A 539,470-nucleotide genomic window follows, 5' to 3' on the forward strand; every position below is an offset into this window, starting at 1 on the left:
TTTTTAATACAAATTTTAAACTATATTTGAAAATAATTCGCGGTCTCTAGCTGCTTTCAAGAGGGGACATACGCGTTGTATACCCCCAAGAAAACTGCTTACGCCTCTTACCTCTTCTTCCTTCAATCTTGCCTTGCAATATGAGTTGCAACAGTTCATATTTTGAGTTCCGCGGAATATGTCCTAAAAATTAAGTTTTTCTTCGTTTGATGCACTTGAGTAGTTGTCTGTCACCGTGAAATCTTCGCAGCACTTCTTCATTAGAAACATGGTTGGTTATGGCCTCTCGAGCAATCTCCAGAGAAGCCATATTTTATTTACTTCCAATCTATCCATATTGGAGAGTTTTATGGTCCATATATCAAAACTGACCATACATATTATGTACCAAAGTGAAGCAAATCTACAGTCAGCTGGTTATGGTTACGGCGAAAAGCCAAAATTCAATTGGTATGTACGGTTACCGTTAACATTATGGCATGCCACCACTAATCGAGTACAGTGTTGCCCATAGGTTGGATAAGAAATATTTAATTGAATGGTGACTTAGAGAAGAAAGAAGATCTTATTTAGAGCTTAAAAACGCCTGCAAAAGGGATTATAGGTTTAATTAAAAAGGCTTAGCTGGAAGGGCAGAGATCTCGGTTAGCCAAAGAATACTCGGAGGTGGTCGATGCTACGCTGGCACATGCCGATATCACATGAGATGGTGCGAAAACTACAGCTCAGAACCGTGTACGATGGAAGAGTTTTCTAGAGGCCCTATACTCGCGAGCCCTGTGAACAAGGAAAATTAAAAAAAGCCGGCTCTTTGCTCTTTTGAAGGAGTGTTTTAAGAAAGAAAAATTTATCTCATAGGATACCCGCTTTGCGCACGACATATTTTCAATACTCTGACTGCAGAAAGAAATGCTTTTGTTTTTCTAAATAAATTTCAAAAATATAGCATTGCGTTTATAAGCCATTTACTTTATTCTATATAAAATATGTTAAAACTTTTGTAAATAATCATTGTAAGTAAATTATTCATGCGAATGTCTTCCTACTTTTCAATACTTTTGCAATCTCAAATAATAAGCATATAAAAAAATATTATGCTGCTACTTTACTGGAACTTCTAGCGTAACGAGATGACAATTAAAAAAATATTGTACATATATTTTGCCAACAATACCTAAGTACTTCCATTATAATACATTTTCTAATTAATTACATTTTAATAAACAGAATATTAGCACCTTACCAAAATTTTCACAAAACATAAAAAAATAATAAAGGGAAATGGCATGAAATTGAATTATCATGAAAACATTTAACAAAAGGACACTATTGAAAAATTGATGAGATACTCTTATAAAAAGTGAAAACTAAGATACCAATAAATTAAAAGGAAAACTTATATATACATACATACATATATGATTGTTGTTATAGTTGTTTAGATTATAAATTATAAATTTAAAATATACATAAATACATACAAAGGTATATTATTTATACACTTGTCTTTCATGCTCCACAAAAATCAAAACAAAACAAAAACAAAAATTAAAATAAAATGAAGCCATTACCACTGTAGCTACATACATACATACATACATACGTGCTATACAACTTTACTATACAAATATTTGTTTGTTTGTTCACTGGTTTAAAACTATACTTACAGACAGGCACACATACATACATACATGTATTAAAGCAAATTGATAATTAAGAATGTTAAAACAAATAAAGTCAAGTGATAATGAGTGAGATCAAATACGATTTTAGCCTGCACCCCTCCATTTTAGTTAATATGTAATATATGTACATGCATATATAAAACAATACTCGTACCACACATGTACATGTATATGTATGTGTGTATGAATTTCGGAAAAAAATGTTTCTACCAAGAATTGCATATGGAAAACTACACGCATACCCACACGGCATACATACATGCATATATACACACATATGTGCATACGTTAATATGTTTAAGATATTTGTAGTTGTATACTTTGTTCGCAGTTACCATAAATTATATATATGTACATGCATACATATAGACATACATATAATTCGTAGAATAAACAACGTAGCCAAATTTGTTAGTTTTTGACTTCAAGTCTTAGCACAAAACAAAGAAACAAAAAACAAACTTGTACTCGTGCATGGCGCTGTTGTGTGAACACCCCGACTCCACATATGTATGCACATTCACATACATACACATGCACATACCGCCATAGCTTGTGAATACTTTTACTTTAGTATAAAAATGCGAAAATTAATCAAATATGGATATTATTAGTTGTACGTAATATATACATGCATACATATATTTCTTTCCAATAAGACATAAAAGACACTAATGCTAACGAATTAACTGAATTAAATTTACAATAAAATACGACTACCTGTTGTCTACCTAAAATAGCAAAGGTCCAATAGTCCTTTCGCCTAAGTTCGGTATCTACATAGTGAGAATGGCCGCAGTTGCTGTTGGCTATTTATTGACATACATACATACATGCATACATGCACACAAGCATACAAATACGTGTATGTATTAGTGAAAACAAAAATTAATACAATGAATAAAATGACAATGAGGCACAGTTACTACTTACAAAAGCTTAATAACTATACGTAAATCTATATTACCTACACACTTACATACATACATGCATACATGCATGCAAACATGTATACATACAACAAAATATGTGTGAAAAGAGAATTTTTGTTTTTTCGATTTTTATGTTTTCGAAAAGTTAATAAGTAAGATACTTAAGTGAAATAAATCAGAGTTAGCGAAATTAAATTTTGTTGTTGTGTGTTTTTATGTATTCGTACTATATTTTGTGCGTTTTATATTTAAAAGCCAAAAACCAAAAAAAAAACCAAAAACAACAGAGTGAGCACAAATTACTATAAATCTGCCATGATAATTAAAATAACTGACAAAAAAGAGAATTAAATTTAATAAAAGCTAAATTATTGGTGCACTGTAATGTGTTAAGACAAGTCATTAAAAATAAATAAGTTAAAAAAAAAATAACTAATCCAAAAAGACAAACAAATCATTGTCAATATCAATGAAAAATATATTGAAATTCTATAGTAAAGAACAAACAAGTGAAAATATTCATACACACGCATGCATACAAATACATATATGCATGTAGTTGGATGAATACATTTGCATAGTTGCATACATACATACATAAGTAAGTAAGTAAGTAAGTGAAGTCTATTAAAATGCGAGTATCCGTATCTAAAAAACACAAAAACAGAAAAAAAACTTTAGTAATGCATAGATATTTACTTACGCATAACTACATACATACAATACATATTTAGTATTATCTAATAACTTCTAAGTTTACTTCTCGTCTGAATACAAATTGAAAACTATTAGCAATTTATATGGTTGTATTGTAGACATATATTTATTATTCTATTATTATTATACACACTTAAAACACATACTCTACTAAACTAAATACAACAACAAGAACAAAAAACTAGTAATATAACTCTACATTTACATACATACAAAATTATGAGAGAGGCAAAGTGAAGCTCCCACTTACTCACCTATCTACTCTACAAGACATTAAAAGGCTATTATCCAATTAGGAAAAATCATATATGTATACGTTAATTGTTGTTTTTTTTTTATGTTTAAAATATCTTTAAGCTACATTTTTTTACTTAACATTTTTTAGTTCTTTTTATTTTTTATTTATTTTTTGTTAAACATTCGTTACATTGAACAACCGTTTAAACTTTCACTTTATACGCAAATTCACACTCATTACCGAAGAAATTCAAATTTCACAGAAATACTGCTTTCGAAAAAATGACTGTGTACAATTTTTTACTTTCGCCCAAAACGCTTTCACAGATAAAGTAAAATTTATAAAAGAGAATTCACCAAACAACAGGACAAACTGCTTAAACTCCTACCAGAAGCGACATACCCGACATACTCAATATATTACTAGATACAAACTAGCTTTTGCTGATTTTTTTTTATATATTTATTTCATAATTTCGATTTAGCCAATAAAATTCGCACAAGTTTGAACCGATTTTCAAGAATATCAACGCTCTGGAGGAAAGGAATATATATTCAAAGCAGTCTCTTTATTTTCTTCTTTTGCATTTTCACCGTTAGGTTTAATTTAGTTGAGTTGCAGTGGCCGCCACTCAGGACGAGGTATATACAAGTACACTAAGCACAACTGGCTCATTGTGATAGCGCTTATGAGGGCTTCGTTTCTCCCAAAAAATATTGCCTTTTCAATGCCCTCTACTCTTTTGTACTCGATTATAAAAGTAACTGGAGTTCGGCCAGAAAGTTCTGTGTATAAATGCCACACTCAGCGAAGTCTAAGTCAGCGAATTTTATTCCCTCAGAAGCTTCGCTGTTGTTTTTGTAGCAGCATAAACATTACCCATACATCTACGGTAAATGCTGCTCAAGTGATAGTCCTTGCCCGGATATAAATCCGGGTCGTTTCGGTAACGTAGAACAGACTGTCGTGGGAACGTGAGAAGCTACGTTAGGGGCGTTGATTGCCCTGAATATCAGCTGACTACTTAAAACGTAAATATTAAGAAAAGTGTGTGTCGCACAAAGATAGATACACATTCGCATTGCTTTATGCTCTTTTTGGAGTAGGCAAAACATAATATTTTAAAGCATTTAGCGCAACATTGAATAATTAGAAGAGCGAAGAAGGACATTAAAAAAAATTTAGAATAGCAAAATTAGTTCCCTGATTCTACGTCTGCTAAGAAATTGCAGATATATTTAAAATTAAAAAACGTAGCCAGTGCGTGGCATTGACAGAAGGTGTGGAGGTTCAGCGCACTAGACGGGGCTAGTCTACTGGGCACGAGACATGTGAAGGTACCCTGCATAATACTAACTTCCTTCCCTCTTAAACCTACTCATTTAACACCCTTCCCCTTCTGGACCCAGTAGTGGCAGCAACATATTTAGAAATTCAGTGCCAAAATTAGTGCTTATTAAGCTTTCATGGCAATTTAAGCTTTCATGTGTAAGCATAGTACGGCTTTAGGAGTGTAATTTGGAAGATATAAAAATGATAAGCGTACTTGGTCGAGTGAAAAAAATTTAAAATGAGTTGAGTCAGAATTCCAATTATTTGAAATCTTTGGTAGAACATACACCTTCTCTTATTTCTGAGAACTATCTTGAAAAAGCACGTATACAGGGTTAGTAAGTCCGTGGGTCCAAGTAACTTTTTAACTACTCTCGTACATCTAATTTTATTTGACTTGTAATATTTATTTTCTTTATTACTGCTACACAATGCATTTTCTTTTACTAGAAACAAAACTACATTTAAACAAAATAAAACTATTACAAAAAATCAAATGAAAATTAGTTTAATTAATCATTAAGTAAATATGATATATAAATAAATACAAGTGAAAAACCAAAAATTGTAAAAACATACAAAAACGATATGTGCCAAAAACTTTCTTCTTTCTAAAGGCCTTCAAGTGTAGTATTTTAAGAATTATGATATTAGTAAAAAAAAACAGGAATAAAGTGAAATATAATTAAAATATAAGTAACGTAAAAAATGTTGGAAGGGTAAAATATTTAAATCTATTGTAAGATCAGCAAAGATGAGAAATTCTAGAAGAGTGAAAAGAAAAGAAAGATATAAATTAAAAATTTAGCGCGTTTTAAAAGCTAAGCTCCGCGAAGCCACTAAAAGAGGAGTAGGTAGCTTAATTTATTATTTATTCTTTTGTTGAAAATAAAAAAAGCTGCGCAAGCGAAGACGTGATCAAAGTTTAGCGAACATTATTTTTTAAGTTGCTGAATGAAAAATGGAAGAAGCATTATTGTCTTTAGGAATATTGTTAATTAGACGTTAATACATTTTTAAAAATATCGCTTACTGTTTTGTTATCATTAAAAGTTGGTTTGTTTGTTTTTATGTTTGTATAAATTATGTATTAAATGTTTTAAATGAAATTATTGTTAGTTTTTACTTTTATAATAAATTATTTTCATTAATTGTTAACTTCTTTTGTGAGTTGGGATATGCTTTGTAAAATTAAAATTACAATAAATAAAAAAAAACACAAATTTATTGATATGAAAACTTACCTTTAAATAGTTTTCTTTAGCTTATTTCAGTTATCACTTTGAATTTTATTTTGTGAGTTTTGGGAATATACTTACATATAAATTTTAAGAAATCTGTACCTGCATTACTCAAATACTTCACTACGCATTTTCAGTTCTTAATTATCTACATATTTTCTAAAATATTTTTTACCACGAAAATCAGCTTAATTTCAACACATTGCACGTTCACTAAAGTATGTACAGCGTAAATGTACAGCTTTCCATTTGCTATGCCTCCATAAGTGGCGGCCGCCGTGGCCGAATGGGTTAGTACGTGACTACCATTCGGAATTCAGAGAGAGAACGTCGGTTCGAATCTCGGTGAAAGATCAAAAAATTAAGAAAAAGTTTTTCTAATAGCGTCGCCCCTCGGCAGGCAATGGCAAACTTCCGAGTGTATTTCTGCCATGAAAAACCTGCTCATTAAAAATATCTGCCGTTCGGAGTCGGCTTGAAACTGTAGGTCCCTTCATTTGTGGAACAACATCAAGACGCACACCACAAATAGGAGGAGGAGCTCGGCCAAACACCCAAAAAGGGTGTAAGCGCCAATTCTATAGATATATATATATATGCCTCCATAAGTAAAAAAGGTATTCAAATTTGTAACTAATGAGATACTGTTAATAGACATCGTCATTAATTTTTCACACAACATAAAATAACGAGGGACGTATGTTTCTCTAGCGCACAAACGATTTTGTGTTCGATGGTTACATAGAAGAATCAGTTCATCAATTCTTCTTACTCCGCTAGGTGCCACTGATACCGAGATTTATTAAAAACTCGTTTTCATGATACCATTTCTCTCATATTCCGAGTGTACTAGTAACATTGAGCAGAAATAATTTTGCAAAAGCATATACGCGCTCAGCCATTTCACGTTTATTATAAAAGCTGTGCAACAAAAGTGAGTGTAATTTTAATGGCGTACGAAAGGAGCAATATATCAAAATAAATAAATAACACTGTTCAACAATTTGAGGGTCGTTGTATGGTGGCGGAATAATTCCAATCTAGTCCCATATAGTAAAACCTCAAAACCGTCTTGCATTCTTTGGTTAAATTACTTTGCTAAAGCCATATTAAATTTGCAATATTTTGCCTAAATGTTTGTAGAATAAATGAAAAAAGAGTTAAAATACATATACATCGAAGAGAAATAATTGCTAAGGAGCATTAGTAAAATGTTGCGAGAAATAATTTTGTAGCTTTGTATATTCTAACCAGTTAGATCTGTCACGAAAGTGCCGTTTAGGTCCCTTTTTTAGAAAGTCCGAATAAAATAGCAGTTTGAAGGACGCTTGATGGTTAAAATTATTTGCAAAAAAAATTTCAATAGAGGTCCCCTCAAAACAAAATCTTTGTAGAAAGATGTCCATTAACAAAGACTACTCATATCAGAAAGAGCACCAGAAAGATATGAGTAGCTTGGAAAATCACTCCCTCGAGCTCTCGATAGTGTCTATATTAACTGGGCAGAGCTTTTAAATTTCGATTATTCGTCTATTCACTTGGCTCCACATCACTGCTTGTCTTGCTATAACTGATGAGGAGACGTGCAAAAATCTCTGTCTGCAAAAAAAAAAATTATTTTTGATGGTCTGGAGGTTGATGAAACAGAAAGGATACCTGGGAAGCGTGCAACTATGCGCAACTCACCCATCCGCATTAAAATTATTTCGCAGCTCAAAAGTATGTTAGAACAAAATATATGTACTTATAGAACTCTTCAAGGCTAGAATATAGACATAAATATTATTTTTGAAAATCGGGTAATAATAAATATAATAAACAACTCCAATTCAGCGGTTTTTAAAAGGTTTAACATTTTTTTATGGTGCAGAAATCCTCTCTATATAAGTTTTAAATATACATATATGTATATAAGTGGGGGTGGACTTTTGCCCCCTTTTTTGTTTTCAGCAGTCAACCCGAGTCAGCTTTGTGGTTTGAATTTTTTCATACATTTTAGGCTGATTAGTACAAATATACACTTTTGTTCAAGTTTTTTTTTTGCTTCGTTGACGAGCTTTCAGTTTTAATCCTCAAGCGTTGTTAATTTTTTGTCAGACATCGGTCTTCACTGCATCAATTTTACACAATGGGTTTAAAACTAGAGATTTGAAGTTTATCTGATATTATTTGATAATTTATTGAATATATACATATTTTTTTTTCATTTTCATATGTTTTCTAATAAAATATTATTTGTAAAAGGCAAAATTAAAAATGTTTATTCATCACTTTGAGTTAAAAATCCAAGCTATTTCGTATACCAATCGCAAAGTCATATGCGTGGGTCGTTTAAAAGGACCGATCTGTATGAAACTCGGTGTGTGTTCTTCCAAAAGGTGCTATTAATTATTTTCTTATCATGTCTATAATTATTTATTATAAATTATAATTGTTTATCTAAAATGTGTGTATAATGATAAATAATTCGATAAAAAATAAATTAAACTTATAATTTACTTATTTCATTGTACTGAATTGGAGAAAATGCAGAATTTCTTACAATTTACAGAGAAAGAATATTAGCTAACATTTAAAACTGTGCTAATAATGCATTAGTGACAATTTGAAGTGGTTCTTTGTTCAAGTAAAATCTAGACCAATATGATTTGAAAGCGAAGTAAATTCTTTCAAAGTTCTATAAATCGGAGCATTAGAAGCATAATTGCATTTAACTACTCCTAGCCAGAAAATGTCATGATTTGCTGAGCTTCGCTGAGGAATATTACAATTACTTTTTTCAAGTAGCGATGGGGAGTCAATCGCCCCACTTATCAAATCGAAAACGTACGTGAGAGAGAGAATGGTCCTTCTAATATCTAGCGTAATTAGATTAATGAGCAGGCACCGACTTTTATAGGATTGAATTCGATCAGTGGAATCCAAAGAACGCAAAGCATAACGCACAAAAGCTTTGTGGACACGTTCAAGCCTACTAGCAGCGACGAGCATAATATGGCCTATAAAGAAAGACGACATATTCCTGCTTCGAGTGCACCAGAGAGGTACACATATAGCAGCTTTAGGTATATGGATCAACAAAGTCCGAATTAAAACATCGAATTGCAGAATATGACTTTGCAATAATGGAATTTAAATGTCTCTGAAAAGAGAATATTAACTAAACATAACCTCGATACGACTTTGCATACAAACAACGCCTAATTTGAAATGGTGTTTTTTGGTTGTTTCCTTAAAAGCGTGTAAAACAAAAACAAAAAAAATATTTTTTATTTTTGTTTCCAGAATTTTATTTTTTGATCCATTGTTAAAAAATAAAAATTTGTTTTTGGCTATATGTGGCTCGTTCAAAAAGTTGTTAGCCTTTAAAAAATGGTCTTCCCAAAAACGGTGTGCCGCTGGCGAAACGGATTCCGGGACTCACAGGTGTCTGAAACCAAAAAGACAAAAAGTTTTATGTTATCGTGTGAACTACGATCTTAAAAATAAAAAAACTTGACAAAATGGTGGACGTTCAAAGATGAAGAACCGTTTTTTGACCCTCTTTTTGACTTTAAAGGTCCGAAAAAAATACAAAATTTTTTTTTTTTTTCAAATGATCGTAGTTCACACGATAACGACATCAATTCTACGTCATTTAAATTCCATTTTATCACAATCAGTAGAACCGGCCATATCTGTGTCGCCAGCTCGACAAACGTGGTTTCGAGAAAAACTCGCTTAAAGTTTTTGGTTCATATTTTGCATAAGTACATAAAAGCATATGTGAAAATGGCCATAAAATACTTATAATCGCTAGTCGAGTATCGGATATTCGGACTTTCAAAAAATCGTCATTTTTGAATATTTCATCTACATAAATCAGCAAAACAAACAAATCCATTTTTTTTTTCAAATGCGGCGAGGGACTTAAGGATATCAAAATATTTGTTTAGTACAACTCGGAAGTTTTTAATTCTTTTTTTTTTTTAATTATATTTATATAAATATATTTATGTACAAATACATACTTGTTTGCGTGAAAGGCATATATTTTCATTTTGTATATTTTCTTTCGTAGATTTTATAAATGACTTATTTTTGAAATTCATGTTGTTTAAAAGCACTTTTTTCGCAAGAGCAGGCAGTATGATTTTTTATGCAACACATACATGTATACATAGTTGATGACAATCGGATTTGTATACTACGCAAAAGCACCGATTTACCAATGGCAAATAAGTCATTGAAAAATAAAAATTGTTTCTCTTATTTTCCCACTTTTAATTAAATATTCGTTAATAACTGAAAAATGCCATTTGCAATTAAATTCAAATAAAGATACGTACATACATATTTGCAGGCAGGCATACGAAGTACCAGTATATACAAATGTAGTAAATAAATAAATACATAGAGATAAACTGCTCAATTTTCGCAAACTACTTGCGCAATAAAATGGAACTTTTCGAAAATCTTATCTCAATACTCTGCGTTGTGATTGTGTATTAAGTGTGTAAAAAATTTAATAAGCATTATATAAAAAAACAACAAAAAAATCATTAAATAAGAGTATATATTATATATGGATGTGTAAAATAGGATTGGCTAATGACAAAAAATAAATAAACAAAATAAAATAAAAAACCGAAAAATAAGAATAGTAATATTGTGCAAAAAGTATTTATATGTATATATTGAAGGTAAACCATTTTTAATTAGAAGTAGAAAACTATGAAACAAAAACATGTACTTGCGCACGGCAATGAAAAAATTGGTGAGTGGATAAGGAAGAAAAAATAGCATGCGATTTCTATTAAGACCCGAGAGCAGAGAACTAATGTGGTGAGTACGAATACTGAAATGGCGCAGATTTCCGTTGTTGTTTTGCATGGCTAAAATTGTATGTAATTAATTAGTCAGTTAAACAACAACAACAACAACAACTTACCAAGTAAAGCATAGTGAATATTTACTATAACTACAAGCCACACAAATACACACGCGTAAACGAAGGATAATAATTCCGGAGACATATCAACAACACTTTTATTGTATTATTAGCTACAGTTGTATTTTAATTCTGATTTTCAATATATATTTTTCTTGTTTAATACTTATAGTGATTAAAGTATAGATACTTTAGCATTTAAGGCGATTTTAAAACACTAAAATAATCAAAAAAATTACTTGTAAAACAAAAACAAAAAAAGGTAGATCATGTAAATTTGAAATTTTCAGCATAAGAGAGTCAAGAGGAAATAAACTAAAACGCTAACTTTGTAAAACAAAAACACTACACTTGTAACTACACAAATACTTATATACATGCGTACATGCAACTGTAAAAATTGGTATGAGAAACGAGAGTAGTATATTTTCCTTCTAAATGGAATTATTAGGTGGGCTTACATTGTATGTATCAAGGCATTGAGGCCAAAGAAAACAAATTTACACGCGACAAAAGTTAAATTAAATAAAATATAAAACCAAATAAAATCGAATCAAATTAAATAGCCAAGCAACATTGTACCAAATAAGAGGAACAAAGTAAATATGTATGTATGTAATACCATCAAAGAAAAATGCATTATTATAGTTTTCTAAACCTCATACCAAATTTCCGTTCTATGCAAAAATTAAATTTAGAAAATAAAAACAAATAAAAACACAAAAATAGCAGACCGAATCTACCACTCGCAAAATCTAAGTAAATACTTACAGTTAAAATGCAGCTAATAAAAAAAAGATAAATAAAAAAAAATTAAAGAAAAAAATACATAAATCAATTAAAAAATGTATAGCAATAAATGCAACTTTAAAATGGTGTAATAAAAGTAAACTTGCAAGAAAACAAAATTAACTAAATTCGTATATACATAAATATGTACTTACACATACATACATAAGCTCAATTTCACACTCACACCATTCCTCAACTCACTCACTTCTACTTCTGCTACCTAGCAGCAGGCACAGAAGTTTAATCGATGAGCGAGGTAAGCCTGTTTTTAACTCTATCAATAAACTGAAATAAAAAATTAAAAAAATTTCAGAAAAAAAGCAAACAATTTTTATAGCAAACTGTTGAATGATAATTGTGGCAAGAGCGCGTGTTGCACTTTCTTGTTGAATAAACAAAAAACAAAACAATATTAATAATAATAATATCGCATAAAAACAATTATATGTAAGAAAGAACAAAAAAAAAAACGAAGAACTGCTGTAAGTTGCAGTAAGCAAAACTTCGAACACTCACAAAAACTGTAAGTAAGTAATTTTCATGGTTGTAAAATGATGATCAAAATAGGCTAGAAACTTTCACAACTACTCAAACTCGAACTCATAACTCATAACTCATCTACAATTCCCCTTGGTTTGCATGCTAGTTAGCTAATACCACTGTATGTGTATCGTTTAACATTTTTTATTGTTACCCTTGGATTTATACATACAAACATAGCCTCATTTATGTACATACATATGCATGTGCGCATTCTCATTTGCATCGCTCATTTCGAGAATTCCATGTATTTGCTAAAATATCTACAACTCAATTCAACGAATAAATCGAAAAAAACTTCAACATCGAATATCTCGACAAACGAATAGCTGTTACAAGAGTACCCTCTTATCTCATTAATGTTGTTCAATTATGTCGCAAGTTGAGCGTAAATGCTTCATAGTAACTAATTTCCTATGTACATATAAAACATATATCAGACAATCTTGTTTTCAACTACATACAGATGTTCTGTGTATGCAGATATACGAATAGCACGAGCCCCGAAATACAAGGTCTGTTACAAAAGTTCCCGAACTGATGAAACATTACAATCAGATTCCCCATTCATACAGACTTGCAGTACTTATATATCCACCTCCTAGAAATCTTGTTCAGAATGGCGGTCGCCTCCCTTTGCATGTCTTCAATGCCTACATAATGCTTTCCTTTCATAGCCAAATTTAATTTTCAAAAAACAATCACACGGACAGAATGACAATGAATGAATGTTCAAAAGGTCCGTTACCACAGTTGAATGATAAGTTAGCGCATTATCATGCGACATGCGTCAATTGCCATTTTCACGGTACAGTGGTGGAAAAGAGTCGAATGAGTTGCTCTGTGGCTACCATTCGGGAATGCGTAGTTTCGAGTCTACGTGCATGATAGAACAAGTTTGTTCTAACAGCGGTCGCCCTCGGCAGGCAATGACAAGCCTCTGAGTGTATTTCTGCCATAAAAAAGCTCTTCATAAAAACCATTTGCCGTTCGGAGTCGGCCAAAAACTGTGGGTCTCTCCATTTGTGGAACAACATCAAGACGCACGTCACAAATAAGAGGAGGAGCTCGGCCAAACACCTAACAGAAGTGTACGCGCCAATTATTTGGCAAAAACATCTTCGGAATTTATTGCCGTTACTGCTGTTACTATAACCAACTTAAGGCATGCAACAGCAATCGCATTATTTTCCTAAATTATTTTTTAATTAGTACTTTGACTCTTTTGATATTTTCCTTAGAAGTTGCTAGTATGATATAATGCTTCCTTTACATAGTACTGCCTTGTAAAAGGAATTTAAAGAATCGTATTCTCGCATGAAGACGAATTTTCCTTTTGAATTTTAATGTCTCTGGAACGTCCGTGCTTTGTTACACCAATTCATTACAATTTCTTATATGATTTTGCATATATTGGTAGAGTAAAGCATAGTAGCTCGAGTGCTTAAAAATCTAAAAAAATGGCACCACTAGTTGTTGCGATATGAAGGCAGTCTGGAAACTTTTGTGACATACTTTGTATGATACAGATAGTAAATTATTTTAATTTAAAACTAATAAATCATTTTAATTTTTAAACCAATTGCCTTTTAAATATTTATCTAAATATTGATATATATATATTAATACATTTTTTTTCCAAAAAATTTAAAATACTTAAAATTAATTAAATTATCCTTCTTCTTCCTAAAATATATTTGCTCTATTTAGTCGTTATGTTTGTGACAGCAGCAAAAAGAACAGATAAAAATTTCTTTGGGAATTTTTTACTCCTGATAGTGAAAATATTCAAAATCAATACACACATACACATATATAATAATCCCGATTTCCTTTTTTAGCTTTAGTTAGTCATTAAGTTTTATTTGAAGATTAGCTTTGCTAACAAATTTTCTCCTGATTTAAGGTAATTCAATAAATACAGTGAAATGAATTGAAAGGTCTTTAAATTTGCAAAAAATATGTAAATATAATAGTGTGGCTTTTGTTTCTTGACTTTGGATGTAATTATTTTGAAACACATCCAATGTATGGGCGCCACTTGTTTAGCATGGACACAAAGAAAGAGTTAAGCTACGTTGTTTTGTGCGTGTGAAACTCTCTACTAAAATATCAAGAAAAAAAAAACGGAATGTCTACTTACATTGCATCAAATCAAAAATTTCTATTTCAACCTTTTACACCAAACGCTTCTAAATAGCGCAAATATGTTGGAATCTGAAACACGCAGTTGCAATAAAACACACTGAGACAAAAATCTTGTTTTTTGTTTTCCTGAAAAAATGTCATAGGCACGTGAATTAACAGATGTTATGCGTAATTCTGCACACTCAAATGTTCATTTTCTCATGAATTTAATTTTTAAAAGCATTTTAAGTGAGGAACTTTCAGTGAGGAAAACTTGAACAGAGGTATCCATTGCGTATACTTTATTTCACGGGAGAAGACTTTAACTATATTTTACGTTTCTATAAAACAGCAAAAATATTGAAGTTAAGGTCTTACAAAATCTGGCTATGCCATGAATGCATGGTCTGGCAAAATGGTCCGGTGCCTTAACATTTTCACGTCCGGTGACATCAACGTTATCCCATTTGCAAAGCTTGGAGCTGTTTGGAAGTCATTTGCAAAGTTTTTCAAAGCCTTGTGAAAATATTCTCTGAAAATGGGTTCCCAAGGAGATCCACTTTAGAAGATAATTATGCTGATATGCTTTCTGCTCCTCCTGACGATTTCGACGATTGTTGTTTAGAAGGGTCAAGTGAAAGTGATGCAGAAACTACAGATTCACATATTTTTACTGAAGTGCGAAGACGACACCGGATCAATCCATTACCGAGTGATTTGATTCCAATTTCTCCATCTAATAAACATAAAAGAAGGAGAACCGTGTGAACGTGAAAGTGTTAAGGCACTCATTGTGGGCCACTGCTGGTTTTATTGTTCCTAAACGACTTGCCTCAGCACTTAAAATTTACTAAATCCTTAATGTTTGCAGGCGATGTCGAAGTCTATCTGTCGGACAATTGATTGTCATAACTTGCAGTTTGATATTACTGTCTTTCAGCGATGGTATTCCAAGATAATTTGATCCATTCCCCAGCACAAAGAAATTCAGTGTGATTTTAACTACCTGGAGAAAAGTAAATGCAAATTTTTTGAATAGCTGGATATGGTATATTCTCTTCCCGTTTGGTATCCATTAGACTGTCATTGAGTGAGTGAAAGTACTTAAAATCATTTTTAAAAATTTAGTTATTTGAAACTTTAAAGTCCTATAAAAAATTAAATTGAATTAAAGCACTACTATAGAAAATCTTTAATTTCAACTCCTTATGAAATTTTCCCTGTATAACTTTTTTATAAGCATTTTCCTGTAAAACTTTTATTGTCGCTCAGTGTAATGAACACAAATTGTTTCTAGTGAAATTGACGTAAATTCTCGGGCTAAAATTTAATTTTTTTTTAATTTTAATTTTAATTTTCATGTTTTTTTTATTGCATGTTTGATAAATTTTAGTTGGCCATTGCCATTAACACTATGTGTACTTGTCTAAGTATTTCATTAGAAGCGGAGCAATTTTCGCTGATATCAAAAGAATCATAAATGAATTCCCTCCAAAAATTTCTTAAGTTTCAAAAAAAACGTATTAAAATGTTAATAAATGTCAATATGAATTTGTAGTTTATATGTAATATACACATACACACGTACACTCTTTAGCAAAAATTACATTGAAAACATACATCCATACATCCATAAGCTTAATTAAGCAAAAGCTTTCAATCATCTGCATTCATCCAATTGATTATTATATAATAAATAAGTGGAAAATATACATAGTAAAATTTAAGTCGTTCAAATGGTTTTATTAGCATTTTAATCAAAACAACCACAACAAAAACCAAATAATTATTATACAGTTTATGTATGTATTTAGCAAAAAGCGAGTTGAATTGTCTAGCGGAAATGCATAATTTGATCATCGCTCAAGGCAATGCATCCTAGAGGGAAGAGCAGCATCGAGAGAAGCGAAGCGTAAGCTCAAATTCTCAAATATATATATGTATGTAAGTAAGTGATTAGCAAGCGTAGGGATTCTGAGTGGTATGTACTTACTGAGTGTGGAAGATATAGAGTGAGCAGAAGTGTGAAAAGTTTACTGGTGCGAAGTGTGTGTATGCATTGCGGCAAGACGAATGAATGAATCGCATTTGTTTGGAAAACTTTTCGAATCAAATATTTTTGTTTTTTTGGTTTCTTATTTCTGTGGTGGTTCGTCTTCTTCTTTTTAAGAATTTGTTTTCTTAGATATGCCAAAATTTTACATATTATATGTACATACAATGAAGGGCTTAAGTCCACATATGGCAGCATATTTTCTTTTTTTTTCAGAAGGTATACAATAATTGAAAAAACTGTTGATGTGGTTTTTTTCAGAATTTATATTTATTATCAAAAATTATTTCATTTGCTTTATAACAAAAAAAGTAACAAAGCAACAAAAAGTCTACATATATCCATCTGATTTGGTTCGCTCAAGCAAGGCAAGCATTGAAAAAAAAGCTGTAAAGTAGGTACCGTTATTTGAAAACTCCAGTTGATAAATATCCGTTGCAGTTGCATACATTTAATTGTTTATTTCGTAGTTTGTCGCTGGCCTTGTGAAGTGAATATAAAAATGAGCCCGAAATAATAAATATCTTCTGATTAATAATAATAGGTAATGGATTTCATAGCATACTGCACTAAGAGTCAAATAATGGCTCTTATATTACGCACCCAGGCAACTAAATACACCGCCGCAAAGTGCGAATTTTAAGTCCGATATAGAGAAAAATTCGACAAAGCATTGTAACTGACGCGAAATCGCTCAAAAAAGAGTTGATGGAGGTATGGAACCAAATAACGCGGGAAGAACTTATGAAACTAGTTGAATCAATGCCACGACGCCTTCACGCAATGATTAATAACAGGGGTGGGTCTACTAAATACTAAAAGTATTCCAAAAAGCTAATTTAAAATCAATAAATTTTTTTTAAGCAAATTCAACTGTATGGAAACTTTTGCCATTTTTTTGTTATTTTGATAATTTCCTTGTTACAAAGCAAGTGAAATAATATATTTTAAATATATAAATTTATGAATAAATATGAATTCCAAAAAAAAATCTACATCAACAGTTTTTTCAATTATTGTACACCTTCTGGGAAGTAAGAAAATCTGCTGTATGTAACCTTAAGTGTTTCACTGTGCTAATTATGAGATTCTTTTTTGCTGCTTTCCTTCATTACTATGCCCAGCACATATGCAAAATATCTTGTTGGCGGGTATATATATGTGCATACGAACATTCACTTATACATTTAAACATGCACACATACACACTTAGTACAAACTCGTACTCGTTAAACCATATTATCTGCATCATACTCTGGTAGTACGTTTTCGTCCTATGCGTGTGCTCGCTTATAAGTTTTAAATATACGTCTATTGATTTGTATGGCTGTGTGTTTGCATTTGTATGTGTAAATAAAACTATATTCTCTCGGTTGTGCGCTTTTAACTGAAGTTCTACTAAAGAACCCTAAACAAAACATTGGGAACACAAACACACACACACACTCACTCGCATACAAATACGCTCAAATACACACATGCATTAACTGATGCGAAAAATCCACAAAAATTCACAGGTACTTGAGCTCATCTTTTGGGAAAGGTTAAAAAGTAATATTGTATAGAATATTTTTAATAATAAATGTACGACATTTTATTGCAAATTTTGTGAAAGTGTGTTGATGAAAATCTGTGTATTACATATATACATACATACATGAATGCATATTTTATATAACTAAATATGAATAAACATACATATGCCTGATTGTTGAACCTTCGACTGGGTCTTTTAGCCCATTAGTGGTGTGCACTACAATGTTGTCGCACAAAATGTGGCACCTGTTCTTTTATGCCATCTCCTTAGAGCAAATGGCTTTTATGAGAAGCTTTTCATGAGAGAAATGCAGGTCGGAGGTTTACCATTGCCTGCCACGTGGCTACCGCTATTAGAGAAACAAAAACAAGTTTTCTATCATTTGATGTCTCATGTCCATAGGGCGCATCACAGCCTGAACTAACCGAATGGTGGGTAGCCCCCAAATGGCTGAGGCGGTTGTCATACTTGCATAACCAACTTTCACATAAACACCAACACTCTCACGCATACATACATATATATGTGTATTTAGGGGAAATATTTGCATGCATTTATATTCTTCTGTAGTAGTGGTGCGTAGATACATTTTACTTAAATACTTACATACAAACTACATACATAAGTACACATAAATGATGAAAAATTGTTACAATCTGCGTTACTTACTTTTAGCGTCAACTCACTGACGGCATATACCTATATGCGTATATACTTATAGCATATATACATACATATACATATATATATATATATATATATATATATATATTATAATTATTATTATTGAAAAAACAAAAAAAAAATTTAAAATACAAAAAAATTTAAAAAAAGGGAACTTGCAATGAAAGTGTATTAAATTAAAATGTAAATTTATTTTCAATTTCAAGACTTGAAAACATTGTGCTAAATACTTTATATACATAAACAAAATCAAAATCAGTAAACAAAAACAAAAATAAAAAGGAAACCCAAACGAAGAGAATTCATACACAAATACACACACACTGTATGCGACAATGTTACTTCGTTACTTGTTAGCTTCTAAGTCCAATACGTAAACGCATTTACACTCATACATACAAGCGATTCACATAAATCACTTCTAAATTTACGGCGTTTTACAATACTTCATATCCGGCGTGACAAAAAAAACGGAAAACAATAATTTCAAACAGCCACCTGAATAAAAATGTTAGACACAAAAATTACAAACTCAATTTATGCCAAATTTTTAGGTTTGACGTCTCACAAAAATGAAAAAAACAACAAAAATTTCATAGTTTGTTGTGCTGAAGAGCGAATCATTTTATTTCTTTAATCTACTGTAAAACTGTAAAATAATACTATTTTTATTTATTTTTTCATATACAAGAATAATTATATACACAAGCAATTTTGTATTTATAATAAATAATTTTGAAAAGAAGAAAAATTTAATATATACACAAACAATAACAATAGTAGCTATTGTTCTTGCTTTCACTTTCCACACACACACACACACACTCATGCACACACACACACACACACCAACTAAATGACAGTATTTAAAGACAACCACTTGTAAAAGTATATGAAATTTTAATAGAGCGAATGAAAATGTACACTGATTGTGTAAAACAGACAATTATTACCATATTTAAGATGAAGAAACAATTCAAATTATTCCATGATGTAAATTCTTTTCAAATAATATGAAAATAAAAATGAAATGAGAAACAAAACAAAATGTGAACAATTAGTGTTTTTCGTAAAAATTGTTTTTTTTTTTAATAATATCGTGCAGTGATCAAAATGGATCAAAAAAGAATAGAAAATCGCCACAAATTTTCAAAAAGATTACCAATTTCTTTTTCATATTTTTTATGTGTATATTCCCATAAAAGCAACGACATAATTAAGCCCTCTTCGATTTGGCATCCGTCAGCGAGTGGCGAATAGATATAACAACTGGCATAAGTAAACGTTGGCAGCACTGGAAAATAGTTGCCGAAAATGACATTTGTTTGGAAGTACTTAATTTTTGTTATTTTATTATGTTTATTATTAACCTTGCAACTATTGCTCAGAGAAAGCTTTATTTAAGAAGAAAAAATATAAAGAAACGGAAGTGCGGAAAATTGCATGTTCAAGTATGTATGACAAAATGAAATGTTTGAATTATAGATAGCGCAAAGACTCGCATACGAATTTGCTTCGTACTGTTGCATTGTTCAACATTTCCCCTCGAAGAATTTCGGATGCGGCAACAATCAATTAGCATCAACCATGCCCAGATCTCGGATGCACCTGTAGTGTTTTTCGGCAGGTAATCGTTTTGCGAGCATGTCTGCAGGCATATCTTCAGTTGGCATATAATAGGACTATGAATAAGTTCGTGCGGTTTTACAACAGATGGCGTAACTTGATTATTATTCCATCGATCCACATTTCCAAACATTCATTGGAGAGCTACTGTCGTAAGGCACAAACGTCAGTATAAGTTTTTTATTTGAAGCGTAAACAACAATATTTTTACCACACTTGAAAATGTCGAATTTCGTGCCAAATAATGTGTTTTTGCGGGGAATTCTTCTTCATTATTTTAATATGAAGAAAAAAGCAGCCGAAAGTCATCGTATCTTGGTGGAAGTTTATGGTGAGCATGCTCTATCTGAGCGAACGTGCCAGAAGTGGTTTGCACGCTTTAAAAGTGGTGATTTTGGCTTGGAAGACGAAGAACGCGAGGGTGCGCCGCCAAAGTTCATGGATACCGAATTGGAGGAATTGCTCGATCAAGATCCGGCTCAAACGCAAGAAGAGGTTGCAAAAACTTTGGGAGTTGATCAATCAACCATTTCCAAACGTTTAAAAGCCATGGGAATGATCCGAAAGGTAGGCCATTGGGTGCCGTATGAATTGAAGCCAAGAGACGTTGAACGCCGTTTTATGGCATGCGAACAACTGCTTCAACGGCACAAAAGAAAGGGTTTTTTGCATCGAATTGTGACTGGCGATGAAAAGTGGGTCCATTACGACAATCCAAAACGTCGGGCAACGTATGGATACCCTGGCCATGCTTCAACATCGACGTCGGCGCAGAATATTCATGGCCTGAAGGTTATGCTGTGTATCTGGTGGGACCAGCTGGGTGTTGTGTATTATGAGCTACTGAAACCGAATGAAACGATTACGGGGGATGTCTACCGACGACAATTGATGCGTTTGAGCCGAGCACTGCGAGAAAAACGGCCGCAATACGCCGATAGACACGACAAAGTTATTTTGCAACATGACAATGCTCGGCCACATGTTGCACAAGTGGTCAAAACATACTTAGAAACGCTCAAATGGGATGTCCTACCCCACCCGCCGTATAGTCCAGACCTTGCGCCATCCGATTACTATCTCTTCCGATCGATGCAACATGGCCTGGCTGACCAGCACTTCCGTAATTACGATGAAGTCAAAAAATGGATCGATTCGTGGATTGCGGCAAAACCGACCGAATTTTTCACAAAGGGAATCCGTGAATTGCCAGAAAGATGGGAAAAAGTAGTAGTAAGCGATGGACAATATTTTGAATATTAAATTTGTAACCATTTTACGTCAATAAAGTTTCAAATTTCGAAAAAAAAACCGCACGAACTTATTCATAGTCCTATTAGTTTACCACAATATCGCCGTTTTGATGTTTCTCGCGTTTGGAATGGTGTCGTACGTCTATATGTTTGGAACGCCAGTGATAAGCGCTGCTCTGCACTAACTTTTGTGCACTTTGACTGTCATTATAGATCATAATCGAGCTATCCTTTAATCCGATTTCCCTTAGGAGTTTACGCAGGTATAGAGCCTATTTTGTTGCTTCACATAAAGCCATATACTCGGATTCAGTGCTCGAAAGTGAAACAGTTCTCTGCTTGAGTGATTCCCACGATATTGCTGCTGCAGCTATTATAAAAGCGTAACCAGAATACGATCGCCTATCAGCCATATTCGCGCTACAATCCGCATCAGCAATTGCATACATAATATGTCGTAATTTATTGTACCTTTTAAGTACCTTAAAACACGCTTAGCTGCCTTCCAATGAGTTTCGTTGTAGTTCGAGTTGAACTGGCTCAAAAAATTAATGTTGAAAGCCAAGTCAGGATGCATTGTAAGAGCCAAGTATGTATAATAAAGCACCGACCAAACTTTGATATGTATATTTTTTCATTTCAGTTTCATCATGTGCAGCTGGTTTTTCTAGTTCAGTGTTGAATTCTCGTGGAGTTTTAACTGGTTTGCAGTCCTCCATATTAAAGCGTTTTGAAATTTGTTCTGCATACTCACGTTGATTTAGAAACACACTGTGCTTTTTGAGATCTTGGTGAAATACTATACCCAAACAAGTTTTTACTCGACCTATGTCTTTTATCTCAAAGCTTGCGGCGAGAGATTGTAAGTGTACTCGCATACGAAATTGCTTCGTACTGTTGCATTGTCCAACAGCAACTAGCTATACATGATTAACTAACGAGCAATATGTGTTGAGTTTTATCTAATGCAAATAATTTTATAAGTGTTATTGCAGAACTGCAGAGATGTTGCTTACGCCAGGTGATTATAGGGCTTCTTTCATTTAAGCCTTGTCTTCCAATTGTTTAGGTCAGACAGTATCAAAACTTCGCTGCTGATATGCTGTTCAAGTCTATCCATGTTGGTATTGTGGCGATGACTGATTCGGTGTCAAGATTGCGTTCAAGGTCATTGTGGAGGAGCATTAACGGCGCACTTTAATACTTTATTTTGAAATCTCTGAACCTGCATTACATTGCTGGAATTTGAGCAAGCCCAACGTTATATTCCATATACCATGTCCCATGTCGTATATTCTTTAATATAATGTTTTTGAGATATGTATATATGTATGTATATTTCCATAGTAAAGTATAATTTATCTATCTTGGTTTAAGTAAATTTTCGAAACAATATCCAATATGCGTTTTTGGAGTCGGCAAACTGTGTGGAAGATTGAAGGGTTTTCTAGTTTTTTCGATTTTTATGCTACATATTCTTTAAATTTGAGCAATATGTCTATGAGAGAGGTTCAATAAATACCCATGTTAAAAATAAAGACACAATTTTTTCAACGTTCCGGTCATTTTTTTAACCCCTCCAAAAAAAAGGTTTTTTTTTGAACTCTCCAAAATGCGCCTATGTCTCGGCGTTGACTTCTTTGTTCGAACTAAAGTTTTTTCCGGCGAGCCATTTCTTCATATTAGAGAAAAATAAAAAGTCGTATGGAGCCGGATTGGGTGGATATAGGGCTGCGGCAGCAATTCATAACGCAATCCCTGCAGTTTGGCAATGACAACTCAGGATGAATGTGCTAGTGCATTATCGTGGTGAAACAGCTTCTTCTTTTTCGTCAAATGCGGCCGTGTCTCCTTCAATTTTTTGGGAAAGCGATCCAATAACCCACTGTAGGTGGATCCAGTGATCATTCTTCCTTTTTCGAAAACATTAATGTGGATGAGGCCGTTCGCAACTCAGGAAATCGTCGCCATGTCTTTTCCGGCCGATGGGCCGGATTAGTTTGTGGTGTATAATGATGAATCCAGGCTTTATCAACAGTGACAGTTCGGCGCAAAAATTCCTTCGGATCTCGCTTAAATTGCTCCAAACACTGCTTTGAAGTTAACAGCCGCATCCGCTGTTGTCCACCGGTAGCAATCGCGACCGTTCCGGTCGACACACCTATCGCCTCTATTACTTCGTGCACTTTCGTTCGTCGATCAGTGAGAATCATGTCGTGAAATTTTTGAATGATTCCCTAGTTAACCACGTCTTCCGGGCATCCTGGTCGCTCCTCAACAAAAACGGATGTTCGCCCACGTTTAAATTCGTTGAACCAATATCTGTGGTATAACTGTGGTCATAGATAGCGAAGCGTCTAATTTTACCACCCAAAAACAAAAAGCGAATTACCGAACGATACTGCACTTTTTCCATCTTAGCGAAATCAGCAAACACGTCTTACTCGAATGGCTCCCAAATCCAAACTAACCTGTCAATCAGTCTGAAATTTGTTTTGCTGTCAATAGATGACAGCACACGATGCTAACTCCAACATCTCTCAGAAACGCCATATTCCATCAAACACGGGTACTTATTGAACCGCCCTCGTAAGTTGCGTATATATCTTAAAAACAGTAATAATTTACCTAAGTCGTGATTAAAAAAGTTTTTTTCAACATATGGCTTTATTTACAATATATGCATATCTGAATTTGAGAAATTTTACACTACTACCGTTAAATATATTATATGAAGATCTGCTTAACCTAGATGTTTTCTGCCTCAGACTGAGAATTAGTTAAAGTCAAATTCTTTCTCCAAGAAGTACATTCTTGATTTTATTCGGAGCCAGTTGATCTCGATGAAATACCTATGTGCAGTCTTTTTATCTTTATAAAGGCAAACTAATTGCATAAGATATGCTCTGAGGTTGCATTAGCCTCTAGGTATAGTCATTAACATTCTCAATGTGATTGCTGTTTTGACTGAGCTAACTTTTGAATATGCACAACAATTTTACAAAAAACCTAAAAACTAACTAAACAAAAACAATTTGAAAATTTGAAAAAAATAGAATACAGAAAAAATCTATAGAAATCATGTATTTTGTCCGCTTTGGCCGACAATTCCTTGACTTACAATGTTCCAGCACAATTTAAGCTACTAACACTTCGATAAAAAACTTTCCGCAACTCTCTAAGTCCACTACTTTGAGTTCTTTTTCTTAGGTTACAACAATATCTGTGATTAACAATCCTACCAAAATTGTAGCGCCATTACTTTATCTCCTACCTTCAAGGGAAGAGTGGGAACGTGACGATGTAAGACGGGGTGAGACCATCCATGTCTACACAGATGGCTCAAAGCCCAGGGGCAGGGTGGGCGGAGGTGTATATTCCGAACATCTGGGGATCTGCTTCAGTTTTCGGCTCCCCGACTACTGCAATGTTTTTCGGGCTGAACTGATGGCAATAATAAAAGCGGTGACACTGGTACAGGATGATGCGATACATGGAGATGATATTCACATTTTCACTGATAGCCAGATGGCGATAAAATCCCTCACAAACAGTCAACAACCTCTAAGGTCGTCATGAAATACCGCACATCTCTCAAAAAAATGGTTAATCCAATTCATTCAAAGGTAACAAGGATTCCTTGCCATTGTGACATTGAGAGTAATTGTAGAGCCTAAAAACTAGCGAGACTCTGCACTAAATTGACCGATGTGGACACAGCCAGTGACATTGGCATACCCTTGCAAGCATGCAAGATACTTATGCTTGAAGAAATCGTAAGAGCAGCGAACCTAAGATGGAGTAATGAAACCATTTGTAGAATCGCCAGACAATTGTGGCCGACACACACGGAATCTGTGCTAAGCCAAAATAAGCACATTGAGAGGAGGAAGCTCTTCATCCATCCTATTAGACACTGTCCCGTGATAACTGAAATCAAAGTGCTTATTTTGTCTTATCACAGATTCCGTGTGTGTCGGCCACGATCTCGCACCTTCTGTGCCATTGTCCTGCTATATCCAGACGTAGGTTTTTCATTTTAGGTAATTTGTTTAATGAATTTGAAGATATCAGTTCTGCGCAAGTTAAGGATCCTCTAAAATTTTAGAAAAGTACACACTGGTTTTAGGAGAAATAAGAGCAAGTTCCCCATGCGGCATCACAATAGGCAATGAACCATAATGCGTCCCACAAGACAACCACTTTAACTTAACCTGAAAGGACTTCTGGGGCAAATATAAATAACACGAACAATAAATATGACTCAATAAAGTTTGACAACTGATTTCGGATGCTACTTAATCCACTTAAGTTTATCTCCTTTGTGAAAAGGTTATAAAAAATGTATGTAAACCATAGGATAGTTTTATGTTATTTTATGAATAGTACCTTATTATTTATATTTTTAACTTAACCAGTCACGTAGATTTGTCACATAGTATTGAAAATACATGCCATTGGCATTTTTTTCACAGTTTCTGCAAATTTCGATACGTTTCACAAATGCTTTGACAACCGATAGCTCAAAAACTATGAGTTTCCCCCAAAAAATATGATTTTCCCATTCTCAGAAGACCTATATTAATCTACAACGAATTTTGGATATTACCTGTCCACCGGACCAAATTCAGTGAATGGTTTTGGTTGGGTCTTTCAACTTTTCTGCGCCCCAGAAAGTATTTTACTAACGAGGGATTTCAATTTATACAGTCTCACAAGTCGCTCCTTAAGATGAGCTAATTCTTTTTTCAGGTGAAACACACGAAAATCTGTATATGATCTAAATCAAAATCAGTTTAAATAAAACTACACTTTGCAAATAAAAAAAGGATCTAATCTGTTTGGGTACAAGCGTTAACCGAAGGATAGGCCGCTATGAGCTTATTCCAGCAATGCAAAATTTCATTAGGCATCGGTAGATCACTAGACAACTTTAGAGAACTCACTAGCCCTTTTCCGATGCGGCCTGGTCAGATCTCGAAATCTGTTGCCAAAAAGTGATACAGGGAAACTTTTTCGGCTGGTTTCAATGAAGTGCCGCACGATTTCGCCCAATCTTTTCTTTTCATTTTGTCTTTTGGGACATGAACAAACTTTCCGCCTTATTTTACCTACGTTTTGTGGCAGAACAAAAATAGTATTGACAGCTAAATTTTTAGCATTTCTATGCTTTTAAGTACTTTTTCTTAAAAATTTGCTCTAAAATAAAAAGCAGCATTTCCAAGAGGTCATGACGGACTTATTAAGTAGCTCAAGATGGCCAATGCAGGGTGAAAATTAGATATCTTGCTTCACCTTTAATTATTGCGTCATGAACAAGGAATATGATTGAAAAAGTGCACTCTGTGTCCTAACTAAAATATAAAAGCAGTTTCCGATATGGTATTTAAGCCCAGTGGGGAAGCTTATAAACTTGTTTTCAGTGGCTCCCAAACTATATATTTATTTATGTTAATAAGAGCCAAGACTTTCAAAATGTAAAGCTTTTCACAACTCACCATTCACCCTTTACTCACACACGCGCTTTACAAGAATTCTCACTGAACGCTCTTTGGATGAAGCTTTCGCTTCATGGGCTATGTGTAGACTACGAGTATGCGGTCTCCGCGACTATCCACATTGGTTGTCCTTCAGTAGCGCTCAGTGAATAGCTAACAAAAGAATTGATGTAAAGGACGGTAAAGGACAGCTTTGGACTGGTGCAAGTGTATTGGTGTGCATACTTGAGTGTATGCGTACACGTGTGCACATGGGCTTTGCCTGCTGCTGCTGCTTTGATGCTCATTATATGGTTTGCTTGGCTCAGCCGGCAACACTTGGTATATTTTTGCATTGTCAGTGTGTTGTTAACCATCAGTTCAGAAAGTTTGTAGCATTTTCGCTTGCGGCAACTCACAACGACTGGCAAAGTGTGGCATTGTTCTTGCCCCAGCATTTGAAATATTGGGAAAGGACTCACGTTGGCGTTAGCAGATGCAGGTAGCGGTAGTGACAAAATCAAAGTAAATTTTGGAAAAATCAATTGAAGCGAAAGTGAAAGTCGTAAATAATCACTTGAAACTAAGAATTTAATTTCTTAAATTAGAAAAAATTACCAATTTAGAACTATGGTTGAATGCGAAAAGCTTTGCTGCAGCCAACATTAACATTATTCAGAGTGTACCCTATACAATTTAATGCAATACGTGCAGCTGGCTTGTGCTGATTCAATTCGACTCCCTTGTTACGCAGGCTCGTCGGCTGTGCTTTTGTAGTGTATTCTGCCAATTGAAAGTGAACGTTAAACGTTGGTGGACGTTAGAAATTGTTGTGTTGGTTATAATTTAGCAGAACCGTTTTTATTCATAAATTACAATTAAGGCTGCATATCCTTAGGGGTATCGTAAAAGGAAAAAAGAAGCCATAGAGAAAGGAGCATCACAGCTTTTTTTCTGTGCGATTTGCTTTTATTAGTGCGTGTGTGTGTTACAAACGGCTTCAAAATTAACTATTCAAAGTACCATCACAACGCTATGTCCTTGTCGGCCATAGCAAAGGTAAGTTTGCAGTAGATGCCCTCATGTGCACTTATACATATATGCACATATGCATATATACATATATTATTGTAAGTAGTTTAAAATCTGCGATAGCCGATATATGAAAAGTACAGCGAACAAACTTGTCACACATACCCACGTTAGCATACACCCATCCCACTCGCTCCAACCGCAGGGAGTGTGAAATTAATGCAATAACATTTATCAAGCCAGTTTGCTTTCTTGTTGTTTCGCGCTGCGTTTTAATTAAAAAGTTTGTAGATATTTTTACCATTATTTTGCAGTTTTCTCTTAAGAAACTCGGTTGGCGAAAATCACTCATTCCATGCTCTTAAGTTCTCACCCCAAAACCGAGTGATTTTTATAGATGAGCGTTACCAGACTTTTGAGCGGCAATAATTTTAGCGGGAGATTTCACCAAAGGGCATGATATATTTTATCTGCATAAAAGAATTTTATTAATCCGTAATAGAAATGGATACAGTTTTATTCGAAAGGAATATATTTTTCACATGTCCGTCAAATTTACATACATATATTAGTTTGGGGAAAAATAAATCCATTATTTTTGAGCAAATAATGTAAAACTGTTCTATGACCGATCTTTAGCTCCTGAACGATGCTAGGACTACTAACATGCCGGCCAACTTGGATTATTTCCGTGATTTTACCAACATTTGCACGTAACAAAATCAATCAAAATTGCATTGTTAGCACCCTGTAACTTACAACTAAATGAATCAAACAAAACACAGCAAAATATATTTTCTTAGTGTGAGATGTCCCCCTGACAACGGGCATAAACTTTAACTTTGCGAAATATCGATCACTACAGTCAACTACCGAGAAAGTAATGGATTTCTTTTTCCCCAAACTAGTTTTATTAAAAACAGTTCATATATGCAAGCCCCAAAAAAACATTCTCGAGTGTTTTCATCTATCTGAGACTATGATTTGTATTGTTTTTGTTAAAATATTAACGATATTTTTATTATAAATTTAAGAACTATATTTTTTCATATTTTTATTTTGTGAGCTCAAGGCCTGATTAACAATAAAACAACAAATTAAATTATTGCTTTTATAGGACTTTTTTTATTTGTCCATATATCGACCTCAATTAAAGACATCTTCAGGAACTCTTAGTTGTGCTTTGGCAATAATATCGGATAAAATTTGAATATTTTACGAATTTTAGGTCAAAAGTTACGACTGGGAAGGGGACATGCAATGTAGCTGGCTCTACAGTAGATCTATGACACTTTTCTTTTATATAGAGAACACTTAGTGTAGATATGATGAAAATTAAGGTCCTATTTAGAGCGGGCAGCCTTTATGGCTGCTAAATAATTACCAAAAACTAGAACTGTAATAGTTTATTAAAAAAATCAAATAGGCCAGTAGAGGTTTATTGGTTTGTGCCGAATTGCAGTTCTTTATGACTTTCTACCATTAATTCTTTCTTACGGCAACCAGGTGCTTCGTTTTTATCAGTCCTTGGTGGTGAACTATATCACCACAGTTTAATCGTGGCATGGCGAAAGTTATCTTTTATTTTAAAAGTTCGCCAATGCTTTATTTAATGAAAAAATTGCCAATTATATTGTGGCATCACCGTTTAGTCGCTTAGTTTGCCTATTTAATGAATTTTTCCATGTTGTATACTTATACTTAGTAAATTGTTCTGCATTTGCGCATGTGCCATATCACTCAAACCGCTAACACAAATCTTGCGGCAAAATAACAATTGGATATTTCCTCAGACCTCGACAGCTGTTCTCCCATACCAATCTGTTGACTATGCGGGACTTGCTTGTATGTGAGTGTGAGTGTCCTAAAAGTTTGCAAATTATGTGCTAAGCAACCAACCCTCGTAGCTTTTATGCCAGAGTATGATTGCCAACTTAATATTAAATAAAAAAATGTAATAAGAAGATAAATAGGAAGATTTTTTTATAATTTGAAATATAGCTAATTTTAACTTTTTAATCAATATCAATATTATTGAACATTTTCAATAAAATACTATAGACTTCAATTTAAAATTTTTCGGTTTGTTTGTTTCTTAATTTAAAGCGAGTTCTTGGAAAATAAACTATGATACTAATAAAACAATTTGTTCCAACTTGCAAAATTTGTTAATGGGCATCACTTTTCAAATTTCTATTTATTGAATTACTCGCTGGAGAATCTCGGTCGGTATCTCGAGTTTTCAAAGAGTTTTCCATTAAGATTTTACAAGCCCCCACAAATGCCAGTCCAAAGGTGTGATATCACACGATCTTGGTGGCCAGTCCACTGGTCCGAGACGAGAGATAAATTGTTTAATGGGCTGTATGGCAATTAGCGCCGTCTTATTGGTGCCAAATGGTGTGGAGATCACGAGCTTCAATTTCCGACTGCATCAAAAAGTCTTTTATCATGGTGCGATAGCGCCATTCATTGTTACATTGGAGCCAGCTTCGACTTTGAAGTAATATGGGCCGATGATTCCTCCAACAAATAGGCCGCACCAAGCGGTTGTTTTCAATGGATGTAATGGCTGTTCTTAAATGGCTCCGGGTTGCTTTTCAGCCTAAATACAACAACTTTGCTTATTGAGGTAGCCGTTAGCCATTAGGCCTCATCGCGGAATGGTTATGTACACCATAAATTGGCCTGAGCGCGCGATGAACACTTCACAAAGTGTCGATTTTCGTAATACAATTGAAATGGCAATGAATACTGAAAAAGATGTGCGTTTAGTGTGACTGTAGTTACACGTTATCTGTACAAAAAACCCTATTGGAGAAGGTACCTCCAATCTGATCACCCTTCATTCTCTAGAACAGCATCCGGAGCAATATGATTTTCATTGATGCGATACGCGCGATGACGCGATGAGGGGATATGGCCTAATAAGTCTTTGTTGTTGTTGTAATAGTATAAAAATTCCCCATAAATATTTGAGGGATGCCTTGGCCGGATATAAATTGGGGTCGTTCCGGTAATGTAGAACCGATTGTCGTGGGAAGGCCAATGATTCTTTATGTATAGCATCATTGTACAATATTCTGAAATACAAAAAACCTACACGAAAATACGCAAGAGTACGAGAGTAATCATATTGCACGCGGCAAACTTACAATAAAATAATAACAACAAATGCCTGGCAGAGGATCACGTTTGGCTTGCTACAATTCACGGCCTAGAAATATGCATTGGTTTTGCTGTTACATGCTTTGTGGATATTGGAAATATCTTTTCGTTTGCGTTTTGTTGTTGCAAGGGTTATTCCCCTATTATAGTACACCAGATCAAGTGATTCGATTTTAATTATGACGCTCATAGATCTGATCTGATCACATAATTTTCTTACAAACAGTTTTTAGTTTATTTCTTTGAGTTTATTATAATTTGAGTTTACTACAATTTACAATTTTTGGACACGATTTTATCTCATCGATATTCTCTTCATTTGAATATCAATCTCCAAAACATAAGGATTAGTAATGAGGTGAGAAGAAGAAATGTGAGAAGTGATGGAAATAATACTTGTGCAATGCATTTATGCAATATGCAATAACAACAAGATTAAATCGAGCCCCTTTTGAATTTCGATTTCTCTCTACAAATGGTTTTTATGCTACAGTTTTTGTGCCACGCTTCTTCTTGGAAGCAATACATGCTACATAGCATTTCAAAAAGCTTTTACCTTTTGCAGGCTCTTTTAAGGCTTTTATTCTCTTTCCATTGCTCAGTAAATAACCACATTCACCACACTCTCATTGCAACTCACACACATACATGCACGCTGCATAATAGGTGCTCCCAAAAAGACACATGTCCGCCGCTCATACTCTCCTCACTCTTCCTATCCTTCAAAATGTTACTCTTCCATAAGAACTCCCCTCTCCCTAATATTTTGATATTATGCTCATTGGCGTGCGTTTTTATCAACATAAGATTGAATCGGTAGACCAGCTGGAGGAGCATTAAAGGCAAACAAATCAATGAACAACGAATGATGGAGGGCGCACACCGCTAAGTATTGTTGAATCTGAGTTTCACTCAAAACTTAACTGAGCCTACCGCTTACTCTTACTAATTTAGCGGCTGTATAAGCGAGGTGAATGTCCTTGTGCAAAGCGCTCCCTATTTGAATGTCTCATGGCAGTTGTATTGCTCACGTTAAACAAAAAAGGTCAATGACCCGACCTTGGGGTGCGACACAGTTGGGAAAAGCGTGCCATCAATAGGCTTATTATTTCGAATATGGAACGTCATTAGTAAGTGTGGGTGTGTATCTGTTGCTAGATATTACATACTTACATTAGCATGCGTGTGCGAGGAGTTCATTGACCGCTTTAAGGAAGCTTATTTTCATTATTTTATATGTTTCCGCAAGTATTTTCAGGATTCTCCATTTTTTGTGCAAAAGGTTATTAAGCTTGCGCAGAATGGTAAAATATACGAAACAGTCGACTTTTCTGCTTTGCATTTTAATTGCAAATTGGGGATTTTCTAAAATAATAATGGGAAAAATAAAATTGTTCTTAACATTCTCTAAAAATGATTTTTCATAAAATAGAATCGGCTGAGCGTAACCGTAACTTAACCTAACCTTTTATTCATAACCTCCCCCTGTTGAAGTAGGAAAAAATAGTTCTTTTTTCGTGTTTTGCGCAAAATACCTATCATTAAGGTATGTCTAGAGCACCTCGCAATGTTGTGTTGGCAGCATGGACTTGAGCTTTTGGAAAAACCCTTCATGCCATACTTTGTCGGAAGTTGCGACACATCAAGAAAAACGGCTGACCACACTTTTTTCTTTTCCATAGCGCGCTCTATGGTGTTGACCACTCTGTGTATTTGACCAAGCGTTAAATGATGTTTTCTGAAATCAAAAACCAAACTGGTGAATGGGAATCAAACGTTTATTTTCAATGAATGAATGCAGATGTTTTAAAATTATTTTTTCAAAAGCTTCGGCATTACTGGTAACACAGATATTGGCCTGTAGGTGGACACTTCGTTGGGGGTGCGTATCTAAAACTGAGGCATATGCTAAATATACTAGTCAAATAGACAATGCAATTTTTTGGCAGTTTACGAAAGATTTCAGCCGTAATTAAAACAAATGTAGGTGTCCTTTTAAGCTTCATTTTGTTTATTTCCTTAACAACGTCTTCTGGTTTAACTGGAGTAAACTAAACTAAGCTTAACCATAAACTTCGCTTGGAGTTGGTCAAAGCACACAAAGAAAAGGGCATGGATTTTTGGCAAAAAGTTTTGTTCACAAAGGGATCAAAGTTTAATATATTTAGCAACTATGGAAGGGTGAAAAGCTTGAAGAAAAAAAAAAATACTGCACTTCATCCAAAAATTTAGTATAAACTTTCAAGCTGGTGGCGACCACGTTATATTTTGGGGAGCTGTGGCGGGATCTGGAGTTGGAAGAATAGCATTTATTGAGAGTAACATCGATCGTTATAAATACAAATCTTTACTGGAACATAATTTGAAGCCTTCAGTCAATGATTTGGAAGTTGGTGCAGGTTGGGTCTTTTAATAAGAAAGCGATCCAAAACACATGGCCACATTGTTAAGGATTACTTACTGGCTGCATTACTATGTATGCACCAAGGCAATTAAACTCACCACCGCAAAGTACAGATTTATATATTATTGAGCATTAACGGTAAATTTTCGAACGCAAAATTAGAAACCCTCCAACAGTATAGCATCTGCAGAGCTGACAAAATTTAGTTGCCTCGGTGTCGCTTTGACTTCATGACTTTGTTATTTTATGTTAAAGAATGGACTTCTTAACACTAAACCTACCGGTATTTTATGTATTCCTATTCCTACCAATGTGGGTCAAATGACCCGTCTTTAAAATATTATATATATTATTAAAATCACATATATTTCTCGGTAAAACAATTAGCAAGAGAAGAGTAAATCTTGAAAAATACATTCGATGTATTTTTTAATAAAAGTCGTGAAGGCAAACAACGATTTAATAATGTTATTTCTAAGAACTTCTGCCAAAAAGTTTAAAATGGGTCATTTGACCCGTCCATGGTAGGTTTAGTGTTAAATTTGTTATGATGAGAAAAAGAATTCCATCCCTGCAGTGAGAATCTGGTAGGACTGCAAAATATGATTGCACAGCTGTTATGATCTCTACATTTGATGAAAAACGCTTTCCACGCATGAATTGTTTTAGGTTTGGAAACAGATGGACAAAATCTGGTGAATACGGTGGATGCTTCAACAATTTGAACTTTGTTTCATGGATTTTAGCCGATGCCAAAATGCTCTTGGGACACAGTGCATTGTCCTGATAAAAAGTAATTCTTTATTTTCCAAACTGGTTCTTTTTCACGAATTTTTTCCTTCAGCTGGTCTAAAAGGTTACAAAAATATTCAGAATTTATTGTTTTACCAGTTTGCAAGTAATTCACGAACGAAATTCCTTTCGCAACCAAAACAAAAACCAACGCTAACACCTTCTTGATTGATTTCTGGACACGAACTCGTTTCGGAGCCGAAGAACCAGGTGCACACCACTTTTTAGCCCTTTTTTAGTTTAGGATCATGGCGATAGACCCAAGTCTCATCCATAGTGATGAAGTGATGCACAAAATTCACTTTATCCTTTCGAAAATGCTCCAAATGTTGCTGAGAAAGTCGCATTAGCGTGTGTTTTTGTTCCATTGTTAGCAATTGCGGCCCTCATTCGGCACACAGCTTTCTGAAACCCAAAACTTCAATCAAAATATTGCTTACACTATCCAATGAGACGCCTAGGGCTGTTATTTAATCTCTTTTAGTAACTTGACGATTTTCCAATAGGCTATTCTGTATTCGAGTTATTAAAGAAATTCTGTTTGTTTCATGGTCCCATGCATGAATTTGAGAAATTCCCTGAATTGGGTCGACCTTGAAGGCATATACATAGAGATAAACATAGACATTGCGGTTTGATGGCATCGTGTCGTCCAGAAGAAAGAATCCAGCGATGTAAAAATTGGCAATCAACAATAAGCAACAAAATAGAAAACAGCGCCAAATCCACATTGCCGCCACAACCGGTCCACATCGACCAATCTCTATTAAAAACAGCTCCCGTTATATAAGTTTAAATGATATAAAACAAAAAATCTGGAACGCAAAAAAAATGAACTAAAAAAACTAATTGAAATTAATTTTAAATTTAAATTAATTTTTAATTTAATTTTAGTTTCAATATGGCATATTGAATATTGCTGACAATTTGACTACTCAATATGCAATGGAATGCTATTACCATGTTTACATCCTATACACTATTTGGAAATACACAGCACGTATATGGACGAGTAACCAAAAGTAATAGGCCAAGAATCTCTCAATTTCTTAGCGGTATTTCTAGTACTTACATTAGGGTGCTTAAAAAAATAGGTGCAGTTTTTCTATCGGAACTATCAAATCTTTATGTTTTGGTTGGTGTGTGAGTTGAAATGGTGATTCTCTAGGAATCCAACTGGCTCTTCCACACCATTTTGTTACTACATCCTCGCTGTCAACAAGTTTTACGGAATATTCCTTAACGACTATATGAAGTCTGTGCGATTGAGAAACCTTAAAATGCTCTAGACCTACTATATATACTAGACAGCTCTTCAAGGTTTTCAAAGAGCGGTTTACCAAAGGCTAACATCCGCACCATCCATACGACAGGGCATTCACAGAAGAAGTGGAAGATAGTTTCCTTTTTCTCCGATTGGTTACAACTATGACAGTACTTATATACATTAAGAGTTCTGCCAAAAATTTCCGAAAAATATTAAATCTTACGTGACTTGAAAATACCTCCAAAAATCGTTTTTCGTTTTTAATAAATATAGTTTTTAATAATATTTTTTGGAAAAAATTAGCGGAGCTTAAAAAAGCTTGGAATTTTAAAAATCATTATTTTAATTGCTTAAAAAATTAACTCATTCAAATTCCATTCTTTTGTGGCAAATATCACTATTTTGATTCTACAAATGAAAACAAAACTGCAGACCTTCAAGCTGAAACTCTTCTACCACCTGATGTGATTTTTGTAGCAAAATTATTTTTAAACACTAATTTCATTTATAAAATACTCGATTTTTGGAGCTGTTCCCAAATCAGTTCAGCTTACATAAATACTAATATTTGCCCGAAATATTTTGACGAAATTCTCTAAATACAATAAATTTTATAATTTCGAGGGAAAAAGAGTTGATATACCTTAATATATGTACCTACATACATGCATACATACATACACATGTACATAGAAGAAATATAAAATATTCACTAATATTTTACCGGTTTGTTTCTAAATTTGCATAAGCAAGAAAACAGAATAATAAAGAGAGAACTCGAAATCTAAGGAGAGTATGTATGAAACTGACAGTAAAGCAAATAAACCAGTTGTGCCGGGTCATATGCATATACCATACATACATATTTACATTTAGATGGCATATATATGTTTACGTGATTGTTACATGATCTCCCTATACAATCTCCCCCCTCAATACGAGGACCAGCCGATAAGTTCACAGCCGAACGCAGATAGTGATTTAGTGTAATTTTTGTTTTTCATTGTAGTCCACCTCAAGTGAACTAAATTTTTCACATCGAGAATATAATGTTTTAGTGCCACAGAAAACATATTTTGTCTTAGTGCCATTGAAAACACTACGATCATTAACACTACGGTATTATGCAGACCATTGTTTCCACTGTGGATTCGTGACAATGAATGCAGACCTTCCTCTGGGAAAGCCAGATCACCCTCTTATTTTGTTTCCTTTCGTTCCACGGGGGTTTCCCACTTTGTTAGGTACCCAGTCTTTGGATCGGGTTAAAAGTTTCACCGCAGGAAGGATTCAAGTTGGGAGATCGACAGTAAGATTTGATGTATGTACTTACATCATTGTCTCAAGATCAGCATTTAAGTTGCACATTAGTGCCCTTTATAAAATTTCTATAATTTCTGTTATTTCTACGACCGCCTACGATGAACTTCCTGTCGTTTTCCTAACTGTGTACAAGGCCCGCATAGTAGAATGGGTGGTCAGTTTCTGTGAATGCGGTAGCTTTTAAGTCGTCCGACACCCGAGTGGGGTGAATCGGCGCATTGTCATGCTGAAGCATCACTGCGAACCCAATAAATTAGCGTAGTACCAGCTCCTCATCACAGTTCCTTTGAACGGTTAACCAATTGATAAAATTAATATTTTAATAAAATTAAAAAAATAAATGGCAACGGTAATCTTCGACGCCGATTTTTCCACTTTGAATTTCTTTGGTGATCTTTCTTATCTTTTTGTCGATTGCTTCGATTCCCGAATCCTGTTGAGAACGAATCCATTTTTTGTCAACGAGATTTTCATTCACGGTACCCAACGCGCACTATTTTGCTTTTTGTAAAATCTTTGCAAATCATTCTTTGCTAATCTAAAGGTTCTTTTGCCGTCTACCACAATTTAGTTATTCCCTTGGCCAATACTAATTTTGGACTTTTTGGACATGGTAACTACGGTCCCTGGCGGCCGCCGTAGCCGAATTGGGTTGGTGCGTGACTACCATTCGGAATTCACAGAGGGAACGTCGGTTCGAATCTTGGTGAAACACCAAAATTAAGAAAAACATTTGTCTAATAGCGCTCGCCCTTCGGCAGGCAATGGCAAACCTCCGAGTGTATTTCTTCATGAAAAAGCTCCTCATAAAAATATCTGCCGTTCGGAGTCGGCTTGAAACTGTAGGCCCCTCCATTTGTGGTACAACATCAAGACGCACGCCACAAATAGGAGGAGGAGCCCGGTCAAACACCCAAAAAAGGGTATACGCGCCAATTCTATAGATATATATATATGTATAACTACGGTCACTGGGAAACCAGTTGCATTTGTTTTCACTGGTTTATCTTTTTTGTTGAAATAATAGAGCCCTGTTTTTACCCTGCAGAATCAAAAATGCTTAATTTGTTCAGGCGTATTTCCTTCTTCAGTAGGAATTTTACCACAGCGTGGTGCTCTAAATGGCGATAATTTCCCGTTTCCTTAGACATAGTATTGTTGCTTGTTCCAGGGGTAAGTGTTAATGAACCCAATTACAAAAACGGGGTCCTTTTTATAGCAACAATGAGTTATCAGTAAACAGATGAAGAGTGCTTTTTAGGTGGCGGTATTATCAGCCGCTTCTCGTACGTGCATACTTAATAGACTCGTCTCAACACTGCTTTATCATAGGTGCGACCTTACATTAATAAAAACGAATTAAATTCAACTAAGTCGAAAACGAAGGAAATTTTAGAGCCAACTATTTAACGCCATCGCAAACATAGCCAGTCCTTGGTATGAAGTTAAAGCAACAGTAGTTTGTTCGCTGTACTATCGTGCTATCTTATTATTAGTGTATTATAAACACCATTCAATATTTAAAAGTCAAAAATGTCTAATTCGTTTGTTCTCGACGACAAAAATCTGATAACGTTGATCACGGAACCGAAGCCAATACTTTATTCGTATTGGCGCAGCTCCTGCTCGTGGCGGGTGCGCATCGCTCTCAATTTGAAGGAGATACCATATGATATCAAACCCATCAGCTTAATCAAGTCGGGAGGTGAACAGCATTGCAATGAATATCGTGAGGTGAATCCGATGGAGCAGGTGCCGGCACTGCAGATAGGTAAGTGAAAAGTGAAAGTAGTTTAGCCTAAACAAAACAATAATATAATTTTTCATGTGTCTTGCTTTTACGCAGACGGTCACACACTCATAGAGTCGGTAGCTATTATGCACTACTTGGAAGAGACGCGACCCCAACGCCCATTGTTGCCACAGGATGTTCACAAACGTGCAAAAGTGCGTGAAATTGTCGAAATCATCTGTTCAGGTATACAACCATTGCAAAATCTAATTGTGCTCATCCATGTCGGTGAGGAGAAAAAAAAGGAATGGGCACAACATTGGATCACACGCGGTTTCCGCGCTGTCGAAAAGGCATTATCCACCTCGGCTGGCAAGTACTGCGTGGGCGATGAAATTTCCATGGCTGATTGTTGCCTGGTGCCACAGGTCTTCAATGCAAGAAGGTGCGTATTTACAAACATATGCACATAAATATCTAGAAAAGATGGTAGTTCTGTTTAGGTATCGGCATGAAAAGTAGTAATTAGAAACTGAATTTTGTATAAAAGGAATCTTACAGGACTGCTTCAAGATAATATTGAGCAAAATTGCCAGCTTCGAGAAGATGAAGTTAAAGTACGGGTATATTCAGGGAAATGTAAATGAAATTAAATTAAATATTTCCGCCACAGTTCAAATCCGTAAACCACTCTTCAACGGCAGGTGTTGTGCATTAGTAAAAAAAAACTACCAAAAGTTCTTTGTATGTATGTATATATTGTCGCCGCGTGTTAAAAGTTGCTAACTCTTTTTGGTAAATTTTACAGAGTGACAAAAAATCCATTAAGTAATAACTAAACACTGCCTTCAAAATTGTAAAATATCCTTTGGCAACTCCCTGTATACTCTATTAACTGACCTTGCATATGTTTTTCTCGCTTAAATTTTAAGTCATAAATGAAAAAAGCTATTTAAAATTAGTTAGTTATTGTGATTAGCAGCTCTTACCGCGGCGACTACGATGTGTAGTTCTCAACTGGTGACAGCCTAAAAGAGAAAAAATAGGCCGCTCATTTTCAAGTCGGCCGCCGTGGCTGAATGGGTTTGTTCAAGATTTCGTTTCTTGTTTGAGACTCACCGAGGGCAAGAAATAATAAATGCGGGAAAAAGTTTTTTCTAAAAGCGATCCTCCTTTGGCAAGCAATGCTAAACCTCCGGCAGTATTTCTGCCATGAAAAATCTCTGCTAAAGAAGACCGCCCGCTGTGCGGAAGCGCCATAAAACTATAGGCCCCCATTTGTAGAACAATTGAACATCAAAAATTAGACAAACATCCAACAATAGATGTACGCAAAAATTAGATCAAATATGTCCCAATTTCATTAATAATTCATAATTTGACTATTGAAGAAGTTGTCTCGTCCCCATTACTAAAAAAGCTTGTCCGGTTCATTTTCACAAACCTCTATTGAGGTCTGGTTAATGCCATACAAGATATTTTGCGAATACTTGAAAAGGTGATAATCGCTTGATTTCAGGACCGAACTATACTACGGGTGCGATAGAACTTATTACTTATGGAACGTCAGCAGCCTGGTGCCGCCTTGATTACAAAATCCTTCTTATTCGCCACTTCTGGCAGATCGCCTTCTCAATCTGGTCAGTTATTAAGTGTACAGATCCAAGTTAAGTGCTTAGCACAATGGAAGCAGTTAATAGTAGAGGAGTTCCTTCGAAACTCATCAATCGCACAGCGAAACCTTATTGGCTATTGAACCGGTCATGACAATCGTTTCGATTAACCCATCGCACCAAAGTATCGCATTATATATATATATATATTATATATATAAGTTCTACTAGCGTGTATTCATTAAAGGTGGTGGCACTAGACCAGCAACAATGTATTATGTACGTTTTATTGTCAAAGCAAAGTATTAGGAATCTTAAAAACAAATAATGAATTCGCTTTGTTTCATTCTGAGCTGATAGTCACATGGACACGGCGAAAGAAAAAAAAACAAATCAGCTCATTTGCCAACACCACCTTTAATATTATAGATTCGCCTTGAGTTCTACATAATTTAAAGTTTTATGCTATTAAAAAATTTAAAACTTTACTAAGTACTAAAAAAAAAAAAAAACTCTACACAAGATTAAAAAAAACGCAAATCATTTTCATTTAATCTTCAAACTTTTGGTCAAAATTTTTTGTAAATATTTCAAATTTTTATACTTTTACAAAATATAAGAAAAGACTACATGCTACAACAAAACTTCATACACAATACAAAAAAATTCAGAAAAGTTTTCATCAAAATTGCAAATATTTCAGTTAGAATTTTCAGAAAAATTCAGGGTGTGAAGTTTTGTAGTCAATTGAATTTTGACATAACACTGGTCCAGTTTAATTAGGCTGGAAAATGGAGTTGATTTTTGATAATTTTATTTTTGTTTTGATATGTTATGCATTTACTGCCGTATAATGGAATTTATGGGAAAAGTGCACAAGACAGCCAGCAAAAAAATGTCAGAAATAACACGATTTTCGAGTTCTCAAACTAACTTTTTGAAGTTTTTATGAAATTTTGATGAATTTTTTTAAATTTAAATAAAAAATAAAAAAAATTAAAAAAAAAAAATAATCAAAACCGTACAATATGTCGCGCTGCTATTAATGTGTGTACAGGTGTGTGTTCTGTATACCAACTACAGCGGCGCCAAAGAAATTCAGAAGCTGTATTGCTCAAAACAACTCCTCGCATATGGCACAAAATGCATTAATTTTTTATACTAATCCTCTGCATTTATCAAATAAACACTTTAATTAAACATTTTTTTTAATAGATTCCATGTCGATCTACGCCCATACCCTATTATTTTGCGTATCGATCGTGAACTGGAAGCTAATCCCGCTTTTCGCGCCGCCCATCCCTCCAACCAACCCGACTGTCCACCGGAATTGCCAAACAAATAGAATTTTCCGTCAACAACTGCAAAGCGCCGCAAAACTAAAAAGTGATCGCGAATAGCACAACAACAACAATAGCAGCAATAAAGTATAAACACAAACGCAACACGAGGGCGAATTTAAAGGATTTAATGCAAATGTGGCCGTTTCAAGCAGTTGAACCAAACTGAAAAATTCAAAATAAAAAAAAAAATTGCTCGATGGTGGGAAATTTGGTAGAGAAAGTAAAAGGAAAATAAAGCAAAACAAATGAAAGAAAATGTTAAATAAGGCATTGTAAAACTATGGCAACTTAGAATTGAAACAAATTGGATAAAGATTTAAAAAGATTAGTAGCAAGAGCCCTTAAAGTGGTCAACGCTCTTCTCTTTGAAAACAAAAAATAAATCTTAAAAATGTGAAAGTAAAACTGAAAGAAATTAATTGTGAAAGCTGATTAATCATTTAGAAAGTGAAAAAGCATTAAAAAAATTAAAATATTTGGCAACCATTGTGAAAACTATCTAAAAGATATTAGATTACACATACACATACACATACATACACAAATATACTACCTTTAAGCGCCAATCATTACTTTTAATAAAGTATTCTTAAAAAAAAAACGAGAGTTACAAAGGGTTGAACGGTAAATATTTGAAATTTCGAAAAGGAAATAAAATAAAATTTAAGAAATGGAAAACTACGAAAAGCAAAATTATATTCAGGGATTTTTAAGTAAGCATCCATATTTACCTACTATTAAAGCAAGTGAGAGAGGGAATAGTAGATATTGAGACACACATACACACATACTCACACCTCACATAAACAAGCCACTAACCATTAAATTGATAAAAATAAGTCCACAAAAATCGTAACGAAATACAAAACACAAATAAAAGAGTACAAAATGCAGTAAACTAATTCATTGTAACATAAAAAGTACGTAAAAGCAAAAATTAAAAACTATTAATTTCCTAAAAAGAACTTAAAAAGTAGTAGCATAAAAAACATTTTTAATGTATGACAAAAATTAAAATTTAAATAGCTTTTAATATTCATAAATACAATCGCATAAAAAATTTCTATAGCCATAAATCCGAAAAATTGCACATGAAGAATTTCCTTTGGTATTTTTTATTGCATTTTTTTGTGATATTGAAAAACAATATTTTCAGTAAATTATAAAATGGTGAGTAAGCCTTTTCTACGACACAAAAGGCCATGAAATCGAAGTGCAAACCTCGATGTATCGATCTAAGTATTCTCTAATAATTACACAGTACAACAAATTTAGATTTTTTGATTGGCACAATCATCTATGTAATTCTGAAAGTGTAAACGTGAAATTTGTAAAATTTTACTTACAAAGATATTTAAATTACGTGTAAAATATGTCGATTGCGTTTGAAAAGTTTTATAAATCGGTTTCCGTTAGGAACGAGAATCGTCTGTCTGAAATATTTTAAGAAAAATATTAGAAAAAATAAAAAGGTCCTTTTAAATGGAGTATTTGAGCACTGAAATGGTGTACGAAAAAATTTTACTAGCGATTACCGAAGACACAAGAGCCTTCAATACGAACCTAATAAGCGTTTACTCATAATTGACAGGAATGTTATGGAGTGACAACTTTCCACAATAATGATTTTCGTAAGATTCTAAAGAAAATTGACAATAATGTTTCCATCAGGCATCGACTAATACCATTTTTTACACGTAATATAAGAGCTTCCGGCCCCACCGTAGTCGAATAGGTTGGTACGTAACTACCGTTCGGAAGTGCACAGATTCGAAGCCGTGCGCACGAAACACAAAATGATAGCAAGAAATAGCGGTCGCCTCTCGGGTGTGTACTTCTGCCATGAAAACCATCTGTCCTTTGAGGCGGCATAAAACTCCGAACTAACTAAACATAGGTATCTCCATTTGTGAAAAGGTATTAAGGCGTTCACTGCAAATTGGCAGCAGAGCTCGACCAAATACCCACTAAAGGGTGTGCTTATATCTGTTATTTATATATATTTCTATAACCAAAATTTAGAAGCTTTGACCCACTGTACAAAAAACTGAGACGAGTAGGACTGCCATATAACTACAAAAATGGTATACCCATCCCATTGCATACTGTCAGTATTATTATAGTCACTTTTTTGTTCCAAAAATGCCATTTGACAGTGTTACTGTTCTACGAAAGATTCTTCTAATCTGGCGGAACATCAGAAATGCTTGAATTATGTTCCGAGAGCTTATTGCTTCCTATTTCAATTCGTTCTGTGGTTTTTTTAAACTTAAGGGCATTTAAAACAATATTTTTGTGCCATCCAAGTGGCTCAGCGATAAATTTGCACGAATTTTTTTGTTTTCGAAGATTGACAACAAGCCTCCGCTCCTCAACTGTGCAATGCCGTGTACGTCCCATCATCCGAAGAAATTCATATTAATTATTAGTTATTAAATGAGTTATCTAAATCGCTACTTACGTTACACTCATATTTTTAGTGGCCACGCAAAATTACACTTTATGAAAATAACTGAATCTGTGGAACCAATCATGCGACTTAATAACACATGGGCTGAAAAGTCACGGGCCTAACAAAGAAAACATATTTTTTTTGTCTAAAATTAACTCTATTCATCAACGTAGGTAATTTCCATCAAGAACAACGCAGTCATTCCAGCGCCGCTCTAACATTTCAATACCACTTTTGTAGAAAGATTTATCTTTTGCCTCAAAATAGGCCTCAGTTTCAGCGATAACCTCTTCATTCGAGCGAAATTTCTTACCGGCGAGAATTGTTTTATGTCTGCGAACAGCCCGCGGTCACTGGGAGCCAAAACTGACGAATACGATGGATGTGGAAGCAATTCGACGTTTAATTCATGTTGCAATAAACATTTTTAATCCAAATTTAAATTTTCCACTTTTCCAAGCAGCACAAGGAAGTTGATGGATAAATGCAGTGTACCTATTTCAATGACCATTTGTGTATAAGCTAAGATTAAAACAAAATAATAAATGAAAATTCCGTACAATTAAAGATGGGCGCATAAGCATTTGGGAAAGTTCGAGAGTTTTTTTTTACATTTCAACTACCTTAAAATCTAAAAGCATAATTTTGAAATAAATAGTTTTTGCAACTTTCGGCCAAAATCTACAACTCAAATATGTGGTTTTATAGTTACAATAAAATAAATACAAGCAAAGGAAATTTAAATTGATTGTTAGGCCTCTTATCCATAAATCCACATAAAGGGTCGAATCTCAGAACACCAAAGTATTCAAGTAGCTTTGTCTGGTACTTAAAACTGAAATTTTATATACCAAAAAAAAAAAACAAAAAATGCATAGTATGTATGTATGTAGTTGTATGTCCAATAAAATAAAATTATAGACACATTGACGTTTCGTCAATTTGTATAGATTTGTATCCAAATTTAGATCGGAATAATGAAATATGTGATGGCATAGTTTACGATTATTTCTCAAGCACCGGTGATTAGCATTCAATCGACATTGTACTTGTAATATTCGAATGGTCTTTTACGTATGTATGTATGTACTTCAAAGTTTATAAACATTTAAATATTTATGAAAGGAAATAAAAAGTTTTTAAAATAATGCAACTAGAAACTTATCTATATTTACAAATTACGTACAATGAAAAATGTGAGTATTTATGTATGGAATCATGTTTGCAAGAGTGTTAGTAACTAACTACAACTAACATCTAAACCAAAAAAAATAATATAAATAAAACATATGTACGTAAAGAAAAGCTATACTTACATAAATAAATACTTTCTCCATACCTAAAATCTTTGCAATCAATTAAATCATTGTCATACAAAATTTAATCAATAATAAATAATAAAAAAAAGATGACGTGTCTTTGCTTGCAACTCTGGTCTTCAGAGCAATGCCTTGCTGAAACGGTAAGATTCTAAATCCAAATCTTCTCTTTTACTTGCTTATTCCATTTCGAATGTTAGCAATCATTGCATTACATTAAAAATTTGTATTACTAACAGTAATTAAATTTAGTTTTAATTGTTTACAATTTCTCTATATGTATCCAGTTCCTGATGTTACACAAAAACATCGTTTTCTTTCAATTGTACCCTCTGGTATTGATTGTAAAAGATGCCATCAGGAGTTTCTCAATAGGGGACCAAGGCACCCGTTTTGCGACGCTTTATTGTATGCAGGAGGCCACAACCTCATTTAATACGACCTAAAACTTCCATATTAGAGGCACGCTCCAACCAGGGAGTTTTTAAAATTCTTCTAAACGCTCACATTTAAAAAGCCTCTAGTTTGTTCATGTCAGCAACCTTCAGTGCCCAACATTCCACACCGTACAGCCCACATGTAGCACTCTATAAAGCGAATTTTGCGTTTGGTGTTAAAATCATGGCAGATGAAGATTTTCTTAAATTTGCAGAAGATGAATCTTGTAATTCCTATTGTTGTCCTTGTCAAAGTTGTCATTGACCCAACAACGAAGGTATTTGTAGCTTTGAACTTTTTCTATCGGTTCGTCATTTATCGTTAGTGCAAAAGGAGTGACTAAGAGTAGATTAGAAAATTTTAAGATTAGAAAATTCGCATACATAAGCTTTTATTGCAATCGTAGTACATCGAAGGTATCGCGCGAATGGGTGGGTATTTTTACTCTTTCCATCGGCAAATAACTTGATGAGGCTCGGTGCCAAGAAAAATGTAATGATAATCAAGTAAGTTTTATAAATGCAATAATAATTGAGGGAAGTTATAAACTGTTCTTAATCCCTCACAGAATTTTGTACGATATAGCGAATCAATTGATTTCATACAAATGCAAACAAATTGCCCCTTTGCGGTAGAAGCCGCCACGACGTCGCCAGGCGGCAAGATGTCATTAAGAGGAAAGGCAGGATGTCCAGGATCAGTAGAGTTGAGGTCAGAAGACATAAATAACCCATTCCGTGTTTTCTAATTTCCATATATTTGCTTTAAATCTCTAAGGGAGAAATAACTCCGACTAGCTGGTCCTGAGCTTTACGACGACATAGACATAGCGCAGCGAATAAAGATCCAGCGGCTACGTTGGCTGGGTCATGTCGTCCGAATGGATACAAACGCTCCGGCTTTGAAAGTATTCGATGCGGTACCAGCTAGTGGAAGAGGAAGGCCTCCTCTGCGTTGTAAAGATCAGGTAGAGAAGGACTTCACTTCACTTGGTATGTCCAATTGGCGCCGGTTAGCATGAGAAAGAAACGACTGGAGCGCTTTTTTAAGCTCGGCCAAAATCGCGTAAGCTGTTATCGCACCAATTAAGAAGAAGAATAGAGCTGGTACTCCCATCAGAGAAATCTGCCGATAGCAAAAGGGTTAATTGAGATCGGTCCCAAAATAATAAAAAAAAAAAAAACAATATATTACAATATATGAAGTGTTAAGTTCATCAGCCATTTTATTCTTTTTATTTTTTATAACAATTCTTACTTAAAAATAAACGAATACAACAAACCAGAATGCAAAAAATTATTCCATTCCACTGTTAAAAAAATGATAAAATTCTGGTGAATTTGTTGTTTGGTTTGGTTTGTTTGGTTCAGATAATATGTTGTCACCGTCAATTTCCGTTATTTTTGATTGAAATTGGACTTAAACTATCCAACTTTCCCTGTTTTGCCCTCCTCTCCCCTTCTTTTTGTAATGTCTTGTACCAGCTAAGCGCTGAGTTTGTTTCTCAGGACACCTTACACTATACGGCAAAATCAACATTTTTTCTGAGTTTCTGATCAAACCACCAGTAATTAGTAAAAAAGTTGTTTCTCAAATTTTCAAAGTTAGTTTCCGAAATCGAGATATGGGCTTTCGAAGTTTGAAATGGGGACTTTAGTAAAAACTTATTTAAAATTTTGATTTTGAATTTTAGATAATATTTCGATATCATTCCACTGAATTCATTATGAGTTTTATTTTTTATCGCTCAAGAAACGCGATAATTTTTTTGCTTTTTAATTATTTTTTTTTGTTTTTGTGGAAGATCGAAAAACTCAAAGCGTTACAACTCATCGCCTGCAAAAAACTATTATTAAAAATTATTATTATTCTCTCTCTCCGCGATATTATTTTCTCTTTCCGAATTAAAAATTTGTTTTTGATTAGTTTTTAATTTGTATTTCTTTTATATTTTGGTTTTGGTAGATCGAAAAACTAAAACTAATTCCATGTCCGGTGATTGAAGTAACTATTTTGAAATTTTTCACAAAATTGGTTTATTTGTAGACTTGAGTAAAATAATAAGAAAACTGAAAATTAAAAAATGTATAACTTCGGCTATATTCAATGCTCAAAATTGTGTAATGGAGTTATTTTAAGCCAAATATATTCGGTTTTTTGTGACATTTTTATTTTATTTTTAAGAACATAAAATCCATATACAGTGCACTCGCGGTAACTCGAATAGCCGCTAAGTCGAACGACGTGCTAACTCGAACACATTTTTTCCCCTATTGACTTCTTTGTAACTCGAACAATAAAAAAGCGCTATAACTCGAACAAAAAAACAAATTTATTTGTACACACATTCTTTTCAAACATGTACAATTTGGACATAGATACATATGTAATAGTATATGTATATAAATTATATGTATACTAGTGTATTGTCCATATGAATATTTCGGCGTTAATATCCCGTTAGTTTTCTGGGAACAACATCTTGCATTGACCAAATTGCTTTAAATTTGTCATTTGTAGTATATCAGTGCACGTGAGTAATGGATCGTAAAAGGTTGAAGTGTTTAACATTAAAAGAGAGGGCTGAAGTCCTTAACAAAATTAAACGTGGACGTAGTGTTACTTCTCTAGCGAAGGAATGTGGGGTAGCCAAGTCCACCATAAGTCTTATAAAAAAGAAAGATAAGGCAATTTATGGCTTGCACTAACGCTACAGGCAACCATAAGCTTAAACTTCTCGTTATTGACAAAGCAAGAAATCCTCGTGTTTTCAAAAATTTTAACTGTCCGGTGGAGTACAAAAATTTCAAATCAGCCTGGATGACTTCGGCGATTTTCAAAGACTGGTTTCATAATTCGTTCGTGCCGCAGGTAAATTCCAGATTCATTAAAACAATTTTTTTAACCAAGTTAAATGACTTTAATATTTAGGTAAGAAAATATTTGAAAGATGGGGGACTACCTGAGAAGGCTCTTCTTCTAATTGATAATGCCCCATCACATCCCAACGAAATCGAATTAAAGTCCGAGGATGGTTTAATTTTAACTATGTTTATGCCGCCGAATGTGACACCATTGATCCAGCCAATGGACCAAAATGTAATTCGTATAACGAAACTATACTACAGAAATTTTCTACTGGCTTCCATTTTCAACAATCGATCGAAAAATCGATATCGATGACTGTTTTTTTAACATAGCACACTCAATTGATAAGTCGAACAAATTCGATAAATCGAACAGCGCCTGTTTTAATTAGTTCGAGTTATCGCGAGTGCACTGTACTTAAAAAAAAAACAGTTTGTGCTTCTTTGTCAAAAGAAATTTGGAAGTTTCTTTGTTTTTTGTCATTTATGAACAAGACACTCCTCAGATTTATTTTTTGTATTTTTATTTAATGACATAGTGGGATTTTAGTAACTTTTCGAGTTATATATCTTTACATTCAAATAGGTATGTACGTACATCGAACCAGTGCAAAATGATATACATCTAATTAGGTGCATGTACGTGTACGTACGCTTTGTTCGGTTTGCAAACGCACGTAATATTAAAGTATATTGTATGCTAGCGCTTCGCTTAAGGCAAATAAACGCAAGATATAGCGGATGACTTATTTGTTTTTCTTGCGATTTGGTGGTTTGAATATGAAAGAACCCTACAACTTTGTTGTTCTGTTTTTTTGTTTGTTTGTTAACATACACATTGAAATTTAGATATTCAAACCACCAATATACAGAAACAAAAAACATGTAAATGAAGTTGCTCCTCTACTGAAGTCACCTTTTCTGAATTCGCCTTGGTTTCACTAGAGCAGTATTTTGAATATTTGTATCACTTGATATGGAATCGCTCAAGAGCAATATTTTAGCAACGAATAAAACGCATGAACTTAACATTTGGATGTGCATAATTTATATTCCGTTAAAAATATGGGCATTATAATCCATTATAACCGGATTGCAATGTATATTCACAAATGCTTAATATTTGAAATTTATAGAAAGATTTGCTGATCAATCACTACACCCCATTTGATCGCAGCATTTATTTGCATATTTGCGGGCGCGCGAAACAAATATAATTTGCTATTTCTTGTACCTACATTCGCGACTTTTTGCCGCATATTCACCATATTGTGTAGAAAGTAAAGAAGAAGGAAAATGAGGTATGCTTATAAATGTGCAAATAAAATTAGAAAAATTGATCTGATAAGAGCCAACGCTGTTGCAGTATTTTGTGGAGGTGCTTATATTTTTTAAAGTATGTGCTTATAAGTGCATATAAAATACATATATAAATATACTTTCTCAAATATCTTCTAGAATAGTATTATAAAATCGTCGATGAAGTGATACTAATTAGCTGCTAAGAAAAATGAGTGTGACGCGGTGCAGTCGCTTGTTGCTTCAGAGCAGTTTGTTTAACGGAGGAGTCCCAATACCATCAGCTCATCACCTAAATAACCATTTAAGAATTTCCGCCAAACACGTTTCTACCACATCGATTTCTTCCAGTCCATCACCATCCAATCAAGGCACAAAGCCATTACTTTATTCGTATTGGCGTAGTTCCTGTTCATGGAGAGTTCGCATTGCCCTCAACTTGAAAAAGATTCCGTATGAAACAATAGCCATTAATTTGATGGGCGAACAACATGGCGATGAGTATCGTGTCGTTAATCCTATGAAACAAGTGCCTACACTGCTGATAGGTATGCCCATATATTTTAAGTAGTTAAATTTTATATAAGGAAAAGTATTTTAAAGGCAATATTCACAATAAAATACTTCTTAATCACAATTATAATCCTTAATTTAGATGGCTACAGCATTATTGAGTCGGTTGCCATTATGCAATATTTGGAAGAGACGCGACCACAGCCACCGCTTTTGCCGCCAGATGCATACGAACGTACTAAAGTACACGAAGTTGTTGAAATAATTTGCTCAGGCATACAACCATTGCAAAATTTAAATGTACGAAAATATGTTGGAAAAGAGAAAAGTGAGGAATGGGCTCAACATTGGATTAGTCGTGGTTTTCAGGCACTTGAAAAAATACTTTCTACTTCAGCTGGCAAGTATTGCCTTGGCAATGAGATCACAATGGCCGACTGCTGCCTGCTGCCTCAGGTTTTTAACGCTAAAGGGTAAGAAATGTATGTAATAGGAATTATAATATATAAATATTTAGAGCGCGAACAATAACATCCTAAATAGACTAAAAATAAAGAGAAATGAATATTCCCCCGAATCGGTTCCACGTTACCGTAACGGCCCGAATTTAAATCGGGTCAATGATTGTCACTGCAGCAGTATTCCCCAAAAAATTATTGGGAAGACTTTATGCGCTACAACAACAAAAACATCTTAAAATATTTACATGAAACCCCCGCGTCCTACAAATGGTTTTTTGAAAGTTATTGCATTAAAATATGACTTCTGGCGGCCGTCGCAGGCGATGGGCGTAGCAATCTTCGTGCATGAACAGACAAAATGATAGAACGTATTTTCTTGAGTTTCTTTAATGGCAAATCTCCGTGTGCGTTTCTGCGATGAAAAGGCTCCTCATAAAAGAAACCATCTGCCGTTCGGAGACGGCATAAAACTGTAGGTTCCTCCATTTGTTGGAAAACATCAAAACGCACACTACAAATAGGAGGAGGAGGAGCTCATCGAAGCACCAAAGCAAATAGTGCGGGTGCTAATTATACATATGTGTGTATGTTATATGTACAAGGTGAAGTTGGAAGTTACATTCCTGGCTAACTTCCAGTGAAAGCTTGGTGACATTCGGTTTAGTGGAAGCAAAGTTATTGTGCCTAAAGTCATCGGTAAAAAATTGAGTTTCGAACAAAGAAGTAATATCAAATTTTGTTTTAAAATCGGTAAAACGTTTACCGAAACATTTGAATTGATGAAAAAAGTTTATGGCGATGATTGTCTATCTCGTGCCAGAGTTCATGAGTGGTTTACACGTTTCAGAGATGGTTTTGAGGACATAAATGAAAATGAACTCTATCGAAATTGTTTGTAAATTCATCAAAAATTAACCACAATCATCGTTGAAATTCATGGAATCGGAGTTGAATTCTCTAAAACACCGATTTATCGCATTTTAACTGATAATTATAATTTGGGCTTACGAAAGGTCTGTGCACGTTTCATTCCACACAAGATAACTGAGGACCAAAAATTGCTCAGAATTCAACATTCGAAAGACTTCATTAAAGAGGCGAGAAAAAACGAGAACTTCCTTTACAACAAACTAAGCGTCAAAGTGCCGAATGGAAGGCCCCAGACGAGCCACCACCCAAAAAATCGTGTTTGGAGAAGTCAAAAATTAAGTCAATACCCATTTCTTTTTACGATTCCAAGGAATTGTCCACAAGAAGTTCGTGCCAATGGGCCAAACCGTCAATACGATTTTCCACCTTGTCGTTTTTGACCGTTTGTTGCATCGAATTCTTTGAATTCGCCCTGAATATCGCGAAGGAGGAAACTGGCGCTTATTGCATGATATTGCACCAACTCATCGATCCACTCTTGTGACTAATTTTTTGACTAGAAATCGCATTTTAACCATCAATCACTCACCGTATTCGCCTGATATGGCTCTTTGTGACTTCTACCTATTCGGAAAATTGCATTTGGCCATGAAAGGAAAACGTTTTGCGTCCGTAGAGGCGCGCCAAAAGGCTTGTACCGATATCCTGAAAGACATTCCGGTCAATGACCTGAAACACTCTTTCAAAAAGCTTTTAGATCGCGCAAAACAGTGTATCGAGACCAGAGGGGACTATTTTGAATAAATAAACTCGAAGTTATCAGAACAAAGCTCCTATCGTTTCTATTTTAGCTCAGTCGTTTTTATTTTGGACTTCCCCTACGGTATACAAGCAGCCAGTCAATGTAGCATGAAAATCAAAACTTTCCATCACTCAAAATCATTTTTATTTATTTAGTAAAAAGTTATTTAAACGCCTGTTATAATGAAATCTCCATTATATGAGCAAACATCGCACTTGGTTAATCATAAGTGAAATCGTGTTTCGCACTAATACTCGTATTGTCTATTGTAGCTTTTGGTAAAATTGTACCTGGAAAATTTTTATAAAACACTTTAACACATTATAAACATATATAGTATTATACAGAATTTACTTTTCCGTAAACTCCTATTGAAGCATAGGGCGTCAACTATGCCTCTTCGCCGACGGATACGGTTTTGAGGTATAATCCCAGTTCGTTCCACGGAAGGCCAAGATAGTTCATTTCAACCTCTTTCAGCGCCTCAAAGTGGTACATGGCGTACGCACTCCTCGGCCAGCTTGTTGGAAGGGGTTTCAACGTACAGCCTGCCTAGCAACATTGTCCTCTAAGCCTGTGCCCTATCCACTGCCACTTCCTTTTTCGAATTTTAGTCGCCAATTCGAATCTCGTCAAGCTGGTTAGTTTTTTTTTGCAGCTCCGAATTGGATATTGTTATTGCCGCGGTTACTTTCGATGGAACCAGTGGCTCCTACTTAATTGTGCCATTTTGGTACCTGTTTTGCTAAAAATAAGTTTATAAAGGCATAAAAGAGTTCAAGTTTTCAATACAATTATTTTATGATATTGGAATGCCGAAATTATTTGAAAATTTAAAGCCTTTTGGATTCATACATTATACATTGCAATTTTATAAAATTTTCCATTTCTATACAGTTTACTTTTCAAGAATGTAATTTCCAGAGATGAAAATAAATTATAAATGCATTTATTTAAAAAAAGTATCTTTTATAATTATATGTATATCAAAAATTAAATTACAAAATGTGTTCATTTATTTTTAGTTTTCAAGTGGATATGAACCAATATCCGACTATAACACGCATCGCAAGTGAATTGGAGACTATTCCCGCCTTCTCCGCTGCCCATCCGAAAAACCAACCTGACTGCCCTACAGAATATGCGTCGAATAAAAATACGTACGGCTACATGAAAAGTTGGCTAAGTAAGGAGGTCAACGATAGAACCAAGTGATTTGAAGCAGACTCACGCAATAAATCACTTTCGGGCCGAAATAGCAAAGCCCATGGAGGAAAGTTATAATGCATTACAAAATATGGTAGCGCATGTACTCGTATGCACGTACATATATAAAATACAAATCATTCAATGTAATAAATTATAAAAAAAGCAATTAAGGGTGATCAATTTAGAGGTATTAGATTTTAAATTGAAATAAAACATCGAAAATTCAAATTGATTGAGTAATCTTTATTATTTTTGAGTAGAACCATTATTGCCATTTATTTTTAAAGATGATCCATTTCAATAATGATAATTTGGCCATCCGTAAGCACCAATTTTGAATTACTCGCCGGATGACACGTGAGAGTTTTAAGTCTTAATTACGAAGGGTGCCTTTTATATGTCGGGATTAGAGAACAAAAACAAATTTTAATCATCGAAAATCACTTTATTGTTTTTCAAAATATTCTCCATGAAGATGTATACACTTTTGAATGCGTTTGAACCAATTGTCGAATCACTTTTGCCACTCTGAATGAGGTACCTCCAAAACATGCATTCTGAATGCCGCAACCGCTTCCCCAGGTGTCGAAAAACGTTGACCTCTCAGTTTGTTTTTTACGTACGGGAATAAAAAGAAGTCATTCGGTGCCAAGTCAGGACTATACGGCGGATGACCCATTAATTCGATGTTTTGGGTGCTCAAAAATGCAGTTGTTTGAGCCGATATGTGAGAGCTGGTGAAGTGTGATCCGTCTTTGGCGATTGGTTTTCCTAATTTCTTGGAAGACAACTGGCAAACAAATGGTTCTGTACCACTCAGAATTTACTGTTCTGCGTTGTTCTAGTGGTACGGTTGCGACATGTCCAGTTTTTCCGAAAAATAGGCGACCATTTGCTTGGAAGTGCTCATCCTTAAACACCCATACAGTCGACTGCTGTTTACTTACTGTCAAGTAAGTCGACTGTATGGGTGTTTCAAGATGAACCAAATCCAACAAAAGTTGTTCGCGCACGAAGCACTTCCAAGCAAATGGTCGCCTGTTTTTACTCATTCCCATGACAGCCGGTTCTACGTTACCGGAATGACTCGGGTTTTTCCCGACCAAGGGCTGCCGCCCCAGTGTACTAGCCCTGTCTAGTGTACCGTATCCTCCTACTGCTGTTTATTTTCGGGCTCATACACGTAAATCCATGATTCATCACCTGTCACGATGTCATAGACGTGTTTCGAAGCCACGCGATCGTATTTTTTGAGCATTGCCTTCGACCAATCGACACGAGCCTTTTTTTTTCAGCGATTGACAAATTGTGTGGGATCCAACGCGAACAAACAGTCAAATGTTTATGCAATATTGAATGTATGCTGGTCCCACTAATGCCTAAGATTGTCTCAATCTCACGATAGGTCACACGACGATCTTGCAATATCAGTTCGCGCACAGCATCAATGGTTTTCGGAACAACAACTGATTTTGGACACCCTTCACGAAATTCGTCTTGGAGTGAACTACGACCACGATTGAATTCACCATACCCTCGATAAACACTGGTCCTTGATGGAGCTTCATCGCCAAAAAATGAATTAAGTTCATCTCTATTCTTTCCTATCTCTTTCTCTGATACTTTTCTCCCTCCCTCCTTAACTATCTACCCCCTTTCCAGAGCTTTAAATACAATGGGCTTTTTAGCCTGAGTGTTTTAGGAGCCACCAAATCTCATGGTGCTCTTTGGCTCGACCTCTTCAAATTCAAATTCAAGTTCATCCATGCAATGTTGATGAGTTAATCCACGTCGAAAGTTGTAAAAAATAATCGCACGAAAATGTTCACGATTTAATTCCATTTTTGGACCGAGATGAATTTTTTAAGTTACTGTAAACAACACAAATAGCGCTGGTATTTCAAAACTTTCTGAATACGTAAAAGCCAAAAAATGTCAAACTTTGCGAAACAGCTGTCAGTTGCCAGATTGCAACACCAGGGTTGCCAAATCCCGCAATATAAAAGGCCCCCCTCGTATATATGGTTTTACCTTTTTTAAACTGTAATTATGTATTACTTTTAAATGCAAAGTTTATGAACAATAAATTCATACAGACTCTTCTTTTTCTTAATTGGCGCGATAACCGCTTACGCGATTTTGGCCGAGTTTAACAAAGTCCGCCAGTTGTTTCTTTCTCGTGCTAACCGGCGCCAATTGGACACACCAAGTGAAGCCAAGTCCTTCTCCACCTGATCTTTCCAACGCAGAGGAGGCCTTCCTCTTCCTCTGCTACCACCAGCTGGTACCGCATCGAATACTCTCAAAGCGTTTGTATCTATTCGGACGACATGACCCAGCCAACGTAGGCGCTGGATCTTTATTCGCTGCGCTATATCTATGTCGTCGTAAAGCTCATGCAGCTCATCGTTCCATCGTCTGCGATATTCGTCGTTGCCAACGTGGAAAGGTCCAAAAAGGTCTCTTCCGCAGAATCTTTCTCTCAAACACTCCAAGCGTCGCTTCATCGGATGTTGTCATCGTCCAAACTTCTGCGCCATACGTTAGGACGGGCATGATGAGAGTCTTGTAGAGTGTTAGTTTTGTTCGTCGAGAGAGGGCTTTACTGCTCAGTTGCCTACTTAGTCCAAAGTAGCACTTGTTGGCAAGAGAGATTCTACGTTGGATTTCAAGGCTGACATTGATATCGGTGTTAATGTTGGTTTCTAAATAAACGAAGTCTTTTACAACCTCGAAATTATAACTGTCTACAGTGACGTGGGTGCCGATACGCGAGTGCGCCGACTGTTTGTTTGAAGACAGGAGGTACTTCGTTTTGTCCTCGTTCACCACCAAAAATATTGTATGAAGACATTAATATTTCGATTTCATGATTACGGCTAATACTTATTGTGGTATCCCTTTTGATTAAAAATTGCTTTGAATCGGGAATTCATAGATTCTACAAGTTTTGCTATATAATCGGAACTAATTTTATCCTATTCTTCCTGTAGTGCCCATTTCAGATCAGAAGCTTTATAAATATTGTGGTTTCTTATTTTATTTTCCAGCACTGACCACAAATTCTCAATAACGTTGAGAGCTGGACTCTGTACAGGGGTTTGTACTACATGTGGGCAATTCCAGATAAGCCAAATTTTTATAATACCAGACGTATGCTTGGGATCGCTGTCTTGGTTGAACCTAAACAAATCCCTAATGCCCATTTTATCTGCGCTTTGTACTAAATTATCTTTAAGCAGATCCAGATACATCTCTTTATTCATGTTTCCTTCGATAAATGTTAAATTTCCGACGCCTGAATAAGACATGCAACCCCATACCATCACGCTGCCCCCGCCGTGTTTAACTGTAGAGCGCGAATTACAAGGTTGAAGCGCGGTGTTTGGTTTTCCCCAAACGCAAGACTTCCCATGAGACCTGAAAAGGTTAAAATTGCTTTCATCCGCAAAAACAACGGACGTCTGCAAAACTCTATTCTTTGTTTTCTATTACGAGCATTAATCTACGGCTTACTTCGGCCAGTCCTTCCATGAAAATTTTCTTCGCGCAGAGAACAGTTTCTGTAACCCTGATCTCTCTCTCTGATCTTGCCTAAGTATTTTTCGACTTTGTTCGTTAATTTTGGAGCGCTTAAATCGGGGTTTTCTTAACTTTGCGAACAATCCAGCTCTTATCTACATCATTAAATATTTTATTTGGATCTGCCCTTATCTTCTATCCTGCGAAGCGAAACCTTTCTATAATATGCTGGACAGTTGAGGAACTAATAGCAACAATTTCTGCAATTTTTCGTTGGCTTTTGCCCTCTTTATAATGACGAATAACGTCTTCCTTTTTTCAAGTGAGGTCCGTTTTCCCGTTTTAAAAAATTTTCATTTTTTCAACTTTTCTTTACAAAAATTGTTTGAGAATGACTTAAGACGCTAAGCTAAACAGAAAAAAAATATATTTCACCGTTATTGCATTATCAGAGAAAATATAAAATACGCTGCATCATTTAAGCTGTGAGCATATATTGATGAAAAAACTATTTGCTTCTATATTTTTTCAGCAAGCTTTGTTTTTGTTATTGTTCTTTCTGAAGTGGTAAACAGGACATACATATCTTATTACAAGTCGTATAAATTTTTTTTTTTTTTTAATTTAATAAACGTCGAGTCATTTTCTTTTTTCAAAAAAAGTATTACCTGCATCAAATAAGCTGTGAGTCATTGTATCAAGTTTTAATTTTGTTTTTATTAAGTTTTTCTTTTGTGTCTATAAACGTTTACCGCAAGCTCCAAACTTTATACAACATTCACAAAAAATTAACAAATTTAATAAAGATTGTCATCAAAATGTTTTACTTTTTATTCAACTTTTTATTTAAACTCTACGCTATGCAGTTTTACAGTCCATCTAATTTTAATATAATAAAGTCGCTAAGAAATTGTCTTGAATTAAGTTTTTTTTCTTTTTTGAATACGATTTGACAATTTTTTTTCATATAAAGCATATGTTCGGAAGCCTCTTACGAGTATATGAACGAAAATGTTCAACACCTCAACGAAAAAAAAAAAAACAATTGTCTTTTGACAACGAGAATTTGAAGTCATCTAAATGTTTACACCGTGTCTTTTTTGTTGAAATCTTTGAATAAAAAGTTGAAAATTTTGATTTATTTTTTTTTGTAGTTTTTTAAATTTTTAGGAATTTTGTTCAAAGTTTAGAGCTTTGAATTATATAATTTTTGCTGTAGAATGATACTTTGATAAAAACATAAAAAAATGGAATATAAAACAAACAAAAATATAGTCAAAACATTATAATTTGTAGCGCTCCTATTATGTTGAACGCAGGTACATACTATGCAGGCCTATAAGCAAAGTGTTTTTTGTTTGGGAAACTAGGAACTAATCGAGAAAGTTCGTTCCAGATCTGAGCTGCACGCTGATTTTATTCTTGCTGTATTTCATTACGTTGCTGATTATGATTATCGTCGTCATCGAAGAATTTTTTGAAAAATTTACAAGTTTAACGAATTTCATATAAAAATAGTAAGTTTTAATAAAAATCATTAAATTTCATCATAACAGTATCTCCATAACTTACATTCGGTGTCTTCCGAGATCGCAGCAACGCGAGTTACATATATAAAACCAAGCACTAACACTATAGATGAATTCATTGCAAGTATAATTAAAGACAAAGTGTAATACTAAACCTACTTCCGTTTTGTTTACAGAAATTATTATTAAATTCATAAATCAAAATTATTTTTCGGTCGCAATTCCAGGAATTGCAACCGTTCCAAAATTAACTAACTTCACTGTCCACTTACAATAAATATTGTCAAATCAGCGTTTCCGTTCCCACACGAAAATGTAATATTAATAAGTATTTTTCATAAACCAATGTAATTAGCAAATAAGAAAACAAAATTGTAATATACCGAGTAAGCAAATATATATACATATTTAAGCTTTGATTTTACCTTAAGTAAAATAATAAAGTTAGTCTTGTTCCTCCCTTTCATCGGAGTAGTTTGTTGAATTAAATAAATAAATTTTAATAATCAAAAACAGAATTAGTTTTTTTTTACGCAACTTAACGGCAAAACACGTAAATCGCGCGGTATGTAAGCTACAATAGTTATAACTAAATAGGTTAAATAAGTATCACAAACCTGTTGTCGACGTCTGGCTTAAAAATATGATGGGCATAAGGTATACATAAGTTCATATCGCACACTAGAAACAAAAAAAGTTACAACTCAAAACGTTTCCAAATCGCTTTTTCCCATAAATTAACTCGCACTTAAAGTGGTGGGTCACAAGCCCAGCGCACAACCAGCTATCCTGGAATGATTAGCCTTCTCACGTGGTTCCAAAGCTACCCAGAGGATACTTGGGCTAATCCCGACAGTTGTGAGTTGATTGAACCATATGCAGAAGAATCGTCCTGGCCACTCCCAAGTGAATGGCGATCAGTAACTTTCCCCACTTGCGTGGTCTTCTACATATGGAACTATCCTCCATCGTGCATACGTTGCGTAAATCCCAGGATGACACCACAAGAGCAGCGCTAGACTGGAACCCTCGACAAAGTCGGAAGTAAAAACGAAAAAACAAGCCGTTTCTGGAGCGAAATTAAATTCTTTGCGTTAAATAATCCAGATTATAATTTGTTTATTGGGGAACTATGTTCCACATAGCAATCACAAGGGAAATATACTATATATACATACTATATATTAATCTGAAAAAAAAAAAAAAATGAGTACAATCGTCTGTATTTTATTGCAGAATTTGAGATAATACCACTAGCCAAAGGCAAAAAATTCAATGAAACAGTCACAAATAACCGTTTGTTTTCTTAGTCAAAATATATGTAAAATCAATAAAACTGGAAAACCAGCAAAACCGGCTTTCACGTAGGTATCCTTGTTTATGGAACTCAATTTGAACATTTGAATTTTTTTGAGTTGTGACTGAAATGAGTCAGTATTTAGTGTGCGATGTATCAGAGTAACGATAAAAAAAAACACAGTTTTATTTTTTTATGTAATGTTAAATTTTCTTTTATTGATTTCATGCCCATTATGTAGTTAATGTATGTATGCCATTTATGTATGGATGTATGTATATCACGCTAAGAACTAATTTTCTTTAAAATTGATAACAATGAATGCGCTCATGGGCAATTCGTATATTGCAAACTGCAATCTGCTGCTAACAACGTTCACCTTTCTGCCGTTTCTCTCTGGATGATGATCCACCTTAATGATGTTTTCGTCTGCTCCTCATAAAAGTTATTGTTAATTTATTTATTAAATTTTTATTTATTTATTTCATTTTTATTTTTAGTTTTTATTTTTTATTTTTGCTTTGAGGGGATGATTTCATCGCAATCACAGTTACTCTCAATGGCATTTCGGCTTTCTGTTTCATTTACTAAGTACAATACTATTCCATGGTAATTTTTAACTTGCCTTTTTGTTGTAAATATTGAAATTTTGGTTGTTGGTTTTTGGTTTTTGGTTTGGGACTAAAGAATTCAAATAATTGCTTGGTTTGCGTTTCGCTATTTTTCATTTTCTTTTGCTTTCTCCTTCTCAGTTTGTTTTTTAATATTCATATATATGTATATGTATTTATGGTTATACATATGTACATTCATATGTATGCACTTTCAACAGCTGAGTTTAAAATATTTGGTTTTTTGAAGGTTTGTTGTAGTATTGCAAATTTCTTCTTCATTTTCTACAAATTCTAGGTATATATTTGTATATTTATGTATATATATATATATATGTATATATATATATATATGTATGCATTTATATATGTATGTATTTGTGTATTAAATATTTGTATTATGCATTTTGACCGACTTTACAGAATTCTTCATAGTTAGTACTTGTAGTTGTGTTGCTTTTGTTTTTTTTTTTTGTTGTAATTAATAATTTGATTTTTTTGTTTCTTTGGAGTGGGAATATGCTTTAAATCAATAATTTGTAATTAAGTTTATAAATTGTAAATTTGTTCTAATAACAGTGAGTTTTGTAACAAATAAAATTTATTAGAGTGTTTTTTTCTTTTCATTCTAGAATTCAATACAATGCTTTTTATTGGTTGCTGTTGTTCTCTTTTTTGCTTTGTTACTAGTTTTATTTTCAGAGTACTTGTGTTTCAACTGGTTTTTGTTGTTCAACTATTTTTCAACTCTTCCCATGTATGTACGTATGTATGTACTTTTTTTCTTCCTCTTTGCTTCTATTACAAACCAACTTTTTTAGTTAACCCATTAACTGCCATTTTACTTATTTGTCATTAACATCAAATGGTAAGGAGAAAAAAATATTTTCCTCTTTCATATCGCTAATGCCTTACTTTTATTTTAATAGTATTTTATTTATATCCGTTAATGCTAGGTAGTTTATTTCTTTTTCTGCTGCTTCTTCTTCTTCAGCAAAATGTTTAATCAATTCTTATTTCGAATGAATATACCTCTACTATGATGCTAAAAGACTCGATCGATGAATTTTAAGAAAAATTCATCCATTTTTTGCTCTATTAAAATATTTATTTCATCCTTGCTTACTCTTATGTTCGCTTAATTTCTTACTTATGTAATCATTTATTTGCATATACGTATGTATTCCTAAATTTTTATAGTATGTATGTATGTATATACTTTTTTCAATTTTAAAAATTACGCTAACAAGTGTAAATAAAACTGTGAAGAAAACAATTTTTCCATATATGCATATACGTATTTTTTTTCTATTTGCATGAATAAATTTCTATAAATGTATGTATGCATTATGTATGTTATGTGTGTATGTAGGTATTAATGCACATTTGTATGTATGCTTAAGTAATATGCAGTATGCTTTTTATATTAATTGGTTAAATCTGAAACGTCTTTTCCTTTTTTTTATAACTCGTATTATAAATTTTCTAGTAAATTTTGTTTCTAGCGTTTTTAAGATATAAAAAAATTCGCTAAATTATAGCAAATGTGTGGATATGCGAATACATTTTGGTTAGCTGCAACTTTAAGTGATGTTCGAATGCGAATGCGCGCTAATTATTATAAAGAAGAAAGGGAAATTGTGTGCAGCTATTTTTTGGTGCAAACTGCAATTTGCTTTGAAATCGTTTTATTATCTCCTTGTTTTCCTATTTGTTGGTGTGTTGGTATTCATGCATGTGTAACGGTATAAACGCAGAGTAATGTAAATTGCTCACATGTGCTAAGGATACTCAAATCAAACCCGGTAAAAGCTGTTAATTCATACTTCACTCAGCATGGTCTAAAATTTTTTCAGTACCACGATTTATGACAATAACGGAGTGAGACTGAATAATTCTACTGCTTTTGACCTGGTAATTAGTTATTCGTGGAAAAGCAATTAAAAATTAAAAGCACAACCAGCATAGCTAATCCAATTAGGGTGCACAGCTAAGTACGGTGGTAGACTTTTTAACTCCGCCTTTTGAAGTCGAGCTCGATAGTTGTAAGCTTAATATCTCCGGCGGGTCAAGAAAAAAAGGGATTTAGTTGGTTTAAAAGTTTCAAATTCAAATTCAATTTAACAAATGGAATCTTTGCCAGTGTGCCAAAGACTGGAAAGAAAAAATAGTCTGTTCGAAATTTAAGAGACAAAATTGATATGTTTGCGTTCTATAGAAGTCATGCGAAAGGTAGAGTTACTCGTATATGTGCGTGCGAATATTTCTACAAAACATAAGATAAGATAAAATAAAATACAGTAAATAACATAACAGAATATAAATTATATACAAGTCAAATGAAATGAGATATACGAGATTATTGAAAAAGTTACTTGGCACAAAATACTCGCATTAGAACAAAGGCGTTGGAAAGATCAGGTAGCGAAGGATGACTGGCGCACTCTGTTGAAATCGGCCAAAATCGCATAAGCGGTTATCGCACCAATCAAAATAAAAAGAGAGTATAAAAGTACCAAGGGACCAACTAAAAATTTATACGTTCTTTGAAGATACTTCTAAGAAACAATTGAAGGTGTACTTTCTACGAAACATTTCAAATAACTGCAATTTTAACTCATCTCATTTAAATGTTTTCAACTCTATGTATGCTGTGCTAACATATGAAAGCTTCAATTTCTAAATGCGCTGCTGTCACAGCCTGGTGAACGCCCATAGTATAAAAGATTACAGTAAAGACTAGTGGCTCAACAATGTAGACAAGGCGACATTTAAGCTATTAATTGGGTTATAGCATCTCAGCAACGTAACGCTACTTAACCCTTTGTGTACCCATTAATTTGACAGAAATTCCGCGTTGGGAGCGCCTCCAATTGCCTTCATTTCAATGACGTCATGTGCGAGTTTGACCAAACAAATGTATCCAAAGGTTTGAAAACTACAACAATATGTACCATTACATAGCATAACAAAACATAACTAACAGAACCTGACATAACCTTACATAAAATTATAAAAATATAAAATATTTATCACATGACATAACAGAACATAACATAGCATAATAAAGCATACAAAACAGAACATAATACATATATATAATATATATTTATAAAATTGTAAAATATTTATAACATAAAACATCATAATATAACATAGTAAAATTGAACATAACAATATATTATACATATAATAAGATCATATACCATATAACAACATAATAAAATATTTGAAGCGTCATATATCATATATAGATATGCATATCGTCGCCAGAAATCATATCTAATTAACTACATAGTATACTCGTATACTCTGGAACAAAAACAAGCAATTACGGAGAAAAATAAATTGACTTTTAACTAACCACCAACCGAGTCGCTACATAGAATTTTAGTTCCCACGACAGTCGGTTGTACGTAACCGGAAAGACCCGGATTTATCTCCGACCAATGTCTACCACTCCTGCAGCATTCTCCGTATATGTATGGGAAATATTTAAGCTGCTACAACAACAGCAACAGTAGCATACGCTGATGACTTGGTCCTGATGGTATCGGGACCGTTTCCCTCAGTCTTGGCTGAGATTTTGGCAAGGTCTTTGGCTGTACTCAATCGCTGGGCTCACCAGTTGTGGCCTCCGAGTCAATTCTGGCAAAACGGAGCTGGTGCTATTTACCAGAAAATATAAACCTCCAGCCTTTCGACTTCCCAAATTAAACAACCACGTTCTCCCGCTCAAAGATGGGGACTCAAGCCACAGGTCGTGCTGTGTATGTACAACGCAGTGGTTTTGCCAATTTTAACGTACGGATGCCTAGTTTGGTGGGAAGCTCTACGGAAGGGCTATAATAACACTAAACTGGGGAGGGTGCAAAGGACTGCATGCATTGGCATCACCGGAGCATGTAAAATTTGCCCCAGTGCTGCCTTGAATGTCCTTTTGCACTTACTTCCCATCGACTTTTCCGTGATTTCCATCGCAGCTCAAAGTGCAATCAGGTTAAAGGAGATTTATCTCTGGAGACAACCTCTCAAGGGACAGGGATGCATTTTCGGGCAGTTAACACCGTATTTCTCCGAACTTCGAACAGATCTTTCTATCCGCAAACTAGAGTTTGAGGGTCGTGCTAGAGCAATCTTTCCAAACAGGCAGGATTGGATTGAGGGGAAAATCTGCACCGAAGCTTGCACCTTAGTCTTCACTGACGGTTCCAAGATGGAATTGGGAGTCGGAGCAGGGATTTTCTCTAAATCAGTCAATTTATCTATCTCCTTTAAACTGCCGAACACTTCTAGTGTTTTTCAAGCAGAAGTCTTTGCGATCTTGCAGGCATACAAAATGCTTAAGGAACGCGGGAACGCGGGAGCGAGGGAGATATTAAGATTTTCTCCGATAGTCAAGCCGCGATTAAGGCTCTGTCGCCGCCATGGTGCAGATCAAAATTTGTAAACTCCTGTAAAGAGGAGATCAAATCACTTGGGTGTGCAGGTAACATTTCTCTGATCTGGGTTCCAGGACATAGGAACATAGAGGGAAATGAAATTGCTGATGAGCTTGCCAGGAAGGGGGCTGGACTGGCCTCAGAGACCTCCTAGCTGGTCATCGCCATCCTCTTGACAGTTGTTAAAGGGGAACTGCACAAATTATTTCTCAGGAAAGCGCAGAAAAGATGGAGCTCCATTTCTTCATGTGCTATTTCGAAAACCCTTTGGCCCCAATACGATATACGAAGAACTCAGAAAGTTCTTTGGACTCCTCGCCATTCAATTTCCAAACTCGTAACTGTGTTTACCGGTCACTGGACGATCGGCACACACGCGGAAAAACTAGGGTTACCATTTAACCCCCATTGCAGAAGCTGTGGGGACCTTTCAGAGAAGGAGACCGTTGCGCATTTTCTCTGTAAATGTCTGGGTTTGGCAGCTAGAAGACTAAGGTTAGTGGGAGCTCCTTTCTTCGACAGCCTGGGGCAGTGCGTCAACCTAAATCCAATCAATCTTCTGCATTATATCAACAGCTCTGGTTGGCTGCAGATATCTGCCCGTTGGAGGACTCATAATGGTATCAAATCGGCGCTTTAGACCTACTTGAGGAGTGCCAGGGGCACTTCAACCACTTCACCTACCTACCTACAACAGCAACATAGAATTTTAGTCCGATAGTCGTTGCTGGATGGCATTCACATTTCATAGAATTCTGTAAAATTTTGGCGAATTACCATTTATTTTCTCTCAGCGAGCAAAATATCTAAAATAGCGAATTATCAAGTTTCCGGCACAGCTGTTCGACTTCTGTTTTGTAATACAGAAAACTTCAGAAATATGGGCATAGAGTGTTCTTATGGATAAATTAATAAAGAACATTTTCAAAAAAACCATTAATAACATTTACCAACTTCTTGCGTATTTAATTGATTTGTTCAAGTTATTTCCAGCTTTAAAATTTTCAAAGTCAATTAGTTTATCCGCTTAACTTAGAGTCAACTGTATTTAGTCAGCTATTGGTAAAAAAATTGCGAAGCTCTTATCCTCAAAAATTTGTCACTTCATGGTCTCAGCTCCCCCTACTTTGCCGGATTTTTGGAATCCTCGCAGGAATAAATAGATAAAAAGCCAAACAAATAAACATCTTAGTTGGTTTCCAACTCCTCTTTCCAAATGTATTCCACATTTATGCTCGTAAATGTCTGCAAAATGTGTAGATAGAGAATCGACTTTGGGAAGCATCTTCTTCTACAGAAAAGAAAAACAACCTACTACACGACTACAAATGGAACAAATGCACAAAGTTATTCATTATCTGATGAGTTTGAAAGAAACAAAAAGGACCACTTACATACTTTTCAAAATGAAGGCGCAAAGGTGTTTCTTTTATGATCACTTATTTTTACCATATTCATACATATGTACATACGTGTATATATCCATATCACAGCATTACGAAAAAATTAAAGTGATCTTGTGTCTTCGCGAGTACCCCCCGAATGGCTGCCTAAATATTGATAAAAAGGTTGCAAAATTGTTCTTTGCAATACAGTGCAAATAAATAAATTAATTTTCACTGTTTTGTTTTAAAAAGATTAAATTTTTCGAATAACCAAATGTTACCATTTACGATCGATCCCATTACCAATACATTTTCGCATGAACGAGTGTGCGCAAGAAACCCTAGGAAAGTTTTAGCTACCTACCTATTTTCTCTTTCATATACGAGTACTAAATTAGTATTTCCCTTGTACATTCCCCTGCGACAATGAGGAGGAGTTTTAATGTGTCTAATATTCGACATAGGTATGCAAATAATCACAGCCGCAAACAATCTGCAAAGTGTTGCTGTCATATCTAAAACGCATGTATATATACTTCTGCATAAACGAGTAGTCCTACAGAGAAATCCCGAAGTAGTGCCACAAATTTCCAATTCAAAACTTTGAATCACTGATAACTACGCGCCTCCTAACACGGTATTTTGCTTAAAGATGCTGTGACTTTTTCGAATTCAATAAGCGTAAGCTACTGGCATTTAATCGTGTCGCATTTAAATTATTGTGAAATGCTTATCATTAAATTTATAGACCTTATTATTAATTTATAAAATATTAAAAATAATTAAAAACTGAAATTTCCTATGCCTGTATGCCTGTATGCCTGTCATAAGAATTGACTCGAGCTTCCTTGATGTTGTTCTACACGCGGAGGGACCTACAGTTTTTCAAGCCAATTCCTAATGGCATATATTTTTTTATGAAGAGCTTTTCCATGACAGAAATACACTCGGAGGTTTCCCATTGTCTGCCAAGGGGCACCGAGATTCTCTAATTGCTTAGTCGACTTTAAGTTCACCCTAAAATCAAAAGTGGCTTCGTTGCTTTTTACTTCACCAGAAATGCACCAGTTGCTTAATTGGTTTTAAATTCAGCCTAAAAGTACTAGTCGCTTAATTGGTTTTAAATTCCCCAGAAACGCAATAGTTGTTTAATTTTATTTAAATTCACCCTCTAAATGCACCAGTTGCTTAATCGGTTTCAATTTTACCTGAAAAGCAGCAGTCGCTTATATGATTTGAAATTCAGCAGTAATGCAACAGTGGCGTAATGGGTTATAATATACGTACTTGTAAACTCATCAAAAAAGCACCAGTCGCTTAGTTAGTTTTAAATTCACCCTAAAAGTATTAGTCGCTTAATTGATTCTTAATTCACCAAAAACGCCCTAATTTCTTCATTGGCTCTAAATTCACCCGAAAATCACCAGCCGATTATATGGTTTCAAATTCTACCCGGAGTCGCTAAATAACTGATTTTTAATTCATTAGGATTAACCACCCAAAAACACCAGATGCTGCCTGGTTTTAAATTCACGCGAAAAGCTCCAGCTGCTTAGTTGGCAATAAATTCCCCCTAAAGCACCAGTTGCTTAATTGGTTTTAAATTAAGCACCAGTTCGGTACTAGTGAATTTCCCCATTGAATATTTAAACACATCGGTATGCACATAGCATTCCTTTGGGACTAAATCGACATGCAATGAGTTTTCACATACATAACTCGAGTTTCTTCGAATATTTTTTATAGTATTTTTTATGGAATTTCCTGTCGGCACACCCATATATACATATCTACGAACATAGTATGTACAGTTATGCGCCAAAACTCCTAAGGTACATTAAGTATTACGAGTTTTAGTTGTTATTGTATTTGCTGTTGTTGAAATGTTGTAGAACTGATGATGCGACGAAGACATTCTATCTACTCCCTCACATACATATGTATGTAGATATACAAAACACAACAGCCCAAGACAACAGTAAAAGAATACAAGAATAGTATAGAATATGAGCTTCTTCACAGCATTAAAATTTCGTATTTGTTCTTTAGTACTTTTAGTTTTTTTTTTGTTTTTATTTTACTGTTTGGTTTTGTTTGCTAGAGTTTTTTTAAATATACTTCTCGTTTCATCTCACTTATGTATATGTAAGGTATGTAAGTTTGTTGCTTAGTGTGTTTAAATATGTTTATTCGTAAGATTGTTGAAATGTGTGTTTTTATTACTTTCGTATTTGTTATATGCAATATTTCGTTTCGTAATCTTCCTCTGTTATTTTTATTTTTCTATAACATATAATTAGATTATGTAGTCATTTTACTTTTGTATTTAATTTCTCATTTTGTATTGTTTTCATATTCACATATATTATATATGTATATATGTAGATATATATGTAATATTTTTTTAAATAATATCGCATTTAACTGCATTTGATGCATTTTTATCTAACATTCGCAAACTCATTCGCATACTTGTTATCACCTTTAACAACTCCACCTTCCTCCTGTGTTTTCCTCTTCTCTTTTCTATATCTTCCTCCCTTTTTTCATCTCATTCCATGATCTTAGTTTTTCTTTTTCAAATTATAACAGGCTCTTATACGCTTATGCCACATTTGTTATCACTTTTCTTGCTTCGTTTACATCGTCGTCTTTGTATTTGCTTCATTAGTTTAAATAAATTTCATATTTTGTTTTTGTTGTTTCTTTTTTTGTTTTAATATATTAATTACATATCACAGATCCAGTACATTAACTTTGTATTTTTTCGCTTTATCGCTTTTTTGCTATTTTTGTTTTGCATTTCGCTTAGCATAGCTTTGTTTGTTTGTTTTACTTCGTTAGTCTAATTATTCAACTTCAATGAAGTGTCAAACTTTTTCTCGCTCAATTGAAGTGGTTCGGATGTGATTTTTAATTTTGATGTTCATTTATGTACGAGTAGATGCAAATAATGTTACTGATGACGATTCTTAAAAGGGGTGGTGGTGGTGGTAGTGGTGGTTTTGTGGTTGGTGGTTGGTGGTGGCTGATGATGGTAGATAACTTTGATGATTTGATTTAGTTGACGATTAGGAATTTTGCGATTTACGACTGTTATTGTACGGTGTTGTTGTTACTGTTGTTATTGTTGTTGGTTTGTTATTATTAGTATTTTTATTGCAGTTGTACGACATTAAAACTGCACATGCACGACGTTGCCGTGTCGTTGCCTACACATACGAGTATGTAGCGAAATGTATGCTTGTTTTATGAGCGAACATGACATGACTTTCGGTACTGCTGATTTGTTCTGATCCAATATAATTTAATTTAATTTGAGTAGTTCGTTTAAGATGCGAATGAGAATGCGAAGAATTCTGTGTATGTGTGTGGGTGCCATGCGAAGACACGTACTTGTTTCGGTGTGTGTATATATGTATATGTGCGATGGACGAATGTAAGTATGTATCATGTGATAGCTCAAAGTAGAAATTAAAATATCTCCGGCCACTGCAAGAGGACTGCAAAAATTGGGGTTCACACCTGCAACAGACAACAATCTGAAAACTGTACACCAAAACTTAAAGAGATTTGTTTTGTCAAATTTGAGTTTTTTTTTTTTTTTTGGAAAATTATAACAGAATTTTTAACAGCTTTTATTTAAAGCCATAAAATTAATTTGGTTTTATTCAAAATTTCTGAGAACCTATCAACCCTTAAAATACTTTTTTTCAGCTGTATTAGTGATTTGATAACCAAAAATTTGTGCTTTGCAAAACAAAAAAAAACGCGAAAAGCTTAGAATTCGGCCTTTCAAAAAACATACGCATTATCAGTCCTCTGGCGCCTAAAGCGCTTGAATAATGTAATAGAATTCAGAGGCATTTACTACTTTATTATCTTTTGCAGAGCTGCATACACAGAAATTTAGAATTGCGTTTCATCTTTTACGGGTTACGGTAGCTTCGTATATATGTTGTTGTAAGTCCTCAGCAAAGCTTCATTAAATTTACACGTATCATTAAAGAAGCGCATTGTTATATCCATAGATTATTTTTCAACATAACAAAGAATTAATTTCGAAGATTCATTTTTATAGATTCATTATTTAATATTTCTCTGATTCTTAAAGGGTTTGAGTGCTTCAGAAGACTTCAAAAATTACAAAAAAGAAACATTTTCTAAACAAATTTTAATAAAAAAATACTTTGTTACAATAATATAAATTTAGAAAAACTCTGATGGTTTTTTTTTAAGTCAAAAAAGGGAAAATTTTCCCAAAAAAATTGTAATAAAAAATATTTATTTATTTTATGTAGTATATTTTACCTAAAACATTATAAAAAGTTTATAAAAATTTTATAGATAACCTAAGATTTTTCCCTGCAAACAACTCTTTACCAAAATTATCATCATTAAATAAAACTCAAAAAGTATTATAGGTATTTTTTGTTTTATTTTTTTCAGGTTACTTCTGGATGAATATATCATCCTATAAATAAGCCAATTTTTGAAGAATTGATGACGAAACCGCTAAAAAATGTTCTTGATTAAATATAAAATACAATTTATTACTTTTGTGTATTTTCTACAGCAAATTCTAAAATTCCAAATAAAGGTATTCTGATATCTTTGAGACAAGCGATGTCTCTACGTTACTTCCGTTAAAGTAAGAATTCAACATCGCTCTTCAGAATAAATATGAGTACTAAGTCCTAGAGTGTTTAAAGAATTCTGACTTCAACAGCTGAAAGGTTTGAACCTAGGCAGGACAGAACAATGGGGTTTCTGCTTATACTGCACAAACGGTCATATTATAATGGGTACTCTCAGTGTTTTCTAGAAAATTACTTAGTTTTGGAACAACAGAAGGCCTATGTGCCATGGCCAAATGGAGCTGAACTTCATTCTCTATCATATCCAAGCTTACGATGATGATGTTTTTCGTGGAAAATCCTATATAAGGCTCAAGCATGTCTGAGGTTGCCTGGTTTCCTGGGTCATAAGTTGACCTGGTTTCCTAGGAAGTGGAGCTTGTAGCCAGAGGCGGAGAGTTATGCTTTGGGGAGGGTCAGGTGCTTTCAGCGACCTCGTACAATACAAAGTTCAACTGCTTCGTAAAAAAATCCAGTTTAGCAACTTTTCAGAATCGATAGTGAATAAAAACACGTGGCTGTAATTTGGAAAATTTTGTAAATTTAAGCGCTAATTATCTACTTTACAACCTGGGTGCCAAAATTTATAAAAAATATTAGGTATGCATGCCAATCGAGGCCTTTCAGTCCCAGTATTATTATTCCAAATACGAAGCGATATTCTTGGAAACCGTTCAAAAACAAGCATCTTGGTCAGTTCGTTTAGTAAAAAAGTATGTTCCCAAGTGCTGTTGACGGGCCCTAAGCATTTAAGAGCAGGCGTTAACATAAAGCTGTAAACTTATATTACTTACAATTTCATTTACTTTTAACGAAATGAGCCGACCGATAGCCACTATTAGTAGTTATTACATACTACTTATTATGGGCTCGTTTATGATGGAAATTCTGTTATAGTGTACCCATTATTCAACTCCCAGTTCAAGCATATGAAAAAAACTCGGTTATTGGACTCCGGAGCTAACATCAAATAAATAATGGTATATTGTGTAGTTGGTAACGTAGAAACCAGCTTCTGCAGCACAAAATGTCTGTTAAAAGCAAAGTTCGGTACTTGCTCCAATTCGCTTAAAGTGTGCAATTAAGTGAAAAATTCATCATGATCAGTGACTTGTTTCTATTGGGAAAATACCGAAAAATAGTAAAAAACTGGAATTTACAATACATGAAAATATTGCATAGAAGCATATCCGGACAATGACTTATTTCAAGACTTGTAGCAGCAGCTGCTTGAATAAGATCTAGAAAATGCAGATGTAGAACACCCCGAACTCGAATTGAAAAGGCTATGAATTCTCTTAAGCAAGAAGCGAATAGCTCGAAGATAATTTGTTTAGCTATAATCCAAACTAAACTCACCGATTTTTTCCTAAATATTTGATTTCATATTTATGTTCCATTAATTTAATGTTTATAGATGTAAGTACAAGGTATTGGAAGATTTATAATTTTTGCAAATAGCGGCGAACATCAATCATATCTGATACTTGTGAAATAGACAGCAGCATTATACCGCCAGACAAACAATGGAGGGCGTAAAGTCCAAAATAAAGATTTTCATCACTCAATATAATTTTTTTTTAACAAAAAACTTATGCAAAAACCAAATTGCATGATTATTTTTGTACCACCACCTATGTTCAATATTTCATCAATAAATAAAATGCAATGAACTGAATTTGTAATTTTGATGTACATAATTTATATTCTTCCAAGAGGAACACCCAGTTATAATAGAAAGCTCGCCTCAGTACCCTGAAATCAATTCTACTGGCATTGCACTGTATTTTTTCACACACCTACATATTTTCAATGTTCACTTTCATTATGACGCATTGAGTTCAATTTTGTCAAAACTCCGACACGTTGGAACACTTTTGAGGCCGAGTTTGGATTCTGTGTGATATGCCGAAATTAAATTTTGTTGCATAGTGTAACATATGTATATAATTTGTTTTCTTGTTACAAATATGAATCGAAAATATTGTAATTGATTCTAATGTACATTTGTAAGTCTTTTTTGTTTTATTAAAAAATAACTGAATTTTCTTAAAAATCATTATCAATTTTTTGTATCTACCCTTCAAAATATTCCATTCAGTTAATCAAATAGGCTGATGAAACAATAATTAGAAGTGCTGTAAGATGTCTCATTTTCATCCTGTGTCGTCCATCTTGCGCTACTTAATCAATCCGTCCTTTTGTAAAAGCTAATTTTTATTTCAAAGCAAATTCCAAAGAAAAAGTACTCAAAAGCATAGAAATGAAAACATTTGCTAAAAAATTAACAGGCAATAATATTTTATTTTTGTTGTGCCACAAAACGTGGGCAAAAGAGGGCGTTAAGTTTATTTGTGTCTTAAGGAACGACTTATGAAACTGGAAAAATTCAAACCCAATGTAAGGAAATACTTTCTGAGAGGCTGCTTTAAAGGTTGGCAACCCCAACGAAAACCATTCATTGGGCGTGGGACGATATGGCACAGGTAATATCCAAAATTCGTATATGTATTAACATAGGTTTTCGGTCTCAAAAAATCATGCGCGGTTGCTTTCTATTCATCTTTGCATGCCTGGGTAGGCTCGTTCAGGTCCCAAATTATGTTCAAATTTTAAAATCTCCGAAACATTCCACTGAGCTATATCATTTTACGATTCTAATTTGTAGCTCCATCGTTCTACTTGATATTAAAGTGGACTGGAAAAAAAATAATTTTTTGAATATTATTTACTGAGTTATCTTTAATGTTTTATTATTGAGGCATACTCGTTTCTGATTACGACTGGGCTTTTAAGGGTTTATGACCATTAGTAGTAGAACAGTAGTAGTACTCGCAGTAGGAAATTAATGTTGCCTGGAACTTTTCCTTATGCACTCCTAAGTCCCGATTTATGCACAGAGACATCCAGTATCCGCCGGAAATTCTGATATAATGTTTCATTCTCGGTCACACAGGCAAACATTTTTTTAGCAACATTCGTTGCTTTTGACATTTACTTCTTTAAATTTGACAATACGAATAAGAAGCACAAAGCGTCTCGCCAGTACGGGATACAAACACCCTTCCCTCTTCCCCGTCTGTCCAACGAACAAAATATTACCCTTCTAAATGTTTCCCTGTGTAAATCGAGACTAAGTGAAAAAATTTACCTTGCAATATGTAAATATTTAAGAAGATCGAATATTTGTTTATCATTTCATATTTTCCCAACAATTTGTATGATGTTTTGTAAACAGTTGAACTTCCCATGGATTACTTCTTGGAAGTGAAGGAAGTTTCAGTACTCAACTTTGACACATGTTGTTATTAAAATTGGGGTTGAAAGCGCTCTGCAAAAACAAAACGACATATTTCTAACCGGTTCCCATCTAGAAGATTTCCATCAGTTACTAGTTCAAGCTCCAAGCATTTGGGGTCAATTTTGGGTAGTTTTGACTACTACTTCTAATTACATGAACAAACTTTAGCTCTTTCTGTTTCTGCTGTAGAAGAGGAACCATAGAGAATTTGATTATCCATTTATTGAATAGCATTGGTGTACTATGGAGATTTCGATTTATTAGCTGTTTGTACTTCGACCTCATGGTCTTTTTCGCCCTCTACTCATCACAGTACCTCATCCAGACCCAGTTCCCTTATTAAACTAAGGAGACATTAACTTACATATGAATGGAGGTACCAAATAGGAGCGGGTTACTCGCTTAACGATTTTATTATTGTTGTTAAATAATTCAAATGTAATTTTTATTACTTTTGTTGTGAGTTCTTTGTTTGTATTGCAATTTGAAATGAATCGGTCAATTGGTCGATTGATTGTGTGCTTGTTGTGATATATGCCATGTATGTATGTATATATATATATATATATATATAATTATATAGGTGCATGACATTACAACAACAGCATTACCACCCTACATATATAGCATATGGAAATATACATATGTATGTATGAATGCATGAATGTGGAAAATATGGTTTAATTCATATACGAGGGGGCTTATGTGGGACAGAACAGAAGTATTAAATCTATGAAAATGTGTTTATATCTAAGTATGTGTATTTGTGTATATATGCATGTCTAATGGGCAAAAGGGGGTGTATGTTTACGAGTATATATGTATTGTGTACGCCAAAATGTGAATGCTTGGAGATGCTGGATTTTTTCTGGTTTATTTTAAAATTGTAACTTTATTTATTTATATCTCTTTAACTACCATTTTATTAAATTTGCCTACTAAAATTAGTACTTTCACATATAGTTACATATGCATGAATATATCTATGTATGTTTGTTTGTATATATTTTCGCTTTTACAATTTATTACTTAAGTGTTCATTACATTACATTGTTACATTATTATTGAGTTAATTGAATCGAATTTTAAGTTGAATTGAATCTGCATAACATTATAGTATATATTAATTTCCTATTTTCCTTTTTTCTTATTTTTATTTTAAAATGTAAATATTGTATTTATTTCCTTTTTACTGCGCTCCTACTACTTTTTCTTGCTCATTAATAGAAATCTTACAAACTTTATAGTGATTTTCTAATTTAATGAAGTTTCGCTTTGCTTCAATTTTTGCAGAAAAATCTCACACATTCTTATATGCATTTAACGAGTGTCTGTATATGATGGCATCGTATGTGTGTATGCGTGTGTTTGTGTGTGTTGTAGCTTGCATTATTTAACAGCAATTGTTGATTCATTTTATCAATTAATATATATTTATATATGCACTTTTACATTAAACGTTGCAGCATTAAATTATTATTTTTTTTTTCGTTTTAATACATAAGGCCAGCTTGAAAAAATATTTGGAATTTTATTAAATTTGGAAAAACACAATTATTTGTGGAATTTTCTATCGCAAAAACAAAAACAATATATAATTAATAATTATTGGTGAAGCTTAATCAAGTGATGCATTATAGTCATAATTTTTAATTTGTTAAAATTGTTTTTCCATTTTTTAGCCCACTTCAAGGCGCACTAGCAGTAGATCAGCACACATATTAAAATTTAACAGTTTACTGTTACCTAATTATACAATTTTTACAAACTATATTTCTTTATAATTTTTATGTGTACTTTTATAATAAAGAGAGAAACAAAATACATAAACAAATATACATATATGCAGGTTTCACTAACGTTAAATAACTAGGCATGTATGTACGTTTTTTGTATATTGCACAAATTTATATGACAACAAGTTTGTTATTTGTATGTAATCTTTATTTCTAATGTATTTCACAGTGGTTGCTTTAATTGCATTCTGTTAGTGTGTATTGTATTGTAGTTGTTTACATGAGTGCTTACAGCAAAAATTCTCATCACTGTTACTTACGTGTATGTACTTGCCGTGTAACATAGGAGTATGCCACTCTCTTTTTTTCGTTGACAACTCTGTTATTGTTTTTATGTTATGTCTATTTTACAAAAAAATTATTCTTTGTGGGGAAATGCGATACTGTCTGCAACTTGTGGATTATGGGTTGTGAATTAGAATTTATACAGATCTTTTTGGCAAATTGCACGGCTTTTGCTATTCATAAAATCAGTTCGCCCTGTGAGTGTGAGCAGGGCGTAAAACTTGTTAAGAAATGTTAGCACGACCCACTGTCTTTACGGCTATTAACTGGCTCGTTACGTTTACAGGAATCATGTGAATGATTTACAGGTATACTGACCATTAAGATGACTATGATATTCCGTCCATATTGTGGTGAATTTTGGTCTACACTCTTACAAAATAAAATTAATTGAGGAAATGGTGTTGTTCATGTTTTAGCAGCATAAACATTTACATACATGTTTGGGGAATGCCACTGGAGTGGATCGTTAATCGATTGCCAACAAATAAGTGAAATGGTTGGCAACTCCTGAATAGTAAAGCTTTCTTATTAGCAGAACTAAAATCTAATATTACCCGACTACTCACTCTTTTAATGACCTCGCTGAACTCTTCTCACGCGGGTCAGGAAAGTGAAAAGCCTCTATATGAAAACTAAACACGAGACAATTGCTTAACCGTTTGAGTGCTAAGCGATTTTCTTTAATACATACGAAAATTGCGAAGCAAAATTTGGTCTAAGAAAACTGAAATATGATGGCTTTACAAATATAAGCATAGAGAACACAAAAAATTACATATTTCAATAATTTTATTTTTATTTTGTAGACTAAACTATTAGTTATGATTATAAGAAAAACTTATTTACATTTTTTTAAAATCTACTTTTTTTTTTTTTACAACAAGTTCCGGCATTATTATTCAAATTTTGGCACATTTGTGGTTCCCCACACATGTACCATGCACACCTTTTTTGCAAATGTTGCATATTAGCCGGGAACGCTTTGGATTTTTAGATCCTTTTAAACTACATACTACACATTTGCGCAATTTATTTTCAAAATATCGATATTGAACGAAAAATAAAAATTGTTTTTAACGGTCTCAACTAATTTATACTTTTATATGACATAAATTTTTTATAAATATCGCAAAATAATATTCAACACGTTCCTAGCCGAACGCCAAATGCACAGTGATGCAATCGTCGCTATAGCAACGCGCCGCAAATTTGGAGTAATTAGTTATCGTCGCTATATCGACGAATCGCACTCAAACGGTTAAACTATGCATTATTCACTTGATGCTCTTATTTTTTTGCAAATAAAGAAACCGTAAACAGCAGTATTTTTTATTTTGTATATTAAAAGTGTATATTGTTTAAAAATAAAAACAACAAACGCCAAGTAGCGATGGGCAAGCACGATTCGTTTATGTGTCATGTGTAATACAAACATGTCCAAACCTGCGAGCAGCACTCGGTTGGCGCATTAGAGGGCGGTTAATGGGGAATGTTAAGATCTTTATAAGCGCACATAAATAAAGAAAATTTATTGCCTGGACCGCCCAAAGCCTTCACTCTACCTAAAATGATAAGCAGCAAGTGATTTTATCATTTGTTGCATACTTTCAGGTGCACAAACATTGTGCCTTTCTTCAGTTAGAAAGTAAATATAGCGTTTTCTTTTTTATTTACATTTTTTAGCATAACAGTCTTTGCATACTTTCAGGCGCACGGGCAAAGTGTTCTAAGATTTTTGTTGATTCAAAATTAGCTACAGAAAGCTCAATATTTCCTTTGCACTTGTCAGTCTTTGCATAGTTTCAGGCGCACGAGCAATGCTTATAAAAATTTTGGTTAGCGAAGCCGCATTTCACATGCCAATGCATTCAATTTTTAATGGCTGCACGAAGGAAATGTTTTCGTAAGCTTTGTTATTAACGAAAACTTTCGATATGCAAATTTTTGCGTATTATTGAATTTACATATCTTGAGTTTACAAACTCCTTCTTAGTGCTATCACCTCATCGCATAGTTAATTTTTTCTTTCCATATGTGCTGTATATATTTTCGTCAAAGAGCATAAACTTTAAATTGTTTGATCAATGCTTTAAGAGATATCGATCACTACAGCCATCTACTGAGAAAATATTAGATTTATTTTCCCCAAAATAATATTAGGAATAAATACTAAAATTTACAACCCCTAAGCCACAGTTACGTATTCAAAACTTTGCCTTTTCAGCATTTCTCCCGAAAAATTGCGATCCCCATTTGTAGGCTATGCTCGACGCGCATCATGTGATGTACCTTTATTTCAATTAAATATCATTTAAATTTATCATAAATCTTGGATCACTTCTTTGCTTTATGTTGGATTGTTTCCCTTTTTTTCTCTAGTCAACATTTATATCTCTATAACAACTGACTCCTTTTGACTCACATGCAAAAATTCTTATTAAAAATTATATAATTAAATCATGTTTACATATACATAAAGTACATATTTTAACAGCAATAATAACATATGAATATAACATTTAACATTAACATAGATACCATACAACGCTTACTTTGTATAATGTGTACTTACGAGTGTATGCATTCATTTATGTTTGTAAAGAAAATGTTTTATTGCATTCCGTTCCTTCTTTTTTCGCGTTTTTCTTTCCTTTTGTTTTTTGTTTTTTTCGTCGAGAAAAATGTACTCACATATGTGTTTGAGGTGATAAATGTTTACATGGTCTTAAAGATAAACTGTATGTATTTCTGTTTGATTTTAAATATGTATGTATGTATTACCAAAATACATAGGAGTGAGCATTTTCAGTGAATTTTGCGAACCAAAATTAACGAAAAAAACAGAAGGTAAATTTTAAAACTATGAATCTTAAAAAAAAAAATACGCTGCAATAAAAGTAAAAAAAAAATATTTTTTAAGTTGTGGAAAATGATGGTGCTGTTGATTTGACTTGTGACAAAATGGCAATCGAAATGTTAATGTTAGGGGAAAAAACTCTATTGGATTTTTTACTGTAAATTTGTTTATGCTTTTGAGCCTAACTGATTGCGTTTGATTTTGGATTGGTGTTGGTGATGGTGATAATTGCGTAGGTGTCGGTGGTGTATGGTGAATTGGTGGTGGTTGTGGTTTGGGTGGTGTGTTGGAAAGTGGTATTGCGCATGGTGACTTTTAGTGGTGGAAATGTGATGGCGCATAACTGATACTTGATTGATTGATTGATATACAAGCACGTACTCATTCTTATTGAATGGCAGCCTCCGTCGATGATATTTTGTATTAAAAACAAATAACTACAAAATAAAAGTGCACAACAGTTTTCGTTTCTTTTTTTCTATTTTTTAATTATTCATATATTTATTTTATTTATTTGATTTGACATGAATTAAAGAGAAAGGCATTTTTTATTGTAATTATTTACGCTTACAATTTCGTTAATGTTTGTTTGTAGAATTGTATGAACTTAAATAACTACAATTTTTAAAATCTGAAGTATACTTAAAAAGTAAGTGTATAAACAGAGAACTAAAAAGTACAATGCGTATGAAATTTTTTCTTAATTTTTGAGGACCACTGAAAGTAAACTAGAATTGCTTGTGAATTTCTATGGCGAAGTACAATATTTATATTTTAGCTTATGAGCTGCATGAAGTACAAGTAAGTTCGGATGTGGTAGTGAAAATAATTAAGAGGTTTAAAATGGATAAGTAATTTTGAAATTCTGAAATAATATGACAAAATTGAAACATGCGTAAAATAACGCAAACGTATGCCATACTCAACAAGTTTTTGCCAAATATACATAGTTTTAAATGTATATATGTATTTTTCTAAATAAACAAATATTTCACATAAATTGTATATGTAATAAAAGAACCAATAAGTTTACTGAAAAATAATGTTATGCAGATGCTAAAAATGCATTTTTTTGTTTTTTTTTTTTTGTTTTGTAATTTGTTGTCTTTTTACGCATATTTTCTCTTTCGGGACTATTTACATATAAATTGAGAAAAACAGAAAATTAGTGTACCTAATGTAGTATGCACATGGGTACATAAATCAAAATTATGTACAGAATTATACACACATTGTGAATTGCACATATTTAAAAAAAAAATTTTTTTTCTTTAAATTTTCAATTTTTATTTGTTTTGACATTTAACTAATTATAATTTAAATTTAAATAAACCAATAAAATCATTAAATGACACATATAAAAGTAACTAATGGCGCCACACAATGCACGCAATGAAAACAATGTAATTTTTAATTGTAAAACTTCAATGTCAAAATTAAAAGCGTCGAAAAATTATTAAAAAGTGCTAACAGCAACTTGTGATGTAATTAACATTTTTACCTAAATTAACCTCATTTAAATTAATTAAAAATTAGCATAACTTAAACAACGAAAATCATATACATATATATAAATATATATATATATATTTTTTTTTTATTTTAATAAAATCAAATTATTAAATATGTATGTAACTTATATATTTGTGTACAAGGGCAAAGTTTCAAAAAAGGAATATTTGGCTGGCATAAAAGTGACAAAAGTTAATTAATAAATTCACAAAAACAATCTGGGAAGATCGAATCAAACCAATAATTGTATAAAAATTATTATAAAAAATTGCAAAAAAAATTGTAAATGGCTTGTTAAAAATCAAATTGTAAGGAGACTCAGAATGCGCGCAACACATTTTTACCACTTTCCAACAACGAGACAGCCAGTGCCAACTGCCACAACCGTTCGTCACAACATCTTTTTCACTATCATCATCATCTTCAGCAACACTCTGGCAATTTGTGTATTTGTATTGGTGTGCTGGCCCTTGGTTGTTCTTGTACTTGTTGCATATTTCGGCAACACACATCGTAAACAGCACATAACCACAGTCATTACAAAAACTTCCAAAATAAATATTCTATCAGCAACAAAAACCGAAAAGCGGAAAGCAAAAACAAAAAATAACAACAAAACTAGCACTTAGACATCTGTTGGTAAGGGATTTCAAAAATACATACATACATATATATGTATATGTATGAATATTAAAGTAAGCAAAAAATTCTCTCTGAAGTGGTGCTGGTTGCTGCACTTTCCATTAACTCTTAAACTGCATTGCAACCATACTCGTTTTTAACTTTGCTTACATTGCCACACTGACGCTGTTGTATTAGTTTTAAAAAGTTAACTATAAAGTTATATAATAATGTTTTTTTTTTAGCAGAAAAAAAAACAGGGAGATCAGTAACAGTAATTAAAAAGGAAAATTAAAATATACAGAAACCACGTAACCAAGTAATTTTAAAAGCTAAATATTTACCTTCTAGTATGGGTGGCTGTATGAGGGGCGCGCGCGAGGGTTTGGTTTTGTTTCTTCTTTTTCGCTTCAAAGGTTTTTAGTTACTTTTTCAGTTGTCTGTCTTTTAGTTTTTTCGTTTTTCTCATTTTTTAGTTTTTGGTTTAGTACAAAACTCATACCACAAGTGCTTGAGCGCTGATGTGCATACATTTGCATGTGAAGTGTAGTTATATATATAATATATATGTGTGTGTGTGTTTGTAAGAGAATTGGCGCAGTTCACTGAAAATGCTCATAGGTATTTTTGGGGCGTCTCAAAAGCAACAAAATCTTCAATTGTATACAAAAGCAAAAAATGTAAGGACACTTAAAACAGCTTACAAGTAATCACAGCAAATAAACCACAAAAACAAAGCGCTACTTATTTTAAAATAATTATCTAAAATGTTGCTTCAAAGAAATAATAATAATTAACAGTCGAAAATTGATGAACAGAACTTTCAAAATTCAAATAGATCTCTGAATGTCAGCTTAAATATCTGCAGCTGTTATTTTGAAGGGAATAATTTCGTCAAAGTTAACGTAAATAGCTGTTAGATGCATGTTAACTGCAATGGAATCATTTCGTCAATGTTATTTAAGCTAACATATCTTATGCAAGTACGTGTTAACAGAAAATTTCATATATGGACGAGTGTGTAATAAACATTTGTTCGACCAATTAAATTTCGAGTGCATTTTACATTTTTTCGTCTTTAAATGTAGAAATACTATAAGTACAACAAAAATTACAACTGAAGTAATATTACATTAGAGTAGCAAAACCAAAAAAGGAATAAAAACATCGAAAAGAAAAACAAAAACAAATTACAAAATATATGCATGCACAGAAAATGTAAGCTTTGAATGTTCCCGAACTCGATATTTTAATTTTAATCCAAGCCAACAAGCATTATAACGACTCTCCAGGAAATGTACAATATTTTTAAAAGTATTCGCCATTATTCGTGTATCTCGTATTCAGCACACATTTTTTAGCTTGGATTTGAGTATTTCTGAAACGCTTTAACGTGATGTACATGAATGAGCAAATAATTGAAGAGGAGTAGTAAAAATGAGGTTTCATGACCAGAATTTGCCATTATACTTGGCATTCAAGTCTGCGTATACATATATGAGGGCGCGAAAAATTTGTCATACCTATATCTTATTATTTTTCTGTGAATTTTTATACTCCTCCTACATTCATTAATGAATTGCATGAGTGCGTGTGTATGTGTATACTATACGTGTATTCAGTGTATCGATTTGATTGTTTTAAAAGTTATGAAACATACTTTTCTCTGCACCTTCTTTCAACTAGTTAATGCTTGTAAAATTTTTACGATCGACTATTTCCTTTAATTTGCTAAAAAGAATCTATGGCAATTTATTACTAAAAATTTCCGCTTTTAACTACAAATTTGGTTTTCCTTTCAATTGGAATATATTTTCATAGAAATAGTATTTTTCAATAAAGTTGTTTGTTTTTTTTTTTTTTTGTTTTTGTTTTTTTTATAATTTAGCTACATAAGTGAAAAATGTATGTATGTGTCTGTTCAGGTGTTGGTTTTTATTTTGGTTAGTTCACTTTTTCTACCTTATTTGCTTTTAGCTTTGCTAACATCTTTTTTTTCTTTAAGTAAATATTTCGCTTTATTCCCACTACAATTAACGAGCTTTTGTAGTTAAATACAATATTTTTTAACAATGTTTTCTTTTCTTTTGTTTTTATTTTTATTTTTTTGTTTTTGTTTTTTGCTATTAAAAATAATAATAAAATTCATCCTAATTATATATTTAAGAGTAATTACTTCAGTTGTGGTTTTTGTTGTTATTGTTCTTTTGCTGTGGCCTTTTGTATGTATGCGCGTATATAAATTTTTACCGTAATTCTTTCTTTCAAAATCTTTAACATACATTATACGCATTCTACGTTTTCCTCTTCACTTGTAATGTCTGTTAAATTTCTACTAATTCCCTTACTTGACTAACTCTCTGCGATTTTAAAATATTATTTTCCATTTTGTTGCTTTTTCCTCGCTAGACTCGTATTTTTTGAGAACGCAAAAAAATTTGCAGTTTTGCTATGAATTTGTGGTGTGAAGTTTTAAATTTAGATTTTTGTTTTTAACATTTAACTACTTTTTCGTTTAAGTTGCTGACTTTTGTATTTCAATTTATTCCTTCTATTTACATTTTTCTTTTGTTTTTGTTGTTTACTCTTCGTCTGGTTTATATGATTATGGTAGTTGCTTCTCTGAATGCATTTTTGTTTTTGTTTTTTCTTTTATTTTGAGTTTCTTAATATATTTTTTCGGTTATGTTTTTGTTTTGTTTTTTTCTTTTTTAAATATTTTTTTAATTGTATTTCGCTTTAATTCACAACAGTGGTTAATGGAATTTGTCGCGCTCTCTTCGTCTCCTCGTCGGTGATTTTCTGTTCAATTAAATATTGCGCTTTGGCAATGGCACTCGGTTGACCAGTTATTGTTACAATTCGATTTCTAGTGCCAGGTGCGAATATGCCCTTTTTTGAAATTTGCACATTTGCGCCAGATATATGCTGAATTTCAACTAAACTACGACCATTTGGACCTGTAATTTTAATTTTGCATTATAATTGATTTTTATACACATATATATATGTATATGTATGTAGGAGTAAATGTACATAAAGAGAGGAAATCATAAGGAAATAAAGTTGCTCAATTGAAATGTTGTTACTACATACATATGTTAGGGCGTATTAAAATTGTTTTATAAAACTAAATCAAAATACATATTTATAATGTACAATAACAATAATAAAAAATAGATTTTTATGTTAGAAAATTTGTTAAAAGACAAGAAATTGGGCTTAAATTCAAAAAGAGGGATTGGAAAGTCAAAATGATGCATTAGAATAATTTTCAAATTCCGAAGTACAATTTTTGTTAGCAAAAATATATAATTAGAATAAATGTTTAGCTGCTGAGCACTAAAAACAAAATGCTTTTATACAATTATTTTTATATATGCATACTTATATAATTTACCCAAAAATGAACGCATATGAACAGAGCAGAACTCAGTAAAGAGTTTTGTGAAAAAGTTACGCCTCGACATAGACACCTACATATGGATGTACTTATGCAGATATCAAATCTTTTGTCCTCTGTGTAAATGGGAATGTGACGCGTATCCTCTACTTATTTTACAGCTACTTACTTGCTAATGCTACTAACACTTCTGACTGATTTGAATAAAAGTATGTACTACAAAATTTAAATAATAGGTATAATATGAGGTATTTCTGCTACTAGTTAATCCTGATGTAGTTACGATCAAGAGCTACTGATTTTTCGACATTTCTTCCGAAGTGTAACAACCCATGCGCTTGCTTGGCTGCGAAAGCTTTTCCTTTCTAACGTGAAAGCTTATTTCTCTTAAGTTGTGAAAGTTTTTACTGAATGGCGAAATTTTGTAGAGACATGTTGCTGATTGCAAGCACATGTATTTAGAAAATTATATAAGCGGTGATTCCTTCGAAATATATTGAGCACACTTCCGCTGAATTCTTTTCGAAGACAATTAAAAAGCATAACGGCATGAATAGCGATTATATTGTAAAATTCTTTTTAAAACAAGTTAAACCAACAAATGAAAATTGCTTATTAATATCCTTTTATTATACACCAGGTGCAATTGTACAACACTTCTAAACAATATCTAAGAATTGTAAAAAAAAAATGTTAAGCGAAAGTTATAGTGAAAATATTGTAGAGGTTTAGCTACACGGAAAAGTTTTTCCTAACGTACTAAAGTACAGGCGAGAATTCATCACAAAGAGCGTTCAAAGTTCATCAAAGGTATTTTGTGGAAAGAAAATGCTTTGGGGAACTTCTTCGTCTTCTTGATTGATTTCTCGTGCTATCCGCCAAATGAAGGCAAGTCCTTTTCCACCTGATCTTTCCAACGCAGAGGAGACGGGTGCGTTTGTATCCATTCAGACGACATGACCCAGCCAACGAAGCCGCTGGATTTTTATTCACTGTACTTTTTCTATGTCCTTGTCCACATACTCGCTGTCGCCAACGTGCAAAGGTCTAAAAGGTCTGTCAGCAACAGAGATTCTCCGTTGGATTTCAAGGCTAACATTGTTATCGGTGTTTATGCGGGTTCCTAAATAAACGAATTATCTTACAACATCGAAATCATAACTGTCAACAGCCAAACATGGGGAACGAGTGAGAATTTCTGCGCTAAGTTTCCTAAATATTCTGCTCCGTCGCACGTTCTCATAATGGAACACTGGGCAGTTCTGTTGGATGTTAAACAATTCTATCCACAAACGCTAAATGTTTACTCATATTGAAAAGAAATCAAATTTTAATTATTTAACAAGGTTGTCCAATTTTTCATTTTTAATTTCAATCTACAAAATACGTGTAATAGTTTTCAAAGATGCCACGAAAGTTGCAGTATTTCTAAGGTCAGTTCCATTCATATTCCATATAACTTCATGACTTTTATGGTAATTTACTGGGAAAGTTACATTTTCATAATTTTTCCTTGTTTTCTTCGCTATTCTATTTGCCTATACCAAAGAAACTCGCTTATCAAAACCGCTTAGCTGTAAAAATGGAGCTTAAAATTGTCAATAATAGTCGTAGGTAAAAACATAAATATTTGTAATAATATTTCTTAATTTTGCAAGCAGGTGCACGTTAACACAAAATAATTATACGTTACGCAAAAATCGGGAGAACAAAGTGACAGCTCAAAGCAAGAAATTTTAGCCAGAAACAAAAAATAATCCATCACGAAAACGTATGATCTGAAAGCATACGAGCATGACTGAACTTTTTGTGAACATATAATAAATTAATTCTTTGTGGAATTTGGTATTTTATGCACTTCTACCGGGTGCGCCAGAAATGATAAAATGAAAAATGTAGCTACAAAAAACGGGAGTATATAAAGTGTTGGTGCTTGTTTTTTTTTTTTTGTTTTTTTGAACAACAAATACTTTTTTAAGCAATCACAGCTGATATGTCTATTGGTCTTCTACCGATCTTCTATCGGTTTTTGTAAGTGATGGCAAAATTTGTTTTGTTCTTTCTGCTTTATTGGAGAGAATTTTCGCTTACACTCTTGATTTGAATTGAAAAAATATATATGCGTAGATTTCACCGAAGGAAATGAAAGTTCTTAAATAACACTGAAACTCACTTAGATTTTCGATTAATGTTTGGACTTGAATAAAGCTTACAAGCAATAGTTTTCAAAATAAAATTTTATAGCGCAGAAAACGTGAGCACTTTGCATGCTCTGAACAACTATAAAGCTTTACAAAGTTTGTGGGTAGAGAAAACTTGTTTTTCTACTTATCGTTTTGGAAACTCTAACCGATTTCATGCTGCTATACACAACCTTTTAAATAATATTTTTTTATGCATTTTTATTATAGCAATTTTAGTTTTTTTTTTTATTGCTAAGGCTTATAGAGTTACTCTGCATCGCTGCGTGCAGTAATTTGCGTGTCTAAACTTACTATGGCTTTGCGCATGGGTGTTCGCTTATTTTCCTCGAATGTTATATTGAATTCAGTAGTTTGCTCTATCGATCCTTTAAATTACATACAACTCTAAAATATGTGTGTACTCATATGTACAATATGTAAGACCCAATTAGTTTAACGTAACCCACAAAAAGATACCTAAAGAATGATTAATTGATAAAATATTAAAATTTAATCTATTAAAATAAATTTAGCACAAGCAACCGCGGCGCGTAACACAACTGCGAAACAAAGAACCACCAAAATGAGGCATGCATGTACAAGTACATATGCATATATGTACATATATGTATGTGTTGGCATATACATACTTAGTTAAATGATCTTACACGCGTTAACTATGTGCATATGTATAGGGGGGAATGCGTTGCACGGTTGCTGTATTTATGATATAAGGCACTTTTCTAAATGTAAATTCCTATGTAAGTATATATTTATATGAATATGTAAATATTTGTATATTGTATATGTATTTGTATATTTTTTGTAAAAGCCAATCCCTTTTTCATAAAAACTAATGCACCTACTCCTATGAAAGCACATATTAATATGCTCGTATATATGTATGTACATCGTTATATATTTGAATATAAAAACAAACAAAAAGTTCTATCTTAAGCTCTATAACACTCATATTTGTTGTGTTCAAAGATCGAAGGGTCCATTACAGACTGATTGTAAGTATGTATGTAGATTGAGGTGTGCATTTCCACATATATAGGTATGTATGTACGTTGCATACTATATCTAGCACTAAACACCATTTACATACATACATACATATATAAAAAAGGTAACTGGTTGCACACAACCAATGTAGCGCACCCTGTTTTTGTATTGGGTTTTTTAGTATTGGGAATGTTGAAGTTCAAATGATTAACAAAAACTACATTATTCGTATGTCTTTTTGCAAGGAATGCCTCTGAATGTACGATTGTATGAATGTGCGTATGTGCGCATGCGTCGTAAGTAAGCCTCGTCGTTTAGGGCGAACAAAATTTAAACAAAAATTGAGTGTAGGCGATCCACTCTCTCATCATCAGAGTAAAAGTGAGCGAAAGGTTCTGCTTATTAGCAATGAAGTAGTAATGGTAGTGGTAGTAGTAGTAGTAGTAGTGCTCTGGATATCCGCATGAATAAACGGCGCATACGAGTAAAGTAGCGTACCGAGTTCACGAGCTTTATTTGGTGCTTAAGAGTGAAAAATGAAAAGTAATACTCAAATCTGTGTGGTATGTCGTAATGCTGGTTTGTTTTTTATTTATTTTATTTGAGTATTCAAACGTCGTGCCATCAAACGAATAGCACCCGAATGCTGATGCTTAAGCGCGATTGATATTTGGATATCACAAGCAAGAATTAATGAAAGAATGCTCGCCATATTAAATATTGACCGCACAAATAAATACACAACTTTGGTAATGATTACCGTATTTACATAAACAAGAAATATCACCACATATTCGTTGTGCTGTGGGTGCAAGTATGTAAGTGTGCATGTGTATGAATGTGTTTATGTAAGAAGTGAAAAGGGGTCGTAAAAGAAATCACAGCTACTTCGTCAAACATACATCTGGATTTTATGCTTTTATGTGTATAGATATGTTTGTATATTTTTCACAAATTTGATTCACATTTTTTTTTTTTTGAGTTTTCAAAGATACTTCTTTGATTAATAGTTTTCTGCTAGTGAGTCCAGTGCGCAGATTTCTTGAGACTTGATGTTTTCGTTTCATTTTGTTTATGTTTTTTTTTTTTTTTGCTTGAGAACTTTAGTTTGTGATAAACGACAACAACGACAAATGTTTGCGGCAAGAACTTGACTAGATTTTACAAACAAAAAACCGAGTATCTCAACAAATATGTATGTATTAAAATAGTTTTCTTCTATAAGAACTATATGAAACAAGGAATGAGTAACTTCAAGTGAAATTGTGTGTATGTGTGGGTGTGTTTGCTGAAATAATGGTGCAATTCAGTGTCTGGTGAAAGGATTGCGTCTTTTCGTACTTTTCAAAATTTAAATCTATACATAGAAATATTTGAAGCGGAATTACAAAGAAGCTTTTTTGTGCTCAAACTCTAAGCTAATGAACTGAAAAAATGCCACTGGAATTAAGTTGCTTGCTATAGAGCTACGCAAACTGCCTGTACATTAAAATAAAGCACAATACACCGACTCAACTTAGATTCGCTGAGAAGTGAGATTAAATTTAGAGCGTTACGCTGAAAATATGTGCTAACCGCCTACCTACTGCGCAAGTAAACGCGTTAGAATGCGGAAATAAGATGTGCATAAACTGAGTGTAACACATAGGTATATAGGCGCGTTCTGCACACAAACGGTATTACTCGTACAACGCTTAAAAGTATGCAATAAATTTTTGGCATAGTTTCCAATCAGAAGGTGTGGCGCTTTTTAATGCAAATTCCACACATTTGTATGGGCGAATTTATTATTCCTACAATGTCTAAAAGTATGCACCACATTTTTCAAACACTTTCTGATTTGAAGACAATTAGCTTTGCAGTGCTTAAATACAAAAGAATTATTTAAAACAATTAGCCCAGAAATTATATTGCAGCGTCTTTGCCTTTACTCTTCATTCCATAAAGAAAACACCTCCCTTTAACACTTTGTCTATGGCATTCTATAAATTGGCGAACCTAAAATTAACATAAAATCTTCTGCCGCCTTATGAAGTTTTAAATATATCACTCACTTTCGAATCATACGAACTTTTCGGCGTGATATACAAGTACGTATATGTGAATAACTCTGTTTAAACTTAGATTTAGGGGTATTCAAAACGTTGTTAAAATTGTGGTGGTTAACAAAAAAATATGCAAAACATACGCAATGCTAAAAAGTTAAAAACGAATTACTGTTAGCAAATATGTTAAGCCTTTTTTCTAAGTTACTACAATCCGATTGATTTCTTAGCAATATAAGTATATAAATTTAGGCGTAACAATAGGCGAACTCTTGTTTTCTTGTTTTTTTTTTTGTTTTTTTTTTTGTGTTTTTTGTTTAACGGGTGGAAACATCAACAACTTTTAAATGTGTCAGTGCATAGGTTTCGGATTGTTATGTGTGTGTGTGTTTTTTACCAACTTGGGTTTACTTTGTTTTAGTAAGGATAATAAAAGTGTGGCCCACCTAAGATAGCGCCAACAATCACTTCTGGAATTTCAACATTTTTGGTATCCTTGGCACCCAAATCTCCCGGTGTGGGACTCTTGCTCAAGCCGCTAAGCGAGTGTGTTGCAGCACTTAAGGTTTGCGCCGTGGTACACGTGGTGCCGGTGGCCGCTGTTAAACCGAAACTATTATTATTCAGCGATACCGGTGTGGCGGCTTGTGCCGCTGTGGCGGCATTCGTACTCAAATGACGGAACGGATCGAATTGTGCGGCGGCGGCGGCCGCTTCCAGGTGCGACTGTGTCGGACGGCTGGCAGCTGCTGCAGCAGCAGCGGCCGCTGCCGCTGTATATTGATCCAGATTTACTTGACCCACTGCACCGAAAACGTTGCCGGCAGTAGCCGCTGAGGCGGCGGCAGCTGTCTGCTGATCCAACGCCGAAACACCCAGATGATAGCTGCCGAGTGTGGTTGTGCCATTAGCATGCGGTACACCGACTCCCATGCCCAACACGCCGTACTTGGCGAGTACGCCTAGAGCGGCGCACACTTCGTTGGTGGCGGTCTCTGAGTAACCAGAGCCGCGTAGAGCAACCTATATGTATGTACATAGAGAGAAAGCATAAAGTAATTAGCATAACTTGCGTTTTAAATTAGATGTTGCATAAATACCTTAATGTGCTCAAGTAATTGTGTAGCCACAGCCAAGTTGGGTGCTGGATTTGGTGAGCCCAAGTTCAATGATAAATTGATGCCAGTGCCATTTACCAATAGACCTGCAGCAGTGGCGCCGCCGCCGATGGTTTGACCCAATGTGGAGTTCAATGAAGCGGTACTCGTATTAATGGCATTCTGATTGGTGGCATACGGCGAACCAGTCGGATTAAAATTAGCCACCGGTCCACTAATATCGGCATATGACACATTAAGACATGTACCGGACTGAGGATCCTCAACAATCTTGGAGAGTATCATCTTACAAGCAGCTTTATTATTCTCTTTATCGCCAATAATAGTGATGCAACGTTCCTGCAATGAAATATCTTTGGGTTTCTGTGAAATCTGCACATACGAGCCACTCTCCTCTTTGATCTGTTTAATGAAAGCACCACCTTTGCCGATAATCATGCCGGCTGTGGAATTAGGCACCAAAATTTTCACTTGCTTATCACGATCTTGATTTTGCTTAGAATCGTTGTCTATAATTTTAGTGGTAAGATCGGGCTTCTCGCGTATCTTATCCATAATAAAATCCATAACCGACATAATGCCATCCACGGAGCCAGTGATGAGGCAAACACGCTCGGTAGTACCTGTGGGTGCGGAGAAATCGTAAAATCCATGAAATAAGCAGGCACAAAAATACTATGTGTGTAAGTGTGGGTAAGTACTTATATATTTGCCACTTACCTGGATAGAAATCATGGGACTTAGACATCTTAACTCTAGCACCGGAGTCTTTCTGCAAAGAGGCGATCGTCTCGCCACCTTTGCCAATGATGGCACCAGAGGCCACTGCTGGCACAAGGATCTTCATATGATACGATGAATCGCCTGCTTGAGCGATTATTAAAACGAAACAAAGCATTACAGAGAAAGAGAAAGGAAAAAATGGAAAGCACCGAGGCGCGTTAATCAAATATTATTCAATTAGGCAATGTTGCTTGTGTAATTTGCCTTTTACAAAAATTACTAAATTCTTGTTTTTTTTGTTTTTTGTACAACCTCCACGAAATACATGCATTCGGCTCATGTATTTCGCTTATGGTCGCAGGCATTACATACATACATATAAGCATTTTACTATACATTAATAAATCGTTACATACACAGAAGAGGATTTAAAATTAAAAATAATAACAGTTGCGCTCTCTTTCGCTTCAAATGAGTATTCAAATGGATCGTTTTTTGTTATTTTCTGTTTTTGCTTGCTGTGGCTTTTTGCTGGCCGAGCTGGGCTGAAATGGGGCGAAGAAATGAGTGCATCGCTTGGCGACATGGAATCGAGTGAATCGAAATGGCATGAAATGAGTTGAAATGAAACGTTGCGCGTTTGCGCAAATGGATTGAATGTTCGGTGAAAATGAGATGCGTGAGATATGTATGGAGTGATTTGAAAATGATCGATTTTCACCAATTATTATTATATTTTCGTGATAATAAATTTGTGATAAGCTAATATTAGTGCCGCAGTCAAAATTATGTTTAATTGGAAATTTGTAGGCCAAATAGCGGAATTCTAGAAATTCTCACAAGCCGGCTATAACTAAGACAAAAGTTTTCGGGATTTTTAATTTAATCTGAAACGTATTTAATGTCTTGAAACGCTATTCGTTTTCCGAAAATAGCGCTATGCAAAAATTAAACGCAGAGGCTGACACAATGCGAAATTATTTAAAAAAGCGGAGAAACTTTTTTCATTGGATTCTATTGGACAGCAACTAATCTGAATTTTTCGGATGCAAGGGAATGCACAACTGAAAATAAATACATGTGCAATAACTTCATCCATAAATGGTGAGCCACCGGAGCGGAAAGCCGATTTAACTGGAAACAAATTTGTAGCAATAAAATGTTGGAAAAACACGATTGCTCCTTGAACTTAAAGAAAATTATACTTTCTACTTAAAATTAGCTGCACGAATGCGCTGAGTGGGCTTGTCAAAAGACCACGCAAAAAATAACATATTTGGAATTATCATGCACCCTGAGCTATCTGCATCCCATAAATTGCCATTATACTTTTTTGAAAAGTTAGAGAATATACATTTTTAGTAAAATTTTAAATTATTTACAATTATTTAATTTCTAGAAATTGTAATTGCTTCTGAAGGTATTTGGTGAATACTTGAAACGCCGAAGGATCGAGATCGTAAAACGAGAAAAAGATAATATAGTTACAAGAAAATAAGATGCATTTGGGGAAATAATATAAAAGCAAAATAAAAGTGGAAACTTATGTTGTTTAAAAAAGGCACAAAAAGCTGTAAAACGGCATATTAGAAACGGTTCTTTGTTAAATTAAAACTAAAGCATTAATTTTGTTTCAATTTCAATTTTGTAGGCAGATGAAAGTCGGTTTTAATGATAGTTAATGAATAATGACAAAGCTTACCATGAGAGAAATTGTTATTATTTTCAATTTCAACCTCAATTCCCGAACAAACTGACTCACCTGCAAAGAGAAAAAGAGAAAGAGAGGGAAGAAAGGAAAAAAGTATTTACTCAGTTTGTTTAATTAAATTAATGTTTCATAAAGTGTTTTAAAATGAAATGATCATATGAAAGGAGAAAACTAAAGGGTCTTTCAAAAGACGCGAATAGACGTGGTTTTAAAATAAAACATGTAAAAATTTAAATTATTTCAGGTTTCATTATTTTTATTCAAAATACGGCTCTCAACAATTATGTGTGAAAACTTACACCTTGAGAATTTCCACGTATATTCATGAATGCCTGATTGTTGAGAGCGTCGAGATATCGATTCGATGTTAAAGGTTGCTCAGCAAGACTTTGCGCTACAGCAGTTTTTGGTCTATCAGTCCTTTCTCTAATTTCGACAGAACTAGTGTCTTGAAATTTTTTCACCAACCTTTGAATTATCGACTCATTCGTATTATTATTTCTAACAAAAAATTTGGATTTTCATAAGTTTCAATCATTTTAATGCTTTGTATCCATGGTTTAAATTGTACATCTGTCTACTTCGCAAATGTCAAAGATGACATACGACAAAGTATCGTCTAGGAATTATTCAATACTGACATCTAGACGTCATTTTTGAAAGACCACTATTATTTCAGAGCAGAGAATGATGATTCCAAAAAGGCAGATTCAAAAGAGGAAATCCATTTCGAACCATTTTTCAACTAATCTATATTTTTCGAGTTTACTTTAAATATAAACAAAGCCTAGGAAGACAAGGAAAAAACACTTGCTAAGTTGAAAAGTGAATAAGAATTTGTATGTTAGAAAAAAAAGTGTACAATGTTGCCTGAAGGCAGGGATTTTAGGATAAGTGAAATGGCATGTCACGAACCAAATACGAGTGCAGTACGAAGAACAAAACAAAAAAATGTTTTGATGTCTTCAAATTTGTTCTGTGACGCAAAAAATTAGACACCTATTTTTTATTCATTTTTTTATATTAAATATTTACTTCTTAGGCTTTTAAAAGTGCAACTGAATTCCTATGGAAAAAAGGCGCTTTCTCGAAATTTGGTATAAAATCACTTCCGAAATCAGATCGATATTATTTAATATCCTCTCTTAATTTCTATTCACAAATGTACAAAAAATTATATCCAAAAATTTAAAAAAATCGAAATAAATATTTTTTTAAACTGAAATCTGTTTTTTAATCGAAATAAATAATTTTTTTTTATTTTTATTATTTTTTTAATTTTTAATTTTTTTTAATTTTAATATTTCTCATATTTCTACTAATCATTAAGAAATCTGTAGACGCGTACCAATATCTTTAGATATACGTATTTTCCTATTCGTTGCTGTCTAGCAAAATATTAGCCCAGAGAAAATTATTGTTCCAACATTTACGTAGGCGCAACGTAGGTATTTTTGCATGCCGAAGGAACAGCTATAGGTCTTATTTCAGTAGAGAACCTTGCCTTTTCCAGTCAATGACATAACATCGGTATTTTCAGCAAACGGTACTCAATTTTTCCTTTCTCAAATACAAACTACAAAGGTGCGAGTGATTAAATATTCATGTTTAGAAGCGCACTTATGTTACACTCTACCTTACCTCTGCCTGAAATGTGTGCATATTTATAGCCTAAAGGGTTAAAGCGTGGCTGAGAAGCTAAACACTATTACATATTTACAAAGGACAGTCCTCAATGGACCCAATGTCACCCTTTCAAAAAGTTTATTTATTTTTTATTTAGGTTTCCACTACATGCACACATCAAACACACGTATTCCCAGGCACACCACCGTTTGAGGCTGTCACATGAATTTGCATGTATGCCTATACGGGTCATGACAGGTTGGCAGGCAGGCGGTAACTCAGCCATTGAATATATTGACATAACGAGACAAGTTGGTCATTTAATGAAAAAGGCATCAACTAATACGCTACATACATATATCGCATTTCTATATACGCACTTACACGAATATGTTATTACAAAATACGCAAAGAAAAACTAAACGAGTGAAAGAAATTCCAAACTAGTCCAGAAGTGGCACGATTGTATTGGTTAGAGAGAGTTATATTTGTTATATAAAATTAAAGATTCTATTAGCAAGATTTTATTGAAATTTTACTTGATTTCGAGACTTTGGATCCCATTGTCTTTAGTGCAGCCGGATTGTCTTTTTTAATCTCATTTGGCAAGTGGAAACTTTTAATTTTTTGCTAAATTGGCAAATCTATCGAAAAATAAGTAGTTGCTGGTGAGCAAGTTCCACTTTTCTGAATCCAGCACTAGCCTCGAAGTAGGCAGTAGCGAGCCACACGAGTATAACCTTCTTTAATGTACGTCATTGTAAAATTCCCCAACTTCTTGAACTATAAACAACCACTACAAAGCGGTATCGCCAAGTAATCTAAATTGTGTTATCACCCGAAAATCACCATTTGGAAACCAGCACATTTGCCTGCAGGGTATTTGCTATTTTCAGTGCAATTGCATGAATGTGTGCCAGCCTTTGCACATTGCCTACAACTCATTTCTAAGCCTCACGGCCTTGCGGCATTTTCATTCGTTCCTTCATTTTTTTCACACTGCAGTTCTAATTTATTTGCCATCTCGCGCACTTTTTAAGTTTGTGTCTGTATGCGTGTGTACAGGTATGTGCTTTTGTCAACTGTGCCCTTCAGAGTTTTATATACAGAAGCATATTGGTTGTTGGTGTTGTTTTTTGTGCGCTACGTCGTTAGTTTTTAATTAGATACAAGTTGTGAACTGAATTCATTTCAAATATTCAGGCGATACTTAAATATGTACATACATACGAGTATATGTATGTACGTAGCAGTGAACTGAGGGCAAAATGACATTACACAGATACCTAAAGACCCAAATAGAAAGTGTCGAGTGTGCTCTAAATAAATGTAAGAACATGTTTACATACATATGTATGTGTGTTTATATGTAAACGTCAAAAAATGCGAAACTTTACAAATGTGGTAGAATTTAAGAAATAGGTGTATGTGTGAAAAGCCTATTAGCAACATGGTAGGAAAGTGTGAATACACTTCTCTGCATGCATATGTACATACATACACCATGCATTAACATTGCGCTAAATGGTGTAGAAAAATCGAAAGCGGGTTCTGCGTTCTATTCGAGCAGTGGCTGTAAATAATTTACTGTAAAGTGTTGAAAAGTAAAAATTTCCTATTGAAAAGCTTAAATATCAAAAATATTGTATGGGGAATATTAAGGAATAATTTTGTTTGGCTTAAATTAGATGGAATACTCTTCTTACAAAACGTTCACTTAGCGGTCACATGCGGTAATTTTAGGGTCAATTTTATTCTTGCACAGCACCAATTACTTCGATTTTTAAAGAATACACTTAAAGTACTTCCAATGAAATGTAACTTGTTTCTCTTCTTCTTGATTAGAGTGATAACCGCTTACGCGAATTTGGCCGACTTTAACAAAGCGCGCTAGTCGTTTCTTTCTCACGCTAAACAGCGCATGAAATGCGACTACACTGCCGAAATTATCGAAAAATTGGTGCTTCAAAAATCTGTAACATATTATGCAGATTATTATTTGTAAAGATCATTTTGATCGAACTCATCTTCTAAAGAAATCGTCATTCGCGGCTTGGAACATTTCGGCATATTGCGATTGCTTTCGTACCCATTTGGTATTTCCGTGAAAAATCATATGTTCATTTTTAAATGCCTTGCCAAATCCGAAGCGATACTCAGTTAAACGCAGTCGGAATACCTATAATGAAGGAAGACTATGCCTATCAGTTTTTCTAACAAGTCAATTGAAATCGTGGAACTTTGCAAGCTTCTCGCTATGAGTGAAAGAGTCCACATCCTATCCCGTTATTCGATTCAGAACCATATGTGACGACGGAGAGCTTACCGTTCCCAATGACAGTCGGTTCCGGTTACCGAAATGACCCGGACTTATGTATATCTGGCCAAGGAATGTCACTTCAGCAGAATTCCCCGTACATGTATGGGAATGCTTATGCTACTACAACAACAACTGAAAGATTATTTGCGCTCGGATTCATATAAGATTAGCAGTTCTTTAAATTGGGAAGATAAATGTTAAATGTGTGACCTAATTTGGTTTCTCCCAGACTTAACAGGCATAGGTTATACTAACCCTTATTGGGTTAGCATGAAAAATTTCATTGCTTTCCTTTGACCTCAACCGCGAAAAAGAAAGCTGATAAGGAGATATTGACGTATGCCAACTTTAGGCTATAAATTATGTCTTTTAGCCTTTTTCTTATCTCAATGAAAAATTTGGTTTGTTTTAATCAAAATATTATTTATCGCATTCTAGGTTTTTTTGTATAAAACACAGATAAGTTGTTGGCCAAAAAACCGTTGCATTCTTTCCCATTCTTGACACGCTCTGATTGCAGCCATCCCCTTTGACAGGTCAGAACTGTTTTGCTTATGATAATATTTACCTCATTCTTCGGAAAAACTGATTAACGCCAGAGTAACGCTTACAAAATGATAAACTTTGTTTCGACAATCAACGTCATTATCTTGTCAAGGTAATATTACCTAAGTCAGTAAAGAAGTGTCAACATTCTTTTTATAGCATCATCTTTTTTTGACATCAACTTAAAAAAGATTTTTTACCACTGTAAGTAATACACTCGTCATCAAATGCAGACATGAAATACTACAAAATGGTGTGCCTCTTCTACTTGGATATCGAGTACAAACTTAAGGCGGCAGTCACTTGAGCTGTGTACATCCTCCAGAAGAATCCTCAAATCCCTGCCTTGAAAGCAACCAAATCGGCATAGGCTAATTTAATATCAAGTTGCATCACTTCTACTGGAAACGCAGGGAGCATTAGGACATTTTAAGGTAAAGAATGCAGACTACATACCGTGGCAACCCCCATCATCGTTACTTAACACACATTTCATATTACATTTCTCAGAGGGTTTGGAAATCGTCTACTCGAAGAGTAGCTTTAGTAAAGCGAATAAAACCAGATAAACTGAGTTCTATTGATCATTTAGAAGGAAATATGTAAGTGTACTCGTATTAGTCTCTGCCCTCACATTTTTAACAGTACTGCAAAGCTACAACAGCTAGTTCTATCTATGTTATATCAATTAGCAGACCCATAACAGCTACTGTTACCTATGTTATGCAAAATAGCTTTCAACTGAATACAACGAAGCGAAGTAGAAGTGAACTGACATATAAAACTCAATAAAGGTATATCATAAACGAAATTCGGAAGATTACAAAATTTGGATATTTTTTATAAAAATATGTGTTACTGTTTTTCAATTACTAAATAAATATAACTTTCAACTTATTTCAAATAAATTTGACACATTTGCATGTGCGTGAAAATAAATTGGTTTAATTTTTTAATTAATTGGTTTTTTTTACTTAAATTTTTTTTTTTTTTTTAATAGCATAGGAGTATTAAACGTTACTGTCAGTAAGTAAATAAAAAAACATACTGAATGCTGTCGCATATACCCAGCTACATATATACATATGCATTCACATGTATGTATATGGCATATTTTTAAATTTTTCAGAATGCCTTGCAGCAACAATTTTCGGTGGATTTTCAAAAACTAGTACTGCTGAGACCTATTTTTCGTTTATATTTATTTACACTTTGACTCATAAATTCACTGAATTTTCATTTTTCTATTTCTAAATATCTTCGTTCCCAAAAAAATTTTTTGTCTGTGTTTCTATCTAATTTGATTCCTAAATAAGTCAGCCAATACATTTGATCAATTTTATTCCTGAATTGCTAAATGCGATATTTGACTTCTGAATGGAGACTCTTGATTTAAGCCAAATCACATGACACTAATTGCTGTGTAAAAATTAAAAATTTTAAGTTACAGAATTAAATTAGTCAATTAATTCTTAAATTCAATTTCTAAAATTGTATGAAAATCTATTATTAGAAAAAAACTTTTCTAACGCACACACAGTTGGTTTCAAGCACGTGACCTGCCGAATGGTAATCACGCACAAGTCTTTCTATCCATTCTATGGCATTGTATGAAATACTTTTATGCATTTCAAAAAAAAATTTGAGTGAAAATATATTGATTTTCTATATTAGCTTCTGTAGATTGAATTAAGACCACCTATTTTGAATTGGCCCACTTTATTCAAGTATGGATAAGGAGCTATTAGAAATAACTTAGGCGAACAACAAAGCATACAAATTGTCAAAATCCGCTATTAAAATTCTAAGCGTTGTGCAGAAACGGTTCAAAAATTTAATTATCTCAATTTCATGTCATAGAATTTCTTTTTTGTTTTGGTTTTTTAATTATGGAAAGATGTATGGCAATAAGCCAAGAACAATTTGTGAAATTTAAGATGACTTTCGATGCCACTCCTTATGAAAATGACTAATATTACGGGTCGTACGTTTCATATTTGTCAAAATCGGAGTTATATTATGCGCCTTTTGTTTTTTGAAGAATCGTCTCGAAAAATATACACATATGTATATAAATATTTATTCGTGTCTGTAAACTATTAATTTTGCTTCAATAATTTTAATTGGCAGTGGCATTTTTTTGACTGTTTTCTTGTAAGAATTCAAAAGAAAAATATTTAGAATACTTGGAAAATATAAATGTTTAGCATTTAGAAGGAATGCAAATGCTTATTTATATACAAAAAATTTAATCAGCTTTCTAATTCCTTTTTGTTTTTTTTTTTTGTGTTTTTATATGATCCATTGCGCTTAAAATTGTGTAAAATTGATATTTAAATTTGCCCCAAAAGCAACTGAAAGCGATTGATTGCGCACACACAGTGGATACCGAAAAGCCCGCACAACCAACCAATTAGAATCTTTGACTTATTCTAAATAAAGAAGATGACGCTTCCATTTTTGATAATAATCAAGTTTTTAACATACAAGGTTTCATTTCAGAAATGCCAAAAACGTAAAGTAATGAACAACCGCCCCACACTCGAGTTCAGCAAACAGACAAGATTGCATTTTTCAATCTTTATAGCAATTTCAGATATAAGCAACCAATCCACTACTTCTTTAATTCCGGAAGCCTAAATTTGAGCTTTATGGGGTGCTCCTCCCAGAATACTCCGCCACCAACTCTTCCGTCGAACTCCGAGCCATCCATATATTTGCCATGCCCTGTCGCCAAAATAAGAGTTACGTAACTTTAATGTGTACGGTGTTTGATGGGTAAACTTATATTTAATCTTCTATAAACATTTTTTGTATTAAAACTTCTAAAATTTGCATATTTCCAAAAGTAATTATTTCTTTACTCGTTATTAACGTATTTATTATTACATTTCACGAAGAAAACAATTGATGTTTTCAGCTGCAAGAATAATTTAATTATTTATATATTCTTTTTATATATATAATAATTTCTTTTATTGCTTGTGTTTTATTATTACATAACGATGTCTGGTTTCTAAGTTGAATAGTTCTCTATAGGTAAAAGGAAAGTATACAGCAGAAAATTTCCCGACATACTATAGATTTACTATAGATTTAGTACTTTTTTTAAATTTTTTTAGTTAAAAATATAGCGTAATTATTCCTCTTCTTTAACACATTTTTGGTTACTTGCACTAAATATTTCACAAATATGCCAACATGTGTTTTTATAAACTAGCAGAATACACGCATATTTATATGCAAGTATGTACATACGCATTTACGTCTGCAAACACGGAAATTCTAACTAATCAGGTTCATGCCAGTATATCTTCAGGTGTATTTTTTTGAAAGCAAATAGAACAGTGGTACTTACTCAATATAAATAGTGAATGTGGATGTGTGAGTTTGCACAATCCCCATACATATACAATATAATATTAAGAAATAAAACAGCAAGCATATAAAGGGTGGTTAAATCTCAAGGGCCGATATTGAATGTGAACCACACCTAAACGTCAAGCTTTTTCTGCATTTCATTTGACATTTTTCAATTTCAGACTAACTCAATTTGGAAAGATACACAATCCAGCAACGCGTTAAAGTTATTCAGGCTTATTATGAAAACGGACGTTCAAATCTAAATCCATATCGCGCACTTCGTGATTCTTTCGGTCAATTTAATCGTCCAAATGTGCGTACAATCAGAAAAATTGTGCAAAAAAAACATCGGTGCATGCTCGTACAGCTCGTACTGCAGAAAATATTGCTGCTGTTCGCGATAGTGTGGTGGAAGAGTCGTCCACCTCAACTCGTCGTCGTGCCGAACAATTGCACCTCTCACGCTCGTCGTTGATGAACATTATGCATAAAGACATGCATTTACACGCTACAAGGTGCAATTGACTCAAGAACTAAAGCCTCTTGACTCAAGCGTCGTCAATGGTCAGAATGGTGGCAGAAAATGGCAACAGTGAATAACCAATTTTCGAAGAAAATCATCTTCAGTGATGAGGCACATTTTCACCTCAGTGGATTCGTCAATAAGCAGAATTGCCGCATTTGGGCGAATGATAATCCAAGAGTGATTGCCGAAAAACCAATGCACCCACAAAGAGTGACTGTTTGGTGCGGTTTATGGGCCGGCGGCATCATTGGGCCGTATTTTTTCCAAAATGAGGCCGGTCAGGCAGTTACTGTGAGTAGTGTCCGATATCGTGAGATGATAACGTACTTTTTATGGCCCGAATTGGAAGATATGGATGTGGACGATATGTGGTTTCAACAGGACGGTGCCACTTGCCACTCAGCTAACGAAACAATGGCTCTTTTGCGCGAAAAATTTGATGGCCGAATAATCTCACATCGCGGCCATGCCAATTGGCCGCCAAGATCATGTGATTTGACACCGTTAGACTTCTTTCTTTGGGGTTATTTAAAAGAAAAGGTGTACGTCGATAAGCCAGCAACAATTCAAGAGCTAAAAGGTGAGATAATTCGGCACATTAACGGCATAGAACCTCAATTACGCCTCAGTGTCATCGAAACCATAGACCATCGGATGAAGGTGTGCCACCGGAGCCACGGCGGCCATTTGGCCAATATTTTGTTCCATACGTAATTGAGCCATACCAATATTATCGTAATAAAGAGAAATGACAATAATTTCCTAAAAAAATTGTATTTTATTCAAAATCAACACCGGTCCTTGAAACTTAACCACCCTTTATATGGCGATTGACGCTTGAAACAGAAAAAACAAGTAAAATTGCTATGCAATTTGAGTTTCTTGGTGGCTGCTTTCGTAGGGAAGGCAGCACAATGCCACATACATATAACTGAAAATAAAGTATGGTAGGCCCACCTAAAACTTAGAGTGACCGCGCATCTATCATTCAATAAGGCTACCAGGTATTTCTGGTAAAGTTATTAAGGAATTTGCATTATAAGTATTACTCAGTTAACAGTTATCTGCTACTTCCTTCTTAGCAATACAGTCCTGGATGGACCACTCGCAATGCTATCAGACCAATGAAATATTCGCGAATAAACACATACCTATATGTACCATATATATTAACGCACGGTCATTGGAATTTGTGCGAGTATTATAAATTTAATTTGGTTAAAATAAAATCTAAAATTTAATAAGAAGCACATATATTTAAAATCATGCTTATTCAGCATGGTTTCGAAATAAATGAGATCTGCCTAAAATTTTCAGCCACTAGTTCACCGAATAAAACATAACTCTCTGATCTCCACGCTGCTAGTCCGTAATGCAACAGAAACATTGCAGAGGTCTGGCATCAAACATAATGAACCAATTGACGATAATAAATAAACATAGGTATGTATGTATATGTTTGTGAGCAGTATACATCAAGTTTATGCACAAACATATGGGCAAGCTGACTATGCTAGACTTCATATGAATGTATGTATGTATGTGTGATATAATACGCAAACGTTGCGCCTAATTAACTTTCGCTAAAAGCAGATACATATATTTATACCGGTATATATATATATATATATATAATTATGTAGATATGTATGTACATATGCACAACATATGAACATATTTAAAGATTTGTGCTCATTTCATTTCAACATTTATTTGTTTGTTTCCATGCCAAGATACACAAACACAATGTTCGTGCAACTAAATTTAAATGTAAATATATTACTGCTTTGATTTATGAGCTTTTGAGATGTGCTAAGTTATTTGTGAATTTTCAAACAAATTTCTAAAACATAATTCAAAAGTTTTTTTTGCCACTAACAAATTGCGAGTGCATAAAAGATAAACATTTTTGCTTTTTTCTTCAGCTCTGAAAATATTCTTAATTTTTTTCTACAGACAACTTGAAGTAAAGCACTTTTGGGGGCAAGAGTATAAAGAAAATTTTAAACAAAAAGGATTTTTAAACTAAAACTAGACTGCTTAATATGAAATGGGACATTTGATAAATGCGACTTTCTCAACGTAAAAAATCGCACAAGAAAAATAACTTAACAGGTGGAAAAAGTAAGAGGGGGCATTGAATTATAATATGGCGACGAAAAGTGGCTAATTACGCTCGTATTAGCCGCTTCAAGCCACTGATGAATCTCACCAGAAGTGTGATATTTAAACGTGCAATATCCGCTCCTATGAGAACAGGGTAGCTGAGATGATTCCACCTCGTCTGCAGGAAAGATTTGAAGCAATCCCAAGTCTTACCGTATGGACCTGCACCGGACAATATGCGGTAGGCATACCTACCAAATTTGGGAGTTGCGGCTTTGTTATGCTTAGAAATTCCCTCGAGTGCACACGATCTACCCATAGCCTGAAAGATCTCACCACTTTGCATGTTGGCGCACTATTCCAGCGCTCAATGAATTGACTCGAAGCCTATCTTTTCCGGATTAGACCACGGGTACTCAAGGGAACCCCAATCCTCTAAAATAAGCTTAATATCGAAGTATTCCAATACAATCGAGAGAAGTCAGGTATTCTCGGACTGATTTCGAACACACAAACAACGTGCACAAGCCAGTAATTGCCGCTTCGCTGTAGGAGTAGATATTTACATCCTTTACAGTAATTACAGAACTAAGCAACCAATCCTCTGCTTCCTAAATTAGGCCCACTCGGACCCAGGGAGGATGTAGAATGATCCAGCACTATGGATACGCTCAACAATGAAGGAGAAGCCAGGCCTAAGCAAGTAAATGTTATATACAAGGTGGCGCCAAATTAATCACTCTATCGGAAGATTCATAATTTTTCACCAATCATATACAAACAGGAAACAAGGAACGAGGCCTTTCCGTCAAAATAAAACATACCATCAACGAATAACTTTTTTTTATTTAGAAACCAAGTTATTCAAAAGCAATCTTGTATATACCACCAATTTTATTATTACCCAAATAAAATCCAAAAAATAACAAATAAATAGTTTTTTGTTGAAAATAATTGTTTAGTTAATTATTTACACCGCAAAAGGCATAGTTTGGCATTTCTCTTTCCCTTCATGTAAATTTGCATAGGAAGCGACTCTCTGTTAGTTAAAAGAAAACACCAACCACATCAGGTATCATTTTGATAACATTTTCAGTGATGTCATTCAATAATTCTCACGTGTATGTTTAACATGAATAATACATGAAGAAATACCAAAACACATTGTGCCTTTTATTTAATATACCTCCATATTCAGTTTATTATGATTTAATATACGTTCATTTTCAACTCTCTTCCTTTTTTTGCCAAGGTATATTACCAAAATTTGGCCTGTCAACGATTTCGACACTCACACGAGCTTATAAGCTGTGCTTTGTATTACATAATGAATTTAAATTTCTTTATAGTATAGGCGGCTCTTGACCCAAATTTTAGCTCAGGAGATGTTTGATTTTGCATATTACACGGCGTATACGTAACCTTGAATTGAGTGACGAATAAATGTTAAATACAAAAGCAAGTACATACAAATTGAGACTACCTAAATTTTTTAGGTTTGCTAAAATTAAGTACAAGTATGCACGTATAAGTATTTAAATAGAAATTCACATAATACTCGAAATAGCGTAAAATATCAATAGGAAAGATTTTGAGTTTTTCGCAACTTGAATTCAAGTGGCTAATACTTGTGTTCACATAATCGGAGTGACAATAATTGCAAAATTTTTCATCCCAACCTTCTTTTCAAATTTTTTGTAAAAATGTATTATAAATCAAAGTTCTAAACTTCCGAGCATATGCTTTATAAGGGGAAAAATTCTCAAAAAAAATTTGAAAATCAGCTCCATTTTTTATCGACTTCAAACTTATACTTTACTATGCTAAAATTGGATGGGCTATAAAACTGATTCTAATTAAAAAATTGAAATTGTGTGCAAACTTATGAAAAACATAGTTTGTTGTACAAAGTTTGGAACACTGGGTTTTTATTACACAATAAACTATATTTTATGAAAACTAAAAAAAAAATACAACAAAAAATATTTGGGTTTTCTTAAATTTTTGAGAAAATTGTACAAAGTTTGGAACACTGAATTATGGGGTTTTTATTACACAACAAACTATATTTTTATGAAAGATTCTGATTAAAAAATTTAAATTTTGATGGTACCTTTTTGAGAATTTTATGCACAGCTTATAAGACTGAATTATGAGGTTTTTATTACACAATAAACTATATTTTATGAAAACTAAAAAAACAAAATACAACAAAAAATATTTTGTTTTTCTAAAATTTTTGAGAATTTTGTAAAAAATTTGGAACACTGAATTATAAGGTTTTATTACACAATAAACTATATTTTTATGAAAATTTAAGGAAAAAAAATTTAGAAAGAAAATTTTTCCAAATATTTAAAAAAAAGTTGAATTGATATATGATATTATGTACCCCCATTGAATAAACTGAATAAATAAATATGTCCATATGTTGGCATTTTCATCAGCATAATACACAGGAATGAATAATTTAAGCAGGTGATAATTAATGTTTGTAATATTTTTCGGCGAATCATCACTCGCGTTTAAAATGCCTGGGAGCCCCATTGTTTGAGGTTCAGGAGGACGTCTCAAAAGCGAATCTCCCAGCGCTGCTTAAATTTGCCAAAAGCGCTGACATCCTACATGATGTCTATTTTCAGTATTCATAGAGGTCGATCTCCATCTGGTATCGCTAGGGACCAAAAGGTCTATGCATGGCTTGTTGCCAACTAGGCTAACCTAACGTAACCTAACCTATTGCTCGAAATTCGCTCTTCGCTAGACAATTATTGTAATAAACAAACAGGTATGTATGTACCAGTACTTATATACTCGCAGATATATGTATATGTTATACTCGCATACATATGCACAAATAAAATATTGATATATCAAAGTGTACTACTTAATATAGCTTTAGAAGTGTCGAAAATGAGTGGTTTATGAAAATAAAATATTCACATTTCCATACATAGTAAACTCATTATTTATGGCCCAGTTTAAAACTCGACAACCCATCATGTGATTTTTCAAAATTATCAAAAGTCACAAGAATTTGTTCTTCCCTTGCATATACAGAAATATTCAAAACTACACACATATACACACGCAAACAACAATAAAATCCATAAACTTACAGATACACCCATTTATGCGCAAAAACCAATACAGCTACTTATGATCAGCCGAAGTTGGATTGGAATAGAATGAAATATTTATACAGCTCAACTTTTGAATGACAAGAATTTTGCGTAACAGCGAGCACGCACCTTGTTCTGTCTGCGAAGCCAAGTCTGTATAGCCTGCGTATGTGTGTGTGCGCGTACGAAACGTGCTTTCTTTTTGCACTTGACTGCGATCAGTGCTATGACATACACATGTTTTTAGGCGCATGTACGCATGCATGTACATATGTGCCATAAACACACACCTCGGCAGAAGTGCCTTCTAATAGCAAAATAGCCATAAACTAAAAATAATTATAATTATTGTATATACAAGTGAATGTAAAAAGAAATAAGATATTTTTATTACCTCACTACACTTTAAGTTTATTTCTTAAAACTCTTCAAACCTTCAATACTCTATTTTCCTTTCGTTTGTTTATTATCATCTTCTTTCTCAGATCTTTATCCCATTTTATTTTATTATTATTATTATTTTTTGTTTTGTTTTTGTTTCTTACACCTATGTCTGCCTAGGAGCGAAAGCAAGACAACGCGATGATGTTATGAAGCGAGTGCGAATGTTGCGAAACATACAAACAATGCGATGATGCTCTGCCACTCACACCCACCCAACCGCTGTATGCTGCGAGCAGCGAGCAGCGAGCTGATGGCGGTGGGTGGTGCTAATGGTGTTTACGGTGGTTTTGTGGTGGTAAATGTTTGTAAGCAAAAGAACAGAGAGAATCTGAACTCACCATAACACCAACAGGACGCTGAACTTGGCGGCTTGAACGGCGATGTGCTGCTGCCATGCTGATGATGGTGATGCTGGTGCGAATGCTGCTGATGTTGCGCGAGTGCGTGCGCATGTGCATGGTTGTGCTGCTGCTGTTGCTGTTGTTGATGTTGATGGCCGCCACCATTGGGGCTTATACCACCGGTGGGGGTGGTTGTGCCCATTGACGCACTATTCGAAAGCAGTTCGCTGTTTGGGCTGTTGTTGTTATTATTAGCGCTATTCATACCGGTGTTAATATTCTGTGTGCCAGACTCCCGTTGGAGCTGTTGCTGTTGTTGTTGCAAATCCATCTGGTGATTATTATGATGTAAATTAAAATGATGTTGTGAATTGAAACTATTTAGAATGGTTGGCGGCGACGATGACGGCGGCGAGGTGGTTGTTGTGCTGGTGGCGCTAACGGCACCAGCACCGACACTGCTGGCCGCCGCGGCCACTTGTGTGAGAATCGATTTTGTTGGTGATGTGATTGGCGAAGATGTCAACGATATGGAATGCTTATTGCCTAAATGCTGTTGCACTGCTGCCGCTGCTGCGGCGACTGCATGCTGCTGCTGCTGCTGCTGCTGTTGTTGTTGTTGTTGTTGTTGTTGTTGATGATGATTGTAGTTTGTATGCAAATTATTGGTGGTGATGGTTATATTGCTATGGCTGCTACTGTTGCTGCTCCCACCACTACCGAAATTGGTCGGCGATGAGGACGGTGACTTGGCCATATGTGAATGCGAAAGCAACTGTTGTTGCTGCGGCTGCTGCTGCTGCTGCAGGTAGTTAAATTGTTGCTGATGCTGTTGACGCTGTTGCTGTGCATACAAATCCATATGATTCAGAAATTGCTGCGCTGCACTGGCGCCACCAATCAAATCGAAAGCGTTGCTCATTAAACTCTCAACCGAACTGGCACAATTCGCCTGCAATTGTAATTGTTGCTGTAGTGTTGCCGGCGAATTCGGTTGGCTCATATTGAGTCCTATTTGTTGCAGCAACTTGTGGGGACGGTAATAGCAACGGCGTCAAATGTAGCGTATTTTCTATGTGAATGTTTAATAGGTACTTATGCCGTGGCTTCTTTAAGCTTTCAGTCTTTCAATTAAATTTAAGATAATAAAAAATGGGTGTGGTTGTTGCTAATGGCCGGAATAATGTTGATGTTTTTGAATTTTAAATTATTTGTATTCCTTTTTGTTTTATAGTTATACTTTGTGCTTCGTTTTCACGTTGTGTCACTAGTGACGAGCTTTGTTGAGTTTTGCCTAAGTTGCGATACTTCTGAATGGCCCACTTATCACTTTTCCTCTGACTTGTTTTTTAACGCAGTCAATGTTAATGGATTTCTATTTCTATATTTCTTTCCTGGATATTCTTGCCAATTTTCGTGTATAACTGGTATAAACGCTTATACGCTGTTGTCTATTTTCACGAAACTGACAACTATGGTGTTTGTCATCGATGGTCTTTTTACACGTTGCCGTCGATTTTCTACTCATTTGTTGTTTAACAATATTCGTAGTTGTTGTTGTTGGTTGTTGCACTAACAATTTTTCTTATCATTGGCGTGCGCAAATCTATTTTGGGTGTTTTTTTGTCTCTTAAACTTTTATCGATCATCAATCGAGCGCGCGAGCGAGAGAGAAAGAGAGGGAAAAGAAATAGAAAAACAAAAATAAAAAATTATTTTATTGTTGATTTTTCATTGCTTAATTGTGTTGCGAATTCGTTACACTCACAATGAGTTTGACTGATGTAGTAAATGTTGTTGGTGCGAAACAATATTAGTTACTATAGCTTGCAGATGTTGATGGTTCTGATGCATAGAAAGGTGTGAGATAGCACATTTCGAGAGTGGCGATGAAATGTTGATGACTTTAGTGACGTTTAAGTACATTTAATGACTTCAATGCATTCGAAAATGGACATTTTAGTTTTTAATTCGCTTGAATTATTAATAAGTAGTTTTACTTTCAAATTTATGATTTAATTTATCTCTGCAAATTGGTGAAATTTGCTGACAAAAGTGGTGTGGTTTCGTAGATGAGCTTTTGTGATATTTTTTTGATCAATTTTTGTTTCTATTTTAGTTATTTTTTTTCAGTTCGAGTATAAGCGACAACGACAACAACAACAACAACGATATGTAAATATTTTTTGATATATTTATTATTATTGTTTTCTTTTTTTTTACACAGCAGCAGCAAAATTGACTTCCATCGATCTGAGGTGCGATTTTTATGTACGAGTATGTATGTAACTATATAGTGAGTAGTTACGATAGATAAACCCGATGTTAATGGCGCAAGTGTTCGATAAAATTGATATTTGCGAGTAGTTAGGAAATAGTTGTGTATGATGAACATATGCATGTACATTCATATATATACATATATAAGGATATGTATGTATTTGAAGTTCATAGTATAAAGTAGTTAAATTATATGGTTTGTATACATAATGATGAGTGTAATAAAGTTCTTAAATTAATACATATACATATGTAAGCACTTTTCACCTTAAGCAATCTGTTAATAAAATATTTAGAGCAGCTTTCACAAAATGTTAAGTAAAGAGCTGTTACATTGTTGCTCAAATAATATTGCAACAAAAATAAGTAATGTATAGGTAATGTTAAATCTGATTCTGTTATGTACTCGCCAACATTCATATGTTATCAATGTAATTTCTTTTATTTATAAATACGGCTAATTGTTTCAAGCGCGGTGCAACAGCTTATTTTATAGTACTCAATTATCTGTTATGAGCGATACATGGCCGAGTATGGGGATATGTAATTTGTATATTACACACGTAATGGATTTTGATAGTAATGGATGTATCATTTGAATAAATAAAGTATGTAACTTTAATTCGGTCAAGAAATTTTACTACATTTCAGCGGGGTGTTTAATTTTATTTAGTAAGTTCTTTTATACAATATTTATATATATTTCTCTAATGCTAGAATATTCATTTAATAGTATTTTAAGAACTCTTAACCATTACTAATCTGTTTTAGCTTGCGGAAAAAATATCTTAGTTTTTATTTGATAAGTGAAAGCGATTTTTCTTTCATATCTTTCACATTCATCTATACACAGTTTGAATTTAGAGTCGAAAAGTTTGATTTATATTCTGGAATATCGGAATGAAATATTCAAAATAATTCAAACTTCAAATTATACCAAAATATTATGAAACAATATTATACCAAATAACCAAAAACCGTTTTGTATTATATTTCCTCCGTTTTATGTTGCTATAGAGGCATTTGAAATCAATAATAAAGATGTCAGGTGGAAAGTTTTACCAAACCAATTGAAATTATAAAAACAAGGATGCCCGGGCAGTATATAGTCTCGTAATTAGGGTACTCATGGTCTTACCAAATCTCTTGGACTGGAACTGGGGCAAAGTGAATAATATACCTAGCATAGAACGGAGATTTGTTAAAGCTACCTGGAATCACCTTCTGCGCAGTAGACGATCAGCAAATTAGTAAAACCAGTGCAACCTACGCCTTTATACAATCGGTTGTTAGCAAAAATGGCCAGTTCTGGTCCATGTAAAATTATTTTTTATTAGCAAAGTAGACCTACTCTAGAATTAGCTTATTTAAGCACATCATCTATGGCGATAATTCTCACAGTGTCTGTTTTAAGAAAAAATTATGAAGAAAAGATTCGATTGACTCTTGACAAGTTTCTAAAAAAGTGTTCACAAATGTTGCCGACATTCGAACAACAATAATAATAATAAATTTTCCAAATATCATGCGTGAGTTGCGCTGGATTGTACTTGTACATATGTATATATATGCAGTGGCAGTATAACTGAATCGCACCCACGACAGTCTATTCAGTCTATGTTACCGAAACGATCTGGGTTTATTTTCGGCCAAGGACTGTTACTCCAGCAGCATTCCACAAATATGTATGGGGAATGTATATGCTGGTACAACAATAACGAAAATAACTAAGTGAATGATGAGTTTTGAATTTATTTTAGAATTTACAATGTTTTTTTAGTTGGAAATTGTTTGTTATTAGTTTTTCTTTTTTTGTTTCATATTACTCCATCTTTAACGAAAACCATGCAAATAAAACGTTCGAACTTTATGCAAAACTTAGCAAAACTTTATATATGTACATATACTTTCATCTAAATTTTGAATTTTTAAACTTTTTATTTTACAAAATTTTCGGGTACCTAGTAACATGGCTCGTGATATTTTGGTAAAATAAGCGCAAATTTTTTAAGCGGCTAAAAATCGCTTGAACTTTTAATGGGTTTTCTTTCTGAGGGTTGCTTGCACTTTATTCCACATAAAAATTAATTTCTTGTTGAAGAAGATGCGCAAGACCATTTGCAAAACAAATTAAAAGAATTAAATATAGTCTTTATAACTTTACTTGTAATATGAAAAAAAACAACAAAACAATGTTTGAATATAACCAGTTTTTTAGCCGCTTAAAACTTGCATTTTATTATACAAAAATTCAATAGGCTATAAAAACATACCTAGATTTTTTTTACTTTTGAAAGTGTGGTGATTCAAAATAAAAATTTCAAAAGTTCAAGGTGAAAATGTACGGAAGTTTTCAACATTTTTTGTAAAATTTGGAATTTATTTATATGACATCTTTTAAAGAATGAACAATATTACAATAATAAAAACTATGCTGAATTCTGCTTTTTTGTGTAAGGTTTAAAAATGTGATGTATATGACTTTATCAAAGAATGAACAATGTTAAAACCACAAATACCAAAACCAATTTAACTCGAAAAACATTGTAAATATTAAAAAAAATTATCATGCACTCATTGTGCTTGCCATTGGATATACATACATACATACGTACATGTAAGTATAAAAGTAATTTTGACGCATTACTAAACCATCTGTTCGTTCTTAATTGCACATATTTCAAACTTAATTCAAGTGTATTTTAATACGAAAACTGTAATCGAACGTGTTAATTACCGTTGAAACACATTCTTACATCAGAAGCATCAAATTTGCTATACTTTTTGAATCTGTCGCCAAAAAATTAACAAAGTAAAAAAAAAATATTTTTTTATTTCATTTTTACAAAAGAATCATAAAATGTGCTATACTTTTTGAGTCAGCCCCCAAAAAATTAACAAAATAAAAAAAAGATTTTTTTTTACTTTGAAACTTGCGTTTACATTACCGGATCATACAGTTTTTAATGTAACTAATATACATAAATTATTTTCAGCTTTAGTTGTAGTGGTATTCTCAGCTCTATCCACTTTAGGAGTAAACCTGTATTAAGCTTAAATATTTTGCTGGAAGTTATTAAATATACCAAATTTTATGATACGCTATCCAAACCCGAACTCATTCTTTGTTTTCTTTTCTTTTTCGATATGCAGGTTGACCTTAATGTACCTACTCTAATCTAATGGCATGAACTACAGCTGTTGTAATCAAAAAAACCAAAAATTAACCGCTTAAAATTGTAGTAAAATTTCTTTTATGACTTTCTATTTTCTTCTCAAATTTATTTTCCATTTACCGTTCTAAATGAAACTTCAGTAGAGCTTTTGCTGGCTGCTGTTTACACTTTTCTTTTGTTTAGTTTTGTTTTTTCTATGTTGCCCACTACTCAAATCGCCTTTGCTTTCAGCTGCACTCCAGCGTTGTTCTTTGTGTATGACATGTAGATTGAAGAACCGTGGCTGCTGCTGCTTTGACGCCTCACTGACTAATCGACCGACCGAGCGACTCACTGACTTACTAACAGAATGGCAATGATGTTGTTGGTCGGCAGCAATTAGAGCTCGATGAAATGTGCAATGACGTAATTATTATTGAACTGTGATCCGTATGTCTTAACTTCACTTAGATGTACATATATATGAGCGTATACAACATGTATGTACGTATACCGGCATATATTTATATGTATGCATGTATGAATAAGTTTATATGCTATAACCGCTCTGTGAGTGTCAACTGTTGAATGCTGTGAATGCTGCTGTGCGTTTCGTGCAGTTCTCACTTCGGATGACTTGATTTCGATGCTTATTATTTATTTTACTTGTGTTCTATTCCATTTACGTACATGTGTGAGCATGTGAGTGCCGATGTGTACTTTTAGGTGTTGACACATTTACACATATTACATTTGCTGAGATGTCGTTATGCTGGCGCTGATACTGATGTCAATGTTTGATGCCTCGAATGCTTGAAATGCCAAATGTCAATTACGATTTGGATTCCAATGAGAATGCTAAAATACTATTTGCTGAAGTTTAGCATACTAAATACTATAGTAGTTCTATGTAGTTGATGTGCTGGATGCTGCTGTTGCACATTGGGTGATGTAGACGTTTGAGAGCATTCGTCAGATTTGTCGTTACGTGCATATATATAGATTTATGCTTGCATATAAAAGTAATATGAAATTATTGCGATATGCTGGTATGCTTGTTTTTATGGGAGGTTGTTTTATTTGAATTATTTTGTTTTTTTTTTGCAAATATGTGCACACGTTGAGTTATGAGTTTATTCGCAAATGGCTCGAACGACTTCAATGCATACATACAACTAAATATGAGTATGTATGTGTTATTATTGCTTCCTAAGACTGATGATGAGTTAACTTTGTATGTCGGGTTTAATTTGTTGATGGATTGTTTATATATAGTTCTGAACGATGATATTATTTTTATTTTGGCGCTTTTCCACTGATTTTGATGCACATTCAATCACAATAAGCACTATGATGAGGTCAATTTTATTTTATTTTGTTTTTAATATCACATTGCTTTTTAGCGTTTTTCTTTGCATTTGATGTGAATTTACATGAAGTTTATGGTATTTAGTTTGAAATATTTTTTCTTGATGTCTTTTGTTCCTTTGGATCAGAGATTTTTATGTACTGGGACGCGTTTTTTACACTGGGAATGTTTTTGTATGAACTGTTTGTTGAGATAGGACACAATTTTTAATTAAAATTTCTAGTTATATGAGAAAATTATTTATTAAATATCATGGAAACGATTTTGTTCACTAAGTAAGGAAGTGCAAACGTATAACGGAAACACTCATCACCATAAATATGTTTACGTAAGTGACTCACTTATGAATGCTTTAATAGATAAATGGTAGAAACAAAGACTTTTTTAAATTCTTTTCAACTGTTGAACAAAATATTGGAATTATTTGAAAATTAATGCATTTTGAATTTACGAATAGGCTTTTATTTTCCAAGGCTTTAAAAATTTTATAGCAATTTTCAAATTTATTCGTTTTTTTCTTATATACAATTTTATATCTCAATTAATTCAAGCGCAGCAGAGTGCATTGTAATTACTGAAAACTCCTCCCGTTGATTTTTAATAACTTTCAGCTCGATCTCTGCATTTCTTCCTTTCCAGCGATCAAGCGTTGTATGGAAAAATTTGTACATAACTGACAGCAAAAAAAATATTAAAAAGCAACAGAAATTTTCAGCACCTTAAAACTCGCAACTAGCCCATGTGCCGAAAAGTCCCGGGCCTAATAACAAGAATAAAAAGATGGTTTGCTGACTTCAACGTGGTCGTAAAGACACCGATGCTGTACAATGTAATGAACGTCCAAATGAGGCGGTAACACCAGAAAACAGTAAAAAAAACCTCAAAATCCTTTTGAAGGATCGAAAAGTGAAGTTGCGTGAGTTAGCTGACATCGTAAAGATATCAAAAGAACATCGTGGCTTTATACTGCATGCACATTTGACTATGGTTTTCTCATTCATTTTGTTTCATGAAGATAACGCACCGTGTCACAAGTCAATCAAAACAATTGAAGTTCGAATTCAATGAACATTCAACGTATTCGCCATGTTTGGCCCCCAACTGACTGTTCTGATACTGTTCTGACTGTATACATATTTAGGGAAAAGATAAATCGTTCTATCAAAGTGGTATTGAAATGTTAAAGTGGCGCTTGAATGATTGCGTTGTTTATGATGGAAATTACGTTGATAAATAAAGCTAATTTTGAAAAAACCAAAATCGTGTTTGCTTTGTTAAGCCCGGTACTTTTCAGCCCACATGTTAAAATATGTGCATAAACAATGTATGAAAAATGTATTCCGAAACAGTCTGATAAATGTAAAACTAATCGGTGAAGCCGGCCATTATTGCCAGGCATTACTGCTCTCACACAAAATACTTTTTCTCGAGGAGTTAAAAAAAAATTATTAAAATTTTGAAAAATACAATTTTATATAATTAATCTAACAGCTTCTTTTTTTAGACAATTTAGCTTAACAGATTTATTCTTCAATAGCAAAGAAGTAGTTATAGTTTTTCGAGCTGCATTTTCCATTTAATGACTTTTAAATTTTTGTTCAGATTGCTTGAGATCTCCGTTTTCTTTGCATATCATGCAAATTAAAATTTTCTCTCTATGCGCGGCGTTTTCAATTTTTACACACTCGAGCATTTTCTTAAATTTCTCTTTTACAATTCAATTTTTATTTAATTTTATTTTTTTTTTTATAGATTATTCCATTTTTAAATAGTTATTTTTTAAATTTTATTTTAAATTATGATTTGTTTATTTTTCTTAAACTTTTCATTCGAATTTGTCCTAAGAGCACTTTAACTTAAACTTTTACTTTTTAGTACTTTTTGCACTTAATTTGATTTTTCTGTAAAGCTTAGGCTTGCATAAAAATGGTTTATTTCAAAGTAAACGTTTTTTCATGTTTTCCATTTTACTAATATAATAGGACTATGAATAAGTTCGTGCGGTTTTTTTCGAAATTTGAAACTTTATGGTTACAAATTTAATATTCAAAATATTGTCCATCGCTTACTACTACTTTTTCCCATCTTTCTGGCAATTCACGGATTCCCTTTGTGAAAAATTCGGTCGGTTTTGCCGCAATCCACGAATCGATCCATTTTTTGACTTCATCGTAATTACGGAAGTGCTGGTCAGCCAGGCCATGTTGCATCGATCGGAAGAGATAGTAATCGGATGGCGCAAGGTCTGGACTATACAGCGGGTGGGGTAGGACATCCCATTTGAGCGTTTCTAAGTATGTTTTGACCACTTGTGCAACATGTGGCCGAGCATTGTCATGTTGCAAAATAACTTTGTCGTGTCTATCGGCGTATTGCGGCCGTTTTTCTCGCAGTGCTCGGCTCAAACGCATCAATTGTCGTCGGTAGACATCCCCCGTAATCGTTTCATTCGGTTTCAGTAGCTCATAATACACAACACCCAGCTGGTCCCACCAGATACACAGCATAACCTTCAGGCCATGAATATTCTTCGCCGACGTCGATGTTGAAGCATGGCCAGGGTATCCATACGTTGCCCGACGTTTTGGATTGTCGTAATGGACCCACTTTTCATCGCCAGTCACAATTCGATGCAAAAAACCCTTTCTTTTGTGCCGTTGAAGCAGTTGTTCGCATGCCATAAAACGGCGTTCAACGTCTCTTGGCTTCAATTCATACGGCACCCAATGGCCTACCTTTCGGATCATTCCCATGGCTTTTAAACGTTTGGAAATGGTTGATTGATCAACTCCCAAAGTTTTTGCAACCTCTTCTTGCGTTTGAGCCGAATCTTGATCGAGCAATTCCTCCAATTCGGTATCCATGAACTTTGGCGGCGCACCCTCGCGTTCTTCGTCTTCCAAGCCAAAATCACCACTTTTAAAGCGTGCAAACCACTTCTGGCACGTTCGCTCAGATAGAGCATGCTCACCATAAACTTCCACCAAGATACGATGACTTTCGGCTGCTCTTTTCTTCATATTAAAATAATGAAGAAGAATTCCCCGCAAAAACACATTATTTGGCACGAAATTCGACATTTTCAAGTGTGGTAAAAATATTGTTGTTTACGCTTCAAATAAAAAACTTATACTGACGTTTGTGCCTTACGACAGTAGCTCTCCAATGAATGTTTGGAAATGTGGATCGATGGAATAATAATCAAGTTACGCCATCTGTTGTAAAACCGCACGAACTTATAAATAGACCTATTAATAGGACTATGAATAAGTTCGTGCGGTTTTTTTTCGAAATTTGAAACTTTATGGTTACAAATTTAATATTCAAAATATTGTCCATCGCTTACTACTACTTTTTCCCATCTTTCTGGCAATTCACGGATTCCCTTTGTGAAAAATTCGGTCGGTTTTGCCGCAATCCACGAATCGATCCATTTTTTGACTTCATCGTAATTACGGAAGTGCTGGTCAGCCAGGCCATGTTGCTTCGATCGGAAGAGATAGTAATCGGATGGCGCAAGGTCTGGACTATACGGCGGGTGGGGTAGGACATCCCATTTGAGCGTTTCTAAGTATGTTTTGACCACTTGTGCAACATGTGGCCGAGCATTGTCATGTTGCAAAATAACTTTGTCGTGTCTATCGGCGTATTGCGGCCGTTTTTCTCGCAGTGCTCGGCTCAAACGCATCAATTGTCGTCGGTAGACATCCCCCGTAATCGTTTCATTCGGTTTCAGTAGCTCATAATACACAACACCCAGCTGGTCCCACCAGATACACAGCATAACCTTCAGGCCATGAATATTCTGCGCCGACGTCGATGTTGAAGCATGGCCAGGGTATCCATACGTTGCCCGACGTTTTGGATTGTCGTAATGGACCCACTTTTCATCGCCAGTCACAATTCGATGCAAAAAACCCTTTCTTTTGTGCCGTTGAAGCAGTTGTTCGCATGCCATAAAACGGCGTTCAACGTCATACGGCACCCAATGGCCTACCTTTCGGATCATTCCCATGGCTTTTAAACGTTTGGAAATGGTTGATTGATCAACTCCCAAAGTTTTTGCAACCTCTTCTTGCGTTTGAGCCGGATCTTGATCGAGCAATTCCTCCAATTCGGTATCCATGAACTTTGGCGGCGCACCCTCGCGTTCTTCGTCTTCCAAGCCAAAATCACCACTTTTAAAGCGTGCAAACCACTTCTGGCACGTTCGCTCAGATAGAGCATGCTCACCATAAACTTCCACCAAGATACGATGACTTTCGGCTGCTTTTTTCTTCATATTAAAATAATGAAGAAGAATTCCCCGCAAAAACACATTATTTGGCACGAAATTCGACATTTTCAAGTGTGGTAAAAATATTGTTGTTTACGCTTCAAATAAAAAACTTATACTGACGTTTGTGCCTTACGACAGTAGCTCTCCAATGAATGTTTGGAAATGTGGATCGATGGAATAATAATCAAGTTACGCCATCTGTTGTAAAACCGCACGAACTTATAAATAGACCTATTAATATATTAACTGTTGTAATTACTATTATTATTATTACAATATTATATTGTTTTCTAATTAGATTAAATAATATTTTCATGATTTTAATTTCCATATTTTGCATTAGTGCAGTTTTCTATTTACGAGCTTTGTTCAAATTATAGTTGCCAGCAAAACAACGCTTCGTTACAACCACAATGCCTGATAACGCCGTCAACAACACACTTTATGAACTGAGAGTGAATGTTTTTCTAAAATTCCCACCAAGCTGTAAGCTACAATTGCATAGGCAAATATGTATAAATATTTGTGTACACCGAAGTGTACCCTGAACATTGTTTTACTCTCATGCAAGTTTTTTTTTTTTTTTTTTTTTTTTGAAATTAGTGAACTATGCGCTATATAGATGAAAGATTTTTTTATAAGTTTAATTAACATGATGGCATTATAGCACAAATTAACGAACACAGAATACAAGCAGCAATTCCCAAATAAACCTTTATATAAAAAAAATTCATTAAGAAAAACCAACTCGAAAAAGCAACCAAATATTAAATTTTGGAGCGTAAAATGCTTAATAAACGAATCAGAAATAATCAGAAAAAAATACACTTCACATATCAATTTTTTTTTTGTTTCCTACCGTAATAATATTGTATTTGTGAAACCTGCAGCAGGAATCTTGTAAGCCTTTTAAAATAACTATGCAAAACTTCGTGGTCGAAAATTAAGTGGCAAAAATTTCATTTTCCCAAATTTTGTTCGAACCAGAAGCAATGTGAGGCTTACTAGCTCGAGTTATGCATTAGTTAGTGAGAGTATTTATGTGCACACGTTTGGATTCTTTCTCTTTTATATATATTTTTTCTCTCAAAATTTATTGTAGCGTGAATGCCACTGATAATAAATAATAACTGCCCTGTATTTAAATATTATTATTTCAACATTACTCTGTCAGTTGTAATTAAAAAAATTATTATTGCTGTTATTAAATTTGTTTCCGCTCAGTGCATGCTAATTGTAAATCGAATCAAAAGCTAATTAGAAAAAAAATTACTACTATGAAAAGAAAATGAAGTTTAAAGTCCATTATAAGTATATATATAAATATATGTATTGAATATACATACATACAAACATAAATACAACAAATGCCTTAAGCCTCAGTGCGTAAGAACGTAATATCGGACCATAAAAGATCTTAAAGGTCTCAATGTTCATCTGCTACGATAATTCGCAATCCGCATTTTATCTTATCTGTGAGACTGGTTTTTTCTCGATTTCTATAGCGTACATGTTGATGAACTCATACTAACGAGCAAATGCATCAAATAGAAGCGCACTCAGTTTTAAGGCATCTCTGTATAGCAGATGAATTTTTAAGCAAGGCTTTTACTTTTATGTAGCTACTCTGTAGTCTGCCGAAGGACGGTAATTGCTAAAAACAAACTTTTTTTATTTTTTATCATATGTCATGTTAAGAGTAAGCATAAGTAATTCGGGACTTGGGTCCACGGGCTATAAAATTTTTAGCGATTGTGGACTTTTGAAAAAAAACAAATTCCTTCTACCGACTTTTACATTGAAAATTTAAATATTGCATAAAATTCAGCAATTGTTGATTGACAGCTGGTGGTTCAAATGAAAACTCATGATTTATTGAACTGAAAGCAAAAACTGCGTAAGTCAAATAAGTTGGCTTGCCAAAAACTCACAGCTGTGTATTAATACTTCTGAATATCTGATATATGTAAGTATTTGAGTATTATGTATTCATATATGTACTTATACATACATTTTCCAAAATTATAAAATATATATACAATATAAGGATACGTATATATAACTGTGATCGAAGTTAAAGGAGTGTGGTGAATTACCAAGTTTTTTTTCACAAATTGTGAAGCATTCTACAACAAAAATCATATAATTTAAAGCTCCAAATTTTGTGAATTAACAAAATTTGCAAAAAATTTTAATCAAAATGTCCAACTTTTTATTCAGAATTTTTAGAAAAAATTTTTATACTTCATTCATAATTAGTATAAGGTGCGGAAATTAACTGAATGGCGTAGAATTAATTACCCTATCGGAAGACTTATCATTTTTTGTGTCGTACATCAATCACATTCGGTACTTATGAACTAGACAGCTGTGTGATACAAATAGGCAAGCTGGAGGTTCGAATAAAGATTTACATCACTCAAATTAATTTGTTTTCTTTTAGTAAAACAGTTATTTAAAATTAATTGGATGATTAATTTTGTGCCACCTTGCTGACAAAGTGTAAATTAAAGTCGCTAAAAATAACGTTAAGTTTTGACATTTTTGTTTGCATCTTCCTCTGCGAAAAAAAAATTGTCAAAAATCAACGAGAATTTTGAACGACTTGAAACTTACAATTTTCCATATTCAAATGGAATAAGATCTAGAACGTTTTTCTATAAATTCTGATCAAAAATATTTTTAGAAATATTTTTTAAAATTTGTTAAATTCTTGTGGGTTTTTGTACGATGTTTGTAGCTTTCAGATTTATGATTTTCGTTGTAGAAAGGCAATAAAAAACAAATAATTGCATAAAAAAGGTAAAAACTAGGTAAATCATCGCACTACTATTAATTTTGAACACAAATCTTCACAAAGTTTCAGCTTACAAAGCTGTATTTAAAAATATATGTATCAGTTCAGTTTTCTTTGACTTTCATGTGAACGAAATTTTCCACAAATGTGCACAAAACACAACAAAACAAAAATAACTTCCCAAAAAACATCTCTATCAGTTAACTGATGCGCAATTGACTAGTAAGCGATCACTTTGTCGTTTTATCTAAGATCACAAACACAAATCATTCATTTTAATTTTGTGTCGTTTTGTTTTTTTTGCTTTTTTTTTTGTTTTTGATTAAAAATATATAACTTTACGATATTTTTGCGACGTCGACACAGCACTTTAAAGTCAAGGTCAGTTTGTCTCAATGCCGAACACACACATGCGCAAGCTTAACGTATAATACGTATGTATGTATATGGACGTGTATAAATGCAGTGGAATTTGTGCTCTAATCGCGCGCACATGAAACTGTCATTTGAGCTCCACTTAAAAGCGTTAACACAATAGCGGCGAGCGGCGTACGACGAATCATGCCGAAGAGCGTGATGCCTTCGTCAAATGTTTATAAAACAATTTCGCTTAGTGAAATACAAAGTTAGCAGCGGCGATATTATTACCTGTATTTGGCGGTGAAAATTAAGGTGACCGTATTTCAAAAAAGAACGCCAACAAAACAAAGCGTTAGTAGTAAAAAAATATGAAGCTTGAATTGGGTAATTAAAATGTAATATATCAAAGTGCTTTAGTTAAAGCAACATTTGAAAAGCTTTATATTTTTAGGCATTAAAAAATATGTTCATATAATTTTAAATTTCCATTAAAAATATTGTATAAATAAATAAAGTACGATCAGCCGGATTTTCTAAGTTCAATGTCATTTATTTTTGCGTGTTCTAATTTTGAAATTCGTCAAATTCGCTGATGTGCATTCGTAATGCGCTGCAATTCTGTTTCGGCTATCACTTTACGTGATTTAACAAGCAGAAACAAAAACTTCACTACTTAAGTATTTACTGGCAAACAACACGAAGACCGCAAATGCGCTCAGAACTGAGTTTCGAAACGATTAAACTGAGCAAACACGAAACGAAACAAAATTTGTCGGAATGTTGGCGATAATGAATGCCAAGCGAAAAAGTTGGAAGCAGAATATAAGAAGGTGACAATTGTTAAAAGCGATTACAGGCGCGTACAAACACACACACCAGCACAAGTGCACGTATTCCAATTGAAGCACAGTGAGGAGAAGTATCGCAAACACAGAAATTCGCTAAGCATGCAAAAACGAAAAAAACACCGCAAAGAATGAACAAAAATCAGTTTCGTATTTTTACTAAAATCTTCTTAAGCAGCCAATTTGTGTTCGATGTATAGCAAACAGACTGCCGCTTAAAGATCACTTTAAATAAAATGCCAAAAATATACTTTTGTAGATATTTACATATTTCTGTGCAAGCGTTTTTAGTTTAAATCACAAAAATCGCCTTCGCAATGAGCGTTCTATGTATTCACACTTGTTTGTTGCTGTCCGCGCTGTGCTATGTAGCTAAATCGCTGGGCGCGTGCGCCAATTGCGTCTGTTACTCGTATTACCTCACCAACTAGCCAGCGCGAGTCGGCCAAAAACAAATCAACCTAAAATCTACCTGTCTTCGAGTAGCTACGAAGAGACAACAAAACGACAAAAGAAAATAAAATACAGAAAAAAAAGGAAAAAAAAAATTAAATGGAAAAATATTCAGTAACAAATACAGAATATGCAAAACGTTCAACCAGCCAAGCTGGTAAGCGCAACAACAATAATAACAACAGCAGCAGCAGCAACGGTACGCTTGAGAAACGGCCTGCCAACCAATCAAACAGCTCACGATCGGCGCAAATTCATTCAATCGCAATTGTCGGTTGGGCAGTCATCTAGCAAGTACGTCTGCCACTTTTTGCTCCGCCATACATTTTGTTTTTGTTATTTGTGTAATTTATCTAACCGCAAAGGCAGCACAAAAAATAAACTTGCCAAGTACAAGTACACAGAATGTGCGAATGGGGAAAAACCTACACACAGCCACAAGCACACAACACACACACAGGCACTCACACGGTCTTGTATAAAAAGTTAAAAAGAAAACAACTACAAGTCAACAGTTAAAAATAAATACAAATTAAAATAAAAAAATTGCGACATTGTATGAAAATAACAATAAAACAGTTAATTGAAATACCACAACAGCAAAAAATGTATGTACTTCAAAATGTTTAGATGTATGTGTCTGAAATTATACGAGCCCTCCCGAAACAAGCATAAAGCAACAAACGTAAGCTTGATTGCGCCAAAAGCACGAACGCACAGTGGGTCGAAATACAATGGAAAGGGTGAGTAAAGCGTTAAATACGGCGAATGGCTATGACGTTTTCTGGTGCAGAAATGGTGGAAAATTGGGCCAAAACAAAGAGTAAATTTACGGTGAATGGAAAAGTAGTTCGCAAGTGTCGAATAAGATTGACGTATGACTCCATTTGGAAAAATTATAAATCTTTCGATAGGGTGATTAATTTGCTTCACCTTGTGTACATACATATTATATGTATGTTTTTCCCGGTCATTAGAACAGTTTGAATTATATAGGGAAAATATAGTATCCACATTTAAAAACAACAGAAAAATTAAATGAGAATTCTTTGAAATTTTTTTCATTTCAATATGGAACAAATCAGTTCACGAATAAAAAGAAAAATATACTACCCCGAATGGTTTTACCTCCAATTTGTGGTTAGCGGTTTGTTCTTCTCGAACATAGGCAGAGTCCAAAATAACTGTTTCTAAGCAGAAAGCACCAAGAGACTTATCATTGCTACTTAGTAATAACTGCAGCTCAAAGCCTTTTTATAGCTTTGCCCATAAACTTTGCGGTTTGTGAATCCGTTAATCTGGAATACAGTACCTGCAGGCACGCGCAAATACACTTGGCTTCGGAGGCCGCTGTCTATGGTTGAATACCGGCATGAAACCTCACGCCATCCAACTTGTTCGAAGAGAGCACAATTTGATATGAATCAGGCTTTATTTATATTCGAGTAAAAAAATGTTTCTTACTGTGGCTCTTAAGATTTGTAGGCACCAGCTAGCAGCCTCTTCAGAACGCCATGGAAAGTTGATTCGGCACTTAAGTGCTTTCAACTATTTTTAAATATTGTACAATATATAAGCAATAATAATGTAATAATACAATATAAGATAAATATAATTGATGAATTTCAAAAGAAAGATGCAAAAAATAAACCCTATCATGCTTTTAAATTTTTTGCGGTATATTTTATACTTTAGGATAAACTGTGAGCAAAACCTTTACTTTCAAGCCTCGTAACATTTTTAACGAATCTTCATCTCACTTAATAGTCTAATAGATATCCTCAATACAAGTACTTGTATTTATAACATATTAATAAAAATATCATAAATTTGACACACCCACCACCTATACAAAATGAACTGAGCGCAACCATCTTCGTTCCTACTGCGTGCCTATTCGAACGCCTACAGTGAGTCAACTAGTCAAACAAAAAAGTAACTAGCAATCCACATCAAAATCTAATACCAACTGTATCACAAGCAACACCAGCTCAATGGTCATGGTCAAGAGCGTGTTATGTGAGATCATCCACACACATATGTACATACATATGTATGTACGCACGTGCATATATGTGTATGCACGTATTTTTAATGTATGTTTTATGTATGAAATAACTAAATGACAATATCTAAAAGTATTTATTTACGACTCTACTCATTTTATTAGCCGTCAGCAGCTTCTTTACCTTGAATGCGAAATACTGAGTTGAGTTTATTACTAATGACGCCATTGAATTGATATTTTTTTTTTATTTTATTCTTTGTAATTGTATTTATATATATGTACACATTTTTGAGGGCCATGTGGGTGTATACAAATGGCACGAAAAACATAAACCATTGAATTTTATGGCATTTTTATATAAAAGGTAATTTTAGTTAAATGCAGTAAATCAGAGGCGAAAATGTCACTCATACGCAAGGTATGGCGGGCAGCCAATGCAAAAGTATGAAAAGAAATAAAGCCCGAAACGCTAGTATTATGAAATTTGGTGCAAACTGAAATTCATAAAATACTTAACTTAATATTATGTAGTAAAAATAGTTAGGCATTAAATAAATTTATAATATGCTTAATCACTTTTACAGCTAAAAATGTTCTTCGCATAGATTTTCACATTACTCGTAAGTGAAGATAACGAAAGTAAAAAAACGAGCTTCTATTTGAATTAACCATAAACCAGCCTCACTGGCATCGTTTCATATACATGATGATATGATTTGAGATCAACGAAATGGAAAAAACAAGTCTTTCATGATAGAAAAAAAGACACAGAAAAGATGTGATGTAATTTATTGCCGTTAAGATTTTATTTACTTTTGTAATTACGTAAATTTGTACTATCATCATTATTTCTTATGCGTCGCGCACGCATTACTAGCACCAACCATTTGTAATCTTTTTTGTTGTGGTTGTTAAATTTTGATTTATTTTTACACAACAAAACGACGACTTTCTAGTCCGTTTGATGAGGGACTAAACTATGAACAAGGCAAACAGCAAGTGTCAATATTTAATAAAAATAATTCAAACCAGTACAAAAAATCTATCAAAACAACATTAAAAAAATGTATCAAAACAAAAAATACAGTAACCTTTACTCAACTGTCATACTCAACGTTCTTAAGCCCTCCTTCCGCCTTTCTGTTACAAAAACAAAAAAATACCTAAGAAATGACGGCGATTCGTTACAATCGTGCAGGTAAAGTTCATCGTTGGCAGAGCTCAGGCCATACTCAGACGCTTTTTAGTCAGAGCTGATTCGAGAATTGGAAACAGCGCAAGCACGAGTGTTTTACATCCGAAATGGACTACTTCGAAGGGACCAAATGCACTTATGATGAATAAATAAATATATTTCGAGAGAAATATAAAGTCAGCCTCCTTTTTGAACACACCTCGTCTATACAGTGAGGGACATACATATTTTAACATGTAGTCTAAGCGCTATAAAATTATTACGCCTTCGACGGGAATTAAATCCACTTCAATGAGATTGCAGTGTTCAGTGAAAAAAAAAGTTGTAAAAAATTAGTGAAAGTGATTAGATAAAATTTTCTGCAGAGTTGGGTTTAATAGAAGTGTTGTCAATCTTCTGCATCCGTAGAACGTAAAAAGGAGTCAGAAAGTGCACGAAAAACCACATTTCATTATTGTTGTAGCACCCGTGTGGACTCAAAACTCAATTGAAAAACTCGCATCCTCAATTGTCGCTACAAAAGTAAATTCCATATGACAAGGCCACTCTTAAACCCATTTGGACATTTCGTATCTCGCTATGGGGAACTGCAACCAACTCAAATACCAAAATTCTTCACAGTTCATGGTGCTCGTGAATATCGTTTGCTAAAATGTGCTTGCCACATCGCTTCCACACTACGTAGGTTATTTGCAGAGTGTTTGGTCTGTGAAATAAGGTGAGACAGAAACTCACGAAAGGTTCGACGAAGATTGCCGTAGGTTGATGAATTTGCTCGAATACTCGCCAAAAAGCTTCTTTTGACTGAAAAAGCGCGCACAATAACAACATACTCATACACGCAAGCAGTACCTGCCAGTATGTGTGCCCACAAGTAGTGCAATTGAAAGTTGGGTGCAAATAAAGCCTTGGTAATTGCCTTGGAGGGTCACTAAACAGCACAAAACAAAACAAAACAACGTGTAATGGGGCAAATAGAAAAAAACATAAATTTAAACAAACAATTAGGAATTATACGAGCACATAGTGTTACAGTCAGTTATAGACAAGCGTGGTTGAGTAAATTAGTTGCCTATTTAGTACGGTCGTAAAAATGTGCACACTTAAGAAAATTAAAGCATGGAAAAATGTAAACCCCTCGATGACTAACTCCTCGCTGACATAGCACTTCTTCCTTTATTGCAATTGGGAGATGCAATAACTTATAAAGCAACACAAATTTAAAACTAATACGCGCAAGATAAAACTAAACTGCGTAAATAATTTTTAAACATCTTCACAATCAACGATTATATGCTTTGCTGTTTTCCTTGCATTTTTTCACATATTTACATTTGTGTAAATTTATAATTGCGTGCAACTGCGATTTTGCGCTTTTCATCTTGCATTTGATTATGCAATCAACTTATCTAGCAGCTAATCGCGATGATCACAGCCAAATGGAACAACAGCAATAAAAACGCATAAGGTCGCACACATACACACCTAGCTAATAATAGCGACAACAAAAAAAAAAAGATGGTGCAAAAAAAAATGAGTTTTGCATAAATTAATTGGAATTAATAATTAAAAAGGAAATAAGCGAAACGAGTGTGGCATCGGCATCGCCACAGCAGCAGGTTAAAGCAAAAATGCTAAATGGCAGATGAACGCTCGGACAAAGTGTTATGACGTTGACGTTGACGAACAAATAAGCAAACAGATGCAAATTTTAGCCAGACGGCAGACATGAGGCGAAGCAGAAATGGCTTTGGTTGACACAAATTAATTGAAATGAGCTGACGTGTCACGGTGCGTATGTGTGTTTGTGCGCGTTTATGCATGTCAAAGGGAGTGTACATAGCTGCGAAATAACAAAATTTATTTATAAATATTTTACAGATATACACTTTGTACAACTTAATTACGCTGGTGTATCAAATGTCGGACCAACACTGGTGCCTTTATTTAAATAATAAAAATAAAAATGTTTATTTATTTGGCGCTTGTAATTATGAGCCTTGTTAAGGTTTGTGAGGCACGCATTCAGTTTTTGCTCTTTTTGAAATATGAATTATATGAAATTATAGAAAGTAGCAGTTGAAAGCGTTAGTTTGCATCTATATGTACATATGTATCCTTCAACAACTTTTCTTAATATTTTATTTACTCAATTCCAAAACAGAAACATTCATTTGACGTGTACATCCTTCAATAGATTCTTGCTGGAGCTGCGTCTTCAATCTACCTCGATGTAGCCGTACAAATGTAAAATCCTACAGTTTCAGGCAGCCTCGGAATAGCAGAATGTATTTGTGAGAAACTTTGTCATGACATAAATAAACTTGGAGATTTGCCAGCACTGACGCTAACGAGGTAGCTGATGAGCTGGCATCGACGAGTTCATCAACCGGTCTGATGGAATCGTAATCACTCAGTATCAGTAGCTGTTTGGTAAATCTAAAGCAGAATGAGTTCTAGGTTGCTTTAGAAGAACTGGGAGAGACAAAGCGATAACACCACAAAGCTTGTATTTAACAATCAGAAATTTTGTTTGCAAGTAAGTGCTTGTCTTCAATATGTAGTCTAAAGGTATTTTGAGATCACAAGGCTGGCGAAGTCTCAGTGAAATAGGTTATAGTGTGTTTATGTTCTGTAGCATATTAATTTTATATATTTATCTATGTACATAGAGTTATGTAGCAAAAGCTGAAGCCGAAATAAAACACAAATATTTTTGGAAAATATATTATAAAAAAAATAGCAGTCGCTAACATAAAATTTTGAAGGCGACGTTTTTAACCCGTTCAAATTTTTTAGTTTGTGCAAGTTTAAGTTTGTTCAAAATTTGCGTTGATTTTTGATAATTTTTTATATTTTTTTTTGTTGACAGCGCTGCACATTTTTTCCACATACAAAATGCAGAACAGCATCAACAAAAAAGTCAACAAATTTGATGGTCTACAAAGCTGCGCACAAGCTTTTTTTTAATTCTGACTAAAATTTCTCTAAAAATTCTGACTATTTGAAATTTTGAAGAAAATTTGTTGAATTTTTTTTCAGTTTTGCACAAATAATTAAATTGTTGTTGTTGTAGTATGAACTATACATTTATTGTATAAAATAATACAATGAAGAATGAATAATTAGTGAAAACTTTGACCGCCATTGTACATACACATATCTATGAACAAGTGGGCGCAAAATTAATCATCCTATCGGAAGATTTATAATTTTTGCAAATTATTGCAGTATCTCAATAGACAAGCAATGGAGCGTTCCCACGAGGCGATTATATCTTTCCGGAACGATGCGGATTCTTATCCGGCCAAGAACTGTCATTCCAGCAACATCTCACAAGCATGTATGGAGAATGTTTATGCCGCTACAACAACAACAAGCTATGGAGCGCGAAAATGTCAAAATAAAGATTTATCATTCCAAATCATTTTTTTTTTATTAAATTATTTTATTATTAAAAAAAGTTATTCAAAAACATACTCATCCATAATTTGTCGCCTTTGTATTTGCAAGATACATACATATAAATGTAGACATTATGTAGGCATTTCCATATCCACATATACATATATCTAGTATGTTATCACACATACGCTTGTATGGAGGAGTGCACGTGTCCTCATGTACATTCTTTTATTGCCACTAAAAAGTAGGCATCTCAATCTTCGCCAACGAAAAGCCGATTTCAGTGAACTTAGACAACGTGAAGAAAAACAAATGAGAATTTGCATGCTCTGTGACGTAAGTAGATATATATATATACATAAATATACATACGTATTCATAATATATTGTATTTATATTAAAAATTTGACGCGATTTATTTTTACATTAGGCATATTTGTTAGAGTACTGTGCCGTATGTATGTATGTATGTTTGTATGTACATACGTATCTGCACAAGAAAATGTTACGCAAAATAAAATACATTTTTATGACATTTCGCATATTTTTTATTATTTACACGTGAATCTTTTATAGCGTTTTTATTTATTTTCTTTTCTTTCTGCTTATCAAACCGAAACGCGAACCCATATTTCAATAGCCACTTGGTGGCACTGTGGAGGCAGGCGAAACATATTGCGCCGCTGCAACGCTGCTGACATTGAACTAAATTCATTTTGAAAAGCGCACAACAAATCATTTTAAATTATTACTTATGTTGCAACAAAAAGGATGTAAAAAAATAAGAGAAGGCATAGTGAAAAAAATGTCAAAAGCAAAAAATACAAATAAAAAGTGTCGAAACATAATATAAAATATTTGTAGTGGACACGTTTTTTTGCACCTACATGCATTAGCATATATTCATATATATACTTGTGTATATATGTGTGTGTAATTGTGCGCCCCTCAGCAACAAACTTATAAGTATACAAAAACATATGATTTAAAATGCATACATACATTCATAAGCTCAAGTAGACAGCGTTATGCCAATCAACCTGCCCTCTTTCACAGTGCACTCAGCAATTTACTCAGCATTTGACTGATTGGCCTTTGCACATTCCGCTAATATTCCGATTGTTTGGGTAATCAATGAATAATATTTTCAAAATATAAGTAATAAAAAAGTATAAACTTAAAGCAATTTTGAAAAAATTCAACATAAGTAGACATAAAGGAAGTCTAAAACTGAAACGCAAGAAAATAGAAAAGAAGAAACAAACAAAAAAACAAGTAGGTAAGTGTGTAGCGAATACATGAATGGCAATGCGGCAAACATGATACCATGCCGAAGAGACACAGCGCCAACTTGCATGCTTCTTTGCGCTAGAAAACGTGCGCACACATACAAAAGCACAATGCATGCTCACAAGTGTGCTTCCAATATCAAATCGCCCGTGGCTTGACAACAATAGCACAACAGCCGAACAATTGATCGAGCATGTGAGAAGTGAATTAGTGCGATATGATTAGCGAGTTATTGGGGTAATAAATACATACATATATGCGAGTATTTATGAATTGACATTCCTCTAAATACCTATGCTTAAGTATATACTAACTAATACCCAACGCACTTTGCGGCACCTGCTAAGTAAAATATCTTAAGTTTTGCCTTGAAAGTCAAATGTGCGAACTTTTATTAGATTAGGATACACGTAATTGCATATGTTATATGGCTCACTCCACGACAAATTAAAAAAATGTTCTGGGGGTGGAAACTTTATGATGTACAATACATTTCGATTTCTGTGCGCTTAAAATTAAAAAAAAAAATGGTGGTTCTTATAAGTCAGAAAACTTACACAAACAAAATGTATGTTATTGGTTTTGATTGAAACTCGTTACTTGAGAGTTTTCGAGACATCTGAATACGAATTTGAAGTAAATTTTTTTAAACTCATTATGGCGGACGTATTTTTTTTAATTCATTAAATTCATTCTAAGCTCATTATTCGAGGGATAGTGTTATTTTTGTAGCAAAATAAGCATTCGTCATAAATAATGTTTGGAGAATGCTGATGCAGTGACAAACCTTGGCCGGATATAATCCGATCTATAATACAATACTAAAGTAACCTGTAAGTTGAAAAATGGTGAAATAGGTAGGTGAGAGTGAAAACTGGTATAAGGTCAGCAAAAAAACCATGTAAGTCAAACAATTTAAATTACACTCAAGGACAGCCGTCCTCTCCGATACTAACTTTAAATAGAAAAAAAATTAAATTCAATTAAAATAATTCTAAATTTAGAAAATTCTAACTTTGAAAAATTTAGTTAAAAAATTTTTATTCAAAAAATGTAATTAAATAATTGTAATTTAAAAAATTTAGTTAAAAATGTAACTCAAAAATTTTAATTCCAAAATTATAATTTAAAAACTTTTAAAAATTTTAAAATTAAAAAATATTCAAATAAAAATTATATTTCTCACAAGCAAGTACCACAAAAGAAACTATGGTTTAGACAAATTTTATTTATACAAACTCACTAGAAATTGTTCCTTAGTTTTATATATACTATATTTTTTTTTTACCTAGTTGCAATGAAAACTTAATAAAAAAAAAGAAAAATTGTTTTGAGTAATGGAAATCTTTGTTTTGATCTTTACGCGCTCTATGGTACGCGTCCATTGACGATCCATTGTCGTACGACGCCGTTTGCAAAAATTATAAATCTTCCATTAGGATGATTAATTTGTCTAGCTTGAATTTGAACAAGAAAACAGAATCGTAAAACATTTTTGGAAACATTTTAATCCTAGCGCCACTTAGCAGGCGCTTTTTCTGAAAATATATTTATTTTCATCAAATGCTTTTTAGGGGAATGATCCTAAACGGAATATAAATATGATACTCAAAACATGCAGGTAAAATAAGATCAAAGATCTCATGAAATGTGAGAGGAAGGATACTTCGATTCTTTTTGTATTTCCTATTCCAGTATTTCGTTGCCTACTCCCAGTGCCCAAAGCACTTTCATGCTACCTAAAGAAGGCGCAAAAGTATTTGCAAGCCTCTAACACTTATCAGGTCTTTATGACCAATGCCATATATTCTTTATTTATTTGTTTAAAAATTTTATTTTTTAGCCTGTAAGCGAATATAATCAACTTTAAATGTCTCACTGGAAGATGAAAGATCTAAGTAGTTTAAGCAATTTAGTATTGGCTGGAAATCAAATACAGGTATCAGAATGAGCCTTTGTGCTACCGAGTGTATTGTCTTAGACAAGCAAACTGGGTAGCCTGACCTATTCTACTTAGCAGTGAGATTAGCGCGCCACCTAGTGGTTAATACTTTTCAGGATAGAATGCCTAGAAAAAACCCTCTAGAAAGTATCTAACGAATAAAGGCTCGCCAAAATTGATTCAGTCGTTTTAGAGATGAGCCCATACAAATACACAAACAAACAAAAAATGTATAAATCCCGGCTAAGGTTTTGCTTACATACGAATAACCACATGACCCTTAACACGCCTTTGCGGCAGACACTTCAATTTTATTAATATACATATAATACATATATTCTTCGAGCAATAATTAGAAATTGGTGCAATGATTGGAGAACTAACCCAACTGCTGGGAGCCTACAGTTAGTGAACGCACAACTCAATACGATTTGTGCTGAGATAACTAAGCGTAGCATAGGTTTTTGCTGATAACTTTCAACATAAAAGTAACGAAATATCAAAACGAAACTATGCATAGAATATAAAAATTTTTCTTTTTACTTTTAACCACATCAGCAAAGTTCTACGCTAATTTATTATCAGTAAAGTCAAATTGCTTGAAGATAAAATAATTGTTTAATCAGTCAACTTAGTCGCTATTTGCTAATCGTTTATTACATATACAATCAGATGCTTAGAGCATTCTCTTTTCATTTCGTACTCGTAACTGAAGTTGTGGCACATTTTTAAGTGTCGTATTGAAGTTTTTTATTAGCACAGACATGAGTATAAAATATGTATATATACATATATTTTGTCATATATGTATGTACGTGCGTATGAATGTTCCAGGAATATCCACACACTCGAAATGATTAAAAAATTCATGGAAATGAAGGGCGTACGGATATTTTATTGAGTTGAAAATTATCACCTTGTTAATGTGTGTGCAGACACCAATGGCGAAATAGCAGCAATTTTTATTAAATTATAGACAGTGCGTTTAAGCTCGTATTTCTTTACGTACCGCGTAGAATTTTAAACGAATAATTTTGAATTGCAGTGCATTTCTTACAGATTCTGCTTTATTTATTTTATGTATTCGATATTGTATAAAAGAGCAGTTTTCATTCTGCCACTTATTTGAAAATGTTTGATAGCAAGCAATAAAATATCAGTGATTTGGTGTTTTATTGAGGATAAAAAATTAAAAAAAAAACTTCCAGCATTCATTACATGGAAGAAAATGTATAACACCTTATATAAATAAAATTATCAAGAAACCAGCCACAATTTTGAACCACTTCAAACTTGCACTTTATTGTATTAAAATTTATTGAGCTATAAAACTAACTGCATACATAAAAATGTACTGAATATTCTGAATAAAAGATGTGATATTTTCGTGGAAATGGGATGAATATTTAAACATTTTGTTCAAAATTTCAAGCTTGGATGTATATGGTTTTCCAGAAAAAAGTATATTTAAAAAAAATAAAAAATTATTTATTAAAATTAACACGAGTAAAAATATAGTCGAAACTTATCAATATTTGGTGAGCTTATCGAAATGCCACTCTTTTTATTTGTTAGCTTTTCGAGAGTACCTCAAAATTTTCTTTACGTCAATATACTGCGTGCATATATCATTAAAGGCTTTTCAGGCATCAGCATGACAGTTATGTCAAAAAAAGTAGGCCAATAGCTAAAACGATCGCAGCTGTACTGCTTATCTGAATTCGAAAATCCAGCTAGCTTAATTAACTATGACCAGTAGGACTATTGGAACTAAAATTAAGTTAGAATATTTAAAATTTTATTGTTATTTAGATAAATAATAATATACGTATGGCATGTTCCTTATAATATTGTCGATAATCAAAGAGAACGGTTTTTAAATAGACCGGGATTGCAAAATAACGTTTTTGTTTTTGTTGTTTCCTTTTTTTGTTTGATTAATTGAAAAATAATTTTTTTTAGCAAATAGTCAATTACCCAAACTTTCTGACCAGAACATTGAGTCAAAAAAATTAGAAAATGAATTAAGAAAAATGTGCGAAGAAGCTATTTAGAACTTGTAGTTTACCTTTATTCAATTGGAGTCAGTTATATAATTTTGCTTTAACGAACGCAACAGCCTGCGTAACAGCGTAAATTCTTGCATGTGTAACATTCAACTGGTGCCGAGTTCGATGCTCATTGAAAACGTGAAATATTAAGCGATAGAAAAAGTGTCAACTACTCTGTTGGCAATCGCATATATTCGAGGCATTTCAAAATGCATGAAGCTTGACATAAAACCATCGAATAGGAATGGAAGTTCGGCCAAACAATAAATAAATACGTAGGAATGTATTTGAGTAGAAATGGCAAAGTATTTCACAATGCATACGACGTCATTTGAAAAGAAAAAGTAACCATCTCACTCTAGTATAACTCGAAGGCACAACAAAGGCACTCGAAGACACATACGCTCTGCCAGGCCCAACACCGCACTCGATTTTTTAAAATACTTGGGTCTGGATAACCTGGCAGGTGAAGAATAGAAGGTACAGTAGACCTTAAGGTCGATGTACGTACCTCCATTCCATATATTACTTAACTTATTTTATTCCACCACCATATCGCCATTACAGAAAATTTGTTTTATATAACTACACAATGGAAGCATCGCCCCATTTTCTCTCTCTCTCGACAACAAATATCATCTATAGTATTAGAGGTTGCATATGTTGCAAGCCTTCACATTTAAGGCATAACTATAATGCGTCAATACCTGCCCCTTTTAGCCAAAAGCGAACAAATATATCTGACCTTGACACCTGCAGCCACCAACAAACGTACCACTCAACAGCAACGTACATAAGACGCGCTGAGAAGCACGCTACATATTACACTATTTCCCCACAAGCTATGCAATTAGACAAGTTGCGGAAAAGTGTCCTTAGGAACACGCCATTAGAGAGCTTACAATTGTATGGAAATGCAGAAGAACCAATGCAAGCAAAGAACTTACAATATCTACATAGTACAGCTGAAAGGGTGACAAAAGTGAATACGAAATGATGCTTGAGTATTTTTAGTAGGCATCTCGTGTGACAAGTACTTGAGCCATACCTAAATACATACACGTACATATATAAATAAACAGTACACTCCCGGCAATGTGAATATTAAAAACTTGACTTTTTTACAATATATGTTAACACTAAATTGCCATTTATTGCTCTGATGTTACAAGCTATAACGCACATTTTCTACGAGTTTGTTTGATTCCAAAATTAGCAGCTAGCCTAAATAAAATTTTACTAAAAAAATTAAAAAAATTATAATATTATTAAATTTTTTTTTTTATTTTATTTAATTTTTTATTTAATTTTTTTTTGGGCTTAGGAAATTACCTTCAATTCACATATATTTATGAGTCGAAAACGTGAACACTTTTATTGATCTGAACTCCCTTGTTTTAGTTAGTTCACGTTATCGAGCGTGTACGTATTGATGTTTATACATACACAACAAAAAATATTCGACTATTCTCTTTTGAATGCCTAAAAACTAAAACAAGTTTAGTTTAAAAAAAATTGCACCAACAAATATTTTTTATAAGAACCAATATCAAAAGATTAGGCGATCCGGCGACTTATTCATTGAATATACCACACAAGCCACGGAAATTAAGTAGATTATAGAAGAAGATTTAAGAGAATTAAAAAAAACATTACATGAAAAACAAGGAACAACAATATAAAAGCAAATCAAACGACAATTGTGCGAGCATATTCACGTGTTTTCGTGTCCACTGTGTGCGACAACTTCCAAGGTTAAATCGCATGCGATATTTGAGCAGAAAAAAGTACTATGTACGAATATTTTAAAGTATGGTAGTCACACGAAAGAAACACGAAACTGTGCAAAGAGCAATGGGTGGCATATTTTAAGGGCAACTAGAGTGGGGGTGATGGGTTGGGTAATATGGGCACATACATTTGAATGTGTATGCATACATATGAAATTTTTCCGCTGGCAGCCAAAAGTTTCGGTATGAGACAAATAATAAACCACCTAGATAGAAAAATGAAAACGAAAACGAATCAAGTACACGAATGCGATTCTTTAAATTAGCAGAGAGCAGCAGAGGGCAGCAGGCAGCTGGCAGCAGACAAAAATGAAAATGAAAGCAAACTAAATAGAAAGGAAGTGTGGAAACACAAAATGGGAAAGCTTGCGCGAGCAGCAGCTATGTAATCATGTGGTGAAGAAAATTTCTAAAAAAGCAAAAAGCACAAATAAAAAAACTAACTTTTGTAGAGCAAACTAGGAATACGTATAATTTTTGCCGAGCACATTTTTTGTTGTGCTAAATTCATACTTGGTTTAACTTTTGACGCGCACAAAAGTGGAAATGAAAGGCGAAGATGAAACGTATTTGTTGCTTTTACTAGTTTTTTTTTTAATAATGCTTTCAGCCAATTTAATATATGAAATTTGATGTAATATTTAAATTTTTTTTTTGTTTTTTGGTACTTGGGATTTTATTTTCTTTCAGTTTTATTTATTTAACGCATTTTTTCGTGTTTGATTTTGTTGTCTATTGTGTTATTTATAGTTTTGATCAGTAAACTTTATTTATGTTTGAGCGTTTTTTATTTTTTTTTTTTTATTTTGTCATTAAAGAAAAAATATTTTCCGTTTGCGTTTAACTTCCTTTACTTATTTGTAGTTCACGTGGAATTAACGAAAAAATCTTTGGATTGATAGTTTCAATTTCAGTTTCAGTTTCATTTCAATTTGCATTGAATTTTATAGAATATTTTTTAATTTTTTTCTTTTATTTATTTATTTGAGATAATCACTGGCATGAAAATGAGAAATAAGTACGTTTCGCACATTGACTGACGTACTTTTCGTTGTTGCTTTTTTTCCTAATTGTTGTTGTTTTGTTGGATGATAACGTGAACCGGATGCGGACGCGAAACGCAAGCGGCAACAGAGACGGATACGGCGACGACGACGACGACAACGACTATGAACAACAAGCGATGTGAAACGTTGAAATCGCACTAAAAACGCCGAACTGCCGAAAAGGCTAAAAGAGTTGGAGAGTCAGTCAGCCAGCCAACTACATACCAACATGCATGCATGCACACACACACACATTCATATATGTATGTATGTGTATTCACGCGTACATGCTTACGTAGTTACCCAGCAAGCTGAATAGCCAGCCAAGCAGTCAGGCAATCAGTCAGCGAGCCAGGTCGGCTGGCCAACGCCGATTGCCGATGAAGCTACAATCAGCACACACTCGCATACGCATATATCGTTGTGTGTATGAGTGTGTATGTGAGCTTAGTAGCAATGTGTGCAGTGTGAGCGCTTTATAGAGTTGCTGTTGCTGTCGCTGACGCTTGGCAGCAGAACTAACAAACAACAAAAATATTATAATAAGTTAATTTTGAATTGAAAAATATATACATATGTATGTGTGTATGCTTTTTTTTTTTAGTTTTACACATGTAGAGATGTAGCCTACCAGCGTCACCTACATAGCTTGCAAAAATATTTGGAACAGAAGAAATTTCAGGAGGGCGAGTAGTAATACAGGCGCCACGTTTTGACCAGTTGACTGCGGCCAAACTCAAAGCGAGCGAAATTTTCTATATAATTAAATTAAAAAAAATGTAGCAAATTAAGTATTTACTTCGCTCACAGTGTGGCATAAAAGTCAAATGCGAGGTTCAGTTCAAAAGTTTCAAATTCAAAAAGTTGTAAATTTGCCTCAAATGTTTCTTATTTCATAAATTTGATAGCCCAAATAGTTTTTAATTCGTGCTTTTTAATCTCCTTCAATCTTTAATGAATGATTTTATTCAGCTTATGCTCCATGCTCAACTAACACGTCTCAATCTCATAGAAATAACAACAAAGCGAGCGTTACATGCATACATATATGGACCCAATGAACACAAAAAGTATTGGAAAACAAAATAAATTGAAAAAAACAACCATTCTCAACATTCTTATCGGTATTTCTTCTCGCTTGCATGTATGTGTGCTTTGAAAAATGTTGACGGTTTTAAGATTTTGACAACAATGTGAACAACACGAAGTCAACAAAAAATACACTAAAACGCGCACAATCACAGTTTTTAGTATATACACGCATATGTATGGGCTTACAAACATCAGAAAATAACTCATATCCCCCACACTTCTAAAGCTCTTACTTTGCTACTCCGACTCTACTACGAGTATTTATGCATATTGCGCGCTTTTTGCTTTATTATTTGTAAATTTGTTTTTTTTTTATTATATTTATATTCACGCTTCATCGTCTATACAGAAATTCTTCCGTTTGTGCTAATCATTAACTCCTCTTTACGATATTCGTCTATTGCTCGTTACTCTACTTCTAATACTATTGCCATATGACGTAAGCCAAGAATACTTTACTGAATGTTGACTTCTGCTGACAGCGTTTACATATACATACATACATGCTTGCATACATACATAGCTACCTACTTCTTATTCCACTGCTTATGTAAATATATATTTATATGCCTCGTGTGTGTGTATGTGTGTATGTATGTATGTATGTATGCAGACACCTTGTTATTGTGAATTTTTGACTTTGCTCTCAGCGAAAATAAGCAAGAATACTACTAGTGGATGTATGCATGCATATGTGCGTGTGTGTAAGTGTACACAAAATTAGTTGATTATTAAAATGTTATGTGAGATAATTGCAAAGCATGCCTCCTGTACGCTTATACAACAAACAATAACAGCAAAAAAGCTGAACATGCACTCAATGTCGTTTGCTTTTAAAATAATATTCAAGAATCTTTATAGCTAATCATTAGAATTGTATAATGCGTCTTTAGGAATTCAGTTTTCGAAGTTATTCGTTTGAAAAAATAATAGAGCGGCAAATAGGAAGCAAATAAATGATACTAAAATTCAATATTTTGCTTTTGCTCAAAAAGAGTGTCATGTATGCACAAATGTCAGAAAATTATAGACCAATCTGGTTGCGTTAATGCCAGCTCAACACACCAAGCGAAAGATTGCTAAAGTGTGAAAAAGTGGAATATGTAGAATATCTATTTTAAATATTTTATAATGTCACAAAGTAAAATTTCTGTAGATGTGCTCATGGCAGGCATTTAAACGATGGCATTTTTACATATAATTGTTAAGAGCCGTATTTTATTGAAACCTCAGAATCTAAATTGTTACATGTTTTATTTTAACACAGCATCTAGGTGCGTTTTTTTTTAAATACCCAATATTCACCCATAATCGCTACACAGGTTTTATGGCTAATAAAATATAATAAATAAAAATAAGTCGAAAACGAGGTTTCGCTGGAGTTACTGGAGTTTTCATTGGATATCAAAGAATTTTTCCGTATGTTAATATAAATCATATATCCTCTTTCGAGTGCACCATAAGTGTATTTTAAGCTGTTATACCTTCTGCTCAAATATGAACGAGACGTTATAAATAAAACGGTCCGCGGATGACATATGGCAAAAATAAATTTTTGGTTTTTTGGTAGGACTGTTATAAGCTTACATGGCAAATTTCAGCGTGATATGTCACATAGTTTGTTTTCTGTGCTACTGTAAACATGTCAAGCTCGAGTGTGTTCTTCGAATTCTCTTTTATGACGTCAATTGTCTCAAAATGTTTTCCACGGAGCGGCAACTTGAGCTTGGGAAACAGGAAAAAGTCACATGGAGCCATATCAGGCGAATACGGTGCTTGCGGAACGATATTAACATTATTTTTGTTCAAATAATCGCGAACAAGACGTGATGTGTGACTTGTTGTCCCACAATTCCTTCCTTTTAAGACGAATGTTCTCGCGCAAACGCTTTAAAACGTCTAAATAATATTCAACGTTAACCGATTTTGCGTTTTGTGCGATTTTCAAGCACAATTTCCTTTACTTTTCCGATGTTTTCGTCGTTTACTGATGTTGCTGGACGACGTTCATGAGGCAAGTTTTCAACCGATGTACGGCCCTCTTTTAACGATTTGTACCACTGGAAAACACGTGTACGCGATAGAGCAGAGTCCCCATAGGTTGTCTGCAATATTTTTAAGGCGTCTGAAGCCGAAATTTTGTTGGAATAACAAAATTTCAAACAAATTCTTTGTTCAACTTGAATTTCCATCGTTAAATTCGAAGAACACACTCGAGCTTGACTTCTTTACAGTAGCACAGAAAACAAACTATGTGACATATCACGCTGAAATTTGCCATGTAAGCTTATAACAGTCCTATCAAAAAACAAAAAATTTATTTTTGCCGTATGTCATCCGCGGACCGTTTTATTTATAACGTCTCGTTCATATTTGAGCAGAAGGTATAATTGAAGAAAAAAATCGGTTTACTTATTTGGATTAACACGCATCAGTTCCTTGTGTCAATTTGATAACACATCGCTTCATTTCGTTTGAAAAATGTAAAGCACAATGGATTTTTTTTATTTAAGTATTTATTTTCAATATTTCTAAAAAAAAAATTTACAGACTTATCCTATATTACTTTGCCGTTTTTTTCTTTTGCTTAAATATGAACATATCAAATAATTAATGAAGCAAGAAGTCGAGTCCGTGAAAACATTTTTTTCTATGACATTTCAGGCTCCACCTTTAGCGCTTCGTTCATTTCACAACTTCAAACGGTTTTTCTCAAAATTTGATTTTTCAAAACAACACACAGCATACATTCAAAACCAAATTTGATAATTTTAAGTTAACTAAATTTTTCATTATTCATTTCAAGTTTTGATTAGTTAATGCAATTTTTTATTGATTAATCAGTTATTTAAAAAATATTTAGAACTGCCCTTTTTTTGGCAACACTTTACTTCTTTTAATCAAACCACCTAAGTATACAAAAATCCACGTTTCTAATGCATAGTTCAATTTTAAAATTACAGAATTTTTTCTTTATTCAAGATTCAAATTGGTACCAGTTACATATAGTATGAGTCATTGAGGGCCTCCAAATCAAATAGCGTTACACTTTTTTAATATCTAACTGCATTTTTTGTAATATTCTTAAATGTATACCGTATGTATTGAACTCAGGTTAGATTGAGTGTATGTGAAGCTACAATTCAGTGTAATATATCTAAGCTTTATTAAAAAACAAAAATACAGTACTAGAAAAGCCGTCCGTATATACACAAATTTAGTTATTTGCCTTTTAAACGCAGTGAGCATGTGGAGCTATAGGAACTCTTTGACCCTGCGTAAGTCTTAGAAAATATTTCAGTCAATGCTTACAACTCCAACTGCTGACGAAAATACTCTTTTTTCATTGATGCAACAAATGTCACATCATCAATGAACTGATGAATCAAGTGAGGAAATTTGGTTCTTGTTTCCAATTAAAGCCGGCAGTTCATTCGAAGACAAAATGAAAATCCAAATATTGGTTATCAACAGAAAAAGAAAACTTAATCAACGAATTTTTAGCGATCGATTGAAATCTTTATTTTTACCTTTGCCCGCTCTATTGCATGTCTGTTTGTACGCTGCAGCTGCACTTGTGAATAAGTGTTAAATATGATTGACGTACGATGCCATTTGGAAAATAACAAATCTTCCGATAGGGTGATTAAGTTTTTGTGCCAACTCGTACAAGTAGATTACTGTGTTTCGATATTTCAAATGCCTCTGCAGTTACGTTTGTTTTGCAAGGTGAAATCTCTAATAAAATAAAGTCATGCAGAGTTCTAATGTATAAAGATTAAATCAATTGTACATTAGACTTAGTACCTGCTACACACACATACACCTTCGCTTGAACCCATATACTTTTAAATATATACACTAGGGCGGTTCAATTTGTTCTCAACATATATTTAACCAACTTTGTTTAAGCGAACGAAAAATTCTTTTGACTGAATCTGAATAAAAGACCTAGGGAAGAGATTTTAGTTATTAATCCCACTTACACTGGCGGGTACGATTATTATTAATATTTTCTTTGTTTTTGTTATATTTATAAACTATTTTTAAATATTTCTACGGAACTAATAAATAATATAATAATAAACTAATAAAAAAATCAAAAAACATTTTATGCTCAAAAAATGGTTCATCATGTTTTTTTTTTTATTTAAAAAATTAAGTACCAAAAAATAATTACTCATACTCAAAAACTACGTACAAGGAGGGGCAAAATTTATGGTAAGAGTTATAATTTTTTCAAATGGCTTCACACGTCAATCATATTAGCACTTGTGAACTAGACAGCTGCAGTACACAAGCAGACAAGCCGTGAAGCGCGTAATGGTCAAAATAAAGACTTCCATCGCTCAAAATCATGTTTTTCTATTGAGTAAAAAAGTTATTCAAAAACCAAATTGAATGATTATTTTGCGCTACCTGTTACTTATATTTTCTTCTAAAAACATCTAACGATATATAAAAAATTTACCTGAGATTTACAATTAAAACTAAACTAAACTACACTTTCTCGTTCGGAATTACCTATACTTGAGTTATCAAAACAAAGTAGATAACAAATTTTACCCATCCTAATGAGCATACATATGTACATTCGTAAAGTCAACTACGATTACCTTTAATTGATAGAATCAAGTTTCGACTTTTAAATGAAGTGTGCAATAGCGAAGCGCAAACGTGCGAGAAAACAAATTTCCAATAGTATAAAAAGTTCTCAACAAGTTTACATAACAATAATTTACATTTACAGAACTATTTTGCATTCTAAATTATTATTTTACTATAATTTATTCATTTCTCCAAATAACTAAATATAAATTTGATTCTAATAGTGCTCAGTCTAAGCAAAGAATTTCAATTATTCGCCTGATTCGCTGTCATGAAAAAGCATCGACATCGCCGTTCACAGTCCTTGCATTTGTAGGAAAAAACGAAGCTTGCCTAATGAAAAGGGTATGCAGACAACAGTAATGCTGTATTTTTTGCGAAAATATCACAATCAATTATTATAAAAGTGTAGGTCATTCGAATTACTCTACCCAACTTTAATTTCAAAAAATTTTAATATATGGAAACTTTCTACTGCAGGCAGCATTGTAACAAATTCCGCATGGTATCAATATTGAAGGTTTTTTCTGTAACCAGTGCGCTGTAACACAATAAGAACGACGCTTTTGTTGAAAAAAAAACAATTAAAAATCTGCTATTTAGGCCAACAGGACGTATACGTATCATTTGGTTTATACTTTGTGACAACGGTGCGTATGAGTGATCAAAACAAAATTCCATTTCCTGTAGAATACAATTCACTTGAGGCATCAGCGCATACACAACACAACATGTATGTGTGCTTACATTCCCACTGAATCTGTGCCTTTATACTTCTGCGCTCTGGCGCACAAATCTATCGATACTCAAAAATTCAAGCAAGCATTTGCCCAATGTTGGGGACAAAACGGAGTAGTACAGAAAAATGGAACGCACGCACACTTGAGCAAATGTGAAGTGAAGGCCTTCACAGCACACAGAAAATCATGTGTATGTGTGACGATATGAGCAGCACTTTTCAAGGATTAAAATCCGCACTGCGCAAAACCAAAGCTACTGTAAGTCCATATGTGCGTTGTAGTGTGCGAGCAAATGGATATATGCACATGTAGTGCGGCAACCAAGTGGCAAGCTATACAAAACACATGTGCATCACTGCAGCTAAAATTAAGAAAACCAGCCGCAAAAGAAAGCGAAAAAAAAATGAATGAAATGAAGATGGAGAGGTACCCCGCACACCCAAAAACAGCGGCGTGTGTATGTGAAAATGAGACTCTGACGAGGCAGCAAGTCGGTGCCTATGTAGGTGCATATATAGAGTGCATCAGTGAGAGTATACGCGTATGTCTTGAAAGCGTATTAAGCGCGCCTAGCGAAGGTTGACACAAAGTGCCGCTTGTGGCACACGCACCACCGCCACACGAAAAGTGTCAAAAAGGTATTGGAGGGATTTAGGTTGACCAACAATAAAACCTGCATGGTCAGCGCTCGAGTTCCAAACGCGGTCTGTTGTATGTGGCGTGCAAATGCTCCAGCTCATATGCACACATACAAGAATACATCAAAACATACACACATGCACCTACCTACATAGCATTGCACCAAATTTTGTTTGATTTTTTTCGTATTACACTTGGCATCACAATCGCATTGGCTGCGTTGCTGTTTGCTTGTTTTGCAACCATCTGACCTACTTATGCGCGACTGCAGGCGCCAGCTAAAGCAGTGATGGCCGGGAAGCGAAGAGAGAGGAGGTGGCAATTATGCTGGTGCTACGACGCGGTGCGGTTGTAGCTGCAGCAAATTGCACACGTGGCTCTTTCCAGGTTTCCTCTTTGCACTTTTCGCGTCCTGCGCATAAGAGAATGTATGCAACAATCGAAAGCAGCAGAGAGAGTAAGAAGAAGAGCGAAAGAGAGAGAGAGAAAGGGAGAGGTAGCGTTGTAAATTAAGCTTCGGATAAGCTCTAACGCTTTCTCGCTCTCTCAACCACTTTGGTAATGGAAACAAAAGAATAGATGCAATGTCAAATTGCAGCGACAAAAATAGAACTGCTACAACAACTGCCACCAGATGATATCTGATGGCTGAGGGTAGCCAAACAAATGCTGCAACGTGCACACGCATGCAAGAAAATGGTGCTACATACATATATGTATGTATGCATATGTGCAAGCTTACTCCCATAGCGACAGGCATTCACTACTGCCAATGCAAAATATTCTCTGCCAATTCTGGCATACTCTCACGAGCGTCGATATCGCCGCTATTTATACATAACTGTATGGTCTGCAGTTCCTTTAGCTAGTCGACTGCTACAGCGCGCTGCAAAATTTTGCAGCAACTAACAGCACCATTCTGAGAAGCAAGCTGAAGCACCCACTTTGCAAACGTCCTTGAGCTTTTCCTGCTGCTTCTTCCTCTGCTGCCGGGCAGCACTAGCACCACTGCAGCAAGTCAGGGTAATGGAAAATCAGCAATTCAGCAAAAATAAACACAGCGAGAGGAGTTGGAAGGGCAGTATAATAGTTAAAATGCTAAAGTGTATACGAACACTCACAGCAATGGCAACAAAAGCAGAGCATCGCACAAGGTGCATGCGACAGGCCTCTACCATGTTTTTGTGGCAAGTCCATAACTATACATATATAAGTATATGTTATATTATATATGTGTAGCTTTGCGCTGACCAATGGTTACATGCGAAAATAATTCGATATTTATGCAAGTGTTATATATCACTTATGTGTATGCATTTAATATGCATTTGGTCATACCAATTTTTGGTAAGTGCAAAACTCGGCTCGTGATGACCCTTGCTGGCAGTTGTTGGGATTTTGCAGAAAAACAATATGGGAGCTTAAGTTAAATACTTGGCAATTAGCGAACAAACTTTTTTCATTTATTTGGCTTAAAAACACTTTTTTTATTGTATTTTAGTTTCCATCGAAAATTGCGCACCATTGCCAAGGAAAATAACTATCAAAATTTAATAAGAATTTTGAGTTAATTCAAACTTGCATTTTGTTATACTAAAATTAAATGGCCTATAAAATTACGCACCCAAAATCTCTTTTTTATATGGTTTTCGTTGTAGTATAACCTATGCACTTATAAAAAAAATAGAAAATAAAGAAATAAAAAATAAAGCACAACTGAAACAAATAAATAAAAAAATTAAAAAAAAGAAATTATAAAAATAAATATGGAAAAAATTATAACAAATAAAATTTAAAAAAATAAATCAAAATAATAATAAAAAATAAGGGTTATAAAAATATAAAAAATAAAATAAAGAAAAAAATAAAAAATAATAATAATAATAAAAAATAATAATAATAATAAAAAATAAAAAATATAAAAAAATCATTGTCAGAAACAAATAAAAAAAAATTATGTAAAAATAAAAATTATCAAAAAAATAAACAAAATTATTTAAAAAATATAAAATATTTATATTTTATAAATTAAATAAGCAACTAAAAAATACGAAATAATAAAAAAATAATAATAAATAACTAGTGAAAACTGCGCAAAATGTCGCTGTGCTATTATTGTGAGCCCTTCTGCACGTCATAGGAAATGGCCATAGACTTCACTTTGCTTTAGAAAGGCATGAAATGCTGGTTGAAGCTTAAATGAAGGAAATTTGCCTCAAAGGAAGGTCACATGTTCGTTAAACACCTGGCTCAATGGCCAAACTAAGGCTCAATTTCAAATAGGCTAACTACATAAGTAAGAATGTATCTGTTCTACAGATTTAACGCCGGCAGTATTTGCGATTGCCGAAGGTTCACAATTTGTTCAATTTGTAAGAATCTGTACATATGTGTATGCATGTGAGTGCTGGTATAACTCCAGAGTCAGCCAAATTAATCAAAATGTTTCATAGTTAAAAACTGAATACCTCAAAAACGTTCATATTATATGGTTTGGTACTTTTCGGCGTAGCTACACTGCAAGAAATTACATTGCCAATGAGTAAGTTTAGCAGGGCACCCTAGATTTTCTTTATAAATAAAGTCAATATCGCGACTACTTTTACTACATCAGGCTGTTCTTGGATAGGTGGAACCTAAGTCAGTTCAACCAATACTGGGCTAGTAAAAGCACAAGTATTACTACAGTATCCTCCTTATCACGCATTTTTTGGATGCGGTCAAAGTAACAGCTAAGCTCGGGCTGGTTAAAATTCAAATGATGAAGCTTAGTATTTTTTCAAGTCTACTCTATTCTGGTAGTCTTTTGGCGGATGACAACGTCAAATCTTCCTTGCATTTTTTTCTTTAAGATATGATTTTGGGAGACTGAGATTTACAGATATTGATGCTAATAGTGATGAACTAGAAGCATGGATATGGTAAAACAATACAGTGATTGAATTGATTTTTCCTAGAGTAGAAGTACCGATTTGCGATGCTAATATGTGGAAAAACTAAGTATAATGTTAAGAACATTAGACATCTTTTTGAGAATTTTCAGAAATTTGTATTTTCCAGGCTTCAAAAATATAAAAATAAAAATACAAAAAATATAAAATATAAAAAATATATCATAATAAATATAATAGGACTATGAATAAGTTCGTTACGGTTTTACAACAGATGGCGTAACTTGATTATTATTCCATCGATCCACATTTCCAAACATTCATTGGAGAGCTACTGTCGTAAGGCACAAACGTCAGTATAAGTTTTTTATTTGAAGCGTAAACAACAATATTTTTACCACACTTGAAAATGTCGAATTTCGTGCCAAATAATGTGTTTTTGCGGGGAATTCTTCTTCATTATTTTAATATGAAGAAAAAAGCAGCCGAAAGTCATCGTATCTTGGTGGAAGTTTATGGTGAGCATGCTCTATCTGAGCGAACGTGCCAGAAGTGGTTTGCACGCTTTAAAAGTGGTGATTTTGGCTTGGAAGACGAAGAACGCGAGGGTGCGCCGCCAAAGTTCATGGATACCGAATTGGAGGAATTGCTCGATCAAGATCCGGCTCAAACGCAAGAAGAGGTTGCAAAAACTTTGGGAGTTGATCAATCAACCATTTCCAAATGTTTAAAAGCCATGGGAATGATCCGAAAGGTAGGCCATTGGGTGCCGTATGAATTGAAGCCAAGAGACGTTGAACGCCGTTTTATGGCATGCGAACAACTGCTTCAACGGCACAAAAGAAAGGGTTTTTTGCATCGAATTGTGACTGGCGATGAAAAGTGGGTCCATTACGACAATCCAAAACGTCGGGCAACGTATGGATACCCTGGCCATGCTTCAACATCGACGTCGGCGCAGAATATTCATGGCCTGAAGGTTATGCTGTGTATCTGGTGGGACCAGCTGGGTGTTGTGTATTATGAGCTACTGAAACCGAATGAAACGATTACGGGGGATGTCTACCGACGACAATTGATGCGTTTGAGCCGAGCACTGCGAGAAAAACGGCCGCAATACGCCGATAGACACGACAAAGTTATTTTGCAACATGACAATGCTCGGCCACATGTTGCACAAGTGGTCAAAACATACTTAGAAACGCTCAAATGGGATGTCCTACCCCACCCGCCGTATAGTCCAGACCTTGCGCCATCCGATTACTATCTCTTCCGATCGATGCAACATGGCCTGGCTGACCAGCACTTCCGTAATTACGATGAAGTCAAAAAATGGATCGATTCGTGGATTGCGGCAAAACCGACCGAATTTTTCACAAAGGGAATCCGTGAATTGCCAGAAAGATGGGAAAAAGTAGTAGTAAGCGATGGACAATATTTTGAATATTAAATTTGTAACCATTTTACGTCAATAAAGTTTCAAATTTCGAAAAAAAACCGCACGAACTTATTCATAGTCCTATTACATAGAAACAAAATGTCTTGATAATAGTTAGCAATAGTCTATACTACAGCAAGAGCCCTGCAATTCACCGTATTTAGCACCGAAAAGTAGGGTAGTTGTATAGAAGAAAACTATGGCTTTACATAAGAAATATAAAAGAGTTGTTATGGAGTGTTTCATTTCGGAACATTAAGACTTAAAAAAAAGCACAAATTGCCTGAGCTTCATAGTCTCATGTGTCTTACTACTGTGGAAAGGCCAAATATTATATCATAGGCACTAAAAGGCTAGTAAAGTACAGAGGATAAGCATTCAAATACCATTAACTCATTATTGAAAATCGTAAAGACTGCCAAGCAAAGTTAGGCGACAAGCCCTTTAATAATTTAAACATGCCTATAATTTTTTTTACATCATAAATTAGAGAAGAGCTTGGGAGCAAAAAGCATTTATTCAGTCGACTCAGCCCTCAATACCGGTAGATACCTATGAAATTAGACTTGTTTTCAATTTCAAACGCTAGCGACACATTTTTCCCATCTCTCAGGCAATTTGTGGATGCCGCGCCAAAAAAATTGGCCGTCTTTGGCCGCAAACCAATCATCGAGCCATTTTTTGGCTTCATCGTGAGAATTGAGGCGCTGCTCGGAAAGTGCGTGGCCCATCGATGCAAACAAATGATAATCGAAAAGCTTGAAGTCTGGTGAGTAAGCCGCATGCACCAGCGGTTCCCAGTCGTACGTCTCCACCAATTCCCGGGTCGCTCTTGTTCGATGTGGCGGCGCATATTCTGGGCGTTTTCGGTGTATAGCGCTGCTCAAATCAGCCAATTGCAGTTGGTAACGTGCACCGACAACTGTTTCACCCGGTTTTAATAGCTCGTACCAAATCAAACCACGCTGATCCCAGAAAACACACAGCATTGCCTTGCGGCCGAAGCGATTTGGTTTGGCCGTTGTTTTTGGCTTGTGGCCGGGTGGACCATATGATCGTTTACGCTTGGGATTGTAGAATTACGCCCATTTTTTATCACCCGTAACGATTCGATGCAAAAAAGACTTCCTTTTGAACCGGGAGAGCAGCATTTTACAAGTGGTTTTTCGGTTCTTTTGCTGCCTTTCAACCAGTTCATGCGGCACCCATCTTCCGACCTTTAAAATCACGTCCATGTCTTTCAAATGCTTGGAAATGGTTTTTTGGGTCACTCCCAACTGCTCTGCCATCATTTCTTGCGTTTAACCATCATCTTCATCCAACATTGCTTGCAATTCGGCGTCCTCAAACTTTTTCGTTGGCCGGCCACGGTCCTGTTCTCCACGCTAAAATCACCACTTCGCAATTTTTCAAAGCACAATGAGCATGTCCACCATAAGCTTCTATAAGCATTTGATGAGCTTGAGAAGCGTTTTTCTTCAATTGATAACAGAAAATCAACGATGTCCGCAAATCGTAGTTTGAAGGCACAAAATTCGACGATTTTAAGAGCGAAGCATTGTTGAAGGAAACGTAACAAACAATGAACTGAATATTGTGGACAGATGGCAGACGAAAAAAACAAGACATTTGGGAAGGTTTAAAAATACTCCTAGCGACATCTATGGGCTGAAAGTCTCATTTCATAGGTATCTACCGGTAAATCAGTGGCTTTGGGCTATTTGTGAATTTATATTTACCGAACGCGCGCTAATTTGAATGGTATAATAGCGCATTGAGAGTAAATTAGAAATGTGTGAATCGAATTAATTAAAAAATAATAAGAAAAAATAAAAATAAAATCAGTAAAAACATAAAATATGTACATATGTTAGAGAGCATCACTCTTAAATCGGCACTGTTTCTCCAACGGAACTATATGTACAATTTATTATATTTTAAGACCTTTGCCGAGAAATATTAAAATTTACAAGAACTGGAATGACTTAAAAGTAAATTAAGTGTTTAATCGTTTCCGGAGGTATTAAATTTGGGCATGGGTATCGTACTAGTCGGAATTAATTTCCGTTGAAAGAGCAGGATTTCTTAACTCTATAAATAAATACAGTATAAAATTAGTATGGCTACTTGCTGTGGTGGCTGAGAGTAGGCAAACGACCGGAATGGTAAAATGGTAACGCACAAAGGGTTAATAGATAAAATTAGTTTTAAAACACGTCATTTTCAAAATATCATCTCAGATGATAGAAGAGTTTAAGCTGAAAAGACCTGCATACAATTTTTATAAATGTCATCAGCGCAATAAACATATTGAGATTTTGATTTTTGTTTTTTGATATCGCATTACGGAAAACTTGAATAATTCAGCTGAGTATTCACTGATTTAAGCCTCTACAGCTTCAGTGGAAAGTTGATTTCTCACATTTTTATTCTCTCGAAAATGAACCCATTCAGGTTCCAAATATTTTTTCGCATATCTCAACACACATGCGTTCAGTTGTTTATGTTTAAAAAAATTCTAATAATTTTTATGCAAACCTTTAAAGTTTAAACTCTTCTATCATCAGGGCACTTTTTTGGGAAAAAGTATTTTTACAACTTTATTTTATTTATAAAACAGACCCCGATTTTTGGTGGTTCAGATCTCATAAGTCTTGTGAAAAGATGTCATAAGTGAAAATTATACTAATATTTTGGTTGGGGTCTTAAATAAAATAAATTGTATACCCTTTTTTGACGAAGTATCCTGATGTATATTATATTATATAAATGCATATATATATGTACAAGTATATGCATATATATTGCCGTGTGCAATTACTTTTACTTATTCGCGTGATTTCCAACACTTCTTTAACTTTGCCTTTAGAACAAATCAAAGCAAAGTAAAATGAGTTATTCAAAACCCCATACGGGTTTTTAGGGTTTATTTATAATTCATACAAACTCATATATTTTTATTATCGTAGTAGAAATTCTCACTTTCATGCATTCGCGTATTTCAATAAAAGTAAAATCTACATGAAACAATACCATTTTTATGCATTGTTGCATCATTTCGACTTATGTGGCACAAGTGCCAGCTTCAAAGTAAAACAAAGAGAATAAAAAAAACAAAACAAAACATGAAAAATGCCCGGCATACAACTGCGCCAGGGCTGAGCTTTGCTTTGCTGTACACATATGTAAATATATACATACATACATAAATAAAAGCACAACTCATACTAAAGTGTTTTTTCTTCTTTTTTTTTAATTGTGCGCTTCGAAATATATTCAATGCTTTAATTTCGCTTACACTTGCATACATACATATGTTCCGTATTTCTAAATTTTTTACCCGGACGATGTGGTGTTTGTTGTACTTTATTCTGAAGTTCTTTCGAATGCCACTTCCTTACTTTTCCTTTTACTTTTTATGAAATTTCCCAAATTTGTACCACAAAACGATGCGCAAAAATTGCGTGTTAAAATAGAGTCCAGCAGGTAACAGAAAGGGAGGGGGAGGGAAAGGAGAGTAAAAGACAGTTCTCCAAATCTTCAAGGGAAAAATAGTATATATCTCACATGATAAAACATAACCATTTTTGTGTTTATTGTAAACTTTAATAAATAGCGACTACAAATTGCGAGTCATTTTTTGTTCTGTTTTTACTAATTGATTACTCAAGTGCAAAATGTTGTTAAAACAGCGCCATAGCTATAATCGACTTTCAATTGTATTTTTACTTGACGTTTAGGATTTTTGTTTTTGTATTTTTGTTGCCGAATATCGCAACATCATTTTCGACTTAATTTTAGCTCTTATCAGCATTTTTTATACATACATGCCTACTCGCTTGCTTCAATTCCTCCTACACATACTATAGTAAATATACTAAGCCACACAAACACACACACACATTCAAACGAACACACTTCTACCATTATCTGGAACTACTCGTAGTCAGGTTAAGTGCCTTAACTAAAATCTGCCTCTCATTCGCATGTCATAGCTCTTTCGCGTCCCACTTGTCAAGTGATTTAATACGTACAGACTACTTTTGATAACCACAGAAGTGCTTACATGCATATACATATGTGTTTTTGCACTTGCATGTTTGTGTGTGTGAGAGAATGTGTTTTATCAAACTTTGAGGTCAATCGCGCTATATCTCGATTTTTTCTGTTTCCCATCATAAGCTTGCAAGTATGAAGTTTAATCAGTATGAGTATATGTATGTGATGTACACACACGTACATGCATATACATATCTACATATGCATGTGGGTTACGTGGAGGACAAAAAGTATGAAGAAAAAAGTAAAAAGAAAAAATGAGTAGCGCATACGTCCTGTTGTACGGACGATGAATGAGTATATGCAAAATACATACATGCATATGTACACCTAATGACGACCTTTGATGTGAAGTTTTTTAATTAGAAGAAATACTGATTTGATACCAGACTCATCTTTCATAAAAGTTATTGGATTTATTTTTCTTTGAGGCAAAAAGATATTCTGTATCTATACAATTTTAGCCACGATGTATTGCAGCACTGTTCGATTGTATGTGTTCTGGCTTTGCTTTTTAAATAAATATCAAAAGTAACGGTAATCAACTACGTATGTATGTGGGTACATACATATAATACACCATTAGCAGCTTCTAGTTTCAATCTGCATTTCGAACATTAGAAGTTTTTAAAGGAAGCACAGTATCCCTGCAGGGGCGTCATCAAGGGACAATTATACGGTCACCCATTTGTGGGATAAAATCTTATTAAACTTCACCTATTGGAAAAGCAACACTAACCAGTGATTATCAAATCTCGAGTACGTCGGCTATCCGGCAGAGTCTATTAAACCAGTTATATATATATATACATATATGTATTTTTATTAAAAATCTCATAGTCTGAATATATTTTAATAAATTATTTGAAACCAAAATTATTTAGTAAAAGATAACTAAAGAAAAACTAGATTATTTTCCTATATAAATATATAAAACTTCTACAAATTTCACTCAAATTTAAAAAATAATAATTAGTTCAGAATCACAATTTGAGTTTTTTTTTAATAAATGACACCCAGTTTTGCCTTCTTTTAAAAAATAAAAAAAAATTACTAAAAGTAAAATTTTTAAATAAATTAATTTTTTTTTTATTACAAATTGTCATGATATCGTAAATTTGTCCGAAAAAAAGGCAAACATTTTTATTCTTCTTTAATCAAATATTTAATATAATAATATAGTTTCGACAATTTTTAGTTTATTTTAATAAATGACCCCTATAGTTTTGCTTTGCATTAAAAGAAATGGAAAAAAATTACAGAAAATTTAATTTTAAATTCACTATAAATCGCGTTTAAAATCCATTACTTGAGAAACTGTGGTGCCTATAATGTAATTAGGCGAGCAAATTTTCGACAGAATATTTATACCGCCTAACGTCTACCTGATGAGTATTTTTGACACTCTTTTCAAGATACTTACATGAAAATTAAATAAAGAGGAGAGTTAGAGGGTTCTAATGTTCTACAGAAATTTTAAGCAGCAAATTCTACTAAGAGCCCGTGAAGGCACCCCGCACAGCATTAACCACCATTTCACATCCCCCATCATACCAGCTCATCTAACACCCCTCTCCCTCTGGACTCAACCTGTGGAAACAGCAAGTTTCCTGGGCCTCCCGTTAGATGAGCTAGACGAAGTCTAATCGGTAATCTGCACTACACTGACAGGGTTAAGTATATGTACAAAAACAACAATATTAACAACAACTGCTAAAATCTTAAAATATTATAGATATTAGTGATTAGTGCATGTTAAATATTGTCTAAAATCAAATGATGTCTTAGACACGTCATCTATTCCTCGGGCAAATAAGTGCACGACGTGTCTCAATCGTCAAATATACCAGGCTAAGGCACTAAACATCAATCCTAAAATTGTTTCGTAGTGCAGCTCCAGAAAATTGATTGTGGAAATGAAGAGTTTCCTGATTTACTCGATCTGGTCTAGCACCCATGCTAAAACGCTTAAAAAGTCCAAAAGCAGTATAAGCTGTATAATCCATTATTTGTATAAAAATAAAAGCTTATGGGAGAGTGACAATACTGAATAGCTAAATCGCACATAGTAGTGACACAGTTTATAAAGAAATCGTTCAATTTCGCAATCAACTCCAATTTTGTGCCAGCAATTATATACATACTTATGTTCGAGTTTCTCTATACATTCACGAACTAAATCACCTAGATTTAACAAGCACATCAAATGTCTGAACTTGACCCTCAAATGCGCAACACAAATAATAGCATTAATATATATTTAAATTCGCATATTTGTATGCCTGCTACCTACGTACATACAATCATACATTTGCATATGCATATGCATATTTATATATAAACACATACATACATTTATTCAAAGTAAAGTGCAAGGTCTCCTCCAGTAGCGAAACTCGATAAACTTGAACTTTGTAAAATGTGCAGTCATGAGGCAAAAAACAACAAAAACAAAAAATTAAAAACGGCAAAGAAATTGCAAATACCTTGCATAACAACCGAGTGTTAGAAACAAAAAAATATATACAATATTTATATGAATATAAAATACACAATAAATATATGTATGTATTTATGCATACAATAGTTGATGGAGAGTTTCTTGGATTTGGAACTATTTCAAGAGCACTCGCGTTTTTTTTTCCTTCAAGCGCAGAATCGTGTTCAAAGTACAATCGAGATCCACAATAAAGCAAATGATTATGATTGTCCGCAGATTATTATAAATACCAAAACAGTTGTACAAGGTGGCGCAAAACTAATGACGTCAAACATATTTGACACTTGTGAACTAGACAGCTGCAGTAAACAAACAGACAAGCAATGGAGCAGGCAAAGGTTAAAATAAAGATTTCCAATATTCAAAATGATTTGTTTTTGTTTAGTACAAAAGCTGTTCAAAAACAAAATTGGACAATTAGTTTTGGGCCACCTTGTATATGTATACATGTACAGATGAACTTTGTTAATTAATACGACAGGTGCATGTGCACGTTTAGATATGCCCTTTGTAACAGCCATTGATATTTAAGCATGTACATATAATATATACGTACGCCTTTCGAATGATATATTCGTATGCAGCGATTTAGATATTCTCTATTTTATTATTATATTTATCAAGTATTTCTATGGACAATTTTTCTGTCACTAATTTCAAATTTTAATCGAAATGCTGAGCGGCAAATATTTAAATTAATAAAGCACGACTAATACGAAATGCCGTCAGCTAACAGGTTTATTCCACACACACATGCACTTAAGTACAATACATATAGCATATAATACGTTTGAAAAAATTGTTATTGCATCATTTGTGTGGCTGGATGAAAAAATAAAAAACGCAGTAAAACAAGTTGTGGCGAGTTGAAGTTGTTTTTTGTTTATAAATAGAAAATTTATTGAAATCTACGTTATATGCATTATTCGCAGTAAATGAAGATGTACCAGTAAAACTGGCTGACTGAGAGACGTTCTAAAACGCAATAACTATTAAAATTAAACAAAAACTCGAATAAAATCGAAAAAAACCGCATGGAATAGGTCACAAAGTAGTCAGCGCAGTGGTGGTCGGGCGGAATGACATCACCATTAGAAGGCAACTAATGATGATGAAAGAAACTGTAGCTACCGTTCAATAAAAAAAGAAGTAGTGAAATGTGACATTAGTCAGCAACCACTTCGAAAATCACTAGTTTTATACAGCATCAAACGAAACGCGAAGAGACTTACTTACTGGGAGAATAAGAATATCAGGGCATTTTGGGTATAAAAAAATATTTAAGGAGTATTTTTCTATTATTTGAAGAAGTTGCCAATTTTTTACTGCCTGCCTATTTCAATATAATTAAAGTGGTTTTTTGCCAAATTAATATTACTTAACTATTTCACAAATATTTAGAATTCGTGGCGAAACTCTCTAAAAGCAATTAATTTCTATGCAATTTTTAATATTTTAAAAATTACAACAAAAAAAAAACAAATAACAAAAACATATTTTTCTGTAATTGTTGAAAAATGTGTAGTCATATTTGGTGCTTACATCCTTTGTTGGCAGTTTTGCTGAGCTTCTCCTGCGTGCGTTCTGTGCGTTCTGATGTTTTTTCACAAAATGGAGGGCCTGCAGTTTTACGTTGTCTCCGTATCTTCCAAGCGGAGGTGTACGCTATCTGCCTATGTGTAGATACATATTAATTTAGATAGAAATCACCGGAATGAGCGAATTGCCATTCTGAGCGACAGTGAGGCAGCACTAAAGGCGCTGCCCGCCTGTGAGGCTAAATCCTCAATGGCCCTTGAATATATCGAGAAACTCAATTTATCAGGAACGCACAATCGCATGCGGCTAATTTGGGTCCCAGAACACAGAGATATAACAAGAAACGAAGGAATGAAGATAGGAACCGGGTTTACATGACGTACTGTGATGAGTAAAGGGCTCAAATGGTCATAAGGTAGCTGTGCAAACCTCCAATCGCATCCGTCTATCTACCTATGCCGGCTCGGACCATAGAATGGTTTTTTATGAGGAGCCTTTTATGACAAAATGATGTACACTTGGAGGCTTGGCCTTACCTGCCGAGGAGCGACCGCCATTAGAAAACATTTTTTTTATGAATTGATGAAATGAGTACCAACCCATTCGACTACAGTGACCACCCTACCCTACCAATTTTTACTCTTCCATAATTTCATTCTTCTCTGTAGCTATTTTGTTGATTTAACAAATTTTTAGAACTGGTGACGAACCAATCTCTCAGTGCCAAGATTCTTAAGGCTTCAAAATATATCGAGGGCCCTCATTCTTCGAAAAATATTCAACGTTGTGCATTTTAAGAATTAAGGAAAAATGTTGGGGAAAACTATTTATTTTATTTAAAGAAATTACACAAATTTTATTGCAACTTAACTGAATTATGAATTACTTTTAAAAAAATTAGTTAAATTCTTTTCTGTTGTGATTTTTGTATTTAAATGTTTTAATATGGCAATGAAATCTAACTTTAACTATTTTATGTATCCATAAATGGTAGATAACCAATCACATAAGACAGTCAAGATTTTCAAGTGTTTGGTGGAAGATATTTCAAGAATTTAAAAACCCAAAATTAGAAAAAAAAATTCAATGCAAGAAATTACAAATTTGTTACTTACAAAGTTTGCATTTTAATACAATTATTCTTTTATATAGAAACTAGATTCATAATTTAAAATTAAAAGAACCAAATACAAAATTAAAAATAAATTTAATTTTTTTAATTAAAAAAACCTATATATTTTTTCTCTTTATTTACGATTAAATATTTAAACCCTGAAGTTGTGTTTAGATAAAATAGATTACAAAAAAATACATAAAATCAAAAATAAATTAATACACAATAATTGTAAATTAAAAAAAAAAATTAATTAAAAAAATTTACGAATTCGAAATAGAGTATTTTAAAATTAAAAAAAACGTTTACTCGCAAAAAATTGTATATTCACAAAATTCCCAAACATTTACTTTCACACAGTTCAATAAAATAATTCTATTCATACTATGATATTTTTTGTTTAATAAAACAATGTTATATCTTATTCGTATGATATTTTTCTTAAATTTCAAAATCAAAATAAAACTAATCAAAAACTCAGTGGAAAACATTTTAAAAGCAAGAAAATAAGTTTATTGAGAAAATATTTAACATTCAAGAAATTACCAATTAATTACTTTTATGCAGTTTAATAATTTTTTGTTTTTTACAAACCAACTGTTTGATAAAATTACTTATTTAACTTCTAAGCACTAGAACCATCTGTATAACAAAATTACGCCTAAACTTCCATTAGAACACTGAAAAGATTTGTTAAAAACATGATATGCAGTCAGGAATATTAGATAACTTTATGATGAAGTGGAATTCGTAAATCATACACAATTTATAAATTTTTACAATTTTTCTCAGAATTGATATCGGTCTTATCTTATGCTCTTCAATTTTACCTATGCACTCACAGTTGCCAACCTTAGGTTTAAGCTTGAATTTTTTATTTTTTGTTTGCATTTTTTTTTTCTTTTTTTTTTTGTTGTGAACGAAATGCACTTTTGAGAACACTTGAGAACAGCGCTGAATTTCGTGTAGCAACGCTGAAAGCTCAGTCATTGTCAACTCAAAAAAACGTAATCGAAATACGCTCTCTTCAGTAGAGTGAGAGAGTTCCATATCATCTTATCTTTGCTAGTAAATTGTCGTTGACATGATAAGGCAGGCAGGCACACCAGATATGGTACGAAATTCACCAGATGAACGAAAGAACGAAATGACTGGCTTATTTTCTACAGGGTATACGATATGCATACTTATAACTATTGTACATGCTAATTTACCTACATACCTACATACGTATATGTATATAAATGCATATAATATATATATGTATATATATACATATTGTATGACGAACTAAATCTGTCTTAAAAATAGCCACAAAACATTGATAATCCAACGCAAAACTGCTAAACGTACCAACGGCTGCTGTTAGAGGCAGACACAAATGAGATTATTTTAACAAAACTCACTTAAATATGCAATAGCAACGTACACAGACGATAGGTAAATAGTGTGACTGCGTGGCGCTTGGTCTGTTAGTCAGCCGGGTGGTCAGTCAATCACGCGGTCGCGTAATTGGTTTTACATGTCAGGTGTAAGACAGCCTGTGCATTAAGTATATATGTGTTTGTGTGTGTGTGGGGGAATAGGTTTGAGTTTTTACATACTAATGGGTAAGCCTGTAGGCCTAGATGCAATTAGCCGTTTTCAAATACTCAACAAGTAAGAAAACAATAGAAAAATATTGAGAGGAGCGAATTGACGCCTCGTTTACCTTGTTAAAGACTCGATTATTTTTATTATTGTTTTGAGTATTGTCAATAATTATTAATTAAAACCGGCATTGAAGCCATGTGTAGATAACATAAATATATGTATGTATACATATTAGAACATGCACATACATACATACGCATATACATATATTCTCTTATATTTCAATGTTAAATCAGCACGAAAGTATTTTCGTATAACCCAATGTGTGACACTAAGTTCGCCAAAAATCATAGAAGAGCGATTGAGGACAGAAATACTGTACCTAAAGGTGTCACAAAGGCTGTCATTTAAATATACAGGTAAAATTTGATAACAAAAAATGTCCGAGTCGTTGAAAATTATGGTAACTGGCTATTAGAGGAATTTTAAAATTTATGTAGTAGTAGTTTATATTGTATTTTTTCCAGTTTTAATCTATTTTTGTTAAATTTTTCGCATGGCTTTCAGTTTCCAGTTCTAAACCAATGAAACCTGATTATTTTTGTTGGCATTACAACATCCAAAACCTCATATATTTCCAATTTATAACCAAACTTAATCTTTAAAAGTATTTCACTTGGCAAAAGATAAATATTTTATATTGTACAATTTTTGGAAAGCTTTAAGCTAGCGGATATATACCTATGAAACCGGAATTTATTAGTAAAATATACGCATTTAGAAAAAAATATATTAATTAAACTCTGAAATAAATCTTGAGCCTTTTAATTTTATATTACTTATGTCTTTTTTTATTTATTTTTTATCTTTTAATACCCGCAACGTGACCTTGAATGACCAAAGACACTTTGTCACTCCCACTACAGTCGGTTCTGCGTTACCTGAACGACCCCGACTTGTATTCGGCCAAGTACTGACACTCCAGCAGCATTATCTGTACCTCTAAGGGTACCTCTGTACCTCGGCTTCAACAACAACGATAGTTTCTTTATATCTCCTATGAGCAGAAACCCTAAATGTAATACATATATCAGCCCTTCTATTATTTCACGCTGACCTTTTCCTTTCCCATCATCTGCAAAATGTGAAGAACCAGAAACCTGAAAAACCTGTCTTTCCCTAAATGTCTCAACATCTTTGCATTTCAAATTTTCACTCAGTCCCAAGAACCACCAGTGGCGAAAATCGTTTTGTTGCTGACTCAAAAATAGTCCCAGCATACACTTATCAGTAACTGAATGAGCGCGACAATGAAGGTATCTGCTTGAATTGAGAGGAAATGAACTGATAAGAGAAGCATCCTTTAGAGCAAAGCAAGGCGAGTGCTAAATCTTTCACAAGCTAAACGGAAAATCAAAAGAAAGATTATCAGATATCGGGCAGAGCTAAAACCCGTTCCATGACAGTATGTTCTGTGTTACCGGAACGACGCGGATTTTGTATCTAGCTAAGGACTGTCACTCAAGTGGCATTTTATAGAGTGTTTATGCTGCTACTACAACAACAGCGGTCAACTAAGTTCGTTCAAATTGACGCGAAGGAAAACTTTTATGTGAACCGTTAAGCAAAACAGATGAATCTCCCTACTCACCTAACAGCTTTCTCCCTCCCTAGACCCAACCCGTTGTTGTTGTTGTAGCAGCATAAACATTCCCCATACTTACACGCGGGGAATGCTGCTGGAGTGACAGTCCTTGGCCGACTATAAATCCGGGTCGTTTCGGTAACCTAAAACCGACTGTCGTGGAAGCGTAGACCCAACTCGTAGTAATAGCATGTTTCCTGGGCCTACAGTTAGATGAGTTAGACGATGACTATCGGTGAGTACACCGCTCTGGCTCAATGGACTACTACAACTAATATACAAAACCAACAACAAATCCAAATAGTAAGCATAAGAAATATTGCATGGTAGAGAGATAGATAAATAAATAGATACGCAGTTAGATTGATAGATGGATAATAATATAGCATAAGAAGAGAGCATAATGACAAAAAATTTTTTGTACGCCTTGATTTCCCGCGCACATTCAGCCTTCCTAATAAATGCAATAAAGTCATTGATGGACGTATGCCTAAAGTTAAGCATTTCGCCTATAAAATATATCCAATATTTCTATCATTACCTAACAAAATTGGGCATTCGCACAGTGCAAAGCCAGCATAGCATTTTGTTCATTTAGTGGATACGAAACGCAGTGTTTGAATACGAAATCCAATTTGTCATCTTTGATAGAATCCAACCTGCCGCCAACCCATTCAAAGGCAATGTGGTATGAAACTCTCTCAGTTTAGGCCGTGCGCAAGGGACTATAGATTTTTTTTTTTTTATCCTGACAAGAAAGCCGAACAAGTGTATTTTTTTATTCAGTGGCACTATTGGAAAATCCTAAATTCACAAATACACATATCTTTTTAGAAATTTGCATGCTTACAAATTTCATCACTTCTAGTATTCATCTTCACCCAATAGCTAAATAGCTGCAACTACAGTTAAGAGTGTCCACTTAATACTTTTTTCTGTGGCAACAGAGCAACTTGAGCTTCGGTGGCAGAAGCCTTTTATGATGTAAAAATACCCAGAATAAAATAGAAAAGAATGGAATAGAATGTGTTAAGTGCTTGGCTAAGTAAGCAAGCACTTTTGGCGACAAAAAAACAGCCGAACATAAATTGTGACACGTGAAATGGAGGGTGACATGTGTCTGGGTCATACGAAAACTGGCAAGTACAGATTCAAAACTAAGCCAATATGTGTTCATATTATATGAGTACACTATATTCGAATATACATATATACATGTGGATAAATGTAAGTATAGGTCGCATACTTTGGTGTTTGTTTACAAGTAGGTTTGTGGCATGCACGAAAGCGCTTGTGGCAGCACAATCAACATGCCAAGTCATGTCACGAGTAAATTTACATAACTAATGCATTTCACGCATATGTATACATATGTATGCACACATTCATACTCTTGCGAAAATATTAATTTTTAATGATACTATAAATGTTCTACTCGTATATTGTGACCATATGATTATAATACGTTGCAGCTACTTAATGGTAGCGTAAATGAAGCATGCGAGTATTATTATAGGTGGCGCAAAATTAATCATCTAATTTAGTTTTTAAAGGTGCGCAACTAACTTCTCGTTGTTTTTTTGATGAAAATGCAACTTTATTCTGAAAAATGTTTACAACGCTGGCTACTACTTTTTCTGGTAGCAAAAGTATAAGATACCAAAACAAAACCTCTAATGTGTCGAATCAGTTTGTTTACCATATGTCTAGGATTGGTTTATGACGTTTAGGTTATGTTAGAATGGACTAACAAACACTGCTGGTGGCATTTATTGTCAAACAGGTATGGGAACTTAGTGCGCACTTAATACCTTTTTTAATAAACAAAATAAATGATTTTGTTTGATGGAAATCTTTATTTTAACCTTTACGCGCTCCATTGCTTGTCTGATTGACACACGACGCAATAAACAAAAATTATAAATCTTCCGATAGGGTGATTAATTTTGCGCCATCTTGTATAATATAAAATTTTGAAATTCCGACAATTAGATAATTACGTTTAAAAATTATCTACTACAACATTCTTTCTGCTATTTTTCATGTTTTCTGGTTTCTCATATATATTTTCAAATAATAGTTTAGTTAATTATCGTTTAAAAAGATCTTCTTTTTTTTCTTGTATATCATAAAATTGCTACTCCAAATTTTCTATCTAAATAAGCCCCTTTTTCTGTAGTCTCTCAGTCTATTTCTCGCGCTCGCTCTCTCTCTCTCTCTCTCTCTCTCTCTCTCTCTCTCTTTCGTATTTTCGCCTTTCATCGCTACACTACTTATTTAATTATTCTGTTGTCTTTATTTTCAATTGCTGATGTGATGATGGCTTCAAATATTTATTGATTTTAATTGCTCACTTTTAGTTATTAACGACATGCCAACATCAGAATGTCGTTGTTAGCGAGCATGTTGTTGTTATTATTAGCTTTGAACAACGCCGATTGTCAGCAGTCAATAACAAAAAGTTGTTTGCATACATATGTACATGTATATATGTGTGTATGAATATGTTTTAAAGCACCCCGCTATCGTGGTCTCTCCCAAGACTAGCTCATACGGAGACGGCCTACTCGGCATATTTTATGAGAAATTTGAAGTGGAAGTCGGTAATTTTTCGCTTAGCCCGAAATTTATCGGTCTAGAAATTTTGAATTTATTGCCTTTCCAAGAATTAAATATTAACCGATATCTCGAAATGGTACACTCGTTTTCGGTTAAAGCTTGTCAATTCAACAACATCAGAAAAACTACAACAATTTCTCCATATTTTAAAGATTTTGTGAATGAAAGAAATTACAATGGACACCCTTTAAAGATTATAAGAGACATAAACAAGAACACGCTGAGCTTAAGGCGCAATGTATGCAAACCTACTAATTTTACTATATGCGGCTTAGCTAGACATCATTTTGGGATATCAAATAAATATTCCTAAATTCGGCTAACTTTTTACGATTCTGAAGGCTCCCTTAGCTGATGTACGTGTGAATATGTTTATGTATAGTCTGCATGGCCACCCAAGCCTGCATGACGCTAAATGGGGCATAGTCGGGTAAACGGCTTGCTTAAATACCTAAATAAGTGCATGCATGTACAGCATGCTTGTATGTGCTGTGGATATACCACAAACTTTCATTGCAGCACTAAATACAGTTCAGTTCAGCAAGCAGCAAAAAATTTGGAGCAAAAGGGCAACATTGTTTAAAATCAGAAGAACGAAAGCGAGCGCCCAGAGGTTTGAAAAATGCATTATTTTCCAAAAAAAATTATGAAGAAATGTTTAAATGGTGGCATACAGTGGATGCGAAACACAAATCGGTTTGAGGTATGTATTCTGATCACATTAAAAAATGTTTTTTTTTAATTAAAGTGTTTAGAAATTTATTTACAAAGCAAAAACTTAATCGATTATGTACGTAAATATATACATATATAAGCACATATTCGTAGGTATGTTAGCACAAGCATACACACTTGAATACCTTATATACCTAAAAAGTTGTGTTGGAAAAGATTTCGGAACATCCGCATGTAAATTTCTATAAATGTTTATATGTCGCCACTAATTATAGTTATTCGCAACGATGAACTACGAAATTTGTAAAAGGCTCGAATAATTTCAAAACTCTTATAAGCACGTTTCCACGTCACCGTGAATTACGTGAGTCAGCTGGTCCTCATAACTAACGCTTGAATTACACCCTGAATTGGATAGTTCGTTATACTATTATACTATTATATGATGAGGCTAACACCCTTTTCGGGTATTTGGCCGAGCTTCTCCTCCTATTCATGGCATGCCTCTTGATACTTTCCACAAATGGCGGGACCTAGCGCTTTATGCCTCCTCAGAATGATAAGAATTTATATTCGTCCGTCACTTCAGCAGCATTCTCTGTATATGTATGGGGAATATTTATGCTGCTAAACAGCAACAACTTCAGTTATAACAAAAACAAATGAAGAGCACTTGTATCGTGTTTAACGCATTTTCACTTACAAAACGAATCACGTAATTCAATTTGGCGTGGAAACATGCTTCACGGTCTTAAGATTATTCAAATAAGACATCAAATCAGCGAAAATCCCTTAAATATGCATATTTTCGATCAAATTAATGTTTTACAATATTTGTTGTTTTTTATTTTTTATGAGTATCGAATTGTGTGTATGCCACAATGAATGGTTATTGAAGAGCGCGCGCAGTTATGGGTGCACTGCAATGAAAAGTGTGAATGCATCACATACCAAATACACATGGATATAGTACCTACATATACATATATGTACGAGTATGTATGCCGTGAAAGGGGGGAAAAATACTAATACGTAATTACTTGACTGATTTGCTCCAGCATCAAATGATGCACAGCGATAGAGAGACTGAGCATTTGTTTGACGAAAACGATAGAAAAAGATAGTCAGTAAAAGCGAGAAAGAAGATGAATTTACATGTGAAAACAAGGAGCGAACGAGAGCAAGAGAATAAAAAAAGATACAATATATGTATAGAAATACCGATAAAAGAGGGAAGTTCGTTTATGGGGTACCTTTACATTTTTCGTTTAAGTTTTTGTTTTTTGTGATTTGTAAATGATAAAGGCAATTTATAACAGACTTACCGGAACTGAAATGTGAGCGTTTGGTTTGTTCATTTTCCGGATCGGAATCTAGTGGCCTTTTTCTAGAATCGCCGATTTCGGGGCTTGGGCATGTTTCCATAGTTGCGTCTTCGGCCATTTTAACCTGAATTTTTACTACTCGCGCTACTAACTGTTCTTGAATAACTTGTGAAGTATGTGAGTGTGATTTGATTACTGTTTGTTAGCTCTGATTTAGTGATTTGGCTTTGATGTTCGCCTATTTAGTTTTAGTTTTGAATTAGATGCGTACTTGCTGATTTTGTTAAGCTTTTTGGTATTTATCTGCACGTGCTAATTTTTTCTTTTTTGTTTTTCTTTTTGGATTTGGTTGATTTGTAATGATAGAATTGAGGTGTTTGTTGTGATTGTTTATTGTTGTTTTTGTTTTTTTTTTTTACTTCCTTGTCTTTTCAAACTTTTCTATTTACTGCTCAAATATACAATTCTGCTGTTGCGATCGTTCTTGCTATAAACGATCTGCTTTGACTGACTTTGACTTTGCTTCTACAAGCTCCTTTCACGATCGGACTCTTGTTTGACTGCTTGAATTGTTTCTATGTTTGAATTTGCAGCTTTTTGACAGCTTGCTCTCTCTCCCTCCTATGCGCGCGTTTAAAACTCGCTTTCGTTTCGTGAACGCATATGAGCTGGTTGTGTGTGAGTTTTTTTGTTTGTTTTTGTTTTTCAAATTAATCGCCCTTTTGCGTGCCCAATGTGTTGTCGCAATGATGATTATTGGCTACTTAAAGCAGATTTGTGGATGCAGAGAGATGCAAATGCGAGACGATGTGATTTTTTGCTTGTTTTTTTGTTTTTGTTTTTGAATTCAACTCGATGCGAGACGATGTAATGCAGTCGATGTGGTTAATTTTCATACAGATCGATCAGATCGGCTTCGGATACTTTTTCAAGTTACAGCTTGTTTATCGAGCTTAACAGCTTTTTGGTTTTTGTTATATTTGCTTTGCTCTGCTTCGCACTTTGGCTACTGGCAATTTAGAATAGGCTGTAACGTTTTTTTGACTGTATCTCGCACCGTTATTCCGATCTGCGATGCCGACACTGAGGTCGTTTTATTTATGTTTTTAACAGCGCTAAGGTGTTAGATGCTCTGTTTAGGGTTTGCTATGCTTGCATAGTTTTGCCTGATCTGATGGCTTTGTTTTGATGGTAGATTTGTTTGGTGGCTGTACTGTTCACTGAGGTCTGTTTGCTACTTTTGATCTTTTGGTGAAATCGTCACTCAAAGCAAATGCAATATGCAATACATTTATGGGATGCTTTTAATTGATCCTTTAATTTGAATGGTTGTGGTAGTTGGTGGTGGTGGTAGTAGTAGTAATAGTAGTACATAGTAGTAGTAGTAGTAGTAGTAGTAGTAGTGGTAGTAGTAGTAGTAGTGGTTGTGGTGGTGGTTGTGGTAGTGGTGGTTTTGTGGTGGATTTGAATGTGCGAATCGATTATTTTGATTTTTGTTTTTTGTTTGTATGAAAAAAGAAAAAAAGAAAAAAATATTTATGAATAAATGCAGCATAATAATAATAACAATAATAAGAATAACAATTAAGTATAAAGACAACATTTAATATGTAGTAATAAATCTTTAGCGATTTATCAACACTTTCACGATAATATTCAAATATGTAAGTATGTAATTATGTAATATAATACGATTAATGGTAAACACATTCATTATTCGAATAAAAATTTACAAATGAGCTGAAGAGACTGTAAGTAAAAAGCCGATCACTGAGCAGCTGGTCGATTGATTTATCGATTATCGATTAATGACTTGATGAACAAAGCTGATTAAATAAATACACAACACACGAACAGTTAAGAAGAGAGAGAGAGAGAAAGCGAGAAAGAGAAAGAGTTGATACAATTACATTAAGTTTTGACACTTGATAATGGAGAATATTTGCAAGAATGATGTATTTCAAATACTAAGAGCTGATCTCAAATTGTTATAACCTTTTTTTAAATTAACTCCGACTCTTTTCATTCTGCGATCTTAAACGTCGAAGCGAAAAATGTCAAAAAAGCATTGATGAATGTTGAAAATTTGTGTGGTGAACAGGAACTTCAACCAAAATGGGTATTTTAATGGCTTAATAGGGAAACTTTTATTCTTTTTTAATTAGCCGTAATGGACGATTGCAAGTAATCAAGAACAAAAAGTAATAATGCACTCTTATTTCTGAACATATTAAATATAAAATAGAGATCGGCTAACGTGAATAAGTTGTATTTTTTTCCTCAAACTGACAAGTTCGTTAGTTAAAAAATTAAATAAGAATAAAATGTTCATTTTAGGTTATGAAATGTTCTCTAGAAAATTGTTTTATACATCTGCTCTTGTCTCAGATGTAGTTATCACAGAAAGATCAGTAACAATACTTGTATTTGGTAACATATAAAAAAATAAAAGCGCGATAATGCGAACAAAGTTTTTTTTTTCGTTATTATTATTATTTTTTCACACAAGTTTGAGGTTTTAAAATTTGGTCGTAAATGCACACTTTGATCAAGCTCGCAAAAAAATGTTTATATGATTGTTTAATCTTAATGTTCTCCTCTTATCTCAACCTCTTTTATAAGGCTTATATTCAACACATCCAAAGATATTATTTTAATCTATAGAAGACCATTTTTTTGAGAAGGTAAGTTGTATGTATTTCTGTATTTAGGCCTTTCTTAACAGTTACGAGATGGTTGGTAAAACTATATTTCCTTGAGAATGATATGATCCTTAATTGAAGTAGAAGTAACTTACGTGTCAATTTAACCTAAAATTAGCCTCAATCTAAATTTTAATTTGATGATTTTCTACGTATCAATGGAACCTTTTTTATCTACATACTTTGGAACATAGTGAAGGGACAAGAAGATAAATAAATTTATTTTTTGTTGAGAAAGTTGCAATTCTTAATTCAAATAGAAATAACATAGATCTTAATTTAACCACAAGTTAATACTCGTATTAAATATATTTGTGGCGTGAGTCTTTATGTTGTTCCACAGTTTCAAAATGATTCCGAAAGTCAGATATTTTTTATGAGGAGTTTTTTCATGGCAGAAATACACTCGGAGGTGTGCCTTTACCTGCCGAGGGGCGACAGCCATTAGAAAAAACTTTTTCTTCATTTTAGTGTTTCACCGAGATTCGAAACTACGTTCTCTCTGAATTTCGAATGGTAGTCACGCACCAACCGACAGTCGGTTCTACGTTACCGAAACGACCCGGATTTATATCCGGTCGAGGACTGTCACTCCAACATCATTCCCCGTATGTAAGTATGGGGAATGTTTATGCTGCTACAACAACAACAACAGCTACGGCGGCCGCTTTCGATTCTGCATATCAGTGTACTTAATTCATGTACTTGGAACCTCCCTGTTTTTGAGAATGCTATAATTTAAACTCAAATTAACCCCAAGCCTTAATATTTACGTTAGAGTAGAAGAGATTCCCTTTTAGTGAGAATGCTATAATTCTTAAGTGTATTAAAAAATATTTTATCTTTTAAATTAAACTCAAGTTAACGTCTAACTTTAATTCTTATATCACTGTATTTAGGCACTTTTTAACAGTTATGACACAGAATGAAAAATCCCTATTTATTGAGAATGCCAAAACTCTTAACTGGAGTAATAATATTTTATCTTCTAATTTAAACACAATTTAACGTCCAACCTTAATTTTTATGAACTGTTTTTCTGCATATCAGTATACTCGTATATCTATATTTCGGCACTTTTATAGAAAACAAAAACGATCGGAGTTTTTTAAAAAGTATGTAAAAAAATACCCAAATGCAAACAAAAGTACACGTAGGAAGCCATTAATACAATTTTTCGTTTCTGTATGATTGCTTGAGCAAATGCATCCAAAAGTATACTTTATTTATTTTTATAAAGTCATTGAAATCATTTAGACCTTGAAGCATCTTTTTGTCGTATCGCCAATCTCATTACTTCACTACGAGTATTTCCGCCTCTGTAAGAGTTTTCGTGCATAAAGCAACAAATTTCTGTCAAAAAGGCAAATTACAAGCAAATGCGCAAGTAACAGTGGGCGTATGTGAAGTAGTTTAGGTTTGTTTGCACTCACATGTACATACATACATATCCACAAGTATGAATAGATTTCGATTGAACTTGCTTGGAAGAACTATGCATACGCCATGACTTAATATTTTTATATTTTACATTTTACATCACTTTTTTCGATTTTTTTTTTTCAATTTGAATTCTCGTATACAAATACTTAACTAATACAGCGATGTTGGAGGAACAGGTTTTTCAAATAATAAAAATATGTAGCTGTCAATTGATTTTTATGTTACATACATATGTACGTACATATGTGATTGTGCTAGTAAGGAAAAATAAATCAAATAAATGAGATTCATTAACAAACAAATAGGCACTTCAGTGAAGTGTACAAAAATTGGAGGGCGATGAGACAATCGCTTTTAAATTAAAATTTACAAAATTATATTCTTCTTAATTGTGAATTTAATATTTAAACAGGTTTTTTGTTGTTATTAAATTTGTTTGAGTTAATTCTGCTGCCGCTGCTAGTTTTGCTTATTCCGCAGCTGTAAATATGACAAATGGGTACGACCCCTTCCACTTTGTTAGCTTGTCTACACACTTTTTTGCGATTCCGCAGTTCGCTTGATTTTGAGAAGTCTTTTTATGCATTTTTTCCTCCATTTTTGATCATCTTCAATCTTACTTGTCAAATAGCCTTGACCATTGCAGAAGCAAATTTATAACAATGACAGTGGCAATAGTGGAAAAAAGTGAGCGCACAGCTTCAATACCTAAAGCGTTTAGCAACGACGGTGAGACAAACCTCAGGAATTATACAAGGTGACTATAGATTGTATTATAGCTGTTTAGAGAGCAATTAAATTTTTTATTTATTTAGTATGAGTTTTTATTATTATTAGTTTATTTATTTTTAAATATCGATGAGATTGATATCTGAGTATTTCTTAAACTCTATAAGTTTTTTAAATTTAGCATAGTACTTTTGGAGTTTAAACATTGGCGTGACCAGACGATTTTGGCAGCTGAAAGGCTTTGCTTTGAGTTGAGTTTTGGTTGAATGGTCGTTACTGGATTATTTTCGATATTCAGCTAAAGAGCTGATATAAGGAAAATAGTTTCTCAAACTTGTAAGTAACAAAATAAGATGTATAAAAAGAAACTTTCTACCGCTACTGAAACTGCATTATTAAGCAAAATTAAAGAAAGCAGATGAGATTAGAATTAGCTAGAACTGTACCAAAATTACTACTAAGGCCTCCACTGAAAGTCAACCTGGAAGCCATTGAGGCACAAACTTCACACAGCCTGAAAAAAGGTATATTGAATAGGACTAGACAACAAAAAGCAACTGCATGTATCTGTTGTTGCTAATGTCAAAAAAACTTATTTAATATAACGCGAAAATTTTAAAAGAAAATAAAATATTTTCGTTTAGTGCCAGTCGTGTTGGTCATACATACCCAAACTCATGAACAATATAATAACTCATCCGATATTTTAACTTATTTTGGCTTTTCTACGTTTTCTTATTTAGTGTCTATTAATTTTTCAACAAAAACCATATGAATCGGTATTTTCAAACTTTGTGCAAAAATTATGAAAAAACCGTAAACTTTCACCAAAATTTCAAACTCAGAGTTTTTACTCGTACAATAATTTTTGGTATGCAGTTTTATATCTCAATCAATATCAGTACAATTAAGTGTAAGTTGCAAGTGGCTACAAAATACCGTTGTTTGTTTAAGATTTTTTTTCTTTCATACAAAGCTCGTTTCAATTTTTTATGGAATAAAATGGCTAGCACGGACAGCGAAGAAATTGTCAAAAATCAACGCTAATTTTGAGGCTTTGAAACATGCACCTCTTCATATCAAATTGAAATGAACTATAAAACTGCGTAATCGAATTTTTATTTTTAATTCTTTTACTTACAAAGTGTAAAGTTTTGATAAAAATTTGTTAATTTTCTTAATTGCACAAACCTTGAAATTTGGATATGTACAGTTTTTGTAGGAGAATGAGCTATATTTATATAAACAAAAATTATCATTAAAATTAAATGAGAAACAAATAAACTGTCAAAACTTGTCAATAAGTTTTTAGGCTCTATTTATTTAATTGAAAAAAAAAATGCTATACAATATTTTTAAAATCCCATTTTCTTCTCTAAGAATATTAACCACCTACTATTTATAGATGTTTCTTCTCACGTATTTTTCTTCTTCTTTGTCCTTACTCTCCCACTAATAAGCTTTGCGTATACGCCCCTGTTAATAATGCTACTAAACACTATGCACCGTGACCTTCATTCTCAAAGTCGCAATACAGCATGCGATCATTAAATCAGGCTGATCATTAATTTAAACACAAAAATGGCAACCTGTTTGATGCTCCAACACAACAAATATTAATAAAAGACGAAAGTATTATAAAAAACGAATTATAGAAATACTGTCGTGTGCACTTGCTCAGAAAATACAAAGCTACTAATTAGCATTTCAGGTTTTTTAAAAAACAAAAAAAAAAAATTTCGAAAAATAATAAAAAATTAATAAAACCTTCGAGAATTGTAAGCAGCTAATTAGCAGTTAGAATTGTGATGCCATATCGGCAAAACTTGAAACTGTCGTCGACTTTTCAGTAAAGCAAATACCAAAGCCAAAGAAGATGCGCTATGAACTGCAATAGTAGGAGGTACTTAGAAGCTGAGTACTTACCAAGTAAGCACTTTAACTGACAAGTCAAAATAAAAAAGGGGAAATATATAAATAAAGCTGTTTAATTTTGCATTGATATATATAATATCAATGGAAATATTTATTATTATTTTAAGGGTATTCGTGAAAACCCAAGGAAAGCTTGCTGCCGAAAACTAATCAAGAACTAATTATTGTAATATAGTTGAAGTATCGGAAATTTGGCTGCGTAGGGGTACACTAGACTAGAAGATTTTTGGATAACCGATCACTAACATAGCAACGCTCAATAAGGAACTGCAGTTGTGCACGATAAGCTTTGTTAGGAAGGTCTTTTGGCGTCTGATTGTAGTCTATGAAATATCATCATCAGCCCAACCTACTACATTATATGCCTTTTAAAATCACTTGCATGCATGAAAATGTACATTTTAACATTCAAGCTTTGTTCTCTTAATAATACGACAGCAATAGCCAACAGTACAGCTTCGGCTTTTTAGCATTGCTTTGATTTCGCTGTTGCAGCTTCAATTTTCCAAAGCCAATGAAATAAAAAACTGAACACAATTTCAAACGCTGGTTGTTGTTGTTGTTGTAGCAGTATCTTCGCCCTGTCAGTGTAGTGTAAATTACCGGTCGTCTTCGTCGAGCTCATCTAACGGTAGGCCCAGGAAACTGGCAGTTTCGACGGGTTGGGTCCAGAGGGAGAGAGGTGTTAGATGAGTGGGTTTGATGGGGCATGTGAAGAGGTGGTTAGTGTCGTGCGGGGTACCTTCACATGCAGGACATATGTTTAGTATATTATGTCGGGGTCGATTCTGGATAGGTAGGAGTTTAACCTGCTACAATATCCAGAACGTAGTTGTGCCAAGATTACGCGGGACTCTCGAGGAAGCTGGAGCTCTTCGTCTGCGATAGGTGGTGGTTGGACTCCGATAACGGCATTCGGGGGTCGGGAGCTTAGGAAGGTGGTAAGTGTCTCCCGATGAATGTCGTTAATAGCCTGTCTGTATACTGTCCGATCCTGGAGAGGTCTGTCCGTTTTGTCCTGGATCTCGTCCACGTAGTTGAGGAAGTGTCTCCTGATGTGCCTGGGAGGTGGCTCAGGCTCGAGCAGGTATCTGCATGGGTGAGGCCAACGGTGACACCCAAGCAGAAACTGCTTGCCGAGCATTTTGTTATGCTCCTTAACCGGGAGCATGTGCGCCTCGTCATGTAAATGGTGGATAGGGGACATCAGGAGACATCCTGTCGCGGTCCTGATGGCAGTATTCTGGCAGGTCTGAAGCTTCGTCCACTGCGTATCACTGGTTCCAGGCGACCAGACAGGCGCGGCATAGTTCAGAACCGGTCGGCCTATTGCTTTGAAAGTCGACAGCAACATTTCTTTGTCTTTGCCCCAAGTGCTGCCGGCAAGCGACTTGAGGACCTTGTTGCGATTCTGTACTCTCGTTCCCATGGCAGCCGGTTCTACGTTACCGGAATGACTCGGGTTTTTATTCCCGACCAAGGGCTGCCGCCCCAGTACACTAGCCCTGTCTAGTGCACCGTATTTTACCCGTATTTTACCCTCTTCAAACGCTGGTCTCATTTGCCGCTTTATTGGTGTGGAGGAGGATTCAATATTAAAAAAAGAATTACTGAACTGAACTGAATTGAACTGAAAGTCAAATACTTGGCTGTCTAAGAGAAAATAAATTAAACGGAAAGTACAAATTAAAAAAGAAAATTTAACATTTTTTTAAATTTTTACTAAGTTTTGACATATTTAATTTTTTTGGAATGCGAAGTCGAATGCGAGTGCGAATCGGCACCATCGATTATCCTTCGTTCCCCCGACAGTCGGTTCTACGTTACCGGATCGACCCGGATTTACTATATATTCGGCCAAGAACTATCACTCCAGCAGCACTCCCCGTACATGTATGAGGAATGTTTTTGCAGCTACTACAATCACAACAACAACCGATTATCCTTAAGTATGATACGTATGCGTAACTTATTAGGTCACTTTCACACTGTTGGTTATTTGAACACTGTTTCAACAAAAATACTTCTATATATAAAAATATGTGTTAAATTAAGGCGGATACATTTTTTGCACATCGAATTATACATGAAATTATAAGAAAAGAAGTCCACTGGAGTATAGCATTAACGTTAGTTTTAAAAGAAGCTATCTTTATTTAATACGAAGTCAATATGGAATGAATTTTTAAGTACTATGAATGTTATTTTTTTTTATAATAAACTTGTACTTCGACATTTTTTTGGTATGAGGAATATATCTATTTTTTATATACAGAATATAAAAAAATATGTATATAAACATTTTTTTTTTGGAAGTTTAAGCTCAATTTACGCATAAAAAGCATTACATGCGGTCACTTTTCCTATAACATTATTAAAAAATTACTTGTCATTTGCTTTTTAATGCCATCTTTCTAGTCTTTAAATAAGTTTTCGAAAAAGTTTCACTTATACTCGTAAGTTGCTATTTAATTCATTTTTTCGATCTACATTGGAATATGCCGTTTTTATTTGGCAACCTTACCACCTCTGTGCCACCATATAAATCCCACCTACATCTAATTAATCTCACACAATTAGAAGGTAGAAGATCGATTGTGTCGCTATCTTTTTTGTTTAATATTATCGAGGGAGAAATTGACTGTTCCTTTCTTTTAGAAATGATTAACTTTTCGGTCACTACCAGTTCTTTACGTAATAAATATCCTTTCTATTTGAATAGGTTCAGAACCAATTATGCCTGCAATGCTGTTATCGCTCGCACTCTTCACGAACTCAATAAGATCTATTGAATTATCTAAACTATCGTTTTCTGCTTAATTAAATTGTGTATTGTAATTTGATAACGATATTTTTGTAGTAAGTAGCCAGTGTGAAAAATTGTAATTTTATTATTTATTTATTTTTTATTTTTTTTTTTGTTAAATATGTATATGGGGCGTTCCACGTCAACCGGACCAAAGCTCTGTCCAAAATTCTATGGGATGAAAATAATCATATAATATGTCAAAATACTCGTAAACTCATGCCCTTTCAATTGCAAAGTGGCAAATTTGAAAATTCAAAATGGCGTCATTACTGTGTCACCTCAAAGACACTAAATTCCAAAATTTGCAAATATATCTATCAATTACTTTTAAAAATAGGTTCAAAAATGATGACTCATGATATATTTGAATGTTTTAGGGGTCGCTGATTACGAATCTGAAATCAGATTTTCAAAATTCAAAATGGCGGATCCAATATGGCGGACATTTTTCGAAAATTTTTTTGGATTCGCTTGAAACTCATCACTTGGGGGTTTTCGGGGTCGCTGATTTCGAATCTGAAATCAGATTTTCAAAATTCAAAATGGCGGATCCAATATGGCGGACATTTTTCGAAAATTTTTTTGGATTCGCTTGAAACTCATCACTTGGGGGTTTTCGGGGTCGCTGATGACGAATCCGATGTCAGTTTTTCAAAATTCAAAATGGCGGATCCAATATGGCGGATATTTTCGAAATTTTTTTTAATTTGCTTAAAATTTGTTACTCGGGGGTTTTCGAGGTCGCTAATGACGAATCCGATATCAGTTTTTCAAATTCAAAATGGCGGATCCAATATGTCAAATCAATGTTGTTTTATAGCCCTAAAAAGGGCTGATTGATGATTTATTTTTTGGTGTTTTAGCTACTTTATTAGCCCTGAAAGGGGCTGATTAAAGGTTTATTTTTTGGTGTTTTAATTAATTTATTAGCTCTGAAAAGGGCTGATTGATAGTAACTCTCTTTAAATGGTTTTATATTTCAAAACGGCTGATTAATATTGGACAATGGCGAGCGGTTCATGGTCATTCGAGTACCTATAAACGTTGAGTTTATTATGTGGTGTAACTATAAAACAATGTGCTGATTGGATTTTTGTTACAGAAGGTGCCGCGGAAAATCTCTTGTTTAGCGAACGTTTCATTTTTTCATGTTGCTGTTTTGAATAAATAAAAAATTGAATCGATTTAATGTGCTCTTTTGCCCAATCAAAAAGAGCTTTGGCATTCAAAATGGCGTCTTGAGGTTTACGTTGTAAACTGGCACGCGTTGCTTCTCTTTTTAAAACTGCTCCAACGCCATCGCATGCTCCTTTCCCATGAGGAGTTGCATGGAAATGCCACTCAGCCTTTACATTAAAATCTTTTTCGTGGTTTATTAAATTTATTATTTGGTACCGATTTTTGTAGTGCTGTTTAGCCCCGTCAGTAAAATAGTATATTTTTTGACATTTGGGCATACTTTCTTTATTTCCGGTATTACTGTCTGCTGTAATATGTAAACTGCTGCAGTATCATGCGTTGTACAGTCTGACAGTAATACAATACTGCGGTGCTTCATTTCATTCCCTTCCTTATAATAGAAAACTGCAGAATGTACTGTGCATTGATCATTATTATAATGAAATCCTTGCACAGCATCCTGCGCAACATAAGCATAGTTTTCAGAAAATTTTGAAAGAAAATTAACTTCTTTGGCTAACAAGTTAAGATCTTAGACTCTATTAAATGATAAATAATAAAATAAAATCCAACACTTTAGTGTTAGCACAAAAACAAATAAAGGGGAAGAAATTCTAACATGATGAGATCGTTACGTAAACAACTGACTAGTGTTAAATGAATAGTCAACACTTATTGAATTTTTAGAATACTGAAGTCAGAATTGCGATCAGCTACCTAAGAACTTACAAACTTTCAAATAATTCAATACGTTTCTTAAAAATTATCTTTCACATTGAATCCACTATTTAACATTTTTTAAATTCTAACATCATACTCGTGATCTGCGACCTCAAATACCTCCGAGTAACATAGTTCATGTAAATTCAATTATTCTTTTAAAATTTCAGTCGCCATATTGGATCCGCCATTTTGAATTTTGAAAATCTGATTTCAGATTCGTAATCAGCGACCCCGAAAACCCCCAAGTGATGAGTTTCAAGCGAATCCAAAAAAATTTTCGAAAAATGTCCGCCATATTGGATCCGCCATTTTGAATTTTGAAAATCTAATTTCAGATTCGTAATCAGCGACCCCAAAAACATTCAAATATATCATGAGTCATCATTTTTGAACCTATTTTTAAAAGTAATTGATAGATATATTTGCAAATTTTGGAATTTAGTGTCTTTGAGGTGACACAGTAATGACGCCATTTTGAATTTTCAAATTTGCCACTTTGCAATTGAAAGGGCATGAGTTTACGAGTATTTTGACATATTATATGATTATTTTCATCCCATAGAATTTTGGACAGAGCTTTGGTCCGGTTGACGTGGAACGCCCCATATATTTCTGGTAGCAGTTAGTAAAAACAGTTGTTTATTGATCTCAGAATAAATAAATCAAAAATCAATTTTGATGGGAATTTTTTGAAATTTTTACAAATTTTCTACAAAGGCTGAAACATTGATTTATGAGGTTTTTGTTATAAAGAGAACGATATTTTTATAAAAAATTAACAAAAAAAATGTTGCATGAAAAATAGTCAAATATTGTAAAAACACTAAATGACTTAATTATGCGAGGACAAGTGCAGCTTCTATAAAATTTGTACTTCCTCTTATTTTCCTATACTTCTTTTCTTGTAATTTTATGCAGAATCCGAACCAGCTAGGAACACTTCGAAAAAATAGTTCCATGCAAATTGGCCAGCTCTAATGTGTATATATTTCAATACATAAATGCCTTTAGATAATAATTTTGCGTCAAAAATTTCGTGTATATTCATACATATGTGTATATGGTATATGCGGATGTATGTTAATTGATTCAGTCAAATATATTGTAACTTTTGGCATTTACATTTGTATGCCGTACTCCCCCACTCTCACCTTTGTAAGTATTTCTACTTAGATAAATTAATAGCGAAGCAATTTCTTGCAGCATTTGTAATACATACATACAAACATACATACGAGAACAATAAGTGCAAAGAACGAACACCATATGACACTCAGCATTTTGGCAAATTGACAAAATGCGCCGGTCTGAGCCAAAATGAGATTTCGACATAAAAAACGCGCACAAGCGAGGGCAATACAATATTTTTTCGGCAAACCGTTATTTCAACTTAGCAACGTTAAGAATTGTTATCGGCGCGGCGGTGTGCTGCAAAAGCACGCAAAACTGCTGCAAATTGTCAAGAAATTCCATGGCTGCCTTAGCAGCTAAACTTCCGTAACGGCAGATATGTATGTACATATGTACAATGTTCATTTATATACGTATGTAAATGTGTGTGTGTGTGTTGCAGTGGCACAGATTTTTATGTATTTTTATTTTTACATATATGTATACATATGTACGTGCATATATATGTAAGTAAGCATTTTTTTTCGTTCAGTTGCAATGTGAAAATGCTGGGTGTTGGCGCTCATTTCATTCGGTTGCCAACACCGTTAGTGTCCTTGAAGCCACAGCTCAGCCAAATAAATATTTGTCGGTCTATGCTACGCTACGCTCTGGTATGGCCACTGCCAAATAATGGTTGCAAATTTTTCTCATTTTCAAAATATCTGATGCAGAAAATTTCTATAAGTTTGAATTTAATTTGAAACCAAAAAAAATACAATAGCACCACTTCAAAATAGCTGGCATATACTTACATATATATGCTTGTACGTATTTATTTACATAGATATATGTTTTCCTGTAAGCACATACTTTGTGTTGATGGCACATGGCGAGATTGATTAACACAGAGATGCCAACTAGCTCACCTGACAGTGGGATTGCAAAATGTCATTGTTTTTAATACCTTCACTTTGCTTGTCTCGCTTTTCTCTATGATTATGCTAATTTTCAGCAACTGTCACCCCAGAGATAATTTGATGCAAATGCATTAAATATGTACTCGTATATATATATGTATCTGTAACAAATGTTTTGAGTGTATGAGGTTCGCCATTTCACAGTCGGGTTATATAAGATAATGAAAGTTTTTTCACTAATAATAAACCATGATAATGACCTTGTTTGAATAGGCAATAGCGAAATACTAGCACAGCAACCTAACTGTAATATGAATATTTACTTTATACGAATTAGAAAAGGAAAAAGGGCAAAACGAAACCAAAAGGCCTTCCAAAGTGATAAAAAGCATACAGACCGCGACAAGCAATAGCACCACAACACCACTATTTTCCTGCCTTTTTTTGTTTTTTTTTGAGAGTTCACAAAAGTATAATTTACTACATATATAATACAACCCATATAAAATTATAAATAAATTTTATACAGAAATTTAAAAAATTCCACAAACACGCGCGAAATTTGATTCCTTCATATGGAGCAAATGCTTAACACCGCGGTGTGTTTTGATATATGTAATAAAAAATAAAATTGAAATTTGGGCCTGCACAATCTCTTCCAAAATTATTTCCAAACATTAAAAAATATATCAGAATCGATCCAAAGTTGCCTTCTCCAGGATTTCTGAACATACTTGTTCGAAAAATCCCAATTGTGCAGGAAAAAAGTTGTAAAAAATCAGAATTCGGATTTCTTAAGCAACCTCAAATTTGCTGTATTACAATTTAACGAATATAAAACCGCATATCAAGAATCTTTCAAGTAATTTCAATTATAAACTAGATATGTTCATGTAAAAATTATCCAGTAACTTGCCAGAAACTTAAGAGAGAAAAATATCAAAACAAATACATGTACGCAAGGCCAGTAACAATTTGCAAGTTTTACGAGCAGCTGATTAAATTGTTGGCAGGAAAAATCACAAAAATTAAAAATTTTTTTACTTGAGCCACCTCATATTAAATTTAAAAAAAATAAAGCAAATAAAATGCAAAATAACGAGCTTCGGAATCTCATGATTTTTTATTATCCGCAATATTTTGTTCCATTTCATCATCGCTGTCAGATGAAAAACATAACTCGCAAATTTTAATTCGTTTTTATTTTTAATTTGCGATCACCTGTTCTCTCTTGCAAATTCTTACAAGTAAAAATATATCTAGTAAAAACTTACAACTGCCCCTCATATGTCATTTTGCTCTCTCACTTTCCCCTATTTTGCAAGTTTTTTGGGGACATGAACACCAAAACGTGATAATTTGTAACAATTGTTACAAACTAGATATTTGCTTCATGAACAGACCTACTGTAGAATTGGCGAAAAAGTCTGAGAAGTGGAATTATATGGTTTGTAATAGTCAATGAGCTATAGTTTTATTAAAAAAATGGTGAACATTCCCACAAAAAAATATGTATCAAAACTGCTCAAAATGCTGATGTGTTGTCGTTTGTCGCGAGCATATTACCATCCCCATGGCAGGCGGTTCTACGGCAGAATGAATACAGAGGTGGGGACAACCGCGAACCGATAATCTGCTATCAATCAATTTGGCTCAATAATAATATAATATTTGTATTAATTTGATTGTTGTATTGTTTTTCATTTTTATTATTATTCGCGAGCGAATTTCCTCTACAACGTCGTTTAGGGGTGTTGCATAGTGGTGTCTTTTTCATATTGCTTTTCAACTTCTCTATTTCGAAACGTTCTCAAACACCAAAGGGAGTTTCTTTATTATCATACGACGACGAAAGTTGAGAAGTAAGTCGTATGCTTGAAGAGTATCGAGCTGTCTTTTGGCATACTGAGGCTTTCAAAAACAAATAGAGAGCAGTTCATCCTAACGCAGTAGCTGTAGAGATGTGAAAGTGATCGAATCAAATCAACACTTTCTACAGGTTTGCTTTGAATTCCTAAGGTGGGGAACGTGGCGTGACTAGGCTCAATCTCCTGGCGCGATTACGGTCTTAAAATGTATTTCACAGGTAGAATGAATAGCAAATAGTAAAACAATTCAGTAGATTAGATATCATTTTAGTACGTTATGCCTTCCAACACGAAATATCAAAGATAAAGCAAAACATTTTGAGCGGCGACACATACATTTGGTAATATATGTACTTTGTTTTTTAATTTCTCTTCCGGAATAATCGAAGTAATTTCTTTACAAAAATTTAAAAACTTTTGGTGAGCTTCAATTTACTGACATTAGGGTGATACTTTCGGATAATATGAACTGATATATGGTGGGCGAAAGAACTTGGGAATAAAAAATGTTTTCCTCTACACAAAAGACATCGAAATATCATACTTTAAGATCCTTCTAGAAATACCGTTGGCAGGGAAAAAAATGCAAAAAGTTTCGAAATTGCCTTGTAAAAACACTTTGGAATCGGGGGTATATATACGGCATACAATTTAAAATTTGTCTTTTTCTTTAATTTTTTTTTACTTCTTTTTTTATATATTACAATATATTTCTTTTTTTTGTTATTTTTTTAATATTGTATTTTTTTATATATTTTTTAATTTTTTTAATTTTATTTGTTTTATATTTCTTAAACTTTATTTGTTGTATATATTTTTTTTATTTTTTATTTTTTTTACTTTTTTATTCGTTTTTTTAATTTTATTTGTTTTATTTCATATTTTTTTACTTTTTTATTTGTTTTTTTAATTTTCTTTATTTTCTTTTTTAATTTTTTAAATTTTTTGTTTTTTTTTATTTTTTTAATATTTTTTTTTTTTTTTAATTTTTTGTAATTTTTTATATTTTTTTTATTTTTTTTTTTAATTTTTTATATTTTTTTTTAAATTTTTTTAATTTTTTTTCTTGTTTTTTTTAATTATATTTTTTTTTTTTTTTTTATTTTTTTTTATTTTTTATATTTTTTAATTGTTATTTTTTTATATGTTTTATTTTTATTTCTTTATATTTTCTTATATTTTTTTTACTTTATTTTTTTTTTGTTTATTTTTTTATATTGTTTATATTTTTAATATTCTTTCATTATTATTATTTTTTCGTTTCAATTTATATTTTATTTCTGTTTTTTTATTTTAATTTTTATCTTTTATTTCAACTTTTTTTATATATATATTTTTGCCTGTAAGCTGGTACAGACTCAATAAATAAACATAATTTGAAATTACTAAATAAATAAATTTCCCCTCTACCCCAGTTAGGAGTTTGTACGGTTCTTGAATATTTTTGCAATAATTTTATTTTTGCGCAGGAAGCATACAGTTTCGACAGAGTGGCCTAAAGGGAGAGGAGTGTTAGGTTAATATAATAGTTGTTTTTTTTAATCGCAGATGCTTATCTGTCTCAGTAAACCGCTTTAAAAGGAGATGAACGGTATATTTGTATATTATTTCTCTCCACGGTCGCCATCTGCAACATTCATTAGGTTTGCCCTCAATTCACCAATTAAATACTTCCAGTGCATTGCTGCGAGTGCCAAATATTCTATTCTATTTACTTTTTTTAACTTCCACGGTATGCCCTCAAACCTTCTTGGTGACAGCCTATTGATGCTACTTCAGTTGGTATCACACCACACACACACTTTAGAAAGACAGTACGTACAATTGCAAGATTTTTTTATGCGAGTGTTCAAAGTATTTCGGAATTGATAAGTTTACCACATTTGGTGTTATGTATGTATGTGTGTCTTTTTTCCTCTAGTTGTTACTTTGTAGTGTTGCCGTAATAAAATCGTAGTGCGTTCCATTCGAGTCACACAGATTTCCCCTTTTTATCTTCAATTTTTTTAATTAACTGTTAAATGTGTAAGTGCTTGAGAGGGGAGTAAGAAAATAGGGGAGGATTCGCGTTTTGAAGAAGTGCACTTCAACTATTGGAAATTTTATAAACTCAAATATTTTCAATTGACGGAAGTCGCAAATAGAAAATGCAAACTAAATGAATAAGTAGGTATTTAAGTGCTTTTAATAAAAGTAAAAATCGATTGCTATTGTTTATATGTACATATATTTTTTTTCAATGGAAATTAATTAAGCGGACTAAAGAAACTTCTGATTATTTGTCAAGGCAGTATTGAAATATTGCTAGAAGGCACTAAGGCGTAACTAACAGGAATGTTTTATTGTTTATAAAAAAAGAAAAACATATTTTATTTCAAGGTTCATGTAGAATTCTGCTTCTAAATATGAGGGTATTTTTAAATGAACGAATATCTGTCACAAGGGTAAGACTTTGTCAAAAAGTAAGCCATATGCAAGTAGTACTTCGATTTTTTCGAAACATTGGGAAAAAAAGTCTTGTGTAAGACACTTTGAAACGTTCCCACGACAGTCGGTTTCACATTACAGCAATTTATAATAAGCCAAGGACTGTCACACCAAATACATATGTAGGGATAACTGATATAATTTTTTTGTTTTGTAAATAAAATCAGCTGAGATGACCATTTTTTTGTTTAATATTATTACTTTTTTTTTCTTCAATAAATTTAATTTTTTTTTTTCACTAAATTTACGCTTCCGAGATTGTTCAGTTTATCACCACAGATGTAATTACACATATTTTTCATTGATTCCAAAACCCACTTTCAAATATCCAACAAAAATGCTCAACTAAATCAATGCCACATTCAATACACCCACTTGATTACTTGATTAACATGCAGCTATACTTGGAATACATGCACACAAATTTAGGTGACTGCATTTAACTATTATGAACTTTAAGTATTGGGTGTCGCATTAAGAGCATCTGTTTTAAAATTTAGCCCCGTTCCCTATATGAGGTGAGCGTGCAGCACTGCTTTTTTACCAGTTGAACATTGAAAAGAAGAAGAAATTTTTTTAATTTTTTATCAAACTAATTGTTTTTTTTTTTATTTATTACCAAAATGGTAAGCGGTTTTTGTAGGAAAAATGTCCCAAGACGACGTGAAATGCCCACTCAGATTAATCGATTTGAATTCTTTTCTTGAGATTTTCTGAAGAAGAAATATGTAATATATGTGAAGAAAAACGAAATTCCACATCATGCTAGTCAAAAGGAAAACAAACTTCATTGTTGTTGTAGCACCATAAACATTACCCATACATGTACGGGGAATGCTACTGAAGTGACAGTCCTTGGCCGAATATAATGTAGAACCGACTTTCATTGGAACGAAAAACGGACCTACTTTAGCAAAAGGGCCACTGTCAAGAGGCGGTCTTTTAACGAATATTCTTTCATTAACAAACTTAGCAGCCTTCCGAAACGGTAAGAAAAAATAACGTTAGTTTTTGTTTTTGACGCCAGTTTATAGGCCACTATTATGCTCTGGCTGACAAATTTAGGAAAAAGTGAAAAAAATGCTCGGTAAATCCATTTTTGTAATTTTTTTTGGTTTTTTTTTTTTTTGGTTTTTGCAAGTAATTATATTTAAAATTCATTTATTATTAATATTATTTATTACAATAGATATATCAAACTTGCGTATATCTAAATACAAACAAGGAGTACTAACAGTCAAGGTGTAATACAATTTTAAATTTGTTTTTTTGGTGTCAAAACAGCCAAACAAATCACTAGCAAAGTGCAAAAAATCACATCCAAATGTAAACAAGGTCGGTTATGCCTATGACGCGGTTTTCGTTTATGTTCCAGCTGAATCACGGTGTTTATTTATACACCTTACGTCCATTTCTACACCCTTTACTTTAACAAACAATTCAAAAGCACTACCATTTTTTGCTAAAATTTCAATATAGTCGCTCTTAATTGGAAAACTTATAATTAAATTTGCACTCTGCGAAAATGTTGAACAAATTCGTTGTTTTTTTTTTTTTGTTTTTTTGATTAGAGAAACAGAATTTCTTTCAAAATTATTTACGATGCCATAAATGTCATAACTATTTGCAATAAAATCATAGATTGCATACTTTCTCGTACGAATCAAAATATGTTCATTAGTATAGGTATTCGAAGAGGAATCTTCATACAAACATGCATACGCTTTCATGTATCTTACACCCACAATGAAAACTTCGAACTTCCCCCATCTGCAACGAATTAACAATTTTCGAGCACACAAACTATGAATTACTGCTGTTCCACAAGATACAAATTGATTATTTACTCTTGGTATTTTTTATTATTTAAATATATATTTGCTTATTAAAATGATTAAACACGTAATTATTATTGCGATATTTTTAATTATTATTATTTTTTTTTTTTGACAAACACACACAAAAACGTACACAATCGAATATAACGTTAAACCAAAATATGGGGAAAAAACGTGAAATGTCTGACTTACAAAATGAGTTGCAATGGAATGAAATTAAATTAAGCGCAAATGGTGAGGCAGAAAGCATTAAACAAATAATACTCAGAAATTAAGTAGAAATATTGATCGTAGCTCTCAGGCGCTCATGCACTCCAAGCGCTCTCATCGCTAGGTTAGTATAATGCGGAGAGTGCGTACACACTCATACCATGACTAATTGCGTGTGTGAGGAGAAACAGTAAAGTTTGAATATGAAGAAATTCCGAAGCAAATAGAAGACCATACTATAATGATTCCCACACTAGTTACAAACTAGTGACGAATAAGACGATTTTTTGCTGAATTTTTATTTTTTTTTATTTTGACAATTTCAGTTTAGTCAATATAATTAATACATTTTTTAATCAAATTTGAAGAGTCTCAACGCTCTGCAGAAAAGAAATATACATGTAAAATTCTTTGTTTTCCCCTTTTTTCATATTCACCGTTAGGTTCAATTTAGTTCAGTTGTAGTGGCCGCCACTCAGAACGGAGTAAAAAGAATTGCATTTAGTACAACTGACCTAGTACAATAACATTTATCGGTATTTCGTTTCTCCCAAAAAAATGTTGCCTTGTCATTGCCTTCAACTTTTTTCGTGTTCGAATATAAATACAATGTAAGTATAAATCGGCGAGTAAATTATATGTTCGATTCTAAAAATGCCACACTCAGCGAAGGCAAAGTCGGCGAATTTTTTTCCTTCAGTTTTTGTTGTAGCAGCATAAACATTACCCATACATCTACGGGGAATGGTGCTCTAGTGATAGTCCTTGGCCGGATATGAATCCGGATCGATCCGGTCACATAGAACCGACTGTAGCAGAAAAGTGAGAAGTTTCGTCAGGAAAATTGGTTGCCCTGAATATCAGCTGACTGCTTGAAGCGTAAATAATAAGAAATGCGTTGTAATACAAAGATAAAGAAACTACTTGCAATGTTCTGTGCTCTTTATTAAACGCTTAGTCTAGGTCTGCTAAGAAATTGCAGAAATATTAAAAATTAAAAGAAGTAGCCACTGAGAGTGTGGAAGTTCAGGGCACTACAATTCTGGATAATGTCTTGTTATTGTGTTGACCGCTACTTTGTTGGGCAAACAATCAAGATATTTTAGTGACTTAGATAGTTTTCCATCAACCCGTGACTGGATTTGTGTGGTCGCCTGGTAAGTAGATTCTTTTTTCTATCTGCCTGATGCTCTTAGCATTATAATTAACGTAAGCTAACACTCGTAATTCGAATACTTTTCTTTCTTTCTAGAGTGCAAGTTACAGGTATACAATTTTAATCAGAAAGCCAATAAATACAGAGTCTTCTACTATAAAAGATTGCAGAAATTCAATAGCAACTTGCAGGTTAATTTACTTGCATACAATGTATGTATATAGAAGTTGACAATAGGCAGTAACTATCTTAAAACGTACTAGCAGCCCCCAAGTAATGGTTTTCAAACTAGTTCTTTAACTCAGCCCACTATCAAATTGCAAGAGATATCATATGTTTGGTATGGTATAATATTGGTGTATGGGTATGGTAAACACAAACACATATGTGTACTAATACCTATACATAAAGAACGTGAATATTTGTAAGTGGAGAACGTGTTTTAAGCGCTTATCTTGACTAATAAATGGAGAGTGAGCAAAAGCATGTGCGTGCGTGTGTAGCACACATGGTGCCTTGTATCGATATCTGTACATGTGTGCGAACCAAAGCCTAAATTTTTGATTTTCAATTGCGGAGTCAAACAAGTGTCAGAGGCGCGCTCTAAAAGGAGCTCTCTTTATTGGAGAGACAATCACACATGCATACTTGTGTACCTAAACACAAACAAAACATATTTATATGAATTACTACACTTTAGAGATGGAGGTGTGAGTCATATTGGCTTACATTCGCGCAAGCTCACGAAGATGGTTTTAAAAATCACGCAAGTTCACGTGCGACATTGACATTTTATTTGCTTACATAAAAAAAGAATTTATTGAATCGACCGCCGTAGGCGAATGGACTGGTGCGTTACTACCATTCGGAATTCAGAGAGAACGGAGGTTCAAATCTCGGTGAAACACCAAAATTAAGGTAAAATTTTTTCTAATAGCGGTCGCCCCTCGGTAGGCAATGGCAAACCACCGAGTGTATTTCTGCTATGAAAAAGCTCCTCATAAAAAATATCTGCCGTTCGGAATCGGCTTAAAACTGATGGTCCCTCCATTTGTGAAACACCATCAAGATGCACTCCACAAATAGGAGGAGGAGCTCGGCCAAACACACAAACAAGGTGTATGCGCCAATTATATAATATATATATGTATATATATGTACATATATTATATATTGACCATATTTTTGTTACAAAAATTTTTTTTTTCTTTAATTCTTTAATTTTACTTTTCTGGAATACTACTTGGCGCAGAAAATACTTTGACTAGTTGCAGAACAAGCTTGTTTGTTTTCAACTCGCCGTGAAAGACAATTTTAATGTTCTGATTATTTCAACTAAATCTGTTTGCTTGTTAATAAGCTCCACAAATGATTCCAGAGATATGTCTTTGAATTCATCAAAAGTTACTTTTATGATTTTTTTCTAAGTTTCATTCTTCTCGAATTCTGCTTGACTCAGAAAATCGTTTTCTCTAGTTCCAGAAGTAACTGATTTGTTTTCAGTTTGCCCTCAAAAACCTCTTAGAAATTTAAAAATATGTATTGATGCATGACAATTTTATATTTGATCCTTTTATTCCTATATGGAACATAGGGCCTGAAAATTTTAAGCTTCTGATAATTTTAACTAAATCTGTATTTTCGGGTTAATAATCTCTACAAATCGTTCTAGAGATATGCGTATTTGTTGTATCTTTGGATTCGTCAAAAGTTGCATTATAGTGGTTTTGAGATAAAAAAAAAAAAGTTCAAACTTCGGCATCAGGTATGTATATTCACCTCAATGTTTTTTTGTTTGTTCTCTCTCACTTGTATATGTGGAAATTACGTGATTGCCAAAAAATCCCACTCACGCACACCTACGTTTGCAAAAATTTGTGTCACAAACGATAACGGAGGTTACGTGATTTCCTCTCAAATTGCTCATGTTCACGCTTAAAAAAGGTTTCACGGCGTGTCACGTAAAAATCACGTGTTTTGCCCAACTCTGTTTCGAACGCTATTGGTACCTCATATGTTTGCTATTTACACAGCCGCAATGTCGTCATCTCTTTCATTTTCCATACCCGCCCCACAATTCCCCACTTTATACTTTTCTACTGCCACATGTGCTCACTAACACTTACATACACATGCAGATGTTCTTCAACTCATCAGCTAATTCTCTTACTCTTGTTAACTCTCTCATTTCCCGTTTTTCTCCAATCATCAACTCTTGTACTCGACTTCTTCTCATGTATGCATATGCCGTATTCCGTATTCCTATTTTTGTCCACTTCTTATCAGTTTAATAGTTTGCCTTAATGGCTGTTCTTGTATTAAACTACACAACAACTTTACTGCTATTTTTGTTACTTTGTGCGGTTGATTATTAGCGTGTGTTGTTGTAGTTTAACTGATAAAGCGTGCATATGTATGGATGAATGTATGTATGAACACATTGAAGTGTAGAAAAAAAGGGCAAATACGCGGTAGCACTATAGAGACAAAAATTAAAAAACGAAAATACTCGTATGAATTCTCGTTTTATTAATTTGTTCGTATGGACGCGTATATCTATGTATGTAGTACATGAATGTAGGTATGCTTATGCGCAAAAGTACTCGTAGTTGTACTTGTTGATTTTATATCATCTCATTCAAGTCATTATACAGTTCTCAAGTCGTGAAATAAAACAGTACTTCTAAATTTTATACTGATAACAAGCAAATATATCACACTTAATACCTTTTAAACAAACAAGAAAAGGCGCGCAGATACGCATCACATATAATATAATCACACACCAACACATATCTAATAGTGAACAACTCTCATAAGCGTTGACACAGCTGGAAGTCAGAGGACGGTCAAACGAATAATCAAGAAAGGGCTCAACTATCAACACTTCATCTAAGTCAGAACGCAGTAAAACAGGGTGCTTGACATGCCCATAGCTGATAGCTACGCCTGCGCCTATTACTGCAGGCATATCCACGTCCACATACACATATGTAAGTATTTACGAACAGTATGAATCTGCAGCGCCTACAAACATACATACATACATATAAGCATAGGCTCATATCACGTACAAATGCAATTTACTACGCTATAAAAGCAAATACACTGTATGTATGTATGTATATAAAAACAAACTCTTGTCGCTTGTTTGTGCACTTTGTTCGCTCGTTTAGATGAAGGGGAAAATAGGATGAATAAACAAAAAATGAAATGAAGACAAAGACGAAGAAAAAGAACAAAAAAAGGCAGAAAAAAAACAAACAATTCTCCCAAGTTATTCCCGAAAGTCGTATGATGACCTTTGCGTTGCCACAACTTACCTCAAGCAATACACTACATACATGCATACATATGTGTGTATTGGTCTCTGGTAACGATCCAGCATGCTTGTCCAGCAGGCTTATATGTGTGCGTGTCGGGTGACACTCGTACTTGCTTCGTGTCACACATACTTGTTGTCGGCTTTTGCTTGATGAAAATCAAAAATTTTAGATATTAGCGTCAAGCACCCGACACGCACACATATAAGCCTGCTGGACAGCATGCTGGAGCGTCACCAGAGGCCATATGTATGCCCCTACTGTGGTTTTGAATTACTGTTATTTTTGTTGTTACTTCATTTTTCAAATTTTCTCTATCACTTCTGTCAATACTGTGTTGTGAATCGCCTCATTCAGCTAGATATGTACATACATACATATACAATACATATACTCAATCATATATTCATTAATAAAACGAGAATGGTTTCAACTCTTTGGCCCGGCACATTGATAATACATAAGTATTTTTTTTTCTAAATTAAGATCTTATGTACCAAAAGTCCTTTGTTTTACATTTTGAAAAATGCATAGCAATTCATCTACTTTTGAAAATTACATACACCTGAAAAGTAATGATTGTTAAATGAAAGATATTAGCTCACAGAAACTGAAATATTTGCCTTCCGCAAACTGAGTCTTACAAATGAATAAAAGAGCAATTAATTTATATTAAAAGAAAATACCATATATTTCGATCGACAATAGAAACCCAATTGTCTACATAAATGCATGGCAATCGATCATTATTTGAACCCTGTGTGCTTTGAATGTTTAGAAAATAGTCAAAAAAAAATTATTATTTTTAAATCATTTTTATTTTAAACTAACTTTGCTATGAGCTCGTCTTAAAAATTCACCTTTTTTTAACTAAATTGTCATGAAAACTGTAGGTTTTTTTCAATAAAAAACAGTATCTTAAAAAAAAAGTGCGTGTAGCGTAGTACACATAACAGAAGTGAAAATTTCAAGGCAGTCAAAGAAAGAGGGAGAGACCCGAGAGAGAATGAGAGAGTGAGAGAAAGAATATATATCTAAATAAATTCACAACATTTGCAGAGAATACAAACAGATAAAATTTACAAAAAACGAAGAAGGGTCGACCGGTGTAGGTAAACGCTGGACACAAACCGTGGCTACAAAGAGCACTACTCCGACCGTTTATCACCCGCACAAACGCAGCGATTCCAGGACCGTAGCAACGGCACAAATTACCGCAAGGCAATACCAATAAATCCGACGCCAGAATAGATAGCACTTTATAGTACGCACAAGCACTAGCCAGGAAATGGAAATAAGCGCCAAAAGGTAGGCACCAAAAAAAGCCAAAAAAATTGGGACCAAAAACGCCCCAAACAGTAGGCACCAAGGAAATATAACGCCGAAAAGTAGGCACCAAAAATATACTTCCTACAAGCGCCAAAAAGTAGGCAGTGTTATTTCTCACTAGAAATTAGCAAACCATAAGGAAAAACTCAGGAAAAATAGCCTAAACTGTATTTAAGATATATATAAGGTATATATATATGCCTTTTCCTCTACGTTATATTTTTTTTCTCTCTCGCGGAACGAAAATGCCCAAAACGTTGCATGGCCTTGAAATTTTACTCTCCATTCTCGCTTGTCCATCGATGCCTATGAAGTTTCACTTCAAAAAGAAGCAAGACGCCAAAACTTATGATACATACGGCATGGCACTATATAAAATGCAATTTACAAATCGCTTTTCTCCGGAACCACCGCTACAAATTGTCTTTTGGTGAAAAGTGGTACGTATTGGAAAAGGGCTCATGGCACCTTCCATGCAAACTTTCCGATGGAAAAAGTATCGATTTTTTTGTTTGTTTGTATGGAAAGTTCTGCACCCTACTGTATATAGAAACTGTTCGTTCAGAAATAGGCCGCAATTGTTTGAACACTTCATAACATAATATACATAGTTAAATTTTAACGAGCCGAAGATCACACTCTTTTTTTTAAACTGTAGCGTTATAATTTATAATACTTTAGGAAACAAGCATCTATGAAATCATAAAATCTTTTAATAAAAACCCAAGTGATGTTTAACTTAATAAAAAGTCAGGCGATGTAAAATGTTTTTTGCTAAATACAATCTATAATGCTTTGGAACAATTTCAATTGCATTCATATATATGGACTTGGGTATATTAGTATACTCGACACAAAACTGCTAACGAATTCCTAAATTCGCATTCCACATTCTAATTTATTAGCGCTTATGAATTGTAACCGAACAAAACGACTAAAAACCTTCATTATTGCTCCTCCTACGGGGTAGTAGCGCTTCATTATTACCACTGTTAAGATTGATGGTCTATAAATCGTAGGTGTACACAACTTCACTGATGACACTATGGTGGCTAACACAGCCATCGATAGTTCGCAATAGGATGTATATTTTTCGATAGTTGTGTGTGTATCTGGCGGTATTTAATGTAATAGTGTTTTTGGTGCCAAACTCTGCTACCTATCTGGGAAAACTTCTATTTATTTAAATAAAAACTATATTTGTATTGAAATTTAAGCTGAAACCTTATTATGATGAAATAAAAATGTTTGCATATCAAGAACGTCAGTGGAATCTAAAGGGATTGGTAATGTTATTTTAATGATAATGATATTCTAAGCATAAATTAGCGCCCAAACAAATGTCTTCTTTGGTCATTTGCCTGTATATCGATAATTAATCGATAACTTATCAAAGATTATACATCACTATCGTAAGTAGATACTATCGATATGAGCACGTCTTTAATACATACAAGTTTATGTATTCACATACAGTTAGATGTCTAAAATTAATTTGCCCTCTGTACAGCTAGGTTGACAATATACATAGGTTTCGAAGAATTAGAAAATTTGGACGATTTTGTTTTGTTTTTTTTTGTAATTAAATTTTTTATATTTTTATAAAAGTTTAATGCATTCTACAACAAACACCATATAACTCTAAGTTCCAAACTTCGTGCAAAATTTAACAAATTCTGAAAAATACACCAAAATTTTAAACTTTTTTCCAGAAAAAAAAAAACATTATAACTCATTCAATTATAGTAAAGTGCAAATTTCAAATTTCAAAGTTTTATGAGATGCTGAATATTTTCCTCCACATAAAAGACTTTCGAACATGTCTTTATATGGAAGAAAATGTTCATGGACTATATTTTAAAACTGCATACTTCTAAAGTTTTCTGAAGATTCTGATTAAAAAGTTTAAAATTAGTATGATAATTGTTTAAGTTTGTTAATGTTTTGTGAATTTTATACAAAGTTTGCAGCTTAAACTTATATTGCACTTGTAGAATGCACTAAACTTTAATAAACAAATTTTGTAAACTTTGTAATTCACAACACTCCTATCATATTGAACACAGTATGCATGTATGTATATATTTATATAATTTTTATAACACATATTTATATATGAATGTTTACACATTACTACTAACCTCAAAGTTGATTACTTAATGTTCAATATGTGTGGTATTACAAGTTTGGAAAGTTTGGAAAATATGTTACACGCTAAAGTGAGTATGCTTAGGAAAAAACACTTTTTTCCACAAAAAATTTGTTCACAAAAAAAAAACGAAACAACCCCCGAATGCTTTAAAATTGATAAATATTTTACGTTTTAGTAAGATTTTTTTTTTGTGTCTTAGCATCGCATATATTTAGTAAAACCAGTTTTATTGCATACAAACGATTCAGTAAATAAAACCTGCTATAAGCATTCAAATTCTCGCCTGTCTGACCTTCAGGTGTATGTAAAAATACCCGCACTCCGCCCATTTAGAACCGCTTCTGAGTGGATTGCCGCAAGTTTCGTGCTAATTAATTTATTTTAAATACAAATTTGAAATTCAAAATAGCGCTATAGCTTACTTTATACTTCAAAGGTGAGGGGAAGTGGAATTTTTATTGAAGACGGCAGAGAATATTGATGAAAATGAAAACGAAAGCATGCGACAAAAGTAAAGTTTAGTGCGTATAGCAAGAGAATTATGTAAAATTTATAAATTTTTGTATGTTTGTATGTATGTATGTATGTGTACAAAAATTAATGCCAAATTTAGTGCGCTAACTAATGGAATGCGAAGCTATGCTATCCACCTAAGATATCAGGTTTTAGTTATGTACCTGATATCTTCATCGTACGAGCTAATCAAGAATATTTATTTTTTTAAGTAACTTTAATTTAAAGGAAGAAAACAGCTGCGGGGTGAAAGATGTAGTGATATTAAACGTTACCATGTCCAACAAGGTCATATCTGACGCAATTCGCACGACCTCAAGAAATGCCGAAAACATAGGGTGACATGCGATTCGATACCGGATATTGAAATCAAAAGCATTGAAGCACTTAAATTTTAGCTACCTAAAGCATTTTTTGCTAAAGGTATGTAGAAATGTGTAGAAGGCTTAATAAGTGAATGGATAGGCTCTCTGCTATATAATAAGGGTGTGGTTTGAAAACTGTTGCTTTTATATGGGTCATATCGTCATATAAATTAAAGCATTTCCACCGCAAAGTGTTGCAATTCTCTTAGTTTGTAAATTCAAAAGGTCGAGTATATTTATTTGTTTGTGTCTATTAACCTTTGAAAAAACATAAAATACATGACCGCTCCATTCGATGACACAAAGTAAGTAGTTCAATATTTTATATTAAAAATTAGTCTACAAATATATTCAGTATTATTGCTAAATGCAAACTATGCTAGATAAATTTCTTTTAAAATCCATATTTCAATCAAAAGATGCGCTTAGATGTTGTTTTAAAATACAATATGTAACAATTTAGTTTCTTTCAGTTTTCGCTTTTTTTATTTTATTCAAATTTCGTCTCTTAAAACTTATACCATATATAAAAAATTACATAATTTAGCTATTCATCATGTGCAGATCTATAAGCTCTCATACGAGCATTGAAATTTTCAAGGATTCGCTCACAGATTAACGCATTGGGCTCAGCAATCTCGATCTGAATGTTGTATTTCAGCTTTGGAATCGTTGTTGCTTATTCACATAGACTTTACTTTTTAAAAACGCCAGTTTGGTCTGCCGCTCATTTTTCAATCTTCGACCAGTTTCTTGAAATTTTTTCAACAACCTTTGAATTTTGAACGCATTCGCACGAATATTTCCATAAAAAAAATAACGAATTTTTCGAAATCTTGTTCTTAAAGATCGCTCATTTTCATAATAAATTTCAATAATTTTAATGCATTGTTCTATGGTGTAAAATTGTACAGCTGCTAATTGACAAATAAGAAATACCGCCTTGGATTTGTTAACTACTGAAATCTAGGTGTCACTTTTGAAAGACCCATGTCGGAAGAAGCACTTCGTAGGGGGGAGTGGGATGTGTATCTGTTAATAAAAAGGCCGAGCGATGACTTATTTACGGTGGTGTTAGCCGCTTCATACTGCTGTTGAAGTTCATCAGATTTTTAATATCAATGCGTCCTCCATACAACTGACGCAAAAAGGACTCGAAGTATTGACGAGTCGCACAGCATAAAAGGCAGCCCCGAAATTCGAGAGCTGAGATTTTGTTAACCTCAGAAGATTCCTCGAACACCTCCGATCTACTGGCGGCCAGAAACCTTACGAGTTTGTAGTGTAACTACCTCACAAGTTCCTTGTCTAGCCAGCTCATCCAACTCGCAGTTTTCTGCAATGTCGCTATGACCAGATACCCAGATGAGCCTTATATCGAAAGATTTAGATGCGATCGAAAGTGAAGTCAGATATTCCTCAACCAGTTTCGAGTGCACCATCGTCGAGCCCAGGGCCCTAATTGCCGCTTGGCTATCCTAAATGAGTAGATATTAACCTTCCGTGACAGTAATTATACAAATGATCAGCTGATTCTTTAATTGCCGCTAACTGTGCTTGAAATACACTGCAGTTGCCCGATAACCTGAGTTTGAGTTTGATGGTGAGCTGCTCGTAGAATACTCCTCCGCTAACTCTTCCATTCAACTTTGAGCCATCCGTGAACAGATTCACCAGACATTGCCCCAAATACTGCACCCCGCCCACTCTTCCCTTGAAGAAATGTGAATGAGAATGTTCCGCACGGGCTAAGCAAGGATGTGTATTAATCAGTCGCCAAAGAGATGAGCCCAAACTCGTAGTATCGGTCCAAATTATTTTAATAGTAATTGAAAAAAATGTAAAAAGTTGCGAAAAAATTTGAAATTACAAAACCTGCTCCAAAACTTGTTCAAAAGAGTGAAAGCTAATCAGCAACTTGCAGAAGCAAAAACAAAAAAAAAAACACAATCACACAGAACGAATAAAAACTACTTATTTTCGTATAAAGTAGGCCGGAAATGCCATAACTAAGTAACAACCAACCACCAGCATTTTAGTTACTAAAATCGTGATCAAGCAACATATTAAATGTAAATTGTGTCTATTCACAAAAAAGTTCATCAAAGTACCACCCAACACAGTTAAGCACAAGTTAACCTCAAAAAAGTATGCAATCATTTTCTGAGGCTAGCCGCTTCAACGCCCGTTGCCGCCAATACTCCTCAAGCGTAATAAGCACACTTGCAGAAATTGTCTGTAGGTGCAGCAAAAGTAACAACAAAAACAACAACAACAGCTGGCACTTGATAATGAAACCCGGCAGTAAGTATTTATAAGTATTACACAAGTAACAGTGAAGATGTGCCGTAACCTATATACTGGTAATGCAAACAGCAAATACAAGTAGAGGATTATTATATATGGATGCATATAAGAAGAGCTTTAGTATGGAAAATTATATACCTATTGTGCACTTGTGTGTAGCTTGCGTGTATGTGTGCATTTGGCATTTTCGTTTTCATGCGCACATTCACGGAAAAACGTTAGCAAGAAGGAAGCGGAAGAGATGCTGAAGTGGAAATAAAGCCTCGACTTTAGCATATACAACAACACACACACACACTCTGCGACTATGCACGTGCTCTCTTTTCTCCTTTTTCCTGTTGAACTCTACTCTCCCGCAAAGCTTTCAGGATGATTTAAGAGCAACTAAGCGCATGGAGCGGAGCGCTCGTATTGAGCACTTCATTTGCTCACTTTTTTCCCACAAATTCTTTAATTGTTTTTTAGCACCCCTAAATGGCCTTACATTTTTCAAATATCGGAATTTATATTTTCCTTGTATTTTATTGTGCTCGTATGCGCTTAGCTCACGTGAGCCCTTGTGTTTCGTAATACTCAAATTTGCCTCAAAATACCGTGGCACACGTGCCAGGCAAGCGGATGAGTGTTGGAATGCACAAGAGTCACATGGCGTCAGTCTTGTATCAGCGTAAGCGAATTTTCAAATAAAACAGCTGGGGGAAAAATCAAGAGCACGCAACGAGTTAAGAAAATCTATGTATGTATGTACTTATATGTTTATAAATATGTGCACAGGCATTGCGATAGGCAACGTGTGTACCACGAAGATATGACTTACCGACTGGGATTTCTATGCCAGGTTACTGGGCATACTAATCTGACGGCTGAGAAGTGAAAGAAAAATACTGTTGGATGGGTGTAAAATGTAACTCAACGACGTCAGAGTTATTATTGGAGAAGTTAAAAAGTTCTGAATGTTTGTCACCAGGTGTCTTTAATGAGGCATATCTTACGAGGTATACACTGCAATGGGTCTTACTGTACATTGGGTGATCTAAAGGTGATATTACGCTTCAAAAGGAAATTCTGTGGCATTTGTGTGTTACTGCACTCCAAATGGAGGTAAAATATGTGCAAATTCTTATTACATTCTTCAGCACCACGACTATTAAAGTATAAAATGAGAGCAGGCGACCATAAAACCTTTTGTCTACAGCCGGTTCTAAATTAACGGAAGAACCCGAATTTCTATCCGACCAAAGACTGTCACTTCAGCGCAGCATTCACTTTTGAATGGAACAGCAAGGCGGTGGTTGTTGTTGTTGTAGCAGCAAAAACTTTCCCCATACTTGTACGGGGAATACTGTTGAAGTGACAGTCCTTGGCCCGACATAAATTCGGTTCGTTCCGGTTACGCAGAACCGACTGCCGGGCGAACGCAAAGCGCTGGCTTTAACAATTCGGTTTCTATACTATGAACATTGAAATAGAAGTACGCTCTGATAGGCGAATCGCCGAAAATGTTGGAATTTTTGTTGAAAATTATGGATATCGTGGATTCAGAACTCATATTTCATATCGCAGTTACTAAAAATTATCCAGAAAATTACTATTTTTTATCTGAATGGAATAATCCTAATTATATTAATTTTACATGGTATCGAAATAAAGCGAACACATTTTTTTAGGGCTCTTTACTTCACTCATTAACATATTCATATGCCAAATTCCCACTCACATACTCATACATGCCTACGCACACAGGTTCGTGACTGTTATGTGACTAAAATGTTTGCATTACTGCTGCCGCTGCTTGCTTCAATATTTGAGAATATTACATCAAAACAAGCAGATATGCAAACACTGAAACAGTAACCCATATATGTACATACATGTGTGCGTGCACTTGTACAATATTAACTATTTGTGTGGTGTGTATTTAGGCGTTTTTTGGAATATTGAATCTGATGGATTTGAGCAAATATATGCAAAGTGGTACGAGTACTTTAAATCGTAATAAAAAACAGAAGTGGAAATTTGTTACAGCAGCAGATGTAAAAGAGCCGTTAAATACGGAAAGCAGAAGTCTGTCAAAGAAGAATGCCAAAAATAGTATTATCTGAAGATAAACTTTATGTGTGGAGTCGCTTAAAAAAAACGTGTAGTCATGGAGGGCATGATGTATGAGTATAATATGTTGGTGCTAGTATGTAAATATAAGTAGTTATTACAGAAAGATCCGAAAATTGCAAACAATTTTTTGAACCGGCTTAGAAAAAGAGCTTTGGATTTTATTGAAGATTATCGAATAAGGTTGAGGTAGCATACAGAATCATTTCCTGGGAGATCTTCATAAGAATTGTATCGGCAGTATACAAGGGAATGTAAAACATATGAATCTATAAGAGTATGTTATATACATATGTATGTATGTGCCTCACTTTAAAGAAATGTTTGATATTTTTACGCCTTTTTTTTTTTTTTTTTGAAAGATAGCTTTGGGAAAAACTTGAATATTTCAGTGAAATCTCAACCGATTTAGCTCCCTAAGATATCATTGGTATTTTCATATTCCGCTCGTATCATTTTTAAGTTAACTCATTCACGTCTGAAATTTTGATGGTTTTCGCAAATATCACAATTTTGATTCTGTTGCTAAATTTTTTAATTTTTTTTAATATTTTTAAGAAATATTTAGGCGGGTGTAATTAAATAAGATACATTTTTTAATTCCGATCAAAGAACAGTACCCCCTTTCTTGTATGGAAAGCGCCCTAATACTTTCCCTAACCCCTATTAATTTGTACCTCTACGTTTTCTTCTCATATATGTACACAGCACATTGCAAAATTATAAATACACGACTATTTTTTATATGAAAATATAATTCATCAATTGATCAATTTGATATTTCTAAATTTCATAAAACTTTTAATTTTTTATCAGAATTTTTAGACTATTTCTGGGGATGCAATCTTATAGTCCCTTGAATTTTAGTAGTATTGGGTGTTTAGCTGCTTGGGAACTGTCGATATCGATATCGATATCTATGGATTAACAGCAGAGAAAGGCAAACTGTGTTGATATTTCTGTCCAGAAAGGTTTTTTAAGTCATCGTGAATCGCTTAAGAGTTGAACGAAGTGTAAACAAAAAACTCTGCTCTCAATAGAGCGCAATATTAATCATCTAATGGAGCGCGCAAAGCTAAACATAAATCACTAAAAATAGTTATTTTTATTGTATTTAGTAAAGGGTTATTTAAAAACAAAATTGGATGATTAGTAATTTTTCTTGTTTTTTTTTTGTTTGTTTCGAAAGATAAACGTTACTTTTTTTTACGCCAATGCGGAAATCTGTATTATTACGTCGTCAAAATTCAAATTTATCGTAAATAAAATTAATAACTTTTTCAGATCAGCCGAAAGCCTCCGCTGTAGCGCTGCATTTTCTTTAATTTATTTAAAAATTTACAATATTATTATATATGCTTCGTAAAATAAAAAAAAAAAGAAAAAAAAAAAAAAAGAAAAAATTTTTTTTGATTATTTATTATATTTTTTGAAGTGAAACTTCTTAGGCGTTGATGGACGAGCGAGAATGGAGAGTAAAATTTCAAGGTCATGCAACATTTTTCTGCATTTTCGTAAAGGTAAGAGAGAGCTATACCTTATATATATCTTAGATACACTTTAGGCTATTTTTCCTACGTTTTCCCTTGTGATTGCTAATTTCTAATGAGAAATAGCACTGCCTACTTTTTGGCGCTTGTTTGTTGTGTTTGTGGTGCAAACTTATAGGAAATTTATTTTTGGTGCCAAAAAGTGCGTTATATTTCCTTGGAGTCTACTGTTTTTTGGTGCCTACTTTTTGACACTTATTTCCTGGCTGGTGCTTGTGCGTACTATAAAGTGCTGCCTATTCCGGCGTCGGATTTATTGGTGATGCCTTGCGGTAATTTGTGCCTTGCTGCGGTCCTGGAATCGCTGCGTTTATGCGGGTGATAAACGGTCGGAGCAGTGCGCGTTGTTGCCACGGTTTGTTTCTGTTTTTTGTAAATTTTGTTTTTATGTTTTCTTTGCAAATGTTATGATTTTATTAAGATATATATTCTTTCTCTCTCTCTCTTATTCTCTCTCTGGTGTCTCCCTCTTTCTTTGTCTGCTTTGAAAGTTTCACTTCTGTTATGTGTACTACGCTACACGCATTTTTTTTATTTTAGTTGGAAAATGCGCCATCATACATGTGTAAAGAAATCATTACTGGCTGAAAATAGATTCAGCACTATAATAGAGCATGAGTTTTCACGTAGAACTACGTCATCTCAATCAGCGCGTATCCCTAACAAATTGGTTTGCCAAATTTCGTATAAGTAATTTTGACCTCAAAAATAAACCACGGGTTCGGCCTAAATCAAAGGTGACTAATGACGGTGACCTTTGAAGTGCCTTGAATTATTTTTGGTATTTGGTAATAAAAAAATCACAATACACTTTGCTCAAATATTTTTTTTACCATGTTTTCTTTTTTCTACGAATTTCAACCTTGACGGCCAATATATTTTATTTCCGGCATTGTTTCCTGCAAGGAGTTATAAAAATCACATGAAGACGCTGATGGAAAATTACATTGTTGTTTGTTGCAAAAATGAAAGGCGCTTTTGTTATCATTCAAAATGGCAATAAAAGAGAAAGAAATAGAAATGTTAAGTCACCATTTCGGCTAAGCGCATAAAAGAAGGCCAGGGTAGAGGAAAAGTTGCCACTAGCATTTCATTACAATCAATAACTCGTGCTATTTTATTTATATACTTTGCATAATTTGAATTGGTATCTACAATATATCTACATATGTAGTTTGATACTCATGCAATCTGCGACTAACCATAGTAAATCAATATTTTGACCAGTATTGACTATTCTTATATATATTTTTTTTTATTTCTGTGAATTTTCATTATTTTTCATAAAAGTATAATCTAACAAGATTTGACGATTACAAGATTAGACTATCTGAAGATTCTATGTCATAGAGGACTCGACAGTATAATTGTGAGCGCTCATTTCATACGAATCCTTATTCCAATCAGTCGTTGTTTAGATCATAAGAAGTATAATGCAAAACCAAGAACGATAGAAGAAGATGGCGCCCATCAGAGAATGCATGACGTCACATTGGTGCAGTTGCAAGAGAGAGATGTGAAAATGCGAAAAAACAGCCCACGAATAAATTGCACAAGTGTGACGGCACACACACAGCGATTATGCTAAATTCGCCGAGAACAAAGTAGCGGGAGCACGATCGGCACCACCTTATTATTCTCTCCATCGTAATGCCAGTGATGCCACACCGAAAAAAATATTAATTGGGTATTTTTTAAACACAAATTGAGAATTTTACAGTTTTTACCACATGATGGAAAAAAATAGTATTACAATATTATTTCTTAGCTTAATACATAAAACTTGCCTAAACTTTAATATTTACCTTCTTCAATTTTATTTTTCTCTCCTATTTGAATATAAATTCTCGCAAAATATTTATAACGCGGCATTAGCGTAAAAACGAACTGTTTTTATGGTTCCTAATTCCTCAGTTTTTTATGGTTCCTAATTTGTGGCAGCCCGCCATTTCGCCTTTCAGCTGCTAATGAGCCAAATGATTGGCAGTGCTGTCAAGTATTCGAACGAGTACATGGGTGCGCTCTCATATAAAATGAGAGAGTTTCGCAATTAGTCATCTAATGGTTCAGACGGTAACACAGTAACATGGGTAGTGGCTACGTAGACTTTTTTTTTTTTTTGTACATGGCCAACACAATTTGAAGTTTTGCCGATCTCTGTTGTAAACAAATCGCTATAATATTCTTTATTATGACAGCAAATCAGGTGATTCCTTTAAACTCGTTGAGAGCAAATTAACAGAATAATGTTGGCCACACCTTCTGTACAGTGTGATATAAATTAAGTTTGTAAAATTTTATTAAAATAAATTAGAAAAATACCACAAACTTTTCAAGCCACTTCTACAGTTTCCAGTTTCTAAGTGGAGCTTCCCGAAGGATTTTTGGTATGCAGTTTTATAGTTTATTAAATTTGAGTGTAAGAAAGGCAAGTTGAAGTTGCAGAAGAATCCCGATTTTTTATATTTTTTTCTTTGACGATGTTGCTCATTTTCTCCATATAAAAAAACAGATGGCACGCACGGGAAAAAGTTTTGGAAAATTAACGGTATTTTTTGGCAACTTCAAACTATGTATACCATATTCTATATATGCATACATTCGTACTGTATTATAAAATTTTTTTATAATAGGACTATGAATAAGTTCGTGCGGTTTTTTTTCGAAATTTGAAACTTTATTGACGTAAAATGGTTACAAATTTAATATTCAAAATATTGTCCATCGCTTACTACTACTTTTTCCCATCTTTCTGGCAATTCACGGATTCCCTTTGTGAAAAATTCGGTCGGTTTTGCCGCAATCCACGAATCGATCCATTTTTTGACTTCATCGTAATTACGGAAGTGCTGGTCAGCCAGGCCATGTTGCATCGATCGGAAGAGATAGTAATCGGATGGCGCAAGGTCTGGACTATACGGCGGGTGGGGTAGGACATCCCATTTGAGCGTTTCTAAGTATGTTTTGACCACTTGTGCAACATGTGGCCGAGCATTGTCATGTTGCAAAATAACTTTGTCGTGTCTATCGGCGTATTGCGGCCGTTTTTCTCGCAGTGCTCGGCTCAAACGCATCAATTGTCGTCGGTAGACATCCCCCGTAATCGTTTCATTCGGTTTCAGTAGCTCATAATACACAACACCCAGCTGGTCCCACCAGATACACAGCATAACCTTCAGGCCATGAATATTCTGCGCCGACGTCGATGTTGAAGCATGGCCAGGGTATCCATACGTTGCCCGACGTTTTGGATTGTCGTAATGGACCCACTTTTCATCGCCAGTCACAATTCGATGCAAAAAACCCTTTCTTTTGTGCCGTTGAAGCAGTTGTTCGCATGCCATAAAACGGCGTTCAACGTCTCTTGGCTTCAATTCATACGGCACCCAATGGCCTACCTTTCGGATCATTCCCATGGCTTTTAAACGTTTGGAAATGGTTGATTGATCAACTCCCAAAGTTTTTGCAACCTCTTCTTGCGTTTGAGCCGGATCTTGATCGAGCAATTCCTCCAATTCGGTATCCATGAACTTTGGCGGCGCACCCTCGCGTTCTTCGTCTTCCAAGCCAAAATCACCACTTTTAAAGCGTGCAAACCACTTCTGGCACGTTCGCTCAGATAGAGCATGCTCACCATAAACTTCCACCAAGATACGATGACTTTCGGCTGCTTTTTTCTTCATATTAAAATAATGAAGAAGAATTCCCCGCAAAAACACATTATTTGGCACGAAATTCGACATTTTCAAGTGTGGTAAAAATATTGTTGTTTACGCTTCAAATAAAAAACTTATACTGACGTTTGTGCCTTACGACAGTAGCTCTCCAATGAATGTTTGGAAATGTGGATCGATGGAATAATAATCAAGTTACGCCATCTGTTGTAAAACCGCACGAACTTATAAATAGACCTATTAAAATTTTAAAACTCGAAAACTATATACATATTTCGTGATCATTAAGAAAATGAGCTATATTTTTATAAAACAACTAGCTGTACCCGGCGCGCCTTGCTACGCCAACTTTAAACAATTAAATTTAATAAAAATAACTTCAAAGAAAAATCAGTACACAGATTTTCAATTCATTCTAAACCATTTTATTGATTTTGTTTATTTCGAAAAAAGGGCAGAAGTTGCTACTCTGCAGCGCCACCTGGTGGCAAGTGGCAGCAGTGAGCATATTCTACAAACCTTCTCCGTGGAAAAATACATATATATACCAATTTTTATAATAATCGGTCCAGTAGTTTTTTTAATTCATCGAAGACATACAGACAAACATTCATTTTTATATATAAAGAAGAAGATATGAACAAAAAAAATTAGAAACAGTCAATACTCCTCAAAATGTGGATACGCTACCATTTGTCGCAGACTCTATGTATTTTAATGGAATTATGTAATAAAATGTTTTTTGTTTTACCTTTTCACACACCAATTTTTTTAATTACTGAAAGAAGGAAAATTAGAGAGCAGAAAAAAATCTATTAAAGCTCCAACTTTGATCTCCACATTATCATTACTATTTAATAATAATGTTTAATCACTGCTTTGTTCTTGCTAAGTCCTCGTTTTCGTTGACTCGATTTCTCTTTCATCCTCAGTGACTTGCAAAACATTCTCAAAGGACCCATAAACTATGAACCAATTTCCTGAGCCTGCTACTAAAAATACGCTAATAACATTGTCAGCATAAGCTTCAAAGCTCAAGCAATTAATTTTGCTGTCATTCCACATGCACAACGCTCCTTGGCAGTAGCTAAGCCTAATTCCTTTTTTAGATTTTGTTTTTCTTCTGCACATTAATTACACTTTGGTGCGGATAAAGCAGCAAATTTTCCAGACACTTTCAGCGCTAATAGAAAAATGTTTAATACTCATGTCGCAATGAAAACAACAAGAAAACACGATGAATTTGACTTTAGCAATTCTCTGAAGTTATGCAGAAAATTTGGAATTAAAAAAAAATGTAAAAGGAAATGAAAAAGGAAAAATGAGGAATGCGCATTAAGCGACAATATTTAGGAAATGGCATAGAAATACCTACATATATACAGTGCCGGTCAATATAATAGCACCAGTTGCACCTATTATTTTTGGAGTGTAAAAAACAGTTACATTTTTTATGATATCTCAGAGTGCGTGCATTTGTTGTCAAATTTCGTAACTGTTAATCAGTTATAAAAGATCTTTTGTCAACACTTATCATTTTGTGCAATCAATAAAATAGCACCAGTAGGCTTTTTAAATTTTATTTTGCAAAATTTTGTGAAAAAAAGTGAAAACGGAAGGTAATAAAATTTTTTTAAAATACTTTCTATAAAACCGTGTAATAATATTATAAAAATTGTATAGTTATGGGTCGCGGAAAGCATTGTTCCCCTGAAAAACGTGAACTAATAAACAAATTTGTGTCCGAGGGTAAATCGTATTCCCAAATAAGGGAATTGTTGAGCTGTTCCAATAAAATGATAATAAATGCTCTAAGATATGAGCAAAAAGTTGAATCCCTTGGTAGGAAGCGAGTTTTGTCACCCTTAATAGTAAAATAGTTAGTAAGGACGACTAAAGCAAACTTCTTAATGACAGCTACAGAGCTCAGAAAAACATTGGATGTGTCGGCAAGCGTGGAAACTATTCGCCGCAGACTTCGAGACAGCAGCCTCAATGCATGTAGTCCTCGAAAAGTGCCGCTCCTTTCCTCTAAGCATGTAGCTAAACGGAAATCTTTTGCTAAAGCACATCTAAATTGGCCAAAGGAAAGTGGAGAAATGTGCTATGGACTGACGAATCCAAAATTTTTCTTTTTGGTGGAAAGAGTTCCAGATGTTTTGTCTGTAGGCCACCTAACAGCAAATACAAGCCACAATTCACAGCAAAAACTATCAAACATGGAGGTCATAGTATTATGGCATGGGGTTGCTTCTCGTTTCAAGGTGTAGGTCCTATATATTGCATCAAAACCGTTATGGATTCACCGGTTTATGTAAAAATCCTTGATGAAATTATGCCGCCGTATGCTCCCTAGGAAATGCCGCTGGTGTGGGTCTTCCAGCAAGGCAATGACTCCAAATACACCAGCAAAATGGCAAAAAAATGGTTCAACGATAACTCTATCAATGTAATGGAGTGGCCTGCACAGTCCCCAGATTTGAACCCTATCGAAAATCTGTGGACGGACATTAAGAAGGGTATATTTACAATAAAAGCAACAAGGTTTGAAGGGCTCTGGGGGGCTGTGCCGAAAATTTGGAGTTCCATCAAAGTTGAAAGATGCCAGCATTTAGTGGATTCCATGGGAAGGCGTTATGCCGCGGTAATAGCATACAAAGGACACGCGACAAAGTATTGAAACCTACTACTAATTTATCTACAAGATATCTGAGTGAAAATTTTTATTTATTTTAACAAAGACCACTAACTTTTGTTAAAAATTAACCGAAGTGCTATTATTTTGACTGTTAGTTTTTAAGTTTTTTGTTTAAATTAATTAGCGTATTAAAAGCTGTAGAAAAAAATCCAAATACTTTTCTTATGATAATAAACCATTGTTTTGGGTTGAATCGGCCCAACAGTTAAACAGATGTAAACGGAGTCAGTATAAATTTGTGCGTGGTGTTATTATATTGGCCGCAGCTGTATGTGTGATGCGGCAGATTTTAAAAAGAAACGTTAGCTATGTACATAGTTCGTGAAAAACGAAACGCATGGATGGTACAAAAAGACTTTTTTTTCATATAAATACATGCATAGATAGTTGAATGAGGAAGAAAGGAAGAAGTAGAGAAAAATAGTTGCTGATGATAAATAGGAGCAACTCATAGCCTAGAAACCAACAAAGTTGCATTATTAGGCCAAGTCCTTAATAGGAACATTAGACAAGGAGACAGCGACAGTGTGGTGTTTATGACGGCACTGAGGATTACCAATAGGGAATCAAAAAATAATAAGACTTTTTGAGCTGTGTTTCAATTAAATTAAAAATCCGGCATCACTTGGTAGGAAAATGTTTTCAACATTTCAACTTAAAAATTAAATATTTTATAGTGTATCTCTATTTATGTTAACACTTTGTTGTTGTTGTTTGTTGCAGCATAAACATTCCCTATACATATACGGGAAATTCTGCTGAAGTGGATTGGCCGGATATAAATCCGCCGTCGTACTGGCTACGTAGAACTGACTGTCGTGGGAACGATGTTAAAACTTTCTAGTATTTTATTAGCACTTTTAAATGAAGTCACAGGTCAAGGATGATAGATTACCAGATTATGCCATCCAAAGCAAAATTGTGAGCTGCGACGTCACCGAATTTGAAAATGGACAAAATGGGAACTCGGCAGCAAAATTCCGTGCACCAATTTCACAAGCATTCACTCACTCATCCAATCAGTCGTTCTTTGAACGGCAACATAGAAACTTTATTGCAGGTTATGTTTATTTTTTTCGTATACATACTCGTATAACAGGCACAATCTCAGTTGTTTAGTAAACAAACCGCTGTCACAACCCGCTTGGCGTAAGGAAATCAGATGATTCCTTCAAAATCGCTGAAAGCCGGTTAATGGTTTGATGTTGGCCAAACCTCTGCATTCTGTTCGTAAGTCACAAGTGTTTCTACTGCTCGAATATAAACAAAGGCTCTCTTCAAAAAGTATATAAGAATATTAAAAAACGCGTTTCCATGCAAAGGAGAAAGTGGTTAAATCCCTTATTAATCAATCTTTGACGAGCAAATATTTAAGAAAACGTCTGAGCCTATTTCCTTTTTTATCCCATTTATTTCATCCCAAACGTGCAGATCCTGCATGTGTAGACCCACAATGTGGCTTGCCCCACAATAATATGTAGTTCGGTATTCGGTATTATTTTTGAGTGAACAGTTTGGGTAAGTTGAACAATTCAAGAAGCTATGGTCATAAATTCTTAGTTTGTGTAATTTTACTTAAAACTACTTTTTTTTATAGCGGTAGCCCCTCGGAAGGCAATGGCAAATCTCCGAGTGTGTTTGCGCCATGAAAAAGATCCTCATATAAAACGATTTACCGTTCGAAGACTACTTAAAACTGTAGGTCCCTCCATTTGTGGAAAAAACATCAAGTCGCACGCCACTAATAAGAGAAGGAGCCCGGTCAAACTCCTAACAGAAGTGTACGCGTCAGCTATTTATTTTTATTTTATTTATTTACCGCACTTAAAGCAAGCTTACTTTTTAGGTCGATTTTTTACATTTTTTTGAAGTATCAGTTTTCACGAAATTTTAATAGCAAATGCTATTTAAACTTAAGCTAGCATCACTGTTGGTAATATGTCGCGATCTTTTTCACTGCGTGCAAAGAGTACAACCTTGGGGTGAAATTATTGTGACATTTCATGCATATTTCATGGCCAAGAGTTTTATATTTATTTTGGCCACTATTTCACGTGAAATGGGAACAGAAGAATATAATAAAAAATTAAAAAATAAATAATTGGCGCGTACACTTCTGTTAGGTGTTTGGCCGAGCTCCTCCTCCTATTTGTGGTGTGCGTCTTGAATTTGCTCCACAACTGGAGGGACCTACAGTTTCAAGCCGACTCCGAACGGCAGATATTTTTATGAGGAGCTTTTTCATGGCAGAAATACACTCGGAGGTTTGCCATTGCCTGCCGAGGGGCGACCGCTATTAGAAAAAAGTTTTTTTTTTTATTAATTTTGCTTTCACCGAGATTCGAACCAACGATTTCTCTGTGAATTCCGAACGGTAATCACGCACCAACCCATTCGGCTACGGTGGCCGCCGTACCTAACAGAAATAACCGTTTTTTTTTGTTTTATTGCGACCTTTGACGGTACATACGCTATTTTGATAAAGGTAAAATGTGCGAATGGTACGCAAGTTTTTACACAATTTTATTCAGATCTAATATCATCTCATGTCAATAGCTTCACTCGAGCCTGCTAGTAAACAATTCTAATATGTACGAATAATTCCTTAAAATAAAAACAAAATCGCTTCAAACATCCATAGCCAACACCATAAGCAAATATGTTCGGCTTGTCGAAAACTCAACAACAACAATTTGCAAAACAAATCCACCAATCCAAGTAATGAAAAGTATGCAACAATATTCGGCACAACAAAATAAAAACAGAAACACCTACATCAACTGGAAGACCAACTTCTTGTTGCATACGCATTTCGACAGATGTTGATGCACAAACGAGTTGCGTACAATATTTCCCCACTTTATTATATGTATGTATGTAAATACGTTTTGGTGCATATGTGCATATGCATATACAGGTACATATGTATGTTTGTATGGTCTTTAGTGAACATTATCGTAGTTGAAGTTTATTTTTGCCTGCACTAACAACTACATACATACACACTTACGTACGTACATATAAAACCATTCAAGCGACAAAGCTCCAACTGCAACAAAATTTATATCAGTGGGCAAGTGACCCAATTTCGGGGGCTATGTCGAGGCAAAGTGTTTGCGATTGGCATTCCACACAAGGTGGTGGTACGCGGTGGGCAATTGTGTCGGCTGTCTGTCTGTCTGTCTTTCTGTTGGCACAAGTGAAAGAGAGTGAATGGGATTGGGAATGGGAACGTGAATGTGGCTGTGAATGGGAGTGATTATTACCCCGTAGGGAAAGCGAGGCAAATATCCAGTACACAACTAGTAAATTCTAATCAATTTAGTTATAGTTAAATACTTGCTCTACAAATATGTAATTAGAGTATGTACTACAGTTCTATTAAACTAAATAATAGACATTTTGAGCTTTCTCTTATCCTTGCTATTAATATTTTTCTGTGTTTTAGTGCTCAAACGTTTTTTGTACAGCCTTACTTTGATATCTACCCGGCTGCAGCCAAATATTTTTTCTAAAAGCTGTCGCCCCTCAGCTGACAATGGCAAACATATAAAACATATAAAAAAAAGCTTTTCATAAAAGACTATACGCCATTCGGAGGCGGCATGAAACTGTAGGCCAAACACCCAAACCAAAGGGTAAAAATGCCAATTTAGATACAAATATATTTATTAAAGCCAAAAACCAAAGTTAATTCGAATACAAATAGTAAAGATCCTTTTTCGAATTTAAGTCGGCACGTTAAAGCTGGTTAGCTTTTTTATGTTAGCAGGTCCGAGTTGGTTATTGTAGCTCTTTTGGATATTCTAAGAACTTGAGTATTTGTGGGTCTGAAAATTATAAGAAGTGAACTGAAAAATGTTTGATAACAACTTTTTGAGATTTAGTTAATGTTGAAGATCTTGAGATAAGTTTTTTAAGTGAAATATCTTTAATTTTTTTTTTTAATTTTATGAGATAAAATAGGGTTTAAAAACATGGGGAATAATTGTACTTATTTTTAAGAATTTTTGAGAAAATTATTTTCTATAATTTTTGGAAAACACCCATCCTCAGGTTATATATATATATATATATTTTTTTTTTTGTTAATAACTGAGACTACGCGTGTAAGTTTCATAACTTTAGGAGTTATATTCAAATTCGTTCAGCAAATCAGTACATAATACAGCTATATACAACTATGTGTAAATAGCTACGCCTCTATCCATTCGCAAATGGCCATAATCCTATCCTAGCTTATCAGTGCGATATAAGGCCTCTTCTATTCGCCACCTCTCTGTTCGCTATCTCCCTACTCTGCTTGTGTGTGAGACAAAGTTATCGAGCAAGAACAAAGTTAGAAAACTGGTATAACTCACTAGGCATCCACTGCAAGACACACCTCCATTTTTCTTATAATCCTATTGAAAAAAACGTGGTTTTTTGTTGTTGTTGTTTTTGGTGTTGTTATCGTCGTCGTTGTAGTTGTAGCAGCATAAACATGCCCCATGCATGTACGGAGAACGCTGCTGGGATGACAGTCTTTGGGCGAATATAAATCCGAGTCGTTCGGGAAACTTAACATAGAAGTGGCTGCCACGGCGCCTGTTATTGCAGCCCGGGTGATTGTAAGTAAGTTCAGTAAGTAACTTCTTGATCATTTTCGACACGAGTATATTCGGATATTCGACAAGCAGTACTCAATACTCTTATTCAAAGGATGAACCAATAGCTGCTCAACAGCCACTAGATGGTCGAAGCGTCAGCACAGAAAGGAGAAGTTCAGAGGCAAGATTTGTAAGGCATCAACCTGGCTTAATAATGCCTTGGAATTAATTTAAAAGGGAATGTAGTGGGGGTAATTAACTCTTTTTATTAATGTAATATTCATCACTTTTAAAAACATACAAATTCGGAAGAAATTTTTTTTTATAAATTTTTTTCCACCCGTCTAAATACTTTGGTTGGTTAAATACAAAAAAAAAGTGAAATAAATAATATTTCAATTGGACCCTGTCTCTAATCGAGCTTTCTACACCTTTCGCTGCATATGTTGCTAAACACCTGTGTAAATTTTTAGAATATGTTTGCTGTTACAAGTAAAATGTAAAAGAGCGATGATTAGTTATTACGAATTTATAGAAAAACTAATTTAACAAAAAGAGGAAAGGGATGTAGTTGGAGCAGTGGTGTTGTGCTACTGTATTAGTATTAGTGTCAAGGAGAGGATGCCGCCAGCATTTTTTTGGCCGTTTCTAGTTACTCAGCTTTATCTTTGTACCAATGGATATGCCTGCTAGGTTGCCTCAACATTGTTTTATGTATATATGTGTAGATGTGTGCGTGTATGTTTTTAATTTTGTTGCTGTTGTTTTCCAGTTATGTACTTATGTAGGTATTTCCTGTTATGGTTTATTATTTCTTTCCCTGCAGTGGTAACCGTCAACTGTTCAAATCCGTACGTCAAAGTAAGGTAGCCACCTCCAATATACTGATAAAAACGCTTAAAAAACTGGTTAAAATTGTATCATAATTTCTTTTATGTCTCTCTGTTAATTCCGATTTTTTTTTTTTTTTTTTTTTGTATTCATTTTTTATTAAAATCTCTTCTAGGGTCGGAAAATATGGACTATGCTATCCTCAAAAATTGACAGCGCTTGACATTTATTACTACTCATACTCTGGCTCGCGCGCACACTTCAACCACAGCTGCATCAACAACAGCAACATAAAAGTATTCACAGTATTCACAAATAACAACACTAAAAAAATTACAACTGCACATATGTAAGTGTGTTTGCATGTTAACACGCAACGTCATCAATATATTATGCAACACATTGCAACGCACCCCATACAAATCGTCGCACATGCCTTGCATTGTTGCTAAACGCCATGCAAGATACTGCAGCAGCACACAGCAATGGCAAAAGAATGACAACAAGAACAACAAAAAGCGCTTGAAGCACTTGAAGCGCATAACAATGCCGTATAACAGAAAGCAAGCCAGCAACAACAACAACACTCACTCATAAATAAACTTGGTCAAGTGGAGAACCTTGTGACACTATTTTATTTCACTCTTGCAATATCTTCCATCATGCCCTTACCCGCGCATATACCCATTTGGTCGAGTGTCTCACTATGCTTATTCTAAAATTGTAACATCGCTTTTATTCTTATATCATTCTACCCTTTGCTTTTCTGCCCATCTTTCATTTGGCTTCTTTGCTTGGCCACTGCATTTCATTTGCTTGATTTAAATAGAAAAACAAATACAAAGTACAATAAGAAAAAGTCGCTGAAGCACGCAATTTGTTGGCATTGGATTACTCTTTCACTTCTTACTTGACGCTGCCTCACGCTCTCTATCTATTCCCCACTTTTGCTCGCCGCAATGTCCGCTGTTGGAGGCCTGCGCAATTTTTTTATAGCCCAATGACTAAAGTCATAATTGTTTGTAGGAGCATAAAATGGACCTAGTATATACATACATACCATATTTACATGCATAGATATTTTATAAAGTGACAGTTAGATCCCATAAAACAGAGATTTTAAGTATCAAAAATTATTCCGGCTATATCACTTATTCAAGCGATGGGTCACGTACTTGCAGAGCAGCACTTGATTTTTTATAGAAATGTGAAAAACAAGCACTGGTTTAATTCAGAATACGACAAACTTTTTTGGCAGACATTCATAAATGAATAAAAAGTTTATAAGTATGTGTGTGTTTAGCAAAAACATATTTTTTGTGATTCTCGAATCTTTACTTCAAACGAGAAATTCTTGCTTATAAATATACCATACATACATATGTACATATGTATGTATATCCATTGGGCATATATCTAGGAAACGCAACAGAACTCCAGTTGGCACCATTCGGTGAGGCTACGCCCAGCGAAGTACTTACTGGGCGAGTTCAATCAGAAGGGATTCAAACATATCATAAAACTCCATAAGAAGAAACTAAGAATGCTCACAAACATTCTTACTTATCATTTTAGACCTGTTAATTCTGCCATCCGTCCCCACTTGCTTTTCGAATGCGTTGTCATATCGAGAAGAAAAAGTAATTATCTTGGTCTGATACGGCCGGAGGGCACATACGCTCAGCCTAGCCCAGCACCATAATCGATTCATTTAAAGAAATGGATCTGGATGAGGTATTATGAAGAGTAGAGTGCACAAAAATTCTTAAGGTACCTATATATTTACCTATCTATAAAACCATTTGTACGGAATTTTGTTTTAAGTGAATATTTTAATTTCTAAGTTTACTTGGTTGGGTGTTATACTTAAAATTTTTCGTATAGAGGGACCACTTTTTTAAATTCCGGTAATGGATATATATGAGAAGATTTTTTCACAGCTTCAACGGAAATAGTTTTAAATAGAGTTGCCACCTGATTTTCAATAATAATAAATTAATAAATATCAAAAATGTTATATCAGGTGGTACCTGATTTACAATAACTTTTTTTTTTTTTGATAGCGTGAGAAGCATTTTTTATTGTTCATTTCAAAAATATTTTGGAATAGAGTTGCCACCTGCTTTTCAATTTTTTTTAATAAATTCTAAAAATGTTAAAATACAAACAAAAGCAGGTATATCCTATAATAAAATTCGGCGGCCGTAGCAGAATGGGTTGGTGCATGACTACCATTGGGGAAGGCGTAGGTTCGAATCTCCGTGTATGATGCAGAAAAATGAAAAAGTGTTTTCTAATAGCGGTCTCCCCTCGGGAGGCAATGGTAAACCTCGGAAATTATTTTTGCAATGAAAAAGTTCCTCAATTTTAATACATAAAAAATGCGATGGCAAAGCTTTTCAAAAATGTTTTCGAGCTAAAGCTACATAAAAGACAGATTATTTGAAATTAAAATTTAATTTAAGGTTTATTGCAAAAGTCAGTTCCCAGGAGCTTTTTCTATTAACAGAAATTCAGCAAAACAGCATACTCAGTGATCTGAAAAACCCGACTTTGAGGTTATATATTTCAGAAGCTTATCTAAAAATCAAACGTTACCGTAAGGACTAAGATTTATATCCGGCCAAGGACGGTCACTCCAACAGCAATCTCCAATCATTTCCAATCATTTATAGGGAATGTTTATGCTGTTACCACAACATGAAAGGTAGCAAAAACAAAAAAAAAAATATTCATCAGGTAGGAGGGCCGAAAATGACTTGTTCCAACTCCTTGTTTAATTAACAAGCCATCAGCGAGTAAGTACAAAATTTACAATGCAGAGTCCATATAAATAAGATTGTGTCAAAAATTCGTGTTAGCGAAAAGCAATTTTTCCTTTAATGCCTAGTGCATTACAGCTCTCAAAAATGACTAATGGTCCGGATAGTAAATGTTCGCTTGGCATGCAACCACAATGTTTATGAATAAATGTATACATGTGTGTATGTATGTGCTACGTACAGACTTCTGTGCTTTTCTTAAATTTTGCATTTAACGGTAAGCGCCCCACTTATTTTTAATAGTTTTTTTTTTAATTGTAGGCGCATTGTTTAGAAACATATTTATGTATATATTTTGTAAAGAGTGACACACACACAGGTAATATACAAATGTTGTTCCAGGTTTTGATATATTTGATTTCTTGCTTCTTTGGAATAACATCTAATCAACTGCCCTTTCAATGGACTTAGACCATTTCACAAGTTCTTATTGTTAATTTAAACTACGTTGTTATTGAAATTTGTGAATTTACTGCAAATTGATTTCGGGAAATTTTAGATCCATCGACACATCTCATGCAAACATACGTACATATGTATATATTATTTTTCACATTTCCAATACAAGAATGTGTTTTTTTTTTTTGCTACTCTCTATTAGAATCCGTTGTCCGATCACTTTGTTTCCTATTTACCTGTCGATTTACACGTTACACGTACTTATGTTTTTTGTCGCTTCTAGCAAATCTGTTCCCGGATCATTTTTATTGTGCAAAAAGTCGTAAAATGTAACTGTTCTCATACATATGCCGCAAGCTGTTTCTACACAATACGACAAATGTTTCATCTTCTTCATCATCCACGTCGTTTTGGGACTTCAGGGGTTATATACAATTAGAATTTTCAAAAAATAGATTTCTTTTCTTAATGTTCATATATTTAAGAATGCACATAGAAAATTTAATATTGTTCCGGTGAATATTTTCGAAGTTACACGCAAATTTGAAAAGGCGTTTCAGAGTGCTTGAAAGTGTTTTTCAAACTTTGTCGGTGACCAACATTTCTAGAAAACGGCTGAACCAATTAGTCTCAAATTTTAACATGAGCTTCTTAAATATATTTTTGAGTAACTAATCTGAGATGTTTTCTCACCGATAAATATATATATATTTTATAAACAATTTAAGGCAGAAATTTTGGTCAAAATTCGATATTTTTTTTTTTTTTTGAGAAACCGCCATTTTGTCAAAAAAATGTATTTTGCTTATTCCTTCGATTAATTACTATATTTAAGGTATAGGTATATAGGTACTTTAACGAAATCTGTTTAGTTTTTTAAATTTCAGAGGATCCAGTTCAGAGATGTAGTGGTCACCGCAAAACGTCTTTTTTGAGAGAAGCTCCCGGAGATCAGCTGTAGCTCCTTTCCAAATAAATATTTTTACTAATAGTAAGTCTTAAAATATAGTTAAAAGATAACATAATATGTGTAAAAATTTTAGATCAATAAATTTAAAAGTTTTCTCAAAAAAAATTCTGGAAAATTCGCTTTTTTCGGACTTCTAACTGTATATAATCCCTTCAGCATCAACTATGAAAGGGCATGCGAAACATTTCTGCATGTTTCGTTACTAGGCAGAGCACTCCAATTACAGAGCTATGCCTTTCCTTATCAGATAGAACTGAAACTTTTCAGCGATGTTTGCCTTGAGATACAACAGGCTATATGTAACTGTTCTTTTCGAGAAAGTATATGAGTGATATTACCTTGGCTTGCTGGTTTATCTGCCATGTGATTGCTCTCTTAAATCCTATGACTAGAGGCCCAAGTGATTGGAATATATTACATTTAGGCTATTTAAAATTTCTTTTCCGTACTGCTCCAATTTCGTGAATGGTGAAAACTGTTTATCAGCTAACGTAAGGACAAGGTGGCGCAAAACTAATCACGCTATCGGAATATGTGTAATTATAGCAATGGCGCCTTACGTCAGTCATATTTGACACTTGTGAACTAGACAGCTGCAGTTTACAAATTGCTAATTGCATGTACATACATACAAATGTGTTTAGAGTATTGCATGTCTGAATGGAGCGCGTTAAGGTCATGTAAAGGTTTCAACCACTCAAAACAATTTTAATTTTTTTACTTAGATAAATTGTTATTCGAACACAAAATTAAATGATTAATTTTGCACCACCTTGTATAAGCAACTAATTTTACAGTGCTTAATCATTCTCACGACAGTCAGTTCTATATTGCCGGTATGCTCATATTCCTGCAAACACTGCCACTTGAGCAGCATGCTCTTAACATTTATGTAGAACGTTTCAGCTGTTGCAATAACAACAGCGTTAAACTTGTAATAGTCTAAAGCAGCATCCCATCGAAGCTCTTCAGTTACGCGCTTTCTGGTATTACAAGAATGGAAAGAAAAGAATGCAATGGAGCAAAGAAAATAATGCAGTTTCAGCTTGAAATTAATTCGTTTAGAAAGTAATATTCCACTTCTACTCACTTTCCTTAAGCTAATCTCATCTAATTCATTTCAAAAACATTTCCAAACAATTACCATCTACCACTTGTGCTAATTATCTTATAATATCGCGTACGGCACTTACCAAACTAATGAGTACGAGTAGAAACCAAAGTTAAGGCCATTTTGAATAACCATACAATTAACTGGGTCATGGTCAACATTTTTTAATTCCAAGGGAATCGTATGAAATGTGCACGAGTCAGCAGAAAGCCAAAGTAAAAACAAAAAAATTCAAAATTGTTGTACATGCTTGTAAGTATGTAAGTACGCAAGTGCATACACAGCATACTACATAAGTGCCAACAATGAATTCCAATAAAATGTATTGCTGCGAACAACAAAACGAAACTATTTAACAATGTAATCAACTAAGTCGAACTGCATAGTAATGCGCAAAGCAATGCAGCGATGCTTGCACAAACACATTCACGTACATATTATGTACGTGTGTAGGTACATATGTACATGCATACTCAGCCAGAGTGGGCTTATTGATAGATGCATATCATGTCGGTGCATGTTTATGCATGCAAGTGTGTGAGTGTGCGATTATAGCTGTAAACAAATGCACTGGGTTTCTACTAAAGTTTGAAATTCGCTAACTGACTAGAATGTGATATTTACATACATGCATACATATGTACATACAAAGTGGTGCACTTGTACCGCAAAATTGTCGAAATCATTCGCTATCAGTTGCTACTGTATCACAATTTTTGTTATTGTCGTTTTTCTACTTTTCAAGTTTCTATACTTCTTTACATACATACAATAATTTCTATAGGTTTCTTAGAAGCTAAACCGCGAATGCACTGAATTTAGCGCGCAATCGAAGAAATTTACTGAACACATCACACATGCTTACTTACCTACATATGTATGTTCATATGCATGTATATGTAAGTATATATATATATATATAGAATATATAAAATATATGTATGTATGTATACATTTATGTATGTATATGCATTTGTTTGTAAATTGGCATTGCACACAAATTAGCTTTGTACAGCGCGCTCACAGCGGGTAGCTTAGTATGCACGTACAAGTACTTGTGAATTCAGAGAGCACCTGTTAAGCGGGTGGTGGAAGGCGCCCACTCGTACAGACCTTAAAAACAGATTAGAAAATGTACTATAATTCTAAGCTAAGTCGAGTCTTATAGGCAATGATGTCGTAACGCCGATGTAGCACGTAAAAACGCATAATCATGCATACATACTTATGTATGTACATATGAATGCATGGCACTATAGGAAATATTTTACTTGTGGAAAATGCTAACTACCTGTGTGTATACGAGGTGTGGCTAATAAATAGTAACACTGGCACAGCTATAGAAAAAGTACGCCAGCGATTGCCAACTGTTTAGCATGAAGCCTGCTCTTTCGAGTTCAGCAGATGTCGCCTCTTTTAATAAATCAGTATAGCCATAGTCTTCGCTCGCATACGAGTTGCAAAAAATTTTTTTACTGACACACTGAATAAATTGAATACCAATGAAAATTATTCAAACTTTCTCAAAAGTATAATAAAGAGTTTTCCAATAGCAGGTGTTATCTATCGCTATCGAGAGATAATTAACGATTTTTTATGGCCGGAATTGGATGGTATTGATCTGCAAAAGTTTTCGGACCGTGTTATCTCTCGAAGAGGTGATCACAACTGTCCACCGAGATCTTGTGATTTAACACCTTGTGACTTTTTTCTTTGGGGCCACGTGAAAGAGAAGGTCTACGCCAACAGCCCAGAGTCGATTCAAGACCTCAAAGATGGAGTCCGTGGGGCTATCGATGATAAGAGCAGCCAGCTTTGCAATTCGGTTATGGAAAATCTCATGAAAAGGATATTGTCCTGTAAGCGTGGTCGTGGTGGTCATTTGCCTGATGTTATTTTCCACTATTAGCGGCATACCTTCCTCTTTATAATGAAATAAACATTCGATCATTTATATTAAAAATTAGCATATTTCTTTGAATATCAAAATAACACCTCTTATTGGAAAAACCTTTAGTATGTGATGAATAAGGGGGTTTCCACTCCTTATCTTGAACCAAAGCGTCAGTCCATGCATTGCGTGAGCAAATCAAAATTCAAAGCAATAATGATGAGTTTTGCGCTACTCAGAGGACTTTTTAATTTCCTTTGCAATAAATTGAATACAAAAAAAATTACAATAATGTACAATTTAGTGTCGTCCCTAATCAGAACTTAGAACGGAGGAGGATTTCGTACCTTCAATGAGTTCTGGAGTATCAAACTATCATATTAGTCAACATTACTATTTTCTCTTTCTTGCAGAACTCAGTGGGGAGACTCATGACCATATCATACGCAGACAAGATGTTATTGCACATGACATTATCACTACCTTTCGCAGTTCCACCTGCTTCATAACGAAAGTAATAGAGACTATAGCGACGCAGGTTTCCTTTGTGGTTGATAGACACAATCACTGCTCCACCCTAGACGTTGTGCAAATGCGGTCCTGGGTTTGAAGGAGAAGCATAGTTGGAGCATGCCCCACATATCATTAGACCGACGGCATCAATCAAAATGTTTCTAACATTTTTATCCTCCCCTTCGCAAAAACAAAAAACTAAAAAAAAAAATTCAGTTAAGAGGTAAGAAAGCACGATCCGAAGTGCGCAAGGTAGGGGTTCTCATTAAGATAATACGCCAACTCATTTTGCATCGTCTCTCAAGACATTTCTAGACAAATACAGCGTGTCAGTGGTAGACTTCGCTTTATTCGCCAGATCAGATAATAAAAAAAAACTTGTATAAATAACAATCGCACGCCGGCAAGCAATGGCACGCCACAGAGCGTATTTCTATCCTGAAAAAGCCGCTAACAAAAGCCCACTCTAATCGGGCACGGCTTATCATTTACAATGGAAATTCAGTTGCTTACCACAAATAGTTTAAAAGAGTGGCGTAAACTTTGAAATTTTATTAAAATTATTTACCCGCTCTACTATTGTAACAATAAAGCACAAATTTTGTATTTATATATTATACAGAGCGGCGCAAAATTTATCACTCTATAGAAGATTTGTATTTTTTACAAATAGCGAAATTGTACATCATTCATTATTGATACTCGTGAACTTGAATGCTGTGGTTTACAAAGAAATAAAACGCGTACAATAAAGATTACCATCATTCAAAAATTTTTTTTTATTAAGTAAAAGAGTTTTGAAAAATAAAATTGGTGTTTAATTTTGCACGTTTCAAACGATTTCCTGTCAAGAAAAATATTATCTTAAAATACTATCTGCCGTTCAGAACCGACATAAAACTATAGGATATAATACCGATGCAGTCAGTACGTTCAGATACTTCAACATATAATGCCTCCTTATGCAGAATAGAATTTACAGGTGATTTGGAATGAGGCAATGAGCCGAAGCACATTCTCGTGTAACAAAAAAGCTTTTCGAAGACAATTTGGTCATTGTTCTGGATTGGGTATTTTCGAGAGCCGACTTAGAATGACGTAAAATATGCACTCAGTAAGCAGGATATCATCAATTTTGATATGTTATTTGAAGAGGCCAAGGCAGCATGGGAATCCATTCCTATTGAACGTTGTAGGGGTTTAATAATGTCAATGCAAGGCGCTGTGTAGCAGAAATAAGGCAAAATATTAATGCATACTTATCCCTTTCGCCTTCATTTTTTCTGATTTGTCTATTACTCTGCATCGTTTTTAAGTATTTTTCTCGAAGGATTTCCGCATATTATTAGTTTTTGTACATTAAGTAAAAAAAATGTTTTTCCTAGATGAAAAGACTGATTGAAAACACTTTAAATTTATAAAATGTAACTTAATACGCAAAATATTTAAGTGACTTTATTGAAAAAAGTCTCAAATGGAGAGAAGTGGGCATCATTCAAAGTATTTTCAACGGTACATAATTTCATATAACTGAGTGCCTACTGAGCGGTTCCTGAATAAATACTAGCCACTATTTTCATGTTGCTAGGTAATTATCTTGGTGGGTTTATATTTGAATATACTTATATTTACATATATGTGAATATATATACGAGGTGTATTCAAAAAGTATTTGAATTTTCGCTGGTTACGTATATTCGAATTTCGATTATTTTGTTGCGATAAGTTGGTACTCATGTCTCTCACTCATTTTTTTCTCTCATGCTGAAGAGTTTGGCCATTTTGAATGTTCAGTTAATTGTTAACAGCTGTTCTGCTTGCACGTGTTTCGGCTCGTCTTCGATTTTTACCTATTCAAAAAGATGGATCAAAGAACCTTTAACAAATTTTGTATGAAAAACGAAATTAAGTGCGCGGATGCATTCCGAATGTTGACTGTGTCATACGGAGAAACTACTTTGGACCAAAGCAACGTTTATCGGTGGTACAAAATGTTCTCAGAAGGCGAGAAGATGTGAACGACGAAAAGCGTGCCGGACGCCCGAGCATTTCAACAACAGACGAAAAAATTGATGAAGTGAAGAAATTGGTTTTGGCCAATCGTCGAATCACCGTTAAAGAAGTTGCTGAGGACCTAAGCACATCGATTGGCTCGTGCCATTCGATTTTTTTAATGATTTGGGCATGAGACGGGCCACCGCAAAATTCGTACCAAAACTGCTCAATTTCGACCAAAAGCAGCATCGCATGAACATAGCTAATGAGATGTTGCACTCTGTCCGCGACGACCCAAATGTGCTCCGCACGAACCAAGACCGAAGAAAGCGCGATGGGGCGATGTGCATCATGAGTTCTTGCCCCAGGGTGAAACGGTCAATACCTACAAGTTATGCGCAATTTGCGCGAAGCAATCCGCCAGAAACGCATGGATTTGTGGAAGAACAAAAATTGGCTCTTGCATCACGATAACACCCCTGCTCACACATCGTTGCTTGCGCGCGACTTTTTGGCCAAAAACAACACACTAATGATGCCACAGCTACCATATTCCCCAGATCTGGCCCCCTGTGACTTTTTCTTGTTCCCGCTGCGCTACGATTGACGAGATAAAGACGGCATCGAAGGAGGAGCTGAACAAGATAAAAAAATTATTTTTTTAAGTGCTTCGAAGATTGGAAAAAACGTTGGCACAAGTGCATAATATCTCATGGGTATTATTTTGAAGGGGGCAGAATAGATTTTAATTAATAAATAAATAAATTTTGAAAAAACACAAAATTCGCGATACTTTTTGAACACATCTCGTATTTACACATATGCAAGTACGCTTCAAGCAAATGGGTTGGCTCATGACAATACCGCATCATGTAACGAGTCACGCGCTTTCTAATACAAACCTAACAAATACTTGTCCTTAAATGAGTACATAAGTACTTGAAAATACACGCAATTTTATATATGTATGCATGCATATATAAGAGCATACTCATCAATTTTGCATATTATTATTATTCATTCTTCTTTGTATCGCCATTTCAAACAACTTTTGTGCCACTGAATTCCGTCGGGTCTTCACAGAACACCGGATCTTCTTACGCCACTTTCAATGATATCTGTGGGCTTTTGACAAAACAATTTATGTAAAGTCACAGAGAGAAAGACGTTTTGCTTGAAATTAATATAATAAATTTGGAGTTATTATAGAAAAGTTTAATATTTTATTTAACTTTTGTTAAGATCTTTACTCAACGGCTACGATAAGAGGTTATATTGTATATTTCGCGAAGAGCAATAAACTCAGTGTCTTACTGAAAATGTGCTAAGCCGATTTAAGTTGTTTTATCGGAACTATTTAGATATTATTACAATTTCGCTATAAACAAGGTGACACAAAATTAATCAACCTGTCAGAAGAATTAGTAAGACACTTGTGAACTAGAAAACTGCAGTGTACAAACAGGCAAGCAACGGATTGCGAAAAAGCTTCCATCACTCAAATATTTTTTTTAAGTTATCCAAAAATATAATTGGTGCCACCTTATATAAGTAAATAAGTTTCTATCCATACAACTTTTTTCCTAGTTTTTCAACTTCAAACGTTATGTGTAATTATATTTTATATATCTTATCAGAGGATTATCGTGAAATAGCGTGAATTGAAATTAAATATATGTATATATTTTTTTTGCATTATGCATTTGCATAGTTGTCCCTCTATGTAATTATTATCTTATTATTATGCGGTACCGTGATAGAGTGGCTGGCGCACTGGTCAAAATATTCTGAAAAAACTGATGTCAGATTTGGTAAATACTCGGTATATATTTTAACTACTCAAATAAAACCTTAGTACCCGTTTGGTGGCGCTAAGTTACGTTGGGTTCGGTTGAACTGGTTAACTTGCAGTCAGCCATAGACCAGTTCAATCCAAAGCGATACCTGATGTACACCATCGTACATTACTTATGTGTTTTGAAATAGTCCACCCGCATGGGGAAAGTTTCTATTGTGAATTTAAGGAGATATTTCCAACCTGCTGCTGAGATGACTTCCAATCCATCAAACTGTGGTACCCTAAATATTTTAAGGGTGTTTTGAATAACGCAGGACATCTGCAAAAGAGATGATCTACAGTTTCCCTTGAGCCCTCTACATTTCCTGCATTCCTCGCTGTCCGAGAGTCCTATCTTATCATCACACGCTGCTACTGGGCTATGCACCGTCAGCACGTCTATCATAGTTTTAGAATCTCTTTGTGTTAGTGATAGTATAAATGGAGTACGACTGTGATCGTCTTGTTTACACATAATCTTTGCATTCCTGCAAGTGGCCACACTTTCCCATCGTGTCTTAAGATGGCGCTAGAATCGATATATTATGAAAAAGCCTATTTGAGATGCGATTTAGTTCATACTTAAAATATGACTTAATTGCTTAAAATAAAATGTAATGCTGCTGGAGTGGCAGTTCTTGGCCGAACATAATTCCGGATCGTTCCGTTAACGTAAAACCGAATGCGGTAGGTCGGTCATCGCTTTTGTCGCTTTTTATTGGGATACGGTGGTGAGAATGTACAAAATTTAAGTTAATATAAATTGTAGGCTCTCTTTGAAAGCTTCATAGTAAGTTGTAGCTTCAAATGAATTACTGTCAAAATGTTAGCTTCAAAGCGTATAGTTTTATCAGACTGCTGACAACTCTTAGATAGAATCAAAGAGAATCGTCCTAAAATCTAAAAAAGCTTACTAATCTTATCTGTATAAGATGATTTTTTCCACTCTTTTTAAATCGTAAAAGTGTTGCCACATTAATTTGTAATATCTTCATTAAATGTGCAAGAATGGTTGAGTTAATAGTTTAGTTTTGAAATTTAGTAGGAAAGAAACTGTGGTTTCGCCTTTTATATTTTGAAGAAAAAACAAAAAAAAATATCAATACAAAATAATTTTCAGGTAAAGTTCATCAACGGTGCTAAGAGTTCTAGATCGAAAGCAAGAGCTGCATTTAAGTGAAAATTTGAGAGAAGTCCTATTCGAGGACATGAGCTAATTAAATGTTTATGGAAGCTATATCTAAATAAGCTACAGTTTCATTTTTAAAGCAGCTAGAAGTCGTCTATCTAATTTTAGAAAGTCTGACTGAACTGACTTTTCTATGCGAAAAAATCATATGATCTTCTGGTTTAAGATCATAATCGCTCGCTCACATACAGGTGAGTAATCCAACATTTTTTACAATTTATTCTTAGAAATTAAATAAAAAAATACCACAATTTGTCATTTTTACCCAGTACCTCTATTAATTTTTTTATAACAATTCCTGTCCCATTTCCATTTTCAACTATCAGACAAAAAGAGCGACATCCTTTGCATTTGTAGCCACCTACCTTACACATGAACACACATAAGCACTAGTACTTCAACCTGCTGCCCTATCTACGAGCCATTGAATCACTATGCAATTTTTATTCATTTCAATTTAAGCTATTTCACTCACTGACTGCAGGCAATCAGCGATTTGCTTACTCGTCACCGCATAATGAATTTAAATTAACTACAATAAAAATACATATACATATGTAAATAAATACTACACATACATAAATATATATATATATTTATATATAAATATATTCACCTTTGCTGTTAGTGCCTTTAAGACTTCTATATATAAAACGTAGTATGTATATATAGAATTGAAGGCATTTGTATGCGAATATGTAATCTTGAACTTTTTGCTTGCTTCTTGTTATAGGAGTATGAGTATAGAAATGTTTTTTTTTGTTTATTTTTTTCTGTTGTTATTGTGGTTGATCTTGCTGCGCTTTTTTGCAGTCAACTAAGTTGTTGTGGTTGTTATTGCTGTACTTGTTGCTGTTGCTGACGTTTTTACTATAGTTTAATAAACAATGATTTGTTAGGGCAATTCAAAAAATTTGCAGCTTCTGATTTCTCTGCGCATACTACATACATATATAAAATTGACGTTGTAGTTGTTGTTGTTGTGGTTGTTCTTGCTGATGTCGTTTTATCTGTTGGTATTTAAGTAATAAATTTGTTATTTCCGTTTTTCTTTTTTAGTTTCAAAATATTGAAATTCGTTGCAATTTGTTGGCTGTGTGTTGCTGCTGCTGCTGTTTTGTTATAAATATTTCTTTCTTTCTCCCTTATTGTTGTTGGAATTACACTGCCGTACACATAGCTGAGCTTTCTAATTTAATGCAACGTTATTCGCATTAATATATTGATTGCTCTTGCAGTACTTTTTTTTTATTTCAAAATATGTCTTTTGAAAATTCCATTATTTTATTAAAGTTTTTTTCATATATATTTTAAAACACAAAATTTTTATGTATGTATTTTTTCTGAACAGTTACTAGCTCACTAAATTTATTGGGAGAAAACACTGCATTTAGCAAATTTGATACATACTTGTCTAAGAGATTTCTTTTTTTCCGGGTTTTGAAAGCAAAATCACGTGGTAGCTTAACTTTGAACTTTTTGGAAATTGATTGTTTTTTTCTTTTTTGCTTTTTTTTTTGCTTTCCAAGTTTGCAGTTACTTTTCCTTAGTAAGCTAATAGCTTTTGATTTAAAATTCAGAACCTTCAAAAATCACTGCTCACCAAAAATAAACTTAAAAAGGTTTCGCTGTTTTCGGTTCCGAATTTCGCTTTTTTACAAACAGCGATCTCTCATAGATACTAATACATTCATGTATTTAAATAATATATTGCTTTATTTTGTTTTTATATAGAAATTTGTTCCCTCTTTCTCAATTATTTATATATTTTTTTTAATTTTTTGCTGCTAAATCGCACTTTTTACTTTTGATTTTGCATCAAAATTCACGCTGCATTTGCCGTTATCACCGTCGTTTGTCGCTCGATGCTGCTACCGTTATGCCCGCTTTTCTATTCCACACAGTCTTCACAGCGCGCCTATCAACCAATTTTCCTTTCGTTTAACGACAATACACATTCGTGCTTGACGTTTTACATACAAACTAGCATTGATTTTATTTTCACACTGAACACGAAAAGTCGCTCGTGTGCTAACCCAACTCGCTCCAATAGACAATATTCGGCGTTCGAGTTTCCTAGGTGCGCATGTTTCCCAAACATCCATGCGCACATATGACAAGCAAATGCATTATGTACACATATGCAGCTACATAGTATGTATGTATTCACCGTTGTACTCTCATGCTCACACATCTACTTTTCGTCCGTCCATTTCCGTTCCTCCCTACACACTCGTTCTTGACAATAGCCGTTTTTCAGCGCACGTTTTTTAATACCTTTATATGATATTTTTTTTTTTCATTTTTTTTATTCGTAAAAGTTTGCTTCGCCCTCCCATATTATCCTCTACAGAAGTGTTCAGCAGAGGCGCCCATAGTAAATGCCCATAGTTCATTTTGTCTTCGCACAAGTGCCCACAATGAAACAAAAACATATATATGTATGTATGTGCATTTATATTAATGTATATATTTTACGTTGGTGTGCCTTTGCCTACTTTGCATAGTTTGTTTTGTTGTTTTGCTGTTTTTTATTAGGGCAGTAGGTTCTTACATATACCTACATATGTATATATGTATAGATGTATATGCAAGAGCACCCGCCAATTCGATCCTACGCTAAGCAACAACAGCTTGACACATCTTCCTATGCAATGCAATTCTCTCGCTCTCATGCTTTTTAACATCCACATAATACTCTTGGTTCCGCATACGCAGCGTAGGTTGGGAAAAGCACCATGTGCCGTTCGTTACAATCAGCCCTTGTACTCACAAGTACAAAATTACGTTGATGTTTTGAATATTTTTGTTTTATTTTTGCCATATTTAGTCTCAAAATTTTGAGGGAGTTCTTCAGTTGAGTATAACTATTGGAAAGAGCAGACACCAAGAGTTTGTGTTGCATGTTAAGAGTCAAAGCTCTTTCAATGCGCATTGCAAGGAGTACCTTATGGCTCAAAGAATTGTTTTTTTTTTCAGTTTACTTGATACAATGCGTATGCAGTATTTGTGCATATTCTCACGTGGGAATAGGAAATAAACCTAATGCTTCATAATTAGGTTAGCCATTATAGCAGAACTAAAATTGAAACGAATCAATAATAAACATTAACAATAACGAAAATTCTAAAATACTTAGGTACGTTGTACAGGTTGATCGATTCGTAATAGAATCAGTTCTATTGTGTTTTTTATAAAAATCGAATAGTAGTATTTAGCGGATAAATCTTCGCGTGCTTTAAGTGGAGAAACTGTATCTTTTTGAAAACATTTCATCACTATTCTGTCTCCATATTTACATATTTTAACCAGCAACTAATTATTGAATACTTTTTTTACTAAATAAAGCAAAAAATATTTTGAGTGATGTAAATCTTTATTTTGACCTGTACGCGCTCCATTGCGCTTGGCTGTTTGTATACTGCAGCTGTCTTGTGTTCGCATTTGTCTGTGGTGTCTGCAGTTCACATGTGTCAAAAATGATTGACAAAAATGATTAATTTTACGCCACCATGTTGTTGTTGTTTTAACAGTAATAGAAGCCCCGTCAGTGTAGGGTATATCACCGGTCGTCTGTGTCGGGATAATCTAAAGGTAGGCCCAGAAAACGTGGTGTTTCGACAGGTGGGGTCCAGACGGTGGGGTGTTAGATGAGTAGGTTTTAAAGGGCATATGAAAAGGTGGTTAGTGTCGTGCAGGGTACCTTCACATGCCGGACATAAGTTTGGTATGTCGGGGTCAATTCTGGATAAGTAGGAGTTTAACCTGCTACAGTATCCTGAACGTAGTTGTGCCAGTGTTACGCATGTCTCACGGGGAAGCTGGAGCTCTTCATCTGCAATAGGCGGTGGTTGGACTCCGATTACGACATTCACAGGACGGCAGCTTAAGAAGGTGGTGACGCCACCTGCTGTGATTGTAGAAAAAACGTTTTTGCATTCTGCATGGCGACAACAAACCTTCGCATCGAGCAAACATTTTGAATAAATGCAAAGCAAGAAATGTCAAAAATATGCCCGATCGAGCATCGCATTCACTAGATTTGGCCACTAATAGTATGAGTTATTTCGTTTCCAACAACTGGCAGGCAATATCGGAGAGCGCATTAAAAAATGTTTCAGAATTACTTCAGATTAAGGCAAACATATCGACAAGTTTATACTACATCCAAAGGGAAAGTGCTTTGAAGGCGACACAATAAATTTTGAACTAGCCGAAAGCCTCTGCTGCTAACGCTGTGTCTGCTTCAGTTTACCTAATAATTTATTATTATGTGAGCTTTTTAAAATAAAAATAAAATAAAAGTAAAAATAAAATTTTGAACTTGATGATAGTTCTCATTTGATTTATTGAAATTGAATAAGTACTCCCAATTATAAGCAGATACAAACATACATATACACCCGACTTAGCTCTCCAAAATCAAGGATTATGTTCATACAGAGGATATTTTTCCTTAAAGCAAGGTTCTGCAAATTACAAAATAATAACTTACGAGTAAGCGCTCATTCGTGTTTACCCTTTCTGTCTCTCTCTTTCTCTCTCTCTCTCCCTCTACATACTTGTATATGTGTGCTGTGTTTAATTTGATAAATTATGTTATTTATGTGCAATACATACATATGCTTCCGCAAGATATCAATGTAGATGCCAAGCGATCACAAATGAAAAGCTTTCAAAACTGATTTGGTTGATGTTGGTTGATGGTAGGCAAATGCGATTTAAGCTTGGAAATCTGGTGAAGATAGAAATGGTGAAGTTAATATAATGAATATGATGTATACGTTTATGTTGACTATTTATGTAAATAAGACAAACTTTAGTGTGTGTGTACACATGTACATAAATATTTGTGTTTATAAGTATATAATATACATGTATGTTAGTAGTGTAAAATATATTTAAAATTAGGAAAGCGTTTGTTGCGGAAATCAGGAGGAATATCAAATGTGTATGAGAAAAAACATTATAAATGCATATATACAGGGCGAACCAAAGGCAAATGTATTTTAAATCATATGTAATTTTAGCGTCTATAGATTTCTTGTGATAAAAATATTGACTCTTAGTCTCGTTCCTAACTAGAACAACAAAATAAGTGGCTTTGCGCTTAAACGAAGTGAGCGATCAAGGCGAGTGATCTTTTTATGAAAAGAATTGTCGGACAGAAAAAAATTTAAGAAAAAAATGAAAATAAAACCTACGATAGATATGAAATTTATTCGCACGAAAATAAAAATACTCATTTTTGATTATTTAAGTAAAATTTGATAGGCTACCAAAACTGACTCTATTTTTGTGATGTTGTCGTTGTTGTTATAGCAGCATAAACAATCCCCATACATATACTGGGAATGCTGCTGAAATGACAGTAAACCTAGTCGTTCCGGTTACGTAAAACTGACTGTCGTGGGAGCGCTATTTTTGTGATCTCATTATTTGGTAAGAAAGAAGTAAGAAATTATTTAGTGTAATAAATTTGAATTATAAAACTACGATTAATAACATCTTTACAAAAAATGTTCAAAAAAGCAATTTATCAAACCTGAAACACCAACTAACAATATCCCTCGAAAATCGTTTTCTTATATTTTTCTTATAATATCAATCGATAATATTTTTGTAGAAAAACCATTTTTTTTTAATTTGTTAATATCTTTAAATCTTTTAATTTTAATGAAAATGAAGCATAAACGAAAAATTAAAAATTTAATTACCTTTAATTTTCATATAATATGTAAGGTGGCCCAAAATTAATTACTCAGTTTTATTATGAATAACTTTTTTATTAAATTAACTAAACTCGATTTTGAGTGATTGAAATCTTAGCACAAGGCATGAATTTGATGTCTTAGTCCAAATGTGCGCACTCTTTGGGCCACCATTTTTTAACTTAACCTAATCTAACCTAACTTAACTTATGGAAATCTTTATTTTGACCTTTATGCGCTCAATTGTTTGTCTGTTTGTATAGTTCATAAGAGTAGCTGTCTAGTTCCCAAGTGTTAAATAAGACTGACGTATGACGCCATTTGCAAAAATTATTAATATTCCGGTAGTATGATTAATTGTGTGCCACCTTGTATATATGTATATATGGCTTCTTATGATCGGTTAACGAATTCTCCAGATAATAAAAACTTTTATGAACTATCTCTTTTTTCTTAAATCCAAAACCGTTTCGAAAATGATATGGGCAGGAAAAAAATTATGTGAATTTTCGGACTCGGTAAAATCGGTACATTGGACTTGCATGGTCTGGTATTTGGTTTTTTTTTTTTGCTGTAAACTAGTGTAATCATAGCAGAAGTTATCATACGATGCGTACTGACTCAAACATGACACAAACTCGCCAAAGATCTGAACAATTCAACAATTTTGTACGAATACCTCAAAATATTCGGTTACAAGACCCATTTGATCAATTACTTCGAGCCAAACAAACATCCACTCTGCCAGCAACTCTAATTGGATGTCGAATTTTGCCGAAAAATTATATTTTCGGAAGAGACTCATTTTCATCTCAGCTGGTATTTTCACAAACTAAATTAGCATATTTGGAAATCGAAAACCCCGCACTTGATGGTCGGCAAGCCAATGACATCGTAGAGTGGCAGTTTGATGTGTATTTGAAGTGAGGTGGCATCTTTAGAAAGATTTTTTTTCGTTAATTTTGTTAAAAACTCCATTATGGGTAATTTTAAGCACTACGAAGCCATGACTAGCATCCATGGAGAACTGAAACTAAAGATAAGAGCTTCGATAGTCATTGACATTAGCAGAATCGCGCAGAATGTCATAAAACCCTCAAGCAAACGAGTTTTAGAGCAGGAATTTGATCCCGTTAGACTTTTGTTTTGTGTGTTGGGTTGATTGCGTTGCTTCACTGCCAGCAACATAAATGAAATCGTGTTTCATAAATAATGGGAATGTTTATTCTTTCTATATAATCCAGTATACTCCTACTTACGCATATCCCACAAAAAAAGAGTTTTCTTCGTTGCGTATTTTCTTCCATAGAACAAATTTCGATCATTCTTTACAAGGAAAAAATGGACAAAAAAATTGTCAAAAGTTGTCAGCAAAAAAAGTTGATACAAATCATTACGATTTCTGAGCCACTTAAAAGTGACACTTTATACTTGCCCTTTCATCCTACAACAATAAAAACATATAATACAAACTTCGTTTAAATTTGAAGAAAAAAAATTCTGACTAAAAAGATTAAAATTGGGTTAGAATTTTTAAGAAATAACTGCAGAATTATCCGGATATAATCACCGTCTAAGACGCAAGAAATTTTATTTAAATACCATAGGCAGGAAGATGACGAATTTTCAGTGATTGCAAGCGGGAAATGCTGAATTAAATCGTGATTTTTTGTCTATTTATAGCTGTTAATACAAATAAATCTCAAGGAAATACAATTTTTAAACTTTTTTAAAAGAGCATCACAACTAAGAAAAAAAATTAAACAAAAATATATGTAGGTGCAAAATAAAAACAATTTTCTTAGAAATTGAGGAACTTTTATTGTAGTCAAATTTTATAATAAACAAGTTTTTACTTCTTTCAATACGATATTTAAAATTGCTCCAGATCCTGGGATTAATATAAATTAGTCTCGTAAATTCTGGGACCTGAAAAATACCGACATCCGGGTATTCGCATCTGTAGCATCAAGTCTCAATTATAGTCTGTAAAAATATTTGTTTCTGTAGACTAAATGAATAAATAAATAATTAAAATCTCATACAAGCGTTCATATGTTTAGCGTATACGAACAAGTATTCTATATAATAACCAACAGACATATGACATAATTTAAACAACAACAATTGGATTCTATTACGCGTATGAAAGACTGTTTGTACAAATATATGTAAGTACGTAAGAAATATGGCTAAACGCAGAATGTTTGAATGCTGAAGCTTTTAAGAGATTAATATTCGTATAGATGTGTTTGAGTATGTGTGGAAATGCTTGCGAAACGTTGGAACTCTCGAACTAGAGAAGTTAAGTAAAGAAACTCAAAAGCTAGATGCCTCAAGATTAAAACATGAGATACTCGCAGTATTCATGTGTGTGTATGTAGAATTCCGAGCGTAGAAAGATTTGACTGAAGAGATGAAAATTAAGAGCGCATACTGAATTTGAAAACAACACAATATAACAACTCAATATAATTATATTCGTGAGGGGCCAATATTGATTTTCAATGCTTTCGAGCAATACATTTAAAAAAGAGAAACTATCAATACAACTAAATATTGGAGCCTAACGAAAAGTTTTACAAACATTTAGAAAATTAAAGATTCCACACTCAATTCGCCTAAGAGAGTCACCTAGCGTCTGTAAGAGATTATGCAGAGAGCTGAAGAGGACACACACATTGGCTATATTTTTTTTATATAACAAATATCAATATTTTTTTAAGTAAATTTGTATGTATGCTGGTGTGTGTGTGTCTGTTAAACGAAGGAGCTTTTATTAGAAGATTACCAAGATTTTTGTCAAAGCTATTATTATAGGTTTCTTAGTCAGTTATACTTTTCCAAGTCAGTATCTTAAAAAAATCTTTGCAGGCATACATATTTACATATGTACATCTAAGAATTTGTTATTATTGTTTGCTTCAATTGACTATTAGGCGCCTCGTTGATTGGAGGTGTTATTTAACTGTAAGAAAATGTAAATTCTCATATAACCAAACTGACACTTCGTTGGGGCACACGAAAGAGCAGAGTATCTCTCTAAGCAAGCTTCGCATTGGTGGCTCTCTCTAACAATTTTACTGTGCTTATACTCGCATACGTGCTACACACTTGTGTAGCGTGCATGCATTCATCGGCAAATGTACGTATCTACATATGTATGTGTATGTACACAGATATGAGTTTATATACAATTCGATACAAATATGACTTTATATTGTTGCTATGTTTGGCTGCTGCTGCAACCACCGAGCACCAAGTCTCGCTGCTTTGACACACTTTTCGATGACGCAGTTGCGCATCGTCAGAAGGTTGTGCAGTGGAACAGTGGGGCAGGGTGAAGGCAATGCGTACACAACACTCCAGCGCCTACATGTAGGTGTGCGTGTATGTATTTACATACATATGTACATATGTGCGTTTATTCTCAAGTTGGCGCAATGTGTATTAAAGTTATTTATTTTTGAATGTATGTTTGATATCGATAATTCACAGCATTGGCAGAAACCGATAAAACAATGATAAAGTTTGTCAATTATTCATTGCATTATTTTCATTGCATTTATATGAATGAACATACATATGTATATTTAATTAGGCTTATTTTTACTTTTACCAGCTGACTGCCTAAACCTTCAACCACCTTCAACCACCTGGAACCAAATCAGACATATAGCGGCTGACAAAAATCGTTGGAGAACATTTGTTTTCGCTCTATGTTCCGACTAGGATAATGCATATTATTATGATGTTTTTCTTATATAGTTTGTTTATTTGCAATTGGAAATGCCATCTAAATGTATAATTTATCAAGGTATAAAAAATATATATATATACATATATGAAGGCAGATACTGTTTTGAAAAGAAAAAAATGCTTTGAATGGCGGTAAGATTAAATTGGACCCCTTCTGACAACACATATCTATGAGGAGCTTTTTCATGGTAGAAATACACTTAGAGGTTTGACATTGACTGCCGAACGGTGACTCCTATTAGGAAAACTTTTCTATCAGTGTGGTATTTCTTGCCCACACACTATTTCGAACCCGAGCACTACGGAATAGCAGTCACGCACCAACCGAACCAGCTACTGCGGTCGCTATGTAACTTTAACAAAAATTATAAGAAATTATACCATCACTTTTTCCAATCGTGCACTAATAATGGCCCACTATGATTCAAAGTTATTAAATCACTTCGATTTACTACAAATTTAGACAAATTACTTAAGACAAGTCATTTCGAAATGTGCAACTGTGTTCCTTATTTCCCATCGTTAAGAAACATTCACCCTTATGTTTGGCAGTGCGATCACTTGTCGGATCCAGCTGCTCTGGAGAGAAAATTCGATAAAATAAATTTCTTTGCCAGTCCTGCCACTTGTGCATTCATTAGTGATAGCAATAAGGACTCCTTAAGATAGAGCACCTCAACTTGGTCCTCAAACGAGGTGAAAGTGAACTGCCGATTCACTGAAATCTCTCCCAATTTCATTTATGCAAATTCATCTACATACATATTCGTTCGCTTTGAGATTGCTGTGAATTGAAGTAAGAATAGAAGTATTTTGTAAAACAAAATGCTATACGAGTGCAACATTTTGCGATAGTACCAAAAATTATTGATTACCACATCGCGACATCGTGAAAGTATTTCTGGTTGAGATTTTACAATCAAATAAACAAGAAAGAGAATGGCGTTAAAACGGCGTAAGAAAAAAATCAGCTAATTCTGGAAAATTTTCTGAGAGTAAGATAGCGGTTGGCGTATATCTTCTGTACTCTTTACACCGAGGTTTTAAACTATCTTTAATTTAACCACATATTTGTATGCAAGTGATCCCCAAATTAGTTATAGCTAGAGCTATTTTGCACGACAAATGCAAGGATAAGAACTCAGCGATGTTTAAAAAACATCTTTGCTCGATAAAGCAAAGTTGCTATCCATATTCGAGTGGCCTCACGAAGCCAAACAACGCCATTTCTGAGAGACAGTAGCACCGAAATGAATGTTAATGGCTACGTGAAAAAGTTTTGAAAGGTGTCTTTGGACTCATGGACAGCCCAACATTTCGAGGAGTGAGTTGACGTTTGAAAAAAGCTCGGTCCGAACTATGTATAATGGATGAGAGGCAATGTGTCACACGTCATTTGCTAGATGCAATTGCTAGATGGCCACGGTTACGTCAGTAAATCAGCTGATTTTTTCAAAATTACTGAGAGCCAGTTAACGAGCTAATGTTGGCCACACCACTGCATTTTGTACATCGTGAGTTTTGAACCCGCTTTGAAAGTCAACACAAGGTAATATCACAGTGTAATATCACATTTGCCGAAGAAGGCTCTTCTTCATGAATGGAAGAAGAATCTTCCGATTCAGAGAATCGAAAATTCGGAGGTTGAAAAATCTATTTTTTTTTTTCTTTTTGATTCAGTGCAATTTAATTCTACTTAACTAAATAAACACAGCATTGAAAAAAGTCGCGTTCATTGTAATTTCAGAAAAGAAATATTTTAGGCAAACCCTAACCCCAAATTTGGAATTTGCAAAGAAGTTTTTCTTTATTGACGAATTCAAATTTTCTAATATAGTTGTTTTCATTTACTACATTAGATATATGTTTTTGTTGGTTAAAAAAAAATTGAATGAAGTTTAGTTCTGAAGTAGAGTGGGCGTATATGTATGTGTAAATCCTGTAAGTACATACATACATATGTTTTATTTAAAAACTTTACAGTTGAAATATTGCATTGAAAATTTGTATATAAAGTTCCTATGTATTTATTAAAATAGTGATTTCCCAAGCCTAGGATTTCCTTCAATCCTCAAATTCCATTGAGTGTAAAAAGCTGCGTTTATAAATATGTGAAAGCTTGTACTTGAAAAGATTCATTAATATAAATGTAAATGTATGTGCATACGGATACACATATAGATATGTATAAAACCCCATCGCACATCCTTTCATCTCTCAGCATGACATTTGACCATTGGAATTTTTCCCTTGCAATGCTGTTCCACGCATGCGCCGCGCAAAAAGTCAACTCAGGCAGAGCGTCTATCGTCACGTTGGTTTCCACTGACCCAACTAGAAAAGAACCATCCTAGCCAAGCCACTACTCCACTGTCAGTTTATGCTTGGATGAAGTAAGTATTTATGTATGTGTGTGTGTATATATACATATTTGCTTTGGTAGCGATGTGACGGCATTTAGGAAGCTACTGATATTTTTCAATTGAATGTACATATGTATGTATGTGTGTGTTTCATATATGTACATTACTATGAGTCTGTGAAGCTATGGAAACGACCCTAGTATAGGAAGCCAAAAAAAATGTTATGCCTTTATTGAAATTTCCTACTCGCTTGACTGATGAAAATTGATTTCATGCTGCAGCTTTAAATCAATTAACGGCAATTTTGTTTTTCTTTCTTGCTACGTTATTGTTTTATTTGCGTTAGTTACTTGGAAAAGCGCAGCAAGCTTGATGGTTTTTATTTGCAATATATGTACATATAATACTTTTTATGTGAGAAAGGGGCAGTTTTGTTGTTGGCATTGCATTTGGTATTGATAAACGTTAAATGCAGCACTTAAAGCATTCGCTGGTATTGGTTTGCCGCCAATGGCTACGTGTTTTATTTTCAATTTTTTTGTATCAATCACACTAAGCAACAAAATCAGAAAAAAAAACTTCATACCATATTTTCAAATAAATTTTGCTTATGTATTGTGATTTAGGTAAATTCACTTAATTGCTTACAACTTCATAACGACTTGACTATATGACCGAAAAATCAAGAATTACCTTTTAATTTTTGCACTCAAACTATCGATGTTAAACGAAGACTACTAAACTTTGTTTCAAATTGTGCGATTAAGCGTAACTTAAGATAAAGGCATTTTTATTGGGTTGGGGAATAAGTTCATAGCGTTTTTATATTTTCTTTTATTTTACAACGTTTTTTTTCGCAATTTGGCAAATGCTAAGTATTCAGTCGGTCGAACACCTTCTACTCTATACAATTATGTTAATTGTATTTTTGAGTTAATCAATTTTTTATTAGTTTTGAGGTTTAGAAATGGAATAGCCAGGAGGCAAAAATGAACATTTTCGACACCTGCTCTTCTTTGCTTTTCATCGAGGTCAAAAGCTGCCGAAGCAGCCCGGAAAATTTGCGACGTGTATGGCGAATATGTCGTAGGCGAGTCTACAGCAGGGAAATAGTTTACAAAGTTCAAAAATGGCGGCTTTGACGTCGATGACACTTCCGGCAGTCAAAGGCCTTCTGAATTCGATGAAGAACGTCTCAAATCACTTTTGAAGGAGAGCGGTCGCCAAACCAGTCGCTACGCAAAATTAATCAACCTATCGGAAGATTTATAATTTTGCAAATGGTGTCGTACGTCAATCATATTTGACACTTGTGGACTAGACAGCTGTAGTATACAAACAAACAAACGCGTAAGTAAAAAATATTCAAAAGCAAAATTGACGATTAATATTGCGCCACCTTGTACATGCATACATGTATATTTCCTCTCAGCGTCAGAAGAAATTATACACCATACACCACACATTCGCAAGTTTTGACTATTTAATTATCTTTTTTTATTATTCTTCTAATTTTTGTATACAAATATATTTTATACTACAACAAAACCCATGTAACGCAAAGTTTCAAACTTTGTACAAAAATTATAAAAATTCTGCAAATTTTCACACTTTCGAATAAGAATTAAACAAATTTTTTTGGTATACAGTTTCATAGTCCATTAAATTTTAGTGTAATAAAGTGTAAGTTTTAAATGGCTCAAAACTGATTTTTAATAATTTTTTTTTCTCTGAAGTGTCACACATTTTCTCCATTTAACGAAAGCACGATACATTTTTCATACATATTTACATATATATGCATATGTATATATAAATTAGATTACATATACAACATGGCGCAAAATTAATCATCCCATTTTGTTTTTGAATAACTTTTCTACTAAATAAAAAAATGATTTTAAGTGTTGAAAGTTTTGTTTGGACCTTTACGTGTTCCATTGTTTGTCTGTTTGTATACTGCGGCTGTCTAGTTCACAAGTGTCAAATATAATTAATGCACGATGGCATTTTCAAAAATTATAATTCTTCCGATAGAGTGATTAATTTTGTGCCACCTTGTAAATGAAACACGAAAAAATGTTAAATTATAGAAAAAGTAGACTCAAAAATAGTGACCGCTGAATTCGAACAGGTTTATGCATGACTACATGCGATAGGTTCGAGCTCGAAGCCCACTGTAAACAACTACCGAATTACAGAAAAAAATTATTTTAACAATCACCGGCCTTCGGCAGGAAATGGCAAACCTCAAATGCATTTTTGTCATAAAAACCAGCGTTCATTCGGGGGCGGCATAAAAATGATTATTTACTTCTTTATAAGAAAACATCAAGATGCACGCCATAAATTGGAGGAGGGGTTTGGCTAAACACCTAAGGATCTACGCGCCAATTATATAAAATATAAATATAGTTTACAAGTGTGTAGGAGGTGTAAACTACGGACAAAAATTTGTTTGAGATGAAAATTCATATTGCTTATGTGTTATGTACCGCTTAGAAACTTTTTAACTTTTTTTTTTTGCTATCTTTGTTAACATCGATTTTTTAGATATGCAAATATGCACAGTAGATAAATATTTCTACAAATGTGCAGATGTATACATATGTACTATGTATGTAAATTTTTCGTTTAATGTATGTATCTGTGCGTTTTATGTAACCATCTTGACGCTACGCGAATGATTTGCTCAGCTGCAACAAAAAAAGGCAATAATAATAATGATAACACAGCAACAAATAATATGCGTATGTGTGTAAGTATAACTCGACGGGCAATAGTTTTAAAGAGCAAAACATCAACAGCAACAAAGCGTGCTTTGCCCAACACTTGCGCATACAACCAAACACACACAAGCGCATGTAATTATAAAATGTGCTTTCGTGGGCATATTTAAACGTTTGGCATTGAAACGAAAGTTTGTGCTGCGAGCAAGGCAATAAATTTGTACGCAAGTGTGTGTCTGTGCATATGTATTTGTTGGCAGCATGTGCTTGAGTATGTGCTCTCTCGTTCACTGTCGCTGCTGCCGCCACCTTCTTTACAATACAGCAGGTTGCCCAGAGTGCTCGACCAACCGGCTACCGTTTGGCTCGGTGTCGTCAGTTTGAATTGTATAAATACATATGTACGTATATATTTTTTATTATAAATTTCAAAGGCACATGTATGCCCCACACACGCAAATACACGCACACCAATTTGCATATGGGTTTGCTTATTTGTCACTCATATGCATGCAACGTAGCGCGCCAGCTAATACAAGTGGGGCCTAACTTCCCAACTGACTAATAACTGACTGACCCAACGTTCGCTCTCGCACCCTTCCCCATCTCTTTTTGTCTACCTTTAAGGCGACCTACAAGCGATCAACCATGCACCTAATTTGGTCCAAGCTATCGACTTAGTCAGGTACAAGCTACTAGTGTGTAGTCTTTCAACTGAGCCAAAGCGCTCTTAGGCATACGCAACACATGTGAACGCATATGTATATGTACATATGTATGTATGCATGCATGAACATACTAACAAATCATTCATTGATCGCTCAATAAGCCAACAGGCCAACCGACCAGCCGACCCACTGACAAATAAATAAATTGCCCCAGCGGAGTTCACAGGCAAATGCATTTAAATTGAGCGCATTCTCGTTAAAAGCAATATTTTAAAAGTTAAACTGCATACATACTTCTTACGAATGTATATGTGCATATGAAGTTAGTATAGTTTTAAATATTGTTATCGGTTTTTTCTGCATGGTGAGTATATAAGTTTAACTTTTTAAGTTGTTTTCAAATGTTTCATATGTGGATATATATGTATGAACAACACATATTAATTATTTTTACTCTCTTTTTGACACTGAATGTTACAGCATCACAGCTGTTTGTCTTGTCTCGAGCCAATTTTTTTCAACAAACAATTTATTTAAAGAAAAAAAACGCACTTTTGAGTCACCACTCCGTAAATCACAGATTTCTTTTAACTATTTTCTCTTGTTGTTTTTTATTTGTATTTTCTTTGTATTCATTAATTTTCAATTAACTTTTAACTTGAATTCTCAAAACCACTTCACTTTGCTTTATTGGTAACCGTTAGCATAGTCGTTGATAGAAAAATAAAATCATTGTTAATTGTCACTAATGAAATGCTTTATCCGCCATATCAACGCACAATTTATTACAGAACAAAAATATGTTCATACGTATATAAATATGTAAGTATGCACGTATGTACATATACACAAATATAAACTAGTTATATACTTCTACTTGTTAAATGAAAATTGTGTATTCTAGTAATAATAGGAAAATACGATTGAAATATATACTAGCAACCAGATTGAGACAGAAACGTACGCTTACGAATGCGATTAAATCGAAAGTGATGATGGCGAGTCAATTTCTCAACGGAAAGCAGCCGTTTATGATTCCACAAGCTCAAATCACTAGAAGCACTCACACGCTATTCAAAGGCATGCAATCCCTCTCACTCAGCTTGCTCTTAACATGCCCACAGGTACCAGTGTGTGTGTATGTATGCATATGTGCTTTTTACACTCTTCCGTTGATACACTCTTTCATATGATATGTTGTCTAGACGTTAGTAAAAATCTGCTGCGCTCTCAATTACAAATGTGACGAAATATGGGCACATGGCTTTCAGCTGATACAGCAAGCACGCTCTGCTCAGACTTACACATAAACGCCTACATATGCTTTGTTTCTAAGAGTATTAGCTCTCATCTGCCTCCAATATCTCAAAGCGCCAATATTATGTATACTCTCGCCAGAGCCAATTTCGGCTTGGTGTGTGCGCGAATGACAAAAGTTTTCATAACCGGTCGGGAGCGTTCATTTTGGAATTTGTGTTTTGCATGTCAAGAGCGTAACAACCACTTTACAGCTGAAAGCATATACGACGTCGCCACATGTGCGCCTCCAACGCCAGCCGCCAACCCAACATCAACTTAAGTGGGCTGCAGCAAATATTAACAAAATGAGTGAGAGAAAACAACACTTTCAATTTTTATAACTACGCAGTATACAAGATATAAGCAAGCAGTGCAAATTTATACAAGGTGTCGCAAAATTAATCACCCTACCGAAAGGTTTATAATTTTTGCAACTGGAGTCGGACGCCAATCATATTTGATACTTGTGGACTAGACAGCTGCAGTATACAAACAGACAAGCATTGGAGCGCGTAAAGGTCAAAATAAAGGCTTCCATCACTCAAAATCATGTTTTTTATTTAGTAAAAAATTTATCCAAGACAATATGGGATGATTAATTTTGCACCACCTTGCGCATATAAAACAAGGCGAATCTATACAAGGTGATGTTGTTTTATCAGCTGATTGGGGCTGATTGTCAAAGTGAGAGAATTTGTAGCTTCTTTCTCTCTTCTTCCTTCAGCTTCAGCTCTCCTTCAGCTGAAATTTGATATTTGTATTTGCAGAATGCAGAATTTTAAAATATAAAATACTACAGAATATAGAAACAAAATTTTAATTGTCGAAAATAAAATTCAGAATCACTAAAAGCCGAATAAAAATAAATAAATATGAATTCGCCTTAAATGTGCATAGAACTAGGGCACAGCATTATGGCGCACATTTTGGATTAGAATCTGCAGTTCAAGCCTCTACGGAAACTGCCCTGTAAGTTTAAGCAGAATTCTGTCATTGTAAGTTTAGACTGAATTCTGTCAGTAATAATCTGTGGCTTGAACTGTCAACATAGCACAGACACTGGGGTGTAGGTGGAAAAAGAACTGGCTGAAGCTCATGGCAAAGTGCTGATTATCGAGTGCATCGAGTTACCAAATCAGACAAAAACAAATTATAAACCAAAGTTTATGTATATATAATTGGCCTTATACCCTTTATTGGGTATTTGGCCGAGCTCCTCCTCCTATTTGTAGTGCGCGTCTTGATACAATATTATTCCACAAATGGTGGGACCTAAAGTTTTATGCCGTCTTCACATGGAGGGTGATCCTTTTATGAGGAGCTTTTTCATAGTAGAAATACCCTCATAGGTTTGCCATTGCCTTCCGAGGGGCGACCGCTATTAAAAAAAAAGTTTTCTATCATACCCGATGTTTTGAACCTGCACACTACCGAATGGTAATCACGCTTCAACGCATTTGGCTACAGCGGCACACAAGGTTTAACAAAGACTATTATGTGAATCTATGGAACACAAGTCCTAAAGATCGTTAATGTAGTCTGAACACTCAAAGGACAACCAATTGCTTCTTAAAAAGGCCAGAACCCAGAAGGGGATCCCTTCAATCCGCATATATATAATCAACAGCCCAATGTGTGTTTCCAGTGTGTAGAAAAAAGAGAATACAGAGCTTGTTCGGTTTATCCTGAACTAAGGAGACTAATTTTTAAGTCAGATGTGTTAGAAGTGGGCCATATACACAAATTCCGCAACCACAGGCAACCAACGTGTCTGTATTGTTCAGTCGTTGTTGTTGTTTTAACAGCATAGGTAGCCTTGTCAGTGTAGGCATATCATCGGTCGTCTTCGTCTAGCTCATCTAGGGGTAGGCCCAGGAAACATGCTTTTTCGACAGGTTGGGTCCAGAGGGAGAGGGGGGTTAGATGAGTCGGTTTAAGGGGGCATGTGAAGAGGTGGTTAGTGTCGTGCGGCGTACCTTCACATGCCGGACATGTGTTTGGTATGTCGGGGTCGATTCTGGATATGTAGGAGTTTAACCTGCTAAAGTCGTCTTAGGCTAATGCTACCGAGACTTACAATAACTCTGGGTCATCCAAAGTGCTTTTTAAACCAGGAAATAAGATGAGCCCAGTGAAATTATAAATCAATAGCGTAACACTGAATCCGACCATCACACGGATAAACGATGGTCTGAACTGAAGTCGATCCTTTGATAGTCGCGTTTAACTAGTCAAGAGTACTTCATACTGCCAATATAGCGACTCTGTTCGACGACATGCTGGGCTCAGCCCTCACATGTCAGGCTGAGCAATGGTTCATAAATTAACTGTATGATTAACTGTAAGCTTCTACAACAATAACACATACCTTTCCTATTCGATCATCCTGTCACCGGATATGCACTGTACAAACCCAATAGACGTTGTACGGTTTATCGGTCTCAGAAAATGGAAACGAAGACAACTATCGAACCGCCTTATTAGGTGGAATGAAAACAGAGTAAAATAATAATGAAAATGGGTTTATTGTTTTTCAAAATAGTCTCCTTTGAAGTCAATCCACTTCTGCATTCGCTTGAACAAATTTTCAAAGCAATTTTGCCACTCGGAAGTGGATACTACTAAACGAGCTGTTTAAAGACTTCAACAACTTCTTCAGGTGTTGAAAAGCGTTGGATGATCGATCATTAATTCGATCTTTAGTTTACTCAAAAACTCTATTGGGTGTTGGTGAAACATGATTCGTCTTCGGCGATTGGTTTCCCTTAATTCTCCAAAACTTCTGGCAAGCAAATGGCTGTATACCGCTCAGAACTGACTTTTTAAGTTTCTCTAGTGGTACAGTTGCGACATGACCAGATTTTCCAGCTTAAACGAAAAAACAGGCAACCATTTCTTTGAGGTGCTTCATCCACGAACAACTTTTGTTAGATTAAGATTGCCTTGGAGCACCCATACTGTCGATTGCTGATTTGTGTCCGGTTCATATGCATAAATCCAAGATTCATCACCTATTGCGATATGTTATCGACATGCTTTGAGCCACCGCGACTAAGTTTCTTCAACGCTTCTTTACACTAGTCGGCACGAGTTCTTTTTTGGGTGAGGTGCAGCGCACTAGACGGGGTTGCTTTACCGAGGTGGCAGCCCTTGGTCAAGAAAACCCGGAATCACTCCGATACGTAAAACCGGTTGCCACGAGAATGGGAGTCTACGGCGACCCTCTTTACCAACTGGACGAAGGAGGCCAAACTACGGTTTAAGGTGAAAATCAATGAAAGGTGAAAATCGATAGTTTTCTCTCCATCTTGACAGCAGTCGGCAGCCTTTGGAACCAAAGAAGTGTTGCTGGCGACCGTCTTTTCGCCTGGTACCAGTGATTCGCAGGGGACAAAGATCCACACCTATCAAAATACTGCTAACAGAAGAGCCTCGGGTTAGCTCCTGATGTCTTGCCTGCACACGCTTCACAATAAGCGTTCCATGCTCCCGGTGCACAATAAAATCCTCAGCAAGCGGTCAGCGCTTGGGTGTTACTGCAGGAATCACCCTGCAAGCATTTGCTAGAGCTTGGTCCACCTTTTAAGCGCGTCAGGAGGCATTCTTCGGTTACAACGACGAGACCACCATCACGCTCCCCAATGCCCTAATCGGAGTCCAACCTCCACCCAATGCTGGCGAAGATCTTCAGCTGAACTTACTGTCTGCATATTCTAATAGGTTAAACTCCTACCTATCTAGAATCGAACCCGACATTCTCAATAGATGTCCGGCATGTGAAGGTACCCCGCACAATAAAAACCACCAATTCACATGCTCTTTTAAGGCCTTTCGCTTAACACCCAACCTGTCGAAACAGCACACTTCCCGGGCCTACCGTTAGACGCGTTAGACGATGACGATCTGAGAGTACACCGTACGGGCAAGTTCCAATGAATTGCTACAGCAACCACAACAGCACTTTTTTCAATTTTCAAATTATTCGGTATCCAACAAGAACAAATCTTATTATATTGAACATTCAAGCTGCTCCCAATAATACCCAAGGATGCCTCACAATACGTTATTGCGACGACCTTCACGACATTTATCCTTCAATGGTCGACAGCCACGTTGGAACTCTTTATACCTGCGTTTCATAGTGGCTAAGTGTGGTGCTTCAACGCCAAAAGTCAAAGTAAAACCAATGCACTCTTGGCTCGATAGTCCACGTCAAAAATCGTAATAAATCATCGCACGAAGATTTTCACGAGTTAATTTCCATATATTGGGCGAGATGAATTTTTCAACTCACTGAAATAAGAACAACTAAAGCTCGTAAGTAAAAACGTAATGTGTAATTTTGAGCTAAAAATACCAAACTTTTTGATAAAAATGTCCAATTACAGCTCATCACACGTAGTGTTTCGAAGGCGACCCTTTTAAAAGGCTCTCTACATAAAACATTTATTTCAAATTCTTATAATTGTTTTAATAAAATATAATAATAAATGAAAATACTTCCAATATCAATTAAAAACTTTAATAATAATATAGTTTTTGTCTTTTATTCAAAATCTGTTATTACTTCAAATAGCTAGCCAACGAAAGACTTACATATGTATATGGATTAATATCAACCTTTCTGGTTGGGAGTATCATAAATTACAGGAAATATCATAAAGTAAAACGTGAGTTAATGTTACTTTTATCACAAACACACACAAAAATGTGAATAAATTAAAATATTAAAGCGATATAATTTCATGATAAAAGAAAACGTGTCATATATGTACATATATGTGCATAACGTTTGCAGTCAAAAAACTATTACAAACTATTTATTCAGAAAGGTTTAAAATTATGCATTGTTCGAAACGTTCCATTGATGTGAGATTCACGTGTTTCAAAACGAAAACTAAACATACAGGACAGGTAAATTAATCGAGATTCTTAAATCAGCCATGATGTTGTAATATATATGCTTGCGTATCCAATGGACAAAGACTAATTGCTTCAACACTATCCGACCTTTGAGGGGATTGTAGGAATGTTAGACTTGTGTTGTAAACACCAGTGATTGTATCAAACATTAGCAATTTGGTCAAGTTAATCTGGAATTCAAACAATATATTTATTCACACAATGTAAATTAGTGTTTCTTAAACATTACTGCCACTTACAAAGCCTGTTTGCTGATCGCCCGCACGGCACTGCAATAGCAGTGTGCGATGTACTACCACTCCAGTATTCATTAACGAATCCTTCGATTTGCGATCACGCGCCACGGGCAACTTCGCTAAAGACGGCGGTAGATTTCTTAAAACGGCAATGGATGTATCCTCACCGACACCTCCTCGTTTTTCGCCAAAAGCCGCCTGTACGCCCAACCAATTATTTTCAATAAAAATAAATTTATCCAATGGATGAAGTAACGTTTGCGAAGCCAAGTGCGCCATTGGAGTTAAAGCACCTGACGGATGGGTTTCAGAAAGCAATAGGCAGGTGTCTATATGCTCTACAACAACTCGGAATATATGCATCACTGGCTGATTGTCCAGCACTCCTTGACCAAGACCTCGCTCGTCGTCATGCGTTAGGCGACGATCTTGCATTATTTCTAGTTCGCCTGAATTTAACGACGACCCACCTAAAGGTTGTCCCGTCAGCAATGTCAGACGCAATGCGTCGTCTTCGATGTACGCAGATGATGGTATGGGATAGTAGTTTGCTTGCAGCGGCAGTTTGGCCAAACGTCGGCGCTTAATAATCTGCAATTGAGTTACAATTTTTATAAGCATTCAAAAAACAAAAGTAACTTGGGGGTAATACCTGTAAACCATTGAGATCGGTATAAAATAGGTCGGCACTCTTGATTTGAGTCAGAAAACGCATAACAATCTCAGTGTTGTCCATGCGCCCAATATCCACTAGGTTTTGTATTTCAGGTGCACCACCACGTAGTAACGTCTGATGTACTACAAATGGCAACCCAACAGTTACACTCGCTTCCAAAGGACCTTCGCTTACAAGCACAGTAGGAGGTCCCATATCGACCAATGGTGTCGCCGGTCCAAGTGGCATGAACAAATAGGCACCTGATGTATCACCGCTGCTATATTTATAAAATTTCAATTTTATGGGTATATGTGGTGCATGGGCGTCGATTTGGATGGACTTTAAAAGACCGTCGCCACTAAAAGCGACAGTTGGGCCTCCGGCCACATGCAGCGAAATCGGGCGATGCTCTCCAAATTTCACTTCATGTGGGTAATTTCCTAAGCTAATCGATATTGGGTTTGTAGTCAAAATGAGATTCGTCGCATATGAGGTATGTCTGAAAGTACAAAAAGTTAGAGCAGTTCACATTTATTGGCATTTGTTGTTGGCATACTTCTGTTGACTTGGTTGCGCTTGTATAATGTATGTGACCAGGCCTAAGGGTGGGACATTCGCCTTGAATAACAATCGATACTTCGTAGTGGATGCTTGCGGTGTGATACTATTCGAAGGTATGTGACGATGCCACGTCCAAACGGGTGTGATTTGCACTTCTACAGGATTACCATGGAAGTCCGTTACACTCATATAAGGACTTGAAACATAAAAATCAACTAACTCTTCGCGCCATCTCGCCAGAGAATTATGTAAAACAATGTGTTTAAGCGGCAATTCCTCGCCCAAAATAATCGTGCTACGACTGTCACTAGGTCCGGGCCAGCGGGAATCATCCAGATAAAAGTAATGAAATTTGTAGTCTGGTATATAGATCTTAGAAAGTATAAACAAATTATTAAATGGTCGTACATGGAACTAACAAACATTTTTTATTACATACTGAAGGTTTGGTAAGCAGTCTGTAAACCGCCTGCTGCATTACGAATTGGCATGTTGTCACAGCGTCCAGCATACGGCGCGCATAGTCTGTCACCACATGAGTCTTGGCTGTACCTGTTATACCGTCGTGATGTTGAAACAGCGATAGTTCGCGCCGTGCATTTTGAAGCATTACATCAAATTTTGCTGAAGGGTCCCATGGACGCCATGCGTGTAACATCTCTGCAGCGCGCACATAATGCAGCAAAACACGATCAAGCCGCTTGTAGTACGGACGTGATGTGTAGTAGCCTGACCAGTAGTTGTCAACGCGATCAGCATAAGTGAAAAAATCACCACTTAGTACAGGGAATTCACGCATAAGTTCGCGCTGTTCCTGATGCACAGCATCGAAATATTGCTGCAATGTACCGAACTTGGCCTCCACGAAATGCCGATGCTCCGAATTGATGTGATCGAAGAGTGCTTCATAGTTGACTCGCTGCACATCCCATTCAGTGCTTTGGCTGAAACGAAAGTCATCACCTAAGGGTATCAGCAGCGCGTTAGTGCGATATAACTCAGCCTTTTTCTTCCACTGGTCTACCAGCATTTCCGCACTAAAAATGTTCAATTTAAGAATAATTAGTATTTAATGTTACAAAACTAGAGCAGGTTTTACCGTTGCGCCACGTTGTGTTCAGTGATCGGTTGTGGTGGTACCCGCCAAGGACAAGAAAGCCCAAACTCGTGCATGCGTTTAAAATCGAATTGACAGCAAATTTTCGGATCTGGCCCACACGTATGGGGAATATCATAGGAATAGAATGGCATCATATGAGTGAAAAGACTTGTGCTGCCTGAAGTATCTACAAAATATAAAGAAATAAACTATGAAAGCCAAAAACAGCATTTAAGGTATGGAACAAATACCCCAAAGTTGTCGCCAGTAGAATTCCAACTGCCTTTTGAGCGCTAACTCCTTTTTAACTGAGTAATGCGTGCGTTGTATGAGAAGATTCTGAAAACCAGACTTTTTTAATATATAAGGCAAAGTAGGGCTGTGACCAAAGGGATCAATGGACCACGAAGACGTTGGTGTAACGTTAAAATGTTGCTTAAGCCATGTTTGTCCTTCGGTGAGTTGCAATAAAACACTTAACCAATGGGAGTTCGCTTCATCTGGCATGACCCAACCACCGGTAACAAATTCCAGTTGACGATTTTGCACAATCCTAAAAACAAGTTTCATCATTAAATTTTGTTTAGTTTGAAAACGTGTGCGTACTTTTTCATTTCAAGCTTATTATGCTCTCCAAGATCTTCGTAGAAGCGTGAAAAATACGATATCTCCGCCCAGATAAACGTCATGTCCGGATTCTCGCGCAAATGCCGCAATGCATTGGACAATATGTGTTTGGTGTCGTGTTCATAGTAGTCATCAAATGTTTTAACCCAACCTAGGAAAATAAATTAAAATTTCGATTGTTACACTCGTTATAAAATTAATTAAATATGTTTTTTTACCTGGATCATTGTGAGAGTGTGGCACTACAAACACTTTTAATTTGTTATGCTGATTAAAACGTAATGGATCGTATTTAACGTTCCAGCCCTGCTTCCAAACACCGCCATCAATATCAGCAAACGTCCACTCATTATACATGTCTAACATCTAAAAATTAAATAGTCATCCAAGTGCCTTTTATTAGTATTATTTATTTCATGTACCTGCACATCTGGCTGTGGAACCTGCTGAAAGTCAAAACTACATTGGTCCGGTTCTGATAGTACAGGTTTTTCCAAAATTTCACGATCCTGTTGATGTTCTAACTGATTTTGTTCTCGGCGCTGTTCATTACTTTGCTGCCATTGGCGATCCAAACGATTTTTCAAATGTCTCATTTCCTGCCCATGTCGGTGTAGTCCATCCTCCAAAGATTGCAATTTAGAAACGATTGCTACATAATTTGGCTGACGTAAAAAATAAATTAAAGTAATTAAAAAGTAATTAGTAGGCAAATATTGTTAGAAAATTACCTTTTTATCTTGCGCGGGTGCCGAGAAAATTATTAATAGATAAAGAAGCAACAACACAACCGTACAAATGCCGCATAAAATCAGGGTATACCGTCGGCGTAAGCGAAACATTGTGCATCAACAAACTTCTGCTGTTTCAAAGCCTACCTTGAAAATACTACTTGCCGACGTCTAATTTACAAGTTCAGTAATTATAATTTACATTAAACCTCTTAACATTTTCACGAATTGACAACACAGCTGAAAAAAGTTGTTACAAAAGGTATTAATGCTAAATGATCGGAGTTGAGGCTAGACGCAGGGTGACAAAAAGGCAAACTATTCCCAAATTTTTAATTTTAAATTTGCCATCAAGTTGTATACATTTTTTCTTTCAAGTTTTCTTTCAATGACTATGGTAGCAACCTTTTGGCCAAAGAAACCTGTTATGTATCAGTTAGTAAGTAGGGGAAATATGAACCTCCCTAATAAGAATAGAACCTAATAATACGTTCACATATAAGTAGATGATCTACTTTTACGAGCTTAACTCCCAATCCGTAATTAAAAAGCGAGATTTCACATACAAAATTTCTTTCCAAAAATCTGAGATTATAAAATAGTCCTAGATTATAATCAAATAGATCATTATTTTTACGAGTGTAAAGAAAAACGTCGAAGTAAAATCTAAATAAAATAGAAACAGGTTTGTAGACACAATTCTAAAAAAATATTTGGCAGATATTATTAACTATGCATTCATATAACAGTGTGTTTCCTCTTATTACTTAGTATAAAATGTAATAACAAATTTCGAATGCATATTGCTTACGGATTCCCTCCAACTGCTTGTGAGTAGCAGCCAATTGCGCAATTAAATTAGCTATTCTATCTCCTTGTATTTTCTCTTCTGTATCTTCATATATAAATAATGAAGAAAAACTTTTTACAACAGTATTGACAGCTGAATGTCAACTTTGCAACTTTGCAACTGCCATATGTGAACGAGTAGATTATTTTTGTGGATTTATTGGTAATTAATGCATATGTGAACGTATTTTTAAGCACGAAAAAGTAGATAATAAAAAGAATAAAAGTTTCATTTTGATTTTATTTATACATTAGAAGTTTTAAGTTTGCCTTGTATGAAAAGCAGCCCCATTTTTAATAATAATAAATAAATAAATAAAAAAACTAGGGCCTGTCAGACTCACGCACGGTAGAAGTGAAACTTCTAAGTTGGTTGTTCCATGCATGGGAGCCCCGGTTTAGATCTCTCCCCCCTCTCTCGTGTTAAATTCAGGTTTTCATATTTTTTTTCTATATCACGCCACATAAATTTGTACTATTTATTTTTGTCCTTATTAGCTTCAAATTTGACACTTGGGTGCAGTGTTGCACTTGACGCTGACATTTCTTTGCACTTCCAATGGTATTTTTTGCCTACTTTTGGCGCGTTAATCTATTTGCTTTGATCACCGAAACGGTTGAAATGTCATTTTACAACCTTCTACTTCCACTATCGTCACTCGTTTGGTAAACGCACTCATTGTATCGCTTCGTCTCCTCCATACCTACCATCTATTTACTTCACAGCAGTTTCTTATTGCTTTCCCGCTAACACACATTCAATCGGCGCTTTATCTGATACTCACACACAGCACTCATTTGCACGGGCTATGGCTATCTATAATACCCGTTGTCGGTTGTCGATTGTCGGTTGCCTGCATGTCGCCAGTCTACTTCAATGCTTACTTGTGTGCTATATACATTTCGGCGTGTCTCGGTGGCTCCCTCACATCGTTCAGCGCTTGCGATGCGCGAGAGCGAATAGGCGAGAGTGGGAAGGAGCAGCTGCTCCTTGGCCCCGCCCATTTGACAGATTTCGGTAACGCTCCGCTTGGGGCCCCCGACGCGCCGAAAGAAGTTTCACTTCAATAAATAAATAAAATCAACTATTTTCTTAATTGAATTTTCTGATAGTTTCCTATATCAACTTGTTAGTTACCTCAAAACTACAGATAATTTTTCTTCAGGTTATATTGACTTTGGGATACGATCCGTTGGTTTTGCCATATTTTGTGTAGTTAAGAACGTAATCGAACAAAATTTCAGTTAACGAAAATATTCTCGGTACTTGTTTTCGGTGATGTATATAAAAGTTCTAATTGAATTTAACGTTCATTTTACTGCACAAAAAAGGGGCACCGCTCCTAATGCTTTACTACTAAAGATATTCATAGTTGGATTAGTTTCGGCTTATCTTGCGAAATACCAACCTAAAAACCGCAATTAAGTCGTAACTACTTTTAAATATTCTACGGTATGAAAGAAGACAATACGCAAAAAGAGAATATGAAGTCGATTGACATGACAGAACAGAATTCGCCAAAAAATAATAGCTGAGGCTTGCTGTTCCCTTAACACTTCAGATACGAGTACTTCGTGCAATAAAATCTCTAAAGAACGTACATGCAAATGTAAGATTAAGTAAAATATTTAATTTTTCATGCTGCCTATAGACTTGTTAAACAATTTTTGTTTAGTTAACAGCTTTCTATCAATAAACATTGGACTAAACTAAAACGAAAATTTAACCATGTTCTGTTGAAAAGGTACTCATTGAAAATAAAAATGGTATTGGAAACTATTATAAATATTATTGTTAAAGCTAAAGTTTCTTATTTTTAATAATACAGGATGGCTGATAAATTTTGCTACATTAAGAAACTCAAATAACTTTTTTTTTAGTGTATGGAATTCATTTATTTTTTTTTTCAAGTTGAAGGTCATTAAATTTTATTAAATGTGGCTTAACTAGTTTTAAAAATAATTGAATTTAAATGCCCCCCATGCTCGTTGACACAAGTGCGGCATCTTAGTAAAAAGTTGTTCATTGCTGCTTTGAGAGTTGCGACAGGAATAGCCGCAATTGTTGCCCGAATGGATTGTTTTAGTTCATCCAAATTTGTTGGCTTTGTTTTATAAACTTCTTGTTAACATAAACCCCACAAGAAAAAGTCAGGTGCAGTAAGGTCAGGCGACCTGGGGGGCCAACGAAATTCGGAGTTTCTTGAAATCAGTTTATTGGGAAATTTTCGTCGCAACTCTGTCATAACAGTCTGGGCTATGTGAGACGTTGCCCCATCTTGTTGAAACCACACAGAGTTGAAAGGAATTCTCTTTCGGCGTAGTTCTGGATAGAAAAATTCTTTCAGCATTTTCAAATAACGGTCTCCAGTAACCGTAACGGTGTGACCATTTTCTTCAAAAAAATAAGGCCCGACAATACAGCGTGAAGAAACCGCACACCACACTGTCACTCGAAGAGGATGCAATTCCGTCTCGTGGAGTATCTGTGGGTTAGAAGTACTCCATATTCGACAATTTTGTTTGTTCACATTGTTGTTTAAATCGAAATGGGCCTCATCAGACATGAAAAGGCAGTTTAACATGTTTTGGTCTTCTTCCACCATTTGCAGAATCTTCTGGCAAAATTCCAAGCGAATCGGCAAGTCTGCTGCATTCACATTGTTAACCATTTGAATTTTGTAGGGAAATAAGTCTAAATCTTTGTGCATTATTGTTTGCAAAGACTGTCGGCTGACACCAAGTTGAGCAGATAAGCTTCTTGTTGAAACCCTTGGATTGCTTTGTATAGCTGCAGCTACAGCAGCGATCGTGTCCTCCGTCCGAACTGGTGGGTTTCGATGATAAGGCCTTCTTGCGACTGTTCCTTGCTCAGCAAAATTATTCACCAGTCTCATTATGGTCCATCTGCTCGGGGGATCGCCGCCAAACATCCGCCTGTACTCTCTCTGTACCAAAACTACGGACTCCAGTGCGTGATAGCGGCGGACTATCCAAATTCTTGTTTGCGTGTCCCAGTTATCCATTTTAATAAATTTTAAAGGTCAATCTGCAAATTAAAACAAAAATGGAACAGATAACTTAAAAAGAAAAAAAGTTATTCAATTTTTTTTTGGTAGCGGCTTTCATCAGCCACCCTGTATTATTATTAAAATTGCCAATATTTAATAAAACTATTCATTATTTGTAATAAAAATATCGATGCATCTTGACGTTGCTCATATCTACAACTGGTTTTTATGTTATGTAAGCTGCAGTGCGAAATACACCAGCCAAGTGGCTTGTCAAACAAAACACCAATTCCGCATTGGGTTTCATTTATGTGTGTATGGTAAATTTGTCACTGTCGTAACAAAATGTTCGTACGGTGTGGATGCCACGTTTGTTGTATCTCGTTTGGTTATGTTTTGTGCAATTTTTCCTAACAATTTTTCAAATATGGCCTTGCTCATTTGAACATTATTTTCAAAATCGTTTTCAGATACTTGCATTCGAATTCTTTTAACAACTTTGTTTGCCGTACTATTGGTCGTTGCGTACATCGCTGTTTGCTATAAATTATTTTCCTTTGCGTTCTTTTTTACGCTTTATGAATATAGTATGCCAAATTTATTTATTTAGTTATTTTTTTGGCCTTAAAAATTACTACGAAAAGCACAAAGTAACTTACAACTAATTGCAAGTAATAATTTCAAAAACTAAATAACGGAACTCAAAAGATTCAAAATATCTGCTCTTTAAATATAAAAATCCAGAGTAAATAAGATAATTAGATAAATAATTAGCCCTTCTTATATCGTTGGTTATATCGTAAGTTACGAGCTGCACGTAGGGGGCCATCAAATTTTATTTGTTCTAACAAATAAGAGCAATCAATTACACTACTGACGATTTTATAAATAAAATAAAGGCTTAATTTGAGAATACTGGTTCACCAAATGTTAAAGAAGGGAACTTTTACAAAATGTATAACAACATCACTGTGGGCATTGATAACAATCAAAAGTCCTTTATTTAGTGAAAATTCTTACAATAATTTGCGTAAAATAAACATTTTGTGAAGGAAGAACAGTTACAACTTTATACTTTGCCACTTAGAAGCAGAACAATGTAAGCGCGCTAATTTCGTAAGTTACGAAAATCAAATTTCATTTCGTAATAATTATTAAAGTATTTGGATACGAGAGTGTACTGCACTTTAATAATATTGGCACTACAGATTGAATTGACACATTATTATTGGAAGCACTGAAAAAGTGATTTTTCTATAATGGCCGCCTGAGTACGTCTAGTAAAATAAACAAAATTGGTGAAAAATTTCATTTTTTACATGAAAACTATTCAATGTTAGCAAAAAAGTGTTAAAATTGAATATGTATTAGTTCGCAATACCAGCTGATTGATTAAAACTCCTTTTTACCAAAAATTTATACAAAAATGGAGTAAAGTTGTTTAGAGTACATCGTGAAAAAGTGGTCAAACAAGAAGTTTTGAATATAAAAAAACATGCACTCTCAAAGCCAATTGTGAATACACAAGAAACTTAAGATTGGTCAATTTAAGGTTCAATTCCCCAAATGATACAATATAAAAATAGTGCTCTTGGCGGCACGACCGTTAATACTAACGCGAACACTAGCACAGTCCAAACTGCTGGTACGGCTCCCACACAGACGCTACAACAACCATCGGCTGCCCCCAACGCACAGGTAAAGGCAACTTTTGTTAATGCTACACCTACAGCACAGGGAATAGCTACGAATAGCAGCAACAATGTACCACTGCAACAAATCATCAACTTGCAGCACCTGCCTCAGCAATTTGTGCAGGCCTCAGCTTCGACGCCTCAGCATACTCAAGCTATACCAACTCAAAATATGTTTCAAATTGTCCAGCCAATGCAAACGGTAACCATTGACGGACAGGAAGCCATCTTTATACCAAACTTGAATGCTGCTCAATTGGCGTCATCCGCGCAACCCATAAATTTTAATGGGCAACAAGCGTTCATAACACCCAATGGACAGATAGTCCGTGCACCGACTGCCGGCCCCGCGCCTACTGCAATGCAGTTGCAGCCTGCAACACAATTCATACATGGTTTAGGACAAGCAATGCAATTGCCGCCAGGTGTTGGTGCAGCAGAGCAAGCGTTGTTTACTATTCCTGGAACTAACATACAGGTACCTGTTGTAAATGCTACTGTTCAGCAACAGCAGCAACACCAAATATTGCAACAACAGCAGGGTCAGACACAATCTACAAATAATTCTGGGAATGCAAGTGGTTCTAGCAGTGGTAGCTCATGCTCTTCTTCACAGCCAACGACTAGTTCAACACAGGTACCGCCAAATTCTCAAGCTACAACGTTGCCAAGTACCATCACAATACCAGGAACTAACATTCAGATACCAACATCGGTGGCAGCATCAAATGGTTTGCTTGGAAATTTGAATAATCTTTTGGGGAATGGCTCAATAAAGCTAGAAAACGGCCAGACTTTGCAAAACGTTCAAATAAGACCGGCGGGAACGGCAACTAACGCGAACCCAGCAACAAGCGCAATGCCGCAATTTATACAGTTTCCGCATGCACTGCAACAACAAGCTGCTCCAGCTTTGCAACAAACCGTTGCCGTGCAAATTCCAATTCAGACTGGTGGTGGCCAAACTATATACCAAACAGTGCACGTGCCCGTGCATCAACTAAATGCAGCCGGTCTGCCAAATTTATTGCCCGCTCAAGCACTGCCAATGTCGGCTGCACTACCTCCCACCCAAATGCAAATAATACCACAATTCGCACAAATTGCGCAAATTGTTACACCCAGTGGACAAATACAGCAGGTGCAGCTGGCGCCATTGAATGCGATGCCATATCCGCAGCTACCCCCGAATGCAAATATTATACACATTCAACATCCTCAACAGCAGCCCACGTCAAACAATCAACAACAGCAGCAAGCAGCTGCTGCTGCGGCCGCTGCTCAAGCTGCTGCCACTGTTCAGCAACACCAGCAACAGGTAAACTCACTGTTATGAAACCATTTATACATTATTTAAGAAAATCTAATTCACCCACAGGCCGCCCAGCAACAACAGCAACAACAACAACAGCAGCAGCAGCAACAACAGCAACAGATATTGAACGCACTGAATGCAGCATCAGAATCTGGTATCCAATTGCCAACGAATCAGTCAATCACAATAACCAATGCACAGGGCCAGCAGCTAACCGTTATACCCGCGCAGCAACTACAGCAACTTCGAACTACATCGGCGTCGTCTGCTCCAGGCAACACTTCTAATCTTATACAACTTCAACAATTACCTGGCCTACAAGCGTTACCCATCCAAAATATCCCAGGAATAGGACAAGTCCAAATAATTCAAGCGAACCATCTGCCACCTCAACTGCAAGGGAGCTTCCAACATGTAATTTTGCCGCAGCAACTCCAACAACAGCATCAACTTCAGCAGCAACAACAGGTTCAAATGCATTCTAATCCAGGCGCGGTGCTTAATCCAGCACAAACATCTCTTCCTCAAACAGGCACAACTACGTCAACGACAAGTGCAAACTTGGTGCATCCGAAGCAAGAACCCCAAAGCCCTTCCCAAGCCCAACACACGCTTATAACGAACATAAAGCAAGAGCCCCCAGATCCCAGCCAAACTCCTCAACAAATTAAATGGGTAGTGCCACAGAACATGACCGTAAATCTACAGCAACTGCAATCTCAGCAACAGCAGCAAGCCGATCAGTCACATCAATCATCCAACGAGAATGCATCAATACCTTCGTCATTGCCCACATCTATACAAATTACAGCCGTCCCGCAAGCACACAGTTTTACCATCACACCTGCCAATCAAGCGCGCGCCACCATGCTAAAGACGCAGCCAACAACTATGACAACGGTAAGTGGTTTGACATCGCAAACTAACCCAGTTATGTCGCCCAACACAACCGTAACCTCTAGCGGCGGTGGAACCCAAATCACAATAGCAACCGCGCCGGCAACACTAACTCAACAGATGCAACAGCAGCAGCAGCAGTTACAACTTCAGGCAATACAAACGCAAATAAATTCTGCAAATACTCCAGCAACAACAGCGCCAGCAGCAGCAACAACATCTGTTAATGTGAACATCAACGTCAACGAAGTTAGTACGGGTGGTGGCACTAGCACCGGCATGGGTAACGTGGGTACTATTAACTCCAATACCGGTGCTAATAATGTAGGCGGTATTGAAACAAAGCCACGCCTTAAGCGTGTTGCTTGCACCTGCCCAAACTGCACGGAAGGTGAAAAGCATGCTGATCGCAAACGCCAACATATCTGTCACATACCGGGCTGCAATAAAGTTTACGGCAAGACGTCACATTTGCGTGCTCATTTACGTTGGCATACCGGCGAGCGGCCTTTTGTCTGTTCCTGGTTATTCTGCGGAAAGCGCTTTACACGTTCCGATGAATTGCAGCGTCATAGACGTACCCATACTGGGGAAAAGCGTTTTCAGTGCCGAGAATGCAATAAAAAATTCATGCGCAGCGATCATCTATCAAAACATATAAAGACGCACTTCAAAGCGCGTTCACCACTGGATATAATCGAACTTAATATGAAGCCGGAGGATAAAATGGCTACACAACAAATTGGGGATAATGGTAATAGCATTCAGGATGGCAGCGAAGCGTCAAATATACCGAAAAGTATTAGAACAGCCAATGGAATTTTAACAATTGAGCTACCAAACTCTGCGGTGTCTAGTGCAGCTACCACGCTCGCTGGCGCGAGTGTTACCAATAATGCTGGGGTAAATGGATCAGGCGATATAACACAATTGACGACAGGAAACAATTTGATGGTGCAATCGGGAGACGATGACGATGAAGATGGTACTAGCGATAGCTACGGTGATGAAGAGCTTGATGATGATGACGAGATGGATGAAGACAATGACAGTACTGGCGATGAAGAGAAGATGACAATTACCGTTAGTGAAATTGGTGAAAATTCTAATTAACATACGGAGGTACTGTTCATGGAACAGTTCGGATTTAATCAATTCTAATTGCGGTTTCGTATTTAATGTAAATATGGTATAAAAATGTTAGTTTTTTGTATTAGTGTAGTGTTTTAAATTATCATATAATATGTAATGTAAGTACATTTAATACATAATTTGATAAATAATAAATAATTTGAGTTAGGTGTAAATATTTACTTAAAATAGGTACAATTTTATGTATTTGCGTTATATTTACTTGTGGCTAATAAATTATTATTTTTTTGTAATTTGTATTTAAACACAATGTAAAATATACATGTTTACATTAATCTAATCGTTTTATATCACACATATATTACTTATAGAATTTCAAATTCAAAAATATCGAGTTTATTGTAATATATGAGAACGCCAGGCAGAATATAAAGAGAAATAAATTTAGTTACTAACGAAATAAACAACTTTTAATCTAAAACTTTATACAAGTATTGTTTTTCGTTTTTCAAAAGCGACGGCGGTAATCACTATAGTCGTGCCCATGATGATCGGGTCTACGTTAACACTAACCGTACCGGTGTACCTATTCTTACCGCACCCGTTTTTCTTTTTTTTTTTTCAAAATTCAGCCTTGCAATGAAGGCAAGTAACAAAACGGAAATAATTTATTTTGCCCAAGTTTCACTGATGATTAGTTGTGATTTCTTTATTAAGTACCGAGGAAATGTACCTGTTAAAATTTTTAATAAAATCTGTTCTGTGTTTGTTCACTGAGATCATTGGGTCCTAGTTTTAAAAAGATATTAGTTGAAGTTCGAAAATAACAAAATATTTTTTCCATTTCTCAAATAAATAAAGAGGAAAAAATTGTTTTTCCGAGTCATTTAAAACGACGCAACAATTCTTAATGAAATGGAAGCACAGTATTTGTGTATCACCAAAATCGTTTAATCAAACATTGCACACTCATTGCTTTGCTGTTACTAATCCTAGTATGAAAACTAATGTAATCGGACCGCATGCAACTAACTTCAGCTAAAGCAACGGCATTTCGAGCAAAAAGTTACATATCTTCATGAAATTTTTACTCATACGCATAGGTTGTCAGTTAAGGTAGATGAAGGTTATTGATTGCCTATTGAACACGTACAGCTTCTATGTACTCGTATAACGGTAACTTTCAAAATTTAATATTTTCCTAACTAATGTGGACGATTTTTTTAAAATTGGTGGAGAATTTAAGCCAAAAGAGTTTATTTATTTAAAAATATTCGAAGTGAGCAATCAATCATTTTATAGATATCTTAAGAGGACGTGGGTTGTTTTTGTTGTAACATGTTAAAACTTTCCCCAGAAATTTTCGGAGAGTTCTATTAAAATAACCAAGCGACCATACGGATTTACGTCGTTTCCACAACAGTCGGTTCTACGTTACCGAAACGACCCGGATTTATATCCGGCCAAGGACTGTCACTCCGCAGCATTCCCCGATGTAAGTATGAGGAATGCTTATGCTGCTACAACAGCAACAATCCGTGCCACTCCGATAAAATAGAGCCGATCGTCGGGGGTGTAATATAGTGTTCACATTGTATAAAAGAAGTTAATGAATAATTAAAATGAATTAATTATTATTTTAACTGTAATTGATTTTCTCCTTTCCGTTACACCATTGCCTCTTACCTTTACATTCATTATAACCGGTACACAATACGCTTTACTCATTTCAGTTTGTATGAAAGCAAATCATAATTCATTGCATACTACTTAGTTACACACATTTCTTACTATAGTTATTCAGTCGCATATCTTACTGGTAGCACTGGTCAACTACGAAATTCACCAATGTATACAAAACAATTTTCTCAACAACACAACAACGAATGTTGGGGGAATGCAAAAAAGCCGTGAACGAAATTGAACAACGAAAGTCGGAGAACGAAGAAGAGAAGTAAGGAAGAAGTGTGGTTATTTAGCTAAACGCAAACATTTTCGCATAAAAAAGTAATAAACCAACAGTTTTACGTTCAAGCTTACGAGGAAATGTAAAATACAACTTTAAGAAATAAAAATTAAAAGAAAACAACAAAAAACAGGATAAAAAGCAGTGCGAAAGCAATTCAGCGAAACGAAAAAGGGCGCCCCAGTTTCATCTATATCAGGCTCTGTATTTTTTTTTAGCTGTTTGACGTCTGCAGTGTCCAGCGGCATTGCATTTGTAGCAACTCCGCTAAAAAAAATAGTTAACGAAAAAGCGGAAACATTACTGTTGTACAAAGGAAAGTGTACTAGCTATCTGGCTCAAGCAGCAGTGGAAACGGCAAATACCCACAGCAGCAATAACATCAAAATTGGCAATAGCTGTAACGGCAGCACTGATTGCAACCAGGTCTTGATCGTACGCGGTGGCTGGCTCGGAAGTACAGAAACATTGGGTAAAAGTAAATGCAGGCAGGTTTATGTGATATTTTGTTTGAATTCCCTATTAACTTTGATTGAGTTTTGTCTACGTTGTCATAATTTGCTGTTTTTTATATCTCTATTGCGTTTTTACGCCGTCATTTATTACACTTACCTTCAAGGCGCACAGGTGCCATTATTTTGACTTTCTATGTACATATGGTAGTGAAATATGGCAGAAAAATATTAGCACATTATTATGACCCCCATTATTTTGAAGAGCCCGCATAGATTCCACGGATAAATTGGTTCACCACAGGGTTTGTACTAGACGAGCAGGTAGTACATTCGTCAACTATTATGAAAACTGGTAGACCCACACATTTTGTCTGTTTCCGTTCAATTTTAATTATTTATTCATTATTTGTTTAAAAAATAAGATTAGTAAAAAGCATTTGTCAAACATTCAAGTACCTACTGCGTGCACAGGGCGAAGTGGATATACGAAGTTTCTGATTAGATGTTTCCATTGCAATTTAAGAATTATGCATCCAAGATTATATGTATGCAAAAAGGTAGAACCAATAGCACTGGGGTAATTGTATAAATTACTGGATATTAAGCTGCGGCCGCCGTTACTAATCAGACCCGCTCCCTTCCTTGCCTTGGTGCAATATACCATCAAGGAAGAACTAAAAAAAAGAATATATATATAAGACTACGAGATACATGCTAGAACCAACTGTGGGGATACGCTGTAGCAAGTCCTTGTTGGGATGCTATAGCCGAAATAAATTTAAGCAGCTGATAAGCCTTCTTAAGTACTAACTGAGGAAATCTGGAATTCTCACAGCTTCGGGGATATGGCACACCTACTGCTGAGATAACGGCCTGGTAGGGCTAGAAGAAAAGTTATAGGAAAGCTATAACTTCAATGCAATTTTTTAAAAATACTGCGATGCTTTGCATCATAAAGTTCTGTTATGAGTGGTTTGCGTTGTCGCATTGCGCGTATCGATAACTTGATGCATGTATTTAGGTACTTTCAAAGATTACGTACCATCGGAGTTTAAGGAGTTTGTCATATGTTCAGCTCCATCTTAGGTATACTGAAAAGAAAACTTTGTTTGGATGATATTGTGATGAGCAGAGGGCACAAAGGGTATTTAGGTCGAAGAGCAAGCCTCCCGTTTTTCTAATTCTGAGCTCTTGATAGTCATCAATTTGGACAAAAATATATATAAACAACAGTCAGGACTACCTTCTTGGGTCAACCCGGATTTTGATCCGGCTAAAAGCAGTCACTGTAGCAGAATTCACAGAAGCTTGGTCGGTAGGTAATACCAACATTTTAACAGGGTTTCTGCCATTAAAAATTACCATAAAGCTATTTGTTTAGTGGAGAAACATTAAAATATGTGGTTCAGCTTTCGTAGAAATACAAAAATTGACAAAATTGAAAGTTGCAATGCTGGGGCGGGGAAAGCAACATTAGTAAGAACTGGGCATGTTTTATGCTGCTATTTTATACATTGAATATTCTAAAATTCCTCAAATGATTTATAGGCCTTTGCGCGGGGATGGCAACGAGTACCACAAAAGGTAAAACTCTGAGCGGTAACTGCTCCAGCCACTCAATTGTTCCCGGTTATAAAAGAGGAAACAGCTGGTTGCCTCTGTCTAGGCCGGCCCAATTGTAGAGTTACTTTACCTGTCGTTTGCTCCCACTATCTTTGGAGCACCGTTTATAAAAAGAACTGTAGCTAATATCACATGTTGGGAGAAGAAAAAATCTTTGTATCCATGGTATTATTATATTGCTATCTTCAAAACTTCACAATTCACAAAATAATTGTAGATTATATGTATATGTTTTATACAATTTTTAAAACTTCCAGAAAAAATTTCTTAATTTCTTTCTTAAGTTGTGCATGCTCTTGTAGCGTTGTTGAAATCCTTTATGATTTAATTTGTTTGCATTTGCGTATGTTGCTTGTTTATTTGCTAACAACTATCACATAAATCATAACAATGAAAATAATATTAATCGAACTTTATTAATATTTTGCAGAGACGCTTATCATCAGGCGGTTATTATGAAAGGTTATCATTTTTCCACATTTACAAATTAAAAAAAATATTTATCATTAAATTTGTTCTTATGCGAAAAATAACTTCGAAATTTTCAAATCGATTGCAAACGTTTCCAATGCATAGTTATTTGTCCATTTTTTAAGTTTTTATTAATACTTACCCACATTTTATAAAATTTTATTTATTTTGTATTTGCCTAAAAAAGTAAATAATTTAGTGCCAAGATACAAATTTTAACTTCGCGTGCCTAATCGATTTGCAATTTTGTTGTCACTCAATTTTATTTTGGCTCGAAAACAAAAAAGAAGCAGTATATTAATGAATTGTTTATGTGTTATTATCGTGCAGGAAATTTGTACAAAATGTCTCGTAATAAGGAGAAATACGAGAGTGCAAACAGACGACAACAGATTTTTATGTCAGCAGAAGATGTGGCTGCTGGCAAAAAATCATCTTGGACTGGTATTGAGATAACAGGTATGTCTAATATATTCCTTTATGATTAATAGTTCCGCGCGAGTTCACAGAGCTGCGAGCAAGTGAGTGTCTCGCAAATCTATTTTTTAAGTTTTTTTTTTCAAGCTTTTTCGATGTGTGCATGTATTGCAACGAATATATTCATACATACCTATGTATGTACTTATGCAACAGTTAGCATTTTGAATTTCAACAGCTATTTGTTAAGAAAAGCTTAAATTCAACCTAAGTTTAGCTAAAGTCTTTGGTGTTAGCTGATTATTACAAACTAGCAAACCCGGCCCCCTTCGCTGGGCACACTAAAATAGAATAGATATGGTTTAGAACAGAAAATATATGGTTTTCATATTATTTATTTCTTTATTCTTTATTCAAGCGCTTTGGCATAAACAATATTTTTTGTTTTTCTATTTGTTTTTGAGTAAATATAAAATATAAATTGAAAATCAGGAAAAAAGAAGATTGTTTTTAAATTTCAAATCAACGCATATGAATAATTAAGAAACAATCGTCTTTTTTCCTGATCATCCATGAATTTTTCGTTTCAATTTATATGTTTTATTAAGCATTATTGGCGGCCGCCGTAGCCGAATGGGTTGGTGCGTGGTTACCATTCGGAATTCACAGAGAGGTCGTTGGTTCGAATCTCGGTGAAAGCAAAATTAAAAGAAAAAGAAAAACATTTTTCTAATAGCGGTCGCCCCTCGGCAGGCAATGGCAAACCTCCGAGTGTATTTCTGCCATGAAAAAGCTCCTCATAAAAATATCTGCCGTTCGGAGTCGGCTTGAAACTGTAGGTCCCTCCATTTGTGGAACAACATCAAGACGCACACCACAAATAGGAGGAGGAGCTCGGCCAAACACCTAACAGAAGTGTACGCGCCAATTATTTATTTTTTTTTTATTAAGCATTGGAGCTTTTTTAACCATTATCCATTTATATTTTTCAAAAAAAAAAACGAAAAAAAATTTTTTTTCACGAACACATAATTTCATTCGGATTTCACATTAAATTCTCAAATTTCGTAAGAAATTATTCACTGTTCCAAAATCCACTCCAAAAAAATTCACAAACAATTTTTACATGTTGCACTTACGTTTTTTCCTTATGGCATCCAAATCAGAAAGAAATATTGACACATTGTAACTCACACTGTCAATTTGACAGTTCAGTTCCGCCCCAAGCGTTAAAAAAGTAAACGACATTATGGCTGGTTCAAAAGAACACTGTACGCGTTGCCAGTGTTCCGAATTACAACCAAACTTTACGAACCCCATTTTCAATACTTACTTAACAATGTGCGTAAGTTTGGTTTAATTCGGTGCAAAGACACGGCGGGCCCACGTTTTGGCATATATTTCGGGACCCTAGTCATCAATAGGTATGAAAATTACCCCGTATTAAAGCACTTATCAACAGCTTTCATTTGATACCCATATTGTACACACACAACCAAAGGTTACCCGGGTCCACGTTTTGACCTATATCTCGAGACCCCAGTCACGGAGTGGCATGAAGAATACTCTGAACTAAAGCATTCACCAACAGCTTCCATTTGATACCCATATTGTACATACACGTCCGAAGGTTACCCGGGTCCACGTTTTGACCTATATCTCGAGACCCTATCTACCAATAGGTATTCAAACTATACGAAAATCATCTTCATTACCTACTTAACAATGTGTGTAAGTTTGGTTTAATTCTGTTCAAAGACACGGCGGGTCCACGTTTTGGCATATATTTCGAGACCCTAGTCATCAATAGGTATGAAAATTACCCCGTATTAAAGCACTTATCAACAGCTTTCATTTGATACACATATTGTACACACACAACCAAAGGTTACCCGGGTCCACGTTTTGACCTATATCTCGAGACCCCAGTCACGGAGCGGCATGAAAAATACTCTATACTAAAGCATTCGCCAACAGCTTCAATTTGATATCCATATTGTACAAACACATTCTAGGCTCCACGTTTTGGTCTCTATCTCGAGACCCTAGTCACGGAGTGGCATGAAAAATACTCTGAGCTAAAGCATTCACCAACAGCTTCCATTTGATACCCATATTGTACATACACGTCCGAAGGTTACCCGGGTCCACGTTTTGACCTATATCTCGAGACCCTATCTACCAATAGGTATCCAAACTATACGGAAACCATCTTCAATACCTCCTTAACAATGTGTGTAAGTTTGGTTTAATTCGGTGCAAAGACACGGCGGGTCCACGTTTTGGCATATATTTCCAGACCCTAGTCATCGATAGGTATGAAAATTACCCCGTATTAAAGCACTTATCAACAGCTTTCATTTGATACCCATATTGTACGTACACAACCAAAGGTTACCCGGGTCCACGTTTTGACCTATATCTCGAGACCCCAGTCACGGAGCGGCATGAAAAATACTCTGTACTAAAGCATTCACCAACAGCTTCAATTTGATACCCATATTGTACATACACATCCGAAGGTTACCCGGGTCCACGTTTTGACCTATATCTCGAGCCCTATCCACCAATAGGTATTCAAACTATACGGAAACCATCTTCAATACCTTCTTAACAATGTGTGTAAGTTTGGTTTAATTCGGTGCAGACACGGCCGGTTAGCGAACACACACAAAAAGTTGACTTTATTTTATATATAAGATTTTTTTCAGTTTGTGTCCGAAAAATCCAAATATCTTACGGAACCCTATTTTTTTCCAAAATAAAATGTACTCCATGTTACTCTTGGATAATGTAGTTTTCTAATGGTGAAAGATTTTTTAAAATCGGTCCAGTAGTTTTTGAGCCTATTCGTTACAAACAAACAAACAAACAAACAAAGTTTTCCTCTTTATAATATTAGTATAGATAAAATTTGCTGAATGTAAAGTAATTGGAATTGGTGTGGTCTATTTTGTAAAAGTATATGTGCAAACATATGCCTATGCATGTTCTATCATTGATTAGAAATAAGTTAATTATTCCCGCGCGCATTTGTGCACAAGTGTATGATAATTTTGTTTACATAACGGTTCTATGTAACAGAATAGAACAGATAGACTTTAAACAAATATTTGACTGGTTATGCTGTGATTGTATGATTATACCCACAATATTTGAGCGATGCGAAGTTTCACAAAAATTAGCTCGCATGGTAATGATGACACCACGCAATACAAAATCAAAAGTATTGATACAAAACAAGTATTCAGAGGCGTTCATAATACAGACCAGGCTTACACAAGATGAGAGTATTCTGCGAGGAGCTCTCCACCAAGCTCAAATTTAGTTTTCGGGATCACTGTAGTTTTTTCCAAGCAGAAGTAGCCGTAATTAAGGAAGCTGTTGATTGGTTGCTCGCTTCTGTAATTACAGTAAAGGAGGTAAATATCTACTCCGATAGTCAAGCGGCAATTAGGGTCTTGGGCTCGTTGTTGGTACGTTTGAAATTAGTCGGGGAATGTTTTTCCACTCGATTGCATCGGAATACTTCGATTTTAGGTTCATTTGGGACCCAGTCACAACGGCATAGAGGGAAACTGCTGGGCCGATGAGTTGGCTAGGCAGGGGACCCTTCAGACGGCTTCATAGCAATATGGGAAGATTGGAGTTCCCTTAAGAACCTGTGGTCTGCAACTGGAAAGGTGGGTCTCGCGCCGACTCAGCGAGCACAAACGCGCAAATTCGCGAGATCCTTCTGGCCGCGGGGGCGCTCGAAAGAATTTCTAAGGCTAACAAAGCCACAGCTATCGAATTTGGTAGGTATCCTCACCGGACACTGTCCGTTAGGTGTCCATGCGGTGAGGCTTGGGATTGCTTCAAGCCCTTTCTGCAGAAGCTGTTTAGAGGACGAGGTGGAAACATTTCAGCAATTTCTTCTCAGCTGCCCACAAACGTAAATCGCCACTGTTAGTCGTCATCCGGAAATCCAAGCCCTGGATTCTGTCTGGTGCTCCCCCTCTCCTGTGCCCCTCCCCTCCCCCTGTATGGTATCACAACGGACGAATTTTAAATGTTTGTCCAAGTGGGCCCCTTACACCATTTAACCTAACCTAACACAAGATGATACACTGAAAAGGGCTACCGGTAAAATAGGATTGAAAATTAATGAGCACAATCAAAATCGGAACATATGAATTTGAGGCAGTGAAAACTTTTACATATTTGGTATTTAAACTAAGCTATGAAAACTCAATGGGCATCACTATCGACAAAAGAATACAAGCAGCCAATAGAGCATACTTCTCACTTTTTTAGGCTTTTTATTTAACTTGTTTGACATACAAAAATGAGTTTTTGTTTTTTAATTTGAATGTTAAAAATTCCGCTGAAGTTCGCCTGGACGGTGCTGTCCATTTTGGCTCTTATATTTATCTGAAACACAAAAAATTATTAATCAGTATGACTGTAGCTATGTCTCGTACTAGAAAAAAAAAAAAAATTGACAAAATGGCGAGGTTTTGAATATGAATTGGTTTTTTTTTTAGCTTTTTAATAAAAAAAAAAATACGAAATAATTGAAATAATAATATGGCTCTAGTACGGGCTATAGCCATTGCTGTTGTGAACAACATATTAAAATTTCAGACGATTCGTTTGAATAGTTTTTTTTTTTGTTGACAACACCTGGCCGAAAAAAGTAGTTTTTAGATAATTGAGTTTAAAGTTTTGAGAGTGGCCCCGTTACGAATCTGACTCTACCTGCTAAACGGCTGTAGAATCGAAAATACTGGGAATATCCTTCCAAAAATTAGACAGCATATTCTTAAAAGTCTATACTTTCGATATATAAAATAAAATATATATTTTTTTTAATTCTAGACCACCGGTTGCCCTTAATCTTGGTAAACGTGTTACTCCAATATTTTTTTAAATCCGGCATAAATATTGTTGAGATCGGAGAAAACCACACATACTTTTTATATCATGCTATAAATTATAGCTCGCTTATCTATGAATTTTTTTGATTTCAAAAATTAACAGCCCAGCAGCTATTAAATTATACTAAAATGTGCGCGGGTGTATAAAGTTCGGTATGGACCGGATTTAGCATTTCTTAGCTTGTTTTAATGTAATTTGCACTCGCCGAAAATTAATTAAAATTTTAATATATTTTTGTATAGGATGCGTGCGCAACATCAGTCCATCGTTATGGGAATTCGAACATCTAACAGCTTTGTACCTTAACGACAATCAGCTGTTGCGTTTGCCTGCCGATATTGGTTTGCTATCTAATTTGCGTACATTGGATTTATCAAGCAATAAGTTGCGCAGCTTGCCTGCTGAACTAGGCGAGCTAATACAACTGAGGTAAGTAAATGATATAAGTCTATAATTTAATATTTCTAGGGATTTGGCGATTGTTTTAAGTTTCCCACGATAGCTTGTTACAACAATAACATATAAAAAGAGGTTACAAAAACTCAGCAACTCATCATGCTAAATTTTCATCTATACAATAAATAAATATAATATGTACTGCACATAAAAATCTAAATTATTTTCTACATCTACAGGGTCCGGCACTCGAAGTGTAACCAATTAAGAAGGCAATAAATTTTGTTTGGAAAATTACTTTCATTCAATTCAAAGTAAAAAATGTGTGAAACTAATACGAAATGAAGAATAAATTTACTTTTGCTCGATATGACCACCTTTTGCCTTTTGGCTATGGCCTTGAGACGGTCCAGAAACGAATCGAAAGCAGCCCGAATATGATTTACAGGTATTTTGGCCCACTCGCGGACAATGGCTTTTTTCGGCTCCTTGAGACTGGTGAATCTTTCAGTTCGGACCTTGCTCTTCAAAATGGCCCATTGTGTGGACGTTATGAAGTTCGGAAGGTTTTTTTTTAGCCATTATTGGTTCGCTCGAGCTTTGTGAGATGGTTGTTGTTGTGGTATCGGTGCCGAGTCCTGTTGAAACGTCCATGGTCTGCTACCGAAATGTTTGTCTGCCCACGGCTTCAAAGCACCCTCCAGAATACTTTCCCGATAATATTTCGCATTTACTTTGACTCCAGTCTTGATGAAAACGATTGGAGAGCACCCATCTGTGGTTACAGCAGTCCAAATCATTGCCTGTGGCGGATACTGCCTCCTGGAGCCCAATCGATGACTCAAATTCTCGTATGAACGGTCGCTCAAATCAATCTTATCGTTTCGAGTTTACGAATTGCTCAATTTGAAAAATTTTCTCGTCAGAAAACACAATGTTCGGAAATTGACTGCTTCCGGCCAAGCGAAGCAACTCCATCGTTCTCTCAAGTCTGACTTGTTGCTGCTTTGATGTGAGATCATGCGCCTTTTGGATCTTGTAACCCTTGACTTTGAGATCATTTTTCAGTGTACGGCGGATGCTACGGAAAGAAATTTTCAGTTCTTTCACCATTTGATTGGCACTTCAACGGGGATTTCGCTCAAATCGCTGCTTCACTTTTTGAACCATTTCTCGTGACGTTGCAGTCTTTAGATGACCACCTCCATTACGTTTCACGATGCTATCAGTATTATTGTAACGAGTAATGGTGTGATAAACAAAAATTTTATTTACTGTAAGCTCGAGCTCACGAACCATCGCTGGTTTTGATTTTCCAGCCAAATATAATACAATAACACTACTGCGTTTGAAATCCATTACTGATTTTCTTTTTTCGCGTTCATGCCCGTGCATCAGCTGCGCGAGTGGTTACACTTTGAGTGCCGGACCCTATAATTCAGTGGATTGAATTATCACGTTCATGGATTGCATTATTTTGGTACTTTGCTTTCAAGAGTAGCATCAACAAATATCGAAAAATTCATTGAGTTTTATTGACATATAAATTAAAAATTATACAGTGTAGGGATGGAAAATAATGCTAAGTTGTTTAAATACAATTGAAAAAAAATCAACATGTTCTTAATATCACAAAACACAAACTTTATATTTTCTTTCCATTTTCAAGGAATTGCATTTTTTTTAGCTTTCCTCATACAAGTTAATAGCGATTTTTTAGCTATTATCTATTTAAACACTTGGTTTAAACAGCTGACGCACGTTTCGTGTTTTGTTTCGCTGTCAAACATCTTCAGTTTGGTCTATAATTTAACCATGAATCGTCTTACAAACGAACAACGCTTGCAAATCATTGAATTTTATTATAAAAATGCGTGTTCTGTTAAGAAAGTTTATCGCGCGCTTTTTCCATTTTATGGCCAGTTTAATCGACCCACCTAAGCGGCTATTCGAGCTATTGTGACTAAATTTAGAACAAAATTTACATTATTGGACATCAAACCACCAACACGCTTACGTAGAGTGCGAACTGAAACAAATATCGCAGCTATGTCGGCCAGTGTGAATGATGACCATCAATTATCGATTCGTCGCCGTTCGCAGCAGTTGGGCCTCTGTTACTCAACAACGTGGAAAATTTTGCGAAAGGATTTAGGTGTGAAGCATTTCAAAATACAGCTGGTGCAAGAATTGAAGCCGAACGACCTACCGCAACGCAGAATTTTTGGTAAATGGACTCTTGGAAAGTTGGCCGAAGATCCACTTTTTTATCGAAAAATTGTGTTCAGCGACGAAGCTCATTTTTTGATCAAAGGGTACGTAGAATTGTCGATTTTGGAGTCAAGATCATCCAGAAGAATTGCAAGAACAATGTATCCAGAAAAGGTGACAGTTTGGTGCGGTTTATGGGCTGGAGGTATCATTGGACCGTACTTCTTCAAAGATGCTGCGAATTGTAACGTAACTGTGAATGATGAGCGCTACCGTGAAATGATATCCAACATTTTTTTGCCCAAAATGCAACAGCTTGACTTGCTTGACAAGTGGTTTCAGCAAGACGGTGCCACATGCCACACAGCACGCGTAACAATGGACTTGTAGAGAGGCGAGTTCGGTTAACATTTTATTTCACGTTCGGGACCTGTCAATTGGGCACCCAAATCGTGCGATAGAACGCCTTTAGATTATTTTTTGTGGGGCTATGTTAAAGCTCATGTCTATTCAGACAAGCCTGTTTCAATTAACGCATTGGAAGACAACATTAACGCATTTGTATGTGAAATACCGGCCGAAACATTGGAAAGAGTATGCCAAAATTGGACTAAGCGGATGTACCATTTGAAGCGCAGTCGCGGTCAACATTTGCATGAAATAATCTTCAAAAATTAAATTATATGGACTGTACTATCGATTTAAATAAAAATTTCAGGCATTTTTCTAAATTTTACGTGTTTTTTTGAAAAACTTTCCTATAGCTCTTACAAAATCACCCTTTATAATATAATAATCTTTCAATATTTTTCTTCAAGAATATTGAAGTTTTTCCTAATAATAATGAAATCGATCAACTTTTCAAAATTAATTTTTTCTGGGTATTGGGCGAAACCAAATTTTTTAAGAGATTGGGTTATAAGTAAAAAATTAATTTCTCCGATTTTCAAAGTTAACCTCCGAAGTCCAGATATTCTAAGTTCGAAATAGGGACTTTAGTAAAAAGTTATTTAAATTAATGTCTGTAAAAAACGTAAAAAGTAAAAATATGGTCGAGATCCGCTTATTCCGCGTATTTAAATAGTATATCACATTGTTTGTTCAAAATTATATTACGGGTGCTATTAGGGGTCAAAAATGTGATCTTCGACTGAAAACTTTATATTTTAAACAACTTGTTGAGCGCGTTTTTAAAAATCAGTGTAGTTGTAAAGGTGATAGGCTGGATATCCAGCAAGGTATGTGGGCCCTGTTATAATCATTTTCAAAAATGGTAGAACAAAGAAATTGATCAACTCATGTTTGCAGTTCCTGCAATTCTGTATAAATCGGGTAGCTACATAGTGGCAACACTGAAATCAGTGAGTAGAAATCATCAATTATTTTTACGTTTATATTAGGTGTCCATAACCGCGATACATGTTTTGTCCATATAAAACTATAAAATTGCATACTCAGAAGTTTTCTAATAATTTTTATTAAAAAGTTGTAAAATTTGCTGAATTTTTCCTATTTACAAACATTTTTCTAAAAACATAACTTTTTTTTATTAAAAATTAACTAACATTAAATTAATAGAAAATGAAATGTCAAAACGTGCAAATATGTGACCTTTAATTATGGAACAGCCTTTATATGTAACGTAAGTCTATGGCATTTTATTTATTTTTTACCAAACAGTCTTTTTTTTTAATGTTTTCTTTTTTTTCAAATTTTTATACACATACCATACAAAAAAAAAACACTATTTTTTTTTAAATAGCTTTAACTTGTTTTACTAAATAAAAGAAAATGATTTTGAGTTATGGAAATCTTTATTTCGACCTTTACTTTGCACCTGCATTGGAGCTTGTCTGTTTGTATACTGCTTTATGTTCGACGCCATTTGCAATGGTTATAAATCTTTCGTTAGGGTGATTAATTCTGCGCCACCTTGTAATTTGATCTTTATTGTTTCAAGAACAATGATTTTCAAGTTCTTGATTATAAATATATTAACTTCCAATATTTATTTCTTCAGAATAATTCTTTTTTTGTCTTGGTAATAATCAACTTTTAATAATGTTTTTTATTTTGCTTTTTTATGATGCTTTTTCTTTGCTGAAAAATAATCCTAAAACGACCTTCGACAAAAAGCGGAAAAATAATAATTGTTCTTAGGTAACAAAAGAAATACAAATAATAGCTTTCTTTAAATAATCAAAGTTTGTTTATTTAAAAAACAAAATCAAATATATTGCTGAACATTTTTTGAAACTAAAATAAAAATTTACTGAAAAGTAATATTTTTCAAGCACAAAAATAGAAAACAATCAACAATTATTTTTATATAAAGGGTGGTTAAATTTCAAGGGCCAATGTTGAATGTGAACCACACCTAAACGTCAAGTTTTTTTCTGCATTTTATTTGACATTTTTCAATTTCAGACTAACTAAATTTGAACCATGGAAAGATACACAATGGAGCAACGTGTTAAAGTTATTCAGGCTTATTATGAAAACGGGTGTTCAAATCAAAATGCATATCGCGCACTTCGTGATTTTTTCAGTCAATTTAATCGTCCAGATGTGCGTACAATCGGAAAAATTGTACAAAAGTTTGAGCAAACCGGGTCTGTAGGAGATGTGAAAACACCAGTGCATGCTCGTACAGCTCGTACAGCTCGTACTGCAGAAAATATTGCTGCTGTTCGCGATAGTGTGGTTGAAGAGCCGTCCACCTCAACTCGTCGTCGTGCCCAACAATTGCACCTCTCACGCTCGTCGTTGATGAACATTATGCATAAAGACTTGCATTTACACGCTTAGAAGGTGCAATTGACTCAAGAACTAAAACTTCTTGACCATTTCAAGCATCGTCAATGGTCAGAATAGTGGCAGGAAATGGCAACAGTGAATGACCAAATTTTGAAGAAAATCATCTTCAGTGATGAGGCACATTTTCACCTCAGTGGATTCGTCAATAAGCAGAATTGCCGCATTTGGGCGAATGATAATCGAAGAGTGATTGCCGAAAAACCAATGCACCCACAAAGAGTGACTGTTTGATGCGGTTTATGGGCCGGCGGCATCATTGGTATTTTTTCAAAAATGAGGCCGGCCAGGCAGTTACTGTGAATAGTGTTCGCTCTCGTGAGATGATAACGAACTTTTTATGGCCCGAATTGGAAGAAATGGATGTGGACGATATGTGGTTTTAACAGGGCGGTGCCACTTGTCACACAGCTAATGAAACAATGGCTCTTTTCCGCGAAAAATTTAATGACCGAATAATCTCACGTCGCGGCGATGTCAATTGGCCGCCAAGATCATGTGATTTGACACCGTTGGACTTCTTTCTTTGAGGTTATTTGAAAGAAAAGGTGTACGTCGATAAGCCAGCAACAATTCAAGAGCTAAAGGATGAGATAATTCGGGACATTAACGGCATAGAACCTCAATTATGCCTCAGTGTCATCGAAAATTCGGACCATCGGATGGAGGCGTGCCGCCGAGGCCGCGGCGGTCATTTGGCCGATATTTTGTTCCATACGTAATTGCGCCATACCAATATTATCATAATAAGGAGAAATGATAATAATTTCTTAAAAAATTGTATTTTATTCAAAATCAACACCGGTCCTTGAAACTTAACCACCCCCTTATTTTTTATTATATTTATATTTTTTTTTGTTATAGGTATTTATAATTTTTTTATTGCATTTGTAAGATTTTTTTAATCATATTTAAAGTTTTAACAATACCACCTGTGATGGGTATACTCTGTACTTCAAACCAATAGAAGAATAAATAACATTTAATTTGAGCTTGAGTCTTACCTGATTCTGACTCAGAGAAAAATAATTTACTCTCTAACAGAAAACGTCATTGTTGTCAATGTTTAACTTTCCATTTAGAACAACGTTGAAAATCAATATTATAAATTTGACAAACAGTTTCGTTCTTAGCATAATCACAAATAGTTCTAAAACCAAAACTGCTTTTGCGTTGAAATTAAATATGCATTCAAATATAAAAATTTAGATATATTTTTTATTATTACTAATTACTAAAATATTTACCATTCAACTTTCAGAGAACTTTTGTTGAACAACAATTACTTGAGAGTTCTTCCCTATGAAATCGGCAAACTTTTTCATTTGCACATCCTGGGATTAATGGGAAACCCATTGCAAAAAGAATTTCTATCCATCTATAACGAACCAAATGGCACTCAGAAACTCTTAACATATATGCTAGACAATTTATCAGGTAAGTGTTTGAATTTAATTTAATATTATAAAGTACAATGGCAACGGTGTGGTGAGATGCATACATAAATCTCGAACAAGCCACGAGTCATATTTTTGACGGGATAAAAAACATGGTGCGGTGACTAAATAAAAAAAAAATTTCATTTAAAGTGAATAAAGAAAAAAATCTCAAATACATATTGTAAATGAACGATAATTTCATATTTTGCAGTTCGATTCAAATGAATAATTTTTAGAATTTTCATTTATTCTTTTAAACATTTATTGCCTGTTTGAAAGTTTATCAATGAGTTTTGCTGCATATTGAATTTGCCGCTTCTGCTTTTCAAAGGCGGAAATCTGTGTTTGAAAGCAAGTGGTCTTAGCTGGGGAAAATTTTGGTAGTCAACTGATAGACATTTTAATTAATTATAGTAAATTTTTTCTTTTAAAACTAAATTTGACGGTTTTACTGTCTCTTGAGCAGAATTCCCCGAACATGTACGGGGAATTTACAACAATAACAATACTTCATTAATGATTTTCTATGTAAAAAAAGAAGTGAAGTATTTTAAAGAGGCTATTTACTGGAATGATTCGATGTTTCCTCAACCGAGTACTATTCTTTCAGCGATATAAAATTGTCTAAAACGCGCCATATTTTCTACGTGGTAGCCACTTTAGGGCCTCTACGGGTTCCACGCAGCAAGAGATAAAATTGCAGTCTCCTTCTCCAACACATCCCAACGACCTGTGTTTCTTTTTCTTCTTGTTTGGCGCGATAACCGCTTACGCAATTTTGGAGACCTATGACCATCGACCGAAAATCGCACCGAAGTCATTAATTTGTTTCTCAGCACTCCAATTATTTTTGAATTGGGAAATTCAAGTAGATTGAGATCAGTACTGAAACTTGGTTATTCCCCAAAAATGCACTGGTAATTTTTTTAACGTTGTTGTAAAATAAATGAAGTGCAGCGCAAGCATCGCCGATCAGGGTCCTAATACACAGAGTATAACTGGGAACGAAGTAACGGATGCATTGGCAAGAGAGGCTGCGGTCCCGTTACTAACAGGCCCCGAGCCCTTCCTTGATATGGGACAACACATAATCAAGTATAAGCTTAGAAGTGAAGAGCTAGGGTCCACTGTCTCTTAAAGTTTCTGCGACAAATCCCCGGAGGCTCCAATACACCTTCTCCTTGAATGCAGTGCTATAGTGTGGAGAAGGTTGAGACATCTCGGTCAATTACAACCGGAAGAAAGACATATACGCTCAGCCCAACCCAGCTTGATCTAAAGTTTAATAAGGGAACTGGGTTTGGATGAGATACTGTAATGAATAGGCGGTAGAAAATACTATGAGGTCCAAGTGCCGACCTCAAATCAAATCTATATATAATATATGTTTTGCTGACGGCTATAATAGGTTATAAAACTGCAGAAAAAAATTGTCTAGAAATCTAATTGAAGAGCTTAGAATTTTGATGAAGCTTTTCTGATTTTTTCTTAAGTTTGAAATTTAGTTTTTGTTACAGGAGGGCTGCTACTTTTGTTTCTGACCTTTGGTAATTCTATTTAGTATTGTCAGACACCAACTGACATTTCTACTGGAAACTCTCAGCCCATTTTGATGTGTCAGTCCTATTAGTGTTGTATTAGTTATTAAAATTTAATTTAGTAAATAAAATTTATTTAGTATTGTCAGACACCAACTGACATTTCTACTGGAAACTCTCAGCCCATTTTGATGTGTCAGTCCTATTAGTGTTGTATTAGTTATTAAAAAATCTCGGAAAAAGTGGAATTAAACTGCGAACAATTTCGTGTGATTATTTTGCACAATTTTCAACGTGAATTAATAAGATAAGAATGCATAGATATACTAAAATCATTACACGGCTGCATCTTTTAGCACCCGATAAAACTGGTGCAATGGATTTTCTCGTGGTCGCTGTTCGCCCACCTACGAATTGTGTTAAGGTCGCCCAAAATCACTAGTTATGCCAGAAAATATCAATGCTGTGCTGTCATTATATCCCGTGAGATTGAGATCCTTGGGCATTTGTATGAAGAGCATCAATAAGATTTTTCATGATTTTTCAAGAAGTATTAGCAAAATCCGGGCTGCTTTGAGTTGCGATAAAATTATGCACTGACTTATTACAGCATGCCACAATATTTTTAGGACTTTTTTGTTTAAAGAGTTTTTTTTCGTCATAGTTTCGTAAAAATAGTAGTGATATGCACCTGTTGGGTCCGTCTCTTCTTCTTCTTAATTGGCGCGATAACCGCTTACGCGATTTTGGCCGAGCTTAACAAAGCGCGCCAGTCGTTTCTTTCTCGTGCTAACCGGCGCCAGTTGGACACACCAAGTGAAGCCAAGTCCTTCTCCACCTGATCTTTCCAACGCAGAGGAGGCCTTCCTCTTCCTCTGCTACCACCAGCTGATACCGCATCGAATACTTTCAAAGCCGGAGCGTTTGTATCCATTCGGACGACATGACCCAGCCAACGAAGCCGCTGGATCTTTATTCGCTGCGCTATGTCTATGTCGCCGTAAAGCTCATACAGCTCATCGTTCCATCGTCTGCGATATTCGCCGTTGCCAACGTGCAAAGGTCCAAAAATCTTACGCAGAATCTTTCTCTCGAACACTCCAAGCGTCGCTTCATCGGATGTTGTCATCGTCCAAGCTTCTGCGCCATACGTTAGGACGAGCATGATGAGAGTCTTGTAGAGTGTTAGTTTTGTTCGTCGAGAGAGGACTTTACTGCTCAGTTGCCTACTTAGTCCAAAGTAGCACTTGTTGGCAAGAGAGATTCTACGTTGGATTTCAAGGCTGACATTGTTATCGGTGTTAATGCTGGTTCCTAAATAAACGAAGTCTTTTACAACCTCGAAATTATAACTGTCTACAGTGACGAGGGTGCCGATACGCGAGTGCGCCGACTGTTTGTTTGAAGGCAGGAGGTACTTCGTTTTGTCCTCGTTCACCACCAAACCCATTCGCTTTGCCTCTTTATCCAGTTTGGAGAAGGCAGAACTAACAGCGCGGTTGTTAAGGCCGATGATATCAATATCATCGGCATACGCCAACAATTGTACACTCTTATAAAATATTGTGCCTGAGCGATTAAGTTCTGCGGCTCGTACGATGCTCTCCAACATCAGGTTAAAGAAGTCACACGACAGCGAGTCACCCTGTCTGAAACCTCGTTTGGTATCAAACGGCTCGGACAGGTCCTTCCCAATTCTGACGGCGCTGCTGGTGTTGAGCAACGTCATCTTACATAGCCGTATTAGTTTTGCGGGGATACCAAATTCAGACATCTCGACATACAGGTAACTCCTTTCCGTACTGTCGAATGCAGCTTTGAAGTCGAGGAAAAGATGGTGTGTGTCGATTCTCCTTTCATGGGTCTTTTCCAAGATTTGGCGTATTGTGAATATTTGGTCGATGGTAGACTTTCCAGGTCTGAAGCCACACTGATAAGGTCCAATCAGTTGGTTGACGGTGGGCTTCAGCCTTTCACACAATACGCTCGCTAGAACCTTATAGGCGATATTTAGAAGACTAATCCCGCGGTAATTGGCACAAATTGCAGGATCGCGCTTCTTATGGATTGGGCAGAGCACACTTAAATTCCAATCGGCAGACATGCTTTCATCCGACCATATTTTGCATAGGAGCTGATGCATGCACCTTACCAGCTCCTCGCCGCCATGTTTGAATAGCTCAGCCGGCAGTCCGTCGGCGCCCGCGGCTTTGTTGTTCTTTAGCCGTGATATTGCTATTCTCACCTCGTCATGGTCGGGTAACGGAACGATAATTCCGTCGTCAACGATTGGGGTATCGGGATCTTCACATTCTCTATGACATGCGCAGCTGTCACTGTTTAACAGGTTCGAGAAGTGTTCCCTCCATAATTTAAGATTGCTCTCTACGTCAGTCACCAGATCGCCGTCTTTGTTCTTACAGGAAAACGCCCGGTCTTAAAACCTTCTGTAAGCCGCCGAACTTTCTGGTAGAATTTTCGGGCGTTGTTCCTATTGGCCAGCATCTCAAGCTCCTCGCACTCACGTATTTCGGCCTCTCGTTTCTTCTGTCGGATAATACGTCTCTCTTCCTTTTTCAGCTCTCTGTAGCGATCCCACATGGCTCGCCTTGCGCCCGATCGCAGCGTGGCTCAATAGGCGGCATCTTTTCTTTCGGCGGCAGCATGCCATTCCTCGTCGTACCAATTGTTTTTTCGGGCTCGCCGGAATCCGATTTCTTCTTCGGCGGCGGTACGTATGGAACGAGAAATGTTGCTCCATTGCTCGCACATGCCGGTGTGTTGGGCAGTGCTCTCCGAGAGCAGGAGTGAGAGTCGAGTGGCGAATCTTCTGGCTGTCTGTTGTGATTGCAGCTTTTCGATGTCGAACATTCTTTGCGTAGGTAGATGAACGTTTTTTGCTGCACAGAGGCGTGTGCGCAGTTTGGCTGCAACAAGGTAATGATCCGAGTCGATGTTGGCTCCTCGGATCGTACGTACATCTAATACACTAGAAGAGTGTCTTCCATCTATCACAACATGATCGATCTGGTTTCGCGTTTTTCGATCAGGAGACAGCCAGGTTGCCTGGTGTATCTTTTTATGCTGGAATCTGGTGCTGCAGACTACCATGTTTCGGGCCCCGGCGAAGTCAATCAGCCTCTGTCCGTTACCGGATGTTTCGTTGTGCAGGCTGAATTTTCCGACTGTGGGACCAAAAATTCCCTCCTTGCCCACCCTGCCGTTGAAGTCGCCAAGCACGATTTTTATGTCGTGGCGGGGGCAGCGCTCATAGGAACGTTCCAAGCGCTCATAAAAGGAATCATTGGTCGCATCGTCCTTCTCTTCCGTCGGGGCGTGGGCGCAAATTAGCGAGATGTTAAAAAATCGCGCTTTGGTGCGGATTATTGCAAGACGCTCGTCCACCGGAGTGAACGACAGTACTTGGCGACGAAGTCTCTCTCCCACAACAAATCCGACACCGAATTTGCGCTCCTTTACATGGCAGCTGTAGTAGACGTCGCAAGGTCCTATGTTTTTCTTACCTTGCCCCGTCCATCGCATCTCTTGGATGGCAGTGATGTCAGCCTTTACTCTCACGAGGACATCAACCAGCCGGGCAGAGGCACCTTCCCCATTAAGGGACCGGACATTCCAGGTGCATGCCCTCAAATCGTATTCCTTATTTCGTTTGCAGGGGTCGTCATCAGTGTTGGAAGTTCTCATCCGAGGCTTTGTTGCTGTTTTCATTAGGGGGGCTTTTTAAGTGGCGGGTCCCAAACCCAGCGCACAACCAGCTATGCTGGGATGCTTCGCCTTCTCACGTTAGTTCACTCCCGAACGGGTGTTCGGAAGCTAACCAGAGGATACGTGGGCTAATCCCGGACGTTGTGAGCTGCTTGAACCATATGTAGAAGAATCGTCCTGGCCACTCCCAAGTGAATGGCGATCAGTAACTTTCCCCACTTGCGTGGACTTCTACACATGGAACCATCGTCCTTGGGTCCGTCTATTGACAATAAATATGCCGCCTTGAGCATTCAATGACATTTTTTTTTAAGTTTCATTCCCTTGAAGGTGGAACCATTTAAAATAACTGAGGAGCAGCACATCTGCTTCGGGAAAAACCAATTTCGAAATATCGCATCTCTTTCCTCCGCAATTTCCTGTGGAAAGTCAATGACAGTACCTTGACTGTGATTTCTCCATGTGTATATTGAATCCTTCTCAGTTATATCTTAAATCTTTGAAATAAATTGTAAGCCGAGTATAGCTTCGTCATCTCTAGATTGTCATATCCGTGAATGGGGGGGAAGGGAATAAAAGTAGAGGAAACAAAGTCTCAGTATCTAAAGATTTACCAAATAAATGAAAACGAAACCATATGACGCTGCTCTTAATGTTTTTTTCGGATGGTTATTCTTATTGTTGCTTTTGTGCAATCACTACTATGCACACTTGTTGCAAATTGCAACATTATTTCATGATCACTTTTCTTTAATGTGCAGCACAACAACATCAATTGTATAGTGCAATTACCGTTTGCGTTCACTATTCCAGTCATCAGCGTAGAAAGGTGCCACCATCGTCAGCCGGTTGGAAAATGTTCACACATATACTGTGACGCACTTGCTGCCGGATCGGCTGGTCAGTAGCATTTGTTAGCTGCGGGGCAGGTTTGTTTTGCTTTGCTTTGTTTTGCTTTACGTTGCACTTTTGGCCATTCATTTTTCTTTGGGTGCCGTATTAGCCTGACTGGTTGCATAGGAACAGCGAAAAGAGAAAGTTTCCTTGCGAAACATTTCAATCACAGCTAGAGTGGCGCAAGCCGCTGTAACAAGAGACAAACTTGTCCACATTCACACGCACACATATATATACACAGCGTCTGGCTGTTAGGGTGATACTAATAAAAATTATACTAATTTACTACATGACGTCGACCTCATCAACATATCAAGATTTGGTCATGCAACTCGATCGAAATGCTTTTCATAAGGCGAATAGAATATAATATCGTGCAGAAGTCTGATTTAGACCCAAATGGTATCATGAACGGTTTCCCATTGGTAACACCGGTCGACATGATTTTTGAGACTGGCTTCTAAATATCAAATTTTATTAACTTACTAATAGAGAGAAAAATAGTTTTTGTAATCAAATTTTGCTTTTGTAGAAACCTGAGAAATGTTTAGAATATTAATTAATTTTTTTTTTTCATAAATTATAATTAGAAAAATGTTTTCGGAGCGTCTGAGTATTTTTAATTCAATAATAAAAGCTTGAAAATGTAGAATAATAAAATATCAAGTAGTAGTTCTGTAGTCCTGCCATGAAAAAGCTTATCATAAAAAATATCTGCCGTTCGGAGTCGGCTTGAAACTGATGGTCCATTTGTGGAACAACATCAAGACGCACACCACAAATAGGAGGAGGACCTCGGCCAAACTGGGTGTACGCGCCAATTATATATATATATAAGGATTTTCTCCCATTAAACTCCATATGTAATCTCGCAGAAAAAAGCAAACTTTAAAGGTTAAGAATGGATAATTTGGTGTTTTTGATGCCTGGCATCAGAATTTATGAATTGAAAAAGCAAACCAGAAATACAATTTTTTGTCGACCTGTGTAATTTTTCCATTTTTTTATTAATTCAGCAGACTACATAGGGCTTCCGCGCACACATCCCACTTGCTAGGTATTTTTTTTAACAAATTTCCTTCGGAAATGTTATTTTAAACTCATTAATCTTGTGTGTAGAGAGCAGTTCATTAGGATGCAACGCAACTTTAATATTATGAATGACCAAAAACGAATAATTTCATATTCAGAAACCAAATTGCCTAACTCGCCTCTTATGCCATTTTTCCTAACCAAAAATAACAATTAACAGCATTTTCAATGTTATTGTGGTTGCTTTCGAAACCGACTTTTACAATCCGTTAATCAACTGCATATATGTATGTATTGTACATACATATTTATTATATATCATAATTTTGTAACTTGCACCTTCTTATTATGGTCATAAATATTATTCAGAGGTATAACCAAAAACTCTAGCTAAACAAAGAAAAATCATGAAAATAATTGAACTTTTATTATAATATGATATTTATAATTGAGATAAGATCTTTTATTTCGGCACATAAATTGTATTTTTTCTATAATTGTTTATTTCGATAAAAACTTCTTTTTTAAACGGTCGCTCTTTGGTCGATAATATGAAATGTTTGCATAAATGTTTGGCAGGGAAATGTTTGCCATAAACACTATCTGGCAGGCTCTCGATTTCACTATGTTTGCTATTGACGTTTTGAAGTATAAAAGTAAAAACAAATATTAGTTTGAGAAAAAAGAAATTCATTATTTTCTCGTTAGATGGCTGTAGTGATCGATATATCGTAAAGTATCGATCAAACAATTTAAAGTTTATTCTCGTTGTCAAAGTGACATTTCACGCTAAACAAAATTTACGCAAAAATAATGAATTTTTTTTTCCGAAATTAATATTTATCGGACATGTATTACATTTCGACATGTGTCGGAAATCGAAATGACCATTCTGTTTCAATCTCAAAGCGGCTGCTAATTTCAGCTTAGTAGGCATAGGCGACGGCTTTATTAAAAGCTTAGTGTCGGTCATAATACTTTGCAAGGCCTTTTTATCCTTCAAAAAGATGTAGTTGTTGATGATAATGTTGAGAGTACATCTTTGTATATACATTTATACAGGCTCTGGAATTTCCAAAGAATTGCTCAACCCTCTCATGACTTTTCAGGTTGTTTTGCTGTACGAGGTTTATTAAAAAAGTAAGGTGAATTTCGCGGGCTACGTACATTCGACTTTCGATTACTATTATTATTTTTTATGTTGGTACACTCGTCTCGAAGATATGCTCACGGGTTTAGTAATATATTGTAGCATGTTTAGTTTGTTTGTTAGAGATATAAATACATTTGCGTGTTCGGCGATTTTCTGAAGTCAACGATGATCCAGATTTGCTTAAAAGGGTCATAACCAGTGACGAATCATGGGTAATTTTTATGACATCGAAACCAAAGCCCAATCGTTCCAAAGGAAGAGTCCAGGAGAGCCAAGAGTCGATAGCAGAAAATCGCCGAACACGCAAGTACTTGTCTCTCACAAACAAACTAAACATGCTACAATATATTGCTAAAACCGTGAACATACCTTCGAGACGAGTGTCCCAACATAAAAAAAATTTATGGAGAGTCAAATGTACACAGCCCGTGAAATTTGAAAATTCACTTATTGTTTTGACAAACTTCGTATTAAATAAGCAGAAGAAGTAAAAACACTAATTTTAACGCAAATCTTCATTTTAAAATTAAATAGAAGTTTCTGTTGTCTGATAGCCAGCTGTTTCGGAGTCATTTATTTATTATACAATCAATAAATAATTGTTTTTACTGGCGGCTTACTACAAAAATGTATTAAACAAAAAAGCTAAATTACAATTCTTCGTACCTGATGACAAAATAATTTTAATATATCAAGTTGTTCTATAAGTTTTGCGATTCGATAAGAAAAACGCAATTTTATGGTTTGAAATACACTTTATTATTCAGTACAGTGTCGCTGAACATCAATACATTTGCTCCAAAGAGATTTCAATTTATGAATTTCATCCCTGAAGTGAGAATTTGGAACGATTTGATAAAATACGGTTCCACTGCTCTTATGAGCTCATCATTTGATGAAAACGCTTTCCACGTACGATTTTTTTAGGTCTGGAAGCAGATGAAAGTCGCTAGGGGACAAGTCTGGTGAATACGATGCTTGGTCCAAATGCTCTTGTGACACGGTGTATTGTCTTGATGAAAAAGATTCTTTTCCTTTTGCAAACGGGGTTTTTTTCACGAGTTTTTTCCTTCAGCTGGTCTAAAAGGTTACAATAATATTCAGAATTTATTGTTTTACCAGTTTGCAAGAAATCCACAAACAAAATTCCTTTCGCATCTCAAAAAACCGATGATAGCAGCTTTCTCACCACCTCTTGTTTTGATTTAGGATCATGGTGATAGACCCAAGTCTCATCCATAGTGATGAATCGATGCAGAAAACCCCCTAATCCTTTTGAAAACGCTCTAAAGGTTGCTGAGAAAGTCACATTCGACTGTGTTTTTGTTCCATTGTTACCGAATGCGTCACCCATAGTGCACACAGCTTTCTGAAACCCAATACTGTATGTAGTAAAAATATTGTTTACACGGCTTCCACAAAATCATTTTCAGTCACTCGACGATTTTCCAATACCATATCCTGTATTTTTTCTACGATTTCTGGTGTTGTTTCTGTTTTTTGACTTTCTTGACGTGGATCGGCTTCAATTCTTGGACGACCACATTTAAATGAGCACCCATCTTTATGCCGTACTAATTGATGGCGAAAAGTCCTTATACACTTTCAACATTCGTTCATTTCCTTTGCTTTTAAACCTTCCGTAAATAAAAATTTCATCACTGCACAATACTTGCTTTTTTCCATTGTAGAAAATCCTGTGACAAGTCGATACAATGGCTCGTAAACAAAGAATGAATAGACATATTGAAATGAAACGTCACATACGTTCAAACGAAGAGTGTACCAACATAACAAAAAAAAAATGTAGGCTAGTAGCAATGCTCTCTCTTATCGAACCGCGAAACTTATTGAACAACCTAGTGCATATGAGGATTCAGGTTCTTTTAGTGTTGTTGTTGCTGTTCCTATGGCTAGCCCATTTGCTTATTCATTTTCCTTTAAGCTTGTTTGAGTAGACAATTATGTTACTAAGAATTTCTACATAGTAAGACCCTATAATAACCTTATTTCATATAAAGATAGGAGTTCGAAGGCTCTCACTTTTTATGACAATTGTTTCGTTGCAGTATTTCTGCTGGTAGGAAATCTCTACATGAGTAGCCACTTCAGTGCTGCAAATAAAAAACCAACTAGACATGAAATCAGATTATTCTTTTAATTTTGTTTTTACTGGAAAATCACTAGACATAAGCTTACATAAAACTACATACTAAAAAATATTTCAAAAATCCACAATATTTACAAAATTTCATATTATGCCCATGCGTTGCTTAGCGCGTAAGGTCATCATCATCTAACAGCAACAAGGCCTACAACATCACATGGCGGCGGATCAGAACCTTCAGCTGCGAGTTCAAATAAACCGGAGCAATGCAGCTTATGGTGCATATCCATTCATACATAGCTACGCACTTAGCTCCAATTTATTAGCAGCGCAGAGAAGATCAGTGCAATGAAGCATTGGTAATAAGAACCACATATGTACATACAGGCATACGAGGTGTGGCTGTTAAATAACGAGACTGACAAGCCAAATATTTCAATTGTATTTCAAATATATTTGCTTATTACCTTCAATATCAACTCTGAGCAAACCACTGTTCGAGAGTCTCGAACAACTGTCTGGCTTAGACGTCAACAGCCGAATAAGATTCTTAAACCGCCCAGACTCGATATAGTCATGCTGTAAATAACCGCTAAACGAGTTGGTAGCAAGGATGTGGCAAGAAAATGGTGCGGAAGCGCTAGTTGGGTTCTGGATGATTCACCACTTCAACCAACCAACTAACCTTCAATATACCACCCTTCTTTATTCCTACAATGCTCCATGCGAACCGTCCATTGTTCGAGATAGTGCGTATTCTTATTCCGTCGGTATCTTCAGAATGTGTGTAACTTTCTTGTTCCTTTTAATACAAATTTCGAAATACGTCGAATAAGACAGATGGTCTCTAACACTTGTTTGGCGTATTTGGTTAGAAATCTTTTGACGAACAAAGTGGATTGACCGGTATATTGTCTAGAGTACTATTCTTACACTTAACATTTTTCTGTAGAAAAACAACTCTATGCTAATATATGATACACTGGAGTTCTTTACAGAAGCGAGAGGATTCATTGCATTCGAAAGAGAAGGCTTCACGCTAAACAGCTGACGGTCGCTGGCGTTTAGTACATGCGTACTTCTTCTAAAGCAGTCAGTCTCGTTATTCAATAGCCACACCATGTATGTGCTCGCATTATTTTGTACTCGTGAGTTGTTAAACTGTGAGACAAGACTTATATTAAAACCCATTGTACATGACCTCGACATGAAAAGCTTCTGACGGACTTTAGCATAGTGGCGAAGAGATTACCACGGCGTGCGTACATATATTGTATTATATGTATGCTTGTATATGTGCATATGCATATAAGCGGTTGTATTACAGTTGGTTGAAACTTAGCGCTGAAATAAAGTCAATGCTCATAACAACGAAAAATCCGACTATATAGTTGATCGCTTTAAGCGTTGAGCGTCGTGAGTAGAATGAGTGTTGAGATGGATATGAAATGGTGTACAGGGAGGGGGCATGCTTGCGGCTGGCTTAGTGCATCATAAATGAACTGTAGATGGGTATGTATGTATGCGCTCACTCTCATAAAGCTTGCTTGCATAAAAGCGCTTTTCTACGCCACCGTTCTCACCATTTGCAAATTACAAGAAAAGCTTTTAGGCCAACTCATGGTAAAACTATCGCGCGCCGAGCCAGTCTTTGATTTTACAGGTTTGCTGTGTTTTCTGTTTGTTGCTGGTTGTTGTTGGCTTTTGCCACTTCGAGTTGCGCCACAGTTTGGTAATACTCGCACAAACCAAAATAGAGGTGGTAACGGCGATAGCGGCAACGGCAACAGCGACCATGGCTTGTCGCAACATAGATTCGAAACTGATAGCTTAGTCTTCGACGAGTTTGATTCGAAAGCGGTTGTCGTTAGCGGAATCAATCTGTTTCGTGTACTATATGATTTTACAGAAATACGAAAGACTCTTTCGGTCGTTTACCGGGTGCGTGGAAACAAGAAGTGGAATTGTGAAATATTCGAAGGAAGTTGGCATACAATTGAAATGCAATTCGCTTGAATATTCAATTGTGATTTGGGAAAACTTCACATCCGTCCACGTTTTGTTTTTTGATTTTTTTTGTTTTGTCTTGTTTGGTACTTATGAATCAGTGCATTTCGATTAGTGACTTATGGGTGAACTTTAGCTTTTGGAAAAATAGAATTCACTGTTGCGACTGCGCCGTGTTTATTTCGTAATTGTGAAAATTGTGCCAGTGCGCTGAGAGCTGCGGTTGATTTTTGGCTTTTGGCATGTCTTGTTTTTCTGAATACAGCAGCAATAATTGAATGCGAGAAATAAATGCTAACAATTGTGTATACCAAACATAATTAAAATAAACAAAATAAAACCTACATATAAAAAAGCAACAAATAAGTAAATCAGCAAACCAACTGAAATCAAAGCAGCAGCACCAACGTGTATTGTTGCTGTGAATTTGTGCGTATCGCGCGGGTATTTGCTCATTATAAATTCGGCTAATTACCATTTGCTGGCCAGTGGACTCACTTAGTGGACCTTGAAAGTGGGCACGCACTTAAAACAATAAAAAAATTTGTACTGCCCTTCATGCTATCTCGAAACTTTAAAACCTGAAAAAAAAGAATTTGCTTAAAAAAAAATAGACACCGTTCCTTCTGGCACGTAATGTCGTTACTGTTGCTAGACGCTTTAAGCAAGTTTGACATCTCAGTAGGCAACTCTTCTCAGCATTTGTGGTAGAACTAAAAGGATTATGCGACCCAATGGCCAAAGCGGCTGTTGTACGCTAGAAAACGCAGCAAACCCTGCGACCATACGAAATTTACATACAACATATACTTTTCCCCCAACGGTTCATTTGCATTCGCATCTCCACTCACATCCTCACCAACAAGCGCAACAACAACAGCAGCAAAACCATCATCACCACAACTTTCATCCTCAGCAGCAGCACCACCTGCAACCGCAGAATTTCAAGCCTCAAGCGCCAACACCGTGGTTGCCGCCACAAGGTCTGTACAATGCCACGCCACATCCATCGACTACGAGTAAAAATGTTGTGGTTGGACGCCATCAGGCGTTACCTTTTGTGGCACAATCACAAACACCGTTGATTAAAAGCAAAAATCACCAACAGCAACATCATCAAATGTTGCCAGCGCCACCTCCACCGCCACATTCACATCCACAGCACCAATACCAGCAGTATCTCAACAGTCTGCAACATCAGTCCACTCATTTCCCCCAAAAATCCCAATGCGTCTCACAGTCCACACCTACAGTCGCTGTCGCCCACCATTACAATGGTTACACCCCCGCGAATACACCTCGTATAGCACTACCGCCGGATCAGTTAAGTACCGCCATGCCTCCGGTGGCGCCGCCATCACATCCATCAAATTTCGCTAAATTACCATCAGCATCTGTGGTTAACCAACAGCGAGTTAACGAATGCGCTGGCATACCGCTCATTTCAAATGCTACCACACATTTGGCATCGAATCAGCGTCAGCGCGTTCAACGCAAACTGTCGCGTTCGCCTGCACCCCATCAAAAACTGTCAACAACTGGTGGCATCGGAACGTACAAATTGCAACATCCGTGTGCCGGTCTTTATATAGCGCGTAATGCAAATGCTGCTAGTTGTTCGCATATTTCTCAACTGGCTGCACATGCACAAGGGGCGCCCTTGCTAGTGCACAAGCAGCAGCAGCAACAAAATTCTGTACCGAAATGGCCAATGCCAAATAGCGGTTCCAGTGCTTTTCAATCCACAGTATCGCCACAGCTATCATCGAATTCCTCAGCGTCATTAGCAGCAGGGGGTGGTAAATCGCATAGTGAAAAACCTTCTCGCACCACTTTGCGATACCAACATTCAGCACCGGCAGCGCTAAGCACTCGTGACAAGGAGAACACAACACAGGCGACATTAGAGACCGCAGTGTTTGCGGAGACGTCTAAAGATAACGCCGAGGGCGGAGAAACGGCACTGCCACGCATAATTAAACCACGAAAACGCCGAAAGAAGGATCGGAAGCCAACAACGAATGGCGTTTTGTTGAAATTGGATGCATTAGCAGGTACAGGTATAGCGGCAGAAGCTGACAGAAAGCCTGTGCAAGCGCATATGCCGGACATGCACCAATCACAGCTATTGCCAAGACATCACCAACAATTGCGACAACAGCAGCAGCACCTAACGCACTTATATCCACATGAGAACTCGAACGAAAACTTATACAAATTTATCAACTTTTATATTGGAACGCATCAGCCAACGGAAAATGTTGTCAGCACGCGCGCTTTTAATTCAAATGAGCCACTGCTAGATTACAAACCGAGAAGTCTACTTCAATCGCCCTGCTTAAAATCCTTCGGCTGTCTCGGAGGAATCAAGCACAAACAAGGCGATATGTCACAAGATGAGCATGGAATTTGCTTCTGCCAAGACTGTGATCCGCTGCGTTCAATTTGGGATTACCCATTGAGGCGCTCTCTCTCTGATTCATCAGCCGCATCGATACGCACACATTCGTCCTCCTCCTCATCGTCGTCTTCCTCACATGGTTCCTCTTCTGAGACAACGTCATCATCTGGTTCATCAGCGCCACTGACAGATGATGCACTATCACCTTCAACTGCACTTTCACGTGCTGATCGCGTGGGCGTTATTGGCTCCAATCGTAACGGGCAGGATTGCAATCGCGACGCAACGAAACGCACCGACACAGGCTGCGAAGTGTTAGGGGGAAGGCATCCTACGAATGGTTGTCTCAGCGATTCGAATGACTCGGGCTATGGCGACATACTAAGTGGCATAAATATTGCCGATGACTTTTTCAGTCAGAGCGCTTACAATATGTCGACTGCGCTAAGACCACTTTTTGAAGCCAACGACCTAGTGCTAGATGTGGGACAATCTTCAATCGATCAATCAATGAAATATGCACAATCATACAGCAGTGTACCCGAAACGCTGCTACCCTTGCTGCCTGCAACCGCCGATGCATTGCTCACTGAGAGTATCAATGAGATTTCTCGTAAACTCATCGAAACTTGTGGCAGCGAGCTGCCTAACGAACTCACAGGAACAACGACGCGTTCAATAAGCGCTTATTCACGCTGCAGCAGCGATTTCTCCGCAGACAGTGGCATCGATAGTGCTGCCATTGTAAATTGTGATGAGTTGGTGTTTAAGTTTGACAATTTGAATTTTATGATTGATAATGTTGCGAAACAAACGACAAGCGAAAGCAACCACAACAACAACAACTTTATAGGCGCAAACAACAACAATTCGGCTACAGCAGTCGATGATATTGCAGCAACAACTACGACATTAAACGCATTTTCCGAGTTGCTCAAATTGCCTGGAACTGCAACTGGAACTACAACAACAAACGTCACTAATGAGGGAAATTTTTTCATCGATAAGCCAAACATGAATCTGCTATTCGATTTGAATAATAATAATAAAGGTAGTATTTTTGAGATTGAAAACGAGAATGAAGACAAATGCGAGCTAGAACGGGAACAGCTGCGACAACCATTAGCCGAGAAAAACCAACACGATCAACAATTCATTAATAATTGTTTTGATTTAGTGTGGCCAACAACATTTGATCATTGCATAGGCGTGGAAAAACAGTTGGGTGCACTAACACACAGAGAGATTGCTTAGATAAGATACAAATTGCCGAAGTTAACCAACAATGACGAATGTGGACTGTATATGGAGAAAATGCAATATTGCACAAAAAAAGTGTCTAATCTTATGCAAGAGCTGAATCACACAGTTACTAATTATTATTAAACAATTCTTAAAACACCTTAACTGCAGCTGCATTTAAATCCTGTCCAATTCTGAGCGCTCTAAGCACCCTTTCAGCGGTTGGAAAATTTTGCACCGTTCACATGGCCAGCTGTTCAGTTCGTCTCTGCAACACATTTTACTTTGGATTCCGTTCCACTTTGACCTATGCACGTCAGCAGCAGTTACTTAATACCGATTACGCAACGACTGAGTGAAAACGACTTCAGTGTCTTAAGGGCTAGCCAATGGTCAGCGATACGAAACACCAACAAAACCTGCTAATAAGCAATAAGAAACAAAAACAAAAGATGAGATGAAAGCGAATCGCCTAACAAAAACAAAAAAAATGGCACTATAATCGTTGCCTTTGGTTTGTTGGGTCCGTAGATTGTCTTTTACATATTTTTATTACAATTGCGACATCGTTCCTCGTTTTCCTGTTTCCGGTTTGTTAGTGTTGACCAAATAACAAAAAGCGGCGGTTATAAAACCAAAACATCACCACCAACAAAAATAAGCTTTAGTAAAAATTGCCGCAACTTGCTTAATGTGCTGAGACAATAGTGTGCAGCGCATTAGTGAAAGAGCCAAGAAAACAAAACAAAAAAAAAAAAAGAAAATAAAAGAGGTGATAAAAATAAAAATAAAAAATATATGCATAAATAAATAATAGCTAAAATACGAAATTATAAAGCAACTATTACAACAAAAATAACTATATTAAAAGCTTAACAAAGCGATCATACAATGCACCAATACCAACACAATAAAACAATGCCGACAGCAAAAACAATTGCACTCGTAAAAAGCAAAAGCATATATAAAAATGTAAGTGTAGGCACCCGAGGGATCAAACAGCGCACAGTACGCCGCAACCGTAACCATACATAGTCGTAATAAAACAAAAACAAAAACAGAAACAAAAGTAAAGCCAATAAAAACAAAGAAACGCAACAAAAACCAAAATACAATAGTAACAATTCAAATCAACAACCAAGCCAGACAGACAGACTAGAGGCAGCAGTCTCACAGAGAAGCTAAGCAAAACTTTCACTTTCTCTGCACTCACCAAACCACAACAGACCACAGATCAGCCGCGCACGAACGAATAAGCGATTGAACGAACGAACGAACGAACGTATGAAAGTACGTCCGTCTGTCCAACCATTACACCGTGGCGTCACGACATGCAAATTTATGAGCTAAGCCAAACTAAACTACGAGCACCAACTTGAGTGGCACTGAATTGAACGGAGTTACATGGCATGGAATGACATGCCATGCAGCAGCAGCGCGCTGATGGCTGAGTGCTTGGGGAACGTCGCGTAATTAGTGCCACCACAGACATTAATTGTTTATCTGTGTGTGTGCTTCATTTGTATATTTGAGCACCTTTCTACGGATTTGTTGGCCGGTTACTTGCATAGTTGTACGGCCTTTCTACTGGGTGTGCTGCTGAAATTAAGGCGTATCAACATATGGATTCGCTCGCGAGACATTGGCACTCATAAGCACAGTGAATTTCACTTGTATAAGTCACTCAAAATGTACTTCGAAATTATTTTTAATTTCTTTACAAATATGTACTTACATATATTAGCTATTATTATTATGTTTTTATTTTATTATTTTTCTTCAAACTGTATTATTTCATATTTATTTAACATTTAGTTCGTAGAATGTTTACCGTTAGCCTGTAGTGTTCTCCATAACTGTTATTTGTGCATAAACTGTGACACAGCAGTTCGAGGAAATCGGTTGGGGATTAGATACCTAGACAAATTATATGTAAGAGTAGGATTCCCTGTTCAATTTATTATTTTAAATATTTTTGTAGGAATGTAAATTATGGGATGGCTATTATAAAATTATTTTGATACTGCGGGTTTTTATTTATAGATACTTTAATTTTTAAATGTAGAAATATAGTTTTAGGTTAAAATGTGAATTTGAAATATTTAGTATGCGTCAATAGAATTTTTTGTTTAATTAGCATTATTTGCTTTTATAGAAAGGACCATTCAAAATACGCGTCACATATTGTTTTATAATAAAACATGTAAACATTTAGATTATTTCAGGTTTCACTATTTTTTATTTAAAATACGGTTCTTAACAATTATATGTTAAAAATTATATCATTTAAATGTCCACCAAGAGCACGTCTACAGGTTACGTCCGCCAAAGGGTCGATTCATGAATGCCTAATCGTTGAGTACGTCAAGATGTCGATGTTGAAGGTTGTTCAGCAGCACTTTGCGCTACAGCAGCAATATTCTCAACAGAACGTCCAGTTTTGAGCTGCCAGAAGTCCTTTTTTTATTCTCGACAGAACAAGTTTCTTGAAATTTGTTGACTAACCTCTGCATTGTCGAGTTACGAATTTTGCGTTGTTTTGTTTATGTTGTTCTTATGACATTTCCATAATCAGATTCAATAATTGTTCTTCTATCGTGTAAAATTGTACATCTATGACATAAGAAAGGGTACCGTCTAGGAATTATTTACTATTGATATCTAGGCGTCACTTTTGAAATACCCTTTATTTTCGTTGGTAGTAAATGCTTGGCAATAACTCTGATATAATTAATATTACAGGGACAATCAAAAATATAATATTTAGCACCATTTAATCAATGACCCATTAAGGTGAATATTACGAAAAGGGCAAATCCATTGCCGATTTCTTCTCGTCTCGTTGAATATTTATTGAATTTTAGTGACTAATAAGTAAAGAAAACTCCCAAATTCAGGTATTCAAAAAGTATATTCAGCTGAAATCTCTTAACGAACTCTTTATCTTTATACGCTTCATAATATACTGTCCGACTCCCAAGTTTCTACTAATTATGCGTGTTCAGCCGCTTCACAGAATATTTTATTTAATGCTTAAATATTAAGCACTAGATAGATGCCACTGCGAGAAAAAATTCCTTGTTCTCAAAAGCTTAGACGGAAAGTGACGTTAATCGGAATTAACGATTTAATTCGAAATTATCTCAGGAGTTAAGTGCAAGTAATCCGGATCAACTACTAGACTTAATTCCCAAAATCTAAGTAAATTAGGGGAATTTTCGATGGCAACACTGAAGAAAAACGAGAGTTAATATTTATTGTGAAGAAAAAAATGAAATTTTTTTAGAGATAAAAAAGAAAGACTGGATGCAATGCTAATTTGCACTAACACGTTCGAAATTACATTACGTGTTTTGATAATTTGGAATAATATGAGAAATTGCTATTTCAGATTTTTAAATAATAATTTTTAATAAATAGCTTTTTTTTTTAATATCAGGACAACGAATGCCCGTATTTGTTGTCTACGGTCCATCTTTTACTACATGCAATGCAAATCAGCTGTTCACTAATCCGCGTAACAACCGTCCATCACACCGCAATTTTAATCAGATTAACTTCTCCAATAATCGGCATTAACGCCGCCGTCAGCCAATGCTATAAGGGTATCAAAAATTTAACTAAAGGCTATTCACTAGCACATAACATAAGAATAAAAAAAGGGTAATTTTTCACGTTCTTCGAAAAGTTATCAAAGTCAAGTTAAACCCGTTTGAATCATTTGTCACACATTGGGAAAATTTTATTAAAGTGTAATTCCTATATTTAGCGAGAGCTTAACAACATTTAGGACCTCTGTTAAGTTTACGAATAATCAAGCGTGTCACTGGCTCTGGACATGTATTAAACGGCAAGCGATTAAAATACATATAGGTATTTTCATTGATAATTTAATATTTAGACCTCGTCACTGTCGAGTAGTTGACAAGAAAATTCGAGTTTCGTAAGAGTGCTGTCAAGATATTCATGTTTTTTTTAACATTTTCCAATAGACGGGCAAAAGATGCCCTGCATGACATTTATTAAGAAAGTTTTGTGTTTTTTATGTTTAAATAACACCTGTAAAATTTATCAAATATTATTTATTTACAGTTTTTTAGTGTGTTTGCTTTTTCAGATTTCAGTTAAATTTTTTCATTTTATGTTAGCTGTTCATCCACTCAAGAGATTAACGCTTTGGTCATACATTATCGGTGACTCCTTTTCCAATAAAAAAACAATTTGAAGTTTGAGGGAGTCTTTTAAAAAAATGGGAATGGGCATTTTTGGTATATTTTCCTTGGCATAAAATACCCTAGACGCAAACCTTTTCACACGTTCTATGTTTTTCAACAAATACTTGATATAATATTCATTACCTGTAATAATATTTGTATATATATATTTCCCTTCCAACTGAAAAATTCAATATTGCAGATATTGCGTTAAATAGTTTTTGGGGCTAAAACGTTCGTATCCATTCGTACGAAACGACATAACCAGTAGAGTACCTGGAGCTTTATTCGTAATCGTTAACTCGAAAAGGTCTACGAATCTTTCACAAAATCTTTACTTCTGGAACACTTCAAGTGTCATTTCATTGTATATTCTCACTGTCCATGCAATAGAACGGAAATGTTGATAGCCTTGTGAAATGTAGTTTTTGAGGCTTTATGTCGTGTGGCTTTACTACGAGTACTAAGTTTTGAGATTATTAACATTTAGATTGCGAAATTCACTCACACCACCAAGGAAATATATGTGTAGTATTCATTAAATACACAATGATTGCGTGATCTGTGTGTGACTTGATAAGTTAAATATACAATCCGATTACCTAGTTCTTGTTCGCATTAATCAATTTGTACAGATCTTGACAAGTTAAGTATGAAAGATTAAAAAAAACCCTTCAATAGTCGGTAAAAGTTAAGCAAGCTGAGAGAAAATTTATTTTGTATTTGAGTACAAGCGTTGTGTGAAGCTCTAAATTTACAAAGAATTACTAAGATCAACAAGATTAAGAACAGGACCGTTTTTTCCTTTAATTTTGGTACTCACCAAAATAAAATATGTTTATTAAATTAAAACTATTAAAAATAAAAATTAAATTATCAAATTATCAGCCACAGCTCGGTGACATGGAGCTGTGGAAGATCTTCAATTGTCGAAACTACTTCGTCGTCCATTATGCTATTGTGTGCCGCTGCATTAGCAAATCCGTCAAGGAGAAAAAAATTTACCTCATTGGTGTTCAGAGGCTGCTTTCCCATAATATACCATTGTACCATCATAGCATTCACAATGTCACGATCCCATGACAGTCCGTTCTACGTAACCGAAACGACCCGGATTTATATCCGGTCAAGAACTATCTTTTCAGCAGCATTCGCCTTATATGTGCAGGAATATTTATGCTGCTACAACAACAACAACCATAGTATTCACCTTTTCTGCACTCAACTCTTTCAGCACCAGGAGGTGGATTTTTGCATTCGTCTGAAAAAAAACAATCTTTTCCATAATAAAACGATTCTCAACTCTCTGCATTTTTGTACCATTAAATTAAAATTTTGAAAATGTTACAGCTGTCGCTCCTACTACTATCTATAACACACAGTGGGAGTTTGAAAATGTTTTCTCAAATTAATTTCGCTCCCTATTGCCTGCCTTAAAATCTGAAAGAGATTCCTTTTCACTTAATTATTAACGTTAACATTTTATCAAATCTATGTAGCGAATTTTCTCACACGTTTTCACACAATTTATTATTTTGTTTTTTCCTTTGCCTTTTTAAATATAAAACTTTTATTTTCCCTTCCTTTCACAATGACTGCTTGCTGAGTACTTAATAATAATAAATAATAAGAGCAAGCTCCGGCTAGAGAAACTGCCTAGTTTTCCAACGTACATAAATACTGCATCCGCTGCTTTGGTACGGAGAAAATGAATGTTGTTTATTGTTGCAACTTAGATGTATGTACGGGTATGTATGTACGTATGTACGAACACCACCAACAGGTCCAATCTGCATTTGCGCCATCTCCTCCGAGCGCAGTCATTGTGCTTATGATTAAAACACACATTAACACATACACTCTCTGATACGATACTAAGTAGTTTCGCCTTTTTTCCATTTGATTATGACGATCATAGCATACAACAAAGCAGAGATTTCTATTTTATTCAATATCAATAGACTAAAACACAAGCGTATTTAGCGGACTAGTGAAATTTGCTAATTACATGTAACGGTAGCTCTTTGTTTGGCTGCAAAATGTGAATTTGGCAAAATAAATTTAATGTTTTTTTATGAATAAAAGCTTTTATTTCAGAAACTCTTATTCAGAAATCTCAATAAAAAGGAGATTTAATTTAATTTTGCTGTATTTATAAAAAATGCGGTAGCAAAAAATTTAAAAAAATAAAAGCAAATGTAATTAAAAAAAGCAATCTTAAAAAACTAAAAACAAAAAAAATATTTTACGAATATAAAAAATGCCAAAAAAAGGTAAAAAATGAGAACATCAATCGGCTTGAATTGTGTCTTTTAAACTCCTAAATTAGTGAGAATTTAAAATATTTCTGCTTTAATCTTTGTACCGGCGTCAAAGGATGTATCACACTTTTCTTGTTTCTTACGAGAAAAGCTCTTATTGCAGAAACTTTTGTTCAGAAAACACAATAAAAATAATTTCAGTGGTGGGGGTACCAAAAAATTAAAAAAATATTAACAAAAAAAAAATTAAAAAAAGGTTATTTTATTTATATTTAAAAAATTCTAACAAACAAAATTAAAAATCAGGAAAAGAATGTCTTTTTGTTTATTTTTAAACCCTCCTAATAAGTGAAAAAGACAATTAAAAGAAGATATAACTAAAAGAAAGAAAAAATGTATAATTACAAATTTTACGAATTAAAAAATGTAAAAAAAAAATTAAAAAATTAGAATTTATCCCGGTGATTTGAATTGTGAATTGTGATTTTTTGAAAACCCCTGCTAAATGAGTGAGAAAAAAGGTTAAAAGAAGTTAAAATAAAGGGGTTTCCAATAAGAGGTGTTATTTTGATATTCAAAGAAAAATGATATTTTTTAATATAAATGATCGGATGTTTATTTCAGTATAAAGAGGAAGGTATGCCGTTAATAGTGGAAAATAACATCAGGCAAATGACCACCACGACCACGCTTACAGGACAATATCCTTTCATGAAATTTTCCATAACCGAATTACAAAGTGGCTGCCCTATGTCCTCGATAGCCTCACGAATTCCATCTTTGAGGTCTTAAATCGACCCTTGGCTGTTGACGTAGACCTTCTCTATCACGTGGCCAAATGAAAAAAGTCACAAGATCTTAGGTATTAAGGTATTAAATCACAAGGTCTCGGTGGTCAATTGTGATCACCTCTTCGAGAGATAACACGGTCCGGAAACTTTTCCCGTAAAAGATCAATGGTTTCGTTGCTTGTGTGGCACGTAGCGTCCTCTTGTTGAAAATAAACGTTGTCCAGATCAATACCATCCAATTCCGGCCATAAAAAATCCTTAATCATCTCTCGATAGCGATAGATAACACCTGTTATTGGAAAACCCTTTAGTATAGAAAACAGAAGCAGACACAGAAATTAAAAAAAGAAAAAAATTACAAAATAAAAGTTTTTTTATGAATTAAAAAGATACTACTACGGTTTAAAAATTGTAATTTTGTAAAACCCCTACTAAACGAAGAATGTATCACAAATTTATAGATCATATTCCAAACAGCGTCACTCAAAGAGTTAAAACTTGTGTCACTAACTATTCGCTTTTGCTGTCGAATTCACAAACCCACACTTGGGTGAAGATCCGCGAAGAATAGTAGTGGCTTAAGCACACATTCCTTTACATTCACACATACATGCATAAATCAATATTTTCTATGCAAACTGACTATTTGTAAACATTGGCTTTGTTAATGCCGATTGTTGTTTTCTTTTTTGTTGATTAATTGTTTTATATTTTTACCGTTGACTAAATAAAGCACCAGCATTCAGAGTTTTCAATTAAAAGTTTGCTATTTCATATCATGTAGAAATTATCACCATAATTTATTGGTTAATTAATAGAAAAATATATGAACCACTTTTGAAGAGAAAAATCAAGACATTAAACTATTCACGGTTTGGTTAACATTAGTAGAGTTGCCCGATAAGAATGTGGCATGCAACAGTGATTAAATGTAGATAATAATGTGGTGTGTGAAATTTGTGATCCGTATATTAAAAAGATATTTACGAGTAATGTACATATAAATAAAATTGAAAGGTCGGTGCGCGACTTAGAAATAAAGTCTTTTTTACAAATTCATTTGATAGCTTTGAGATATTTCGCTTTCAAAAAGTGATGGAATGCAAGATAGGCACATTGAAGTAGAATTTTGGGAGCAATTTTGATGGGAGCTATGCAAGAGAACTGAGATGAAGAAAAAATTGTAAAAAAACTTAAAAGTTAGGTTAGGTTAGGTTAATATACTCGTATAAATATATATGGAAGAGAACTAGAAATGAAATAGTTAACAATGAAAAATGAAAGCAAAGTTTTAAAATGATGTCAAGATAACTGCTGATTCTTTTAAATTCACTTAGAACTGAGTAGTTGCAGCGCAACCTTCTTCTGTATTATTGACTTATTTGACTATTACTTGAATGAATGAAAGAAATTGAGGTTTGCACTTCGACCTGCTGGTTTTTTGTGTCCTTTGACTATTACTTAACCACTTGCCTTTTGAATTGAGCGACGCTTGCGTGTGCCACTTTCGATGAAAGCTTCCCCTGGCGTAAAAACTATCTCGTATTTGATATGAACTTTTCACTTTTAGCCAGAAAAAGTCATTACGTGTCTGAGGCGAGCTTTGCATTTCTGCCCAGGAAAAGTCATCACGTGTTTGATACGAGGTTCTCATTTTAGGCAATAGGATCGTCTCCCACACGTTATTTTAAGGAAAAGCATTAAATAACGAGACTAAAGTTGTAGAAAATTTTATTTTGATATCATACATATTTACACCCTTATCTAACCGTACAACGGTCCATGCGGCTTTACACTTCTCAAGTCTTGTTAATTTGAACGCAGGTTTCACCATAGCAAACATGAAGCGAAATAAGCGAAGGTTGATGATCTAATCTCTTAGCAAACAGATTTCTTTGCAAAAGCGAGAGGTGCTGCCTTCAAAAGAGAAGAATTCACACTAAACAGCTGACGGTCGCTGATGTTTAGGTACACACATTTTTGAGAAAGCGTTCGTCTCGTTGTTTATAAGGTATATTTTGATATGAGAAGCAAAATTTTACCGATCTTGTTTGGTGGCACATTCCACTGTGTATGAAAGACAGACGCAAAATCTTTCAAACTATACTGTGATGTTTAATAAATTCAACCTGGGCTGTCAGACCTAACACCATGATATTTTTGCAAAATTGACCTTCACTCTTATTGTTCAGCTGAAACTTAGGGTCAGTTTTTTCAATGGTATAGCTAAAAAAGAATCTACGGCGATGCATGTATCGGGTGTTTTTTTAAGCTGCTTAAGCAATGGTTTGATAGCTAAGAATGGCAAACCGCGTTGACATATGTATTTGTTCAGTAAGGTTTGGCAAGTCACCATGAATCGGTTAACGCCACAACAACTTTTCGAAGTTGTGGAAATTTACTTTGAAAAAAATAAATCCGTTCGCGAAGTTCATAGAACGATGTGGTAAAGAAGACGCTGAAATGTCGATTTTCATGCGTGAGTATCGATTGATACAGTTAAGTCAGTTGTTTGAGAAACAGGTGTCGAAAGCGCAAATAAAAAGAGGCGGTCGATATGGCAGCTCTGTCGAAAACCTAATTACTAGTTGTAGTTATCCCGATGGTAGCTTTATCTCCATACATATATGAATATATTCTATGATTAGATTGATCTCCCAGGCAAAAGGTTCATATGATATATTAAAACGGGTAAAATCGGGGCTCACTTGCACAGAAAAATATTTGAATGTAAAAAAATAAGGATAAGGTGAATGTTTATGTAGTTGTAATAACCGATGCCGTTCTTTTAAGATTTTGTTATTGATACCTACTACTTAAATACAATAAATACGCATGTAAGCAGTTAACGAAAACATACATACATTTAATTTTTTTAAGGAAAAATATGTACCTAGAAAATGGCGTTCATTGCCAATAACTTTGTCCAGAAATAAATAATAATAATAATTCATATGTATTTAAGACTATTTCTGTGAGTTTGTGCACAAATAACAAATCAAATACTATACCTAAATACATATATACACACATTTATATCTATTTATTTTTCTTTATTAATTAAAACAGTTGTTCGCTTTTAGGTTTAAGTTTTCTTTGTCGTTATAAGCTTCTTCGTCTGAAAACAGATTCAAGAATAAAATATCGTTTGTTGAAGTAATTGTCAATTGTACAAACTCATATATTGATACGAGTATTCTTAAAAATATTTTTAGTTCCATCTTGCAATAAAATACAATATGATATACGATATTTATTAAAACAAATAAAATGCATTGTTATAAGCAATTGTTGCTAACAAAACTCGTTGTGTGTTGATATTATATTTAATATTTTGGTTGCCTCAATTTTCAGGTACAGTTATGAGTGTTTTTTTAGGTCTCTTAAGTGCACAAATTGTTAAAAGCAGTGTTGCTGTTTCGGCTAAAGTACATACACATACGTACATAAGTCAAAAAGGTATTTTTTTTGCGAATGCGAAGAGTCTCTTTCTCTAACACAAATTATAAATAATTATTGACACAAGGTAATATGTAAAAGTGTTTTCCAATTATCACGTTTTGGTGTTTTCGTATCCAAAAACTTGCAAGGAAGGTTAAATTAACAGAGCAAACTGATGTACTATAGGGTGGCCAGACAGCAGCTAAGTGCTTTCCAATCGTTATGCTTCAGCGGCATTTATGATTACAAATAACTCCAGGTGTCAAAATACAAGTTTGAGGAAAATGAAATCCTTTTTTTGCGTAAAACTTTTGCGCAATTGGTTTAAAACTTTTTTATGGTCGATATTTAGCTCCTGGGCGATGCTACGACTACTAACAGCCGGTCAACTTCGATTATTTCTGTTATTTTTTTCGACATTATCGACATTTTCTTTAATATCAAAAATGCCTGAACTGAATCGACGAAACCAAAATTGCACATAATTAGCTGTTACAGTATCATCACCATAAACACCACAGTTTCACCGGCCTGTTTTTTGCCTTTATCACAGAAAAACTGTAAAATGCACCAAATTTTCTCTTTATTGACTTCCATTGTTAACATCCTGTAACTCACAACTAAATGAAATAAACAAAAAACAGCAAACGAATTTTTTTAGTTTAAAATGTCATCTTGACAACGAGGATAAACTTTAAATGAAGGATTTTTTAATAAAAGGTGTTGTTTTGATATTCAAAGAAAAATGCTATTTTTTAATATAAATGATCGGATGTTTATTTCATTATAAAGAGGAAGGTACGCCGTTAATAGTGGAAAATAACATCAGGCAAATGGCCACCACGACCACGCTTACAGGACAATATCCTTTTCATGAAATTTTCCATAACCGAATTGCAAAGTGGCTGCCCTATGTCCTCGATAGCCTCACGAATTCCATCTTTGAGGTCTTAAATCGACCTTGGCTGTTGGCGTAGACCTTCTCTTTCACGTGGCCCCAAAGAAAAAAGTCACAGTTTGATTGATACCTTACGAGATATCCACCACTGCAGCCATCGACCCGCAACGTACAAGGCCCATTTTTGTCAAAGGGCAAAATTGCCGTTATTGGATCATACACAATTTACAAGTTTTCGGCCAAACATCAATAAATCGGGCAAAGCAAAATAATTGGAAATTTGGGCTATGAAGGATGAATCCAATATCGATGTGAAGAACTTCTATAAGCCGCTTTTATTCGGAAAAGTACCTGAATTTCGGTCACATACATACTTCTTTACCCAACCTTTTTATTGGGACAAAAAACGTATGCAATTCGTCTTTCAAAAATCTTCTGAAACTAGTGGTTGCGACACAAAAAAGTTCCTAAAGTTTTAAGAGCAGCGCTATTTTTATCGTTAGTATTATTCGCCCATTTTATGGAATGGTCGCATCCTCGGACCTTATTTCTTTCCAGATGTGGAAGGAGACATAGATGGTAACGGACTTTCTGGTATCAGAGGTCGATACATAGGGGAATTGTGTAGGCGAAATTCGATAACTGGGTCAGCTTACGGCGAGCGTTCATCGATTGCCGCAATCATACGAATTGATAGCCCTCGATTACTTTTACCTTAGTCCTTAATCTACACTAACAAACCAATGATTTTGAACGTGTTCAGGGCCAACATTCGTGAAGTTACAGCCAGAGTATTGCCACATATATTGGGTCCAATTAACAACAATTCGCCCTACTGCTTAAATCACTGCCAGCGCGCCATTTCTTCAAGCTGCAAAATAAAATGGGAATGAATTTTTTATCTAACAGCGTTGGTATTTTATTTTATATATATCGTTCTTATCTGGTCACCCTATATTTCATTTTTGAAAGGGAAATTGTAAATTATTGCTGAACATAGGTACATATTACAATAATTCTTGCGATAATTTGCCAGTACCAGCTGATTACAAGTACAAGGTGGGGCAAAATTAATTGCCTTATCGGAAAATTTATAATTTTTGCAAATAGCGTCATACGTCAATTATTTTTGACACTTATGAACTAGACAGCTGCATCACCTATACAAACAGACAATCAATCGAGCCGTAAAAGTCAAAATAAAGATTTCCATCACTCAAATTAATTTTTTTATATTTAGTGAAAAAGTTATTGAAAAACAAAATTGAATGATTAATTTTGCGCCACCTTGCATATAGTAAAGAGCTGAAATTTTAAAAATCTGCTGTAAAATTTTTTAACATATAGAATTAACAAAGAAAAATATAATAATAGTTCAATAGTTTCTATTTTTGATCTCATTGGATCCACGTGTCATGAAAGCTTGCAAGTTTTTGGATATTTTGCTATTTGAGAGCGAATGTTTTCAAATGCTCAGATTTTTACTAAATGCATAATTCTAAGTGGAAAACTTCCTGAAAATAAATCATAATTCGGGTAAGGAGTGTAAAGTTTTTAAGCAAGTGATTTTGATCATTTTATTTTAGTTATAGAAATTAACATTCATGTAGGCCACTCGGAATTTACACGATCCATTGCTGTTTTGAAAGATTATTGAAAGCTTCATGCTTCTCAGTTGAATCTTTTCCTTGTATCAGAAAAAAACTATACTGAATTCATTCGTATTTCTGTCTCCGCTAGCTTCGCCAACAAAATTTTCCAAGTACTTTTTCAGCTCAAACTCACAAATGCGCACTCATGGTGGTATTCATCTTAATCGCCTGAATTTTTTTCTGATTAATTTTTTAAAACAAGTCTAAATAAGTCTAAGGCGACCAAAACGCAGAAACATCGCCCAGACAGGCATGATTATCATCGAACTCGGCACAAACAAAATTGATCGATGTTTGATGCACTTCATGACTAGTGCCGCAAATTTGTAGCAGAAAAAATGGCCCAATAATACCATCACTTTGAGCTACTTCAAACTTGCACCTAATTTAGCGTAGTATATTAGAATTTAGAGGGCTATAAAATTTCGTACCTAATTTTTTTATAATGCTTATTAAAAAGATTGAAATTTGTTATTTATATGATATTTGGCGGCCGCCGTAACCGAATGGGTTGGTGCATAACTACCAACGTGAACGTAGGTTCGAATCTCTGTAAAATACCAAAATCAAGAAGAAGTTTTTTCTAATAGCGGTCGCCACTCGACAGGCAACGGCAAACCTCCGAGTGTATTTCTGCCATGAAAAAGCTCCTCATAAAAAAAGTATCTGCCGTTCAGAGTGAAAACTGTAGGTCTCTCCATTTGTGGAACAACATCAAGACGCACGCCACAAATAGGGGGAGGAGCTCGGCCAAACACCCAAAAAGGGAGTACACGCCATTTATATATATATAGAAAATCAGCTGATTCCTTCAAAATCGCTGAGAGCCGGTTAACGGTCTGATGTTGGCCACACTTTCTAAATTCTCTTCACATGTGAAGGAATCAGCTGATTTGCTAACGTATCAGGGGATGTGACGATGGTTTGTTTACGACAAAACTGAGATTGTGTTGGTGATATAAGAAGAAAACTAATCATTGCTCATACCACCTCGTTGCCGTCTGAAAAACGACTGATTGGACGAGCATGTGTGCGAATAGGTGTGAAATGAGCGAGCATAATTGTGCTGTCAAGTCTCCTATGACGTAATTGCTCAAGTTACTCCCACAATTTTGTTGCGAATGGCCAAACCTTATAATTTATCATACTTGGTCATCATAACTAGTGAAAATATTATTATTATTTATTTATATTAAAAAATATTATTTTTGACCATGGGTATATGAGGTGTTTCCTGCTGTAAAAAGGCGAGTACAAAGTCATAGTCCGGCAAATATCGCGATTTTAAAAAGTTAAAAAATTAAGTAACCTATTTCAAGATTTTTTATTGCTTTGAGAAAGCAGTTTTGCTTACTCTCATTATTTTAATATCTTATTCGGGGGTAAAGTGTGTTAATCGTACAGTAAGCGCATATGACTGCTTCTTCTGGGGTCAGTATTATAAGTTAAACAAAAATAAAAAAAAAATTTCTAGTCAATTTTTTTTTTACCTTTTTTTTAATTCTTTTTCCTATTTTTTTTAATTATATTTTATTTTTATTTATGTTTTTGTTTTTAATTAGTTTTTTTTTTAATAATTTTTATAAGCACATATTTTTAATATTTTCACAAATTAATTAAAGTAATTACATATAAAGGCGTATAACCAACAATCCCATATAATTTCACTTTTTTAAAAAGTGGAGCATAAACACGTGAATTAAAGCTACAAGAAATTTAAATAAGTCTTACTTTTTGCAATATTAAATTAAAAGCAACAATTAGCTTGAGATTTGGAGCATTCACATCGTTTTAAATTTAACATGTTAATAAATAAAAAAACCTTTCAACTGATCCACCCCATCCACCGGTGAGAGCTGAGAGTTATAAAGTGCTACGGTTAGAGCGACCTCTACTATGGAAACAGTAATTTACCATGACTGTCATTAATTTTGTAGCACACTTTGCACAAAAATTCCGCATTTAATTAAGAGATTGCGATAATTGATATAGTTGCATACCCACATTGTGTTTACATACACCCATGTTCATCATCTGACAAACTGGGCTCTTATATTTAATAAAAAATACTGTACCGTGGGCCAACATCATTTAATAACTCGCAAACAATCTCCTCTTTCAACCAGAATTTTGTGCTAATTTTGTAGCCATCAGCAAGCTAATTTCCTAATGCCACCTTACCTTTACCGCTAGTCATTTCTTAAGCGTGTTTGTGTATGCCTTTCCCGTAGATTAACAGTCAAACTCATTTTATTATAAACCATTGTTATTTAAATACTCGGCTAAACGTCTATTAGTGTTTTCAACACTCTGTTGCGTTTGGCCTTTTATGACCGGACAACAACATATGGCATTCGGCGTCAACAATTTGTTTCACCTTCTTTGTCTTCCACGCGAAGAGCATTGCCGCTATTAGTAGTAGTATTCTATACTACATCTACTCGTATTCCTACCAAACAGTTGTTGCACCCCTTAGGAAATATTAGTTCTTTAGGTATAAAATAATTTTAACATACGAAAGTTACCGTTTGTTTGCTTAACTAATCTAAAGGCGGCAGTCATACGCAGTCACCATTAATGACTATTTGCTACTATCGCAACTAATGACTTCTGTTAGAACTCGTGCGTAAATAAATATTTATACAAAGCATTCTTACTTCCCAGTCCAAGCAATTTATGAAATAAATATAAAGATAAAGAATATATAGGTACATATAAATAATGAAATTTAATATTATTTTAATAATTATTATTATTAATATATAATTAAAAGAAAAAAAAGTTTAAAAATATGTGATTGGAAACAACAAGAGTTGCCAGCATCACATCACATAAAATTATTGATTAGAAAGAAAGGGAATACAAATAAATGACACCGACCATTTAAAAGCCCAAAAGCATTTACAGAAATGTATTGCTATTATCAGCAGTATTCGCAGGAATACTGCGGCGGCCGCCGTAGCCGAATGGGTTGGTGCGTGATTACCATTCGGAATTCACCGAGAGGTCGTTAGTTCGAATCTCGGTGAAGGCAAAATTAATAAAAACATTTTTCTAATAGCGGTCGCCCCTCGGCAGGCAATGGCAAACCTCCGAGTGTATTTCTGCCATGAAAAAGCTCCTCATAAAAATATCTGCCGTTCGGAGTCGGCTTGAAACTGTAGGGCCCTCCATTTGTGGAACAACATCAAGACGCACACCACAAATAGGAGGAGGAGCTCGGCCAAACACCTAACAGAAGTGTACGCGCCAATTATTTATTTATTTATTTTTTATTTATTCGCAGGAACATGAAAATTTGAGTATTTTAGATGTAACTAAAAACTCCTGGCGGAGCTTCACGGTATGGCGGACTATACAACCCGCCTACAACCACCATCACAACGACCACGACCCTCCTACCTTTATGGGAATACTGAAAACAAGACGTTGTAAGAAATGGCCGAGAAATGGACTTATATAAAGGGTGGTTAAGTTTCAAGGGCCGGTGTTGATTTTGAATAAAATACAATTTTTTTTAGGAAATTATTGTCATTTCTCCTTATTATGATAATATTGGTATAGCTCAATTACGTGGAATGGCACAAAATATCGGCCAAATGGCCGCCGAGGCCGCGGCATAATTGACGCTGAGGCATAATTAAGGTTCTATGCCGTTAATGTGCCAAATCACATGATCTTGGCGGTCAATTGACATCGCCGCGACGTGAAATAATTCGGCCATCAAATTTTCGCGCAAAAGAGCCATTGTTTCGTTAGCTGAGTGACAAGTGGCACCGTCCTGTTGAAACCACATATCGTCCACATCTATATCTTCGAATTCGGGCCATAAAAAGTTCGTTATCCTCTCACGATAGCGAACACTTTTCACAGTAAATGCCTGACCGTCCTCATTTTGGAAAAAATACGGCCCAATGATGCCGCCGGCCCATAAACTGCACCAAACAGTCACTCATAGTGGGTGCATTGGTTTTTCGGCAATAACTCTTGGATTGTCATTCGCCTAAATGCGGCAATCTGCTTATTGATGAATCCACTGAGGTGAAAATGTGCCTCATCACTGAAGATGAAGTGCGCGATATGCATTTTGATTTGAGCGCCCGTTTTCATAATAAGCCTGGATAACTTTAACGCGTTGTTCGATTGTGTATCTTTCCATGGTTCAAATTGAGTTAGTCTGAAATTGAAAAATGTCAAATGAAATGCAGAAAAAAACTTGACGTTTAGGTGTGGTTCACATTCAACATCGGTCCTTGAAATTTAACCACCCTTTATATAGTTGGCTCAATGTTTGAAGGCAAGTTGGGTGGAGAAGAATATTCCTATTATCTGGGAATCTCCTACTACAGTGTTTTTCAAACTCAATTGATAACAATAATTAAGGCCGAGACACTGGTACAGAGTGATGTGATAACGGAAAACGATATCTGGATTTTCCCTGACAGCCCGGTGGCGATAAAATCCCTCACAAAGCAGTCGCCAACCTTTAATGTAGTCTCTTAACGAAATGGTAGAGTTATTTTATCCAAACGTAACATGAGTGCACGGACAATGATAAAAAGTATGATTTTTACAAACATGCAAGTTCCTTATTTTTGAGAAATTTATAAGCAAAGCGAACGAAAGACGGCTTAACGGATCCACCTTCAGAATTCCCCGACAATTGTGGCCGACTGTCAAGGCTAAAAACTTACAATCCCTCCTAAGCATTTTCTTAACACACTATTATAACGTCGCATTTTTTGATAGACAGGCAAACCCAGAGACACCTTCTTTGCCACAGTCCTGCTCTATTGACATGACAATGAACCACTTTAGGTAGACAATTCTTTCAAGCGTTGGAAGATCCCAGCGCTGTGCAAATCAGGTATTTTCTAAAGTTTTTGAAAAGTTCTCTTTGGTTTAAGGGAGATTAAGATAAGTTCCCTATGCGGCATTACAATAGCCTATGAGCCTCCGACTCATATTGACAACTATAACCTAAACACTTCTTGTGATGGTTAATATAATATTTTCTAGATCCCGAGTACAGGTACAGCTGATAAAAACATAAAAATCATAAGAAACGTGTTTTGTATGTAAGTATATACAATAATAGTGGTCGCTTCTTGGCAGACTGTAGGACTTCGTTCTGTTGGAAAGCATTTTAGCGAACCCAGCGAATTCGATGTCTTAACTTTAATTTACGTTGCTCCAAAGAAAAGCATCTAATATTACTCTGGAGAATTGGGGAATATAGGTGTATGTTGTTGTTGTCACCGATCGTTATCGGCTAATTCATCTAACGGTAGGCTCAAGAAGCTTGCTGTTTCGACAGATTGGGTTCAAAGAGAGAGAGGTGTTAGGTGAGTGGGTTTGAGAAGGCATGAGAATAGGTGGTTAGTAGTATCGTGCGGTGTATATATGTTAAGTATGTTCGGGTCGTTTTTTCTGCCATTAAAAAGCTCCTCATAAAAAACCATCTGCCGTTCGGAGTCAGCTTAAAACTGCGGGTTCATCCATTTGGGGAGCAACAAAAGACGCACACCACAAATAGGAGGAGGAAACCGGCCAAACACCCGAAAATCGGGTGTAAACGCCAATTACCTATAAAAAGTACAATTTATGACTCATTTTCTCATATATTCCAACTGGGTATACCAAAAGCGCACACACATTCATAGTAAATTCTCACATAAGTTTTACTCATGTTCTCTTTGGCGGTTTAAGTTATGACTGGCGTAGGTATCTAGACTCTTGTGTAAGTGAAGTGAAGAGTGGGTCAGTAGACAATTGGGTCATTTGAACACACATATTGTACATATGTTTGTATGTGCATGTAGAGCATTGGTAGTGTTTTCAGTACAACTCATCACACACATATTCACAAATGTTTGTATACGTCTGCTATTTAGTTACTTCTATAGATTTTACACTGGTACTTTTTTGTTTTTGGTTTATGCGTCCGCTCAAACCAGCACTAACCACCGGCAACGATTGTTCTTCGGTGTATTTAGCAATGTGCTCTCCACATTTCCTTCACATGATCACGGCTCAATAGACGAATGTGTGGTTCTATGTTCGTAGCGCAACAGTAGGTTGCTTTTTTCCGGTCCATTGTTTGTTATGCCGGTAGTTTGGCTTGTTAGAGTTGCTTCACTATGAAGTAGTTTGGCTTGTTTTCTTTACTTTGGCTTCACGTGCTGATTGAGGTGCGAGCTGCATTGCAATGAAGATTTTCCCAACTTGGCTAATGAAATAGAAATTTGCGTGCAATTATTTTTGCTTCGTTAGTTTTTATTGCATTCCCTATCAACTTGTTCGTTTATTTTACTTGCTATGTTTTTATGCTTATTGTCGTTTGAATTTATAATATTTTTTACAACTCGCAATTATCGGTTCTTGCTAAGCTATTTCAGCGTTTAAGCTACACCTTAATAATACCTGGTATCTATGCTTTATAATTGTTGTTATTTGCTTTTGCCATTTTATTTTCCAAATGTGGTAAAAGATTTCCCGATAACCACAGTCTCTGCGAAAACGAAAGTGGGAGTGTAGTCAAGTAAATATGTTTGGCACACAGCTTGAATAAAGAAATTACTTACCCCGATTTTATAGCTTATGCTAGATTTCTAAAATTAGTTGTATTTAATTGCTTTGTAGGCACGTTTTTTGCCAAAGACTGCTTAAGAAGCGAAATTGGTTAACAAAGCAGTAATGAATGCAGCTTTATGGTATTTTTGTAGTTGCTTCAAACCCTTTACTACCCAAATGGCTCTGCTGAATTAAGTGGAAAAATCTGACGTTTACACTCGTATTCAGACTGAATAACAGGCTACTTTTTTTCGCAATCAATTCTATAATATGAGTTTCGTGTTACTCGATAAAACAAGAAAAAAAAAACAACAATACTAATTTTGAATTTGTGAATGAAATACGTGCATAGAAATAAAAGCAAATATACTATTCTCTCTGGCAACCATAAGATATTGGCTTAAGGAATTGAAATGTGGACGTTTATCACTTTTTGATAGAGAGGCAACTGGAACGTACCAAAAAATCATACAAACAAGGTGATCTTAGTCATTTCATTGCCCACCCAAGATGGTAGGCTAGAGGTATTTCGTACGTAATATCTATAACTCCACACGATGTAGAAAATGCAAAAATGTGGTCAACATGAATCCGCTGATCGGCTCTCAGCGAATTTGAAGCTATCAGCTGATTTGCTGACGTAATAAATGAAATAACAGCGGTTTGCTTACCACATAGGTCGGCAAATACTGAGATGAGTTGGTCATATACACAAAAAATCAATTTATGTTACTTCATTACCGGCTGAATAAGAATACGTGTGAAATGAGCGGGCGCAATTGTGCTGTCAAGTCTCCTATGACATAGCAGCCAAAGCTAGACCAAATAGACTAAAGCTAGTCTCCAATTTTGCTTCAGATGGCCAAATCTTGTAATCTGTCATGCTTGATAACTATAAACGGCACATTAAAGGACTGCCCGATTCGCCAAGCGTTAGCAAATGACGAATAGATGAAGCAACTGTATAAACAAACATATCTTGGCAGCACTGGATAAGAGTTGTCAAAAATTACATATGTTTGGAAGCACTTGTTCTTGTGTGTTAACACGATGGGAACATTAAAAGAGAATTCGCAAAGTGAAAGCAACAAAAGTTTACTTGTATGAGCGCAGTCTAATGAAACTTGCCAATTACCAGAAAAGAGAGATTTGGCAGCATTGAAAATAGTGTTATACCAGTGTTATGAGGTTTAGCCATACTAGCTAATAGGTCTATTTATAAGTTCGTGCGGTTTTACAACAGATGGCGTAACTTGATTATTATTCCATCGATCCACATTTCCAAACATTCATTGGAGAGCTACTGTCGTAAGGCACAAACGTCAGTATAAGTTTTTTATTTGAAGCGTAAACAACAATATTTTTACCACACTTGAAAATGTCGAATTTCGTGCCAAATAATGTGTTTTTGCGGGGAATTCTTCTTCATTATTTTAATATGAAGAAAAAAGCAGCCGAAAGTCATCGTATCTTGGTGGAAGTTTATGGTGAGCATGCTCTATCTGAGCGAACGTGCCAGAAGTGGTTTGCACGCTTTAAAAGTGGTGATTTTGGCTTGGAAGACGAAGAACGCGAGGGTGCGCCGCCAAAGTTCATGGATACCGAATTGGAGGAATTGCTCGATCAAGATCCGGCTCAAACGCAAGAAGAGGTTGCAAAAACTTTGGGAGTTGATCAATCAACCATTTCCAAACGTTTAAAAGCCATGGGAATGATCCGAAAGGTAGGCCATTGGGTGCCGTATGAATTGAAGCCAAGAGACGTTGAACGCCGTTTTATGGCATGCGAACAACTGCTTCAACGGCACAAAAGAAAGGGTTTTTTGCATCGAATTGTGACTGGCGATGAAAAGTGGGTCCATTACGACAATCCAAAACGTCGGGCAACGTATGGATACCCTGGCCATGCTTCAACATCGACGTCGGCGCAGAATATTCATGGCCTGAAGGTTATGCTGTGTATCTGGTGGGACCAGCTGGGTGTTGTGTATTATGAGCTACTGAAACCGAATGAAACGATTACGGGGGATGTCTACCGACGACAATTGATGCGTTTGAGCCGAGCACTGCGAGAAAAACGGCCGCAATACGCCGATAGACACGACAAAGTTATTTTGCAACATGACAATGCTCGGCCACATGTTGCACAAGTGGTCAAAACATACTTAGAAACGCTCAAATGGGATGTCCTACCCCACCCGCCGTATAGTCCAGACCTTGCGCCATCCGATTACTATCTCTTCCGATCGATGCAACATGGCCTGGCTGACCAGCACTTCCGTAATTACGATGAAGTCAAAAAATGGATCGATTCGTGGATTGCGGCAAAACCGACCGAATTTTTCACAAAGGGAATCCGTGAATTGCCAGAAAGATGGGAAAAAGTAGTAGTAAGCGATGGACAATATTTTGAATATTAAATTTGTAACCATTTTACGTCAATAAAGTTTCAAATTTCGAAAAAAAACCGCACGAACTTATTCATAGTCCTATTAGCAGTGAATCTTGTTCGATAACTTTTTTGTGGCTTCTACATGAAATTTTTTCGTCAAGCTAGCAGAGAAGTTGCGAATCGAACATTCGGCTACGACGGCCGCCCATATCATTGAGAGAGCTTAAATAAAGGATCAGAAACGTTGGAAAGCGTCGTTAAAAGGGGTTACCGAAAACATAAAATAAAAAATTTAAAAAAGCATGTACTTCGACCCTTACTTATACGTCATATATTGGGTTTTTTAGATAGGTATATAATCCATATGATGTGCACCTGCAAGATAGTAGGAGTGCGACGAGTTACCACGTTTTAAGTATTTTTTTATTTAGTGTTTTGTTTTTTCGTTTTTAAAACCGACCATAACTCAAAGCCCTAAAATTTGCACAAAATTCGGAAAAATTAACAAATTAAAAAAAAAAGTGTTTATCAATATTTCAAAGTTTTTAATCAGAATCTTTAGAAAACTTTAAGGCATGCAGTTTTATAGTCTCTTAAATTTTAGTACAATAAAGGGTTAATTTGCAGTCGGCCACAAATCGCGTTGATTTTTGACAATTTGTTCCCATCCGATTGAGACTTGTCTTCCATATAAAAACCTGCTCGGTAGTGAAAAAAAATACTTAACTCCCCAATTAAAAAACTCTGCATAAAAAGTTAGAATTTTTGTTATTTTGCTCTGGTCATTTATTAAACTAAAAAGACCATTTCAGTGATATCAACAAATGTTTCGAGAAATATGAAAAACATTGTCATAAGTATATTTTATCGAAAGGGGAGTATTTCGCTAAGATGTGGAAAAATACATAAAGATTGTAAAATTTATAAATAAGGTTTTCGATTTAATCGAATCAGTTTTTGAAAAATTTATTATAGAATTGGGAAAATATTGGCCAATCGAAATCGCTCAAATTACCCCAGGTTCATTTAAAACTGGGCGTGAGTTCATTCAAGATCAGCTAAACTCTTCTTTGAAATTTTATGAAATACAAAATAATCAATCTCAAAAATAAACACTTTTTCACAATAAAACTTTTTTTCTTGTTTTTAGAAGATCCTGCTTACTTAAGAGCGTTCCTAATATACTTATACTAAAGGGTGATTTTTTAAGAGCTATAGAAAAGTTTTTCAAAAAAACACGTAAAATTTAGAAAAATGCATGCAATTTTTATTTAAATCTATAGTACAGTCCATATAATTTAATGTTTGAAGATTATTTCATGCAAATGTTGACCGCGACTGCGCTTCAAATGGTCCATCCGCTTAGTCCAATTTTGGCATACTCTTTCCAATGTTTCGGCCGGTATTTCACATATAAATGCTTTAATGTTGTCTTCCAATGCGTTAATTGAAACAGGCTTGTCTGAATAGACATGAGCTTTAACATAGCCCCACAAAAAATAATGTAAAGGCGTTATATCGCACGATCTGGGTGGACAATTGACAGGTCCCGAACGTGAAATAAAATGTTCACCGAACTCGCCTCTCAACAAGTCCATTGTTACGCGTGCTGTGTGGTATGTGGCACCGTCCTGCTGAAACCACATGTCATGCAAGTCAAGCTCTTGCATTTTGGGCAAAAAAATGTTGGTTATCATTTCACGGTAGCGCTCAACATTCACAGTTACGTTACGATTCGCAGCATCTTTGAAGAAGTACGGTCCAATGATACCTCCAGCAAATAAACCGCACCAAACTGTGACCTTTTCTGGATACATTGGTAGCTCTTGCAATTCTTCTGGCTGATCTTCACTCCAAAATCGACAATTCTGCTTATTTACGTACCCATTGATCCAAAAATGAGGTTCGGCGCTGAACACAATTTTTCGATAAAAAAGTGTATCTTAAACTTTCTTAACAGAACACGCATTTTTATAATAAAATTCAATGATTTGCAAGCGTTGTTCGTTTGTAAGACGATTTATGGTTAAATTATAGACCAAACTAAAGATGTTTGACAGTGAAACAAAACACGAAACGTGCGTCAGCTGTTTAAACCAACTGTTTAAAAAGATAATAACTAAAAAATCACCCGTTATATTAGGTGAAGTAAAAGAATCCATTTTTTTTCTGGTATGCATCGTAAGATATGGCGCACTAAGGGCATACTAAGTTCTTCAGCCCAATTTATGTTTCAGTGCTTTCACTTTTTTCCCATAGTATAATCAAATAGGCATTAAGACACATTCGGAAAGAAAATTCTCTAAGGTGCTGTGAGAGACAACAAGGGTTGCAAAGAGCGAAAGGGGTTTTTTATTTTAATTTGCTGTTATATGCTATTTCTACGATGCGAACACGAGTGCCTTTGCTTTTTAGCCGCTTCACAGCGTTCATTAGCAAGATAGGCTTCAAAGGCAGTTGGGATGAGGCTTCAAGATGATTGGTTTGAAAGCAAATTCTATTTATCATGGCAATACTAATTTCGCTTAAACTTGTTGAAATCTTGTGTAAACCTGACCTATGGAAACCTTCGTGCTAGACTCGAATGAAAAAATTGCCCTTAGCATTTGACAAGTTTTTGATTTTGCTGCTAACGAAAATGCTTACACACGCTTGAGATAACATTGGCTAGCTATTGAGGCTGTCCGTTTTTCGACTAATTTTACAAATGAGTGCATATGTAGGTATATATGCTAGTGTGTGGAGTAGCCCCAGAGCAAAACAATTAAAAATTAATTTTCGAAAATTCTTCGTGTTAAGCGCAGTTTTCCTCTTTCACTTTTATTGGCACGCAATCCACAGAAAAATACGCACCTTTAGGAAAGCAAACATACTATACTTACCTACTATACTATACATATATACACTTTCGAAAATGTGTTAATTTTCTCAAATTTGTCTTCATCAAACATTAACAGAGTGTAAATAAACGTAATAGTTGATTGCTATATCGTGACCATAAATCAAAATTTATATTATATTTTCTGTTATAAAAATGCATTTGCTTAAAAAAGTGATTTTATTTCTTTAGGAAAATATTTATGTATTCATCAATATCTATTTAGTATCTTTCAAAGTTATCCTCCTTCCAGATATAATATAAGTATAGAGTAGATAATCTTCCAAACCCTTGACTGCGTCTGTGTGTAGAGACTTTTTCATTTGAGGTCTAAGGCGCAGAACTTGTATCAGAGCGATCGCAAGAAAATTTGTAAAAGGTATTTCCATGTACTCAATTACTATTTCGAGGGTCGTTTGAAAAGTACGTACAAAAATAAAAACTACTTAATTGTTTGGGGTAAACCTTTTATTTATTTTTCGACATAGTCTCCTTTCAGGTTTATACAAGGTGAAGTCCAAAATAAACAATGACGCCAAGCAATGTTCTTGATGGCGCTATCTTTTAAATGAGTTAGTGTGTTGGAAGTTACATACCTGGCTGCCTTCCAATGAAAGCTTGGTGACATTCGGTTTAGTGGGAGCGAAGTTATTACGTCTAAATTGTCAATATGTTTGTGTCATCGGTACAAAAATGAGTTTCAAATTTATTTTAAAATCAGTATAACGTTTACCGAAACATTTGAATTGATCGAAAAAGGGTTTATGGCGACGATTGTCGTGCAGAGTTCATGAGTGGTTTACATGCTTCAGAGATGGTTTTGATGACATAAATGTCAATGAACATATGGGCCACCCAAAATCCGTAATCACCGAAAACTACATCGAAATTGTTCGTAAATTTATCAAAAATGAACCGAAATCATCGTTGAAATTCACGGAATCCGAGTTGAATATCTCCAAAACATCGATTTATAGCATTTTAACTGATCATTTGGGCTTACGAAAGGTCTGTGCACGTTTCCTTCCGCACAAGTTAACTGAGAACCAAAAATTGCTCAGAATTCAACATTCGAAAGACCTCATTAAGGAGGCGAGAAAAGACGAGAACTTCCTTTACAACATTGTAACTGGTGATGAAATGGGGTCTTTTCAACATGAACCTGAAACTAAGCGTCAAAGTGCCAAATGGAATGCCCCAGACGAGCCACTACCCAAAAAATCGCGTTTGGAGAAGTCAAAAATCAAGTCAGCGCCCATTTGTTTTTACGATTCCAAAGGAATTGTCCACACGGAGATCGTGCGAATGGGCCAAACCGTCAATGCAATTTTCTATCTTGGCGTTTTAAAGCGTTTGTTGCATCGCATTCGCCGAATTCGCCCTGAATACCGTAAAGCAGGAAGCTGGCGCTTTCTACATGATAAAGCATCATCTCATCCATCCACTCTTGTGAGTTTGTGACTGATTTCTTGACTATAAATCGCATTTTAACCATCAATCACTCACCGTATACGCGGAAAACGTTTTGCGTCCGTAGAAGCCTGGATGACTTTTACCGACATCCTGAAGGTAATTCCGGTCAATGACCTGAAATACTCTTTCGCAAAGCTTTTAGATGGTGCAAAACAGTGTATCGAGGCCAGAGCGGACTATTTTGAATAAATAAACTATAAGTTGTTAGAATAAAGCTCCTGTCGTTTCTATTTTAGCTCAGTCTCGTTTATTTTGGATTTCACCTTATATACTTCGTCCAACACTGTTCTAGTTTGTTGATCCCTTCCGAATAATAGGATTTGTCCAAGTCTGAAAAATAACTACTAATTTCTGCGATCACGTCCTCGTTTGAATAAAATTATTTTCCTGCTAGCCATTTCTTCAAATTGGTGAACAAATACTAGTCCGAAGGATCTGAGGGAGCCAAATCTGGAGAACAGGAGGTATGTGAAACAAGTTGGAATCCTATTTTCATTAATTTTGCGCCCACAACTGCTGAGGTGTGAGCTGGTGCATTGTTATGATGGAAAAGGAAAATCACTCGACTTTCTCGTTTCAAACGAATGCCAAACACAAAGAAATATACCGATCTGGATGAAACTTCGTTGTGTTCTTCCAAGAGAGGCTGCTAACTAAACCTAACCTCCATACACGCCAGTAGTGCCATCACTCTGCTTTTGCACCAGCCTTCAATGAAAATTAATCAAAATATTGATTTGGCTTAAGAATTCAACTAATAATTGTAAATATTGTATTTAAAATAATAAACAATAATAATTATTATAGCTTAGCAACGCCAACCCGTTATTAGTCAGTATTTCATAAATTTAGGTGAATGGGTTTCTTAACTGCAGTTTGTTCTCCTTACCTTTGCCAGTTGGAATTGCCCTACATTTTACTTCAACAGATTTGTGACATGTGGACAGTTTTTCAATTGTACATCATAGTCATATAATTTAATACGCTACAAAAAAAGGCATTAAATATTCCCGGACACCAGTAAAAGTAGAAAATGACCCAATTCTGGTGCTTTTATGTTCCACATTGTACCGATTGAGACTCAACGGTGTACCGGTTAAGTGGCCGCTTAACTTAACTTTGAACTTGCATGCTAGAATACATCATACAACAACGCACAATGTGTGCACATGTGTGTGGTAGTCTTTTAGTGCCACATTGTTGTGGAATGAATTGGCAAAATAAAATATTAGAGGTGTCGAAACTTTTAGAAGCTAAGTGGCTCTGAGTTTATAACTTACATACTTACTTAAGTACCTTAATACAACTATAAACATGCTTCGCCGTTTATAACGTATCTCTATGTATGTGTGCAGTTCTTATTGTATTCTTGCGGCTTTCTTGCAACACAATGGAAACCTTTAAATAGCCCGACGGGACGGTCAACTTAACAGCCCATCAAACGACTACGCTGCACTGACAACAAAAACATACTTATATATATATATATATATAAGTACATACATACATACACATTTCGCCATCGAAAGTCGGTCTTAGAGTTATATGTATGTAAGTATGCTCTTGGCGGTCAGTATGTACAAATGTTATATAGAGAAGAAACTATAAGTCACTGGGTAAAGCAACAACAACGAAACAATATCGAGAAGAAGGTTATGTAAAATGTCAGACAGTTAAGAATCTAACGGTCATCATATCACACAATACAAACAGTACCCTTTTGACCAGATTTTATTGTACTTGTACTTTATGGAATCTATTGTTACTAACTGCCACCATTTATGATTGCTTCCTCCGCAATACTTTTGTATATGCCTGCATACATATATGCATATATTTATGTATATATTTATAAATGACACACATGCAGTTGTGGCAACATTTCGTTTTCCGACAATATCTATGTTTTAGTGCGTTACCCAAAAAAAGTTTAACATTTCGATGCCATGATCAGATTATAAGTATTTTATATATGTATTACTACAATATAAAGGGTGGTTAATTTTAAATAGGCCGGTGTTGATTTTGAATAAAATAAAATTTTTTTAAGGAAATTATTGTCATTTCTCTTTATTATGATAATATTGGTATGGCGCAATTACGTATGGAACAAAATATCGGTCAAATGACCGCCGCGGCCTGCGGCACACCTCCATCCGATGGTCCGAATTTTCGATGACGCTGAGGCATAATTGAGGTTCTATGCCGTTAATGTGCCGAATTATCTCATCCTTTAGCTCTTGAATTGTTGCTGGCTTATCGACATACACCTTTTCTTTCAAATAACCTCAAAGAAAGAAGTCCAACGGCGTCAAATCACATGATCTTGGCGGCCAATTGACATCGCCGCGACGTGACACATATCGTCCACATCCCTATCTTCCAATTCGGGCCATAAAAGTTCGTTATCATCTCACGATAGCGAACACTATTCACAGTAAATGCCTGACCGGCCTCATTTTGGAAAAAATACGGCCCAATGATGCCGCCGGCCCATAAACCGCATCAAACAGTCACTCTTTGTGGGTGCATTGGTTTTTCGGCAATCACTCTTCGATTATCATTCGCCCAAATGCGGCAATTCTGCTTATTGACGAATCCACTGAGGTGAAAATGTGCCTCATCACTGAAGATGATTTTCTTCGAAAATTGGTCATTCACTGTTGCCATTTCCTGCCACTATTCTGACCATTGACGATGCTTGAAATGGTCAAGAGGTTTTAGTTCTTGAGTCAATTGCACCTTCTAAGCGTGTAAATGCAAGTCTTTATGCATAATGTTCATCAACGACGAGCGTGAGAGGTGCAATTGTTGGGCACGACGACGAGTTGAGGTGGACGGCTCTTCAACCACACTATCGCGAACAGCAGCAATATTTTCTGCAGTACGAGCTGTACGAGCATGCACTGGTGTTTTCACATCTCCTACAGACCCGGTTTGCTCAAACTTTTGTACAATTTTTCCGATTGTATGCACATCTGGACGATTAAATTGACTGAAAAAATCACGAAGTGCGCGATATGCATTTTGATTTGAACGCCCGTTTTCATAATACGCCTGAATAACTTTAACGCGTTGCTCCATTGTGTATCTTTCCATGGTTCAAATTGAGTTAGTCTGAAATTGAAAAATGTCAAATGAAATGGAGAAAAAACTTGACGTTTAGGTGTGGTTTACATTCAACATTATTTTAATAACGGGTGTTTTTGAAGAGCTTGAGAACTTAAAGTGATAACAAAGGACGGCAATATTGTTGGAATGCATTTTTTTATTATAATCCGGAAGATAATTTCATGGAATTTATTTTTTGTTTATGATATCCGGTATATGTCCGCCGCGACTAGGAGTTACATGGTCTATTCGATCAGTTCAATTTTTAACAACTTATAATAAATCGAAATGGGCCCAATCAGCAAAAGTGCAAGAGCTGTAATTTATAGGTAAGACAAGATTTTTACGTAAAATTTTCCACGTAGGTAAAGGACAAGAGCCAATAAGTTCAGAACGACGTTGACTCGACATTTCGGCGCCTTCTTCAATAGTTCGGTCTATGAACTTTGCAAGCAGATTTTTTTTTCTTTTCAAAGTAAATTTCCACAATTTGGAAACGTTGTTGTGGCGTTAAACAATTCATGATGATTTGCCAAACTTTACTGAACAGAAATGTCAACACAGTTTGCCATTCTCAGCTGTCAAGCCACAGTTATTTATATCTCTAATTCTCATGCAGCTAAAAAAAAACACCCGATACGTATGATATGATATGATATTTTCCCGTTTCAATGGCAGATACACTAAGATAGAAGTTGTCGTGATTTTCAATTTAAATTTATTACAAATAGTCGGTGAAAATAAATAAAATAAAATTGTGCGTTAAGTGGTGTCCAACAAATTGTGTTAGATTTAACTTATAACGAAGTAATAATTTTTTTTTTCGACTATTGAATTTAAAAGATCGAATAATGCAGTTTTTGAGAAAAATCTCTGACTAAGTAAATCTTATCCCCCAAAAGTAATATCTGGTCTTAGAAAAATTTCAATAAAGTTAAATAATTGAATGATTGAAAATGTACCCATTTTCGTTGCTTTTGAATCATTCCCATGGCTTTTGTGACGTTTCAAATTGAATTGCTGAGTCACTTGCAATGACTTCCAATTCTTTAATTCTTTTTGCGACACGTTCTTCCACAAATCGCTATTTCACCGTAAATATTGAGAACATTCGGTGAGCTTTAGCCAGAGCTTTTTTCGAATGGAAGAGGAAAATCCAAACTGCTCGCGGTTGACAAGAATTTGGTACAAAGACTGACATCTTTGGCCGAGAATAAGTGTATGAAGAAACATAAATTTATCAATGTTATATATGTACGTATATTTTTAGGGGTCAATCTTACTGCATAATATTACATTTCGACTAGCGTCCCCAATACGGCTATCTAAAAAAAGAAAAGGCGGTAGTAGAGTTGTACATCTAATATATGTATGCATATCTATATGTATTTATACATACATATGCATATAAATACATATATTATAAATTTAGCTACTAACTTCCTAAAATAACGCAAACGAAAATTGCGCTACAATCTTTTTACTCCAATTGCTTGTGTTGGCCGGCGCAATAATAACTGTTTTGGCAATGGAGGTCATGAGTTAATTGCTCCAGTGAAATATTATATAATTAACTAATTCGACAGGATTCAAAGTTTTTTACTGTATATTTTACCGTTTTATTATTATTCTCCGTCATCACTTATTGCTTTAAAGTTAATGGACTTTTATTATTAGTTACACATTACATCGAATCTACAACAATTTTCTTCTTTCTACAATAATATCCATCTGGTGAACTTGAGATGTGAATGTCCAGCTTTTCTTATACCCTTCATGTATATATTAATTATAATATTAATTTGTAAACAAGAGCCCTATAGTTAAAATTTCATTTCAAACACTCAGTCCCTGAAAATTAAAATAAGTAAAGCACTATTAGCAAATAATAGCCCCTTCAAATAATAATAATACCCTTTCTTAAATGACTCAAAATAGGCTTCTGGGTTATCGATTACTTTTAATTCTGCCTAACCGTTTTACTGTCTAGCCATTAATTCACATTAATAAGGAGGAAACAGTCACTGAGGCTTCCCAGCCCAATTCGTAATGATATAATCCTTAATTTTAAGAAATGCTCTGCACTTATTTTTTGTTAAGTTTGATTTATCCAGTATTCATGAAATCCTATTTTTTGTTCCCGTGTCAAATTCATTGGCCACTTAAACTGTATAATACCTAAAGCTTATTCACTTCTAGCCTTTTTTTATATATTTCATTGCACAGAGATTATTTAAATATTTAAAATATTATTTAAATATTGCCTATTTCCCAAAAAACTGTTGTAATGTGGTAACGCACGTTTTGACCAAAAATGTTATTCTGTCTATCAACTAATGTTGTTGTAGCAACTATCAATTACCCTCTTGGACATTACATTTGGTTATGACAAGAGAACGTCATGCAGGTATCGAAGACAATCAAAGATCCTGACGAAGATTTCCAGAATCGAGTTAAGTATATATAGGGTCCTATACTCCATTGCAAAATTATAATGACATATTGACACTGTGGACTATGGGCTATTTATTTATTTTTTAAATTCAATTATTTTTTTTTTATAATATAGTTCATTTTATACATTATCATAAATATCCGATAAATTTTCGTCAACATTTTTAACACCTTTGAATCAAAATTTGCTCTATATAAAAAAAATTCGTCCATTAGTTAAAAAATTATAAAACAATTCAGCTACTTACTTCAAACTTGCACTTTATTATACCAGAATTCAATGGACTACAAAACTGCATATCCAAAAATTTTCCGCGAACTGAGAAGAAAAGGTATGCAGTTTTGATGGAAATTGGATGAATAACTAAAAATTTTGCACAATATTTTTTTTAGTTGCATGAGAACTATCGTTATTGATAACTATGGTTTGACAGTTGAGAAAGCCAAACTCTCTTAATATCACTGTTCAGTATGGTTTGACAAGTCATCATGAGTCGTTTAACGCCAAAACAACGTTTCCAAATTGTGGAAATTTACTTTGAAAAAAAAAAAAAATAAATAAATCTGTTCGTAAAATTCATAGACTATCGACGAAGGGAGCTGCCGTTACGGTGAATGCCAAAGGCTATAGAGTTACTGAATTTTTATTTCTGAAATTTAGTTCCAGCACAACTTGCCATTAAGGGGGAAGTCTACTGTGACAAGGGAAAAAACAGGCTTATTTTCCGGATTTTATTTCTAACAAAATATTGCTCGTACATAAAATCTATTTAAACTCTTATCTTTATTATATATTTAAGTTTTTGAAAAAAAAATTTTAAGTCAAAATATTCAAAATGGCCGCTGTGGCACTTCTGCAAGCGCAGGTCCGCTTTTCTTAGGTGCCTAAACGGTGTACATGAAATCTTACGTTTCGGTGATCTAAAACAAAAAAACAAAATATTGTTATCATATACATAGTATTGACTCTCGTCTGACGTAGGATTATGTCGATAAAAAATTTTGGCGTTGGAAAAAAAATTCTTTAAATTTTTTTCGTTTTTTTTGCCTAAAATTGATGTTACTATTGTTTATAACAATTTAACAAATAACGATATCAAAAAAATCCTATGTCAGACGAGAGACACTATTACAGAGAATATATAATTAAATTTTTAAGCTGATTCATTTATCAGAACTCGAGATATCGTGTACACCGTATACAAAAACTTAGTTTCGAGAAAAATGCATTTAAAGTTTCAGTATAGCAGGTACGCGCTTTGGAGCGCTTCGGGAAAAGGTCGAAATTTCAACGAAGAAAAATTTAGCCAGCTGTAACACATATTGTACCTTATTTAAAAGGGTTCAAAGTATTTTTTAAGCTAATATAATAAAAAAAAAAATCGATTTTTTGAAAAATTCACAGTAGACTTCCCCCTTAAACGCGCTTAATAATCGATTTAATGGACTGTAGCCGTGCAACTCGTAGCGCCGGTGGACATATGCCGGTTGTTATATTCAAAAAATAAATGCCATTAACTTATCTACCAGATTATAATAAAAAAAAATCTTTCCAACAATATTTCTGTCTTGTATTATCATTTTAAGTTCTCAAGCTCTTAAAAATCACCCGATACATAATTAAAATATATGAAAACAAAAAAATTATATTTCAAGCCTTATCAACTTGTGGTGACTTTATCATTTGCCACTCACTATATTTTCAATATTGGTGCGCAACTCAATATTAGGTTCTCGCTGTTTTTTTTTTTATGAAAATACAACTTTATTCTCAAAAGCCATCGCTGACTACTACTTTTTCCCATCTTTCTAGTAGATCTCATATACCGTCGCGGTGAAACTGTTCATATTTTGAAGCTATCCACGGATCAAGCCATCTTTTGATGTCTTCATATGAATGGAACTGCTGGTTAGCACAATATCTGGAGAATATGGCGGGTGGGGTAGGATTTCCCATTTCAGTGTTTCCAGGTAGGTTTTAACGGGTTTGGTAACGTGAGGCCGAGCGTTGTTCACAGGCGAAAAATCAACGTTCAACATCCCTTGGTTTTAATGCATAAGGAACCCAAGTCCCCTGTTTCTGAATCATTCCTAAAGCAAGCAATCGCTTGGAAATGCATTGGCGGGCAACTCTTAATACTAAATCAAGCTCTTCTTGCGTTTGACACGGGTCCTCATTGAGTAATGCCTCCAATTCAGCGTCTTCGAAGGTTCTTGGCCTTCCTTCACGCGGACGGTCGTCAACATTAAAATCACCGTCTTTGAAGCGACGGGACCAATCTCGGCACGTTGTTTCACTTAAAGCAGCATGTCCATAAACTTTTTGTAGCTCTCGATGCGCTTCAGCCGGCATTTTTCCGAGTGAAAGAGCAAAATCAACACTTCCCACAAATGATGATTATTCGGCACAAAATCAGACATTTTCACAAAACCAAAAGTATATGATACCAAAACAAAATCACTAATGTGTCGAAGCAGTTTGTTTACCATATGTCTAGGCTTGGTTTATGACGTTTAGGTTATGTGAGAATCGACTAGCACACACTGTTGGCGGCATCTATTGACAAGCAGCGGGAACTTAGTTGCGCACCTAATAAAATTATAAAATATTTTTTAGTTTTCTAAGTTTTTCACCATTGCGGGAACTTTTCGGATAGACTTTATAACATAACATTTCCATACGAACTTTCGATCTATGAAATATTTTAAACATATTTTAACTTTTATGAATTTATTGTCAAATTTTCATTTTAGGACTCAATTACGCTTGCTTAGATATTTTAAAATTTCTTATCATTTTGGACAACCCTAAAAAAAATTATGCAATGTAAGCATATTCACACGGAAAAAGAAATTTCATACTATTCAAAATCGCCAATTCGACACATAAGTAGATACATATTTTTTCTTTAATGCAAATACAATTTTATAACAATATTTTTACGACTATTTTTACGCCGTCCCTTAAGTAGTTTTGCCAAATCTATTTGCATACAATCCATTACGTATCCGACATTTTGCACATTTAAAAGTTCGTATTTGTTGGGTTTAAAAGTTATTACCACTACTGTTTTTTTTGTGTTGCTGTTTAATAGGCAGAAATACACTTCTTCATTTCAACTTCATAATTAGTCATACTCGTAAAGATACAATCATTCACATGTGTTCACAAACACTTTAGCTGACATACTCTTTCAAGCACATCCATGTAAGTATGTATGTACACATGAGTGCAGATATTTAGGTAAATCTGTTATAAATGACTTTACATGTACTGTTTTCGTTGGTTTTGTTTTTGGTGCCCGCGTTTCAGTCCGAATAATATTATATATGGTAACTGTTACTTCGGTTACGAAACACTTAACTGCCTGTTACTTTGCTTTTTTCCTCTTTCATCGTGATCGAGTTTGGTTTTATTTTTCTTTTTTTTCGTCAGTGTAGTGCGCTGGTTCCGTTTCTACTGTTTTCTTATATTTATTCGTTTTTTTTTTTTTTTCGTTTTGCTTCCGCAACTTAGGTTTATTATTGTTATTATTTTTTGTGATGGGATGAAGACTTTATTATTAGACAATTCGCGTAATTGGCCTACATTTTATTTTAGGGCCATATAAACCTTTTTTAAACGCTTAATATTCAGTGTCATGGTGTCGCCGAAAATATGATATTAGAAAGCTTGTGTCGTATTAGTGTGAATAACAGTTAAGAAAAAAAAAATAGTGAGGCGAATATCCCGACATTTGGTATATTTTTTTATGTTTCTTTAGATCTAACCCGTATAGCCCCTAAATATTAATTACATAACCATTTGTACATTGAATTTAGGTTAAGTTGCTTGTCTAAGACAAAACACTTGTGAATTTAAATAAATTTGGAATTCTTGCAGAATAAACCATTAAGATGAGAACGTAACATAGAGTGTCATAGAAGTTTCGTAGTTAATCTTATTCTTTATTGACGCCGTGCAAAAAAAAAAACTGGCGCCAATTAGAAATATTAAGTTCCTCCCAGTTACACTCTATTATGGGAACTTCCAACGCAAAAGAGGCGCAACTTTGAATACTTTTAGTGCTCGAACGTTTGTATTGGATCTTAATTAGCTAAACTAAATCAAAGTGGTAAAGCGCATAGAGGTTACCATTTCATTGGCCTCGCTAACGCAAATTTCCAATGTCGGGCATACAAAGTATGACGTTTTCGGCGAGAGAGAATACTCTGCTACTACTAATTTCAAAGTTTGTAGAACTAAGTTCTAGCTTGGACTTCAAGGCTGCTGTTTGCCGAACAAACAATGACTACCTTGAAATTAGAAATTGTTTTCAGTCAGGTGTATTCCATGGCTTTTGGATGGCATTCGTTTTGATTTTGAAAGCTATTGACACGTGCTGAATCCGAATAAAACCATTATATTTTAACTGCGGCAAGCAATGGCAAACCTCCGAGTCCATTTCTGCCATGAAAAAGCTTCTCATAAAAAATATACCTATGTCATTCTGAGTCGGCTTAAAACTGTAGGTCCCTCCATTAGTGGAACAACAGCTCGGCCAAACACCTTACAAAGATGTACGCGCCAGTTATTTATTTATTTGAACTGTTCATTGAGGGGAAAACGAAGCCCCGGACATGAAACACCAAATGATAGGTAACGTTTTTTCTAATCACGAGCGCCGTTTGCCAAGCAATGGTGAAAAAGCGTATCATACAAAAAAGCATCTGCCGTCCGAAGGCGTCATAAAACTGTAGGTTCCTCCACTTGTGGTAAAACAGCAAGACGCATACTACAAATAGGAGGAGAATTTCGGCCAAGCATTCAATAAAAGATGTAAGCGCCATTAAGGCAAGGCAAGGGATTTCCCAGCAAGAATGATCGATATGATCATCGTTTTAAGACGAAAACACATTGATAACTTTTTACTTCAAATTTTGGGGAACTGCGATCGTTTATTGGTAGAGGTACTATTTCACTGCTTTGCTGTACGTATTTGAATATAACTTGAGAACTTATGGTAATGTCATTATGAAACTTGCAGACATTACTGAGCAGAGAATCATAAAAAAACTGGGGAAAAAATTAATCTGAGGGGGGTGTTTTTCAAAAATAACAAAAACTAATTTTCAACCAAAAAATATTTATTTTTTAATGATATTTATCCTAAAAAATAATCATGCAATATATGTACTGGGTTTGATTGAAAAGTATTGAGCCTTATTTTTTTTAAGCAGTTTTATTAAACCTTTTGACTTATACAACTAATATTCTTCAAAATAGGACCCTTGAGCGTCAATACACCGCTGGTAGCGGTCCTTCCACGGCAGGAAACATTTTTAAACTCATCCGCCGGAATCGCGTTCAATTCGGCTGTCACTGTTTTTTGGATCGCCTCGATGGAGTCGAAACGCCTCCCCTTCAGCTTCCTTTCCAGGCGCGGGAACAAGAAGAAGTGCGGAGGGGACAGGTCTGAGCTGTAGGGAGGGTGGGGAAGCACCGGAACCCCCATCTTGGCCAATGCAGAGGTGGAGAGGAAGGCGGTGTGCGTCGGCGCATTGTCGTGATGAAGGGTCCAATTGTTGACGAGGTCGGGCCGAACCCGGGCGACGCGATTTTAAATTAAATTTAACTCTTCACTGATCTCACGTAGACTAGCACGATGGTCAATGTTCAAAAAATCACGAACCCGGTTCACATCTTCGACTGTTTGCATTGTCGAAGGCCTTCCAGATCGCTGTTCGTCTTCGACGTCCTCCCGGCCTTCCTTGAACGACTTGTGCCACCGTTTTACCTGGGCACTGAACAGAGATTGGTCCCCGTAAGCCTCCTTGAGTAGCCCAATGGTTTCGGCACTCGTTTTGTTTAGCTTTACGCAAAATTTGATCGAGTAACGTTGCTCCAACGATCGCTGCATTTTCGCCCCTGCAAAATCCTAACACACTTTTAAAACAGCTTTCACGCGAAGGTCCAACGATCATTTTCCCCCACCAGCCGTTTCGGTTGATCGCTTGGCAAACGTTCCGCGCAGGAAGGCTCATTACTTTTCAATCAAACCCTCTATATAAAAATGTTAAAAAGAATGGAAGATATTTCTCTTCAAAAAACTCTACCAAAAATTTTAAACATTGAATAAATCTCAAAATATCTACATTTTTTTACAATAGTTTATTTCTTTGTATACTCAAGCCCTTCAAATAACCTAATTTTTAGAAGAATTTAACGATAAAATTGTTTCAAACAATTTTTCTGTATATTCTTTACCGTATTCAAGCCTGCAATAAAGCAATTTTTAGAAAAGTGTGACGATAATGCCTCAAATAATTCGATTACGTGACATGGAATCGCTCAGGAGGTCTATCAGTATAATATTTGTAATACATTCTGTCAAAAAGGTACCGGGAATTGTTCAATAAAACGCAAAATAATTGCTTAATCATCAAAATTTATTTTGTCGCCCTCAAAATAGGCTCCGTTCGAAGCAATACACATATGCCAACGATTAGTCCAGACATCAAAGCACCTTTAAACGTGTTTGAAGAGATCTTCTTCTGTTTCTTCAACGAATTCTCCTTAATGGCCTCTATCGACTCAAAGCAGCGTCAACGGAGTGCCAATTTAAGTTTTGTGAAAAGGAAAAAGTCACAGGAGCTAAATCCGGTGAATACGGTGGTTGTTCGATTTGTCGAAGTTTTGGGTAAAAAAGTGTTCACAATATCTGCCTTGTGAGAGTTTTATTTCCACAAATTGGGCCGTTTCCTACACACATTCTCTCTCAAATGTCGCATAACTTCCATATAATATTAATATATTTATTTACCGTAGAGCGATTTTTGACGAATTCCGAGTGCACAACGATACTCGTTATAATCAAACAAAATGAGTAGCAAGACTTTCACTTTTGACCGACTTTGAAGTGGGTTTTTGGGTTTGAACTCTGTTGACTGGTTTGCATGTCAAACTCATATACCCACGTCTCATCACCTGTTATTATGCGCTGGATAAACGTTGGGTCCGAATTCACTTGCTTAAGCATGTCCTCAGCCACCTTCTTCCGATGAATTTTTTAAAAGAAATTCAACTCTCATGCCCAATTGGTGGTGTTAAATGTGGCGAATTAATTCGTGAGACACGCTAAGGTCGCGAGCTTCAAACTTAAATGATGGCTTGATGGTTTTCCAGCACCATTTCCTTGACTTTGTCGACGTTTTCATCCGTTGAAGAGGTTGATGGGCGACCAGATCGGGGCAAATCTCCACTATAGAGGACAGTTGTACCAACATTCCAGCAAAAAAAAAATTTAGACATGTGTGTAAACGCCCGATATGTTTTTGACAAAATGTAGAGTGTTCTATTAGGAGATAAATTTTAAGCCAAATCAGCGATTTTGTTTAGGCCAATCCTCCTCCATTTGCAAAAACAAGCTTTTCGATGGATAAATCCCGGGTTTCCAGAAAGGTAGTCTTGGTTTCTTCATTTTATTTGACTTTTCTTAATATTCAGATATGTTAAGGGTGTACACACATATTTAAAATGCAATTTATTTTTTTGTTAGAGTAACTTTTCATATACAACTTTATGAATATTCATACAAAACGAAAAGTATTTGCCAATACTTCCGTCAATTTACATGGCAATTTGATTTTATTGTTTTACTTAAAAAATAAAAACGCGTTTGTAAAAGTAACTGCAAACAACCAAAGCATTCACAAAATAGCAACTTGAACAACAATAGCAACAACATGCCGCGAAACGGAACGAACGACACCAATTCCAGTTGCCACTGAAGCGAGTAGAGACTTAGTGAAAGTACTTAAAAGTGGATCATCCGAAAGTGTCGCCTACGACAATCATCGCAATAAGGGGAAAAAATCAAAAAGCTCCAAAGACAAAGCAACATAAAATTATATTGCTGTTGCTGCTTTTTGGTACTACATACATAAATAGTTTAGTTTAGCTTTCTTGCTTTGTTTGGCTGCATGGCGACCGAAGTCAAATACAAATACAAGTCAGGCAATAAAATCAACTAGCGAACTGAAGATTACAACACCTGCGCAATATGGCTATGAGTAAGATTGCATTGCACTGGTGTGGTGGTGGGGGCGGCGGATCTGTGACAGGGCTTGTGTTTTAGCGGAAATGTGACTCTGACTCTGCCGCGTGTTGCTTGTCGACTGGGCGACAGTGCATGCGTATGTCGGCGCTAGTAACGGCAAATGTTGGTTGTTCAAAATCGCATAGCTCCTTATAACACATAAATACGCATATATATTAGTTGATATGTGTAAGCAACCCAGTGGAACTTGGGATCATCATTTGAGTAAGCTGATTGTGCCATCATTGCTTATTAAACTTCTTTGTATAAATTTGTTAACTTGTGTATTCCCTTTTAGATGGCAGGATGCAGGAAGCCGAGTAAATAAAAACTCCACTTTTTTTTCTTAAAGAAGTCGTATTCCACTTTTTCGATAATTTTTTGTTAATTCTTAATTTATAGTCCTATAGATATATTTACACATGAATATATATGGTCAAATCGACTTCAGGAATGTTTTAATGTTTTTAATTTCTATCGCTTTTTGTGCTACCAGCACAAAGATGAATCCCTTTATTATAACCCAAAGCAAAATTTCCATAACAATATCCCGCAGTCTTTTGTTTATATGTCATCATAAGAAAAATTAATTACACTTTCTCTTGAGCTTGAGCTGGACACTTTTATCGAGAATCGAAACGGAATGCGTAGTTTTGTACTTAGACAAGGTTTGCCCTTGATATTTTGCATCCAATGAAAACCCAGTAAAATAATAATGAAAATGGCTTTATTGTTTTTCAAAATTTTTCCTTGGAAGTTAATACACTTCTGCATTCGCTTGAACTAATTTTCAAGGCACTTTTGCTACTCTAAAGTGGATACCTCTAAAACGAGCTGTTTAAAGGCTTCAACAGCTTCTTGGGACGTTGAAACACGTTGACCTCGCCTTTTATTTTTGATTGTCAGGAATAAAAAGAAATCATTAGATGGCAAATCAGTGCTGCAAGGCGGATGGCTCATTAAATCGAACTTTTGAGTGTTCAAAAACTTTCTTGTGTGAGCCAATACGTGAGTGAAGGAGAGAGCTCGGTAAAAGATGATTCCTCTTCGGCGGAAGAGGTGTGTATCACTCAGAATTGACTGTGTTAAGATATAATCAGATTTTCCGAAATACAAGTGCTTTGAGATGCTCCTTCCGCAAACAACTTTTGGTGTATTAAACTCATCTAAAAACTCCCACCTTTCGATAGCTGTTTGTATGTATGCTCATATGCTCATATGCATACATCAACGATTCGTCACCTGTTACGATGGACCCCGTGACTGAATTTCTTCAAAATTTTGTTACACCAATCGACACGAGTCCTTTTTGAGTAATTGTCAAATTATGCGGTGTGCAACGAGAAAAAAATTTTCTCCACCAAATGTTCATGCAATATCAAATTTACGTTAGTTCCACTACTGCCTAAGAATGCTTCTATCTCTCGATATATCACATAACGGTCTTGCGTTATCAATCGATGCTATGCGTGGCACAACAACCGTTTTGGGGCATCCTTCACGACATTCCTCCTTCAAGGATAAGTTTCACAATGGCACAATGCCAATGCAAAATGTCGAAGTAAGTTCAATCAATACACTCCTCCGTTTTGGGGCATCCTTCACGACATTCCTCCTTCAAGGATCAGTTTCACAATGGCACAGTGCCAATGCAAAATGTCGAAGTAAGTTCAATCAATACACTCCTCCATCTTTTGGGCGAGTTGACTTTTTGAACTCACTGAAAAAAGAACAAATAAAGCTCGTAACTGAAAACGTTATAACGTAAGTTTTTGCTAAAAAATACCAATTTGTTCGATAAAAATATCGAATTACAGCTCATAACACGTAGTGTTGCAAAGGCGCAAAATATAAAAGGCAACCCTCATAGGCGTTATAGTTCAGTATGTGCAAAAATAATTTTATGAAGTTGCTACGTCCTCGCACGGATAATATCACGGCCCCTTATTCAGCCGCTTAGGAACATGTCCTTAACACTGCTCTTCTCATATCACTTTGCAGTTTTGCGATAGTCTGCAGTCTAAATATACAAATCTGAACCGCAAACCATTTTTTCAGAAAACATTTCTTTTTAAGTAGTCTAGACACATCCCCAGTATCAACTAAATCAGACCATTAATAAGATTTTTAGTAATATCTCGACCACAGCGCCACCAACCGGGTGTAAACGAGCTCATAAGCCTTCCCAGACGTACTCACAATAACTCACTAAAATTTCAACATGCGAAATTTCAATAAAATTTCGTAATCCAATGATTGGTTTGGGACCCCATAAACTACTTATACAATCAAAGCTGTTCCATAACGGATGTCAAAAGGAACACTCTTCTATTCTTTGCTTTGCGTGTTCACTATTCAGATTCTACTGGGAAGATATTGTAAAATCGTATATGCTTGAGAACCTGTTCGTTTTAATTATCGACAGAAAAAAGTGAAAAAAATAAATTAACAAGAAAAGCGATAAACTCGTAAATGGCAAAAACAATTATCGATTGCTATTCAAATGTTAACATACACATACATACGCATGTATTTGCTGGATACGCTACCTCCATGCTGCTGGCCGTTTGCAGCTGTTGGCGGAGTAGCTGGAGCGGCAGTTGATGTTGCTGATGGTAATGGTGATGATGCTGTCAGCGGTGGTGGCGATGTGGTGCAGTTTGCAATCGCTGCCCCCGACTATGCAAGCAGGCGCGTATGGCCAACCTGCCCACTAGTCAAACCGGTGTTTTTTTTGCATTTATATGTATTTATATATGTTGTTGGTGCTGTCGCCGGCGCTGCCATATGCAGTTATGGCTCTGCAAAGTGCAACATTCTGCATCTCAACTTTTGGCAAGTAAGCGGTTTTGCGTGTAAATGAAAATGTGCATAAAAATGCAGTTTAACTGGTTTCATAGTAAAACGGTGCAACAGTAGCAACAGCGTTCCGTAAGCGTGTACCTCACCCCACCTCTCGTTGCGGCGCCTTGATTCATTGGTGACTTGTTGACCAAAATCGTTCAATCGATAGAGCAACATGACATGGCAATGCCATGGACATGTTATAAATGTATTTATGTATGTAGAAATGGCATTTATTTTAAAAGTATATTTAATTTGTTGATTATTTTGGATGGTCAGAGTTATCTCATTGTTGTGCGCAAGACGTGAAAAAAGAAACGCCAACACAATAGATAACTTTAAAGTCCACAAGCAAACACACAAACAAACAAATTAACAGACAAACGCTCCCACTTTTACAGTCTCATAACCGCCAACAACATATGTATGCAAACAAGGCAAAATATGCATGCATACACTTGTTTATATGGTTGTAGAGTTGTGTAGTTTATAGGAGAAGCCAATGAAGTAGTAGTTTCACTTTCTTTTTCGATCATTCAGTGTTCAACCAACGCAATACAACAACATACTCGATTAAAACCCCAATCGAGCGAAGGAGTCAACGAAGTGGAAGTGGAAGAAGCACAGTTACACAAACACAAGTCTACAAGGAGATACCCACCAATCGCTCTTCAGCTGATTCTGTCTTCTATTTACGAGTCGTTGCGTGTTTCACTTTTCGTTTGCTTAGTCAGCATTTTATGTAGGCTCATATAACCACTACGCGTATGTAAATATGTAGCAATGTATGCCTGGCCAATTATAACTTTGCTCTTTGCCGGCTTAATTCAGTGCAAACACTTGGTTGCCTGTTGATAACAGAAACTTAAACCCGAAAGAGTAATTTTTACAAAAATACGAAACTGATGCAATAATTATTGGGCACTTATGTATAAGTATAATTATCTGTCAGGTAAATGTTATTATAGCCTGACCTTTTTTTGACCAATCATCTAGTGAACAGGGCCGATGCAGCGTATCCAATCAAATTTTAAGTGTAACTGAAAAAATCCAATGCACACTCTGATGTGCTTGTGATTTTGATTCCCTTTTTAGCAAATATATAATATATATATACATATATATATATATATCAGTATTCGGAAAATAATGCAGGTCTATATGATTTTTTTCGCTTTAAAATTGCTTTAATTTTGGAAAATAATTTCTGCTAACGGTGCGGGGGTGTTTCTTACATATAAAAATGTGGCTGGCAGCTAGTGCTTAATTAATTATAATTTTATTTGTAATTAATCTAAATAAATAAAATAAGTAATAAAATAAAAAAACGTGTGATTAGGCGTTAAATTGAGAAAATGCATAAGACCGCGAAAAAAGAAATTTTCAAAAATTGAAGAAAAGTGTGATTTTTGAATTACCTGAAACTTGCACATCAAAATTTAGTGATCTATAAAATTGCATACCCGAAATTTTTCTAAAAAATCTGAACAAAAAGTTTAAAATTTTAATGAAAATTTGCCGAATTTTTTTTTTTTTAATTTTATACAAAGTTCGAAACTTTGCTTTATATTGCTCTTGTTGTAGTGCGAACTGTAATTTTATAAAATATAATTGAAAATAAATAAATTATTAAATCATTTTAAGTAAAGCTCATAAAAATTCCTACTCGGGGTTTTTGGGGTTGTTGATTACGAATTCGATATGGATTTTTCAAAATTCAAAATGGCGGCTCCGAGATGGCGAACGATAAATCAAAAATTTTCAATTTTTATACACGCTTTTCTCAAAACTATGACATAAAGAAAAGGTAAATTTTTCATGGCCTGTGTAAATCGAAGCACAACCTTCAAAGCATTGAATCGACGAATCTTCTAGAAGAGCGTTGGACGATATATAGCCCGCGACAAACGGTAGCACATGAACTCTTTAACCCGGTTATGACTTTTTTGTTTTATTTTTTATTTGTTCACCATCTATTTTTTTTAAAGCTCGGTGTCTAACAAAAGCTATATGAATCCAAGTTTCAAACTTAAACAAAAATTAGAAAAATTACGCAACTTTTTCGTCCAGACTCCACGGTTTGTAATTAGATTTTCTGGAAAGTTTTTTGGTATGCAGTATTATTACCCATTAAATTTTAATATCAATATTGCAATGCTAGTTTGAAGTTGCTAAAAATGTCCGTTGATTTTTTTTTTATAACTTTCACTTGAATTCAATTATCTCGATACCGCTAAATGATTGTCCTATCCTGGTGTCAATGAAAATAGGTGACGTACCGAATAATATCTAATAATAAATCCAAATATTGTGGTCTCGCACAAAGGGCTGAGTTACGAAGATAAAATCCACTTATCTTTAAAAAGTTATTGGGTTTTCGTTTCTAATAAAAAAGGTTACTCTTCACCGGTATACAAGTTTTTCAATGTTGCATTCAATTATGTAAAAAGGCATATTTGTTTTCCTACTCAGAAAAGAGCACCAAACAGTGCGAGTTTGTATCTATCTTTGTCTGGCACACACATTTCTTAATATTAACGTTTTAAGTAGTCAGCTGATTTTCAGGACAACCAGCTGCCCTGACAAAGGGAGAAAACTTGTCTCGTAAAATGTGTAGCATTCTGAGAATGGAGCACAGAATTTCCTCGCCAAATTACACTTATTTTACAATCGAACATGAAAAAATAGAGGGATGAAAAGGCACCATTTTTATTTGGGAGAAACGAAATCGTCTTAAATTAATTCCACTATGTACAGTCTTTTTCTTCTATCAAATTTTGAATAGAATTGTACCACTGTTTTTGCGTTTTGGTGTTATTTCCTTTTGTTTTTTATTTGCACCAAGATGACGCGACGCAACAATTACTTCTGTTTACAATTGGATTTTCCTTTATATGTGTTTATTGTTCATATGTATATGAGTATGTTAGCTTGGTGCCGGGCAGCGAGGAGAACTTTCACTTTTTACGAATTTGTAATTTAGTTAATTTGAGCTCCCTCTTTGTGGTTGGCCTTTTCGCAGTGGCAATCTTTGCCATCGCTTTTGTATACCCCTATTGTTTTTGTTTTGTCAATGTATGCAGTTGTTGTTAAGTTTTCATTAACCAGTAGTAACGGATTTGACTGAAGACTTTTTACTTTTTTTTGTGTTGTAAAGTTGATATGTTGCTTGGGCTTCAGCTGGTGGGTCTCAATCATGTCATTATCGAAAAAAAAAACTTTTTAATGGCTTTTAAATAACCCTGAAACGATGTAATTAATTTTTATTTTTATTAATCCAAATGCCATGTTACATGCATACATATGTAATGGGTGTTTTTTTAGACGCAACAAACCAATTGACCAAGTAAGTAAAGGCTTCTACTATTATTTTTGAACAATGTTGACGAATTGTGAAAATTTATTTTCTTTAAAGTGTAAGTTCACGTTTTGTAAGAAAAACTTACAATGTGGCTCACTTCTAAAAATTTTTTAAGAGCTATAGGAAAGTTTTTCAAAAAAACACACGTAAAATTTAGAAAAACGCTTGAAATTTTTATTTAAATCGATAGTACAGTCCATATAATTTAATGTTTGAAGATTATTTCATGCAAATGTTGACCGCGACTGCGCTTCAAATGGTCCATCCGCTTAGTCCAATTATGGCATACTCTTTCCCATGTTTCGGCCGGTATCTCACATATAAATGCTTTAATGTTGTCTTCCAATGCGTTAATTGAAGCAGGCTTGTTTGAATAGACATGAGCTTTAACATAGCCCCACAAAAAATAATGTAAAGGCGTTATATCGCACGATCTGGGTGGCCAATTGACACGTCCCGAACGTGAAATAAAATGTTCACCGAACTCGCCTCTCACAAGTCCATTGTTGCGCGTGCTGTGTGACATATGGCACCGTCTTGCTGAAACTACATATCATGCAAGTCAAGCTCTTGCATTTTGGGCAAAAAAAAGTTGAATATCATTTCACGGTAGCGATCACCATTCACAGTTACGTTACGATTCGCAGCATCTTTGAAGAAGTACGGTCCAATGATACCTCCAGCCTATAAACCGCTCCAAACTGTGACCTTTTCTGGATACATTGGTAGCTCTTGCAATTCTTCTGGCTGATCTTCACTCCAAAATCGACAATTCTGCTTATTTACGTACCCATTGATCCAAAAATGAGGTTCGGCGCTGAACACAATTTTTCGATAAAAAAGTGTATCTTAAACTTTCTTAACAGAACACGCATTTTTATAATAAAATTCAATGATTTTCAAGCGTTGTTCGTTTGTAAGACGATTCATGGTTAAATTATAGACTAAAGATGTGAAGACTGTGAAACAAAACACGAAACGTGCGTCAGCTGTTTAAACCAACTGTTTAAAAAGATAATAGCTAAATAATCACCTGTTAGTTTAACTCGACTCGAGCCTTCATTGCATATATGCAAAATTAATCATCCAATTTTGTTTCTGAATAACTTTTTTACTAAATGAAAATTAAATAATTTTGAGGTAGTGGAAATCTTTTTTTTTACCCCGCAGCTTATATGTTTGTATACCGCAGCTGTCTAGTTCACAAGTGTCAATACGATTGACGTACGACGACTATCTGCAAAGATTATAAACCTTTTGGTAGAGGGATTAATTTTGCGCCACTATGTAGCACAAATCCAAAAAATATCTGCACAAAAAAAAAAGTTTGAGTAATTTTTTTGTAAAGTTTTATTTGAAATGCACCCGTTACATACATACAAGCATTTTTGATTGCGGATTCCTCATTACATGTTCTTTGTGAAGCAGTCGGCGTTGTTACGAAACATTAAATGCAAATCAAATACCATTTTCATGTTAAGTAGCTAATAATTTTTTTATTCGATCTTTTAAATAGCAAGATTCAGATCATGAACAGCTAAAGGTTTTCCACAGATCGGGATCGTTATACATATATGCACATATTTTAAATATAATTGTGTATTTGTCAAAAGTTTTCAGTTCGTTGTTTTGCATAAGCCCTTTACACCGGTTATATCGGGTGGTCCACCTAGCGCTTGGAATTTGAATCAACGAAATATTTAGTTTGTGACAAGAAATTCATAAAATGAGTAAATTTTCGTTTTGTTTTCGGTTCGCTCAATGAACTAAAACGCTCTTGGCTACAGATTAGGATTTTTATCAAAAAAAAAAAATAGTCTTCATATGGAGCCCATTTTCACCTATGCTAGCAAGCAGAATCGTCGCATTTAGGGGGCATTATGAAGAAGCCGATGAATTTATTTTATGGTGCTATCTAATTGCATAATTTTTATGGAAAATAAGTCAGAAGCCGCCGTTACAGTCAATAACGAGTGCTACATTACGGGTTTATTTTTTTATTTTCTAAAATTAAGAAGGAAGACATAGACGACTTTTGGTTTCAATAGGACGGCGATAAGTGCTAAACAGTGAGCCGAAAACGGTGATCAGCCGAAACGGTGATACGAATTGGCGGCCTAAAAGCTGCGATTTGAATACTATACATTATATAATATTAAACTAATATTTGAAAAATTGGGTTGAAGTTGCTATTGGTGATTTAAGTGGCGAAGGTCGCGAAAATGTACTGAAAAACTGGACCGACCTAAAATTGGGCTACTGTATAGTCAGCCCTTGAAGTCATTTGAAGGAAATTTTGTTCCATTCTTAATAGCGAAAGGTTAGGTTAGGTTAAGTTAAATGGTTATTGGAAGAGAGAGTCTACTTGGACAAAAAAATCGAATTCGTCGCTTGTGCTACCATTGCAAAGGAAAAAGGAGGGAAAAGAATAGGCCAGGTCACAGAGGATAAGAAAGGAGTTATGGGTGACGACCGAGCGATGGTTGAATTATGGTTATGTTAACCGCTCCAGGTCATGTCGTCCGAATGGATACAAACGCTTCGGCTCTGAAAGAATTCGATGAAGTACCAGCTTTTAGAGCAGTGGAAGAGGAACCCCTCCTCTGAGTTGGAAAAATCAGGTGGAGTAAAACTTGGCTTCACTTGGTGTGTCCAACTGGTGCCGGTTAGCACTACAAAGAATCTACTAGCGCACTTTGTTAAACTCGGCCAAAATCGCTTAACCGGCTATTGCGTCAATCAAAAAGAAGAGATGCTACCTGCTACTGATGAAGTTTAGTCCATAAGTTCGTGCGTTTTTAAAGGTGGTTTTAAAATTAATAAAAAAATGTTTAAAGTATTGATTAATCAATAATATGTTTTCCTTCATTACTTACAATGTCTTCCCAACGTTTAGGCAAATTTTTAATTCCCTGCTCAAAAAATTTTCTGTCCTTGGAGCCAAAATTTGCTTCGATATACCTTTTTATAGCTTCTTTTGAGCAGTAGTTCTTGTTACTCACATGGGATTGAAGTCCACGGAAGAGGTGATAATCACAAGGTGCAATATCCGGAGATTATGGTGGATGCGGCATTAGCTCTCATCCGAGCTCGTTCAGCTTGCCTAATGTTTGCCTTGCGGTATGAGGTCTTGCGTTGTCGTGGTGAAACAAAACTTTGCGTCTATTCAGTAAAGACGGTCGATTTTTGGTTTGCCTCATTCAGGTTTGATAGCTGGTGGGAATAATTATCAGCAGTTATCGTCTGGTTTGGTTCCAGAAGTTCATAATAAACAATACCGGCCATATCCCACCAAATAGACAAGAGAATCTTCTTGGGGTGAAGGCCATCTCTAGGGGTCGGTTCTGATGTTTCATCTTTATCTAACCATTGGCGTTTGCGAACAGGTTTATTGTAAAGGACCCATTTTTCATCACCAGTAATGACACGGTTCAAAGAACTTTCATTTTCAAGCCGTTGCAGCAGCTTGGAACACACATTCACTCTTTGCTGAAGGTTGGCGACGGAAAGTCTATGCGGAACGCATTTTCCCAGCTTTGAAACCTTGCCCAACTGAACCAGGTGCCTTTGCACTGTTCCAAGCGATGAATTTAGCCTCTGAGCTATCATATCGACTGTCAAATTTGGCTCAGCTTGCACGAGTTCGAGCAAGGCATCGGAGTTAAAGACTTCAGGACGACCAGCGCGCGGGGCATCCTCCACGTCGCCGTTACCACTTCGGAATTTTGAAAACCACTTTTGAGCAGTCCTTATACTAACGGTATCCTTTCCGTGAACAGTGTTTATTTCTGCAGCAGGCGTTTTTACCACTTTTATAAAAAAAATACAAAATATGCCTCTTATACGCGTTAGAAGATTCCATTTTATTTTTTAACAATTTTTTTTTTACCATTTTTTAACAACACGGGCTTCTATCCACTATTAAAATCACTTGTTGAATGCACAATATATCAAAGAAAATATAAATAGTTCCGTTATATTCCGCGAATAATTTTTTGTATGCAAAAATCGTACAAAAGTGAAATTATGGGTAAAATACGCACGAACTTATGGACTGACCTGATATATATGTATATCTATACTAATATTATAAAGAGGAAAACTTTGTTTGTTTGTAATGAATAGGCTCAAAAACTACTGGACCGATTTTAAAAATTCTTTCACCATTCGAAAGCTACATCATCCACGAGTAACATGGATTATATTTTATTTTGGAAATAGGGCTCGAGATATAGGTCAAAACGTGGACCCGGGTAACCTTCGGATGTGTATGTACAATATGGGTATGAAGTGGAAGCTGTTGGTGAATGCTTTAGTCCAGAGTATTTTTCATGCCGCTCCGTGACTATGGTCTCGAGATAGAGACCAAAACGTGGATCCTAGAATGTGTTTGTACAATATGGATATCAAATTGAAGCTGTTGGTGAATGCTTTACTACAGAGTATTTTTCATGCCGCTCCGTGACTGGGGTCTCGAGATATAGGTCAAAACGTGGACCCGGGTAACCTTCGGATGTGTATGTACAATATGGGTATGAAGTGGAAGCTGTTGGTGAATGCTTTACTACAGAGTATTTTTCATGCCGCTCCGTGACTAGGGTCTCGAGATAGAGACCAAAACGTGGACCCTAGAATGTGTTTGTACAATATGGATATCAAATGAAAGCTGTTGATAAGTGCTTTAATACGGGGTAATTTTCATACCTATTGATGACTAGGGTCTGGAACTATATGCCAAAACGTGGACCCGCCGTGTCTTTGAACCGAATTAAACCAAACTTATACACATTGTTAAGGAGGTATTGAAGATGGTTTCCGTATAGATTGGATACCTATTGGTAGATAGGGCTCGAGATATAGGTCAAAACGTGGACCCGGGTAACCTTCGGATGTGTATGTACAATATGGGTATCAAATGGAAGCTGTTGGTGAATGCTTTAGTCCAGAGTATTTTTCATGCCGCTCCGTGACTAGGGTCTCGAGATAGGGACCAAAACGTGGACCCTAGAATGTGTTTGTACAATATGGGTATCAAATGGAAGCTGTTGGTGAATGCTTTAGTCCAGAGTATTTTTCATGCCGCTCCGTGACTAGGGTCTCGAGATAGGGACCAAAACGTGGACCCTAGAATGTGTTTGTACAATATGGATATCAAATTGAAGCTGTTGGTGAATGCTTTACTACAGAGTATTTTTCATGCCGCTCCGTGACTGGGGTCTCGAGATATAGGTCAAAACGTGGACCCGGGTAACCTTTGGTTGTGTATGTACAATATGGGTATCAAATGAAAGCTGTTGATAAGTGCTTTAATACGGGGTAATTTTCATAACTATTGATTACTAGGGTCTCGAAATATATGCCAAAACGTGGACCCGCCGTGTCTTTGCACCGAATTAAACCAAACTTACGCACATTGTTAAGTAAGTATTGAAAATGGGTTTCGTAAAGTTTGGTTGTAATTCGGAGCACTGGCAACGGGTGCAGCGTTCGTTTGAACCAGCCATAATGTCGCTTACTTTTTTAACGCTTGGGACGGAACTGAACTGTCAAATTGACAGTGTGAGTTACAATGTGTCAATATTTCTTTCTGATTTGGATGCCATAAGGAAAAAACGTAAGTGCAACATGTAAAAATTGTTTGTGAATTTTTTTGGAGTGGATTTTGGAACAGTGAATAATTTCTTACGAAATTTGAGAATTTAATGTGAAATCCGAATGAAATTATGTGTTCGTGGAAAAAAAGTTTTTTTCGTTTTTTTTTTTTTAAAAAATATAAATGGATAATGGTTAAAAAAGCTCCAATGCTTAATAAAACATATAAATTGAAACGAAAAATTCATGGATGATCAGGAAAAAAGACGATTGTTTCTTAGTTATTGATATGCGTTGATTTGAAATTTAAAAACAATCTTTTTTCCTGATTTTCAATTTATATTTTATATTTACTCAAAAACAAATAGAAAAACAAAAAATATTGTTTATGCCAAAGCGCTTGAATAAAGAATAAAGAAATAAATAATATGAAAATCATATATTTTCTGTTCTAAACCATATCTATTCTATTTTAGTGTGCCCAGCGAAGGGGCCGGGTTTGCTAGTGGTATATATAATAAATAATAAAGTCACTTTTGAAATGCCACAGCAATAAATGAAAGAGTTATGAAGAGAACTCGATTTTTGCTGTTTTTAGGACTCACCAAGTAGAAAATGTTTATAGGCCTAAAATCCTCTCAAAGTATGCTTTAAAACTAGAGGACGTAATTGCAAAGTTTTTGCTATTGTATGACGACCGATCCGCTCTAATGATTGGCCTTTTTTTATAAATTTTCTACCAGCTGATATTAAGAATTTTTAAATTGAACTGAGTATCTAAATTCACTTATCACAGAAAAATTGAAAGAATTACACAAACATTTTATTTTAATTCTAAATATAAAATATTTATTTTTTGTAGACAGAGGTATGATGTTATAATTTACCCAAAGATATTATTTACGGAATTATATTACGTATTCTACGAAATCCACGTAAGGAATGGGACTTGAAAAAAAAATATGCGCGACGAAACATGTTGAACTCTTTTTTTCGCGCCACCACTATTTATATAGACTGAAGTTCTTATTGCCCAATAAATATTTAAGCCGCCGGAAAAAATTAACAAATAATTAAAAACCGGCTGTTAAAATATGTTAAGTATAATTACTCACATTATCGTAAAAACTATTGTAAAATAATAATTTCTCAGAAAATTTGCAACCATTCAAGTAGATTAGTAATACGTTTTTTTTTTTTTTTTTTTTTTTTGTTGCTTAATATTCCAACCGTTTATTTTGTATGTGAAAAGTGCAAAATTAACCGCATTCATTTTGGAATTTTTACACCTTTAGCTTCCTCTTCCTTAATTTGTGGTATTCCTTGTGTTTCCGTTTCGTTGCAACATTCAATGCACAGCACCGACTACTGCGACGAAAACCGTGAAATATTAATATAAATAAGGTAAAAGTACTAATAAACAAACTTACTTAATAAACAAAGCAACAACAAATTATATAATAAAATAAGCAAGAAAAAGTGTGAAAAATAGGCCCATACGTTACTTGTTTGTTACGCACACTTTATTGCTACATAAATACATATACATATATGTACATATGTATAATCCCATCCGTGTCTTTGTTGCGCATACTTTATGAAACCAGACAAGACAATACACCTTCACATTTTCCTTGGAGCTTACGAGTTAAACCTCCGAAGTTTACATACATATGTGTGTATGTATTTCCACTCTAAATTGAACAACTCAAATTCATGGCTGTTGTCTACGATACAGACGTCTCCCCATTTGCTATTGAAATTTAAAAGTCAATTTTCTATTGAATAAAAAGTGGGTGGTTCAGGCCCAAGCCCAATTGGTCAAGGGTCGTGTTTCGTCATTTAATCGACTGTGTATCATCAGTGTCACTACGACCACGTTTGAAGTCTGCAAGCAAGTCGTTTTATTGTTGTTTCTGATGGAGCGGAGACCCCATAATACTTCTCAAGCCATTGCTTCGCTTAAACGGTATTTTTTAACTCACGAACTAATGAAGAGAGTACCATGAAAGTTTAACAGCTGCCTTTTTAAAGTTATTACTAATTGAAAAAGGTGAATGCAATAAAACTAGTGCCTTCTATGTGTTAGGCCCAAGACTTTTCAGTCCACCTGTTAATTATAAAATAAATAATAAAAAAATGGATTTTCTTATAAAACTTTATGCAACACTTTGCAATCAGAGTGTTGGTTTAGGAGGAGTCTGTCTAACAAAAGCGTAGCCGAGACTCTATTTGACCAATTCGTTTCTAACAAGCTGTATGGTACGGGCTTATAATATTTATTATCGGCCGCCGTAGCCGAACGGGTTGGTGCGTGACTACCATTCGGAATTCACAGAGAGAACGTATGTTCGAATCTCGGTGAAACATCAAAATTATGAAAAACATTTTTCTAATAGCGGTCGCCCCTCGGCAGACAATGGCAAACCTCTGAGGGTATTTCTGCCATGAAAAAGCTCCTCATAAAAATATCTGTATAACTGTTGTCCAAACATTTTCAATAGGGTTGGCATCGGCATACTGTGAAGATCACATTCAGGTCCTGAATTCGAGGTTCTCTGTACGTAACCGTTCTCGAATCGTATCTTTAGATACGCTACCACCACTTTTACTTAAAACTGCTTCACGCAGCTATAAATTCGGCTTTGCTACAAACAAACGAAAAATCGTCTGATCCTGCTTAGGAGAGGTATTTTTTCGACTCGTCTGGGGAAGTCGTCAACTTTTTTAACCTCAGTACATCGTTGCACCCAATTTTCGACTTATTGAGATATTTGCTGCTGATGCACATTTAAATTTTTTTACGGTCACGCTTCAATTCGATATAATGTATTATTGTTTATTTATTAGCTTTAAAATACAAAGACAAAGCTAACTTGTATACGAAAGGATTAGTAGCTGCTCGACCTATAAGTCATATAATTTTTAATACATTTATTGCTATATTTATTTTAATATAAAAAAAGCTTTTAATATACAAGGCAACTTTCTTCATCTATCAATAAAATAACCTTGATAGGATTTTTTCAGCGTATAAGGTAGAATAATAGTAATTTTATGTAAACTAAACTATGATGATGTCGACTTGTAATGCGAGCATCGGTTTTAACTTTCGAAGGTAAAATTATGTGTATGGCCAAGTTTGGGAGAAGATGTGACCAAAATATGAGATCAATCCGATAACGTTCTATGAATATGTAGAATTTGATAGTTACCTTTTTTTCTTTGCTTCAACAGAGCCTTTTTTATTTTTTTTGAAAAGTGCGCACATTGATCGAATTGTGACATTTTATATTTAAAAAAGAAACTGGAACATAGCCTTGTCTCTTCTGTGATAAATGTAACAAAAAAGCGGCGTAAAACGTGATTTTTGAATGTTAATTTAAACAATAACAAATTGCCACAACTCAGTTTTTAAATGTTAAGTGATTTATTTTTTATTACGAAGTATTATTTTATTAAAGGGAAAGAAATCAAACAAATCAACTCACTTTAATTAGCAAGCAGCTTACGACGCATGCGTCAAATCCATAGTTATTAGATTGTATATGGATTTTCGATACTGTGGATATTTGCTTGCTTGTTGTTGTTGTTTTTAGTTAGTTACACGGAAGTAATTTGTGGGTCACTTTCACCGTTGCGCTTGCAATTCCTCATTGCCTTCCAACAATATCATACACGCATACACCCAAACACAGCTAATCACACACACACACACCCATAATCACAAACACATTAATAAATCCAGTGCAATCTAAAGTGTTTCTGTGGTGTTTACGGCGCCGACGGTTTAGTTAATTCCCTCAACAAATTCGTGCGATTCGCGCAGAGAATAGCAAATAAAATGTGTTACTCGTACATACATACACACATACAGAGGGGTATACACATGATAATTACATATTCCATGGGCAATCGGTTGCGTGCTTAGTGGAAATAAAGCGAATCTATTTACCCACCACCTTTCCAATTCCGGGCTACTTAATTATATCAAAGAAAGTGAAATGTGCAATTATCAATTATTTTCATATCTAACAAGGTCTGTAACAGGTGATCGTCAAATAATGATATGCAGTGGGTGTTTGTTTAAGGGCTTGAGAACTTAAAGTGATAAAAGAAGACGGCAATATTGTTGGAATGCATTTTTTTATTATAATCCGGCAGATAATTTCATGGCATTTATTTTTTGAATATGATATACGGTATATGTCCGTCACGGCTACGAGTTACATGGTCCATGCGATCAGTCCAATAAATCGATTGTTAAGCTCGCAAAAATGTAGTCAGCATGGCTCGATAGCGTTCGTCATTCACCGTAACGGCAGCTCCTTCTTCATTTCAAAGAAATAAAGACAAAGAAAATAATTCAGATAGTTAATTAAAATAATAAAAATATAAAAATTAAATTATAAAAAACTGCAAATTGTATGTATAGGGTGACCAGATAGCAAGGATAGTTTTTCAATTTTTACGTATCAGAAGCTATTGAAGTTCCCATTGACATCCAAGTGTCAAAAATTTATTAAGTTTAGCGTCTAGGAATTATTCACTACTGACATCTAGGCGTCACTTTTGAAATACCCTTATATATGTATGTAAACAGACGTTTGCACGAACTTGACTATAGGAACTCTCGTTAGTATGATAAATATTATATAATATATGTATATAATATACTTATAGATATAACAAGTCGGAAAAAATTACATGATATGGAAATAGAAACTTGCATTTGTGCCCAAGTATTATAGAGTGAAACAATTAAAACTAACAGATTCAAAGTAGTGTCTGCATTGCCGAGCTTATTCATCTATGGTGTGCGTGTGGATGTTCTCCCTCAAACTGAATACCCTAACGTTTTTTTTTATGCAATTTATTTTCGCAGCAGACTTACTCTCGAAGGCTTGTCATTCCCGGCCAAGATGCAATTACCAATAGGCTCATAACATAACTAAGTTCAAAAGGAGGAGTTGCGGCGCATCAAAAGATCAAGAGGTTTTTTGAGTTAAAGTGATATTGAAAAGTGTAGGACAAGTTTTTTCGCAGAATTCCTCAGAATGCAGTCTGAGAGGTTTGCAATTCCTCAATTTGCTGCGTTGCCTTACTGCTACAATAATAATACCTTAACTCGCACAGCTTGTCTGATGCAAATAGTAATTTTTAATCATTTCCAAATCAGTTAGTTCGTGAACTTCGCTGGACAAGAAAAGAAATTAAGGGTATGATTATATTTATATACAAACCTGGTATGACCCTCTCAAGAATCCAATAATAATTTTATTTGATTTATACCCTCTGCCATTCTCTGTAAGCCAACATTCTCTCTGTAAAACTACATATACACAAAAATCTGAATAAAGGCCATACAACTTTTCATCACAATTCCACAGGTTTTAACTAGAATTTCTAGAAAAATTTAATTTAATTTAATTTAATTAATTAATTAAAAAAAGTATAACAAAGTCCTGAAAAATTCTGTTGAAATTTTATAATGTTTTCTCTACCTATTTCGCACTGTCGCCATATAATTTTTTTATATAGAGAAGATTCGCAACGCCGTCAGGGTGTCGATGAACTATTCTTTTATAAAAATTTAATGAACATTCAAAAATATTGAGAACTGACCAAAATGTTTATGCGCTATCATTTTGTCGCGGGGTGTAGGATTCAATCTTGGGTAAATGGGTATGTGAATGGCTAGTAGAACCCTGCATACACATGAGTTTAATCTAGAGTTGCCACGAATAGTGAATTGGCCGAATACCGAATACCGAATATTCGGCAACGCTGTCGGCCGAAGCGCCGAATATTCGGCCGCCGAAATACATGCTTGTCGGGGGCGCGTTAGCTGGAATAAGACAAGTCGCAACCTGTTAGTCGCACGCAACCAATAAAACAAATCGCAAACACAACACAGTGCGGGAGTTAATTGCGAGTAAATCATGTCACGGAACGCTTTGTTAGTTGAATAATACATAAAATAAAACTTAATTACTATTTTGCTAAGAAGTTTGTTCCTAAATTCATTTTCAATTGTTTTTTTGTCAAAAAGCTTATAAAATGGTACCAGTTAATAAAAAATCGCCCATATGGGAATATTATGAGATTTGTAGTGAAAATAATAAACTGGCCCAGTGTTTGTTATGTAGCATCAAGATCTCAAGAGGCGGAGAAGGAAAGAAAGCAAGTAAGTAAAACCTTAAGTTAATTTAATAGTTTTAAATTGTAGTTTTATTCACTTAATACGTTTACGTAAGTAGGTGATTAACTGGTTATGTCTTAAACTACTTACTTGTTGTTGTACTGTACTTACATGTAGATAGGTACTTATAAAAGAAAGAAGATCGATTTTTAATTGCCCAAGTTGTTTCGGTATACATAGTTGTTGGGAACCCCTGATTACTTATAAAAATATTGGGGAACCCTGATCAGTTATAAATTATTTGTTGTACTATACTTTATGTATTTGATTCCCGCTAATTCTGTATATGCGCGTTTGTACATATGTACGCGAACAAGGAACAACGAAATAGGAACTCTGCATTGACCGTTACCTATTGTGCGGACATACTAGTTGTGTACAAGCGCGTATATACGGAATTAGCGCTAATTTGTATATGAGTACCGCAGTGTGTCCTTCGTCGAATTTGCCGCTGCGTTAATGACTGGTTCGATTTCAGAAATCAGTCGTTAGCCAGCGGAGGGAGGACACACTGCGAAATAAACGCTACAAGTTAAATTCGCAATTCCCTCCATTTTCATTTCGCAAAACATTTTTTCACAATAGTTTTAAAATAATTTCGAAGTTTTAGGAGAAATTATTTATTTATATTTATTCGATTTCCTATAAGATACACAAGGGAAATAAAATAACTTATTTAATTATAATTAATTTAAGTTTTTTTTATTTACAGCTACAACCTCTTTAAAAAACCATCTTAAAAACAAACATGCTGACCAATACGCTGTTTTAATTAATGTTCCATCGACAAGTGACAGCAACACGGGCGGTACTATGCCAGCAGTACCTGGAACGTCCAGATCAAACGAACGGCAGCTAACCCTGAAGGAAACATCAGAAAGGAAATTGCTGTGGGACATTAATGATCCGAAATCAATAAAATATCATTACTTGATTGGCGAAATGATTGCTTTAGACAACGAACCATTGTCACTTGTTGAACGAGTTGGATTTCAGAGGCTTATGGCAAACGCTTTGCCCCATTATAAAGTACCTGGTCGCACTTACATGACCGAGAAAATTGTTCCTGATATATACAACAGAATTTGTGCTAAAATAGAAGCCAGTATTTCACAGGCAGCAGCATTATCAGTGACATCTGATATATGGACATGCCAGCACAATAACGAGAGCTTTCTGAGCTTCACTGCGCACTGGATATCTCCAGAGTTCATTCTGGAACATAGCGTTTTAGCTATGAAATCATTTCCCGGCTCCCATTCTGGTATCAATATTGCAAAAGAACTCAATGCTATTATAGAAAGATGGAATATTCCTCAATCCAAGATCCATTTACTTGTCCATGATAGTGGCTCTAATATGATCAAAGGTGTGCAAGATTCAGGATATGATTCAGGCAGGTGCTTTATTCATTCACTGCAACGAGCTATAGAGGAGTCGCTAAAATCTCAACCAGAAGTACCACAGATGATAGCTGCTGCGAGACGAATTGTTACCCATTTTAATCATTCTGGCTTAGCAGAGCAGAAACTTAAATCCATTCAACAAGAACTTAACTTGCCAAATCACCAACTAGTACAAGATGTAAGAACACGCTGGAATTCTACGTATTATTTAATGGAGCGATTATTAGAACAAAAGCGAGCTATCTCCTTGTACATAACAGATCATGAAAATTTAATAAATCTGACGCATGCTCAATGGGAACTATTGGAACAATGTATCAAACTCCTCAAACCATTTGAAGAGATTACAAAAATAACCAGCTCAGGTATCTCATGCATCTCTGAAGTGATACCACATGCAGTAACATTATTAAAATATCTGGGAAAAGCAGAAACAGCTGAGAAAGTACCAAATTTAGTAAGAATGAGATCTTCACTGCATGCCGAGCTTGAAAGGCGATTCAGCTTCGATGGAAAAAACAAATATCTGGTAGCTACTTTTCTAGATCCTCGCTTCAAAACGAGTTTCCTAGGATTGGTTCAAGCAGAAAAAGCAAGACAAAAAATTCTTCTAGAAGCTCTGAAAATAAGTTGTGATGAATCTAGTAGTACCGATGACGATTCTTCTCCAATTCGTAAAAAAAGAAACTTGAATGAAAATGATAGAACTATGGAAATACACGACAGTTTCTGGAACTGCTTTGAGGAAGTCGCTACAGATAATATGCGAAATGCTAATAATGAGGAGGACGTGGAGCGGAATACTGTGGCAAACGAGTTGGATTTTTATTTGAAAACAGGTCGCCTAGATCGGAAGGCCAATCCTTACAAGTGGTGGTTAGCAAATGAAAACCAATACCCAAACCTTTCGAAATTCGCTAAAGTTTATCTTTCTTCTCCTGGAAGTAGCGTGTATAGTGAGAGGTTATTTTCTGAGGCTGGTAACATTTACGATGAAAAGCGTAATCGTTTGCTACCAAAAAATGCTGAAAAGCTTGTTTTTATCCATCACAACTTACCACTGATCAATTTTAAATACTAAAGTGTTGTAATTTGAAAATAAATACATAATTTTGAGTAACATAACGTGTCTTTTTTACATGATTTGGTATTCGGCGTTCGGCCGAATAGTACGTATTATTCGGCCGAATACCGAATAGCAAAAAAAGTGGCCGAATAGGCCGAGTACCGAATAGTTGCCGAATATTCGTGACATCTCTAGTTTAATCTGCTCCAATATCCAGAACTTTCCCACTACACTGGGTTTTACGTGCAGGAATGTCACGAGCTTTGCTTGATCAATGACTATAGTTTGGGCGATCTAACACTCTTTAGGATAGCGAACCTCACTTAGAAAAATCTCTCCTTACGTTCACTACTAAATATAATTTCTTAAAAACGTAAAGTGTCAGCTGATATATAATATAATACATGCAAGTAGATTACTGAATGTGGGAGCTAGAGAGCTAACATAAAATTTATGTGATAGTTACCACCTCCGCAACTTATTACTTGAATTTGATGCCTGTTTAAGCATTAACTGAATTTTTGACTTTAGGCTTAGTTTGCTTGTTTCAGAAGAAGAAGTAGTTACCACTTTGCATATTTTTGCATTTTATGGTAGTATGGCTTATATGGCTGATAACTGATTTTGACTGTATGAGTTATTAGAATTTCAGGTGAATAATTTTCCCCGTCTATTTTTCGTTCCTGCCAATCAAGTTTTGCATTTCCGCTAAAAGTCGTTAAAAAAAAATGATGTACAATTTTATTTTTGAAAAACATTTTTACTAAATATAAAATAATATGGTAATATATATAAAATGATTTTGAGTCATGGAAATATTTTATTTAAACGATTTTGACCTTTACGCTTATCGCTGTCTGCAAATCATTAAACGTCAATGCGAGTGCCAAACAAAATAAATTACTGCCGTAGAAATGAATGTTTGCACTGACATTGTAATAGGGCCCCGTTACCGAAACGACTCGGAGTTACTTCAACAGCATTCCTTAAAATTGTATGGGGAATATTTTGTGTTGTTATAACAACAAGAACAATATTTCCCATTGTTTTCGAAACTACTACTCAATATAATGCACAAAGTAAAATTTGTTCAATTAAAAATGTGCTCGAATGATAACAACTAACTGGCGGCCGCCGTAGCTGAATGGGTTGGTGCGTGACTACCATTCGGAAGTGCGTACGTTCGAATATTTGTACATGAAAATGAAGAAAACGTTTTTCCTAATAGTGGACAGACGTCGCGCTCAAATATGATTGGCATATGACGTCATTTTTGCGTCAGTTTTGCGCCACCTTGAATATGGATATCGCTCATCGGCGTCATAATTAAAAAAAAAATAAAAATTATATATAGAAAAACTGCAAGTATTCAATTGACTTATGCCTCCCTAAGTAAAAATAAAGATACATTTTGAATTAATAAGATTCTGTTTAAAGGCATTGCTATGAATCGCTTTTACAAAGCATAAGGGAAGAGCTGGTGGTCAATTCTGCAACTTATCTACAAAAACAAGTCAATCCTTTGGTGTTTCATGCCCATAATAGGCTTCGAACCTACCTGCCTACTTACCGAATGGTAGTCACGCACAAACCCATTTCGCTACGTTGGCCGAATTTTTAAATTTTCAATTCAAGTATTTTAAATATTCACTTAAATGAAAAATAATACAAATTATTAAATAAATTAATGAATCTATTTTTTCTTCCATTTTCAGTTTCCATAACACCTCCGCCACAACGCCCATGGATACCATTAGCAAAACCGAACAAATCGAGACCAGCTTGTAAGTTTCAATTTTCGTAAAATTTTGTGCAAATTCTAAAGAACATTTGTGCTGCTTTATTTTAGGCATCTTTACAGTTATGTGTTACAATGTTTTGTGTGACAAATACGCCACACGACAGATGTACGGATATTGTCCGTCATGGGCCTTAAGTTGGGAGTATAGGAAAAAGGCGATACTTGACGAAATCCGCCACTATTCGGCGGATATCATCAGTCTGCAGGAAATCGAGACAGATCAGTTTTACAATTTCTTTCTACCCGAGCTGAAGGCAGACGGCTATGAGGGCATTTTCTCGCCGAAATCACGTGCCAAGACTATGTCGGATATGGAACGTAAATTTGTGGACGGTTGCGCAATCTTCTTTCGAGGTGCAAAGTAAGTATAAAAATTGTATTGTACATACATATGTACCTAAGTATAAAGGTTTTTCAAGAAAATGTTTTTACAAACTCAAAAATGTTCTTTTGAATTTCCTGTTGGAAACGAAATGCAACTAAGTAGTTAAAACCGTTTTCGTTTTTTTCACATCATTTATTTAATGCATGAGCTATCATAAATATAATTTAAAAATAACGAACAAATCAGAATGAGCCACTTAAATCAATGTCAATAAAATGATTTTTACAAACTACGTTTTATGTGGGGATGCTCAAATTTCTCGATTCCAATGAATTTCAAATAATACCAAAAGCACCGTTAACAGCCCACGTCGCCGCGATAAAGCTAAAAGTTACATTTCGACGTCAAGCGAGCAGGAGCAGCGACTAATTATCTAGTATTGCAGTAAAAATCAAAGAATAAAGTTGTGGATGTAAAAAATACTTCTTAATTTTGAAACACCAGGAAAGAACGTGTCTAAGCCAGCCCCATTTCCTTTTCAGGACTTCCGTTTGCTTTGATGTTTGATTAGTGCTACCAACCAACCAACTCCATAGGCTGCTGGTTTGGTTTTTTTGGTAGTAAAAACATTTTCTTGACAAACTGTACATATTATATTTATACTAACAAAAACGAAAATACGTTTTAACTAAATCTAAAAACTTAATTTTTTTTTGTAAATATTAGCATATATTCCGGAAAAACAAATGCAATTATTGTATTGTCCACTTCGTCACTACTTTTATCCATCTTCCTGTAGTTCTTAGGAAATCAGCTGTGTTCAGTAGATCCCAAGTAAAAGTTTCAATTCGCTCAAGGATATCTGCGGCTGGAAGGTACTGCGCCGTAACAGCGCGTAAATCTCTTTTGCGGCATTTTGGTCGAGCTCCTACTTCAGTTTGTGCTGGGCCAGTTGGAAATCTCGAGTGCTGTGAGGTCCTTCCTGCAGCACTTGGTCTTTCCAACGCAGATGTGGTCTTCCTCTTCCTCATCTGCCTTTTTAAGGTACCGTGCCATAGATTCGCCTAGCTGGAGTGTCTTTTTTAATGGCATGTCTGATTACGTGACATGAACAAGCCTTAACTATGTCCATGTCCCTATATAGCTCATACAGCCCGCTGTTCCATCGTACGCGATACTCCTCACAAACGTGGAGGGGGCCAAAGATCTTACCTAGAATGTTCTCTTGAAATTTTCTCATCTACTGTTCACATCGTCCATGCTTCCGCGCCATATAGCAAGAGGGGAATGATGAACGTTTTGTAGTGTCAGTTTGGTCCTTCGAGAGAGAGCTGTACTTCTCAATTGCCCACTTAGCCCAAAGTAACATCTGTTGGCAAGAGTTATTCTCCGTTTGATCTCCAAGCTGACGTCATTTCTGTTGTTAATGCTGGTCCCAAGGTAGACACAGTCCTTCATAACTTCGAATTGTTGGTTGTGCGTGTTTCCCTACACACTGACTAAAGCGAATATTGGAATGATCATAATAGACAAATATCTTACTTATTAAAATATAAATACAAATAACTCAAATTGAACATAAGCCAAAATGGTTTGTGTGAGAACCTTTTCCATGGCAAAAATGCACTCGGAGGTTAAACATTGCCAGCCGAGGGGCGACTACCAAGGATAATATTGTAGATTACCAGATTTGGCCATCAGCTATGGTGAAAAACGAAATCGTGAGAATAACTTCGGTCGCCTCATCACCGGGGACTCAGCAGCATCATTCTACCCGCTCATTTCACACGTATTCATATACTCGTCCAATCAGTCGTTCAGATGGCAACAAAGCAACATAAGCGGAGACTGTGTTGATCTTTTTCGTATATCACCAACACAATCTCAGTGTTTTTGATAAACACACCGGTGTGATGACCCCAGTAACGTCAACTCATCAGCTATTTTTTTCTAATTCGGTGAGAGCCATCATTAACGGTCATCTAAAAATATTTTCACCATGGGCGATGGCTGTTAAAATAAAATTAAAATATTTTATCTAACTTGATGCTTAATAGCTGCAAATACATGCAAATACGTATAAATGTATGTACATACCACTAGAAGCTATTTACTCTATCCTTCATGTATGCAATGCCAAGTAATAATAACTACTTTTTCTACTTTTTTTCGCCCAACTCAGATTCACGTTGATTAAAGAACATTTAATCGAATTCAATCAATTGGCTATGGCTAACGCTGAGGGTTCGGATAACATGTTAAATCGTGTAATGCCGAAGGACAATATCGGTTTGGCAGCGCTGCTGAAAGTGAAGGAGACTGCCTGGGATCCGATGACGGAAATGGCACAACTTTCTCAACCGTTACTCGTTTGCACTGCGCACATTCACTGGGATCCCGAATTCTGCGATGTTAAACTCATTCAGACGATGATGTTGAGCAATGAACTGAAGAGAATCATCGACGAGGCGAGTCATAGCTTTAGGCCTGGCCATAAGAGTGACTCGAGCAGCGTTCAACTCTTGTTGTGTGGAGATTTCAATTCTTTACCCGATTCAGGTGTAATCGAGTTCCTTGGTAAAGGGCGTGTAGTAATGGACCATCAGGACTTCAAGGACATGGGCTATAAATCATGCCTGCAACGTCTACTTTCAAATGACACCAACGAATTTACGCATTCATTTAAGTTGGCCTCCGCCTACAGTGAAGACATAATGCCGCACACAAATTACACATTCGATTTCAAGGGCATAATCGATTATATCTTCTATACGAAAACTGGTATGGTGCCGCTCGGTTTGTTGGGTCCCATCTCGAATGATTGGTTGCGTGAAAATAAGGTGGTTGGCTGTCCGCATCCGCATATACCATCGGATCATTTTCCTCTGCTGGTCGAATTGGAATTGATGTATACGGCGGGACAGCAAGCGCCACCCAATGGGCTGATCAACCGACGGTAGCAATAAAAATCCGGCAGCTAAATAGTATAACAACAATAGCAAGGAACGCTGAGCATTCAAAAGCAGTAGCTGCAACAACAACAACAACCACGACCACATTTTTAGTGTAACTAAGTGACAACAACAACAACAACAAAAACCAAGCAACAAATCGACATACATACATGCAGTTAGACAAATAGTAATTCATACTAACAAATAGGCATGCGCACACTCACATTTACATACATACAAATATACCACCATACACCAAGTTACAACAAAAGGAAACAAACAAAAACAGTACATCATACATAAAGACCAACAAAAACAAAAGGAAAAATGCCCACATCAACGAGGATAACAAACCCGTAAATGGAGTAGAAAAACAAGAAGAATATTTGCATAAATTTTAAGTTTGTAAAGCTAGTAAATATGTAGTTCTATAACTTTCATATATTTATCTTTCCTCCTATCATCCCTAACTAAGCTTAACTTCCCCTTTCCCAACCACCGACTACTCTATTATCCTCCTACATTTTTCATTCCCTATATAATTAAGCTCAATATACTTATATGTATGTATGTGTATACCATAGCAGCAGGTTCAAAGTGCATTATTGCCGATTGACGTTACCTTATTAAGTAGCTCGGCAAGTTTAAACACCGATAGGGCAACCGCGAAAACAACTTTAATTCATTTATTTCCAAATTTTTGCTCCGTTTAGCACACAAAAATAGCTTTCTAATAGGCATATTATAGATTAAGTTGTAAAAGTAAGAAAAAAAAAATCTAATGGAACAATTATATATATGTTATTGTACAAAATAAGCTTACTGGCATGCTTTTCATAAACTTCCTTCCTTCGGTTTTCAATTTAGCTAGAATTTAAAAAGTTTGCCAGAAACGGTTGCATCGATTGTAAAAATATATTTTGTATGCTTTTTTTTTGTTTTGTAATATTTGTCGATATTTTCGGCTGCAGCAACTTGAATCTAACCTAAATGCAAACTTTAATTCAGTGTAAAAATTGTTCACTTGTTTTAGATGACAGCTTCCAACTTAAAAAAAATTAATTTCAATTAATATAATTGTTACTCTCCATACGTTCTTAGCTTTGCAACTAAAATCATAGATAATTTTTCTATCATTAGCTTTTCTGCCTTATGCCATCTGAAACAAATTACAATTGACTACTTCGTAGAAGTATCCTACAAATATCTTGATCGAGTTACATTGTAAAGCAACGTTTCTCGTGGATTTCATACAAGCATACTTTCATGTACTCATACGCTCCGCTATCTTTTGCGTCGTTGCGAAACGCCTGGCGGCTATGTTGGCACGCTTTTTATTACACCCATTCCCCATCCGTCCTCTTACCGAACTACTATGGGATTCTGAAAAAGAAGATGTGAAATGAGTCAATACAAGTACGAATATGCATAGCATAAACATAAAAAAAATTGTCAGTTTCTTTTTCCATATTTTTAAATTCATTATTTATTCGTTTAGCAAGTTTTGTTGTTGAAAATCATCCTTGGCGTATTTCAGAATCACAACGCTAGTTTATTCCTTACTATAATCCCTTGCTATAAATGTCTCACGCTTATAATTTCAAAAACTTGACTTACGATCGCCTACATCGTTTATATAAACATCTATGTATTTTTAATTGAGCCTAATTTTAAGCTTGCAATAGAAAATTCTAAGTTTATTACTTTAAATTTACTCTCGCATTTTTTTTTATAAATATGTATGTATGTGAAACTGCTTTATTTTATAGTTAGAATTTACTGTATATCTTTACTTTTAATATAATTCATATATGTAAGAGTAAAGATCGTCGTATGCCGCCACCCATCAGCACCAATCAGATGACACAGAGCAAGAGGAACAGAACCATTGTAATTTATGTAAATCAAAAACATTACTTGGTAAAAAGGGCATTTCAGCATTCCTTTCTCAGTTCGATGCAGCCCGCTGCCAGCGCTTCGTTTAATCGTTTCACTTTTCGTAGGATTTTTTATTTTCCGTTTTCTTGTGAATATTCATAAAATTAAGTAATATTGTAATTTCCATTTTAAAAGTTAAACACAATTAATTGTAAAACAAACAAAAGGATAAACGTCCGCACCCCACACTCACACAAACTAATACATACATATGTACATGCTAAAGGCAAAAGAAAATATCTAAAAAATTAAAAAAATACAACGTAAACGTCTATGCAAAAAAAGTGCATTTTTGCATTTAAAAATAAATACTTACAAATTATTGATTAAAGTCGCAACAACACCAATAATAGCAGTTAAACTTAAATGCTCCTGAAGCATACATACATACATAATTCACGCTCGATTTTTTTACACTAAATACAAAATACATGTAGAGAAATAAATTGAAAATGGAGAATACGAATAAATGCTAAAAAGCTGTTATCAAAGAGATAAACGAAAAAATAGAAGTTAAATAAAAACCTCTAAAAATAAAATGTAAGACAATTAACGCAAAAAGTGTCGCCGAAAAGTATACCTACATACACATGTATTTTTATATAGAGACAAGCATTGCAGGGAGTTAACAGGCAATGATGAGAAAACATAAAAACATGAGTAGTAGAATGAAAATAGAAATTATTAAATAAACTAACTCTTTGATTGGCAGCAAAATGTGAATTGTCTACCCCCAAATTTCGAAAAATATTTTTTCACAAAAAATGTTTTTTTTTTTTCAAAAAGTTTTATTAAAAAGCACAGAATCCTAAAAAAACAATTTTATTTTAACTTTGCACATTTATAACAATTTTTTTTCAAAAGCACAAATGTGTTTAACAATTTTTAACTAAAAAAATAATAGTGGGCCTTGTACGACATGCCGAAATTTAAAATGTTGAAACCAAGGTGAATCTATTATAGGTAATATTGGTACATCAGCTGATTTATTTTTTTTTTCTTTCGTCGTATCCATGTGGCTGTCAGCGCAGAGTGAAACAAGGCGAATTCATTCTTTGTTTTCTACTTTGCCTGTAAGTTTCTTTGACAATCAAACGTACAAAAATATTGTTGTTGGCCTAGTGCTACCACCTTTAATGAGTTTGCCGGAAAAAATGTCGAATAAAAAGTTAGCAAACCAGGAATGTGAGTGATGTATAAAATTCGCGCGAAGGCTGATTTATTTCAATTAAATATTGCTGTCTTTTTTTACGCGCCCAGCTTTACATGCGCGTATGAAATAGTTCGTCAACTTTTTCACGGTTTTGGGCAAGGCGAATCTATTAAAGGTTATATGAACTGGTCAACAGTTGAATTATTTTTTTCTTTCGCCGTGTACATTAGGATGCCAATTCAAAATCAAATGACGAAAAGCCGTTCTATTCGCACTATCATCGTATGCTTCGAACTCTAACTGCATGTCGGCAATTCAACGCAATATGTTCGTTTTTTTTTCTATTTGATTTTATCGTGACATTCTAAACCTTTAATAAATGCGCCTTGGTTGTAAGCAATTGTCAATGAACGTTGTTTTTGCAGTTTAAGCGCAGATACAGTGGCGAGCTTAACTGAGTGCATGCTTATTTTTTGTTTATTTTTGTAAAAATTAAACAAAGCTTCATCTAAATTTTGAATTTTTAATCTGAGTTTTTAACAAAACTTCGAGTTTGCCGTTTTAGAGCCCATAGCCCATCGAATAGAGTGCAAGTTTTAAGCGGCTATAGAATCGCGTTGGTTTTAAAAGAACATTTTTTGGTGACAACTCTTGTAGTTTTTTGGTTTTTGCTTTTTTATAGCAAGAGCAATTTATATAGACTACAGCTTATTATTTTTAATTTAATTATTTTTTCAAAACGGTCTTACGCCCTTCCTTCCCCAATAAACTCACTTTTAGATTTTTAGAGTAACAGAAATTTCAAAATGTTTTCAAAAAATTATACTAAATTTCCGAATTTTTTCTACTTATCGATATTTAGCATTCTTTTATCGGTATTTTCCGTTTTGGCAGGATACGATTTCGACATTTTCTGTTTCGGCAAGCCATGCTTTTGGGATTAATTTTTTTTTTTATTTCGGTTTTTTTTATTTTTAACTTATCTTACGGATTCTAATTTAATAGTTTTAAGTTTTACAGTTACGCATCCATCATAGTATAAGTGGTTATAAGTTTAAACATTTTGTAAATGAGTGAGGAATTAAAATATTACTGGTTTAAATTTTGCGCCAGTGTCAAAAGAATATATCAGAAATATGAAGTTCATATTTTGTACCAAACGCCACTCAAAGAGTTGCAGCTAAAACTATATACCTTGCATTCCAGGCGTTATGACATTCAGCGCTTAATTCAGGCATAAAGCTAGAATTCAGCAAATAAAGCTCTGAGTGTTACAACACCGCGAAAGTTTGATGTAGGTTGCCAGTTTTAGTCTGCTAAATAGAGGTTTTTGTATGCATGAACAAACAGCAGCTGTGAGATTTTGAAATTCGCGTCGCTTATGTTTTCACTTCAACCCTTGATTGTTGGCTGCACTACCAGTTGTATGCACTTACTTTTGGGTGAGATAATTTTGCGAAAAGAGTTTTAAAATCGCTCAGAAAATATTTTATCATTTTAATTAGAAAAGTCACGCCACAAATTTTTTCGAAGAACCGAACATTTTTGAATTCACCCAAATGTATTGTTACCTATAAACATTTTTATTTTCATATTGCATCCTTTCGACGTACGTTTTTCATTTGGAAACTTTTAAAAGTTGCAATTTTTACGCTTGCAAGGTTGCAATGAAGTTAAAAATTTTACTACAATTAAAGTACTAAAAAAATATAAGAACAGTAACCGAATCATTAATTTGCCCGAAAACAATCAACCTGTACAGAGTAATCCCACTTTTCTACTTTGACGGCCACATTTAGCATATGTAAAAATATTATTACAAACGTTTTAAGTAGAATTAGAGCCGGTTTTTCAGTACTATTTTAACTGTGGTGAATTTTTTCAACTGAGTTTAACTGGAAAACAGAATTAGATTAGCACTGAAATAGAGGTGATTATTATATTTGAACAATTTGGGCCAGTAGTACACTGTGGAATCAACTTTGTTGACTAATTACCCTTAGAATTTGACCCTTAATAAATCCTTTAAATTAAACTAGCGCTGAAAAACTTGCCCTCAGTTATATAAAGTACTGCATAGGCATCTGAACTTTAGAAATTAGAAATTAATAAATATGAACAACAATAAAAAATTGCTTATTTGACGTCTTTATGTAGAGTATCTGGCCCCTGTATAATATTCTTGTGCGCTATGTGTTGCTTCATCTTTGGCTATTTTGAAACGAAAAGAACACAAATCTTAGTATCAAATGCATTGAAAATTTGCTTATCATTTGCTGACTTAAAATTTTTTTTAAACGGAAACCAGTTCATCTCAGTGACTTCTTCTGCAATTGGAATTTGTTATCTATTTTACTGAACTTTTCGAAATTAAAAAAACAAAAACACAAACCGCTTAGAACATTACTCCAAGTCAGGGTGAGGCAAATTCCCAGGTTTTATAGGTTTTAGTAAGAAGTTACAGAATTACAGTAAAATGTGTGCTATTCGACAACAACTAAGTGTGTTTTTTGTTACGGTCTTTTTCTTAATCAGAAATTGCTGCAGTCAGACTGAAACTTTTATTCTGTCAAGATCAAAAAAAGTGTCCAAGTGTCAGCAAAACAAAAACTAAAAATAATGAAACCAAATACAGAAAATATTAAAATTTATTTAGCATCGTATTCGCCAAATATAAGTAAATAACAAAATAAAAATTATGATGGAATTATTTCCTGTTGCTTGCTTATGTTTTGTTAAAAAACAATTTTTTTTATTGGAGGCAATATTTTTTGGAGAAGCACACAAGCTCAGATTTTTGTTCGAATAATATAGCAGCATACCATATAATTTTTTTTTTTTTTTTGCAAATTCGGTTTTTCGAAATTTGGTAGTTGTAGATTTATTATAGTAAGTTGAATCTACATCTGTAATGATATCCAATACAAACAAAGTTAGTTATGTGCAGGCTTTCAGCACTCTCATCGCACCTGTCTAAATATCAATTACATTCGTTTTTGGCATAAATTATGAAAAAGTCATTTACCCATCTTGAAAATGTACCAACATTAAAAACTATCCAATTTAAAACTCAACTCGTATTGATTTCTTATGAGAAATTTTGTGTTTATTTACATACAGCAAAGATTCTAACGATAGATTCAGCGAGCCTCCTCATTTAACGTATTTTTAACGGAATACTAGGGAGTATTCGTGACGAAGTTTTGAAAAATTTAATTTTAGCAACAAATAAAAAATTTACTCATTTCCAATAATACTAATACATACTTACTCAATTTAAGCATACATAACTTAAAACAAAAAAAAAACCAAGTAAATGCAAAATTAAAATTACACAAAGCGAAGCTTATAAGCATGCGTGAGTGCATACATAAATATGTATATTATGTGAACACTAGAAAAAGGAACAATTTTCATAAATACATACACGCATGCATCAGTTGAACAGTTTGTGCAATAAGAATGCGCTTTTTTTCTTTGTTAATCATAAATTGTAAAGTTAAATTTATAAACATTAATTGTCATAATTCGGTCACAAAGTTCATAATTGTAATTAAGCAACGCAAATTTTTTAGCATAAATGTTTTATTCATTAATTATGTATAAATAAATAAATTTTTAAAGTACAATTACATACATACATATGTATATATGCCATTGAAACAAAATACAAAAAAACAACAACAATTACATTAACAAATGCTTTATATGTAGTACATTTGTATATCGTTTTCCTTCTTAATTTACTAGCCTTCTTATTGCACATTCACACGCAGTTGGCAACAACCCGAATTACTTTTCAAAACAATATATATGTACATACAACATACATACATATATAGCGTAGCTTTTTTTCAAAATGTGTCGCTTACACATACATACATGCATACATTCGTAAAGTTATAAGAGCGAGAATAATATATAGCATAAACAATTATTTAATGCATTGCATAAACAACGGAACAAAAAAGGGAAAGGCAACATACCAACATAATTTCAGTAATATTTTATCGTAGTAGTGTAGCTTAAAGTGGTTATAAAAGCAAAAATAAAAAAATAAAAGAACAAATAAGTAATAATAACATAAAAAGTGAATTATAATAATATACACTTTCATAAGTTAAAAGAAATAAAATAATAATAAAGTCTCAAGTTAAAATGTCAAATCCATTGTGTTTTTATTATTTCATATTCATCACATTTTAACTGCTACGCACAAATTAAACGTAAAGTTAATTCTTTAGATATATGTTTTTGTTTTCTATACTAAATAATACAAAATGTATGTACTATTCTTTTTATTTTTCATCAATTATTATCGGAAACGTATCACCAATGGCTTCCTGAGCTTTCAGTTTCTGATCGATTACTCGCCAAGTTTCACTGCTTTTTGCTAACAATGGCATATTTCCAATTATATACATGCCATGTCTTGCACGCGAAAGAGCCACACAAATCCGGTTCTTCTCTTTGAGAAACCCAATTTGGGCCTTGGTGTTGCTACGCACCAATGATAATAGCACTATGTTAGCCTCTAGTCCCTGAAAGCTATCCACAGTAGCGATATTCAATTGCTTAGTTGTCTGTATTGGAAAATTATAATTTCTTTAATTCTATATTTTAAAGAATGTTCTATCTTACCTTTGCTTTAAGGCGATCTACTTGCTTCGCATAAGGACTCAGTATTACAATATCATCTGAAGTGTATGCAGCCTCTTCAATCAAATGTCTTGCCAATTTCAAAATTTCTTTTACCTCAAAATCGTTGTAAATCGAGCATTCATCCTGAAAACAACAAAAATTAATCATTTTTGCATAGTGAAAAAATTAACTTAATTTGAATTTTTCAAAAATGCATCCCTTTCAGACTCGTGACTAAAGTACTTGTGAATAATTTACAATTTTTAGTAAATAACATATTTTTATGAATCTAAAACATAATTAAACTCTTCATTTAATCTGTCATATATTAAGTCCGACATAATTTTCGTTGAATTCACAAAAAACTTCACTTTTTCATGATAGCAAAAAAAAAAAACACATACATATTTGTACAATTAAAGCAGCACTAATTTAGTCCAAGTTTGAATTTATAAAAACAAACCTACACTTACTTGCATGCCACATTTTCACAAACATTGACAAACAATAATGAAGTAGAGAATACTCTAATGATCTAAATAACGCAAATGAAAAGGGAAAAAAGCAGAATCGACCAATAAGGATCATAATTTCTGGCGTTATACAAGGTGAAGTCCAAAATAAACAAGATTTGCGTCATAAAAATGTTTTTGATGGCGCCATCTTTTTAATGTGTTAGTGCGTTGGAAGTTACATCCCTAGCTGACTTCCAGTGAGAGCTTGGCGACATTCGGTTCAGGGGAAGATAAGTTATTGCGTCTAAAGTATCAGTATGTTTGTGTCATCGGTACAAAAATGAGTTTCGAACAAAGAGATAATATTAAATTTTGTTTTAAAATCGGTAAAACGTTTACCGACACATTTGAATTGATCGAAAAAAGTTTATGACGATGATTGTCTATATGCCAGAATAGTTTACACGCTTCAGAGATGGTTGGGAGGACATAAATGACAATGAACATACCAAAAATCAGTAATCACCAAAAACTGCATCGAAATTGTTCGTAAATTTATAAAAAATGAACCGAAATCATCTTTAAAATTCATGAAATCGGAGTTGAATATCTCCAAAAGATCGATTTATCGCATTTTAACTGATCATTTGGGCTTACGAATTTGCTGTGCACGCTTCATTCCACATAAGTTAACTGAGAACCAAAAATTGCTTAGAATTCAACATTCGAAAGACCTCATTAAGGAGGCGTGAAAAGACGAGAACTTCTTTCACAACATTGTAATTGGTGATGAAATGGGGTTTTCCAACATGAACCTGAAACTAAGCGTCAAAGTGCCGAATGGAAAGCCCCAGACAAGCCACCACCCAAAAAATCGCGTTGGGAGAAGTCAAAAATCAAGTCGATGCTCATTGGGTTGTACGATGCCAAGGCAATTATCCACAAAGAGTTCGTGCCAATGGGTCAAATGCAATGGTCAATGCAATTTTCTGTCTTGGCGTTTTGAAGCGTTTGTTGCATCGAAAAATTTCATTTGACCATGGAAAGAAAACGTTTTACGTCCGTAGAGGCCATAAAAGAGGATTTTACCAACATCCTGAAGGACATTCCGGTCCTTGACCTGAAACACTCTTTCGAAAAGCTTTTAAATCGCGCAAAATAGTATCGAGGCCAGATGGGACTATTTTGAAGAAATAAACTCGGAATGATCAGAACAAATTTCCTGGCGATTCTATTTTAGCTCAGTTTTGTTTATTTTGGGTTTCACCTTGGGATCTTTCAAAACTGGCACCTAGATGTCAGTAGTGAATAATTTCTAAAAAAGGTACCGTTTTATGTAATCTTTGGCATTAGTCAATTTCACACCACAGAACGCGTTGAAATTATTGAAATTTATTACTAAAATGACTGATCTTTAAAAACAACATATCGCAAAATAGGTGATTTGTTTTGGTGGAAATAATCGTACGAACGAGTCGACAATTCAAAGATTGATGAAAAAATTGCAAGAAACTAGTGTTTTCAAGGATAGAAAAAGATAAAACTGGGGTTTTTGAAAAGCAAAATCTATGTGAATAAGCTAACAGCAATTCCACAGAGCTGAAACACAGCACACCTTTACAAACGAATATACAACAAATTCAACGAAACTTATCAGTGCCTGAAAGGGTTATGTCGAATTTTATGAAAATAAATTTTTATTAAAATACTATTTAATTAATAATAATAATGTTTAATCTTATTGATTTTATTCAAATGTAAGCTTATTAGAGGATGGTTCCATGTGTAGAAGTCCACGCAAGTGGGGAAAGTTACTGATCGCCATTCACTTGGGAGTGGCCAGGACGATTCTTCTACATATGGTTCAAGCAGCTCACAACGGCCGGGATTAGCCCACGTATCCTCTGGGTAGCTTCCGAACACCCGTTCGGGAGTGAGCTAACGTGAGAAGGCGAAACATTCCAGGATAGCTGGTTGTGCGTTGGGTTTGGGACCCGCCACTTAAAAATCGCCCCCAATGAAAACTTTAAAAAAGCCTCGGATGAGACCTCCCTATACTGATGACGACCCCTGCAAACGAACTAAGGACTATGATTTGAGGGCATGCACCTGGAATGTCCGGTCCCTTAATGGGGAGGGTGCCTCTGCCCGGCTGGTTGATGTCCTCGTGAGAGTAAAGGCTGACATCACTGCCATCCAAGAGATGCGATGGACGGGGCAAGGAAAGAAAACCATAGGACCTTGCGACGTCTACTACAGCTGCCATGTAAAGGAGCGCAAATTCGGTGTCGGATTTGTTGTGGGAGAGAGACTTCGTCGCCAAGTACTGTCGTTCACTCCGGTGGACGAGCGTCTCGCAACAATCCGCATCAAAGCCCGTTTTTTTAACATATCGCTAATTTGCGCCCACGCCCCGACGGAAGAGAAGGACGATGCGACCAAAGATTCTTTCTATGAGCGCCTGGAACGCTCCTATGAGCGCTGCCCCCGCCACGACATAAAAATCGTGCTTGGCGACTTCAACGCCAGGGTGGGCAAGGAGGGAATTTTTGGCCCCACAGTCGGAAAATTCAGCCTACACAACGAAACATCCGGTAACGGACAGAGGCTGATCGACTTCGCCGGGGCCCGAAACATGGTAGTCTGCAGCACCAGATTCCAGCATAAAAAGATACACCAAGCTACCTGGCTGTCCCCTGATCGAAAAACGCGAAACCAGATCGATCATGTTGTGATAGATGGAAGACACGCTTCTAGTGTATTAGATGTACGTACGATCCGAGGACCCAACATTGACTCGGATCACTACCTTGTTGCAGCCAAACTGCGCACGCGCCTCTGTGCAGCAAAAAACGTGCATCTACCTACGCAAAGAATGTTCGACCTCGAAAAGCTGCAATCACAACAGACAGCCAGAAGATTCGCCACTCGACTCTCACTCCTGCTCTCGGAGAGCACTGCCCAACACACCGGCATGCGCGAGCAATGGAGCAACATTTCTCGTTCCCTACGTACCGCCGCCGAAGAAGAAATCGGATTCCGGCGAGCCCGAAAAAACAATTGGTACGACGAGGAATGTCATGCTGCCGCCGAAAGAAAAGATGCCGCCTATAGAGCCACGCTGCGATCGGGCGCAACGCGAGCCATGTGGGATCGCTACAGAGAGCTGAAAAAGGAAGAGAGACGTATTATCCGACAGAAGAAACGAGAGGCCGAAATACGTGAGTGCGAAGAGCTTGAGATGCTGGCCAACAGGAACAACGCCCGAAAATTCTACCAGAAAGTTCGGCGGCTTACAGAAGGTTTTAAGACCGGGGCGTTTTCCTGTAAGAACAAAGACGGCGAACTGGTGACCGACGTACAGAGCAATCTTAAATTATGGAGGGAACACTTCTCGAACCTATTAAACAGTGACAGCTGCGCATGTCACCGAGAAAGTGAAGATCCCGATACCCCAATCGTTGACGACGGAATTGTCGTTCCGCTACCCGATCATGACGAGGTGAGAATAGCGATAACGCGGCTAAAGAACAACAAAGCCGCGGGCGCCGACGGACTGCCGGCTGAGCTATTCAAACATGGCGGCGAGGAGCTGGTAAGGTGCATGCATCAGCTCCTATGCAAAATATGGTCGGATGAAAGCATGCCTGCCGATTGGAATTTAAGTGTGCTCTGCCCAATCCATAAGAAGGGCGATCCTGCAATTTGTGCCAATTACCGCGGGATTAGTCTTCTAAATATCGCCTATAAGGTTCTAGCGAGCGTATTGTGTGAAAGGCTGAAGCCCACCGTCAACCAACTGATTGGACCTTATCAGTGTGGCTTCAGACCTGGAAAGTCTACCATCGACCAAATATTCTCAATACGCCAAATCTTGGAAAAGACCCATGAAAGGAGAATCGACACACACCATCTTTTCGTCGACTTCAAAGCTGCATTCGACAGTACGGAAAGGAGTTACCTGTATGCCGCTATGTCTGAATTTGGTATCCCCGCAAAACTAATACGGCTATGTAGGATGACGTTGCTCAATACCAGCAGCGCCGTCAGAATTGGGAAGGACCTCTCCGAGCCGTTTGATACCAAACGAGGTTTCAGACAGGGTGACTCGCTGTCGTGTGACTTCTTTAACCTGATGTTGGAGAGCATCGTACGAGCCGCAGAACTTAATCGCTCAGGCACAATATTTTATAAGAGCGTACAATTGTTGGCGTATGCCGATGATATTGATATCATCGGCCTTAACAACCGCGCTGTTAGTTCTGCCTTCTCCAAACTGGATAAAGAGGCAAAGCGAATGGGTCTGGTGGTGAACGAGGACAAAACGAAGTACCTCCTGTCTTCAAACAAACAGTCGGCGCACTCGCGTATCGGCACCCACGTCACTGTTGACAGTTATAATTTTGAGGTTGTAAAAGACTTCGTCTATTTAGGAACCAGCATTAACACCGATAACAATGTCAGCCTTGAAATCCAACGTAGAATCTCTCTTGCCAACAAGTGCTACTTTGGACTAAGTAGGCAACTGAGCAGTAAAGTCCTCTCTCGACGAACAAAACTAACACTCTACAAGACTCTCATCATGCCCGTCCTAACGTATGGCGCAGAAGCTTGGACGATGACAACATCCGATGAAGCGACGCTTGGAGTGTTCGAGAGAAAGATTCTGCGTAAGATTTTTGGACCTTTGCACGTTGGCAACGGCGAATATCGCAGACGATGGAACGATGAGCTGTATGAGCTTTACGACGACATAGACATAGTGCAGCGAATAAAGATCCAGCGGCTACGTTGGCTGGGTCATGTCGTCCGAATGGATACAAACGCTCCGGCTTTGAAAGTATTCGATGCGGTACCAGTTGGTGGTAGCAGAGGAAGAGGGCGGCCTCCTCTGCGTTGGAAAGATCAGGTGGAGAAGGACTTGGCTTCACTTGGTGTGTCCAACTGGCGCCGGTTAGCACGAGAAAGAAACGACTGGCGCGCTTTGTTAAACTCGGCCAAAATCGCGTAAGCGGTTATAGCGCCAATTAAGAAGAAGAAGCTTATTAGAAATTGTTCTTGCTTTCAACGAAAAGTTCAAACTGGAAGCGGAATTATTTAGCAGCTACAATTATAATATATCCGCACGACACTAACCACGTGTTCACATGCCCCGTCAAACCCACTCATCATAATTACGTTCTGGATACTGTAGCAGGTTAAACTCCTACTTATCCAGAATTGACCCCGACATACTAAACATATGTCCGGCATGTGAAGGCACCCCGCACGACACTAACCACCTTTTCACATGCCCCAACAAACCCACTAATCTAACACCCCTCTCCCTCTGGACCCAACCGTTAGATGAGCTAGATGAAGACGACCGGTGATTTACACTACTCTAACAGGGCAAAGTTACAGCTACAACAACAACAACATAATATATAAATGCGCCCTTCAAATGGTTCGGAAACCACACCTAATTTAAACCTTTTAAAGATCTAAGCGGTATGATTTTTTCTCGTCCATAGGAAATTACAATTAGAATTTACTTAAACGGTGATGAATTAAGTTTTATGCAAATTTCTAACAGACATATGTACATAGGAGGTGTGTTATGCATGCCTATTTGTGTTTTGTTTTTGTGTAGAATTAATACACAGTACAGATACATACCTCGGATTGAAATTCTAATTCATTATGGCTATAAAAGTATAAATCCTTAACCATATTGCGAACTCTTGGATACATTTCCACACTGCAATCATTCTTGAGCTCAGCGTAGAAGGTCGGATGAATAAGTTCGGCAATACAAGGGCGCATACGGTATTGTATGTTAAGTATGGATCCTTTTAAATTATTAACAAATAGACGTTCAAACAACGAAATATTCAATTGATGGGTACGACTATGTTGAAAGCTCGACGTGTACGGCTGTAATTGCATGTGATCGCCAATCAAGATGACGTGTTCGGTGTATGGTGTCAAAGAGGCCAGCACATGGGATTCTAAGATTTCTGCAGCCTCCTCAAAAATGACTAAAAATAAATGTAAAATATGCATTATTCCTGGATTTTATGTCGTTTCTTAAAATGCTCACCGACTTTACTTTGCAGTAAACGAAAAAGAAAATTCGTTCGTGCAGCACAAGTTGAAGTCATTGCTATAACATCAGCTTTTCGTGCTGAATAAAATTGGAACATTATGCGTATACTTTTTAATTTTTCTGCTACATCTCTTACATCTTTTTGCGCAAGTAACAACCGCTGATAGGATTCCTCAGTGCCATCAAAATCGGCATGCATTTGTTGTACAATTTGAAACTTTGCTTTGAACTCTTCGTTAATTAGGTAGTAGAGGTGCTTAAGATGGGGATTTACAATATCCCTATTGGTAGAGCTCAACTGCACATTAAATTTAGAAATTTCGGGCAAGCGTGTTTGGCTGCCGAAACGCAAAATGTTGCTGGTGTACGCCGACAACTTCAACAAAAACTTATCTAGCGAATCATTTGTGTAAGTGATCAACACAATTGGTGTCTTAACGTTCTCAATGAATGTGCGCACCAAATGCACAGAAAGGTGTGTTTTACCAGTTCCAGGTGGGCCTTGTATCAAATAAAATTCTTTAGTCAAGGCTTGAGAAAATGCGTCCCATTGAGATTGATTCAGTGGTAGTTTTTTCGGTTTGGTTGATTTTGACGCTGTCACTTTAAATCGTTCTCCGTCATAAGTGTAAGATTGATTTGGCACTAGATAACTAGGTTGGCAAACACTTTCCTGAAAATATAAAAGATTTTTCATTGAAGTGGGAGATAATCATTTTGTAAGTAAATGTATTCCATTTTAACCAAATTATAAACTTTACCTCACCATCTACTATGTATTTTTTCATCGGCAGCTCGTCATCACCATAAGTATTCAAATAGTTGTACACATTCTTATAGGGTTCAAAAAAGGCTGGTGTTTCGAACATTAACAAGGGTCGATCGTACACAGTACCTATGTTGTACTGGCGTACAATTTCAATGCCAATCTGTAATCCACAGCATGTTTTTTAGAGTTATAATACATTCTTTGAAGGAAACAATTAAACTCACATATCCCAAATCCAGCAATTCCTTATCAGTGTAAGTTACCGTTGCTAAAATAAGATTTTCAAAGCTAGTGCTTGTTGTCAAAAGTAATAAAGATCCTGTCTTTATTTCAATAATATTCGGTTTTAATTTTCTTGGCAATTTACTGTTTATAGATCGTTGTTTGCCCAACACATCAATGAAAAGTATTTCATGGCGTTTAGCATTGATAAAATCCGAGTTAAGGACTATGAATACGTCCGCAAACAACACTGGTCTATGTGGCATCGTGCTGAGTGATTCCGAGTCCCTTAATTTACAAACATACTCACGCAAAGGAATCATGAAATCTTCCCGAAGAATTTGTTTTTGTCTTATCAAATACTCTGCAACTTCAACGTTTTCCGAATTTGTAGAAATCATTCTTTTGGTAGAAGCGTCACTATTTGTAAACAGCTCGTCAAGTGAGGGATATATCTGTGAATATTAAATCAAATTAGGTATCCATTGGCCAATGAACCCATTTCAGTGCTTACTTCAGTTTCAATCAGTTTTTCCTCCAGCTGATCATGTTTAGAAGCCAAAATACGTTCCAATTCAAATAGTAACTCTTGGCATGGAGACCGTTGTACAATGTCCTTATTGTCACTGTCTTTAACAAGTTCTTTTAAATGCATTGTAACATGTAAAATTTTGGTTGTTACAAATTGACCGTTATGCACACGCCCAAGTAAGGACTTAATAGCATTTAATATTTCGTACATCTCTATCTCATTTTTCCATATCTTTCTATAACTTTTTCGAAAAAGCTTAGTTCCAAGGACTCGTAATTGTTCTAGAAACGCTTCATTTTTTGTGAAGTTTAGTAAAAGTTCATTTTGAAATCCGGGTATCTCCAGGTTACATATAATATTCCAAATGCGTAGGTATAAAATAACTCGTTCCAAACCATCACTAGCAGATATTTGACCAACAAAGAAATCATATTCACAAGTTTTAACAAAAAGAAAAACATCTAGTGAATCCATTTTTAAAACTTTCCGCATTTCTGCTGTTGTTAGCTTCTTTACTTTAGCCCCCATCATAGCTTCAGAGGAAGCTTCAAGTCGTTTTTGTTGCAGATAGCCATCTGTAAGAGTAGTTAATAAAAGCCAGTAACAATGCGAGTACAGTTCGTTGCTTGATAAACATCCCATCACCTGTGGCTGTTGGCCCATGGATATATTCGACACCGGCTCCTGCATTTTTGGTTTCGTCAGTGCTGACCTTGGATTGGTAGCTCTGCAAAATTTCATCTTCGTCTTTATTGAACCAATCTTGGTCGTCCGATTCCGCACCAGACATTTTGCCCTTTAATACGTCGCGATTCCGGTACAGCAAGAAAAATGTTCTATGCAGTCCTAATTCATGAACAAAAGCGATGTATAATTAAAATTCATCTACGATCTGTAGTCACGATTTATATGCACCGGCTGCATAAATAAAGCAAAACAAAAATACAAGCAAATGCCTTCTGGGATGCCATCCACCCAATAATTAATCGATGCTTTTACCGAAGAGATTGAAAAACATTAATTTAAAGTATCTTCTTATTTACAGTTAAGTATTGACTTTATATACTAAAATTAAGTATGTTTAGGATAGTGTTTTAATTATAAATCATACTTATATAAGGTAAAATCCCATGAAAAGGTAGAATATGTAGTTTCAGTATAGCTTTTACAAAACCACAAGATGAAGTTAGATAGAGCGTTCTATGCTGATTGAGATAATGCATCAATTATTGACCGGAAATGATATTTAGAGGGATTTAACACTCTGTTAGTATTCTTAGCTTGCATTCCAATTGCAATTGCACCATCCACAATGGTATATTTTACAAGAATCACACTTCAGTTGTTCTTCCATTTGAAGAGGAAAGAATTGAAAAAATATTTATTAAATGGAAATATTTATTAATATAAACATATTATTTTGCAAAAAAAAAAAATTTCATGTATTTGCTTGCTCATTAAAATAATTTTTTATTTCTTTCATAAGATAACATATTTTTCTCAACCACATAAAGAAAATTAAAGTACAACATATTCAACGGAAATATCAGAGGGGTAATACTATCTAGTTGTTATAGGTTTGGAAATTAAATCATGATTCTGACTTAAAAGAAATAAATAAAAATATAGTAAATATAACATAAACATTGCCCAACACTCCAGAAAAATCACCCATTCTTAGAGCTTAGTAGTTGCCACATAATAAAATACAAACGTAAACAAACATGATGGTTGGGACCTTACCAGCTGATGTCTGGTTTTTATCAGTAGCACCTGTCTTTTATAAGTTAAGTTAAGTAATGTATTTATTAGTATAAAATTGATTGGTTGAACGTAAATTAAATCGCACAAAATAGCATCATGTATACGAGCATGTCGGAACACAATCGTTTGGTAAATCAATACCTCAAGGTGTTTTTTGTTGTTGCTCTCTATTGGTAAACAAACTTCAAGTTTTATTTCGCTTCCTCAAAATATCATGTCGTTTGATGTTGCATTTGCAGGACTGTGTCTATATGTACCGTTTTTATGAATAAATTACTACTAAGCAGTGATACCGTAAATTTGGACGCGCCTCTGTTCGTTTGTTGGTTTCAATGTCTTCTTACAGCGGTTTTGTGCGCATTTTTGAGTGCCCTTGGTCGGCGCTACCCAAGTATAATTTCATTTCCCGAAGGAAATCCCTTTGATCTTGACATATTTCGCAAGGTAAAATTTAAACTTATTTATGATGTATAATTAAATGCATTACTTTCAAATATGTATGTATTTTATTTAGATTTTGCCGTTATCCATTTTGTTTACGCTGATGGTGGCTACGAATAATTTATGCCTTAAATACGTCGGTGTAGCTTTTTACTATGTTGGTCGATCATTGACAACAGTTTTCAATGTAGTACTCACATATGTATTGTTACGACAGAAAACTAGCTTCAAAGCCATAATTTGCTGCGTTTTTGTAGTATTTGGTTTTCTATTAGGAGTAGATCAGGAGAGTATAACGGCACAGTTTTCCCTTCGCGGCACAATTTATGGAGTTTTGGGCTCGCTCATATTAGCCTGGTATTCTATACAAACTAAAAAGGCTTTAGTGCATGTCCATCAGGAAGTTTTGCTACTAAGTTATTACAATAACGTATACTCTAGCTTATTTTTCCTGCCATTGATATTGATAAATGGTGAAGTGAATGCAATTGTAGGATATGAAAACCTATTTGCTCCTTGGTTTATAAGCGCCATGCTTATTGGCGGTTTATGTGGTTTCGCAATTGGATTTGTAACAGTTTTGCAAATAAAGGTAATTATGATTTCATGCTTATTTAATCCTTCTTATAAATAACTTTATTCTTATCCCTAATTTGTAACATTTTTTGCTTTATATGTATTGATGACATTTATGCATTATTCAGGTAACATCACCTTTATCACACAATATATCTGGAACAGCAAAAGCCTGTGCTCAGACAATCATAGCGACCCAATGGTACAATGACACAAAATCAGCATTATGGTGGATATCGAATCTGATCGTCTTATTGGCCAGCGCCGCTTATACGCGCGTCAAACAATTGGAAATGCAACGCCAACATGAGCGTAATAGCGCAACCCAGAAGGCTTAGCAATAGACTATTTATTAAAATGTCTTTAAAACTGTTTTTAGGTGTATCTTATTCTACATGATTTTTTCTATACATAATTTGTACGATATAAGTATGAAAACAAGTACAATACATAATTTGTACGATATAAGTATGAAGCATGACAATTTTGAAAATACATATATACGAACGTATATACGAGCACATATATACAGATGCGCGATAAATTCGTGGTTAATTTTTATATTTTGTATTTCATTTTAAAATTTAAAGGACCATTGAAAGGGAAATATTTAGTTATTAAAATGAATGAATGAGATAATGTATTAACAATCTTAAAACATTCCCGAAAATATTTGTATATGACCTGTTAGGGAACATATATGCCTACACAAAAACGATTCCAGCCGGATATGCGGTTCACTAGACAGGGCTAGTTGACTGGGGCGGCAGAACTTGATCGGGAAAAACCCCAGTCATTCCGGTAACATAGAACCGGCTGCCAGCCTATATCGGTTTGGGGGAGTAAAAAATGCCCGATACCAACATCCGCCAAAACCACTAAACTAAAACTATAAGGCCAACGATATTTCCCCGATACCCAACAGTCAACGACTGCTCCATCTGCTTTTAATATTATATTAAAACAATTTTGTAAGAAAAATATCTTGAATTGGAATCTTAAAACTTTTTATATTAATTTAATGCAAATTCATTCACTACCATTTAACTTTCAGTTGATGGATTTCGACACATATTGATTTATTGTGCTGCAACGGCTTGTTGATTTTCACTTGATTCTTTTTCTACATCCTCGAATTCGTTAGCCTTCATAGAAGCCTTATTACCTGTTTTTACATAGAACTCCGATATGTATTGATAAGGATCGATTTTAAGTTGCTCGCTACTTGGAGGGCTCTTAAGCAGAACACGTGTTATAAATCGCTCCCCTTCACGCTTTGGACGTACCGAATCTACATCTTCTAGCAAAGAACGTAAGTTCTCCTCCAACTTTTGAGTTTCCATATCCAATGTGCCAATGCAGGTTGAAATCACCCCAAAATCTTGTTGATGTTCATCTTTAGTGGCAGTATAGCTTATGCCGTTTGAAAAACGTTCGATCATTTCTGCCAGATTTGTGCCAAGTGTTTCACTCCGTGGATTGGGGAATTTGCGCTTCATCAATCCACGTAGCGGCACCAACTCAGGTAAAATATTTGGATGTGCGATTATATATTGATAATCAGTTAGCAAAAGTTCGCTATTTGATATATCCTTTATGAGTTCAATACCGCCTACAAGTGTGGCACCCGCGTTTCGTGCTTCACTGATTTCTTCCTGCATTATTTAAGGATTTACTATAATTTCTATTAATAATAAAAAAATATATATTGCACATACATTTCCTTTGGCAAAAACGAGAATTTTTCGAAGCTCTCCTCCTTGATCAAATTTATGTGGAACCATCGCCATACGCTGAAAATTGTCCACGAAGCGATTTTTCTTTTCCGCTTGCATATCCAGTTCAATTTTTATGTTAAGCGGAGCATTCGGTAGGTTGTACATAGAAGGATGATGCGTTTCGCGATGGCATTGTATAGCTTCCGCCACCGTATATACAGGCCAACGGTAATATTTCAATACATAAACATTGTCTTGAGGTACTTGCTTCCATGAATCGTCAAAGTGTAGATTTTCTCGTTGCAAGTTTATTCTGTAAGATATATTAGGTAATTAACTTAATGGCTTAATCATTTAGCATGGCTACTAATACTTCTTATCCCGTTGGTTATGCGGTATGAATCCCACCTTCTTCACCTCCACTTTTACCTTCTTCTTACGTGCCTTCTCTCTTGTACCTTTGCGTGCGGCCAAACACACAGGTGTTGTATGAAGTTTTCTTAATGTGTCAACACTTTGCTGACGAACCAGTAAAGTTCTCATAGAAGAAATTATTGATAACATGTTTATTTTAATACAATAAATTTATTTTGTAATCACTTAAAGACTCAAGGGCAGAACTCGTAATATAGATATAGGAAAATAAAATGTGTTCCTAGCACAGGGTGATTCACTTGGTTATTTTTATAAATTCTAATTAAAAACAAATATCAGCTTTGGAAAGCACCTGATTATCAGTGTTGCCAAGACAATTTAGTTATTCAACAAATCATGACATTTCTACCTAATGAAGTAAATAAATATATCAAGCTTAAAAAATATCTCGGCTTTCCCAACCTAGCAACACATTTCGCCTTGCAGACTTTTTCTAGAGTGCATTGAGGAATTCGCCCTGTGTGGTCCAAATTCGTTTGTCACTATAAAATTTCAATTATTTTATCAATATTCAAAGTAATTTTTTAAGTTATCCATTTTAAATCGAATTTAATTCACCGCTAGACAAAATACCTTTTAAATTACGCAGAGATACTATTGAACTCACTTGAACTGAATAGCTTATATTTATAACCATATAACCTTAATCCTGATATCAAAATACTGAAACAGTATCGCTCATTCTCGAACCGGGAATCCGTTTGTTACGTAATTTTACATATTTAAAATAGAACATCCTCAAAATTTACCATGTTCAGTTCTGTATAACATTTGTAGTATCATCCATAAATCCATTAGCATCAAACAGTGCACGCCTCGGAAAGTTGAATGAATTGATTTTGTGCATCACACATCCCTTATAAAGGTCGTTTTGAAGCGTGTGAATATATTATATTAAAGAAATTAATAATAAGTAAATGTTTTGGTAAAGGCATAAATATAAATATTCAAACTAAATAAATATAAATTAATAGATATTATGTATGCACACGAAGGGAAAATTTAATTTTGTGCAGCCTACGCCACGAGAAGATTCTTAATTTTTATTCCGTTGTTATAGGTTTCAAAGTTCAGAAGGGTGTAATTATTTAATGTAATGTAAATATTTAATGGTGTTTTCTTTTCTCGCAATAATAGTTGTGCTCCTATGATCAATGGTCCGGTCGGGATAAAAATTTCGCCCGCAAGTACAACAAAGCGATATGATTCTGCTAAAGATCTAGTTCAGTTTATGATCATTCTGTAAGTTTTGTTTTTCGTCATTAGTTTGGCAGTACATCCTACAGCTACAGTGATAGGTAGTACTGGCAAATAAATGTATAATAAACAAGAAGTTGTATGAAATAAATTAGAAAAGCTTTTATTTCAGAGATAAATTTTATTTTGGATAAAGTTTTTTGCAAAATAATTTAGTGCTTCATTATTAGGCATAAACTATTTGGGCAAATTGATAACGTTAGAAAAACTGTTCAAATTATTATTTTCAATGCTGTCATATTCCAAACAGCAAATGTTGATATAGTATATCGACATATAATAATTTTAATGATTGAGTTCAAGTCTGTATTTTTCTTGATATGAGGTAATCGTCTGAATCTTGTTTTAAGTATCTCAAATGCATTTTGGACAACAATTCCTCTGAAAGAATCAAAACAGAAATTGTATATTAGTGCTGTTAACACCCATGATAATGACCCGGATAGTTCCAGTGGGAATTGATCATGACACTGAGCTAGATATCCCAAGAAAACCGACTGAATCGCATTTATTCTGCCCTGTGTCAGAGCTGTCAAACTTTCGTTTTCCTGTCTTAGCATTTTCTTTTATCAAACAGCCAATTATGTGACATTTTCTACCTTCTACAAAAAAGAAAGGGTGAACGTTGTTTAGCAAATTTTTTTAATCGTTCTATTTCATTAAAAGATGCCACTGGAGATAACATTAAACAAATTTCTAAAGGACGCCGACCTACTCCGTCGTATCTGATCCAACACACATCACCAGCCAGCCGAAAGCCTCTGCTGCTAGCGCTGCGTTTGCTTGAGTTTACTTAGAATTTTATTATCATGTAAGCTTTTAAATATAAAAAATAAAATATATAATACGTGGAAGTATTTAGTGGATTTTGAAGTGTTTGTTGAGGCTCTCGTTAATCTCTAGGTTGCTGAAGCTAAACCGATCTCAGGTGCAAATTCAGATGCATGCTGAAAAATATCCTGTTTACATAGCCATATCCCCAGGTCGAACTTTTCGTTCGTTTTTTGATGCGGCTTAAAAATGGTATACGATTCCGATTAATCCAAACACGATCTGCTTGTCATTTTAGCAAATAAATGTTTTGTGCTGTAGCGTACCGCATCCAATTGAGTGCCTTTGTATATAGCGTGACCGTGTTGTTCGAGATAGTCCTGCACACCAGTTTGAGCATGCCTTAATACGCATTTAAAACACAATACACTTTTCATTCATCTTTGATGATGTGAAGCGGCAACACTGAACGTCAGCTGCTTTATCAATTGCTACTGGAATTTTACATTGGAATACGAAGGGGAATGTTTAAATTTTAGAAAATTTGCACATTGCTCACAATGCGCTTAAAAGTGAGCTAAATGCAAATTTTATTTTACTTGTTTGCGTGATTTTACACAATCAACACGTCTCGCTAAAGTGGTATTTTATACTTTTCAGTAAAATAATATTTGGAACGAAAACCTCCATCAACGGAAAAAACAACTTCGTTGAATAAAAAAAGGAAAGTAAACATCGTTGTGGGGTGATTTTTAAACCGTCACGAAAACAAAAAGGCTTGACAGCAATTTCCATCACTTGAAGAATAACAACTGCATCATCACAGATCGCATACGTAAACAAGATAAGTGTTTCGTCAGCAGCTTGGAAATATTTTTCTTTTTTTAACTAGCGTAAGCATAATTTGAATAACAATGAATCGCATGACAATGGGTTCCGTTCGTGTGGCAAGAAGCGGGGCACTTAATGATACATTCGCTGCGGCAGTACAATCCGCAGCGGGAGCTACTAACAACAGCGACTTTTCACACACTGATAACAATCAGTTCAATTTATCTGCGAAAGTTTCATTAAGAAATAGAAACCTGACAACGGTTGCTAACAGCGAAACATATAGCAAAAATCCCCAACGCGCCGCCGAGATCATTAAACAATCAGACGTTGTGTGCTTTGATTTTGACTCTACTGTGATTTGCGAAGAAGGCATCGATGAGCTTGCCGATTTCTGTGGCAAGGGTGCAGAAGTAGCACGTGTCACGAAAGAAGCTATGGGAGGAGCAATGAACTTCCAAGACGCACTAAGTGTCAGATTAAATATTATAAGACCAAGCCAAAAACAGATCAACGATTTCCTCCTAAAACGTCCGCCAACCCTTACAAAAAATCTTCGCGCATTTGTGGATAAGTTGAAATCAGAAAAGAAAGAAATTTATTTAATTTCCGGAGGCTTTCATTGTCTTATTGATCCAGTAGCTGATGAATTGGGAATACCAAGAAATCATATATTTGCAAACAAATTAATGTTCTATTTTAATGGTGATTATTCAAGCTTTGATACTACACAGCCTACTTCGAAAAGTGGAGGCAAAGCAGAAGCCGTAACTATTATTAAACGTTTACATCCAAATGCAAATATAACCATGATAGGCGACGGCGCGACTGATCTGGAAGCATCTCCTCCAGCAAATAATGTAATTGGTTTTGGTGGCAATGTTCGACGTGATGAGGTCCATAAACGTGCTCAGTATTATATTATGGATTTCACTCAACTGATGTGATACTAAGATAAGGAGATAACCGAAGAAATATATTTACATTTGCACACAACAATATGAATAATATACAATTACAAAGTACATATATGGTGATAGCTTCTTAATATAAACATTTTTTTCCAGTAAAATCTTACAATTATATACTTATGTTTGGTAAAAGAATATATTTGTTCTGCATTCCGATTCAGTTGTAAAATCTCTTTTTTTATATGTATTCGTTTTTGCAATATCGATTCAAATTGCCTTAGATACAAATCTTTTGAAACCAAACAAAGGAATTTCAACTGAAAGACGAACCAATTTTTCGGAATCGAAATGCAGAACAAGCTGGATAATATTAAAATATGTATTAAAACTTATTTAATTACCCACAGAAAAGGTACGCATATCAAATATTAATTAATATAAATTAAAAGAACTGATGATGGATGTTAGTTGAATGTAAATAACTCGGTCGATTGTACAAATAGAATTAGAGAATTATAAATATATCTTTGTGGTTATTATTAAGAAATTAATGAAGAAAATAGAAAAAAAATCTGTCACAAATTCTAAAAATAAACCTGGTGTTTTGTTTCATTAAACTCCCATTGTTTTTATACTTATGCCAATGTGTTTAAATATATTCATTTTCTTTCCGAAAAATACACAGTGGTCACACCTAAATTGTAATACTACAATATCGCAAATATTGAAGGTTTAAAATGAAAGCAAAATATGTAATCAATTCAAATGAATACAACAATGACTTTTTGCTGTCGCTAAGTAACATTTTTTAGTATTTGTTTTGTTTTGACTGGCCATCCTTATCTGTTGGGTCTACACTTGCTCTAATGTCAGTACGCCAAACACAATATAATTTCACCATTTCTAACTCAATCCAAAACGGGGTTCAATATAATTTATTAGACAATTCTTATGTATTGAAAATATTATATACTCTGGTAAAAGTTTATGTACATACACACATCTGTACATACGTATTGTGTGCATAAATATTTTCCAGTTTATACTAGCACGTGGCTAAATTCTTATATTTGAAAAAGAACGACGCGCTTATTTGTGTTTCTTACTCAGTTCCATTTATCTATGGCGGGGCGAAAGGTCTTGCGGGAATATAAATCTGGTTTTAGCTGGTTCTTGGCAAAGTTCAAGCTGTCATTTTCTAAAGAGAAATTTAGAGCAAGTAGATGACTGATAATAGGCAAGAGTATCATATTATTTATTTAAATGAATTATATACATACATGTGTAAGCATATATATGTATCTAAAGGGTGAATTTTTAAGAGCTATAAGAAAGGTTTTTCAAAAAAACACACGTAAAATTCAGAAAAATGCATACAATTTTTATTTAAATCGATAGTACAGCCCATATAATTTAATGTTTGAAGATTATTTCATGCAAATGTTGACCGCGACTGCGCTTCAAATGGTACATCCGCTTAGTCCAATTTTGGCATACTCTTTCCAATGTTTCGGCCGGTATCTCACATATAAATGCTTTAATGTTGTCTTCCAATGAGTTAATTGAAACAGTCTTGTCTGAATAGACAGGAGCTTTAACATAGCACAAAAAATAATTATATCGGACGATCTGGGTGGCCAATTGACACGTCCCGAACGTGAAATAAAATGTTCACCGAACTCGCCTCTCAACAAGTCCATTGTGACGCGTGCTGTGTGAGATATGGCACCGACTTGCTGAAACCACATGTCATGCAAGTCAAGCTTCTGCATTTTGGGCAAAAAAAAGTAGGATATCATTTCACGGTAGCGCTCACCATTCACGATTCGATTACGTTACGATTTGCAGCATCTTTGAAGAAGTACGGTCCAATGATACCTCCAGCCCATAAACCGCACCAAACTGTGACCTTTTCTGGGTACATTGGTAGCTCTTGCAATTATTCTGGCTAATCTTCACTCCAAAATCGACAATTCTGCTTATTTACGTACCCATTGATCCAAAAATGAGCTTCGTCGCTGAACACAATTTTTCGACTTTAAACTTCCTTAACAGAACACGCATTTTTATAATAAAATTCAATGATTTGCAAGCGTTGTTCGTTTGTAAGACGATTCATGGTTAAATTATAGACCAAACTGAACCGAAACGTGCGTCAGCTGTTTAAACCAACTGTTTAAAAAGATAATAGCTAAAAAGTCACCCTTTATATATAATTGGCACGTACACCCTTTTTGGGTGATGTAAGCATATACATACATATGTACATCTAATAAATGATGTACATACATATGTACATGTATACTCGCAGAATGCTTCAATTTTTACAGGATTTTTTGTATTTTGCAGCTAATCTCTCCTTTTCTTAGACATAAATTACACAAGAGGTGTGTCTATAAGCAACAAGTCAAAAATGAGAAACAGCTTTCGGCAATACATTGACTGCAAGTGTTTAAAAAAATGTTAACTACAACTCTTTGGAATATTTGTTAATTGATTTAGCATTTTCTATCTATCATTTATTAAATTGTCCCAAATGGACCAGACACTTTACAGACAGAAATTAAACGCCATTGATCAGGAGTCTCTTACCACCTTCCCAAACACCCGACTCCGAAACGCCGTCATTGGAGTCAGCTGCCTCATGAAACGCGCGTTAATTTGGCACAATTACGTTCAGGATACCGTAGCAGGTTAAACTTCTACTCAACATATAATATGTCCGGCACATGAAGGTACACTCAAACCCACTCAACTAACGTCCCTATCCTTTTGGACCCAACCCGTCGTTTCTTGGGCCTATCGTTACATGAGGTAGACTATGACGGTCGGTGAATACACCGTACTGGCAGGGCTTGATGAATTGCTACCATAACAACAACAACATCTATTGACAGAGTTGAGCTAAACATACATATGTATGTATGTAATATGTGTATACCTGTAGCTCCAGCCCAACACTCGATGAATGAAGCACAAAAACCGAGGGCATGGCTTATGTACATGTATATACAGACCTATATAGGTATATAAATATATATTTAAGTTGCAGCTGTTGAGACAAGAAACACACTCCACGTTTCCACGACAGTCTGTTCTTCGTTACCGGAACCGATAGCGGATTTTTATTCGACCAAAGGCTGTCACTCCAGCAGCGCTCTCCAGACAAATATGGATAATGTTTATGCTGCTACAACAGCAAGAGAAAGAATCCGTTGAGCAGTTGGGCATGCCGCGCACTTTGAGCAATGTGCTTCAGGCTTCTGGGTTCTACTTCTACGAGCTCTTAGGCACAGCTTTGCTCGAAGTGCTTAACTCTTCTAAGAGAATCTCGTTTAACCTACGCCATATGTGTCTTATATGTGTTATATAATTGGCGCATACACCTTTTTTGGGTGTTTGGCCAAGCTCCTCCTCCTATTTTGGCGTGAGTTTTTTATAACTGTTTCTATGAGAGCTCTAGGTTTCTCCAAAGGCAAACGCCGTTGAATTCAAATAAGTTGGATTTTCAAGAGTCAACGAATTCTGAATAAGAATCGTGCGCGTTTGCATTTTTCTGTTACTTAAATTGTTTAAATATTTTTTTTTTTTTTAATTTGAGGTACTAAGATGGTCAAATAACTGCTAAAGTATTTGCTGAATATGTTTTATATCAAACCCCATTTTTTTTCTATGAAAATATTAATTTTGGTAATCTGTGCGTTTCAACTGAAAGACATATTAGAGGGCGCTCTGTTAATCTTATTAAACGGCATTTCCTCTTGAAAATCTCTTTCATCTGGTAGTTAACAAGTATCTTCCCTTTCTCTAATTTTTAATGTCCCCGCTCCTTCATTTAAATGCTCTGCGAAAGAGAAGATAATCACTTGCACCGCCTATACAGCATTATTAAGGACTTCACGGATTACCCACTTTTACTCGAGCGGATTAGCTTAAAATAAATAAATAAATTGAGAAAATCGCATCTCATTTATTTATCTAGGTCAGATTTTATAAAAAATTTTAATGCAATTACTTAACTTGTATCATTCTCTACCATATAAGTACGGGTCTTTACGGTATAATATATGCGCGGCGGCCGCCGTAACCGAATCAGGACTCGAGACCGAAAACTTGTTCTAATAGCGGTCGCTTCTCAGGAGGCAATAGCAAACGTCCGAGTGTATTTCTACCATGAAGAAGCTACTCATAAAAATCCATCTGCCTTTTGGAAGGGGACCCTGCATTTGTGGAAAGGCGCACACTACAAATAGGAAGAGATGCTCGACCAAACACCCAAATAAAGGGTGTAAGTGACGATTATATTGATATATATACTTGATTACCATTCGGAATTCACAACGTTGGTTCGAATCTCGGTGAAACACCAAAATTAAGAAAAACATTTTTCTAATAGCGGTCGCTCCTCGGCAGGCAATGGCAAACCTCCGAGTGTATTTCTACCATGAAAAAGCTCCTCATAAAATATCTGCCGTTCAGAGTCGGCTTGAAACTGTAGGTCCCTCCATTTGTGGTACATCAAGACGCACGCCACAAATAGCAGGAGGAGCTCGGCCAAACACCCAAAAAGGGTATAAGCGCCAATTATATATATATATATATATATTTGATTTACCGCATTAAAAGATTAGGATCAGAAGTTTACATGATAGTTAAGAAGACCGATATTGTGGTAGCATTTCGTTAAGACTAATCTGCTTAGTTGTTTCTTAATGTTATTGTTATAGCAATATTGTCATGTCCTGGACAATGGGTTAGCTGATTGAGTGCTACCATCGCTCAGTGAATGTATTATACAAACGGAAAGATGTGTTAAATGGAATGGCTTAAGATGAAAGGTGAATAGGTTCATCCGGTTGTTGTTGTAGCAGCATAAACATTTCCTATATTTACATACGGGGAATGCTGCTGGAGTGGCAGTCCTTGGCCGGATATAAATCCGGGTCGTTTCGGTAACATAGAACCGACTGTCGTGGAAACGGTGGTTGCTGTTGCTTCAACACGAACCATATATTGAATTGTCTTCCAATTGCTTTGGTTGTTTACTTTTTTAGTATGATTTTCAGTCATGGTGCACTTTGATAATTTTTTCAATTGTAATCATATTCCTATGAAATTAACGCTTACTTTATAGCCAAATATTTTCTTTTTTTAGATTTTGCAATGTTTACATTAGATATGTTTTACCATACATTTTTTTTTATTAGTGTTTATATTTGCAAATATTCTTTTTATAAATTAGTTTACCACTATTATTAAATGTGTCTCCCTCCCGAAGTTTCATATCAATCGATATGATGATGCGTCTATTCCACTATTTCAGCATGTTTCTCTTCTTCATCGGAACTGCAATCCCCAGCGTTGTCTTCTTATACTGTGAGTGTTAATACATTATCCGTTGAACTCGCCACTTTTGCCATCGCATGCTACAATTTTCACTTTATCCACTTTAGCAAATTCATGCACTTCCCTGAATTCAACTTCATTTAGCATAAGCGTCCACACATTGTCGCAGAACCGGTAGGTATTTAATTTGTTCGCCTTGAAGGTAACGCGAGCCTTAACACGTTGATTAAGAGCAGTGTTGATGCATTTGTCAAATTGCAAAAGTACCTTGAATGCCAATGTCGGTGTAATATGTCCATACTAAAATAAATAAGCATATACAATATTTGTAACAAAATGAAGCTAAACTGTTTATTATCGCGTTTTATGCTGCATTTCCTTACCTGAATAAGTTCATCAAGACTTTCTTGCAAGGTATTTCCAAGTGTAGTGTTCCTGTACAGTTGATACGACATGCTTTAAAATATCTTAGGACTATTCGGTTCACTTGTGTAAAGTTTGATTTTGCAATTAATTTTTCAATATGGCTATCAAACCTCAGATCTGGCAAAACGAAAATGTCGGAAACACAAATGTCAAACTTTTGACATTATTCAGAGTATTGCGACGCGCCATCTGCTGGGAAAAATTTCATAGTTGCCAGCCCTAATTTTATTTATACTTCGTAAATATAACACTACGCCTGCATATGACATAAACTACAAACTTGGCGAAAAGATACAGAGTACGGAGTAAAAGCGAATTGAGTACTGGAGGTGGCGTCTTAATAAAGAGTTACTTAATTTTTTGCGATTTTGCAGGTCTGACGTCAGCTCCCTTAGCAATACAAAACAAACGAAAAAAACGGGGAGAAATTTTTTTTATAACAATTTAGTAAATGGCTTGACTACATTGTGGTTTGTGAGTGAATTCGGAAGACCCAACTTCATATTCTATCATCCTTGGTAGCGGGTAAAGGCTTGTGCAAACAGGCGCGGTATAATCCCGTACAGAAATATGCAAAGAAACACAAACGCGGTGCAATACAGCAAGAAACACTTTTTGCCATGCGTATAGGGACGAACTCAAATTAATGTGATCCTACACTAATTTGAGACACCTTCGTCCTCACGCTCTGAGGAGGAATTATTGCATATCTTAGTATTAAACAGCAAAGTTCTAAATGTCTATGTTTCAGAAAAAAAAGATCCACGAAATAAAGTGGCGGAGAAAATAACACTTTTGTAAATAATATATGTATGTGGTAGCTCTAGCTCTAATTTGTAACTCTGCTTCGATCTTCGATATATGCATCTATTTCTTCTTTTCGTATGTGATCGAGTCTTGTGTGTCCGCATATTTATCTAAGCATCTGCATTTCCATAGTATTAAGGGCACGCTGTGTAACTGCTGTGTATGCGCGTGTCTCGGTACCGTACGCCATAATTGGACGGACACATGTTTTGTAAATTCGCGTTTTGCTTATCACGCTCATGTGTTTATTCCTCCACACTATGTCCCTTAAAAAGCCAAAAATGCTTGCTGCTTTCACAGTTTGAGTTTTAACCTCATTGACGAGATCTCTTTGTGATCTTATGCTAGCTCTCAAATATTGAAAGCTCATAACTTGGTCGAAAGAAGGCGAAGCGTCAAAATGCAAACTGTTTTGTCGACCATATAATTTTCACCAAAAGTTAAATTTTTACTACAGTTTAAAAGTTTTTTATAAAACATGCACGTATTTTTGTAAAGCAGAAACATGTTTTCAAATAAGGGAGCTGATTTGTCAACAGGAAGCGAGAAAGCTGCTTCCATACTTCAACTTCTATAATTCTCTTCTTCTTAATTGGCGCGATAACCGCAAATTAGCGATATGTTAAAAAAACGGGCTTTGATGCGGATTACTGGGAGACGCTCGTCCACCGGAGTGAACGACAGTACTTGGCGACGAAGTCTCTCTCCCACAACAAATCCGACACCGAATTTGCGCTCCTTTACATGGCAGCTATAGTAGACGTCGCAAGGTCCTATGGTTTTCTTTCCTTGCCCCGTCCATCGCATCTCTTGGATGGCAGTGATGTCAGCCTTTACTCTCACGAGGACATCAACCAGCCGGGCAGAGGCACCTTCCCCATTAAGGGACCGGACATTCTAGGTGCATGCCCTCAAATCGTATTCCTTATTTCGTTTGCAGGGGTCGTCATCAGTGTTGGAAGTTCTCATCCGAGGCTTTGTGGCTGTTTTCATTGGGGGGGGCTTTTTAAGTGGCGGGTCCCAAACCCAACGCACAACCAGCTATGCTGGGATGCTTCGCCTTCTCACATTAGCTCACTCCCAAACGGGTGTTCGGAAGCTACCCAGGGGATACGTGGGCTAATGGGCACGTTGTGAGCTGCTTGAACCATATGTAGAAGAATCGTCCTGGCCACTCACAAGTGAATGGCGATCAGTAACTTTCCCCACTTGCGTGGACTTCTACACCTGGAACCATCCTTCTATAATTGAATCATGGTAAAACATATGTACAATGAAATAGGTTTTATATTTTTATATTTAATTTAATGTTTATTTACATATTTACTTGTTAGAATTACTCTTGAAAATAAAATATAAAAGTCCTGCCGAATGGAAGCGTGACCGAGATAACCTAGAAATTATTTGACCAATTCGTATGGGCTTATATGTAATACTTATTATACCCAATATATTTATTATAATTATATTATATAATAATATGAATAAGTTCGTGCGGTTTTACAACAGATGGCGTAACTTGATTATTATTCCATCGATCCACATTTCCAAACATTCATTGGAGAGCTACTGTCGTAAGGCACAAACGTCAGTATAAGTTTTTTATTTGAAGCGTAAACAACAATATTTTTACCACACTTGAAAATGTCGAATTTCGTGCCAAATAATGTGTTTTTGCGGGGAATTCTTCTTCATTATTTTAATATGAAGAAAGAAGCAGCCGAAAGTCATCGTATCTTGGTGGAAGTTTATGGTGAGCATGCTCTATCTGAGCGAACGTGCCAGAAGTGGTTTGCACGCTTTAAAAGTGGTGATTTTGGCTTGGAAGACGAAGAACGCGAGGGTGCGCCGCCAAAGTTCATGGATACCGAATTGGAGGAATTGCTCGATCAAGATCCGGCTCAAACGCAAGAAGAGGTTGCAAAAACTTTGGGAGTTGATCAATCAACCATTTCCAAACGTTTAAAAGCCATGGGAATGATCCGAAAGGTAGGCCATTGGGTGCCGTATGAATTGAAGCCAAGAGACGTTGAACGCCGTTTTATGGCATGCGAACAACTGCTTCAACGGCACAAAAGAAAGGGTTTTTTGCATCGAATTGTGACTGGCGATGAAAAGTGGGTCCATTACGACAATCCAAAACGTCGGGCAACGTATGGATACCCTGGCCATGCTTCAACATCGACGTCGGCGCAGAATATTCATGGCCTGAAGGTTATGCTGTGTATCTGGTGGGACCAGCTGGGTGTTGTGTATTATGAGCTACTGAAACCGAATGAAACGATTACGGGGGATGTCTACCGACGACAATTGATGCGTTTGAGCCGAGCACTGCGAGAAAAACGGCCGCAATACGCCGATAGACACGACAAAGTTATTTTGCAACATGACAATGCTCGGCCACATGTTGCACAAGTGGTCAAAACATACTTAGAAACGCTCAAATGGGATGTCCTACCCCACCCGCCGTATAGTCCAGACCTTGTGCCATCCGATTACTATCTCTTCCGATCGATGCAACATGGCCTGGCTGACCAGCACTTCCGTAATTACGATGAAGTCAAAAAATGGATCGATTCGTGGATTGCGGCAAAACCGACCGAATTTTTCACAAAGGGAATCCGTGAATTGCCAGAAAGATGGGAAAAAGTAGTAGTAAGCGATGGACAATATTTTGAATATTAAATTTGTAACCATTTTACGTCAATAAAGTTTCAAATTTCGAAAAAACCCGCACGAACTTATTCATAGTCCTATTAAAGGTATAACCACTACCATTAGCTATAATGGTTTCATTCTTCGAGTCGTACTTTGTGTTAATTTCTGCGCAAGTTGTGGAGGTAATCGTAAATTAATTTTACCCTTAATTTTACCTAAAAATTATATTGAAGTGAAGTTTTGAGCATTCGCTCGCTTTATATCTACCATGAAATTAATATAGTTGGGATTATCCGATGCAGATCTAATATGCGTCGTTTTAGTTGATAATTTTTGCCGAAGAAAAAACTTTACCAGCTTTTTACTTTGAGAATCGAGAAAATATTGTAAATGTTTGGAAATATGTTAAAAATTAGAATCTCCCATTCAAGCTTTTGGAGCCACTGACGCGTCGTTGAAAAAGTGTGTGGCCTAGCTTTGCCGAGATGGAATTCAACATCCTTCCTATTCACCAATTTTGTCCGCTATTCGTCAATCGCCTCTTTAAACTTATCGGTGGTTGACAGTAGAGGTCTAAATTTAGTATTTGGCCCACTGTGACCCAGTTTTGATCGCCAATGAATTGCCTTCATTACGTTTCTGCGAAGAATCATAGGCGTCAAAAAGTTAATTTGCGTCAATTCGTATGAACCCACACATTGAGCTTCCTCTTGACACCAGCTGGGTTCGTCAAACACATAACTGTCAAAGAACTTTTTTTGGGATGTAATGCCACCTTTAGGATAAGATAAATGGCTGCACTTGCGAGGCGCCCACTTGGATAAATAATCAAAATTTGCCCGTTGTGGTACCACACAGTGGGGGAAGCAGGAGGAAAAGGACAGAAGGTAATAAAAGAAAGAAGGGGCTTTGGATTAGAGGATGACGCCAAACAGTAGCTAATTACGTTCGTATTAACCACTTCAAGCTACTGATGAATTTCACAGCTGTAGCAAAAAAGTAAAAGTCTAGATGACTAAATCTTTGTACGACGAGAGCAGAGAGCTGAGAAGAAGGTGCTGAGATGATTCCACATCGTCCTACAGACATCTTCTGCAGAAAGGACTTGAAGCAATCCCAAGTCTCACGGCATGGACACTTAATCCGATAAGGATGCCCACCAAATTCGAGAGTTGAGACTTTGTTAGCCTTAGAGGGATCTTGCAACTTTGCACGTTTAAGCATTAGCTCAGCACTCGCTGAGTTGACGCGAGGTCTATCTTCCCATAAGTAGACCACGGGCTCTCAAGGGAACCCCAATCCTCTTGTATTGCAATGAAACCAGGTCCCCTGCCTAGCCAGCTTATCAGCCCAGCAGATTCCCTCTATGCTACTATGACCAGGAACCCAAATGAGCCTAATATCTAAGTATTCTGATGCAATCGAGGGAGAAGTCAAGCATTCCCCGACTAATTTCGAACGCACAAACTTCGAGCCCAAGGCTCTAATTGCCGCTTGGCTGTCGGAGCAGATATTTACGTCCTTTACAGTAATTACCGTAGTAAGCAACCAACCCACTGCTTTCTTAATTGCGCTTGGAAAACACTATAGTGGTCCGAAAGCGTAAATTTGAGCTTGATGCGGAGCTTCTCGCAGGATACCCTCCACCCTTTAAAGCAATTTGATGCAATTCACATCCCGTGACAAAATGGAGCACTTCAACATTTTGCCCAATTCTGACTATTTTTCTTTTTTTCGCGTTCATTATATTGAGAAAATTATAAGGAAAAAATTATAAAAAATTAACGAGACTTGCACTTTGCTACAATAAAATTTAATGGACTATAAAACTACATACCAAATTTTCCTAGGAATTCTAATTAAAAACCGAGGAATTGGGATGAACAATTTTTGGAATTTTTCTAATTTTTGCATAAAGTCTTAAAATTGAATTTATATGGCTTTTGTTTGACAATAAACCTTGCATTACACAAAAATAATGAAAATTAAAAAAAATAGCCAACATTTGTCGAAATGTAGATGTGCACCATGTTGTCGCGGGGATATACATACGCACATACATATGTACGTTGTGGGAAATGGCTCACTAAAGACATTAGGTGTCTTATTTAAATTTAATATTTAAAATTAAGTATTTTAAGTGGCTTGTGTGTTGTATGTATGTGCATATGCATTTGTACTTATGTATGTATGTTATGTTATGTACACACATGTATAATTAAATATTTAGAAACTTTTGCGTCATTATTTATGACTAATTGCTCCTCCTTCCAGCTTATCTGCATGCGCCTACTTTATGTCTAATATGCAAACCCTTCATAATCGCACATGATTTTGATATCAATAATATTTGAGCATATGTACAAATACAAATACAAATACCGTAAATGATACAAAGATATCTTATTTATAACAGTCACCGTGACGTCAACGTTGTGTTCAAAAGCGTGCAATGTACTTTGGTTTAACAAAATTCATCTGCATTAAAAAGTAACTACTAAAATGTCTAAGTTCAGGGGGATCACACAAGAGAGTTTTTGAGCACTCAAAAGATCGATTTAATGAGTCATCCGCCTTATAATCCTAATTTGGCACCTAATGATTTCTTTTAGTTCTCGAACATCAAAAATAAAATGCAAGATCAACGTTTTTAAACGCCTGAGGAAGCTGTTGAAATCTTTAAACTGCTCGTTTTGGAGGTATCCACTCCTGTGTGGCAAAGGTGTTTTGAAAATGGGTTCTTGTATTAACTTCCAAGAAGAATATTTTGAAAAACAATAAAGTAATTTTTATTATCAGTCAGCGCACTCGCGTATCGGCACCCATGTCACTATTGACAGTTATGATTTCGAGCTTGTAAGGGACTTCGTTTATTTAAAAACCAGAGGGACCATTGCACCATTGCACGATGGTGACGGCGAGTGTCGCAGGCGATGGAACAAAGAGTTGTATGAGCTTTACGATGGCATAGACATAACTCAGCGAATAAAGATAAAGCGGCTTTGTTGGCTCGGGATGGATACAAATGCTCCGGCTCTAAAAGTATTCGATGCGGTACCAGCTGGTAGTAGCAGAGGAAGAGGAAGGCCTCCTCTGCCTTGGAAAGATCAAGTGAAGAAGGACTTGGCTTCGCTTGGTGTGTCCAACTGCGTCGGGTAGCACGACAAAGAAAAGACTTGCGCACTTTGTTAGATTCGGCCAAAATTGCGTAAGCGGTTGTCGCGTCAATCAAGAAGAAAGAATGTTTCATTATTGGACGAAAACTGTAAAATGCAAGCTCGTACTAAGTACATACAGATATACTACCACTACTATTGAGATTATTAAGTGATTTATTTGGGAGACTCTGTTTCCCACAATTCAAATGGAAATATCCACTAAGACAATAACTAAATCCATCGTTCATTCATCGATAATACATATGAATGTACGTGTATGTGCATGTATATTAACGTTAAAAAAATGGACTTTGCATGGACTCGAAAGGCAACGGATAAGCCCAATCGGTAATGTTATTGAATGGGATAAACGATTGCCGTACTTAAAATATTATTTTCGCTTACTTTTAATTCAGATTAGAAGTATACGAACCTACATGCACATGTGTTTATGGTACATATATGTATATGTTGTATAAGCGTGAGGTACATAAGTATGTATGTTTGTATGTACATATGTTTATTTAAATGTTTCTTTTGAAAAGGGCAGTTATCAAAAATTTTACGAAGTCAAATGCCGCCAAGTATTTATCATTTCAAAATCAAATTAGCTTGCGGAATTTTTTCTATTCGTATTTGCCAAGCAAATTAAATACACACATATTTATACATTACATATAGATTTGTTAGTTTGCACATATGCACATATTTACGTTACGGATATCTATATCGATCAGTGCTGCCGAAAAAATGTTTTCAAAGTTTTCAAACATTTTGTAAGTGAAGAAAAAACGAACACAAAATACAGAAACCGTAAAGAAAAAATATGTTTTCACTGCAAATATATTTTTAAAAGATTTTGACAGCCGAAAGCCTCTGCTGCTAGCATTGCGTTTGCTTCAGTTTATCTAATAATTTATTATCATGTAAGCATTTTAAAATAAATAAATCAATAAATAAAATATTTTGATTTTAAGAAAATTTTATTCGTGATTCAACATATGTATGTTTTTTTGACATCCTAACCACCAAATCGCTAAATAAAAAAACCAAATCTGTTGCTCTATTGTTATGACATGTTGAAATGGCGCCTTAGCAGGCACTTGGAGCTTTGCAGTGTTTGTACCACCTCAAGTTCTTCGTATCAGTACCACTGCGACACAGCTGAAAAGTCGGTGGAAGTGACACAAAAAAAAAAAAAGATCCTGTTTATTTACCCAGTTCAGTCATTTGATTTCATTCATTTCATTTACAATTAAATTAATTGCCCAAACAATTTCAAGTTGTGTTTATTAAAGGGATACCATATCTTTTAAAATCTACTTACTGTAATTCACTAGAATCAAAGCATACGCTTTGAATATTATCAGAATGTTTTGACAAATATTAAAATTTTTTTTTTTTTCAAATTTCACATACCGACTGTGACTGAAGTAACGAAGCAAAAGCGACCACAGCTCACAAAAGGCAACTAAAAATCATGTCAACTATGCAGTATACAGCTTACTTCGGCTGGATTCCTCTCGAAGGCGTTTAAAACGCACAACGGTAGCAGATATTATGGAGAGCGAATGGCTGTTATAGTGTAAAATGCATTTTGAAACAAGTTTAATTATTAACTAAAAATTGCTTATTAGTATTGTATATACTAGGTGCAATTATATAACGGGTTTAAAAAATATGAAACAAAACAACGCCGTCGAAAATCTGATAGATCATATCATAAATATCTAGTAGTCTTTCTTCGCTTCTGAGACGGCAAATAGTTGCCAAAAGTTAAAAATTTCCTACCTACCAACTAAAACCATTTTCAAGTGCTACCAAAGATTTTATTGTATGGAATTTTGATTTTGTTTTATTAGGGGCATTCATCTATACGCCTAACACGTATCAGTTCCATGTGTCCACAGCATCGCTTCATTTTGTGTGAATTATGAATATTTTTTAATTGCATTTCGATTTGTTTTCTTTAAATATATTATTTATTATGTTTCCTTTTTTATTGCTTAAATTTGAATTTCTACATACATACATATATGACTGATTAGTTATTTTTCGCCTTGTAAATCAATCAAACCTGGCCAATTTACGAGCGAAATAGCTGTGCGAGCCGGAAAGCAACCCGGTCTCGTACCCATCACAGCCGGTTTTACGTTAGCGAAACGACCCGGATTTATAACCGACCAAGTACTGCCACTCCCGCAGCATTCCCCGTATATGCATCGGGAATATTTATGCTGCTAGAACAGCAACAACAATGACAATCCTATCTAATAGAGTTACACAAATATTTCAGGTACGCTTATAACTAAAACAGTGCGCGAAAAAGTTTAAATACCAACCTTTTATTTATTTAGGAGTTTAGATCATTAGACCAACTTGGTTTTGAGAATTTTCTGATTATTATTATGTCGTGAATTCCTCATATAGGCTTCGTTTACATGTTCTTGTCGGCTAAGAGCCTTTCGGATTCCAGTCTAGGGACATTCTGCTGATGTCAGTCGCAGGTTTACGGTTTACGGATTACGGATTACGAATCTGGCATCATGGGAATTTATCTCTGTGGAAGCCAAGCTGTAGGCTACCGGACGGGTAGAAGTAGTATTTAACTAGAAGCGTATAGGGCCCACTGTGCACCTCCAGTACAGACTAGTACAGTATCCGCTGCTTGTTCGGGTTTGCTTATTTGTCATTTCTAACTTATTCGCATCTAACCTCTATATCTAGAGGCATTTCACTATCCGAATAATACTGTACTAGTCTGTAGTGGAGCTGCACAGTGGGCCCTAAACTCTTCTAGTTAAATACTACAAGGACGAAGTCAGCATCTACAAGGCGAGGACATGCCCCGCCTTTAAATAAACATCAAGCCCAAATCTGTTGCATAGTAGGCGGCAGCAAACAGTCGACATCAAAACATTGTATTATTTTCGTTAAGGAAAATAAGCTTAGATATTCAAATTCTCTCAAATACTGCTTAATATTTTTATCAGCAGGAATTGGTTTTGGGAACAATTGTCAACTTCAAAAAACGAACTTTTAATAAATTCATCCTATCGCTTCATTACTACTGGATGAAGGATCTAATAAATTATTATTTTTTCCCCTCTCCGTGTTGATGGTGTTGGTGCTCTTATACTCGTATGTATCTTTATTCAATTATGCTTTTAATTTCTTATAAGTTTCATAAATAGTATAATATTGTAATAATTATAATTTTTTAAATTAAATGTAGTCAATTTTACCACAAATATCATATAAATCAGAGCTCAAACATTTTGCAAAATTTAGAAAATTTCAAAAAATTTTCACCAAAATATCGATATGTGTAGAAAAATAGTCAAAACAGGTCAAAATGTCGCGGTTCTCTTATTTTGGCGATTGGTGTATGTTATGCATATAATTTGCTTTCTTTTTCCTGAGATAGGCGCCCCAGCTGAACCTGATTTACCGATACCACTTTTAATAGATTCTCCTTGGCCTAAGTATAACTGCTATGAAAAGCAAAAAAAAAAATGTCTGCCATAAAAATACTTTTATTTCTGATTCAAAAAATAAAAGTCATAAAATAACATATTCAGTTGAATTGAATTTTATAAAATATTAAGCATTTTGCTAGTTGGAAGTATATATGTGTGTGCGACAGCTTTCTCGCAAGGATTTTTTAGTTTAAAATTTAAAAAATAATAATAATTGGCGCGAAGACTTCTGTTAGGTGTTTGCCCGGGCTCCTCCTTCTATTTGTGGTGAGCGTCTTGATGTTGTTCCACAAATGGAGAGACCTACAGTTTTGAGCCGACTTCAAACGGCAAATGGTTTTTATGAGCAACCTTTTCATGGCAAAAATACACTCGGAGGTTTGCCATTGCCTGCCGAGGTGCGACCGCTATTAAAAACAACTTTTTCTATTATTTGATGTTCATGCAGAGATTTGAATCTACGTACTCCCGAATGGTAGTCACGCACCTACTCATTCGGCTACGGCGGCCGAATTAAAATTTTTAGCATAACAGTTATTTTCTATCTCTGAATTTGGTTTTGCCTACACAAACCTCAAGAAGTTGATAAGGTAAACTAATTGAGAAAACGTTCAACGAAGATGGGCAATAATCAATATTTTGAGTAAAGACTTTGTCCAATTTATTATCTTTATTATCACTGCGACAAATGCATGTACGTAGTTATATTTTTATTTATACAAACAATTATGGGGCACCAATTAACAGGAACAACAATTATGATACATTAGTTAACAAAATATATGAAATTAAATCGAATACTTAGTTTCCTGTTCTTAAGATCAATTCCCACTTCTTCTTATGCGTTTCTTAATAATATATAGAGGGCGTACTATATATGTATGTATGTAGTTGAATGATGGTGCAAGAAAGAGGTATGTAGTTCTATTTCTACTTTTACCTGATATTTTAGCAGATTTTTGACATCTGTCATCAAACAAACATTTGCGCGCGACACCCACGTCACTGTCGACAGTTATAATTGATATATACTAAAGTACTTCATTTCATTAAGAATCAATATTAACACCGAAAATAATGCCAGCCTTGAAACCCAATGGATAATCTCTCTTGCAAACAAGTGATACTTTGGAATTAGTAGGCAATTGAGCAGTAACGTTCTCCCTCGGCGAACCAAAAAACCCACACTTCGTAAGTATTTTATCAGGTCCGATCTATTGTAAAGCGCAGAAACTTGGACGATGACAACATCCGATCGGAGGGCGCTTATAGGGTTCGAGAGAAAGGTTCTGCTAAAGATTTATGAGATTGGGGATGGCGTATATCGCAGTCGATGAAACAATGAGCTGTAGAAGCTTTCCGGCGACATAGACATAGTGCAGCGAATAAAGATACAGCGGATTCAAATGTTAATGACAAATGGCTTCCTCAAGTGTAGGAAGGCTAATTAGTTGGCAGCGAGAATAGTAAGAAGGTAATGATAGAGAAAAATTTAATGAGGGGAGAGCAAATTTTAGATAGTGTGAATTGAACTCGCTGAAAGCGGTTAGATAGAATTTTAGTGAAAGGTCTCCAAATAAACACTGCATACTCCAGTCTTGACCTAACCAATGCACGTTTCAGAGATTTAAGTGGTTTGTAAACGCCTGACAGTCTCGGCGTATGATTTCTATAATTAAATATGAGAATTTAGCAAAGAAGTTTAAAAATTCTTTAATGGGGGGCTTGTCAAAAAGCACTTCACAAGAAACTCTAAAAAATGCCGAAAAATAAAAAATAGATTTTTTACTTAACGTGTCTTAATGATTTCCGTTGATAATGATGGGTGGATTATTGTTTGCTATATTGTTGGCGTATATGGTGATTCTCTCGCCCTGATATATTAAACCGCCTTTATGTATTATATATATTTACACATGTATGCATGTATCTTATACTTTCAAATATGAATACTTTGAAAAAGGCGCATAAATAATAAAAGTATTTTTTAACACATCTATAAAAGGTACCTACACTCACGCAAGTGAATAAATATATAGATACACATAAATAAATACATACATTTATGTATTTACATATATACTACTTGACAGTTGTGACAATTTCGTGTGTAAATATATTACATATCATTATAAGTATGAAAATATATATGTTTGTGTACAAATATGTACATTAGTACGAGTATATGTAACCAATTACCTTTGGGTGACAATTAAATTAGCGTATTTTAATTCGAAACTCCTGCTGACGACGCTCCAGCGCCAATAAATGCGAGGTGTGGCTATTACATAACGAAACTAACGCTGTACCACATTTTATTTTTATAAATATTTACTTATTATCACCTTCAATACACTCTACTCCTCTAGCCCTAAAAGTTCCATGCGAATTTTCCACTGTTCATATTTGTGCTGGGGAAATATTTTCCTGTCAGCTCTTTCAACACGAGTAGCACTTTCTTTTTCACAGCTCAATGGACTCAAATATTGTTCCTTTTATTTAATACATATTCTATCTTAGAAAACAGATATACAAATAAAAAAGATCACGCCGTAATACCTCCCATTCGCCAGATGGATGGTCTAACACGTGGATGCTGTATTTGACTGGAAACCTCTTGGCGAGCAATGTGGTATGTGCCGGCGCGTGAAAGTTCAGACTGGATTGTCATTTTTTTCTATTTATATAGCGCATGCGTATTTATTTGTACTTCTTCTATACCAGCGTCAGTTTTGTTATTTAATAGCCACACTTCGTATGTACTTCAAATAAACAAGCAGATAGCTGGCCAGTCACTAGTTAACACACCTCTGTGACTGGTACTGAAATCAAAGTGAAATCTTGAACTTCTTGTCACATGCTTTATTTGGAAAACCTTAATTTTTGCTAAATAATTGGCACTGGTGCTGCAAAAAAAAACAAGCAGTGACATAAACTAAGGCACCTCGCCGCTTAAAGTAAAATTTAATTTTTTCAAGGTCTAAATACATGAGATACTCGGTGGCATTCGATTTTTTAAGATTTTATTCTTTTTAACTAAACGCGGAGGCGGTATATTATTTCAGAGGAAGGGTACTGACCCAAATACAGAGGAAGGTTCCACAAGTACACTCTAGTCATAGTAAAGCCGCTTTAATCGAACTATGCGCTTTTCACTCTAGAAGAGGGTGACTACTGTGCGCTTCTCTCCAAGCTCATCGCCACAGTGATTGGATCTCCAAACTGCGAGGTATTCTTTGCAATAGTTCTAAGGAAGTCTGAGTAGTTCTGTCACCTTAAATGTCACGAATTCATGAACTCTGTCAACTTAGCGGTGGTTGGCATAGAAGGGGACGACCATCCGACGAAACTCCTCGACTTACATAACTGCTAAGGCTAACAGATGAAGGTGCTAGGAAAGGTTTGAAATGGATAGGAGTTAGCTCCACTCTCAGTAAGGCAATAAACATCATCTATTCGCAGATGCGCCTAATATGAATACCTCAATGTACAATATTTTTACTTAAATTGATATATGAGTGCATGTGCATGCAATTATGTGTCTGTATGTTGGGATTAGATTTATTAAGATGCACGAAATTACTCAAAAGTGAATCACCAGGTATTGAATCATCAAATGATGCTAATTTTGACTAACATGCAATATTGGCAAGAGATGTTTTAAATTTTGCCATAGCCATGAATAAGAACGGCTCACTCGTCCATAATTTCGCTTTACTTTACTGCCTAATTTGGTTGCTGTGTGCGATAATGTAAATATTATGAGCGAAAACCAGTGAGGTGAGGTAAGTAAGTAAGTAAGTAAATGTAAAGAAACAGTTTTGTAGAGTAAACTATTTATTTCAGAAAAACTAACTGAAGAAATTACATTAAAGATAATTTGTCAGTGAGAACCTTTTTGTGTCAGTGATGTGCAGTCACCGATCGTCATCTTCTAATCCATCTAACGGTAGGCCCAGGAAACGTGCTACTTCAACAGGTTGGGTCCAGTGGGGTATTAGGTTAGCGGGTTTGATAGGCCATGTTAATAGGTGCTTAATATCGTGTACCCCTTCACAAGCCGGACATACGTATTGAGTATGTCGGGGTCAATTCTGGATAAGTTAGAGTTTAATCTGCTGCAATATACAGACCGTAATATACCCAAAGTTACGCGCTTCTCACGAGACAGCTGAAGCCTCTACGTCTGCAATGGGTGGTGGTTGGACTCCGATAACGACTTTCGGGGGCCGAAAGTTTAGGAAGGTGGTAAGAGTCTCCCGATGAATGTCGTTTAACATCTGTCTATATACTGTCCGAACCAAGGAGTTGAAGTCATGTGTGCTCCTGCATCCCGTCGGTTTAGTCGAAGAGATGCCTCCTGAATCGCCTGGGAGGTGGCTCAAGCTTTAGCAGATATTTGCAGAAGTGATTTCCGCGATAAAACCTTAGCAGGAAATGCTTGCTGAGCATTTTATTCTGCTCTTTGACCGGAAGCATGGAAATCTCACTGTGACGGTGTTGCAGGTGAGACATCAGGAGATATCCCGTGGCTGTTCTGATAGAAATATTTTGAGAGATTTTAGGCGCGCTTTGTTAAACTCGGCCAAAATCGCGTAAGCGGTTATCGCGCCAATTAAGAAGAAAAAGAATTTACCATTTATGTATTTAATTTCATTTAGCATTGTGCGCGTTTTCTCGCCAAATACCATCTCCAACACTGACCTCTGGAGTATGACGAAGCAGGTTTCTGTTTACGTCGAAATTCGGTGACGGGAATGGAAAGGAATTGGGCATAAACTTCGGTAGCCTCATGCAGATATTGCAAAAGAAGCCTTGGACTGGTGCACCGAAGCGACTAGTTGAAAGAGAAGCACTACAAGCAAGCCATTGATGGAGGCAAATAAATAAACCTAAGATTGTGGGATTATTCTTACTTAGATTGTATAGGTTGGCCAGACAACGATAGGAAAAGAAAATTAGGTAATTTTAATGACTCGGTTCAATTTGATAGGCGTTTTTCCAGCAAAAGTGTCTCGAATATTGACCTTAAGCTCGTCCAAAAGTATGCTTTACAGACAAAGGACTTGACGTGAATTCAAACCGATCAATTGACGAACGCTCGCCGTTAGTACATCCAATTACAAAATTTGCTTGAACCACAGTTTGGTTATATCGATGTTGTCGACCTTTGACCACAGAAATATGGTTAATATCGTTCTATACACAGAACATAAATAAGTTTTCTCTTCAGCACACACCCGCTTTGGTAAAATGGCATTTCATGCCTTACATCCAAATCAGGATAAAACTTGTAGAAACTATTTCCACAGTTCTCGATATGTGCCCCAAACAAAATACGGCGCGCATAATCGTCGATAGATTGACTTTTATCAATGTACATTCTTAGTCAGCCACTTACAGCCACCGCCGCTGTAGAAATGAAAGTGGCCGAGGTTAGTGTTTACTACTTGGCTCGTGCCTGTCCAGCACGTTGAAGATTTTAAGGAAAGTTTCACTTGCGAAGAGTGTTGCAGTTCGTACGAGTATTGATCCATCGTTTCTGTCCTATACTCGGTAAGTGGATTTAAAAACAACTGGGAATTAAACCAGATTTCAACCTCGAAGTAATTTTTAACGATGGAACTCATTTCTGGGTTAATTGATATGCAAATAAGACGAATTGTGGTATTTCGAGTGAGAACCCATTATATCCCGATAAAAGTTACTATTTGGTGTTGCTTGTATGGCGAAAGCAATATCATCTAACTCTTCCAAAATAGATAACGTTTACTGTTTCTTATTGAAATGAACTTTAAGTGACCGAATAGTTTCAAGAAATGGGCCAGTTAATTAACTACTTAGAACTGCTTTCGATTATTTTTGGTGTGTGTGTTTATTTTTTGAGATGTGGGTTTTATATTTAGTGTACATAAAAATATTATAAAACTGTCCAGATAATAACATCTAATGGACTTTCTAGAGTGATTGGTTAGATGGGCAGTTTTACTTGTATAAAATCTCTGAAAGTTGCAAGCCTTTTACTCAAAGCCTTTTACGCATCTGCAATTTATCAGGCAGCCAGGCAGCCCCAAGTGCATTGCAGTTGCACATAAAAACATTGTCTTGAATACGCTGGGAGCAAGGAACACCGTTTTGTAGGGCCGTGTACCACGACATGAAGGCCTTGACGGCATTAAACAGGTGGGCGCCTGGCGACACAAAATCAAAACTCCCTAGACAGCACGTTTTTATAGGATTACCAAATCTCACATAAAGGAAGTTATCAATGGCTGTGCAGACAAGGAGTTCATACGACACTAGATGGAACGTGTAAGTTAGAAGCAGGCAAAATATTTTATTCTTTCTTTGATAAGAGCATCAAGTAAGCTTCTAAATCTACGTAGAGAACCACCGAACTGGCACTGGGTGCTATACAGAACATTGTAACTTTCGTTACCTTTTTAGGAAACCAGGACTAGCAGAAAAGAGCGCCTATCGTTTTTGCCAATTGGTGGATGAAACGCTAGAGCATCTCTTCTGCGCATGTGTAGCTCTAGCCCCACTAGGTGGACTGACTCTAAGCCCCTTGGTGATATGGAACAAAAGCATGGGGAAGCGCTTAAATTCATTAGGAGCCTCCAATTATAAAATCATAGTTAAGCTGAATATACAATACTACATTAGAGGTCGCAATGCATTATCGCCTAGTATAGTAATAACAATAATAATAATACTCATTTTTGACTTGTTGAATATTAATGTGAGCAAGAATTGACAAATTGGAAAAGCTCTGAAATCCGTATTAAAATATGTATGCACACGTGTATTTTTTATTTGTATTTATTTTAATTTTAAATTAGTTTTAATTTTGTTGTTTGTTTTCGGTTGAAAGCTGTTTATTGCTTAGAAAATTTATTTATTCGGAATTCTTCAAGAGCTTTATAAATCTTCGCAATTTCGAACTCCAGTGAAATATAACAGTACGCCACTCATGTAAAATATATTGCACAAATCAAAATATTTATTTGCCTTTCTTATCGAGCTGCCCAGGTGTTTATGAATAATTTTCTATGACATAAATATAAAGAATAATAATGCCTCATCATCATTTAAAAAGATCTATATGTATATGGGGCGTGATATAACATTTGCTGCTGATTATTGTAATAGTAATATTAATAATAAAGAAAATATGTATGTATATGGGTACGATATACATGCATGCATACATATATATATGTGTATGTTTATATTATGTAAAGAGAAGGTGAGGAAATTTGGGCATAAAAATTTCTCAATCAAGGTATAAAATGTCCTAACTTTCTGTTACTACAGATTTTCAATATGCTAATTTACCAAAAATATACATACATATGTAGGTGCAGTGCGGTAAGGTGAAGTGTATAACTTTCTTTAGAGCAGAAATGTAAACGGTGTATGCTTCATTGAAATCGGGCTAACGGTTGAAATAAAGCAAAAAACGTTGAAAAATTTTCACTTAACCTATGTATATCGGGGTTTTTTTAGCTGCATGGAATTATCAACATCGTTAACTATGGTTTGGCAACTGAAAATGGCAAACTGTATTGACATTTCTGTTGAGTAAATAGCGAAGTTAATTAAGCGTAATGTTTAGGAGAATGGCAAAATGTCGATTCGTCGTCGTTCTCAAGTTATTAGCCTTTGTCCTTCGACTACGTGGAAAATTTTACGTAAAGTACGTCACGATCTATTGGGTATTGGAATAAGTTTCCGTTCTTTCTTAGCCAAAGTTAGGAAATACTTAAACAATTAAATAATACAGGATATTATGTGAAGTATGTACCATTGGAAGCTATACTACCACATTGCATTTTTCCATAACTGGATTCAATACGTCAGTAGCATGAGCACGTAGACTTTGACAATTAAAAGAGTATATCGACAATCCTTCTCTTTCTATACTAATATTATAAAGAGGAAAACTTTGTTTGTTTGGTTGTAATGAATAGGATCAAAAACCAATTTTAAAAATTCTTTCACCATTCGAAAGCTATATCATCCACGAGTAACATGGATTATATTTTATTTTGGAAATAGAGCTCGAGGTATAGGTCAAAACGTGGACCCGGGTAACCTTCGGATGTGTATGTACAATATGGGTATCAAATGGAAGCTGTTGGTGAATGCTTTAGTCCAGAGTATTTTTCATACCGCTCCGTGACTATGGTCTCGAGATAGAGACCAAAACGTGGACCCTAGAATGTGTTTGTACAATATGGATATCAAATTGAAGCTGTTGGTGAATGCTTTAGTACAGAGTATTTTTCATGCCGCTCCGTGACTGGGGTCTCGAGATATAGGTCAAAACGTGGACCCGGGTAAGCTTTGGTTGTGTATGTACAATATGGGTATCAAATGAAAGCTGTTGATAAGTGCTTTAATACGGGGTAATTTGCATACCTATTGATGACTAGGGTCTCGAAATATATGCCAAAACGTGGATCCGCCGTGTCTTTGCACCGAATTAAACCAAACTTACGCACATTGTTAAGTAAGTATTGAAAATGGGTTTCGTAAAGTTTGGTTGGAATTCGGAACACTGGCAACGCGTACAGCGTTCTTTTGAATCAGCCATAATGTCGCTTACTTTTTTAACGCTTGGGGCGGAACTGAACTGTCAAATTGACAGTGTGAGTTACAATGTGCCAATATTTCTTTCTGATTTGGATGCCATAAGGAAAAAACGTAAGTGCAACATGTAAAAATTGTTTGTGAATTTTTTTGGAGTGGATTATGGAACAGTGAATAATTTCTTACGAAATTTGAGAATTTAATGTGAAATCCGAATGAAATTATGTGATCGTGGAAAAAAAAAAATTTTTTTCGTTTTTTTTTTTTAAATATAAATGGATAATGGTTAAAAAAGCTCCAATGCTTAATAAAACATATAAATTGAAACGAAAAATTCATGGATGATCAGGAAAAAAGACGATTGTTTCTTAGTTATTCATATGCGTTGATTTGAAATTTAAAAACAATCTTCTTTTTTCCTGATTTTCAATTTATATTTTATATTTACTCAAAAACAAAGCGCTTGAATAAAGAATAAAGAAATAAATAATATGAAAATCATATATTTTCTGTTCTAAACCATATCTATTCTATTTTAGTGTGCCCAGCGAAGGGGGCCGGGTTTGCTAGTGTTGTATAAATTGAATCATTTGTTGATTAAGAGTTTCCAAACAATTCATCGACAGTCTTAGAAATTCTGCTTGCAATGATGTCATTGTTGTTGATGGTTTCCGGCCATGGTAGAATCTCGAATTATCATTGCGTGTAATTATAAAGAATCCATCAATGGAAGCAACACGTGACAGTGCGACATACACTAGCGATTGCGACTGCTTTTTATCGTATTCATAGACTATTTCAGAATATTTCGCTAATTTTAAACACTTGAATATTTAGACTTAATTACATATATGGGAGTCTCTAAAGTGTTATAAAACATAAGGCATACATACATACTTACATAGTTACACAAGTGTGGTGCGTTTATATTTTCCTTATAAGCGTATAAGCAGAGAAAGAGAATAGCTTGTATGCCGTAGGCATACACATTTCGTGACGGTTTTTCGTAACGCTAGCTCGTGTGCCGCGGCCTTGAAATTATACTCTGACGCGCGTAAAAAAGTTTCACTTCAAAAATGCATTCTAACAAAATTTCTGTTTTGTGTTATCATTTTAGGTCCTCAAGCTTTTAAAAAACCACCCTTTGAGTCGCTTCGACTGCAGCCTTAGGCGTCGTCATAGTACGTAGTGAATCGCAAGGGGAGCTACGGGTATACACCATTGTTCTACATACATACATACTATTGGAAATTTTAATTTTGAAATTCATTTAGACATGATTTGAGTATCAAGGAAATCGGCCATCGACCACAGTCATTGACAAGTCTAAGGGTCATAAACCAATAATACTGCAATTCTATATACATATATACATACATATGTGTGTGTGCATGTATGTACATAATAGGGGTGGGACTATTCGAATAAAAATTATTCGAATAATAAAATCTTTTATTCGAGAGGTATTCGTAATTCGAATAATATTTATTCGAATTTTTTATTCGTTTATTCGAATAATGCTATTCGAATACCTCACTATTCGAATACCTCACTATTCGAATACCTTACTATTCGAATACATCACTATTCGAATACTTCACTATTCGAATATTTTTGGTAAATATTTATTTAGATTAGCGGACTACTAATCGGTTTATGTACAAGTGCATGCACCATGAGAAGGGCCAATGTAATTTTTATATTTTTAAAAGCATTTTCTCCCTGATGTAAATGAATATATAGTGGGGTATTCGAATAGTAAAGTATTCGAATAGTAAGGTATTCGAATAGTGAGGTATTCGAATAGTAAACTATTCGAATAGTGAGGTATTCGAATAGTAAGGTATTCGAATAATGAACTATTCGAATTATTTGAAACGAATAGTATTATTCGTTTTATTCGAATAATGTTTATTCGAATATTATTCGAAAATAATCCCACCCCTAGTATGTATAGCAAGGATTCAACACTGCGTGGAATGGTAGTCGGGTATGTAAAGTTCATTGATTGGTGCACTCCACTCTTTTTTATTATCTATTATTTCGCGAATTATATGGTTGAATATATAATATAACCAAAACCTTGTATAATCAAAATATACTATAGTAGAATAAACAATTTTTTACATGCTTACGTATAACATAGATCTTTATCATTGTTTTACTATTTTCTCATTAAATGTTATCAGTGGAAAGAAACATTTGTGTCACCAAATACCAGGCGACAGTACACATAAGTGTTCTCTCAAAAACTACTGCTGAACTATAATACTTGGAGAGATTTGCGCTCTGCAAGTACTCTTATTCTTTGAACACTAGCGCATTATTCATACTGACTAATAAAAAAGCCCCTACTGTTTTTTGTTTGTTTTGATTTTACATACTCTAATATTACACTTGCACCACTCGTCCATGCGAACTTATTCGAAAATATGTATATACATATGTACCTATAAGTATAGTAAATTGGTAAGTATGCATGTAGTATGTGCACGAGCATTGTGATATCCAGACCAGGTAAATTTCTCTTAACTGACTAAAATCTCTCTTACCAAGCGAATAAATACTCTTTAAATTCTCTCTACTACCATAAACAATGAACTTGTTTGTATTTGTTTAAACGTCAGAGTCAGTAACTAACTATTTAGAATAAGCACTCACATACTCGTACAATGAAAATGTATGCACGGCACATGTTGAACAATATGAGCTGCACAAACTCAAAGTGGTCCCTACCCTCGCTTTTGTTTTAACAAAATTATAGTATTGCCAACAAAAACATTAAACAGGTTTTAACGAGTGACAACCACAGTCATAGCCATAGCCGCATCTACTACTACTACCGTATCTACCGCTGCAATAATACAAGTAGAGTGTAACGTGTCCCTCATAACACAGACGGCATTCTGACGAGTGCACACTGGTTGAAATAAGATCAAAATGATCTTTTGAATAAATATCATTGAAAAGATTTTTGTAACGAAAACGAATATGAACGCACGCACACTGGGCAAGGTCGAGGGAAGAGCAAAAAGTGCCGCACCTGTTAAAACAATGATGCTTTGTGGCCGGCCTTTTAATTTTTTAATACTCAACAATTTTGTCAATCATGCAAAATTTACGCAAATACGCACACATGTATGCATATATGGTATGCGTGTACGTATGCATGCGTCTACATGAGCATGTATGTATATATGCATGTAAATACACATAGGTATACACGTAGATACATACATACATATATAAATGCTTTTCTGTAGCGCTCTCCACCATCACGCCGATTCGTCCCCATCGTCACCGTGACAAACCATGGTACGCATAACTTCGTAGGTGTTTCATTGAGGCGCCAGCTGAAACAGCTGTAGGTAGATAGCCGTCAGCAGAAAGTCGCTAGAGTCGCAAACCACAAGTGGTCGTCAGTACAAGTAGAGTAGTCAGTCAGTATCAATTGCGAATCGGAGTTAGTTGTGCGCGCTACGAAAAAGATCGTCGAGACGAGACTCTTACTCCAACCAACCACTCGATCAGTCACTCACTCACTCACTCACCAACTCACCAACCCACTGGCTAACTGATTCGCCTTTTTGTTATTTTCTGTTTTTTTGTTTACTGCGAGTGCTCCAACGCAGTCACTGCATGCCGTAGGAGACGGTTCGTACCGACGTCGCGACGGTTAGACAGCTGGTGAACGGGCGGTCAAACAGACAAACAATTCGTTTCGATTCGTGGCTTATAAGCCGGATTCTACTGGCCAGCAGACATTCTCCCAGTAATTTTGTTATTTTAACAAAACAAAAAGCATCGAGGTTTAATTCGCATATAAAAAAAATGTAAGCAACATTTGTTGCCACGCGCACCGGTTACATGAAATTTAAAACTTGTGGACATGTGTATGTGTGTGAAATCTATTTAAGTGCATAGCAGCGGGATCGTCATTCACAGAATATACTAAGAGAAAAAAGTAACTTGAAAGCAAACATTTGCTTAACAGTACCTTCGAAGTGCAAGCTTTTATTAGAGCGGCTAGAATACGAAACCATTTGTACAAAAACTCAAATCACGATACATGTGTATGTACATAAAAATTTATTAACAAAAAACAGTTGGCAATTTTGAAAGCTATAAATTCGTTTAATCAGTTGTTAACCACAATTTTAGTTATTAGTGAAACGTGGTGTAATGCATTAAAACTGTTTCTCATGCCCAGCTAGAATCGTTTACGATAGTGACGCATTGAAGACCGCGTTATTTTACATTTTCCACTGAAACGGTGAATTCCCATGCAGAATAATAATTTGCAGCACGACAACAACGTAAAGTTCCCTGGCATACACATCACAATCAGCGTTCGCGTCCCGTAGTACGATTTGTAACAGTGCTGAGCACGTTCGATTAAACCGTTAATTGTTTCAGGTCAAATCGTTTGCCTTTAAATATCAAAAGAAAACAATACAAAACTTTTCTTAAATACATACATTCATACAAATGTACGTGCCCATGTGCGTATATTGAAAAGAAACTCCAACTTTTGTGGTAACTTTTTCAAATTTTTACCAAGAGAATTCAATTATTTATAAAAGCAAATCATAAGAGAAGAAAATACATGCACAATACACGTGTGCATACTACATAGTATAAACACACATGGGCATATTTACTAAGTGAATACAAGAAAATCAGTTAAAAAATTTGTCCATCGTTGAAAGTGTTAAGAAGTGAAAGACCGACGATCGTGACTCAGATTGTTTCCATAAGTTGATTGGTGAATAGCACATTTTGGTTTACCATACATAGCAGCCAACTCAGTGTGCAGCCTTAATAAATAGGTGGATTAGAAAGAATAGCAAGAACAGAAAGCAGAAAATAATATAAAAATGGATTATATCGTGAAAGCTTACAAAGATTGGAAACTTCACTCTCAGGTAAGTTTAAAACCACGCACAACTATCTAAAGCATAATCAAAGGCAAATAATTATATAAATGGCTGCTTAGGACTATTGAGTCTAATCAACCAACAAAAGCATATAAATAATTGGAAAATTTCGACTTTCATGCCTGATGGTAGATAGAAGAATATATTTACCGCCATATCAGCGCGCTCGTGCTTGAACAAAGAAGGCCCTTTGCTGCTACAAAGCACGCTTCGAACGCTGCAGTTTATTTATTGCACTTCAACGGAAGTATGGTTCGTTTATTGACGTGCTCGGTGTTTTAAGACTCTAATTACCATTTTCTTGCTCCGCGAATTTCAATCTGAAAAAAAAAATAAATAAATAAAATGAAATTTGCGAAAAATATAGGTGCCTAGCAGAGTCTAATCGCAGCTCCGCTCCGGTAGTCTATTAATATCGCCGCCAAAGGCAATAACATCATTATCGAATTTGGCGTGCAAAAGAATATCTGCTTGATGGGCTGTGCCTTAGCTGTGTTTAGTGCAGCGCCCTAGCGAAACCTCAGGTATTGTAAGTTCATATCTACAATTTCAGTTTAAAAAATGCTGCTATTTTTGCCTCCGTAGCAGTATTTACCACCAATAACTGCCAGTCACGCGTGAGTATTCCAATGTAGGCCGATGGGTACAGACTATCAGTCAATATATTGAACGGTAAAGGCTTGTCAGTGCCTTGTCAGTGTCAGCGACTTGGCAGAGCACGTTATGATTAAAAAGTAATTGCTTATTTGATCTACACACCTGTCTTTTGTTCGTGAAGTGAATTGAGTTTTGAATATAAATATAAACTTTATTGGAGTGTTAAAGAACTGATATGTCTTACCTTATCTAAATATACAGTGTTCTACTATATAAAGTGGAATAAAAGCAATACATGTATGTAATTCTCTAATTTTTGGTGCCGGTCTTCATTCGGTCTACAAATGCAGATACATACTTATGGAGGAGTTTCATGCCTACTCCGAAGTGAAGATGATTTTTTAAGAAAAGCGTTTTCCTGTTATAAATGCACTCAGAGGTTAGTCATTGATCGCCTATAGGGGACCGTTAACAGAAACAAATATTTCTCATTAAATCTTTTATGTCCGTATAAAAATCGTCTATTTTCAAATTTGCAAATAGCGCTGGATTTTTTGGAAATTTTAGTTTTGATGTTCTAATTGTAAAAATAAGGTCGTGTATACAATTTTCTAAGATATTTTGGTATAGTGGGATCTCTTCCAACCTAATAAAGTGCTTAAAGCGCACAGCTTCGATGTAGTCATGCTGTAAATAACCGTTAAACAAGTTGGTACCGAGAATGTGGCAATAAAATGGTGCGGGAGCGCTAGTCGGATGCCGGATGAATTATCACTTTAACCAACCAATCTCTTCCTTCATACAAAAAGACACAAAATAGGTCTTTCTGGGCAAAAGCTGAATCCAGGCTCCAGGTAAAACTAGTTTACAACGTTCGCCGCAAAACAGCTGACCCATGTATACTCGTACAGTGCTCTACTTGCAGTTTTGTAACATACTTGGAAAGTTACAGCCGGCCGGCTCGCCCGAGTTTCATTCTATGCTTCAGGTAGTGCCCAATTGAAATTCTTATAACAAGGAGATGCTCATCTTGATATCTTTCGATCACATTTCCGGCAAGTAAGTCTAGATTTGTATGCCTGAATTTCTGTAAGATGTCATTTTATCTTAACATTGGGGGTAACCACAAGCCACATATTGGAGAGGAAGGGATTTGTGTATGCTTTTAGACGAATGAAATGTAATCAGTTTGAAATAGTTTCGAATTACATGAAAATTACTTTTAAGTTCATACTCGTACATATGTACATATGTATGTGTGTATGCACTTCGTCACCACATGGATGCGCTGATGAAGATACGTACGAATATACTGCCACATAAGAGGTCTGGTTGAGAGCATCCATTTCATTCCCTTCTGCTGGTGATCGATCGAATATTCGATTTCGTTTATTCACGTGTTTCGGTTAGGGGTTCAGCAAGAAGGTGAACCGAGTAAATGCCAAAAAGCTTTTAACATATTTTTGCAAGCTTTAGTCATGTTATATGCCCCAGTTGATATATTCGAAACATCTACTTGTGCCGTCATAATTAATTTTTACTACAGATTTGCAATGGCACTTATGTATAAAGAGAGGCTAATCGTGAAAGAATGCTTGAAATGACATAATAATATAACAAAAATGTAAATAATATAATAATAATAATAATAAAATAATATATATATGTATATAATTGGCGCGTACACCCTTTTGGGGTGTTTGGCCGAGCTCCTCCTCCTATTTGTGGTGTGCGTCTTGATGCTGTTCCACACAAATGGAGGGACCTACAGTTTCAAGCCAACTCCGAACGGCAGATATATATTTTTTATGAGGAGCTTTTTCATGGCAGAAATACACTCGGAGGTTTGCCATTGCCTGCCGAGGGGCGAACACTATTAGAAAAATCTCTAAATTGCTCACCGGATTAATTTTTAGACCATTTGGCCCGGCAGAAATTAATCTAAATGCCCCTTCTCGTTTGCCTCTTTTTTATAGCCATGTGAAAGAAATTAGGAGCAAATATTTTAACTATTATTCCACTTTTGATATATCGTACTCGTTTTTGACCGTTAAGAAATCGATACTAATCTCTCTCAATAAATGATTGGCGTAGTTTTTCCTCTATTTCCTCGATGTAATTCCTTATTCAGGTGATGAAATTTTTTTGTAGCTGAACGGTGGAAAAGTCTACATTAGATGTAATATCACGCTCATCACGCCCTGCTGTATCGTCCAACACTGTTGGGTAGGAATATTTTAACAATGCTGATAAGTTGTATCGTGATTAACCTGGACATATGTCTTATCAGCGGGATTTGTAGTTGCATAACATAAAAAAAGATAAAGCATTAAAAAATAATAGTTAATTTTATTAAATTTTTTTAAACTTAAAGTTTAAAATTCACTGAATATGAAAATATTGAATTACATCCATTAACCTTACTTTATGTAAGAAAATTATTGTTTGCTAGTTGATTATGCTTGTGTTTTCAATTAATAAAACTCGCAATTAACAGTAAACGAAGGAAAAAATATAAAAATTCAATTTTAATAAATCCGTTTCGCTGTTAATAACAATAATAATTGAAGCCTACATACTTCGCTGGGTGTTTAGCCGAGTTTCTCCTCTTGATGATTTTCCCACAAATGGAGGAACCTACAGTTTTATGACGCCTTCGAACGGCAGATGAGGATCTTTCTCAAGGAAGAAATACACCCGAAAGATTGGCATTTCCTGCCGGGGAATAACCGCTATTAGGAAAAACTTTTTCTATCATTTCGTATATCAAGCCCGGACACTACCGACTACTGTTTTTCTCTGCCAAATGACAGACTTCCGCATATCCTAGCTAAAGAGACTGTGCGCCTTGTTGTACACTTGTTGTACACTTGTTGTATTTGGTTTTGGCTTTTGCAATATAATATTATTGATTGAAAATTTATATATGTGTATATTTTTTTGTATAAATACATATTTATATTGCTCGTTTGCCGAAAGGACGTCACAGCTCAAAAAATTAAAAATTCGAGGAAAACGTCTTGAAAATTTTCCATTACTATGCTCTTTTAAACGACTTAGCCTTAAAGTAAATACACCTTTTTATCTAATGGTGTGCTGTTAATAGATAACGCCATGCATTTTTTTACACCACATAGAAGAAACGCTGCATATTTATCGAAAAACGATGTTTTTCTTTTTTTGGGTTACGACCTTCTCCAGCAAACGAGCGATATAATCAAAATGTTCAGATGCGGTTTTGATTTTGCTTGTGGTTTCAAACTAAACAATGACAATCTATTGAATTTCGGATTCGGTTTCGGTTTCGGTAAGTAATCAGTTTTCAACGTACTCTCCCTTCCACACTAAATGTTATTCGAGTAGCCGCATTGTCTTATATAATATTTTATTTACCACAATAGTTATGTATAAAGCATGGTCTGACAACAATGTAGCGATGACGTGAATAATTATTCAATTATACTGCAGATAATTTTAGTGATTTTATACCTGAAGTAGTTTGTATGTAGTTTTGAAGAAAACTGCATTTGTTTGTGAAAAGGGTTATAATTCTTTGAAAAATGAGTTGATATTTCTTTTATAGAATTTATCATTGCTGTTTTCTTCGCTTTTATTTATTTATGCTTTTGTTTTTTGTTTTTTAATTTTTTTTAGTACGCCATCCCTGCCTTTTTCTACAGATAATGAAAAAATATACATAGAATTAGATCGAGAAACTAGAATGTAGAATTTGTTCGGTTAGGTTTTGCCGAACCAGCTTATACTATCGATTTATTATTACCAAGCTTCTTAGCCCCACATTTATACCTTCTACTAAGTGTGACTTAACACTGCCAAATTTCTGTTTTGACTTTATCCCGTTCTTTCATGTGAGCATTTTGCTCTCTTAACATTTCAGTTTCAAAATGGCTTAAAACAAATCGAGTCGCTGTATTCGAGCATGCAAATGGCGCGGTAAAATTTAAATTGAGTTGTCAAACTACGAAATGGCAGCAGATGTTAAAATAGCAACGACGAGAAATTCGATAAGAGAGAGATGTGAAATTCTGACATTTCTGTTTTAACTGAGCCTTTTCAACATAGTCTATAGAAGGTCTTTTCGTAATTTTTCTATCAGTGAGTCTAGGTCTGTGTAGATCTATGAGTTGTATGTATATGTACAATACTACTGTCCGCTAGACTGTAAACTAAGTAAATTAATCATAGAGTTACTAAGCTTTTGTAGATCACTCTGTACATGTGTACATACGTACTTACATATGTATATTAAATTGTATAACATTTTGAGTATGAAGAGCTAAAAAAAAATTACGTTAAGAAATATTAGAAGGCGGTATAAATTTCATATACATAAATTCATGTACATATGTCTATGTACATATGTATCTACAATTACCATAAAAAGCATTCGAATTTGTGTATAAAAAAAAGAAGTCATGTTACTAACACTCAATCGCTCAATTGCAATATTAATTTGTTATTACATATATTTTCCGCTTTAATGTACTAAATATTCACCATTTTTCGTTCCATTAACTGCTAAAGAGGCATTGTCGATATGACGCTAATGTTAATTAAAATTGTTGCTGGATGATGTTGCGTTTGCCGCCACTCAGTCCGACGACCCAGGTGTATTCAAACGCACTGTCGTGCTGACTAATCTATCAACATTAAAAGTTGGCGGTTATGATTTATTTATAATTTTCAATTAACGACTTTTGTGAATTATCCTCTGAATAACATATGGTAAAACTTGAGCACCCCAAATCGGTGCCAGTCGTAGTCGTAGAAAGTACCAGTGCGTGGCGTGTCGGCAGTTAGTCTAACGATTTTGGGATTGTTGCTAACTTATTAATCTTTTTTTTTAATAATAATAATTCATGCAACGACTACATACATACATACTCCCCATGCTATTACTAAGCAATCAATTGAATTCAGAGCGCCATTATATCTTATATTTATCGCCTTTTGAAAAGCTTTTGATACAATTCAACACGTCCCAATTCGCAACGCTCATGAGTGTAAGGGAGTGCCACATAAATTAATAAATCTCATAGAGACAATATATGCTGACGCAGACTGGTGGATAATGCATTAACGACGTTAAACTGAAAAAATTTGCGTCTGGTGGCGGAATCATCTGGGGTCTGCAGGGCCAATTAATGGACCTGGACTATGCGGACGATATCTGCCCGGTGAGCAATACTTACTTGGATATGGCATCCAAACTGGAAGCAGGTGCCGTGTCTGCTGGATGTATGGATGCGAAAACTGGAAAGTCTCAACAGCTGACTATAAGGCATTGGAAGTCTTCATAACTGTTAACTGCAAGCCCGACAAACTAGCGAGACTTGGCATCAAGTTGACTGATGAGTACACAGAGAATGGCATAAGCATACCTTTACAGACAAGTAAGCTACTTATCTATGAAGAAACTTTAAGAGGTTTGGTTTGGTTTCAGTTGCGGTAAAGACAAGTTATCCACATGGCATCACAGTGGGCCTGAGTGTGTCCCGCTTCAACCTAACTTATGTTATCCTAACCTAAACATACTCCAAATGTATTACAAATATCGTAAGCTAAATTTGTGTCACCTTATATTTCGTTTTTATTTTTTTATTTATTTATTTTTTAATTAAAATTTTTTTAAATTTTATATTTTATGTTTTAAAATATAGTTAATTTTATAACAAAGACGGTATTAATACAATTTTCAAAATTTCGAACTTTTTATTCAAAATTTGAAACAAAAAAAATTGGTACTCAGTTTCACAGCCCTTTAAATTTTAGTCTCATAAAGTCAAAACGCTCGTTGGTTTTTGATTTTATTTGGCGCTGAGAATTTTTTCCAGATAACGAATGCACGACTTTTTTATATGGAGAAATATGAGAGAAGCTACTATATTGCTCATCCTGCAGATATCCCATTACAAAATTATAACATCCCCACTTATTGGCAAGTTTTGACTATTTATTTATTTCACACTTTTTATCCGAATTAAAAAAAAAAATGGATAATGCTATTTGGTTTATTGAGCACAAAAGACCGTAAGGTCGAAGTGTTAATCGCATTTTTGATTACTCATTATTCGAAAGATCAAATATTTTCATTATTTATCGAATACGATTTCATTCATTTGGCTGCCTCGTCTGGCTTCGTAGTAGCGCATACTGCTAAACTAGTTTTCCAAGACCTTGGAGACCATTTCTGGCTCTATCGCACGAATGGCTTGCGCGATATTCATTTTAAAAGACTGAACGGTTAATGGATTGAACTTCTACCCTTGACAGTATCCTACGGAAATATATATAACTGCGTCGGATCGCAGTTCCGAAGTGGCTAATTGACATAGCGCCCAAAAGGTCGATCGTATCTTGAGCTGTATGGCAAGGCGCATCATCCTACTAAAAGCAAATATTATATAATATATCGTCCAAGTGCATATCGTCAATTTCGGTCACCATCTCTCTGTAGTGCTCATCATTGACAGAAATGGCGTTTCCCTGCGATCAGAAAATTTGATTAGGACTTTTTTTCAATAAACGTATTGTTAAGGCTATATAGCCTTGACTTTGGAAATAAGTTTTCAATATTTCGCAACGTTGTTCAAACGTAAAGCGGTTCATTTCGGTGATACCTACACCTTTATGCCGCTTCGAATGGTAGATTGTTTTTATGAGATGTTTTGTTTTCATGGTAGAAATACAATCGGAGGCTTGCCATTGCCTGCCGAAGGGCGATTGCTATTAGAAGGAAACCTTCCTATCCATTTGGTATTTCGTGCCCATAGCGGAATTCGAGCCTAGGCACTGCCAAAAGGAAATAACATGTGATACAAAAAACAAAAACACCACTATATGAACCACCCTGTACTTACATAGCCCTACAAATTTCAGCGTGAAGCGACAAAAACAAAGCGTCCAGTTTTAAATAAAAATATTTGAGAACCAAAATATAGGGAGTCAAATTTGTTTATGCTTGGCTATTAGGCAGTTTTCTCAGTTCAGGAATGATAGAAACATTTTTTTCTATTAACGGCCGCCCCTCGGTAGGTAATGGCAAACCTCCAAGTACATTTCTGTCGTGAAAAAGTTCCTCATAAAAAACCATTTGCCATTCTGAGTGTGTGTAATTTTTTCCGTGCCAAGCATAGAATGTTCTTATCACACCTGGAAGGGACTACTTCCAAATGAGATTTGAATTTAAATTACATTCAAAAGTAGTTAACATATTATCAAATAGGAGTCATTCAACCCCTTCGTAATTCGTTACTCAAGCATGTGATCGTCTGGTCTAATTACGAATTCACGACATCGAATCGCTCATAAAAACGGGGTTAAGTTGTAAAATTGTTTTCAATGGGACACTTTTGGTGCGAAAATGTAAAGTAGTGAAAGAAACTTGTTGCTACTCGCACATATAGTTTGCAAATATTATAATACAAAGATCATTTTATGTTTATATATGAGCCGTTTTCTTTGAAAGTGGCGTAAGTCCATTTTATATTACATATATGGAGATATTTAAGAGTTTGCATTTGAATGGTTTGAAAAATATTGGTTGATAGTAAAAATATAAAGTTGATAGTAAATTGTATTAATTGTAACATTAACTAATTTAATTAAACGGCTCATATAATTGTGTGTGCCCACTTGTATGTATTTATATATAACAAAAACAAAACAAAAATAGTAACAACAAATAGTACTGCTAAAGAAAAACAACAGATACTGCTGATCATTTAACCGTCTGCGTAACAGGGATTGTCAAAGTGCACAAAACTGGTGAGAGCAAATAGGTCGTAACCGGGAATCATATGACTGCATACACAACAATGGCCTTAGTTGTAAAGCTGATTTGTATTGTTTTAGAAGAATGAAATGAAACAAATGTTTTCTTTTACATCACACGTGTTTGTAGATAAATAATTAATTAGTTATAAATATAATGAGTGGACTATCGGCTTGTTATTTTTTAAAGCACTGTTCCTTTAACACTGACTTGCAAATTATTCGAAATTTTGAAAACTTCCTTCCAAACTGATTGCTGTATTGAACATAGTGTGTGTTTATTGAAAATACGTTTTGGTAGAGGCGCGTTTTCACTACGATGGCTATGTTAACAAACCAAATTCTGGCATCTGGTGATTAGACAGTCTGTACGTGTTTGTTAAGAAACGAAAGCAGTCGAGAGTGGCACGCCATCGTCCCATGAGAGATGGTTTAACGTTATGGGAGCAGCCCGATGCGCGATTTTCCGGAGATCGGATTCATGATGATTATAAAAGGAATACTGGTGAAATAGAATAAGATATGTATTACAATATTGGTAAGAAGTTTGAGAAATCTTTAATAAAGACATATTTTTGAAGTCGCTTGCCATGTGTCATATGAAAAATTAAAATGTTAATTAAAATAATACATTAACAGTATTAAACAAAAGTATTTGAGAACACTTTGTTTCTGTGTTGATTTTAAATAGGGTTGCCATCAATTAAAAAAATACTAATGAAATAAGTAAGATGTTTTAATACGGTTTGTCAAATGAGTGAATACGTTTACGCACACTTTAATCAAAAATTGAATGTGGTATTTTTATCAATAATAATTAATATTTTTAGTTTATTAGTGGAAACTAAAAATATAAACGAAAGTTATTTAAGGAAGCATTAAACGTAACAAAGTAGAAATTAATAAAAAATTATTAAATTACAATTCAACTGTAGCGCGTTACTACAATTGAAAATGCGTTCTATAGGGGATTCCCTTGAACGTCAAAACCTTGAAAACTTTCGAGGCTGCGGTGGGAAAAGCACGTAAACAATGGCAAAGTTCAAAAATTTCATAGCTAAGTGTGAGCTTTTTTGTACAAGGTGGCGTAAAATTAATCACCAAATCAGAAGATTTATAATTATAATTCTTTGCAAATGGTATCGTACGTCAAAAATATGCCTTGAAAAACCTCCTCATAAAAAAACGATTTGCCGAATTTATATGCGGCCAGGGATGGACATCACTCTAGTAGCATTCCCCATACATGTACAACAACAAGTGACTGTTTCACTCCGATTTTGGATCATTGAAGGTTTTTTTTTTCGAAAATTCTGTTGGTTACAGAATCATATAGTTAAAAATTTTGTGAACTCAACTTAACGATGTGAACTTGAACGATCTTTGATACGCCAAGCCCAATGAGAAGGAGGTGGGAGCCGTTGAGGCTGAGAATCTTCTTATAACTACCGATATAACGGCAACCTTATTGAATTTTAAAATGTTATATTTACATAAAACCAAGAAATGGTCACATGTATAAAACAAATGTAACGAAACTCCGTTTTGTTTTTGAATAACTTTTTTACTTAATAAAAAAATGATTTTGAGTGGTGGAAATCTTTCTACAGGCCTTTACATGCTCCATTGCATGTTCACAAATGTCAAATATAACATTTGTACAACGCCATTTGCAAAAATTATAAATTTTCCGATAGAGTGATTAATTTTGAGGCACCTTGTAAATGTAAGCAGTTTTAATTATCGATATTTCCAAATCCGATACTTAAAACTCATTCCAACCTATCAATCTATTAAAAGAGAAAGTCCTACCCGTTTTGCCTGGCAACAATTTTGTTGTATTGCTGCTTTTAACTGTCACCAGTCCTCACAAAATTTGCCATGAATTCGACACCTATAATGTCGGCATTTTAGCTGGAGTCTTTTGTCGTCCAACTGCTGTGTACCTGGCTTACATTTATTCATCTTCTTTATTTTTTCTTAAATCAAATACTTGTGGGAGCAAATACTTATTTATAACACATGGCGCGGCTATTTGTCAATTTGCATGTTAACTGGTGTACTCGTATGCTAATGATTTTGCTGCTAGATATTTTAGCCAAGTATCAGTTTTGAATTCGCTCGATATGTTTAATATTCGTGCAAGCGAAAACTTGTTCGCTTGGCGCAGTGTCAATACGAACGACTTACAAAAAGCTACCATAAACTTGTCGATATTAGTCCATAGAAATATGGACCGTAGCCGCCGTAGCCGAATGGGTTGGTGCGTGATTACCATTCGGAATTCACCGAGAGGTCGTTAGTTCGAATCTCGGTGAAGGCAAAATTAATAAAAACATTTTTCTAATAGCGGTCGCCCCTCGGCAGGCAATGGCAAACCTCCGAGTGTATTTCTGCCATGAAAAAGCTCCTCATAAAAATATCTGCCGTTCGGAGTCGGCTTGAAACTGTAGGTCCCTCCATTTGTGGAACAACATCAAGACGCACACCACAAATAGGAGGAGGAGCTCGGCCAAACACCTAACAGAAGTGTACGCGCCAATTATTTATTTTTTTTTTTTTTATATACAGTGCACTCGCGGTAACTCGAATAGCCGCTAAGTCGAACGACGTGCTAACTCGCACACTTTTTTTTCCCTATTGACTAGTTTGTAACTCGAACAATATTAAAGCGCTATAACTCGAACAAAAAAACAAATTTATTTGTACACACATTCTTTTCAAACATGTACATTTTGTACATACATACATATGTAATAGTATATGTAAGTTACGGATCTTGGGTCCGTTACACTAAAAAAAATTAAGGGCCAGCTGCCCAGGAAACAAACACTTATAATTCTTTTGATAGTTCACAATTATTTTTATTCTACACAAATTACTTAATCTAATGCAGCTAACCCGGAACCCGTCTCAAACTCCACTAACTGGACGTGGTGACGGTCGCTTACTTTACACCTTCCTTCCCCAGCTGCGGCGCAGTCGTTGTGTAATTTGTCTGAGACCGGACTTGGCCTTGACTTCCCACGGGTGCGTTATTGAATGTAATTGTGCAACAGGTAACGTCTCCTGTTGCATTGCATTGCGAAATTGAAATATGCTGACACTGCGGCACGTGTAGCGAGCAGCCGTGGGAGCGTCGCAACAAATGCGACTGCAGCGTGTTAACTCTTCCCCCTCTAAAGATCTGCGTCCCGCAGATCATAATTTGGAGAGGTGACCTTTTTTGGTCTGTTCCGAGAACTTGATTGCAGTATCGACATATTCAGCTCAGGAAGTTTTGCTCCAGTTGTTAGCTTTCTCCAAATTAGCAAAATGAAGACCATTAGCAAAATAAGTCCTAGGGCTTCGGATGTTGCAAACCAGTTGGTTTTATCTTTCAGGTAACCCAAGAGTCGTATGTTTCCGGAGGTCATCTCGTGGACGAGATTGAGATCCACAGCCAGGCTTCTATTCGTTATGGTGGACAACACGGGTGGGAGCACCTGCACGCCTGAGCTGCTAGTACTCCAGTAGGTTTGGTTATTTATTGTAATAGTCTCGTTCTCCATCTGCAGGATATAAGAGCCAGACAAGTGTTTATGTGTTTTACCTGACCATATGCTGCTGTTGAAATTATCCAAGAATATTGTGTCCTCCTTGAGCACCTCAACCGTTGTTTCCGTGCCAATTACGTAGCGGCAACTTGTTTGCCCACCCTTGAGTAGACGTGGTAGACATTCATCTTCGGACAATAAATCTAGGGCTTCCTGCTTGCAGACCATGGCGGTGGCGAGGTGGAGACAGCTGTTTTTAATACCATATGTCAGTTGTTTATTAATTAAGATTGTCTTGTACTTCAGATCAATTCTATGACCATCCTTCAAAATAGAGCGTGTGATCAAGTGATTAAACCTCGTTTGAGCCACCTTAGGCATGGACAGCACGTAAAGTAGAAGAGTACCGTTCGTGTAGATTGATGGTTCACTATATTCAATGGCTTCGACGACGTTACTGTACGGAAGGACTTCGATTTCGCTTATTAGGCTATTTATTTCCTCTTTATTCAAAAGATTGCTGTTTGCAACGCCTGCTTTGGCCATTTGACATGCCCGTATTAATTCACTAACGTCATCCTTGAGAATCATCAATTTGTGCTGAATCTCCTGTGAAAATTTGGCTTGGTGGGTACGTCCCAGGACGTCATTTGTGGCCGTTGCAATCCCGTTCACGACCTGTAATAACTCTTCAGTTTTCTTGAAAATTTCAGAATTTACCTTATACTGTAAATTATTGTTGTCTATTATTTCATTTTGGCTCCGCAGGACTTCATCCCAGTCTAAAGCATCAGGTGAGCCAGCAATCCACTTCCAAGCTGACCCGATCCAGTTGATTGAACGCTTTGGTCTTTTGGCTGTAGGACCCTTCAGCTCTTCAAGTTGAGTTCGAATTTTTTGTAACTGATAAATGGTGACATCTGTAATTGGATCGGTCTCGTTCGTCCTGGCAGTTTCATATTCTAGCCGGTTTGCAACCCTCTCGTAGCGCATTAAGTCGATGATGTGGACCAGTTTGAAGTGTCCGTTGATTATCCAGCCGTACCCATCACGAACAGTTAGAACAGGGGAATCTAGGTTGAATACAACATATGCTTGTGCGTTTGCACAGAGGCAGATTCTACAAATTAAATTACAAAATGTTAACTTAATCCTAGTTTATTTTCCACACAGTTTACATTTTATAAATTGAATTTAGACTAAAACACTAGTATTTCTCTTAAGTAATGTTTACACATTTGGTTGGAAATTACGAAAGAGGGAAATTTAAACGTAAATACCAATTAAACAATTAAATAGAATGCAATTGATTTTTAAACTTAATTATAGCTACTTGAAATTTATTGTAGTTACAACCTTCGAAAACATTTCTCCATTCATTGGCAATCAAACTTAGTAATAAGGCTTTAAATTTCTAATACTATTACTAGTGAGTGGAGTCTGGGAGGCTAAGGGTTATCGGAAGTTCGTGAGGACTCAGGAAGTGATGTTAAGAGTGGAACTTTCTTTGACAATTATTTTTTAGTATTTTATTACTATGGTTAGTTTCATTAGTAAACGTTAGTAAGTTAGACTAATTTTATCCTTTTGGAATTGTAGTAGTTTCTGTAGATTAATAAGTTAGTTTCATTTATTAGTTTTAGTTAGCGAGTTAGTGATTCTTTATTTTTTCTTTTAGGAATGCTTTCCCCTTTTTTTTTTTTTTTTTTTTTTCTTTTTGCGCTTTATAGCGTTTATTCGTGTGCAATTCATGCAGTTTTATTTCTATGGTCTTAAACCTTTCATATTTCCATCGCTTTTCTTTGCCATGGCACAATTTTATTTGTCGTTCTTTTTGTTTTTTTTGTTTTGTTTTTTTTTTTTTTTTTTTTTTTTTTTTTTTACCATAGGAATACAGACGTAAACTCAGATGACATTGGAAGGCTCGCGGTTATCCCTTTTAGCCATAAGCGTTAATGATTGCAAATGGCCTACTCATGGCACGAGTGACTTCACGTCAATTAAAGCCATAGCCTTTTGGTGGAGTTGAACCACTTCGATTGTCGTCACTCGAACCATCGAGTAAACTGGAATTGAACCAATATGACTTGATCGAATACAAACAAAATTTGTACCCAAACGCCTGGGACTTAAGGATCTATGCATGAGTTTTTTTGTCTCTTGACCCATGTTGGTTGAAATATTCTTGACATTTTTTTGTCTCATTTGTGTGTGGGATTACCCACTTTGGATAACATTAGTATTTTTTTATATTACTAGACATTTCTTATGTCTGATTTGTGGAATTTTTTCCCACTTTGCGTGATAATAGTCGCATTTCTATTTTCAGCGACAGCTTCTTTTTTATAAAGCGGTTTCTTTTTGCTTTTAATTTGTTTGTTGGCGATAAATAATTCATCACCACTATGAAAATTGCGAGGGGGCGAGCGAGTTTTATTATGTCTTGTATTTCTACTTTCTTGTTCGTGTAATAGAAGGGCTTTTACGTCATCATTAGTATGTTCCCTAAAGTTTGTCAATTCTTGGTAATTTATTCTCGCAGTTCTGTTAAGGAAAATATCAGCGGGCTTCCGTTTTGTTACCGAATGTATTGTATTATTGTACCTGTCTACCGTTATGGCAACGCGCTCTTCGGGTGTTAATCTAGGAAACTCAACGCAAAGGCAGCGATATATTTCAATCAGAGTGGAATGTAATCTCTCGACTTGACCATTGGCCTCACTTCGCTGCGTTGGCGTTTGGTAAACCTCTATTCCTAAGGATCTAATATAGTTTAATACAAGTGGTGTCAAAAATCCGCGCTCATTGTCCATAACTAAAGCCCGTGGCACTGTGAAGTAGTGCAGCGCAACTGTTAGTTTTATTCGCAAATGGGTGGAAGATTTGTTTTTTATTGGAAATAGTTTGGCAAATTTTGTAAACTTATCGATGCAACTCAAATATTTTTGTCGCTCTATTTCGAAAATATCGATGTGTAGGATCTCACACGGATAACTAGGAATTGGGGTTGGCTGAAGATACGGTTTTGAAGGGTGCCTATCATACTTATTTAATTTACATGTTTCGCATTGACTAACATACTCTCTGATTTGCTTGGACATAGCTGGAAAATAGAATTTTTCAAGGATTTGTTCCCTGTTTTCGCGAGCATTTCGATGAGCACGTTTGTGTTCTTGCTCGATTATGTTGAATACCCTATCAGCAATCGTTACATCCTCTACTATGCGTTGCGTGATCCTGATTTTGTATCTACTGAAGTTATTAACATACGCATTTTGCAAATTATGAATTGAACCTTCAGGTATTTTAATTCCATTTATTACGTTTGGGTTAAGATTCTTTTTGAGAAGAGAAGGTTTTCACAATTTAGTATGGGCATCGTAATAAAGTATCTTTTATAGCCCCTATGCGGTTCTTCGCTACATTCGCAACTCGCCCCCTGCCTAAGTATTATTTGGTTCCTAAACACGTTTATGGGTGCTTCTACGTGGGGTATGAGGTCTGAGCTATCCTGTTCGGCAGAATGCATAGTACCTTCCGATGCAGTATCTGTATCAGATGGTGCGTCAGCTACAGTACCCGATGGCTGAGCAACGATTGAGTCTGTGAGTGCGTTCACTTCCGTCTTAAGACGGGAGAGTGCATCGGCGACCACATTCGTTTTTCCTGGTTTATAAATTATTTCACAATTATACTCCTCTATTCGAGCTTTCCATCGCTTGAGCTTTGCGTTGTAGTTGCGATTACTCACTGAAAAGGTCAGCGGCTGGTGGTCTGTGTAAATCTTAATTTTCTTTGCACCATACACATAGGAACGTAGATTGTCAAGTGCCCAAACAATAGCGAGGAGCTCTTTTTCATTCGTGGCGTAGTTCTCTTCTGACTTATTCAGGGATCGCGAAATATACGCTATAGGTTTATCTTCGCCTATCACCCCTTGTGATAGAACCGCACCAATAGCGTAGTTCGATGCGTCTGTCGTCAGGTTGAAGGGTTTGGCGAAATCTGGGAAGGCTAAGACATCAGCAGACACTAAGAGTTGTTTCAAATCATGGAAAGCTTCCAGAGCCTTCTTGTCAAGCTCAATTTTTACTTTTTTAGAGGCGTTGGCTTTTACCTGTGCATTTACCCCTCGTGTGAGGTTGGTCAAGGGTTTAGCGACCTTGGCATAGTCCCTAATAAACTTCCTATAGTATGAGGTCATACCAAGGAAACTCTTTAAATCCTTCAGGTTTTCTGGAGGTGAAATCATTTTAATTGCTTCAACTTTTTTAGGGTCAGCGCGTACTCCTTCGGGAGTAATTATATAGCCAAGAAATTCGACTTCTTTTTCAAAAAAACATGTTTTTTCAAGATTAACTTTCAAGTTCGCTTCTAGGAGTCTTGAAAAAACCTTCTCAACATTATCCAGGTGTTCGTTTGGGTCTTTGCCAAATACGATGATGTCATCGATGTAGACATAGCAAATTTTGCCAATGTATTTCTTCAACACATCGTCTATCATTCGCTGGAAAATAGCGGGCGCATTTTTTAGACCAAACGGTAAACGGAGGAATTCATATTTCCCGTTCATCGTAGAAAAAGCCGTTTTAGAGATGTCCGAGTCTTTCATTGGTATTTGGTGGAATCCAGACGTTAAGTCTATTGTCGTGTAGTAATTCGCCTGTCCAAGGCTGCAAAGGGTCGCGTTTATGTCAGGAATTGGGTAAGTGTCAGCGATCGTCACTGTATTTAGTCGTTTGTAGTCGATCACCATTCGGTACTGTTTTTCCCCGTTCGCCTTTGGTTTTTTAGGCACTACCCATATTGGTGAATTATAAGGACTCTTTGAAGGCCGGATGACACCTTCCTCAAGCAGCTCATTCACTTGTTTTTCAACTTCGTCCCTCATACACGCTGGGTACGGGTAGCTTTTACTGTATATTGGTTCGGAAGTTGATGTTTTTATTTCAGCACGGATGTTTGTCTCTACGAGCTCATTGCCATTTAAAGGTTTAAAGAGCTCCGAATATTTTTTTAATAAGGTTTCGACCTTCCGATGAATTCCCAGAGGTAAATCCTTGCCTATTGTAAAATTGACGTGGCAAGACGTGCGTGCCTTGAGTGGAATTTTGTAATTCCCTATTTTTAGTAAGTTATTTTTCCTATCAATTACCGCACCTAATTCTCTCAAGGTGTCGTCCCCAATGATCCCGCAGAATCCACTTAGAGTAGGTAATACAAAGAAATCAAATTCAGTGGAGTTCCCAATGCTTTCAAATAATTTTACTTGAACCTTATCTTTTATTGGCACAGTACCCCCCACAGATGCCACACTAAAAATTTTCTGCACCGGAGTCGTTTTTTTCGTAATGGTTTGTCTAATGAAGTTTTTGTTGGCACCGGTGTCTACTAAAAAATCGAAAACGCGGCCATCCGGCATCGTATATTCTAGGTATGGTACGCTAGATGGCCGGAGGACAGAAAATCCTCAGATTCTTCGTCATTGCTAGGTTCTTGATTGACATCCTGTTCTTCGCTCACCCCTTGAGCTATGTGATACAGACTTTGCTGTTTGACGTCCTGCTCCTCGCGTTCCTCCTGCACAGTGTGATACAGCCTTTGTTGCTTCCGTGGGAGATTTTCAGACCTCGCACTACGTTTAAAAGGCTTGGGTCGATTGATATAGTTTACTTTGCGTGTCTGTACTGAAGGATCAACCTCCATCCTCTCAACTGGCGGACGCGACGTGGAACTTTGGATGTCATCTCTTGAAAAAGGACGATAATTTTTTGGATATTGTGCACGCTGCTCTTGAGCGTGCCATGTAGGTTTTGGTGGCAATTGTGGAGGTTTGATCCTATTTGGGGAGTAAGGGGTGCTCGGTAAGTTGTTTATGGGCACCACCACACGATTGCTAGCCGTGGAAGAATGAATTGTAAAATTTCTAAAGTCGACGTTTTGGATCTCTAAGCATGCCGAGTAAGCTTCCGGCAATGTTTTAGGACGCTGTATAAGCATCATTCTCGACATTTCCCCATTCAACCCGCGTATAAATACGTCTAGCGCACGGTTGCGGTAAGTTTCAACTAAAACTCTTACTGTTTCGTCCGTGTAGGACTCGGTTTTTATCTTATTAATTATGAGAGAGAATTGATGATTCACCTTCGCGTAGAATTCATCAATTCTCATTCCCTTTTGCTGAAGTTGATGCAACTGGTGCTCAAGGGTGCGAATATCCCTTTTATCTGCATAGTGCAGAGAAAGGCACTCTTTGATTTTCGACCAGTTGCTATCGAAAATGTTATACGAAATTAGTGCGGAATCAGCAGCACCCCTCACCTTTTGTCTAATGTGCTGTAAAATTGCCCGATATAGGGGCTTACCCCTCACGACCTCGAAGTCCGAAAGGATGACTTCTACCGAGTGCACCCAGGACACGTAGTGGACAGGATTCCCATCAAAAATCTGCAGCTCCTTGACACAGTCAGGGAGTCGACTGATGTCCCTTATGTCGGCTTCCGTTTTAGGGGCTTGTGCTACCATCTCTTCACTGGGTTCCGTCTGGTCATTGGCGGTTGGTGTAAACATCCTGGAGCTTATTGAGTCCAGGCGGGATACCCGTCTTTCGATGGTGTTCATTTTTTCAAGCAGGGCGTTAACTGCCCCCGTTAAATTTGTTACCGTGGCCCTCAAATCTTCCATGTCCTATGATCCTTTAGTTTTTTGCTGAGCAGGTTTATCAAAAACCCTTTTTCACTTTTTTAATTTTGCCAATCGATTTTTTATTTATTTTTGTTATTATTTAATACACTTTCTTTTATTTCATCCACTCTCACTTTTAACACTCCTGGGTCCCTGCTCGGGCGCCAGTTACGGATCTTGGGTCCGTTACACTAAAAAAAATTAAGGGCCAGCTGCCCAGGAAACAAACACTTATAATTCTTTTGATAGTTCACAATTATTTTTATTCTACACAAATTACTTAATCTAATGCAGCTAACCCGGAACCCGTCTCAAACTCCACTAACTGGACGTGGTGACGGTCGCTTACTTTACACCTTCCTTCCCCAGCTGCGGCGCAGTCGTTGTGTAATTTGTCTGAGACCGGACTTGGCCTTGACTTCCCACGGGTGCGTTATTGAATGTAATTGTGCAACAGGTAACGTCTCCTGTTGCATTGCATTGCGAAATTGAAATATGCTGACACTGCGGCACGTGTAGCGAGCAGCCGTGGGAGCGTCGCAACAAATGCGACTGCAGCGTGTTAACTTGTATATAAATTATATGTATACTAGTGTATTGTCCATATGAATATTTCGACGTTAATATCCCGTTAGTTTTCTGGGAACAACATCTTGCATTGACCAAATTGCTTTAAATTTGTCATTTGTAGTGTATCAGTGCATGTGAGTAATGGATCGTAAAAGGTTGAAGTGTTTAACATTAAAAGAGATTGCTGAAGTCCTTAACAAAATTAAACGTGGATGTAGTGTTACTTCTCTAGCGAAGGAATATGGGGTAGCCAGGTCCACCATAAGTCTTATAAAAAAGAAAGACAAGGCAATTTTAAAAGCAGTAAACAACACGTTTTTGGTTCCTGGGAAGAGGAGAACTTTAAAAGCTTCTGAGTTTCCTAAAATGAAAGCCGCTTTATACAAATGGTTTCTGTCCCAAAGAAAAAAGAATTACCCAATAAGTGGACTCATCTTGAAAGAACATAACATGAAAAACATAATTTACAGGTCGAATTTACGCTTTATGATGTTAACAAATGGAATGATGGTGCCGAATTTACCGACACAGAAGTAATAATTGAAACTAGTGATTCTGAGTCTGAGTTTAACAACACAACTGAGACATGTGAGCGGATATCATCTGAGGAGGCAGTTAGCTCTATCAATAAGGTAATTCAGTGGGCCACAACTGAACAAGTAAGCCCCGCAAAGGTTAACACTCTTCAATTGCTGCGTGAAAAAGTCATATTCAACATTGCTGCAGGCAAGAAAAGACAAACACACATTACAACTTTCTTTTCGGCCTAACTTTTCTGTTAAAGCTGACTTTTTTTGTGTAACTGACACAAAGACTGCCAAATATTTGATGAAAAATATTGAAACGAATTAATTATTTTAAACATATTCATGTTCATATCCATATGTAAATAAATAAATAAATTTAATTGAAAAAATCGATATCGATGACTGTTTTTTTAACATAGCACACTCAATTGATAAGTCGAACAAATTCGATAAATCGAACAGCGCCTGTTTTAATTAGTTCGAGTTATCGCGAGTGCACTGTATATATATATATTTATATGTATATATTCATAATATATATGTTGAATTATATATATTTTTTGTATTATAGACCTGCCAAAAAAAGTATCCGTATACAAAGAAATGAAAGCAGCATATTAAGAAATTCATTGAAAAAAAAACTAAAGCATTTTAAACTTCTATCCATTTTTTCCTAAGTATATCTTTAAAAATTAAATTTTAGAAAACAAAAACAAAAACCTTTTCTTCAACGAAGCAGAAAAAGTTTCCGTACACATGAAAACAGGGATTCCCCGCAGTATGCAGTGGCATATTCATACCCAATAACGGTTTTATTTTAGTTTAGTACATATCCGAAATCAACAGAAAAACGCATGGATTTTGCAACGAATATGTTAACAAGCTTCCAGAATTTTGGGAACGTGTTCTATTTTCGGATGAAAGCAAATATTTCATATTTGGCATTAAAGGAAGAAATCTAGTGTGGCGTAAGACCGGTACTGGGCTCGAAAATGATAATCTTGTACCAACTGTGAAGCATAGGGGCGGAGGTGTGACGGTCTGGGGGTGTATGGCGGCGGAAGGAGTTGGCAAACTCGTTTTTATAGAATCAACAATGGACCAATTTTCTTATTTAAATATTCTAAAGACTAGCTTGGTGCAAAGCGCTCAACAGTTGGAGTTTGGTGATGATTTCTGGTTTCAGCATGATAACGATCCCAAGCATTCGGCATATAATGTTAAGCTCTGGCTGCTGCAAGACACAAATCTCCAATTCTTTTTCTGACAAGTGTATATAAATAATGCATGTATATATATTTACTGGTTGTTTTGGCGGAGCTCCGCTCTTATTTGTGATGTGCGTGTTGATTTTTTCACGAAAGAGGGACCTACAATTTTATGTCGCCTTCAAAGGGCAAATGGTTTTTATAAGAAGGGTTTTCAAGGCCTCTTTTCCATGTACGACGCCATTTGCAAAAATTGTAAATCTTCCAATTGGGTGATTAATTTTGCCCCACCTTGTAGAAAGAAGCTCGAACTGAGCTATGAAAGTTTTAAACTCCGCCATTGCTTACGAAGCTACAAAAGAATGCATTCTTTCGAAAGCACTCGAGGTTTTTATGTGTGCCATTTTTGCGCGTATTCAATGAAGTGTGCATAAGTGCCTTTACTCATTTGACCGCCCATATTAAAACCTGTTACTTATTTCATTGTTTTGTTTTTAATTAGGGACAACCCTTTTTAAACACATTTATGTTATAAAATACATTTAATGCACTATTTCAATTAACTTTTTAATTTAATTTGTATATGACATTGGTAGCCACTTCAAAAATATGCCTACATTAAAGCTTTCTCAAACTTCTTGCATTCGATACCAATATTGTAATACAGTGTTAAAATGTGAGGTCAATCCGCCTACTACTTTTCGAGTTTGGCGAGCTTACGTATGCTAAATGTATGTATTTATGCAAAATGGCGCGAAATTAATCGCTCTATCGGAAGATTTCTAATTTTTGCAAGTGGTCGTCGTGCATTAATCACATTTGACACTTGTAAAATAGACAGCTGCAGTATTAAAAACAGACAAGCGATGCAGCGCGTTAAGGTTAAAATAAAGATTTCCATCACTCAAAATCTTTACTATATTTTATTTAGTAATTAAGTTATTAAAAAACGAAATTAGATGATTAATTTTGCGTCACCTTGTATGTACATAAACAAGTATATAGTATATTAAGAGTGTTACTGCCTTTTAAAAGATGCAATAACTAGTATTGAGAAAAAATTAAAAAAAACACATCGAATTTTTATCACCTACATTGCGCCCATTATGATGGTAATATGGTTATTTTTTATTTTTATTTTTTTTGTAAGAAAGAGTTGTCTTCCATTGTCATGAAATATTTATTTATTTAACATTTAATACACATACTCGTACATCCATACATACATACATTCGAACATCTGCCCCCCAGCTTGTGTATTTACGTTTGTATGAATTAACTTTCAAGCACCCTAACAAGCTTTTGATGAACACACAATTTGGGTCTTCATCAAAAAGTGCATTCCATGCAGTCAAGGCTATGTTCAACGTTTTCTATCAAATTAAGGTTGTTACAGTTTGTTGCTACCGTAAGCAACATTTTAAACTTGTGGCATTACAACCTTGATTTCAAATGTTAAAGCCATTTCATGTTACGAATACTAAAGCAAATGTGACTGATAATAAATGGCGGCGTAAGAAGTGTCAAAACATTATTTTCATGCAATCTTGCACAGCTTACTACGGCACACATAGGTAGTTACAAATGTGTGCAAATGAACGAGCACATATATAAAGGGTCTTTCAAAAGACGCGGCTAGATGTTGTTTTAAACTCAAACATGTAAAAATTTAGATTCTTTCAAGTTCCACTTTTTTTATTCAACAATTATATTTGAAAAATTACATTATTTAAATGTCCTCCATAGGCGCGTCTACACGTAAAATCCGCCGAACAGTCGATTCATGAATGCCTAATTGGTGAGATAGTGAAGATATCGCTTGAAGGTTGTTCAGCGACACTTTGCGCTATAGCAGCAATATTCTCAATAGAAGGTACAGTTTTTGATCTGCCGTCCTATTGCTATCCTGAACATAACCAATTGTCGCCTCATTCGCACTACCAAAAAATTTATTTGAATTTTTTTCCACTAAAAAATCATGTCTTTTTCGATATGTTTTTCTTAAAGATAAAGAACATTTTCATAAGAAGTTTCAATAATTTTGACGCGTTTTTCTGTCATTTGAACATCTTTCTACTTGACAAATGTCACAAATAAAGGTTCTTATAGTATACAATTATCTTTGCCGTGTCGAGTCTCTATACTTTCATTGGCATTTTCCGGTTTAGCAACAGGGAAAAAGTCGCCGTAGGGCCCAAGTTCGGTGAATACGCTGGCATGATTACTGTGTCGTTTTTGTGAAAACAATCACGACCAAGTAATCACATGTAGAAATTAATTGTAGTGAATTATCCACGACAGGTTGTTCCTTAATTCCGGGCGCTTATTCGTATTGCTTCACGCAAACGGCGCTTAACTTCAAGGCAATATTTCTTATTGAGCGTACGACTTTCTGGCAAGAACTTCGATGCATTGCGCCATTGTAATCGAGGAAATAGTGAGCTAAATCTTTATGTTTAACCGAACTTGTCATGCTTTTTTCGGTCATTATTCTTCTGGCCGCTAACCTTGGGATAACGTCAACGTCATAACCAGTTAGTACTCTCTTAAGCAAAAGTGGTTTATCGTAGACGTTATTTAAAGCCTGCTGCCGTAGCCGAAAGGGTTGGTGTGTGACTACCATTCGGGAGTGCGTAGGTTCGAATCTTCGTGCGTGAAACACCAAAATGATAGAACGTTTTTTCTGGTAGCGGTAGCCCCTTCGCAGACAATAGCGAACCCCCGAGTGTATTTCTGCCACGAAAAAGCTTCTCATAAAAAATACCTGCCGTTCGACCTGCTTAACACTGTAGGTCACTCCATTTGTGAAACAACATCAAGACGCACAATACAAATAAGAGGAGAAGCTCGGTCAAACACCAAAAAGGGTGTAAGCCCCAACGATATATGTACAAGTATGTATGTATTTAAGCTTTTTGTGCTGAGCTTATGCGATAGTTCTTTTGGCAGAAATCTTGTAATTTCGTAACAAATTTAGCTGAGTCCACCAAAATACTTCTCAAATTAAAAGAACGATCCCATATTTCAAGTTAAACCAACAATATGCATACGAATTTCTAATGATTCATGATACTCTTTTCAATGTATACAAATACACTGGCACTTCAAGTTGAAAAGAATTGTAAGCAAAGGATGTTTTTGTTTTTTCTTTTTGATTGACTGCGTTATTTAATGCTTCTGTTAATTAACACTTACAATATTTGAAAATGTATTTCAAAATAATATTAATTCAACCGTAAAATATGTAAAAAATGTGTATACATACTTGCATATAAAACTGAATTTCTTATGATTATCTTGTACGGATGCATCCAGTGATGGGGCCGTCAACAAAATATAAGCTTAATAGAGTAATTACAGTGGGGTTTTTATTTTAAAGCTCTTATGACAACTCTCCTCTCTCATTAGAAATGATGCCAAAGTATTTGGGTGCAAGAATAACCTCTTTTTATAACAGGTCGCTGTGTTTTTTATTTCCTATTCAACCGTTGGTATTTTGAGATTGATGCGGCCTCGGTAGTCTAGCGTAAGTGCACTAGCCTGCCACCCCAGAAGCTGTGGGCTGGAATCCCACATAAACCACGGTCTTTACACTTTTCCAAATTTACCTACTTCCCCTGTTTCTAAAAAACAAAAAAATCTCATTCCTCAAACCCAAAAACTTATCCTTTCCATCCCTACTCCCGCACAATAGTTAGCGCATTATTTGCATTGTGGCTTCTAAAACAAGTAAAAAAACAAAGAAAAACACATAGTTACACATTGCATCAGCAAGAGGAAGCGGGCAACCGCGTTAATAGCGCAGACACACCACATTTAGCGAAGTCCTCAACCTTTTGTGCGATGCTTCTGGCAGAAAAATGTGAAACACGGATGGTGCTCCAAGCAGAAGGCGTTGTTCCTAAGCAACGACAGGTAGGCATTCCCACTACTTAGGATTGGTAGCGGCGGCTACCCTGTCGGAAATCAAATAGATTAACGAAACCAACGCAAGACGAGTCTTGGCGAGACCCTATTCTCCAGAGAGGAGTGAACAAGGAAAAAAAAATTTTATTGGAGCATGGGAGACATACCATGGGCAATTTATTTGCATTCTGGGTATTTTAGACTGAAATTTCTGTAGCATTTCGATATTTAAGTTGGCTGCAGAACCTTATAGTAACGTCCAAATGGGTTTGAAAATGGACTTGTACAAGAAATTGGGCTTTTTTGTTTAGTAGCCAGTAGAGAGAAATAAATTTTAAACCCAAAGCTTTTACCTAGTTTCTTTGGATTGTGGGATCTCGATGCCATTGAGTATGAATTATTAGCACGAAATATAATTGTTTGCGTGTTCAATTGAAGAATGAAATATTAAAATGGCTTATGAATTTTGATTCCTCTAATAGTACATCGCTCACAACATACTTTCACAGTTGTAAACAACCAGTGAATGCCTTGCCTTATGGAAGTAGAGAATGTTAATCCCGGACAAACCACTATTCGAGATTCTCGAACAACTCTCAGGCTTAGACGTCAACAACCTAATAAATTTCTTAAACCGCGCAGCCTTGATATAGTCATGTTGTAAATAACTGTTAAACAAGTTGGTAACGAGGATATGGCAACAAAATGATGGGGAAGCGCTAGTTGGATTCGGGATGAATCACTACTTTAACCAACCAACTAGTTATAAAATAGGTGACGCTTTCAATACTTTTCATACTCGAAGTATGTAGAAAGGTGTGTTGAGAACGGCAACTTAAAAAAGTGAACATTTTCAAAAACGGATCCAGTAATTACTAAAAATTCATTCAAATTTTGGTGACGATATCGAAACATAAAAGACGATTCTCTAAATCAAAAAGCAAACCTAAAATCCAAACTGGCTGTGTCACACTCTATTAAATACTTATTGTACGGGTATCGTGTTTAGTCTGCCAAGCAAACGTACACCTGTGTTTGGAATAATAGCAAAATTGATCGCATATTTGGCACTTGTGATCTAGACAGCTGTGTGATATATTCAAACAGAGAGGTAATGCAGCGCATAAATTTCCATCACTCAAAATCATTTTTGTTTTGTATTTTATTTAGTAAAAAAGTTATTCACATGCGAAATTGGATGATTAATTTTGCGCCAACTGGTATTATTATAAACACAGGTGTTTGTATTAAAGCCCCTCGTTTGAATTTAAACTAAATAGTTACAGGACAACGTAAGCGTGAGCTCGCTAGACACGGAACGCGTGAGGTGGTTTCTCCGAGCAAAGAGAGGATTGAGATTTCATTGATTTGCGTCTGGAAATGTGGATCTCGCGTCAACTCAGCGAGCCCGGGGCAAGAATACCAACTTGCAAGGTCGCGAGATTATTTTGACTATTCGTAGATATGCTCTAGAGAAATTCTAAGGCTGAACTCTTGCCTGTTGTGGGTGTGCTATCCGAACATTGTCCAAAAAAGCATCCATGCGGTGGCAATACTTCGAGTCCTTTTTGTGGTAGCTGTCTAGAGGGTTGTTGGAATCATCTCAGTACTTATTTCTAAGCCATCCTGTTTTCACGAGACTAAGGTTTAAGTATCACCACCGCGCAAATATCAGGTTTAGATATCATTCGCCTGCTGAATTTTATCGCTCGATTTTTTTCTCATCTCCCTCCTACCCTCTACTCTTTTGCTCCTTTTCTCCCAACGGTATCACAATGACCGAATTTAATTTCGCGTCCAAATGGACTCTCTTTTGTCAACCATGAGAATAACGTAACGCATCATTTATTATTCCTATTTCGATACTACGATTTCCACTTCCTAAGTAATAGAAATTTCATTTCTGTCCATTCCATATGTGTATGTACATATGTATGTATGTGTTAATTCGATCAATAATTTTTATTATAAAAGAGATAAAGTTATATGAAATGGCTGGGAATTTCTGGTAACTAAACTGGCATGACGGGCCAGTATTTAAATAGCTGGTAGAATACAAAAAAATTACTTGCAATAACGAATAAGAAAGGAAAGCAACATCCGGCATGATCGTTACCGTAGAATTGGCGCAGCTCCCACACCAACTGTAAACCTACACGAGTACACATACTAATATGTGCACGTGAACAAGTATTTTTTTGTATCTACAGTGTGACTTAGAAATTGCTTAAAGAAAGCAGTTGCCATGAATAATAACTGATCTGATCTTACAAACAATAACTAAATATGTAATCATGCTGATACACCCATATCTACAGCTACAGCTACTTAGATATATAGCATACATATGTATGTAGGTATGTATATACATATGTATGTACGTGACTCTACCGGATTTATTTGAATCTGGCCGCCACACAAAAACCTTGAGGCATCAGTTATTGTGCTTGTGAGCAAATTTTGCGGCTTAAATTGCTGACGTCTTTGTTACTGAGAGCAAAATAATAGCAAAAATAAAATTATATGTATAAAAGAATATGGGTAAAAACTAAAAAAGTTGCTAAAGTTTTGCAATTCCCACATTGTTTTACTATAAATTTTTTGTTTTTGTTGGGGTTAAGGTTGCGCTTGCGCGTAAATATGCGGTCATTATGAAATTCTGCGCAATCTCGAATTTTGAATTTACCCACACAAAACTACAAACAGATTCATATCTAAGTGTATACATACATACTTATCTATGTTCGTGTCTATATGCAAAACAAAAGCAAAAATGTTTGTATAGGACAAACAAAGTTCTTTAAACTTTTCCGAGCAAAAGTGTCAATAAAACTGGAGGTCAAAACAACTATTTCGAAGTTGACGCTGGTTATATAGAAACAAAAATAAGAAAAACATAATAATAAAACCTCAAACTAGAAGAAAGTGCATATACGTAAGTGCATAGGTACATGCATACATACATATGTACATAAATACATAAATATATAAATTTTGTACATATGAAACAAATAAATAATATGAAACAACAACCAACTTTCTTGATTGTTCAAACTAGATAATATATGTACATAATTCTCCGGCTGAAGTTTTTAGTTATTTGGTCCCGTTTTACATCTTTTAAGGGGTTAGGGATAGTCAGAATTTTCAAAAAAATGTTTTTTTTTGCATTTTCTTAAAGCATTTTCTTAAATATATGTATTAAAAATTGTGTGAAAATTTGAAGTGCATCCGACAAATACTTTTCGTGCTATTTTACAGCTAGCTTTAACCCGCAGCCCCGCTCGCGTAGGAGTAGTTTTGAGGAATTTAAGATACATATGTATATAAAAGAATTACAAACAATAATTTCATAGAAAATAATTTTTTATTAATAACCATAATATTACAATACCCGGCATCCGTTGCTATGCCTCGTTGAATAAAATCAAAACAACCAATCAGAAAAATATCAAGAAAATTATTTTTATTAATTTTCTATCTCAAACCGTTTTCGAACTTTGCATTTGGGTCATAGTTGAACAGCTTATGCGGATTATGAAGTCTAGAGTGTGCTATAAATAGTGGCAAATAGGAAAAACTAAGTTTTTTTAGATTAAATTTAAGCAAATATTAGATTATTAGTGACGAATGAGAGTGGTGGCGCGATCTGGGGGCTGTGGGAAGGGAGTTCCATCATAAAAACATAAAAACCTTCATTGGGTGAAAATATGAATGTATACAAATTTTTACGTCATTTGGTGTTGTCGTTTCGTAGTGATGCGCGGACAACGTTCATCTTTATAGTATAGATTAACAAAAGGCGCTCGGGCGCTCTGGAACTCGATAGCAAAACTTTAAATGCATTTTTCTCAAAACTATGTTTTTTTGAACTGGTGATAAAAAAATGTGCACTGCTTTTGAAAAACATAAAAAACTCCTGCCTGGTCGAAGGAGTTTTTTTTTTCAAAAATCTCGATTTTTTTAAACAATTAATTGTCGGTTTTTTTCTCGAAAATCTGAAAAATATTCCCTGAGGCCGCCATATTGTTTATTTTGAAAAAAAAGCTTCGATCAGGCACAAGATTATCTATTAATAAAACTAATTTCTCTTGCCGATTGATTTTGGATGAATCTCTAAGGACTTGTGATGAGTACCGCAAGGGACTCCTGGAGAAACGGGCTCCACACAAACAGCGATAAATCTTACAATTATTAATTTTGTTTTTTTGAAATTTTGCTAAAGTCCAGTCGAAGCATGATGTATTAATACTCTGTTTTTATTTTTGTAATATAAAGCAATTTTCAAAAAAAACAAATTATTGAAAATCGTCATTTTTTCGGGCCTCTGACTACCCCTTAAATATTTTAAAATAAAAAATTACCATTCAAATACACCTATCATATAATGGTAAACTATAGATGACGGCTTTAATCCTTTCCCAAGCAGAAGTCATTCAAAAACACACTGAAAAATTTTTTTTGTTCTCTATTTGCCTAAGTGCTTTCTTTAGTGAAATTGATTTTCTTATATTTTTTTATATCTTATTAAAAACTCAATTTTGTGTCTCCCATAATAACATATGTATTTGAAATCTTGTATGAGTAATCGCGCCATCCGCGGTGGGAAAAAGCGATTTTTAAGAAATCAGCTGAACTGCTGACGTAATATATAACAGATATCAGCGGTTTTAATTTAAACGTTAACATTCAATCGCCCACCACAAATTTGATTAGTAGCTCAGTCAAACGAGCAATGAAGGATAAACGTGACAATATACTCGTGCATAGATATGTACACATAAAGTTTGTCAAGGAAGTGTTTTGACATCTACTAATCTAACGAAATTCAGACAAAATGCTTAAGAAAATATGTATTTTTCATAGTTTTCTTTCAATCTTTGCTTTTATTTGCTCAATATAAATAATTTATAAGCCATTAGTAGAAAATAAAGTTATACCGTCTATATATACCGTCTATATATATATTTTCCATGGTCTTCCACTTGCAGAATTTGTATTCAGCCTAATTTCATTTTTAGCGTGATTTATTATGTTATAAATATTTGTCGGGTTAAATAAAAACATTACTGACAATTTCTAACAATTTTTCTTGTTGTATATTTATAATAGACCGACTGAGTGTCTGAGTGAGAAAGAAGCATTTGCTTTGTTTTTGTATGTTTCTTTTTTTTGCTCGCTTTGGTGGTACGAAGTGCTGGTAAATATACAGGGTGGGTCATATAGCGTTTGCTTTTTGAACCACCTATTTTTTTGAGAAGGGTAACACAAATGACATGTCAAATGTGTTCATAATTTACTTAAAGGTTTGGCATTTACGAAATGGGACGCTATACGCTTGAACAAAATTGGAAAATATTGAAAACCTATTTCCAAAGTGGTGAATCTTTTTGTTTCCAAAAATTGAAGAGGATGACATGGACGACATTTGGTTCCAACAGGACGGTGCAACTTGTCACACTGCCAAAGTTACACTCGAACTTTTGGCTACCGTTTTTGAAAGCCGAATAATCAGCCGAAATTCCGATATCAATTGGCCGCCTCGGATCTGTGATTTAAGCCCGTTGGACTATTTTTTGTGGGGGGGCCGTTAAGGACAAATGCTATGCGAACCATCCAAAGACGATTGATGCTTTAAAACAAACGATCGAAAGTGTGCTTAAGAATTGGGTTGATCGAATGGCCTACTGTAAAGCCAGTCATGGCAGTCATTTGAACGATATTATACAATGTTCAATCTTCAAAATAAAAAAAAAAGTTTGAAAAAATATTGATTAGTTTTTCTTTTATAGCCGATTCAAAAAGCAAATTTTACATGGCCTACCCTATATAAGTTATTGAAATATTTTTGAAAGGCTTTCCAATCTCAATAAGAAGTGATGGTGTCAGTTAAGTGCAAATAACTTGAATATTTTATGGGTAGATGCGTGACTACCATTCGGAAGTGTGTAGGTGCGAATATCCGTGCATGAAAGAGCAAAATGATAGGAAAAGTATTTTCTAATAGCAGTCGCCCCTCGGCAGACAATGACAAACCTCCAGGTATATTTCTACCGTAAAAAAGCTGTTCATAAAAACCTTTTGCCGTTCGGGATCGGCTTAAAACTGTAGGTCCCTCCATTAGTGAAACAACATCAAGACGTACCTTTAGTACGCCACAAACAGGAGGAGGAGAACAGAAGTGTACGCGCCAATTATTTATTTAAAACATTTTCTTGACAAACTGTATGTATTTTCAAAAAAAGTAAGCAATTTTAAAATAAATTTCCAAATTAGGTTCCTTTTGATTTGAATTGCAGTCGGATTATCCGGGAAGTTAAAAAGAATTTCAGTCATTTCTCACAGCAAAATGTGTTGAAAAAGCGCTTTCCTTGCCGTAACTCACCACGCCTTTGTGCTAAGTATCGTTTCGTTTTGTAAAATAATTCAAAACAACCAGCATATTTTAAGTCAATTCGTGCCACTCTATATTCAATATAATACAGATACTGTATATTATATTTACTGACATTTATGATACATATGTATATATTCTCTTACATAAATGCATACATTACAGTATAACTATGTACATACATACATATATATGCACAAACACACTAAACACAAGCGCTGATAGAATAATCATATGGCATGAATCATAAATTAATATTCTTTTATTTTTATTCATATATTTGTATGCAAACACAAGTAAAACCCGTTCGCTATCAATAGGTACAACAATTAATACCTTTGCTTTTGTGGCGATACCTCGTCAAAGAGATAGGTCCGCGGACATATTTCTTTGTTTTAACTGGTAGTCGCATAGGTACATATCCATATATACATAAATACATCAACATACTAATAAAATAGTCAACATATTTATATTTGAACAAGTAATTTAGATAGTGTATAACTCTGAGTCTTAAATATGTCCTCCATACTTCGGCGAACTATATTAAATCAAACAAAATACATACATACATACATAACCATATTTATGTGGTCGTGCCGGTATGTACATATTAATTCCGTATAAGCTGTCTTTTGATGTGTATATTATCACTATAAATTTTGCCACACAATATCTGGTTCCTGAATTACTCAAAGTCAGTGTCAAATTGCATTTAATCAGTAAATAAAAAGTTAATGCCTTATTTAAAAATTTAAACCATTGCAGAAATACGACCCTGCTTAAAAATGCCTGTGACATTTGGAATTTGAGTTTCCTTTAACTTATTTTTTTCGATAAGAATGCGGGTGATAAAATTTAAATCACTAATTTAAATCACAATATGGTTGACCGGCGAATGTCATGCACTGTGTGACTATTTAGAAAAGAGAGCGTCATCAAAAGATTTCTATAATGGAGGCACATTAGTGATTGCTGACATGCTTCTTAGCCGCGTAATTAACGAATTTTCTCGATTAAGACGTTAGTTGGGGTTTTTATATGTAGGGAAAAATCCCCATATGTATGGATTGTCATTGAAAAATAATGGCTGTAAGGAGAAAAGGAATCTTTAATCTAGGGAATGTTCGAGCGCGTAGAAATATTTAACTTATTTAAATATTTAACAAAATTTTTAGGATATAATTATAGAAAACTATGCCATTTCTTGCAGCAAATTCGAAGAAATAAATTTCTTACAAGTTTGTCTTTTTAGTCAACGATGCAGTTATTCTCGTTTGGCATCTAGTGTGCAAATATGCACTGCCGGATCGATACAGATCAATTGGTTTTTCAGTAAAATATCATTTTTCGTATCAACCAAATTTTGAAATTTCTTGCTTTGCGTTGCAGTCAACGGAATTAATTTAAATCTGATGTCGCAATGTCGGGCGAGTATGGTGAGTGAGGCAGCAACTTCATAAATTTTTCCCAATGAAGTGCGGTCTTGTGTTATCGTGTTGCAAAATAACGCCTTCTCTATTGATAATCGCTGCATACTTTTCAATTAATGATTGACTTACTCGATCTAATTGTGCACGATAAAGGTCCGCATTAACAGTTTCTCCAGGTTTAAGAATTTCAAACTGGACGATTCCACGAAAACCCAACCAAACACAAAAAAGGATTTTTTCGGATGTAAACCTGGCCTAGCAAACCTTCGTGGCGGTTCATTCGGAGGTACTGCCTTTTGCGTTTTAGATTTTCATACGGCACCCATTTTTCGTCTGCTGTGATCAAGCAATCAAAAAACGGTTCTGTATTGTGCCGTTGAAGCAAAAAGTTGCATGTCGTGGATCGGTTAGGTCTGTTTTCTTCAGACAAACTATGTTTTACCAATTTGTTGTAAATGTTCTCCCCATACGGCATTATCTAAAGTTGTAAATTACCGGATCTGAGTTTAAAAAACCACCATTGAAGGTTTTACGAACATCTAAGGCACTTCGGTAAACAGCGAAAATATTTTTGATAGCAACTGTTGCATTACTACCCTTGTGAAACTCCAAAAGCCTGCAATGGCAGATATGAATCTCTTCTGGTATTTGGCCAGCCATTGCACTCAAAATGGTGAAAGAAAATTGAAGGTTTAAGTTTTCACTCCTAAACAAGTCACTTTAACTTTGAAATGTCTCTTGCACGATTTTCAACAACACAAGGAAATAATAAACGGTAAAGAAGCATTGACATGCGCAGAAACGACATTACTTTTCGGTTCCCCTAATATTTTTAGATGTTAGGTCTCTCCCCCAATGTGAAGAACTTATTTTTAATAGTTGTTCTGAAATGAAAAACTAAACAAACGTGAGTCTGTTAAGTACAAATGCTAGTCTTGTTTTATGCATAAATAACTTTTATATATATAAATATGTGAATACTTACATATATATAATATCACCTGCATCTAAATAGATATACGTATATGTATATTTATCACACATACATACATAATTACCTATACGTATGCATATAAATAAATTATAAATATCTTTTTAATGAAACAATGACTAAAAAATTAAATGGGTTGAAAAAATGTAGGTAATTGTGTGAGGGGAATTTTTATTTAGATGTGTGGGGATTTTTTAAAAAAGTATGTAACAACACAGGTTTACCTTAAAAAGTTTATATTCTTTAATTTTTTTATTTTATTACATTCTGATATTACAATCTTACAGACTAGCCTACAAAATTTAGCGGGAATAATGTACAAGATCCGAGGGTCGTTTGAAAAATCCATGTAAAAATAAAAACTACTTAATGGTTTTGGGTAAACGTTTTTATTTTGCGACGTATATATATATATATAATTGGCGCGTACACCCCTTTTGGTTGTTTGGCCGAGCCTCCTCCTATTTGTGGTGGGTGTCTTGATGTTGTTCCGCAAATGGAAGGACCTACAGTTTCAAGCCGACTCCGAACGGCAGATATTTTTATGATCAGCTTTTTTATGGCAGAAATACACTCGGAGGTTTGCCATTGCCGAGGGGCGACCGCTATTAGAAAAAGGTTTTTCTTAATTTTGGTGTTTCACCGAGATTTGAGCCTACGTTTTCTCTGTGCATTCCGAATGGTAGTCACGCAGCAACCCATTCGGCTACGGCGGCCGCCTTTTGCGACGTAGTCTCCTTTTAATCTTATACACTTCGTCCAATGCTGTTCTAGTTTATTGATCCACTTCGAATAATAGGAGTTGCCCAAGTCTGAAAAACAGCCATTCGTTTACGCAAATACCTCCTCGTTGGAATAAAATCTTTTTCCCACCATTCAAAGTCTTCACAAGAAATCCATTATTTTTGTGTAAAATTTTTGCCGATGGCGATGTTACGACTTCTAACATGCCGGTCAACGTCGATTTTTTCTGTGATTTTATCGACATTTTCGATCGAAAATGCCTTAACGCAATCGACGGAACTAAAATTGCACGTAATTAACTGTCACCATAAAAAAGCATTCACAATTTCAGCGGCCTGACTTGCATATTCGCCTTTATCAAAGAAAAACTGTGAAATGTACCGAATTTTTCCTTTGTTGATTTGCATTGTTAACACCCTGTACCACACCACTGAATGGAATGAATGAAAAACTGCAAAAGAATTTTTTTAGTGTGAAATATCACCTTGACAGCGAGAAAAATGTTAAATTGTTTGATCGATACTTTATGAGATATCGATCATTGCTGCCATCTACCGAGAAAATAATGGATTTCTTTTATTTCTCATATATTTACATATTATTATTACAGTCAACGCAACAGTAATTTCATGCTGGTAAGATTAGCTACAGATTAATTAAAATAATTGTGTATTAAACTAAACACTGTTCCTTTTGGCAAAGACGTGGCCAGACCCGAAATATTATTTACTTTAGCAAGAGTTATCATTAAAGGGCATTTTTGAGTAATTCGAACTGGGTATTCCTGTATAAATCATTGAAAAGTATCTAAGATTACGAGACGGAACATTGAAATGCAATTTTTCTAAAAGATATGGAGAACCAATAATTCCATTAACTATATTCATTACAAAAGGGCATGCAAGAAAGACAGTTCTACTTTTCAAACATTCGAGATTTGCAACATGACGACGTGATTCATAAGAGAGCAGGAGTTCAGTGAAATTTAATGAACGAAGAGCAAATTTAATAGTTTTTATATACGCTCTGTTCTGTTGCTATACTATTGAATATTAAGTTGAATATTTGAGTGAATATTTAATTGAACATAAATGCAGCGAAATCTTCTGTGCAACCCTGTTAAATCTGTGCAATAAAAATGTAATGAAAACAAAAATGAGAAATGTTATGAAAATAAGCAAAATTGAGATGAGTAAATTAAAAAAAAAAGTATAAATATTTGGTTTCAGTTATCAAATTCTTATAAAATTTTTGATGAATAGCACCACAAGCAAAGGGAAAAGAGCTATGGCGTAATATTGGCCTATTCCAGAAAAATGGAGCACATTTTTTTGTGTAATTTTAATACAAGTATTTTACCTACAGTGTTATTGTTATGCAAATATTAATGATAAAATAATAAGATTAAGTTTTTTTAATAATAGTATACTATTTCATCAACTTATCAACAATCAATTTACATAGCATTATTTAAGTAGCGTAAAGTATGTATTTACATAGCCAACAATACGGCGCGTGCAATCATATTTTTAGATTAGAAATATCTTCGAAAGAAGAACGTTGAATGAACATATTGAAAATGGAATTAACCTAACAAAACATAATATTTATAACATTGTTGTTGTTGTTCTTGCAGCATAAGCATTGCCCATACTTACATACGGGGAATGCTGCTGGAGTGACAGTCCTTGGCCGGATATAAATCCGGGTCGTTTCGGTAGCGTAGAACCGACTGTCGTGGAAACGTTTATGTTTTTTTATAACATTGTCTTATCAATCGCTTCTATAACTTTATACCAAACGTAAAGTAAATTATTTTTTCTGTTAACGATGATATTAGTAATGTTAACCCTTGAATACTACGAGTCTACATCGCCATGTCCAACATTTTATTCAAAAATTACTTTGTTTCAAACATTTTTGGAATGCTAGAAATAAAATTAAAAAACAAAAAATAAATAAATTTTAAATATTAAAAAATATTCAACGAAGGAGTATAATGTAGTGGCGACGCAAAATTAATCATCTAATTTTGTTTTTGAATAGCTTTTTACTACATGATTGTAAAAATGATTTTATGTGATGATGTTTCACAAGAGTCTATCATTGGTCCGCTTCTATTCAGCGCTTAGGGGGTTAGGGATAGTCACAACGTTCAAAAAAATTGATTTTTTTTGTGCATTTTCTTAAAGTATTGTATAATATCTTAAAAATACTGTGTGAAAATTTTAAGTAGATCCGAGTTGTTCAACAATTAACAAGGGGCGTTTAACTCTACATACCCTATGATCAGAAAGTACCGGGAATGTAAAACAAAACAGAGTTAAATTTCAGGCAAATTTATTTTATCTCCTTCAAAATATGACCCGTCTGAAGTAACACACTTGTGCCAACGTTTAACCCAGTCCTCCATGCACCCCCGGTAGGCCGACGAAGGGATGGTCTTCAGCTCCTTCGTCGCATTCTCTTTGATCCGCTCGATCGACTGAAATCTCCTTCCACGAATTCCACGAAGTGGTAACTTCAACTTGGGAAACAAAAAGAAGTCGTACGGGGCCATATCAGGTGAATACGGGGCTTGCACGGTGGTATTTATGGTATGGCGCGTTATCATCATGCAAAATCCAAGAATTGTTTGCCCACATTTTCGGCCGGCCTAATGATCCGATGGCACTAAAAAGGGACAGATGTGTGTCTAACAGTCCTACCAACATAAAAAAATATATGGACTGGTTCCCACGTGCACATTTCGTTTAAATTAAACATTCCCGGTACTTTTTGATTATAGGGTACATCAAAAGCAAAACTTTAAATGCGTTTTTTTCAAAACTATGCTTTTCCAACTGGTGATCACTGTAACTTGAAAACTGCTTGGTAGATTTTAATAAAATTTATACTGCTTTTGAAAAGCACAAAAAACTCGTGCCTGATCGAAGGATTTTCAAACATTTCGATTTTTTTAAACAATTAATTGCCGAAAACCTGAAAAATATTTCCTGAGGCCGCCATATTGTTAATTTTTAATAAAAGCCTCGTTACGCACAAAATTATCTATTGATAAAACTAATTTCTCTTGTCCGATTCATTTTAGACGAATCTCCAAGGACTTGTGATGATCACCGCAAAGGACTTCTGGAGAAACGAGCTCCACACAAACGGCGATAACTTTTACAATTATAAATATTTTTTTAAATTCGTTAAAGTCAAGTCGAAACATTATGTATTTATGCTATGTGTTTATTTTTGTAAAATAAAGCAATTGACTAGCAAAAAAATTATTGAAAATCATACCTCTGATTACCTCTAACCTCGTATGCTTCAAAATAAACATTTGTCTGCTATTTATGTTTATCTATCTATGTTTAAGTACGTCAAAGTCATATGTCTTACCTATACATAGGTATGTAATAGTGTGGTATATGTTCACAATCTCCCTAAATTGTGGATCGGTACCAGTTCCTTTAGCTTTACGGATAAAGTAGAGAAATGCGGTTTATTCTTAACTCAAAACTTACCTGTACTGGCCATATAAATAGGGTTATGAGACGTGTACTTATATATGCCATATTGCGTAAGCTGAAGGTCTCTGCAATATTCTTGCCAGTGAACCCCAGTCGCAAATTCGTTCTCCATTTAATTATGCCACTCATTACCTACTTTGAGGTGTTTTACGTTAAACTTGATTGAATATCTTGTCACAAACTTAATGTGGCATTTAATAATGCTAGGCGTTATGTATATGGCATTGGTAGATATGAGCATATCTCTACCTAGCGAGCAAAGGTTGCAGTCTTGAAAATTATCTGACTGCTAGGAATTGCATATTTATGTGTATGTGCAAACTTGCGTTATTCAAGTTACCTCCCTATCTGTTAGAGATGTTGATACCAGCAAGATTTTGGAGACACAACACTTTCATTGTTCTAAAATTTAATTACCTAGCATCATCTAGATTATTTTTCATTAGAGCGTGGAACTCACCCGATACTGTGAACACTGGGCTTAATAGATATAACAAGGCTCAAGTCTATGATTACTTTAAAAGTTTTTGATTGCATGGAATTAGGACATTAAATTCTTCTTCTCTTTATTCTCTACGGCGGCCGCCGTAGCCGAATGGGTTGGTGCGTGATTACCATTCGGAATTCACAGAGAGGTCGTTGGTTCGAATCTCGGTGAAAGCAAAATTAATAAAAACATTTTTCTAATAGCGGTCGCCCCTCGGCAGGCAATGGCAAACCTCCGAGTGTATTTCTGCCATGAAAAAGCTCCTCATAAAAATATCTGCCATTCGGAATCGGCTTGAAACTGTAGGTCCCTCCATTTGTGGAACAACATCAAGACGCACACCACAAATAGGAGGAGGAGCTCGGCCAAACACCTAACAGAAGTGTACGCGCCAATTATTTATTTATTTATTTTTTTTTTTTTTTTTATTCTCTAATAATTCCTTTATAATTTTTTCTTAATCTACCTTTTCTTTTCCTACTATCAAAGCCGTATTTCATTGTTATTTAATGAACAGTTGTACAAATTTAGATTAAGAAATTTCCATGTTAAAATCATTGTAGTTGCATATAATAATGTTGAAGTACAATATTGTTAAAAGACCTAATCCTTACTCTGTACTACCGAGATAAATAAAGTGAAATCTGTGCTTACGCATTCCATTACTTGCTTGTTTGTCTACTGAAGCTGCCTATTTCACAAGTGTTATATATGATTGACCCACGACGCCATTTACAAAATTAAAATCCTCAATTTTGGGCCACCTTGTACATGATGACCGGAATACAGTTAGGATTATCCGTATCTAACTAATCTTCAGATCTGGTGTAGTAAAATTAGTGCTTAAACGCCGATCGAAAACCACGACATCCTCGATCAGCGTGCATCCTCTGTACGTATGAGGTTCATATTACCAGAATGGAATTGTTGGAACTACCACTTTGATATTGCATTATATGCTGTATTGGGGTCCATAATTTTTAAACTTACAATATGTCTTATAATGGGTCCATAAGTAGCACAACACTTTTTTGGCCGCCTGCTTCGATTTTTTACTTTGGTCGTAATGATACTAAAAACTACATCGAATTGCCTCTTATTTTACCTCTATTTTGGTACATAACCCATAACTGGCTTCACTAAACATAAATCTGGCAAAGAACTTTTTTTGAAACATAATTTTACCTTAAAATCGCCCTATAGAGTAGAATGTGAATATGGCGGAACGTGGTTTTAAGTTTTAGTGATATATTGCCATTCAAAAGTAATTTATTTGACAATCAAACATTTACCAGACATATTTATCGACCGAAAGTTGGTTTGTTTGCCTGAAATCTTTGTTGTTGCTTGGCATTCAAAATTTTTATGCGGTTTGTGATTCAAGTAACTTAGCTACTTACTTACCTTATGTATAGTATCCATACCTATGTATTATGGCACAAAATTAATCACCCTATCGGAAGACTTATAATTTTTTGCAAATGTCGTACAGCAGCAATTGACAAACAGACAAACAATTTAGCGCATAAAGGCCAAAATAAAGATTTCTATCACTCAAAATCAGTTATTTTAATTAGTCAAAAATTTATTCAAAAACAAAAATGGATGATTAATTTTGTGCCACCTTATATATATATAATATAGATCAAGTAAGTTCAACCACATACTCATATAAAGAAGTCAGATACTTTATCTTCCTCTTTCGCCTAAATCCCACTAAAACATCTTCTAAACTTTATAACAGGCAAAGGTTTTTAAAATTTAAGTGCTTTGGTAATTCCACGTCTTACGATAATACTTTTGGTTACATAGTCAATTGCGACCACTGAGTGTTACTGGTTATGAATATTATTCTGATCCAGCAGACCAACAACAGTACTTAATTTTTTTGGTACTTGTGTACTGAAGCATTTCATCTATATCTACAATGCGAAAAGCAACACTTGAAATAAAAAGTTGAAAAAAAACTAGTCTCCGTCTGTACAGGAATTATTTAACACTTCAGTAGTGCCATCAAACCCGCTATTATCTCAAATAAACTTGCATGCATACCGTTGTACATATGTACAAATATACTCTTAAATTATAAACCTGAAAATTTCTGACTCAGCATTAGTACTACTTGGCCAATTGTGAAACACTTCGCTATTCATATCGCGGCTGTCCTCAGAGCAGGGCAGTATTTAAAGCCGAAAAGTATAGACACAATGCTATAAGTTGACTCCGGTATTTAATTTCATAAATTATTGGTTCGAGTCGGGTTCAAGATATGATCTGGTTTTTTTTTTCAAATTTAATAAACATAAATTATGGTGCCACTTTTGAATTGTAATAAAATGTATGTCATTAATTTGCATGCCTTAATGTTACAAAAGACATAATTAATTATTAGTTTTGTGTTAATTCATGTTAACAAAAATTGCGTAAAAATAAAAAATGAAAACAGATTTTCCTAAAAATCTAACCTGAATGTTACACGAATATTAGAAAAACATTTTATACAGAACTAAATAAAGTTCATACGATTTTTACACTACTTCGGATGCAGGAATTTATCTTTCGAATTTAGTTATATTTCCGAATTGTCGGAAATAGGGTGCAGCGGTGAAAATTCGAGCCTTCTAAAGATTTTGCTTACCTAGCTGTAGTCGTCGGTTAGGACGAGCGTGAAACGCATGATGCGCTTTTTCAAACTCCGCCAAAACATTTTAAGCAGTTATTGCGCCAATCAAGAAGAGGAAGAAGCCAGAGCTCTAATGGTACGTTCCCACGCAAGTAATTCGTACTATAAGTAATTCACTTGGTAATTTGCGAATTGTCCTGTTTCCGCGACGCATTCGTAATTTACTTTTGCAGCTCTCCATCTTGTTCTTTTTCTCCGCTTTTTACTATTATTATTATTATTTGCTGTGAATATCGGTAGGGGAGGAAAAAAATAGATTAAAACTAAGGTTTTAATTTATTTTATAGTTCATATAAACTTTTGGAAGGACTTATTTTCTTCCATTTTTTTGCTTCAATACCTGTAATTGCTCCTCATGTAGGTTGAACAGTTCCTAAGAAGACAATTCAGCCTCCTCCACAATTCTTGAGGTGTTCAGCAACCTCCTCCATATAATAATTTTTTTCACATATTTTTTTTGAAACTTGAAATAATTGAACTTTTCTTGCTCATTATTTAAGGTTTGTTAACTCTGTTTCTTTGTTTTGGTTTACTTGTTGTTTTTGTTGCAGCAGCAGAAATATTCCGCTTGCATGCATGGAAATGCTGCTGGAGTGAGAGTCCTTGGCCGGATATAAAAGCGAGACGTTCCGGTAACATAGACCCGACTGTAGAGGAATCGTTTTTTTGGTTTTGGTTTACATTTCAATTGGGTTTGACAGACAGTTTCGATAAATTTCTTATATAAGTTAAGGAAGGCAAGGTAATTAAGACTAAATTACCTACGAATGAAGTAATTCGCTCGCAAAAATGTTGTATGGCGAGTTACGTAATTCACAAGGTAGTTGGAAAATGAATTATGAATTATGAACTTCGGTTGCTCCGTTATCGGGGAATCGGCAGCAGCATTCTATAAGTACATGCACATGGATGTATATGGAATATGACTTCATTCAAATGTACGTCGTGGCTTCGGACGGTGGCGGAAATGTGCGGAATTAAATTTTTAATAATGTTCTAATATACATTTGTATGTACTTACATATGTACACTTGCCAGAAAAAGTATCCGTACCCAAAGAAATGAAAGCAACATATGTATTAAGAAATTCATTGTAAAAAACTAAAACATTTTAAACTTTTATGAGGAATGTTTAGCTAGTAATTTTTCTAGCTGTGTATGTAGATCTGGCGGCATTAGAGCAATTGTTGTTAGCTACGACCTGCGATTTCACGAAGCCCCAGTCTAGCGGAGTCAGATTCACGTCGCCGCCTCGGAAGGTAGCCAAACACTCAATTCATTCATAATACAGTTTTATCACACATCCAACTCTTTTTAAGTTAGAAAAGTGTACAAAATAAAGCGTTTTAAAAATATATAAATATTTTCTTAAAAACCCGTGCAAAAGAAGTAATAATGAAATCCATATTACATAAGTATCTATAAAGCAAAAACAATTCATTTCTAAAATTCAATTCTTCAAAAAAAAAAACTAAGAGTCTTATACAGTCAAAATTCAATCCATAAGTACTGAAGATATAAAAGTTCAAATTGAAATTAAGACTAAAAAAATGTTGCCAAAACTATTCAGCGCTACTTGATAACAAGCGTGTATGTAGCTGTAGATATGTCCAGCCCGTCTGGCGGGTTTTATTTAAACTATGATATTAACGACTTCTGTTGGTTTTTCCGTTGCAATAAAATTTGTTTTTTGCTTTCTCAAGTTGTTTATACAAGGTGACAAAAAATTCCCTATATCCCAAATCACCCTATCGGAAAACTTATCATTTTTGGCTTCGTACAACATTGACGTCATATTTGACGCTTGTGAACTGGACAGCTGCAGTATACACACAGACAAGCAATGGAGCGCGTAAAGGTCAAAATAAAGATTTTCATCACTCAAATTATTTTTTTATTGAGTAAAAACATGATTCAAAAACAAAATTGGATGATTAATTTTACGTCACCTTGTACAATGCTTGTTAGACAGCTACACGCGACCTAAAGATTACGTTGAATTTTTAATGCACAGTTGGACTTGCTAAGTTCTAAAACGTATTTACTGCTCTTATCTTACATGAAAATTTTTTACTTAATAAGAAACCCTTTTAGGAATTATGTTTTGTTTAGAAAAACAGTTTCGCATAAAAAAAAATTTTCTTGAAAAACCCGTGTAAAAAGGGAGTTTGGTGTATTTCCTCTAAGAGATTTGTTCAGCAATTTAATCACTGAATTTACTCGGTTTGCTGAAAGAGTGTCATAATTCTAAGATAAGAGACAAGTTGTCCTTTTACGCTGTGTAGAAAAGTCATACTGTTACATATATCATTCGAAAAAAAAACATTCTTTTTTATATTTTTGTTTAGTTAGGCGCAGAAAATTTATAAACTTTTAAGACGATCTTAACGATATTTTCGCTCTTTGGATTATGACATTTCCCCAATAAACGCGCAAAATATAAATATCGATATGACTACCAATATTAAAAAAAAAGTGGTGCAAAAATTAATTTTTATCTATGCGATAGCGTCATTTTTTCAAAACCTTACTAGTTGCGCTCTTATCTTGAGGTAACCTTGGCTGTGTTAAATAAAGGAAGCGTCATCCATATTCATATGCATACATGCTTGCATACATAGATTGCACCTAATATATGTACATACACACATATTAAGGTGCCTAGTTTCAAGTGGCAGGTCTTAGAGCCAAAGCTTATTTTTAGCGCTAAAACCCATCACTCAAAAGTTGAGACCATTTAAGTAGTTATTTGTAACTGTCCTTTTTCAGTTATAAACGAGACATTTTTCCGCTCTTTGTTATTTAGCTGTGCATAGTGCCACAGTAAAAAACAATAACAACTATCTGGCTATTTTGATATATCGCCGCATAATAACTTTGTCAACCAATTAATAAATTTTATATCTTTCTGAATGCAAACAATTCAATGTAGGTACCTATATAATATTTTGATGAATCTTGTTTTTGCTGTTCTTGAAAGACACTTTGACAAAGATATTTGCTATTTGTTCTGATTGCACACTCAAGGTGTCAATATATACACACATACACATACATACATATGCATATGTATGTACGTAGGAACGTGACATTTTCAAGATTAATTGTGGAACAATGCAGCGGACCTGATTATGGCGGCTTAATAAAATTAATTGAAGTATAAATAATTACCGGAATATAGTGATTACGAGAAAATAACCACTTAATGGAAATCTAAGTATGTAGGTACATAGGTATGCTCAATATCGTATTTGTCGGCATGAGTTTGAATCGCTCACTTGCTGCAAGAGTGCTATAAGCCAAAAAACAAACAAACAAAAAATAATAAATAAAAAAAACGTTTTTCTTTATATTATATAAATATGCACAATTGGCCACCTGGTCTTCTTTTACGCTGTGTAAAAAATTTATTGCGATATCTTTTAACGGCAACTCATTGGCAGAAAAAGTGTCTTTATAGGGTTTTTACGTGAGGCGATTTTACAGCCAACTTTCAACTTCAACTAAAGGCTTTCAAATAGTTAGTCACCAACCAACTTTGAGTCATTCAACTTTTTTATCGAGCAACCCTTGATTTGTTTACATTCTGTGCTATGTGCATTGTATAGATCCATAAGTAAAAACACTCTCAGCTGGTCGCCAAAAAATGGTCACAGCTAAGATCACCTGATTTCAAAACGCTCTTTTATGTAACAGGGTTGCATGGAAATGATTTAATTTCATAAAAAATTATTCAATTTCATAAAAAATTGTATCAAAAAGTCTAAAAAATGTCGTAAAATTTTAGATATTTCTTAATATAAAAACATCTTTATAGCTAAGAATTATATTACAAATATTTGTTATGATAAATTTTCCAATTGTTTTTAAGGTTACCATATAAATTTTAATTTGGCTTAACAGCCCCGACAATACGCTCAGGCAAAAAGGCAAAGCACTCACACTATTACATACTTAGGTGCCTGTATTTCTACTTGTACTTCTGTACAATAACTATGGGTACATCCATTTTGATAGCGAGTAGTTACGTTTACGAATGAGTTCAAAATAATACAGGTGGGCCATATAGCGTTTGCTTTTTGAATCACCTATTTTTTTGAGAATGGTAACACAAATGACATGTCAAATGTGTTCAAAATTTACTTAAAGGTTTAACATTTACGAAATGAGACGCTATACGCTTGAACAAAATTGGGAAATATTGAAAACCTATTTCCAAAGTGGTGAGTCTTCTACTCAAACTGTGAGAAACGAAAAATCATCTTTTCTGATGCAGCTCATTTTCACATCGGTGGCTACGTCAATAAGGAAAATTGTCGGATTTGGGGCTCAGAAAATCCACACGTTACTGTAGAGAAGCAAATGCATCCACAACGAGTCACTGTTTGGTGCGGTTTTTGGTCTGGCGGCATCATCGGGCCATTTGTTTTCGAAAATGAGCAAGGAGCCGCGGTTACAGTAAATGGCGAGCGTTACCGTGACATGCTCAACGAGTTTTTGTTTCCAAAAATTGAAGAGGATGACATGGACGACATTTGGTTTCAACAGGACGGTGCAATTTGTCACACTGCCAAAGTTACACTCGAACTTTTGGCTACCGTTTTTGAAAACCGAATAATCAGCCGAAATTCCGATATAAATTGGCCGCCTCGGAGCTGTGATTTAAGTCCGTTGGACTATTTTTTGTGGGGATCTGTTAAGGACAAATGCTATGCGAACCACCCAGAGACGATTGATGCTGTAAAACACGAAATCGAAGTTGCCATTCATGAAATTGGAGCCCAAACAATCGAAAATGTGCTTAAAAATTGGGTTGATCGAATTGCCTACTGTAAAGCCAGTCGTGGCAGTCATTTGAACGTTATTATTTTTCATTCATAAATGACAATATTCAATCTTCAAAATAAAAAAAAAGTTTGAAAAAATATTGATTAGTTTTTTTTTATAGCCGATTCAAAAAGCAAATTTTACATGGCCCACCCTTTATATGATAAATTTGTTTTTCCCGTTTTAATTCCATTTCACTATCCAAAAAGAATGCTCTACAAAAAATCGCCACGTGAAAGCAGGGTAGACAACTTTTTCACATTCCTCTTCGCACTCAACTTTTGTTACAACTAATCATTACTACATTAAACAGCCTTTTGCTTTTCTTTATAGAGAAATATTGAATTGAAAACTCTCAAACCGTTTTTCCCCGAATTTTTAATTTTTTGAGTTATGACGTTCTACCAGCGAACGAGCGAAATGGCGTTTGAAGTAAGCTAGCCATATAAATACAAGCAAGTAATAGCAAACGTGTGCAATCCGAGAATGTTTTGAATTCGTGAGTCGCAAGTTGACAATTATTGCGATTTGCAAAGTAATTTGCAGCAATAAAATGTTTTTAAACAACACAAAATTGTTTAATAAGTAATTAATAAAAAATTCACCCCCAACACTTGAACTAGCAACTTGCAAATAACTTCCAATGCATGTAAATGAACATACGTATATGTGTATATGTGTGCATGTGCATGAGTCTGTAGTTATTTGTAGCATACAAAGCGGTTGTTGTACTGCATCTTTCTTTTGGAAATGTATTTCTCTTGTATAATTTTGCAAAATGTTGAGTTTTTGTTTTTTTCGAAATAAATGATCATTGCTTGTCACCGGCATCACGTGGGGTTGCAGCAATTCACCTTTTCCCGTACTCTTCCTAACTCCTCTACATTTTGAGCTTTGTTTTCGTTTTTATTTCTTTTCTATTTTCTTACTGAAACAAAGAACAAACGAGAAACGATCAATAAATATTAACATCGATAAATGTAAACGTGAACATTTTATACAAGGTGACGCAAATTTCATCATCGAAAACAAGTGCAGCAGCTGAAAGCACGAATTAATGCTAATTAAAATTATATAAATATTTTGCATACAGGTTTTATATGTGATATAAATTTCTTGTATGATATAAAAATTGTGTGGCGCAAAAATAATCATCCGAATTTGTTTTTGAATACTTTTTTACTAAATAAAAAATAATAATGATTTTGAGTGATAGAAATATTTATTTTTTACGAGCTCCATTGCTTGACTGTTTGTATACTGCAGCTGTCTAGTTCACAAGTGTCAAATATGTTTGCCGTACGACGCTATTTGTAAAAAATATAAGTCTTCCGATAAGGTGATTCATTTTGCGCCACAGTATGTGACCAGTAGTAAAAGTTCATAACACTCCTTCCTTCGCTGTCTTTATGCTGGTAAAAATCGGCTGTTAGGGAGTGGGTGGCATTACGACAAATGTTTAAAAATAGACAAAAATTAATGCTTGATAGAACACTTCAAATCAGAAGAAGTGTCTAAAGGCCCAATTAGTGGTGTTATGGTCATAGCCTTAACCAGAACCATAGCAACCAGCTGTTCTGAGCAACGTAAACGATTATTGAAGTCGTACCATAACCCCAAAGGCATAACTAGAACAAGACAAAAAAAATGCAAATACATATATGTAATTTGATTTTAATATATTACTACCAATAAATAATGGGCGGCCGCCGTAGCCGAATGGGTTTGTGCGTGATTACCATTCGGAATTCACAGAGAAAACGTAGGTTCGAATCTTGGTGAACCACCAAATTAAGAAAAATAATTTTCTAATAGCGGTCGACCTTCGGCAGGCAATGGCAAACCTCCGAGTGTATTTCTGCCATGAAAAAGCTCCTCATAAAATATCTGCCGTTCGGTTTCGGCTTGAAACTATAGGTCCCTCCATTTGTGGAACAACACCAAGGCGCACACCACAAATAGGAGGAGGAGCTTGGCCAAACACCCAAAAAGGGTGTACGCGCAAAAGGAGACACAAAGTTAATCATATAATTTGTTTTTGAATCCTTTTTTTTTTCTAAATAAAAAATAATAATGATTTTAAGTGATGGAAATATTTAGTTTTTACGCGCTCCATTGCTTGTCTACTCCTCTAGCCATTATGAATATATCGCAGCTGCCCAGTTTAAAGCGTCAAATATGATTGACGTACGACGCCATTTGCAAAAATTTGACATCTTCCGATGGGATGATTAATTTTGTGCCGCCTCGTATGTATCAGCGCTTTAAGTCAATGTGAAGAACATAAACCTCAATGCACGATTTTGAATACCCAAAAAAAGTGGCAGAATTTTCTATTTTAAGGCATAATTCAGAGTTTTATAGATATATATATATATACAAATTATATATACTCGAAAGCTGGCAAGGACACGCCCATTTACCGAATTTTTAAATAAGCGAATATTTTTTATTCCCCCTAATATTAAAAAGAGGTTGTCTGTAAAGTCGGTTTACTGACGATAGTTTGACGTGACAACGTCATAAGAAAATATTGATGGAATGGTTGCAATTTTCAAAACAAAATTTTAATTTTATTTGTTTGATAGATATTTTATATGGATATAGAATAGGAGTAAATGGAATTGCAATGGAATAGGTCAAGTTACATTTACACAAACGTGAAAAATGACGAAACATTTATCAAATTCATGAAAGATATGTTCAATTTCGATTGGCCATCAGACGTTAATAAGTCAACAACACTAAGAGGCACCATCATCGATTTGCCTTTTTCAAAACACTTTACACTCGAAACACTCCCTTTCATTTCCTACTTTTTCTATCACCGTCCTATTCTCAACAGAGAATTGGTTCATTACCATGCACACAGGAAGAAGGCATATGCAAATACAAGTATGTGAATTTATATAGGTACAAATGCGCATATACATACATATATATGCTCACTCAAGTAGGACAGAGCCAGATGTCGAACGTTGCCGAACGCGGGGGCCGATTGTGCTCTTTGTCGTTCGTTCCGCGCTCTCGCTTGCAGTTCAAGCACATTAGCTTACATTTGCTTGCGTACGGAATAGATTCGTATATGTGATATGACCATATGATTTGTATGCATCTTTATCTTTACATATAGATTTGTTCTTTTTGAAAATTGCGCGTAATTGTATATGTATATGCATGTTTATATACATATATTAGTATACAACATATCTTATAAGGTATATGGTAAATATTAACATACATTTTTTCCTTCATATATAATAAAAAAGAGGTTGTCTGTAAAGTCGGTTTACTGACGATAGTTTAACGTGACAACGTCATAAGAAAATATTGATGGAATGGTTGCAATTTTCAAAACAAAATTTTAATTTTATTTGTTTGATAGATATTTTGTATGGATATAGAGGAGGGGGTAAATGGAATTGCAATGGAATAGGTCAAGTTACATTTACACAAACGTGAAAAATGACGAAACATTTATCAAATTCATGAAAGATATTTTCAATTTCGATTGTGCATCAGACGTTAATAAGTCAACAACACTAAGAGGCACCATGATCGATTTGCCTTTTTCAAGACACTTTATACTCGAAACACTCCCTTTCATTTCCTACTTTTTCTATCATCGTCCTATTCTCAACAGAGAAATGGTTCATTACCATGCACACAGGAAGAAGGCATATGCAAATACAAGTATACAACATATCTTATAAGGTATGTGGTAAATATTAACATACATTTTTTCCTTCATATATAATAAAAAAATTAATAATAATAACATTAAAACAACAGGTGTTATTAACAAACTTGGTTTTATTTTAAATTCTTCAAGTAAGTCAAATTAATAATAATCAATAAGAAGGCATATGCCAATATAAATACGTGAATTTATATATGTACATATGCGCATATACATAAATATATACACTCACTTAAGTAGGAGAGAGCAAGATGTCGAACGTTGCCGTTCGTTTGCTTTGTCCGTTCCGCGCTTTCGCTTGCAGTTCATTCAAGGTAACGGCAAATGAGCAAGGTAACGACACATTTTTTCATGCGTGCAGCCGGCTAAATCGAATTATAAGACGTTATCACGTGAAAAATTTAATCAAGTTTTCTTGGCTGACTACTGAAATATAATAATATTTGTATTTTTGGAATTGACTTTACCTAGAAAGTGGACGATTCTGCTCATTTTCAATACCAACCATAAGCGAAGGGAGATATAAGTATGTACCCTGCTTCATTCAGATGCTTCAATTTTCACTCCAATCAGCGACGTGTTCACAGATAGACATACATACATGCATAATTAAGTCGATTCCTCTAGCCATTATGAATATTTCAGTCGACTATTACAAAGAACCATTCTGCGCGTGTAAAAATTAAAGTCAGAGTGAAACATTTTATGTCTTCATAAAAATTAACCCCATTACAATGCAAATCTAAATCTGTTAGTGAGTCTAGAGTGAGTTCAAGCCACGTGAAAAGGAAAAAATAGCAAAAGAGAACTTACCTATACTAATCCAAAATGGGTTAGTTAAAAACTAGTTTGGAGATAGCTCGTTTTTCTGCAGGGTAATAATCTTTATCCGGAATTCACAGAGAGAACGTAGGTGCGAATCTTGGTGAAACACGAAAGTTAAGAAAAACATGTTTCTAATAGCGGTCGCCCCTCGGCAGGCAATGGCAAACCTCCGAATGTATTTCTGCCATGAAAAAGCTCCTCATAAAAATATCTGCCGTTTGGAGTCGGCTTGAAACTGTAGGTCCCTCCATGGAACAACATCAAGACGCACACCACAAATAGGAGGAGGAGCTCGGCCAAACACCCAAAAAGGGTATAAGCGCCAATTATATATATAATAATCTTTATAATATTAAAGCAATATCGTATTTAGAAAATTCTTCTTAAATATTATTATGTTAAGTACCAAAGTTTATTATAAAAATTAAACGTATAATATTTAGCCCTGACGTGCACATTAGATTTATCAATGGAAAAAGTGTTCAACTGAAAGAGAGCAATTAGCAAATATTGCCTCATCAATAAAAAAAAAAAACAAATTTTTAAGCAGTCGGCCGTCGGTCAAAGACTCTTACAAAGAAACCGGAATTTCACCACGATTAGAAGGGTGATAAGATAAATAACACTCGCCATTATAGAGCTTTGGCAAATGATAAAGCATTGGATTCAGCACGTATTCTGAGTGAGAGGATTTTACGCAGTAAAACTGTGTCGATTATTTCAGAAATATTTTTATTTTGAAGTAACAATCGTCCAAATTGATAGCTGTCATACGTATTAGCAATTAATCAAATTTACCGGAAACAACACTTACACATATACCTTATGATCAAAAAGGACCGGGAACGTTTAATTTAAACGAACCGCGCACGTTGGAACCGGTCCATATTTTTTTTTATGTTGGTAGGACTGTTAGACACACATCTGTCACTTTTTAGCGACATTGGATCATTAGGCCGGCCGAAAATGTGGGCAAACAATTCTTGGATTTTGATGATAACGCGCCATCGCACCGAGTCCAAATTGTTCTGATTATTTGACCAAACACCAAGTAAATACCATCGTGCAAGCCCCGTATTCACTTGAAAGGCCCCGTGCGACTTCTTTTTGTTTCCCAAGTTCAAGTTACCACTTCGTGGAATTCGTGGAGGAAGGTTTCAGTCGATAGAGCGGACCAAAGAGAATGCGACGAAGGAGCTGAAGACCATCCCTTCGTCGGCCTACCAGGGGTGCATGAAGGACTGGGTTAAACGTTGGCACAAGTGTGTTGCTTCAGACGGGTCATATTTTGAAGGAGATAAAATAAATTTGCCTGAAATTTAACTCTGTTCTGCTTTATTTAAACATTCCGGTGCTTCCTGGTCATAGGGTAACATGTGATTGAGAACTGTACACAATGGAATTAGAACAACGCTTTCGGTTCAAAGAAAGGTACTGTGATTTAAAAAACGATACACTAATAAAAAAAGAATTTCATATACCAGGTAATTTAATATATGTATTTCTAGCTTGGCACCTATATTACAGCTTCATCTATGGCTAGAGTTTGAACTTGAAGTTCATTTTTCAAAGAGTTTTGCTTCTTTCTACAGCTGTCTAGGGTAGAGATATTTGATTGAAAAGTATTGAAAGAAAACATAAAATATTAAGAATTTTTAAATGAAATTAGTTTCTTTATTCAACATAATCTCTCTCATCCTCATATCACTTATTCCAATGTTCCTTCAATAATTCTAAACCATCACTGTAATGATTTTCCACAAGCTCTGCAAAAAAACTCTTCCACAGCTTTTTTTTATTTTTAACAAATTCTTCTTGTAAAACATTAAGTAAATGCTTATATGAGGGAAGTGCCTATGGTATCTGCGATTCACGCTTAGTCAAACATGGGTTTTCACAAACAATATCATAAACTTACTGAATGTTTTCTGGTGTTGTTGCACCTATTTCGACGTCCACTAAGCTCATCTTTAATGCTTGTATGACCACGCTGAAACTCCAAATTAATCGACGCACAGTTGCAAACGATAAATTTTTATAATTTTTTTATGAATGTCTGTTGCCTTTCGACCTTCCAAAACGAAGATTTTTATCACTATATTGCGTTTTTTCCTGCCGTAGATGAGTATTTCGCATGCCGTTTTGGACATCGGGTAAATTAATTGTAAATTGGCTGATATCAAATCAATTGAACTTATGGTAGATTATGTTGAGGAATAAAAGTACTTATAGGTACATTTATTCATTAACTAGCTGATGTCTGAGGTTTCGCTTGCGTATAAAATAAAATACTTTTAAAAAACTTAACTGCATGTTTTATTGGGAAATTACAAGGAATGAAAGGAAAAGTCAAATAATTTAAATTTTTAGTTAAATTTTTTTATTTTATTTATTTATTTATTTATTAGTCTACAATAGAAGTCAAATCGGGCAGTTAAAATTTAATTCAAATTCAACAAAGCATTAAAATCCCAAAACGCACCAGAAATAGATGCATTACTCGCAATTTTAGCCTTAAAGCTGTCTCCATAAAAAGAGTGAAAATTGCAAAAAACAATTTGTGGAACATTAAAACATATCCGCTCAAGTAAAAACAGACATCCAATGGTACCATTAATAACATTAAAATCAAAAAAAGTGAAAGGACTGTCCTTCCCTTTTCCAGAGAGTCTACTTTAATTAACACAAACCGAGAATTATAGAATGGAACAGGCGTCTCATAACGTAGGGAATATAGAGCAAGTTTAAGAAATGTTTTCTAAACGCGTTCGATTCTACTTATCGATCTCCAAATGATAACTGTATACTCCAAGTGAGAACGGAAAATGAATGAATAAAAGTAATATGCCTATTGAAAGATAATTTCGAAATCCTTAAACACTGTTACGTTTCGTAATGCGTAATTATTAATAGTATAGTATGCGTAATTATATATAGTATGTTTAAAACGTTCTGACGTCTCGAAAATAGGTACCTTCTTCCGTTTCGTGAAATTTCTGATCTGTGCTGATCCAAAATTGGAAACCAGATGATGCACTTGAGCTTCAAAATGATATTGACGCCGTGGACCTATGATGATCTCGACTTTCTTAAAAAATCATGTCATGCTTTAAGTGCTTTGAAGTCATGCATTCGAAAACTCGCAATGTCTTGTCTACGTCTTACAACATTTTCCATTCTTTGATGCAAAGTTTGGATGAAACTAAAGATCTTGGCGTTATTTTTTGGAGTAACTTTTCATTTAATAGACATATAAGTTATATTGTTTCGAAAGCTTACCCGGTATTACGGTTTGCGAGGCGAATTAGTTCCAAATTCACTGCCTCTTACACTCCGACATTATTATATAAGTTTTCTGTTCGCCCCAATTGGGAATACGCTACTTTCATTTCGAGGCCAAGACATAAAATCTACAAATTGAACGGGTCCAAAAAATTGTTTTTAAATACGCTCTACGTTCATTGAGCTTTCTTGAACCGACTCCTACATATCAGTCTCGTTTGGTTTGGATTAACCTCAAGTCTTTGGAAGTAAGAAGAACAATCCTCTTGCTTTAATTTGTTTATAACATCATCACTGGTAGAATTGGCTGCTCATTTCTTTTTAAAAGAATTAATTTCAATATACCACAGTACAATCTTCGTAACTCTTTACCTTTCTATAGTGTTAAATGTAAAATAGAGTATTCGCGTAATGCTCCTTTTGTTGGAGCCTTAAGTGTATTTAACCCTTGGTTCTATCCAACTGGATTTTTCATCTCCGAAAAGTGTATATTCAATTACTTTATATTCAATTTTTTAGTTATTTTAAATCATATTCCACTTTTCGTTGTAATAAGTCTTTAAGAAACTTGTGTTCGTAAACTAAATAATAATAAATAAATAAATCATTTGCGTGATACCCACAACCTTATACTTAATTTATCTATTAAGAGTTAAGTGGCAACGCCATACACAAATAATTTCAATTAAAACTTTATCCGTTCATCTTAACTCATGTGGTTTGACACCCACATCCTAACCTCTAATTAAATTTTGTTATTCATTTTTTTTAGTTATACGAGTATGGCAACGCATTTCAAAAATATTATTGGATTAAAACTAACATTGCCTTTACAATGATATACATATGTATGTGCATATATATGTATATTATTTTATATAGGTATATGTATTTCTGCAATCAATTTCTAATCTTAATTTCTAAACAAATATATGGCAACACCAGATAAATTAAACACCACAATTAAAATAATAATTATTTTTGTATTATTTAAACATCTTCCATTTGATACCTATATCTTAATATTCAACTAACCTATTTTTGGAATAAAATGAAGGTGGCAACGCTAAATAAAATGTTTTTGGAACATATTTTCTAAAAAAAAATATATTAGTTACTTTGATAGTAATGTTATTTTTGAATTAAACACATTTTTTAAATACAAAAAGGTGGCAACATCCTTCTAATTTAATCTTAAACCCTCACCACTTACAGCCCTTAGGCTTTTCAATGGCTTAAAAGATGTAAAAATCGGGCCCGTAGTTTTTGGAGGTCTGTTTTCGAAGTCATTTTCAAGTGAACCAATAACGGATTATATACAGTTAGAAGGCCGAAAAAAGCGAATTTACCAGAATTTTTTCTGAGAAAACTTTTCAATTTATTGATCTAAAAATTATGTGTTATCTTTTAACTGTATTTTAAGACTTAGTATTAGTGAAAATATTTATTTGGAAAGGAGCTGTAGCTGATCTCCGGGAGTTCCTCTCAAAAAAGACGTTTTGCGGTGACCACTACATCTCTGAGCTGAATCCTCTGAAATTAAAAAACCAAGCAGATTTCGTTAAAGTAATGTTAAATTTAGTAATTAATCGAAGGAATAAGCAAAATAATTTTTTTTTTACAAAATAGCGGTTTCTATAAAAAAAATCGATTTTTGACCAAAATTTCGGCCTTAAAAAAATTTATCGGTGAGAAAAAATCTTCGATTAATTACTAAAAAAGAAGTTCGTGCTAAAATTTGAGACTGATCGGTTTAGCCGTTTTCGAGTAATGTTGTTCACCGACTTTGAAAACACCATTTTGAGAAAAACGCGTTTAAAATTTTAAAAGCACTTTCAAACACTCTGAAACGCCTTTTCAAATTTGTGTGTAACTTCGAAAATATTCACCGGAACGATATTAAATTTTCTGTGTGTATTCTTTACATTTTATGTACGTTAAGAAAATAAAATAAAAAAAATCGATTTTTTGAAAATCTAACTCTATAAATCAAGCACAGTATTATAGTTGCAGAAGTTTTACTGTTGCGAAATACCGTTAGATGGAATAATATTATATGTATATTGATGCATGTTTATTTTCAAGCAAAGTACAGTCTTCACTTGGATTATCAGAAACCCATGTGTTACTAGATCAAATACGGTTGCTTTAGTAACCATAAAAATTATTACATCTATTTAAGTGAACCGGACTGTATAAGTAATATACATACATATATGTATATTATATGTAAGTAAAGAAGAGAGGGAGATTTGCATTGTTTCCTTGTTAGTCTAAAAATATCTTGTTATATTAAAGTAAATATATTATTATATCAATACATATGTTAGTTCAGTGCCATTAATACGAATATAGTTAATAAAACCAATTATACAATTGAAAATAATATTTTCTGTATCACCACTGATTTTATAGATTTCGAACTGGAGTTTCGTTATTTAAAGTTAGATTAGCTAAGAGTTATTAAGCCATATTAAGCTATTCGTTTTATGTTGTTGTATGAAATTAGTTTGATGATTAAAATGAGTTGCAGAAAAATTATCATCATTTTTGAGCAAAAAAGGAAAATAGTAATTATCATTGATTGATTATCATTCGTGAGCAAAAAAAAAGATAATAATCGGAAATTTTTAACAAAAAAATTAAGATCTGATCATTATACAAGGAAAAAAAGTTTAATTAAAAACAATTTATTTCTCAAACAACGAATATGAAAAGATCAGAAAATAATTATTTATTCATCAAAACATTTTATTTGAAAATGATGATTGAATACTTATTTGTATTCTTGTTTTAATTAAATTTTATTTTTTTTTAACATATAATTTGTACCACATATCCCTTTTCCTTTAACACCTACGAAATATATAAACAGTTTGCCCCCTATGTGGGCACAAATATCTCCTCTGAAAAATATCCGAAACATTTATTTCGCCCAAGTCAGTCCCAGAAAATATTGCTGTGTTTCAGGATCAATCTCACTCGTTGAATTTGATGTTTTCGCTGGAGCCGAAATCGTACTCTTTATTCCGAGAAATATTGTATTCACTTTTTTCATTGAAAATCTGTTGCGGCACCTAAGGCACAGAGAAACAAATGTGGTCAGGGTTAATACTAACTTAATCCGCAAGCGTTGAACCACTATATTGCCTAGAGATCTTCCTAAAAGAACACAGCTGGCCAGATTGGTAGTAGTTACCGAACTAACTACTACTCACCTTTACTTGGTACAGTTTGCCAATTTTCAATTAAGTCCTAAATAAATATAATACAAACACATCCATACGTGAATATCGTAACTACTATAGGTGGGTCGGCTCGCGAATATATGTACATACATAGTACTTACTTAAGTATACATACGTATGTGTACGTATATACGTAGTTATGCATGTCAAATAAATTTGTGTCGCGTATGTTGAAGCCAAAATGAAGGTATATTCATATGTACAAACATACTAATATAATAAAGGGTTTTCCAATAACAGGTGTTACAGGTGAATGGATTGCGCTATCAAGAGATGATTAACGATTTTTTATGGCCAGAATTGGATGGTATTGATCTGGACAACGTTTATTTTCAACAAGATGGTGCTACGTGCCAAACAAGCAACGAAACCATTGATCTTTTACGGGAAAAGTTTCCGGACCGAGTTATCTCTCGAAGAGGATCGTGATCTTGTGATTTAACACCTTGTGTCTGTTTTTTTCTGTGGGGCCACGTGAAAGACAAGGTCTACGCCAACAGCCCAGGGTCGATCCCAGACCTCAAAGATGGAATTCGTGAGGCTATCGATGACAAAGGTCAGCCACTTTGCAATTCGGTTATGGAAAATTTCATGAAAAGGATATTGTCCTGTAAGCGTGGTCGTGGTGGTCATTTGCCTGATGTTATTTTCCACTATTAACGGCATACCTTCCACTTTATAATGAAATAAACATTCGATCATTTATATTAAAAAATATCATTTTTCTTTGAATATCAAAATAACACCTCTTATTGGAAAACCCTTTATTTTCGAATTTTTAACAATGCTTGCCCATATTCACTTACAAGAGGCGCTTGATAAGTTCACAGTATATTCTACTTGGTGAATGAAAAGTGCGGTGTTATATGTATATTTTCCAATCACCTACAATTGAAATATACCTTTTACGTTGTGTCTTTATGCTACTGAAAAGACAATAATAAATTTATTTTCAAAATCGCCGGAAAAACTTCGTTTCCGTAAATTTTTTTTTTAATTTGAAGAGGATATAATCACTGGGACCCAGGTGTGAAATTTGGAGTGGTAGCCGAGTACTGAGCGCGTTGTCTTTCAGAAACAACATTCCACGCGCCAAACTGCTATGTCTGTGCTATACGCCTCATGTGCCTGACCGAGTAAACTACCATAGTGATGGCCGTTCTTTGCAGTCCCTTTAGTCAAGTAATCAATTAGCAAAATTCCCTCACTGTCTAAGACAATGAAAGCCATCAAATCTGACGCCGACTCTTTCACTTAAAATTTATTTGGTGATATATTCCCCTTTTTACTACAGCATCGGTTCTTGCTTGAACTTATGGAGGCGAGAAATCAAACTTCATATATTATCCTTGCTTGAAATCTGGTTCGCACTGATGATTTTAGGTCTTATGCTGTTGTAAATTTCATCTAAATCACTCAGACACAACTCCAAAAAATCTTTAGAACTCTCCAATCGTCGCTGCTTGTCATGTAACGTTTCTCCAATTCATACTTTTCTTCCGCTACCATCAAAATTTAATTCTTCGATTAGCCAAAACCATATTTAAAACTTTTTAGACATTTTGATGGGTCACAGTTGAGTCCATTATATATTTGAAGGCGCAAAGTCGCCAAGAACCGATGATATTTTTTCAATAATTTGTTGCGTCATATTTTCTTTCTTAACGAGGAATTTTTGTTCGATCTCAAATATATCAGAGGTTATTGACCGAATGCGCCCGTTTTTTATACCATCCTACCTTGTGTACCTACATGTTTGCCAAGTTTCATTCAAATATATTAATTTTTGCTCGAGTTATCATGCGCATGGACGTATTCATCATTCTGGGCGTACCTACATATGTATAATTTGTACCTTGGTACCTACATATGTATAATTTTATATCTGTATCGATTCCTATATGATGTTACATACAATTTTTATGTGACCAAAATTATAAACCCTTTTGCACAAGTGCGCGGGTATAAAAATTTAATCTGTGCTGCCACTCAGTCTAGTAAAGACCAGTTGGCAATGCGATAGAGGTGAATACTAAGTTGTGCACAATGTAAGCGACAGTATCACAGCGCCACTTATAAACCTTTTTTTCTCCGCGGTTATTTGAGACGCAACAAGCCGGCAGAGATTCTCTCAAATTACTTGTGCCGTTTTATATGGTTCTTTTATGAAGATATTATTCATGAAAAAAAATTTATTTCTCAATTGATATTCCCTTTTCATAGTAGCCTTCAAACCTGTGGGAACCCGGATACCTACATGGCTATTGCAGCTATCTAATACAAAATATATTTCTGGTTTATATATATATATTTATACAATTTTTGTGTCATGTGCCCTTGTGCCATACCAATTTTAACTCAAATTATTATAAATTGAGAAGAACAAATAAATTATTCTTACTCGGTTCGCTTCGAAATTTGGTTTTGTATATTAAATGAAAGTAATAAAAGTGGTCGTATCTGGTTGAATACCGGCGTCACTGTGCCTATACGTTAACCAATAACGTTAACAACACTTTTATCTGTTGCGACGTTGTGTTGCTCGCTCTCATTGTAAGCATCACATAAAAAGTAGATAAAGAGTTGGCAACTCAACTTGCATGGTTGTATTCCACCGCATTTATTTCCTACATTACTGAGCATTGAATCAAATTACATTTACTTATGTTTTATAGTTTAAAATTGAATGTTTCTTGTGCAAAACAAAAACACCGCCAAAACTTCTACGTAAATAATAGTAAAGCGCAATCAAATGTAGTAAAATCATCCCAAGAAAACAATTATTTAATCACAAGGTTATTATACTTTTCTTTCGTTGATTTGATAGCTTCAGTGCGGTGAATGCAAACAGCTGTGCGTAAGCCAATTTTTTACAGGTATTGGAGTTACTAATCAGAAATTCTACAACTCGCATAACTTCATTGCTGTCCTCGCCATCACCTTTCATTATACTATTCCGTTATAGTGCAGTTAGCTCAGTGCAAATAGGGAATTTACGCAGCAAAACAAAAAAGTATACATACGTATCTGCAATAATTCGTTGTTATTTTGTGATTAGTATAACATATTTGGCAACAAAAATTTGTGAAAAACAAGTTGAACGCCTGGTTAGTTGCACTTTTCCTGGCGCAACGATCGCTATCTTGGTTGTAAAACGTTATTTTTGGAAAAGTGGAGCAGCGACAAAACTCAACAGCGACTAATTTTGCATTTGTAAGTAAGTGGAAGGTGGCAAGTGGTGATATTTGTGCAAAAATTTGTAAATGTCTGCTAAATGCACAGACGACCGATTAGAGAGGAAACAGAAAATATTCATTTTTTGAGTGTATTGATTTGGCAATAAAAAGTAGTAATACTATAAATTGGTTGTTGCAAATAATTGTGAAGTTATTTTAAAGTGATATAAGTTTCATGTGATTATTGAAATTGCAGTGCACTTACATTGCTAGGCTGTTGGTGATTACTAGACTGCTGACGGTAAACGAACGTCTCACTTTTGGCGAATTTAGGCCTAAAAAAGTTTTTATACATACTATGTAGGTAAAATACTGCTGGAGTAAAAGGCCTTACCGCATGAAAAAATGGATTGTTCCTCTATTTAGATCCGACAGTCGTCAGAAATTAATCATTTTGAGGAGTCGCCCGACTGACAAAAGGAGCATGACGTCACTTCTTGTTTAGTATCTTGCATAGGTGCCAGGAATTTACAAAAGAGTTGCGTTGTAGTGCTCAAAGCCTCGCGTAGTAATCTTATAGTTACATACACTACTGTTCAAAACAAAAGCAATAAGTGCTTAAAAACTAAAACATACATAAAAAAAAAAATAAATAATTGGCGCGTACACTTCTGTTAGGTGTTTGGCCGAGCTCCTCCTCCTATTTGTGGTGTGCGTCTTGATGTTGTTCCACAAATGGAGGGACCTACAGTTTCAAGCCGACTCCGAACGGCAGATATTTTTATGAGGAGCTTTTTCATGGCAGAAATACACTCGGAGGTTTGCCATTGCCTGCCGAGGGGCGACCGCTATTAGAAAAATGTTTTTATTAATTTTGCCTTCACCGAGATTCGAACTAACGACCTCTCGGTGAATTCCGAATGGTAATCACGCACCAACCCATTCGGCTACGGCGGCCGCCATACATATGTGTATAGAATTTTGGATGGGCAGGACTATAAACAAAACTTATTCAAACATTAAACATGCGAAAAAAGCAAATATCTCGCCAAGGTAATAAGCACACTGAGCTTTATTAATAGGTTTGTTCATCTATATTTTTTAGCAATAATCTGCAGCGACAGCTTAACAGATAAACTTTTTTGTAGAGAAAAAAAGATCAGTAAAAGTAAATGAAGAGAAAAACAATAAAAATTAGACATTTTCTGCTATACTATTACAAAATGTTATTTTAGTTGGTGTGATAAAAAATGTAAAAATTTATTGTTACGGTTTGGTGTGACATAAATATTAAAACCGACAGTCATGTGAATAGCAAGCATTTTACTAGTAAAAATTTGCAGCTATCACATGTTGTTACACTCTCATTTTCCTTCATCTTGCAAAGCTTGCCAGTAAAAATTTGCCACAATTTTTTTTCTTCAAGATAATCAGGCTTAGTTCTTGGAAAGTTAAACTTTAATGCTAAACACTTTAGAAATTTCAACTATATCAACTCATTCTAATGTGCTTTGTTCGTTCCCTTGCAGTTCCATGAGATTGTGCCCGATATGGATGATACCGATTACATGATGTTCAACGAGAAGCAATCTATACGCGAATCGGCGCGTTCATTAAAAAAATATGGTAGTACATGTTGTAATCATAATTTGCGTAATAATGAGACTCTGATACGGCATGACGTCGAAAAGACAGACACACTGCAGGGTATTGCACTGAAATATGGATGTTCGGTAAGTTATTTAATTTAAAAATTAAAGCTTTTGAACATTATTTTCATTTAAATTTTCTTTGTACATTTACATAGATAGCATCTATGTATAATGTGCATATGTACTTGGTTTGGTTGCAAACACAGTATCGATTAAACTTTATTTGGCCTTTAAACAATGTACACACAAACATTCCTATACGTAATACTTTTTGATACTTGACGCTGCATTTTTGTTTTTAAATAACAAATCATAAATATTTGTCGATCTAATAATAAGCACCAAAGCGATACTGCTCGATTTTGGTACAACTGCATTTCATGAAAGAAGTTAAGGCACAAATCAAGCTGAAGCTTTTTTTTGTTTTTTGCCAAAATCAAGTTATTTTTAACTGAGTGGGAAAACCAGTTGTAGCCAAAAAGTTTATTTAGTCATTTGGTGCACAACACCACCATACTTCGACTTCGTGGTGTTTTTTGATTCCCATGCAAAATACCTACACCTCCAGCTATGCTGGTGAACACATATAAGCAATGTTCTGCAACTTATTGTTGCAGTAATATAATTTGCATAAATTAAGTAGGCTTAAAAAATTATTCTGCGAATATCAGTGTATTTGAAAATTTGGGTTAATCATCAAATTAAAAATATTTTCTTTGCTCTCTTAATAAAAGACAAATTTAATGTCGACGTCAATTTAAAAGTTTTATCTCAAACTGAGATTTGAGCTACTTGGAATAAATTCAAAAATGAGTATGTATAGAGAATAAGTCGACGTATATGATAGCAAAGTTAAATAAGATAAGATTGACTAGAAATTTTGTTTACTTACCCACTTTCATTGCGCTGAGTCTGCAGTATTTTTTCCGCCTTGTTTAAATGTTACTGAATGTTTCTGGCGTTTGACGTTACTGCCCATATGTATTTATATGCTTTAGTTCTCATGCTGTGTTTACTTTATGCTAAGTAAAATAAACGTATGCCTTGCACATGAATTTGTCAAATGTAAGGGAGAATGGGGAGTTTTGAGACGGGTTTTGTTTTTGGACCCGTATTACTCAAAATCTTAATATTCTGCATATGTCAACGATGGAATCTTTAGTCAATGAATACTGGAAGCTATTGGTATGGCCTATTTAACAAAACTACAATTTTCCTTAAAATTAAAATTGTATATAATCATATTAAATTTAATACAAAATACAAAAATGTGGGGAGTTGTGAGACACCATGGCTTAAATCAATAAAAATGACTTATTTTAGTTGTTAGTTCTTTATTAAGATGAAAAATAAAAAAGAAAAGACAATTATTATAAAAAAGTGTATAAAAAATGCAATGCCATCAATCTGATGATTCGCAGTGAGAACATGTATAATAACCAGTTCGTAAATTGGCGCACTTTAGGTGCACAGCTCGATCGCATACATTGCAATGAATGGAGTTGTTTCTGCTTAACTTAAAACAATAAAAACTCAAATTTAACCAAAAATTTCATGATATATATACAAACAATGCATGAATATTGCGAGGTACTTATGAAAGATGCGTTAAAACGTCGAAAAAAATGGTGTCTCACAACTCCCCACATTTGTTGTCTTACAACTCCCCAAATCGTTTTTTTTATAAATGGCCGCGTAGTCATAAACACATGGAACGTTCATGCCCAAGTGTAAATAAAGTGTAAATTCAAAGCTAATAGGACAATTAATAATTTGTATATATTAAGATTTGCAATTCGCTTCAACAACTGATCGAATGTATCGCAAAACAAATGATGAAAAAAACTTACCGAGAAGTTCCAAAACACAGTAACTGGAGAGACGCGTCGAATGCGTGTAAATATGGCCAATGCTAGCTGAAAAGTGAGATCGCATCGAGAACACTTGTTGACACTTAAAATCGAATGTAAACAAATGAATAATGCCGAAAGGTAACAATGTCTCACAACTCCCCATTTTCCCCTATAAAATGCTAAAGGGTATTTTTATATAACTTTGAGTTGGGTCTTATATAATAATAAATGACAATCCTTTTTAAAAATATTTATGTTTTCGATATATTGATATAGGAATTCAGAAAATCACTAAGCTTTCGATTGCGGCTTATTAAAAGAATAATTTTCTAAAAATAAATGACACTCTATTCGCAAACTTAATTTTTTGCATCTTGATGTTGTCAATTGTATGCCACCAACGAACGGCAGAGTTTTTGTCAATATTTTTGCTGAGGGTTGAACGATGCCTGGAAAAAAATAAAATAAAAATTGTATGCCTTACCACAGGGCTGTCACAATGGGTCCGTTGTGATAACGCTTTGAATTGGCTTAACGTGAAAAACGTACCGTGATGCTACAATGAAAGTATTGTCACATGTAAAAAAAAAAAAACGGATATTCTTGTCGTGAAAGCAAATATTATATTTCGTTGTGCATAAACAGGTTTTTATTGGTTATGAATTATATTATAAAATGAATGCTTATTGAAGCGAAAGAGTGTTTTAATAGAATTTGTGGTAGTAGTGCAACTATATTTTCGAGATCGAGACGCACATTCATTTTTCTGGACAACTTGGTTAAGCCTAGCCTTTTCTTTACTCTTTCAAGCCCTTATCGCAAAGATGAGGGTGTATTTTAATTGACACAATTAAGTTAAATTCCATTTATTTTTTGCATTTAATTTGGTATAATCAAAAACCATCGATAAAAATTTGTGCGATACAAAATTGTTCTTCTTTAAATAGTTGTAATTTTCGCTGCACTTGCCACACAGCAAAAGTAGAAAGTTGCCAGTTTTTGTGTATTCCGACATGGCGTGCGGCACGAATGTTGCGCCGTCGAATCAAATACACACAATCTATTTTGCTGTCAGTCAAATTTGTTGCCGCAATGGACCCATTGTGACGGGCCTATTATATCCACATCGGGGTCCGTGACCGGGTTTGTTTGTGCGTGAAATACCTATAGTAGGTGTTGGAAACATTTTATAACGAAAATACAATATAAATGTTCTGAAGTATTTCACTTTTATGTAAGTATGTACATATATTAACATGCTACGATGGCCACTTGAAAAGACCGTACAACACACACCAAGTTTCAACCAGATCGGTTTATTTCCTTGTGTTTGGCATTTGTTTGCATGGTGGAAGTCGAATGATTTTCCTTTTCCATCACGACAACGCACCAGCTTAGCAGTTGTGGCCGCAAAATTATTGGAAATATGATTCCAACTCATTTCACATCTCCCTATTCTCAATCTTGACTCCCTCACAATACTATTTGCTCCCCTAGTCGAAAAATGGCTGGCGGAAAAAGATTTTATTCAAAGGAGGTGATTGCAGAAACGAATTGCTATTTTCCAGACTTGAATAAATCCTATTATTCGGAAGAAATCAACAAACTAACAAACAATGGCGTTGGACGAAGTGTATACGCCTAAAAGGATACTTAGTCGAAAAATAAAATGCGTTTACCTCAAACAATTTTCTTAATTGGCGCGATAACCGCTTATGCGATTTTGACCGAATTTAACAAAGCGCGCCAGTCGTTTCTTTCTCGTGCTAACCGGCGCCAGTGGAACACACCAAGTCAAGCCAAGTCTTTCTCCACCTGATCTTTCCAACGCAGAGGAGGCCTCCCTTTTCCTCCGCTACCACCAGCTGGTATCGCATCGAATACTTTCAGAACCGGAGCGTTTGTATCCATTCGGACGACATGACCCAGCAAACGTAGTCGCTGGATCTTTATTCGCTGCGCTATTTCTATGACGTCGTAAAGCTCATACAGCTCATCGTTTCATCGCCTGCGATATTCGCCGTCGCCAACCTGCAAAGGTCCATAAATCTTCCGTAGGGTCAAACAATTAAGTTGTTTTTATTTTCGCACACACTTTTCAAACGACCCTCGGGAAGATATATTGCACATAAAATCTTAAATCGAATGTAAATAATAATAACCAGTTCTAAAGTCAATCGTTTCAATAAATAAAATGATAAGAATTAAATTTTAAATATGAATTATTATTTTTTTTAATTACTTGCTCTCATGCTATGCTTCATTTCGCTTTATTAAAACGCTGCTAAGTTCTGTTTTCCAATTTTTGCAGGAAAGTATATAAATCGTTCAGTAATTTTCTTCGAGCACATATTTTGCAACATCTCTAATTTAAATATTTGCGGATTCCAAGCTAAAACAACTCCAAACGAATCGATTTCCACAAAGTTGATAAACAATTTTTTTATTCTTCAAGATTTATGACATGTTCGGTGAGAACTCTGTACTTAGGAAAGTTGCTTATCCCTGATTAAAAACGTTTGGAAAACAGACAACTGCATTTATTGTTTTTCTTGCATTAAAATAACAAAAGTGGACTTAGCAACTTTTCACGCTAAATTGTTAATCATATCATATAGAATACATATATATATGTATGCATGCACATATTACATACTTAAATATATGCATAACGACTATCAAAGGCCATCGAGCGCTGCCGCCATCAATCATCGTCTGCACGTGTATTGTAGCGAAGTCTGTGATTTGCGATGACCAGATATGGGCAATAATTTCAAATCGTCCTATTGAAAATTTAATACATTTTTTTATTTATTAAAATATGCAATATGTATACATTTATTTACTTAATATATATATTATAGTATCTATATATGTACGATTAAATGTATTTATAATTGATGCGCTTTGAAAAAAAAAGCTAAGTAATCAATCGCTTGTCATTTTTCTGATTGACAGACGGAGCAGATACGTCGCGCCAATCGCCTCTTCGCCTCGGACAGCCTGTTTTTGCGTCAGTTTCTTTTAGTGCCAGTGGATAAGTCGTCGCCATATTACCCGAAAGCAGATGAAAATAATCCACTAGAAATTAGTTCCAACAACACTGAACAACAAAACAACATAAATACAGAAAATGACGTAAATAATGTGAATGCAACAGATGTAGCAGTGAATGCAACTGCGGATCCGCTTGGAGTATTCGCCGCAGCAACCATTTGCGTTGACTCAACAAATAATCCACGTCCATCCACGCTGCCAGCTCGTCCATACTCAATTGCCGGTGAATTATTAGTGCAAAACAGTGACGATGATGTCACGCTAAACAATCACAGCAGCAGTAGTAATAAACAAAGTAAATCGCTTGATTCTGTGGTGACCATGACACCGGAGGAGGAAAATCGTAAATGTATAAATGAGTTTTTAAGCAAAATAGATTCAACCATTTCCGAGTCGCGGAAATATGTAGAAAAGTCGAAAGAGTAAGTGTCTTTATATATAAATATTTTACTTATTTTATTAAAGTTTTATAAAATATGAACACGGTGGCGCAAAATTAATCATCCAATTTTGTTATTAAATAACTTTTTTACAAAATAAAAAGAAATGATTTTGAGTGATGAAAATAATTGGCGCGTACACCCTTTTGGGTGTTTGGCCAAGCTCCTCCTCCTAATTGTGGTGTGCGCCTTGTTGTTGTAACACAAATGGAGGGATCTACAGTTTAAGCCGGCTCCGAACGACAAATTGTTTTTATGAGGACCTTTTTCCTGGCAGAATACACTCGCAGAGCTGCCATTGCTTGCCGAGGGACGACCGCTATTAGAAAAAATGTCCTATCATTTTGTTGTTTAATGCTCGGAGAATCGCACCTACGATCTCCCGAATGGTAGTCACGCATCAACCCATTCGGCTACGGCGGCCGCCACAGCTGTTTGTTAACAAGTGTCGGATATGAATGACGCGACGCCATTTGCAAAACATATAAATTTTACGATAAGATGATTAATTTTGCGCCGTCTTGTATTTTACTTAGAGATGCAAAATACTGAACTTTTTTTTTATTTATTTAGTTTAATTATTCAATTTGAATAATTTTGGCGTTCAACACACATTTGGTAATTCGAGGTAATGAGTAGTGAATCTGACAAAGTAATCCCAAAAGTATACTATACTAAATTTAGTATTAGAAGTAGAAGCTTGAAGTGATGTTGGAAATCACTATGTTTTTGGGTGGATATCATAGCTTTGGTACTAAAAATAAATGTAAATCCGTAGGACGATCGTGGTTCCAATAGCTCTCTAGTTGAAAACCATTAATGCCTATCTTTATGCAAATACTTTCTATGTCGTCTTTTGCATCCCTACAAGTATTTTCGTACTAAGGAAACAAAACTATTTTTGCTGTATCAAAATTCTAAGTAAAATTAGTTTTGAGTAAATCAACTAATAAATGCTATTTGTTTAGTAAATACAGTTTTTTATATAAAATTTTTATCTTTATCAATTTCGATTACAGAATGATTACCAGCCAAAGTGACAACGATCTGTTTGTTACCACCGATTTTGTGCAGCACAGACGTAACAATCACTTGAACAATTCGTACAAAACGAATCGGCAAAATCATCAAAATCATCAGCGGCATAGCTCTTCGGGCAGCACATCGGACACAGCTCAGCTATTAAATACCACACAAACGCGACACGTGCAAAAGTCGCTAAAACGACTGGAAAAGCAGCAGGATGAATTTTTCGAATTGTAGCACACAAATCGAAACGACATTGCCTGCAACCCTCTGAATGCCGCTTATAGAAATTTTAATATTAGCTATAATGAAATTAAACATTTGAAATTGTAATGATAACTTAAATGATTATGGCAGCAAACGTGAAGAAAGCCCCTATTATTAAGAGTATAACGCAAATATTTTATACTATATACACATGTAAACAGTAGGATGGAAAATTGTTTAAATGTTGAAAACTGTGTTAAAAACTATTACAAAATAAGAAGGATGGGCCATTTTAAAATTGATTGGCTATAATTTACATACATATACACTCAACTGCTGTTACTTCTTGCACTTGAATACCGATACTACAACGGGTAGTTCAACAGAAATTAAGAAACCATGATAAATAGCAAATTTATTAATAACATTAAGTTTGATTTATAAAATGCTTTAATGTTCTTAAGCAAAGATTCGCCAAGATAACGTAACGTGAAAATGAAGTGAAATGAGTATAAATTTTTGTTTTTAAGTGGGTATGTATTGTGTATGCAATCAACTGACATATATGTATATAATGTATTTATAAAGTATCCATTTTTATTTACTGTTTTGTATTTATATTTTATTCCGTTATACATAAATACATACACATATTCGAAATTTTAGCCTTAGTTTCAAGCGCAGCTTTGAATTTTTTTCTATTTTATTTCTAATCATGTGTTAAACACTGAAGAGTATTAAAATAACATAAATTTTTATTTTGAAAAAAAAAAACGGTGGCTTTTCATTTTATTTTTTGAAAGATTTATTTCTTACATTACCGAAACTATCGCGGCTAATATCCGGCCAAGCAAAGACACTACAGTCGTAACCAAAAAAATGGAAGGTAGATTAAAAAGATCGGTAACAAATTACCTGTGAACTAAAAAAAAATCTACAGTCATTGAAAACACGCAAACGAAGTTATTGAAAATGATAAAAAGACAAAGCAATTTAACTTGTTTTATTTTATTTTTATTTTTAAACCTAAAATGCGTTACAATATTTTTGAACGTTTTAAAATTAGTATTCGGCATTTTCGTTATCGCTTTCATCGTCATTAGAAGTTTTCAATTTTTTTGATGGTTAAACATGAATTCATATGTTAGATATATAGATTTAGGTTTTTCAACGTCAATGTCTTTCAGCGGAAAGCAGCCTAAGAAATCAAGAGATAAATCCAAAGAAATACCGTTTTTTTTGTTATTTTGAATCAATTAGTTGTGGAAGTTTTTTCCATTTACTTTCAACAAACTTGTTTCCTTTGATGTTTATAACAGTTGGCGTAATTTTGACCGGTGCGACTTGAATCATGAAAAGCTTTGTGCCCTCAACTTTATCCATTTGAATATTTTGCGATGCCAGGTTATTCTTGAATTTATTGAATTTTGTTTACAATTCGCGCAAGTCACCGATAAAACCTTCGAATATTGCCTTAAACCACTGGGCACTTTTCCCGCGCCAATTATATTGAACAGTTGAACATGCCAAACACAACAAAATTTTTGCATTTAACAGGTTTTAGTGTTAGATAAGTTTACATATTTTACTTCTCATTAAAAGCAAAAGAATGTGCACATTTTGTTTTTTAGTGCAGGCAAATTTTTGCCAGTTTTCGTGCTAAAAATTTAGGTGCTAAAAATGGGCCTCAGCCTATTAAAAAATTAAGGAAATCATGAAAAATTAGGGAAAGCGGTAGTCATGATTTTGTTAGGAAATGAATGCGGTCAGCAGAACGGCACACACGCTCAGCCCCACCCAGCTCCATTTTAAGTCGATTGAAAAGATCTTAAGGTGAAAGTACACAATTCCATTTTATTCTATTTTAACGACTTAGAAATTCATCATTAACCAGTTATTGCACTATTAAAAAACTGGATACGAGAAAGTAGTACCGTTGAGAAGAAACAAAAGCGATTAATTTTTAAGTCAGTGATTGTAAAAAATAGATCACCACATAGTGAAGTTTCTCAAATAGTAGAAAGGGCAAGAAAATCTATGCTGTGTTTAGGCAACACCTTGACACTCCTATAACATATTATTTACTTTTTTTACACTTTTCTCAAAAGAGGACACCTCCCACAAGCGGACAAATTTTTCAGTACCCGCTTAAGAGAGCGCACGCTGTAATTCAATTGAAGTAGCCAGAGTTGATAAGCAGAAGGCATCGTGTTCTGCTGTAGCAACGCCATATCATTTACTTCTTTGATGACTCACCAAGAAATGAAGGGTGAGTGGTTGAAAAGTACCCTCATAGTATTGATCTTACACCCTCATACTATTATTTGAATGCGTCTCTGAAGAACTAATAGAAAATATAAAATATATTTGCACCAATTTTTCGCTCAAAACCCCTCGATAAACATCAATTCATTATTTAGTAAATTTCATAAAAAAATATGAAAAGCTGTTTAAACTTTGCTCAAATTTGTTATCGAACTTCTTAGGCTTTTTAAAATAAGGAAGTGTTAATGCTTTCAAGCAACACTTATTTTAGATACGAAACAATATTCTTGATAGTCCTGAATCAACAGCTGGTCAAGTGCCGCAGGAGTCTTTCAAGTAAGGCGGGATTTATTTCAAGTAAAGCGGGATTTCAGATCGCTTTATTGGCCTCATTGGAATATCGATCAATCTAGACAGACATTTAAATATTATAGCATACGTTAATATTATCTTTTTATTTTAATCTTTTTTTTTCAATTTAGTGCTTCCATTAATATACTCGTGTACGTACACTCATTTGCACATCCATAATTTTACAACACAGTCTATTTTACCTCAAGTAAATACAGGGTGGGCCAAATAAAACCTACTAATGTTAAACACAAATAACTTTTGCAATAATCATTTATTTTGGTTAATTGTTTTTATACTTTGAATATATTTTATGGAAATTATGTTTGAAATATTACATCAGACAAATGTGCACCATTTTTCTCGATACAAAGATTGGCTCTTTTTAACGCGTTTTCCATTACACCACATAATGTTTCTGGTTGAAGTCTCAGTATTTCGTCTCGAATATTTTGCTTCAGTTGTCTACTATTCTCTGATTTATTAAGATACACTTTGTCTTTTAAATATCCCCATAAAAAGAAGTCGGGCGCAGTCAAATCTGCCGAACGAGGTGGTCAAGGGAAATCTGAATTTTTGGAAATCAGACGTTCGTCAAAAATTTCACGCAGCAGGTCCATAGTTTGCCTAGCAGTATGCGCAGTTGCTCCATCTTATTGAAACCACAAATTAGGATACTGCTCCGCCATTGGCCGCAAAAAGTTTTCAATCAATGTTCTGTAAGAAGCTCCTGAAATCGATTCGGACGTTTCATCCTAATCTTCGAAGAAATATGGACCGATAACTCTAGTGACCATAAGACTGCACCAAACAGTACATTTAGATGGGTGCAACTGATGTTGGTGTGTTGCCCTTGGATTTTCAGAGCCCCACAATCTGCAGTTTTGTTTGTTGCCATAACCATTTAAATGGAAATGCGCTGTTCTGATCTGGAATTAAAATGTTGCCGATATTTACGCTGCGTTAGAACAATTGATCGTTGACAAGAATAGAAAAACTCGATAATTTTAACGTGTTGTGTTGTACTATAGGGTTCCATAATAAATTTCCAACAATTCAATTATAACCTACAAAAAGAGAAAAATAAATATGTCAAAAAATAAAAAAGTTATTTGTGCTTAACATTATTTTTTTTATATATTTGGCCCACCCTGTATTTGCCTTGGTGTAGTGAAAACTGAAATCTACAAATGTACCTTAAATCTTTCCGACGACTTCATAATTTTAAGAATTAAAAAAATGCCAAGAAGCTCGTTTCGGCTTCCGCAATTTTTCGACAACAAAGTTGAAGCTAACTTTTAGATGCGACATTTATGTAACTCGACAGCAAATAGGAATATTTTTATGAAATTATGATGAAAATGATTTCATTGAATGTTCGTAAAATTGTTTTTGATTTATTAATTGTCGATATTTTGTTTGTATTCATAAAAGAGTGAACTAAAAATTAGGTTTATGAAGTTATTAGAGTTTGCACATTAAATAATTCACACCGCGACCAAATGGTAGCACATCGATATTTTCAACCTTTTTTTTTAAAGTTCAAATTTTTAGAAAAGTATAGCTTTTAGTTTAACAAAAATCATATAAGCCCAATTTCAAATTTTATAAAATAATTGGAAAAATTCCTCAAACTTTTCATCCCTCTTCCACGGTTTTTGATTCGAATTTCTAGAAAGATTTTTAGGTATGCAATTTTATAGCTCCATAAAATTGTTATAAAAAATTGCAAGTTTGAAGTTAAAAAATAGTCATGCAGCTGTTATATGGAGAAAATGCGTAGCACGACTGGAGGAAATTGTGTAACTCAAGGGCATTTTTCAGCAACTTTAAATTTATAGCAAAATTGATAGAAAAAATTATAGAAAAATAAAAACAAGTTTGCGTACCTTTTCAAATTTTGAGAAAAAAATTTAAACGTCGATTTAAATGGATTTTGTTCGACAAGGAGCTACATTTTTATTAAAAAAATAATGAACATTCAATCAAAAATAATAATAATAATTACTGGTAAAACAGTTGATGTGCCCTCGATTTGGCGCGCACTGTACATAGGCACATATGCACATATATCTGTGGTGTTTTAAATTTTTACGTACAAGGTGGCGCAAAATTAATCATCGAATTTCGGTTTTGAATAACCTCTTTACTAAAAAAACAGTGATGCGAGTGAGAAAGTGGCGCAAAAAAAAACATCCAATTTGGTTTTCGAATAACTTTATTACTAAATAAAAAACAAAAAGATTTTAAGTAATAGAAATCTTTATTTTGACCTTTACGTGCTCCATTTATTGTGTATTTGTATACTGCAGCTATCTAGTTCACCAGTGTCAAGTATGTTTTATTAAGGGGTTTTATACAGTTAGAAGGCCGAGAAAGCGAAAAGCGAATTTTCCAGAATTTTTTCTGAGAAAACTTTTCAATTTATTGATCTAAAAATTATGTGTTATCTTTTAACTGTATTTTAAGACTTACTATTAGTAAAAATATTTATTTGGAAAGGAGCTACAGCTGATCTCCGGGAGCTTTTCTCCAAAAAGACGTTTTGCTGTGACCATTATATCTCTGAACTAGATCCTCTGAAATTAAGAAACCAAACACATTTCGTTAAAGTAATGTTAAATCTAGTAATTAATCGAAGAAACAAGCAAAATAATTTTTTTTGACAAAATCAGCCATTTCTAAAAAAAAAAATCAATTTTTGTCAAAAGTTTTGGCCTTAAATTGCTTATAAAAAAAATTTATCGGTGAAAAATTATTTTCGATTTATTACTAAAAAAGAAGCTCGTGCTAAAATTTGAGACTAATCGGTTTAGCCGTTTTCGAGTAATGTTGGTTACCGACTTTGAAAACACCATTTTGAGAAAAACGCGTTTAAAATTTGAAAAGCACTTTCAAGCACTCTGAAACGCCTTCTCAAATTTGCGTGTAACTTCGAAAATGTTCACCGGAACGATATTAAATTTTTTGTGTGTATTCTTAAATATACATATGTACATTAAGAAAATAAAATTAAAAAAACATCGATTTTTTGAAAATTCTAACTGTATATAACCCCTTCATATTGCAAAACTTATAAATCTATCGATCAAGTGATTAATTTTGCGCCACCTTGTATAAGTAGCACACGTTAGAAATTTTAATGACTGCTAATGATTTTAAACTCCATTTTAATAAAAACGAAATTATAGTATCAACTGTTTTTAAGCAAGTTTCATGGAAAGTTTGCCGAAAGAAACGCATAAACGACATAAATTCAGCTATGCGATTGAATTATAATTAACTGCGAATTTCCACAGCTCAATGCCTCATACCAGCCAAAATAAAACATTTATGCACCTATACGTAATGAAATATGAATTTCGCATTCATATGAATATTGGACGGAACCTTGGTACGACACCATCTTCAGCTATTGAAATGTATCGGTTACTATGTTAAAAAAATAATATTATGTTAGGCTCCGTCAAAGCGCAGATCTATTGCATGCATGGTTCCTTGACTTGTACCTTAATTATGTGAAATGATTTCATATTTAGATAGAAAACAAATGTAACAATCACGCTACTACAAATGAAGAAGCTTATGACAACTTACAAAAAAATATAATAATAAATAAAACGTAATCCTTACAAAAAAAAAGTTCTTTATTTAACGAGGTTTTTCTTCTTAGTTTATATAGGAACATTTCTGTTTACAACAAATGTTTGGATAACTTTTACTGTAATTCAGTGGATTCGGATGTCCAGCATTCGTGCCATCTCTACGGTGACCGCCCGGGTGGTCTAGTGTGAATTATTCTGCCATTCATCACCATACTTGCTATGCGTTCGCTCGACATTCTGCGAACAAGATCTCTCCATATTTTCCTTCTTCCTCTTATCCACCGGCTTACGTCTGTTACATCACAGGTCTCTCCAATTTCGACCTTTGGTCTTCTATTATACAATGCGTATACTGTTATTGTCCGTAGTGTTTTCATTTCGACAGTGCTAATATACTGCTCGGTTATGGAAATGTCTGCTCTTGTTTCCGCCACATATGTTAGAATCGGTCGAATGCATGCTTTATACATACATATATTCTTATCTTGCTTTCAATGTTCATGTATTTGTTCTTTCATAACGCCAATCTTAGGCAGCCCGATAGTGTTGCTGCTTTGTTTCCCGCAGTCTTCACTTCTTTCCTTAGATCCTTACTGCTGGTAATTTGTGAACGCATGTATGTGATCTCCATAACTTTTTCTATTGACTTATTGTTGACCGCCAGCTTGCATCTTTTTGGCTGTTTGGATATTACCGTTACCTTGATGTCTGCGTGTTGGTTGCGTGTTGGTCTTGGTGTCTGTTGTGAAGGTTGAAGCCACTTTCTCAAATTTGAACATTAATCTCTGCCGTTCATCTTCTGCTGTCAGCACAACATCGTCTGCGAAGTATATTATTTTAAATTCACCAGTTGTCATGCGGAAACCCGATGAGCTGTTTATATATAGGATGGTTAAGTTTCAAGGGCCGGTGTTGATTTTGAATAAAATACAATTTTTTTAAGAAATAATAAAAAATATCGGCCAAATGGTCGCCGTGGCCTTGGCGGCACACCTCCAAAGACCACCAAATGCAAATAGTTCCTTATCTAAAGGGTGGTTCAGTTTCAAGGGCCGGTGTTGATTTTGAATAAAATACACTTTTTTTAAGAAACTATTGTCATTTCTCTTTATTATGATAATATTGGTATGGCTCAATTGTGCATGGAACAAAATATCAGCTAAATAGCCGCCGCGGCCTCGGCGGCACACCTCCATCCGATGCTCCAAATTTTCGATGACGCTGAGGCATAATTGAGGTTCTAAGCCGTTAATGTGCCGAATTATCTCATCCTTTAGCTCTTGAATTGTTGCTGGCTTATTGACGTACACCTTTTCTTTCAAATAACCCCAAAGAAGGAAGTCGGCCTTTGAAATTTAACCACCCTTTACATATGCACTATATGTTTGTAAAATTGAGTATCACAAACGTCTAGAGTTTCAACAAAGGTTTTCGGTAGCTCCTTTACAGTAATTTTTCCACAAAAACTGGAGTAAGTAGCAAGTTTTAATGTTTATATGAGCTTTAATTTTCCAAGAAAAACAATTTTATTTGCCGTTTCCACATTTTAATGTCAGATTTTCTCAGTTTCATCATAAGTTATTTTATTTGACCATTGGTCTTCAAAGACATAGACGGTCTTATCCAATTTTTCCTCATAAAGCTCTGCATACCTCGAAGGAATAATGTTTTATAGTATATCCCTGACAACATTTCTCGATGGTTTAAACTGCATTCTCATTTTTGTAAATTTCGATATGTGAATGAAATGATACATTGGGGGGTTGCAATGGAGGTGAGGTGAGTAAGTTATATGGCTGCACACCACCAGATTTCATTTTCAGGTCGCCCATCTTTTCATAATTTCATTCCATAATTTAAAGAAAAATCTAAGTTAGTTTCGTATTCATTTCTTGAAAAGTTACAACGATGTGTTTTTTGTTAAGAGGATTACCTATTCAGTAATATGCATGGAATATCCCCATCCAGTCATTTGGCGAGAACCCACAGACCACGTTTCCCGACGTAAATTCTGTTGACAAGTTCTACCTATGCTGAAAAATCATCAACTGCCAAAGACAAGGAACTATCTGCATCTCCGAAACAGAATTGCAATGAACAGCGTGTAACGGGTGGTGAACAGCTGTTCTACTCCCGTCGGAAAATTCTGTCGCTTAAGCGCAATTGTGACGGAGACGGTTTTGTGGATTACACTTTGTTGTTTCAAATTCATTTTATTTTCGTTTACTATATTTGTGAAGCAACACGATGAAGCTCATTGTCACGAAAAAATACTTCTTTCTAAATTATTGATATTTTGCGGGTTTACTTGTGCAAATCGAAAAAAGCGACGGCAAGTAAAGTGCCACCTCTGCAATTCTGTTCAATTAATTGCATGCAATTAAATGTATTTTAATTTCGACAGCGGTACCCGTCAGCCCGTTACCCGCTGTCCCCTACAAATCTGCTTAGCAAAATATGAGCAATCTTCTATCACAAAATGTTCTTTTGTATTATCATAACAGTGTATCTATAGGTACATATGTATATCTCCCCTTACACGCGTGACAAATTAAGAACAAAAGAATTAGCAGATATTAAATTTGCTAATCAATTATATTTAATATTATTGATGTTTGTTTATTAGTAGGCAGTATTTACACAAATATCACGAGCAAACACTCACAATTATTTACTCCTTTTATCAGACTATAAGAAACGTTAAACTTACGGGCAAGTGAGTAGAACAAATTAACTGATTTGCAAAAAAAAAAATCAAGATATTTATTTATTTATTTATTTATTCTATACTTATAAATAAATTTATAAAGTATATGTTGGGGCTGGGCGACTAAGGCCATATTGCCCCAAGGAAAACTGATTTACACTTCATGAAGTAAGTTATGTACACTAAGAGCGTCTTTAAGGATTTATAGCACTCTCCTGGCTATAGTCTAGGGCTTTTGTTAGATTGATATTTTGGTCTCCTGATACTGGACACTGTTTGAGTATATGTTCAACGCTGAGGATGGTTGAGCACCATGCACATTCTAATGGCCGTGACTGTTGAAAGTAATGTTGGGATGAGAACTTTGTTACGCCAACTCTCATGCAAGCCATGATTATGCAATCTGTTCTGGATAAGTTTGGGTTGTATTTGGGTCGGTCGATGCCGGTGTTGTGTTTGCTCAAAAAGGATTCTGATAGAGACCATTTTTGATTTTCATTCTCTTGGACGTATTTTTTGTAATAATTTGTGATAATCGTTCTTAAACATGGAACTTCTGATATTAACGGCAACTTGTTGGCATTTTTGGCGGTATCATCAGCTAGCTCGTTTCCCTTTATCCCTGAGTGACCTGGTATCCATAACACTATAATGTTTGCTTGGCCTGGCAGACCATTTGTAAGATATGTGTACTGCTCGCTGTTTTCATTAAGAAGAGATACAGCTACGCTGAGGCTGTCGGTGCATATTAGTGCGAAATTATGTTTTGTTGCTGCAAATCGTATGGCTGCCAGCTCCGCGTTGTGAATTCCAGCATTAGGTGGTAATAGTGATTCGTGAACGACCTTGTATTCATCCTTAGAGTTTTGTTCGACTACTGCGTATGTTGCTGTTTCGTCGAGCAGGGAACCGTCTGTATATATGGTTATATCTGGAGCGTGCCTATTTTTGTATTCTAGAAATGCTTGTTGGTAGATGATGGTAGGTGTGGTTTTTTTTTTGTCAATCATTAATTTTGAATGTGCTGTGATCTGTTCTATGGGTTTGGCCGGTATTGGTATATTTGTACTCCGCATTTTCGTTGCTATCAATCTAATGCTGTTTCTTTTTTCTTTGTTTTGATTTTTGTTTATTACGTTCCAGAATTCTGTATGCAGAGCGTGTGCGGGAGATGTTAGGGCTTTTGCCGCCATATTTATAGACCTGGTGCTCAGTAGCCAGTCCAAATCTTTAAAACATGCCTCTACTCTGGTGGAATCTAGCGGTGTTGATATTAGTAGCCCAGACGCTGTGCTGAAACAACTGTTCATGGCTGTGTTTATTTTGCTTTTATTTGCCTCGGATGTCCATCCGTATAGGGTCACGCAGTGCTGTACTGCTCCTTCGGCTAAAGATCGACATATTGCGGGTGCCGTATCCATATGTGGGCCTTTTTTCTTTGTGCATATTATCTTCAGCACGTTGTGCACCTTGCTAAGTTTGTTAACTATATTTTTGACGTGGTCATTCCAAAGAGCATTTCTAGTGAAAGTGACACCTAAAATTCTCATATTGCTTTGTAATGTTATCGTGGTGTTTCTAATTGTAATATTATTTGCGTGGCAGCTTATTTTCCTGCATATGTGCAGGGCTTCTATCTTGTTAGCTGGAATCACTGCTCCTGTCATGTTTGCCCAGTTTTGTATCTTCCTGTCCAGCTTGTTCAAGTTTTGTTGTACTTCAGCTTCGGCTTCTGAGACTAGTGCAAATATGTTGTCTGGGTATATCCCTATAAAGTTTACACCGGGTGTGTTATTAACCAACTTGGAAAGTGTGTTTGTGTATGCGCTGAAGAGGAATACTGACAGAGGTGAACCTTGTGGGATGCCATTGTTGAGAGTAAAGGGGCGTGAGAAGTACCCGTCGACTTTGACGGTGATCCTTCTATGTGAAGGAAGGATAGTATATGCTTTAGAAGTATTTGGGGTACACCCCATATATTTAATTCTTTTATTACGTGTGTTGATATGACCCTGTCAAATGCCTTCTCGATATCTTCAGAAACTATGACATTGTGGTTCTGATTTCCCAAGCAGGTTTTCGTATTTGCTTCAAGTAGGTGACAAAGGGTATGTACTCCGTGTCCAGCTTTGTATGCGTGTTGCGATGCATGAATGTTGTGTCCATAAACTTTCCAGAGCATTTGCGTTATTATTTTGTCAAAAATAAATAAATTAAAAAATTAAAAAAATAAAAAATAATAATAAATCAAATTTTTGCTAGGACTGTTATTAAGAAAATAGGACGATAACCTTCCGTGGAGTTCTGATTTTTTCCAGCTTTTGGTATTGGTGTGAGTGTTGCATGATTCCAGTCGTGTGGATATGTTCCTGTTCTGAGGATTTCACTGTAAAGCTCGCATAAGCGGTTTTTGATTATGCTCGATGCGTTTTTGATCATGGAGTAAGTGATTTTATCCTTTCCGGGTGTCTTTCCTTTCACACGCTGGGGAGTGAGATTTAATTCGATCAATGTTACTTCGTTCATTATTCCATTAGTGTTATTGTTGTCGCAAACATTGCTGAAGTTTATTTGTGTTTTTTCATGGATTAGTTGAGGACTGAAATTATCGTTTGATGCTATTGAACTCCATAAATTAGCGAATTTCTCAGCTATTACCTAAGGGTGTGACAGTATGTCATTATTTTCAAAAATGGGATGGAAGTCTAGTGCTTTAGATGATTTTATCTTTTTTAACCTTGGTCCAAATTGTTTTAGTGTCTAGGGTAGGGTTAAGTGAGTTAACAAAACAAGCCCATGTTTCCTTTTTAGCCTGTTTGCATGCTCTTCTAACTTGAGCTGATATCTTTTTGTAGTTAAGACTAGTTACTGCTTTAAACTTCTGCCATGCTTTGTTTTTTAGAATCACGAGCTTGCTTATTTCGGAGTTGAACCAAATTGGTGTTTCCTTTTGTTTGAGGGGTTGGTTAAGTGGCATAGATTCGTTGGATTCGCTTCCTTATTCACGTTTCTAGTTTGTTCAAATTGATGGTGTAGGATGTCATTTTTCCGCTTGAAAAGATCCCAGTTGGCTTTACGTTCCTGGAATCACTTTTCAACTTTTTTGAGGTATTTTGGTCCGGTATTAGTTATGAATATAGGAAAGTGGTCTCCCGCGATTGATTGAGCTGGGCAGCTCCAGTTTAGCGTTGATGCCAGTTCAGCGTTTGCCATAGATACGTCGACTGAAGTGAGAGTGTTCCTTGTGTTTAAAAGTGTTGGCGATCCGTCATTCTTAATGGTAAGATTTTGTCGATCTGCGAATTGCTCCCACAGTGCACCACTTCTTGAACAGTATTTCGAACCCCATAAGGTGTTTTGGGAGTTTAAGTCTCCTCCTATGAGGTGGTGGCCTGTGTTTATTTCTGGTATGTCGTCGAGAAGTTATGTAGTTAAGTTCACATCAGTTTCTTTGTATATATTTGTAATGTGCAAGTCTTTTACCCCGTGTACTGTACTTGTCTGATGTAGAAGATTACTAGTAGAAGTCCTGTGATTGGACGTGTTGACTGTATTTTTTACCAAAATCGCTATACCGGATTTGGCATATGGTGATGTTTTGTTGTGATGATAGGCTTTGTAGTTTGGTAAGTGCAAAAAATTTAGATTTTTTTGTACAATGTGCGTTTCTTGTAAGAGTAGAACGTCTGGCATATGTTTGTGTACGAGGTATTCGAGAGCAAATTTGTTATTTGAGTATCCTTGTATGTTCCACTGTAATATTGATAAGTTAATACCATTTATCACTTGACTCTTCGTTGCTTATTTTGGTTGTATTTGATGTTGTTGGCGTAGTTTGGTTGTTGTTTTTGTTTAGACTTTTTATATTTTTTGTAGTTGTGATATTGTTTTTGACTATTTGTGCTATTGTTGGTTTTTGAAACGGTGCTATTTCGTAGGCTGATGGGTTTGTATTGAATAATTTCCATGCTTGTCTTACTGTGCACCTGTTTTCAATTTTTATTTTATTTATTGCTTTGTGTTTGAGAAAGCTTGGACATGCGGGATCGCTGGAGGCGTGCCTGTCATTGTTACAGTTCACACAGAATTTTTTCTGGCAAGTTTCATGTGGTGGTGGTTCTGCGCATTCTTTGCATAGTTCTACGCCTTTGCACCATTTTTTCGTGTGCCCTAGCTTTTGACACATTTGATCTAATGGGATCTAAAAAAGAAACAACGCTTTTTCTCTACCCCGAAAATATCACTATAACTTCTAGTTACTAGCACACCGATTATGATACTCGTTCTTAACGCGGCGACTGCCCGAATAAGACTCAAAAATCAAGATATATTCAATTGAAATAGCCACACTGTACTGTACTGTACACTGACAATTACTTTTAATGGAGTTTCGAATTTTTAAAACGAAGCTTTCGAAGTGCCAACCTTTAGCTGTAATCTATTGAGATTCCGTGATTAAAAAACTTTATTTCTTTTCATGTTTCGCATAATCCTCTCTCAAGCGATTGCTCATATTTAAGGGGGGCAGCTCATCCAGATAACGAGTTTTTCAATCATTTTTGCGAAAAACTGAGAGTATTTATTATCTTAAAATAAATTACATATTATTATTTATGCTCACACGAATATACAAAGATTAAAAAAAAAATAAAAATAAAAATAAAAAAATGGCGCCGCTACAGCTGCTCAAACGAAGTTCCTTTAATTTGCGCCGTGGAATGTCCAGCCTCTTGTAATCAATTAAAATCAAACGGACAAATTTTTTTCATTAAAAAAAGTTTCCGCTTTGCACTGACTCATTTTAAACGAAAGAAATTAAAATTTGAAGAGAAAAAGTGAAAAAAATTACACTTTTTTTACTAAACAAATTGATCAAAACAACATTTTTAGTGATAATTAGTACATAATTGGATGCACATGCAAAGGCCAATATACCTATTAAAGAATATCCCTGTGAAATCTTAAGTTGATGTCTTGATTACTTTTTGAGTTATATTCGACAACGCGGAAAAAAACATATTTCGAGAAAAACGCGAAGAGATTTAGCAAGAAAACAGATTTATTTAGACACAAAGAAGGATTGAATTCATCACTTTGCGGATAGAGCTTCGAATATCATCTAATGTAGGTAGGTACTTGAAATGCTGGAATTACCAGTTTGATACTCCCCAATTAGCACTAAAGCGGCGTTTTGATACAATTTTGAGACCTCCAACTATAGCTGTTGGTGTAATGGAGCAGGTTGATGATATTTAGGTTGGAGCACTGTCCGAGGCTGTCGAAGAATGGAGCACTAAGTGATTTTAATCGTCTAGCTACCAAATCCGGACATTTACGGGAAAAGTGCTTAACAGTCTACTTCTCTGAAAGGTCACCACTGCCTCTGCAACGAGGATTCAATGGCGCGTGTGTCGATCATCCAATGAGTGGTAAGCTCAGCAACGAATTTGGAAATTCAATGGTGTGGAGTCCGCAGAACTTTCTGCATCGTGCGTTTATTGTACTGGGCCAAAGGGGTTTCGAAATAAGAAATAAATTGAGCTCTATCTGTTTTGCGCTCTTTTTGAGAAATAAGTTGTGCAATTCCTCGTTAACAGCAGTTAAGGGGATGTCGATGACCGGCTAGCGGCGCCTGAGACCAATTCAGCAGACCCCTTCCAAGTCGAACCCCTCTAGTATACTATTATAAGTAAAGTTCCCCCGAGAAGTGAAAATTCGTCTCACTGTAAACAAAAGTGAGACGTGATGGATTATAAATTTATTCTAGAGAAATTAACTATTTAACTTGTCCTTTTAGCATTATACTCGTATAATCGCTATTCTCCTCCAATCAAAAAACTTGAACTAACTGGAATGCGCAATTATTACTATTGAGCAAATAGTTATTAAATTTTGATATAATTTTTTTATATACATAAGCACATGACCAAAATGTTCCATAAGTTCCTAAGTAAATACATACATATATAGTTTAAATGTTAGCCACTTTACTGGTCTGCAAGCATTTTTAATATTTTCTCTGAACTTTGCAATATTTTGGTACGACTCGCATCAATCATTTCTATAAACTCCTTGATGTTGGCTTCAATTTGCACAAGTTGGTTTTTCATGGGCTCCGTTGCCGACTCGGTGAGACTGTGAATTCAAAGGTTAAACCAAAATAATATTTAGACAATACAGTGCGTGAAATAATTATAGCGGTTTGACAATTTATTTATGTCCTATTTAATTTTAATAATTTTTTTAATGGAAATATATAAGTAGTTCATGGTACCACGAAAGCCTTAATCCAAGTTTCAAGGTTAGTGCATATTTAAAGAAATTCTAAAAAATGTTCATCAAACTTTCAGATTTTTTAATCAGAATTTTTAGAAAAAATTCGAGTTAACAGTTTTATGGCCCATTGAATTTTGGTATAAGTATATATAAGTGTAAGATTTTGCAGTTTCATATGTCTTGCGTTGACTTTTGATTTTTTTTCTTTCTGGCAGACTTTTGCATTTTTTTCATACAACGAATGCTCGCACGTTTTTGAGCCTCTTGAAATTTTCACTTTATTTGCCAACATTCGAGAGGGTATAAAACGGCCTGCTAGAAATTTTTCTAAAAATTCTAATTAACACGAAATTATGATGAAAAATTGATAAACTTTTTTCTGAACTTGCCCAAAAAATTTAGTTTGGATTCATAGCATTTGTGCAGTATAATGAACTATATTTTCATAAAAAAATTTAAACTAAATGAGAAACAAAAAAAATGTTATAACTTGTCAATAAGTGCTAGTGCTATAATTATTTAACGTAGTGTATATATTTACATTTCTACAAATATTTTAAGCGTTCATACCTCTTTTCACGCCTAAGCTCGTTAGCCACTTGTGTGTACGTGTCCCGCCACATGGTCAACTCCAATTGCATAGCGTCGATATCTTCTGGTATGAAATCCATTAACTTTCCAAACGGATTAACTGACTTAGTCAAATTTTGAATGACGTCACGCAGATTATTCATTTGGCGGGCTGAGCTTTGACGCCCAATTAAATTGTTGGCAAGGTCCGTATCCTGAAATCGGTAATAACGCTAAATGCGATTTTTGGTTCGAACAGAACTTTACTGTTTAAAATTCAGAATAATTAAGAAAATGTCCAGGCATAAGCCCTTTTTTTAAGGAGAATGTAAAAATTAAAAAACAGCGAATATAAAATGCGCTGAGGTTAAGCTAGAATTATCCAGTTATGTTCGGCAACTCCTCATATACGATATCTATGCTCTTCTGCCACATCCTTTGTTAATATAGAAGAGCCGTAGAAAGTCAGAGAGCAAGCACTACTGGTGCTCATCGAAATTATGTTTGGTTAGTAGCATATCTGAGAAGAGCACACAGCGAGTTTCAGCCAGATCGGTATATTTCTTTGTGTTTGGCATTCGTTTGAATTGAGAAAGTCGTGTGATTTTTCCTTTCCATCACGACCACGCACCAACTCAGCCCTCAGCAGGGCGGAAGGAATCAACAAACTAGAACAGCGTTGGATGAAATGTATAAGTCAAAAAGGAGACTATGTCGAAAAATGAAAAAGGTTTACCTCAAACAATTAAGTAGTTTTTATTTTTGCATGGGTTTTATAAACGATCCTCGTATGTAAATATAATATTACCTTTTCATTCTTTCCATTTGAGCTATTCCCAGTTGGCTGCTGCATTAATTCTTTCTGCGTCTCGAGTATTTGTTGAACCAAATGCCCTTGTTGTTCCAAATTATGCTCGATGTCAGTCTCTTCGACACGCGCCACTCCATCGGGTGACTCCCCGATATTGACAGTAGTCGCATCTTCTATGACCACTAAATTCTCACCATCGTCATCCAAATCACCGAAGCTCTCCAATTTCACGTTGGTACTTGACAATTTTACTTGGTCATTCGGCTGTAATACAATCTCTATGTTACGATCCCGTCTCCGTGGCGCACCAGGGCGTGCTGATGCCGGTCGTGCACTCGGCGGTCGCAGGGAGGTTCTTGGTCGATTTGCAATGGTACTACTTTCACGTGAGTTCTCGCGTGTGAATGTGTGCTCACGCCTTACCTCGGTGGGTGTAGGTTGGACTGCGGTGGGAGGTGGGGCTGGTGATTGGATTTCGCCTTGGGCTTGTATTGTTTTCGGTTTTTGTTGTTGCGTATGTGATTGCTGTACAACTTCTGGTTCCTCTTCATGCCCTTTGTTGTGTGGCACTGACCCATTTGGTATTTTGTTTAAAATATTCCCATTCATATTATCGTTTTCGTCTTTTATATTTTTTATTGGTTCTTGGATTGTTCCTTCCCGTTCTTCTCGAGCTGCCACATTAGCGCTTGATCGGCGACTACTCCCTGATGATTTTTTACGTCGTGCCGAAGACTTCCGACTTCCAAGCTCAGTGACAGCTTCCATAGCGTCTGTGGGCATACCCAATGCTAAATTGTTATCCACAACACCTTGGAATCCCATTAGATCTTGCTCCGAGACTTTGCTGCTTCGTCGATGATTTTTTATGGAATTACTTTTAGATGGTGTCTCCGATGGGCCTCTTTCCGGTTCTATAGTTCCAAGTCCCTCTAAATTGGTTTTCAATGTCAGATTAGGTTCATTGCTTATCAAATGAACAGTTTCCGGTTCGCTAGATCCTTCTATTATGTTAGGCGAAGAACTCTTTTCTTTGGTGGAATCAGTTCTGCTTTTTAAAAGTTTTGTTTTCTCTGTAGATTTTTCACTATTCTTAACAGTTTTATCCTTCGTATCCTTCGGTACTTGCCCGTTCCTTATTTTCCTAGATTTTTCTACTTCTCTGGCTTCTGTGGACTTTTTCGATGGTTTGTCTGATTTCGTGGGAGGCGAGATAGTTTTACCGACTTTTTTAATGTCTTTAGTTTTTGCATCTTTAATGCGATTTTCTTTGTCCTTGGATTTTTCGTTTGTCTTATCCTTGTTCTTTTTGTCAACTTGTTTGTCACGAGGATCGGTTTTCGTAGAGCTGGTAGCCTTCTCCGGACCTTTGCCGTTTAGAACTTGTTCGACAGGACTTTTCCAATCTAATTTCTTATCAATTACTTCTCCCATCAATTGTAGCAGTTCATTGGTCTTTTCTGGCTCTTGACCAGCTACTATTTTTGAGGTCCGTACAGTTAAGGGTTTATTGGATACAATTTCTGTAGGCATAAAATTCAAAACAAATAGAATTGATTTCAATAAATACTTAATGTATTACTTGTGTGTGTATAATTTTGTTACAATGGTCCAAAATAGAGGCACAAAAGAGAAAAATAATGGAGCCGGAAATTCGATATTTGTTTGTTTATTTATCGATCCAAATAATCGAAATGTGATTGAGATCGAAAAGTACTTGAAATTGATAAAATTGAGCTACCTATATTATGACTGTTCATCAAAAACATACATCGCATATCAAAATATCGATGACTCGCCCCGCACTTAGGCTCTTCTTTACGTTTTGAACGCTTTAGAACATTTAGAATCGGAAAGAACCATGTGCTCAGAGTCTTGTTCCCTGAATTGAATAACGTATTTATATTTTGACTTCTTACTAGACGAAATAGGAATTACTTCCAATAATTTTGAATATTAATTACAAGCCGCGCAGTTATTCTTTGTTTGCCCCACTTTTCCTTCAATTTCTTTGCATGAGAAGCAATAAATCTTTATTCTACATACCCACACTTTTTATCTACACTGGGTACTATGTTACTCATTACTTACTTATGACATCAATCATTTTCTGCAAAAACCTCATCTTGTCATCGCGATCTTTGATGTTATCAGAATTCAGCTCCTCAGGCGTGTAAAGTCCAACAAAGCAACGAGTTTCTTTAATGACCTACAACGAATGGGAATTGGGTCAGTCAGCTTCAATTAGCACATACATACATATATGCATGCATATGCATATGTATGTGAAAGGTTTACCAATACCAATCCCTTCCACTTACGGCATTAAAGACATCGTGCAGAAAGCGAAACGGTGGTTTTGTCAATAACTTCTCCGTTAAGGGGGGCTTCTTCACGTATTTACCCAACGTTTGTTGTGTACGTTTTATCACAGCTGCATCTAGATCTCCCATTGCTAGTGATTATCATATGAAGTTGAGTAAAAATTCTATTTTTTTTATTTTATTTTAATTCACTGTAAAATTTGCTAGTGATTCACAAATAGCCTTAGACTTTTCATTGTTTTGATGAACTCAACACATATGACTGGCTTTTGTTTTGAACTTCCGTTGGCTTGGTTACGCGTACTTTCACTTTTCGTTAGACCTTAGTGATGCCAATAGGCTTCATGATTATTTTGAGTGTTTAAAATTTATTTGGAGTTTTAACGAAAAATTATGGTATAACCCATCATAAATATTATTGTACTACAACGAAAAAACGTATCGAACAAGGTGGCGCAAAATTAATCACCCTGTCGGAAAATTTATAAAAGTTTGGCAAATGGCACAACAGCAACAAGACAGCTGCGGTATACAACAGACAAACAATTTTTTTATATTAAAAACCTTTTATAAAAATTAAGATATTATGTGTGAAATATGGCATCAGCTAAATACTCACCATTTAATTCCATACAGACAGTGACTCTTTTAACTTGTCTTCCACTATGTAATATTTTCAGTTTCGACTTTAATATTCTGCTACGAACGTCTAATAGTATCTCTGTCATTTGCCTTATAAATCTTCGAATTTCATGTTGCAGTCCCATGTGCAGGATGGTGCTCTTATTCGCGAAGGGACTTATTCGACCCAGCCTGTATACTCGTATATGCACATATATGGAGCTGCAGTATACACACAGACAAACAATGAAGCGCATAAGGGTCGAAATAAATCACTGAAATATTTTGTTTTTCTCATTTAGTAAAGTTATTCAAAAAAACAAAAAGGAAAATTTGGATGATTAATTTGTGCCACCTTGTAATTTATCTGCATGAAATACATGTGCACATATTTAAGTTTAAAATATATATTTTTTCATGAAACTTTATTAAAACATATATATGGTATGTACCATATATATATTACATACATATTTATATACAATTTTTTTTTACAAATTCCCTTACCTGTAAATATTAAAATACATATATTTGAGAAAAATCGCCATATATTAGGGATGTTAATGTTTTTTAAGTCACGGAAATCGCCTGATGATCTGTATTAATTCCGGGATCGCGAAACTTTGTTAAAAACAGTTATATGCAATCTTTAACAAAGTATTCAAAATCATTTTTAATATAGCCTGCAAGAGTTATCTCTAGATGAAAACAAATAAATACATAAAATGACATCAAATTATTGCTTTCAAATTTGATTACAATAAAAGCTTCGCAATTTCCAAAAAACTTGTTTTACTTATTACAGCTTTGTGCTCTAGAGAGAAGAATTTGCATGAGCGTTAAACTCAGGGTTGGGCATTTTGCACTGCCACTGAATTGCACTACCACTCGTTTTTAGTGGCAGTTAAAATAAGGGTTTTATTATCACTAAATCTTCAGTTTTTCAGTGTTTAGCTATCCGCTTATTTCATTAGTTATTCAGTGCACTATGCCCAACCATGGCTACTTTTAATGGTTAAAGAAGTAAGAGTAAGAATTTGGTTTAGAAAATTACTAAAAAAATTAAACATCGTCGAACGATTGTAGCAGATTCTCCCTATGCTCTCACAAATCCTAATAACATATTAATAATAAATGAGCTGAATATGGTTTTTGTAAAATGCATTCCTTGACTATAATTACGAAAGGGCTTGTAAAATTACAACCTAAGTTTTTAGGTGAATGCACTCATAGCGTCACTGATCTTATCTTCTATTGGCTTATCTTATTTGTCTTATCTGATTATTACTACCGTTTGACATTTCAGCCTGCAAGTGTTGACACCGAAAAATGGTTTTTATTAGCAGGTTTTATACGTAGCAGCTTCAGGTTCAGATTAGAATACTTCATTTCAAATGCTTGCTTTGCTGTTCTTACGTTCACATTTTACAAGGGACTTCTGGAGAAACGGGCTCCACACAGACAGCAATATTGTTTACAATTATTAATTTTTTTTGTTGAAATTTTGCTATAGTCAAGTCGAAAAATGATGAATTAATGCTCTGTTTTCATTTTTGTAAACTAGAGCAACTGACTAGCAAAAAATAATTATTAAAAATCATCATTTTTTCGTACCTCTGACTACCCGTAACCCCTTATTTAGGTATATACGATAACCTATGTTTGTTTCGTGGAGTAGAGGGTTAGAGGTTTTGATTTTGTGTTTTTTGAGGCTTTTTTATATTAATTATTACTTTCAAAAATACATTACATTCATTACAGGTATAAACCGCCCTGCGTTTGTTGCACACTCGAATCTAGCAAAATTTGCGTTTAGAAGGTATTTTTTGGCTTTTTTTAGTTTTTTTGCAGTACAATCCATTACTTTCGATTCTTCTTGTGGGGAAGACTTCTTTTCTGCAGCATCTGTATTCAAACAAAACAAGTTGTTTTCTAGTTACATATATTTTCATCTCAAGTCCTTTTAATTGATTGCTGCCAAGTCCAAAATATTGTAAAATACCTGCAAAGGCCAGCTTTTACGCTATATTTACGGGCCATTTGGTCAACTACTTATACATCTACTCCAAACGTAGTCTCATTGCAAAACGATACAGTTTCAGGAACTCGTTTTCGCTTAGAAGCAATTTTTACGGATTTATGTTAAGAGCTAAGGAGTATTTTTTTACGAGGCTTATTTTTGTAAATTGTTAAAACAATACCATTTCATTTGTAGATCTTCATGGGGAGAAGAACCATATTATCTTTTCTAACTTTAGCTATAACGGCTTTGAAGCAAACCCTGAAGGAGCAAGAAGGAGAGGCCGACCAAGGAGACGATGGTTGCAAGACGTAGAAGACGATATACGAAAGATGAAAATCTCACAACATAGAGCGAAAGCGGACTATCGAGAAGAATTGAGGCGTACTGTAGAGGAGGAAATGGTCCACTCCGGACTGTAACGCCAAGATCATGATGATCCATAAAATATTAGAAACTTTGAAATTGTTAAAATAATTTTTGTTGTTTTAGCAGCATAAACATTCCCCATACATGCATATCTGCTGGAGTGACAGTTCTTAGCCAAATATAAATCCGGGTCGCTCCGATAACGTAGGACCGGTAGTCCTGCGAACAGGACGTCATTTTGAAGGTCTTACATAAATAGGCAGAGGTCATGATTATAAAAGTCAGAACGGCTGAATGGAAATTGAATATATTTCATTAAAAGCCGTTATATAGTTCTAGAAAAATACATAAGTTCTGTCGAAATATTTAAGCATGAAATTTGAAAACCGTCAAAAGTATTTCTAGTGTCAAATGATTTCAGTTAATAAATTTTTGCTCATATTAAGACAGTTGTGCGGCAAGTGGTAACCAAAGACTACTTTTAAAATATTCCGAAATACCGGTAGCGAAATTTTGCTCTACTATCGGCATCCCTAATCGATGCAGTAGTAGTAGTAAATAGTAGTAATTATTGTAAATAAAAGTAAAACATACAAAATGTTATTAGGTTCGCAACTAAGTTCTCGCTGTTTTTTTGATTAAAATACAACTTTATTCTGAAAAAATGGTTACAAGTGAATCATTGAAAGTATTGCCCATTGCTGACTACTAATTTTTCCCATCTTTCTGGCAGATCTCGTATACCGTCGCGGTAAAACTGTTCATCTTTTGAGACTGTCCACGGATCAAGCCATTTTTTGAAGTCTTCATATGAATGGAACTGCTGGTCAGCTAGACCATGTGCCATCGATCGGAATAGGTGATAATCGGACGGCGCAATATCTGAAGAATATGGCGGGTGGGGTAGGAATTCCCATTTCAGTGTTTCCAGGTAGCTTTTAACGGGTTTGGCAACGTGAGGCCGAGCGCTGTAATGCTGTAGAATCACTTTTTCATGCCACTCCGCGTGTTGCGGCGCTTCTCGCGCAGTGCTCGGCTCAATCGCATCAATTAAAGTCGATACCGATCCCCAGTGATGGTATCACTTGGTTTTAACAGTTCATAATAAATAACCCCAACCTGGTCCCACCAAATACATAGCATAACCTTCGCAGCGTGAATATTCCGTAAAGGCGACGACGTAGAAGCATGACGGGCAGACCCCATAAATTTCTTTTCTTTGGATTGCTGAAATAAATTCATTTTTTAACACCCATCACGATGCAATGAAGAAAACCCTTCCTTTTTTCCGCAGTTGTTCACAGGCGTTTTAACTCATAAGGAACCCAAATCTCCTGTTTCTGAATCATTCCCAAAGCATGCAATCGCTTGGAAATGGATTGGCGGGTAACTTCTAATACTGAAGCAAGCTCTTCTTGCGTTTGTCCCGGATCCTTATTGAGTTACGCCTCCAATTCAGCGTCTCCGAAGGTACATACAATTTTAAATATAATTACTGATTTCCAGTATTAAGAAAAAAATAAAAATATTTACAATAATTTAACGACAATGGCATGAGCCGTCTGTCGATTTATTTTTCGTGCACAACAATTATTCGGTTTACGGTTTTTAAAACAAGTTAAACTCTTTTATTAAGTAGTCTCTGTATCTAAAGGCATATTTAATAAAACGCAAAAGTTTATCCTAATGGCCATTTACCTCATTGAGAATCTCAATCAGTTGTGAATCATTAAATGTAAATTTTCCGAAAAAGACTTTTCTATATTCTCTTAATAATGGGCAGCGCGCCTACTAGTACTTAAGGCTTTTTGTATGGACACATTCATTCTTGTCTCGTTGTGGTTTGTTAAAAGCAATTGCATCTTCTATCCAGCTTCCTGATTGTATGTTATCTATGCGCCAGATGACATCGTTTTTATTAAACAGGTTCTTTAAATACAGAAGACTTATTTCTTTATAAGAATTTTGGACAGATAATGTGGCAACCGATTTTATGAGTACAAACAAAATTATGTGCTTATACTTAAGCAACAGTTCTAAAGTGAACCCATGATTTTCTTGCATGCCGGTTTCCAAAAAAAAGTATGTATGTAGACATATGTGATGATAGCTTCAGAATTCGCTTTACAAAATACTTTTGCAGTATATCAACTTCTTCAAATCACCCAAAACCCCACACCTGTGCTGCGTATGACTGTATTGAACGACAAATTGCAAGAAAAAGTTGCCGTTTAGCTTTAATTGAAATTTCTTTCTTTTTTAAAAGAGAAGTCCACGAACCATTAATACCATTTTTTGCTGCAGTTGTTGTTTTCAACGTGTTTTTAAAATTCGTTTGAGGTGTTATTTCCACTCCTAAGTAAGTCCTAATCGATGCATATGTGCAGTATTATGGGGCGTTAGCTCGCTAAGTGATTTATCCTAACAATTATGTAATTAAGCGAAATGAGCGCCTTAAATTATGCAATGTGTAGATGTATGTGTACACATTTTGTTTACTTCGCAACTATCTAAGATATTGAAAACCAAGTTTCCTCCTTGTTATTTTATAATTTCAATTCGACTTTTATTCATTGTTTGAAAAATATTTTATAAAAATTAAATATATTTCATTCCGGCAACAAACGAGTGCATGTAAAATAATTAATTCTCAATTCAGTTATAAAAAAGTACATACAACATTCAATGCCGGCATAAATCTATGCAATACGTTTTGTATATTTGTACGTAAATCTGTACATAACATCAAATATGCGAAAATGTTAAGACGTTAAGACGTTAAAAGGCAATTTCACTACCGTAATTTTTCATATTATTTCATATGAGTTTATAATAAACAAAGGCAACGTTTTCTGCACCTGTACATTTTAAACTAATTCTTCATATTACTATTGTCATCCAACTCGTTATCAACATCATCGTCTTCGTCATCATCATTACCCAAAACATATTCGACTACTTCGTCGATTGGATAATTGTTCAACAACTCTTTAATGGAGTCATTGTGAATCACCACCGTAAACAGCAATTTTACATATTCACGCATGCGCGTTGCGTAGTCACAATCACGATATGTTTCTGCATCTTTTGTCAAGTTGTAGCCACAATTTTCAATAACCCGACACAAAACCTATATATGATAAATAAATTTATAATAATTTAATAAATTATAAAATTTATTTTAATGTAACGGATGAAACTTACGTTCTCTTCGCTGTTAGTTGGCCAACCAAATTTCTTTAATGTTTTGTTGTCGACTAACATATCTAGCAATTTACCAACATTATCCTTAAGTTTCATATCCTCTTCATTCAATTGAATCGGTTCACTTGGCGTGACTGGTTCTTTACCGATAGCGACCGCCAGCGATTCAGCTAGCGATTTACGTCGTTCCTTTTTAACTTCCGACGATACATCTATAGAGCCTATTGTAACTGTTTCAATCGGACCGTCTCCATCCAATGGTACAACGGTGAATGCTTCAAGAACAATTGCATCATCTCGCTCCGCCCTCGGCAGATCATTGACGATAAACTCCTTCACAACTAAACCTCCATTGCTTCCATCTTGCGTATTATTGTAAATTTCTTTGCTGTTCACACTACCAGCAGCCATAATGGCGGCATTACCTTCGGTTTCGCTTAGAATCTGAATTTCGTTTGAAGTTTCACCTTCAATTTTATATACATTTTCACTGCTTTTACTTGTTTTGTTTTCTTTCGGCTTTTCATTTACAAAATCTTCGGGATCCACCTCGTGTACTTTAAGAATATGAAATTGCAAATTCTTGACGGTACTAAAGTCCTCATCGCATACAGCACAATCAGTGCGAGCACGCGTCTTAGATTTTCGGGTGCTTGACCTTCTAGGTGTTGTGGTTGTTTCTAGTAAATGAATAATATAATTGTGTCAGTTAGTAAAAGATTGTTACAATAGTAATAATTAGTAAGGAACTCACTTTTATGAAGAACATTTGCCATGTGATCATCCAGTTGAGACTGATCCGCAAATGATTTATTGCACTCTTGACATTTTTTCGCGTGAGTCTTTCTATGTTTCTCCAGCCTATTATTAATATTTATTTATCACAAATATGTGCATATTTACAATTTACAAAATAAACTCACTGCTTTGGTGTTTTGAATTTTTGTTCGCAGTCTGAACATTCGTATGGTAAAATATGCGTTCGGGCATGATTTCGCAATTGAGATGCTTGTATGAAACTTTTATCACACTCCATGCAACTATGTGGCCGTTCACCCGTATGCCGCTTCATATGACGGTTTAGTACCTCTTTAACCGCAAATGATTGATTACACTGCAAAGGAAGAGAAGAAACCAGTAATTTACTTCATTCCAATATATATTGGACATTCCAAACGCACATACCACAGAACAAGTGTAGGGCTTCTCACCAGTATGGTATCGCCGATGTTTCTTCAGTGCAATTAATGACGGAAATTTTTTTTCACATAAATCGCAATCGAAAGGTCGCTCTCCCGTATGTGTTCGAGTATGTATACTACAAAAGTGAAAGAATTTCTTTTATTAGATGATATAAAATGCTATAGTGTACAAATTTTGTACTGTTGTTCCAGACATATTTTAGATATACTTGTTGTGGTGATATTACTTACTTTAATGTTGATAGGCTGTAAAAACAATTTTTGCATTGCGGACATCTATATTCGGGTTTCTTGGCCACGTGTGTACCCAAATGCTGCCGCAGATGCGCACGCAAATTGTCCAAACGGAAGAAAGCCTTATCGCATACTTTGCATTTCATAGAATCAGTGCCACTGGCTGAGCATGAAGAATATTTTTGATGACGTTTAAGATGGTAGGCACGGGTAAAATCTTTTCCACATATTTTACAAGCAAATGGCTTGCCACGATTTTTATGCTGTTCTTCGTGTAAATTTAATAAGTTTGCGCTGCGTAACTTTGCATTGCAAATCGAGCAGGGATAGTCATCAAATTCAGAGTGCGTGATAAATATATGACGCTCATAGCTCATTTGCGATTTGAAGGATTTAGGGCAATCGGGGCAGTTGATGTGCCCCAACTAAGGAAATATGATTAAATTTACTACAAACGAATGTCGATTACAATTATCACTAATCAATTATAACTAAAAATGGACGATAACCAAAACGCACTGATACAAAGCCTTTAAGTTTTAGTATTCGCAACGACGGCGAGTTTTTGATTTTAAACTTGGTTCCAGATATTGAGTTTCATCTGCAGTTCCCTATAGATAAAAGGCGGCTAAGTATCAATACATTTTGAAACTCCCGAGCATTTTTAAAACATTTTACAAATTTTCATAGTGGTGACTAATAAAAATTTATTTTGAATATCCTTTTTCGGCGGTATGTTTATTCGAATACATACATGGAATGTGTCGTAACTTTCGTTACAACAAAAGCAAACATCTTTGTTTTCCATTGTTATAGCATCTTTCTCGATTTTCTCCAGGTTTTTCAACATTTCATTTTTGCGTAAATGATAGCCACTGTCATAACGACAAAATTCCATATGATTTTTGAGCCCCTAATTTATAATTGAAAATAAATATTAAATAATAATTAATATAAAAATAAATATTAATAAAAATTAATTTAATTTACTTACACTGAAGCGGCGGAAAGTTTTGTAACATTTGCCACATACATGCTCCACCATATCATTTTTTCCATCAGTGTCATCAGCTTCCTCCTCGCTAATTTGCAACTCTTCCGCAACTTCACCAACGGCACTTGTTCCATCTTTTTGTTTCTCATTCTGATCAGACAGCACGAAGGCTATTGTCTCTCCGCCTTCAACATTTTCCTCGTCCTTAATAGTTTTAAGCACATAATGGTCCATGTCTGTCTTATTTTCACCAGTATTACTATTTCCTATGGAAAGTTTGACATGCTTCGCCGGGGTACTAGACTCGGAACTAACTGGTTTCGATCGTTTGGAAGCTCGTTCGTTTAAGATTTTTACTGCGCTGCCAGGTTCTTTGACCTTCGAGCTAGACTTTTTGTTGGTATCACACATATTTTCTGAAAAAAGATTACATGCATGCGTAAGTGTTGAATAATATTTTGGGATACACTCATAAATCTCCTTTAATGTTAAATAATAATAAACACAAGGATAATATTATTCGTGTGGTATCTAATTTTATTATTATTTATTTATAGTGCAGAAAAATACATTTAATAGGTACATACATAATTGATAATTTTTACACAAGGCCTATTACACCTATCTAAATAATCACTGGTAAATGTTTAGCCTCCGGTGCCCTACTAAATATGATGAATAAAAATCATAACCAATTTTTAGGCACCGAGTACTTTCAAAAACAAATTGAGGACCAATGAAAAAAAATGTATACGTCAGCAACGCCTAGAAGCAGTATTATACTATGTACAATACAGCAACACAATCAGAACAATTATACTGGAAGCAAACCGATCTTGAGGCGCAAGGCATAACTAAACTTCGCGTATACAATGAACCGAACACACACACATGCGCCGACATCGGCAACAGAACGAATGCAACAAGTCTTTATGTGGAGCTCTACATATGTACATTGGTTGCGAGAAAGTGAGCACCATTGGGCTAAATTTTCAAGCGAAATGAAAACCTCATTCAGCGTGTAGATTTTGTCAAATTTATTAGCATACTTTTTTGTGATTACAAATACTTAGGACTTTTAACACACTTTGCTGGTGGTCATTTAAGTTTCAGTAAAACTGTATAGTTTTATTGTGATAAGCGTACGAATTCCTTTACAAACCACACTCAATTATTGTTTTTAAATTCCATTGCCACTGCTTTAAGCCTACCTTTGATATGAATTCGATGTATTTGCACTAGTGTGTTATATTTAATACGATTTTTAGATAAATTTCATTTTATTTGCCTTTTTTTCGAGTTTTATTACGGAATTTACCTAATTTTATGCTTTGAAAACGAATTCCACAACTCCACACCAAATGCAATGATATACAGGCGTTGCCATACTTTCAAGCCATCGACGACCATGTCTTTTTTAATAAAATCTATTACAACTTTTGAGATTTATTTTTATGAGATTTATTTAATGTAAATATTCCTACATAAACTTTGTTCATTGATATTTAAAGATATGTAGTACTTTTTGGGCAGCCAATTCAACAAAAATTTTTAAATTATATACTTTTATAAAATTCCACATTCGTTTCGTATGCAACACTGACCATTATCTAATTTTACCAAATTTTGTAATTAGTTGTTGAAATTGTATTTTTGAAAATATTGGTTTTTTACACTTTTCTGATACTTTTACCTCCAAACCAATTACAAATACACGGTCTCGTTCTTGCTTAATGATGTATATTAGGTTCATAGGAAGGCACATTAAACAGGTAGCAGCAGTAAAGCAAAATATACATGAGCAATATATTTTGTTTTTGTTTTTGCTTTCTAGAATTTCAAAATCTATAAACAAAGATTGACAGTTTAGAGAAACTCAAGCAAAATTTGACAAAAAAATAAATAGAAAAGAAGTAATATTACAACTCCACTGTTGCTAAAAGGTGTACAGACACAAACATTCTTGAGTTTTAATAAAAGGTGTGGTTACTCTGGTAGATACCGACAAATGGTTTTCTTATTTGCCAATTCTGACATTCGGTTGTTATTTGCGCATTTCGGCTTCCGCACGTCAGTCGCATTTTAGCATTTGTATGAGTTGGTTTTTGTTTTTAATATATATTTGCTTTAGCACAGTGTATCAGAAATTTACGCAAAAAATATAAACAAATACAGTAATTAATAGTATAAAAAGAATGATGGCTGCATTATCAGGAATGTGGAGATTTTTACATTGGGGTCCACTAACTGCGTTGAGTAAGTAATTAATTTTTTTTGGTATATTGTGCATTGGCGATAAAAGACAATATGAATGGTAAACCAATGACTAACGGGTTTGAGCTATTTGTCAATGAATCTGCATCGATGGAAACTCGAGATGCCAACTCATTTTGCGTATGAAGACAATCGAGTTGGCACACCAAATCATTATTTTTATGTGTGCTCATATTGGCTTCTGATACATCTAAAAGCAATTGGCAAACCATAGTAATGATATTGGCTTCAGTGCTTTATGAAATTTAATTACATAGAACGTCTGAAATAGTGCAAGTACGTGAAGCGGGGAAGAGCCGTAATCCAAACTCACTTAGCAGTTGTGTTTTTATTTATTTATGGATTTATGTCCGCATAGTAAAACATTTTTAAATCTTAATCAACTTATGTTCGTTTCCACTGCAGTCTGGCCTACGATATGGCGAGTCCCGGAATTATATTGGGTCAAGTATTGCTACCCCAGAAATAGCTTCCAACATTTTAAGGAATTTATTTTATGCGGTCGCCGAAGCCGAATGGTGCGTGAATACCATTCGGTAGTTCTCAGGTTCGAAACAGCGGGCATCAAACACCAAAAGATAAAACATTTTTTTCTAATAGCAGCCACTCCTCGACAGGCAATGGCAAACCTCCGAGTGTATTTCTGCCTTAAAAACCATCATAATAAAAAATCATCTGCCGTCCCGAGGCGGCAGGAAATGTATTATACGTCCACCCATTTGTGGAAAAACATCAAGACGCACAACACAAATAGGACGAGGAGCTCGGCCAAACACCCAACAAAGGGTGAAAGCGCCAATTAGGAATATATACATATATATGTACATACATTATATTATATATGGTTACAACATTAACAGTATTCTTAGTTCTGTCTGTTGTGCGTGCTAGCTGTGGTGTGAACTATACGGAACTTCCGTATTCGCAGACGGACGCGGAAATTATTCATTTCATTTTACTTGGTTTAGTTTTGGGCCGCTCAATTTATTTATGCTAATCAAGCATTTTGTCCCTAAATTTTGTGGGCAGTCTTCATGGGCATCTTGATTAGCGCCATGAATATTTTTTGGTACGTTGAGTTAGTAATTGATCATTGAATAGCACAAAGTTGGTTGTAGCAAACAACACTGAATGAATTGCAAACCTCTCCCTGAACTTCCTAATATTTATTGCCTGCAGTAATATGCATCCACCCTACATGCGTTGTGCATTTGGTACCGTTAAGTTTACGTTCTTATTATTTGGTTTTGTTCTTTAACGGTGTTAATTATACGCCCGTTCTACCCCATTCGCGGTAATTTCCTATTCCGTGAAGCTTCTGCAGCCACATTTTGCGTGTGCACCACTAAATTTATATGTAAATTAACCATATTAGCACAATCAAGCGTTATGACTATTTATTCAATGCGAGTTGGCATGGTTTTACCATGAATGGCACATAAGAAACTACGCAGTGCTTAATCCTATTTTACTCAAACAATTGCCCCCATGTATTTGGGAAATATTGATGGAGTGACAGTTCTTGATCGAATATAAACTTGGGGCGTTTCGGTAAAGTAGAACCGACTGTCGTGATCACTTTTGGAATAGAAAACACCATGTAATCCTCAGAGTACATCATGAGTAGACCATGTTTATGAAATAAAAATCAAGCACGTCTCAGTTTTTATTATAGTGGATCAAAGCTTCCAAATTTTAGTCATAGAAATCTACTTGTATATGAGTGTAAAAAGTCTTACATGAGTTTACGTCGAAATGCTTTTAAGTCGAATTTTCTGTGTTTTAACCATTTAGCTTCTCTTTTTATGGGCCAGATTTGACCACTTTTTAGGAAAAATCACAAAAGTCCAATTAAATATACATTTCGGCATACAATTTTCTACAAAAAGGTTTGTCTTAAAACTTCAGTGGGGTCAACGAAGATACAAAAGCAGTTACACGGCCACTGACTATATGACTTATTGGGCACACTTGCGTTCTATATATTATATCAGTTTAAACTCCTACAGAATTGACTGATACATACTCAATAATAGACGTCTGTTGGTGAGTGCAGCACCGGGCCACAAACCGTGTGGTCCACTCACTGTGTGACTAAAAGTTGTATTGTTGCACTTTACGGGAGTATAGCTCGGATAGAGTCTTCCCTGACATATGCAGCATGTTTTCACTTCAGGTCTGGGGTTGTACTCGGTACTGTCTCGGGTCAGATGTATATGGTGTAACCCTGCTGCTATGTGTTCTAGGAACGATCGAAAATTTTCTAAATTGTAATCGCTTTTCGATATTTCCGTACATTTCAGGCATCATAAAAGTAATCACTTTAACTACGCTCTACATGAACTCAATGTGGTGGCCACCGAATGCCTCTTTGGGTGGTTTCTTAAACCAGGGACTTTTTTTGCTGCTCTCCTCTGTGGCCACCTACAATTACATAATGGCGACGCTAACGGGACCAGGTTTATTGCCGAAAAAATGGAAACCAAAAGTAAGTGCATCTATAAAAAAATATACACACATACGTAGTAACATATATGAGTATGCATGCATGTATTGTATCATTAGGGTACCTCATCAAAAAAAGTTGCTGTCTTTCCACCGGAATTATAAAATCTCTTATATTCTAAGACTCCCGCCAAAAAATTTTGAAAAAATATTAAGATTTTCATGAGCTGGATAGATTGGAAAATTCCACCAATAATCGATTTTTTAGAACTGAAATTAGTAGCCAAAGTTTTTTTTTTTTTTTTCAAAAAATCACCCCAGGTGATAGAAGGAGTTTAAGATTAAAAGGTGTGTTTTATAAGGATTAAAATTTCATCAACAAAATTAAAATAATAATAATAATAAATTAATTTTTGGGGGTATTTTTAAATCGGCCCAGCTCACGTAAATCTTAATATAATATATTTTCGAAACATTTTGGGAAAACTCTTAAAATATATTGAATTATATAGGTCCGATTTTAAAAACATCGATTTTTTTGTATGGGGAATGGTGCACCCCCAGTTACGGACATAAAATAGATACATAAAAACCGAAATAATGCAGTGTTTTTTGCAATACTTCATTTTTGTTGTTTAAATTTGTATTATATTATACTTACCGAATTTGAACAAAAGCAGACAAATACTGAAGACAGCCAAGATATTACGTGGGGGCGTAAAATTAATCATACAATTGTTTTCGAATAAGTTTTTTACAGAACTGACGAAAATCTTTATATTGTCCTTTACGTGCTCCATTCCTTGTCTGTTTGTATACTGCAGACGACTCTGTTTGCAAAATTCTAAATCTTCTGACAGGGTAATTGAGCGTCACCTTGTATATTTAGAAATCTAAGTCAAATCGTATTAAAACTATAACAATGCGTGCAAACTCATTCATATCATTTGGCTTTTCAGTTATTGTTTGCAACAAATTTTTTAATACATAAAACTGAAAAATTTTTCCTCAGTTTGTTGAAATTAAGAAATTTACCAGGTGTCCTTGACGTTGATGCAAAATATGCCCAAATACTTGAAAAACATTAAAATTCTGTGATATTGACTACATGAAATGATGGCCGAATAACGAAAACAAAAATTACAAAAAAAAAAAAAAGTTGCAGTTAATTAAATAAAGTTTTAAATAAACTTGAGACGATTTATTCGTAAATAATTTGCCTATATTAAAAGCATTATTTGCTTTCTTAATCGGAATACTATATAGCTGATTCTGTAATGTGAGTAGTTTTCATATGACTTTTTGGCAAAACTGAAAAATAACGCAAGCAGTGCAAATTTTTTTGTATACATCTGTACAAATTGTTTTTATGTATATTAATTAACGACTTGAAAATTACAAAACAAAAGCAGAAAGCAATAGACAAGCTCTCGAAGGCACAGTTAGTATTTTTTACATAATTGGATTTGCCCAATTCATCTGGTAAGTCATAATGTTACGAAAAAATCATGCATAGAAGGCCTTTTAAATATGCAATAAGCACAGTAACATTGTTTCAAATGAAATGAAATGAAAAAGGGGGGAGATCTGCATCGCTCGTCATCCAAATCCGATGCTGCTTAGAGTGATGTATATAATTTATTATTATGAAAAAAATCAAAGCCAAGCTCTCTAAGTTTTAATCGGGTCACCAAAGAGATGTGTGAACTGGCATTAGGATGAAACATGAGTTGTTTGCTTCAATCCCCGCAATTCATTAAATACTTGTAGTTAAAATTAGAGCTGTTAAAAATGCTAGCTTTCAAATCGAAGTAAAATTGTGAGAGTAACTTTAGCTGTTACGTTATAGGGGATTTGAAAGCGAAAGGCGAATGAAATGAAAAAAGGTGTAAAGTGAGATTACATAGTTGAATACAATCAGTAGAAGTAACATTAACCACAGTTGCGTCGATTTTTTTTGTATATCACCAAGCCAATCTCTATTTTTGCCGACTTCAATTCTAAACAAACCGTCGTCATATCCGTTATTACGTCAGCAAATTAGCTTCTTCATTCAAATACGCTGAGAACCGATTATCTGTTTAATGTTGGCCACACATTTGCGTTCTGTACATTGTGGGTGCTGACAATACCTGGAGTGTTCAAGAGAAATACTTTTACGTATTGACGACAGTTCAACCAATCATATACAGCAGAGTGGGCGTCACTACAATTCGATTGGTCTCGTGTAGCCATGAAGCATCAGCGATAGAAAAAAAAGTGTCCAATAGTGGTCATCTCATGGTAGGCAATAGTAAACTTTCGACTGCATTTTTGCCATGAAAAATAACAAATATCCCATATTCGTGATCCCTATAAAAAATAGTTTAAATATTTAGTGTGCAAGATTTGCTTAAAACTACTTACACATATATCTCCGGTAACTCTTGATCAATTCAAAACATTTTTTTTAATTTTTATTAAAAGCAAAATGTTAGTACAGTTATACAAACTAAATTACGCTGTGATAAATAAAATTAATAAATAATATAGAAGTGGATTCTTTGGTTTCTGAAATAAATAAAATATAGCTTGCCAGCTTTTTAGCAGCTAAATTTTAAACTTGTGCAAATAAAACTGATTTGTGAGAAATATTTCTATATTTCTATATAATAAGTAACTATTTCATAACTTTGACATGAATGTTGATTTCTTTGATTTGTGATAGAATTAGTATTACTTTACGAAATTTCTTTTGAAAAAATCAACAAATTTTCATCTAAGTTTTGAACTTTTTAATCTGAATCTTGAGATCAGGTACGCAGCAACTTGGCCCATGAAATTTTATTGAAATAAGTGTAAGTCACCGCCGTAGCCGAGTGGGTTGGTGCGTGACTACCGTTCGGAATTCAGAGATAACGTAGGTTCGAATCTCGGTGAAACACCAAAATGAAGAAAACGTTTTTTCTAATAACGGTCGCCCCTCGGCAGGTAATGACAAACATCCGAGTGTATTTCTGCCATGAAAAAGCTCCTCATAAAAAAATATCTGCAGTTCGGAGTCGTCTTAAAACTCCCTATATTTGAGGATCAACATCAAGACGCACGCCACAAATAGGAGGAGGAGCTCGGCCAAATACCCAAAAAGGGTGTAAGTGCCAATTATATATACACTGACGGACAAAAGTCACCGTCATTTAGTATCTAGAAGATTATAACATCTCCCGCGCCCAGAAGATTATGGAAACCTAAAAAGTAGTATATTTAACGAAAACTATTATTTATTTAAATTCTGTTTCAGTTTAAACATAAGGCTAATTCAAGAAGTATGTATAAAAAAAATGGCATATAATGGTTGCTGTGTGCAATTCTGGTGGACAAAAGTCACCGTCATTTAAGGGGGGAAGCTGGTCTAGAATTTTGAAAAAATCGAAAAATTTTTTTTGTCTTAAAAGGTGCTTTAGGGTCTTAGAAATAATATACCAAATGAGGGATGCCAGCAAAAATGTCTCAATGCCCAAATTTTTCATTCGACGGCAGTGCCTCGCAGGTATGCCCCGAACGCTACTTACAACTTTAAACGCGTTTTTCTCGAAATCACTTTTTTTAAACTGGCCGAAGACATAACTCGAACAAATCTTTACCGATTCTTACGAAATTTTGACAATACATTCGAAATACCTTTCTCCGGAGACGTACGTAGGAAATTTTATTTATATTACATAGTTTTTTTTTTAATCAACAATTTTATGTCGTTCTTTATAGTGAAAATTGTAACTTTTTGTTCAAACGTGCACCATTTCGCGAAAAAACAAAATATCGAAAAAATCCTACGTACGTCTCTTTCTGTTGTTATATAGAAACTAAAAAAATTTTATTTTTTGATCCAGGACAAAAATTAAGGAGTTTACGTCTTCGGCAATGGACCCACTAGAAAAAAAGGCGCCTTAGGAGAACTGCTGGACAGCGGCCAATTTGAAATTAATTCAGACGAAAAATTTTGTATTTGTACCATGAAAGCTATATTATTAAACTTATTTCACATATTTTCGATTGATTCCTTTGTTGAGTCAAAATAAATTCATAAAATATGCCCATTTTTTGCGCTCTAGACCAGCTTCCCCCCTTAATAAAGTACTTAATCAATTTAAGTGCTAATATTATTTTAGTATGATGTGTGTTTACCGTTATTTTTGATGACAGCTTGCAATCGTTTCTGCATCGAATGAGCCAGTTTTTCGGTAACATCTGGGCTTATTTTCTGCCATTCCTGTAGCAGCGTTTGCTTAAGCATATTTTTTGAGGTAACGTGATGCTCCCGAATGCGCCGATCCAAATTGTCCCATAAATGTTCTATTGGATTCAGGTCGGGTGACTGTGGCGGAGTTTTCAGGTATGGGGAGTGTTGTACAAGACCCGCAAACGAATTATTTCTGCGGTGTGCTTGGGGTCATTGTCATGTTGAAAATAATAATCTGATTCAATGCCAAGCTTTTTTGGAGATTTGGATATTCAAATAAAGTCCTTTGTCCATTATTTCATCGATAAAGACGAGCTCTCCCACACCAGCCGCCGATATGCATCCCCATACCATGACTCCAGCACCACCGTGTTTCACAGTTGTTTGTATATGCTTCTCTGCTAATGCATCGCGCTGCTTTCTCCACGTTAAAACACGTCCGTTTGATTTAAATATGCAAAATTTACTTTCATCAGAGAAGATAACTTTTTCCCAGAAATCTATTCCCTTGCTTAAATGCTCTTTTGCGAAGGAAAGACGCTTCGTTTGGTTGACCTTGCTGATCTGTGGTTTTTTTCTGCATACTCTGGTGTTATAACCAGCGGAATTCAGCGCCCAGCGCACAGTACGTGGGTGAACAACTGTACCAGTGCTTTATTTTATCGATGCAGCAATTTCTGTTGACGGAGCTTTTGGCTCTTTTTTAACTATTTTTATTATTTCAAGCTTTTCTCGTCCATTCCTTGCCAAATATTTGCACTTTGGTTCATCTTTAAATCTTTTTATTATTCCAGTAATAGTGGTGCGTGGACGATTTACTAATGAGCATATCTCCCGAATGGTCTTGCTTTGATTGTACGCATTTAAAATAATTTTTCTCTCTTCAATTGTGGTTTCTCTCCTTTTTTGATTCATTTTTAACAATCACGCGGTGTCAGTAAAATTTTTTAATTAAGTACCGTTATAGAATGTATACAGATCAGTCTTAAAGCTTCCATACTAAACGAACTCACTAAAAAAAGGAGCCACATTGGCTTAAATTTTTGTTAAAATTATTTTAAAAGGCAAGCCGAGCTGACGTGACGGTGAATTTTGTCCTCCAAAAAGGTGACAAAAATATTTTATTTTTCATTTTCCCAAAAATGGGCTAGTAAGAGAAAGATATTTAAACTGAAATAGAAATTAAATAAATCATAGTTTTTGTTAAATATGCTACTTTTCATGTTTCCATTATATTCTGGGCACGGGAGATGTTATAATCTTCTAGATACTAAATGACGGTGACTTTTGTCCATCTGTGTATGTATATATATAAGTGTAAGTTTCAAATGGCAAAAAAAGAGTTTGGATTTTTAATAATTTTTTCTGACCGCTTTCTGCATTTCACTCCATTTACAAATAAAAGAACCAACTCAAGTTTTTATAAACTCCACTTGTTACATAAAAAACAAAACGCCAGTTCCATCACTAGCATAAAAATGTTTAAATCAACACGATTATTTGCCGCTTAAAGTTTGCACTTATTTATTTATTTTTATTCATTTATATTTAACCATAAGTTATTTTACAGTGTTTGAGCTTAACTCAAAAAGCTTAAAAATAAACGAGTTTTAGGAAAAAAGTTTTGAGAAAGGGAAATAGTAGGCTGTAAAAACATGGAAGTACTAGGAGAACAAGGAAGCATTAAAGGAACATATACATATTCGTATATGAGTATGTACGTGCATATTAGCAACTTAATGGGCATGACAATGTAGGAGTTCATTTTTAAAACGCAACGTACTTCGAATGGGCTGTTAGGTCTATTAGCCTAAAAGAAAAGTGTTCTCACCACAAGAGAAATAAATATATATTCAGATAGCCAATAGGCCCTGAAAGCATTACAATCACCTAATATTAACTTGAAGACAATAAAAGAATGTATTGACGTTTTGACAGAACTTTCGCAGTAATCTACAATAAACTTGATCTGGGCACCGGGGCACAGCGACAATTCAGGGAACTGCAAAGCAGTTGAACTAGTGAGATTGGGTACCACATTACCTACCGATTCAATCAGACAAAGCGAACATACCTATACCTTTAGCAACTTGTAAGATGCTTATAGACAAACAAACTATCAGAGCTGCCAACGGGCTATGGACTCAGTCCCTCGCCTGCCAACAAGCAGAATGACATGGCCAGAATGGAACATGGGCTGTGCAACCGACTGTTGAAACTGAACAGGAAGGACATGAGAAATATTCTTGGGGTTCTAACAGGGTATTGTCTGATTGGCAGGCATGCCAGTAGATTGGGAGGGCCCTAAAAAGACTATTGCAGAACCTGTAACGACATTGAAGAAGAAGAGACTATAGAACACTTTCTATGCGGGTGCATGGCTCTGGATAGAAGAAGGTATTTTAGGAAAAAGTTCCCAATAACTTGGCAGAAGTAGCCAATTTAAAAATAACAAGCCTTGTTAGATATGTACTCGTATATTCAAGCCACAGGTTGGTTAAATTAGGGCAATGTGAGGAGAGGGGACAGCTCTGGTGGTATCACAATGGGCCTACCACAGGCCTAGGTGTGTCAATGGACAATCACTATACCTACCTACCTTACGCTAGGTTAAGTAGTAATGGTTGCCCAAAGAGTGGGCCCACTTGGGCGAAAGAAGTTTGGTTCATCCTTTGTGATGCCATTGCAAGAGGGGGAAAAGACGTAAAGGAAAAAGGACGATAGGAAACCTACCTACCTACTTCGAATGGTTTTGATCTTTTGTGGCATATTATTTTAATACAATTTATTGCATACTCGGAAATTTGTCTAAAAGTTCAGATTACATAGTTCAAAATATAGATGAAAATTTGTTGAATTTTTCTAAATTTTGTAAATTGTAAAAGTTAGATTTATATTATTTTGATTAAAGGATAAAAATAAATTATAAAATTAGAATAATATTATTCTTTCAAAAACGTGTTAAATTTAACGTTTAATAAACGTTTTATTAAAAAAAGAAAAATCATCCTACACTAAGTAATGCTCTCCACTGTTGTTGGTATATCAAGACTTAATTTATATTAAAAATTTAGGAGAAAATTGTCTGCTGGAGAAAGGTGGTTCCATATTTATTAACATCTTTTTCCTTAGATTCTCTGTAGATACGCGGATTCGCAGATCATTTAATGTCAATAACAGATCCGCTATGTTGTTGTCCCCGATTGGTTAATGTGCTTGTAGATCGCGTGAGTTGTAAAGGAGCCAGTCAGCGCTTCAACCCTGAAGGCGGGAAATCTCAATTTTGTTACTCTTGCCGATACGTCGCATTTACAAACCGCTCAAATGTAGTTTTGTACTATCACCGACTTTATGTATGTATATAAACACTTTCGCGTGCATAACTCTTCATTGTCGTGTGTCTTTAGGTCCTGCGCTTAATAAATAGCGCAATTTAGCGTAAACAAAGCACGCCACCATCGGCCATTTTTGTGGTGCCAGAACCTCCCCTCCCAAAGTGTGACATTCGATAAGAATCTGGTAGTTGGTATGGGCTGCACGATATTCTGCGCATTTAAAGTTCCGTCTCAATTTTGTGGTAATTATTTGTTGCTATCACGCGACCACGAATGCTTCTAACACTTCCTATTGCAATAAATAACTGTATTTATTACTAGGGAAATACGTGTATTTTATATGCAAAAGGCACTAACTTTCTTCAAATACAAATTTATAGCACTATAATTGTCAAGACCTACATTGTTGCAAGTAAGTGTATACATATGTATATGTGCATGCAAGTAAATATAAAGGATACTAGGAAATGACTGACTGCACTATGGGCGAAATCTCTTTTTTTTTTGCCAAAACCTCAAATTCTTAAAAGATTTTGCGTGAATTAAAATTAAAAAAATAGGTACATTTTTGCAAAAATATGGATTTATTTTATTAGTGTGTGCATTTTTTTTAATATTGCCCATTAGAATCTATAACTTTTTGCTACCTACCTGGTAATTTATGGATACCTTGACAAAAACCCCAGCCCCCTTTTGAAATCAAGAAAGAAAAAGTCGTATTCCTGAAAGACCGTTTTGGATTGACCAAAGCAAGTAAATTTCACAGGCACATAGGTTTGGTGAATACGACGGGTGTGATAAGGCTTCTCAGCCACAGTTTTGTAAACAGATTTTAACCGCTGTGGCGACCTAATGCTAGCATCGACACATAGTGGAAGTTTAGCATTCGGTTCTAGGCACATAATTTGGGAAATTTTCTCTTCAAACAAATCAGTATTAGACTGTTTAACTGAAATTGTGTTCTAGTGCCACCAGCTCACCAGATTCAGAGCTCGGTTTTAAACTAACTTCGGAAGATTTATAACTATATTGATGTAGCCAAAGCTCTAGATCTAGTACAAGTTCATAGTACAAAACTTATGGAACTTTTTGAAGGAGTATTGAAAGCGACACCCCGTTAACCAATAGAGGAATGAAAATGTATACGCCATTTTTACACTTAAACGACTGCTCTCGAAATTTCTCGTGTTTCAGTGCCGAAACGTAAAAGACCGACAACGATATTTCTCTTTTCCATCTCTCACTTAAAAAACGGCTTACGAGATTTCTTGTGTTTCAGGGCCGAAGATTTCTCGTTTTTATCTCTTTTCTCTGAAAATTATCTCTTGTCACGGTAATTGCATAGATCTTGAGTTTGCTGGCAATTGCTTTGTATTCTCTTAATAATTTCAATTTAAAGAAAACTAAATTCCCTTGAATAATGTCTAGAAAAAACACTAATACGTGTAACAAAATGAGCGGATGATTTGTCGGATATATTGAGCGATAACGACTGTAATTCTATTACAGATTATGAAGTTAGTGTGTATAATGGTGACTATTTAGACAATTTTGTAGACTGTGCCAAAAATAGTTATAGTGATGATAATGAGATTAATTATAGTGCGCAAACTTAAAACTATGCCACTAAATGTAAGTTCTAGTGAGTCCGAACGATCGGAAAATGAAGATATTTGGATTAAGAGGGACAGAACTATACATCTAGAAGAATTTGTTTGCACTTCTGGAGCAAAAATTGTACCACAAGATGTTCAAAGTATACCGGAATGTGCTGCACTGTTCCCGAACAAGGATTTTTTTACCACGATAGCGGAACAATCCAATATTTATTATGAGCAAAACAAGGACAAGTATTAACCTCAGTGTAAAACTTTGAAATTTCAACATGTAACATGTACAGAATTGAAGAAGTTCTTTGGTCTGACAGTTCTACTAGGGCAAAACTTTAAGTCAGGTTTGAAGGAATACTGGTCAACTAATCCCCTTACTGAAACACTAATCTTCTCGTCGGTCCTCGAGTAAACCTTCGAGAAATAATATGCGGTCATGTAAGTGTTAATATTTCAATTAATTCTTAATTAATCTTCACCTATTGTCGGCGTTTGACAATTGAGTTTCTCGCATAACCATGACTTGTGTGAAAACCAAAAATATTCATTGCGTTCGGTAACATAAAAAAGTGTAATAAGGCGCCTTCGATGCGCCACTTCTCTACTCGCTCCACGAAAAATTTCCATGTGAAAGCAACCTAAATGTTATCGAGCAAGATTCGCTACTAACGAGTATGGTTGTATCTCATAAAACTGGTATAACTCATATTTTCAATGCTGATATTAGGCAGGTTTCATTAGACCGGGTTCATGCAGGAAAACTTTTGTTGCTTGAGCTTTGTGAATTCTCTTTTGATTTTCCCGCCCTGTTCACAGACCTTGCAATTATTAGTTTTTAGTCTACAGTCAACAACAACATTGAGAAGAATGAGAACACAAAGGGCTTTGACAGAGTACGACGAGCTTCTCAAGAAATAAGTTGAAGCAAAAAAAATGTTTTGTCTGTATGAACGCGGTCTTACTTGAGAATAGCTTGAGAACTTAAAGTGATAATATATATATATATATATATATAATTCATGATGACTTGTCCAACCTTACAGAACAGAAATGACAACACAGTTTGTCATTCTTAGCTGTCAAAAATTCTGCAAACTTTCCTCAGAATTTCTAAAAAGAGTTTTTAGAAAAAATTCGTGCATGCAGTTTTGTGGCCCATTCAATTTTGGTGTAATAAATTGCCAGTTTCAAGTTGTCCCAAAATAGCTGATATTTTTTTATAATTTTGATTTTTGCTGACGATGTTAGGTGTTTTCTTCCATGTAAAAAATTTCGAGTATTTCGAGTATTGATTGGTGTGGAAACTTAATCACCATATCGCCCCTTTCAGGAATGGGATAACGAAGCTTCAACTTATAATACGTTCACATATAAGTAGATGATCCACTTTTTCCTGCTTAGCTCCCAATCCGTAATTAAAAAGCGACATTTCCCATACAAAATTTCTCTCCCAGAATCTGAGATTATAAAATAGACCTAGATAATAACCATACTTTTTCACATACAACCCTTCTGTGTAATAGATCATTATTTTTATGCGTGTAAAGAAAAACGTCAAAGTACAAACTAAATAAAATGGATGTCGGCAAAGAAAACAGGTTTGTAGATATAATTCTAATAAAATGTTTATTAGGTATTATTAACTATGCATTCATATAACAGAAAAAAAGCGTGTGCCCTCTTATTACTTATTATAAAATGTTATATTGAATTTCGATTGCTTATTGATGCCATAATTTCTTGATTTTGCGACAGTAAATGTCGTTTACGGATTTCCTCAAACTGCCAATTCAATCAATTAGCAGCCAATTGCGCAATTAAATTAGCTATTACTTCTCCTTGTATTTTCCTCATATCGTTAGTAATAATTAATCAAACCAAAATCACCGAAATATTCCACCAAAATATTTTCTATGAAGAAAAATCTCTCAAAGCAGTATTGACAGCTGATTGTCAATTTTGCAGGTAATCTGCCATATGTGAACGGGTAGATTAATTTTGTGTATTTATTGGTAATTAATGCATATGTAACGTACTTTTAGTTAATTAAGAGATACCGTTTTTGTTTAAAAAGCCTAAAAGCCTCGAGCTGCGGTTGAAGAGTTCTGAAATGTTGCTAACCTCCTAATCCAAGTTGTTCTATGTTATGAAGGAGTTATAGAGAGGATTTATAAGTACACCATCGTCTGTACTCCAATGGAATTGGTCCGACAAAGAGTAGCAGTAGGTGTACGAGACGAAATTCCAAAAACTAAACAGCAATCAGCAAGAAAAACAGGCTTTCAAATAATTGTATTAAGTTTTTCAAACTCTTCTTAGTAGTTTACAATAGGTAGGTTGGGCAGTCGCATCGCACATAAAGACAACGATGCCACTTAGACCACGGAATGGGTCCGTTGTGAGCAGTTTACAATGAGCGCATACAAATTTATATGAATAGTAATTTTTAATTATTTTTAAGAGCATAGAGTTACAGTTTCTTTTGCTCTAAATATGTGTTTGTTTATTGTAACGGGTTTTTCTTAACTGCATTAGAACTATCGATATCGATTCAAACCATAGCTGAAAGTTGGATGAAATATATGGTTTTGTAAGTAACTATATTTTCACACAAAAAAAAATCCCAAACTTGTCAATAACTCACTGGGCTATAGTTATTTAACGCAGTGTATATTAAGTGACTGAATAAAATGGAGGTTCTACTTCGAATCCTCTTTATATTTAAATATTGATGAATCTGCCCATGGCTTTGGTCTGATCTGTGTATGTACAGGACTGGAGTGATTCGGAACAAGGCTAATAACTGTACTCCCCGAGAGTTGGTGAGGGATGATGTACCGGGTTTGATTGAAAAGTAATGAGCTTTATTTTTTTTAAGCAGTTTTATTAAACCTTTTGGCTTATACAACTAATATTCTTCAAAGGGTCCTACCCTTGAGAGTCAATACACCGCTGGTAGCGATCCTTCCACTGCAGGAAACATTTTTTAAACTCATCCGCCGGAATCGCGTTCAATTCGGCTGTCACAGTTTTTTGGATCGCCTCAATGGAGTCGAAACGCCTCCCCTTCACCTTTCTTTTCAGGCGCGGGAACAAGAAGAAGTCCGGAGGGGACAGGTCTGGGCTGTAGGGAGGGTGGGGAAGCACCGGAACCCCCATCTTGGCCAATGCAGAGGTGCAGAGGAAGGCGGTGTGCGCCGGCGCATTGTCGTGATGAAGGATCCAATTGTTGACGAGGTCGGGCCAAACCCGGGCGACGCGGTTTTTCAACCGAAGGAGCACTTATTTGTAAAATGCCGAGTTTAGAGTGCTTCCTGGAGGTACAAACTGTTTAGCTTTACGCAAAATTTGATCGAGTAACGTTGCTGCAACGATCGCTGCATTTTCGCCACTGCAAAATCCTAACACACTTTTAAAACAGCTTTCACGCGCGGAGCGATGTTGACTGCACCGCTGTTGCCAGCGAACTGGGACCGGTTTCTGGTGGAAGGGGAAGGTCCAACGATAATTTTCCCCCACCAGCCGATGCGGTTGATCGCTTGGCAGACGCTCCGCGTAGGAAGGCTCATTACTTTTCAGTCAAACCCTGTATGCTGCTTCAGAAAACAAGAAGTAGAATCAACAGAACTCAAATTCAGAAAATTAATCACTCTATCAGAAGACGTTTAATTCTTGCAAATGACGTTGGTTGGCAATCATATTTCACTCTTGTGAACTAGACAGCTACAGTATACAAATAGACAAGCAATGGAATGCCATCTTCAAACTCAACAACGAAAAGGACGTTTTTGCGTCGAAAATCTTCATGGGTGACTGAGGTTTCACAAAATGCGAATGAAAAGAGATCTATCGGGAATTGGTTCAGGCATATTCAAGAGCATGTATGATTATATTATACCCTATGAAAAAGTTCCCGGAATATATTCAGAAAATTAAAAATACAAGTTTATTCCTCAAAGTTATATTATCGCCTTCACCGTACACTCCATCAACTGCCACTTATCTTATGCCAGCGTTTGATTTCATTTTCCTTCAACATTTCTGGATCTACATATATTTTTCATTTTTATTTGCGTTTGGTCAGATTCAGTCTTGGAAATCGTGTCTTTGGAGATATCAACGAGGTCTCATGAAACTCTGGTCTTTTGAGAGCAACTTGCAGCAACACCGCGAAAACTCAAATCATTAATGCAATGTCTTGAACGAATATATAGGGTCCGCCATATAACTTTACGGAATTAAAAATGCTATAAAAAAGAAACTACTCAATATTTTTCCAAACCTTCCGGTTAATGATAGAACACAACTTCATTCATATGGCTGCCTCGGCTAGCCATGCACCATCCCATACGATCGGTCCAATTTTTCAACACATTTTCGATTGTATTGTTGAGAACGACGGTGAACTGATGTTCCTGGTGATTCACGAACACTCTCGGCCACAGCAGCAATATTTTCGGGTGTACGCACTGTTTTTGGTCGGTCACGCGTTGGTTTGTCAATAAGCAACCCAGTTTCTCTTACTTTTTTCGCAAAGTAACGCACATACGCTTCATTCGGTGCTTTTCTTCTTCCCATTGCCGTACGTAATTTTCGTACACATTCTGCAACATTACCATGATTCTCAAAGTAATGTCGCAATATTTCCTAGCGTTCTTTGAGCGTATACACAACCATTTTCGTTCAGCGGAAGAATAAAACTAATTTTCTGTCAAATCCGATGACAGCTAAGTGTTACCATTCTTCAAATAAAATAAATAAATAAATAATTGGCGCGTACACTTCTGTTAGGTGTTTGGCCGAGCTCCTCCTCCTATTTGTGGTGTGCGTCTTGATTTTGTTCCACAAATGGAGGGACCTACAGTTTCAAGCCGACTCCGAACGGCAGATATTTTTATGAGGAGCTTTTTCATGGCAGAAATACACTCGGAGGTTTGCCATTGCCTGCCGAGGGGCGACCGCTATTAGAAAAATGTTTTTATTAATTTTGCCTTCACCGAGATTCGAACTAACGACCTCTCGGTGAATTCCGAATGGTAATCACGCACCAACCCATTCGGCTACGGCGGCCGCCGTCAAATAATACCTAGTTCAAATCCGTAACCATAGATGGCGGGCCCGTATAAGCAGTGTTCAAGTTCTCTGCCAGCACTCTGATGGTTAATTTGCGGTTATTTAGGTATATCAACTTGTCTTTCACTTTATTTATGTTCGATGTCGACGGCCGGCCACTCCACAGGCCATTCTTCATACACTATGTACTCACGATGCCTTCTGAAGCGTACATGCCCCTCGTAGTCGGTTGTTTTCTTTAGAGTATCATTACCGAAATAGTTTACCATCATTTCTAAGGTTTTATCACCATTGAATTCATTTCGAACTCAAAAATTTAATACAAACTCATTGCAAACTCAAATCCATTTTTAAAACTGTAATAAACCGAAAACACGTACAGAGATGGATTCACTCAAGACGGCGTAACTTTTACGAATGTCAAAGTAGGCATGTTAATCACAGATGTGGCAACGTAAATAGAAAAAAGCAGAAGTCAAATCAGTTGACTTAGAGCGTCGCCTGGCGGTTGTTCCGGGAATTTTTTGATCAAGCTGATATTAGGCCTCTTCTAATCGCCACTTCTCTACTCGTTATCTCTCTGCTCGGCATACTTGACCAAAAAATTTCATGTGAAGGCAACAACAAAGTTATCGAGTAAGATTCGTCGATAGCGAATATGGTTACACATAACTGGTATAACTCACTATTTTACAAACAAATGTAATTTTAGGCAGCGCTATTCCAGGGCTGCCAAGATATGTTTATTTATACCAGTTGCTTCATCATTTCGCCACAAGCCAACGCTTGGCCAAAAGAAGAGACCTATTAGATTACTCATTAGGGAGAATATTTTTTAAAAGAATAAAGGTTAAAATAATACCCTATAACGCCCTCGTACAAATATTATTTTCCTTAATAGCCATTTATAACAAATTCTAACTACTAATTTCTTTTAGGACCCAAAAAATGAAGACGAATTACAATTCTGCAAAGTATGTGAAGGCTACAAAGCGCCTCGTTCACATCATTGTCGAAAATGTGAGTTTTTTTTATTTATTTTTAATATATTCTGACTTTCGCACATCTAACTTTCTCCCCAGGTAATCGGTGCGTTAAGAAGATGGATCATCATTGTCCGTGGATAAATCACTGCGTCGGCTGGTCGAATCATGCCTATTTCACCTATTTCCTTGGCTTCTCCATCTTGGGTAGCTTTCAAGCGTCTATTATCTTAGGATTTGCCTTCTACCGTGGCGTGCATCGGTACTGGTATCTGACACACGGTTACCTACATTTAGCCACTGTGCAATTCACAATGACCAGCATTGTTATGACCATTATAGCCATGGGCCTGGCTATTGGTGTTGTTATTGCCTTAGGTATGCTGCTTTACATTCAGGTAAATATAAGTGCCATACCTCTTTGATAAAGGACTGGAATTAATATTTAATTTAATTGTAACATTTTTAGCTGAAATCAATTCTAAAAAATCAAACTAGTATCGAAATGTGGATTGTGGAGAAGGCGATTTATAGACGTTACTGCAATCCAGATGAAGAAGAATTTGTATATCCTTACGATTTGGGCTGGCAACGGAATTTGCGTCATGTATTCAATAAAAAACTACTCGAAAAAGGTGCGGGCATTGTGTGGCCTGTGGTAGAAGGTTGTGACCAATACACATTAACGGTAAATATAACCACTTCTAAATATGTATAGGGTTTTTCAGTAAGAGCGCTTCAACTTTTGAACTTTTTTGAATAAAACACAAACGGTTTGACTTTTTTAACTAATTTTTTTTTTATTATCGAGTTTGAACATATACATTTAAGTATGAAATTCGATTTCTTTTGCATGACCACCGCGTGCACGTTTTAGGAAGTCCAATCGTTGAACCCAATTTTCGACCACTCTTTTGCATAAATCGGCCGAAATTCCAGCAATTTCGCGTTCAATATTGGCTCTGAGCTCACAAATCGTCGCCGGCTTGTTACTGTAGACCAATGACTTCACATAACCCCAAAACGGGACGGCTTGTTAAATGGACCGTAAAATGGCCGTAATGCTCTTAAAGTAGCAGCAACAGAACGATTACTTTCATAAAAAATTTGCACGATTTGCAATCGTTGCTCAAGTGTGTAGCGTTCCATGATGAAATGTATACTAATGAAGTTTACAAATGACAGGCGAAAAATAAAAAATATTGCGTCGTTCGCCCTCCCTATCGGAAAAAAGCTGAAGCGCACCTATTGAACAACCCTATACATATGTATGTGTATAACGCATATGAAAATTGCTCACTTCCCGTTCACTTTCTTTCCATCCAATGCGTTAACGCGTAAATTTTGTATACAGCGTGAGCAAATCGCCCAAAAAGCAGAGAAGCGCGCGCGTACCAAAACATTTAGGTGTATTCGTCCAGCAACAGGTCATTTCCTACCACTCTTCTCGCAGGGTTTGCGTGTATGCTTGTCGCCGCCTTGCAGCGATGAGGCGCGTATTCGTCTCGAACCTGGTGACGTGATTAAAGTGACACGCTTTCGCCAGCACTGGTTGTTCGGCGAACGTGTGGTACCTGATGTAGAGTTGCACCACCCGGAACTACAGCGAAAGGGCCCAATACGGGGTTGGTTCCCTTGTCGTTGTGCCATTGAGCTAATACAGCCAAAGGAATACTACTATGCAGATTATACTGATCAATCAGAAGAGGGTGAGGCTGATAGCGGTGGCGGCCATCAACATGTGACCGTGAACAATGAAAAGGCGAATATTGCCACAAATAGCGTGCCAAAAATGTCTAAAAAAGCGCTTGCTAACGGCAACTGTAAACAACCAACTCTAAATGGTCAAAAAAAGAAAAACAAGTGAAAGCCAATAAATGGAAAACCTGAATGTGGGCGAAAATATGGAAAATATACAAGTGCAATTTTCAGTCGCTATGTGGATGTTTTCTACATCGCCGGGGGTTTTTAAATTTACTTCGGGAGCATAGCGTGTATCACTCAACTACTTCCAAGACTTTCTTAGTGCTTAAATATAATTTATACACATGTAGAAGCCATATACATGCATATTTATAATACATACATACATACATATATATGTAGACGAATGGGTGTTGCATACTGCATAATTGACATACTTTATAACTATTTTTAATGCTGGAAACATACATATGCATATACATACATATATGGTCTCAACCGGTAGTTTAATAAAGGCAATTACTGTTGCAAATTTTATTTAAAAAAATGTTGTTTTTTGTTTTTGAATTTGATAGCTGCATTACATGGTGAAAAGAATTTTAGTAAATCTATCATCCTTGGTCTCCCGGTAAAGAGCTGACTTGCGGCACTGAACACTTACCCACTTGCCACATTCGATGAAGAAGCAGATGATGTATCAAAGCAATTAAAAAAAAAATTCTGGCAAAAACTAATAGTTAATTAAATTTTTTAACAAAAAAATTTTAGGTTTGGCTCTTTTTGGAAAAAATCGAATCGAAATTTTGTAGTCGACATGTCTTTCTTTAAACTTAACATAGCAATAATTCATCTCAGAAGGCCATTCCTCTTATATTTGTGGACGATCATAACTATTTTGCGCATAAATGCATACAGGGCGATAATCGAGGTAAACAAGCAGATCCTCCTCAAGAACACGTGTTTGGCAGAAAAACAACAAACAATTCTTAAATATTGACAGGTTTCGATGGATTGGAAACCATTTATCAAGAAGAAAGTAGCGCACAATTACTTAGCACTGGTTTTGTCGCATGGGGCTAGTTCGAGTCTCAATTAATGCGGCAATAATGTGAAGCATTATGTTCGATCAAAATTTTCGCAAATGTCAAGCATTCGAACATTTCGAATTTTTTACTTTTAATTCGCGCAAAACCGGCATCAGTAAATTTGTGGAGAAAGAAGCAAATTCACATTTTTTTTTCTTTTTATTAAATGATTTTAATTTATTGTGCTCAAATACCGACACTAATGCGTAATTTATTGTTTTCATTCGAAACAACTGAATTAGTTTGAAGAAATTTGTCGATTTTGTCACTATCCGCTTCTTGAATATTTCGGCCATAAGCCACTTTCTTTTCAGCAGAAAGCTTTGACTCCTTGATTTTTTTATATTTTAATAACAAGTCGCTGTCAACGATCTCCAAGCTCCTACTGCTAAATTTATCAAAAGTCTCACTTCGAACAAATGCGAGCCACGCAAATATCCGCCATATTTGGATTAAATATCAGCCGGGCATCTGCAACAGAGTCGAAAAAGAGTAACAGGCCCATGGTCTTATATAAACAGGAAGATTCTACGAAAGCTGCCTTTTATATTTTGCGTCCAGTAATGGAACTGTTGGTGTATGCTGATTATATTGACATCACGAGGGCAAAACGAATCATCATCAAATAAACAATCCCATATCGATAAGATACCTCAGCCTTAAAATCTAACGTAGAATCTTTCTTGCCAACAAGTGCTACTTTGGATAAAATAGATAATTGAGTAGTAAAGTCCTTTCTCGAAGAACAAAACTAACACCCTATAAGACTTTCATCATGCCCGCCCTAACGTATGGCGCAGAAGCGTGGACGATGACATCATCCGGCGTCCCTTGGAGTGTTTGAGAGCAAGATTCTGCGGAACCTTTACACGTTGGTGACGAAGGCACGATGAAACGATGAGCTGTATGAGCTTTACGACGACGTAGACATAGCGCAGCGAATAAAGATCCAGCGGCTTCGTTTGCTGGGTCATGTCGTCCGAATGGATACAAACGCATCGGTTCTGAAAGTATTCGATGCGGTACCAGCTGGTGGTAGCAGAGGAAGAGGGAGGCCTCCTCTGCGTTGGAAAGATCAGGTGGAGAAAGACTTGGCTTCACTTGGTGTGTTCAACTGGCGCCGGTTAGCGCGAGAACGAAACGCGCTTTGTTTAAACTCGGCCAAAATCGCGTAAGCCGTTATCGCGTCAATCAAGAAGGAGAAGAAGAATAGAAACCTAGTAAAATAGTAATAAAAATGGATTTATTGTTTTTCAAAATATTCTCCTTGGAAGACAATAAACTCCTGCATTCGCTTAAATCAATTTTCAAAGCACTTTTGCCACTCAGAAGTGGATACCTCTAAAACGCGATGTTTAAAGACTTTAACGTAACAGCTTCTTTAGGCGTTTTAAAACATTGATGCATTGACCTCGCTTTTTATTTTTGATGGTGGGGAACAAAAATAAATCATTAGGCACCAAGTCAGAGCTGTATGGCGGGTGTGTGCTCAAAAAATCTCTTCTGTGAGCCGATACGTAAGAGCTCGCATTGTCTTGGTGAAGGATGATTCTTCTTCGACGGTTTGCTTTCCTTAACTCTGCGAAAACTTTTCGCACAAAATTGGTTGTGTACCATTCAAAATGGCACAACAATCATTTTGGCCGGGCTTTACGAAATTCATCCTGCAAGGATCGACGTGTCGTTTCACCAGCGTTTCACAGTGGGTAAGTGTGGTGCTACATTGTCAAAATCGAAGTAGTTAGTTGATCAATGCACTCCTGTCTCGATAAACCAAAGTCCAGTCCACTGTGGTCAGGGCACCTGATACCTCCGATTAAGACATCTTATTATTTACGTATAAGTCGTGCCGCTATAACAGACAGGTCCCGCAGTATGGTTAACTTTTCCCGTTAATTGTAAACAACAAGCTAAGGACTTACACCAATGTAAGCACATCTAAAGGATTTAAATGATCGTGTACAGAGTCTGGCACTCAAGGCCATCAATTTAGTTTGGAAAATTACTTTTATTCAATTCAAAGTAAAAAATGTGTGAAAATAATACAAAATTAAGAATAAATTTACTTTTGCTCGATATGATCGCCTCTTGTCTTGAATATGGTCTTGAGACGGTCCAGGAACGAATCGCAAGCTGTCCGAATGTAACTTGCAGGTATTTTGCCTCACTCGCGGGCAATGGCTTTTTTCAGCGGCTCGAGGCTGGTGAACCATTTAGTTCGGACCATGCTCTCCAAAAGGGTCCAAAGAAAATAATCCATCGGATTCACGTCTGGTGAATTTGAGAGCCATTGTGTGGACGTTATAAAGCTTGGGACGTTGTTTTTTAGCCGTTCTTGGTTCACTTGAGCTTTGTGAGACGGTGCCGATTATTGTTGAAACGTCCATGGTCTGCCACCGAAATGTTTGTCTGCCCGCGACTTCAAAGCAATCTCCAGATTACTTTCCCGATAATATTTCGCATTTACCTTGACGCCAGACTCGATAAAAACGATTCGAGAGTGCCCATCTGCGGTTACAGCGCCCCAAAATATTACCTGTGGTGGGTACTGCCTCCTGGTGGCCAATCGATGACTCAAATTTTCGTATGACGGTCGGCCAAATAAATCCTATTGATTTGGCAGTTTACGAATCGCTCAATTTGAAAACTTTTCTCGTCAGAAAACACAATCTTCGGAAATTGACCGCTTTCGGTCAAGCGGAACAAGTCTGACTTGTTGCTACTTTGGTGTGAGATTATGCGCCTTTTGGATCTTGTAAGGCTTGACTTTGAGATCATTTTTCAGTATGCGGCGGATGGTACGTTTATTGATTTTGCTGCAAGCCACTCATTTTCTATTAAAGTAACCGTAAACATAGTAAACAAGTTACTCTTTTTTTCATTAAAATATTATTAAAAAAAATATTATTTGTGCTGCCGATTTAAGTCGTCGTAAAGTTCATTTTTAGGGCGAATCAAAAACGAGTTCAAAAATTGACAGATCATTCGTTTTTCAGAACTCCAAAACTAGCTTCAGAAGAAGAATTTAGATTCTTTCAATTATATGTGAAAAAATATACCAAGAGTACGTCTACAGGTAAATTCCGCCAAATAGTCGATTCAAGAATACCGAGTTGTTGAAAACGTCAAGATATCGAAGTTGAAGGTTGTGCAGCAACACTTTGCGCTACAGCAGCAATATTCTCAACAGAACGCCCAGTTTTTGTCCTCCCAGTCATTTTTCTTTCCTCGACAGAACCAGTTTCTTGAAGTTTTTTCACCAGCCTTTGAACTGTCGACTCATTCGGACGATCATTTCCACAAAAAAATTACGAATTTTGTTTTTCTTAAAGATCGAACACTTTTATAGCATGCTCCCACTTAGAACTCAGGAATTCGTGATGATTTTTATGAAAAATTCAAATAACTTGGACGCGTTGTTCTATCGTAAAAAAAGAGGTTGTCTGTAAAGTCGGTTTACTGACGATAGTTTAACGTGACAACGTCATTAGAAAATATTGATGGAATGGTTGCAATTTTCAAAACAAAATTTTAATTTTATTTGTTTGATAGATATTTTGTATGGATATAGAGAAGGAGGTAAATGGAATCGCAATGGAATAGGTCAAGTTACATTTACACAAACGTGAAAAATGACGAAACATTTATCAAATTCATGAAAGATATCTTCAATTTCGATTGTGCTTCAAACGTTAATAAGTCAACAACACTAAGAGGCACCATCATCGATTTGCCTTTTTCAAGACACTTTACACTCGAAACACTCCCTTTCATTTCCTACTTTTTCTATCATCGTCCTATTCTCAACAGAGAAATGGCTCATTACCATGCACACAGGAAGAAGGTATATGCAAATACAAGTATGTGAATTTATATAAATACAAATGCGCATATACATACATATATATGCTCACTCAAGTAGGACAGAGCCAGATGTCGAACGTTGCCGAACGCGGAGGCCGATTGTGCTCTTTGTCGTTCGTTCCGCGCTCTCGCTTGCAGTTCAAGCACATTAGCTTACATTTGCTTGCGTACGGAATAGATTCGTATATTTGATATTACCATAAGATTTGTTCTTTTTGAAAATTGCGCGAAATTGTATATGTATATGCATGTTTATTTACATATATTAGTATACAACATATTTTATAAGGTATATGGTAAATATTACCATAAATTTTTTCCTTCATATATAATAAAAAAATTAATAATAATAACATTAAAACAACAGGTATTATTAACAAACTTGGTTTTATTTTAAATTTTTCAAGTAAATCAAATTAATAATAATCAATAAGAAGGCATATGCAAATACAAATACGTGAATTTATATATGTACATATGCGCATATACATACATATATACGCTCACTTAAGTAGGAGAGAGCAAGATGTCGAACGTTGCCGTTCGTTTGCTTTGTCGTTCGTTCCGCGCTTTCGCTTGCAGTTCATTCAAGGTAACGACAATGAGCAAGGTAACGACAAATGAGCAAGGTAACGACAAATGAGCAAGGTAACGGCGAATGAGCAAGGTAACGACAAATGAGCAAGTTAACGACACATTTTTTCGTGCGTGCAGCCGGCTAAATCGAATTATAAGACGTTATCACGAATTATAAGACGTTAGCAACTCATTGCAGCCAGTTTGCTCCAAATACTTCTCTTCCGGGCTGGCGTCGAACCCAACCCCGGACCTGAAGTATTCTACTGCTGCATTTGCCACAAACGGCTCCACCCGAACTCCACCTCGGTTAGGTGTAACCAGTGCAACGGGTGGTGCCATCTTAAGACCTGCTCAGGCCTTAAGACACACAGGGAGTGGTCCACAAGGTATGTGGCCACGTGTTGCTCCCGCTCACAGGCGGTCCCCGCCTCCACGGCTACACTGCCCTCAGTGTCGGCACATCACACTGCCGCCACTAACAACGCCTCAACGGTCAGGAGCCCCCAAGAGCAACACAACTCCCTCTCCAACCCACAACCCTCCTGCTCCTACCCCAGTGCGGGGACAAACCAGCAGCTCTTGGTCCCCCGCACAGTCTGCTCCGTGTGCCAGACCGTAGTTCCTCGGAACTTGACAACTGTCCAATGCAATTCTTGCAGTGGCTGGTGTCATTTTCGGAGGTGCTCCGGCCTGCACACCACCCGTGAGTGGACACGCGACTACGTTGCCCCCTGCTGCAGAGCTCTGCACCCGCAACCGCCCCCCGTGGCGCGGCCATCTGACAACATCAGGCCATTCCCCATTTTGCGGAACGCACAGCAGGACCAACGCAGACAACATCACGCATCCCTCACCCCCCAAATTACGACGACACTCCCGCGAAGCTTTAAGCTTCTGCAACTGAACTGCAACGGACTCACGAGCAAGATTGACGAGATAGTCGACTTCATGAGTCGGTTCGGAATCAAGATAGCTGCGGTCCAGGAGACAAAACTGCACGCTAGCTCCCCCCTGATTACCAGGGACGGCTACAATGTGCACCGAAAGGACCGCGAGCGAGACAACGGTGGTGGCCTAGTGTTCATAGTACACCATTCAGTGCAGTATCGTCTTATTGATGAAGGCATCGACCGCAGGGACAGCACCTTAGAACGTCAAGGTATAGCTGTCCGGTCAGGCGATGCCGAGCTCGAAATTTACAATATTTACATACCCCCTGTCACCTGCTGCCCGGCAGGATATCTCCCCGATATTGGTGCGCTCATCAGGGGAGAAAACCGATTGGTAGTAGGTGACTTTAACGCGCATCACGATCTTTGGCATTCAAGCCTGCCAAATGATCGTAGGGGACAGCAATCGTCGAACCCGACGAAGCACAACGACAAGGTGGATATCACCTTCAACGGTCGTACTTCGTCGAACTCGAAGAGATGCGCGAGCTATTTTAGCCGGCAATTTATATTGCATCCTCCGGTCGACAGATCCAAACGTTGTGCCACCAGACGGCTGCACAAACTGCCCTACAACAGTGCACCGCTTGTTTTCACCAGTGACGAGGTTCAGGGGGCCATCAAACACATGAAACCATCTAAAGCCATTGGCCCCGACGGACTAAACATGCTGATGTTGAAAAAGCTGGGTCCATTGGGAGTAGAATACCTCACAAAGGTCTTCAACCTGTCCTTGGCCACTCTCATTATTCCTGATAAGTGGAAATTAGGGAGAGTGGTCCCACTGCTGAAGCCTGGGAAACCCGCCAACCAAGGGGAGTCTTATCGTCCGATAACTCTCCTTTCCCCAGTAGTGAAGACACTTGAAGCCCTTCTACTCCCTCTCCTCACTGAACACCTGACTCCAGCCCCACACCAGCATGGTTTCCGTAGAGTGCACAGTACCACCACGGCACTCACCGTCATAAACACCCAGGTAAACCGCGGACTAAACCAAAACCGCCCCTGCGAGAGGACTGTCCTAGTAGCGTTGGACCTACAAAAGGCTTTCGACACAGTCAGCCACGCCACGCTACTAGATGACATTTTACAGTCGACACTCCCGCCAGGGCTGAAGAGGTGGACCGCGAACTACCTGAGTGGTCGTCACTCGTCGGTAATATTTCGAGACCAAACCTCAAATTAGAGAAAAATAAAGCAAGGAGTATCGCAGGGTGGTGTCCTTTCACCCTTGCTTTTTAATTTCTATATTTCGAAACTCCCCCAGCCACCAGAGGGAGTCTCACTGGTCTCATACGCCGACGACTGCACGATAATGGCGTCGGGCAATGACATTGATGGCCTATGCTCAAAAGTAAACGACTACCTCGCCCGCCTTTCTCGCTTCTTCACTGCGAGAAACTTAAAACTTTCTCCCACTAAATCCACGGCGACCCTTTTTACCACCTGGACAAAGGAGGTCAAGCTGCCACTTCAGGTGCACGTCGAAGATACCCCAATAGCGACGGTAAACAACTCCAGAATTTTGGGAGTCACCTTTGACAGCTTGCTCTCCTTCTCAGCGCACACAACCGCTATTGCAACGAGAGTACAGAATCGCAACAAGGTCCTCAAGTCGCTCGCCGGCAGCACTTGGGGAAAAGACAAAGAAATGTTGCTGTCGACTTTCAAAGCAATAGGCCGACCGGTTCTGAACTATGCCGCGCCTGTCTGGTCGCCTGGAACCAGTGATACGCAGTGGACGAAGCTTCAGACCTGCCAGAATACTGCCATCAGGACCGCGACAGGATGTCTCCTGATGTCCCCTATCCAACATTTACACGACGAGGCGCACATGCTCCCGGTTAAGGAGCAAAACAAAATGCTCGGCAAGCAGTTTCTGCTTGGGTGTCACCGTAGGCCTCACCCATGCAGACACCTGCTCGAGCCTGAGCCACCTCCCAGGCACATCAGGAGACACTTCCTCAACTACGTGGACGAGATCCAGGACAAAACGGACAGACCACTCCAGGATCAGACAGTATGCAGACAGGCAATTAACGACATTCATCGGGAGACCCTTACCACCTTCTTAAGCTCCCGACCTCCGAATGCCGTTATCGGAGTCCAACCACCACCTATCGCAGACGAAGAGCTCCAGCTTCCTCGAGAGTCCCGCGTAATCTTGGCACAACTACGTTCTGGATATTGTAGCAGGTTAAACTCCTACCTATCCAGAATCGACCCTGACATACTAAACATATGTCCA

At 35.3% G+C, this 539,470-nt stretch overlaps 16 protein-coding genes and 1 long non-coding RNA gene across 41 annotated transcripts; 9 read left to right on the forward strand and 8 right to left on the reverse strand.

The window, feature by feature from the left end:
* The first annotated feature begins 38,444 nt into the window (after positions 1-38,444).
* Positions 38,445-42,740, forward strand: LOC128855016 (probable maleylacetoacetate isomerase 2). Its single transcript, XM_054089562.1, has 3 exons — positions 38,445-38,921; positions 38,997-39,327; positions 41,711-42,740. The coding sequence occupies exons 1-3, from the start codon at positions 38,684-38,686 to the stop codon at positions 41,838-41,840; spliced, it is 699 nt and encodes a 232-aa protein (XP_053945537.1). The 5' UTR covers positions 38,445-38,683; the 3' UTR covers positions 41,841-42,740.
* Positions 42,741-50,200: 7,460 nt separating this feature from the next.
* LOC128855017 (probable maleylacetoacetate isomerase 2) lies at positions 50,201-54,300 on the forward strand. 4 transcript variants are annotated; one of them, XM_054089564.1, is made up of 4 exons: positions 50,201-50,292; positions 50,373-50,761; positions 50,869-51,199; positions 53,885-54,300. In XM_054089564.1, the coding sequence occupies exons 2-4, from the start codon at positions 50,425-50,427 to the stop codon at positions 54,072-54,074; spliced, it is 858 nt and encodes a 285-aa protein (XP_053945539.1). In that variant the 5' UTR covers positions 50,201-50,292; positions 50,373-50,424; the 3' UTR covers positions 54,075-54,300. The 4 variants fall into 4 exon arrangements, with proteins under 4 accessions (XP_053945539.1, XP_053945538.1, XP_053945540.1 ...); XM_054089563.1 differs by having other exon boundaries at positions 50,202-50,310; XM_054089565.1 differs by having other exon boundaries at positions 50,213-50,310; positions 50,378-50,761.
* Positions 54,301-69,764: 15,464 nt separating this feature from the next.
* On the reverse strand, positions 69,765-242,740 carry LOC128855018 (RNA-binding protein Pasilla). 14 transcript variants are annotated; one of them, XM_054089578.1, is made up of 8 exons: positions 242,664-242,740; positions 231,090-231,204; positions 167,194-168,507; positions 94,049-94,108; positions 92,344-92,487; positions 91,606-92,246; positions 90,952-91,528; positions 69,765-84,826 (listed from the first exon to the last, which is right to left on the reverse strand). In XM_054089578.1, the coding sequence occupies exons 3-8, from the start codon at positions 167,309-167,311 to the stop codon at positions 84,606-84,608; spliced, it is 1,761 nt and encodes a 586-aa protein (XP_053945553.1). In that variant the 5' UTR covers positions 167,312-168,507; positions 231,090-231,204; positions 242,664-242,740; the 3' UTR covers positions 69,765-84,605. The 14 variants fall into 14 exon arrangements, with proteins under 14 accessions (XP_053945553.1, XP_053945550.1, XP_053945551.1 ...); XM_054089575.1 differs by lacking the exon at positions 231,090-231,204 and adding an exon at positions 227,086-227,831 and having other exon boundaries at positions 242,664-242,680; XM_054089576.1 differs by lacking the exons at positions 231,090-231,204; positions 242,664-242,740 and adding exons at positions 227,086-227,339; positions 227,419-231,028.
* A 4,789-nt stretch (positions 242,741-247,529) lies between these two features.
* On the reverse strand, positions 247,530-252,199 carry LOC128855020 (alpha-mannosidase 2). Its single transcript, XM_054089582.1, has 11 exons — positions 251,834-252,199; positions 251,525-251,767; positions 251,321-251,468; positions 251,082-251,253; positions 250,727-251,028; positions 250,476-250,662; positions 249,816-250,413; positions 249,372-249,748; positions 248,810-249,314; positions 248,161-248,748; positions 247,530-248,091 (listed from the first exon to the last, which is right to left on the reverse strand). Exons 1-11 carry the CDS (start codon positions 251,942-251,944, stop codon positions 247,936-247,938), a joined length of 3,387 nt encoding a protein of 1,128 aa, XP_053945557.1. The 5' UTR covers positions 251,945-252,199; the 3' UTR covers positions 247,530-247,935.
* Positions 252,200-256,924: 4,725 nt separating this feature from the next.
* LOC128855021 (transcription factor Sp1) lies at positions 256,925-261,380 on the forward strand. The gene is made up of 2 exons (XM_054089583.1): positions 256,925-258,705; positions 258,766-261,380. Exons 1-2 carry the CDS (start codon positions 257,260-257,262, stop codon positions 260,710-260,712), a joined length of 3,393 nt encoding a protein of 1,130 aa, XP_053945558.1. The 5' UTR covers positions 256,925-257,259; the 3' UTR covers positions 260,713-261,380.
* Positions 261,381-262,797: 1,417 nt separating this feature from the next.
* On the forward strand, positions 262,798-360,982 carry LOC128855024 (CCR4-NOT transcription complex subunit 6-like). 3 transcript variants are annotated; one of them, XM_054089589.1, is made up of 8 exons: positions 262,798-263,145; positions 265,166-265,197; positions 265,537-265,665; positions 270,786-270,972; positions 277,226-277,401; positions 355,908-355,976; positions 356,042-356,354; positions 358,501-360,982. In XM_054089589.1, the coding sequence occupies exons 2-8, from the start codon at positions 265,191-265,193 to the stop codon at positions 359,276-359,278; spliced, it is 1,659 nt and encodes a 552-aa protein (XP_053945564.1). In that variant the 5' UTR covers positions 262,798-263,145; positions 265,166-265,190; the 3' UTR covers positions 359,279-360,982. The 3 variants fall into 3 exon arrangements, with proteins under 3 accessions (XP_053945564.1, XP_053945562.1, XP_053945563.1); XM_054089587.1 differs by having other exon boundaries at positions 263,038-263,129; XM_054089588.1 differs by having other exon boundaries at positions 263,045-263,135.
* Positions 288,065-294,275, forward strand: LOC128855022 (uncharacterized). Its single transcript, XM_054089584.1, has one exon. It carries the CDS (start codon positions 290,588-290,590, stop codon positions 293,516-293,518), a length of 2,931 nt encoding a protein of 976 aa, XP_053945559.1. The 5' UTR covers positions 288,065-290,587; the 3' UTR covers positions 293,519-294,275.
* A 5,248-nt stretch (positions 360,983-366,230) lies between the features above and the next one.
* Positions 366,231-376,056, reverse strand: LOC128855023 (NFX1-type zinc finger-containing protein 1). Of its 2 annotated transcripts, XM_054089586.1 has the most exons (9): positions 375,716-376,056; positions 375,053-375,645; positions 374,705-374,993; positions 374,541-374,635; positions 374,309-374,476; positions 373,542-374,220; positions 373,118-373,479; positions 367,005-367,148; positions 366,231-366,946 (listed from the first exon to the last, which is right to left on the reverse strand). In XM_054089586.1, exons 1-9 carry the CDS (start codon positions 375,858-375,860, stop codon positions 366,662-366,664), a joined length of 2,760 nt encoding a protein of 919 aa, XP_053945561.1. In that variant the 5' UTR covers positions 375,861-376,056; the 3' UTR covers positions 366,231-366,661. The 2 variants fall into 2 exon arrangements, with proteins under 2 accessions (XP_053945561.1, XP_053945560.1); XM_054089585.1 differs by having other exon boundaries at positions 374,541-374,993; positions 375,716-376,055.
* A 510-nt stretch (positions 376,057-376,566) lies between these two features.
* LOC128855026 (GDP-fucose transporter 1) lies at positions 376,567-378,369 on the forward strand. The gene is made up of 4 exons (XM_054089591.1): positions 376,567-377,007; positions 377,074-377,278; positions 377,349-377,867; positions 377,980-378,369. Exons 1-4 carry the CDS (start codon positions 376,931-376,933, stop codon positions 378,187-378,189), a joined length of 1,011 nt encoding a protein of 336 aa, XP_053945566.1. The 5' UTR covers positions 376,567-376,930; the 3' UTR covers positions 378,190-378,369.
* Positions 378,370-378,841: 472 nt separating this feature from the next.
* On the reverse strand, positions 378,842-380,252 carry LOC128855025 (39S ribosomal protein L1, mitochondrial). Its single transcript, XM_054089590.1, has 3 exons — positions 379,943-380,252; positions 379,570-379,882; positions 378,842-379,506 (listed from the first exon to the last, which is right to left on the reverse strand). Exons 1-3 carry the CDS (start codon positions 380,131-380,133, stop codon positions 378,931-378,933), a joined length of 1,080 nt encoding a protein of 359 aa, XP_053945565.1. The 5' UTR covers positions 380,134-380,252; the 3' UTR covers positions 378,842-378,930.
* Positions 380,253-382,538: 2,286 nt separating this feature from the next.
* Positions 382,539-384,391, forward strand: LOC128855027 (phosphoserine phosphatase). The gene has a single exon (XM_054089592.1). The coding sequence runs from the start codon at positions 382,947-382,949 to the stop codon at positions 383,808-383,810; it is 864 nt and encodes a 287-aa protein (XP_053945567.1). The 5' UTR covers positions 382,539-382,946; the 3' UTR covers positions 383,811-384,391.
* A 4,560-nt stretch (positions 384,392-388,951) lies between these two features.
* Positions 388,952-389,701, reverse strand: LOC128855028 (transcription initiation factor IIA subunit 2). The gene is made up of 2 exons (XM_054089593.1): positions 389,504-389,701; positions 388,952-389,420 (listed from the first exon to the last, which is right to left on the reverse strand). Exons 1-2 carry the CDS (start codon positions 389,573-389,575, stop codon positions 389,166-389,168), a joined length of 327 nt encoding a protein of 108 aa, XP_053945568.1. The 5' UTR covers positions 389,576-389,701; the 3' UTR covers positions 388,952-389,165.
* Positions 389,702-411,662: 21,961 nt separating this feature from the next.
* On the forward strand, positions 411,663-482,239 carry LOC128855029 (probable serine/threonine-protein kinase DDB_G0271402). Of its 5 annotated transcripts, none has more exons than XM_054089594.1 (4): positions 411,663-413,168; positions 474,843-475,046; positions 479,777-480,297; positions 481,335-482,239. In XM_054089594.1, exons 1-4 carry the CDS (start codon positions 413,121-413,123, stop codon positions 481,576-481,578), a joined length of 1,017 nt encoding a protein of 338 aa, XP_053945569.1. In that variant the 5' UTR covers positions 411,663-413,120; the 3' UTR covers positions 481,579-482,239. The 5 variants fall into 5 exon arrangements, with proteins under 5 accessions (XP_053945569.1, XP_053945570.1, XP_053945572.1 ...); XM_054089595.1 differs by lacking the exon at positions 411,663-413,168 and adding an exon at positions 414,121-414,216; XM_054089597.1 differs by lacking the exon at positions 411,663-413,168 and adding an exon at positions 472,946-473,013.
* LOC128855030 (uncharacterized) lies at positions 413,144-413,894 on the reverse strand. The gene is made up of 3 exons (XR_008453667.1): positions 413,776-413,894; positions 413,331-413,500; positions 413,144-413,194 (listed from the first exon to the last, which is right to left on the reverse strand). It is a non-coding gene; the product is annotated as an uncharacterized LOC128855030 (long non-coding RNA).
* Positions 482,240-496,321: 14,082 nt separating the features above from the next.
* On the reverse strand, positions 496,322-500,781 carry LOC128855031 (TRAF3-interacting protein 1). The gene is made up of 5 exons (XM_054089599.1): positions 500,455-500,781; positions 500,225-500,342; positions 498,131-499,656; positions 497,323-497,537; positions 496,322-496,611 (listed from the first exon to the last, which is right to left on the reverse strand). The coding sequence occupies exons 1-5, from the start codon at positions 500,584-500,586 to the stop codon at positions 496,464-496,466; spliced, it is 2,139 nt and encodes a 712-aa protein (XP_053945574.1). The 5' UTR covers positions 500,587-500,781; the 3' UTR covers positions 496,322-496,463.
* A 5,224-nt stretch (positions 500,782-506,005) lies between these two features.
* LOC128855032 (protein suppressor of hairy wing) lies at positions 506,006-510,469 on the reverse strand. 2 transcript variants are annotated; one of them, XM_054089601.1, is made up of 9 exons: positions 510,420-510,469; positions 509,102-509,517; positions 508,862-509,020; positions 508,105-508,532; positions 507,857-507,989; positions 507,595-507,785; positions 507,426-507,532; positions 506,672-507,351; positions 506,006-506,597 (listed from the first exon to the last, which is right to left on the reverse strand). In XM_054089601.1, the coding sequence occupies exons 2-9, from the start codon at positions 509,510-509,512 to the stop codon at positions 506,340-506,342; spliced, it is 2,367 nt and encodes a 788-aa protein (XP_053945576.1). In that variant the 5' UTR covers positions 509,513-509,517; positions 510,420-510,469; the 3' UTR covers positions 506,006-506,339. The 2 variants fall into 2 exon arrangements, with proteins under 2 accessions (XP_053945576.1, XP_053945575.1); XM_054089600.1 differs by having other exon boundaries at positions 510,313-510,462.
* A 689-nt stretch (positions 510,470-511,158) lies between these two features.
* On the forward strand, positions 511,159-531,285 carry LOC128855033 (palmitoyltransferase ZDHHC6). The gene is made up of 6 exons (XM_054089602.1): positions 511,159-511,357; positions 513,679-513,863; positions 528,996-529,077; positions 529,140-529,438; positions 529,510-529,728; positions 530,395-531,285. Exons 1-6 carry the CDS (start codon positions 511,297-511,299, stop codon positions 530,905-530,907), a joined length of 1,359 nt encoding a protein of 452 aa, XP_053945577.1. The 5' UTR covers positions 511,159-511,296; the 3' UTR covers positions 530,908-531,285.
* Positions 531,286-539,470: the final 8,185 nt, after the last annotated feature.

Source organism: Anastrepha ludens, chromosome 2 (genome assembly GCF_028408465.1).
Source record: "Anastrepha ludens isolate Willacy chromosome 2, idAnaLude1.1, whole genome shotgun sequence".
In the NCBI taxonomy this organism is placed as follows: domain Eukaryota; kingdom Metazoa; phylum Arthropoda; class Insecta; order Diptera; family Tephritidae; genus Anastrepha; species Anastrepha ludens.

What these genes read in the sequence shown, in the direction of transcription:
- LOC128855016 (XM_054089562.1), top strand. Translation starts at nt 38,684, where the DNA reads ATGTCTAATTCGTTTGTTCTCGACGACAAAAATCTGATAACGTTGATC. An exon ending in GGTGCCGGCACTGCAGATAG is followed by an intron (nt 38,922 to 38,996) that starts GTAAGTGAAAAG and finishes GCTTTTACGCAG; the next exon opens with ACGGTCACACACTCATAGAG. An exon ending in CAGGTCTTCAATGCAAGAAG is followed by an intron (nt 39,328 to 41,710) that starts GTGCGTATTTAC and finishes TTTTTTTAATAG; the next exon opens with ATTCCATGTCGATCTACGCC.
- LOC128855017 (XM_054089564.1), top strand. Translation starts at nt 50,425, where the DNA reads ATGAGTGTGACGCGGTGCAGTCGCTTGTTGCTTCAGAGCAGTTTGTTT. An exon ending in AGTGCCTACACTGCTGATAG is followed by an intron (nt 50,762 to 50,868) that starts GTATGCCCATAT and finishes TCCTTAATTTAG; the next exon opens with ATGGCTACAGCATTATTGAG. An exon ending in CAGGTTTTTAACGCTAAAGG is followed by an intron (nt 51,200 to 53,884) that starts GTAAGAAATGTA and finishes ATTTATTTTTAG; the next exon opens with TTTTCAAGTGGATATGAACC.
- LOC128855018 (XM_054089569.1), bottom strand. Translation starts at nt 109,454, where the DNA reads ATGAGCCAACCGAATTCGCCGGCAACACTACAGCAACAATTACAATTG. An exon ending in TAATAACAATTTCTCTCATG is followed by an intron (nt 92,488 to 94,048) that starts GTAAGCTTTGTC and finishes TCGCTCAAGCAG; the next exon opens with GCGATTCATCGTATCATATG. An exon ending in GTCCCATGATTTCTATCCAG is followed by an intron (nt 92,247 to 92,343) that starts GTAAGTGGCAAA and finishes CCGCACCCACAG; the next exon opens with GTACTACCGAGCGTGTTTGC.
- LOC128855020 (XM_054089582.1), bottom strand. Translation starts at nt 251,944, where the DNA reads ATGTTTCGCTTACGCCGACGGTATACCCTGATTTTATGCGGCATTTGT. An exon ending in GCGCAACCAAGTCAACAGAA is followed by an intron (nt 249,315 to 249,371) that starts GTATGCCAACAA and finishes TTGTACTTTCAG; the next exon opens with ACATACCTCATATGCGACGA. An exon ending in CCGATCTCAATGGTTTACAG is followed by an intron (nt 248,749 to 248,809) that starts GTATTACCCCCA and finishes ACTCAATTGCAG; the next exon opens with ATTATTAAGCGCCGACGTTT.
- LOC128855021 (XM_054089583.1), top strand. Translation starts at nt 257,260, where the DNA reads ATGATACAATATAAAAATAGTGCTCTTGGCGGCACGACCGTTAATACT. An exon ending in TTCAGCAACACCAGCAACAG is followed by an intron (nt 258,706 to 258,765) that starts GTAAACTCACTG and finishes ATTCACCCACAG; the next exon opens with GCCGCCCAGCAACAACAGCA.
- LOC128855024 (XM_054089589.1), top strand. An exon ending in TATGCTAGACAATTTATCAG is followed by an intron (nt 277,402 to 355,907) that starts GTAAGTGTTTGA and finishes TTCCATTTTCAG; the next exon opens with TTTCCATAACACCTCCGCCA. An exon ending in GAACAAATCGAGACCAGCTT is followed by an intron (nt 355,977 to 356,041) that starts GTAAGTTTCAAT and finishes GCTTTATTTTAG; the next exon opens with GCATCTTTACAGTTATGTGT.
- LOC128855022 (XM_054089584.1), top strand. Translation starts at nt 290,588, where the DNA reads ATGCGACCCAATGGCCAAAGCGGCTGTTGTACGCTAGAAAACGCAGCA.
- LOC128855023 (XM_054089585.1), bottom strand. Translation starts at nt 375,860, where the DNA reads ATGTCTGGTGCGGAATCGGACGACCAAGATTGGTTCAATAAAGACGAA. An exon ending in AATACATAGTAGATGGTGAG is followed by an intron (nt 374,221 to 374,308) that starts GTAAAGTTTATA and finishes TTATATTTTCAG; the next exon opens with GAAAGTGTTTGCCAACCTAG. An exon ending in TTTACTGCAAAGTAAAGTCG is followed by an intron (nt 373,480 to 373,541) that starts GTGAGCATTTTA and finishes ATTTATTTTTAG; the next exon opens with TCATTTTTGAGGAGGCTGCA.
- LOC128855026 (XM_054089591.1), top strand. Translation starts at nt 376,931, where the DNA reads ATGTATACGAGCATGTCGGAACACAATCGTTTGGTAAATCAATACCTC. An exon ending in ATCTTGACATATTTCGCAAG is followed by an intron (nt 377,279 to 377,348) that starts GTAAAATTTAAA and finishes TATTTTATTTAG; the next exon opens with ATTTTGCCGTTATCCATTTT. An exon ending in TAACAGTTTTGCAAATAAAG is followed by an intron (nt 377,868 to 377,979) that starts GTAATTATGATT and finishes TGCATTATTCAG; the next exon opens with GTAACATCACCTTTATCACA.
- LOC128855025 (XM_054089590.1), bottom strand. Translation starts at nt 380,133, where the DNA reads ATGTTATCAATAATTTCTTCTATGAGAACTTTACTGGTTCGTCAGCAA. An exon ending in CATAACCAACGGGATAAGAA is followed by an intron (nt 379,883 to 379,942) that starts GTATTAGTAGCC and finishes TATATCTTACAG; the next exon opens with AATAAACTTGCAACGAGAAA. An exon ending in TCGTTTTTGCCAAAGGAAAT is followed by an intron (nt 379,507 to 379,569) that starts GTATGTGCAATA and finishes TAAATAATGCAG; the next exon opens with GAAGAAATCAGTGAAGCACG.
- LOC128855027 (XM_054089592.1), top strand. Translation starts at nt 382,947, where the DNA reads ATGAATCGCATGACAATGGGTTCCGTTCGTGTGGCAAGAAGCGGGGCA.
- LOC128855028 (XM_054089593.1), bottom strand. Translation starts at nt 389,575, where the DNA reads ATGTCGTATCAACTGTACAGGAACACTACACTTGGAAATACCTTGCAA. An exon ending in GTCTTGATGAACTTATTCAG is followed by an intron (nt 389,421 to 389,503) that starts GTAAGGAAATGC and finishes TATTTATTTTAG; the next exon opens with TATGGACATATTACACCGAC.
- LOC128855029 (XM_054089594.1), top strand. Translation starts at nt 413,121, where the DNA reads ATGGATTATATCGTGAAAGCTTACAAAGATTGGAAACTTCACTCTCAG. An exon ending in CACTGAAATATGGATGTTCG is followed by an intron (nt 475,047 to 479,776) that starts GTAAGTTATTTA and finishes TCTGATTGACAG; the next exon opens with ACGGAGCAGATACGTCGCGC. An exon ending in TATGTAGAAAAGTCGAAAGA is followed by an intron (nt 480,298 to 481,334) that starts GTAAGTGTCTTT and finishes TTTCGATTACAG; the next exon opens with AATGATTACCAGCCAAAGTG.
- LOC128855031 (XM_054089599.1), bottom strand. Translation starts at nt 500,586, where the DNA reads ATGGGAGATCTAGATGCAGCTGTGATAAAACGTACACAACAAACGTTG. An exon ending in GAAAATGATTGATGTCATAA is followed by an intron (nt 499,657 to 500,224) that starts GTAAGTAATGAG and finishes TTATGCCTACAG; the next exon opens with AAATTGTATCCAATAAACCC. An exon ending in CAAATGGAAAGAATGAAAAG is followed by an intron (nt 497,538 to 498,130) that starts GTAATATTATAT and finishes TACCGATTTCAG; the next exon opens with GATACGGACCTTGCCAACAA.
- LOC128855032 (XM_054089601.1), bottom strand. Translation starts at nt 509,512, where the DNA reads ATGTGTGATACCAACAAAAAGTCTAGCTCGAAGGTCAAAGAACCTGGC. An exon ending in AAATTCAAAACACCAAAGCA is followed by an intron (nt 507,533 to 507,594) that starts GTGAGTTTATTT and finishes TATTAATAATAG; the next exon opens with GCTGGAGAAACATAGAAAGA. An exon ending in CAACTAACAGCGAAGAGAAC is followed by an intron (nt 506,598 to 506,671) that starts GTAAGTTTCATC and finishes TATCATATATAG; the next exon opens with GTTTTGTGTCGGGTTATTGA.
- LOC128855033 (XM_054089602.1), top strand. Translation starts at nt 511,297, where the DNA reads ATGATGGCTGCATTATCAGGAATGTGGAGATTTTTACATTGGGGTCCA. An exon ending in CGAAAAAATGGAAACCAAAA is followed by an intron (nt 513,864 to 528,995) that starts GTAAGTGCATCT and finishes AATTTCTTTTAG; the next exon opens with GACCCAAAAAATGAAGACGA. An exon ending in GTGACCAATACACATTAACG is followed by an intron (nt 529,729 to 530,394) that starts GTAAATATAACC and finishes TTTTGTATACAG; the next exon opens with CGTGAGCAAATCGCCCAAAA.